Source organism: Crotalus tigris, unplaced genomic scaffold, assembly GCF_016545835.1.
Source record: "Crotalus tigris isolate CLP2741 ecotype Arizona unplaced genomic scaffold, ASM1654583v1 scf7180000019070.2622420, whole genome shotgun sequence".
In the NCBI taxonomy this organism is placed as follows: Eukaryota; Metazoa; Chordata; class Lepidosauria; order Squamata; family Viperidae; genus Crotalus; species Crotalus tigris.
In genome coordinates this window covers 1169242-1745957 of record NW_024097360.1, presented here as the reverse complement: position 1 = coordinate 1745957, position 576716 = coordinate 1169242, and the positions used below count along the sequence as shown (strand labels likewise).

The following is a 576716-nucleotide window of genomic DNA, read 5'->3' as shown; positions in this document are numbered from 1 at the left end:
AGAAAATTAGGTCCACAATTTGTGTTTTCTTTCCAGAGGAAGCACTCAAGCCCTCCCATAAGCTGTCTCACTAAGTCCCCTCCAGTCCAAAATGCATAGCACTCTGGATCAAGTGCTGTACCTAGACCAAGGTGACCAAATTCATAGCCAGTTCCTTGAGTGATTTTAGGTCAGTACCACCCAGAAAAACATATTTATTTCCTCTCATATATAGAAATAAAGAGTGAAAATATTTTTAAAAAGTAACAAGAAACAAAAAGAAAAGAAAGAATAAGGGCCCAAAGGTGCTTTTTCAGGAGGCAAATGGACTTTCTTCTTTGAGGACAATTCGTTTCTCATCCAAGAAGCTTCTTCAGCTCTGACTGGATGGTGGGGAATGGACAGATTTATATTCCTTGCAGACAGCTGGTCATTTGCCTTCTTTAGTTGCCTCCTGAAAAAGCACCTTTGGGACAACCATTACCTGGATGACTGAGAATCTCCATAGACATGAAGAATAAGGGCAATATATAAAGTTCCAAATGTTTTATATTGTTATTGTTATTTTATGACTCTAAGTTGCCCAGAGTCTTGATAGTGAAATGGGCAGCATATAAATTGAATTAATTAATTACTGATATGTTCTAATATAAGTAGAAAACATAGCATTAAATCTTGACTTTTTTTTTTCAACAGAGAGCTTGATCATAAGCAGAAAACAAACTATTAACAATCTGAAACTAAATATAAGGTGACGCGCTCTATTTTATAAAATGACTTGGCTAGGTTTTAAGGTTTGTTCAATCTATTATTCTTCATATGGTTTCCAAATTCTACATACATCATTCAAAAATCACATGTACATTCATAGCCCAAATTGTTTTTCCCCCAAACCATATTAATAATCAAAATGAAAAAAAAAGTAGAGCAACTTGGTAAAGTACATCTCCCTCCTGAATGCTAATCCTTTCTAAACATTCTCTGTGGTGTCCAATAAATATGAACAAACTTTTGGTTGAACTGCTCTCATTTTATGACAGGAATCATATTCAATATTAAGACCCTTCACTTTTGGTTGGTTGATTTGGGATAGTCCAATTCTTTATCCAACATTCTTGCCAATAATTAACATTCTTTTATGAAGTAATGAAGTAGATTTGGAATAATCCAAAACACATTCCAACACTAGCAGCAATTCAAGATGTTTAAATGTTGTTAATGTGTCTGGGCCAAAATCAAAACATATTTTAATTAATACAAATGCCATTTGGCAGTTTTATATAAGCCAATTTTTTTCTTGTAGTTATTCAGTTGACTGCCAAGTTTATTGAAAATTAATTGTTCAAAAATGTTAATATCCTTACTTGTCCATATTTTTTTTAAAAAAACCCTAGTATTTGGGATTTTCAACCTGGGATGTCCAGTTTGTTATGTGAATAAGAGTCAAAACTATATAGCTAATACAGGGTCTAGCAAATATGCCTTGCAGACTTTAAACAGAATTACAGTAGAATTGTGATTAACATAGACCAAAACTCCCATCATGGTATTATGGGAGTCTGATAACAACTTAATTGTGTTCATGGTGGTCTTTTTACTTGGTTGCTGTTGTTGCAGTCAAAATATATGCCTAGTAATAAAGCTGAAAATCAGGAAAATTAAATCTTCTAAAATGATATGGCAATCATAGTTTAGATTTTAAAAACCTAGCAGTTTGTCCTTCTCATATAAATCTTCTTAATAACTTATCTGCTTGAACTAACTTTAAGATAGGGGATTCCTCCGAGTATATAATCTTGAAGTGACATTCACTTTTACAGTGTTTGTCTTTCCACATAAACTGTTAGGGATGTTTAACCATCTTAATATCAATATTTATCTGAAATAAACTGTCTGAAATAAATACATTTTTCGGGATAATTATTCCAAGATAATTTAAAAATCCAAACATCAAGTGAAAGCCCAGGTTTTATACATATCCACAGATACATTGGGGCCCATACAGTGTATGAGAATTACTCCAATTAATAGAATAATTCAGCAGTTTTCTAACTATGGGGCCACAACTGTTGCAAGCACAATTTGTAGACGATCACATAATCTCCAGTCTGCCTGGACAGAGCCTTTGGCTGAACCAGGGAGAAAGGGAGACCAATCTGGCAGTGATCTGTCTATGTGAAATCCAGGCTTATACATCCAAACCTGAATCCAAGACCAAACTTAGACTGCCAGGGGAAACCATGAGATTTATTGCTCCAGAAGCTCCTTTGTCTCTACTCCCTGTCTAATAGCTGTACTTGCTTGTATTGCCCATCATCTAACCCAGTCTTTCTTGCTTTCCCTGCATCCCACCATCTTTATACTTCCTCCAGTGGCTTCTCTCAGCCTGCACCAGCCAGGATGGGGAGAATAGGTGGGCATAGTGAAGCCAGCATCACTCAGAGCCTCTGTGCAGTCTCCAGATGTTGCCTGAAGAGAATGACTGTTTTGAGGAAGGCAGGAAGAAGCAGGAGTGTCTTTCAGCAAACCTGGACAAGCAGGGGGATGGAGGGGTCGGCGACTTCTTATTGCAAAGGGAGGCAAATACTGGCCCCATTAAGGTAGCAATAGCAGTATGCAGTGCACCTGATAGGACTTTTTCCAGCCATGTTCCCTTGGCAGCATCTGGGGCCCAGCCTCAGAGTTGAGGCACAGAAACTTCTCAGTTCCATTTAGAGAACATTGGCCTTTCTTACTTGTTATGCAGGATCTACACCCATATAGCAGTCTGTATTCCTGTTCGACCTAGATAAGCCAGCTTTTGGATTGGCTTGTGCATGTAAAGCCAGACTCAAGATGGTTGATGCATGAATTAGATTGGTATTCCCTTGCCTTTTTGTTTATTTACTGACTGCTTTTTAATTAATAACAAAAAAGAAAAATAAAAAGAGGAAAACTGAAAGATAATGACGGGGATATATACATATATACATTGCCAAAGAGAAGATTTAAAAAAGACATAAAAAGTGGCTTAACAAAGAAGTGAAAGCATAGTATGATATGTTGTAATAACAGTATACAGTTATAATTGTACATATAATCTACTGCAAATATTATTCAAGTATGCATATATTTTAACACATTCATACAACTATCATTTTAACCTACTATATTCTGCATACATGAGTCCCATATTTTATTATACTTGCCTACACAAAGCCTACCTCAATATGCAATTCTCTTGTGAATGGCAAGTGTAATTAGGACTTCAACCCTGACAAATCAGCCATCAATAGACACATAGAAATAAACCATATTTACACACCATTCGAAAGAAACAATAAAAAAGCTAGGAACAAAACCCCCCAGAAAAGATCCTCTCCAGCAGCCATTTAAGCCGGAATTACTACCAGACAAACAATCAAGCAGAAAACAATACTGTAATCAAGGAATTAGTAATGACACAAACAATCAAGCAGACAAACAGAAAATGATGCTCTAATCAAGGAACTACCAAGGAGAAAACCACACGCCCACCAACACTGGTACAGCAAGCTACTGTATATAAACACAGAGAGAAAATCTCATACTCAGGATCATGTAGTCAGATAATGAAATGTCTGCAAGCAAACAACGAAGATGAGAGAGCACTAAAGATTTCTCACATCCATGCCTCCTTCAACATATACATTTATACATAGAAATGCCACAATACAGACCTATATTCATATACTTGTCTACCGGAACTCATTAATATATACATATATATATATATATATATATATATATATATATATATATATATATATATATATACTCATTAATATATACTCATATTCGCTGGTCTACACATACAGAAGAGACAACTCCTTGCAGTATTGATCATCAGCTGAGCCTGATTAGGAATAGCCCAATTAGAGAGGAGACCAACAATTAAGCATATATGCCTTAAGAAGTGCTATGTGTACTGATTGATCCCATTTCTTCTTATGCCTACGAGTATGGAACAGTCACATTTCAATCCATCAACATTGCCCAATTCTTATGTCACAAGCTCCAGTGTGGTCTCTAAGTCAGGCATGTCAAACTCGCGACATCATGTGATGTCACATGATGTATTGCAACTTCTTTTCCATTGCCGGCAATGGGGTGGGCGCGGTTTTGTTGTGACGCATCCGGCCCATGGGCCAGCAGTTTGACATGCCTGCCCTAAGTGAAATGTATGTTCACATGAAGGTAGTTCTCAACTTATAACTATTTGTTTAGTGACCATTCAAAGTTACCACAGCACTGAAAAAAGTGACCAATTTTCGCACCTGACTGTTGCAGCACCCCCATGGTGACATGGCAAAGAAAGTGACTTTGCAAAAAAGAAAGCAAGAGTCAGATTTTAAAAACAGAAGGTTTGACCTTTTAGAGGGGGCATTATATGTTTAAATACTTGTTTGAACAAGATTAAAAGAACGGATGACTCTTTAGATAGAATTAGACTTTTATAATGAAAGATATGATTTAGAATTAAAATAGCATTTTTTTTCTTTTTTTGATATGGGAAATATGAAGATAAGAGGAAGTTTGACGAATAAAAGTTTTAGCTGTATAATATTGAGAAAATCATAACTGATAGAGATAATTCAAATACTGATGGGAAATCAAACCTTAACAAGAGCACGAAAAACAGGATATTGATTAATGAATTGACATTATGGATTTATGAATTGATATCATTGTTATTTGTAGGATATTAGTAAAATATGATGAAGATGTTTACATTTAACTCTGTATACCAAAAATTGTAATGGTGTAATGAGGGGGAAGTGGAAAAAATATGGAGAAGAAAGGAGGATCAGGGAAAAAATACTGGATTGTTACAGTAGTATTGAACAGATTTATACTGAAGAAATTAATGTTAAATATTTGAACCCAGACAACATGTTGTTTACTAAGCACTAAATTTTTAAAATAAAACTTTTATAAAAAAAATAAACCATTTCCTGTGGTCAATGTTCAAAGTGACCTTTTAACAATAGAACAAGATGCAACATAACTTAGAAAATTGCTGCTTCAGCTGGATTGTATTTTTGTGTGCTGTGCCAACACAGGTTACAGCTGAGTCAGACTGAAAAGCAAACAGTCCTGATTTCCTCTGCTTCCCTAGATTATTTATAAATACTTGGAAGCTCCAACCAAGTGGAAATGCAAGTAAACAAGGGTCAAGCAACCAAATTTTATATTTCCCAAGATATTTTGTTCTTATCTAGACTGTGGACAGAAGATGATGTATGACAACAGACCACCTTCCTTTTTCTGGCCTTTCCCTGTATCATAAATAATTGCTAGAGGTTGAAGTTGAAATATTTATAGCCTCCTCCCCAAAAAAGAGATACAGTGCAACAAAATGGAACATGCAGATATCAGATATGGCTACCAGTATAAAAACATTTAAAAAGAGCCAGTGGAGTAATGGTTAAGACAGGCTAAATGCTAGGAGACTGTGAGTTCTAGTCCACCTTAGGTAAAAAGCCAGCTGGGTGACCTTGGGCCATTCCCCTCTCTCTTAGCCTTAGGAAGGAACAATGGCAAATCACTTCCCAAAAACAGCATTGCCCAGAAAACTGAAGAGAGTAGTCCATGCATTGCCAGGAATCAACAATGACTCAAAGGCACCAACCCCAATACTTGTGTTTTGAACTCTGGAGGGAAGCAGAAAACAACCAGAATTCAATTGATAATAAAAAATATTAAGCTAACAGCCACACATCCAGAAAAGGGGTAGAATATCTCCACTCCAAGATAATGTTTACCTAAGTTTTCCTTTGGGAATGACAATACCAAATCAATACCTTTTATTTATGGAAAAAGCCAGCCTGAGGCTTTGGCCCCTGTATAACATTAAGCCATTGCCTGAACTCTTCCCTTTTTTCTATTTGAGTTTCCTTTATCAAATTTGTAAGGTAGTTCTCGACTTACAACAGTCCACTTAGTGACTCTACAAAATTACAACGGCACTGAAAAAAGTGACTGATAACCATTTTTCACACTTGGAATCATTTGCAGCATTCCCATGGTCATGTGATCAAAATTCAAACCCTTGGCAACTGGCTCATCTTTATCATGCCTGTAATGTCCCGGGGTCATGTAATCACCCATTTGCCACCATCTGCCAAACAAAGTCAGTGGGGAAGCCAAATTCACTTAATAACCATGTTACTGACTTAACTGCTATGATTAACTGTGTTATGTTGTGAATCATGTTACTAACTTAACAACTGGGGCAAGAAAGGTTGTAAAATGGGGCAAAATTAAGTGTCTCACTTAATAACAGAAATTTGGGGCTCAATTGTTGTTGTAAGTTGAGGATTACCTCTATAGCCATGCATATCACAAAAAACATCTCTGCGTGGCATACAACAAGAGACATCTCTTCTCCCATTTTATCTCCTCCATACACCACACATAGAGACAGGATCCAGAAGAGGAGGGAGGTCGCAAAGGGGCAATCCAATCCAAAGCCTCAGCTACCCCCTTATTCTAAGTAGCAAACAAAGCTTCAGATGGACTGTGCAGCAGATCAATAAGGACAATTCCTAGTGGTCCAACCACCCTCCTATGGAGTTTTACAAATATTGGCAGTAAATAAGCATCAGAAAGCTGAAAAAGCACAGGTCATCGATCACATAGCAGCCATTCTTGGAGATGCCTAATATTTCACTTTCAATGTAATGTTAGGTTTTGGAGATTATAGTACCTGCAACAGCCTACAGCAAACCTGCACAAGTTTAATCAAAAATAACTCCCACTTTTGTAAAAGAATACCAGATTCTGTAACAGCTTTGTTCCCTTTGCCATCCATCTGGTAAACTCGCAAGATTCATTTTTCTTCTCATATATATGTATACATCCAAACTAGACTGTATTGTTTGTCTGGGTCATATATGTGTGTGTATGTGGGCATATGCATAATTATTCTTATTCTTATTCAGTGTATATTGAAGGTGGTTACCCTTTGAGAGCTGTATGCAACAAAATCTCATTTTAATGTATGCTGATTAATGTACATTTAAAGTGACTATTCTATTCTATTCTATCCTATCCTATATCCTATATCCTATATCCTATATCCTATATCCTATATCCTATATCCTATATCCTATATCCTATATCCTATCCTATTCTATTCTATTCTAAATCACACTTTTGTGAAAGAGAGATTCCCCCCCAATGTGATAATGCATTGAACTGTAACTGTTGCCTGTGTGCTATACATTTGGTATGCATTTAAAGGTTTGGACTTAAGTGGAAGAGGGGCTTCTATTTGTTCTGGTCAATCTTTAGATTATATCCAGAAGTTAGGAAGAAAAGTCCATAATCAGAGCTGGACCTGAGAAGCATTTGCTTGCTTTGGCCTAACTGGCAAAAACAAAGATAAAACGAAGGCAAGCACTGATTATTCCCTCTTTATAGAGCTTTACTTGTTCCTTCTGGCCAGATGAAGGAAACTTTAGACTACAATACCTTCTCATTTGATAATGATAAGGTCCACCAAGCACCAGGGATAAAATATAAGCCTTGCCATGAGATCTCTTGATCTTATTGTCATTTTTGTTGCTTTTGTCTTTTTTTTTCCTTTATTTTTATATTTCTCTAATAATGTTACAAGTTTACAACATTTGGAATATCTCAGTGCCACAACATGGTTTATACCTAATGGCTGTACAATATGAAAGCACCCCAGATTCAATAAAATTATGAAATTCGGTCTTCTGTGCTTTTTATCCATTTTTTTTCAACTCCAGTTATTGTTTGTGTTACTGTTTTTTATTTTCTTTTTCAAATATAAAATCTGTTGAATATTATATTCAAGAAGGTAATAACAATACAAATTATTAGAAAATTTCTAGGAAAAAAATGTCCCAGTTTAGATTAGTGGTGAGGGTGCTGGCCTAGAAAACCAGCATCCCTTCTAGATCTGCCATAGATATGAAAGCTGGCTGGGTGACTTTGTGCCAGTCATTCTCTCTCAGCCCAACCCACCTCATAGGGTTGTTGTTGCAGGGAAAATAGGAAGAGAAAGCAGTATTAGCTACATTCACCAACCTGAATTACTTATAAAAGAATAAGAAACAAAATAGAAATTGAAACAGAAATAAAAGAGAAACAGTTATAAAGATAGGTGTGTCTTCATAGCAATTGTGTACGTGAGGTTTGAGATGGCTGACAAACATTAGCCATACCATTCCTGCTTTTTGTTAGCAGCTATGAACGCATTTGTATTTTACCCTCTCTCTCTAAGGCAGGGGTGTCAAACTGCCGGCCCGCGAGCCAGATGTGTCATGCCGAAACCGCACCCATCCCATTGCCAGCAATGGAAAAAAAAAGTCACGATACATCGCGACATGTCATGTGACATTGCAAGTTTGATACCCCTGCTCTAAGGTTACATTATAATTTCCTTTTTTCCCATAAGCTACCCTGCTAGTCTTCAGATCTATAAATCAGTAATTTATTTTTCTCTTTTCAGCAAAAAGTCTATGAGGAGTGTCCAGTCTCTAACAAATGTAGTTTTTAAGCTTTCTGTAATCAAACAAGTTAATTTAGTTATCTTTGCTAGTTCTACCATCTTCACCAACCATTCCTCTATTGTAGGTATTTCAGAGTCTTTCCATTTTAGAACAGAATAGAATAGAGCTGGAAGGGATCTTGGAGGTCTTCTAGTCCAGCCCCCCCCCCCCCGCTTAAGCAAGAGAACATATACCATCTCAGACAAGTGACTGTCTGGCCTCTTTTTAAAAAACTCCAGTGATGGAGCGCCCACGATTTCTGGGGTCAAGCTATTCCACTGGGTTTTGCACATATAATAGTCTTCCTGCAATAGTAATACATGAAAATAATCTTCCATAGCTCTTTTCTAATTGACTATCCACTAGTCCTAGCAAGAAGCATGTTGGTTTCAGTTAAATGTTAATTTTTAAAATACTCTGTATCATATGTAATTGAACCTAGAAATTTCTTGACCTTGAATACTATTTTTCAATCATACAGTTGTCTAAATGTTTCTGCTATTGACTTACTGTATTAGAGATTATATGGCTAAAATGTAAGCCCTTTCTTAATCATCTCAGTATTCTCTCTCTCAAATATATGTAATAACCCCAATTCAGGAATACATTCTACTTCTTGTTTAATTATAGATCTTACTTCCTGGAAACTTTTCTGCTAAAATAATGCAGCTTTTCATAGGACCTTCCACATATGAAGAAAAGTACATTCTGTTTACATTGCTTCCAACATTTTATTGAATGATTACACACACTCTGTGTCTCTGCATATATTTATCTGAATCTATGTGTTTGTGTACAGAAAGAGAGAAATACACACATACACAAAGACACATATTTTTTGTATTGGGTTTAACAGCTGTCTATATACAGTATTACTTTCAACTTAAAGTCTTGCACAGAGCCTGACAGACTGATTTCCATGGATTTCCATGTGCTAACCCAAATTTATATTCCACTTATACTGTCTCTCTGTATTTCCAATAGCGTATATTCTGGAAAATGTTCTTTTGGGGTTTTTTATAATACAAAATACATTAAAAGACTATGCCTCATTAAGTGTCTATAATCATAATCATTACTTTATATCTATATTCTAGTTGTCTAACTATTTTTGAATGTTAAAATATTAATATTCATTTTTCTTTTCCTCTTTTGGAAATGATAAAGACTAATTCTTAGCTTTCTTCAAAACCATTTATCTTATCTTCTCCTGTAAGTCAACTGTTCTGCAAGTGCCCACCGTCAGTTTGTATAATTTTTCATGTTTTTTTTTTCTTTTAACTCTGTCAAAGCTCTGTTCATTTCAGAGGGAGTAGAAATAATCTCCTTTCCTTGAGGTTTTTCAAGGCAATTAACTTAAATGGAAACCCCCACTTATCTTATTCATTGTTTTATAAATTCTTCTGTAAGAGTTTTGAAGTCTCTCTTTCTTTGTAAAGTGGGCAGACTTCTATCCTGGAAAAGATATATAGTATTTTTACCCTTTTTTAATTTTCTCCAGCTCAAGTGCTTTGTACAGAATCATCTCTCTTGCCTGAGCATTGACAAATCTTATAACAACATCTTGTGATTTTTGCTAAGATTGTATATGCCGTGGACACACTCCACATCTTTCTCAATGAATTATACCTCTGGCACAAATTCATTAATTCTTGGAATAAAATATCCTAATAAGCAGTGCTTTTTTTGTAAAAAAAAAAAAAAAAAAAAAAAAGGTGCTGGAACTCACACACGTCATACAACCCGCCTTGCCTACCCTACAAGGTTCCATCCAAAAAAGATGCCGGAATTCCATTCTGGGCGTTCTATGACAAAAAAAAAGCCCTGCTAATAAGTTATTCTCTCCTGTGTTCTCCCAAATGCCTTTAATCCTTAAATTGTTCCTTCTGTTTCCATCCTGAACATCAGATTCAATTGTTCATAATAATGTTTTACATTATTCCCATATTCCCATTTTTAAGCAGTATCCTGGCTAGCTATTTGAGCAATCTCTCCAATTTGTTTTGTTGTGACCTTGAACTGCTTTTTATTTTGGTCATATACACCTTCAACATTCTTACTTTGGTTGATTTTTCCCATTAAAATTTTAATGTAGTTGTGACTAGGAGGGCTTTTGCACAGCTTCACATTATGTACCAGTTGCCCTTGTTTCTAAGTCAGGCAATGGGATCTGCTCATTGTCACTCATGCACTAGTCATCTCCCATTTGGATTTTTTTAATGACCTCACTGTAGGGCTGTGTTCAACCCTCCTTTCCCTCCTGTTCAGTATCTATTATACATGGGGTCTCTTGGAGAAGTCATCTATCAATAGAGGGTCAAATGTTATTAATGTGTGGTGACACACAGTTGTACAACTATACTTTAAGTATAACTGAAAATGTATGAAGGCTCTATCCCAGTGTCTGATGATTGTAGAGGTCTAGATAAGTAAAAAGAGGCAAACTGGAGAGGCTGTGAGTGTAGAAGCCAATGAATTCCAGTAGAATATTTGATCTTGGCCAAGGTTACCTTCTCTATGTGCAGAAGATGTCTGCAACTTGGAATCTTCCTGGACTTATAGCATCCACTGGAAGAGCAGGTGGAGACTCTTATAAACAGCAACTTTATAGAAGTCCATTTTGTGTACCAGCTGAATCATTCACAGATCAGGGGGTTCTGTTGATGGGCACTTAAGTGATTGTCACATTATGTTTTGACTATAAGACTTACTACAATGGACTACTGCTCAAGACCATTCAGGAGTTAGAGCTGACCCAGAATATACTGGTTTGAGAAGCAACAGATAGATCGCATTTCATCCAACCTACATCTCTACTTGGACAGCTGCATTGACTGCCAATTGGCTTCAAGGTGCCATGCAAGCGGATGCTTATTACCTTTCAAACTGCATACAATAGTATCTGCGAGGCTATTTACTCCAGGGAGAATCCATCCATCTGATGTAATACAGTAGGGAAGACTTTCTACAGGTCCCAATCTCTAGGAATGTTACTATCAGGAACTCTAAGTACGAGCCTTTTCTAAGGCAGCCACTTTCTTTTAGAACTGGGTGCTAAACCCATCCTTGGTTTTTGCCCACTGGGGGACACAAGAGTGGGATAAATAGTGTCCTTGTATTTTGCTGTTTGGCTCTTATAATACTATGGCCTGCAGACATTTTGATTTACACCACCATATATAACACTGCTGGGTTTATTTTTTTTTTCTTTTTGCGTGTGTGTGTGTGTGTGTGTGTGTGTATGCAAGATAATCAAACAACGAATCAGTGAACACCTAGAAGCAAACAAAGTCATTACAAAAAACTAACATGAGTTTGTCAAAAACAGATCATGTCAGACAAACCTTACGCATTCTTTGACCAAGTGACAACATTAGTGGACCAGAGGAATGCTGTGGATATAATTTACTTGGACTTCAGTAAGGCATTTGATAAAGTAGATCACAATCTACTACTTGATAAGATAGAAAAATGTGAGTTAGACAGTATCACCACCAGATGGCTACGTAGCTGGCTGAGCGGCCGTACTCAGTATGTGGTCCTCAATGGAACTGCATCTACATGGAGGGAAGTGTGTAAAAGGGTGCCCCAGGGCTCTGTTCTGGGCCCAGTGCTCTTCAATATCTTCATCAATGATTTGGATGAGGCGATAGAAGAGGAACTCATCAAATTTGCAGACAACACCAAGCTGGCAGAAATAGCCAACACTCCAGAAGATAGGCTTAAGATACAGAAGGATCTTGACAGATTTGAACATTGGGCACTATCTAACAAAATGAAATTCAATGGTAAAAAAAGTAAGGTTCTACATTTAGGCAAGAAAAACCAAATGCACAGGTATAGTATAGGTGGTACCTTGCTCAATAGTAGTAACTGTGAGAGGGATCTCGGAGTCCTAGTGGACAATCACTTAAATATGACCCAGCAGTGTTCTGCAGCTGCCAAAAAAGCCAACAGTGCTAGGCTGCATTAACAGAGGGATAGAATCAAGATCATGTAAAGTGTTAATAACGCCTTGGTAAGGCCACACTTGGAATACTCTATCCAGTTTTGGTCACCACGATGTAAAAAAGATGTTGAGACTCTAGAAAGAGTACAGAGAAGAGCAACAAAAATTTATTAGGGGATTGGAGGCTAAAACATATAAGGAACGGTTGCTGGAATTGGGTATATCTAGTTTAATGAAGAGAAGGACAAGGGGTGACATGATAGCAGTATTCCAATATCTCAGGGGTCACCACAAAGAAGAGGGAGCCAAGCTATTCTCCAGAGCACCTGAAGGCAAGACAAGAAGCAATGGATGGAAACTAATCAAAGAGAGAAGCAACCTAGAACTAAGGGGAAACTTCCTGACAGAACAATTAATCAGTAGACAACCTGCCTCCAGAAACTGTGAATGCTCCAACACTGGAAGTTTTTAAGACGAGATTGGACAGCCATTTGTCTGACATGGTATAGGATTTCCTCCCTGAGCAGGGGGTTGGACTAAATGACCTCCAAGTTCCATCATCATCATCATGTATACATTATATTATGTGTGTGTGTGTGTATATACATTTAAAAATCTTAGAAATTAATCATATAGATGCCTATATACCACAAGGCACTTATGGGTGCATGTGTGTGTGTGTGTGTGTGGTGTGTGTGTTTGTGCATATGTAGGCTGTGGAGATATTTATATACACATATATACACACTTTGAAAAGCTACTTCTGACATTTCCCCCCCAGTTTTTATTTTACTGGGTTAGTTTTGCTAGAACTATTTTTAAAGCCACATTCATGCACTTCACTAAAAGTTTCTTTTTGTGGCTGATTTATGGCCTCCAGGGCTATAAGGGGAGAACTACAGTTCCAACCCTCTGTGGTTCTGCCCTAGAGAGGTGAGGGGCCCAAAAGAGGGACTGACTGAAGTAAACTAAGAAAATGAGTCAGAAACTAAGAAAGGAATATGACACAGCCATCACACTGCACACACAACTTACATTTATAATACAACCAGGAGTAGTAAATTAATTTTAAATAAGAGCACAATCATCATCTTTATCATCACCATAAGCCCACAAAACACACACACACACACACACAACTGAGGCCTTTTCATTGAACCAGGGATTGATTTTGTTATTCCTACTATACTATCTATTACGCTCTGTCAGTTAACCTCTAATGAGCACCTTTTGCTCCAACCTTCTGAATCGGTAGGAAACTGAATTGCAATTTCTCATCCTCAAAAGACATCAAGAACAGATATATTGCCTGAACTCACACCAAGCTCAAGGGGAAAGAAAATAAAGAGATGCTCAGAGCAGAAAGTATCTTTTATTTCCTTATATCAGTGTTTCCCATAGCCCTTTTAACAATGGGCTAATTATAAGTATTCTGCTTAAATGTAGTATAAATTAAAGGATAACTCTGTTATATGGTCTTTCAAAATTCTGTCCTTCTTAACCCCTCTAATAAGACGTATCTTAAAAAGAATTGGAATATACATATATATACACATACACATATACATGTATATACACTCCTCCTAGCAGATCAAACAAAGTTAGCTCCCTTCAGATATTATAATCAAGCCATGGTTAATGTTGTTCTAAAAGAGAAATCATAATTCATGGCCACTGCACTCTATTCTCAACTACAGAGAAACACAACCCGTCTAGAGATCTTAGATTTGTAAACAGTATTGGTTATATTTCTAAAATAATTAGCACAACTATCTAAAGGGATTTTTTTTTCCATTCTACTTGGCCACAGTCAATTCAGCTAGCTAAAGAAAGTTTACAGGACTTCATTGTTAACATTAATAAGATATTTGAATGCTAACTCTGATTTGTACGATATATTTCAGAGTTCAATCAGGAGCCTTAAGCCTATTGTACCCTGAGCTGAATTATGTTGGGGGTTGGACTAGTAGACCTCCAAATTCCTTCCATCCATATGATTCTACTCTACATACTTAGGTCCATGCCTCAGTTAGAAAGATCCTGCTTGAAGTGCAAAAGATGTTGATTTGAATGCCTCCAATCAATATAATGTGCAATTGACAATCTGGACTCTGGAGTATCGTAAAGGAAGGCTGGCTTTAAAATAATTAACCAGTGGAACAGCTTGCCTTCAGAAGTTGTGGGTGCTTCATCACTGGAGGTTTTTAAGAAAAGAGTGGACAGTCACTTGTCTGAAATTGTATAGGGTGTCCTGCTTGAGTAGTGGGTTGGACGAGAAGATCTCCAAGGTCTGTTCTAGCTCTATTCTGATTGATTGACAGACATATATAGAGAACTAAATGTGAAAATAGTCTTCTGATATGTTACTTCACTATACATTATCCATATGATTGGGCAGTTTTTTTTCTAAAATCATTGACTGTGAACAGACTTGAAGCTAAAGCTGCAGTCAGAAACTTCTGCTTCTTCTCTTCTTCTCCATTTCATCATGTTCATTGTATCTACTGTGTATTGTCATACTGCATTTCTATTCTGTCTATTGCAGGAATCCTGCTCGACTGTCCCAGTTAGCTTGATTTTGTTCAAGATTCGGAAGCATGCTGGTAGTAAAGAGAAACAATATAATTACCTGCCTTACACACAGTTTCCAGAAAGGCAGCCACATCAGTATCTGGCAGTGAGTACTAAGTCTCTTCTGCAAAACTAATCAAGTCATCTTTGTGTTGAGCTTGACCAGTGGTAACTTTATAGAAAGGTCCATAATAGATTTCTTGGCAACCATATGGAAGTTCTCTATCACCTTTTTCCAGGATGACTTCTTGACTTCCTAGTCTAAATTATAACCCTGATGTTTCCTGAGGGTCTCCCATCCAACAAATATTCAGGTCTGACTTCTTAATCTTTTTAGATCAGATCTTATTTGCTCCCTTTCAAAAGACAAAGCCATTTATTGTCTCTGGAATTTTTTTTACTGGTCTGGAAACAAGGAAGCCGTAATGCTCTTCTTCATCTCTTAATATAACTGTGTCCTCAGATACAGTTTGACTGATTAGGAGAGAGTTTCCCTTTCACAGTAATGCAAGAGTTGGATGCTCAAACGAAGACCTAGGTGTTAATTATCGGCGTTTTGGAAGGAAAGAAAGTTTGCCTTCCTACACAGCGTCTCAGCACAATGACTTCATTCAGCAACTCCTGTTCATGCATGCGAAGTTTTGGTAAAGAGGAAATCCCACAGAGTTCAAACCCCCGTGCCTAATTTACGTGGCTCTCCTCCTCCCCTTGTTTGCTTTCCAGGTCTTGGCCAGAGATAACAAAATAGTCACCAGTGAAATGTCTGGAGTAGCTGCTTAGTAACGAATGGAGGCCAACCAGACTTCCCTCATACCCCCTGGGCAATATGGTAGATTCTCAAAAGTTAAACAGCACTTTGAAGCGCCCCCCCCCTCCCTTTCCCTCCCGTGCACTTTGCAAGCTTTTCAAATTCAGTCAGGTTTTTAATGGACAAAGCAGAGATGCCGTCTGCTTAAAATTTACCTGGGGATTAAAGCAAGATTGGAGAGAGGTGGAAATAGAGATTAAACTCTGTGATGCATTGACGTAATAAGAAGAAATTTTGGCAGTTTACAATCTTCCTTTCCTTCTGCGGATATGGAAATGTCAAGGTTTTCCCCTTGACTGAATCAAAATCCAGACACAACAAAGCTGCACAGGGCAGAAAAAGCATCTCTTCAAGCTGAACCACCTGGTGTTATCAGACAAAGCCAAGGTGTAGTGAGAAAACACATGAAATGTAATTTCTTGAAGTCTTTATAATCAAGCTGTGAACTTGGTTGAGGCCGTATTTCATCTGAAATATGTGTACGGTCAAAACATAACAGCCCTGATTGCAACTAAGAAAACAGACCAATTATGATTTTGTCCAATTATGTTGTACAGATAGTCCTCAACTTACGTCCAAAATTGAGCCCAACATTTCTGTTGCTAGACAGTCAAGACATTTTTAAGTGAGTTTTGTGCCTTTTTATGACCTTTCTTGCCATAGTTGTTAAGTGAGTCACTGCAACTGTTACAGCAAGTTAGTAACACAGTTGCTAAATGAATCTGGCTTCCCCATTGACTTTGCTTGTCAGAAGGTCGCTAAAGAGGATCATATGACCCCAAGACACTGCCACGGTCACAGATAGGAGCCAGTTGCCAAGTGTCTGAATTTTAATCATGTGACCATGGGGATCCTGCAACGGTCGCAAGTTTTTCCATGTCATAACTTTGAACGGTTACTAAACAAACTGTTGTAGGTCAAGGACTATCTATACCAAACATATCAAACTCACGATGTCATGTGACATCGCACAACGTATCGGGACGGTTTTGCTATTGCCGGCAATGGGGTGGGCGTGGCTTCCGGATAACCCGTCTGGCCCACGGGCCGGCAGTTTGACACCCCTGATCTATATTCTTTGCTCAAATGTTAACTGAACAGAGAAGCAGGTGCTTATTAACTGAGTGAGTCCAACTCCATATCACAAAGATCCCCCCATGTTAATGTTATAGCTTTCTGCTGTAAATGGAGTTTAGAGCAGCTAACATATGTAGTTAAAACAAAAATCAGTTTCAGCCTCAGTATCAAAATCTGTGCCTGTTAAAAACAAATCCTCCCAAATTAGCTACACTTTCCAGTGCATGCTGGTGAGGTTCAGAGTCAAACCTTGACAGCAGAAAGACAAAGAAGATGGAATTTAGCCGAGAGTTTAAGAACTTAGGAAAGAACGAAGCTTTAGATTCTTACCTTATCACACCCCAACTATCTTACTTCTTCCTTATGGCATCTTCAAGAGAGAAAGGAAAATCTATGAAAAACCCAGTTATAGTAGTGGTTAATACCTCTAAGGTGACATACCTCCATTACAAAAACTGAGCAGGTATCCAAACAAATGTAAGGCTTCACTGTTTTATGGCAGCCTAAGCAGACAGGTTTCAGAAACATCTCACTTCCAAAACATGATGAATAAGTTTAAGAACTCTTCTGGCTGGTGTTTGATGTCTAGTAAAGTACCATTTTAACAAATGACTCACGGACACCAGCATTTAAAAAATGTAGAATGATTTAGTTAATCCTGTTTGTTTTTCTGGTGGATCCTTGGGCCAAGAGAGGGAGAGATTTACTATCCATGTAAGCTGGCAATTGTCCTTTTAAAGGAACTCAGCATTTTCATATCTGTTTCCTGCATAACCCAGAGGATTATTTAGACACCAAAGGTACTTGGTTTTAACATAAGTATGAATTAACAGCTGGGGCAAGAAGAGGTATACATTCAGAACTGAGCACAAATGAGCTGCATTTCACATCACCCTCCCAAAATGGAGAACTATCTTAGAAATGGGGTATGAACCCTACTTACATGCTACTGTAATCGCAGCCGCAGCTGCTTCTGTCCAAACTCTGATATTGACAAGAAAGACCATTGATTTGTATCCTTTTTTTCCCCCAGTCTGTTTTTATACAAATAACATGGCATAGCACACGGTGCCAACTTCCCCATAGTGCCTTCTGTTTTTCCAACCTCATTGCTACAGCTAAATGAGGAAATTTGTGACAGCTCTTTTTCCTCTCTGACTGTAATCCAAGTAAGAAAACAAAAAGCAAACTCTGCCCAATCTGGAATTCTGGTGTACAGGTAGTCCTCGACTTACGGCACAATTGAGCCCATTTCTGCTGCTAAGCAAAACCATTGTTCAGTGAATTTTGCCCCATTTTTCTTACCACAGTTGTTACGTTATAATGCGGTTGTTAAGTGAATCTGGCTTCCCCATTGACTTCCCTTGTCAGAAGGTCGCAAAAGGTTATCACGTCATCCCGGGACATTGCAACCATCATAAATATGAGTCACTTGCCAAGCATCTGAATTTTGATCACATGACCCTGGGGATGCTGCAGCGGTCAAAAGGATGAAAAACAGCCATAAGTCACTTTTTTGTTTCTGTGCTGTGATAACTTTGAATGGTCACAAAATGAACAGTTGTAAGTCTAGGACTATCTGTACTTTATCAGAATACCAAATTCTGTTCATTACTAGTCAATTTTGTAGGTTGGAAATATTATTGGTATGAATAATTGTACCCATCATGACAATTGTTTTATTCTGTTCGGGAAGAAATAAAGGTGACTCTTTTGCTCAGAATATCGCCTGGAATGCTTCAATACTACAGTGTTTTCACTTTATTTCTACTTTCCAATTCCTTACAAACCAGTCTGAAACTGATCTTTGATTGCCTTCACATCTGCTGGCTCTGAACACTATGGTAATAATGTGCAGGGAATACCAAGAACAAGTAGAAAGATAAAACATCCAGGATGGTGATTGCAGCATTTTGGTCTAAATAGTGTTGTTTTTATCTATCCCTTGACATCACACACAGGTGCAAAGGAGTACAATTTCAATTATGATGCTGCTACTGCTCTATGGTCCTCCCCTTTAGTCCCTGTTGCTAACTAATCCTTTCAGTTCTGTAATAGGATAACTCTCTTTCCGAAGTAGATTCAAAATGTGAAAAATTAAATAAGTATTAAACAGTGACCTGCCAACGCGCACCATCCATTATTTCTATTACAAAACCTCCATTAGTTGTGATATTAGAAAGACAGTTGGACAGTACTTTGTGCATTAAAGCACTTTTTCATTAATAGATCTAATCTTGGTTCTAACTTGTTGAGTTCTTACTTGCTTTCATGTGCACCTGGGTGGGGGTCCAAGAGGCTGGAAGGCAAGGTGAAGCAAGAATTCAGTGTCTTCACTGTAAAGTAAAGCAAACGGAGCAATGGCTTTTCTTTAACAAAGATCCTGAAACCAACTAGCAATATTAAAATCTGGTTCAAAAGTACTGCAAAGGTAGCTTATCTAAGTTGAGAAAATTAAGTGGACAGCTTGCTCCTTTGAACATAGATTGCGACACTGTTGAGAAGAATTAAGATAAGATCACTAATAAGATTGTCTCATGTTACTTCCATAGCATACTTGCAGTGATGCTCAGTCTTGACTTGTCTGTGCCTAAGCCAAGACATAGCCAATTAAGAACAAAACACAATTCAGAAGCCCCAGCATTGGAAAAATAAGGTCTAGCTTTGCTCAATTTTCAGAAGAAAAATAGGAATGCAGTCACTGAATGAAGCCAGTGTCATGGAGATGATCCATCAGGAACTGGTCTAAGGGCTGTCCAAAAAGTGCACAAGGGGAGGCCTTTAGAGGGGGGTAGCAGAAAAAAAGGCAATAATAATATATGCCCGCTGGTCATCATCCCTAAGTACTAATATAGTATGCAATGCAACTTGCATGTACAAATCAGATGAACAAACTTAATAGATATTTTGAAGAGTCTGCTTTACTTCACTTTTCATTTTGACTCCTCTGTTATGAAGTTCTATCATACTTCATAAGGACAATCTGAAAAAGGTTAATTGGATGTCAAAAATCTCATTTTCAGTTCATTGGATAGGAAGTTTATTTATTAACCACCTGCCTCTCTGGACCTAATGACTGAATGAAAATACCAGACTGCAACTCTCCGTCTTAAACAAATTACATGCTGGAAAGAAAGCAAACATCTGCAATTTGCCTCTGGCAAAAAAAAAAAGAAAAGAAGAGGAGAGGATTATCAGGGCAAACGAATTCTTTGTTTGCCAGGAAATTGGGGGGGGGGGAGGGAGAGAGGAGAAATGACAAAGCAATACACAAGTTTCTGATACAATTTTTATCAATTACACTCGGTCATGTCAATGTTTCCTTCTTGAAAACTTGTTTGTAGCAAGGAGATGGGGGGAAGTTGAATTGAGAAGGGAAGTGGGGGCCTTTCAATATTTTTTTGCAATGTTTTTAACCAAAGAGATTGGTATTGTTAAGGAGCTGCTCTTAAGAGGAAGATCCAATCAGTTAGAAAGTCACACATTAGCAGGGCAGAAAATATACGATAGTGTCAAAAGAATATAAAATAGTCCCAAATTGTTTGATTTACCCTCAGATAATCATAACCAGGAGGGAACTAACGACTGTAACTATCAATCCAGTAGTGTAGAGGTAATCTTCGACTTACGACAGTTCATTTAGTGACCATTCAAAGTTACAACATGATTGGAAAAAGTGACTTACAATCATTTTTTACAGTGATGACCATTGCAACACCCCTGTGGCCATGTGATCACAGGATGCTTGGCAGACCGGTTCATATTTATGACGGTCACAGTGTCCCGGAGTCACGTGATCTCCTTCTGACAAGCAAAGTTAATGGGAAAGCCAGATTCGCTTAACAACCATGTTATTAACTTAACAACTTCAGTGATTTGCTTAACAAGTGTGGCAAGAAAAGTCATAAAAAGGGGGTAAAACTCCCTTAAGAAATATCTCACTCAACAAGAGAAACGTTGTAGTCATAAGCTGAAGACTACCTGTGATGGCATAGAAGGATTGTTAGCTATGAATGGGCGAAAGGATTTGCCCCTTTGAAGCAACCGAAAGGCGGTCTAGAAAGGGAAACTGGGGCAACTCTGCACGGGACCTTCTCAACTGACAAACAGCCTCTGCAGAGTTTTAAGTGAGCTTCACAGGTGGAGGAAGTTCCCTCCGACTGTTCCAAGAGCTTTCGGAAGGCAGCTTCTAGGTGCCCTATCATAAAGAGAAAGTTGACAAATGGACTTCCATGTTGCCTGAAGCCAGGTTTTCACATGAAAAGAAGCTTTATTAAGCAGGGGGAGCCTTAGCAAGAGGTTCAGAGTACAATCACGATTTCAGAGGCCAGCATTTCTCATGCTCCCTTGTATTTGATTTGAGGCTGAAAGCCGTTCAAGGGAGCCAAAACAAGCAGAGCCATTCCTGCCGACTTCCACAGGTTTGTTTCGTGGAGCCTCTTGCATCTCCAGCCGGACTCAGAAAAACCACACTGCTTCATTTATCAAAAAGGGTATGACTCAAGGCCCAGTTTATTAATGTTTAGAAGTCCTCAGCTCGACAGACAAGTTGCACACATAAGTGGCATTTTCATTTTTTTTTTATTTATTCCTCTCTGGTATTGTGGAAGAGGTAACATTAAGCAATACTTTGCAATGGTGCTTATATTTAGGTTGGCTCGAGTAGACTCAAAAAAAAAAAGAGTTCACTGCTAAGGGGTAAACTGAAGGTCAGCACAAAAAGTGATGAATGGTGTGTTCATTGTATCAAAGAGGGAACACTCTTCAACTCAGGTCTTCTAATGGAAGGTGCTCTTGTCTCTCACATGAAAACTGGCATGTAAGAACAAGGCTGGAGTTATTCACGCCAAATTGTCCTTAGGATTGTCGTTGGACTAAAAGAACAGGGCCTGCCCTCTCTTTAGAAGTTACTGCCATTTCCATTTAAATGTAATGGACATCTAGACTAGCCTTCGTGAAATTGATAGCTTCCAAAAACATAGGATACACAACCCATGGCCAAAGACTAAGTTGGGAATTATCATACAACACAAATGAAGGATATCGGGTTTGGGAAGGCTGGTCTACACTCAGTAGAACAGAGTGAGCTAATGTTGTATGTTCTTTAGATATTGCTTGGGAGGCATAAAAGCTAGGGTGAGGAGCAAGGTTGAACCTACCAATGTATATGTCTTTGCACTTTCAAATATAGTACAGTGGGAAAGGCGATACAGAACAGAAACAGATGTCTCCTTAAAGGTATCACTCTTTGGTTTTACAGGGCTGCAGAAGGCATTGAAGGGGTGCTTCAGTTCAACAACACTTCCAGGATTACTACTCTTTGCAATCAGATTGATAAATCCAAGCGGGAATTCATTCTCAAGCAGGAGTTTGAATCATAGGAGGTAGCAGTACATGGAAATGACCTTGGGAGACAGAAGAAAGAACAACAGACTAGGCAATGGTCAAATAAGAAGCAGATGAGTCTGCAAAAGGAATGGGAGAATGGCAAACTTCTCAAAAGAGACTCCCTTTAGATCAGAGGTCCCCAACCTTTTGGGCACCAGAGACCGGTTCCATGGAGAGAGGTTTTTCTGCGGACTGGAGGGGATGTGGTTTTGTGTGCTGCCTGCATCCCACAGATGGGGCTTTGCTTGTTTGTGTGGACCGGTTGCTGGCATGCCACGGTCCGGTACCGATCTACGGACCGGGGGTTAGGGACCCCTACTTTAGATTGTAAAGGTGGTGAAAGAGATGTACTTTCAGACTTGCAGAACCTTACAATAAAGATAAAGCTAGTACCCACTGGGTATGGTTCTTGTCTAGAGTACTTTGCAAGACTATTGCAAATTCAATGAATTTGTTGTGGCTTTGGAGGCTGTTACGGATAGTGTGAAATAAAATTGTAATATTTTATTATAATTAATGTAATAAAATGATAAAGTTCTCAGACTTTCAGAGTTCTTATGTGGTGGCAAGGCTTATAATCCTTTGATTTCCTTTTCTGTCTCGGCTTAAATGTGATCAGTCATGTGCCTTAACTTTGCTTTCTTGTACTAATTCAATCATATATTTGTGATATGGGGTTCCTGCAAACGCAGTTACAAATTATCTAGCCCCATGATCTAGAATATATTTTCTCAAAGTATATTTAAAAAATGAAGTTCAAAGGATTATTAGCCTTGCCATCCCAAAAGAATTATGAAAGGTAGAGAACATTATGCTGGCTGAGGAATTATGGCAATCAAAGTCCATACATATTAAAGTTGCTAAGGTTGAGAAACACTAATCTAGCATTCAATATTCAATGTGGCAAGCCCAGCTGACTGCTCCTTATCAATTTGAAAAGTTAGTCATTTTAAGCCTTTTTGGTGGGAGACCACCAAAATGTCCAGAACTCTGTTAGACTGGGAAACTGAGAAAACCAGTCCAGACGTAATGGGAAATTTCTATTGTACCATTATCAAGAGAACTATGTGGCTACAAAAAAGACTAGATTTTCAATGTAGCAAGGTCTAACATTGATGGGACCAGGCAGACATTGACTTCACTCAGTATAAATAAGGGTGGAAACTTCCTCTTACAGTTTCTAAGATTTCAGACAAGCAGTAAAAGTATTTTACTGACCTCTACTGAGTTCTTGCTTCTGCTATCTAACCCATCTCTGTTGGACTTGAGAATTTATTTCTAGGAATGGATGTTAGTTTGTTACTTCATCAAAATAAAAAGCACCAATGTAATCTTTCAAAAGAGTTGCTGATGCAGTCTTGCTCTGAAGATCCTTTTCTTTATGCAAGGATTTCAGGATATTGATTTAAGCCAACATGCCTGTAATTAAACTTCGTTCCTCTTTGTTTTCCTTTTTCCTCGTGGAAAATGTATCTTTTTAGGTTTATAGCATATGCCATTATCTGTTGTATGTTTTAACATAAGTACTGAATGTGTTTTTGCTGGAAAAAGACATAAAAATGGCAGCCTTTCAGTATTCATAATTCCTCCTTGAAGGAATTCTGTTCCGAAGTTCAGTTTCCTAGGGCAAGAAGAGTAAGAATCCCTCCCCAGATCCTTTTCACTCCAAATTAGCCTGCTAGTCTACCAGGGTAAAAGTCAAAGGGATATTGTTCCAGAGTATCTCTGGGATATTCCTGCCCATAAAGATAACCTCTAAGTTATTTCAAAGCTCTGTAATTTCTATTTAAATCCTAGAGTGTTTAATGGACTGAAATAAGTAAACATATTTCATCTTCACTGACCTTTGTCTTAATACCAATCACAGAAGTCATTCTTTCTGTAGAGGGATTCAACATCGTAGAAAGGCATTAGATGTGGCTTTAAAGAAATGTCCCTCCCATTAGCTTTCAAATATTTAATTAGGCACTAATTGGACCCTCCAATATTATTCATAAGAAACCTTCCTGAAGCTGAATTTGGCTAACTGCTAAACTTCTTTGTGATTAAGTCTTGGAAAAAGATCCTAAGCATACAAACGCATGACACGGCTACCCAATCTCTAAATTTACATTATCTAAAATAAACACTGTCTGATGTTTTCTGTAACTGACATGCAATGAAACCCACACTGCAACCAATATGATAAGCCTGGTAAACAACAGAAATTACACTTCATTACACACCAAGAAACATTTGCTTAACTTTCATATACACTGTTTGGTTGCTATGAACATTGCAAATCACAGTAAAGAAAGGGTAGAATTTTGAAAAACAGCACACAAAAAATTGGCCATCTTCAGATTACAACCTAGGTCCAATTTAATTTTATATTTCATCACTTAGCATTAAAAGGCTTTCAAAACTGTTACCAAAAGATATTTCATTATTACAAAAGCCCCATCCTAAAGCTTTGTTTGTGATACTCCGCATCTAGTTTGTGTCACCACATGATTCTAAAACTTTTTCAATCATCCTTGAAAATTATTTCTACTGTTTTCAAGAAGAAAAGAAAGGTGAGCTTTTTCACACTGAAACATATTCTAAAATGTAAGGGTTGAGTTGAATAGGCTCAACACATATTCATTATTATGCCAATAAGTAAAGGGAACTCTATTAGGAGCAATATGTGTTCTTACAGCTACAGCACCAAAGACTTTTGTACGATACAACATAAGCTTTTATACAATACTATACAAGTAGATTTGATGAAGAAAACTGTACCTTGCAAATCTCTACGTCATAATAAATATATTCAGCCTTTAAGGAGTCATAAGATTAGGCTTCGGCTGCAACAGAGCATCCTGGTTACTCTTTTGGAAATTATCATTTTGGCTTGTTCACATATTCCAGTTTCAACTCTGTTCTTCCTGAGCAATAAGAAACTCAGGGATACATTATTTATCAACTATATTTTATTTTCTTTAGAAGAAGAACACCCAAGACAATATTTGCATTTTTTTTTTTTTTACAATTTATATGATGAACAAAGACACTGCTTAAATGTTTCAACCAACAGATTAGCTCCACCTGCAAGCAAAACCTTCCCAAAAGCAGGAACCAGTTCCTTCAATCTCTGTCCTGGTAACTGGCAGAGCACTCTGAAAATCTAATCCCTAACTGCTTTCCTGTTTAACTTTCTGCTGCTCAAATACCAGTTTTACACTAAGAGGGGGGTTCCCCAATAAAATTCTGGTTTCTTCCCCCCCAAAAAAACCAAAAAACCCACAGCCAAAACATACAATTGCAGCCAGCATACCCCTTATGTGGCTGGCCCTCAAGTGCCTTGCCACAGAACAGAGAGGTTTTATTTTTCTAACCACTCATTTGATAAAGTTTACTTTCCTGTCAATTAGATGAATCATGTTTTAAAGCCATCTAAGCTATGCAAGCAAATTCCAGGGTGATATGTGGTAGGAAAAAATGCATTGTTTAGAAAAGTATTCCTCCAGTTCCATTTTATAAGGCCATATCGGGCTTCAACCATATGGACCCAATGTTGCGGTTACAATTGTCCCCTTTCTCCATTCCAGGTCTGACAGAAATATTATATTAGTATTGATGGCTTAATCTCTTGCTATTTTCTCTGGGAATCTCTACACACCTTTGTGCTGGTTTTTCTCATCTCCCACCCATCCACCCACCCCAATATTGCAAGAAAATATGATGGAGAGGAAGCTACTATGACTTACCATCCATGAGGCATAATCTTGAACCTGGGTCTTCCAGCTCTTGTCCAACATCCTAACCATGTCTCTGCACCTGTTCTACCATGAATTCTCCCTCCCCAAAACAAAAAATAGCCCCATGGGAGAGCACTTATTATTCTTCCAAATGTAGTGACAATCCTGGGAGGCAAACACAGAGGTCAGCCACCACAACTTTTTCTCATCTCCCTACTTCATGTTAAATTCATGGCAAGCAGCTGAGAAGTATTACAGATAATGATGGGTAAGTCCATCCATGGATAAGCCAACCCTTGAAATTTCTACCTAAATACCATTAACCTCTGATTAGCTGACCCTCAATTTTTTAACCTTGCTGACAGGTGAGAAACTGCAAACTGTTGCATTCATTTATAAAACTGTGCAGTTTTAAGGCCATGACAAACTTTTTTTAAAATCTGAATTGTGGTTCTGAGTTAAGCTGAACCCAATTTGTGGGATGTATTTTGGAACCTGTAATTCTTGGCTTATTCCTCAATATATACAATATTCTTGAAAATAAAAATAAAATCAGTCTCATTTGCTTTGCTGCCTAATTAAAATTAATGATGGAATAAAGACACCTTTTTCATGCTTTTATCTGAAGGGCTAAAACCCAACATTCATCTTTGCTTCATCTTCTTTTTTGCCTCTTATCTTTTCACCAAGTCTGTTTATCAATCTATTTCATAAAAGAAATACCAAGGCTGTTCTCTCACTTTGGCCAAGTTTTGTTCTCTGCCACTAGTTGTACCCCACCTCCATCAATTTTCTTTCCTACCTTTTCTTAGTTCAGCAATAGCATCCTGGCCTATTCAGGGCAATTTGTATATCATGATGATGTGGAAAATACCAATTCTGAGGGTAGAAAAGGGGACCACCTCTGGAATATCATAGAAGATACCCCCTAAACACCAGCTAATACATTCTCCCAGAAGTTTTCATCTGCAACCTATGCTGTTATGGGCAAATGATTTCTGACATCAGAATATTATAAAATATTGTTAATTTCTTTCTTCAGATTTTGATCACCTCCTTTCCTGTATTTAGTCCACTTAAGGGAAAAGAGGCATTCCCTTCAGGACTTTTCATTCACATGCTAAGAAGTAAAACTTAAGATCATCGTGATGGATTTATGTTAAAGCAATATTGCCTTGATTCTTGATAGGGCAAAGAAGGGTTGCTAAGTCCCAAGTGTTTAGACAGTGGAAGAAGATGGCTTTGTGACAGAGAAAAGCAGGAGCTTTCATCTTTCGTCTGGGTAAGTATAAACAGGGGTCTTCAAATTTGGCCCTTTTATGACTTGTAGACTTCAACTCCCAGAATTCCTCAGCCAGCATGCCTGTCTGAGGAATTCTGGGAGTTGAAGTCCACAAGTCATAAAGGGCCAAGTTTGAAGACCTCTGGTCTAGTATTTCCCAGAGTGGATGGGACAAAAACATGGGTTTTTTTGTTGTTTGCACTTTGTGGGGGTTATAGGAGTTGTAATAAACTGGGTTCTAAAATATTTGCTTAAGGCACGCGTTTCATTCACTAACATCCTTCAACTCCTCCCAGAATGGATGTTATTGGAAATGATGAAGCTTCCTATTTTTCATTATTAAATTTTACATATTTATAAAATTTACAATTCAGTGCTTGCTAGCCCTTCTCCCACTAGCTAAGATTCCTAGCTCTTGCTTATGTATGATACCCTGACACTGAAATTCAACTGGAGGAAGTGGGGGGGGGAGAATTATAATTCAGTACATGGAGTTGCGGGGAGAACAGCATTTTCCCCACATGACAGCGGCTGATTGCCTTGGGTTAGCCAAACTGAAATTATAAGAAAGTATATTACTAACTATACAACCTGATAGGATTTCAATGGCATTTCAGTGGCCACAAATCCTGTAAGATGAGTAATGGCTTATCCAGTTTTTCATCCAAATCAGTTTCTTATAATTAATTGCCTCACTCAAAATGGCTGCAATACACCAGATGTAAGGAGAGAGGGTCATTAGGAATCTGGTTACATATTTATGTTGCTTAAGAATTGTGATTGATGCTCTCAGAATCAGTTTGGATATACTGAAGTAGCTTCAGGAATCTTAATGCATCTTAGCAAAGTTATTTACTAATCACCTGAGATCTTCTGGTTTTTTTTTTAATTTTTAATATTTTTATGTGATGCCCTTGCCTGAATTAAATATTATTTATCCAATAGCTACTTGCATTTCTTTGTAACCAAGTCAGACATTACATTTATATAATTGTTTTTGGAGGAAAGATGAATATGATGTACGGGTGTTTTTTTCCTCATTTTTATCTCCACTCCCCATCCTGTGAGATAGGTTGGGTGGACAGATTGAAACTGGCACAGGATTCCTAAATTCTGTGCACAGGATTGGAAAAGATCAGTGCTTTTCAAATTTGGCCACTTTGAGACATGTGAACTTCAGCTCCCAGAATTCCTCATAACACTTTACTAGATGACCTCTAGAATTGCTTCCAAACTTTACTTTCTATAGGCTCCATTACCAAGCTGAATTTTAGTTTCACTACAACACCTTTCATCATGAAGCATGGGGCTAAACTATTGATGGAAAACAATTTGCTCTCAATCTACTTACTTCTGAACTGGTCTAAGCCTTTAGATAAGACACATATTAGGAGCTAATTGATACCATTTCTGAAAACCAGGTCCAGAATGTTTTTATAATAAGTATATTATTAATTATTAAAAAGACAGTAGAAAATCACATTGGTTACTTGCCGCAAATTGGAATATATTTTCTTTCCTAAAACTGTATGTGCTAAAGTTGATCAAGGGCTGTTTTTCTCCCATCATTCCTTGCTTCCTTCCCACTTCCAGACCAACCAAAAAGGTTGATCAGTCTACTTATTTTGCATTTAAACTTAATGTTATGCTTTGTAGGTCACACCACTATTATAATTAGCGGAATAAAATTGAGTGTGCTTTTGCTAGTTTGATGACTCAACACACCTACTTGGAAAAAAAACCCCACAATTTTTGTTGGAGAAACGTAAACATTCTTCAAGGAAAAATAATAAAGCTAGCCTCAGTAACCATGTACGTGCATGTCTGACTGCTCTAAGTTAAGGATGCTGTGGGAAGCAGTATCGGTCCCAACAGGCTCTGGCTGCCCTGTAAATGTCAGCAAAGGAGGTCATACTGAGTCTGTTTGTCTCACTACCTGTACAGTTTGAGTGGTTATTTGAAAACCTGGGAAGCTGCATCAATAATCTAATGTTTGCCATTGATGTTAGAGGAGATTTGAGGTGGAAGGTGATTCCAATGGTCTCTGCAAACATTTTCCCCTTGCAACTGTGTGTGTACATGTAAAAAGGCATTTGGCACAACTTTCTTTCTCCATAACCTCAGCAGTCCTCTGGCTAAAAAAAAAATTGCTTTACTTTCCTGCATTGTAGTTGACAAGGGGAAAGATAATGCTAGGGCACTAAGTTTAGAACTACAGTTTGGGCTTGATTCAGTATTGGAATCACTAAGAAGCATTCAGACTATAAATATTATTTTAATATTATATGCATACTGCTGCTTACTGTTAATTTAGAGATCAACTGCTGCTAATCATGTGAGCCAACAACTTCAAAGTGCCATTACTAATAGTTGTAATAGTTATAACTCCCATTTAGTAACTCTCAATCCATCAGAAAACCTACAACTTTCGTCATTAATGAAAGTTATAAAATTCTATCCAAGGCCACTGGAGCCTGTGCAACATTCTTCAAAAGTAATGAAATCCACTCAGCACTTATTTTAAGAGCATATACTGTAAATGTCTAAAAGTCATTCTTATGATACTTAGGAGTAGAGACTACACCAGTCATTAAAAAGAGATTGACATATTTGGTATATTGTCAGAAGAAACAACTTTGGTAGTTCCAACTAAGACTTGTCCTGGAAGCTTTCATTTATTTTTAATTCCAAATTCTTGATAAGTAACAACAAATACACAACCAGCTGAGGTTTGTACAACACATGCAGCTACATCCTGGAAGCTTCCCACTGAACTCTCCGTACCAATGTTCTGTCTATTGCTTCTACATTTGGACAACCTAGACAAGAAAAAGATGAATAGTTATATTCAGAATAATTGCCTCCAACAAGTATTTCCAATAATAGTCTTGAAATTGTTGTATGTATTTATTCAGATCATTGGATCTCCTGCTCTCCTTTGAAAGGATAAGTGGCTAATAACTAATAATATGCCTTCTCTCAAATGCTATCTCTTTGGAATAGTCTTCCTTAAAGAGCACCATTTGGTATCATAGTTTTTAATCTTTGAGATGCCACATAAGATTAATTTTATTTCTGAGTGCTATTACTCCAAAGATGTTGGGATGATGTGGGATTTTCCATTAAAAAATACTATACCCAGAGGAACTTTCCTTGGGAACACAGTATGGCATGTTGTCTTCTCTTATCCCTGTTTATTTTATTTTATTTTATTTATGAGACTTATATACCGCTTTAAGTGCAAGCACTCTCTAAGCAGTGTACACCAGTAAGCAATGTATATATATATTTACATTGCCCCCAACAATCTGGGTCCTCATCTTCTTATCTGTTACCGTTATGTCTTTTTAATTCTATCTGAATTTTAGAAATCCCTCATGTTTAACCCTACATTAATAGTCAGGCTTAGTTTGGCCCTACAGAATTTCATTAAAAATAGTTGTTAACTTTTATTATGAACTTTTTAGAAATAGGAAGACTACAACTAAGTAGTAGCATTCATAATTGATGTATAAAAGATTCAGATAAGTGCACTTAAAAAAGATCAAGTGTAATCATATAAAGGGTAAATAAAATAATCATTGTACAGCTAGTCCTTGACTTATGACCACAGTTGGGACCAACATTTCTGTTGCTAAACAAGGCATTCAGTGAGTCACACTCAATTTTACAACCTTTTTGGCATGGTTGTTAAGCAAATCCCAAAGCTATGTGAATCCATTTTCATTAAGTGAACCTGGTTTCCCTCTTTGACTTTCCTTTCGGAAGCTTGCTGGGAAGGCTGCAAATAGCAGTCACATGACTCTGGGATGCTACTACCATCATAAACACATGCAGGTTGCTAAATATCCAAATTCTGATCACATGACCATGGAAATGCTGCCATAACTGCAAGTGCAAGGATGAGTCATAAGTCACTGTTTCAGTGCCTTTGTAACTTCAAAGGATCACTAAACAAACTGTTGTAAGTGGAGGATTCTCTGTATGCTCTGCACCTTACCAGAGAGCGCCATTGCTAATTTGAACTCTTCTTTCAATATCTGAAGAACTTCTTTCACACCATCTTCGCCCTGATTAAATTAAAGCACATTGTAAGAATATAAATGTGGTGGTCCTAGCTTTGTCCTGACTGGCAAACACCATATTGGTCCAGCAGATTAATCTTTCTTTTCTCTCCACAACTCCAGCTTAGCTCACGATAACAATTTCAGGTCCATTTGTTTACTGCTTTGAAAAAAGAAGCTGAAACCTTCCTATGCTTCCTCTTGAATCATTAGGGAAAATGGCGGAGCACACCAAATCATTCAATTGACCTCATGAGCTTATTTTTCTGAAGGCCTCAGTTAACATGCATGGTGCTCTATATATGGGCTGATTTAAAATTATGCATAATATGATTTGGGCGTAGCATGTTATGAATTTTGGCACTTTGGTTTGTGTATCCTAGTGTTCTGGCTTGGAATTTATGAGGCCAGTGGGTTGTGTCTTAAAAGATCATTGTTAAATAAATAATAGAGTAAGATAAAATCTGAAATACAAATTGGAAATCCATTATTTTTAGCCCATTTCTCAAATCTATTAAGTTCATCCTTAACTGTGTAGAACATTCATAAATCCAATGCATTATGTTGCCATCTTCAAATTTATTTTTTCATGTCTTCATTCATTCATGTCTTCTTCATGTCTTTCTTCTATTTTCTTCATGTCCTCATTCAGGTTACTAATACAAATATTGTAGTGGCCTCAGGATCCAGCTATGCAGTTTAACCAGCCAGATCCTTTGAGTTGTCCTCTTAACATTATAATTATCACTTTCAGTGCTTTTTTTCTTAAAAAAAAAAAAGGTGCCAGAACTCTCACACATCATACAACCCGCCTTGCCTACTCTATAAGGTTTCATCCAAAAAAGGTGCCGGAACTCCGTTCTGGGTGTTCTATGAGAAAAAAAGCCCTGATCACTTTGTTGTTTTTGTCCAGAAGCACAATGACTGCTACAATGGGGAAGGAGAAACATCAAAGAATTGAATTCCTGGTTTATATTACCTGGTAGGCAAGACCCCAGATTACAGGCCTTCCTACAAAGACTGCTTTGGCCCCAAGAGCCAGGGCTTTGAGAACATCTGTGCCTTTTCTTATTCCACCATCTAGAAATACTTCAGTTTTCCCTTCCACTGCATCTATGATTTCAGGCAGGACCTCAATCTGTCAATGAAAATGGGAAGGGAGGAGAATTCCACATTTAATATACTTGCAGAAGAATCTTTGAGATCCAACATTTAAATATTTAGAAGCTGTAAATACCATGGTATTTTATTATCCTGTTTGATAAATATTCCAGCTAGCCTGCTTCAAATGCTAATGTAAGAACTATATATCCAAGTGTCTATTACTGAAATCCCCAAAGCTTCTGCACATTCTCTGGGAAACCACAGTCCGTGTTCTGCACCATATAATTACTAACTGCAACTTAGACTCTCACTGACACTGCATCATATTAAAATCCTTGATTATTATAGTCTTGCTGATTCTCATTCGCCAGAAATTAGTTGCTAGGTTCTACTGAATCTGCCTTCCAGTGATTAGGGAGTGTCAGATGGAAGAAACTCCGAGATGTATAATTAATGCTTGACAGTTTCTGTCACAGAGAACGTCAAACAGAATAGAAATCCTAGAACAGCCTCTTCAAATTTGTTGGACAACATTTGCATAAATCTCAGGAAATTGTAATTCAGTCAAACTGGACTGGTGGAACAGAATTTTCAATATACAGGTAATCCTTGACTTACAGACACAACTGAGCCCAGAATTATGCTGGTCCTTAAGGAAATCATCACATGACCAACCCAATTTTATAACAATTTTTGTGGTAGTCATTAAGCGAATTCATAGTCTGCAATGAGCATCTTTTGCCAGAAACTGGAAGCAAATGACAGTTTTTTGCAAACAATGTCATAAATACAGTAAAAGCCGCAGTGGTGCAATGGTTAGAATTTAGTATTACAAGCTAACTCACTGCCCACTGCCAGCAGTTCAATCCTTACCAGCTCAAGGTTGACTCAGCCTTCTATCCTTCCAAGGTCAGTAAAACGAGGAGCCAGATAGTTGGGGTAATATGCTGACTGTAAACCTGTTACAGAGGGCTGTAAAGCACTGTGAAGTAGTATATAAGTCTAAGTGCTATTGCTATTGCTATAACTCACAGTCACATGACCCAGGATGCTGCAAACAGCTGTAAATGTGGGCCAGTTACCAGTACCCAAAATATTCTGACAATTGTCAGAATCACATATCTGAGTCATAAATACTCCTATTTTTTAGGTCCGTTGGAATTTTGAATGGTCGCTAAGTGACCAGTCATAAGTGGAGGACTACCTGTAGTAGATAAGTATTAGACCCTTTAAATAAGGGAGCTAGATAGATGAAAATTCAAAATATGTTTATATTGACATGGCCTGTGATTGGCTCCAGAATCCCATATGGTGTTCCAACATTTAGACTCTAAATCAGGGGTGTCCAAGCTTGCCCACTTTAAAACTTGTGGACTTCAACTCCCAGAATTCCTCAGCTGGCATGATTAGCTGATGAATTCTGTTCAAGTTGTCAAGGTTGGACACCCTTACTCTATATAGATCCTCAAGGACAACTTACAATTATATTGTCTGTTTGTTTTTTCTACAGGCCTGGTTAGACTTTTCCAGAGCTGACAAGATATTTACATTTTTGTTTTCCGTTGCTGTCCTTTCTTCTCTCCCCCTCTTTCTATCTATACAAAAAACCGCAGATATCTACATATATACAATGCTTTTAGTATAACGAACACATGGTTTTAAGATTTTTTTATCATTTCAGAACAATTCTACATACAACAATTACATTTTACATTCTCCTGTTCCTCAAGCATTAATTTCTTGAGGCATTATTACAGATCCAAACTCTTAATGAAGTGTGAATATTTGAGCCTTAGATATACAGGCAGTCCTTGACTTACAACTATAGTTGACCCCAACATATCTTTTGCTAAGTGAGACGTTTGTTAAGTGCATTTTGCCTGATTTTTACAAACTTTCTTGTCACAGTTGTTAACTGTAATTGTTAAGTTAGTATCATGGTTGTTTAAGTGAATTTAGCTTCCCCATTGACTTTGCTTGTCAGAAGGTTGCAAAAGATGATCACATGACCCCAGGACACTACAAACGTCATAAATAGCAAGTGTCTGAATTTTGATCATGTGACCATGGGGATGCTACAATAATCATGTAGCATGATTAAGTCCCTTTTTTTGAACGGTCACCAAATGAACTTGTTGTAAGTTGAGGACTACCTGTATGCAGAGCTGAACGACTAGACCTCCAAGCAAGCCACATATAAACTATTATCAGTCTCAAAGAGCCAGTTTGGTCCAGGATTAGGCATCAGGCTAGAAACCAAGCGACTGGAAGTTCTAGTCCTGTCTTAAGCAGGAAAACTGGCTAGGTGACTTTGGGCCAGTCACTCTCTTTCAGCTCACCTCAGAGCATTATTGTTGTGGGGAAAACAGGAGGAGCTCTAGATATGTTTGCCACCTTGAGTTATTTATAAAAATAAAGGGATAAAAATATATTTTTTTTAAAAAAAAAAGTGCACCAAATTGTTTGATAGTCACAGCTGCAAAAGTTCAGATTGTGAAAATTCAGAGACAAATACAGGCAGCCATACAGTTGTTGTAGCTGCAATTGTTAAGTTAGTCACAGGATGAAGAGAATCTGGTATCCTCATTCTAACTTTGCTTGTCAGAAGGTCACAAGCATTACATGACCCTGGGACACTGCAACCGTCCTAGATACATGCCAGTTGCCAAGTGTCTGAATTTTGATCACGTGACCACAGGGATGCTGCAACAGTCATGTGAAAAACGGTCATGGATAACTTTTTTCAGTGCCATTGTAACTTCAAACAGTCATTAAATGAATGGTTGTAAATTGAGGATTACCCATATTACAAATCTTATGTTGGCTTTTATTCCCCTGTTTTATCCAATCCAACAGTCATCTAAATTTTGTATTTGGCCCCATTTGGCATGCTCAACCCATAGATTACATGATTATTTTTTTTAAATCTCCAAAATTTCTACATCTGTTGAAATTCCTCCAGTGATGTAAATTATTCTGTCTTATACATGAGTGGTAGAGTTTCAGTCCATGGAGAAAAGTTAAGAAATGGCTATACAGAGTGGGGGGGGGGAAGAAAGGTTACCTACCCTTGTTTGATGGTTTGAGTATGATGGAAGCTGGTTTAGCTTCCTTTTGGATGAAAACAAAACAGAAAAAGGAAACTTGCTATTTTTTTTCCCTTAAATTAATATTTTATTTGTTAATATTTAAAGAATGGAATAAATAGCTGCATAAGAGGGAAAAACAGAAATGGAGAAAACAATGGATGAAGAATAAACAAAGGCTTTACCATTTCATAAGATTAAAAACTCTTTGTTTCATTAACGAATTATATAAAACTGGGATCATTGTACAATTTTAAGAAATAATTAAAAATCTCTATAAAACTCTAAACATTCATGCTGAACATGAATGAATGCACATAATTACGTAAAGAGAAAGGAAAAATATTGAAAAAAAAATAAAAAGGAGATAAATCAGTAAAAACAATATTAAGTTCTGAATTCTCTCCATTGGACACAACTGGTGATTGCAACAAAATATGAAGTTTGAGATTGTTTCTGATTACTTTATTTACAGTACATCCATTATTTCCCTCTTTAAAACATTCTCTAAGTGTCTCAGTTTGCCTTGCAGGGTAACATATAAAATATAAGTTTACTCTGTTGAGTAGAAATACTTGTCTTTTCCTAAGCTAAAATGGACCCTCTACTTTCACCTAAGCCTATTGTTAACAAAATGTGTTCCTAACTATTCCTCCTGTTGTTACAATGGAGACGTGGGCATCCCACATTAATAACTGCAAAAGGGTTGTCAATCATGCTCCATGTCTTGGGAGTTACATCCTTCATCCACCAGCCCAAAAGTACTTCACTTCTTTCTATAATAACATTGGAGTTTAAGTGAAATTGCAAGTGAGAAAATCCACAAGCCGGCAGGCTCCAGCTAAAAAGTCTCTTCCTTCAAAGAGGATCAAGAGCTGTTTCTATTTGACTAAAAATGATTAATTAGTTATTTAATCAGCATTATCAAGTGCTTCAGTTCTTCTTTTTTTTTTTTAGATTAAGTAACTCTAGCCTAAGGAAGGAAAGGACATGTTTAAAGGCAGAGAAAATCCAAACCCAATAGATTAAGAAGGAGAGAATCAAAGAGATAGGAAAAGTCTGTTCTGGCTATGTTGTATAGACTAGTTGGTATTTAGACAAATGTATCTTTTTGTATAAAACTAAAATTATGAAAATAGTGATTAATGAAGAGAAGTGTAAGATGGACAGTCACATCCTTGAGGATATAGTACACAGCAGCAACATTAATGGCTTTCCTGCTGGCAAAATAGAGATTGCCGTTGATATTTACTTCTTAACTTGAATCTCAAAGGGAATTTCCAAATATTACCAATGCAAATATGTTCCTGCTAATCTGTCATTGTTTTAACAGGATCCACTAATTAGCAGTGCAACTAGGGAGGCACGGAGGGGATGTATGCATACTTTGGTACGATGGCATCCGACTTGTCTATCTAGCAGGCTTGGAAAAACCTATCAGATATGCTAGGTAACCACTGTTTGTATAGTCATTTTAAAGACTTGTGCAACCACCCATCTTATGAAACACAATTTTGGGCAGCTCCCCAATAATAAAAGCACAAGACATTCAGACCATAAAGTGGTGCCTGAGCAACAGTCTCCAGTATCAAATAATACAATCCTTGGGCTCCAACTTGACATAATCCCAATGCCTTGCGGGGTAGGGCTGGGGTGCCAATCTTTTGCAGCTTTCTGGAAAGCTCAAATGGTGGAGGCCTGCCAGATCTCAAGGGGAAGGTGTTGTACATGGTAGAGGTTGCTGTAGAAAAGACACACTTCCTGGTTCTGCTAAAATGGCAACATTTAGGAGAAGGGATTTGAAATGTGCCACTCAATCTAACATGGTAGAGCAAGCAGATACCCCCAGGAGGAGACAGTCTTATGAATAACCTGGCCCTTTGCCAGGTAGGGCTTTAAAGATAATAACCAGCTTCTTGAACTATACAGAGAAAGAAATTGTGAGCTATTATAGTTCCACAACAGCAATGTGATATGGGCAAAGGAAGGCACGACCAACATTGCATTCTGATCCAGTTACAATTTCTGAGTAGTATTCAAGGGCTGCCCGATGTGTAACACGTTGCAATAGCCCAACTAGGAAGTGATGAAGATCTGACTGGTTGTGAGCAAGGCCCACAATGGGCTTAATTGGCACACAAGATGTGTCTGTGCAAAGATTACTCTAGCTGTGGCTTCCACCACCTCCTTGAGCGGAAGCCACAATTTGAAGAAGACACCCCTAAATTGTGTAGCACCTCTGTCCAGGAGATAATATATTATCAGACCAAAACCTCCAAAGCACTCTATCTTGTTGGGGGTGAGTTCTTGTTGGGGAAGTCAGTTCTTCCCTCTCGAGAACTTCACAGCCTCCAGACACTAAGAAAGCACCAGAATCATTTGCCCAGCCAGAATTGGAGATGTGTAACTGAGTATCACCAGAATACTAATGATACCATACTGTTGAATGACCTCACCAAGCAGGTTCATGTAGATCTTAAAGAGGAACGGTGAGAGATCCAAGTACTAGGTACTACACATTGCAAGAGCCCAGGGTTAAACCTCTTCCCACAACAACACACCAATAGGAACTGGCAGCTTCACAGTTAAAAGTACTTTCCATGCTTTTAGCTTAACCAGAATATGGAAACTGCACATATTTTAAACCCAATTTAGGCAGAATCATTTAATTTAATAAGTAAAATAAGCACATGCAATGGTTATTCCTACCAAGTAATAGTTGGGGAAGTTATTAAGGGGGGAGGAATGTTAATAAAAGCAAAATTTGAGTAAGACTCATCTTTTCCAGTATTTTTTTAAATTTTTTGCTAGGTAAACGAACTCTGGCCTACTTACACTGTGACATTATCTGGGGAAAATCCTCCTTAACCCCACTCTAAAGGTGATGTTATTGGTTAGAACAAATTCTTAAATAGTTTACTTTGACTCCTATAAAAGTAGTGCATAAAAAGCTGTGTCATTTATCAATTGTACAAGCTGAAGCACCCTCTGGGCTAGACATTTCCAAATCCTCTTCTTTGAACAGGGCAATATAATCATCTAACAAAAAGGTTATTGTTGCACTGCTTCATAAGGATAAAAAAATGGCTTTTCTGTACACGAAAAGCCACAATGTCTAACAATTCAGCTAACTTGCTCATAGTTATGATTGGACATGACACAAAATCATGACAGACGAGTTCCAGGTCTTAAATTGCATGTCAACAATCCCTCCCAAGTCTAATATGTTGATATGTAAGAGAGCAAAGGAATATTTGTATGTATAAACTTAATTTTTTCATATTCTGAAAACGATGCTATAAGAAACAAGCAGCAGCAAGAGTGATTTCTTTGAAGACAAAATCAGTGGCCTGAGGGAATCAAAACTTGCAAGTTCAATTTGCTATATTCCAGTTGAGGTTTTCTAGTCATCTGGCACAAAATAAAAGAGATTGTTTACCCTCTTTAGGTTTTGCTTTGGAGCCAGAAATATTTTGGTCCCACTTCCGCAAATGTACACTCACTGTCATATCCAAGCATATTGCCCCAAGTGCTGTTACTTTAGTCCTATGACACAAGTCATAATTCAAGCAACCATTTCATCCATTTATAAGCAGACTTAGGAAACAGCCACCACTTTGGAACAGGTTTGCTCTGAAGAGTAAGCCAAACTTTATAGACAGGTTTCAAAAAAACCTAAAGGCAACCGCCAGAATTTTAAGTAATTATTTTATTATGAATTTGGGAATTCATTATAACTGAGTGACAACTTTTGCATGACTCAGATCACAAAGCTGGTCCTAGCATCTACCCTTTAAAGAGGCACCTCAGTAGGGTAAACCCAGTAATCCAGTAAAGCAGTAAGGTAAATCCACAGCTTTGGGGAATTGCTGCTTAATTAATTAAGTAGACTATGGAGAAATTGTATGTACAAGCCACTATATTTTTTTTAATCCCACTGTGAATTTTTGCAATTTTACCTAGAAAAAAAGACAGGCCTGGAGAACTCTTAAATACTACTTCCACAGTAGAAGTGGAAACATGGGGAAACTTCCACATGTCCATAAATATTTGGGATGCTACATCTTAAAACAGCTGCAGCTTCTGAGTGGTCTTCAAGGATAGTTCCATGCAGAGTACATTAATCCAGTAATCCAGATGGGGACTAAAAGAGCAAGAACAACTGTCAACAGAGTCTGCCAATGTAGACATGGATGTAACTGGCATAAAACGTAAGTGCCAAAACATTCTTGGGCACGCACACTTGCTGTTCAAGCAGAAGATACACATCCAAGAGAACTCCACAGTACCAGCCCAGGGAATGCAATCCTATATAGACCTAAAAAAGGTCTTTCTCTGAAACCATTGAGTTTCAGACTCCATAGTCAATCTGTCTTTTGGGAATTAAGCTTAAACCTTTCCTCTTGTTCTGAACTTTCACAGCCAAGAGGAACCTCAATAGCATCTTCTACTCATCCAGCACGGAAAACAATGTAAGTTAAAATTGGATATCATCAGCATAGATTACTTGGATCATAGGATGTTGGGAAATTGACAGAAAGGCTGGAGGGAGGGGTTACTGTATACAGCCCCAAACAGCATAAGCTTAAAACTTGAACAGGCCATTCAGAAAAGGGGAGAATCACTTCACCCAACTGTCCCCCAATCCTTGCAACCAGTCAAGAAGAATACCATCATCAGTAATATTGAAGATAGCTAAGGAATCCTGTTAATCCATGATATTTGCTTTCTCTCGTTCCAGTCCCATTATAAGAGACAAATCATTTAAGTCTCATAATCCAGCCCCATCTGAAAAGAAATCAGATCATCTGCTACATCTGCCACACTACCACCTTCTCAACAATCTTCCCTATAGCCAGGTTGATCTTCTTGATTAGAGGCACACACTATATCTTTCAAGGCTGGTGGGATACCTAAACTTCTCCTATACTGTAATTCAAAATTCTCTTTGTGACATAACATTTTGGAGTCAACTTCTGCTAACTTCATGAACATCCATTCATTTTCTTCACAAGTAGTTTCCCACTGCTGCCTTCTGGGATGTTTCTTTTTATTGCAACTATGGTACTTCCTATAATATCTAGCTTTTTGAAATCTGTCAGTGTCAGATAATTCTTGCCAAAAAGATGTTAGAGATGATAGAATTCGCAATGCCTGAAGAGAGATAGGAAAGCAGCAGTACTCATTCACAGCATCGTGAAGACCCAGTCCACACATTGGCTATCACTCAAATATAATATGGTGAACATTGGGATAGGCCTATAGGCAGGAAAAAGCGCAGATTGATGGAGTTATACCAGGCATCACTGTATCAAATAAGATAGAGAAGTAATTCATTCTTGTTATCCTAATTACTTTTATTACTTGCATGCTTTTTACGTTTCTTCGGGAAGTCCTTCTATTATAGATTAATTGTTTGAGTTTATATGCACCATAAACCAGAACTCCCCAATCTTTCCAGCTAGCCGGCTTGGAAGGAAAGGGAAGAGCAGGGAAATGTGCGTGTGCGTGGCCGCTCACCCACAAACTGGCACACACATGGTGGCACTAGCATGCATGCACATGCACAAGTGGGCTGCACATGCCTGCAATGGCGCGCTGGCACTCATGCACATGTGCAAATGGGCTGCTGGCACTCACGCAAACAGGCCGCTGGCACCCATGCACAAACATGCCATTAGCCCCCACGTGATGCTAGTAGCTCATGCATGTGCAAACGGGGCTAGTAGTACCCACGCGGCAGCACTACCACGAGTGGGGGGTCTCACCAGCTATTCCCATGGCCCATGGCCAATAGGCCACAGCCCAGTACCGAGCTGTGGACCATAGACTGGGGACCAATGGTTGCCATGAACCATTATAACGTAGCAAGCTATAAGATCAGAAGCAAGTTTTGTTTCCCTTGTGTCTGTTTTGCTTTTTCACAAAATAGAAGAGATTCCTTCCAGTTAAGTGCTGGGAAGGGCAATGGGGTACTAACCATCCAGATGAACTGGGAAATGGGGGACTTGTTCTCAGTCCACCTGCATAATAATATTTTTCATCTATGCCACCAGACCTCCCATATGGACATTCTAGATCTTATCAAGAAAAAAATCTTTGGAGGTCAGAGATTTGCTGCTATGATAGAATTTTCTTAGCCAGGGGAGGGGGGGGGGGGGCAAAAACAGATGTTTCCAAAATACTGCAGAACAAGAACAGATGGACATTTTTGTGGTCTCAAATCAGTAATTAGCATCCTCCCCATTAAATCAAGGCTTGATTATAAAGAAGATGAAAGGCATTAGGGAGGCCTTGCCTTAATGTACTTGCTGATAATTGATGGCCAAAATATACATATTCCATTTACAGAGATTCTGGATTCTTTTTTTTTTTTCTCCCGCAATAAACCTGCCTATTCTGTATCTGTTAAGAATCTTGCTTTCTTGTTGTGAAGTCATTGTAAGAGGGTTTACAGCTGGACTCCAGTTGGCCCACAGCAGAAATGCCCCTCCCACTGGCCATTGTGCTTGGCGTATTCAAATCCATCCCTGTCAGAGGGATTGGACAAACCTACTGACATAGCCTATTTTTTCTTATTGAGGCATGAGAATACAGGTAGTCCTCGACTTACAAAAGTTCATTTAGCAACCATTCAAAGTTGCAATGGTGCTTTGTTACACACTTATGGTCGTTGCAATATCCCCATGGCCATGTGATCAAAATTTGGATGTGATCCCCTTTTGCAACCTTCTGATAGCAAAGTCAACGGGGAAACCAGATTCACAACAACTGTGTTATTAAGAACAGCAGGCAGTCACTTAACAAACATGGCGAGAAAAATTGTAAAATGGGGCAAAACTCTCTTAACAAATTTCTCACTTAACAACATAAATTTTGGGCTCAATTGTAACCATAACATGAGGACTATCTGTATTAATCTTATTGAAGGAAGAGGAACATGCTCCTTTGACAGCTGAGTATTTAGGATGTTTATAGTAATGTGGGACATTTTATTCCCAACAGGGTGACTCAGGTGAGAGTATAGCATTCGTGATCATCACAACTGGCACACCTAACACAGTTCTTCTTGTATAAAGAAGTAGGATTTTCCTTACATATTATTAAAGTTTATTGCACTAATGTTGCTGTAATTTACTACCTATAAAAACTAATTATATAATACTATTCTGCCTACTCTTAGTAATAATAGGAACTAGTCTTGATTAATGTTGAGATATGTAATTAATGGTCTATAGCCTGGACATCAGATCAAGACAATTTTTTACATTAACCCAATTTTTAATAATAATAATAATAATAATGTTGGAAGGGACCTTGGAGGTCATCTAGTCCAACTCCCTACTCAGCCAGGAAACCATATACCATTTCAGACAAATGGCTGTCCAATCTCGTCTTAAAGACTTCCTGTGTTGGAGCACTCATCGCTTATGGACGCAGGTTGTTCCACTGGTTAATTGTTCTAACTGTCAGGAAGTTTCTCCTTAGTTCTAGGTTGCTTCTGTCTTTGATTAGTTTCCATCCATTGCTTCTTGTCCTGCCTTCAGGGGCTTTGGAGACTAGCTTGACTCCCTCTTCTTTGTGGCAGGCCCTGAGATATTGAAACACTGCTATCATGTCACCCCTCCTCCTTCTCTTCATTAAACTAGACATACCAAATTCCAGCAGTCGTTCCTTATATGCTTTAGCCTCCAGTCCCTAATCATCTTTGTTGCTCTTCTCTGTACTCTTTCTAGAGCAGTGGTTCTCAACCTGTGGGTCGGGACCCCATTTGGGATCGAACGACCATTTCACGGGGGTCACCAAACAACGCAGTCTGCCATTTTTTCCCCCTTTTCCTTAGCTGTGCTACTCCCTTTTATTCTGTTGGATTTTGAAAGCCAATAGAATAGACTCTCTTGAATAGAGTCTAATTTTATTGGCTTTCAAAAGCCAATAGGAATTGTCCAGGCTGTCTCTGCCCTGCTGAGCCCGCCAAAAGTCCCATTCTGCAAACGGTGCTGCAAGTTGTCTGCAGCGAAGGCGAGCTGTCTGGAAGTTTCCACCCCTCCCTGCTGAGCAACTACTAAAAATGTAAGTAAAAGAGGGCCAGGGGTGGGAGGTGGGAGGCCGGCGGGCGCAGGGAGGGTTGCTGGCACGCGTGCGGCCCGGCGGGTGCCTTACCTCCCTTGGGCTGGGCCAGCTGGTGGCCCAGCTGGTGGTCGGCCTGCTCCGTCTTTGCCGCTTGCCAGCTACACCTCGGCCGGCGCAGGGGGCGGCACCATGCATGCACGGCACTCCCGGGCAGGGAAAGTCCTCGACTTACAACCGGTTGAGTAGTCCTCGACTTATGACCGGTTGGGGTCGCGACATTAAAAAGGTTGAGAACCACTGTTCTAGAGTCTCAACATTTTTTTTTAATGTGTGAGATTTTATTCCCTCATGCTAAATAACTCATAGTTTCTTTTTAAGCATATAATTAGGAATTGCTGGATTTACGTAATTTTCTGGATCACACATTGCCAACCTCCATCCATTGACAACCAGCTTATGCCATTGACATGACAAAGAATACGCTTTGAATGTTCCACCTGATTCTGTGGAAATGAAAATGATCAGAATGTACTTTTCTCTATTCTAGCCCAGGAAATTGAGAATAAAGCCAAACTTCCATTTTTTTTTTCCTATCAGCAGAATTGGGCAATTACTAGGACTTTGCATATCTTATTAACATAGCAAGTTTATTGATTTTTTTTCTTTAGAATCATTATCTTGCTTTTCACATAATTAGCTTGAACTTCTAAGATAAATCAGCTGGTACATTAACTAGAGTGATTTTGTTTGTTTGTTTTAATCAAGCATTTATTGTGCCTGAATTTCATTTAATAATTTAAGGTTTAAGTTTGCCATGCTAGTTACCTTTATTTAAAATGTTTGTTGGGAATATTTTACAGCAAGTAATTGGTTTGCAGTTTTTCTGAAATACAGCACTTATAAACATTAAAGCATCAACAGGAAAGGGAGTCACAGATTATTGATAGATTGCAAAAATAAATGCTAAACATGCTAAATTTTATTTGAAGCAGTTCTATGTTTAGCCAAGCTGAACCAGTTCCAGCCACACAGAGACTTCCAAGCTTCTTTTATATCCTTTGATAATCACGCTATCAAGATAGGATAGATTATTTTATGATGAAAAAATAATTAGCAGATTAATACTAGTAAAAATATGTATAGGCTTGTAACATTTTGCTTTATTATGCTCTGGCAAATAAAAATAAGGAAGCAATCCTTTTAAGCTTGAAAAAAACAATCTTGGATATTAGACAAGCAAATATTTCTATTTCGTATGATGAATGATTTGCTTTTTCAAAAACTAAGCAAGCCGATAGTAGTTCACAAGTATCAAATATATTAGCACTGAAGCAACTCTGAAAGCCAAAATGTTTTCTTGTTTTAGGAAATGCCAGCTGCTTGATGACTTTAGCTTTATTTCAGGGATTCGCCAATCCCTAAGACCAGCTCTTAATTTTTTTTCCTTTAATACTCACAGTAGCTGGAACACCATCCAGTTGACGTGCGCCATGATTTGATACCAAAATCCCATTTACGCCAAGCTTTACTGCTTCTCTAGCATCATCAGCTGAGGAAACAAAATGCTGAATTTTTAAAAGTTGCAGCTGTCATTCTGGAAACTGCAACATCCATTAATGCCCACTTTTCAGAAACAGGAGGCAGCCTGAAAAATGCAATTCAGCGATTTAAATGATCCCCAGAACCAAGGCTGAAGCTAAAAAGGAGCCTTTTTCCTAAGTTCAAGACATTGTTCATTCCTTTGAAAGGGCCATCAACAGCACTTCTTTTGGTGGACCGATAAGCAGGGATATGCAAAGCCTGTTGGGTTGATCTGTGCCATGCCTGTTTTGGGTGGTTGGGTCCATCTGTGGGATTAAACAGGCTTCTTGTTTTAATTACAAACTGAAACATACAATCAGTAGAAGGGGCAGAAGTGGGAATGGAGAGAAATTAAGATGCCAGGAAAAATGGGTGGTTGGCAGTTCAGAGAGATGTGCCACACTGAGACATCGGCAATGGTGGTGGGGAGGGGAAGGAAAGGGCTGGGGAGATGGGGGAGATGGGTGGTCTAGTACAAGGCCATTCAGAAGAAAGAGAAGAGGGATTGATGTGCACCAGTTTTGATTTTGCAAAATCACTCTGAGATCCCTCCAGATTATGTTTGGGCTTTGTTTCAACCAATCTAAACAGTTCGGAAGAATTTCTGGGATGTGGCAGTGTGTTTCCACTTCAAAACAAAACTTAGCTTCCATCTTGTGCACATTTCTTTTGATAAGTATTCATCTTCCTAATCACCTCAAAACCATCCCTCTGGTCGAGAGATTTATGGCAGACCAGGTTTAATGATTTCAATAATTATCTATTCATCCGATTACATCAATTACTTCACGTTGCTTAAATGATTTAGTTGTCCCAAAGAGAAAAAAAGTAGACCTAATTATTCTATATATTATAGGCAAGCCAGCACAGAAGGACATGTAAAGAATTAAATATATTATTTTAATTAATATTTAATTAATTATAATTAAATATTTTAATATTGCAATAATTAGATATTATTATTTTTATATTTGTTTTATCTATATAGACCAAACTTAGAGCAGAAATTCAAACTCGTGACGTCACGCAACGTATGGGGACGGTTTTGCCATTGCTGGCAATTGGGTTGGCACGGCTTCCGGATGACATGTCCAGCCCACGGGCCGGCAGTTTGACACCCCTGCTTTAGAGAGTAGTATGAAACTTATATCAGTAAAACTTTATTTTGGGAAATGCTCATATACATGCACGCATGCAGAAAAAAAAAACACCTCAAAAAACAACTCCTAGATCACAAGCAAATTAAAGTCAAATACACAGTTAAAAGCTATCAGAAAAGTGCAAGGATACCATTTTCTTCTCTAATCCTACTAGCCAGTATACAAAATATAAATTTATCTGTGGATTTGAATTGGCAAACAAAAAAAGGGGAATTGTGATACCACATATTCCTAGTAATGTTGTGAGAAATTGCAGAAAGGCCGGGAAAGGAATGGAAAAGTTGTCATTCTTTGTGTCTTGATTGCTGATAACTTTCTCATTCCTTTCCCAGCCTTCCTGCAGCTTATCACATAAATTTAGCCCAGGTGGAAAGAAGCCTGGGAAGAAACATTTTAAATCATTTATAGAAATCATGACTTAATTAAATCAGAATGAGAAATTCTTACACTTTCCAAGATTCTGAATTGATCTCAGACATCTTACTAACATGTTTTTTCCTTGATCTTGTCCATCTAAGCAGGCCTTGTGAAAGAAAAAATTTTCCCAAGGAGTTTATTGTACCAGAGACCAACATACAATTACACTGATATACAAATTGACTTATTGACATGTTCAGTATCAAAAGAGCCCTTACAGTTACAGAAACTTGTTAAGACATGTGTGATTGATAGAGTTTACCTTACTGAAATCATACATAGAACCTCTAGTTTAAACAAAAGGCCTTAGATTCAGTAGCTAAGCTGTTTTTTTTCCTGTAATTCTCAGCACTAATTGTTAATCCTTTGGGGCTGGCTTGCATTCTAGAAGTTAACAATTTCACTTCTCTTGTTAGCATATTGGTGCTTTTGGTGTGGTACTTGCTTTCTACTGAGCTTGTACTACTGTTTATTTAAAGAATTCATATGACTTAGGGGCCAAAGTTGAGCCCATCAAATCTTTCCTTTTGATACACTGGAAAGACTGTCAAATTGGGAAGATAGCAGGGTGCCATATATCTTTATAGAATGCAGAATTAGGAAGACATTCTATTGTTTTAAACTCCGTAGAGCTAGGGGTACCCAACCTCCAGTCCATCGACCAGCACCAGTCCGTGGCATGCCAGAAAAATGGGCTGTGCAAACAAGCAAAGCCCCACCCGCGGGATGCAGGTAGCACGTGAAATCAAACCCCCTCCGGTCTGCAAAAAAACCTCTCTCCACAAAACCGGTCCCTGACGTCCTAAGGTTGGGGGCCACTGCCCTAGAGCAGAGATCTTCAACCTTTTTGATTTGGTGGCCCAGAAAGGGAGGCAGCGTATGTGCAAATGGGCTGCGTGTGAGTGCATATGCACGCACAAACAGCCGCACGCAAGTGTATGCACACATGCAAATGGGCTGCATGGGTGGGAGTGCTGCAAATAGGGTGGATCTAGTGCTGGCAGGACCCTATGGGCAGCACTAGTGCTGATGGGACACTTGGGGGCGGGGCGGCACTAATGCTGGCAGGATGCTCGGGACAATGCTAGTGCTGGAGGGACGCTCCAGGATGGGGTGGTGCTAGGGCCAGCGCAATGCTTGGGGCAGCGCTAGTGCCAGTAGGACACTTGGGGCGGGGCAGCACTAGCACCAGCAGGATGCTCAAGGCGGCACTAGCATAAGTGGGGGGGGGAGTGCACGCACATGTGCGTGTGCACTGGCCATCCTTCATGTGGCCTGGTAGTGGGCCATGGTCCACAGGTTGGGGACCCCTGCCCTAGAGGTATAAAGGCAAGCTCTCTTCCATCATGGACTTTCCTAGGTGTCCTAAATCGTAAGACCTACCACCTGACAGTGTGAAGGCTCCTTTATAATTAAAAACATAGTGTTTAATAAACAATCAGTAATTAGCTATCTTCTGAGAAAAAAATAGTTAATATCCCAATTTTAAAAAACTTTTTGAAATCAATAGCAGCTGAGAAATTCTCCAGGTCTACTGCAAGGAGAGTCCCTGTAGGAAAACCATAATACTGGAGTCCTGCCTTCAAACAGCAACTCCAGGAAGTTTGATAGATCTATCAGTACAAAGGCAACCAAACCCAAGAAGGTTAAATTCAGTTTTAACAAACGCCTAAAAATTACGATTCTTCAAAAGTAGAGCCTCAAGTCACAAAATGACATCAGGAATATAGTATTTGAAAGATTGCCCTTAAAAAAATGATTGAATTAATTCCAGAAAGTGTAAATGGGGGTATGACCTAAGCTGAGCTCCACATAACATTGTGTTATGAGTTTTCCCATCATATTCGTACATGTTTTTATATTTTATTTCATGTACGCATATATATTCTAGCCCACCCAACCCTAAAGCAGACAAGCACCTTTTAGAAAACAAATTATAAAGTATTAAATACTATTTGCTGTGTATGAAATTATAGCACCAAAATAGTACAATTTATACCTCAGGAAAAGAGCATCAGAGAACACTTTTGCATTTTGCCTCCAAGTACATGATCACTATCATCTGAGCTGGAGATACATTTACACCCATGCACATATATACCAAGAAGGAGAAATGGGACCTAGTATGATTACTAAATTAATGCATATTGATAAAAATTAATTGCTTGCAAGAGAAAGTCCATTTTAAAAAAACAAATAGATCCCCATCTGCATATCCTATTCTTCCTTACAGTCAAAGGAGGAAGAGAAAGAGAGAAAGGGGAAGGGAAGATGGGAAAACAAAGCTGAATAAAAAAAAGGGGGGGGGAAAGGGAAGCATTGTCCAGGAATGATAAAAGATTAAAATTCACCCTCCCAAGTTAACCTTCAAAGGATGGTTTTCAACAGGGATGTCTGCACTCAAGTTTGTGTAAGAATGTAAGAGGACTCATCTTCAATCCACAAACACACATACACATTTAGGAAGCTCCCTCTTTTAAACCTATTTACCGTATGTCGAACATTCATCTTTTTTTTTTTTTTTTTTTTTTTTTTTTTTTTATTAAAATTTTTATAAATTTTACAAAAAAAACAAGAACAATACAGAACAAAAAACAACATATACAAAAGAAAAAAAAATTAAACAATACATATAAAAAAAACCCCCACCCCACACCCCTCCCTAAAACCCTCCCTTCCCCCCCCCTGAGCTTCCCAGAGCAGAATATAGGCTTAAGAAATAATAATAATAAAAAAAAAAAAAAAAATAAAAAAAATAAAAAGAATAAAAAAAAAAAAAAAATAAAAAAAATAAAAAGAACATTCATCTTTGCGACAATGAAACTTATTGAATATACTATGGAAGCTTTCGTTTACTCTTTTTTTTTTTATTGAAAATTTTTATTTTTTTAAAACATACAATCATTTATAAAAATACAATAAAATTTTAAAATAGAGAACCCCCCCCTTACCCTCCCTCCCACCCCCACCCCCCCTCCCTTCACTTCCCAGAGCAGAATACAGGGTTAAGAAAAAAAAAGAAAAAGAAAATTATAATAATTAAAAAAAAGAAAAAAAAGAGAAAGAAAAAAAAATATCATAATTAACCTTTAACTCCATAACTTATAAAACAATTCTCTATAATATTTGATATTCATTCATAAAATAAATAAAACTTTTTAATTCCATATTTTTTCTGAATATAATCTATCCACCTTCCCCATACAGTAATATATCTTTCTTGTGTATGATCCTTTAAATAAGCAGAAATTTTTGCCATTTCTGCAAAACTAGATACTTTAAATATCCATTCTTCTAAAGTAGGCAAAGAATCTTTCTTCCAATATAGACCTACTAGTAACCTTGCTGCAGTTAATAAATTCAACATCAAAGTAGTTTCTTTTTCATTTAAGTCAACAAAAATACCAAGTAAAAATAGTTGAGGAGTAAACTTTATCTTCTTTCTAAAAATCTTTTGAATGTTCCACCAAATCATAATCCAAAAAGCCTTTACTTTTTTACAATTCCACCAAATATGAAAGTATGTCGCATCATTATTGCCACATCTCCAACATTTGGGCTGTATGTTGGAATACATACAAGATAATTTTTTAGGATCTAAATGCCATCTATAAAACATTTTATAAAAATTTTCTCTCAAATTTTGAGCTTGTGTAAATTTAACATTTCTTATCCAAATTATCTCCCATAAATCCAATGAGATCGGCTCCTGTATATTCTGAGCCCATTTAATCATACAATCTTTAACCAATTCTGTTTCCGAATCTAACTCTAATAAAACATTATATATTCTTTTTATATGAGCCGGACCTTGGTTTTTAATCTGAATAACCAATTGTCTATCTTCTAGTGTTATTCCCTCTTTCTTGTCTACAGTCCATCTATCCATTATTTGTAAATATTGAAACCATGACTGTAGAATATTTTGCTGCCTTAATACATCTAGGGATTTCAAATGCCAATTCGAACCAGAACAAATTAACAATTCTTTATATGAAATTTTATCAAAATTTGTCCCCTTAGAGGTTCCCTCAATTGCATGTCTGGGAATCCCCCAGATAGGTATTTTATAATTTAATCTATAGCTTTCGTTTACTCTTCTATCTAATACTGAAAGTCATTCAAAGGTTTCAAGGAAGAACCTACTGTTATTTGGACCAATATTTGGTTCCCTACTCTATCCTTGGGCTTTTTTTTTTTTTTTTCAGTTAAGCAAGCAGCTGTTCTGTATGTTTGATGGCTTTGGGGATCAATTATTCATGAAGTAGAATGGATATTACAAGTTGCACCTTATAAAAAAGATAGATTCAATTTATATATCCCGTCTGTTTCTCTGAGATGTATATGCATATATATATATACAGTATACAAAGTGAAGACAACCCTTTCCAACAAAGATTTTCTACAATTCATTTGCCTGTCTGCTGAGATATTGGCCAACAATCCAGACAGAATGTTGGTCTTTGATAGCACTACATGTAAAATACCACTGGACCAATAGCTAGCAGGAAAAAAGCACAGAAATTTAAGTTGGAAAGCTAGGCATTATAATTGCTTTTTCACTAGAAGGCAGCAGATTGGGGAAGGCAGTTCTACAGCCCCTCAAATATTGTAGAATTTTAGACAAGCAAACCAACCTCGGAGGATTCCTTTAGCAACAATGGGCAATGAAGTCAGTCCTCTGAGCCATTTCAAATCATCCCAGTTGATTGATGGATCAATTGCCTCTGCTACATAAACAGACAGGCCACTGTTTTCACCATAACCCTTTTCGGATGAAAATGCCAGATCGTTGGTGTCAAAATTTTTCATTCTGGAATTGGAAAAAGAAAGCTGGGGAAAACTAAGATAAGTTGACTGAAAAATACCAACACTCACTATTGCCTTAAAAGTGTGTGTGTGTGTGTGTGTGTGTGTGTGTGTGTGTGCGTGTGTGTGTTTATAAATAATGGCTGGAGAACCTTTTTGGGTTAACATTTGCCGAATGTCACTGGTGCATTATTCTTTTCTTCCCCCCCAAAAAAAAGAATTTTTGTTTTCTTGGTACAATGTACATATAGTAGTTCACTTAGAATTAGTTACTCAAGATGTCTTGTGACAACTAAATAGCTTTAAAGATAATTTGAAAACTCCATGGAAGCCAATAGAACTGTTAGTAACAATTATCCATACATAGAAATAAAATAGACAAGCTTCTGTACTGTATAGCTACATACCAAATATTTGGAATGGAAAATTGATTCACACAAGAAGGACTTACAGTATGACTCAGACCCTCCCAGTGGCTTCGTGATACTGTTTGGCTAACTACTACATCCTGACTACAAGATGCTGGACAAAATAAATTATTAGTATGTCTGATTCATCACAGTTTACATTATATTGTGACTCAGGTGAAGTCTATCACTGAATGTATCCTTTGAATTGTGGCATGTATGACACATTCATTCAGCTTGGGCTAAGCAAAAATATTGTCAACAAATGTTGAGAAGAATGACCATTGTGGCACTTTAATGTGTAGCATAAGAAAGAAAGAAAGAAAGAAAGAAAGAAAGAAAGAAAGAAAGAAAGAAAGAAAGAAAGAAAGAAAGAAAGAAAGAAAGAAAGAAAGAAAGAAAGAAAGAACAATCCACTTCCCATCTTCTCATAGTGTCCCAAAATCCAACAGAAAGGAAGTGAAGGAGAAGAATTAATTAAAACTAACATCTTGCATGGACTTTCAAAGCAGCTGCTGGCCATCCTCACATTCTATTTTGTACATGGGTGTTTGGAATATTAGAACAAGTACTCAAAGCAGCTTTGCTACAGCCTTCAAAACACAGCTGCCTCCCAATGATTCATAGATCTCTAGTCTTAATTGGAGGGGGGATGTGAACAGTGATCTTTCAGACAATATGGAACAACTGTGCCCAGCATCCCCAACCAAGATGCACAATGTTGAGGAAACTTGGAGCTGCAATTCAGCAGTATCTGAAAGGACACCATTTCCTGTTTCTCCCATTAATGGCTAGAAACAGTGAGTATGGAACAACATATCCAATCAATATTCAACTTTGCCAACACTGGCAGAAAACTGAATAATATAATACTATATGAAAAGGGATAAACTCAATAATTAATTTCATTCTGTTAGTCTAGGGCCCAGGTGTCAAACTCGATTGCGTCACGTGAGGTATCATGATGTATTGCGACGCTTTTTGCCTTTGTGGAGCCGGGGTGGGCATACCCTGCATGTGATGCATCTGGACCACAGGCCACCAGTTTGACACCACTGGTCTAGGGAGAAATAATCTTTCAAAGTGCCGTGACTAAAATGCATACACTTGGAAGAACGGGAGATTTTTTCCCCACTTCCTGTGCAACACCAAAATTTATTCTGCAGCACAATTTTTTGTTAACTAAGGATGGCTTTTAGGGTTTCAGTATAAAGCACCAGTAAAACTGTTTTTATAAATATGCAGACATGGTTCAGTATAAAATTATCACCCTGCATGAGATATTTCTGCTTCCCATATTTGCCATACTAGGTATGGAAAAAGGAGTTTTGCGTTGGGAAATAATTGAAACCATGTTTCATAGCTTATTGTTACAGCAATAGCATGGTATTTAGATGTAAGATTTGAATACAGAGAAAAAGATGGAAAATTGATACCTCTGACTCTAAGTACCTGAGATGCGGAGGCAGATGAAACTTGTTGCGTACATCATCTAAGCGTTTTCCGAGATACGGGGTGTCCACAGTCACAAAAATGCCTTTGTATCCAGCTTTTTCAGCCCGATGCACCAAAGACCTGGTGACCTGCCGGTCCTTATAAATATACAGCTGCAACCAGAGAATTGTCTTTGGAGCTGCCTGAGCAACTTCTTCTATAGATGTTGTGGACCATGAACTCAGCATCAACCCTGTTCCTGCTGACCTACAGGCTGAAGAGTGGGAATGTTAGTCACAGGACCCTAGCACAGAAATTAAAATTCCTTTTTCAGATCTTGAAAAATTATGCAATATTTTAATTGCTTCATCCTTTTCATGCAAGGACAAAAATGCCACCACGTCTGTATTGGCAGCATGGAATTCAGTTTGTTTTATGGCACGATGAAGGCCAGATGATTTCACAGTTGGGTGGTTGCCTGTTTGTTATCTCTGACTTGATTTCAGCATTTATCACTTCTTTGTAAATAGATTGGATGAGCTGCTACTACTAACAGACAGTTTCCATGGAAGAATAAAGGAAGCCTGTTTTTTTTATTATTGTAATAATAGACATTCTGTGAAAAAGCCTTTTTAAAAATATTTATGCTCATTCATTTCAAACCAACTATTTTGTGCAGCATCAACTATCAAGGGACTTATAAACTTCATTCCTCACTTTCTTGATAGAATGAGTATATTGTATAACATCCAGCCCAGTTTGTCTGGATGTTAAGCTATAACTACAATTATGCTAGCCTGGTATTTCCCTAGTCTCCAAATACTTCTATGAGATGAACACTCATGTATAGGATCTCTTGCCTGCAAGTGAGAACATTTCTCTCTCACCAATCCTGAGCAGGGATCCTAAGAGGAAAGTGAAGCAGTTGATGTGCCTTATCCTTCAGTGACTGCTTGTGGATCATTGCTTCGCAGCCAAAGCCAGTAAGCAATTTCCCACCTTGTCAGCTTCATTGTCAGTCAGATCCAGCTGATCCAAGTGACTAAGTAGCCAGTGGGAAAGATTACTGATTCCCCACTCTTCCTATCAGCAGAAAACAATCACTCCGTCTTTTTAATGGTGAGATGATTAGCCACATAGGAAAAGAAGAGGCAACAGCAGTTCCAAGGGCTCTACTTTTTGTGACCATAATTTCTTCTGAATGCCCACTAATTTTAGAAATATTTTTTAAAGATTTAGTTGTCTGTTGAAGCATATGAATCATGAACTCCTGTCCTGCTAACCATACAATTAAAAGATGAAAGCAGAAGTTTAGGATTTGTACATTCCCCAAGCAAGTTAATGGCCAAATCTGCTTTGGGATAGTGTGTTTAGTGTCTATCTGAACCATGTCATTGGCTCTAGCTTGCAAGTAATTGCAAAATGATACCGATACTCCAGTAAGCTTTAAAAATTATAGAAGGTAAAAGTCTCTCCATATTATATATCTACATTCAAATTCAATCTTAATGTCTACTTGGTCTCATGCATCTGACTGTGTGTGTGTGTGTGTGCACGTCTGCGTGTTTGTGTGTTTGTGTGTGAGTGAGTGAGAGAGGTGCATAAACAGTCTATGTCAAAAAACATTTGAATCAGAAAATATTTTTTTAAAAAAAATACATTTAATTCCAGCTCTTGTATCTCAAACACTCAGTTATCCTCCTGAAATACTACTTTTGTTCATACTGTTTCCTGTTAACAGCTACATTAATTAGTATCTATCAATCTATCCCAAGAAATTGTCACAATATTAACAACCTTGGAGTTAAGGAGTATAGTATTTGCTATTAGAAGTATTAGTGCTCCATCCAGTGGCCAGACACTTAAATATCATCAACTGTTTCTCAGCTAACTTAGATTTAGATTTTAGATTTTTGTTTTAATCTTGTCTGTATTATTTTTATAAATAACTCGGGGATAATACTTCTTTCTCCTCCTATTTTCCCCACAGCAACACTCATGTGAGGTGGATTGGGCTGAGAGAGAGGGACTGGCCCAAAGTCACCAAGCCAGCATTCGCGTCTGAGGGAACACTAGAACTCTGTTTCTTGGTTTCTAGCATTCAGCCTGCATGTATTAATATTTCCACATGATAGAAACTATAGCTCTGAAATCTTTGTGTTGCAGTCTAAAAAAGTGTGGAAAAAAAGCCTTCGTGTATGTTCCTGATGCAGTGAAAGAATTTACTTCTACATGCATGTTGTATGAATGTATGGGGAGTATTATTCATTACCAATCAGCATTCTTGCATTTACTATAAGAATCAAGTATTGATCTGCAGTGTTGATGGTCTCTCAGTTAGGACTATTCCTCTCCTCCTTCCCCAAGGGGGAGACATTCCCACTTGAGAGACAGCAGTCACCAGCTTTGTGGGCAAGGGCAGATGGCATATTTTATTTAGCATGAAATGGATGTAATCCACAAACCTCTAATCCTCTTTAACTTTCTTTAAAGCTTTGTTGCTTCTCATAATGGCACTATGGTTTTAGGTGGTTTCCTATCAATTGCTGGGCCAGAAGTGGACCAGAAAGGGGCTATACAATAGATTTGCCCATGTTGACTAAGAATTATGGGGTTTCTAGCTGAAAAAAAATCCTGAGGGCATCAAGTTAGAGAAAGATAATGTAGAGCAGGGGTTCTCAACCTTGGCAACTTTAAGACTTGTGGACTTCAATTCCCAGAATTCCTCAGCCAGCTTTGCTGGCTGAGGAATTCTGGGAGTTGAAGTCCACAAGTCTTAAAGTTGCCAAGGTTGAGAACCCCTGATGTAGAGGAATCATAGTTTTTAAAAGGGCTGGAGACATGGAGAGGATAACCTATGGTAATAATCAATAATCTAAAACCATTTAAGTGAACTGCTTTCTTTCTGAACCATGACTAAATATCTTAATGTGCATACTGTTTAATTATCTATTTGATTTACATTTAATAGACTATTTTTTTGTAGGAGCATCTACTAACATTGACTCAGTGAATTATCCCTAAAATAGCTACTTAGATTTCTGTAATTTCTGTTCATGAATTATATTACTAAAAACATAGAAACAGATACAGATCATAGATTCTGCTTCTGATAAATACTAGGAATGAATAGCAGTCTTCTGTTGTCTGAAAACTACATTATTGGATGTTACATGGTTTAGGAAGTGAAGTTGCTTATGAGACCATAGAGAGAAGTATGAAACCTGGTTAGGACCATCTGCAATTTTGCTCAAGTTGAAAATGATGAGTACCTGGCAATATGACTTTATTTAGAGCCACTCTTCTTCTGTGTCTCAAAAGGATAACAACTGTGGAGGATTTATTAGTGGGAGGCAGGCACCATGAAAGACATGTGAACAGAGAAGCCACTAAGGTAGGGTTTACCGACCTTGGCAACTTAAAGACATATAGACTTTAGCTTCTATAATTCCTCAGCCAGCCATGCTGGCTGGAGAATTTTAGGAGTTGAAATCCAGAGATCTAAAAGGAGAAAAATGGACATTTTTCAGTATTCTATGGGTACGCAGATCAACTGTTCTTTGTAAAGATGCATGGGAAGCTTTAATTTCACTTGTGCAAATTAGCACACTTTTTTTCTAATTAAAAATCTTTTCCCTTAAGAATGGCTACCATCTTGGTTGCACCTTGCTTCTGCCTCTCATTAATTCTTTTATTGTGTGAAAGAGGCTGAAACCTCTATTCTCCTATTCAGAAGTGTATTTTCCCCTCTCCAATAGCTAATCAAACATACTAGATTACACCAGATCCCAATTCTTGTATTCTTAATTTAACATTGCCACTGGCTGAATTGTGTGTGTCTGCCCCTACAAATCTAAAAATTTTTAAGAAAAAAATTCCAAACAACCTTGGAGCAACGTGTTAAACTTTGCTTTTGCACCTTCAATGGTTCACTAGAGGGAGCTAGCTTATTACATATTTGACACTTTTCTCATGTTATCAGAAAGTATAAAAGAGGATGAAAATTTTGAGATAGATTCCTGTGATGAATGTTGTAGAAGCATGGGGAAGGTGCAAATATTACTGTATTATCTATCTATCTATCTATCTATCTATCTATCTATCTATCTATCTATCTATCTATCCTTCCCATCTCCCCAGTAAGGAGACTCTGGGCAGCTTACAAAGATTAAAAAGATAAATATAGAAACAACATTTTTAAACTATATTAAAAAACTAGAACCAAGGAGAGGGATGGCAAGGAAATGAGATCTTTTTCATTCACCATCTCCAATGGTGAACCTCCCCCCTCCCCCTCAGGGCCCCTTTTTTTTCCTCTCCTCATATACAAGAATCAATCAATACTGTGTGAAGTTTTGCCAGACACCAGAGTCTAACTTAGGTACCTAAGGCCCTTTTCTTTCTTCGCCAATTTTGTGTGTTTTTTTTTTAAACATACATGAAAACACACACCCATTCTTCACAACTAACCAATTTTTGTAGTTCAACCATGAAGTTCATAGGCCATTTTATGGATCAAATAAAATGTACATTGAATAGAAATAGTTTAGTTCAAAATATTTTAATTGGTGCAGTCCTTCACTGGAAAACTGAATTCAATTATTTTATTAGCCCTTTTAAAGAACTCTTTTATTCTTATTCTCTTAGGAAAAATAGGCAAATCAACTAAACCTTTGTTATGGCCTTTGGGCCTGAAAAGCAAGAATATGCGAAGCTAAGCTATTCAGATGGAGCGTATGTGAAAAAAGTTTTTATTTTTTTTAAAATGTCGTATTATTTGTGCTTTTTAAAAATATATATATAATAGACGGAAGACTAGGCTAGACTGTATTTCTTTTGTTTGTTCATTTTTGAAGCAGGAACAAAAAAAACCTGGCTTAGAAACCAACAACTATGAACTGACCGGGGAGGGGGGAAATCTCTTCCCGCACTTTTTTGGGTGGCATTTAGTAACTTGTTTTCCAGATAAGTAAAAAGATTTCATCCAAGGTTTATATATAGACCAATGAAATATTATCCTAATAATCAGCCTAACAAGTAAGTTATGTATGATATCCTACCAGAGGACTCATTATGCAAAGACCTAGCTCTCTGGAGAAAGCTTTAATGCTGGGGGAAATGGAAGGAAAGAGAAGAGGAGGACAGCCAGCACTAAGGTGGGAAGATTCAGCTACAGTGACAACTGGAAGAGCTGAAAAACCAAATTACGGACTGATTATCACAGAGAAAATCTATCTATGATAGAGTTGATAATGACTGGATAGCACAAAATTCATCAATCAAATTGTCTTAGAATCTATACTCAGGGTTTGCTGGCCAGCAGTTTGCATTTTGAGGGGCAGCTCTGTACATAAAACAGAACACTCTCGTGAGATTTTGTTGAGAAATAAAACTCCTATATTTAGGGCTACAATTTGATATTATTTTATTTCAAAATATGGGAAGCCAGTTCTGTTGTGTTTGCAGCCCCTCTTGCTTGAAGCACTTCATTTATTGGCTTGGTCATCCCTGGTGATGTGTGAGATTCAAGACTTGAATATTATTATTTCCTTCACCATTCATGTTTAGTCATTACTGTAGTTTATATCTCTGTCTTCCTCTCATAGTATTGACATGGATTATCTGATTATATTATTACTCATTTAAATGCAGCGGATGGGATGTTTTCAATAGCATATACAATCAATAAACCAGCCAAACATTTTACTTGCTCCATTACCTGGAGAAATAAACAACTATAGCCCCCTGTTGAGTCCTTGGCGAAAAGCAGACACGAGAAGCAGTTGTAGTTCTCAGTTTTCTTTATTCTGTGTACAGCTCACAAGTAGATGGCTTCAGCAGCTCCCAAAACCTCCCAGCTTCTTATATAGACATTTCCCGGGTAAATGCGATACTTTTCCCGCACCAGCACCCGCGCATGCGCACGGCGCTGGCGACAGCCTGTCTGGTCCCGGGCAGCTTTGCACCTGCCCGGGACTGCCTGCAAACGCCCCGAGCCATTTGCAAGGCTCGGGACATAACACCCCCTATAACAACTGTGCTACACATGTTAATATATTAGGGTTAAGATTTCCTTTAATAGCACCCAGATGTCCACTTTTAGAGCTTTAGCATGTATTTGATCATTTGGCTCAAATAAAACCTTTTTTTCAGTAAGAGAAGAGTGGAATGCTTTATGAAAATGAACATGTCACGATAATATGGGTTTCCGTTAAAATAATAAAGTGAGAAAACCCAACTGATAGGACAAACTATGGTCTGCCTGAACCTTAGTAAAGCAACAAGTAAAGTTTTTCAGGTTATAATTAAATCCCATGGTAATTTTGCAAATAAAGTTGAAGGACTGGAACAGCACTTGTTAGGCGAATCACATTAACAGCAGATATGAAGTCTAATAAATACAATAAACTAAATTATCACTAACCAATGATTTAGCTGAAAACAGTGTCACATTAATATACAGCTTTGGCAATATCCACAGGGATATAAATGGCACCATTTATCTACTCCTAAATTCTAAGGAAATGGACGCTATTATGAGAGACTTCTCAGAAAGTGCTTTGATTAATGTTTTATACTGAGCTTGATTTTAAAATGGCAATCCACCAATTTAAGACCAAATTAATTGCAATAGAGATATTTCTTAGCATTAAATCATAGGTAACAAAACCACAACACTATATTCTTCACATAAATGGAGTCAGTTATAAATGGATTGAATCTTTTTGTGAAATTCAACTGTTTTCAAACCCAAAATTATCTCCATCTTGTTTTGCATAAAACAAAATGCATCACACAAATTGACCACTCAACCAAAAAAAAAACCCCAACCTTTTTTTCTCTAAAAAAGTAAATAACACTCTCAAATTCCTATTTGGCCTCCTATAGACCAACCTTGTTATCACAACACCAGTTTTCCTCATCAGTTTTTAAGCATCATAGCTTCTCATTAGTCGGTAAATTGAAACTATTCAGGATCAGTTCAGACTGGAGCAATATTTTGTTTGTCTTGTAATACAAACAAAAAAACTCACCACTTTTCCTTTTACATCTGCTAACCAATTCAAACATCTGCTAACCAATTCAAGAGAATGTTCTGTCCAGCTAGTGCTAACAATTGCATAAAAAAAAAATTGTGCTTTTTTTTTTCCTTGTGCATTCTCTATTCACACTTGCAAGCTCATTTGGAAACACATGTCCAGCCAATGCAGAAACAACTGGATCACTTCCAGGGATACAGATAGTCCTTGCTTAACAATCACAACTGTGACTGGCAATTCCATTGCTAAGCAACCTAGTCATTAAGCAAGACATCACATGACTGTGACTTGCAGTTTTATTGCCAGCTTCTCCATTGACACTCCTGGTCAGAACCAGCTATGAAGTGTGCAAATGGTGATCACATGACTATGATATAAATTCCCACCAGTTTTGAAGTGTCCAGGTTTTAATGATGTGACTACAGGACACTGCAACAATCGTTAAGTGCAAGGACTGCTCATAAAGCTACTTTTTCAGCGCCATCGTAACATAGAATGTTAAACAGATTTGTTATTTTAAAGTGAACCATTAGCTCCAACAAACTCCATGGCCAAAGTAAATTATTTTTTAAAAATATGAACACCCATTGTGTACCCAACAGGTCAATTAATGTTTGGTAGATGAACTGAAGAAACAGTAGGGCAAAGGTGTGCCCAAGACATGCAAATATGTTTGAAAACAGCGGTCAGGTTTTGTGATACATGACATCTTGCAAATCACCGAACAGGTTTTGACCTAGGAAAAATTAGTGAATTCTTCACCAGAAGATACAACTCTCACTAGGAGAACAAAGCAAATACATTGCCATGGCTTATTGAAGCAATTAAGCTTTTAGAGCAGGGGTCCCCAACCCCCGGTCCGTGGATCGGCACCAGGCCACAGCATACCAGCAACCAGGCTGCGCAGACAAGTGAAGCCCCATCCACTGGATGCAGGCAACATACGAAACCACGCCCCCTCTGGTCCGCAGAAAAATCTTTCTCCACAGAACCAGGCCTTGATGCCCAAAAGGTTGGGGACCTCTGTTTTAGAGAGTATAAACAGGGGATTCCTATTGCAGAAAAAAAAAATCAACGAGACATTGGAGAAGGTGATTGCTAGTAAAGAAACAGTCTGAGACTCCTATTTATACACTAATTTTTCAAATTAAACATTATTTTATATGTGGGGTTTACATATTGCTCCAATCCAAGAAGACTCTGTGAGATTTCTGTTCCTCACTTTCAATACAAAGGCTTAAAGATACAACAGCAGCACAACAAAAGGAAACAACACTATAAAATAACAATAAAAGTCACCAAAGCAGCAGCTACAGCCTCCAAGAAGCAAATAGCTGTCTGCAGTCCAGAAGGAGAGCTTTCTACCATACACTAGATTCCGTGCAGGGCTTTTTAATCTGTTGGTGGCTAGGAATCCAGAAGCCATGGAGGCATTCAATGAAAATAATTAAAACTGCATTAGAAATTGGTGTATCGTTGTTGCCTGAAGAATTCAGTTCAAGAGATTTTGTTATATGGAGGCAGAAAGTTGAACAGGGAAGATGAGGGATTCCACCTTTAAGGTCATCTCAGGGAGAAACCTGGCTATTAAATTAGGACATAACTGCAAATATCCAGAGATCAATAGATGGCAGTGAAAATATACCCCAAAAAATGACTTTTTTTTTCAGCCGAAATGAAGGCTGGAGCAGATTTCTCCAACAAGGCAGGTGAGGGTATGTATGCCTCTGTTTTTCAAGGATGGATGTGCCTTTCCTTTTATACGTCAGCAAATTTTAATGTTTCCCATTTGAATGTGCCTTGCCTTCTCCTGCCTCCCAACAAGAAGTCAGAACGAATCAATACAGAGGGACTACACAACGTAACACACTGTTGGTATTCAGGAGGTATTTGCATTGGCCCATCTCCAGCCCTCTGCAACCTCTGTTTACCTATCAACTCCTTCACAGTATAGATATGCAGTGTTGGTGACAGGAAGTTGCAGGCAACTCTAAATCAGCCATAAGGCAACCTTAATTAATTAAATTAAATTAAATTAATTGTAGAAATAAAAAAAAAATTCTGAAGTAGGCACTGGCATGGTAAACGTGAGAAATCATGGTTAGTTTTTGATCAATTAACTTCTCCCCGAAAATATTCCAGGATTGGCTTATTGTTTTATCTAATATAGATTTTAAATTAATAAATGTACATGTTCTCAGCATAGCTGATAGTGTAATGGTCAGGCAGACGGTTGTGTACATCCACAGATTCCCCAAAATAATTTAATTTTCTCAGTGAAATATAATCAGAGCCACTAAACTGGAGAAATCTGTTGTTCAGTCTGCTTTGGCACTGATCTGCACTAATTAAATATATTATGAAGTGATTAATTCCTACAAACTTTTGATCAGAGACTCATAGCAAATGAGATGCTAAAATAGTGTTCATTTTCTAGGTCTAGTAAACATTTTAAAAATAGTTAAATATCAGTATTGGCTAATTCAAGCCCAGTGCAGTAACATTAGACTGCCAAGCCTCATTTACTAAATGAAAGTTACAATTCATATCTTTTTCTTCAGCATGAATCATTCTTACTGCTATTTTGCAGTGCAAATCTATATGTTTAATAAGATGAACACTCCATATAACTGAAAAAGAAATCAAAGAATAGACTTTTCTTCAATATGCTACTTTAACTTAAATACACATAGAAGTACTAGAAAGAATATATGTAATCGAGAGCCATGGAATAAAGTAGTTAAGTTCCCACTCTACTGTAATGATGGTGTATATTTAGTAAAATGTCCCAGGATAATCAAATATGGAACACTTTTTATTTTCTTGACACTTTGCACATTTATCCCAAAGTGAGTGCTATTGCGGATAACAATTTTCAACTGGTGTTTTCAGGACCTGCTTACTCAGTCTACATGGACTACACGTAGTGTCTTATTTTCAGAAAAGTAGCCCTATTATGGTGTGCCAACTGAACCTTACTTTTGCTTCAGCTCTAGCTTAGCAGATTAATACTGGTTCTAAACCTAAAAAAGGATGCCAGTCCTAGATTGTAAAAGCATTTCCTGATTATCTTTGAAGACGTTTCGCTTCTCATCCAAGAAGCTTCTTCATCTCTGACTGGATGGTGGGAAATGGAAGGATTTATACTCCTTGCAGACAGCTGGTCATTTACATCCTTTTAGCAAGTTGTTGAAGCCCCCTGGAGGCGTATCTGTGTCTTCAGGGTCACCTGAATAATGCAAATGGATGTGGAGCCTTCTTGGAACTGTTGAAAGGACTGTGTTAGAGACTGGAGATAAATGATGTCATATCCCTCCCACTCTGTTGAGAAAGGGCTGCAAATGTTGAGAGAGGGCTATTGAGAGCTTCTTGGATGAGAAGCGAAATGTCTTCAAAGAAAAACAAGAAAGCCTCGTGAAAAAAGCACCTTTGGAACAACCATAATTTGGATGATTGAGAATCTTCGTAGACATTTCCTGATTAGTTTCTAAATATTACATCCCTATAACCTTATTTGCCATGTTGCATAACACTTTGCTTGGAAATAAAACACAAGATACAGTATTAATTTGCCTAAGCAAACTAAGATTATTAGGCAAAATAGGCAAAACAGATTGGACAAAATAAGATGTCTTTAATTTGAACGAAAACATTTCTGCATTCTTCACTTAACAGACTGGTCTTCCCTGCTGAATTTTTTTACAAGGAATTTCCAAACCCAGAACATACCTCTAGCAGTTGCAATTTCCCCATCTGCATGAGCCATGCACTGCATGGCAGTGGCTGCAATGCATATTGGCATACTGATTTTCTCTCCCAAGACACAAGTTGACAGGTCCAAGGTTGACACATTTTTCAACATCCGGGGGTATAGTCTTAATCTGCATGGATGGAAAAGGTCTGATAGCAAATAATTCACAGCAAGGGTTTATTTAGAATACATGATTTGTGATGCAGACACAGTAAATTCCTGTCTCCAATATTAACCGAAAGCAAGTTTGGTTTTTAAAATGACTCATCAAATGCTGAAATCTGGAAATGACCAAGCCACTGACATCAGCTTTTGTTAGTTACACATGGCCGGAAATGGAGAGCAAATAAATAAAAAGCAGCATGATAAGTTGCCAAGTGTCAAAGAGTTTGAGCTAGAATTTCAATAAGCAAGTTCTAGTGCCAGGATGTACAGTTTGTGAAAGAGTAGTTATCAAATTGTAGTTTTTATGTCACCGGTTACATAATACATTACTGGAAAGTAATAGCATAATCTTTGATTTAAATGAAATCAAGTCTAGTTTTTCTTTTTTTTTTGAAGCATGGTTTTCCAGAGATTTGCAGGGGGAGCATGGTGAACAGAAGAAGTCTCTGTGAAAGCGGAAATCACAACAAAAACCAAATAACTGATGAGTAAACTGGTTCTTTGGAACCTCCCTGGACAAGGAGAGGAGGAGAGATTGCCCGCATGTCCTCTGAATGGCTGCTCCTTGCGAGGAGACCACAGGACAGTGGTCCTCCATGGATTTGAGCACTAGGAGACTAAAGGATTAACTATCTTGCTCATAACCATAGCAGATCCCTTTAAAGCAGTGGTTCTCAACCTTTTTAATGCCGCGACCCCCAACCGGTCGTAAGTCGAGGACTACTCAACTGGTGCAGCACCATTTGCAGAATGGGACTTTTGGCGGGCTCAGCAGGGCAGAGACAGCCTGGACAATTTCTATTGGCTTTTGAAAGCCAATAAAATTAGACTCTATTCAAGAGAGTCTATTCTATTGGCTTTCAAAAGCCAATAGAATAAAAGGGAGTAGCACAGCTATGGGGAAAAAAATGGCGGACTGCGTTGTTTGGTGACCCCCGTGAAATGGTCGTTCGACCCCAAATGGGGTCCCGACCCACAGGTTGAGAACCACTGCTTTAAAGGACACTGTGTGATGAAGAGATATCTATTTGTAAACTTACAGGGAGTGAAGAGTTACTACATTTGTTGTAATGAAGGTTGAAATCACTTTTTTACATATTTCTTTACTATAATCTTTTGTCTCCTTTTCTTTAAGTTTAGGTTGCATTAGTTTTTTACTATTGTAATCAAAATCCTTAATACAATTTATAATATAAATTTTTATAAATAATATAAAAAATACAAAGAAGAAGAAAAGGAGGAAGAGGAGGAAACATGTCTCTCCAGTATATATAGGATAAAGACAATCATATTGAAAAATGTTAAGTATTCAAGATAGCTGGTCTAATCCTGATACCAATCATAGCATCTATAAAATTATTTTGGTTTGCTTTAAAAGCATTATATTCTGACCCCCTAATGCTGGCTTCTCTCTGCACCCAAACTTTAAAGGTATAGTGGTTAACACCAAACTGCAAACTGGGAAGTCTAAGTCTGCCTTATGTGGGGGAAATTTAAAAATAAAAATATATATGCTTTTACTATTATCATGTAATCATATTTTATATTTTATAATTGTTATTGTATAATCAACTGCCTGAGTAGATGCTTTGAGTATATAGGGAACATACAAGCCTCAGGTGGAGGAAGGGGGGAGAACAGGAGTTACTGTGGGGCCCAGTGTGAGTCACCATCTAGGAACTGTTTTTAAGTACCTTTTGGTACCTGGTACCCCTACTGGATCTAACAGGTGTAGAAGATGGGAGACATCTCTCCTCTAGAATTGATATAGGATAGTAGGGGAGGGATCTTATTAGTATAATGTATTCTGTTTAGGTGCTTCTGGTAGATTGTAACCTCCAAAGCCTAAGCCAATGGGGCCATGGGGGAGGGAATGGGGCGTTGCGATGGGATGTATAATAATATGTGATTTTGGAATTTGGGGTGTGGTTCAGTGCTTGGCTACATTGCATTGCCTTCTTGAATCCACCATGCTTTGCAAACCGTTATTTTTTTTAGACTTGGATGTGAAGTCTAATACATTTCCTTTCTATTTGTAACTCAGAGTGGATTTCAATTTGTGACTATTTTTGTGTCTAACACTTAGGCATGAAGTCTGCAGAGTGGTCTTAGGCCAGTCTCAGTCCTAGAAGAAAGATATAAAGATCTTCTAAAATTTTGCCAAGTAAACTGCAAGGACTTATTCAAGAGATTACCAGGAGTCAACACTGACTTCAACCCACATATACATAGAAATATTGGAAGTGCAATACATCAAAGCCCCAGAATTTAATTAATTTACCTTTAGCATCAACCCATCACTAATGTCATTGTTTCCCAATCATTCTAATTAACAGAAAAAAACATCTGTTTAACCTAATAATTCTTTATCATATGCTTTCAGCACCCATCATCACCACTACCATCTCCCACATTTTAACAAATCTCGGTAGCTTTCAGCTCCAGGAAGCAACAATATTGCTTACTATGATTAATGTTGTTAAACAAGCTGTTTTGAGGGCCTCCTTTTTGTCAGTGAAGAACATCCTATTTTCTAAAGACCTTTAGAAAGTCAAAAATACAATCTATCAGAACTCATTATCTGATCATTTTCGCTCACTCCCAATTTAACATGCTGAAATAAGATGTTTTAAATTGATTTTCTTGTATGTCAAAATGCCATCAGCACCATGACCTCATTAAAAAAAAAATCAATTTTCAAATAGTGAAGCTGGCTGAAAGAAACTTGGAATCTATTAAAAATAGAAGATGGCATCTTTTTTTAGTTCCCCCCAAACTACTTTGGACTTTAAAAGACCCTGATAATCGCAAATTACTTGTTTAGGAGACTTCAAAACATTATATTATTAAGCTTTAAAAAAAATACTTGCATTGAGCAAACTCCCATGTGTGTTGTTTTTGTTGTTAAAGATAATATGCAGTTGTAAGAAGTTGTTTATTGCAGTTTGACTAAGACACTTGATTTTCAAAATCTACACAAGCTTTTCTCTGCATTATTAAGGGGTTCATTTATTTTATTCTAATACTTCCTCCCTCCCTATTAACATTTTTTAGAATTTCTGTAGACATTGCTTGGTTGTAAAAAGCACAGAAATAATAATCCAGTAATACCCTGCTTTTAATCTTTCTGTCTGAATTGAAAGATAAATATAAGTCAGTTTTATCTCTATAATATGCTCCCAGCTGCATCTTCCATAATTTTTTTTCTTGAACTTGAATGGAAAAATATAAAATATACTGTCAACAACAGAATGAGACACCATTCCAAAATTCAAGATCATAACCTGTTGATGTGCCCAAATCTGCCCATCACAGTAAGGTCTTGTTATATGGAAACATTAAGAAATTTTGTGTCTCAGTGACTAAATTTAAGTTGTATGAATAGAACAGAACAAAACAGAACAGAATAGAATAGACAGACTTGGAAGGGACTTTGGAGATCTTCTAGTCTGACCCCCCTCTCAAGTAGGAGACTTTGTACCATTCCAATCTCTTCTTAAAATGGCTGTCCAATATTGCCCACAAAGTGAGACCACACTTCCCAAAGTAATTTTGCTCCTTTGTGGAATAGCTCTTACTGTTAAAACTTTTTTTCCTCATGTCCAAGTGAAATCTGCTTACTTTCTGCCTGTTCTTTCTTGTCTTCTCTTGTGGAACCAATCTCCTTAGTTATTACACCCACCTTCCATTTCCTATATATCTTTCTTTTAACTCTTAGGTTAATCAAAAGCTCCTAGGGCAGTGATGGCAAACCTTTTAGAGACCGAGTGCCCAAAAACTGGCCCCGCCCCTGCTCTGCCCCCACCCTGCCCCCACCCCGCCTGCCTGCAGGGCCACTCACCGTCTCCAGGGCCCACCGCAGATCGCCCAGCAGCGCCACGGCAGCCACGCCCTCTGCCCATGCCCTGCAGCATCAACTGTGCACAATGGGGCATGAGGGCAGAGTCTTGTCTACGCTGTCTGGCTGCCATGTCCTTGGCTGCACTGCTCCGTGTGGACCATGCTCGGGGGTGACTCTCCAGGGGGCTGCTGGTGAGGAGGGGGTTGTGGGGGAGGCAAGGCTGGGGCAACAGCACATGTGCCCACAGAGAGAGCTCCGATTGCCGCCTCTGGCACCCCTGCCATAGGTTCGCCACCAGTGTCCTAGGGTATAGAGAGTTCTTTCTTTCTCACTGGTACAGATTGTGATTGTATTTCTAGAGTCTTATTTTTCAGAAATCCCCAATCCCCAAACTCTTTTTGACCTGAGGATTTCTTCTGAGACCCTGCCTAACATTCCTCCAGTCCAAGTTAGCTGTTTTGAAATCTAATGTACATATAGAAGTATCCTAATTTATTTTTCTGTAGAATCCTGAACTTCAAGATAATGGGGTTACTTTGTCCTAAAGTTCCCACTACTCAGCCAGCTTCCCTTTGTTGGTTAGAATCCAATGTAGGAGGGTCCATCCATTGTGCATTTCACTTCTTCATGGACAATACAAAAGTGGTTTGTCCTTGCTTTTTTCTAGGATTTGATTGACCAGTCTGGTGTACAGTTCTTGAATTTAAAGAATGAGAGCATCTTTCCCTAAAGTTTTGCTTTAACTAATATTGATCAAGGTTAGCCTACTTTGAAAAAATGATAAAGGCAATTAAAATATATGTTGAACAAGAGAGGATTTTTTTTTGCTTAGTGGACATGTAAAAAAAACTAAAAAAAAATGTATTCAAATATGTACATTAACTCAGAAAATTTTAAACATTAATATACAGCTGAAGCCAGAGATGTTTCTTTTGAGATTAACAAAAAGTTGGGGAAAAATTGTTATATATGAAAATAGTAGCAAAACTTTTATATACACAATAGTGAAAAGATCTGACATTACCCACAGTAGAAAAGTAGATGAAAATGATGAGCTTGTTGAGACGGCTAAATTGAAAGCCTTGATTAGAGAAAAGGCAACTGATTAATTCTGATCAGAAAACCTTTTGGACTTTTGACATGAAACTGAAAAAAAAATGAAATTATGATATGTGGGTTTGATGATCAGAAAAAATAATAGATAGAAAAAAATTATAACCATGGAGTAAGAGGTCAATTTAAATTTATAATTGCTGGAAAAGAAAATCAGAACTCATTTCTTTATATTTCTTTCCCTCTTTTCTATACTTTTGGCTTCATTCTTTACTTTTTCTCTTTTTCTCATCTTATTAGTATTCGTTAGTTTTTATCTTTCATGCTTAACATGTAATAAAGTTATCATAAAAATGATTAAACTGAAAAAGTTATTGAAAATCAAATTATTTTTGCCCAGTTACAGATGAATTGCAAGTTTTGTCTTTGACCCTTTTTAAGACTTTTCAAGAAGCAAAACTAATGATTGACATGCACAATTTCAATAGAGAATAAAGAAAAGCTCTCGTATTCTGTATTCAGCTTATTTTATTCAAGACAAAATTAATGTTATAAAACTGTTTAATTACATATATAATTATGCTCAGCATTTTTACTTTTATTAAGCATAAATAATTATAAATACATATAAATGGACATAGAAGCAACATGCATTAAGTATGCCAATAACCTATTTTATTTGTGTTAGCTCACTTAGCATCTCAATCATACTATTTTAGGAAATGCAAGGTGCTATTATTTTGGCCCACTTATTCCTTCTTAGAACTTTCAACTAAATGGCCAAGAAATGCCATCCCAGTACAGCTCTGATATATATTTTGGGCACTGCTTTAAGAAAGTACTATCAGTTAAACTGATATGAGCACTATAACTCTCCCAATTTCAACCTAATCACTGAAATGAGAATGAAAGTAAATAATAACCTGGAATTCTGTGTCTTTATCTAAGAATTTGTACAGAACTACTTAACTACCAGTAATTTTCTGAATACCGAACTGAAATAGGAACTGAATTTTCTAATGGAGCACTAACAATTGTGGACAGGAATTGTTACCATGAGTCAGAAGAGACCTCTTTGGAAGAGGTATTTCAGAAGGCACTGCCATCTACACATGACCTGAAAAGAGTCAAGATTACGGAGGAGAGTTTCAACAAATTTATTTTGGATCTAACCCAGAGCAAAAATGTATACTCTTGCCATCTTTGTGACCACCAGATCTACATCTGCAGATCCAGCATTGCAACATTTGCCTTCAGATTACAGCTAATTAGAAGCAAAATTCTTAATAACCCTCAGATGGTATATCTTGGTACTCAGCTGCTTTGAAACTCATTGAACTTGGTACTCAATGCATCTTGATGCAAAACTGTTGTCCTGGTACTCGACACACAACCTAGAACATGACGATGTCAGCTGCCTTGTGACTCACTACATTATTCCTTAAGGGGAAAAAATTGTTTGGTACTCATTTTGGCACTCATCGCACCTCCCGGAATCAATTAACGATGAGTACTGAGGTAGCACTGTGTATCTTTTTTCTACATGCATGTTGACATTCTAAAAACTCCAGAAACTATATAAAGGTGGGATTTAGCTTGCAAAAGTGATTGATTCTTTATCAAGTCCATCCTTGAGGGTGAAGGTTCATTCTACGAGCTTGTGAGTTGGTTTCCAAACATTTCGTTACCAGGCTAGGTAACATCTTCAGTGGAGTTTAGGGGATGTCTGTGTCAGCGTTCTTCTGTTTATAAGGACAGTAGATCTTGTGATGGGTGGGCAGTGTGGGCAGTAGGTCTTGTGATGGGTCAGGTGTGGGTGTGTCAAATGAGGGTCTTCTAATGGGTCTTATGATGTGAGTCAGGTGTGAGTCCTCAGCGAATCTTGTGATGGGTCTGTGATGGGGAGGTTACATCAGGTGAGGGTCATTGGGAGATGCTGGTTGGGGGGGTTGCGTGGGTTGGTTGAGGATGAGTGCTGTCTCTGCTTGACTGTGAAGTTGATTTGGATTCTGAAGGGTTCATAGGTTGGTTGTAGGTCAATGTGTCTGTTGATGGAATTGTTTGTGGCGTGCGAGGCTTCGATGAACTCACAAGTGTGACGGGTGACAGCGTGGCCGATTTTTGTGATGCTCCAATCGAACTGATACTGCTTGAAACACCCACAGCTGACTCATCACAGAAACTACTGCCCACACAAAGCCCTTATAAACAGAACACTGACACCGACATCCCTTAAACTCCACTGAAGATGTTACCTAGCCTGGTAATGAAACATGCGGAAACAAACCCACAAGCTTGGAGAACAAATCTTCACTGTCATCCTACACCTGAGATACAGATATTCGCCACTATTGCAAGTCCATCCTTCTGCATCTGGCTGAGCAATTTGTAGTTGAAAGGGTATGAGAGCCTTGATGCTTTTTGTGACTCTTGACTTTATCTAAACATGATAGCTGAGTAACAATAGTTTGGAAATGAAAAAAATGTGACATTTGGCTAAATTAGGCATTACAATAAATAAAACATTTCCCACTAGCCCAGGATCATGCACATATTGCACGACTTTACCCACATTCATATTCTCCTTGGTCATCCTTGTTTTACCAATAATTTTCCATTATACTTACCTGTTTTATCAAGAACACAAGTAAAAATATTGTATAATTTCTCAGTCCCCCACCAACTGAAAAAAATGCCACTTTCCAATCCTCTAATACAACGACTCCCAACCTTTTCCATACTCCACACCCCTAGAACACTTGATATATTCTCGCACCCCTTACAAATATTCGAAATAATGGCAATGAATTATGCATATACACTATAATTTTAAAAACCCAAGTTTTCGCATCCCTTGGAAAAGTGTCTCGTCACCCCAGGGGGTGAGAGCACCCCAGGTTGGGAACCCCTGCTCTAATACAACAACAAATCTAAAATATTTTTCCCTAAATTAGTAATTGAACATTTGATATAAGGATTGGGTAGTTATCAGAGATTTATGATTACCTGATGTTCATATTATGAAGTATTTTTGCTAAACAAGCACTTGAACACACATTATTTTGTTAGATATAACAGCAATGTGTTAGTCATAGGGCTGCTTTCTGAGCACAATGTAATTTTTTTACCCCGAGATCAAAGACTCTTCCAATTCCAGGGTAATGACTTGCAAAACTGTAATATTTCATATGAAAATTGAATTCTGTTTCATGATATCCCTTGATATCCAGAGTTGAAAGATGAATGCTCAAATTATACATGACCAATTTACTTTTAGTATAATCTATTCCCATCGTGAATGTACTTCAAGTACTGTACTTTCATTTCTACTTTAATTAAATTACAACCTATTAAATACAAATATGAATTGTTAATTACCTTGAAAATGCAGCTACATTTTCAGCTAAGGTTTGCTGATCATCAGCCCCAGACTTATAGTAATCGTACACAGACTTTTGAAGAAATTTCTTAGCAAACTTTTCAAAATCAGCAATGCAAATTGGTCTTTCAGACATGATGTAGATCACTCTGTTTTGTCTTTAAATCATTTAGTTCTGCTAGTTTTCAACTTGTTAATCATTAAACAAAAGCAAAGTTCAGAACACTCTTTTTAAGCAACCCAAATAATAAATTTCCAGATTATTCTTTTGGACTTTGACATTCACTAAATTAAGATGTCCCTATGGTGTACCAGAGAAGGAAATACAGAACGAAGTAATATATCTATATAGTGAATATTCAATAGTGGCATAATCCACTCTAGACAAATTACAACAGCCCACTCCAATCTCTTCCCCTCTTTTTACTCCTGTATTTGTTGTATTTTTTCTTTTTGTCAAAGCATTTTTCCTTCGCTTTCCCAACGATACCATCACTATTGTTTCTGTTTTGCTCTTTTTAATTAAAAAAGGAATACAAATAAATAAAAAGAGCAAATCCAATCTGCATCAAAAGAGTTAGCAATGATTGTTGGAGGTGACCATAGCTAGGCCCTTTAAGGTGACCTAGATACAACATTTTTCCAGCCCAGAAAAAAACAGTAACTATGGCACTCAATCAAATGATTAGAGGTGCTCCAGATTAGAGTTGGGGATACTGTCGATCAGCTAGTGGACAGCAATGGTGGCAACACAGAGAACCTTAAATTCAGAGATTTATGCTTCTGGTTGCCATGGGTGAGTGCCAAGGAGCAAAACTGGCCCAGTAGCAGAGCTGGAGATTGGCTTCTGCCCTGCACCTGCCATGGAGTCTGTCACTCTGAGCAGAAGCCATTTTGTCTTTTACAAATGGTATTGACTGCAAAAGAAATGTATCCATTCGTGCCACCTTTTGGCAGCATGTGCCCAAGGACTCTTCTGCACAGCACTGAATGAGAAATGAAAGGATTTTCAATCAGTATTTGGAGCCAACTGATGAGATCACCTAGATTTCCTCTGGATGTTACTGTATGTGGAGGAGGGACTGTAATTTCTGGGTTGATCCAGCCAGTGGTGAGCACCTATTTTGCCCCTCATAACCCCATATGAGAGTGGGAGAGGGGGTTTGGGAGTGTGGTGTGGATGTGTGATGGGAATGCAGCTGACTGGCAGATCACTGCATGCTACATCAGAAGCAATTCACAGGAACTGGCTAACCAGAGAGGGAGAAAGATTGTTAATTTAGGATTGGATGGAGGCCTTTATCAATGGGATGGATGGTACAGGTCAGGGAGACTTGGCCTTTTGGGAAGAGAAGGAGCAGACAACAGTATCTTGGACAAGAGATATGGCAGGGCTAGCTGGTCCTGGGGAAGACGATTTCAGTGTCTCCAGTTGATTCAAGGCTATTTCCTTATGTCTGGTTATCAGACCTTGGCTTCCAACTACTGCTATTGAATGCCAGGTTGACCAATAATTAAACTTCTCTTGTTCGTGACTTGGCATATATAACAGAAATTAGGTTGGGTGTCCCTATTAAATCAGTCAGTCATGAGGGCTGAATGGACCCTACTTGGTTCCAAAGGAAATTGGGGATTAATCCTGAGAGTCTAGTACATGGTGATTAAGGCCTCGATCAATGCCCGGAATGAGCAGGTGACAATGGCTTTGAACTGGAACATTCCTGTGCGACCTCTCCTTGATCCTTCTAAGCCCCCCCCCCCCCGGCTTTCAGAGGATATCTGAGAACTGAAGCAACAGTTGAGATAAAGCAGGGCTTTTTAACCAGTGGTACGGGTACCACCTATGGTATATTGGCACCTGGCACCTGGTACACGAGCATCCTAGAAAAGTGGTAGCGGGGGAGGGGAATGAGCTGAACAGGTGACAGCACCACACAAGCCTGAGTGAGAGATGGCTGGAGCTGCAGGGCTGTCAGGGCTCAGTGGAAGCACCAGGATCAGCGCCAGGCTTCAGCTGGAGCTCGGCGCTGATCCTGGCGCTTCTGTTGAGCCCAGAAGCGCTGATCAGCTGGAATGTTGCAGCATCCCCGGAGTCTTGTGATTTACATTCAGATGCTTGGCAACTGATTCATATTTATGACGGTCACTGTGTCCCAGGGTCATGTGAAGTGACCAAAACCTGCTGCAGCCACCCAGCAGACGGGAATAAAAACCCAACACCCCCTCACCCCACCCCCGCTGCCAATCCTCAACAGAAATGCTCACAACAATGGAAACCTCAGACAGGAGGAAGAGCGCCACCGAGTGGGCAGGCAGTTGTCTTGCTCGGCTGTGCCTTGGGGGGGCACTTTGAACAGTCACTAAGCAAAATGTTGTAAGTCAAGGACTACCAGTACTTTATCACTTTTTTCCTTTTTTTTTTTTGGGTCATCAAGTTTTTGACACCTTGCTAGGCAACTGGTGGTACTCGGATATTGCCATATCCTAAAAGTGGTACAATGGGTGAAAAGGTTGAAAAGCCCTGAGATAGAGTACTGGGGAGGAAGATGAGGAGTGAATGTGATTATGAATTCTAAACACCTTAAATAAACAAACATCAAGTGAACACAGAAATATATAATCAAGTTTATAGTTAATAAAGCAGCATTTTAACGTAAATGTTTTACATAAAAATCATGTCAAACTAAACCAAAAACTGAGCAAGTGTTCGTTTAAAGTAACAATTTTGAAACACGAATGGCAATTTTGCTTTTTAAAATTTAATGTAAAATAGTGACATCTGAGCAAAGTAGTTTACTTGCCAAATATTAACTCTTTTAAGAGTCTTAAAATGAATTAGTTTACTTGCTGCTTTTGAAAGATAAGCATCTATACATTCAAATTTATGGATGAGTAGAGGCTATAGTGACTACTGTTTCAAATCATTTCACTTTTTTCTGTGTTAAAAAAAACCCTCAAATTTAATAAATTCCTTGGGAATGCTTTGTAGTCATCTTTGTTATAAGCCAGCTTAAACGTGGTTTGTATATCCATGTAGATATCAAGACATCAACTCTCTAACCAAGAATGAACTGAAATCTTATGAACTAAGGTCTTAGTACTTTTACTTTGTAAAAAAAATTGAAAGACAATAAGGAAGACTGTCAAAATAAGGAAGACTGTCATACTGAGTCCAGAGTATTTAACTCTCAATTCTTTTTACTTAAAAATAAACCGTACTGAATTTAGTTCCAGGGACACATGTTTAGGACACAACAATTGTGGACCAGTTTCTCAAACCAACACTGAACCCAAATCTTTTATGTCATGGGTGTCAAACTCGATCGCGTCACATGACATATCCTGACATATTGTGACGGTTTTTGCCTTTGATGCATCCGGCCCACAGGCTGCCAGTTTGACACCCCTGTTTTACATTATCACATTACTAAGGTTTCAGAGGTTTAAGAATCAAATCAAATAACTGGCTAGCAACTTATCTTTTTGATGCTTTTAACAGCATGACAAAAATGCTGGTAAATGCAGATGCTGAACTGTCAGTTTAACTGTGCTACATTAAGATTCTCAAGCATGTATTTTTTTTTATAAGTATTACCACAGCAGATTAGGTATGTACACTTAAATATTTATTTGCTTCTAAATGCTTCTTCCCCCCAAGCACTTAAAATCTATTTGTCCTGTAATATTAACAAAGTGCAATGGATAGTTTTACTAAAACTTGTTTAAAAAGGTCTTTTACTAAGCAAATTATATAGATGTTAGGAGTCATTTTAGTGCAATAAAAAATTAATGTTCTAATCAACAGAGGACACAACTGACAAATATTATGACAGCATGCGCATAAAGCAAATATAGTGCTTTATTTTTACTGCTTTCGTCTGAGCCTATCATTTCTTAGGCTTAAAATATTTCTCAACTTGAAAGTTGAATAGCATGTTCAGCAATGATCCTGACATTCATTTTAATTCTCCAGATACCATTGAAAATAATTGTCTCTAAAACAAAGGGAAATAACACTGTTCTGAGTTGCTTCTTTTATAAACCTATTTCATCATAACACATTCAACACTTGCATAACCTTACAAGGGAATACTGATACTTATATTATCACTTTACATATTTACATTACATAGAACTTTGACAACTATGGGACTGAATAAATACTCCAATTATTGAGGACAAATTAACAGGCAATTTATGCATCCAGACTTTCTGTTTACATTAAGAAATTTGCAATGACATTTTTTCAGTCTTCTCCTGCATTGTCGAATGAATTGGAATACATAAAGGAACTAACGTTATATCAAAGCAGTGTTGATCCAAAGAAACCTAAATATGGCCAACAAATCAGATACCGTGATATTTACCTAACAGATTAATATTGGGACAATGGATATGAAACTGAGTGTTGTAAGAAAGCCACATCCATGCTTAAAAATCTCTTCCTAGCTTTCAAGAAAGTATGCTGAAAGTAAAACTTTGCAGCTTGTAAACTATATTGTAAACATAGCTCTTGTTATACTATGATCTCCCCTGAAATACACAACATATCACAGCTCTGAAGCCTGTAGGAAGTGCCTTAGGTAATTGGAGCCAAAGACCTCTGAAAGCTATAAACTGAGTTATCTGTTCAAGCATATCAAACAGTAAAACCTTATTACTGTCTTAAGCTGCCGTCAGTCCTCTGGATTTTTGTCTTCAATTATACATTTTGGAATTAACTTGTACCAGCAAGCCCCCAAAAATCTTTTCTTGCAACACTGACAATTTGCAGTTGTATAGAACGACCACTTCATACAGTTTATGGTATGGCTGATGCAATAAAACTTCTTACCTATTCTTGAACTCAACATGGTTGTTTGATTGTCATGTCTCTGATTTCAACATTGCTCATATTTTTACATTCAAAATATTGACCCTAAAAATAAAAACAGTTGCTTTCTAGCAGTCAGCCCAGATTTAGCTGCAATAGCTTGTAAGTCAAATATTTGGCTTCAGCTGCCATCTTCTTTGGTCCACTTAAAAGTATACATTCTGTTACTTTCACTATAGTTCAGGGTCCATCTGATTTTTACGTTGTCTTAAGGATGTCTCCTCTAACTTGTCAGACTCAAAAGGCTCTAAATCATTTTCTCCCTCACATCCTTCAACTGCTGAATCATCTGAGGAATTTGGCTGAGACTCATCTTCTCCCTCTTCTTCATCTTCACTGTCAACAGACAAACCCTTTTCTGGAATTTTGTCCCCCGCTGAAAGCTCCAACGTTTGCTGTTGTTCTTCTATTTTATTCTCATCAGGATCTACGGAATCTGATGTAAAAGAATTGAGGAAAGAAGAGCTAGTATTTTTTTGTACATATGGAATATTTTGTTAAGCTACAAAGTGCCAGTTTTCAGATCTAGCCCTTGTGATTCATTTCCCTAAACCTCTTACCTCTGTGTTGAACTTCTTACAGACTATAATGTCTGGATATATACAAGTTAGGCCAAAACAAATTCATTACGATTCAGCATGGTGTCTGAACCCAGTGATTAGGTTTATTTATCAGAGTTGAAATTAAGGGAATACTCAAAATAGGCCATTATTCACAGCGGCATATTTCCATACTATCTGAAAATGTGTTCTACTTCCATGTAGAGTGCATTGGACTATTGCAAAGTGCTTTGTATGGGGTTGCCCCTGTTGGTAAGCTGCAGGTGGTCCAGAATGTAGTAACATGGGCACTAGTTGGTGCATCTTGGTGTGCCCATGCAACACCACTGCTGCATGAGCGGCCTTGGTCCTTAGCAACTAGTAGGCTTCCAGATGCAATTCAAGGTACTGGTTGTCACCTTAAAGCCCTACGTTGCATGAGGCCAGATTACTTGTGGTACCGCTTATTCCCAATGGTTTCCACTCTCCTACTAAACTGACAAGCTGGGCATGCTCCAGGTCCCCTCAGTAAAAATGTTGCCGGGTGGGGGTCTTGGAAGCATGTCTTCTCTGTCATGGTGCCTGTCTTATGGAACAGCCTCCTATTGGAGACATAGATGGCCCTGGCCCAGTTGGCTTGCAGGAAAACAGTGAAGACCCGGCTTTACCTGTGCCAAGACGTTGATGGACCTGGCAATGTGTGATTAGTAGATGAATGCAAATGTTATCAGGACCTCAGTGTAGCTTATTGCTTGTTTTAAAGGGGCTCTTTTACTGTACTATATTTTTTTTTCTGTTTGCTGTCAAGTTCTTTCTAGGAAACTATATATTTGTTTAAACAAGCAAACATTGTAAGCACTAGCATTACCCTTCATTATACTGTATGTACATACCAAAACTTTCTTCTTTGGACTTAGCTGGACACAAGCAGTCCATAAGCAAAACAAGTATCTGAAGGAAAGAAAGAAAAAAGTACAAAACTAACCTAGGGAATTTCAAATAGCCCAACATTACTGAAGTTTGAGTGGTTTGTAATTATGGTGCACTTCAATGCAAAATATCCATGTTTTTTTTTTTACCAATGAAGGTCATGAGCTATGCTAAAGAAGGCCATAGATCAAAACCCTCTCTAAATGCTTTTTTTTTTAAACAATCTCTAATTTCTAAATCAAATAAACCAGGACGTTTCAGAATCCTTAACCAGGTTCTGATCTATTGCTCTCTCTAGCAATATATAGAAGTTCTAGACTATAATTTTTCTAGTGATATTTCTGCTTTGTGTTTTAATTGGTGGTGTCTAACTACAGCAACAAAATACACCAGTGATTATATAATACAAAAGAAGCTACATATACTGTAATGATCAAAAGAAAACAAATTTAAAAGGTAAAACTAATACAAAAACATATTTGATATCAATACAGGTTAATCTAAACCTCAATTTCTGCTTATACTTAAACCATAGAAACATGCTGCTCCATCTTTTCACTTTTAGAACATAAGGACATTTCAAAAATAGATTAAATAATTTATAATAAATCTATTCCTTGCTATCAGGAAGATAAAGTTTCCTTCAGTTTATATAAGATTATCCTCTTTGCTATATCTCAAGTTTAATGTGCCAAAATTCATCATAAAATTAAAATTAAAGATTAAACATTACATCTTTGACAGCAATGTTTCTTTTCAAAAATTTATTAACATATGCGATACTAATTTCTCTTGAGCATTATAATTCAAGATAGCACAAACCAGGATCACTTAGATGATAAAAAGTAAACCACAAGAGAACATTGATCAATAGTATGAAACACAGTTGTCTACCATTCTCTTGAGATCAAGAGCACCGGAAAAAATAGAGGTTCTTGATTACTATTTTCTCTGACACCATAGAAAGATTTGATCTACCATTAATTTTTTCCCCACAATTCTCCAATTCAGTAGGAATACCAATGTCTTCTTGATCTACAATCAACTCCTGAGATGATACCATTTGCTGTTGTTATCAATACATTATTATTATTCCCATTTTTGTACATTCTGATTTAAGAGTATAAAAACTGTTTTCTTACCAAAGCCAAGATAAGACCAATCAGAAGGGTGGCTAATATGAAGATGGCATAAGAAACCCAAATATGAATTCCAAGAGTGCCAGTAAAATAATTGTGGATTTGCTGCAACAGAAACATAACTTGAATTGAAACTGCCATTATCTATCAGTTATTGTTTGGAATGATATTTGAGCAATATATCTTCAAATCCTCATACATTCTCAAAATGTAATTACAGAAGCATACAGTTTTGTTCCATTTTTACTTTAAGAGGTTTGAATCAATTTCACATAAATCATTTGCAAAATCAATATCTTTCATAAAACTATCACTGGCTATTTCTTCTGTGGGTATTAGGTAGTGACAGCTGGGATGTGTACTTATGCTCAGATTTAAGGTGTTTTGTTTTTTACTACAGATTACTATGTTTTTCCATTTTTTAAACATTAATTTTCAGATGAGGTATGCCCCAGAGGTTTTAAGTTACCAACAAATGTTGATGGAACTAATTCCATTTATTGAACAAAATATTTTTATGTCTACTCTAATTGCTCACAAGACACAGTTCACACTCATCAATATAGAATGATATTATTTTGATTTTAAAGCTTAGGTACTTACATAAAAACACAGGATCTGTACATACATAAAGCCAGTAGATATTGTGAGCCTAATCAGAGTAACTGAGAGTCTTGCTGTGCTGATTTATTGTTCTGTTTAACATTCCAACTGTTGGTTTCCCAAGGTTTATAAGTAGTATTAATATTAGAACTTTTATTTCTAAATACAACTAATACCATTGTCTAAATAAATACAGGTAAACAGCAACTGTGTATTTTCTTCTGTGTGTTTAAGACTCCCAATAATTTATTTAGCATCTTCTAAATGGAAATTTATGGATTATATACTTAATTTAAAAAACTGTTTATAAATCTTTATTGGAGTTGTTACCCATATGGCAGAATATGGAATGTTGATATGCAACCATGTTGAAATCTTGCATCCCATCATGAGATTTACAAAATTTCAATTATTTATCATAATTTGAACCAAGGTTTTAGAAGTAGAAACTTTTTCCATGGATAGGTTTGATCAGCATTAATATTGATATTCTATATTCTTTCCATACTGTATAAGCAACACAAGCTATATGATTATTGGGGAATATGACAGACCTTTTAAAAACACAGATCAAGTATAAAGTTGTTCTGCTTTATATAAGACACATATTGCTTACTTACCCTGATCCATCCAGATAAATGGAAGAGTCCTGCCATTCCATACATCCTAATAAGAATCAATATAAACATGATCACTAAAAAATAATTAAAGTTTGAAAAAGTGCGTTCCCATTTGTTCTAGGACTACTATTCTATTATTTCTCATGTTATTTGATCAAGAGACACAATAATTTAACCATGGAAATAAAAGGAAAGAGGTAGTGTTTCTCTAACCAACCTTTACAATAGTTACAGAATGTATTAGTAAAACCAAATTATCAAATTTTATCATACTGTTTCATGCCGATTTATACAGAAAATCTTTATCATAATGAATATACTTCACACAAGATCTAATAGAAATCTTCACTAAGCTGTACTCTACAGGTGCCCTCTAAATACTGCAACAACTTTACATATATTCCATATATTATCATCACAACCAATTATCACCTTCTGTGGTTTTTATTCCCTAAAAATATGGACCTACAGCTCAAAATTGAATGCAAAGTAATTACCTTCCTATAATCCTGAAAGCACTGGACAATTTCTACCAGTAGATGGTAGAGCTGAATGAAACATAGACTACCACAATAAGTCACCCTGAAAGTTAAAAAGTGCCAACAATATTCAACTGGGAATTGCTATTTTCAGCTAAGGCTGCATTTAACCTAGGATAAAATTCCAATCTGGGACATGATATTGCAATATAATTACATTAGAGATGAGGGAGACTTCCATCCTGCCACAGGTTCTACACTTTCCCATTTCCTCTCCAGGATATAACTCTCAAGATCCTCCAATGTCCTCGAGCCGCGATATCTGCGAAAAGCTCCATCCTTTGCACTGAAAACAGATTGAAGTATAGTTTTATGCTATTGAATCTAAAATCTTGTTACTCTCCAATATACAAGAGCAGCAAACGTGCAAATTAACAAGTTTTACACAGAACCAGATCCTTCTTATACTATTTTTTTCCACTTCCTTAAGGATATTATTCCACTTGGGGAATTGGAAGGCAGGGGTGAAAGGAGATGAAAATAAGCAAGAGAAGAAAGGAATAAAGGAGATGTATTCAGGGGAAAACAAGAAAAAGTTCCTTTTATTCTTATTACAATTCAATCATCTAATTACTTGTTTGGGGTAGCTATCGTAGCAAGTTTCTTCTGGGCCAAAAATCTAACTAGTATTTTCCAAAGGATATTGGAGTATATAAACCCAGGAACAGCCTTAATTTACTATGCTGCCCATTTTTTCTAATTAATCAAAGTAATCTGATTAATAAAACCCACAGGATCTGATTGCAGGGAGAGATATTGAAGCAACGCACAGTGAATTCCATTGTGGTTTGTTTATGACAAATTGCTAGTGCCTCACATTACTACCTTATTTTCCAGTCACAGCAGGCTCACATTATCCATATTAAGGACAGCAGGAAATTCCCTGTTTAGATCATAATTTTCTTCTGAAACTGAAACATCTTGCTTTCTACTGGGGGTAATCCTATCTAGTTTTCCATAAACACCATGTGTCCAATATGGCAACTATGGAAAACTTTCTCATCTCCTATTACTGTCTCTATTCATTTGACTCTTTAATTGCAAAAAATAAAAGTATCTGAACTTTTAAAAAATGGGAAGCTGGCATACTCCAAAACACTAATCTCTAGCATCATCTTCACTTCCTAGAATGCAGTTGGGTATTAAATGGCTTGTATAAACTTATAAAGCAGCATTCTGGTCACAATATATTTTGTAACTGCTTAGATCCACCAAAAGAATTATTCTACAAATAGGCAAGACCCCCACATTCCAACAACTATTTTTTTTTTACAATGCTTACAACATGTTTCCAATACTCCACTCATCAAAATAAAAAGATTGGGGCTCCCAAGATAACTTTTTTTGAAGTTTCCTCTGCTTTCCCAGATTGCAATGGACGATATAGATGGGCGATTTTTTCCTTAGCTTCCATCATATATTTTACTCTGCCACACACACAAAAGGAAACATTTTGAATTACAATTGTAAAACAACTATTTTCAGAGTAATTAAAATACAAACTTACTGGTAAATAGTGGGAAGAGTAGTGACTAAGAAACGGCCACTTACACCTGAGGAGAACAGATACTTGTTTTAAATAGTACTTATGATCTTGCTTCTTACACATAATCATCACCTAACAAAGACTTTATAATTAAGAGCTCATTTTCATATTCTACACGTTTTGTGAGAGTGCGCAACCTTCCATGGCTTCACATGAATAATAAGAACCCATTTGGTCTCTTTTAGATCCCCTTAACCACTACTGATACAAATGTGAATTATAACTAAAGGGGTCAGGCACTGAAGGAAAGCGAGAGAAAGAGAGAAGAGTCCCAAATACTGGCAGAAAAGAATTTGTCTTAGCACATTTCAGAAATATTCAAGGGCAATTTTAAAATATCCATGAGCAAATTTTGGCCAAGCACACAAGCTTTTAGCTCACAGATAGTCCAGAAGTATCTTGGGAAAAGAATACATTTTCTGACTTAAGTCATGCCAAATAAAAACTTTTTTTTTACTGGTACCGGTGATTCTTCCCTCTCAAAAATTGTTTTGAGACAGGTAATGCATAAATCAGCATAGACCCTACAATAGGGTTAATATGGTTTTTAAAATAAGTTCCAGTAAGGCCATGGCGAAGATGAAGATGTTCCTGAAGAAACAGGACATTACAGCTGAAATCCTTGGCCAGATATGGGACCCAAACTGGCAAAATCACTCTAGAGAAAGGAGAGCTCTTGAGATAGTCCACATGGACTCTACACAACTGCTCCTCGTGAGTAGATGGCAGGAACCAGTATTTTTGAGGTCTGCTTGTGAGCCGAGTGACTAGAGGTCGACGGATTACAACTACATTCATAGTTGTAATATAACCTTTAAGGACTCAAAGTTCAACCATTCCTTGTTTCTTAATCACTTTGGAATTGATTTTTAAATTCTTTTTTTTTTACATTACAAACCTCTGGAACAGCAAGTTTTTATGGACTTCACTGGGTGAGCTTCTTCTACTTATTACAAAAGACGTTATAAGTACATTTTAAGAGATTTTTTTTAAAAAAGAAATCGAGGCCATTCCGAAAATGGTGCTTGCTTCTGGGATGGAGCTACACAGTATAGGAATACTAAGGGGCAGAGCAGCCTGGCCCTCCTTTCCCAATGTGAGCTTGAGCTCTGCGTATCGACAAAAGGTGGGGAGGAGAGTGTGAGACATAGTGGGGTGGGAAGCAGGCCAAAAGCCCACAGGAACTCAAGGTTAACTCTCACTTAATGACCCTCACCCCTGATCTCCCGTTAAGCAGATCACAGGGTGCCTCAGGGAATGGGAGAGGCCTTGGGATGCCTGAGCCAGGCGTTCCTGGGCCTGCATTAGGCCTCCCAGGGCCTCACTCACCTGAAGCATCCCATGCTCCATTTAACGGGAGAGCAGTGATAGGGGTTGTTAAGTGAGGCAATATTGTGGATGCCTCACTTAATGACATCATGACTTGCGACCATAATGATCAGGTTCCATTACGGGGAGTCGATGACTATCTTACACAATAGTCCTAATTTCCAAAGCAGCTTTAGTCACTATGTCATCATCCAAATCCACTGGACTATATGCCTACAAAGCTGATTATCCCCAGTGAGCATGGGTGCTGACTGCACTGCTCTGGGATCATATCAGACATCTAGCAGAGGTTGGGGAAGATTAATCTAAATTTGGGCTAATAACATTAAGACTTAATATTCTGTTCCCATTTAAAAAAAAAGCAATTACTTACATTGATTTTTGTTCTTAGTGATTATTCATTACTTACCTGGTTCTTGAGTGACATCAACCTTGCCCACACTGAGTTCAAGTTCCTTGCTATTTCTTGCAAAAGTTTCCCACGCTAATTCCATTTGCTGACAGACAGGACACCACGGGGCATAGCTAAGGAAAGTGACAATACGATATAAGCATGAGCTGATTTCATTATCTGCTTAGGTGGTTTCCAATTTATCAAAAACAATTGACAACAGTTAACAGAAAAAAGAAAAGGGCAAAATATTTTGAATTCAAAATTGTCCAGAATCTTTTGCTTTGAATTCTAAACAGGCTGTTCTGACTATACCAGAACTTTTCTACGTATTTCTAAGGAATCTGAGCACAAAACATATCCTTTATGATCTTAGAATACTTTCAAGTTCAGAGAAAGTTGGAACAATAATTTCAAACTTACAAGATAGTTTCAACTCCTGATGTTTTTCATTTTAAGAATTCTGCAATGCAACCTGGATTTCATCTTTTTCTACCATAATACTGCATCAAAAAGAAGTGAGAACGCCAATACTACACTCCCACAATCATTCTGTTCTCCAAATTCACCCAACAGACATGCCAAGCAATGCTATTTTTTTTTCAACATTCAGTCAATGTCAAAAATCTAATTGGCTCAATCTCACAGATCATCGACACAGCAATGACTGAAGTAAAACCAATGAAACTTTTGTCCAACCTCTACAATATGCTAATACAGCACCTACACTGCTATAGGCCAAATTATATACAGGCAGTTCTCGACTTAAAACCACTATTGGGAACAAAACTTTTATTGCTAAGCTCATTGTGTCCATTAAAGGAATCTTGCTTCTTGGAACACCCCTCCCTCCCCAGGAAGATCATGAATGGTCATCATGTGACCTGTGGTTCTTTAACCATCATTAATTACATGCCATTTACAAAGAACCTGATTTTGGATCATGTGACCCCGGGGATGCTGTGATGGTCATAAGTGCAAGGACTGGTTATAACTTACTTTTTTCAATGCTGACTTCCAACAGTTGTTAAGTGAATGGTGTTAAGTCAAGAATTACCTGTAGGGCATGCAAAATGTTTCAACCTCAAAATAATTGTCTTGAATTGGAAACAAGCTATTTCAACCTTCCTAAAAGTGGTCTGACACCAATCCAACCAGTTTATAAACTTGGAGCATTTTAGGGTGGTCACAACATTTCTAACAAGACTAGTACAGCTGCTTTGAAATCTAACAGAATGTTTGAAGTTCAAAATATTTTGATGTAGCGGTACATCCTGGATCTTATAATTCATTTATTCAATAGTATATATGATCACAGTATTCATCAATGATCTTATATAGCTATTTGAAGGAGATACTCTTTCTAAAGGAGACGTTTGCAGGGTTAGGCATGCTGACTGAAAAACTCAGTGCACAACATGAGTAGTCCCAAGAGCACAGCTATGCTCTTTAACAGCAAAGTTCAAGCACAATTAAAAAACTGAACAACTCAATAGTATCACAGCATAATATCCTAATTAGTACAGCAAACGCTCTTAAAATTCTTACAAAAAATATAGTATTTAACACCAGCCAATCTCTTGCAGTCACCTTCTATAATGTAATCTTTCAGGAATGAAAACAAACTTTCTAGGCAGCAAACATTCTTAATATATTACTTCATTAACATTTATTCTGGCCAAGAAGGAACCAACCAAAGGGGAACATATGCTGCAGAAAATGCATGTTTACAGTTATTCTGCAAGAAATGTATTTGCAGGAAGGAGAACCACCTTCACAATCGATACAATGTTTCTTATGTAAGGATTTTATACTGTTGCATATCAAGTAAGGACATCATGCAATGTTCAGTCCTAAAACAAGTCATTTAGTGTATTCTGTTTCACAGAACATTCTGTGACAGAACATTTTTCAAAACCCTCCTGGAGATGTTTAACTGCTAATTTTCTGCTAAAACACATAGGACTTCCTAAATTATAAAGTATATAATCTAATTCTGACAGCTAGTTTTATGATATTTTAGCAGCATTTTCAAATCTCTAACTCACTTAATTTCCAATATGCTGCAGTTCCACAAAAAATGTTAAGGCCAGAAGCCATCAAAAGATTGCCTATTCATGATATATTATAGTGCATTCAATAGTTCTATATTTCATTTCACAAATCTATATCTCATTCATATGATATCCTGAACCAGGTCAGTGAAACCCTGCAGTAGTCTATGCATTTGTGTTAAGAGAAAAAAAAACAGACATAAACAAGCTTCATTGCGGGACAACTTAGGACAGTGTTTCTCAACCTTGACAATTTTAAGGCATGTGGACTTCAACTCCCAGAATTCCACAGCCAGCTGATTTAGGATTTCATCCATACCCGAAAGAAAGGGCTAAGCTAAGGTGAACATACTTTCTCTTTCAGGGGTATTTCTCTTTTGCTTTATATCCATGGTATTCAAATTGTGAACCAAAGCATCTCTTGGTTTCTTCATTTATTTAGCAATGGATCACCGGTCAGTTACACTGATCGGAATCTGACTGTTGTTTGAGGAGGGTGTCTTTTATATTATAGGTCTAAAATAAGAGCTATTCTTTTATATGCACATCTGACAAAGCATATAATTTGTGTACACAAATAAAAATAACTGTACCAAACATAAAAAAGGCTGACAGTTGCTACTTAATAATCTGTACATATTTTTCAAAATGAGTGTTCAGTATATGAGTGAGTGGGTAGGAAGCAAATTGTTTTCCTGCTTCTAAAAGAAGCTATGTCTCACTCAAGTTCATGGATCTAATATGGAAAATGCCCTTGGCTGTTATCTCATGACCATACATGTGCAGCCATTCTGTATTTTCCAAGGTAGTAGAACGGCTGTGAACGTACATGCTTGTAGATAGCTATGTATGTACTTGCCTTCTGAAGCACCCTTGTAAACCTGGAAATAAAACATGTCTGCTTTAATGATTAAAAAGGAAATGCTTTATGCGCACAGTCACTTTTCAAGCATCCCACAGAAAAAAGTTACCAAAAAAGCAACAGAAGTATTAGAATACTATATTTTGCTGTTTCCGAATTACACTGGTATGACATATTGAATCTAATTTGGGGCTGCCACAACAGCAATTCTTCATGTGCATTTGGTCACCATTATAATAGCTACTGTATTCATGGACTGTAAAGCTAATCACTTATCCTGAACTGCGTGTCTTCTTTTTCTTTCACCATGTCCTTCCCAAGAATATCTATGACAGTAGACATTCATGCAATACACTAAACAAATCACTAAATTAGTTTGTGAGTTCAGTTTGTTGTGCAAATTCAGTCATTGTCTTCAAACATTTTGAGAATTAGGCCATTACATTATGCCATAATATTGTTTGGGAACAGCCCTTTACATATCGACAGCAATTAATTAGCAGGATTTTTAGCATGTTGCAGCAGGTGTTGTTTAGCATTAAAGACCAAATACCATCTTGCAATGCAGTTGTATGTCTATGGAGATTCTCAGTCATCCTGGTCATAGTTATCCCAAATGTCCTTTTCCACCAGGCAACTGAACTTTGTTTTTCTTTGAAGACATTTCGCTTCTCACCCAAAAAGCTTCTTCAGCTCAGAGCTGAAGAAGCTTTTTAGATGAGAAGTGAAACGTCTTCAAAGAAAAACAAGAAAGTTGAAAAAGCACCTTTGGGATGACTTGCAATGTAGCATAACTACTGCAAGGCCACTCAAGTTTTTTGAATAAACTACAACTGAACCAAACAGTATGGCCAGAAGCCTGAAATTCTTTAACTTGACCTATTAATATATTGAGCAGACACTGGATTGGGAAAAACTGGATTTAATCAAAGCCCATCGGAAAAGACTTAAACCATAAAAGCTTTGTAAAAAAAAAAACGAAACAAAAAAAACCTGATTACTTTAATCATTTACTTTATTACTAAAAAGCCAATTCCCCAAAATTAAGACGGATGAACTAGGTTTATGAATGGCATCTGATTTAGGCGCGCAGGACCACGCCAAACACGCTAGAAGGGGTTCTCCACATTTGTGGACCGAAGTCAACGCCCCAAAATTATCGCCACGCCAGCTATCCGGACTTTCAGCCAGAGCACTGTACGCTGCCCTGCCTGCAAACGTGTAAGCCAAACTGGCTGGGAATGATGGTGGCTGTAGTCCACCCTCCCTCTGGCGGCCTAAGAGAGAAAAGGTTGGCAGGCTCTTCTGCCTGCATCCCCTTTCCAAAGTTTGCGCGCGCCCTACCCGACCCAGCTTGGTTGACTCACAATTCCACCATCCACTGGCCCTGCAGCAGGAGGCTCCAGTTGGACCCGCTCAGCTCCACCACGCGGCTCCCCATCGCTTCCGGCTCCGGCTGCAGGGAAGCCGCAACCGTAAGGATGGACGCCAGGCCGGCAGCTCCCCATAGCATCACTAACAGCGGAGTTATCCCCTCCTTTCTCCAGCGGTTGCAGCAGCGCCTTGGAAAGACGGCCGCCGCCATCTTGAGCAACTAGGAAATTAAACCGCCGCCACCAAGCCGAATTAAGAAACCGAGAGTGGCGGGGCGGCCCGACGGCCACCTTTGCTTCCGGTTCAATGCGAACGGCTTCCACCATGTGCGGGGTAGAAGAAGCGGTGGGAATGAGCATTAGGAACGTATTGCAAGGCAATCCAAACAGTCTCAGCGCAATGCGCGGGTTTTGGAAGGCAGTGTGATCGCCTTTGGTTCTGGCTGTACGTTAGTACTATGCATACTTTAAAATATAAAACATCTTTCTCAGGACCAATAGTTGTATTTAAAAATTATTGAAATAATGCTTTTTTTAAAAGAAGTAATGTAAGGCAAGACAGTCATGACTGATAACATGATATAAACGCTAGATTAAAATCTGATTGATTTGCTTCTGGGCAAACCCCATGGATTAATTTATGCAACTAAACTGGTTAAATAGCTGGATGAATGTCGGGAGTGAAATAGGAAAAGGTGACTGGGAAGATCTGCTTGGATTCCTGGAAGTGAATCCTGCGGTTCCATAGGGTCGAGACTGACAAAGAGACTGACAAAAAGGCACAAATTTTTTGATGAGTTATAATGAGAGACCTTGGTTGGATATTTTGCGAAGTCATGGGTTGCTTAATCAAGGCTTGGCGTTTGGATTCACACTCTGAACTGAGTCATATATTAAACCACAGCAGCTGGTCTCATGCCTTCAGCCAGCCAAATTCAAAGAAAGGTTGGGACGTTTTTTAGGGAACCTCCCGCAAACAAAGCATAATTTCAGTTTATGGAAATGTTGTGGAAACCAAACATTAGAGACAACTAATGCGAAGAAGCCAGAATGCAGTGAGAATCGAAGAGCAATTGTTTATGATTATTACATACCACCAAAAGAATCCTCATTTTTGTCCTCTGTCTAGCAAACATAATCTTACAGTCAAATATTGTCCAGGTTTTGGATTGTTTTCACAACAATAGTTGGGTTGGAGGTTAAGCAAGTTTGCATTTGACATCCAAGTGCTGCCTTAAGGCGGGTGAACTCCCATCCTTCGCTCCAGCCAGGGACATGAAAGGAGCCCCCAACTGGGCATCCCTTGGGCAATTGTGATGTCACCGGCTAATCCTTTCAACATGGAAGTGCCTCAGTGCTTCTGACACGTGTGATGTGGCAATGGCTGGATTTAAATACCATATTAAAGTAAAAAGAAGCAATCAGTTGTGCATAATCCATGAATAGGTCCTAAGTTCCTTTGGTATTGAGATTCAATTTCAGTTAGAGAATGCTCTTAGGCCCCTTACAACAGTCCATCAGATAGAAATTCAGTTGACAGGAAGCATATTGGATTTCTGTTTGTCACAGATCTTTGAAAGCACAGCCACATTGTTTTTCTTTTGTTTTTCTTCTGTATTTTTCAACCAGATTGGCCTAAACCAGTGGTGGCGAACCTATGGCACGGGTGCCAGAAGTGGCACTCAGAGCCCTCTCTGTGGGCACGTGCGCCATCGCCCCAGTCCTAGGCCTTCAGCAGGGTTTTATAAAACCTTTTCGCTTTAGACCTCCGCCACCGTGTGCAAAAAAATAAAAAGGTTCAATTAGTCAATTTCAACTTCTCGCTGGAAAAAAGAAGATCTTGCAAAGTTGGAATTGATTGATTGAACTTTTTAGTCCCGCCCAGTCTGCTGTTACCACTGCGGCCACGCCCACCCAATGGGCCACGCCCACCCGGCACTCGATGATGCATAAGTGGGTTTTGGGTTGCAAGTTGGGCACTCAGTCTCTAAAAGGTTCGCCATCACTGGCTTAAACTGAAGTAATGGTAAAACCAACCTCAGTTTGTGATGTTTTCATGGATGCATCCACACCTTTTCCTTGATTTTCCACCCTCTGCTTTCAAGATTTATGTTTGATTTTTCTGATCTTATCAGTTTTCCTTGGGATTTGTGCATGCAAGTACTAACAATAACTGGCCTTTCTTAGCTTGGGTTCACCTAACCTACCCCATTTGGGCCTAGCATGTTGGACAAAAAAAAAATCTCCAGAGCCCAGCCAGGATAAAAGGCCATCTTGCCCAGAGGCTTTTCAAAGACCTGGAAAGAAAAGGGAGCCTTTGAGTACATATGCATTGAATTTTGTGTTGACAATAACTGCTGGACTGGGTGTTACATCAATTGCAAATGTGTTCCAGACTTCATTTAGGGTTCTGTTGAAACTAGTACCAGTGTAGCGGGTGAACTTTTGCTGCTTTGAAGCCAGACATAAAATGCAGTTAGAGCGTCCAAGAAGCAATTATGGAATATTTTCTAACCAAAGAAAAATGTTTTTTTGTACCCTGGAGACATTCCCCATAGAGTCACAGTTCTGTTGAATAATTTCAGCATTTACTTACTGTTCAGCTTCCATGTTAGCCCAATACTACATCTGGAAAGGACAGAAAAATGAAGATTGCAACTCAGTTGGCTGCAAAGAATAGCAGTGTTGTCTAAAGTGACTCTGGAGATTAAGGAGCCATTTATAACAATAAGGTTTAAATTCAAATTTGGGTAATACTTGAATAAGAGACCATCCGGGAAAAAAAAAACAGAGCTGTAGGCTAGATTCAGAATCTGGAAGACATCCAGGAGAATGTAGTAATGAAACATGGCTGTATTTTTGTCAAGAAAAGCATGCAAAAATAGACTCATAATTAACAGGAGTCCAGTGTATGCCTTGTGGAAGTCAAAGTTCAGGTCAGACTTAAAACTCCTTTGGACCCTCATCACAAATTCCTTCTTCCAGAGAAAAAGGTAAATGTTTTAAAGAAGAGCGATGGCAGACAGAAGCCAGCCAGGCTTCTTTTTCTTTTAGAGGAAAAGGACCCAGTGACATCTCCATCCTCCCGATCTGTGGAAGATTAGTGGATACCCTTCACTTGGAATCAGGTGATCGGCCAGCTTCTTTCAGCAGATCAACTGAAGAGGCCCAGGGCAGGCAGTCTGGAACAAGTTGCCCTATTTTCCACCAGCCAGAGAGCTTTTTTCAGTGCCCTCCTTGAAACCAGAAGGCCTCTCCTGCCAGAGACAGATAATAGTCCCACACTGCTTTTTAAAAGATGTTCCGTTCATTTTGAATGTAACTAATAATCTCTAAAAGGGTTAATCACACCAGAGCTGAAAAGGAATAGCTCTGTCTTTATTCTGTGATGATTGTAAGAGGTAGGAGCCAGAACTGGTTGAACTGGCCGGATTCACATTTCAGTAGCATGTGCATTACTTTGGCCCCTCCATATCCTCCCATTAACTGTTGGGTACAGTCAAAGCAGACCTTAGCACAAAAGAACCCACACATTTTGCAGCAGATTTTTCAGGCCCCTCCGTCAACAGAAAAATCTAGAGATTTCCATTAGATTTGAAAGTACTTCCAATTCGCCTGCAGGTGAATGCTTCTAGGCAAGTGAGCCTATGGGAACTGGTTGGCTAAATTCATGATTAAATTCATTTCCTCTCCTCATGTAGTTAAACAGCAGGGGAGGAAATTGCTAGAGACCGATGCTCTTTTGAATTTCTCCAAAAGTAGTAGCTGGTTGTGGAGAAGGAAAGAAAGGAATTATAACCTCATCCCCAAGTTGTCGGACATGATCTTTAAGAATGCAGGAAGGGACTTAACTCACTGGGATCTCTAGGTACAGTATAGTGCAGGGGTAGGCAACCTTGGCTCTTTTATGACTCGTGGACTAGCTCCCAGAATTCCTGAGCCAGCCATTCTGGCTCAGGAATTCTGGAAGTTGAAGTCCACGAGTCATAAAAGAGCCAAGGTTGCCTACCCCTGGTATAGTGAATAACAGACAGTGGGAGATTAAGATTTGGCTTTAGACCTAGTCCTCAGTTAACAATTGTAATTGGGGCCGGCCAATCTGTCGCTAAATGATGCAGTCATAAAGGGTGACATCACACGACCATGCTGACTTACCATGGGCATTCCAGTTGTTAAGCATGTCATGTGACTTCCAGATGGCTTCCTCTTTGACTTTGACAGATGTAGGATGTGAAGGTTGCAAATGACAATGAATGCAGTATGCTGTGATGTCCACAACTATAAAGGCCAGTTATAAGTCTTCTTGTTCATCATCTTCGTAACTTTGAATGGTCACTGAACAAAGCATCACTAAGCAAGGATTATGTGTATTGTATATAGTATGTGCTCAAGGCAAACACCTGGCTTCTTTCAAAGTTCATTTTTCTTTGAGGCCTAATTGCCATCTTAGATGGGCCTATCCATTGTTCCCCATTCCTCTTTTGAAGTCTGATCATTTCTATCTGCCTGATATCCATTGTGGTATTTTCTTTACTGTTTTGTGTGTTCCAAATAAACTCTACTGTTGTAAATAGTACCATTGCCACATTGTGTTGAGGGTGGATTTATAATCTGATCACATGCTTCAGTAGGCCTAGACTTCCCCAGGGTGACCTACTGTATTGGGCTAAAGCTGCCTTTGCATTTCTCAGCTAGCTAAAACTGGAGAAACTATTGCCTTTCTTTTGCCCTTGGTCCCATAAGGGGCAGAAAAGAAGACACTAGCAGGAAATGCTGGCTGAAAGAAATTACTGCTGCATCATCCTGAGCTGATCCAGTTGAGTGGGGCAGGTCTGATGGTAAACACAGCCTTCATCAACATCAGCATTTTAGCCATTGTCTATCCACCGCAGGATGAAGGCCTCTTCTGCATGTTTCCAACCAATATGGTCCTGAGCTTTCTTTTGCCAATTGGGCCCACAATACTTGCTGATGTCATCGATCTGTCTTGTTTTAGGTCTGTTTCATGGACGCTTTTTATCAAGTGTGATCCATTCTATGACTGCTTTGGTCCACTTGCCATCAATTCTTCTTGCTATGGGACCAGCTTATTTCCATTTCAATTCTTTTTACTCTCTTGATGATATTGTATACTTTCGTTTGTTCTCTAATCCATGTGCAGGTCTTTTTATCTTGTCTTTTTTTTTTTAATTGAAATTTTTTATAAATTTTAACCAAAAAAAAAACAAAAAAGTAACAATACAACAACAACATAGACAAAAAACTAAACAAAACAAAACAAAACAACCCTTCCCCTACCCCCCCCCAGAACACCCACTCCCTCCCCCCCCCCGGAGCTTCCCAGAGCAGAATATAGGCTTAATTAAAAAAAAATAAAATAAAAGAATTATATGAAAAAAAGAGTATAACTAAGATATATGTATGTATATAAAAATAAAAGTTATAAAAAAGCTAAATAATATTTTTTATATCCAATTTAAAATTGTATAAAGTTTATCCATTTATCCCAAACAGCAAAAAATTTCTCTTGCGATTGTTCTTTTTAAAAAGCCGAAATCTTTGCCATTTCCGCCAAATAAGACACTTTAAAAAACCATTCCTGCAAGGTAGGCAAAGATTCCTTCTTCCAATATTGTCCTACTAACAGCCTTGCGGCTGTAATCAAATTTAACATCAATATAACCTCCTTTGTGTCACAATCAGTAACTATACCTAACAAAAATAATTGTGGGGTAAATTTTACCCTCCTTCTAAAAATTCTCTGAATATTCCACCATATCTTAATCCAAAAGGCTTTTATATTTCTACACGACCACCAGATGTGATAGTAGGTGGCATCCAAACAACCACATCTCCAACATTTAGGCTGTAGGTCAGGGTACATAAAAGACATTTTTTGTGGGTCAAGGTGCCATCTATAAAACATTTTGTAGAAATTCTCCCTTAAATTCTGTGCTTGTGTAAATTTAACATTTCTCACCCAAATAGTTTCCCAGGTATCCAATAGGACTGGTTCACCAAAATTTTGCGCCCATCTAATCATACAATCTTTAATTAATTCTGTTTCTGAGTCCAATTCCACTAGAACCCCGTAAATTCTCTTAATATGAGTTAGTCTTTGGTCCTTCACTTGCTTAATAAGATTTTCATCTTCTCTAAGAAAACCCACCTTGCGATCCATCTTCCATCTATCTACTAATTGCCTATATTGAAACCAATATTTTCATGTACTAACTCTTCCAATAGTTTTAACTGCCAATTTTGTCCATCCCATCTAAGTAGCTGTGTATAAGACACCATGTCCATTTTAACACCTCTTTTTATTCCTTCTATCGCATGCCAAGGTATAGCCCATAGTGGTACTTTAAAATCACTTTTATAATATTTTCTCCAAACCCTAAGTAAAGAAATTCTTATAATATGAGATTTAAAAGCCCGATCCACTTTTTTATTAAATATTAAATAGGCATGCCAACCAAAAAGTAGGTCCCATCCCTCCAAATGGAGTATCTCAAGGTTTGTTAAATTTACCCAATCACTGATTAATGTTAAAACCACCGCATCATAATATAATTTCAAATTCGGTACCTTGAGTCCACCTCTCTCACGGAAGTCTTGCATGATTTTAAACTTAACCCTTGGCTTTTTCCCTGCCCAAATGAATTTATTGATTCCTTTCTGCCATTCACTTAAGTTAATCTCGTTCTTCAAAATCGGTAACATTTGAAACAAAAAAAGAAACTTGGGTAGAATATTCATTTTTATCACTGCAATTCTTCCCATGAGAGATAATTGCAACTTCTCCCAATTCCTCAAGTCTTTCTGTACACTAACCCACAACCTTTCATAATTATTTTTAAACAATTTTGCATTAGAAACAGATAACATCACCCCCAAATATTTTACCTTATTGACAATTTCAAAACCCGTCAGGTTAGCCAAAGTCTGCTTCTCCCGAATAGTCATATTTTTAGGTAGGATTTTAGTCTTATCAACATTAATCTTAAAACCCGAAACCAAGCCATAATGATAAATCAACTGCAATAACTTTACTACAGAGTAAGTAGGTTGCGACAAGGTAACCACCAAGTCATCCGCAAAAGCTCTTAACTTATATTCTTTTTTGTTAACTTCTATTCCTTTTATTTCCTGCGACTCTCGAATTTTAATCAATAGTATTTCCAGTGTTAAAACAAACAACAACGGTGATAATGGACATCCCTGTCTAGTACCTTTCTCTATTGTAAAAACCTCTGACAAACCTCCATTAACAATAAGTTGTGCCGTTTGTTTTTGGTAAATTACCGTAAGAGCTTGTAATATCTTTTCACCAAAATTCATCTCTTCAATTACTCTTAACATAAAATGCCAATTCAATTGATCAAAAGCTTTTTCAGCATCTAAAAATATCAGCCCTGCAGAAACTTGGTTATTCTTGTCTAGATATTCTAATAAGTTAATAATTTGTCTAGCATTATTTTTCATATACCTACCAGTTATAAACCCAGATTGGTCTTTATGCACAAGATGATGCACAACCCTCATAAGCCTATTTACTAAAATTTTTGCAAATATCTTATAATCAACATTTAAAAGAGATATAGGTCTATAATTCTTTGGTAAAGTAGGATCTTGATCCTCTTTTGGAATCAAAGATATAAAAGCACTACGCCATGAGGGAGGAATCTCTGAACCCTGTAAAATATCATTAAAGAGATCACCTAATGGTTGGATCATCTCTTCCATTAAAGCTTTATAATAAACAGATGTCAACCCATCCGTACCCGGTGCTTTCCCTGGTTTCAATTGTTTAATTGCTGTCGCAATTTCCTCCTTAGTAATTAAACCATTAATTTCCTGTTTCTGATCTTCTGTCAGTTTGGGAAGGCTGGCCTCGCTTAAATATTTATTTATATCTAAGATTTGCACATTCGTAGATTTATATAATTTCTGATAGTAATCTAAAAAAGATTTCTTAATCAATTCCTTCTGAAACACTAATTTGCCCTTATAATTTATTTTGTCTATTATTCTCTGTCTCTGTTTCTTTCTTAATTGGTAGGCCAGCCATCTCCCTGGTTTATTAGCATTACAAAATGTATTTTGTTTCATAAACAATAAATTAGTTGCGGATTGATCCGCCATCAACATATTGAATTGTGTTCTTAACAACTTTATAGATTCTTTAGTCCTTTCATCTAAAGGATTTAAAATCAAAGACTTTTCTTTTAATTTAATTTCATCTTCCAATTCTTTACGTTTCTGAGTCTGCTTTTGCCTATGAAAGTTATTCATTTTTATCAGGATCCCACGCATGAATGCTTTACCTGCATCCCATACCATTGACATTGAAGTCCCCTTATACATATTTAAAGCAAAATAATCCTTTAAACACTCCTTTAACTTTTGAACATTCTTTTCTTGTCTGAATAAGTTCTCATTCACCCTCCAAGATCTTCTCTCCTCTTTTTCTTGAATCAGCTCCATCCAGACTGGACTATGATCCGTCAGCGACCTAGGAAAAATCTTAACATTCTTTACTCTATTATATAAGTCCGTTGTAATCAAAAAAAAGTCAATTCTTGAAAAGGATTGGTGTCTATCTGAAAAGAAGGTAAAGTCTCTCTCCTCTTGGTTACATTCCCGCCAATAATCCCTTAATTCCCAGTCCTCTTTCATGTCAAAAAAGACTTTAGGTAATTTTGCCTGTTTAAAAAGAGGAGAAGAACCTTTCTTGTCCCTTTGTATATCTAAGACACCATTCCAATCACCCATTAATACCACGGATCTATAGTCCAGCAAAATTATTTTTTGATGTAGCAGTCTATAAAATTGTTCCTGTTGCTGATTTATAGTCCCACTATAAGTATTTTCTTACCATATAAGCCAAGTTCAATCATCACGTATCTTCCTTGGGGATCTGATTCTACCAGACAAGCTGGTAAATTTTGCTTCACATAGATAACCACTCCCCCCTTTTTCCCAGGAGCAGAAGATACAAAATGAGATCCCAGGCGGGCGTTAACTAAATATTTTTGATCTTTAAGTAGAATATGAGTTTCCTGTAATCAGATAATATCATTATTATATTGCTTTAAGTAGTAAAATATTTTCTTTCTTTTCTGAGGGGAATTTAAACCGTTAACATTCCAGGTCAGGAACTTTGCCATCTCCCTTGGCCAGGAGCCTGGAGAAGACTATCTGGAGGTCTGCCATTGCTGTATGTGTTGCAGAACTCTTGGGTCTTGCTCCTCCCACCGGCTGTGAAACACTTTCCGAAGAAGATTCTTTAATCTCTTTCTTTTGTTGCTCCTTTTCCTTGCGTCTATGTGCTGCACGGGTCATCCTCTGCTCTTTAACCTCTATTTGACGTTGCCCTTCAGCTTGCCACTTCCCAGCAGAGATCAGACCTAATGCTTCAGATTGCTGTTCCAGCTCTTTACCACTCAAGGGTAAAGCTTCCGGTACGGGGCGGCGGCGATGGCGGATATTTTGTAGCCGTCCAGCTGGGAAGGTGTTAGAGCCACAGAGCACAGCGTGCATCAGCTGGCCCGCGGCTCGGAATCCCCTTCCTGGGCAAAGGGAAGGGGTAGAGAACGCAGGAGTAGAGGTAGAACCCCTGAACCCCCTCTGGATTTTTTCCTAGAGGGGGTGGAAGGAGTGTTCCCTCGGAGCTCCTGCTGATCTCCGCCTCCCAGCTGTTTTTGCTTCTTCGGAAGCAAAAGAAACTGCCGCTTCTATCTCCGTGGTTACAGGGTTTCGGTGAGTAACTTTAGAAGCGGACAGAGTGGTTTAAAGGATTTTTTCTTATATAGTTTAGTGCTTTATTTTCTTTTTCTAGTTAGTTTTGGTTATTTCTCCTTTGTTCTTTTTTGCTGGCACGGAGAGAGAAAATAAGATGGCGTTTTGAAAGTGTTCGGCTTTTTTTTTTCTCTCTCTCTTTCTTTTTTCTTTGTCTCTTTGTTCTTATTTTTCTTGGAAAGTATTGGATCTAAATGATTGCTTTTGATTTTTTTGTTTTTGGCTTTGGATTTTTCTCTTGATTTCTTCTTTTTTTTTGGAATTTGGAACTCTAAGGATTACAGTATTTTTGTTTTTTTTTAACTTTTATCTCTCCCCTCCCCCTTTTTTGGGGGGAGAAGGGAAGAGAGAACTGCATTTTAAAAAAAAATGGCTTCAAAGAGACAAACGCCTTCTATACTACCTAAGGTGGTTTCCTCTCACACAACTTTAACTGTACAACAACAACAACAACAACAACCTAAACATGTACCACCGACCCAGCCACCACCCTCTCCTCCTCCACCAGGCCTGTCTGCACAAGAGATTAAAAACATAATGGGAGATGCTGTATCTCAAATTAGAGATGAAATGAAGCAGCTTGTTGTACAGATTAAATCTGAAATCAAAGAGGAATTAAATGAAATGAAGGACTTACTAGAAGATAATAATACCATTTTGCGGCAAGATATAGTTACAGCTGTATCAGGTTTGGCTTCGGTGGTGGTGAAGCTGGACTCGAGAGTGGGGGAAGTTGCTGATAAAGTTGATTTTTTTGAGGACAAATTTCAAGACATGGAAAGTAAGATGGAGACTTCACAAGTAGATAGCCTTATGTCTCAGTATAGGGAGATGGAGCACGCCCTGAGGATCAGGGGTCTCAAGGAAGACATGAATCAAGATCTGATGGAGATGGTGCTTAGTGATCTAGCTGTTGCTCTGAATATGGATAAAGGAGAATTACGCAGAGAAGTGGAAAAAATTTATAGAGTTAATTCTTGGATCGCGAAGCAAAAGAATTTGCCTAGAGATGTTGTGATTTATTTCACAAAGAAGTCTCTGCGCAATGAAATTATACAAGCTTTTTATAATAAGAGATTCCAGATTGCTGCCCAAGATGTTATTATTTTAAAGGAAATCCCATCCAAAATCTTAAGAAACAGGAAAGACTTTGCTTTCTTAGCTAATGAACTTAAAGCAAGACTGATGCCATTCAGATGGGAGATCCCAATGGGTATCGCTTTGAGCCATGCGGGGATGCGTTACAGGTTGAATACGGTTGCTAAAGCTAAAGAGTTCTATAATACGGTCCTGGGTGCAGGCTCAGCTTTATCTATCTTGTCTTGTAATGCTGAACATGTACCTTTCCATGGCTGTTTGTGCCACTTGTAGCTTTTGTATCGATTGTGAGATTAGGATTCACATTTCACTGGCATATGTTAGAGCACATAGCACACACTGATTGAAAACTTTTCAGTCATAGGGGGAGATTGTTCTTGAAAATTATGCTTAGCTTGCTGAACGCCTGCCAACCACATTTAACACAGCATTCAATTTCCTTTATTATATCACCTTCTATTGAGATCTGTTGGCCAAGTTATATGTAGTGGTCTACTATGTCTAGTTCTTCTCCAGATATATATATATATTTCTTTCTTTGATGAATTTATTAAACATAACCTGGTTATGAGGGCCGTTTTTAAGGGTGTATTGGCATGTGGAAAGAATAGACCATAATCTGCCATGCTGGTCCAGTGCGGGTTGGCAGATGTGATCGATGTTAATTGGGGTATCATGGCCTGTTTGCCTTGGGAGACCCTTCTGGACATATACATGTCTGGTGACATAGCCTACAATTTCATTTACTCACACAAGCCCCTTCGCCTCATCAAGGCCCCGATCATAGAAGGAGAAACACAGACCTATCTAAAATACTGCTTTGGGGATGTTTGCTTATTTTATTACTTAAATGCATATCATGTTTACGTATAGCGAATCATAAACCTCTGTTACCCTCTGCAGCTCACGAGGTTCCTTTGTGCCATCCCCTCTGTTTCCTATATTCTAGCATCCTAAGGTTTTGGCAGAAGGGGCATGATGACTTAGTGATTAAAGACAGTGAGCTTGTCAGTTGAAAGCTGACAGTCCGGGTTCAAGACCCACGTGCCACACAACAGGGTGAGCACCTGTTACTTGCTCCAGCTCCTGCCACCTAGCAGTTTGAAAGCATGCAAATGTGAGTAGATCAGTGATTCTCAACCTTTCTAATGCCGTGACCCCATAATACAGTTCCCCATGTTGTGGTGACCCCCAAGTGGGTGTGGCCACCAATAAGAGGGAGTAGGACAGCTAGGGAAAAGGGAAAAAAATGGCGGACAGCATGGTTGGGTGACCCCCGTGAAATGGTCATTCGACCCCAAATGGGGTCCCGACCCACAGGTTGAGAACCACTGGAGTAGATGAAGAGGTACTGCTTCAGTAGGAAGGTAATGTGTGTCTCAGCATATAGTTATGCTGGCCACATGACAACAGAAATGCCTTCGGATAACACTGGCTCCCTTGGCTAAGAAACGGAGATAAGCACCGCCCCCTAACATTGGACACAACTGGACAGGGGAAACCTTTACCTTTACTTTTAAGGTTTTGGGGGAGGGGAAGGCAAGTAGATGTAATTCTAACAGAGCGTTGATTGAAGCTACCAATCTTAAAAATAAATATGATGCAAGAGGTGGTTGTTTATAGCACGACACCTTCCTAGCAATGCTCTACATTTATTTATTTATTTTAAACTAAAATTGTGCAAGAAAAGTAGTAGGCAACTATGGCACATCTTACATCCCTCCTGTGTGTTCTCCAGGGTTGGTCTATGAGCCAAAATTTGCTCTAAGCCCTTATAAACTTTATGCAGACTTCTTATAGTTTCCAAGCACTCCTCCATCTCGACAGACAAAATTCAGCAATGCATAATGAGATTGTATAAGGTCAGCCTAGGAGCCAGCAAGTCACTTTACTATTTTTTTTAAATGGCATGTTAAATAAGATTCAAATATTTTAAATTCAAGTAATGTAAATAGATTGACCCAATGTATTTCAGCACTGCTTTTTTTGATCTTTCCAAAGACTCTCTAAAATAAAGCAATTTGTCAAATATAATTTGGAATGATAACATTTATCCATATACGGTATTTATCAAATTCTTGTTGGTTTTGGTGGGAAAAAGGTTCTGGTAAAAGGATTCCCAAGAAAAGCACCGACAGCCACTGGACCCTCCCAATCACTTCTAAATGCGAACAGGTACACGCCTATCACAGCATGCTAAATATAAGGATGTTTTTGTTGGGCTGTTTTACTGTTCAAAGCTCTCCCAGCAACAGCACCATCCCACTCCAATCCTATTTTCACACTGTCATTTTCTTGGCAATGTCATTAATCCTCGCCATATTATTAGAGCAAGATGCTCAGTATTTATGTATTTTTTTGCTCTTTTAAAAATAGGAGAAATAGACTTAAGTCACACACAGAATCTAAATCACCCTAATGGTACATATTTCCTGAAAATGAGACAGCAAGCAATTTGAGCATGGTCACACAGCAGAAGCTGTATCTTTGTCATCCTTCCCCGTAGATGGAATTCTGCTGTAGATCTTTGTATATCATGCATCAGCCTTTATAATGACTTATGCACTAACGAGCCTCATTTAAGCTGAATTCATAAATAACTCTGGAACGGCTATGTATATGAATCAGATTCCAGCATATCTTTATATATGTGTGTGTATGCATCTATTTATCTTTATTATCTTTATTGCATAAGCAATCATTCAAATGTGATAAATGTCCTGAATTTTTCACTCTCGCTCCTATCAGTCGTGCTTGCTGAGGCTGGCGAGCCCTAAGAGCATGAACAGCATCTGGTTCCACATCACAATTTGCTCATTTGTAGTCCAAAGCTTAGCCCAGGGGTCTTCAAACTTGGCCCTTTTATGACTTGTGGACTTCAATTCCCAGAATTCCTCAGCCAGCATGTACGCTGGCTGAGGAATTCTGGGAGTTGAAGTCCACAAGTCAAAAAAGGGCCAAGTTTGAAGACCCCTGATTTAGCCAAAGAGTCCAGTTTAGTTTAGTTTAGTTTAGTTCAAAATTATTTCAGCTTTAAAGAACTTAAATTGCATCTATGCAGTGATCGGACTTCCTAGTATAAGTCTGGAAGTCTCTTATCTTCTACTTGTAGATGAGTTGCAACATTCATTTTTACGCCACTAAGTTGTTTATCTGATTCATGCATTATCCTTAGCCATAATATGGTTTGTAATTTCAGCTTAGCGCATTGTGCGAAACCAGACTTTGAGATTTATGATGACAGTTTATGGCAATGCTGAGTGAAACTAGCCAATTATCGTTTACTCAATAGGCTTTCAGAAATAATGGCTGAATGTAATGCGTGAATCCATCATGTTCTTACATTGAATCCCTCTGAAAAAACTGCCCTGCTGTGTTTCCTGTAATGTTATTAGTCTGATATTTTAATTCTTTTGTAAAGTAGAACGTAAAATAGTTCAACAAGACTTTTGCTGTGTGAGCGTTTCAGTGAATTAAGTATCCTCCAGATACTGGAGGCTAATGCTATCCCCTGACTCAGAGTAAACCTTTGCCACACAACATCTGTAGTTAACCCATTTCCTATGTAGCATCACGTAAAAGCTTTCAGTATGAAAAGTCATTGCTCACTGGCTGAACGCATTTACCAGTTAGGTGAGATAACAACTATTTTTACTATATTGGTTACTGTCAGCTCCTCAAGGTAGCTCGGACAGGAAGCCAAACCATGCGTTCGGTTTACTGCTTTTATTGTAAGATTATAGTAACAGAATCTGGCAAGTCTGAAAGCATTTCTCCCCTCTTCTGGCTTTACTTCCCAGAGAACTATGACTCCTTCTGAAATGCTTTCTCCACCCCCATTCCTTCTTATTTAACTGTGGTTTAGGCTGCGGTTCCTCTTCTCGTCTTCCGGGGTTATTCTGACAGCCCATTAGAGTTATTAGAACTGATCTTTTCGTACAAAAAACCTAAATACTGTATGCTAATATTACATGACTGCTTAATCCTAATGTGATGAAACATCACTCCACTAACCAAAAAGAATAAGCTTTTCCTTCATGCCTGCCAGGATTTGGGTTGTTTTCCCACTGTGATTCAGAGTACCCGGTATGTTATAAAAATTGAAATTAGGATATCGTGTTTTATTTCAGGAAAGTTAGTATCTACTGAAAGGGAAAACATTTTCTCTTTGCTGTGTAATTGTATGGAGGATGTACAATTGTACAATTGTACGGAGGATGTATGGAGGATGTACAATTTCAGTAATCATTGAAATATCTAGAATCTAGCACCTACAGCCTTCCACATTATACCATTGGCCAATTCTTTTCAACAAGAAATATACATTTTCTATTACATTGTATTTCTTTGCATTCACTAGTTGAGCGTATTTTGTTTCATGAGAAACCACACTTGTGAAATCAGGGGTCGCTCTTGCAATAAAAAGTTCTTTTTTGAGTAAAGTTTAAAAGAAAGCTGGCAAGGTTTAACAGCTTCTGGCAGCATGGAAATACATCTTAAGCCTACTAATTACCTGAAAACTACATCTGTGGCTGCCCTCTGAATCAAAATTGTATTGCATACTTTTTTTCCAACAGTAGAATATGCCTGCCTTTAGAAGTACTTTAGAAAGCATGGGAATTTCCAGCGTCTGGAAAATGTGTCTTCTTTTCTCTGTCCTTCTGTCAGTTCTTCGTAATGACATTTATCACTTCTGCTAGCTTTTAATAACATTAAGCCATCTGCTATGCAGTGTTTCTCAACCTTGACAATTTTAAGGCATGTGGACTTCAACTCCCAGAATTCCACAGCCAGCATTGCTGGCTGTGGAATTCTGGGAGTTGAAGTCCACATGCCTTAAAATTGTCAAGGTTGAGAAATACTGTGCTATAGTAAGACGGTTACTGAGTGAGGCCTTTCCTGCAGGTGTTCAAATCCTTACTGATTCCCCTCATATCCCCACATCTATAACATATGCAGGCTAGCTTATTATATCAGGAGGAATTATTAAACAAAACAAGGAATCAGAGTCTGGAGGCATTAATATATAATGATCAGTAGGTGCTATGATTTATTTCTCTGCTCCCTGGAGTTGGGGCTCTGTGCCAATTCACCAGCTTATTGATTTTGTCTTGTCTGTTCTATTCAAGCTGCCAGTATTCTTTTTTTTAAAAAAGCAAAATAGATGAAATGAATTTAACAGCTACTACTTGGGAGAACCATCTCCCTCATATACATACAGGTGTAAACTCTGTGAGGCTTCTTCCATTTGCTTCTGATTTACTGAAAGAAGAATATTTACAAATATACTGTTTTTTAAAATGATTAATAGGGTTTATGTCTGAAAGGCTACTGCTGTGTTCGGACAAGGTAGCCAGAAGCAATCTTCTCCGGTCAGCTCAGGGAAAGGCAATTAGAAAGAGGTTTTGCATCTCTGATGTGTGGTCAACATCCACTGAGAAGCAAACCTCTTCTTTCTTCTCTAGACAACAAGGAAGCACCAGACCTAGAATGTTGTCGCTGGTGAAACAGGACTAGTTGGAGAGGAAGCTGGCATTTTCTTCACGGAAGTGCTGCACAAATTGAAAAAAGAAGGCTTCAAAAGTACAAAGTTGCTCTAAATATCTATTGCTTGAATCAGGCCTTCCTTCCTCACTGTCCACAAACATTCCAGTCTTTGGAAAGCTTATTCTCTTTGTACAGCCGCTGCCTTCAGTGATTTTTATTTTTAGCCTCAAGCAATTGTCTCAACTCTGTTTATGTTCATTCCTGAAGGTTTTCATTTTAATAAAAAGAAAACAATGCAATTAGAATTTAAGAATGTTTGTTTCCAGTTTCAGCCCAAGCAATGTGGGCTGCCCTGGAATACATTCTGGGGTGTTCAGTTTAGGTTTTTTTTTTCAAATTACTGCCTACCACAGCCTCTTCACTAATGTAACGGCACTCAAGAGCTCGATATAGCTGCCTTCATTGTGCCCCACATGACTCATCCATTGTGCACTCCGCAATGTGCAATTCTAATTTTCCTAAAATATCCATAGTTTATCACCCTTTTTCTATAACCTTGATTCCTCCTCCCCCGTGCAATGAACCATCCCTATCTTTACTCTTTTAACAATTCTGTTTGCTTTTTTATTTATGGAAAGTTGTATAGCCTTAAAAGCTCTTCCTGTTCCCGCTGAGGAGACAGTGTGCTTGCAGGCAGATAAAACTTGCTAAACTTTTCTGTTAGCCAAATAACAACCAGCCAGGGAATGAAACAGACATGGTCTAGCAATGGTCCAGAAGTCAGCTGAGGTAGCAAAGGAGTTCCTTTCCCACATCAGAGGATTGAAGAGTATAGTAAACCTAGGGTACAAATTGGTCCATAGTCAAAGTAGACAGTTCTAGAGGATAAGACAAAGACTCTTGCAGGTAATCATAGATACACAAAAGGTAAATGTGTTGTTTCTAACACTGGGTCCTCTCCAATTGGACTGCTTAATTTGGACAATAACGATTCCTGAATAGACAGTTACTCCCAAGAAATGTTGCCCTGCATTCGCATGCTTCTAATCATTTCATCCCTTTCATCTTCAGTCTCCTAGCACCCTCACAAACCTGTAGAAATCAGGGGAGACCTGACTGGGATCTTGGATTGCAGGTGTTCTGGTTCTTCCTTTCTTATCCTCCTGGGACCTGGCCCTAACAGTCACTAATATGTCCTCTAAGGAAGAGTCCTATGACCACCATCACAACAGTATTTTGAAGTTGGCTGTAAAATTATCTTTACTTCTGCAAACCTAGAGGAAAAAAACACTGTGAGTCAAGCAGTGCGCTCTTCAACTGGCCAACAGGAAAATACGGATAGTCCTCAACTGATGACTTTTGTTTAGCAACCATTACGATAGCACTGAAAAAGGTGATTTACAATGGATCCTTGCGCTTAAGACAGTTGCAACATTCCCATGTTCATGTGTTCACCACTTGCAACCTTCTCGGTTGGCTCCCCACAAACAAAGTCAATGGGAAAGCTGGCAGGAAAGGTTGAAATTGCAGTCCCATGGTGTCTCATTTAACAATTGTGGTGATTCACTTAAAAACTATGGCAAAAAAAAAAAAAGATTGTAAAATTGGGTCCTCCCACACGATGCCTTATTTAATAACTACATCACTTAACAATGAATTTGCCCATCCCAGTTGTGGTCATAAGTTGAGGATTCCCTGTAAACCAATTGTTATTGCACCGAGTAATGATAGTTCTTGGAGTCATACAAAGCATTCCAAAATGAAAGGTGAAACAATAAATTGTTAGGGATTCTTGAGTTTTCAATATGTGTTTTGTCCATTTGTCTGGTCAGTTTACAACAATTCTGAGCTGCTGTTACAAAGTGAAGGCTGCAGCCATCAAGAAGACAGTTATTTAAATCTATTTCCAGCACAAGGCATAAGATAAGTATATCACAAACAGAGAAAAGAAGAGGGGGAAAAAAAGCTTGTAACCCTTGTATAAGCAATACCTGAGATTAATTTGAGATGATGGAGCCTTACATGCAATTAATTAAAGTCCAACACTATTACCCAGTCAGTTGATTATTATTAAAGTCCAACAATATTACCCACCCTCATCAGATGTTAAATCTTATATTTGTCTCTCTCTACTGGGAGTATTCACTAAATAGTTTACTTTGTAATTCTTTAGAATTATAATGCTTATTTATTTAAGCAGTGTTACTGCTTAGCCTGCAGTCCCAAATGTAGTAGCATTTTGCCTAATCTATCCTAGTGTAAACTCAGGAAGGCATATGCAAACTCAGGAAAGTTGGTTCTACCTTTTGATTGCTCTTTAATCTACATTTGGTCCTTTTGAAATAATTTTGATATTTTAACCTATTCAACTCAGAGATCAGAGTAATACATTTTGTACTCCCAATGGGTCGAATAGAGGGATGAGAAATATCGGGAGAGGGAAGATTAAACTAGTTAAGATATGTGTGAGCTCACTGATTTCATTCTTCATTCTTCCACAACCATTTGTTTTTTTTAAGAAATAAAGAAAATAAGTAACAGCCTGCTATATATACTCAGTTCAAGCAGATCAAAACTAGCAATTCGTTCATTATGATTTTATGTACTGTTCAGATATTTAAACAGAATAATCCAAGTGGAGAGGTACTAACTCTCTAAATTGTTACACTGATTTCATATCTAGAATGTAAAAACCAAAAGTATTTCATTATATCAGCAATTGCTACTTCGGAAGGACAAAGTGATCTTAAATAGGGATGGTTGAAATGCTAAAAGCCTTGATCCATTTCTGAATACGCGAACAACTGATTTTTCAGCAATTGGACTTAACCTCTCTCTGAACTAATTCAGCTTATTAATATACCGATAAAAGAAGAAAGTAAACAGCTCTTGAGTGTGTATGACTCATACCAAAAAGAACATTAACAGCACAGTTGCCTTAGTATTGACCAATAAATTACTTTCGATGGAAGAGTAGACTATTGTAAAGCAAAGGACTGCTATGAAATAATCATATTTTTGGGTTTAGTGATAGCTATTATTTCTGCATTTTGAACTGTTGAACATTCAAGATTAATGTGTTATGGGAATAACATGATTGATTACCCCAAATGTAAAGCTTGCTAGGTTCAGGGACCAAAATATTTATGTCACAAAAGTCAGGGGACATATCCAGAGCTCTGACCAGAAATATAACCATATGTGAAAGAGAGATAATAACAAAAGTTATAGTTACTTCTAAAAATATTCCTTAGCTAGCCTTAAATTGATGGGGTAACATATTTTACCCATCAACGTTATATCATAAAAGGTCTATTGCTGACCTCTGAAATTTGTTTCTTGAACTGATCTGGATTCCTAAGCTCCCAATTTCTTTTCACTTCTACTCTTCAGATTATGCAAACTTAATATCCACATTCTGCTTTATTCCAGAACAAAGACATTACTCTCATAATGTTTCTTTGGCATCTGTGGTATTGATTTAAAGAATTGATGAGAGAGAGAGAGAGAGAGAGAGAGAGAGAGAAAAGCAGCCTGATATCTGCAAACTCCATATCTTAGTTCTGCAGACCTCGGCAATATCTGTCAGATATAGTAGAGGTGGCACTGGAGTTATAAGAAGTTTAGTGATTGATAGACTTGTGTTAGACTTCCTTCATATTAATTAGACATTGAGTCTAATTTGGTGTTAACACATCTGTTACACTGCCTAGGGTATTTTTTTAGTGTAGTTTACTAATTTATCAAGTGTAAAAAGCTGAGAAAATGCCCAAAACAGCCTTGATTTGATTTGTACCTCCTGACTCATAGAAATGGGAAAATATTTTTTTGATGTTCTAAAATCCTGATGAACTAGAAATATCAAACTGAAATCCTGACAGTCTAACAGAAGAAAATTGTACAGAGGTTGTATCCAAGGGGGCTAGAACCAATCCTTCCACACACACAGTGGTGGGATACAAATAGGTGAACAACCGGTTCTCTGTGTGTATGCCATTTCTGGAAGTCCGTTCTAGGCCTGGGCAACAAAAAATTAGCTACCGGTTCTACCAGAACGGGTCTGAACCGGCTGAATCCCACCACTGCCCGCACAGTATGAGTTTGAGACCTTACGTTCCATTTAGACTCTGTATGTGATTAAAACTAAATTTTTACAGGACCACTCAGGAAGACAAGCATCTTTCCGAAAGATTGGTAAGGAGCCTTTTAAAAGAGTGCCTGTGAATAACTCTTCAGAACAGAAATGTCTCAATCTGTATGCAGCTGAATTGCAAATGTTGCACTGTTTCTGTGTATTATCTGAATAACAGAAAAAGAAAAAGAAAAATTTGAGCATTCACTGCTGAAGAAGGAAGGTAATTATAAGGATGGGGTCAGTATTCACTTGAATATCTTGAAGAGGAAACCCTTTTTTGGCATCTTGCTTCCTTTTAAATTATTCTTTGCTATCCCAAGAGAAAGTGGAGGCTGCGGGTAATTTTACTATAAAGGATGGGGCTGGAGCCAATTCTAAATTAAGAGAAATATAGTGCATTTTTCCAGATCTACCTGATTAAATTATGGTAGCTGAAAAATTCAATGAGACAGGCAGAAAAAATACCTCTACCACCTAAAGAAACAGTTGAACTATGCCTTATTTTTCCAACTGTTTACTCTGGGTAAAATCCCTTCATCTAATAACATATGAGTATGGAGCAATCCTTGGTGTTGAAGTCCACACATCTGGAGATTGAACAAGATTGGAAAACACTGCTCCAGAAGATTACATGCCTGCTTGATGTTGCAATGCACTATGATTGTTATTCACCATTCAAACCATTTTTCCTCCTTTCCATGTATATCTTTAGAATAGTAGTATATTCCATTCTTGCACAGTCGTAACCATCTACAATCTGCAGAAAATAGCTTCAGCATATTGGCCATATCTGATAAGAATGCAACAAACTCTGATTTTTCACATCCTTTATCCCAACTGGGATCTCTAAACTTCTTGCTCAGTCATTCCAGGAAAAAAAAAAAACCTTCATGCCATTGTTGATATTTTTGTACACCAAATGTTCTTACAACCAAGGCATGCTAAATTATTCAGGAACAACATAAACTGCTTCACTGCCTGTTTCTTAGCTTGCAGCTTCTAATGGGCTCTAATTAAAAGCATTCGGTCGATTAAGAAAGCCAGTCTGACTATTTGTGATGGATGCCCACATATTGTTACAATTAAAAATGAACTAGTGTTGGCTAGATTGGTGATTATAAATGATCAGGACTTTGACCAAGTTAAATTTAATTATTGTAGGGTTCCTCTCTCTTTTCTCTTTGCAGAGAAAGGGGTGATGAATAGCTGGGAGCATGTGGTAGTTCCACTACTTTAAAAGAGGTGGTGATGGTTACTGAAACTGTTACTGAATTCTGTCATACTGGACCATTTTAATTTCCATTCTTTTCTTTTTAAAGGATGTTCTTTGAGAACAGCCTCCAGAAATCTGTACAGTTCCCATCTCACCTGTTTTGAAGCATTTAAAAAAAAAACTGGCTTTTTCCTCAGGCCTTGGTTTGAAATGGGAGATATGAAGGCATAATTTTATTTTCTTAATGGTTACTATTTTCTTATTTTTTCTAGTATATTATTACTGTTTTTAAATTCTGGGAAACTCTCATAGTCATCAGGAGTTGAGTAACCTAGAAATGTAATAAACAAGCAGTTGTAAACTGTCCTTTTTTTGGTGCTGGGTTAACTGTTTATTCTAGTCTTGAATTCCTGTTACTTAACCTCACAGAGTGTCTCTGAACTTTATTTCAGACAATATTGGGATTCATTTTGTTTCACTGATTGAATGAATTTGTTTGATTTGTAGATTGGTTATATTGTTGTGAGTCTATTTGCATAAAAAGCTGAGATGAGACATTTAAGAGTCCAGCAGTTGTGCAAATTAGAATATTACATACTTCAAAAACAATGTGGGCTGAATATTAGTTATACCATTTAGGATACATTGTTGTAAATCTGAACAGAGCGTTAATTCTCTTCTTACTAACATCAAGACATTGAAAGTGAGCTTGGGACACTTTTACAAGAATAGGCCTGCTCCAATCACTTCACCTCTGATTGTTTTAAAAAAAACTTTTCACTCTTCCGATTAAAGGGCCTAGCATGGCTAAGCCATCATCCCAGATTCCCTACTCTTGGAACAAAGTCACCATCAATTTCTAAATATTCATTCATCCTTTTTTGGCAACTAAATATTTCATTTTAAATTATTTAGTTGGCTAGAGATGTTCTATTAGAAATGAATTTGAAGTGTTATTTACATGGGAGTGTTGATAGGTTATGAATTCATCTGCTCCAGTATTTATTTATTTGGGGTCCAGGATCAAGTCATGCTGACTTGGCTGTCTGAATAGATATTCATAAATTGTGAACGCTACCCAGCTGATCCTAATTTCTGAATGCAAATGAAATTCCCCCCCAAATTAAGTTGTGCTAAATAATATACATCTGTGATTAGCACTGATTGATTAATGGCTCCTGTTCTTAATAGCTGAAGCAGTGGTGCTCAGAAAAGAAGATTGCTTTTGGCTAAAGCATTTAAATAGTCACTAATAGAAACTGATTGGGTATCTGGAAGTAAAATCAGCATGTGTTATTTTGTAAAACTAAAGATCACTCCCCGATGGAGAATAAAGTGGCATTTTAGCCTTCCTTGTTCAAATTTACTTCCTTACTGAAAGCAGTTATATGTTGATAAAGATTATAATGAGAATGTATGTTGATAAAACTTTGATGTCTGCTGAATAAGTCTGATTATTGGTCAGACAGATGTTAGCTCTTGGTGTTTATAGTAGGGGCAAATGATGACATAATGTCACAGTGGAAATGACATATGACATCATTACAAAGTATGCCAGAAGCCAATGATGGCCTCTCAACTTTAAAATGCTGCTTTTCAGCTGATCACAAATGCAGGAAAATGAGATGCTATTAATGTATTAGCAGATAGATTACACAAGAAGCCTCACCATTTAATTTTTTTCTATTTGGAATTCTCTGATTTTTGGTGTTTGCTTTTAGGTATATTTCTGTTGATTTTTGGAAACAACTTCAGATTTTGGTGAAAAACTGGGCTATCTCAGAAACAGATGAATGCTTCCCAAGATGGAACTCTACAATAGTTATGGAAAATAAAGTTACCTTAATATGGATGTCTGAACATAACAGCCAAACTTTAAACTGAGCAATGGTTTATTCTAAGCAAAGCTTGTCCTTCAAAGTACAACTTTCCTATAAATCTAGGCAGAAACTCAGTCTACTTCTCTGTTTCTTGGGAATGACAGACCTCACAAATAGTAGTTGAGAGCAGGAGAAACCTACTCAAAAATACTATCTCCAGTGACCCTTCAAACATCTGATTTATTTCCATGACTAAACAGGCTGCCTTCAAGTTTAACACTCCACAATTTGGGTTGAGAAACTGAGGCAATTGTCATTTTAGTCATATTAATTCCTAAGTGGTACATGCATATTTTCTGACAAAATCTTTCATTTCCTAAGCTAGAATCCGTCATTGTCCTGTAAACCACTTGATTACTTTGCTACTTGGAGAGACTTACTGCACACCATGTTTTCTACCAAGAAAACTTCCAAAATTGACATTTCCCACAAATTACTTGGAAACAAAATCCTCCTGCACCTCTGGACCAGTTAATTCTTTCTCTGTTTCTTCTACCTCATGTCTTTAGTTCTGATAGACAGTTAAGAATATCAGCTTGTGTTTCTTGTTCTAGATCTCACATAACAATAAAAAGGACAGCCAGAAAATCTTGGGTCAAAAATCAGACATGAACCATCAATGACAACAGCATGACCAAGGTCTAGTTCAGAGTTTAGGCAAAGGCTTCCAGTGTATGTAATAAAGTTCAGAACCGTTCTGGTAATGGTTATATTATCAAATGAAAAATTAATTGTGAGGAACAGTCTAAGCCTGGCTGTAGGGTTGTGATTTCAGTATTGAATGGGTCTAGACAAAAGTTTTTATCCAGACCTCGTGGTCTCCAACAGTCACATTTGGGCTGGATTGATTAAATTGTAGTCGTTGGACTACTTCTGAATAGATCAACAGTCCAAAAGACTATTCCTAAAAGTCTAGCATCTCCTCTCTGACAGCTGACTTGGGGAAGTAAATGGTCTTGTGGATTTAGTGAATATTTCCTTTACAATCTGAATGCAGGGCTGGGTGGTGGACATTTTGCTAAGACTTTAGAATTAGGCCCTAATTCCTTAGGATTGGCATCCTCAAACTGTTTCTTCTCAAACAGCTCCTGTTACTCTTTTAAGATTAATCTGAGGGAACCATGAGTTATCTAGTTCCTATAGGTTCCTATACAGAGCTATGGGTGGAATATAGCATTGGTAAGGTTTCCTTTCCCCTTCAGCATTGGAGACCTTCATCTAGTAGAAGAGGTAAGGATAAACCAGTAAATGCTGTGTTAATCCTTTAAGGCAGTTTTCTCAACCTTGGCAACTTTTAAGAGATGTGGACTTCAACTCCCAGAATTCCTCAGCCAGCAGCCAGCCAACTGCTGACTGAGGAATTCTGGGAGTTGAAATACACATCTCTTAAAGTTGCCAAGGTTGAGTTATGATAGCCTATCTATATTTCTACTCCAAAAAGGATTTGTACCCTTGCTAATTAAGCACTACTTTCAGCATGTATTGTAAATACTACTACTACTACTACTACTACTACTAATAATAATAATAATTTAGTATATGTGCATCAAATCATGATTTCAAATTGATTCACTGTCATGAAGCAACGACATGGTTTTTCCTTTATCATTTCATTGCATTTGTGGAGTTTTGCCATTGTTTGTTAACAATTGAGTTAACAAACTGAAAATGTTTTGGGGGTGAATTGTAATTAGCAGTACTGATCATAGGCATCAGTTTTCTTAGCTTAACATATGATCACCATAAGGCTATACCAGGAGTCTTCAAACTTGGCCCTTTTATGACTTGTGGACTTTTGTGACTTGTGGAGTTGAAGTCCACAAGTCACAAAAGGGCTAAGTTTCAAGACCCCGGGCTATATCATTAGTTCCAAAAGTGATAACTGAACTGCTGCAGTTGAATTAAAAGGCCTATCCTATGTTTTCCACTAGAATTATTTTGTATAATATATTGGGGGCATAATGTCCTTGAATGTAAATCATGAAGATGCACAATTACCTGTCATCCTTGCCTCTTATATAATATTATACCCTTATACTTTGACAGGTATTTTGCTAGTTACAAATTAATCAGGATGTGAATGCTGGAGCAATGGAATAAACTGGGTGGATTTCATCAGTCCATGAAGTAGTATGCAAAGTAACTTATGGCTGGTAATAAATTGGTAATAGCCCTTCTGTGTTAGGTGCACTGGTGGCTCAAATCTGGTCTAGGACACATCTGTAGCTAATTTGCAAGCAAATGGAATAATTAGCCTATCGAGAAGATAAAATTACATGGCATATAATGTCTTTATCATTGCTGACCATAATCATCTTGCAGTCAATTACCAGAATGTTGATGCCATATTATTACCTTCCATGTGTTGGACCATAACTTCCAAATTCTATAGTGAACATGCTGGCTGGCAATTCTGAAAGGCCGGTTTGATCTTTCTCTGCTATTAGGCTTTCCTACATTGTGTTTTGCCACTGATTTAATAAACACTGTAAAAGGAGGACCGCAAATTAAATTCTGCCATTTTCCAAGAGCATCTTCAGTATAGCAAACTAAAATCATTTTAGCTTGGGGGAGAGTAGGACAATTTATGAGATAAACTTGAAATACAGAACCATAAAAACTACTATTGCTTTCTGTTGCATTTCCAATATTTTTTTTTAAAAAATGCAATACTCCAAAACTCCAGTAATAACATTCAACCAAATGTTTATATATTTTGTTGCACTAGTATTTAGTTTGCAGAGCATTTGTGAGCATTAATAATATATTGCAGGTATGTGAAAGATATAACTGGAATATATAACATGCATTTTTTTTCTACGCATATGAAAAGCTTTGTGGTAATGAAGATTAGACAAACATCTTTGCTATTGTGATCTTGAAATAATACAACACTTTAGAAAATAAGATATGGTTTTTAAATTTGATTAAAGTGGTGGTAGAACTGTCCAATTTGAAGACAGCAGGTGAAACTTTAGTACCATCTTTATTACTGCTGATATATATGTTTACTGTTTAAGATAGCACAGAAATTGAATAGAAGAAGACAGGAACAAGGATTAATAATTCTTTAACATGTTTATTAAGACTGAGCTCATCTTAAATTATAGACACAAGGCATCAAAAGAGGCTGAGAAGATTCAGCCTTGAAAGAGCTAACAAGCATCATGAAAATTACATCTTGACTTTTTTTCAACACTACAGAATGATTATCATTGTTATGATGATTAAGGAGCACACCATTTCTGAAATATGTTTAGTTATGAATGAAAATGGCCAGAAATAATTGCACTGACAAAAAAAAGCATGAAGTACCGAAATAATAATCGGAACTATGGATGTGGTGAAAGAGAAGAGACTGAACACCTTGACATTGATCACCCAATGGCTGTATAAACCCCTCATCCTGTCTTGAGAAATTGGCAAAGAAAAATGAGCCAGTAGTTTAATAAAAGTATCTTCCTTTCCCCACTGAAAACTGCAGAGGGGAGGTATAGGAGATGTAGAATAGACAGGGACAAATCTGTGCAGCATTTTATTCTACCGGTAGCAGATAACTAGAACAGTGGTGGCGAACTTATGGCACACATGCCAGAGATGGCACTCAGAGCCCTCTCTGTGAGCACACGTGCTGCTGCTGCCAGAAGCTTGCGCAGGTCCATTAGGCTGCCGCCGCCACCCAGAACAGCAGCCCCAGCCAGCACAAAGGAGGCAAAGTGGCCAGCTAGCAAGCTTGAGTAGAGGTGGTAGAGTACGCCCACACCCAGCAAGCCAAAGGCCACCCTGAGCAAGGAAACATGGATCCTCATCGGCACCATGGCCCCCCAGGCCCTGCTAGGATTGCGTGCCTCCCCCATCTATGCTGGGCCTCCTGCCCACCACCCCACTTGCCAGAGACCCCCTGGATCTCCTCCAGCCCTGCCCGGTCCCCACAGGCATCCCCCATGAGCAACATCAAGGTGGCCATGCCCACCCTAGCCAGCCCCCCCCCCAGTCTGCCATGACAACCGCAGCCATGCCCATCCAGTGGGCCACACCCCCTGCCCCCCCCCAGGCACCACAATGCTGATGTGGCCCCAGCACTTTGTGATAAATAAGTGGGTTTTGGGTTGTGGTTTGGGCACTCGGTCTAAAAGGTTTGCCATCACTGCTATAGAATGTTACTGTAGAGGAGTTAAAAAATCTTTGTAGCATCCATCAGATAACATAAAACAGTTCTTTGGAACGTATCATACTAGGGCATACTTTACATAAGAAAAACTACAGATGTAGTTGAAGGCATGCTGAAATAAATCGCTGTTTCATGAAGAAGGGATTTCCCCCCTCTAAAAATGCTCTTAATTTGTGCCTTTTGGATTAGATCTCTTCCCTCCTCTGATTTAGAAGTGGATCTATGGCTTACTCTTGCTAAAAGTTGAATTGTGGAACGGCAGATAAGGCTCATAGATTCTTTTGCAAGTTAGGGAAAAGGATCTATGTAGAATTGAGTTTTGAAAGATGAGCACATCAAGGAGAACAGCTAATGTAGTTTGTTTAGCTTCAGATCGAAACGTAGATGTGACCCAATTGGCCGTGGTTGATTCCATGAACCTTGACTTATTGCAATGGGCGAGCAGAAACTTTGCAAAGGAAGATGGGGCAAGTTCTTCTGAGTTTTTTCTTCCATATGGGTGATACCCAGATAGGCGTGCCTTTACTAAAAGGAGTAAGGATGGCAGTTGATAAGCCCTGGTTTATATGCATTTTCTACTGCTAGTTTCTTCAGCTATTAAGTAACTCTCGTCCTCTTTATAGGATAAACGAGAGCGCAAGAGGTCTGGGGGAAAAAAAGAAAGCAACTGGTGACTTGCAATGTTCACCTAATGCGCCTAATTTATTTATTTATTCTAAACAATTTTTGGCATCGCGCGGCTCTTGGCAAACGAGATTGGTCGGGCAAACAGGAACTCTGCGGAGAAGTCAGGACACGGTTTCCTGAACGCCTGCCGCTCGGTCACCCGGTCCGATCTCCTTGAATGAAAAGAAACCGCTCGCTATACAGGCCGATGCTTCTGGCCTCTGGCTCTCCACCCTTAAAAGGCAGGCTTTCCATAAGGCGGCGAGGCGGGCCGCGGGACTCTAGCTTAGGCACCCCAAGAGCGCACGCGGAGATCCGGCACAGCGATCTTTCCTGCTGCCGGGAAAGGTTTGCCTATTGAAGGCTTCCAGGAGGGCGCATGCTCTGCAGAGGCGGCGCCCTCGGCCAGCAGGTGGTGCTGCCCGCTTGACTCGCTCGCCTGCGCCTTGAACGCGGAGAAAAGTTGGGGGAGAAAGAGAGAGAGAGAGAGAGAGAGAGAGAGAGAGAACCGGGGAAGGAGGAAGAGGGTGGCAGCGGTGTTTGCATTTGCCAGTGCAGCGAGGAGCGCCTCGGCGGCATATGTGTGTGCATGTAGGGGCTGCATGCATACATGCATGCAGGCGTGCGTTGCCCTTCTCTATAGGATGTACCGCCGAACGGTTGGCTCTTTGCTGTAGGCTCGCCTGTGGCTCGCCCTGCCTGGCGAGAAGCGCTTGGCACTAGTAGCAGCTGCAGCTGCTTCTCTCCTTCTCCCGGTCGGCGTAAGCGATCCAGGCAAGCTCCTTCGACAAGGCTCGCGTCTTTCCCGGCCGCCACCGCCACCACCACCCTCTGCCTTTTCCTTCCCTTCTCAGTTGGGAAGTCTCGATGTGCTGCCGCCAATGGCTGGGGCACAGCCAGGAGTCCACGCTCTCCAGCTCCAGCCGGTCCGTGTCTCGGCCAGCCTCAAGAAGGGCGCCACCTTTGTCAAGTGGGACGACGTAAGTTTGAAGAGCTCCGCCACCCCTTTCTCTGCTTCCCTCCCGCCTCCTCGCTTTACTTTAACCTTTTTTCGGTATAGAGGTGCGCGGGGGGGGGGACGCAAGACCTCGCGATGCGACGGGCGGAGCTGATCGATAGAGAGGCATTGCACCATGTGCCGGGAGATGCGTTTAACTCGGCGCGCGCGCTGCCCGGGGAAGGGGCGAGGGCATCCATGTGTGCCATCGAAGAAGAGACAGCATGGAGCTGGCCAAGTTTCAGCTGCTTTTGGGCAGCCAGATTGAACACTGACCGCAGCCCAGCCAAAGAGCATATGTTTGGCGTGCAAAATATTGAACAATTCTGAGTGTGCTGGGGTTGTCCTGTTAGGAAATTTCCTGCGAGCAGGAGGGACAACACCATTTAAGGTGGCTCCAGCATATAAGGCCGCATCTTATGTGTCCCTCAGTTCTCAATAGTTTAATCAGGCAATTCAGGCAGTAAGAACCAGCCTGTGGGTCAGAATATATATATATACCCACTTGTTCCTCCAAAAAGGTGTGTGGGTGACAGCGATAAAGCTTTGAGTGAGTGTGATCCTTCCTTCTGACAAGTGGGGAGTGGGCAGAGAGGAGGTAAAAGGTGCTGCCGGGTTTAAAGTTGGGAAAGGAGCAGGAAGAAGATGGAGCTTGCCAATTTTTTTCTCGGCACTGTAATATTGGAAAAGCTAGTGCATTGGTTCCTGGCAAGTTACCCATAGCAACAAGCGACTCAGTGCATTTATGTGGATTTAGACAAGCAGCTGAAGAAAAACATGCACAGTATGTGTGCTTGTGTGCTTGTGTCCTGGAAGGGGGTGGGAAAGCATAAAGGGGTAAATGAAATTTGGAATTGGAAAAATAAATGACTCCACTAAAGTGGCAGATATACCAGTAGTGTTTATTCTTTGGCTTGAAATATTTTTATACTTTCCGACCATCAGTTAGATGCTGTTTCACATAACCTTCTTCATAGGATGAATTTGCTGGATTCACATTATTTTGGTAGTATAATGATCAATTAATAGATACATGCTCTGCTGTTAATGCATTTGGAATTTTATCCCTTTGCGTAAGCAAAGAAGACATTACTGGTCCCAATAGTCTGAAAAAGGCAATAAAAAAAAGGATAATCGGGTAAGGAAAATAGAGAAGAGAGACCAGTGATTGAAGTTAAACAAAAAAAACCCAAAAATTAAATGAGATTTCCTTTTTGGCTCTTTCTCATTATCTTGTTGAGGGCAATAAAAACAAAGATGAGAATGAAAAGTTAATTTTGTGAGAGGAGTGCTTTTTCAACTTACTTTCTGGTAGGCTTAAGAGCAACACAGCAGATTTGATTTCAGAGACCTAATACTTATTTACAATGTGAATTTCTTTCTCACTTTATATAGTACTTGTGATTCTTCTGTAACAGGTGTAGGACCTGCACTTTTGTTCTCATGAAAGCTGTCAAACTCTGGCTATGTTTTATTACTTTGGTGGGAGTTTAGCTGAATGATCCAATATACAGTAACGCTGTTTACTGTCTTACTTATAGAAAACAAGCTGGTTAAAAAGCTTACTTAATTAGTTTGACCCTTAAAAGTTCAGTGTTGATAATTCTGTAGAAAGCAAGCAATCAGACTTTTTTCACTGGCTAAGAATGAAAGGGCAAGAACAGATTTCCAAAGGCACAAAAGCCAAGACAGTTTTATTGTAGAAAAGCACATAAGCCATTGCAAAAGAATTGCAGTGTCCATTAAATATGAAATGGTTTTATAAGTGAAATTAATGGTACAATTCTTGTACTCTTTCTCCTGCCTAAGTGATGCAATTGCCCCTCTGTTGTTGAGGATCTCCAATTTCTATCTCTTGTGTGGATCGTATTGGGTGTAAATCAGATCTAGTTATCGGGCTGTTTACTGAGTGAAACTAGCTTTTTCATGGACTCTGCATGTTACATTCAGTTATTACTCACTGAGTAAAGCTTTCCCACAAAGCTAGTTTTTTTTTAATACTATGTCTTTTGAATGTGGATTTGTAAATAGTGATTTCCAGAGAGAAGAGACAGCAATAAATTGTTAATTTCTAATTGAAATGCTTAGGCAACAGATGTCTACCTGTATTCATTTTCATATTGATCACTGCAATTTTCTGCTTTTAATACCAGCATAAGTATACTCGATCCTTCTAGCAAAAAAACCCCCATAAAATATGCTGTTTCTTCTACTGTGGTTGATAGATAACACAAAGCAGCAGTTGGGTACAAATAACAGTTAAGCTTAACAAAAAAAAAAATCCTTTGGGGTATTTAGCACCGATACGTTCTTTTTAGGATTAGAGACTTTTTAAAACTGATACATAAGTTCAGCAAATTATACTGTAAAAAGTTGCATTTCAATACGTTTAAACGTGAAGATTTCTTTTCTTAAAAATACCCAGACATAAAATTGTTTGAGAAGTTTATCTCATTAGAAATATTACAAGTTGTGGATACAGAATAAAGTTAGAGGTGATCTGGTAAAAGAGCATATCAGTTATTCACCATAGTCAGTTTGAGGGAGAGATGTTTTCTTGAAGAAAACGTTAAAAACAATTAGCCTTTGTCATAGTCAGGAAGAGACGCCTGCTAGTTTCCCTGTAAGCAGGAGATAAATTGCTGATGTTGTGTAGACATTTTTCATCTGGATTTGATTTCATAATAACAACAGCAAATCCCCCTCCCAATCCCCAAATTAGGCAACTGAAATTAAGAGAATTTATAGAAACCAGGATATTTGATATTTTTGACAAGGAAAAAAATGAACAGAATCCTGGTACTAAACTGATCGGTTCAGTTCAGAATTTGCTCACAGACCCCCTAGAAAATTATTTTGCACATTACTTGGCATTATGATGATCTTTGGTTCTAAATAAAATATATTGTTTAAAGAAGTCCACTACAGATACCTTAATTAACAGGAGTATATTTATTAATATAAGAATTGGAAAGATAGTGATCAGAAGGCATATTCTCATAGATATCCCGGCTTCTTTTGAGAATTAAGACTGTGAAATATTTTTCTTACCAAGTAAACAGAAGCCACATGCCACCTTGTAAAGGCAGGAGTCTTCTAGATTAACAGACTCGATACAGGTATTATTTATTAAAGCAATTTGCCTTTAATTAAAACAATGCATAAACTTCAAAGTATACAGATTTGCCAAGTTATTCTACATGCATGGCATCATCTAAGCAATTAAGTTATTTAAAACTACAAGACTTACAGACTTAAATATATTTAGATCAAGCCTTCTATGGAAATTCCTTTCAAAAATTCTTCAGACAGCTGCTTAGTCACAATTTACAACAACATGTCATAGGCTACTTGTTCTTTGAAAACGCCATGCCTAAATTACTTTACCTCCTTCAATCTATTTTCTTGGCATAACATCAGGCAACACAGAAGCTATGTTGATGTTGAATTTTGGGAGTGTTGCTTGTCTTAGTATCGTGAAAGAACAAATCCTGACCTCTAAATTTAGCTTGGGTTAAAAATGACCCTGGGAACTAGAAGGTGAATGGTTGCAAGATCTCATGTAATTAGATGTAATCTAATCCTAAAGCCAAGCTAGAAACGCAGATAAGATAATTTCCCAGTCTCTGTTTCTATGGGTTATGTAATTATAAGGACCAAGTGAGAATTGTAGAGTTGGGTTATGCTGTTACTTTTTTGAGGCTAAGGGTTACATTTAAATTTTGAGTAGTACAACTTAGGAGTTAAGACAAACAAATAAGCACACTCAAGACAAAAGTGAAATTTAACATATTTAAAGTTAACTAAAAGTAAATACAGGCAATACACTTATGCTCTGTGCATGCTCTGTTCATGTTTTTCTCTTCCATTACATAAATATTGTAAATTGATAATAGGTTTCAGGGAATCTCTAAGCACCACTTCAAAGTCTTTAGGGACCACAAACTGGTCCTAATTTGCTTCTTCAGTCCTTTCCACCAATTCAACTTTGGGGAGAAAAAACACAGCTAGGAATATTATGGCTTTCTATTAGTGAAGATAAATTTGTGAAAGGACTCTGTGTTTGTGTATGTATATATGTGTGATGTATGTGTGAGAGAGAAAGGGCTGTGATTCCAAATAAAATATATACATGCATACATACATACATACATACAGTACATCATTCATTCATTCATTTATTACAAGTAATTTTGTGCCACTTCATTTGAGTAAATCTAAACAGCTTACAGGTAAGTGAATCATACAGCACATAACAAAATAATACAAATTATATGTTATAAACATTTGAATTAATTTCATAAAATCATAAATACTAGTTCAATGGTGGCGAACCTATGGCACAGGTGCCAGAGGCAGCATTCAGAGCCCTCTCTGTGGGCACATGTGCTGTTGCCCCAGCCTTGCCTCCTTTCCAGGAACCCCCCTGAAGGAGAGTCGCCCTTGAGCGTGGTCCACACGGAGCAGCGTAGCCAAGGACATGGTAGCCAGGGAGCGTAGACAAGACTCTGCCCTCACACCCCATCGTAGTTGATGCTGCAGGGCGCGGGCAGAGGGTGTGGCAGCCATAGCACTGTTGGGCTGCTTGGGTGATCTGCGGTGGGCCCTGAAGGCAGTGAATGGTCCTGTGAGCAGGCGGGATGGGGGGATGGGGGGTAGAGCAGGGGCGGGGCCAGTTTTGGGCTCTAAAAGGTTCACCATCACTGTACTAGTTTGTATATCTTCTAGGTAACTTAATTGTCAGATTCGTATTCCCAAACACTTCCTTTAGTAATCAGACTTTTAATAATTTTCTAAATATTAAAAGATTTATCCTTGGTTCTGTTCAGTAGTTTGATAGCAAGAGAAGATACTTAAATAGAATAGAATGTATTTTTTGTCATAGTGTTATTGCTTAAATAGTGACAAGACAAAATAGGAACTTAGACTATCTGTCTCTTTGTCTTTCTGTAATTGCGGATTCTAATGAAGTAGAAAATAAGTCATAAAAACAATAACCCATTTACTGCTTAGGAAAAACATGATCAGTAAATGTTAATTGTGTTGATAAAGAAGCTTTTTGAAACTAGTATAGTCATATATAAGGGACTATACTGAAGTGACAGAAATCAGTCTCAGTTTAGATTTCACAGCTAAATTTAAATTGCTGAAATAAGAAACAAAGGATACATTGGATACGGTAAGAATAAGAGGGATCAGAAATTACAGACATTTAAATAATTGAAAATGTCAGGTGGGACAAGAACCCATTTACTACATTTGCTCTCAAGGATCTGAGTTGACATTCAGTGAACACATAAATGAATATTTGAAAATAAAATAGTCCCCTGAGATTGAAGCATCTTACAAATTTTAATATATTTCTCTTATATATTTTGTAATATGAGCCACTAATAATTATGTTGAAATAGAATGGAGGAGATACAGGTTCAAGTTCCCACTTGCCAATAATGCTTCTAGTGGTGTTTGGGGCCAATCAAGATTACTCAGATCCAATCACAGGGTTGAAGGGAGAGTAAAATACGTTTACATTGCTAGGTAAGAATGAAGATTGGAACCTGCACGTCTTTCTCACAAGACTTTTCATCTAATTTCAAAGCTTCTGTTCAAGAGATCAGTTCAAAAATGAGGCAAGAAATACATTTTTACTGCAACTGGCTGGAGTGAATGACGAGAGATAAAACGAGAGAATAGAAAACCTGTGGCTACATCTGCTCTTTGCTTCCACCCTGCATTACTTGTGACCCCTAACAAATTAGGTTCTTGATGTTAAAATTGTCACCCATCCTAGTGCAGAGGTCTAAAACTCAAATAATCAAATGTGTCACACGAGGACAAGCTCATTAGTCCAAAGGCTTCTTCAAGGTATCGGATTATTTCCTTATGATGCATTTGATTTTTCCTCCCCCCCCCCAAAGACTATTTATTTATTCATTCACTCACTTACTCACTCACTCATTCAATTTATATAGCTGCCATTTCACCTTTACCAGACTCTAGGTGGCTCACAATAAAACAAAAATCCCCAACTAAGACAATAGAAAAACAACATGTAAAACAAACAGAACATACAGCCAATCTGCGTCAGACACTGGGACCAGAGGTTTTTTTCTTCCGAGCTTTGGGCCTCATGGAGCCTATCCTCAGGGAACCTATGCCTTCCAAACTTTTACAGGGAAATACAAATTTGCTTGTTGTTTCCATGTTCTTTTACAGCTAAGTTTTTTTTTTCTAGCTATCATTTCACTTATCACGAATTTTGTTGGTACTGAATTTTCACGAGACTTGGGGGAAAAAAGATGCTTGGCAAATATGTCGATGAAGATCCTCAGTCATCCAGGTAACGTCTGGAAAATTGAACCACAACAACTGGACTTATTCGTTGTCTGTTTGAGTCATTGCGATGATTCAATTTTCTAGACAACTTTGCCTGAATGGGAATCTTCGTCGACATATTGCTACGTGCTTTGAGGAAGGGACCCTGAGGTTGGTGCAGAAGAGTTAGTACATTCTAACGATTGAACCAACATGCTCAGACTGAGAACGCTGGGTTGGATGAGCAACGAAATGTCTCACACCAACAAAAAAATAAATCTTGTTGCCTTGATTCAAATTTTGGCAAATCCTGCCAAATTGCAGAACCTTTTCCTTTCATCCTCCTACCCAATGATTTCATTGTATTTTTTTCAGGACCTGTAAGCATACTCTTGGGAATAATAATAATTTGCTAAATAAGGACTGGATTTTACTTTTATAAATACAGATTCTCCCATATGTCTTGGGAAATGCTTTATTTCTTCCACAAATAGTTTTTGGACCCTGAAGCCATTAAAGCTGCTAACCTTCACATGGATGTCATTAATACATAGCTGATTGTCTAAATGAGGTCCAAAGATTATCTTTGACTTGACTTTTTGTGATACACATCAAAAGAATGTTGCATAGGATTGGGCAACAGCACCTCTCTGTTTATTTAGTGCTGTTAATGTCACTAACCCATAGCAAGTTGTGTATCAAAATGGTTTCTGTAACCTTCTGGAGAATAATACTTGATGTCAGTTGAGGCCTGTAGAGGATGCAATTGCCAACAGAATAACTTTGTTCTCTTGGTAGACATGGTGTCCAACAAGATGGGAAGGTTGTGGTATAATGCAGTGGGCGGTAATGCACACAAATGGTTGTGCAGTGCAGTGTAAATTGAGAATGTGCAGTGACCATTAGGGGTTTTAATAAGTGTTGCAAGTAGTCAGGTGGTATATTGATCTTGCAAGGAAATCAGTCGAGATGCCTTCTATGCCTTTCCAACAAATTTGGTTCTAGACCAAATTATCTGGACCCTTTTCAATCTGGTTTCAGGCCCGGCTACAGCACTGAGACTGCTTTGGTTGCACTGACCGATGACCTCTGGCGAGCCCGGGATAGAGGTCACTCCTCTATCCTGGTGCTTCTTGACCTCTCAGCAGCTTTCGATACCATCGACCATGGTATCCTTCTGCGTCGTCTCGGAGAGGTGGGGGTGGGCGGCACCGTATTGCGGTGGTTCTCCTCTTATCTCTCTGACAGGTCGCAGTCGGTGTTGGTGGGTGGACAGAGATCGACCCCTAGGCACCTCGATCATGGGGTACCTCAGGGCTGGGTCCTGTCCCCCCTCCTTTTTAACATCTACATGAAACCGCTGGGTGAGATCATTCGGCGACACGGGGTGAGGTATCATCAGTACGCGGATGATACCCAATTATATATCTCCACCCGTGTCCTTTCAATGAAGCAGTCGATGTGATGTGCCGGTGCCTGGAAGATGTGAGGGTCTGGATCGGGGTGAACAGGCTTAGACTCAACCCTGACAAGACCGAGTGGCTCTAGGTCTTGCCTCCCAAAGGTCAACTGGATGGTCCATCATTAGCCCTGGGGGGGGGCAAATTTACCTCCCTCAGTGCAGGCACACAACTTGGGTGTCCTCCTGGACTCACAGCTAAATTTGGAACAACATCTATTGGCTGTGGCCAGGGGGACCTTTGCCCAGGTTCGCCTGGTGCACCAGTTGCGGCCTTATCTGGACCGAGAGGCTTTACTCACGGTCACTCATGCCCTCGTCACCTCAAGGCTGGATTACTGTAATGCACTCTACATGGGGCTCCCCTTGAAGAGCGTTCGGAGGCTGCAGTTGGTTCAGAATGCAGCCGCGAGAGTGATCGTGGGTGCACCAAGGTACGCCCATGTGTCACCTATCCTCCGCGAGCTGCACTGGCTTCCTGTGGGCCTCCGGACGCAATTCAAGGTGTTGGTTATCACCTTTAAAGCCCTTCATGGCATAGGGCCAGATTACTTACAGGACCGCATACTGCCGCACAGTTCCCAGAGACCGGTGAGGTCCCACAGATTGGGCCTCCTTCAGGTCCCGTCGGCCAGACAATGTCGGCTGGCGGGCCCTCGGGGAAGGGCCTTTTCTGTGGTGGCTCCGACCTGGTGGAACCAACTTCCCCCCGAGGTTCGAACAACTCCCACCCTCCCGGCCTTTAAGAAAGCCGTTAAAACTCTCCTGTTCCGGCAGGCCTGGCGCTGATGTCCCCGGGAGGGGCCGGGACATGATCGGACTGGCGGTATGATTGTATCATTTTATTGTTTTATTCTCGATGACTGTTTTAATTTTGTACGCCGCCCTGAGTCCTTTGGGATTGGGCGGCATATAAATAAATTAATTAAATAAATAATAGACCACCACCATGCACAGGGCTTGTAGATTCTTCTACTGCTTCTCTTCTACTGTGTGGCCTTCCTTCCACCTGGGTTGTCTTAAGAGTATGAAGGATCAAAATGATCATAGCTGGGATGAGGATGGGGGATTGTTCCTCCTATCATCATTATATGTCCCACTACTCCAACTTCTCCATGTTATAGTATAATGAGAAGCACAATCCATGTCTTGGTAGTGAGTTGTCAGGATCCAGCACTTGGATGTGGGGTTAGTGGTGCAAGAACACCTTGACTGATCCTGTCTAGAGATACAGGTACTACAATCTGGCCCAAATTTTCTATTGCTAAGTGAGACAGTTGTTAAGTGAATTTTGCCCCATTTTACGACTTTTCTTGGCATAGTTGTTAAGTGAATCGCTGTAGTTGTTAGTAACACAGTTGTTAAATGAATCTGGCTTCCCCATCGACTTTGGTTGTCAGAAGGTCACAAAAGGTGATCACATGACCCCGGGACACTCATAAATATGAGTCAATTGCCAAGCATCTGAATTTTGACCACATGACCATAGAGATGCTACAGTAGTTATAAGGGTGAAAAATGGTCATATGTCACTTTTTTCAATGCTGTTGTAACTTGAAACAGTCATCAAATTAACTCTTGTAAGTCAAGGACATATTCTCTAAAACTGTAACAAGGAGGAGCTGCAACCTTCTCGTGGCTTGACCTTTCTGCAGCTATGAATTGAAGGTCCTGGTCCTCCTTTCTTCTCAACTCTATGGGAGTTCAGGCAAGCTGCTGATCTACTTTTGACCACTGCTATCAAGCTAAGTGAGTGTTGTGTTGTCTGCCCTGACTGATCTGGAGGGCTGCATACAGTCTATGGCATCTCTATCCCAGAAGAAATATGAGACTAAAGGTATTAAATATATTTTTAAATATGATCATATTATACATTTGCCTCTGGCAGAACTTACTGTCTAATGTAATGTACAAAGTTGCAATACTGCTTATCCCTTTGTGGAAACAGGCAACATTCCCTAACACTTTAGTTCAAATTGTACTTGAAAGGCATTCCAAATACCTCCAAGTCCTGCATATTCAGAGGAGGTAGTGCCTGGATTTTGGCTGGGCTCATATATTGGGCCACATCATAGATCGTGATTTACCCCAATAGCTGGGTTCACCGAATATGCTAATCCATGACAAAGCAGGCCTCAATGAAATGCCTGGTATGCGAAACCATCCCTTATGAAATATACTAGAATCAGTCTGTTTTGACATTCAATAAGAAGGCCCTTCCATGAGGAATTCTACTCAAGGGGAGGAATGGGTGAGTTGGTGGTTTTCTCAGCAGCCTCAGCAATGTGGGCAAAGTAACTCAGCAACATCTGGAGATTTGCAGCTACTCCATTCCTGCTCTAAGGTTAGTAATAGTTCTGCGCCACTTTACATAACAGAGTTACTTCTCCTCTGCTCTCTCCCTTTCATAAGCAGGATGAAGGGCAGAATGAAGAACAGGATCAGAAAAGACAGCAGTACAGACTTCCATGGTTACATGGTTATGCCAAAATGTTTAAGCATACAACATGGCATTTAAGGAGTGGAGTTTACATGTTGCAATGCACATTTCATCACTTGCCCCTTCTTGCTTCCCTGTGGATGTTCCCTTGCTATGACTGGAGGAAAGCCAGTGGGACCATTATTGCAAGAAAATTACTGTTCATATCTGACTTGAAGCCAAGTAAACAGAAATGTCAGAACTATGGAAGTATGAAAATTTAAATATCATTACTGAATTCTTTATTTTCCTCTGGAACATAATGGGCAGGTCTGTAAATCCTTTTATGTATATTTGGCTAAGGATGCTACAATTACAAAGAATAATAATAATAATTATGGGAGTACTATGACTGCACATTGGATTCATACACTTGTGCGTGAGTTCTAATATTTGGCTATTGAGCTGGAAGTATTTTGGAAACTTGAGCTTAGTTTGCATTTTGTTTGACTATTGTGCCCTGTTAATTTTATCCTTAATGGCTTATATACCAGTTGAAATAATGTAATTTAACTAACAGCTGTGCTAGAATAAACCACTGCTAATTCACTGAATATCCAATTTGGCATTGCTTCTGGTTGGCAGTTGAGTGATGAGCAGTATCTCTTTCAGTGCTTTATAGCTCTATTCTAAAGTATGTCAGGTTAATGAGATGTAGAGTCCATTGAACTAAGAGATTACTGTTAGGTAAGTATTATTGCAATTTTAAGAATTATCCGTAAGATCTGGCTTGAAAAGAGGTCCAAACAGTACTATAGTATGTTGCCAGACAGATTCTAAGGATTTGTCAGCTGATATACATGGAGATTATAAGATAATAAAATAACCTGAAGATGGGTTCCTTTAGAAAAGTCTTAGGATCCATTGTAGAGAGCACATGTCTATTTATTTAGGTGTACAATCCTGGCTTCTAGATCAAAACACTCCCAAATAATAAATTTGGGGGAAACTGATTTTATTCTTGGGGAACCATTGCCAGTTAAAACAGAGGTAACAAGATTATCTGATGTATACAGTAAGTGGTCCTCATAAAACAACCACTCACTCAGTGACTATTTCTACTTAGACCAGGGGTCTACAAACTTAGCAACTTTAAGACCAATGAATTTCAACTCCCAAAATTCCTCAACCAGCCATGATGGCTGAGGAATTCTGGGAGCTGAAGTCCACAAGTCTTAAAAGTGCCTGACTTAGACAGTGCTGAACAAGGAGGAGTTATAACTGTTCCTCATACTTATAGCTGTCACAGTGTCCATGTGGTCATGTAATTGCATGCTGGCTGAGGAATTCTGGGAGTTGAAGTCCAGGAATCATAAAAAGGGCCGAGTTTGAAGACCCCTGACTAAAATCATAAGCATAATACAGAACAGCACTTAATATTGCAGATGGGTTTAATGATCATATAAATATTTAGCCTATTTTTACCTCAAATAACTTTACATTTTATATTTCGCCTCTTTGGTCATGTTATTCTATGGTGTTAACTGGCTTGTTTTAATTTAGTAGAGCTGCTAAGTTAGTGTATTGGTTAATTGGTGCTAAAATGATAAACACTTGGGTAAATAGGCTTTTAGTAAACCCGCGTAAGAAGAGGGGATCTATATAAAGTAGATCTTTATACAATAGTGCTAGCCAGAATAGCACCATTCATAATTAGATCAAGGCTCAAATTCTAAAGCTTCTTCAGATATAATACTTGAAGAGATTTCTTGATGTATTTTTACTTATTGTACCTCTCCTTTGCAAGTATTTGTCCTTGTTCCTCTTATTTAGAATGTTGCGATCAATATAAATACCCAAAAAAGATAAAATGTCTAGCATCTCTGTATTTGATTTTAGTTTTTGTTCTTCCTCTTCCAGGAGATACTAATTTTTGTTTGATAAATTGAATATGTAATTGGCTTCTGAACCCAAGCTCAATGTGACCTTAAGTATATCATTGCATTCCATATGTTTCTTCCTCTGAAATAATAATTAGATGGAGCCCCTAATAAAACTTGAACTATGATGTGAAAATGGAAAGATTTAATACTAAAAAAAAAAATCGGGGTTTTCCTTGTTAACAATGGTCCTCCCACAGAGCTGAGTAGAGGATTTAGCTTTTGCTTTCTTTGATTTTTATTTGGATTTTAAGTTTAAAGATTTACTTTTACTTTTATATTCCCTCTTTTTATTTTTTTTCTTTTGTTGAAAGGGAAAGTAAAATGGCGATCGGCAAGCCTTTCGGTTTTTTGTTTTTTTTGGGGGGGAAGGTAGAATGGCGATCGGCAGGCTTTTTGGTGTTTTTTTTAATCCTTTTCCTTTTTTTTTTTAATGATTGGAACGGAATGTGGATTTGATTTTGATGTTGGGTTTGGATTTTAGAAGCATTATTATTTTTGTTTAACTTCTTTGTTTTGCTTTTTGTACTTTTAAAAAAATGGAATGGATTTTTTCTATTTAATTATTTTTTTCTTCTTCCCTTTTCTTTTTTTAACTCCTTTCTTTTTATTATAATGATCTCCTTTTGAAGGATTTTTTGATTTTTTGGAGTTAATCTCTCTTTTTCTTTTGTTTAATTTTTGTAACTTTTAAGAAGGAGTAAAGATTTTTCTAAGATGGCTCCAAAGCGTTCAGTATCTTTTTGTTATAATGATCTCCTTTTGAAGGATTTTTTGAATTTTTTTGGACTTAATCTCTCTTTTTCTTTTGCTTAATTTTTGTAATTTTTAAGAAGGAGTAAAGATTTTTTTTAAGATGGCTCCAAAGCGTCCAGTAATTCCTACAGCTCCTAAGGTGGTTTCTTCTTCGGTGTTATCATCAGTGCAACAACCTAAATCAATAGCTTCACCCTCTTCCTTGGTACAGCCAATAATTGTGAAGGATTTGCAAGATATGATGGGAAATGTTATATCTCAAATTAGGGCAGAAATGAAAGAGATTTTAGAGGAAAATAATAAGATTTTGAGGCAAGAGATAGTTTTGGCTCTAAAAGGAGTTGCCTCTGTTCTTGAAAAGCTGAACTCTCGTGTAGAAGAGGTAGAAGAAAAAGTGGAATTGATGGAGGGAAAATTTGAAAGCATGGAAAAAGAAATGGAAAATGAGATTCTTATGCTTCAATATAGACAAATGGAATATGCCTTGAGAATCAGAGGTTTGGGAGAGTCTGTGCAAGGAGATCTGAGAGAGATGGTTGCAAAGGACTTTGCTGTGATTTTGAATAAAGAAAAAGAGGAAATACGTAGTGAAATTGAAAAATTATTTAGCGTTAACTCTGTGGTGGCAGTGCAAAAGAATTTGCCAAGAGATGTAATTTATTTTGGGAAAAGATCCCTGCGCAACGAAATTATACAAGCTTTTTATAAGAAGAGATTTCAAATTGCTTCACAAGATGTTATAATTCTAAAGGAGATCCCATCTAAAATTTTAAGAAGAAGAAAGGAGTTTGCTTTTTTAGCAGATGAACTTAAAAAGAGACGAATCTTGTTCAGATGGGATGTTCCGATTGGAATGGTGGTGAATTACCTGGGGATATGTTATAGACTTAATACTGTTTCTCAAGCAAAAGACTTTTATACTTCGGTCCTGGGGGTATGTTCATCGCCATCTATTAAGTTTAAAGCTTTGGAAGAAAAGAAGGTAGAATTGCAGTCTGAAGAGCCTATACTTATGAAAATTGGGAAACCTCAGTTTGAGGGGCCTCAACAAGTTGAGATGGAGGAGCAGAGGATAACCTGTGCAACATATAACTGTAAAGAAAAGGAGCAACAGAAGAAGGTTAAGGAAGCCTCACAACTATTGGTTTCTGAATCTGCGGGAGAAGTAGGATTTATAAATTTTTTGGAGCAACCTTTAAGGGTAGAATTGCAGTCTGAAGAGCCTATATTAATGAAAAATGGGAAATCTCAGTTTGAGGGGCCTCAACAAGTCGAGATGAAGGAGCAGAGGACAACTCGTGCAACATATAATCGTAAAGAAAAAGAGCAACAGAAGAAGGAGTTTAAGGAAGCCTCACAAGTATTGGCTCCTGAGTCTGTGGGAGAAGCAGGATTTATAAACTTTTTGGAGCTACCTTTAAGGGCAGATTTCAAAGCACTTCTTTCGAGATTTATGGACAAGAGAGACTGATAAGGAATGTGTTTATTGTGGATGGAATTTGTTATTGGTAAAGATTTAAATGTGTATAAGGGAATTTTAATGGTTTATGGACAAGAGAGACTGATAAGGAATGTGTTTATTGTGGATGGAATTTGTTATTGGTAAAGATTTAAATGTGTATAAGGGAATTCTAATGTTTTAAGTAATGTTCAAATTTGTGTTTTGGAGGGAGTTTATAAAGAATGATGGATAATAACATAAGTATGATATGAAAAGGTTCAGAGTATATTATAATGTGTTTAATGATTGGGTTTTTTTATTATTATTATTATTTTTTAAGAGAAGATAACTTGTTTAATTAAATGTACCTAGATTTGTTTAGGATTTATATGTCTTTTAAGTTTTTTTTTTGATAGGAGAGAAGATTATGGAGATTGAATGAAAATCTTAGATAAGAAGTTTAAGTTTAAGTATTTAGTTTAAGTATTCAAAGAGTATTTAGTTTTAATGGTATAATGAAGGTTTATATGTTTATTTTTGTGTTCTAGGATAAAGAAAGAGGGAGAGATTAGATTTTATATTGTAGGTATAGATATTCAAAGAAAGTAATGTTTAAATTTGTGTTTTGGAGGGAGTTTATACAGAATGATGGATAATAATATAAGTATGATACTAGAAAATGTTTAGAGTATATTATAATGTGTTTAATGATTGCAATTATTATTTTTTAGAGAAGATAACCTATTTAATTTAATGTATTTAGATTTGTTTAGAATTTATATGTGTTTTAAGTTTTTCTTTTCTTTTTCTGAAAAATTTTAATTAAGCCTGTACTCAGCTCTGGGAAGGTTGGGGGAGGGTTTGGGAGGTTTGGGGAGGTGGGGGAGGGTATGGGGGGGGTTTGGGGAGGGGATTTGTTTTGTAAAATTTAAAAAACTTTCAATTAAAAAATAAAAAATAAAAAAACAAAAAAAAAACAAAAAAAAAAAAAATGGTCCTCCCAATGAAATAGTGGTTTTATCCTTCAAAATGCCATTATAAGAAATTGAGAGAAATATTTTTTGTCAGTAAAACCTAATTGGAAGTGTGCTAAGCAGATAGTTTTCTCCAGTAGTTTCAGTGGGGAAAAAAAAGAGAGGTTACTCAGTGGCCAGGTTCACCTATCACATAATATATTTCAGATAGGTTTTCCTTGACACATTTTAATAACTAAGCCAGTTGACTAAGCATATAATGAATGAAGACAAATATACGTGTCCCGGGATAATGCTGTAGGATCCAATCTGGTCAGTCACTGGGACCAGAGGTTTAGTCGTGCTGGAGCCCATCCTTAGAGAACTTCTCTCTCTCCAGAATGTGAAAAGTTCCCTGAGGATGGGCTCCAGCATGAGTCCAAAAGCTTGGAAGACTAAACGTCTGATCCCAGTAACCAACCCAGATTGGATCCTAAGCAAATAATATCTTAACTTGACAAATGTCATTATGTTATATAACTGGATGCCATAGAGGCAAATGGGCTGTTATTTTAGTGTATGGAATGACTTGTGTTCTACGCAGGGACTGGATGATTGACTTGGTCTATTCATATTACCATATCAAATAAATAATTTTAATCCTCCTTTCCTAGCCAACATAACAATACTTGTATGCATTAGGTATTATGGGATTTGTAATCCAAGTACGTATGGAAAACACCATTTTAGAAAAGGATGAAATTGTTCCAATTTCTACAAGAGCTCTTCACACTAAATTTTCATAACATTTTATTGTTCAATACGTGAAGCGTGTGTATAAAAAGAAAGATTGCTCCTTGAGTGCTTTGGGTCTTTGTGCTTTGGAGGCATATGAGAAGCCAATAAGTCTAAGTAACAGGAAGTTGGACAGTGAAAAAATAAAAAATGTCCTGTCAGTCCTGCAACTCTTTGTCTAAAGTTGGAGCTGAGGTAAATGGCGATGGAGGGGGAGTTGAAATATTAGCAAAGTGGGTTAATTCAAATCAGCACAAAGTACCAGTTAACCAGGTAAAAAGTTGGCATTCATTTGGTGATTTAGAACTACACGACATTTGGGATGGGGTGGGGGGCTGTTGAGAACTACAAACCAGAGGGCTGGGCTATTTTTTTTTAATTGTGCTATGTCTATTGTATAATTTAATAGCACAGTGTTCATCCCTTTTCTAACTCATAGTAGCAGGGAAAAGTGCCATTATTTTTCAGAAATTGTGGTCATAAAAGGCTGTGAAAATATAAAAGTAAACTCTGAAGCCATATGCATATCCGGCTAATGTCGCAGATTACCTTCACTGGTTTTAGCCCTATTAAGAAAATAATTTTAAAAAATATGAATACATTTCCTCCCGAGCAGGCATGGAATAAGGTTGAGAATAAGGCATAGAATAAGTAAAATTGGGCCTGGTTAGTGCTTAATGTAGAAGCCTTTCAAGGAATTTTAGGGGCGTTGGCTAAGCTTGAAAGTTGAAAAACCAATTTGGAAGAAAGAAGTGATGGCTCTATGTTGGTATTAAGAACATTTATCGAGTCATCAAACCTTATTTGAAGTTTCTATCTTTCTTTTGGTGAAGCCTCTTTTTTTTCTTGATTAAAGCTAGCTTCCAGATGTGTTGATTATGACTCTCACAAGTCCAGCCAATACTTCGGGATTATCAGAGTAGGATCCAACGCACACCAAAAGTAAATTCATCTGATTTGTTTAAATGGACAAAATCCCATTAGATCAATTAACGATATAAGATTTTAGTGTTTCTTCAGAAACCTTGGCGTTTAATAATCTGATGGGTTTCTCACTTTTTTATATTTTATTTCAGTGCCCACACCAAGATAAGCTGCAATATTTTTGCTGTTTACCACTGCTCCTAAGATCATAGGTTGAGGATTATTGATCTAAGGGGAACCAACCTGCTACATTATAAACAAGCAAAAGGTCGGAAAAGATTTATGCCAGAGTTCTGCCTGGAATCCATTTTCAGTGCCAGAACTTAATGCTAAAACAAATGAACTAAGTATATTTCTAAATATCCCATAGCATTGAGGAATGCATGTCATTCATCCCTGAAAACTGCAGAGCTACTGTGTTTCATCAAGGTTAAAACAAAGTGATTCTGGGTTATTGGAGTTTTCACACTTAGCTCTCCCAGCTAAGCACAATGCAAAAGGTTCTTCTACTCCTGAAGGACCTGATTTCAAACAGTCTTGATTCTTTTCAAGATATCTACAACAGGTAACTTTGGCAATGTTCATATGCAAAGCCAGAATAATGGCCTGATCCATGTATCATTCTTAAGAAAAACAAAGTGCCTTAGTATGATATTTAACCCCTGTTAAGTATCTGGTGCATTATTTTAAGTGTCTGAAATTATAATCTAAGGTACCCAAAGCCAGTACAACTTTGGTTTCCAAGAGTAGATCCTTTATGTAGCCAGAAAGTTAGAGTCTACTCCCCCGGTAAGGAGGTGCCTAAAGTCTTGAATTGTAGAAGTCTAAAAACCTATAGATCAGGGGTTCTCAACCTCGGCAACTTTAAGACTTGTGGACTTCAACTCCCAGAATTCCTCAGCCAGCAAAGCTGACTGAGGAATTCTGGGAGTTGAAGTCCACAAGTCTTAAAGTTGCCGAGGTTGAGAACCCCTGCTATAGATGGAAGAAACAAAGGAACATAAAAATAGCATGTTCATTTGTTATTCACTGTTAAGTTTATGATTTAATGAAGGAGAAAGAGAATGGAGCAGAGATCCAATCCAGAAAGAGGACTTGGTTGGCTGAAGTGGCAAGGAAGACTTTATTGGGCAGTGGGTTTTTTGTTGTTGTTGTTTTGCAGTCTTATTATTTTTTTTATTCAACATATTTAGGGAATGCATTATCTGGTTTTGCAAATATAGTAATTGCTTTCCGAAATAAAGCTAAAATATTTGTAGAAATAATAGGTCAGAAGAACGTGTTTCAATTTTTTCCCTTTATAAATAAAAAAAGAGCTATATTAGGAATAGTGGGAAAACTGGTACATACTAGCTGTCTTGCATATTGTTGCAGAACTATCCAGCCATTACTAAGTATATAAACCCAGTCAGAGTAGTGTGACAGATGTTTGGAACAAACAGTTCCAAATGACTATGATACCCTGAAGATATAGCAACAAAAGGCAATAAAATAAGTATAGGCCATTAGTCAGTGTTCATTGGGAGAAATATGCATATAATCATTTTGGAAAAGCTATGATTCTGCATCAGAATTTTAAAGCTTTTAGTTGCCCAGTGTTCCCCTTAAATGCTCCCCATGCTCCATGATTGGAATTGGAAAAGTATAGATGAGAATGATTTAATCACCTCTGCTGCATTGTGTTTTGGTAATGGCATATTCTTTGATGGATAAGCCAGTGAGAAAGATGAAAGCTCTAATGATGCTGGTTCAGAGAACAGAGACCAAACCTTTATTTTCCCTTCCTTGCTTCCCTCCCCTCCCCCCTTTTTTTAGTCCATTAGGTTTTCTCAATTAAATCGGTATACAGGATACACGCTATTAGTCATTTAAAATTTATATTTGAAATATGTGGTAGATACAAATACAGGGAGCCAAGAAAAACTAAGTTAAAATAAATAAAGTTTGCTGAACAGATAGTGCTTAGAGTAAACAATAAGCAGATAAACTTTTTTCTGAAGTATTTGCATTAATCAATGCAGATGCCAGCTGTCCCCCCCCCCACTCCACCCGCCACATCTTTTGCAAATCTAAGTTTCACTTCAAGGATTACAATTAGGCAGATGGATTTCTTATGGAAGAAATATATTATTGCTGCAGTTTTCATGATTCTGTCAGGAATCATATACCAGGGAAAATGTCCCAATAAGCTTAAGAGGGAATATTTTATTAACATTTTATGAGAAATATCCCAATACTGCAAAGACTAATACCAGATTCTGACTTTAGTATTTATTTTTATCCCACCTTTATTGTATTTTGTAAATAATCCAAGATGACGGATGTACATAATATTGCTTCCTCTTCCCATTTTCCCTACAACAACACCCCTGGTTAGGTGGGTTGGGTTGAGAGAGAATGATTGGCCCAAAGTCACTCAGCTGGCTCTTATACATAAGGCAGCACTAGAATTCACTATCTCCTAGTTTCTAGTCTGGTGCATTAACCACTAGATCAGTGGTGGCAAACCTGTGGCACGCGTGCCAGAGGCAGCACTCAGAGCCCTCTCTGTGGGCACGCGCACCGTTGCCCCAGCCCCACCTCCCCCCGTGGTCCCCTCCTCACAAGCAGCCCCCCTGGAGGAGAGTTGCCCCCAGGTGCGGTCTGTGTGGAGCAGCATAGCCAAGGACATGGCAACCAGGCAGCGGGGACAAGACTCCATCCTCACACCTCATCATGCGCAGATGCTGCGGGGTGTGGGCGGAAGGCGTGGCCACCATGGTGCTGCTGGGTCACCTGGGTGATCTGCGGTGGGCCGTTGAGTTAGTGGGTGGCCCTGTGGACGGAGCAGTGGGTGGGGTGGGTCAGGGCGGCTTTTGGGCACTCAGTCTCTAAAAGATTCGCTATCACTGCACTAGATCAAACAAGTAGTCCCCAGTTCAAGAATGAGTTCCATTCGCAAGGTCTGTTCTCAAGTCAAATTTGCATGTACGGTGGAAGAGTATTATTGTATAATCCTGTATAAGTAGTATTATGTAATCAACTTGAACTATTGTATATTTAATTTGAATCATTGTGTATTTAACTCAAATTTTACTACAGTAAGCTCCATTCTTAACTATGAATCGTCTTAAACTAGGACACTCTTAACCTGAGGATTTGCTGTGTGTACATAAGTTTGTGTGTGTTTGTGTGTGTGTGTGTGTGTGTGTGTGTGTGTACACTCATACACACATACACATATTGGCTCATTTCATATACAGGATAGGATATAATAAACAAATGAGAATTGTTTCCTATTAATGGCCAGTTGTATGACTATTACTGGTAGATTTGTTTTCAACAGAAATTCTATTAAAAACAAATTCATTGCTTCTTGGGTTTGGGTCTTTAAAGTTGAAGTGATGCTTGGTTCTCAAGTAGAGAAACACCCATGAGAAGTATTATAGTATTAGTTCATGCCAATCTGAAGTCTGTAGAGCATAGCTTAAAAGTCAGAGCTTTCATAGATGAGCAGATGTTTACTGCAAATATGTCAAAATTTGAAGGGCTTCTAAGAATATCTGTGCTTTGGGACTTCAGGCTGTGACTCTTGTTGATTCTTGGCTACTCTTCTTGAGCCCCTTATCACTGTACTTCAGTAGATAGATTTTAAATAGCAACTTGCTCAATTTTCCAAGGTTTATAAACCTCAACATATTTGCAAAGCAACAAGCTTTAGTAATTTGCTAAAGTTAGAGATTACACTTCAGAATAAGATTGAACAGGATTACACTATAGGTTTTCAGATTTATGGATTTAAAAGAGTTGGATAACATCAAGAATTTGAACTATCTAAGTTTGTTTCCTAATAGACTTTTATGAAACTGTTAAATGAGATATTAATTTATCTATAAGAGACAAAATTATGAGTTTGCTTTTTGATGTTTCTTGTGGCTGTTACATGAATTTCAGTGTGTGTTTCCTGGTATGTGTGTGTGTATGTGTATGTGTGTGTGTTTTCATAGACAAGCTTGATTTTTTTCAGTACATGTTTGAAATAATGTATTTAATATATAGCTTCTGCAAAATATTCACAAGTCAGCTAACAGAATATCAGGGAATAATCATTACTGTCCACCCATTAACACCATAAGCAAAAGGGCAAAAACAAATTACACACTGAATCTTAACATACGTTTTGTTGATTTGAGTGACATGATAACTTGTTCAAAGTTGAACTTGGCTTTAGTTTCAACACTCCCCCAAGCAGAGTTGATGCATAATATGGGTATTTTCCTGAATTCACAGTTCCTGCTTCAAGAAAAAGTGGCAGCTGTGGCCGAGAGACTCTTTGCACAATTATGTCTTGTGCACCAGATGGGGAAATAATTATGTCTTGTGCGCTAGACTGGGAACACTGCTTAAAGTTGCTCATGCCTTAACCAGCTCTCTGTTGGCTATTGCAAGATGCTTTACATGGGGCTGCACTTGAAGAGCATTTGGAATCTTTAACTAATCCAGAATGCAGCAGTATGGACTGTGTTGGTTGCCCCATATTATGCCTATGTAACACTGAAACTTTGTGAATTGCACTAGCTGTGTGTATTATTACAACCAGTGGCTAACGCTAGAAGACCATGGGAAGAAATAGCCATGGATTTCATTGTGGAATTGCCTGAAAGTGCTGGAAATACTGTAATGTGGACCATAGTTGACTTATTCTCAAAACAAGCATGCTTTGTAGCCTGTCCAAAGCTCCCCTCAACTAAGAGTTTGGCCAAAATGTTTGTGCAGCATATTTATGGGCTACATGGAGTCCCTAAAAGAATCATCTCAGGCAGGGGGGTGCAGTTCACCGCAAACGTTTGGAGAGAGTTCATTTCAATCAATAGGATGGTCGCAAGGACTCAGTTCCGGATTTCATTGGTGTACAAACTGAGCAGCGGAACATACGAATGCCATGATAGAACAATGTATAAGATGCTGTGTAAATTATCAACAAAATAATTGGCCTGAATTATTATCATTTGCTGAAGTAGCATTCAATAATGCGGTACATGGCAGCACCAGACTTACCCCTTTTAAAGTGGCTACAAGGATCGAATATGTCGCTGTGCCTCAGATCTCTCTTCAACCACATTAACAGAGTGGATGGATTAATATAAAGAGCACATGGCCTGGAGTACTCAAAGCATTGGAAAAAGCACAAGAGGCACAAGAGCTCCCCATAGGCTCCTGAGTGTAGTTTGCGACGGTTTTCACTTTTGAAATTATACAGAGCATGGGACCAGGTTATTTCTGGGACCGCAACTCCTAATAGTTTCTGACCATCCCATCAGATTGGGCAGAGTGATCAAGCTCCAGATTCTATTGATGAGCTCTCGTAACATGCCTTCTGTGTTGTGATGCCTGTTTTGTGAAATCACCTCCTTCTGAGATATGGGCAGTCCTGACCCTGCTGGCCATCCACAGGGCTGTAAAGGCCAGCCTGTTCCTGCATAGAACTGGGATCAGGGTATTGATGGAGATCAGATGTAGGGGTAGGTCTCTCTGTCTTTTTAATTGTTGTGAGCTTTTTTAGGGTCTGCAACTGCTAACACCATTTGTCTGCCTTTTTTATAGTTATGGATTGTGATTGTTTTTGTTTGCCACCCAGAGGGTTTTGGTAAATGGGTGACCATATAAATATGTGAAATTAATAAAAAACATAAATTAATAAGAGATACATTAATTAAATTAATAAATGACTTTGGTTTATATACACTGAAGCTCCTTCTGTCATAACCTTTAACTGGGCAAAATGATCATCATAAGGCAGCAGTTTTTGAACTGCCTCAAATGGGCCAGCTTGCAGCATGTGTCCAAAATCCAGAAATCATAATTCCAGAGCAAATAAAATTTTGAAAAATTGTGGCTGCTTCAGTGCTACCAGCTGCTGCGGCGGTGGCGGCAATCATGTGATCTTCATTTTCAACCATCCATGACAGTTTCGCAGACAGTCTCACAATCTCTTACTCCCTCCTCCACCCAGCAGCAGCCACTTACCTGCATGCTGGGAAGGAAGGAAGATTTTCAGTGCTTCCTCCCAGATCCCCACAAGGAAACTCAATGGGGAAGCCGGCAGGAAGTCAGAAGTCATTCCTGTTCCCACTGCTTTTTTGCCCACCTTTGGTTTCTTGGTTTCTCTGTTTAGGTGAGGAGATATCTCTGAAATGATGAACCAATGGGGCAAGGGATGTCTAGTGTCATAAGTAGTGAACAATAGAACACAGAAATTCATGAGATCAATAAAACAGCTATAATTGCCTCATATATCCTGTTATTTTTATTGCCAGATAACAACCACATGATATATTTCAGATTTGAATTATTCAGTCATCCTGTTCAATCTAATATCCACGTCAAACAGGTTTTAAATGCAAGAACATGAGTGTTTGTTGTTAGTATTTATTGTCTTATAGACCATTTTTAAATGACATTGTGTCATTAGATTGTGTAGAATTGGCAGGTGGCAGCAAAACTGGTTAATAGTTGGGTGGCATACCATCAGGCAGTGCCAGAGTTGTGGGGTAGAGTGATAAATTGAAAACATCCCAGAAGATGACAGTAGCAAACTATTTCTGTATTCCTCCCACAACAGTTGCATGGCTGTGTCCATTTAGTCTTCAGGAGCTGAAGTTGACTTGATCTGAATCCAGAAATTAAGCTAGGGAAAACAACCAATGCAAAACAACTGTTTTGTGGAATTATTGATATATTTTTGCATTATTAATAATTTATAAAATAGGATTTGGAGTAAAGTACACTTTTGCTAAAATTATGTTTACTTCAGCCCACAACGTAAGGCAAAACAAGTTGTTTGCAGTTTCTTGCTGTTTCAAACGTATTCTGGATCATATAGGAAATCACATAAACATACATTATTAACAGTTTCACTGGCAATATAAATCAAAGAAAGATAGCTCCTGAATGACTGGATGAGCAAATGAACTATCCAGCAGATATGACTGAGGCTGATTGTAAAACAGCTGTAGAAGAAGGAGGACTAACGATAGAGGTTAACCCACAAAGGTAGGAAAGGGACAGCAGGGAGATAGCACATATGATAAATAATGCCAACTGTTTAGTAATTTGAACATTAGATTTCTTTCAAGCATGATGTCCCTAATTCATGTAAAACTGGCATGTACTTGGGTCCCAGTGTGCATCTGGAGGGGTCTGTCTAGGTGACCTTAAGCTGTCTGCATATAGATTGGAGAAGCTTCTATTTCTATATTGGAACACGTTCTGCCTGGAGAAATTTTAGAAGACAAGACAAGAAGGAAAGGATGGAAACTAATCCAGGAGAGAAGCAACCTAGAACTAAGGAGAAATTTCCTGACAGAACAATTAATCAATGGAATGACTTGCCTCCAGAAGTTGTGGGTGCTCCAGCATTGGAGGTTTTTTAAAAAAGAGATTGGACAACCATTTGTCTGAAATGGTATACGGTGTCCTGCTTGAGCAGGGGGTTGGACTAGAAGACCTCCAAGGCCTCTTTCAATTCTGTCATTCTGCTCTTGGAGAAGTCAGAAGTACAGATCATAGGTGCTTGAAACACGCATGGATGATGCATGCTGATCCCTATTGCTTAGCTTGTCAGGCTATACTTGGAGTGCTTACATGAAGCAGACAATGTACAAACAGCATTCTGCAAGACCTGACGAACCTCATTACCATCTGCCTTCCTCCCTGTGCCTTTCTCAATAGAAATAAAAATGTTCAGGCTGTAGCTTGTTTGAAAGGGGGAAAACGAAAATGGTACTTGGGCAACTAAATCAAACATGCCCTTGTAAACTATGATAGATGGAAAGCCCTTTCTTTGGTGTCACCGACCTTTGACATGCCATTCAGGGATTATTTTAGAAGAAAACATAGCCTTGGGAAACTGCCCTCCATCTCAAGAATTCTCACAAATAATCCAACAATTACAGCCAGCTTTCCTGCTCTTCCTGTTTCCATTGTAGAATCCCTATAACAAGCCCCTTTTAATATATTTCCCATCTAAAATAGGTGGTTTAGGTCTCCTCTGTTTCTGTTCGTTTCCTAGACTTGAATGTTTCAGAAGGAAGCTATTCAAATAATCTGGCCAGATGTTAATAAAAACTTTTCTCTGTCTTTGTTCAGCCGAAAGAATGAAGCAGAGAAGCTTTACCTTAAAGTAGGAATTCCCTTGTGTATGTCCCACAGAGTCTCTCTTTCTAATTGCAGAGGTGAAAAATAGTTCTTTTAATTGTTTTGGCAGTCATTTCCTATTAAGGGGATGAGATGCCAACTTCCCGAAACATTCTTTTTGAATAAACTCTTCTTAATATTTTTTTATTCTGACAACATACAGTATGTTTGTGAGGAATGGATGCTACCTATGCATCAGAAGACTTTGGAAACCTCTGTGTTAGAAGGCCTTTAGAAAATGGAGTTCACTACAACAAGAGTTAGCATAGGACTCTGTCACAGATCAGACAATCTAGAATGGGTTTTCTTTTATGCTATTGTTAGCCGTTCAAGAAATCCAGTGTCATGTAGAACAGGGCTATTTGTATTATAAGGTTATGAGAACAGAATCTTGCAAGTGTGAATGTACTCCCTTCCTTTATCTTGTGAGAAATAGGGGGAATTTTTCTGAGGTGTTTACTCAGGTTATGTTCCTGTCCTGGACTCAAGTTTTCTTTTATCTGACTTTGTCTTGGTAGCAGATCTTCTTCCTGTTCCTCAAGGCCATTCCTTCTGTCCTCTATGGCTATAGACTCGTACTAATCCATTTTATTAGGATCATACCTATTCATCAGATACATTAACTGGCTTCGGGATTCATAGAGTTGGAAGGGATCATTTGTCTCAGCAAATACAAATCTTTACTCAGGGTAGGGATTCAAGTTAAAAGAAACACTAGAGGTGACTGTCCAGTCTTTTTTAAGTCCTCCATCATCTCAGTGAGCAATTTGTTCTACAGTTGACCTGTTCTTATTGTTAGGAATTGTTTTTAAAAATTCAAATCTTATGCTAATTGGCCTTATTTGATTATACAGGTAGTCCTCAACTTACAAGAGTTTGTTTAGTGACATTTGAAATTACAATGGCACTGAAAAAAGTGACTGTGTCACAACCGTTGTAGCATCTTCATGATCACATGATCGAAATTCAAATGCTTGGCAACTGGTTCATATTTACGATGGTTGCAATATCCCGGGATCATGTGATCACCTTTTTCTGACAAGCAAAGTCAATGGGGAAGCCAGATTCACTTAACAAAATTGTTATTAACTTAACAACTGTAGTGATTCACTTAACAACTGTGGCAAGAAAGGTCGTAAGATGGAGCAAAACTCATTTAACAAATGTGTCAGTTAAAAACAGAAATGTTGGGCTTTATTATAGTCATAAATCAAGGACTACCTGTATTGGTGGTCCTCAACGTACAACCACAACTGAGCTCAAAATTTCTGTTGCTAAGTGAAACATTTGATAACTGAATTTTGCCCCATTTTACGACTTTTCTTGCCACGGTTGTTAAGTTAGTAAGTTAGTAACATGGTTGTTAAATGAATCTAGTTGATTTTGCTTGCCAGAAGATGATCACGTGGCCCTGGGATCCTATCCCAAATATTTAAGCATCATAAATATGAGTCAGTTGCCAAGCATCTGAATTTTGATCACATGACTAAGGCGATCCTGCAATGGTCATAAATATGAAAAATTGTCATAAGTCACTTTTTTCAGTGAAGTTGTAACTTTGAATGGTTGCTAAATGAACTTTTGTAAGTTGAGGACTACCTGTACATAGTGAGAATTTCCTCTTGCTAAAGTATTAGTTTCTAATGTTTGAATTTTTACCTCGGAATCATTCCGCTAGAACCGCTATGTATGTTCCATTGATTTTTTCCTTTCTGGATTCATTTTTGATGGACCTGGTAGTCTTCCGGCATGACTAACAACATGACAGGAAATAGACACAAATACTGAATACCGCCAGTTAACTAGTTAACTAGTCACACCATTTGTAGACTTTAATTTATGTTCACATAATGCCCCTATTTAAGAGATATTTTGACATGTGGAGAAAAATACATGTAAATGGCAAAACTCTTTTCCTTGAAGACTCTTCAGAAAGGTGATCTATAAATACTTTTCAGAACAGGGATACAAATATATAATAAATGTATCATAGCTTTACACTTGAATCTAAGATTATGGTAGATAAGTCACACAAAAAACATCTTTTCCTTTGTAGTTGATAAAAAAGAGGAAAGGTTAGGAATCAGTGTAATCATTACAACCTATATATAATGGTGAAAAACTTAGAAGCATCATCTGAATGTAATTCAGCACCTAAAACAGTTTCAGAGAAGCCCTTTAAAATCACCACAGAACAAATCAATATCTGGAAGATAAACCTGGATTATGTTGAAAATCATTCAAAATGTTGGAACCCTCCTTTTTGCAGGTTAAAAAAAAAGCTTCAGAGGAAGATATACTGGTAGATACTATCATGGTATCCCACATTTTATCTGGAAGTGCCTTGAACATTTATGCTTGGACCATTTTTTTTAATATTGTATGAGAGCCATATATATCTGACAGTTCTTATAGTGCATAGAATGTATTTTTCAGAGGGACAAGATGCTTTCACAAAGAGTCAGCTGAGGGGGAATAGAGTTCATCATTAACAAACAATTTAGGGTCTCCCCACCCTTAGAAATACTTCAGTAGTAAAATATGTTGCTAATAACTCCTGAGCAATAAAAGTTTGATATAAGAATCTTTTAAACTCCGAGTTTCTCAGTAAGAGCTGTTTGCCAAGGGGATAAATGAAGGCCAAAAACTTCCCTCAGTGTTCAGAATTACTCTTCAGAAATGTATATCCTGTCAGGGGGAGCTACATATACCAGATGGCAGTGACAAGAAAAGATCTAATAGTATATGGGGACATAGTCTGGTTCATTGGTTTTTTTAAAAAAAAAACAAAAACAAAAAACAACAGAACTAATATCCAATCAGAAACTGCAATGCAATATCCTTCGTTATATAAAAAAACATGACATGTTTATGACCTTCCCTCTGTGACAAACTGCAAATACACATGACTCAGGGGTGTTTGCTTTCGTAGGAGCTTAATATCTTTGGCTGTGCCTCAGCATTTGAAAATGAACTTTGACAAGCCTAAGGAATTTATTCATTTATTTGAACAGTTTGAATGGACATCCAGCTTACAAAATGCAACTCTGGGGTAAGTCAAATAGGATTCAAAACTAAAGAAGTTAAAGAATAAGCATAAAGGAATGAGAACATCACAATTAAAATGGCAGAATCATGAGACCCAAATCATGACATATTCCTATCCTATGCCAGTTCTCCAGATGGGTTCCTCCAATATCCTAACTCAATTCTTGAGGAGAAAACAAAGTTGTTAAAGTTTTAGGGAAGGGCAAGGGGCTTTTTAGGGGAAAGTATGTGCATAAGAACAGCCCACGTCAAAGTCATTGTTGTCTCTCCATTCCTGCTAGCGACTGAGGTCTCAGTCAAACTATATGTCAGATCCTTAGAAACAACATTAGGTTCCCTTTGGAAGCTAGCTGGATCCATCAGGTGCCAGGGTAGATTAGATAAATGTTCTTCTCCCTCATTGTGGAAAATAGCTGCAGAGAACTCCAAAGCCCACAATGAGGGATCTGACCAACACATGGAATTCATGGTTATATTCCCCATGTCATGGCCTTGCGGGTATTGTCTTCTGATGATGTTGACAAAGGAATAGAACCAGGGGCACCTTGGGATTAGTGGTCCCAGAAGAGTGGATTCCAGTAATGTTGAAACCAGTGATCCTGTTCTGGCTGGGCAAGATCGAGCAAGCCTCAGGATTCCCTGCCTGCACCCACTGACAATATCTCAGACTCTGAACTTCAGCTATCTAGTCCTAAACAAGGGCATGCTTTAAAGATACAGCAGCAGAAGGCTGAAGTCGGCAGATCCAAGGGATGTGCCAAGAAACAGGCCAGAGGAAAGTAAACAATAAGAAATTTTCTTCAGCTGTGCATTTGGGTGGAGGCTCAGCTTGTGTTATTTACTGGCCTCACTCCCTGAGAGAAAACACAGAGAGCTTCTTTTTAAATCTAGCTGTGACATTTTTACAATGTTGTGCCATGCTTTGAACTCTGGATCTTACCTAGCTTTGAGGGGTCCTCCGTGCTCTCTGAGCTTGATTGTTTTCTTGCAGATGTTTCGTTACCCAAACTAGGTAACTGAGAGCACCAAGCGCCTCTCATTTCAACCCTGAGCTACAAATATTTTCTGTTATTGCTGCCTCACTGTGTCTCTTGTCCCTTGGATTCATTGCTTGTGAAAAATGAGTTGATTTTTTACTAGTCTCCCAGGACAACTATGGCAGACCTGGAAATTTAACAGCAGTATTGAGCAAGAAATTGCTAAACTCCCATCAAAAGATTTCAGCCGATCTATAGAGAATAAGGAAGATGATCTTGACGGAGATATGCAGTTGTTGTTGTTTAGGCAAAAAGGGCTGAAGCATTTTTTTTAAAGTCTGAAACAGCCAGATAACATTTGGAAGCAGGTCAGGCATATACATCCCTAATTCACAGAACTATAAGGAGGAGGAGGAAGAACAGCACCATTAGACTTGCAAGATGCTGTTATAATAGCCAATCTTAGTAAAAGTATTTCTAGCCTTCCCGTGGAGTTGATTTCCTGGTCTGATCTATCTAATAGGGTCAGAAGGTCTCAGCAGGCACAACTTGTTTTTAACACATTACAATTGTTAATTGATAAGATACTTGTAATCTGTCTCACATGTAAGTTATAGCTGCATCACAACTGTGTTTTCCCCTCCCTTTCCACCATCCCATCCCAATTTAAACCCTACACCAGTCTATCCACTCCATGCATCCAATGAAGCAAGCTCAAACTGCTTATGCCTTTTAATATAATTTTGTTAGTTGGAAAAGGTGCTATTAGTTTTGTTTCCTTCTGACTTTCTGCCATTGTAGATTAACACAGATCTCTTCCTACAAGCACTTAGATACGTATGTTTGAATGTGGTAGAATGATATACAGGAATGGCAATACCTCTCTGATTTTGGTTGATTCTCCCAAATGGGATAGGCTCCCTCTAGGAGAGCCGGACCTGTATAATACTTGGATGGAAGTCACCAAAAAACCCTAGAGGTGTAACATTTATATGTATGTAACGGGCAGAAAATAAAGAGGAGGAAGAGCTACTACCAAGATGACAGTAGCTGGTTGAGAGCCTAACTATAACCTGAGAAAAGATCTCAGATGAAATCCTCCCTACTTCTCATGAAGATGAAAGGAAGGAGGGACAAGCACATTCAGATTTGCAAGATGCTGACATTATATAATATTATAATAAACATACCTGTAGTACAGCCAGTCCTTGACATATGACCACGATTGAGCCCCAAATTTCGGTTGCTAAGTGAGATATTTGTTAAGTTTCACCCCGTTTTATGATCTTTCTTGCCACAGTCGTTAAGTGAATCACTGCAGTTATTAGTAACCTGGTTATTAAGTGAATCTGGCTTCCCCATTGAATTTGCTTGTCAGAAGTTTGCAAAAGGGGATTGCGTGACCCCAGGGACACTACAATTGTCATAAGTACAGTCAGTTGTCAAGCATCTGAATTTGCATTACATGGCCATGGGGATGGTACAACAGTTGTAAGCATGAAAAACCGTCATAAGTCACTTTTTTTAGTACCATTGTAACTTCAAACAGTCACTAAGTGAACTGTTGTAAGTCAAGGACTACATATATTGGCTTGGATGATTTTGGTTTCCTAATCTGGTCCACATACCTATATTGTTGGGTTTGTAAAGTGGAGGAATCTTGAAGAATTGCTTGTAGTTGATCATTTTTTATTTGTATTTTAGCTTTTCTTACATTTCTTGTGTATTATACAGTTGTTATTAACTGTTGTAGAGAATAAGGAAGATGATCTTGACAGAGATAGGCTAGATCTGTTCCCAGAGGGATGAGAAAAACATGGTTGAAATCCAAAAGAATCAGAAAGCATTTGTAAGTGATTCAGAATCCTCCCTAATTCAGATGGGTACAGAATAAGGAAGGGAGGAGACATAGCACAATTAGACTTGCAAGATTCTTTTTTTATATATATATATATATATATATATATATATATATATATATATATATATATATATATATATATATATATATGGTCCAGTGATGGCGAACCTTTTAGAGACCGAGTTCCCAAAAACTGGCCCCGCTCCTGCTGTGCCCCCCATCCCCCGCCCCGCCTGCCCACAGGACCACTCACCGCCTCCAGGGCCCACCGCAGATCACCCAGGCAACCCAACAGCGCTATGGCGGCCACACCCTTTGCCCGCGTCCTACAGCACCAACTGCATGATGGGGTGTGACAGCAGAGTCTTGTCTACCCTGCCTGGCTGCCATGTCCTTGGTTGCGTGCCCATGTGGGCCACACTCGAGGGTGACTCTCCTTCAGAGGGGCTGCTGGAGAGGAGGGGGTCACGGGGGAGGCAAGGCTGGGGCAATGGCATGTGTGCCCACAGAGGGCTACAAGTTCGCCACCACTGGTCTGGTCTATCTGATGAAATTGGAAAACAGGTACTGTAGCTACAACATGCTTCTGAAAAAAAATTAATTCTTTTTTTTTAACCATCCTATTAGTCCTCCATTTATAACTACAATTGAGCCCAAAAATTATTGTTGCTACGTGAGACAGTTAAAGTGAGCTTTTGCTCCATTTTACAACCTTTCACAGTTATTAAGTGAATCACTTAGCAACAAGGTTGTTAAGGGAATTTGACTTCCTCATTGACTTTGCTTGTCAGAAGATCGCAACAGATGATGACATGATACTGCAACTGTCAGAACTATGAGTCAAACATCAAGGGTCTGAATTTAGATCACATGACCATGGGGATGCTGGAACAGTTGTAACTGTGAATAATAGTCATGTCACATTTTTCACTGCCATGTAACTTTGAACGATCACTAAATGAACTGTTGTAAGTCGAGGACTACTTGTAGTAAAATATGAAAGTCTATACAACATTTTCAGATGGGGATTCTTAATTTATTTAGTCTTATTAAAAGTGAACGAATTAGTGCAGCAAAAATACATTTTAATGGAAAAATGGTAAGAATTGTACCATTTAGAAACTGAATTTGAGACAAGACAAATCATTTTGTATGTTTGTGTGAATTAATATTTCTTATTTATAGGGAGATATTATGAGCTCAGTTTTATTTTTAAAAAAACTTTCCACAGAAGTAAATGAAATGATCTCAAGTGACGAATGGATGGACATAAGTGCTGGCTTAGGTCACGTAGATGAAAGTTAGTATTGTGGCTTCCTGTTAGGGTGTGTTATCCTTTGCCTAAGATCAGTTATCAAGAAAATAGATCAACTATGGCTTCTTAGTTACTATGTTTAGTTGGCTTATGTCAGTTAACAAAATAAAGGATGAGTCCAAGGGGACCATTTAAATATACTATGTGACCCTTGCTTAAACCAAACAAAAGCACAATGTTATGTGTGAATTTTTTTGTGTGTATACAGAAGTTTCTTCCTATACCCATTCTGTCCCTAATGAGAGGCATGATGGTTCTGTAAAATACTTCTTCAAAAAAAATACGAATGTTAAAGCAAGAGTTGTGAAATAGTGAAATTTATAGGCTCTACAGAGCAGGTGGCAGGTAGACAGTAAGTATAATCGGAGAACACATAGAAAAAAGCAGCATCTCAACAAATTAAGAACCATGCTGTATACTTCAAGAGATCCACTGCTGGGAGATAATGTAAAAATGTTGAACAGGAATCAACTTGCAATGTCAGCTCAATGAAATTGAATGAGACACATTTTCAAATGCTTCCCTGTTGAAAGCTCTTCTCCAAAGAGAGAAGCCAAGTTCAGAATGTTTAGCTTTGAAATGTGATTGGCTTCCCAAATGCTGCGGATACAGCAGCATTGTCTGTTGGTCTCATTCAATAATTATGCAAATTGAGAAGATTTCAAAGTACTTGATGAATATACTTGCAGTGTATATTTGTGTGGGGTTAATTAACTGTAATGCTTTCATTTTGAATTAGTGGCATTTAAAGTAGGATTTCAAATGAGTATTGGCAGATTTACTGTATCTTCCAAAATGCATTTGGGGTAGGGAGAGAGTAGATCATGGGTGTCCAACCTTTTGGCTTGCCTGGGCAGCATTGAGTGAAGAGGAATTGTCTTGGGCCGCATATAAAATATATAATATAGTTAATGTACATAAATCACACATTGTTAAAAGTTTATGATCTTGTGGGGCCACATTACTAGCTGTCCAGGGCCACATGCAGTGGTGGGATTCAGCTGGTTCGCACCACTTTGGCAGAACCGGTAGCTTATTTTTTGTTGCCCAGGCCCAGAATGGCATCCACACAGAGAACCGGTTGTTCACATATTTGAATCCCACCATTGGCCACATGCAATCCATGGACTGCGGATTGGACACACCTGAGGTAGATAGAGTTATAGAAGTATACTAGTATAGTTAATTGGCACCCTCGTATTTACCTAGTCTGTTCAAATGGTTTATGTGAACTCCTATTGAGTAAAAAGGACTTGAGTACACCACAAATGACAGCAGTTTAAATTTACTTCCCTCTAGGTATATTTCTATATAGCATATGTTATGAACTAGACATTTTCTGTTCAAGATTAGGTTATGTGCTAATTCTGCATCCTTTGTTTTTGTGTAGGATTCTACTAGCGTGACAACGGTTTTTCTCAGAACAGACCCACAAGGATTTTTCTTATACTGGACAGATCAAAATAAGGTAAAAATATTCTGAACTGTTTGAATTAGCTTTTCATTTTTCTTTCTAACAAAATCCCTTTGTTGATATGATTGAAAGCCTTGAGTAATTGATGGTTAGTATGAGACCTCACTGAGTGAGTTCATCATTTTCACTGTGTTGGAATATATTTTCAGAGGATCACTTCATTCTGACACTCAGCGGTGTGGATTGCAAATTCTTTTGACTGTTGATACTTAAAGCTGTGGATACTTGGCCAGCTTGTTTAAATATGTTGAATTGCAACCCCTTATGACTGCCAGCAAGGATTGCCAGTTATTCCAACATCTCTAGAAAGGTCTAAGTTGGGGAAATTTAACCACAAGTTAAAGAAAAACCAAACAAGGGGGCATTTTGCAATTTATGAACTGCAGAAACAAGTTTTAAAGATGATACACAATATACTGACGAAGGATGCACTTCCTCAGTATATCTTCACATATAAACTTGTGCTTGCTAAGGTTTTGTGTTTCCTGTTGGTTTAGAAAAATCCAAGTATCTTGAAAGAGTGGTATCACATAAAATTCTTGAAATGGTTACTTCCTAGAATGATCATAGATATGTAAAACGCCCTAATATGTAAAGGTCAAATGGGTATTTTTCTTTTTAGTTAATGGATTTAGAAATATTTGCCAGGGTGTATCTTTTAAGTTTGGCAAAACAAAAACAAATCAGTTATTTGAAACTTATTTGGAAATTGGACACTTGCTTACAGTTACTGAAAAACTAATTACAAAAAAACTTAGAGGAAGAATTCTAGCATTTGCCTTCCAGTTACTAGCAAATGATTAGAAAAAAGGAACAGAAAATATTATGTAAATCTTCTATGATGATAGATTTATCTAAATTCTATGATTTATTCTTAGTAGTATACTAAGAAGGAATAAGCCAATTTCTGGTTAGCAAAGTGCTCTTTTTTTGTCCTCTCAAAGAACACAAACCAAATTTATATTTTGGGATTTACAAAAACATCTTCTATTGTTTTCAAAAAGGAGTTTATAAGTTCACTGAAATATGGATTTAAATTTTGTTAGGGTAGCTATCATTTCTGGATTTATAATTTAGATACTGAAGTGAAGTTCTATATACATTTATGATCCTTGTGAATCCAATAGCAACCATTTGCTTTATTTGTTATACTCTTAATGACCTTTTTGATCATTTGAAGGACTACAGCATAAACATAGCAAGCTAATGTCTTGCAGTTCCTGTTTTATTTAAACATAAACACAGAAAAGTCCAGCGGGATGGTTTACATTGGAGCAGTGACATTGATAAAAAGAGTTTAAAATTCATCTAAATTATGTACCTGACTTAAATTGCTGTAAGAACTTAAAAGGCAGCTATTTTATTTAGATTTAATATGTGGACTAGAAGTATTTTCTGGAGTGAACACAATCATAGCCGCGAATAAAACTTCCACAAATGTCAGTGGTAAAATACAGATCCCTTGAAGCTTTATTTAGGTAAAAATAGAATATCAGAAGATCAAATATTCATTTCACATACTGTAGTTTGGGCATAAATCCTTATACACAGAAGATGAATCTTTTAGACAGACTTGCACGAGGCTGGTAGTATGAAAATGACGATACTTAGAAAGGAGATTATTCTGAGTATAGGTTTTTTTATTTGTTTGTTTATAATTTTTACAAACAACTGAAGGGGGCAAACATATCCAACACCCTTTTCTCCTCCTATTTTTCCTTACAACAACAGCAACCCTGTGAGGTGAGCTGGGTTAAGAGAGTGTGACTGGTTCAAGGTTGCCAGCTGGCTTTCATGGCTAAGGCGGGACTAGAATTTATAGTCTCCTGGTTTCTAGCCTGATGCATTAACTACTAGATTAAACTGCTTCTGTTTTATTAGTATTCTTTTATTAGTATTGTCATATTAGCACATTTTGGGTATTTATGATTTCTTGGCCAAACAATGATTGAGTTAACAGTTTGGCCCCAGGCTTCATGCAGGTTTATTTTATTTTTTTCACCTTGTGTCAAGAAGAAAAACAAGAAGCTTAGAGACAGAGAATTCAGTTACCATGTGTTTGTTTTTTTCTTTTTTTCATAGCTATTTCAACCTCAAGTTGCTTATGGGTGGGTAAAACTCAGAAATGAGTAAGTGGCAAGATGGTTTGATTAACTGGGAGTCTGTTGGGGAGGTCATATTTATTGATCAATGAAAGTGCATATTAATAGAGAAGGTTGCAAGGAAGCCCTCTGAGAGTTGTATTTTGCTATTAGTTAAAGATGGAATTTCCTCCTAATTTCCTTCTAACAGGCCACCACTAGGTAAGCTGGAAAAAAATGTACATGGAAAAATGTCTCTGTTCTACATATAATGTTTTGTTTATCTGTAGGTGTATGTACAGATAGTCCTTGACTTACAGCAGTTTATTTAGTGACCGTTCAAAGTTACAACAGCACTGAAAAAAGTGACTTATGACCATTTACTCCATAGTCACATGATCAAAATTGAGACACTTGGCAACTGACTCATATTTATGACTGTTGCTTATCCTGGGGTCATGTGTCCCCTTTTGCAGCCTTCTAACAAACGAAGTCAATGGGGAAGCCAGATTCACTTGTTGTTGTTAATTGCAAAGTCATGTCCGACCCATTGCGACCCCATGGACAACGTTCCTCCAGGCCTTCCTTTCCTCTACCATCTTCTGGAGTCCATTTAAGCTCACGCCTACTGCTTCAGTGACTCCATCCAGCCACCTCATTCTCTGTCGTGCCCTTCTTCTATTGCCCTCAATCTTTCCCAGCATTAGGCTCTTCTCCGTGAATCCTTCTTATTAGGTGGCCAAAATACTTGAGTTTCAACTTCAGGATCTGGCCTTCTAAAGGTTGATCTCATCTAGGACTAACCGGTTTGATCGCCTTGTAGTCCAGGGGACTCGCAGGAGTCTTCTCCAGCACCATAGTTCAAAGGCCTCAATTCTTTTGCGCTCAGCCTTTCTTATTGTCCAACTTTCACAGCCATACATTGCAACTGGAAAAACCATGGCCTTGACTATACGCACTTTTGTTGGCAGGGTGATATCTCTGCTTTTTAGTATGCTGTCTAGATTTGCCATAGCTTTCCTCCCCAGGAGCAAGCGTCTTTTAATTACTTGGCTGCAGTCTCCATCTGTGGTGATCTTGCAGCCCAGGAAGATAAAATCTGTCACTACCTCCATTTCTTCCCCATCTATTTGTCAGGAATTGAGAGGACCGGATGCCATGATCTTGGTTTTCTTAACAGATTCACTTAGCAACCTAGTTTAACAACTAGGCAAGAAAAATAGTAAAATAGAGCAACACTCACTTAATAAATGTCTCACTTAGCAACAAAAATGTTGGGCTCAATTTGGGTCGTAAGTCAAGGACTACTTGTAGTCAGTAGACTGATTCACTTAGGGATCAAAGAAATTGCAACTCTTCTTGCAGTTGAGGAGTCCTTCCCCTGTCCCCTCACTAGAGTGTAATTTAGATGTTCTCATGGTGCAGGTTCTTGGGACTGCACTTTGCTCTAGTTCTATTTTGGTGTGGCCCAAGAATATTCAAAATGACTGGAAGGAAATGCATAGCATAGTATGTTGAAATGATGAACTGGCAGAAACAGTAAGTAAAATGCATACCAAATATATGAGGCAAGCCTCTACATAGCGTTCATCAGCAGTATGATTTTGTTTCTAAATAAATGAAGCAATTATTGTCATCATCTGGCCATTAGCCATTTTCTACCTTTAGTAATTGGGGCATTTGTAATTTACTGAGATTGGGTAGGTAGCACAACTAGGAATGCTGATTATTTCAAGAGGGGGAGAGAAAGTGGAATTTCCATAATGGCTTTGATGATAGTGCTCCTTAGAGCACATGCCATTCCTTAGCATCCAGAATCCTTTGGAAGAACCCTACCTATTGGTACTTTGTTACTTAAAGGGAATGTTGGACAATAAAAATATAGTTATCAGAAGATGTGATGCTGTTAAGTTAATTCTGGTGGGTGATCTTTGTCTTCTCTGAGAACCAAAGGTTTCAAAAAGTATCTTTCAGGTCAGTCTGATTCTGTTCTATTAAAGAAAAATAGCATGGTTATAATGCCTTCTCTAGTTATTATTTGAATAGGAGCTCTTAGCATATGTAATCTGATTTTATCCAAAGTAAATAATTACACGTTTTATAAAATATTTTAAGGGTTATCTTGTACTGGCTTTTTGTAAAAAAAAAAAAATAGCATATTTTCATGATCAACACTGTTGTATGTAATTTGATTTTTAAGAATACCAGTGTATACAGGTGAGAAATTAAGTTGTGCATTGGGTTTGCACTTTCTGAATCTTCTGATACAGCTTTCTGGCTCAAAACAAGGAAATATCAAAATGCAATGACAATGTTTGTTTTGTGTGAAAAGACACCCAGGAACATATTGAAGTGCCAATAGATTTTTATTGGACTATATATTATACACAGACAAGACACACTGAGTGAGGAAACATACATGAAGAGAACGCAAAGAAGATTGAAGTCATTTTTAATAGTAATATTTGGAAGCAGTGGCATTATGCAGTGCAAATGTATTTAAAAAAAGAGTATACTTTCTATTTGTCTGATATAAAGGCCAGTAGGTTGAATGGAGCTACTACCTATCTACTTACAATCTCTTGGGAGACTTCCAAACATCCAGCACTTGCAATCTTATTGAGGATACTGGAGCTATTGAGAGGCATCAAAACAGTGGTGGAGCTAGGACAGCGATTCTCAGCCTGTGGGTCGCAACCCCATTTGGGGTTGAATGACCATTTCACGGGGGTCTCCAAACAACGTGACCTGCCATTTTCTTGTCAGCTGGCGCACTGCGCTTGTGCGCCGCGCTGCACATGCGCACCGCGCATGGGGCGGCACCGCACATGGGGCAGCACCGCGTCCTTATGACCGGGGTCGCCAGGAAAAAAAGGTTGAGAACCACTGAGCTAGGAGAATGCTAATGTTGTGGTGCCATCATTCAACCTTGAATGTCTCTTCCCGTATTCAAAGAACCATAGTGGAATTGGTACCGTTCTTTCCATCTGGATGAAACTCTGAGTAAATATGAAAAAAAGATGCTATCACTATAAAATTCTGCAGGATAACATGAACGAAGCAAAGCATGGAAACAAAAGGGAAAAGCTTCTTGCAACAGTTCAAAGACAATGTGCAGATATAGGAATCTGCCTCAAGCAACAGGTTTCAGATACTGAAGGACAGAATTAAATAATGTGATATTTGCCAGTATTGTGTAATATATTCTATAATACTAGAGTGTGTGGGTGCTGTCTTCATTTGAATACACACATATTTAAACCCTTATTTAAAATGAGTGGCAAATTCATAACATACAGCATGTATTCTGTCCTTTTTTGCATATCACCCAGTCCAAATTCAAAGAAAGAAAATACAGGATTATATACAGTTGAGATGTGTTTGAATATTAGTAGCTCAGGTTGATAGTTGGGCTGTTGGCTTGATCTCTAAGCTTGGCGATTTGGCTGCAGACATTTCGTCTCCATTTGGGGGGACATCTTCAGTGCACTTTGAATTGTGCTTGCTGTCAGAGCACTGGCCTTTAAATACCTTTTTGTGTGATATAGCCCAAGCGAAATCAAGGGGAGAAAGAGAATTCTTTGAAGCCTGGTTCTCCATCAATAAGTCAATAAACAGACACATTGACATCAACCCAATCTACCAACCACTGAGAATGAAAGAACTACTTCAACCGCAATCCTGAAGGCAGCATTTAAAACAAACAGGCACCCCGCCACACAGCAACAAAAAATCACAACCCCCCACAAGAAACCAGACCATGTCTCAACAACAACAGCCTTCATTCAAACAACCCGAAACCAGATCATGACTCAGAGGCAATCAAACAAACAAGCACTATTTGCATCACACAGACGATACTTAAAGAACAAGGACTATGGCCCAGCAACAACAACCAGCCAATCAAACAACTCAAAACCAGACCATGGCTCAGCAAATCTGGACAAATAACACCCATACCAATTTACACAAAAAGATATATAAAGGCCATGCTCTGACAGACGAGCACAATTTAAAGCGCACTAAAGATGCCCACCCCCCGAAGGGAGACAAAACGTTTGCAACCAAATCATCAAGCTTGGAGATCAAACCAACAGCTCAATTATATACAGTGGAAAGAGTATCTATCAGCAGAAGTGAGTCTTGTTCTCTTTCATAGATACAGATCTCCAAACTTGAGTATAGGTATTCCTTGACTTAAGACCACAATTGAGCCCAAAATTTCATCCTGTTAAGTGATGTTTGCCCCATTTTACGACTTCTCTTGCCATAGTTGTTAAGTGAATCATTGCATTTAAGTTGATAACATGGTTGTTAAGTGAATCTGACTTCGCCGTTGACTTTACTTGTCAGAAGATCGCAAAAGATGATCACATAACCGCAGGACACTGCAGTCATAAATATGAGTCAATTGCCAAGCTCTTATGAGATAACAACATGCTATGTAAATGTAGAGAGACACAAAGTTCGGCCGATCTGCTGATATGTCGGCTATTAACAGAAACATACATCAATAATGGCTTATTTTTGGCCAATGACAAAGCCAAGAAGGTAGGTTCAGTTTAAAGTTTGATCTAGACATAGAAGAAGAAGAAGAAGAAGAAGAAGAAGAAGAAGAAGAAGAAGAAGAAGAAGAAGAAGAAGAAGAAGAAGAAGAAGAAGAAGAAGAAGAAGAAGAAGAAGAAGAAGAAGAAGAAGAAGAAGAAGAAGAAGAAGAAGATATAGGGATGCTACAATGGTTATAAGTGTGAAAAATGGTCATGTCCCTTTTTCCAGTACCGTAAATTCAAACGGTCACTAAATGAACTGTTGTAAGTTGAGGACTATCTGTACAGAGGATGAGCACTTCCCCTGGATTTTCAGGGTGAGGATCTACTGGAAAGAGTTGGCAAGAAATATCTCTGTACGAAGAGCAATTTTCTAAAACTACATGGCATTTTAGCTCTAATATATTGTTCGAACTTTTAGATTAAAAAGATCTAATTATCATCAGTCACATGAGGACTTGTCTTAGGAGGGCAAAAAGCTGCATGAATAAAGTAAATGTCTGTAGAATCATAGGTAGAATGCTTTTTATGCACATTGCACACATTCTGTACTTTTTCTGTTTTCTCTCCTTTAAAAAAAAAAGACATTGCGTTTCTCTTCCTCAGTGTTGTTGGCTGGTTCTTAATGCTAAATGGGACACGTATCCCCAAGGCCTCAGTACTGTTTTTTAAAATGTCCCCTGACTAAAGGGGAAGAGAGTGGAGCCAGGAAAACCTTGTGTACAATGTTTAATTCTGTAGACAATCAGGCTATTCATAGAGAGAAAGGAGTTTGGGCATGCAGCAACACAAGAGGTTTTCCCAATTGGGTTAAAATAAATAATGGCTTTCACTTTCACTTTATTTTGTTGCACAAGTATCATTCAACATTTTGTAAGTAACTTTTGAAAAGGCAAATTAATTAGTTTAATACTGTCCATTTAGTTCATCAGTCTGCTGCTGGAATCTACCACTGGATTACAGTATTTGTACTGCTTATATCCCCAGAAATCCGTAAGAAAGGTTTGGGGGCAAGGCATTTTTCTCCCAAGGTTTCTATGCTAAAAGGTATCCTTTCTTAGAAACCACTTACATCACTTTAGCAATAGCAATAAGACTTATATATCGCTTCACAATGCTTTACAGCCCTCTCTAAGCGGTTTACAGAATCAGCATATTGCCCCCCAAAATTTTGGGTCCTCGTTTTATTGACTACGGAAGAATGGAAGGCTGAGTCAACCCTGAGCCAGTCAGGATCGAAGGAATCAAACTCCTGGCATTCTAACCACTGCACCACCACGGCTCTGTTTATTTGGAAGAAGGCTGTGAAGATGATCTGTAGATCTTGGTAATTTTATCCGGGAGAAAACAATATTTTGAATCGCTTTATAGGGGTTTTGTATTGGCTTCAGAATAAGATTGGAAATCCTTTCAAATCATAAAGTATAGAATATGATTGCATTACAGCATATTTATTTCAAGAGGATGTAATCTTCAAATGCTGTGATACAGTTCTTTTATAGATGAAATGAGAAATAGAGGCCACGGAGAAGGTGCATTTGGGCTATGAGAAAATGAGGTGGGTCTTTGAGTTCAGGACCACAAGTCAAGGACGAGGGCAATGCACAAATGGCTTGTCCTGAGAGAAACTGCCTAATCCACAGAAATCCTCATACATGTGTGAAGTGATACATTGCAGTTATAATCTGCCAGAAGATGGTTTTGTTTGCAGCTTTTTGCTCATGCAAAAACTGTCATGACCCAGTACTCACTGCAAGCACACAGTGGTATAGATTACGTTTTATTTATAACTGGTCACCCAGGAACATTTATGATTCAATTTCTAAAAATGTAATCATAATGAGGCTGTATTCACAATAAGCAGCTGTAGACTTAACAGTAACTAAGTCACAGAAGTTTTGATTTCCACAGTGGGCACAGTAGCATTTGAAACATAGCCATTCTATTTATTTTAATAATTAAATGCAAACCATTTTTAATAAACGTTTGCTCAGTGATACTTTCACATTGCAGATAGGCCTGGGTAGTACTTCCTTTGACATAGTTCACAATATAAATGAATTCTGTATTCATGTTGCAGTAAAAGGGTGAACGGTGCCTTTTGTTGATAAGCAAATAATGCAATTTTTCCATAGTGCTAGTACTTCCAAATTGGTGCAGCTCCACATTAGCAAAGATATTTGCAAATAATTTGCAGGTAATTGATGCAAGTAACTCTTGCTTAAGAACTACTTATTCAGCAACTGTCTGGTCCCCAAAGTTACAGCTGCTGCAGCAGCATACCCCTGATTACAAAATGAAAATGTAGATGCTTGGCAGCCCACCAGCTCTTATGGCTGCTGGAATATTTCAGTTCCTCCTGCTAGCTGTCTCCTGCTCTTTCAGCCACCCTTCACAGTGGCACTCCATAACAATGATGGCAGTGCGGGAGCTGAAGTTAAGGCCTGCGGCCTTCGGCAGTCTCAGCCAGCAGCTGCCAACCCTGTGCTACCCTATGGCCGGCCACCTTACTGCCCACAGGGCAAAGCCCAAGCTGTCCCTGCCATCCTGTGCTCTGCAAACCCTGTTGCCCCCAGCTGACCTTTGTCGCCTTCTTCCTCCCGCTGTTGATGAAGGGCGTCCGGGGTGAAGCAGTTCCTGAATCCATACATGCAGTTCTCCAAATTGCTTTCTTGTGATGCTTTGGAAGACTTTATGAGAAGGCTGCAGTTGTCCCTCTCCAAATCATGCGCACATTTCTCCAAATGCATTGTAAAAGGAAACCTTTCTTTTCAGCTTAATCTATTTAGGACCATAAAGGTTGATAGGCAGTTGATGATCTTATTTTATATTTGTTGATCTCGTGCCCTGATCTCTGCCTTTCAACTTTTTGTGTATTTTCTAGATAACCTATGGCATTAACTACAGGTAGTCCTCGGTTTATGACCACAATCGAGCCCAACGTTTCTGTCACTAAATGAGAAATTGATTAAGTGAGTTTTGCTCCATTTTACGACTTTTCTTGCCAGGTGTGTTAAGTGAATCAATGCAGTTGTTAAGTTAGTGACACGGTTGTTAAGTGAATCGGACTTCTGACTTTGCTGGTCAGAAGGTCACAAAAGTTGATCACATGACGCCCGGGACACCACAGTCATCATAAATATAACCAGTTGTCGAACATCTGAATGTAAAGCCCGTGGCCAGGGGGATGCTGCAATGGCCATAAAAGTGAAAAATGGTCATAAGTCACTTTTTTCAGTGCCGTAGTAACTTCGAAAGACCACTAAATGGCCTGTTGTAAATCGCGGACTACCTGTACTACTGTGATGAGTAATTACTGCAATAATTACTAATAATGCCATCAAATGTTGATTCTTATTGACCATGTAGATTTTTTGTTCCAGGAAGATCTATTCCCAACTTCCATAGTTCACCCATCAACACTGTAACTGAGTCTATCCACCTTGCCTCTGGTTGTTGTTTTTTCTCTCTCTCTTTCCTTTCACTTTTCCCAGCAGTATTGACTTCTCCAGAGAGCTAAGTCTTTGCAAAATGCATTTTAGGTATAATACTTTGAGCCTGTTTGTTTGTGCCTCAAGTGAAAACTCTGGGTTGATTTATTTGATGATGCTTTTGTTTTGTTTTGTTTTCTTGGATATCCATACATTCTTTCAGCATTAATAGAAGTGCATATAAACATTGTTCATTGTACAAAAAAACTAATAAAATGGCATACCATTCCTAGTTATATAAAATATGCAAAGAAAATTATATTTTTTTATCACCAGTCCTAATGATGAAAGCATAAATGAAATAGAAGGAAGAATCTGAGAAGTGAATGAGGTATTTAGCTATTGGATCCCTGTTGTAATAGGATGAAATAAAGGCAAATGACATCAAAATTAGAACTTGGTTACTTAGAAACGGAATTGACACTCATTGCCAAATGGGATAATTGCCATGATCTGCAGTTACCTCCAAATATGTTCTACAGCAATTTGAAAATTTTCGGGTAAATTGTGTATTAGCATACGTTTTGCATTGCATTTTCACTAGGGAAAATGAATGCTGCCTGAAGTGATTCAGGACTGGGTGCATTTCAGCAAGTTCCTTTGTAGATCAATAGATAGCCCTTGTTAACAGAATTAACGTGGTGGAATTATGGCAGAAAGTGGGAATAGGAACTCCCTCAACAGAATTAAGATCGTTATAAAAGAAAAGGCATTGAATACTTGCGATTGTGCAGTCGAATATTAGAGCAAAAGAATGGAATACATGATAGCTTGGCTCCATGGTGTGTTAAATAAGTTGGATGACTGCAGTGGGCAAGCTTTGAAAGAAGGAAAGGAACACTTACAAGAAAATTGCACTTGGACAAGTTGATAGGTTTTCCATTGTAGTGTTGAAGTGAAGAACAAGATTACGATAAGTGTGGAGGCTGACTCTACTTCAAGCTTTCATTTATATTAACAATGAATTCAGTTGAAACATGAGTCGTTGAACTATTTTTTTTTGTTCAACTCAATGCATTTAAGGAACAGCTTTAATATGAAAAGCAATGAACCTTGTAATTTATTGCATCCAAAGTAAAATACAACAAATGTCCTTCATTTCCATGTGAAGAAAAGCTGAATTCTGCATAATAGGTTGTATGCCATTATTAAGAATATAAAAGAGAAAAATTATCATAAAATGAGGCATTCAGCAGGGTCTTTTTGTGTAACAAAACAAAGCACAAGGTATAGCATTGGAAAGCAACTGAACAATTGAACAATATCTAACACTTTAAGGTGAGTATTTCATTAAATAAGGTGCTTATTGGGGGAACCTTTTGTTCCTAAAGCCATTGTAAATCTCATTAGTCCCTGTGTAAACTAATAAAGTGTTCTAGCTTAAAAATTCTTGGTACTGGAATGTAGGAAGTAGTTGAAAAAACAGCTGAAAGCATCACTGAATAAGTAATCAACATGTTTGCAAAAAAAAAAAGGCATTTCATTAAATATCAAAGGAAAATTCAGGTCAATATTTTAACATTCTTTACGGTGGACACTACATACCTCTGAAATCTTCAAACTTAACATCTAACCAGTAAGTAATTCAATAGACAAAAAGCAAAGGCCATTCAGTGATTATCTTAGATTCTACTACATTGTATACATATATTTAATCTTATTTTTTGCAACCAAGCATCTATTGGTCTTCTTCTAAAATTGGTCCAATCACTCTCCTTCTGTTTACTTCCATTTCCTATAAATATTTCCAAAAGCAACAGTGGTGGGGATCATTTTATTTCTGTTTTTTAGAATTAAACATCTAAATCTCCAAGCTTTACAGATGTATTTACTGATGATTTTAATGCAAGGATGGGATTAAATAACAAGGTTTAACCAGTTAGTCTTTACAAACAATCTACAAATACTGGGTTTAATATATAGAGGTGGAGGTTGCAGAAAGTGTCATGAGGCAGGATGATGACTCTGAAGACAATACTCCAGTAGAACTTGTGGAATGTCAGTTTCAGGAGACACAAAGCCAGGAATCACATGAGGGTGATTAAACCCAGGCATCATCTGAACAACTGAAAAAGAAGATCATAATGATGTAAGGCTGCTCAGCTCCTTGGTGAGGAGAACAAAAAGAAGAGGGAAGTCATTCTATGAGACTCACTATCAAGCAAGGGAATAAATCCCTTGATTATAGGTAGCTCTCTGCAGCCTTATTTAAGAGGCAGCCCTGTGGTAGAATGAATGTACTGAGGAGGTGGATACTTGGGAAGGAATTCCAGAGTTGTAAGAGACATCGCAGCCCTGAGATTATGTATGACAGAAAGAGGGTAAAGACAGGCCCTCCTCAGTAGCTCATAGTATATTGTACATGCAGATAGTAAAGTTCTCAGTCTGGCAAGATTTTGTTTATAGATGTGAAACAATAAACAATAAATTTAGCTTAGAAGGATTGCTATGTGTTGTTCTTGATTTTGGGCCTGACAAGCCCTGACCCATAATCCTTCATTGGAAGCAACCATCTAATCTCTAGCTCTTGTATAATGTTTGTGTAGAGCTCTACTTGTGAAATTCTGACCTCTAGACTGGCTGATAACCCTTACCTCACTTTTGGAACTCCAGATTGGATTTTGACTATTCTTCTATGCACTTTTATGAAAAATAATACCACTCAGACAAGCTTCTTTCAGAACCTCGTGTGTTGGTTTGCATTCTGTGTCTTCTGTCATCTCCTCAACCTTGAGTAAACTGCTAATTTCCATAGCAATTCTCTGTGTGTAATTGATACTAGATGCAGGACAGCAATTGACTAACATTCCACCTGAAGATCCTTAATGCATCTATGCCCAGTGACCTGGAACCTTTCGAATCCCAGAGGAACCTCAACTTACAGAGTTTATGTTGGTATCTAATGACTTTGCCCTTCACGGTAAGTATTTCTACATGACTTTTCATCTAGTGAGTGTTCACTTACCCCGGTAGGATTCCTCACTATTATATTAGTGGAAAGGAACCAGGCTTTACCATTTCGATTCTCTTGTCACCAGTAGTTTTCCCCCCATCAATATATCCCTAATATCCCTAACTGCTGTGGCACAATTCTTTGAAGCCCTAGCAGCCAATCATCTGAAACATGTGGCTAATAACATTTGTGCAGTAATTACTTTATTTCATCAAATTATGACTTCTGCTTAAGGGCATCTAAAACCCGATCAACCATCTTCCCTTGATTCAAACCAGTGAACTAAACCCTGGTTTTACTGAGAATTTGCCAGTATAATGGCACTGATTGTATACGCTTATAGAAATGCCCACATATATTATGATCCTTCTTCCTGGGAACCTTTTGTACTCTAAAAAGGAGTTACAAGAGGCTTATACGGGAGAAGAAACAAAGTCACGCATGAAAGAACTTGGCCAAACCCCAATAGGCTGTAACAAGCAAAGATGACTGACTGTTCTCACATCTCACCTTCTGGTCTTCAGCAAGATACAGTTCAGTTCATAACAACACATTTCTGCTGATTCTCGGGAGGGACATTTAGCCATTTTGTAAGTGGGGATCCTTACATTTTGTCATCAAATGGCCTCCTTCTGAATGGTCTCACATACAGATGTTCAGAAACTAATTTCTAATTTGAAAAATAGCAAAGCCTCAGAAAAACACTTAGTTTTATTGGAATTCCTAAAATGCAGTCCTTTTTGGTGGGCATCTGAGTTTAATGTAAACTGGTCCCAGTTTCAGTTAAAACAAGAGAGTATTCCTTTATGTAGAATGACTTCTGTCAGTAAAACCTAGATATGTGTTATTTCTAATTGTTGGTCTGGTTCTCCAATCTTCTGAAATGGGTTTGAGCAATTGCAAGGGATGAGGACCAGAAGAGAAAGTGATGTTTCTGGAAGTCATCTTGCATACATAGAAAGTAGAATCATAGGGCTGGAAGGGACCTTGTGGGTCTTCTAGTCTAACTCCTGCTCAAGGCAGGAGATTTTATATCATCCCGGTCAAATGTTTTTGAAAACCTCCAGCACTCACAACTCCAGGAGGCAATACTGTTGGATTCATCCATTTATAACTCATGTAACTAATTTATAGCACAACACAGGGTATTTTTGTTGAGCCTTTTTGCTGAATATATACATATATCACACCTGCATTTTTAAAAAGTGTGTTTTTCTATAAATAAATCTCAATTTGAAAAAAATGGGAAGCATTACATTAGAATGTATTCAATTGCTCAAGTCAGCACAGAATAGCAATATTGGTAGTGCTTGATAGCTACTAGTTATTTCTTTGGCTTCTACGTCTTCAGTTTCCAACATGAATAATTTGTATTAGCCATAAAATAGTTCTATCAATGCTGTTAAGATTAAAATACTTGCCAGAGGGGATACCTACACATCTGCAGATTTCTTACACAAAATGTAAGTGGAGGTATATAATCATAATATGCGTGGCCATCCTTCAAAGCAAACACTGCTCTTCCCTGCTGTTTCTGGCTTGTGGAAGTTACTTCTCCAAGCCTGTCGGGTGAGATTGAGTTTAGAAGACAAGATCCTCAGGTTCCCGTTCTTAGGTAGTAATTAGCTTCCTAGGATGAGTGTCGCTTCCGTCTATGGATGAATTAATTGTGGGACAAAGTGGTGTGCAACAGATGTTGCTTTTGCCATGCGATGATAGCAATGAGCTGGCATTGTTCCACGGAAGCAGGTGTTAGCTGTGATAGTGGATGAATATAGGCCTTGTGCTGTATCATTTAATTTTATTGCTTCAATAAATCAGCCAGGCATGAGTAATCATTAGCTGTATCACCAGTGTCTCCTGCCCATCAGGCATCTACTATTACTGGTTTCTACAGCATAATTTTAGTTATGGGTAATGCTTCACATATACCTACATAAAGGCTGTGGCTTGTTTAAAAATTAACTTGGCCTCCCAACACTGATAGAGTAACTGGAAAATAATGCCAGCACAAGAAGGAACAATTGCTTGTTTTGGCACTTAATGTACATATTTAAGTAAATAAAAAGTTGCTAGCTGGATACAGAAATACCGACAGGATTGTTTCAGATCACTTAGTTATATTGATTTGGAAAGCTTTACATTTAATTTTGAAGAATCAAGAATGGTGCATATAGAACAAAGTTTATTTAGCAGCCATTTCCTTGGCAAGCATATTAACATTTTCTATTCTACCATATATCATTAATATTTAACAAATAAAGAGAATGAAATATACTACCTTGAAGCAATTGATTAAGCAGCCATGTTGGCCCCAAGCACTGGAGAATTTTATGTTGATAGACATTGACAGATCTGTTTAGATTATGTTACTGTGTCTTGGAACCTACAATATATACAGGTGGCAGACTGTGAATGCAATACACCATATGGTTATTTTAAAGTAGAAGGACTTCTGTTAAAGTATATTGGACTGCGTCCTTAGAAATTGTAAACTTTCATGTAAGGAAATGTACATCTGGGGCTAATAAGAGTCAAATATGCCTCTTCAGATTATTGGCTAAAGACTGCTGTTTCACTTTGGAGTATACTTTATAAATTAGATTCATAAGCAAACTTAATTCCCCTGCTTTTGCATTACTAGTGTAGTAGTCCAAGGGAGCGATGGATAGATGGGTGCTTTGTCTTGGGGACTAATCTGTTCACTTTTCAGACCTACCCAGGGCTTCTTTTCTCATAGAATGCCCAGAACAGATTTCTGGCACCTTTTTTGGATGGAACCTTGTAGGGTAGGCAAGGCGGGTTGTATGAAGTGTGTGAGTTCCGGCACCTTTTTTTTTTTTTAGAAAAAAAAAGCACTGGCCCTACCCTATCTCTGATCTAAGAAGAAATTTAATTAGCCTAATCTGACTTTTTTAACAGATGTCAGAATCTACAAGATGTAGTCTCTCTAAGATACTAGTTAAATATACCATATATTATGATGGTCTCGTACATCATACTTGATAGTAAATTATGATGGATATTTTCATACATGCTAAGTGAAAAATCAAACACATTGCACTTTAGCTTGATGTGTCTGTTTTCCCTGAGTGGGGAAAGGAGGTAATTATCAGGCTTGCCTCAACTAACAAGACAAAACATTACAATAATATTTCCCGCAATAGAAGGGGTCTGATAAGTAGATTTATTGTAACAAAATGATGAAGCTATTATGAAAGAATTTCAGCTACTGCTGTCTGTGAGATTTGAGCTTTGCTTAATCAATGCTTAATTTTTTTGTGCCTCTTTTTCTCATTACCCTACATAAAGGGCTAGAAGGAAATCACTTTTGGGTAGGAGATACAGCTTTCCATCTGTTTGAATCTTGTTTAGTAACCTAATCAAGTTGTTTATTTTTCATCAAGTGAAAGTTAACGTTTACACTAGTGGGTGGTCTGGATTTTTAAAAAAAGCTAGTATAATTTTTATTTAGCTGTATATTTATAATTGTTTATTTTGACTTTCAGATTGTTTGTCCTTTCCAATTTCCATTCCTGTACAGGTAGAAGTTACACTAGAATCTAAATTTTAAAATGTAATTATCACATATGCTTATGTATCTGACTGTTATGAGTTACTATTGTATGCTAGTGAATCTCTGTTTTGGATCTAGTTGACCACTTATATTCTTATTTTATTCACTGAGTGTCATCTTCAAATTATGATCTCTAAATGTTTGAATTTTTAGTTAGATGTTTATTCATAGTAACATTTAGATTTTTCTGAATTCAATGCCTGATGCAGGCAGCAATCATTTATAATTTCATTTGATGCTGGATTAAAGTTGATGACTGGATGCATTAATCACCTAAAGAAGTTATCTTCAGTGCTGTGCGTTTGGTATATGATTAACTCTGCCTTGTGTAAACTTAGCTTTACTTTCAATTTGGAATGTCCTGAGAATCCTGGTTGTTTTTCGGAGAAACATGTTTTCTAGCTATAGTAGTTAAAGAGTGAATTTGCCAGCTGGATTGCTCAAAGAGAAATTAAAAAGTGGTTTCAGAGCTTTAGGCAATCAGTGGCCGTTTCAGAATAGAGAGCACAGGGCCTAACCCTTGATACCGGTCTTGATGGTGGATGCTTATTCACTCACATTCTGCATACATCTAGCCAGAACAATATAATTTTCCTCCCAGAAAATTGCTTGCTGGAAAATTACTAAAATCTACTTGGAGATGTGAGTAGTGTAAAAGCAGTTCAGAGTTACCAATCCCTTGGCTTGTTACCAAATACTGTTGCCCTGCAGATTGTACCTACAGAGGATGACCTTGCCTGATAAATTGGATTTAGTCCCTTTAGCAATCAGGATTAAAGGTGGTGCTTGCCAAAACACAGATGCTTTATAATAGTGAGATAAAAAATTAATGGCCCCTTTGGGCAATCAAGTAAATATGACAGGCTGATGGGTTTGAGAGTCTGCTTGTAGTCTGGTGTCAAATTTATCCTTTCAGGGATAATTGGCTGGACAAATATCTATGTATAAGGGAACAGAAAATGTAGGCATTAGCTGTTCATTTTTGGCCAAATACAACGACGCTTGATCATTTGAGAGCTCTTTTGAACGTTCAGCATCGCTGCATTAAATATGATCTAAAATGTAATCTGTTCTCTACGTAAGTCCTAAAACTAAAGAAAACCTCATTAAACAAATGAGTCAAAACGTATGTGTTTATTTATTTATTGAGGAAAATGATCCAAAGCTACATTTATGTAATACAAACATTGCAGAAAAAAGCTTTATAATGGCCTTTGTCTCCCCCCCATTTCGTTTTTCCCTGCTGTTAATTGCTATACTATATATCAGTATATATACCAGAGGCGGCACTCAGAGCCCTCTCTATGGGCACATGCGCCGTTGCCCCAGTCCTAGGCCTTCAGCTGGGTTTTATAAAACCTTTTCGCTTTAGTCCTCTGCCGCTGTGTGGAAAAAAAAGGTTCAATCAATCAATTTCAGCTTCTCGCGGGGAAAAAAAGGTCTGGCAGAGTTGGAATTGATTGACTGAACTTTTTAGTCCCACCAAGTCTGCCATTACCACCGCAGCCATGCCCAGCCAATGGGCCACGCCCAGCCAATGGGCACACCCACCCGGCACTCGACGATGCATAAGTGGGTTTTGGATTGCAGTTTGGGCACTCGGTCTCTAAAAGGTTCACCATCACTGCTATATAGGCAATGGCTGCATATTTCTATTTGCATCATTTTGATTATATTTTTAAACAATTTATCTTTTTCTTCAAAAAACATATTCGAAGTGTCTTAGCTTGCTTTGCTGTGTTAGGTGTTGTATCTAAAGGGAACTTTTCTTGCTTGAATTCGGTTAGACCTCTGTTGTGAATATATGCAGTCCATTTTCCCATTGGCAAATATTGTCTCCAATTTTAGCCACCCTGTTGAATGCAAGGTTTCTCTTTTCTAGCGATGTGCTGGATTGATTCTTGCCTCTGCTAGCAGGTATCTTAATAAAAATGGTGATGCTTTTTATTTCACTATTCTCTGGGATCAAACTTAAGAAAATGTGTGTGGCTTTAATTCAAATGCTATTTTCAGTTTTTCTGGATGTTTTGGTGTATTTCTTTCCAACATTTTTTCCATAACTTTGATAAAATTCTTTGTTGTGGCATTTCCAATGTTTATTGTTTTATGAGTTGTCCATCCTGGCAATTGTTGACAGAGCTATAAACCATCTGTAGAACATTTTATACTATTTTTCCCTTAAATTGTAGTTTGATGAAAAATTGTGTTGATTTTTTTCCTATGGTTCTTCCCATTCTTTCACTGTTACTAGTTGGACATTTTATCATAGAATTTTTATTTGTTCTGTGTCCATGCCATATTTGAGTAATTTGTAAACACATCCTAATAAATTTTCTTGATTCTGAATAGGTATTTCAAATTCTGTCATCCTTTGAAGAGACTATTCTTAAGACTGCTTTTCACTTTTCCAATTATTTGCTAATATATTAACCATGGGAGATTCTTCCTTCATTAAGCAAATTCTTGTGATGTCTTTAGTCTATTTCATGAATCCAGATGTATCAGGTTAGCATATATGTACAGATCTTTCTGATCAGATCTGGAAAGAGCCAAAAGACACGTGAGAATCTTTATTCAAAGTCTTAGTGAGGCTGAATAAGTCATCTGTAGGTTGTATTTACTAGGATTTTATAGGACATGCTATTTCAAGAAACAAATTGTTTTTCATGAATATTTGCCTGTTCAAAGGATGTCAAGAATTCTCAGCAATTTGTCTCTACAAGTAGAATACAGCTACAAATACATCAATAAGATAAGCAAGATAAACAAGAATTCTTAAGTAGAATGCCCTTTTAGTAGAAGGTTTTTTGAGTCCACCAGTAAATGGTAGAACAGGTTTTTTGGAAGGAGCATACTTTGATTCAGTCTTGACTCCCAGTGACTGGCTGAACTATCTATGCAGTTTTCTTCCTTTTTAATAATTTTATTAAACTTATTCAAATATAAAATACAAATGAAAATGAAAATAATGGAAAAACAAGGAAGGGGAAAAGGGAAGAAAAGAAAGAAAAATATTGATTTCTGACTCTTTTTAATGCAGTAGAATAATATGGTAACATTATAGCCTCAACTTTTTACTTTTATATATTTAATATTTCTATAACAACAAACTTATCTAATCAGCAAAACGCAAAGTCAAAATCTCATTTTTCTCTCTCCCAAGCACGAAATTAAGAAGCAGTTTCCAAGTGGAAACAAAGTTAGATATCCCTGCAGTTTTCTTGGCATGTTTTTTGGAAGTGCTTTGCCATGAGTAGCCATTCTTTATATGAAGGTTACAAACCCTTAGACTGACAAACAAAGGGATATGTTTGAACAAATGGGAACTGCTATGACAAAGATTAAATTTGCTTTAATTTAAATTTAAATTTGGACTATATGATTTATTACAATAAATATGTTTATTTCATCATCTTGACTTAATAAAGATTACAACATACAGGTAGTCCTCAACCTATGATTGTAATTGAGCCCGGAATTATTGTCATAAGTTATTGTGGCTTAGGTTGAGGTATCAAGTGACCAAATTCAAAGTTATGACCATTTTTATGACAGTCATTAAGCAAACAGTGCAGTTGTTAAGCAAACATGGCAGTCACAAAGCAAACACATTTTCTCCAATAGCCTTTTTTTTCCTTAGAAATTGGAAGTAAATACCAGAAGCCAGCAAAAAAAAAAAAAAAAATGCAAATTGCACTTACATGACTGCATAATACTGCAAATGGCTTTTTAAAAAAAGCCCACTTCCTAAAATGTAATTATGTGACTATATGTCTGTGTGTAGCTGTGATAACTCCGGAAACGTGTCTTAGTAGCTCAAGGGAGGCTTGTTGTAACTTTGAATGGTTGTTAAGTGAACGGTCACAAATTGAGAACGACCCATAATGGCTGCTTTGGCAATCCTTAGTTCCCTACCCACTGATACTTGCTGGCCAGCAGAATGAATCCTTATCTCCCATGTGTGGACCCTTTAGAGGTGATTGAGTAGGTATTCTGGGATGCCCAAAGAGGAGAGCAGCATTACTCAGTAGATATTCCATTGGCTATTTCTTTTAAAAAAGCATTGTACCACTAAGTGTCTTCAGTTATAAAACCAGGAGGTAGACGGCGTCAGTTGTGTTTAGCACTGGGTTTTCCATAAATTGCTGAAATATAATGTAGAATTTTGGAATGTTGATTATTGATTTTGTCAGAATTCCCTTGCTTAACAATTTCCCCAGAGAATTATTTCATTTTTTGTTTGCCATTTAGAATTAGAATTTAGTACAGAATGAAATAACCACTCACTTAAAGAAAAACAAAATTTTGGAAAAACATCCTTTTGTGTGATGTCTCTAATTTTTTTAAAAGTCTCATTCACTTGTGCTCCAGAAAAGAATAAAAAAAAATACTATAAATATATGCCCCAACAGCCTGTTTCCACAGTAGATTTTTTTTTTTCATTCTGTTTGAATTATTAATGTTTGCTGTATAGCCTTAGGGGTCAGAAGCTAGATATTTCTTTTTCTTTTTCAATCCATTAATAATTCTTTATTATGAAAGATTGAGAAATAAGTTAAGGAAACACTGTCATTTGAGCATTTGGTGATACCATTCAGATAGGTTTAAGTCTTAAAATATGTGTTTAAACTAATTGGAAAGCAATCTCTCATGAATAAAGTCAAGGAAACAATTGGTCCATTAGTGGCAGAAAATGGCAAGAAAGTGACAGGCATCAGAAAGAAAGTAGAACTAAACTCATTTTTTGCATCTGTCTTTACACCAGTGTTTCTCAACCTTGACAATTTTAAGGCATGTGGACTTCAACTCCCAGAATTCTACAGCCAGCATTGCTGGCTGTGGAATTCTGGGAGTTGAAGTCCACATGCCTTAAAATTGTCAAGGTTGAGAAACACTGCTTTACACAAAGGGAAAAAATAGTCCAACCTATAAAAAACAGTACCGTAAAAAAACAGATTTGAAACACAAGTTAAAATAGGCAAGAAAATGGTAAGTGAGACAAGTTCAAATCACCAGGACCAGATGGATTACACCCCAAGGTTCTGAAGGAACTGGCAGAAGTGATCTCAGAACCACTGAACTATATATTTCAAGATCCTGGAGCATTGAGGAACTACTAGAGGACTGGAAAAGAGCTGATGTAGTTCCCATCTCCAAAAAAAGACCTATCAGCCTGACCTCAATACCTGGGAAGATTCTGGAAAAGATAATCAAGCAACGAATCAGTGAACACCTAGAGGCAAACAAGGTCATTACCAAAAGCCAACATGGGTTTGTCAAAAATAGATCATGCCAGAAAAATCTTATTGCATTCTTTGACCAGGTGACAAAATTAGTGGACCAGAGGAATGCTGTGGATATAATTTACTTGGACTTCAGTAAGGCACTTGATAAATTAGACCACAACCTATTACTAGATAAAATAGAAAAAATGTGGGTTAGACAGCATCACCATCATATGGATTTGTAACTAGCTGACCAACCACACTCAACATGTGGTCCTCAATGGAACTGCATCTACATGGAGGGAAGTATGCAGTAGGGTACCCCAAGGCTCTGTTTTAAGCACAGTACTCTTCAACATCTTCATCAATGATTTGGATGAGGGGATAGATGGGGAATTCATCAAATTTGCAGATGACACCAAGTTGGCAGGAATAGCCAACCCTCCAGAAGACAGGCTCATGATACAGAAGGATCTTGACAGACTTGAACAATGGGCACTATCTAACAAAATGAAAATTAGTGGTGAAAAAGTAAGGTTCTACATTTAGGAAAGAAAAACCAAATGCACAGGTATAGTCTAGTTTAATGAAGAGAAGGACTAGGGATGACATCATAGCCGTGTTCCAATATCTCAGGAGCTGGTACAAAGAAGAAGGAGTCAGGCTATTCTGCAAAACACTTGAAGGCAGGACAAGAAGCAATGGATGGAAACTAATCAAGGAAAGAAGAAACCTAGAACTAAGGAGAAATTTCCTGACAGTTAGAACAATTAATCAGTGGAACAACTTGCCTCCAGAAGTTATGAAATTGGAAATTTTTATGAAGAGATTGGAAAACCATTTGTCTGAAATGGTATAGGGTTTCCTGCCTAAGCAAGGGGTTGGACTAGAAGACCTCCAAGGTACCTTCCAACTCTGTTATTCTATTCTATTCTATTCTGTTCTGTTCTGTTCTGTTCTGTTCTATTCTATTCATAAAAGTGCCAAAGTAGGACAGTATAGATGGATAGATTCTTTGCTGTGTCTGGTTCTAAATCTAAATTTTAGGTTTTGAAAGGTGAATAGTGAAAGACCTTAATATCCATAAATTAATAGTGTCCTATTGAGAAGTATTTTCCCTCTTAAGTTATTTGTCTGCCGCAGAACAAATCACATTCATAATTTTGGTGAGATTGACTAGCTCAGTGGTTCTCAACCTGTGGGTCGGGACCCCATTTGGGGTCAAACGACCATTTCACGGGGGTCTCCAAACAATGCAGTCCGCCATTTTTCCCCCTTTTCTTTGGCCACGCCCCTGGCACCTGGTGATGTATAAGTGGTTGGGGGTCACCACAGCATGGGGAACTGTATTATGGGGTCGCGGCATTAGAAAGGTTGAGAACCACTGGACTAGCTGAAGTAGCAGCTCAAAATAGCACTGACCATCTTTTTTCAAACTAGTTGCAGTGAAATTAACAGAATAGCAAAGCCAATGGCATTTTATGCAATAAGTGGATTTTGTGCCAAAACACAGAGCCATTACTCAATTACCTTTTGAGATTGCTTTTCTTCTTCCAAACAGCAGAGAAAGGAATAAGTGCTTTTAGAGTTGAGAAAATGCCAAAGATAAAAATGTCCTGCTTGCACTTCTTGGGGCAAGGGATGAAACATACGGTGACTTTCAGAGAGGAATTGATATACTGTACTGTTAGGGCACAGATGTAGCTTGCTTTTCAAGATGGTTTTGTATGGAAAAAAGGTTGAATAAACCACAGACTTCATGCTATAGGTTACTAAGACAGGGAAAAAGAAACCATTTCTGAACAAAAAAACAAAAGTCGTTGCTCTCATAGGGAAGTGATGGCCAGGAAAAGAAATAAGTAATTAAATTAATTTGCAATTATGCAAACAACCAACAAATTGTAATTTGTTAGTTTTGAAAATATTTCTGTTCAAGCCTAGTTATTTCCTGGAAAGTACAACTTACAAACATAATTGACTCTAGAATTATGGTCATAAGTCATTGTGGTTAAGTGATCGCTTCACTTAACCTCAATCCTGTCTCTCCCCGTTGTGGCAATTAAGTGAACCAAGAGGTGCCTCAGGGTGACAGATATCTTAGGATACCTGATGCAGGCCTGCACAGCAACACTCTCCAGCTCACACCTGGCCTTTTGAAAATCATGACCTTCTGAGAGATTCCATGAATGGCCCCCAACTCCAGAATGGCCCAAGGCAGCCTCTGCAATAAGGTTGCACATCTCATCAGTTGCACCTCCAAAAGAGAATCAGCTGATGTGCTATGCAACCTTCCTATACAGATGCCACCTCATGATAGTCCGGAAGTGGGTGCCATTTTAGAAGCGCCTACAATTCCCAGATTGTGAGAACTGCAGCAACTTATAAAATGGTGCACGCATCCAGGATGGCATAAGGCGGTTTCTGTACGGGAGGGCCATGTAAGCACATCAGCCGATTCTCTTTTGGAAAGATGTTTTTTTTTTGGGAAGAGATTAAATACAGCAAGGTGTGACAAGGCAGGGAGGAGACCCAAGGCTTGTAGGAAGCAGGAAGTGGAGTCAAGGGACTCAGTGCAGCAGGATGGGGGAAAGACAGACAAGTGAAGGTAATTGAAATATTTCTGTGGTCAGTTGTAGGCACCAAAATTGTGATCATGTAACTGCAGGGACCATAATTTGGGTACCGGTTGCAGGTCTCTTCGTTCAGCACTACTGTAATTTCGAATGGTTGAGAACAATCTGTAGGATAATTCCTCCTTTGCTCCCTGATACATTTATTTGCTCATCCATTGCTCCTCATGTCTGCATATAACCGTTCCCTCCTAGTTTAAAATGAGTGAAGATTTTTTTTACTTGAATATGAATTTCAGGCTTATTACTTTTACATTTCCCACTTTGCCCTGCTACCTGGAAGCAATCTTTTCTTGAAAGAATTTAATAGAAAAGGCGTGATAAACTGCCCGTCAGTTTTCTGAGCCTAAATGCTGTCTGTGCTTTATTTACGAGAAGGAAAGTCTATCCTGGAGGAAGCCAAATTTGTCTTCTGCCTGACAGTAGTCTTGTTAGTGAAGCAGGGCCTTAATGACAAACCTCCTAACCGTGGAAAAGTATTGAAGCTCTTTCTTTTGGGGGGAGGGCTGCTTTTTAGAGTGTTTCTATAGCTGAGTAAATTTCACCAAAGAGTTAGCTTTCACAGCGACGTTTATTATGTTTGAAAAAAGGGCATTTTAGATGCCAGATGATTTATGTTAAAAAGGATAAAACATAAAGTATTTATTTTGTTAAAACAAGATGCAGAGGAAAGAGATGTATATTGGAAACAGTGCTATTTTATTTTTTAAAAATACATTTTATTAAAAGTTTAAAACAGAACATAAAAGCTGACACAATGCAAAATGGAAGGAAGGAAGAAAGAGAAAGAAGGAAGGAAGGAAAGAAAGAAAGAAGACAAAATAAAAGTGCACGAAGAAAGAAAAAGAAAGAAGAAGCTTCTGATTTCCTCTGCAGCAAATATAAGCATTAATACAAAATTATTATCTTACTCCATGATTACAAAAAAGGCTTGCCTTTCTCTATTCATTTCTTTTCAAATCATTAAAACCATAAGTCATAAGTAGATTTTTCTCCATTTCGTGTAAAAAGTATACAAGGGATTTCTAGTTAATCATAAATGTAGACATTGTCTTTTTTCTGATCAAGGAAGTCAGTTTATCCATCTCCAGATAATTTCCATCATCATCATTCCTCTACTGTGGGTAATTTCAAATCCTTTTTGCTTTTGAGCATATAATAGTGTTTCTATACAAGTTCTGTGACTTTTTTCTAATTGCCTGTCCATTCTTCCCAAAAGAAAAGTTTCACTTGCATTTTAATCTATAAAAATCTTCTGAATTAATGTATGCATTTGTATCCATTTCTTTTCCTTTTGCTTTTTGCTTTTTACATACCCACCAAGCATGACAAAATATTCTTTCAGCAAAGATTCAAAACATGTTTATACATGCTAGATAATTTCTCTGGTGATAAACACCAACAATACATCATTTTATAAAAATTCTATGAAATTTTATAAAAAAATTTATAATTTTTTTATAAAGCTAGAATATAGTGTACATTTTAGGCTTTTCAACCACATTGGTCCATTTATATATTGTAACCAAAATTTTAGTCCATTTAATCATATATTCTTTCACCTGTCCAATATTTCAGCAACAGTTTATACATTTTAGCAATGATATGTTCATCATTAGTATGTAATTTTGTTTCAAACTCAGTCTTACTTGTTCAAAACCGTAAGATCTTTTATCTTTTATTGTACTTTAACCTTCTCGTTAATTGTACATATGAAAACCATAGACAAGAACATTTATTAATTAGATTTTTATCCCAGCTTTGTGTGCACTGTTCTCCTTTCAGTGGCAGAGCTCTTGGCAAATTAATTATGATGGCATAAGCATGCACTGTTTTTATATGTTCTATATGTTTCTATATGTTCTGTATTTTTTTCTGTCGTTAGAAACATTAGAAATATTCCTCTCTCTTTTTTGCAAGCATGCTTGCATGTGTTCTTGGAAATAACATCATAGTGGCTGAAGGGCTTCATGGGGATAGAGATATTTGTACCCTCATCTTTACTCAAAAAAAAAAAAAGAAACCAGCCCTAAGCATGGCCTAAAGCAGGGGTGTCAAACTCGCTGTGTCACGTGATGTGTCACGTATCGCGACTTTGTTCCTATTGCTGGAGCTGGGATGGGCGTGGCTTCCACGTGACGCATCCGGCCCACGGCCGACAGTTTAACACCCCATACTGCTCATAACCAATCATCAGTTATGTAGCTATCCAACAAACAATAGCTTCTCTATTCCCGTCGAATAAGGTGGCTAAAAAAGAAGCATTTGTAAATATCAGCTGTAAGTGCCGTGATAAAATAGAAGGATAGGGAGTAGAGAATTAACTCTGCCCTGTAAACAAGAGCATTTTTGGAAGAAAACGTCTGCCCGACAGCTGGTTCTTACAAAGTCTTGGTCTCCAGTTGACAAGATCTCCAGTTGACAAGATAGAGCTGTTGCATAAATTGTAAATAAATATTGTGTAATTAAACAATCAACAGTTCAGTAATGACTAACAATAAATCCTTAGGATTTAAATCCATTAAATGTCTTCTTGGTAGGTTTGTCTTTTCTTTTGCTGTCCAGTGTTGGTTTCCTGATTTACACTGCCTCCAAACTTTAACTGCTTTGAAGTGCTTGTATTTCTAGTTTTCTATACAGGAATGGTCAGGAACTAGTTAAGGTAACTTACAATACTTGATTCATATCATAAGCAAGGAACAAGCTAGGCGGAAAATTAGCAATAATATACCTCTTCTAGAAATGCAGGAACTGGAGAGCAGAGAAGGCATTTCATTGAGAACATTTCTTTTGAAATGCATGGTCCAAAATGTACAAATGCTGTGCTCTTTTTCAGATTCCAGATGTTTTTGACAAAAATTTTCAGCAAAAATCGTTGAAATGCTGCATCTTATAGATGAAGGATGCTTCTGCAACATGTTATTCTCCATCGAATTCTTGTATCATGGCCAATGGTGAGAAGAAATTCTGGTAGCAGCAAGCCTGCCATGACAAGAGGATCTTAGGATAAGGAAGGCTGCTTTTGTCTTTTGTTTTTAGAAAACTGGATTTTTTTTTCATTTAGCTAAAGAAGCAGAACTAAAACTCAGTTTTTACATAATGCCAACCCAGAAATTTATTGGATGGAAATGTTTCTGTTGGTAGCTGAGACTACGAAAAGGTTTATAGAAACTTAACACTTGATGTATGGTTGTTTCTCTTCAAGCATGTAGATCAACCTTTTTTTAAAAAAATATTTTTATTGTTAGAATAATTAAATATACAAGAAAAAAAATTACATTGTATAGTAGCAGTTGAATAACATAAAGCAAGCATAGATAAAACATAAACATTATGAGAAAACTTTTTAGTAATACATTCTCCTCTTCCTTTCTGTTTATTTCTCCAGCTTCTGACCATAACTTAAGTATTTATACATTAAACATTATTTCTGTATCTATTTCAATCTATTATTTTTGATCTCATAACTTTCTTCCTAAAATTGGTCTGTGAATGTAATAAAAATTGATTGATTGATTCTTCCTAAAAATGATATGCCAAATTGTGGTGTTTTTCGTTTGCATTTTCTGTACTTAGTAAGAATATTTTTGATTTTGGTTCAAATTTTATTTTTAGGATTTTGATATATTTCCTTCATACACTTTTGCATTTCTTTTACATAATCACCACATATGGTAAAACGTTTCTTCTTTATTTTGTCATTTCCAACATTCCATCTTAGCAATTATTGACTAAATTATATAGCATTGATAAAAAAAATTCATACTAATTTTGCCTTAAACTATAACTTAGAGTAAAATTCATTGATTTTTTGCGTAGCTCTTCCTACTGTTCTACTGTGATAAGTTCTTTGAAATTTTGTAACCATTTTATCACACAATCTTTATATTATTTCATTTCCTTATCATGTTTCTATATAATTTATATATTTAATCATTCTTTCTTCTTTCTTTCTCTTTTCCTATCCTTCACTTTCTCTTTAATCCTTTAATTCTTTTGTAGCTTTTCTTTTTTCTATTTTTCTCTTTAAGTTTCTGCAGCTTATGTAAAATTCGCTTTCAATAAAACACACACAGAGAGATATATATTATTACACACACAAACACTCTTCTTGGTTCGTATATATTTCAAATTCTGTCACCTTTGTCAAAATTCCTCTTTTTGAGATAACTTTTTATTCTTCCAGTAATTTGTAACATATGACGGTAAAGTCCTAACTTCATTAAGTAGTTCTTGCTGTGTTTACAATCTGTTTTTTTGAGTCAGAAACACATAGAGCTCATTTATGGTTTAATGCTTTATGGAAAAATGCCCATAAGCAGAGAGAGTAGATGTGATAAGTAGGAGAAATATGGGATGCATCTGTCTATTCACAGTTTGTTGCTTTGTAGTCACTTTTAAAACACTTCATTCCATTTGCTATTTGACTTTCTCTCCTTCCTTCCTTCCTTCCTTCCTTCCTTCCTTCCTTCCTTCCTTCCTTCCATCCATCCATCCATCCATTTCCATCCATCTTTTGGTGATACTTGAACATCTGAGGCTTCACTGAACTGTTGTGTGTCCCTCTGCCTTTAAGGCTTTGTGGTGGTTTTTTTTTCCTTTTGAAATCATAGAAATTCCCTTTAAGTCTTTTGTAGTGTAAAAATGATGCTGCCAGGGTTGGGTAAAAACAAAAAATCAACCATCTCTCAAAAATGAATGATGATGGCTTTTCTTCAGTTTTCCAAACTCATCTGTGGCATATATCCATACACTCCTACTAATAGCATAGGTGAAGTTTATTGGGAAATTGAAGGCCTTATCTTTACCTTAGTGGTAGCTTTTAAAGTAATTGTTTCCTGCTAGCAGTGATGCACTCTTCCTATTAGATAACTATCAGCAATAGTAAATAACTCTAAACCAGGCATGTCAAACTGCCGGCCAGATGCGTCACGCCCAAAACGTGCCCACCCCATTGCTGACAATGGGGAAAAAGTCGCAATACATTGCGCGATGTCACGTGATGTTGCGAGTTTGACATGCCTGCTCCAAACCAAAAAAAAAAAAAAAAAATGAACCAAAAATAGATATTCATTGCAACAATCCCTTCTTTTTGTCTGGCCCTCTGTACTTTTTCTGCTTCTTTTCACATGATTTGCCTATTAAAGCTCTGTAATGTAGAAGTAATGTGGGTGGCTGAATAAGTTGTTTCTGCCTAAGACTGTTTGCTGTATCCAAAAAGCAGTGTGGGAGGCAATTGGCAAATACAGGTGGCTACCTCTTTAGCAGCTGCTGACTAGTTTATTGTAAGCTAAATCTGGCTGTAAGCTAAATCTTCCAGATTTCATTTGGCCTTAGGTAATGAATAAGCCAGAAATTTGTAGTGATTTTGTTTTATGCTTTCACTGTCAACATGTTATACAGTAGTTTTTCCTCTGGGTAGCAGTTCTTCTTAGAGGCATCTGATATCCTCAGTTTTTTAAAGTTTAATGGCTTAGAGTGCAATGATAAGAAAAGCTGTGATCCTTGGGTTAACTACCGGAAAAAGGCCAGATGCCACAGAAACACATTTTAACTGGCCAGCTAAGTATAGACTCCTCTCTTCTAGTTCAACTACAGTAATCAGAAATTCATACAAAAAGCATTTTAGCACTACTGAGGAGGGATAGTTCATACATAAATCAGCCTTTTCTGGATCAGATCATTTCCCTCATTGGCAATTTGTAATTTGGGAAAACAGAAATAGCAACTTTCCTTAAATTGCATAACGCTGCAGGCTGGATGTGATGCCCTTTTCTATCCAGATGGGCCATTTGCACTTTTTGTGGCAAGACAGCATATTTCACTTTCCTCTAGAGAATGCAGATGCTAATTAGCATTACTCATTGAGGCTATCCTGATGTTAAAATGGAATATTAAATTCTCTGTCTTTGATATTGGGATTTCACTATTTAATTCTACTACATTGAAAGATACAATAAAGGCAGTTAATAATAAATAAGTAGACAATTTTTGTTGTTGTCTGGAGTTGGAATATGGTAATTAGCATATTCTAGTAGCATATCTCTCAGCTTGTTGGTGCTACAGGGAAGTCTGTGACAATTTCCTGCAGATGGGTTGTTCAAGTTGGAGAAATAAATAAAAATATTTTGCGATTGTGGGTGTCACCATTGTTTTATTGATTAAATAGCTATGGGGGAAGATACTTTATTGGTATATTTCTTTTTGTTCGTTTATTTCATGGAGCTTTTTAACTTGATTAACTTTGTTTGTTTATTTCATGAAGCTTTTTAACTTACTGAGAAAAGTAATTTTGAATTCCATGGTGATAGAATGGAACTGTGGGTAAACAAGTAAAGGTAGTCAGTGACTTACAACAGTTCATTTAGTGATCATTCAAAGTTACAATGGCACTGTAAAATGTGACTTAATGACTGTTTTTCATCATCATGTGATCAAAAGTCAGATGCTTGGCAACTGCTTAATATTTATGACTGTTGCTGTGTCCCAAGGTAATGTGATCACCTTTTGCGACCTTCTGACAAACCAGATTCACTTAACAACTAGGACGCTAACTTATCAACTGCAGTGATTCACTTAACAAGAAGTGGCAAGAAAGCTTATAAAACGGGGCAAAACTAACTTAATAAATGCCTCATTTAACCGCAGAAGTTTTGGGCTCAATTCTGGTCATAAGTTGAGGAGTGCCTGTAGTAATACAGTGTGCTTAAATGTGTAATAAAACATGGATTGTGGGGCATATTTCTGGGCTGATTGAAGTCATCCATGCCTCAATATCTAGTGTAGAATTTTATCTTTTACATCATCATGCCTATTTCTTGGATGAGAACCTTTGCTACGTGTGACTGGAGTTGAATAAGAGAACAAGAGTTAAAGAGACAGCTCATTGTTAAGCTATGTTGCAGCTTCCTTAACAGTTACAGGAAGATGCTGCTGAAAAGTGTGTCCATGGAAATTTTAATTTTGGCCCAATGTCATGACTGACTCTTTTGAAACAGTAGGATATGGGTCCAATTGCATAACTGTAAGTCAGGAGAAAATCCATTTAATGATTCAATTCTCTGTGCTGCAAACTGGCTATGTCGATGCGGTATATTTATAAATAAGTTATTTCTTCAAATTGGTCTTTTCAACCTTTCAGTCAGTTGTCATTTGGCTTTATTTGGCAACTCTATCAATAGGTGTATAGATTTACAAATAGCCTAATTTAGTTCTGTATATAGATAACAGTGCTTCTAAAAGTGCAAAGAGCAAGCAATTAAAAACAGGATTGGAGTTTATGATCTGAAGCTTCATGCAGCTCATATTCCAATACTGAACCTTCAAAGCATCTACAGATTTTGCTATGGAGTTCAGTGGCAAAGAGTCCACAGTTTTATTTTAAGTTGCCATAATGCTCAATACACCTATTGGGCATGTTGCACATCCAAAATAAATGGAGAGAGGATAAATTCAATCCCATTCCTAGGGTCTTTATTATATCACCATGCATGGACTTCAGAGGTTGAAATGAGCACTGGAGGATGTGAAAAAAATGCTCACCCACAGGATTTCTGTTTGCTTCTATGGCAGAAAAAACAATTACCTTTATTCTATTACAGTGGAATTCAGACATCATGGGCCATTATAAATGTGTAGTAATATCTGTTTTTTTAAATTATCATTGCACTGGCACTTTGGCCAAACAGTCCATTTTGTTCTACAAAAGGCAGCCGAGACAGAAATTTGGAAAAAAATAGGATGAAGATGATGGCTGCAGAAAAATCAGCATCTAAGTGCTGCCTTGTTTGTTTCATTGTTTAAATTAAAGGAAGGTTTCTTCCATGGAAGTGAGAATATGAGCAAATGCCCCATATCTCCCCAATCGTATGGTTGTAAATTGGCCTCTTTTTAATCCTCTGGATCACTTCCTCTTTTAAACTAGATTACCCTAGTTAATTATGGTCCCTAAGATTTTTCATAATAATCTGGTTCTGCCAAATTTCTCAGCTTTGTTTTTCCTCATAGTTGCTTTGGTTTGTATTTTATAGGCCCTAGGTCAGTGATGGCGAATCTTTTAGAGACTGAGTGCCCAAACCGCAACCCAAAACCCACTTATTTATCACAAAGTGCCAGGGCTGCATCAGCATTGTGGTACCCTCGGAGGGGGCAGGGAGGCGCCTCTGAGTGCTGCCTCTGGCATGCAAAACCCGGGGCCGCAAAAATGGGCCACCGTGCTGCAAGGTGCAAAATGGCCACCGCCGCACCGTGGGGTGCAGATACAAGGCACTGCACCATGCAAGAATGGGACAGGGCTAGTGAGTATCACGCAAGCACTAGCCCCGCCCCATTTGCAGCACATGTATGCTTGCGGCCCTGTGCATGCACATGCATGTAAAATGCTTCCCCCTCCCTTTTCTTCCAGTTCATCATTCGACAATGGTTGGTGACCTCTGCTCTACCACCTCTACTCGAGCTTGCTAGTCGGCTTCTTTGCCTCCTTTGTGCTGGGCAGGGCTCCTGCTCCGGGCGGCAGTGGCAGCCTGATGGATCTGCTGCTAGCGGCGGTGGCGCATGTGCCAACAGAGAGGGCTCTGAGTGCCACCTCTGGCATGCATGCCATAGGTTCGCCACCACTGCCCTAGGTAGTGTACAAACAAAGGATGAGAGATTTTTCCACTTGAATGAAACAAAAATGGTACTTAAAGGAAAGAAAGAAATATCAGCCCTTGAAAACGTGAACTAGAATATGAGGGCATTGCTTGAATAAAATTTGTCCTCAGATACTCTTTAGATACTGGTTGGAAGCATTACTTTGTTTAGATAATGCTGTCAGCACCATAATCATAGTATGTCAGAATAATAAGAAATGATGCATGATTATCTAAGTAAATGAAAATATCCTATAATGAATGAATATTGTGTAGTTTTAGAAATTATTATTTTAAAGAAGTCTCTTGTTTGCTTAATCAGAGTGGATAATCATGTGCGGTAAACGATGTAACTGGTTCATTTCCCTTAAAATTTCATAATGCACACTCTGTAATGTAAGCTAGCAATATTTAATTGTGAATAAAAAAGTTTAATGAACTTTTTAAGTATAAATGGGAATTATTTTATGAGTATAAATAAAGGAAAAGCATAAACATGCACTTGAGAATGCCAGCTATTATTTTTAATTCACTCTGTGTAACATACCTGCTCTTATAAAATATGTTTAATATACATAAAATGCTGGCTAACATTTTATATATAGTATCATTTTAGCAATTCCTCCAACTTTCAGAAAAATAATTTTCTAATATTGCATACGAAAATATTGGCTCTTTAAAGTACGAACATGAGCTTTTAAAATACCTGTAGTACAAATGTATGTGTTGTGAATAACCCCAATCTAAATGGATTAGTCATCTGTGCCTCCTTGATTATTCTTTTGGTGATTCTAAAATAATAATGTGTTTAATTAGCCTTAGTTATTAAAAAGCTTGACTGATCCCTTGTATTGCCCTTTTTTTTGCTTTTCCACCAGTTCCTCTTCAGTTGTTACCTTTTTGTGACCTAATGAAGTTGCTCTATCAAGTTCTTGAAAAGTCTTATTTCTGAAATGCATAGAAACCATAGAGCATCCTTTACTTGAACTCACCTGTCAAGCAACTTAGTAGTTTTGTCAATGGCTAACAACCATAGAGTCATTCCAGAATACCCAAAGACAATTGCTTTTAAACTTACTCCAAGATTAGTAAAATGAGGTGTTTGCAGCAAGTCAGAATATTACATAACAATCCAGAAAGGTTTTATTATCCTTTTTCTAGCTGTGGGGTAGAATCTCTCTCTCTCTCTCTCTGTCTCTCTCCCTCCCTCCTTCCCTCTCTCTCTCTCCCTCTCTCCCTCTCCCTCTCCCTGCCCTCTTCCTTCCTCTCTCTCTCTCCTAAAATTATTGTTAGATATGTGAACTTGGAAATTGAAGATGCTTGTCAAATGCCTAAAGAAAAACTGCTTCAGTCTGATCTGCTCAGTTATCTTTCTTAAACATATACTGCATTCTTACACTTAATTTCAAAGAGCTTTCCTGAGCACCCATAATCACAGAACGTCCTAACTGTGCTTCAGGAAAGCCAAGAAACAGGAACGTTGCAGTATCCAACAAGTTTTATTCACTATGTTGAAAACGAAGTTAGCACTGGGAGGGACTTTGCTCCAGCGCTCTATATACACCACATTACCACGCCCAGAGGTCATACCCCAATTACCACTCATAACGAGATTCCACCCGTGCTACGCCCAGCCACCCCCCGTGATAAAACTCCACCCACACCACACCCAGTCTATCCAACACGTAAATCCATTATTACATTGAGTCCTAGTGTTGCATTCACACTGTTCTCCTGCTATCCCAGCGTCCAAACCTGTCAGACCCAGCGTCCCAGCCAAAACTATGACATAGTACGCTTCCCTAATTCGGCCCCTCCCACTCGCGGCAATGCATAGCGGTTGTCCAAACGTCTGCTATCCATGTTAGGTGGTCACATGGTCCGTTCGCCTGCCACTGTAAAGGCGCCAGCAACAATCTTGTAACAGCGTTGGCGGTGCAGTTCACGACGCCATCGAGATTGACTGGGAGTGCCCGGATCACCCGTCATAACAGTCGACACCAAACATAGGGATATTGGCAGGTAGATATCACGCTGGGTCTGACATTCGGCCTCCCCTCACCACAAGGCCCCCTGGAACAGAACATAGTAGATCGATCACACCTTCCAGTGTATACATATAACAAGTTACCTAACCCCCCCTGGTTTGTGTGGCAATGTCCTGTGATACCTGCGAATCAGAGCAGGGGCAGACACATCCTCCTCCCTCACCCAGGAGGCATCAGACAGGGGATATCCCTTCCATAATACCAAGTAATACAATCTACCCCCTCTCAGTCGTGAGTCCAGTATGTCCTGTATTTCGTATCGTCCTGGAGTGACGGGTCCTGGAGGGGCTTCATGGGATTGCCTCCCCACAGGTTTTAATAAACTTACGTGGAAAACCGGATGTATCTTACCAAGTAGTTTCGGTAGGTGGAGCTTCACCGTCATAGGATTGATAATCCGTATTATGCGGAAGGGCCCGATGTATTTTGGCGCTAGCTTTCTGCATGGTACCTGCAACTTAATATACTTGGTTGATAGATATACTTGGTCACCTACTCGTAACTGGACCGGTACTCTACGACCCTTGTCTGCTTGATATTTTGCTGCCTGTTCTGCTTGCCCCAGCGCCTGTTTCACTGTGCGCCATACCTTACTCACGTGGGACAACCACTCCTCTGGCTGACGGGTCTGGGATTCCTGGGATTCACACTCTGGTATTGGAACCATGTCACGACCATAGACCACTTGAAAGGGGGTTAAACCAGTGCCCTTATGTACCGCGTTATTATACGCAATCTCTGCAAATGGCACGAAATCCACCCAGTTTGACTGTTGGTAAGATACATAACATCATAGATATCGTTCGATAGCTGCATTGGCGCGCTCTGCCGCCCCATTAGTAAAAGGATGGTACGCAGAACTCAGCCCTTGTGTGATACCAATGATTGTAAGAAATTGGCGCCAGAACTGAGCCGTAAATTGAACACCCCGATCTGAGATGATTCGACGGGGTGCTCCATGTAGTCGGTAAATGTGCTGTACGAACATTCTTGCCAACCTCCTCGGCGATGGCAATCCCTTACAGGGCACGAAATGAGCTTGCTTCGAAAATAGATCGACCACTGTCCATATAACAGTGTATCCCTTTACATTTGGTAAATCCACGATGAAATCCATTCCAATGTCCTGCCATGGCCGAGCTGGATTGGACAACGGTTGTAGCAATCCCATTGGTTTTTTCGGAACCACCTTCGCCTGTGCGCAAATGTGACACCCTTTCACATACGCCTCGATGTCCTTCCTCAAGCCCGGCCACCAGAACTGATGTCTCGCTAAATGTAACGTCTTTACAAACCCAAAATGGCCTGCTAGTTTGGAATCATGGCATCGATGGTACACCCGATTTCGTAACTCCTGTGGAACATATAGCTTATCCCCATACCAGGCTAAGCCATTATGGCGGGTTAACAACCCGGGATTACCATTAGCCAGGGGTCAGTTAACAGGGCTGATTTCACCTCCTCCTCGAATGCTGTCATTTTCGCGCAGGCATCCACCCGTATAGATCGAACATTATAAGGAGGCATAATGGCCTGGACCACTTCTTCCCTCTTGCTATCATATTGCGGTAACCGAGAAAGTGCATCTGCCAAGAAATTCTTCCCTCCTGGGACGACTTTCAGGTGGAACCTGAAGCGTTGGAAGTATTGCGCCCATCGAACATGTTTAGGCGCCAATCTGCTCGGTGTTTGGAGGACCGTTAGATTTTGGTGGTCTGTCCATACCTCGAAGGGATGCTGTGCGCCCTCCAACAAATGGCGCCAGGTGGACAAGGCCCATTTTACCGCGAACGCCTCTTTTTCCCACACCGCCCACCGTCGTTCTGAATCGGTGAATTTCTTGGAGGTATAACCACACGGTTGTAGAGTACCCTGGTCATTACGTTGCAACAGGACCGCTCCGACAGCGACATCACTGGCGTTGGCCTGGACAACAAACGGCCGACCTGGGTCAGGATGTACTAACACAGGTTCCTGTGCAAATAATCTTTTCAAGGATTCAAATGCCTGTTGACAGGCCACAGTCCGGTCCAAAGATTGTCCCGGACGGGGTTGTCCAGCTGTATGCTTGGTCCGCAATAGTTGGGTTAACGGCAATGCTAACTTAATGACAGAACGTCCTAACTGTGCTTCAGGAAAGCCAAGAAACAGGAACGTTGCAATATCCAACAAGTTTTATTCACTATGTTGAAAACGAAGTTAGCACTGGGAGGGACTTTGCTCCAGCGCTCTATATACACCACATCACCATGCCCAGAGGTCACACCCCAATTACCATTCATAACGAGATTCCACCCGTGCTACGCCCAGCCATCCCCCGTGATAAAACTCCACCCACACCACACCCAGTCTATCCAACACATAAATCCATTATTACATTGAGTCCTAGTGTTGCATTCACACTGTTCTCCTGCTATCCCAGCATCCAAACCTGTCAGACCCGGCGTCCCAGCCAATACTATGACATAGTACGCTTCCCTAATTCGGCCCCTCCCACTCGCGGCAATGCATAGCGGTTGTCCAAACGTCTGCTATCCATGTTAGGTGGTCACATGGTCCGTTCGCCTGCCACTGTAAAGGCACCAGCAACAATCTTGTAACAGCGTTGGTGGTGCAGTTCACGACGCCATCGAGATTGACTGGGAGTGCCCGGACCATAGGGATATTGGCAGGTAGATATCACGCTGGGTCTGACACATAATTTCAAGAAATGCAGAGTCTAAAAAAGCTGAATGTTAGAATTGGGTTGGGATGACTAGTTTTAGATGAGACTGACCAAAAAGGATTCATGCTATCTTCTTACAGTGAAATTTTCTACCATCATTTGGGGTAGTCCTAGATGCTTCCATGCTACATTTATAGGAGGGGAGCATCATGGTTGTTGTTGTTTTTTTCAAATTTCCACATAAATTTCTGAATTTTGATAATGCTAACTAAGGAATAATGTATATACTATTCACTATTGGAATTACCCACGACTAGATATAATGGTAATTGCTTAATATAGGCTACCTATAATCATGTTGGCTCAATGAAACATTAGGAAAAGTGAAACTGTGGTATGGGAGGGTGGGTTGTATGAAAGTTTCCAATCCTAGCTTGGGATTTGTAGGTCAGCAACATTTGGAAGATCAAAGCCATCTTCAGAATAAGCAAAATAACAATTCAATATTGATTACAAACATTTGCTCAGCTGCTATTAGGTTGTAAAAACACATTAAGGAGATGACTGTTGTGTTGTGTTGTGCTGGTAGTTTTCTTACTGCAATTTCTTTCCAAGCACTAGAAACAACTAAGAATTGCTGCAGATGTTAGTAATGAATGTTATGTATTTGAAGGGACTGGTTTGTTCTTCCATGTCATTATATAGTAAAAAAAATGGTTAACTACATAACTGAATGTATTTCAGAAATTATAGTATAAAGGGACTGAATCAGAGCGTTCCATGGAGAATGAGCAAAAACAGGTCCCAAAATAATTGGGAGCATTTTGTCTGGGGGGGGGGGTTCTTAAATGCATGAAAAAAAAGATTGGTTGGATGTTGCATGACATTTGCTCAGTCAACCAACCTATTTCTATATATCTAAAGTCTAAAACTGTCTATTATTTTTCAAAAGACTGCATTGATTTTGTGATTTTGTGATGCATTTCATTTATTTTGTGGATCCCTCTCTGCCACTTTCTTTTAGAACTATTCAATCCTGCCAGCATTCAATCTTGCCAGCATCCTTATATGCTGTTAGAGAAATTCCAGACATTAATGCTCAGAAAAATTTTCTATATCTTGGCAAGTAATATTAAAGCGTGTGTGATAAGCTTGAGGAATCAGGCCTTACACGGGCCATCAAAGAGAAATTCTGGAATTTTATAGAAATTCATTGGGTGTGTTTCAGTGCTATTTTAATCTAGAAATCATTGAGCAACCTGATTGCTGTTGAGTCTGGTTCCTGCATCCTGATAATTCATACTCAGTTCTCTTTCCTGGATAAACCCGGAAGGTAGGTTTGCATGAATTCTGAATCTGGGATTAAGGTTTAATGCAGCCAAAAGTTGGATTATAGTGTGTGCATAATCTTCTTTGTCATGGTGCTTGCCTTGTGTACTTTGGAAGTGAAATTATTTCCATCCCTCTCAACATTCTGCAGGTCCCTCAAGATCAGGCTATGCTAGCAAGCCTGGGGATCCAAGAGGACTGGGGAGATCACATGGCTAATAATTTCCTCTCTTATTTCGTAAACTTATAATAGTGTTTATAATTTTTAATAATGATTGTTTTATATGTATTTATTGGCTTTTTAGAAATGTTATAGGCTGCCTAGAGTCACTTTCTTGTAAGATGGGTGGTTATATAAATACATTAATAAAAAAAAATAAAGTTATTTGAAAGTAAATTATTTTTTTATGGTGTGCACTGTCATATTTATCAGTAAATGGGAATTAGGGAAAACTAATTTGCCTTCTGAACTGTTTTCCTAGTGAGTCTGAGACCACCCCTTCCATTTTAAAGGTAAATTCTTTGTGGGAAAAACAGTAGGTAAATACACTAGGCGTAATTATAGGTTTGCATGTAACATAAATGTAGTCCTCCCATGTCATGAGGCATGGCCGATTCTCTACAGTGTGGGCTGGCAGGAAATTACCCAAAGGTTCTTCTATTTAAATGCAATAAGCAATTCCTTCACTGTACAAACCAATGACTAAAAGAGGTGAAATTAATTTATTACATAGTCCTTGGCAGGAAGTAGATTCCATCCTGATTATAGCTGATTTTTGACAAGATTTTTTTTTTTAAAAAAAAAAAGGCTATAGAAAGTAGAAGCAGTCATCTGTGATAGAATCCTCTTAACTCAGAACAAATCTTCATTGAGAAGAGTAACACTTGCCTTCTAGAAAAAAAAAAAACCTTATAGGGGACGCTGTATTGATAATTTTATTTAGAGCCATGCAATTCGTAAAAACTAAATTCTGTAGATTTTACTGATTTGAATCGACATCTGAATAAAAATTGTGGTAAGTTGCCTTTGAGGCAATAGTGGCCCCAAATGAGGTTACTGATAATATGGTGCTTTACTGTTTCGTAAACCATCAAGAGAAAGAAGCATGTCTTGATTTCTGTTCTAATAAGAGACCATGGCTAAAAGTTGGCAGTAGCTTCAAAATTTTGGTAATGTATTTATTATAAGATCACTGCAGAAGACAATTTCCCCTGGACCATTCAGAGCTGATGTAGTTGACCTAGCTTCTCTATCCGAGCAATAGGCTATCTTTAAAGCTACGGTATCTAAAGTTATGGCTCTGTCAGCTTGACTACGTGATGGCCAATAGCTGGTAATCATCAGGAACAGAAACCCATCTACAAATCATTGTACTGCTATAATTGACATATGGTTTTGAAAGGATGTTAAAAGCATGGGTTTAACCATTTCTCAAAACTTACGAGTTTTGAAAGCATTCTCTCTTTGCCAACACAATCCTGGTCACTTTAAATTGATCTTCAGCTATTTCTGGGATCACTAGTCTGTTAAAGCCAATTTGGGAGAGGATAACTCATAGTCATGCTGTTTGGCTTCTGCCTTGAACTTCTACTCCCTTATATTGCATTGAAGAACATTTTGAGAAGATGTACTGTATACTGAAATGTCTGAAGGCTCAGAAAGCACATCATTAAATCGGTCCTTTATCTACTATTTGCGTAAGCTTCTTGGAAAGATAGATAGAGGAAAACGTGGGATGTAAATGTATTTATTTCATTAATTACAGCGACATCCATTCTAATTTATAAGTAAGGGTAAAATTCCTAATATAGCCTTACCCAATTTGTTATCTTTCAAATGCTATAGCTTTTGAAGTGTCTGTATATATTAATAAACTTCTGTGATTTAATCCATTACCTTATATTTTTAGTCTATATGAAAACAGAAAAGCAACTTCAGGTGTTTTCAAGATGTATATATAAAATGCAATGTTTGACAAAGTGGAAATAAAGTCATCAGTACCATAAAATTTAAATTCATTCTAAGGGCATAACAAGAAGCTTAATACTTTAGACCTGTGTGACTTCCAATATTATTCCTAGATAAGATAAGCCCGCGATCTCTAAATGCTAATATAATGAGATGCACTTTCTATAAGATGTTTTCTGAGCCTTGTGGCCATATGGTAATGTAACTAGTATCTTTTTGAAAATTTGTGGACTAGGTCAAAAGATTTGTTCATTTAGTCACTGCATATGTATGTACTAACTGATAGTGAGGATGGACACACACACCCAACCATACAAGCCTAGATAATTGGTATGAAGTGATGTTGAGGAATTTTGCGGGAGAATTATGGGTTCAGTCAGTCAAGTCCAAGCTTCCCATACATGCCAAAACTTTGGCACTTCATGGCAAAGCTTATTTATTTATTAAAGTATGTAAACCCCCCAATAGCAGAATTTATAATGAAATGCACACTAAAAATAATTATTAAAAGCACCACATAAACTAGGCAGGTACAAGGTGGTCATTCAAAAATGAAAAAAAAAACCATGAATTAAAATGCAATTAAAATACAATTAAACACCAGTTAAAAAGCCAGGGAAACATGACACTGGAATGATGTAGTGGGCTCCAGTCAAGTCTCTTTGGAGAGGGCATTTCATAAATGGAATTTCACTAGAAAAAAACCAAAAAGCTCTACCTTTTGTAGAAAACCGCCACCTCATCTGGAGGAGGCTCTCATTGGATGATGTCAAGATCTGATTAGATACATAGGAGAGAATCACATAGCCTGGTCATAAGATTTTAGGCCTTTACAAGTAAAAAAACCCCAAACCCAGCACTTTGAATTTGATCCAGAAACGGAAAAACAACCAGTGTAGATGGCAAAGAATTAGCATTGTATGTTCATTTTGGTCAGGCCCAGTGTAGCTGCATTATTCTGAACTAACTGAAGTTTCTGAAATATTTTGAAAGGCAGGCCTATGCAGAACACATTGTAGTAATCCAGGTGGGAGGTCACCAGAGCTTGACTAACTGTTGCAAGGTTGCCCCTAACTGGTTAAGTGTTCAGTTAGTATATCGACTAAAGTTTGTAGAAAGCGCTTCTAAGACTACCTGGGCCTCTAGTTACAGTGATAAATCTGGGAGCACTTCCCACACTGGGTGTCTAGCCTTTAGGGCAAGTGCACATTCCTTCAGGACAGGCAGAGCACTACTCAGCAGAGCAATGCATCATATTTCCATCTTGTCTAGACTGAGACTTTGTTTATTGGTGTTCATCCAGATCATTATCCTGCCCAAGCGCTGGTTCAGAATGCCAAATGCCTTGCCAATATTAGGTTAAAAGGTGCTGGGTGTCATCTGCAATACTGATGGATCCTTAGCTCTTTCCCCCAGAACTTTAGATTAGCTAAGCAAATAACGCTCCTGTGAAACTTCAGAATCTCACACAACATAGCCAGTCCTCTGAAGAATCCCATGATTTGAGCCAATCTTGAAAGGCTTTCATAACATCTTGTTAATTCAATAATGGCTTCTCCCCACATGGCCTACCCTTTCATCCGTGGGCAACTCCTGCTCTTGAATAGACTTGGTCAGACATTGGTGTTGGAATCCTTAAACAGGAAGCCCACACCCACTTTCTCTTTGGTTCAAATAAAGTGGCCACTGCCTATTCTTCTCAGGAACCACCAATCCAGAAAAACCTGTTATGTCATTGCAATCAGTGGCAAGGTTTTGAATGGTACTGTATTCCTCTTTTTGTTAATTAACCAAGTGAACATTTTTTTCTTCTTTTCATGATCCTTCTCCCTTGGGAGTAATTTGTTGGCAGTTAAATTATATGTAGGTCTGAAGGAACGAGTGCATAAAGCAGGTGATAGGAGTGTCTTATTCATCCTCCAACAGCCATGTTTCTGATACCGCTTCCTTTCTTGCCTCCGTTTTTTTACTGGCACCTCTCTAATTTTTCTCCTAAGCAGCAGAGAAGAGACAGTGGTGCCATTAAGAATTAACCTGATTTTTCACCCAAGGCCACATGTGGCTTAAAATGGGGATTGCTCCTATTGACCATGCTCTCAGGGCTCTGTATTTACATTCAGAATGGAACAGCTGTGCTGGACCAGGCCAAATGCTGATCAAGGCCATTGGCACATGGGCGCAACCATGCGCCCTCACTGATCCTCCTTAGCCATCTGATATTGGAAATAAGCCAAATAATAACCGAGCCAAATATTTGTAGAAAATAGCACAAATTCTTTTTTGGTTTTGTTCCTATTACTCTAAAAAACAAAATCATTTCATCTCAAAGACTATTTTTTTTTTTTTAGCCTCATGCATTTCTTGAAATGCAACTTTGCAGCAAAACTCATGAGCTCAAGCATGTTGTGTGGTTCTTCTTAGAAAAACATCAAGCAGATTTGTATATTGGGTGAAATACACATTTCTATTTTATTTCCATTTGATTAAAAAGCTGACACCCTCACTTTCCTTAGAGAGTCTCTTTGAATCTTACCCACCATTTGGCTTTTAGCCCTAACTTGCAGGAAGCCTAACCTAACCCTAGGTAATTTTTTACTTTAACTTTATATTAATTTTATCCTAGCATTATTTGCTCAGTCTGTTGTTCTGTGCATGAGAGTATGTCTGTATGCCTGCCAGATTCTTCACCTCACAGTAATTTCAATAAAGCTGAGATTGCTATTGGAACAGAAAGAAATATAAACACTTTTCCCTGGCCCTAATCTCTTCTAAATGGTCTGGCTAAAGAACTCTGATCTGAGGAACATGTGGAAGTTCAAACCAAATGGCAGTGAGGCAAACATATGCTTTCACTACCAGCTTCTCAATTTTCAGTGTTAAACATGTAACGCATTGTGGCTTATGAGATTAATACGTAAGGAAAATAATGCCAAATTTTGTTTGGGTTATCTGAGTACTTACTTGTTGTCTTGACTCTCTTAAGAGCCTATGCTTACCTGATTATTTAGAGAACCTGCATATGCTGTGTAAATGATATGTCATTAGGTTCATTATTTTGCTGGTTTGAGGAAGCCAAATCATTGATTACTACACCCACCAGGGAGACAAGATAAATTAATGTCTGAACAAATTATTTGGTTTCCGTTGATAATGGACAAAAGATCTTGACACTGCTTATCTGTAGATTATTGAAAATGCATGGTTTGCCCAAACAGATAAACGTATGTGCCCCATTGGTATGTGAAAGTTTTGTAATAGCTATTAAATGTCATATCCTTTGAAGGTCATTTGTGGTTATGCAAAGTCATCATACTGAATTATTGTTCCTGGAAAGATCACAGAAGAAATTTTACAACCACTTGTTTAGTGACTGTTCAAGTTATAGCGGTGCTGAAAAACATGATTTACGACTTTGCACTTAGAATGGTTGCAGCATCCCCATGGTCATGTGATCAAAATTTGGGTGCTTGGCAACTGGCATATACTTACAATGGTTAAAGTGTCCTGGGGTTGTGTGACCTTTGTGACCTTCCTAGCTTGCTTCTCACAATCAAATTCAGGAGCAGCTGGATTCACTTAATGACTGTGTGGGTCATTTAAAAACTGCAGTGATTTGCTTAAAAACATGGTGAAAGAAGATTGTAAAACTGGGCATGATTCACTTAACAACCTTCTTGCTCAGCACTGGAAATTCTGGTCCCAGATGTATTTGTAAGTTGAGGACTGCTTGTACTTCTAGTACTGGTAGGATAATTAAAAAGCAAGCATGTTGAAATTATTTAAGTATGAACTGTATTAATGCAAATAATTAAGTAATTCTTGTGTTTTTATTGAGGATGGATACTCTGTCTTGATTTCTTTTCTCACAACAAAAATTGATTCAAATTTGACCAAGAAATTAGGACAATAAGAACAGGAATATAAAATACTAGGTGTGCTTTTGAAGCAAGTTTCAAAACCAGAGTCCTGTAGACTAGACGGAATGCCTAGAAATCGTCCAGAAATTGCTTCAAAATTATTTATGAGTAGAAGAAAATACTTAAGAGAGGATCATATTGATTGTACTTCATTAATGCAATTTCATTAGGACCTCATTAAATCAAAGACTTTTACCCTGCTTCTTTATGTTTTTGTTTTAGGAATTTTATTTTCAGCATACAATTCAACAGGCTGAATTGTAAATAGTTAAATGGGCCTTAACTAATCCTTAGGGCTTAGGATTCCTGCCAGCTTGGCATGCAAATAAAAGTAGATAAATAGGTACCACTTCGGTACTGTGTAACTTGGCATATAGTCATGCTGGCCACATGACCACAGAAGCATCTTTGGACAATGCTGGCTCCCTTGCCTAGAAAATGGAAGTGAGCGCCACCCCTTAAAGTCAGGCACGACTGGGCAGGAGAAACCTTACCTTTTTAGGGCAAGAGGTTTCAGAGGCCAGACATAAAAAGCTTGCTGTAGGAGGCTTGATTGCTATCCTTGGGATGAGTTGTGTGTTAACTTAGCGCTTTTAGATTGATTGGTTCTGGTTTCCAATCTTGGGCCTGATTCATAAACTCTGTTGTTATGGAGAAAGGTGGAATATTTAATTTATCGAAAGTCAACTGTTCGCAGAAAACCCATCATTCGATGGTCTGCATTCTTCAGGCATCCAATGCCCTCTTGAATCATAGAAGATGTGCTCTTTCTGCATCACTTCTGATGATTTAAACATGTAAACTGAAGTTTTAGTTAGTAGACAAAATAATGTCTTACTTACCTTTCAGAATGAAACTGTGGAGGTCTTTTTTCTAGAGAACCATAGGTAAGTGAAATTAGCAATAGTTCAATGAAATGTAGCTTCCAGAATACCCTATTGCTTGCACCTTCTGATAAAGAATGAATTTTTAATCCTTTAGAAAAGAAATGGTAGCTTGAACGTTGTTGAAAATCACCAACCAACAGTGTAAAAATAAATGGCTGCCACTAACATTGGCCAATACACTATTTAGGAGTAGGAAAGGTCAAATTATTGCCACCCATCTCAGCTATTGGGGTGTGTGTGTGTGTGTGTGTGTGTGTGTGTGTGTGAGAGAGAGAGAGAGAGAGAGAGAGAGAGAGAGAGAGAGAGAGAGAGAGAGAGAGAAGAACCCATCCTGTACTTAAGATCTTTTAAAAAGTTGACATTTTAAGTTCCTTTGAGTTAGTATTGATTCCTAGTAACTTGCTGGACAAGTCTCTGCAGTTTTATTGGCAAGATTTTAGAAGTGTTTTGGTGCTGCCTTCTTTTTCCAAGGGCTGTGGGAAAATGGCCCAAGGTCACCAGCTGGCTTTGTGTCTCAGGGAGAACCAGAACTCAGTCTCCTGGTTTCTAGTCCCACGACTTAAGCTCTACACTAAATTGGTTGATTATCCTGGCTAATATAAAAATGTCTTAAACTTTTCTTTTCTGCAAAGCAACCTCATAGTTTTGATTATGATCCACACCTGCCAAAAAAGTACAAGTTATCGTAAATGTGATGGCTGCAGTGTCACTCCCAGGATTCCTGGGATAAAATCTATGGCAACCTTCTCTGTTTCTAAAATATTTAGTGTATCGAGCATGTTTTATTACTTAAAACTAAGGTTATAGAGGTTGAACTTTATTACATATAATTGAAATGACTGTCAATTTGTTAACTGTTCCCAGTGGGAAATAAGTTATAGTTGCATTAGTTTGTTGTATTTTTATTAAATCAGTTAACATTTTCTGTATTACTAATGTAAATTCAAGATATATTCCCCCTGGCCCCTTATGGCCTATTCACCTTGTGTGTAGACTACTGCAGTGTATTCTTCATGGGGCTATCCTTGAAGATCACTGATAAACTGCAGCAGGTCTATAAATGCATGGCAGAAACAGTGATGGGCATTCCACAGTATACCTAGGTAATGCTGTGGCTTTGCAAGCTGTGCTGGTTATTAGCTATAATTCAAGGTGTAATTCAAAGTGATGATTAACACCTCTAAATTCCTTAGGGCATAGAACCTAATGATCTGAAACTCGGACAGTTTCTTCCCAGCCTGTACAATCCAATCCAGGGAATGTATTCCAGGTCATGTCAATCAAATAATGTCATTTCACAGGGCCCAGGAACAGACCTTCTCTTGGATGCTAGTTGTATTGCTCTATTGGTCCATATAGTCCTCATTCTGACTGTGTTAAAAAGTTGCCAGGATCTGCATGACATTGCTTAAAATTTTGTAGATGATGTCCTGTACCATAAACCAGGGGTCACCAATCTTTCTGGGTTGGCAGCCCGGTAGGAAAGGGAGGGGCAGACACCTTTATGCATGCATGCACATATACCCAAATGTAGCTGTGTGCACGTATGCATGAATTGGGCCGCGAGCATGCACGCTCTGTAAATGGGGCTGCTAGCGCCAGTATGATGATTGTCCTGAGGCTAGCGCCAGTGCAAGAATCATGTCAAGGGTCGCACCAAGGCTAGCGCAAGCACAAGAGTCACTCCAAGGGTCGCACCGAGTCTAGTGCAGGTGCAAGGGTCGTGCTGAGGCTAGTGCTGAGGCTAGCGCTGGTGCAAGCATCGCATCAAAGCTAGCACCAGTGTGAGGGGGATTGAGCATGCACGCATGCGTACACGCACTGGCCAGCCACTTACGTGGCCCGGTGACTAAGAGGCCAGGGTCCAGTAGTGGGCTGTGGCCCATAGGTTGGGGACCTCTGTCATAAACCACAGTACACTTAATTAGCATTTAGTTCACCATACTAGAGTTCTCTGTCATTTGAAAGATGCTGTCTTCCACATGCTAACCTTTATGCTCCCCTACACTCATCTAATGCTCCTACTCCTCTTAGACTTTTGGCTTTTTTACACATATTTTTAATTGACTGTACCTTATTCTTCTGATGCTGGTCTATAACTGTATTAAAGATTTTATTTGATATGTTAAAAACAGATCTTTGAAAATCTGGCTTCTTCCCTAAACCCTGGGTTAGTGGATGGTGGTGAGCTTCTCTTATAATGATATATGTTTATGAAACATTTTCTTCTTTTACTTTCTATTACTTCAAATGTAGTATATCACTCAGAGTCTTGATCAGCCTTTCTGGCAGATGGATGGTAAATGGATGGAGCCTCTTCTGTGAGAATGCCCATATAATACAGGCAGTCCTCAAACTTACGACCACAACTGAGCCCCAAATTTTTGTTGCTAAGTGAGACATTTGTTAATTTTGCCCCATTTTACGACCTTTCTGGTCACAGTTGTTAACTGAATCACTGCAGTTGTTAAATTAGTAACATGGCTGTTTAAGTGAATTTGGCTTTCCCATTGATTTTGCTTGCCATCATGTCGCAAAAGGTGATCACGTGACCCCAGGACATTGCACCCGTCATAAATGTAGTCAGTTCCCAAATGTCTTAATTTTGATGAGGGATGCTGCAACTGTCATAAGTGTGCAAATTGATCATAAGTCATTTTTTCCCCAGTGCTATTGTATGTCACTAAAGAAACTGTTATAAGTCAAGGACTATCTGTACATGTGGGTATCAGCTAAATAAGTGCATTCTTCCTTTATTCTATCATAGTTCATACACAACTTTTATAACTTTTAACTAATTGACAGTTCATATGTTCACTTTCATTTGAATAAACGGTAATGTGGGATGGAATACACTCCAAAGGAGAAATGCAGCTAGTAAAGAATTCTTAGAATAGCAAATCAAAGTTGCTCTATTAGGGTTGTATAACTTGCTTGATATGAATATTTACAAGTGTTTGTCACTTCTTCGTTCTTCTTTTTGTCCGGAAGCTTGGAGTTAACTAATAATTAGATCCATACTATGAAAGTGAGCTTACTGGCTTGGGAAAAACTCAGAATCTTGAATGTTTGGAAACTAAATTAATACCCTGTCAGGAATGCATCTGAAGGACAAGTTGAGGACCACAACTGGAAAAACATATCTTCTAGATACGACTCCTGAATATTTATTTGTATCCTGCTTTTAATATTTTTATAAATAACTCAAGGTGGCAAACATATCCAACATACCTTCCTCCTCCTATTTTCCCCACAACAACAACCCTGTGAGGTGAGCTGAGAGAGAGTGACTGGCCCAAGGTCTTTAGCTGGTTTTCGTAGTTAAGACAGGACTGGAACTCACAGCCTCCCAGTTTTCTAGCCTGGTGTCTTAACCACAAAGCCAAACTAGCTCTCTTATAAATTATTGTGCCTCAACAAAGCATCAAAACTTTTAAATTGGTGTGCTTATAAATAGCTGGCCAATGATTTCAAACAATACAGGAAAGTAAAATAAATAAGAAATTTATGAGAATTCACCAATGATCTCACAAATTGAGTAAGTAGAGCTGAGAATATCAAATACAGTAGAATGTAGTGCAGTGTGAAAAATGATTCCTGCTGGCTCTAAAAATCCAACTTCAGTTATGTATTAATAGGACCTGGGACTAGTCAAGGAAGGAATCTTGGTTATAATAGCTAATTTAATGAACTTGCCAACATAGTGTGTGGCTAGTGTGAAAATGGCAAATTCCACAATTGCAATCAAGAGGAATAAAACAAAATAGTGATATGCTTCTATACATCTGTGCTGAGACTTTGGTGTATTATGTACAGTTCTGATCAGCAAATTTCAAAAGCACATTGTAAAGCTGGAAAAGATACAGAAAAACTTCATATATTTATTGGACTACAACAGCTTCCCAATAAGGGAAGAAAACAGCAGTTTAGATTTTTAAGTTAAAGGGAAAATAAGTAAGGGGGAACATAGTTAAAAGTGTATATAGTTTAGTGTAATAGTTAAACACAAGCTGGGGGGGGGGGGGAAAGACCTAATGGATATGTGGATAACACCCTGTATATAAAGTTCATTTTAAACTTTCAGAGCCTTATCTGATAAAAAGCTGCTTCGATTAAATGAATTATTGTTAATGACTACAATACAATTTCAGTGGCTATTTGGGAGATCAGGGTTGATAGAAATAATGAAATAATGTTACTTAGTGATTAAAATGCTAAATGATTTATTCATCAGAACTCTCTGGATACTTTTGATGAGTTGAATTTCCCATCTAGAGGGCTGAGTTAACCATGCTTTGAAAAAATAAGCCATTTGAATAAGAGCTTCATCTTGCTTCACTCCAATTATGGCAGATTTTATATTTAAAGAGTACAGCATCTGAAAAGGATTGACTTTTCAGTTGTCATACAGACCACAAACTCTTATGAGCAAGTTGCTTTGAACAAAATATCTTCAACATTGAACTGTACATGGAATTGATGTGATTTATGACAATGACTTGATGCATATTGAAGATTTAATCAATTTGTTCATGCTATGGCTGTTTGCCTAAGATGACAGTCTGAAGCTGTCGTTTCCCCAATTGGCGTTATTTGACACATAAACTCATGATGTTTATATATGAAGCTGGCACAAACGTGTTTTCCCCACAACATGAAACAAACGGATTGGCTATTATGTCCTATTGCAAACCTTTGATGTGACTGCCGATTCACATAAAAAATGGCCCTCTGTTTTTTGAGCTATCAAAAGAAGAATCGGGTGAACGAGCCAAAGTGCCAGTTTTGGGGAGAATGGAAGGATTGTCATAAAGATAGTTAAAATAGTCCACAGGGTGGGTTGTCAATACTGTATGCCAAACGGCTTATTTCCTGACTTTTGTTTTGTTCTTTGTGGTCCAAAAAAAACTAGTTCCCTGCATCTTGGAATGACTTTAGCAGCCTGCTCTGAATAGAGTATGGTAATTCTTTCATAATGAACATAATGGGGCTATTGTCAAATTTAATTCCTAAGTACAATTTGGTGTATTCTGAGAGATGTTTACTTGGCATAAAGGATATTGGTGAACCCATTTCCATGGAGTAAAGAATATTCTGGCACACAAAGTCCACAAGGAGGTATGAGGGGGAGAAAGATACATGATTATTTTTGTGGGGAGCGTGTTGAGATTCAAAAGATGATTTGTGCCTGTGTGTGTGAGAGAGAGAGAGAGAGAGAGGGAGAGAGAGAGAGAGAGAGAGAGAGAGAGAGAGAGAGAGAGAGGGAGAGTATTGCTACTTGGGCTATTCAGATGGACAAAAGATGGACAGTGAAAAGAAAAAAAAATCTTTTTTGAAACCTGGCCAACTGATGTCCCTTGGCATTCACAAGGAACAGCTCTGTTTCCTACCTAGACTCTAGTTTGAAGCTTATTCATCTCAGGAACAAAGTAGCAGTTTTTCAAAGGAATGCTATAATGTGTTTGTAAAAAGCCTATTGTCAGGGAACTAACATACGGTGAAGTACAGAAATGTATTTAGCTGCAAAAACACAAAGAATATGAAATGTCTTATAAATAATATATTGGAATGCATTATATCTGATTTACCTGAACTTCAGGTTGCCTCATTATGTATATATTCTCACATTACCATTTGAAGAGCCGAGGTGGCACAGCAGTTAGGGTGCAGTACTGCAGGCCACTTTAGCTGACTGTGTTCAGCAGGTCAGCGGTTCAAATCTCACCGGCTCAAGGTTGACTCAGCCTTCCATCCTTCCGAGGTAGGTAAAATGAGGACCCAGATTGTTGGGGGCAATGTAAATAAATATATATATATATATATATATATATATATATATATATATATATATATACATTGCTTACTGGTGTACACCGCTTAGAGAGTACTTGCACTTAAAGCGGTATATAAGTCTCATAAATAAATAAATAAATTTCCTATGGCTTAATTATGAGTTGGGATGCATTGAATGATGACATTAAGATATCAAGACATATATCAGCATGTTTTTCGTAATGGAAGGAAGAAGACTTCTGAAAGTTTTATTCACACACACACACACACACACACAAACAAACAAACAAACAAAGAGACATTCTGATACCAGAGATCCTTATTGTTCCAGCAATGCTGTAGTTTCTATTACCAGAAAGGATTGGCAATAGGCAAAACTGTGGATCGTTAAAAAGAGAAGAAAGCAAAACCACAGATTTTATTTTTAATAAGGAAGTATTGGCACATAATGCAGAAAATTTTGAAATTTAGATTTGAAATGAAACCACAACTATTCTTATTAGGTATATAGTATCAAAAAATCATCTGGAAACATAATTTAATGATATACCGTAAATGCCGGCGTATAAGGCGACTTCCGCGAGTGCTGAAATCAGCGCCAAAGACGGGGGTCGTCTTATACGCCAAGTCGTCTTATACGCCGGAAATACTGGTAGTTTCCGGCGTATAAGACGACGTTCTAGGAATGCGGCCCGGCTATAAAGACGGGGGTCGTCTTATACGCCGGGTCGCCTTGTACGCCGGCATTTACGGTATGTTCTTATAGCAGCAACTTTGGTCAACGTTGGAAGATAAATGCAATCCAACAATATCTGTTTGAGAAAAACTTGGAGAATATACAGCATTGGCAAGACTAAGAGTATACAGTACTTACACAATTCAAATTTAACTAAATTTAAGCAAGAGTAGTTCCCATAGATACAACATTACATTATGCAGCATGGTAAATATAACCACTTATAGTATATTTTAAAGGGACCTTAACTACTTACAAATATTTCTAATCAGCAAATGTATAAAAAGGTGGAGTCAGTAATTTTTCTTTTTTATTATTAATTTTATTATTATTTATTTTATTTTTGTTAGATTTGCTTTATCTCTTATTATTTTTATTAGTCTAAAACACACACTAAGGAACAATACACTGGAGACCTTAGTGTTAAGCAATTAGTTCAAGATTGAAACTCTCACTGTAACTAATACTTTGAGATAAATTGCAGTGGTTTTTCTTTTATGATATACTTTAGATGAAGATTCGGCCTTATGATTGTAATATTGATAATTGCAGTTAACATCTATAAAAAAATTACTTTTCTCTTTTTAATCTTCAACACTTCAGGCTTTCTAAATTATAGAATGTCCACACTTTTAATCCATACTGCATAATTATTACTGCACAGAAATCTGCATTGAAATACTACAGGGTATCAAGATTTATAACGTGACAGTAAATTCCAAGTCTATGTTTTCAGTGTTTCAGTTGACTTTTCCCGTCTCAGTTGTCCATAGGTAAGATACTTCATTGAGTATTTTTTGTGTGTGGTATTTGCCAATGTGCATTTCTGAATGAAATAAATTATTCTGTGTTCAAGAATTAGTCTCTGACATGTAGTAGGTAGATAGGCATCTTAGAGATTTTTTAAAGGTATATCATCGCACCTTTATTGCTTTATAATTCTGTCCTACTCCTATTTCTTCCACAACAACAACTGCTTGAGGTGGGTTGGAATGAAAGAGAGTGCCTGGCCCAAAGTCACCCAGCTGGCTTTTGCTGCCTAGGATAGGGCTAGAACAGGGGTAGGCAACCTTGGCTCTTTTATGACCCGTGGACTTCAACTCCCAGAATTCCTGAGCCAGCCATACTGAGGGGAAAGAGAGAGTTTCCAAGCTGAGCCATGCTGGCTCAAGAATTCTGGGAGTTGAAGTCCACGAGTCATAAAAGAGCCAAGGTTGCCTACCCCTGGGCTAGAAGCCTAGAACTCACAGTCACCTAGTTTCTAGACTAGTGCCTTATGCACTAGACTAGACCAAACTGACTCTCCTCACTAGAAAAAAAACTTACTATAGATTATTGAATACTAGTTGGGAATAATAAATAGCTATATAATGAGCATGTCTTATTGCATTCGTAACATATTTCACTGAAGTTTTAAAACTTTTCCTCATGTTCAGGGGAAAATAACCTTGGGGGAAAATAATACAATTTTTTTCTCTCTGATTTTTTTCCCCCTCTGTTTTTCTCCTCCAAGCTTTTACAACTGTACCATGACTTTTTCCCCCAACGTGTTTTTTTTATTTACTTGCTTCTGAAAGAGGTGCCCTAATTTTCCATTCAAATAAGCATGAGAACAGTAAAAATAAGAGGCTGTATTTTTATACATTTATATTATACATTCTTTTTACGTTAGTTGTATTAAACCACTACATTATTAAAACCTCTGATTCAGTGAAAGAGAAACGGTAGCACCCATCAAATGTCATATGAAAAGGGGAAAAATTGTCAGTCTTGCCTGCCAGCCTCGCAAGCAGGAAATACTTGAGCCTGCGTAGAACTGACAAAAAGGGCTCTTATGTTCCTGCCGTTTTTGTTTTTAATGGCAGCAGAAGTAAATCTTTTAAATTGGGCAAGTCATTAAGTGTGATAATATACTCCAGTCCCTTGGCCTCAAGTTATGTAGGACAGCTTATATATTGTGAACACAAGATGCATGTGATATTTTATGAGTGCTGTTGAATGACTTGGTACATAGAGTGCTACGGCATAGATATTCTTCATTGTTATGACCACTGCAGTTCAATTGACTTTGAACTTTATATATATATAGAGAGAGAGAGGGGGGGGGAGCAAGAAGCTGAAACCACCAGCCTGAAGATGACGAATGGGACTTCGTCAAAACGTTGCCAAGACATTTCCAATTTTACACGGGAGAAAACCCGAATAACCAAAGACCTACATATATATATATATATATATATATATATATATATATATATATATATATATATATATATATATATAGAGAGAGAGAGAGAGAGAGAGAGAGATAGATAGATAGATAGATAGATAGATAGATAGATAGATAGATAGAGATAGATAGATAGATAGATAGATAGATAGATAGATAGATAGATAGATAGATAGATAGATAGATAGATATAGATATAGATATATAGCATGAGTCTTTCACAATTGTTACCTGTTCTCATTCACTCAAGTAATTTTGAATCTGCTTTTCTTTAGTGGGAATGATGAACATAGGCACAGAAAAATGTTCTTCAGTTCTTTCATTAATGATAGAATTGCTTTAGTTTTAATAGGACACTCAGTCTCTGCAAGGGAAGTCTACCTAGGAAAGTGATTATTCAAACATTGGTAAGCCAATGGGTTAATCCTGATTGACCTCCACAGTGGAAATGACTTGAGTGATTATATTTTTATTGTATTAGTGGTTAACATGAACATAAATTCCAGCGGTTTTGAACAGTGTTTAATAGAACAAGCAAACAAATAAATGGTCTTTATATGCTTATTCCTTATCTAGCCAGTTTGATTTAGTGTTTAAGGCTACAAACCAGGAAACTGAGTTCTAGTCCTGCTTAGGCATGAAAGTCATCTGGGTCATTTTCTCTCAGCCCAACTCAACTCATTAGGTTTTTTGTTGGGGGGGGGAATAGGAGGAGGAAGGAATATTAGATATGTTCCACCACCTTGAGTTACTTATAAAAATAATAAAGGCATTTTTTTTAAAAAAATCTTTAAAAAGCCAATAAAGTAAAATACAGCATTTACTTAGTTTTATCCCACTGAATGTGTTCAGTATATTTATGCAAGCTCAGAGGGAAGTAACACAATCAAATACATAAAGATACCAGAATATCCTAGAAATCTCATCATTCACTTGTTAAAGGACATAATGAATGATTAATGCATAGGGATGCTCCTAAGCTTGTGAGCCGTGTTTTCAGTAGACTGAACTGGAACGGAACAGGTTGTTTTGTTTGTGTGTGTGTGTGTTTGTGTTTGGTGGCTTCTTTTTATGCTGTCATGATGGATAGAGCTGGTAGAGAGCCCAGTTTTGGTGAGCAGGTATATATATATGATCCAGACAATATCCTCAACACATCTATTGAAAATAGTAATTGGCTACTGCTAATAGCAGGCTAAAATGGGTGGGGTTCCATGAGCTGCCTAGAAAATAGCTATATATCTGAGTTTAGTACAGAAGAAATCAAAGATTTTGAGTTAAAAGTTGGCATTTATGTCAGTATAATCAGTACTAAAGCTCTAATACAGAACATTTGATCGGTTTAGATTTTTTTAAATAGTACTGAATAAAGTGTCTTCTGATTGGGAGAAATTACATAATCTGATTTGAACAATACCTCTGGTTTTTGTGTGGCTTCAAATAACTAGGAATAGACTTTGGGGTTTGGCAGCTCATAGTAACCAAATAGCTAGCTTCTAATTGAGCATAGTAGCAATTTGGCAATTAGATGGACCAGTTTCTAGTTATCACAATGATTGATTCCCTATATTTGACTGCCACTATAGAAGCCTTTCCTACCCTAAATATTAGGTTGGAGAGTATTGAGATAGAAACAACTCAGCAGGTTGAGTTGACTCTGTGTTATACAAGGAAGGGGATATTAGGTCAGTAACCCTCCTTGAAGTAATAGGAGCTGTAATATTTTATTTTATTTGGCTTAGATTTTTCATATACTGCCAGATTGACCTGTGGTATACAGTAAATCCAAATAAAGATAACTGTCCTGTAGAAATAATTCAAAAATAATCTTTAAAAACTATCAAATGTTGGACTTGCAAGATAATGTTACTGTTGCCTTTCCCGATTACATATAGTTCTAGTTTTCTTATAGAATCTGTTTTTTGAACTGGATAACCTCATATGGATAACAGTTTAGGAACAATTTCATCTAACAATCTGGTTAGCTATGGTGTTTGAGGTTACAAAGAACCTCAGTGAACAGTCTAACACAGGGATAGGCAACCTACCCCTGGTCTAACAATAGCAGAGGATTAATAATCACACTCTCTTTTCAGAATTCTGTTCTGTTCTGTTCTGTTTTGTTCTGTTGTATTCCATTCGGTTCTATTCTATTTGGCCCTATCCCTATGCCTATCCCTATCCTATTTAAGCTAAAATAAAAAAACAAAACTTCAAGGCAGTACCACCTGTGTGTTAAATAAAAGATTACTTGGGACATGCTCATGATTATTATGGAGGCCATGAATTTTTGAGTTTGAATTTTTTGACCTTTGTTTACAGCTCTGTTTAGACTCTACCACAGAGCATGGGAGGAATACAGTACCAATACCAATCCTGAGATGAGGTCTAGGAGCCTAAGAGGGTTTCTAAAATGCTGCAAGAATCAGTAATGCACAATACACAAAGTCTCTATTTTGACTGGCTGCCCTAAACGTTTTTAGCTGTAGGGGGGAAAGAGCTGATGTTTTCTGTCATGTTTTGGTACACAAATGAAATTTTAGCTTTAAGGCACAAACAGAGCCTTATGCAGTAGCTTCAGAAATTCAGTGTAGAAGAAGTAAATTTATTATTCCAATTCATATTTATGTAGGCTTCCTTGTTATGCACATCCCACAGCCTTATTTGCATAATAAAGGGATGTGTCAACAATAGCATAACCTTAGAGATCCATGATGGATGAAAAGGATTCTTGCAAAATGAGGCTTATGCTCTTATGAAAAAGCTTTGCAAAGATCTGCATGGAGTTTGGACCTAACTGTATTTGGTTTGATTTAGTGTATTCATATTGAGATTGTCTGATAAGGAATAAATCCAAACGTATAGTCTGAGCCAGGGGATGACTGAATTGGCATGTCTGTATATATGTATAAATAAAATGAGAACCAAAATACGAACTTGCTTGATTTGATTAGAAAAAATAATGTTAAAAATGTACTTTTAGAAAAAATTGCTTTGAATGAGAATCAGTGTGTTTACCAAATTTATGATGATCAGTGAAGGCAACCAAGCAGATAATACTGAATAAGGAAATAAACAATGGATACATAATACAGCATTGAGTCATTTTTGGCATTTAAATTCTGTATGCAGATATTGTAGGCTGGTTCTAGTTGTCAGAGTTGTCTGGACTGAATTTTCTGATTAATTTTTTTCTCAAGTCTCCAGGGGGAGAATAAAAATGGGAACAAAGAGCAGGGGAGACTGGAATTAAAGCTATCACAGTGGCCAAAGGGATGGAAATTTGGAAAGGCATTTTTGAAACCAGTTTCATTTGCAACTGGATTACCCATGTTTTACCCATTCTTTACTACTGTATGTCATACCGTATTAGTAGCTAATATTGAAGGAAGGAGAAAATCCATGTGTTCTAAATAAATTGAATCTTAATGTCATCCAGTTTATAAAGGTATTATATAATCAAAACTAGCTCATGAAGGCAAGTAATTATAGTCTAATTGTGTTCAAAGGAATGAAAGAAATTTCCAAATTAAAATAAGGTGACCTTCAGAAATTTCTCTCATCTCTCCTCGGTTGTTGTGATCAAATACCAGCTCATTGTTACAAAGGTTTCCTGCCGTTGTTGTCATTTCACACACTCAATTAAAATGTATGATGAACTCAAATAGCATTATGAATGATTTGTGATTGTCAAATGGCACATCAGTTCCACAGCAACTCCTGGCATAAAGGCCAAAAGATAGCTAGAGTTTATTTAATTTAATATAGACTAAGATATGCTTGGTTATACCAAGTGATTGCTATTGGTGGCCTTGATATATTCTGTATTTTAATATAGGAATATATGAACAGTAGGCATGTACTAGACCAGGGGTAGGCAACCTTGGCTCTTTTATGACTCGTGGACTTCAACTTCCAGAATTCCTGAGCCAGCATGGCTCAGCTTGGAAACTTCTCCCTTTCCCCTCAGCATGGCTGGCTCAGGAATTCTGGGAGTTGAAGTCCACGAGTCATAAAAGAGCCAAGGTTGCCTACCTCTGGCCTAGACCAATCTTACAGTGGAATAGAAAATAGGATACTCCTGAACACCAGTCTGCTTCTCATATGGAGAATGCTTTAAAAAAAAGATTTGTCCTCTCCTCCCAACCCCCCACATTTTAAATTGCCCTGCAAGAGCCAAGCTAATCCATTCTGTTTGGAGCAAGAAATAATTCAGCAGGTTATAAAGCCAAGCTTTTTATGCTAGATTCTTATTGGAAAGAACCGTGAAATTTGGCAAAACCTCTGATTACCATTCAGATTGATTGTAGGTCAGCAAATAGAAAGGGGATGCTGAAGCATCCTAATTGAATAGACTTTGGTATTCAGTATTGGCTTCTTAATTTGACTTGACAGTTTATTTTGGAGAAAAGATTGCAGGTAGGTAAATGTGTGTTTAAGCCTTAACATTAACAATAATGCTGTTTTTCATATGCACATAACTTAGGAGAAAACTATAAAATGCGACATTATTTGGCACATAACATTACTTTGTAATTTGAAATCACTGTAAAGTGTTGACCTTCAGTGATGTGAATTTAAAAGTCATCGGCATCTGTGGCTGAATGATAACAATTCTACCTGAATAATTTATATTTAACCAACTTTGAAAATGCACTTAAAAGAGAAATATTTTTAACGTCTTTTACATTTTTAATAAGCCAGATTCCACATATAATTTGGGGGGGGAGTTGATTTTGAAGGAAAAAGGCCCCCAATTTTGATAGTCATTAAAAATGAAGAAGTGGCCATCAGCCCTGGGTAGACAACTAAGATCTATGATAGTGATCCTTTTCTTCAGGGAGTTAATTCTATTCATATGGTCATTAACCTTCAGCCAGAGGGAAACAATGAGCTAAAATTAGTTGCTTTGTGGAGAAGTGCCAGAAGGATTTTATACTTGGAGGAATAAACAATGTTTTACAGTTATGTAAGGAAGCAGCCTAATGCTGGTAGAGATGCCCCATAATAGCTGTTCAAGCACAAAACAAGCCTCTAACCTCAGGCTTTAAGACTTTATATCACGTAATTGCCCTTCCGCAACTTGCACCAGCTGTTCAGTGATTTCTTCCTGTGGAAGACAAATTGAATCTGATCTTGTCAACACGAGATTCCTTCTTCTGTATCAAATCCCTTAGGTCAGGTCTACATAAAAGGTCCTCTTTCCTACAAATTAATTTACTATATCAAGAAAAGAAGTTGTAACCCAACTTGTTACTTGCTGCGCTAGGTCTGGCTTACTTTGTAACCCCGGGATTGTTCTTAGAAGTTGCAGTCTTCTATACTTTTTGATTCAAATCTTTCCTTCACAAGTGGGCTTGTCTTAGATTGTACCATGTTATTATGATACCACATCTGATGGCTGGATCATCTTGGTACTATATATCAGGGGTCCCCAACCGTGGCAACTTTAAGACCTGTGGACTTCAACTCCCAGAATTCCCCAGCCAGCCATGCTGGCTGGGGAATTCTGGGAGTTGAAGTCCACAGGTCTTAAAGTTGCCACAGTTGGGGACCCCTGCTATTTAGTATGTTATGTTTGTACCTTTAATTCTATGACAGGATTCTTAGGGTCACTTTTCTGAAATGGTTTCAGATAATTCTGTGTTAGTTAAAATCCTGATATTATTGTTTTTGGGGAAATTTTTATAAACCAAGTTTTTTTTTTTTAAAAAAAACCTAACAGTATTTTCACTTCAGGCCTTTTATAATTAATGTACATTATGCATTTAATGGTTCCAATAAGTTATGGTAGGCATTCATGCTTAAGCTATCAGCCCACACATTTTACACTGGAGTCAGTATTCATTTATTACTTGGAGCATTCATGGTTTAATTTCTCCCTTTTACTGAAAACATGAAACTTAATGTGTTGAAATTAATATGAACAGTTTGTTGCTGACTTTGATATACTTAGTAGCTTATCCTGAACTGAAATGAGTTTTAATTCAGATAATTAAGCCTGGGTTCAAAGGTTAAGATTAGATTTATGCATTGGTCATGTGCTTGTAATTTATGATCATACAGATAATTAATGTCTGGGATAACTCCAGATGTATCCAAAATATGAAGATTAACAAGGAATGTCTGTTATCTCTTACATATAGCAGGTTTACAAGAGTAGCTGCAATCAATGTAGGGTTAATTTCAACTTGTGTTGTACAATATCTTTGGCACTTTTACAAAATTAAAATTGAGGACATATGTCCCCAAATAATACTTAATTATCGATGAAGCTATTTATGCCTTTTTAAAGGTATGATATATGATCCTTATCTGCTTATACCATGGAGGGAATATTGATTATAATTTTATTACAAAATTTGTCATGAATTTGTTTTGGGGAAGAGTTGAGATATGCTTAAAATTGGCTTGCTTTTACTGATTATCAGTCCAAAGGAAGGTCAATGTTTAGAAGGAGAAGTAATAATGTATCATAATAATGTACATAATAATATATGTTCACCATTTTGAGTTTTATATAAAAAGACAAGATAAAATAATCATCATGATTGGATTGTTAGGATTTGTCTTTACCAGCAAGAAACCTTTAAATTCTATGGTAGATCTTCTGCTGGAAAATATGGGTAATATTTAAGACATCTGGTGGAATGGATTTTATTATGATGTCTTACAATTATAACTTTCAGAGCTGCATTATATGTTAGTATACAAATAATAGATATTTTCTTACTTAAAATAAAAAAATTAACTAAAACAAATTGAGTATCTGTTATTGTTATTGTTAGTATCTGTTATTGGTCACAGATGTTTTTTATTTTTTATTAGGAAATGCTGCTGTAGCCACAGTTTCTTGAGATGTTATGGATTAACAAGGAATGATGTGCTATCTCTTACATACCATAGGCTTGCAAGGGAAGTTGCAATCAATGTAGGGTTAGTAGACCTAACAATTTAAGAAACAAAGTTCATACTATACATCTTTGTTTTTCCATCTGTATAGGCTACGTTAGGGAGGAATGCAGAATCGTGAACAAGAGTTTAACTTAAAGTATTTAATGATTTATTTGGAAGTTACAACATGGGGAATGCAAATACCTTCACCCTCTCACCTAAGTATAAATAACATTGTAGATATCTGAAGCCAGCTGAAGAGGAAGCAAGGGAGTAACTCAATAAAATTGTGTCCAATTGATGAAACCTTATGATTAAATCTAATTCTAATAAGAATCTGCTGACTCCCAGCCATGGAATGATAACTAGTGAGGGCAAGGAGATGTGCTTTTTCTGCCATAGTTCTGCCTTCTGGATCACCCTCCCTCTGAGCTTAGGATGGCCCTGACCCTACTGGCCATTTGGAAGACTTTGAAGACCTGGCAATGTGCTTCTGCCTGGATTTCCAAGTGTTTGGAGGACCCTGTTTCTTGATGTTGCTGACATTGATGAATTGTAATACCTCATAGCCGCTATTTGTATTTAATTTCTTTTTGTATCATGTTTTAATTGTGTTTATGAGTGTTTGTTTCCCATAATCATTGGTTAGAGATGGGTGACTATACTAATTAACTAACTAATTAATTAATACCTTCTCACATGCATGCCAATATGTGGTCCCTCAAATATTTCTGATGGTCTGAAAATTGCAAAGTAACTCCAGACACCACTGCCAATAGCGAAATATGCGGAAGACATAGGTTCCAGTGGGCCACATGTTGTATATCTGTAGTAGGTGATGCCTCAGGGACTATGAGAATTGAGATCCAGGTTGAGGAAAGCTTATGCAGATGGGAAAGGTCTAGGTGAGGCAAAGCTATATAATAACTATGTGTATTATCCCAAATTATGTTGTAGGATTTTTAAATTATATCCTCCTTTGTATTTTGGGGGAAGGGGAGGGATGGTGTTGATTGTTTTGTTCTTTATGTTGTTGTTTTTAATTTCCAATTTTGATGCAAGTAAAAAATGGAAGATGAAAATACTGTGCAGATATAAACTAAGCACAGTTGATAAATAAAGGAAATAGACAAAAAATAAGACGGCATAGGAAAGTAATTTCCTGTCACTGGGAAATAACAGTCATCAGAAAAGTTGTATAGGATAAACCTGTGAATGTTTCTTCAAATTTAAACATAGCTCAGTACAAATAAGTAGCAGGTGTACAAATATTGTGTACCGGTTGACACAATAACCATTCCTATATGCAATCTGTTATCAGTTGTTGTCCTCACTGATCATTTGGTGTTGGCTGAATACACTTAACTCAGCAGTGGCATGTCTGTTTCCATGGTGCTGATTAGCTTCTAAGGTTGCATCTAAGGCAATTTAGAAAAGCTGGTATGTTAGGAATGCTCTCAGTATGCAGACATTCAACAGAAAGCTCCAGCCCAGGACTGAATTGAGAGACATAATTTTATATGCATGTTGGGGGCAGCCAAAATGCAAAGTGTGGAAATTGAGGCTCTAAGCTACAAGGGGCTGCTGAAGACCACCTTAGAAGCTTCAATTGGTCTATGGTATAGTGGTATGACCACTTATAGGCATGCCTAAGGAAGTCCATGGATGTAATGGAATGTGTGGATGATCTTGGGGAACAAGAGGAAGAGATGTTGCCGTGAAACAATCGGACAAGAGGCAGGAGCCCCCCCCCCATGTCCTAATGATCAGAAAAGAAAACTTGGCAAGGACCCACCCTATTGGACCAGCCAGTTAAAAATGGTGGCGGGAAGTTTGTGCTTAATGAAGCAGAATTAATTTATCTTGTCTATGGAGATTCTCAGTCATTGAGGTCATGGTTGTCCCAAAGGTGCTTTTTTTCATGAGGCAACTGGACTTTCTTGTTTTTCTTTGAAGACGTTTCGCTTCTTGCCCAGGAAGCTTCTTGGGATAATTTATCTTGTGTTCATCACCTGTCAGGTTTAACTGGAAGGGCTGACAATGTAACACCTTTTGCTTGATGAGTGGCACTGCTTGTCAGTTTGCTTCTGGGTACAATTTAACGTGCTGGTTGTTACCTTTTAGGTCTTACATGACAGGGCCTGGTTACTCGAGGAACTGTCTGTTCTATAGTGTCTATCTGGCTGAATCAGTCTTGCAGGGAGGTCACATGCTCTGGGTTTCTTCCATTAAACAATGCCATCTTTCTGGATTGTAGAAGTGCACCTTCTCTAGTAGCAGCATCTGCCCTCTGGAATATGGTTTCCTCCCTAGATCCAAACAACCTCCGTCCTCTTGGTAGTTCCAAGGACCTTGAAGACCTGGCTCTTCACCAAGGCCCTTGAGAGTTGGACAGCATACAAAGTAATAAATAAAATAAACTGTGTACCTGAACCTTGGATTGTTCTGCAAATTCCCGTACTGGTTTGATCCTTTGAATCTTTCCATTCACTGAAGCATCTGGATGTGACCCAGCTATGGACACGCTCCATTTTTCATAAATTCCCTGCTAGTGCATACTTGACTTTGCTCTTTTCTCTCTCAAAGGAATTTATAGCTACAGTAATACATTCTATCCTATATCTGGACAGAATAAAAGTATAACCATTTGGTATATATTATTTCTACCAGCCAAGAGGATGTCAAGTAGTTATTACTCTAGAAAATGATGGAAGTAAACTTCCAAACTTTTCTGATCGCTTAGAGAAATGTGCTGAAAATAACAGAATAAAATGAACAGTTCTTAACTTGGAAAACTAAAATAAAACAGGAATGGGATGGGGATGTATCTGGCTTAATAATAGTACTTGTGAAAATGATTGGAGCAGTGGTTGCTTTCAGATTGAGTGTGAGTCATTGGTGGAATGTGGCCACAAAATAAAACAAATTCAGTGTTAAGCTATATTAGGGAGAGTATAGTTTCTTTTTATATTTTGACGTAGATCAAGTATAGTACTTTCATCACAGGAAATGATAGTTCTCTTTTATTCAGCTATATTTTTTTAAAAAAATTCACCTACCTCCTGGTTTTTCTGTAGGAGCTCAAAGAAGCCTACATGAATGTTCCCTCCTGACAAAAGGCAGAGAGGGAAATCTTGTCAATGGATCATCCCCCTTAACATTTTAAGGAGGAAACTATCTCAGTCCTTGTGTACTTTTCAGAAAGATAGTTGAAACAGGCTTTGTTCTTTTTCTGGGAATTTTGAAAGTAAAATAGTTAAAGATGTTTGATGACGATCACACACACTGGTCTGAATGTTGCTTACAAGACAGTATGTGAAAGACTTGAGTTTGTGGGTTCTTGGGAGGTACAGAATGTAAAGAAGCATCAGGAATATTAACACCTTTGGCAGATGTAGGCAACATGGCTGGCTCAGGAATTCTGGGAATTGAAGTCCACGAGTCATAAAAGAGCCAAGGTTGCCTACCCCGACCTATGGGAAAGCCATATAGTGCAGGAATATGAGTGAACAGCATAACATGTTATTAAGCTGCAGTACATTTCACTACGTTATCTTCTCTAGAGGCTATAGTATATACTACCTTGGAGGAAATGATTAATTGTCTGAAAAAATATTGAAATAAAAGTATTTGATATTTGGAAAATAATAGCATTACTTGTTTTGTATGGGTGTACATGCCTTATCAGAAAGAGAAGCATTTTGGGATGCGCTACTACTAACTCCATTTAAAATAGTTACACTGTATAACAGAAACTGTATTGATTTTGATTGCTTAGTTGATTTAAGAAGTTGGTTTAAAACCCTATATATTTCCTCCCTTGTAGGTGCTTCAGATTAAGCCTGTTTTTATGTGTTCTTGTCAATAATGGGAACCATCCCATCTGACCGTTTACATGGTTTACATTGCCCATATCATTAAAAACAGCCTTGTAAACAGTCTGACGTTGACAGCCAAGAATGTAGAATTTTCTGCAAATCAAAAAAGGGAATTAAAGGCAAACAAAGCAAAACCCCTTATCACTTTATTTGCTAGCTTATCTTGACTTTTGTTATATCTATATTTTCTCATTTGTGGCGCAGTGGTGGTAGCAGAAGCTGTGAAGAAGAAAGCATTAACCATTAAAAGAAGTATGCCAACAATGGAAGATATGAAAGATGTACAGTTCCTTCAAGCTTCATTTTCTGCCACCAAAACAACTTGGCTTACTTTTGGCTATTCTGGTGAAATACATAACCAAGTTCTTCCTTTTCCAGCATTTCTAAATACAAGCAATGTATTAGGACTAAAATACTGAGCTGGTTTCCCCTTCAGAGCCTTTGTTTAAGCAAATTGTAATCCTTCCCTGTTGTCTTGGAAACAAAGGGCATATGTTTTGCCTTCACTGGAGGTGGACAAATGTAGGGAATAAATGGCTGAGTTAAGATGGCTGTCTGATCAGAAGCAAAAGAGGACTCATAGAACCTCATAAGGCTATGATAAGGGCTGTCTGGTTTTGATCAGATTTTTTACATACGTGCTGGAATAGACTGGTATACTGGGTATAGCTTTCTGATCAAGTCATGTTCGCAAATAATTTGTTGAAGGCTTCCTTTGAATTTTAATAAGAAGATCCTTTCTAGTGGGCTTACTATTCAGTTCAGATCAGGATATATTTTGAGAAAGGAATTTTTCTAACATGTAATGAAGTCCTGTATCAAAAGTTGTTCTTCATCGTCAAATGGTCAAGATACTGAGGCAATGACCAGGGATGGGGAAATGGTAGATTTTGACAAATTTTACTTTTGGAGTGGATTTCCTTATCGCTCTGAGAAGGTAAAGAGAATGACTAATATATTACTTAATTTTTGTTATTACAGATTCCCTGTCTGTGGTGAGTCATGGAGACGCAGGGGTTAGAATCCAATATTGCAGGCTAATTCAGTTCACTACAGTATTGCAGGCTAATTCTGCTGAGTGCCAGGAGTTTAATTGTCACCACCTCAAGGTTGACTCAGGCTTCCATCTTTCTGAGGTTGATAAAATGAGGACCCAGATTGTTGGGGGCAATATGCTGACTCTATAAACCCCTTAAAGAGGGCTGCAAAGCACTGTGAAGCAGTATATAAGTCTAAGTGCTATTGGTATTGCTGTCTGGAACTCATCACTCCTCTTTTAGCCAGAGTTCCAGCTAGGACTATTTGCATTTTCATTCATTTGAATAGTTCTCAATCAGAACAGAATAAGTTGCAAAATGTTATAATAGGATCCTCCAGATTCAGAAAATGAGTAATATAATTTTGTGATTATTTCAGTTGAGGTTAATCTATGCTCTTTAAGTATTTCTGCTGGAGACTCTATACCTACAGCTGTAAGTGCATTGAAGTCATGCAATAGTACAGTTATGGAAAAGAGAATTGTATTCTATAAGCAGCAGCAAATGATGGGACTTATTTGGGATAGCACTGTAGTGTTTAAACATAGTAAACAAAACATCATAGACCTTTGACTTATTAACAGGTAACCCCATTGAGACACATTATCTACTGTGGGCCAACAGTAAGTGGATATGTCATAGGGAAGGCATATATTAGTGTATTGTATCCAATTATGTTAAATATTTATTATAATAATTAGATCTTTGTTAAAAGAGAGAATATGTACGTTAAAGCATTCCTGAGCAATTAACTGCTGTGCCAAATCAGCTATGGTTTACATATAAACCAAATTCTTGATGGAAAACTGAAGTAGCAACTTTGGACATATAATTTGTCATCTTTCATCAAAAGCAAAACTAACAAGGAATTGAAAACAAAATAGATAGAATTGTTTTGAATTTGTATCTTTCTTGTTGATTTTGGATTTGGTGAAGGTTTCCACTAATGGTACAGAGGTGGATATAATTTTAAGTATCTTTATTCTCTGTAGTTCCATGTGCTTTTTTAAACTGCTTTGGAAGTGATGTGTGTCAGCTGGATAGATTTTTCTCAAGATTAAATCCCTACTGAACTTGACTACAGTAATTTGAGAGAGTCAGATTAACTGGATACAGACCAGTGTTGCTATATTAAGATTTCTAACCTGCTTCAAATGGTGAATGAATATCTCAGTTTTTTAATTAATTTCAGTGTAATGTCAAGAGCTGTGTTTCAAAATTTCTACTCTCGGGACTCCTTCCCATTTTTAAAAAAGTTATGGAGAACCCCAGAGGAACTTTTATGTGTATTTATTCATATTTGCCATTTTAAAAATTAAAATTGACACATTTGTAGAATATTTATTGAATATAAAAATAACAATATCAAACCCATTAGATATTAACATAAATAAAATATTTTATGGAAAAAAACTTATATTTTTAACCAATAAGAAATAACAATGAGAAGAGTGACATTTTGTAATTTTCTTCAATATCTGACACATAACTTTGATTTTACAGAACCCTGAAAAAGTCAAAACGCTGATCTAGACGATGACCGATGGATAAAAATTCTTATATATTAGACAGAAATGGGGAACTCATAACCATCCAGACACAGCAGAGGATAGCAGTTGCAACATATTTTAATACACAAATAACAGATGGATTATTAATCGATTGATACTATGTAGGCTGACCTTTTGAAGAATAAATAAGATCTGGTGAAATAGCATTGTCAGATAAATTGATTCCAATAATGAAGAGTCCATATTTTAACCCCCATTCTTGGTATATAAAACTGGTAGGTATAATTAAACACATGATGGTTGCTTAATAACAAAATAAAATTCAATGGTGAAAAAAGTAAGATTCTACATGTAGGCAAGAAAAACTAAATGCACAGGTACAGTATAGGTGGTACCTGGCTCAATAGTAGTAACTGTGAGAGGGGTCTCGGAGTCCTAGTGGACAATCACTCAAATATGAGCCAGCAGTGTGCTGCAGCTGCCAAAAGACCAACACAGTGCTGGGCTGCATTAACAGAGGGATAGAATCAAGATCATGTGAAGTATTAATACCACTTTACAAGGCCACACTTGGAATACTGCATCCAGTTTTGGTCACCACGATGTAAAAAAAATGTTGAAACTCTAGAAAGAGTGCAAAGAAGAGCAACAAAGATGATTAGGGGACTGGAGGCTAAAACGTATAAAGATCGGTTGCTGGAATTGGATATGTCTAGTTTAAGGAAAAAAAAAAAGACTGGGAGTGACATGATAGCAGTGTTCCAATATCTCAGGGGTTACCACAAAGAAGAGGGGGTCGACTTATTCTCCAAAGCACCTGAAGACAGGACAAGAAGCAACGGATGGAAACTAATCAAGGAGAGAAGCAACCTAGAACTAAGGAGAAACTTCCTGACAGTTAGAACAATTAATCAGTGGAACAACCTGCCTTCAGAAGTTGTGAATGGAACATTAGAAGTTTTTAAGAAGAGATTGGAGAACCATTTGTCCGAAATGGTATAGGGTTTCCTGCCTGAGCAGGGGTTGGACTAGAAGGCCTCCAAGGTCCCTTCCACCTCTGTTATTCTGTTAATTATTAGCTGTATATGCTATGGAATTGGTATTGACTCCTAGCAACTGAATATGTAATTAATTTTAATACATTTGCAGCTATTTTAAATCTTTGTGATTGAAGAGGGATTCAAACACCAAGTCGTATCTTAGAAGTAGGTAGATAATCCATAATTGAAAGTGTCTTTTCAAAAAATATTTGTATGTATTTTTATGTAGCTTCGTTGTTTTTCCTTATTTTATTGATGTGCTCTCGAAAGTTCATTAATTTTAATATAGTAGAATGATAGTAACATTACAGCTTCAACTTTTTTTTCATATTTAACATGGTAATTTCTATAACAACAAACTTATCTAATCAGCAAAACCCAAAGTCAAAGTTTCATTTTTTTTTCTCATCTCAAGCACAAAATCCCAAAGCGATTTCCTCCATTTTCTTTCACATCTTATACTACCTTATAATTAACTCATGGTGCTGTTTCCCCCTGCTATACAAATTTAGATATATCCTTCTGCCTTGTTTAATTGGTACATCAGTTGTCAAAACAGGTATTATCTGAAACGAAAATAACATTTCTAGGTAAAACATTCATCTTAATCACAGAAATTCTACCTAACAATGACAATTGTAATTTGTCCCATCTTCATTCCATGTCTTAACATAGTTATTTTGAAATAACATGCAGTACAGTTTCTATTTGTCATAGTCATACCCAAATATTTTACCTTCTTCTTAAGCTGAAGGCCTGTTTTATTCATCAGTTCTATTTGATTTTGCAGCTTCCTATTTTTTTACTAGGTTGAGGAGAAATTTCTATATCGCTTTTTGAGCCTATATAGGGAATGACATTGTATATTCTTTGGATCATACAGTATATTTGATATCTGAGCATATATTGGTTGTTATTTATGGCTTGGGCCTCAGCAGTGTTGTTGCTAGTCTGAATATTAAGAAGACACCTGTTTCGTGCTTCTATTCCTGCATTACGGCAGGAAAGCTTTAGGATTGTCCCCCCCCCTCATTTACAAAATTAAATTCTTCACTGGATTTAACTATTTAAAAACTTCTCTTTCCCACTCCACCGGTTTCCACTTAAGTTTATAAATACACCAGTTGCTTTGCTCTTTCCCAGTGCACACATTGGATGGATCATTATATGTTTAAAATAGAAACAGCTCTCTATACCGTTATGGGACAATTACAGGGTTGGAAGATATTTTGCAATTCACTGATGCTGGCAGGGCATCCATGCGTATGTTTCCTGGGTGCCCCCCCCCCGTTTTTTGTGGTAAGGGTAATTGTCTAGAATATGGCTGGCATTTTCAAGGGGACAGATTGCGATTAATATTTAAGGGTGTTATTTAAATATTGCAAAGTGCAACTTGAAGTAGGTCAGTGCAGGGCAACTCTGCTGTGTAAAGAGTCCTTGTTACTTCCCAAATGGCATATAATTCTGCATGGATTTGTGTTCTGAAATGTATTATTTCATCAAAATAGTACATAGAAATGGCCACCACAAGCTCAAATAGGAGCAGAAATATTCTGTATATATAAAGATAACATCTCAGCTGCTTTGTAAAGAACTAGTCATCAGTGCAGATGTAACAAACAGGCCAATTTCTCTGTGTAAAGTGACGTAAGCCTGCTTTTCAGAACATGGCAGAAAGAAAGTGTGCTTTGATGGAGTCTTGTCCTATAAGCAAGGAGAGGAGATGGGAGAGCAGGAAAGTAGTTGTACAAAATAAAAAAAAACTGTTGGCTTTATTTCTTCACTGCTGATTTAACTCTACTTGTAGTGTTCTGCCCCCCCTCCCCCAGCACTCTAGAGGAGTGTTTCCCAAACTTGACAATTTTAAGGCATGAGGACTTCAACTCCCAGAATTCCACAGCCAGCAACGCTGGCTGTGGAATTCTGAGAGTTGAAGTCCTCATGCCTTAAAATTGTCAAGTTTGGAAAACACTGCTCTAGAGCAAAATAGACATAAGAAAGTGATACAATGGTCTTGATTTCATTAATGTTTATTTTATATTGTTGGCTACTTTACATATTAATGGTGGCTGCTCTGAACATCATTTGGGGGGAAGCTTGGCTGAGGGTGGGAGGAGAGACTTGGTGCCAATGGGGAGAGGGCAAAGGGATGAATTTCAAAAGTTTGAATAAACTCCATTTCGAATACGTCTATAAGGGGAGAATTAATACTTTTGTTGCTAAATTAATAATTGTTTGCCTATTTCTGAGCCAGATGTGTTTGGAAATTAAATGGTAGCCTTGTCCCATTGAGCATCTGAGGGGGAAAATGGGAATAAATGTCTTTTGCTTGCTGTCTCCCTACCATGGGAGTAACCTCCCTACCATGGGGGATTTCTACCCTTGGCATCTTGAAAGGCTGTGTACGCACAACCGTTATTTTTCAGAATAAGAGATGAATCTTGTTTGACTGTCTTGGACATGCTTGTTGGTTTCCTTACTTGCTTGTTTCTGCTGCCCAGGAAGGGGATTTTACAAGAGAGATTCTGGTTTTCTCTATAGCAGCTAGATGGGCCATTTGGAAAATTATGTGTTTTTTTACTTAAAATCTTAAATTACTGAATTCATTCTTATTAATGGTTTTTTGGGTTATGGTGCAATAAACCCACCTCCTCCTCTCTTTTTTGGGAATCACCTAGGAATTTATTTTAAAAACTGATGTTCCATGACAGTTCTGTATCAGAACTTTGTAGCAGGTTTGTCTGGATTTTAAAAAGAAAAGATTTTTTACCCATACCAAATTGCAACCTGAGTTTGGCTTCAGAAAATAAGAAAAATTTCTCTCCCTTCCAGTACCTTGGCTGTAATAAAGTATCAAATTACAAGTAGTCCTCAAATTAAGACAATTTGTTTAATGACTGTTCAAAGTTACAACTGAGCTGAAAAAAGTGATTTACAAATGTTGCATCAGTCACATGATCAAAATTTGGGTGCTTGGCAACTGGCATGTATTTACAACAGTTGCAGCGTTGCATAATCACATAATCACTATTTGTGATTGTTGAAAGAAAAATCTTCATCGGGGTCCAATTCAAGCTGGGAATAAATAAAATGGAGACTGCTTTAGAAAAAAGGTTGTAGTTTATTGAAGAGCAGAGCCAGACAGAAAGGTGGCTCTGGAGCTGCTGGGAGTGGTGGGTTTTTATACCTTTCTGGGCTTTTGTTTGAAGTTGTTCCTGTGGCATGAACTTTGACCTGAGTCTTGAGTGTGTCTTTCTGGTATTCTGATGGTGGGTTAATTCTATTATGTCCCAAAGGTCATATCCTGCTTCCCTGGGGGTGTGGCTGATGACTATGTCCTGTATTGAATTTTTTGATGTGAGGGATTGTTGATTCTAGGGATCCTTGTCTTTCTAATCCCATCAGCTCCAAGCTTCCTAGTTCCAATCTTTCTGACAAGATTATCCCATCTGCATTTCTACAGACCTGATTTCTGCTTGGGGCAGAGAGATTTGTGTGTGTGTGGGGGGGGGTTCTGCCTAAGATTTTCTATTATTCCTTTGGGGAAATATATTCTGCCTTTTAAATATTCCCCAAAATATTTCTTTCTCTGGGGGGCTGACTTCCCACATGATCTTTCTGGGGGGCTTCAAACAAGCAAAGTCAGTGGGGGAAGCCAGATTTGCGTAACAATCATGGTGATTCACTGAAGTATTGCAGCACAAAAGATACAAAATCAGGTCCGAATCTCTTAAAAACTGCATTGCTTCGCAACAGAAGCTTCAGTCCCAGTTGTGACCATAAAACGTGGATTACCGATATAACCTTAGCAGGAGTTTTCTTTCTGGTAGCAAGAAAACATTATAACTGTCGACTTACAACAGTTCATTTAATGACTGTTCAAAGTTACAACGGCACTGAAAAAAAGGACGTACGGCCGTTTTTCACACTTAAGACTGTTGCAGCATCCCCATGGTCATGTGAACAAAATTCAGATGCTTGGCAACTGGTTCATATTTAAGACAGTTGCAGCGTCCCGGGATCACCTTTTGTGACCTTCTGGCAAGCAAAGTCAATGGGGGAGGCCAGATTCACTTAACAACCGTGTTCCTAACTTATCATCTGCAGCGATTCACTTCACAAATATGGCAAGAAAGGTCATAAACGGGGGCAAAACTCACTTAACAAATGTCTCGCTTAGCAACAGAAATCTTGGGCTCAGTTGAGGTTGTACGACAAGGACTAACTCTATTGCATGAAGATATTCTGGTACTTTTTTAAAAAATCGGCATTCATAGATCATCTTGGTTTTAACTCAAGAGTGTCCATTCTTTTTTGGAATGAGAAGATAGCTAGATGAATTTCCTATTCAGAATATTGGATGGATTTGGATTATATTTCTGATTTTCTTTCCCACCCTCACGAGTAAATTTTGCATCTAGAGGTGGCTTTCTCATTCAGACAGAGCTCATTATGAATGGAGTACTGCTCATAGATACTCTAGATCCAGCCTGACAATTGGATTAATTACATCAGGCTTTGTGTATTGCTGTTGTGTGAATTCTACTTAATTCAGATACCATCTTCTACTTTTCTTTTATTGCAGAAAAAAAAGCACCTCTCAAAGGTTAGCAGCGATATCAACTTTCCACTGATCTTAGGAAAGCCTTGAGGCCACAAAAATGCATGTTGCTTCATTGCTAGTTTGAGAAAACTTAGTTTTTAAAACTGAACGTAGTTGGCATGTCACTTAAAGAGTTTAGGTCTCCTGCTGCAATGCTAATTTTTCAGTACACCAATAAAAGGTTTGCTGTCTTCGAAAATAGAAGAATAAGCCTATATTCCAAGCTGTTTTCCTGAATCTCTCCATTTTAAAGGGAATGAGAATAACTTTCCTTTCCCTGCATCACATTTCTCTATTCTCTGAAGAAAGTAGGAGAGCCTACATTTGTATGCTAGTCTAACGTAAGTATTAGATTGCCTTCTAGACTTTCTCCCTTATGGTGATCATTTTAAAGTATTCTAGTAGTCTGTATGATGCGATGGCCAAAATACAAGTATTTCCCCTTTCAAATATATTTATATGAACTCTCATATAATAACATAAATCAAATTGGGTTTATTACAGCAGTTTCTCTTTTGTATTTTCTAATGAAAAAAAAATAGTGTGGTACATAAATGTACATGTATGCTTATATGGCCCATAGACTTAGAAGAAGATTAATTGCACCAATGAGAAAGACGACATATGTCAGTGATGGCGAACCTTTTAGAGACCGAGAGCCCAAACTGCAACCCAAAACCCACTTATGCATCGTCGGGTGCCAGGTGGGTGTGGCCCATTGGATGGGCATGGCTGCGATGGTTATGGCAGACTGGGTGGGACTAAAAAGTTCAATCAATCAATTCCAACTTTGCAAGATTTTTTTTTCCCCACAAGAAGTTGAAATTGACTGATTGATTGAACCTTTTTTTTTTTTTTGCACACGGCGGCAGAGGCCTAAAGTGAAAAGGTTTTATAAAATCCAGTTGAAGGCCTAGGACTGGAGCGACAGCACGCATGCCCACAGAGAGGGCTTTGCATGCTGCCTCTGGCACCCGTGCCATAGGTTTGCCACCATTGACATACGTTGTAGGAATACCCAAAAAGGGGAGTTCATTGATCTGTCAACTAAAGCCCGGGAAATTTTGTTCAATTTACAGCAGCTTCAGTCACATAGAGCTTTAACTGCATCCAGATGGTCATGGCATGGAAACACCTTTATCTGGTCAAATAGCTTTCTTCCCACCCCAACCTCCACTCTCCAAACCTCAGATCTCTGAAACCAAAAGCCCCTCCATTACAGAGGTACCACTTTTGTGGTCACAGGTACCACAACATTTGACTGGTCGAGGGAAAGGAACTGGTGAAATCATAAAACGTTGGCATTATATTCCTGGCATGAGACAGTTGGTACTTGGCAAAGCGGTTTGGAACTTGGTATTCCACAAATAATGGCCTTTGGCTTAGTTGCCTTGTTTGTCTTCTGCTAGCACCCCTAATCAGGAGATGTACCTGGGAATGGTTGACTGCGCTAAGTATGTTGGAGGAAGAAGGTCACAGAGTTGGCTGTAATCCTGATGATACTGCCTTGTGAATCAAGTTGTTGGCCACTGCAGGTTGGGTTCCTGGTGTGGCCTCTCTATTGTTCACAGCTAAGGTACCACAAACACTACCCAAATATACCATGAAGTAGTGCATCTTTTAAAAAAGAAATAATTTCATTTTCTGGAGAACATCTTTATTTAGCAAAACAAGCAAACAAACAAATGAATAAATAAATAAATAAATTTTAAGACAGAATAAGATCATTCCCCTTCTCCCTACTCAGCAGCATTTGTCTGAAATATCCATTCTCCAGCATGATTGATCGTTTAAGTAAACCTGACACATCAGGAAAACTGTCAGCCTGAATCAATATTTGTTAGTTCAGCAGAGAAAATAAATTGGCCTTCACAAGCTCAATTTGGCCACATCACAATTTCACAATTAGAAGAATCCTGTTCAAAATTATGTGAATGGTGCATGCCTGCCACATGATCACATATTAGTTATCTCCTGAGGTTGCACAAATACCTACATTGTCCTTAAATGGGGTAGATATCGCAACTCTATTTGCTCCAATACTTCACCGTTCTTATTTTTCACATTGTTATACCTGATTTACAACCCATTAAAGTATGTGTCTATTGCACATCAATCATATCACTTCCTTAACAAATCCCTAATGTATTTTTTTTAATTTAGAAGAGAAGAAGAGACAGAATTGTCATTTTCAGTAGGTAGAAAGTAAACAATCTTCTTTTAAATCAGTTTTATCTAAGTGATAACATAGAGCTGGTTTAGAGCAGGGCTCCCCAACCCCCGGTCTGTGGACCAGAACCGGGCTGTGGCATGCCAGCAACCGGTCTGCACAAACAAGCAAAGCCCCATCCGTGGGATGCAGGCAGCACACAAAACCACATACCCTCCGGTCTGTGGAAAAACCTCTCTCCATGGAACCGGTCCCTGGTGCCCAAAAGGTTGGGGACCTCTGATTTAAAGGACGTAAGGAATGGCCTTGAATGAAGGAGAAAGAGCTGTTACAAGGCAGTAGTGAAATAAGAGAGGTTTGAGCCCAAGCCAAGAAAATAACTTGGAAAAAAGATCTCAGATAAACCACTCACTAGTTCACATAAAGATAAAGGGAAGGAAGGGGAAGCCCATTAAGACTTGAAAAATTCTATTACTCTAACTCAGTGGTTCTCAACCTTTTTAATGCCGCGACCCCCCCCAACTGGTCGTAAGTTGAGGACTAATCAACCGGTCGTAAGTCGAGGACTACTCAACTGGTGCAGCACCGTTTGCAGAATGGGACTTTTGGCAGGCTCAGCAAGGCAGAGACAGCCTGGACAATTCCTATTGGCTTTTTTTTTTATTATTTATTTATTTATTTATTTATTTTATTGAAAGTTTTATAAATTTTACAAAAAAAACAAAAACAATACAAAACAAAAGACAACATATACAAAAAAGAAACTAAACATTACATATAAAAAAAAAAAACCCATCCCCCACCCCTCACAAAAACCCTCCCTTCCCCCCCCTGAGCTTCCCAGAGCAGAATATAGGCTTAATTAAAAATTAAGAAATAAAAATAAAAAATTAAATTAAAAAATTTATATTTATATATATATATAAAAAATATCTATATATATATATAAAAATAAAACTTATAAAAAAGCTATGTGATATTTTTGTATACCCAATCTAAATTGCATAAATTTTATCCATTTGTCCCAAACAGCAAGGAACTTCTCTTGCGTTTGTTGCTTTAAGAAAGCCGAAATCTTTGCCATTTCCGCCAGATAAGCTACTTTAAGAAACCATTCCTGCAATGTAGGCAAAGATTCCTTCTTCCAATATTGTCCTACTAACAGCCTAGCGGCTGTAATCAAATTTAACATCAAAACAACCTCCTTTGTATCACAATCTGTAACAATACCTAACAAAAATAATTGCGGAGTAAATTTTACCCTCCTTCTAAAAATTCTCTGGATATTCCACCATATTTTGATCCAAAATGCTTTTATCTCTCTGCATGACCACCAAATATGATAATAGGAAGCATCCTTATAACCACATCTCCAACATTTGGGTTGCACGTCAGGGTACATAAGAGACATTTTTTGTGGATCAAGGTGCCATCTATAAAACATTTTATAAAAATTCTCCCTAAGGTTCTGTGCTTGTGTAAATTTGACATTTCTCACCCAAATGGTTTCCCAAATGTCCAATGAGACTGGGACACCAAAATTCTGCGCCCATCTAATCATACAATCTTTAATTAATTCCGTTTCTGAGTCCATTTCAACTAATACCCCATAAATTCTCTTGATATGGGTTTGTCTTTGATCCTTAACTTGCTTAATAAGATTTCCATCTTCTCTAAGAAAACCCAATTTACAATCCACCTTCCATTTATCTACTAGTTGCCTATATTGAAACCAGGAATAAATAATATTTTCTTGCGCTAAATCTTCCCGTATTCTTAACTGCCAGTTTTGCCCATCCCATCTAAGTAACTGACTATAAGACACCATGTCCATTTTTACTCCTCTTTTTATTCCTTCTATCGCATGCCAAGGTATAGCCCATAATGGAACTTTAAAATCACTTTTATAATATTTTCTCCAAATCCTAAGTAAAGAAATTCTTAAAATATGAGATTTAAAGACCCAGTCCATTTTTTTATTAAATATTAAATAGGCATGCCACCCATAAAGTAAATCCCATCCCTCTAAATGAAGTATCTCAGGATTTGTCAAATTTACCCAATCACTGATTAGTGTTAAAACCACCGCATCGTAATATAATTTCAAATTTGGTACCTTAAGTCCACCCCTCTCACGGAAGTCTTGCATAATTTTAAACTTAACCCTTGGCTTTTTCCCTGCCCAAATAAATTTATTAAGACCCTTCTGCCACTCACTTAAATTAATCTCATTTTTCAAAATCGGTAACATTTGAAACAAAAAAAGAAACTTGGGTAGAATATTCATTTTTAAATAATTTTACATTAGAAACAGACAACATCACCCCCAAATATTTTACCTTATTAACAATCTCAAAACCCGTCAAGTTAGCCAAAATCTGCTTCTCCTGACTAGACATATTTTTAGGTAAGATTTTAGTCTTATTTACATTAATCTTGAAACCCGAAACCAAACCATAATGATGAATCAACTGTAATAAGTTTACTGCAGAATAATCAGGTTGCGACAAAGTAACAACCAAGTCATCCGCAAAAGCTCTCAACTTATATTCTTTTTTGTTAACTTCTATTCCTTTAATTTCCTGAGACTCTCGAATTTTGATCAATAATATTTCCAGTGTTAAAACAAACAACAATGGCGATAAAGGACACCCCTGTCTAGTACCTTTCTCTATTGTAAAAACCTCCGACAAACCTCCATTAACAATAAGTTGTGCCATTTGTTTTTGATATATTACCATAAGAGCTTGTAATATCTTTTCGCCAAAATTCATTTCTTCCATTACTCTTAGCATAAAATGCCAATTCAATTGATCAAATGCTTTTTCAGCATCTAAAAATATGAGCCCTGCAGAAACTTGGTTGTTCTTGTCTAAATATTCTAATAGATTAATAATTTGTCTAACATTATTTTTCATATACCTTCCTGTTATAAACCCTGATTGATCTTTATGCACTAGATGATGCGCCACCCTCATAAGCCTATTTACCAAAATTTTTACAAATATCTTATAATCCACATTTAAAAGAGATATAGGCCTATAATTTTTTGGTAAAGTAAGATCTTGATCCTCCTTTGGAATCAATGATATAAAAGCACTACGCCATGAAGGAGGAATCTCTAAACCCTGTAAGATACCATTAAAAAGATCATTTAATGGTTGGATCATCTCCTCCATTAAAGCTTTATAATAAACAGCTGTTAACCCATCCGTACCCGGTGCTTTCCCTAGTTTCAATTGTTGAATTGCTGAGGCAATTTCCTCCTTAGTAATTAAGCCATTAATTTCATGTTTCTGATCCTCAGTCAGTTTAGGAAAACTTGCCTCAGCTAGATATTTATTTATATCTAGCAGTTGCACATTAGTAGATTTGTATAACTTTTGATAATAATCCAAAAAAGATTTTTTAATCAATTCCTTCTGAGAAACTAATTTACCCTTATAATTTATTTTCTCTATTATTCTCTGTCTCTGTTTCTTTCTTAATTGATAAGCCAACCATCTCCCAGGCTTATTAGCATTACAAAATGTATTTTGTTTCATAAACAATAAATTGGTTGCCGCTTAATCTGCTATCAACATATTAAATTGTGACCTTAGTAACTTTACAGATTCTTTAATACTTTCATCAGAAGGATTTAAACTCAAGGCCATTTCTTTTGATTTAATTTCATCTTCAAGTTCTCTACGTTTCTGCATCTGCTTCCGCTTATGACAATTATTCATTTTTATCAAAACACCACGCATAAATGCTTTACCTGCATCCCATACCATTGACATTGAAGTCCCCTTATACATGTTCAAAGCAAAATAGTCCTTTAAACACTCCTTTAACTTTTGAACATTCTTCTCTTGTCTGAACAAATTTTCATTAACTCTCCAGGATCTCCTTTCCTCTTTCTCTTGAGTCAGCTCCATCCAAACTGGGCTATGATCCGTCAGTGATCTAGGAAAAATCTTTACATTCTTTACTTTATTATACAAATCCGTAGTAATCAAAAAAAAGTCAATTCTTGAAAAAGATTGGTGTCTATCAGAAAAAAAAGTGAAATCTCTCTCCTCTTGATTACATTCCCGCCAATAATCCCTTAATTCCCAGTCTTCCTTCATATCAAAAAAAGCTTTAGGTAACCTTGCTTGTTTAAGAAAAGGAGAGGAACCTTTCTTGTCCCTTTGTATATCTAAGACGCCATTCCAATCACCCATTTGAAAGCCAATAGCATTAGACTCTATTCAAGACAGTCTATTCTATTGGCTTTCAAAAGCCAATAGAATAAAAGGGAGTAGCACAGCTAAGGAAAAGGGGGGGGAAAATGGCAAACTGCGTTGTTTGGCGTCCCCCGCGAAATGGTCATTCGACCCCAAATGGGGTCCCGACCCACAGGTTGAGAACCATTGCTCTAACTGTTACCATAAAAGTAATCCTTTTAACAAAAACATTGTTTTAACAAAAACACTGCACTATTAATAGTATCAGAGTGTTTAGTGTGTCCCAGGTATATGTCAGGCAATGTCCTCTGAGACAAGTGAATATAGAAAGTACTGAACCATTCTTATGGATCAATTGCTTGTCAATGTATCTGATCACTTTTAAAAACTATTTCAGTCAGCAGTATCTTATATATTTGAAGCAAATTCTCTAATTAAATATAATGTGAAAATACTTAGTTTCACTGACCTTTAATTTATTGTTTTGACAGATGGTCCCAATTGGGTTCTTCTCTGTTGCACAACACAAGGGTGATGAATGATCTTCACCGTAACACCAAACAATAACTCGCTCTATGAGACTTAGAAGGAGATTAAACAAATGTGTGCAGAAGATGAAGCTCGGCCGTTAGCAAGATTTGAGTCATGACAGTATATTTGAAATTGAGAACATTTAGAATGGTATGCTCAACTGTCTTACCACATAAAGAAAGTTTAATATAGATGTGAGTGAGCTTGATGCAGGCTGAAATGTGCCATTTTTCTTATATTTGAAAGAAAATCAATTACAATATTCATCACATCAGTATAACTCTGGTATCCAAAAGGTAAATACACAGTCTGGTTGGAAGCATCACTGCTTCAGACCGGAAGGCGGTGCAGAGAGTGGTGAGGATGGCAGAAAAGATCATTGGCAGTTCCTTCCCTTCCATCCAGGACATGGCATATAAGTGTTGCTTGAGCAGGGTCCGCAAGATTGTCTGGGACACTACACATCCTCTTCACAACCTGTTTTCCTTATTACCTTCTGGGAGGAGGCTTCATGGTATCCAAAGCAGAACATTCAGATTCAGTTGCAGTTTTGTTCCATACAGTATTAACCTTCTGAACTCTCAAGCTTCCTCCTTCTGTTATGTATTCAAGATGGTCAGTGATTAATATTTATATATTACTTATATGTAAGGGTGTAGATCTATACATATGTTTTATATAGCATGTTTAAATGTGTGTTATGTATGTGTACACTTTGAGAACAAGCAACTAAATTTCATTTTTAATATGTGCCAGTGTGCCCACAGTAAAAAGTGACAATAAAGGTTAGCTGTCTGTCTGTCTGTCTGTCTGTCTGTCTGTCTGTCTGTCTGTCTGTCTATCTATCTATCTATCTATCTATCTATCTATCTATCTTGCTCATAGATTTATTAGTCTACATCAGTGTTTCTCAACCTTGACAATTTTAAGGCATGTGGACTTCAACTCCCAGAATTCCACAGCCAGCAATGCTGGCTGTGGAATTCTGGGAGTTGAAGTCCACATGCCTTAAAATTGTCAAGGTTGAGAAACACTGGTCTACATACTTTTAGTGGATTTGATTATGTAATTCACTTCTTGAAAGAAATACTTAGGCAACCAAGTTTTGACAGTTCCTTGGCCCATTAAGACAAGCAGTTGTAGTTTGTTTTGATCTCGGTGAGACAGTTCGCCAAATAGTTTTGCCTTTGAAACTTGTGTGCAATCTAATTCTAGAAAGCTTTTGTAAGTCTCCACATTGTGGCATTAATAGTTGATGTGTTGATAGTTTGGAGTCTAGAGCAAAATATTTTTATAGTGTTAGCAAAGTTTGTGCACTCTTAAATGTGACACTTCACAGAGAAAGACCTCAATGTTTGTATTAGATAAAGAATTAATATTGGAAGTTGTTGCAGTCTAGCTTTGGAACTCAGTTAATTGAGGAAAAGTAATTGTATTGGTAGAATTACTCAGCTAGGAAAAAAAAAAGAAAAGGAAAAACTCTGTGATGGATGCACATCGGCTGCCAGAACCTAATTGTTAGGAGCCAGATATGCAGATAAAGAATTAAGGTGCCTCTGCTTGTTTATAGAGATTGCTGATTGGCTTTTTTGATTTTTCATGCATATATGCTGGATAATTTACTGTGTTATACCTGAGTGCGTTAAAAATAAAACAGCCTGCATTATGTAGTTATATGAAAACTCTTTAAAACTATCTTGAAGGAGATATTAGGACACTAACTGAAGGATAGTCAAGTCTTATTTCTCATAAAAGCTGAAATTAGAAACATGCAATTTATGCCTTGAAGAAGTTGAGTGCGGAAGAGACAGCATTTTGGATGGCCCTTGATAGGTAAAGTTACTTTTGCTGCCAGTGACTGCATTTTGGGTTTGAATCGTCGGATAGTCAAACTATAGTTTGTTTGGCACTTACAAGTTATATCTTGATACCCAAATAAAATTTACAAAGCAAAGGTTTTCTTCCACTTATTTATATCCCATATTAAGTCAGACAGTCATGCAGTTTTGTCCATGGTCCAATCTCAACTGATTTAGCCTACTTCCAGGCCTAATGTTTGCTTTTACAGAGTAGTCTCTAAACTTTATTGAACTCTCTGGAGTGCTCTGTGTACTTGAAATACTGAGTATCTCGGTATATTGTTGCTCAGAGAGACTACACTACTGTGCAGCCTCATTTGATGTTGATTGAGGACCAGGAAGCATTTGAAGATTTGGTGTGGGGTCTCCACCTAGATCAGGGGTAGCCAACCTTGGCTCTTTTATGACTCGTGGAGTTCAACTCCCAGAATTCCTGAGTCAGCTAAGCTGGCTCAGGAATTCTGGGAGTTGAAGTCCACGAGTCATAAAAGAGCCAAGGTTGACTACTCCTGACCTAGATCATCAAATTTGGTGCCTCTCCTCTAGAATAATAGTAACAAAAGCTACCTCACAATAACACATGTCGTTCCCTTCTTTGCAACATTGTTTCTAGTACTCTTCCAAAACAAGTAGATTATAAAGGCTGAATAATAACTAATCAATGCTTGAAGAAACTGTCTGATTTTTTTTTTCTTATCAGTCAACAAGACAGAATTGCCCATCAATATTGGAATTGTGGGTTAAGGTGTAGGATGCAAAAACACAATTTATAGAAGATATTGAAAATAGCTTCCTTTTATTGATAGAATGCTTGAGTTTTTAGAATTGGTATTGCGGCGAGATCCTCTACTTTATATTCTCTCATCAATGTATTGAGATTTAACAGCTGTATCTGAACAAACCCACTTATTTACTATGGAGAATTAGGTATTGTGCTCCAAGGTAATTTACAGCATTCTGTTTTTCAGGGCCATAACCTGATCTTCTCACTCTCTAGTTCTTAAATGCAAAATGCAATTAAGATGTTGACCTCAGAAATATTTGTTTGACAACTGAAAGCATACAACCCTGTGTAAAACACTTAATGCTTTTCTGTTTATCTTTCAGCTGGTATGCAAACTTTGATAGCAAAAGCAAAAAAGGAAAATTTGTTGGATTTTGCATTTTAAGTGTTCTGTCGGAGGTAAATAATTTATGGGCAAAGTCCAAAGATGTAATATCTCAGCCATGTAGGATAATATTTGAAACTGAATCAGAGCTTAATAGACAAATATCTCATTTCTCTTTGTAAGTCATATTAGTCATTTGAGACTGAAACTATGGGTTGGGAGGCATCCATTCCCTCCCCCCCTTTCCTGTGTTTTAATGTTTTTGCTTTTCCTTTAAACCTTACAAGATGATAACTGATTAGAAGAAAGCTTGTGTTACTGACTTTTCTTTGCCTCCTCAGTTTTCCAGCATGAGGGCACCAGAATGATGTAGAGGTCAATGCTAGGTTTTAACTGGGGAAACCATAAACCTCAATGGGCTGTTGTGAGGATCCAATCATTGGTTGGGTTTGACACTTGTAAGCAACCCTAAGTTGGAAGGAAGAGTGGAACAAAGATGTGACTAATTAAAATGTATTTATTTATACCAGGGGTAGGGAACCTTGGCTCTTTTATGACTTGTGGACTTCAACTCCCAGGCTGGCTCAGGAGTTCTGGGAGTTGAAGTCCACAAGTCATAAAAGAGTCAAGGTTGCCTACCCCTGATTTATACCATAGAATTATGTTCTATCTTCCATTCAGGAGTTTAATGTGGCATATATTGCATGCCCTCCTAATCCTTCTGCACAGTAACTTTTCAGTATCCAGTGAGATGAGTTGAGTGAAATTTATCCTGTGAGCAGATAGACTGGAAGTCTCATTGTACATTAATATGTCCCACTGAGGAAGTATGAATGCAGGGAGGAAATTAAAGAACTTAGTTTACTTGTAGAGGGAAAACATGGGATTTTTTTTATTCCCTTTGTTGTTGTTGTTAATTGCGAAGTCGTGTCCGACCCATCGCGACCCCATGGACAACGTTCCTCCAGGTCTTCCTGTCCTCTACCATCTTCTGGAGTCCATTTAAGTTCACACCTACTGCTTCAGTGACTCCATCCAGCCATCTCATTCTCTGTCGTCCCATTCTTCTATTGCCCTCAATCTTTCCCAGCATTAGGCCCTTCTCCAGTGAGTCCTTCCTTCTCATTAGGTGGCCATAGTATTTGAGTTTCAGCTTCAGGATCTGGCTTTCTAAAGAGCAGTCGGGGTTGATCTCTTTTAGGACTGACTGGTTTGAACGCCTTGCAGTCCAAGGGACTCGCAGGAGTCTTCTCCGGCACCATAGTTCAAAGGCCTCAATTCTTTGGCGCTCAGCCTTTCTTATGGTCCAACTTTCACAGCCATACATTGCAACTGGGAAAACCATGGCCTGGACTATACGCACTTTTGTTGGCAGGGTGATGTCTCTGCTTTTTAGAATGCTGTCTAGATTTGCCATAGCTTTCCTCGCGTCTTTTAATTTCTTTTATTCCCTTACTAACCATGAAATGGGGAAAGGAGCTGAAAAAGGTGCCAACATTTTAGATTTGTTTCTGTTAGTCATATCTTCAATCAGTCAGTCAGTCAGAGCTGGAGGGGGACCTTTGAGATCTAGTCTACCCCCCCTTGCTCAGGTAGGAGTCCCTATACAATTTCAGACAAGTGACTGTCCTGTCTCTTTTTAAAAACCTCCAGTGATGAAACACCCACAACTTCTGAAGGCAAGCTGTTCCACTAGTTAATTGACCTTACTAGAAGTTTCTGCTTAATTCCAGATTGCTTTTCTCCTTGTTTAGTTCCAAGCCATTGTTTCTTATCCTGCCCTCTGGTGCTTTGGAAAATAAGTTGACCCCCTCCTCTTTGTGGCAGAATACTGGAATACTGCTCTCAGGTCCTCCCTAGTCTTTCTTTTCTCTAGACTGGCCAAACACAAATCCTGCAGCCATTCTTCATAGGTTTTTGTCTTCAGGCCTTTAATCATCTTAGTTGCTCTTCTCTGCACTTTTTCCAAAAGTCTCACCATTTTATTTTTTGTAATGTGGTGACCCAAACTGGATGCAGTATTCCAGGTGTGGTCTTACTAAGGCTTTATGAAGCAGTCATGAGATTTTGATTCTATGCTTCTGTTTATACAAACAAGGATTGTATTAGCTTTTCTGGCTGCTGTCACACATTGCTGCCTCCTATTTAAGTGAGCCAGCAATGTGCGGCTGCAGCCAAAATATCTTGAAGCTGATGTTCTGAAATAGTTTGATAAACTTGGCTATGGGATAACAGGCACAGTATGCTAGAGAATATTTCTCTCAAATTTCCAAAAGTAGACATATTTATAAAAGGAGAACTTAAACAGGTGGTATGTCAAATTCGAATGAAAGAATGTGCTACTGTTGGATATATTATTTGTTGGTTTATTTCAATTTATAAGGCTATCCAGCTCAAATTCATTACTCTGAGTGGCTAACAATAATTAAAACAGCACATAAAAAAAAAAAAGAAACAGCAACACACAGGTGATCTGCAATCAGTGTAAAATAAACTCATCAACCATTGCACAGGCTCAACCACACTTCACATCCCCTGGTCTCGTGGCATATTTGGGATACAGGACAGCAGATCAGAATGTTGAGCGGCAACAAAACATGAATTTATAAAAGCAGACCCAAAGCACATTGGACCAACTCTGTTCTCAGCTATGTTATTCCCTCTTCAGTATCTCTGAAGAAGCTTTCTGGTGCTGAAGAGAGGCTCTGAATAAATAGAATAATTAGAAACTAACAGTACCTGATACTTCCTAACCCCTTTCACTTCATGTTGTGCTTTGCAAAAAAAAAAACCCAAACCATTCTACTTTCTCCTCACCTTCTACTTTTTGTAGTTTGAAAGGAAAAATATATTCTACCACTCAAATTGTATAAATACTTTATTTATACTTTATTGCCCAGTCTACCATAAACTAGTCACTTTACAGATGTGTGGATTTTAATTTCCCAGCCAGCTTATCCATTCTCAAGAATTCTCAAGGTTCTTATCCACATTTTTGGAATGGAACCCAGAAATTGAACTAACTTTCTCTAACTTGAGGCATTCTGTATGTGCCAATGCAGTCTTTCCCAGCGGATATGCTTTCCATAGCTCAGAAAGAACTGGTGAGCATCCTAATTAATGTGCGGAAGTCTGTTTCCGGGAATGCAGAATCTTAAAAGCGTCTTTTCAGTTGCCTTCAGGAAGGAAACCCAAGAATGGACTTGCCTTTGAGCTGAACTTAGTAAATCCTACTTGTAAATAATAAACGGTTGCCAGTACTTTTAACTGCTGCTATGGGAACTGCAGCCCTGGAATGGATTTCAGTGAGTTCTGTGTATGTTGAGCTTTTAACCTTGACAAGTGACAAATGGATTTCACAGCTCTTTTGAAAGTAGTTTAGTCCTCCTTGAAGGTGCCAAGATAGATGGCTCTCAAGAGATGATGCCTCTGAGATAAAGTTCACTGGAGAGTTAATACACAACATTTTCTCTAGGATATTTTGAGCATTTCTAAAAGCTGAATATTTCCCCCTTCTTCTAAAGCTGGAAGCAAGGTTTGATGTACAGCAAGCCACTGACCAATGAGGCTTCTTTTCACCAGTCTGCATGAGGCAGTTGATATCAAGAGTCAGGTAGTTGCAAACCAAAGAAACAAGAAAACAACAACTTTTCAGAAAGGCTTTTTTTTAAAAAAAAAAAAGCTGGCTTGGTATAAAAACACAATAATGACAACTGCAAGAGTAGATTCCTAGCCAATCTTACAGTGAATTAAATGAAGAATCTTTTTGAAATATTTCTTTCTGATGCCTCTCACATCTGGACTGGGGTCGGTTCTTTTCACCTAAATTGCATTCCGTCTCTGATTTCTTCCCAGTGGAAGAGAGAAGTAAGGCCTCTTTACTGTGTCTGTTGTGTGTCAAAAGGTAAGATTTGAAATGGGTTATACTTTGTTTTCAATCTCTAGACCCAAGATACTTGTCACTTTCTCTCAAGCTACTTCTTCATCACTTTGATTTCCATGCTAAAGCAGAGAGATGATTGAGCTTGGATTAGAGCTCAGATGTCCTGGTGGGAAGGATAGGAGAGAGTTGTAGGTAGGAATGGGGAGAGCATTCAGAGTTCCCAGTTCTTCCCAGTTCAAAGCCATTATGAATTTGGATGACGTATTTGTGGACAATTCTTTGCTGCCTATGTTAGAAGTTGGAATGCATCCATTCATTGATGCTCAACAAACAAATCATTCTCATTGTCATTATACTGGTTGATTTTTTTTGTCCGTTAGTCCAGCAGCAGTTATGAAATTACCTGATTACCCATAGCTGGTGTTATATTTATATTGACAGGAATTCTTGAGGTTATTGGAAATCTTGTAATGTGAACTGTCCTGTAGTTTTCTGCAATGATTCATTGATATTTTAATGCAGTTACGCTAATGTCAGATTATGTTTAAGATAGAAGGAGCTTTCATAATCTGACAATTTGATATTGTCAGCATTTTTTCACCATGCATTTTATTTTATAACTGACATATAATGCTAATTAATCAAAGTATTTTGAACACTTTTCTTATTGTCAAAAAGGCCATTTTATTCTCCCAAATTATAATTTTGATGAGAATTTGAATTCCGTTCTTGCAAATATTTTTGGTGTTACATTTTCTTCCATTGGAAACATATTGTTGTTCTTTAAGAATATGGCTCCTGTCCTTGTGTAAGATAAGATAAGATAACCTTTATTGTCATTTTTTACTGTGGGCACAACGACACACATCAAAAATGAAATTTAGTTGCCCGCTCTCAAAGGGAACACATACATGACACACACCTGTGTATTTAAAACAATGAACTTTTTTGAAGTACCACTGGTACTGATACTTCTTGGGTATGCTAGAAGAAACTATCATAAAAATTCCAAATCAAAACAGATATTTTTCATCTGATTCACTTTCATCTGAATGTTCATGAGGGCATCCTGCCTTTTTACTTCATTTTGCACAGTGAACTCTACATTCAAAGACATGTCTCAATGAAATGGAATAAACATTCAGTGTATAAACACCCACACCCACTCGTGTGTGTGTGTGTGTGTGTGTAGAGATAGATAGATGATAGATGATAGATAGATAGATAGATAGATAGATAGATAGATAGATAGATAGATATGGAGAGATACATATAGTGTCAGATAACTGGACCAGTCATTTTAACTGATGGGTTGCTAAATGTTTTGAGTGTTGTATCACAGTAAAATAAAGAAACATTCCCTTAAACTAAATAACAAGCAATTTGTTGCTATTCTGCAACTTCCAAAATCTGCTTATTGACTTCCTTTAAAGGTGGAATTTCAAAAAGCAGAAGCAGAAGGGAAAAGAATATAGCAATAGCTATAGCATTTAGACTTATGTACTGTTTCACAGTGCTTTACAGACCCCTCTAAGCAGTTTACAGAGTCAGCCTATTGCCCCCAACAATCTGGGTCCTCATTTTACCAACCTCGGAAGGATGGAAGGCTCAGTCAACCTGAAGCTGGTGAGAATCAAAATGCTGGCAGTCAGCAGAATTAGCTTAAAATACTGCGTTCTAACCATTGCACCACTACAGCTCCTTGGCATGACTATTTATTCAGTAGGGGGTTTTCATTACTTAAAAAACGGTGGACAAATAAGACATACCTATTGCATATCTTACCTAACAATTATTAATAGCTCTAATAATCAGGGCTTTTCTGTTGTTTCTAAATAATTAATTGCTTGAACAAAAGATTCTGAATTTTGGCTTTTACCATATTGTTTGATGTTATGCATTTGTTTTGAAAACTTCAGGGTTGCCACTCAGAATAAAGCCATTTGAAACTTGGCTTTTATTCAAAACACAAACAACAAGTAATAACCTGCTACTTCCTGGCATTTTTATTTTTTAATTGAAACACGATGGGGGAAGCATTAAAAGAATTGCTTCTGGGATTCTTTCCAACACCTTTGACAGCACTGGCCGTACTTGGTGTGTATGCACATTGGGAAATGCTGGGTGGGATGCATAAATTTTGGCTGGGTCAGATGATCAGGAGGGAAATGGGCTTAGGATAGAGCAGATGGCAACATTTTAAGCCATTTCCCAGCTGTCTTGTAGGGATGCATTCACCATCCCGGTCCTGCCTATTTTCAGTCTCTGTCTTTGTTTTGCCAACTTCTTTCCCACACTAGATTTAGTCCAGTTTCACTCTATTTTCAGAGAGTTCCCCATCACTACAGAAAATGTTTTACATAATTTTGCATAATTTCTTTTCAATAATATTAGATGGAAGGAATAAAAAAGTAGTAGTATCCTTTATGTGTAGTAGACTCCTGTTGCTTTTTATCAGAGGAGTGCAAATCATCCTTGTGCCAAGCGGTATGGTCTGTGTTTAAGGTTAGCAATGAAGCATGTTACTTAAACAGCAAATAAAATGATAATGCAAGTGTTTTCATATATGCCACTTGAGTTCCTAGAAGGGAGAAGTTGGAGGGTTTCATCAAAATGACTCCATATTCATCTTCCACATGCTGCTTGGTTCTGGAGTGTTGAATCTTCCTTCCTTCCTTCCTTCCTTCCTTCTTTCCTTCCTTCCTTCCTTCCTTCCTTCCTTCCTTCCTTCCTTCCTTCCTTCCTTCCTTCCTCCCTCCCTCCCTCCCTCCCTCCCTCCCTCCCTTCCTTCCTTTATTCCTTCCTTCCCAAATAACTCAAGGTAGGGAACATATCCAACACACCTTTCTCCTCCTATTTAACCACACAACAACAACCCTGTCAGGTAGATTGAGCTGAGAGAGAGTGACTGGCCCAAAGTCATCCAGCTGATTTTCATGACTAGGGTAGGATTTGAACTCTCATTCTCCTGCTTTCTAGCCTAGTGCCTTAACCACTAGACCAGGGGTAGGCAACCTTGGCTCTTTTATGACTCGTGGACTTCAACTCCCAGAATTTCTGAGCCTACCCCTACACAAGACCAACCTGGATCTTAGTTTTTAACAATGTTGTTTGCAAGCTGTATTCTCACTTAAGTAGAAAGAAGGAGGGCACCAGGATTTTTTTCCCCTTCATGATTTTTGGCATCTTAATTATTTAACGCTCAAGAATTGTATGAGGATGTCTGTGTGAGATGAATGTACATTGATTGTCATTGTTACGCATATTAGATAAAAAGACTATGAATCCTGGCTAACTTTGGTAACATTTCCTTACAGATAACAGTATAGTTACTCAGTATTGCACTGACTAGCTAAGACAGTGGTTCTCAACCTTTTTAATGCCGCGACCCCCAACCGGTCATAAGTCGAGGACTACTCAACCGGTCGTAAGTCGAGGACTACTCAACTGGTGCAGCACCGTTTGCAGAATGGGACTTTTGGCTGGCTCAGCAGGGCAGAGACAGCCTGGACAATTCCTATTGGCTTTTGAAAGCCAATAGAATTAGACTCTATTCAAGAGAGTCTATTCTATTGGCTTTCAAAAGCCAATAGAATAAAAGGGAGTAGCACAGCTAAGGAAAAGGGGGAAAAAATGGCGGACTGCGTTGTTTGGCGACCCCCGTGAAATGGTCGTTTGACCCCAAATGGGGTCCCGACCCACAGGTTGAGAACCACTGAGCTAAGATAAAGACCTACCATATGCTTGGATAGTTGTGGGAACATGTATGGTGATATGCTACTGAATCCTGTTAGATTATGAGATGTATAGGCTCCTTCAAATAACAGGAAAATAAGGCTCCGAGGAAAACCGCTTTGTGGTTTTGATGAAAACCAACATTTGCCACAAATTGGGTTTATTGTACTCATAAACACTTCCCAGTACGAACTAATCTTCCTTTAAATTGACATGTTTTATTTAGAAAGTATGTTGTATTTAGAAAGTCTACTGTATGACAACATAATGGAATGTACATTTATTTCCCCCCATATGTTTATAATAACATTTGGTAATGATTGAATTGATCTTATACGGAGTAATTGCAAAAAGTTCTGCACTGCACCCATACAGGCATATATACTGTTGTTATGACTGTAGTTTACGGCCCTTTTGAAAAATAGCCTCAGCAACAAAGGTCTACAGCAAATAACCATTCCTTCTAAATAGATGGCATAGACAGAGCATTGGCTGAGAACATCCTGCCTATTTCATAGTGTCCAATGTAATTACACCTGGAGCCAGAGAACAGTACAGCATTTTAGGTGTTCATCCATCATCTTATTTCCACCAAGAGCGCTCTTTCTTTTCCAGGACTTTAAAAAAATGGTTTGGGACTGAAGCTGCTTCTAGACCAGTGGTTCTCAACCTGTGGGTCGGGACCCCATTTGGGGTCAAACGACCATTTCACGGGGGTCGCCAAACCACACTGTCCGCCATTTTTTCCCTTTTCCCTAGCTGTCCTACTCCCTCTTATTGGTGGCCACACCCACTTGGGGGTCACCACAACATGGGGAACTGTATTAGGGGGTCACGGCATTAGAAAGGTTGAGAACCACTGTTCTAGACTGGTGTCTGATTATTTGTTTTTGAAATTTTCCATCTCATATTTGGCTAACAATGAAGCACTTTTATCCCCTAGCAATTACCTCCTGGAAGTAGAACTGCCAAAACAATTTCCCTTTCTTGAGATGAGGTGTCAATATATTGGACTTGTTTTGAAAGTACTGCAGTGTCTGGCAATGATGCCATGCTTATAAGAAAGCAAGGGCAGCAGCAACAGGCACAAAATCTGAAGTAGATAAAAGCAAGGTTCCGAATTTCCTAAGAAATCTTAAACACTATTTGGCAGAACTATTTCCACTCTATACAATACTTCCTGTCTAGCTACGATAATTTCCTCGGATCTTTGAAGCAGACATGTGTAATGCTTTTGAGAAAAACAATGAGAAGTTCCTCATTGTTAAGTTGAGACAAAACAACTTTTCTGGCAGGAAAAGTTTTTCTGAACACAAATCAAATACAGTAAAAGAACTTTGTTCAGAAGTGTAAAAAACACACACCACTGTGTATGTTTGTTTAGAAGTGCAAGTCCCAGCATACTACTCCCTAAGAAGTATATTCTAAAATCAGTGATTTAGTATCAGCCTATGCATAAAAGAGTTAGGTACACCCACAATCTCTGGCATATTTATAGACTAACAAGCCTAGAGGGTGTCACTTTTAGAATGTATCAGATGGCACAATTCTGCAACATCCTAAATGTGGTTAAATAGCAACTTAACAATTATCATTGAGCCCGCCTTGCTTGTTACGTAAATTAAGAATAGAAAGAATATGAAAGAATTTATATTTTTAAATTAAGAATATAAAGAGCTGCATAACATATTCTAGCCTTAGATTGCATCATAATTAGAGGCCAATGGCAGCTTGTGGCCCTCTGATTTAGGATTATGATATACAAATAACTGTAAATCAGAGTTTCAGTGATGCAGTTCTATAATCAAGGGTGGTCTCAAGTCAAATTAGATGCCTTTATCAGTGTGAAGGAATCATAATGAAAGAGGTTGGACACAGGGAAAGATGCTGATACTTAGTAGCCTTGCCATGTCTTATTATTAAAAAAAGTAAACATTTAGGGCAACATTTATAAGTATTGCTATAAGCTCATTGATTTTTATAAAATGTAACCTTGATCCAAATGTCAATGGAATGTAAATGTAAGGTTTGACCCAGGAGTGCCTATGGATTGGTCATACTGGGGCACATAAGACTTAAATTAAATTTCTGGTTGTGTTAGCAGAACTAGCACAGAATTATATTGTTCTGTTAGCCGAAGAAAATAAAGTTAAGGTTTATGGCTAACCAAATTAAAACGTTTTGAGAGCTGGGAAAGTAAATGAAGTCAAAAGCTTTTAGCTTGCCACTCCTAAAAAGCTTTATTAGACAGAGAATTTAATGAGATAGTGATTTTCATTGACCATCTACTTATATCAGAAGGCCATCAACTTCTCCTACATGGAGATGAACTTGTAATTATCCCAGAAACATCAGCAAAGCCATCAAATCTATAAAGTGCTATGATTCGGTGCTTTGTGGATCTACTTCAGTGGGATAATTTGATTTACGTTTTGTCAAATTGAAGGAACTATTTGAAATTTCAGTCAAGCCTATATTTTCTATCACTATTACGTGATTGAGAATGAACTGTTTCAACAGATTCTCTCGGAGACTGCATAGTTATTTCTAGCACACTTGTGCATAAATCTTATTAATATTACATGTTTTACTTTTTTGGAGTATATCCTATTAATTTCCCCAAGTAATAAGGTGGGCCTAGAAAATTATTCTGAGTGGAAAGCAGTTAGGGGAAAAAATGCATTCATTCAAATTCATTAGCATGCTTAGTTAGAAGTAAAAATGTTGGAGCAAGTTACATTTGTGTTAGCTTGCCCAGAAGCCAGGTCTTGACTGTACAGCTTGCTTACCACACACTTGTGTAGGAAATAAATTATGTTATTAATTGAGGAGGTATAATTCCCTATAATAAAGAACGTGTGGTAGGGGATGTATGGAACATTTTGAGGCAGTTCCACTTTAATACTGCCACAGGACGGTCGTCTTCATCTCCAAATGCCATTTTTTCAAGTGACATGACACCATTTCACTGAATGCTTTGGGAGCTTAAGAAAGGGAAACTGAAAAAAACACTTGCGAAGAATGAGAAATTACCCTTCACTATTAAGAGGTTGAGCAGGTAATTTTAAAAACGTGGCTCATAATTTATCAGCATGTATTATTATGCTCTGGATTAAAGTTCCTTTGAATGGCATCTTATATACTTTTGGAATGGTAAATTAACTTTTACAGTATAATTCTCTATAAACAGCCAACTTGCAGTATTGTGCTACATGCGTGGGAGGGAGTGCTAAATAGGAGGCATAGAATGAAAAATGGGAATTAAAAAATGTCTGTAGGCTGAAGATTGGAAAGCTGCAGCAAATGCTGAGATCATGGCATTTATGAAATGAATGCCGTTAATAGTGGTCACCACCTTGTGTTTAATGATTTGTTATAAAAAATCTAAATTGCTTTTTTATTCTTTTCTGTGTATCTATACACCTTTCTTATTTGATATAATGTGGGAAGACAAGGTACTTAAGTCTCCAAGTATTTAGGATTGTTTAGGTAGGTGTATAAAATACATTTATCTCAATAGATTTAATTGTTTCATGGCCAATGCCAGTCCAGAAAACAAGCTCTAAAACATTGGCAAATTACAGGAGCTTCAGTTTTTAAGATTATAGAAGAACAAGAATGCACTTCATGTTTTATGCTGAAGTACTTCTAAAAGAGGGAACTTGCTACAAATGTGCCAGTACTTTGGAGTACACAGGAGTACAACTCTTAAAAGGAGGCACAACTTTTCCCAGGATTGTGTGGCACTGAAAAAGGAAATACTTACACATCCCAAAGCACAGCATAGCCCTAGAAGTCATATTTTCTTGCAGTGGAAAGATCTAAACTATATTGAGGTCATATAGATCCTTGGACTTCATGCAAGAGTCTTCATTTTTTTAAAATTGAAATTGACAGGATCCAATCCAATCACATTAACTAAATGTGATTCAAATTATGCTAACCAAGTTTCAGTCGCTAAAAAAGGATAGTTATAAGTAAGTAATACAACTGTTCAATGATACCCTATTTTTATTTGGGCATTCTGAGGAAATACCTCTTTATTTCCATTATGCAGTACTTAAAGTTCTCCCAAACAAAACCCCCAGGCTCCTTACCTAGGAATCCCTTACACTTTTCACTTCACTTCTGCGTATCTTGGGGTTACAACAGCAACCAGATCTGCCAGGATTGCCGTCTCTAAGCAATGTGGTCATGTGACATGACACTTTATTACCTCACTGCTTAGCGATGGCAATTCCGGTTCCAACTGCCATCATAACAATAACTACCAATATTCACTTGGAAATCTATTACTTTTGCTTAGATGGGGAAGCATAGGCCTACTTTTTAAAACACAACTGTTTCTTGATTTCCCAGATGCTATTTTGATCATGCATCAGAGTGAATAGTATTATAATTTCTGCAGAAACACAACCAAATTTTTTTATAAAAAGTATCCACATATACTTTGCATGACAAAACACATGCTGAATCAGTAATCAAGTAAATCTTATTTCCCAGGCACATGTCTCCCATCTGGGTTTCCTCCTACCATCTATTTCTGAAAGATTCCTGAAAATAGCCATTAGATAAAAATGTGTTTGTACAGGAATCTACACAAACTTTTTGGCAGAGCGTTACATATTTCATAAGAATTAGTATTCTTCCTTTTTTTCCTCCCCAGATCTGCTTTGCCAGGAACAATGAGAGGAAGCGATAGAATTCCTGATCCACATTCAAGTCAAATTCCCCTCAATTGGGATGTTTTTTCCCCCAGTGCCTAATCAAAAGAGTTGTGGTTTGAGCTTCCTGGGTATTATGATTTAAGTTGGGATTTTCTCCTTCAAAGAGTAACTGCTGTTTTGATTACTCCACAGAAAGGAAAAGCACTCCATGTATGCCTTCAGCTAAAGGGCAGTTTCTGAAATGACAGTAGTTAATATTTACTTATGGCCAAGGACCAAAATATTATACATGGTATAGTAGAGTCCAAAATAGGTAAAACTTAGAGGAAGTACTGGAGTTAAAATGATCTTTAATTGAATTTACTGAATTAAGTTTTTGAATTTAGTCAAACCCAAGAATGGAAATAATGTCAATGAACCACTGTTTGCAGATGATCAGGAATTGCTAGCAAGGCCAGATCTACCTCAAAAACCTCCAAGGGAGCTGAAAAACAGGCCATCAGGAGACACCAAGCCCTAGAGAAAGAATTCTCTAAAGCAGTGGTTCTCAACCTTCCTAATGCCGCGACCCCAACCATGTGGTCGTAAGTCAAGGACTACCTGTATTTCCCTGTGGGCGGGGCAGGAGGAGGCGCGCACACTCTGCCTCTCCTGCGGCTGCATGCAGGCCATCGCCCAGCAACCGCCTCAACCCGGGAGCACCGCGCATGCGTGGTGCCACCCCCTGCGCTGGCCGAGGCATAGCTGGCAAGCGGCAGTGAGGGCGCAGGGCAACCACCGGCTGGGCCACCAGCTGGCCCAGCCCAAGGGAGGAAAGCCACCCGCCAGGCCCCACGCACGCCAGCAACCCTCCCTGCGCCTGCTGGCCTCCCACCTCCCACCCCTGGTCCTCTTTTACTTACATTTAGTAGTTGCTCAGCAGGGAGGGGTGGAAACGTCCAGAAACCTTGCCTTAGCTTCAGACAACTTGCAGCACCGTTTGCAGACTGGGGCTTTTGGCGGGCTCAGCAGGGCAGAGACAGCCTGGACAATTCCTATTGGCTTTTGAACGCCAATAGAATAGAGTCTCTTGAATAGAGTCTATTCTATTGGCTTTCAAAAGCCAATAGAATAAGAGGGAGTACACAGCTAAGAAAAGGGGAAAAAAATGGTGGACTGCGTTGTTTGGCGACCCCCGTGAAATGGTCGTTCGACCCCAAATGGGGTCGCGACCCACAGGTTGAGAACCACTGCTCTAAAGCACAGAAGCTAGCCAGATTGGAGACCTCACAAGCCGAAGTGCCTTCTTTTGATCTACCCCTGGGCCCTCCGCTTCTCCACTGGGGATATGGTCAACAGGGGAATCTCTCCCATCTCCTGCACTGGGGGACACGGACAGGGTTCATCCCATCACTCAGCCCTCCGCTCCATGGGCTCAACACGTCGCCCCTGAAGCTACTTTCACCCCCACTGCGGCCAGGCTTAGGCCAAGTGAACCAGTCCCCCTCCCCACGGAGGACCACCTAGCTGAGATGATTGCACAGGTGGTAGAGCGCGCTCTTGAGGCCAGATCGCAAGTGGCTAGGTCACCCGCGGTCACCTTTCTATCCACCCACCAGCCAGCTACTGAGTTCTATCACACGCCTTCTTCCCCTTCACAGTCCATTTACTCTGGGGACTCATCATCTTGTGAATACTAGGCTGATCTGGAGATTCCGATGTCTGAGGACGAGGAACCCTCCCCTGAGACACCATCACTTAGCGGTCTCTTTAACCCTGCCTTTTTTGTGCCCCTGCTTCGTAAGGCCACTTCCATGGCACATCTCGGACTCGATCCTTCCACGCCGGTAACCTAGTCACTCCAGACTTGGAGGTGGATCCGAATTTCACCAAACTGGTAACAACACAATACCGCATTCCTTGCCCTCCCATATTCCTCAACACAGTCCAAAAGCAATGGGTATCCCCGGCCTCTTTTCCCCTTCCAAGTAGCAATGAGAAAAGACTATAACGTGGCCCAGGACCTGGAGGTGGCTCTGGAGGTACCCACGGTAGATGAACCCTTGTGTCTCCAACCGTAATTCCTGGCGATGTTTCTGAAGCCCTCAAGGCTGAGGACCGTAAATGTGAGCTTTCTTTCCGTAGAACACATCAAGCCGTGGCTTGGGCTATCAGAGCAGCTAGCTCTGCATCCTTTTTTAACAGGTCTGCTCTCCGCTGGGTTAGACAGCTTCAGGCCAGGATACTGGCAGAGGATATCCACACGCATCAAGATCTAAGTAGGATGGTGGCGGCTACGAATATGCTTCCGATGCCACCCTCTAGGCCACCAGATTTTCCTCCAGAGCCATGGCATCCAACGTCACTGGCCGCTGTATGCTCTGGTTGAAACACTGGCACGTTGACGCCAAGTCCAAATGGCGCTTGTCAGCAGCCCCTTATCAGGAAGGGAAATTGTTTGGTGAAGCTCTGAATCCTTACCTCACTGAGAATAAGGATAAACGTAAGGTCCTCAATCACCTCCTTAAACGGTCGGACAAACATCCCAACACCTACTCACGGAGGCAGCCCTTTCACGCTGGAGCCAGGTCCAACTACTCCCAGCCCAACCATTCTTTCCCTATCAGACAAGACAGGACAGACAGTCTGACAGACAGGTTTCCAGACCCAAACAACAATTTCAGGGCAAATGGCCTTTTCGTGGGAGCGGCCGCCCATTCCGCCGATCCAGGTGACTCTCAGGCAGATCCTCCTATCGGGGGCAGACTCTCTCTCTTTGCCTACCAGTGGGAAGCCACCACCATGGATGCATGGGTCCTAAACACCGTGCATCATGGATTGTCCCTGGAGTTCAACTCCAACCCCCCGAATCGCTTAATTTCTTGTCCCCAACTAAGAAATCCAACAAAGAAAAAACTAATGCGAGAGGCCATTGGTCACCTCTTAAACATACGGGCCATAGAACAAGTGCCATTGGATCAGAGAGGTCAGGGATTTTACTCCTTCATCGTCCCCAAGGCGTCAGGGGGATGGAGAGCCATCCTGGATCTAAAAGGATTAAACTATCATCTTGTATACTGCAAATTCAAGATGCAAATGCTCCAGTCCATCTTGGGAAGCATAAGAAGGGGGGACTTCCTGACATCTGTTGACCTCACGGAAGCGTACCTCCACATCCCCATCTCTCTCACCCACCGCCGGTTTCTAAGATTCGCCCATAGGGGACATCATTATCAGTATAGGGCACTCCCGTTCGGCTTATCCTCGGCTCCAAGAGTCTTTACCAAGATCCTGGTGGTTCTAGCAGCTCACCTGAGAATGGTGCCAATCAGAGTCCAGTGCTACCTGGACGACATTCTAATCCAGTCATCATCGATCCAGGCTGCTCAGGCGGATCTCGAACTGGTGATAATGCTGCTCCAGAATCACAGGTTCTCGGTAAACTTCTCCAAGAGCCATTTGGTCCCCACAACAAGGTTATTACACCTAGGGGCCATCATACACACGGTGGAGTGCCGGGTCTATTTATCCTAAGAATGCCAAGACAGCATCAGGGAGTCGATTCTCCAATTGCACAGGGGTCGAATGGTGACGTTGGCCAGCCTCTCACAATTACTGGGGAAGATGATCTCGGCCATTGTGATTGTACCTTGGGCCAGGTTCTACTCCAGGAACCTTCAGTGGTTCCTGCTCCCCTTCCAGAGACTGAACATCAGTTCCTCCAATAGAAGGACTTCTGCTTCACATCTCGCGATCCCTCATATGGTGGCTCTCGTCGGCCATGCTCAAGGGGTCTTACTTCAAGGAGCCTGGTCAATTCACCCTTATGACTGACGCCAGCCTATTTGGCTGGGGAGTATACCTTCACTCACAGTGGGCCCAGGGCCGTTGGTCCCACTCCAACCTTCGGCACAATATCAACTGGCTAGAGCTCAGGGCCATACACCTGGCCCTGCGCCACTTTCACAGCGCAGTAGCGTAGCATCATGTATTGGTCCTCATGGACAACGTGGCTGCCAAGGCACATGTGAACCGGCAAGGGGGCACCCGATCTTGTGCACTCTTGATCGAGGCACTCCTGCTGGGTTCCTGGGCAGAAGCCAACCTGGCCTCCATCAAGGCCGACCACATTTCAGGGGAGGCAAACACTCAGGCTGACTTCCTGAGCCGGGTGACGGTGGACCATTCGGAATGGCGCCTGCACCCAAGGATCTTCAGGGAGATCTGCCACCGCTTCGTCTCCAGGGGCGGAACAAGTGGATACTCTTCGGAGCCCGTGGCCGGAGGGACTGCTTTACGCCTTCCCTCCTCTTTCTCTTCTTCTGGTGGTTGTCCGCAAGCTTCTTTGGCAGCAGGCGGAGGTTCTTCTAGTGGCCCCGTATTGGCCGACCTAGTGAACCTCTCTCTAGCGGCGCCATGGAGGATTCCCCCAGATCGGGTCTCACTCAGCCAGGGGACCCTTCTTCGTCCAGACCCTCAATGGCTCCAGTTAGCCGTCTGGCACTTGAGCGCTCGATCCTGTCCCAGGAGTCCTGCTCGCCGGGGATCATTACTGTAATCCAGGCCTCCTGTCGGTCCTCTACCAACCGTATTTATGAGGCCATGTGGAGGAACTTCTGTTCGTGGTGCTCGAACCACCACTTGACCATTCCAGACTTGACAATTCCACATATATTGGATTACCTTCTACAGGGTCTGGAGAGGGGCTTGGCTCCAAACACATTGCACAGACAAGTCGCCGCTCTCTCCACTGTACTTACCTGTGGCTCAGCGGTTTCCCTAGGTCATCATCCCTTGATCCGCTCATTCATCAAGGGGCTACTAACACCAAGCCCCTGTAGTTCAGGGACCTGCTGCGAGTTCTTCGGGCTCTAACCAGACCACCCTTTGAGCCCCTCAAGACATGTGATATACGATACGTATTGCACAAGGTTGCATTCCTGGTGGCAATCACGTCTGCAAGACGAATATCAGAATTAGCGGCACTTTCAGTCAGAGATGACTTGTGGTTTTTTCACCAGGACTGAGTGGTCCTTCGTCTGGACCCTGCCTTTCTTCCTAAGGTCAATTCTCTTTTCCACAGGGCTCAAGAAATCGTGCTCTCAGATTTCTGTCCTCACCCATCTCATGCCCTGGAACGGCAATGGCACCTTCTGGACATCCGCAGAGCACTCTGTTACTATATCTCACAGACAGCTGCCTTCCGCAACTCTGAGGCCCTCTTTGTCTCCTTCCATCCTTCTTCCAAGGGTTGGAAGGTGTCCTCCACGATTGGCAGGTGGATTAGGGCGTGTATTGTGGGGGCGTACCAGGCTGAATCATTGCCACTTCCACGACAGGTAACAACCTACTCAACCCGTAGTGTGGCTACTTCCGCAACCTGGGCCACTCAGGCGTCCATTGAGGACGTTTGCAGAGCGGCCATATGGTCTTCACCATCTCCATTTATAAGGCATTACAAGATTGACAGGTTTGCCTTGGCAGAGGCCTCCTTTGGTAGGAGGGTTTTCCAACAGGTCGTACCTCAAAGTGCCATGCTGGACCGGCCTGCTCCCCTCCCTCAGGGACAGTAGGCTTGGGTATGTCCCATTGGTGGATTATCCATCTCCAGTGCTGGAGAAGGGGCGTTGTCTTACCTGAACGCCTGTTCTCAGCACGGAGATGGATAATCCACTCCCGCCCTTGCAGGTTACTTAGGCCTAGGGCTAGATTTATGAGCCAACACGCCTTGCTGTCAGTCATGGCTTCGCCTGCATTGAGACTGGGACACTCTAGCCCAGGACAGGCATTGCAACTTTGGCTGACTTGATCTGATTGGGCAGGAACACAGTCTAAACCCATTGGTGGATTATCCATCTCCGTGCTGAGAAAAGGTGTTCAGGTAAGACAACACCCCTTCCCTAAACACCCAAAGCAGTAAAAGAGGAGGAGGAGGAGAATTAAATTTACAGTTAGAAGCATGCAAAATGAAATTAAGACACCATGTACATTAAAACAATCAGAAGAAAAATAAAAATATGAATTGTTGTTTTTAAAAAAACAACTTATCTGGAATATACTCCTTATTTTTATGATCCATGAAAAGAAAAGAGAGAGTTTCGGACAAAAATAGGAAATAATGGTTTCTATGAAAAGAAATATTTTGGAGAAGAAAGACAGGGAAAATAGAGGTAATATATTTATATTAGCATCTTAATGTAAGATTCAGCCTGTTTATGTAAGAGCAATTTTAAGATTCCTGTGGTCCTTTTATTTTGGAATCTGTTCTCTCTCTTCCTAAAAATTGTAGGAATAATAAGTTCTGTCTTTAGCATTAAGTATGTATTAATGTTAAATAGACTTTATTAAAAGCGGTTGCAGAGCCTAGACAGAAAGAGCAGCTAGTTCTAGAGATAATTGAATGCAGCTCAATAAATGCAGCCACCTAACCTTCTCAGCCTTATTGGCAAGGCAGGTTGATATTGGCCTGAAGTTGTTCATCAGGAAGAGATCTAAGGATAACATTGTCGACATGAAACATATCATTGCTTCCTTTAAGGCAGATGGCATTTCACCCAACTGAAGGAACAATTAATGATCAGACAAAATAGCTGTCTCCGCAAGTTCTTCTTAGTTGGGATACTTTTTGCCCTGAAGAAGCAGGTTTAGTTTTGGAAGTGCTGCTTGCTTCTACATTGCCTCTGAATGATCAGATTGGTGTGGTGGCTTTGAGTCCTTTCTGTCACCTGTTATGAACCACATCCTTTTTTTGAAAGACAGATCTGATGGGTATCATTATCCATAGATTGATCACTTCCCCTTAGACTTCTGTTTAAAACCCCACTGTTAATTAATGCTTTCCCCTCCAAAACCAGTCATGAAGAAGTTGCATTTTAAAAAAAGGGGGGGGGGTTGTTTTTGATATGTCTGAGCTAACTTGCACAGAGGGAAAATCATTCCATTTGATATCAGTAGCCTCTGGCTTCTGCCAAGAGCAGAATGAATGAAGAATGACAGCAACGCAACAAAATTGAAAGAGTTTTGAGACTAGGAGCTGAGATCACACACCACTTGCACTGTAAGTTTGCTTTTAGAAAAAGTTCCTTTCTTCCTCCAGGCTCCATATCTCCTTCACGTTTTACAAACCTCCAGTGGCTTAACCATTTCCTAAAAATAATTATACTAGCAGAAATTTGCCAACATTAAGGTGATCAACTTTTTTACAGTGAAAAGGAGGACGCAAATAAATTGAAGAAAAAAAGAAACATTGCAACAATAATACAGAATACACTATAATATGATAAATGCATAATAAAAAAAACATTTGTAACAATAACATTTGATATTGTAATTATGCTTACATGCCGTGCCCCTGCCTGCAGCCGCCCCGCCAGCACTGCTGCCCTGCCGTGTAGAGCGAGCCCCGTGGCTCCCATAGCATGGGGGGTAGCCGGCCACTGCCGCCCCTCACACCCCCACCCGCAGCAGTCCCGCCGCCCCTGCCTCTTGCACCCGCAGCCATTATTGCCCTAGCAGGGCTGAAGATCAAGAGAAAGTTACCATAGTGTTGCCGCTCCAGTCTCCTCCAGGTATTGTCGGGACTAACTAGGAGATAGTGTAGTTGGGTAGCAGGGAGGGGTGGAAAGTTCTTGTCAATTCGTCTTCGCTGCAGACAACTTACATGTGCAAAGTCTGCCAGCTGGGTGTTTTGGCACACTCAGCAGCAATTCCTATTGGCTTTCAAAAGCCAATAGGGGGAGTAGCACAGCTCATGCAAAAGTTGAAAAAACCCATCAAAAAAAGGTGCTGGAACGCCGTTCTGAGCGTTCTATGAGAAAAAAAAAAGCCCTGCAGATTAGTCTTCAAATATCGAAAAGGAGGACATGTAGGAGGACATTTTTCGAGGGAGGACAGAACTCACAAAAGGAGGACAGTTGGTCACCTTACAACATACCTGTGGGATTTCCTAGGAGGAGTATTATCAAAACAAATTGTTGTTGAACTTACTGCCCCACACCACATTGAGGTTCCTTCAATCTAGAGACATTGGCTTGCGGGATTAATCGTACTTTAACAATTACCATTAAGACTCCTCCAGTCTTAGGCATGAAAGCCAGCTGGGTGACTTTGGGCCAGTCATTCTCAGCCCAACTCACTTCACAGGGTTGTTGTTCTGGGGAAAATAGGAGGAGGAAGGAGTAATTAAGTATGTTCACTGCCTTGAGTTATGTACAAAGCAATAAAAACAGAATAAAAATCTAATTGGAGATTTTGGTAAATGTTACTGTTACTAAAATCCCTCAGAATTTTGTTTATCATCCAAGAGTCATTCAAAATGCACGTTGACTTCTTTTTTAAAAAGATTTTTGTTTCCCACTCCGCCCCACAAGAGGACCCATTGAGGAGCATGTTGAATTAAACAGCATTACGCTTTAAAGCTTCTGATGATTTTTAAAATGCAGCAGCATATATTGTATCAATAGCTTTGTTGTTTTGAAACCAAAACAATCTGCCAAACACGAAGTAAAGAACGGAACACAGGTCGTGAGTGCTGCTTTATGTTCAAGGAAGACAGATGCTGCTTGTCAGAAACTGACCTTTTTTTTTTTAACCTCTTCCAAGATAATGGCAGCGATAAACCAAATTAGTGAAGAATTTTGGCTTATTCAAGAAAGAGCAGTGGGCAGGTACGTGCTGCCGGATCTTCTCTGTTTGATTCCTGCTGCCAGCAAGAGTGATAGAAGAACCCCAGGCAGTATGTGTTATAGTATGATTTATTCTGATATATCAATCAGCAACTCTCACCTGCTCTTCCCGGAAGATGCCCATCAGAATCCAACAAGTCATGACATCTGAAAAGAACAATGATAGGGAAATGAAAAGACAGAAAGATTATTCACCACCACCATCAAAAGATACCCAATTCAACCAAGTCTAGATGTTCTGGTTTTAATTCCACATGATGATTGCCAGAATATTTTGCCCAACTTCATATAAATGCTCTTAAATATATATTCTTAACTACTGTTATAGTAGTTTTACGATTATTCATTTTCACCTCAGTTTCATTAGACTTAAGTCGAAGACACTTACATTGCAGACATTTCATGGTTCAACTAGGTAACATCATAGGTGCTCATGAGTGTGAGTTTGAGTCAATCCTGAGCTACATAAATTTTATTCTTTTAGAACCACATATGGGTATCAGATACTTCAGAAAGGACATAAGTGGAAGAAATATGCATGTAGGCAAACCTCCACCAAGGAACAAATATTGTTTCTGCTTGAATGCCAATAATAAACAGGGAGCAAAACTCACATTCACTATCACTGAAGATGTTACCTGGTTGGATAACAAAATGTCTGCAAACACAACCAAACTCAAAGAGTATCAAAGACCCCACAAAACAAAACAAACAAAAACACCCTTTAATTTTTTTTTTTGATTGGCCAGTGCAAGAAAATAATTCTTCCATTGTAGCAACAGTTACAAGAAAGACGGTGCTTTTTAAGAGGGTTAGGAAGTCAGAAGCAGAACATATTAGTAAACAAGTAATGTGCCAAAATACCATAGGCAGTATAGATAGTCCTCACTTAATGACTGTGTAGTTTAACAACCATTCACCGTTACACATGGTATAAAAGGAAGTTTATGTTCAATCCTGACATTTATGACCTCACAGGTTTCTAAAGCAAAAGAAAGTTGAAGTAAGATAAGCACTTAAGTTGCAGTTTCACCTACTAACCACTTTGCTTGACAACTGAGTTGCTGGTCCAATTATCTTTCCTCAATTTGTCCCTGCCCCCCAAATGCATTGGATTACTATTCCCATCATCTCTGTTGACTGAGTGATGGGAGTTGTACATCCTTGACACACACAGAGCTGTTGACTGGAGAATACCATACATAGAACTGTACAAACTAGGCCCAACTCATTTAACAACTGCCTTGCTTAGCAATGGATGTTTTGGAAATTGTGATTGTAAGAACTACCTGTGCTCTTCTTGCTCAATTCTCCCCAAGTGTTAACTCAAAGGAGAGCAAAGAATTTAAGAAAAACAATTAGTCTTAACAGAAAAAAAAAACCACGCAGAAGAGGGGAGACGGCATTTTCCCTTGAGTGTATAAATGTGAAGGGCAGCAGAATTTCAGTTTTGACATGTTTGCTGTTCAGCGGTTGATGTTTGGCTTTGGTTTTGTTTTGCTATGGATTAAATATTTATATTGTGTGAATTCAGTATGGATGTAACTTACAGCGTGGTGCATGGGAATTACAGATGACTGAATTGATTTTTGAATTTTAGATCTTAGATCATCTTTGCTTTTGCAGACGCCTTGAGGATAAACTAGAAATTAAGATGTTGCAGATCAATGTGAGTTTTAAAAAACAGTGATTTTTTTTATGGCTTACTTAAGAAAACCTCTTACTCTGTTATGCCAAGAATGTTGAAAAAAAAGCGAAAGGAAATCGTGGTTGTCTTCTTGGAATCTTCTCATCATTTGGGATATTACCCTCTACCGAGCAAGTTCATATTTTACATATTTTCTATTAACTCTGGTTCTATACTTTTATGCTTTATATATCAGAATCTAATTTCTCAGGGTAAAGGTTAGCCTAGTGTTGACATCCTAGTTTCTGGTGTTCAGCACCCTTATTGTTGAAGAACATATCGCATAGAAGGAAATGACACATTTGGGCAATCTTGACCAATGTTTGCCTGCATGTTATGAAGTATTTCATCCGCTAACAGAACTCAACAATGCGGACAGGCTATCTGAAGGCAGAAACTGTTCATACATTCCAGTTGACCAAGAAGGAACTGGCTTGCAGCTTTTCATGCATTGGTTATATGTAGAATGCATAGGGCCTTGTAGCTGGGGGAGTGTAATCTAAAACAAACAATTGTTCCTGGCAAAGACTTACTCCCCTCCAGGGGTTCCTTGTGAAGAAGGGTGGGGCGATCTCCTCCTGAGTAGCCTTACAGTCCTTCTCAGGACTTGCCTACACTCCACTCTCCCTGCCCTTAGATTAGTGGAGTAGACAGCTGTTCCTCATCAGAGGAGATTAACTGCCTATCAACACTGATCAGCAGCTGATCCTCTCCTGATGCTTGAAGGATCCAGGATTGCATTGTCCTCAGCCACTGGCCTGCCTTCCCTGTCAGCCGGTCCCAGTTCCAACTCTTCCTCCGAATTGGCCTCTGAGGAGGCCATGATATAAACTATTTAACAGATTTAAAGGTAAATGCTTTGAATTGAAGCCTGGAAAACACTTGACAACCAAATGTTTATGGAGATCCTCAGTCATCCAGGTCATGGTTGTCTATGTTTCGCCAAAACTAAGAACCAACCGGAAAATAAGCCCTAGCATGACTTTTCAGGATGCTCATAATGTAAGCCCCATCCCAAAAACAAGCCTCAGTTAAGATCATCAGCCAGATGGACACATTTGATACCATATTTTCCCCAAAATAAGACCTAACCAGAAAATATGCCCTAATGCATCTTTTGGAGTAAAAAAATAATATAAGACCACGGTCTTATTTTGGGGAAAACACAGTAGTTTATTTCTCCCAGATATCTGTTTTTGATATAGAGAAAATAAGCCTCTATATTAGCATAAAAAAGATCTTCAGTGTGGTTGGCATTGACAATATTCAATATTTAAAGAACACTAGAACCTGTTACATTGCTGTGATCTTGCTGAGCTAATAAGAAATCCAGGCAGATGCATAAGATACCCAGCAATTAGACTAGTGTTGCATTTCTAAATCAAATTAGTATGCCATGTTTGAAAGTCCTTTTTAAATTAATTGGTTATACAGGCAATTGACACTTTCAGTAGGACTTCAGCATGTTCTGGAGAACATGGCCCTAGAGAACAGCAGTTCTGTAAGGATGAAGGCTTGATGGGGTTTTTTTAGAGCAGACTTTCCTCCATTTTGTGACTTCCACAGGAACTGGATTACAAACTCTCCCATCTCTGAACTGCCTGATGGATAGTCATAATTATTTGTAATTACAGGTAGTCCATCTGGCTTTGCTTTGAGCTTAGACGTTACTTAGACATATTAAGAACCTGAATGCAAGCTGGCTTTCGGTAATTTAATATAAAGAAACGCAGTGGAATGGATGTAATTGCATCATTTGTATAGTACAATATAAATCATGAGGCTTTTTTCCCCTTTCTATCAGGTGCAGGAATTTGAACTGTTGGATGTCAGCTTTGTGAAAGATGCCCGATGTGGGAAACCTGCCAGAGCCCCTAAGGTAGGAAACATTTCTTCATACGTTACAAATGTGGCAGTGATCATTTAGTATACAACATGAAGAACATACTAAAAGAAAAGATGCCTTAAGCATGCTGATACTTATTGTGATTCCATTAAAGAACCATGACATGCTTTATTATAGGAATATTGTACGTTTTTTTTTGCACAATTTTTAAAGAATACCTTTGAGGGAAAACTCTTGTTAGGGTAGCTATGTGATAAGCCTGACTCAGTAACTGCAGATATTCCTTTGTCCAGATATTTCACAAGTTAGAAATGACATTTGTGTTAATCTGAAGGTGTTTATCTGAGGAATGAATGACTACTTCTTCACACAAACATTCCCCCTGGAAGATACTGGTTAGCTCCTTCCTTGTGAATAAATTACTCAAAAATCCCTCTAATCTTTATATTACACTGCTAGTCCTGTGTTAATTTTTCTTGTATGGAGGATTTTTTTTTAAATGAGAGAATTCCATAATCTAATTTGCTCAATGGTTTTCTACTGTTTCCAGATGTAGTGTGCCTGGCAGGTGATATGTAGACTTACTCTGATTACATGATTTTTTTCACAGTTTCTTTTTGCTTTCGTGAATATTGCAGTGAAAGGCACATAGTTTTAAAAATTAAACACATTGATTAATCACATCTTGGAGACTTCAGTTGAATATATCTTAATAGAAGTATTCCCTTGTTTTCGTTTGCAGGAACGTAGGGCATATTATTGCCAGCCCTGCATGTGACCATACAAGAACTCAGAATATGTTTTCACTACTACTTAGCATAAGGTTAACTGTGAGGTTTTTAATGCATTAATGAGACCTCTGGCGCTTTATTAAAAAGCATATTAAGGCAAATGAATTGAAAAGTTTGATGGAAATGCCTATAATATGATCCAGTTAAATCGAGCCAAATTAGTCTGAATAACTGCGCTCATGAGAAGCTGGAAGTATACTCATGTCCCTTTTTAAGGGGATCACTGTAGATAACGTCAATCAGTGATCATTTTTAGGCACACTTACTAAACTGATTTTTAATAGCATCAGGATGCATTGAGGACAGTCCCTCACCTCTCGCTTAGAATACTGTAATCTGATCTTCATGGGGCTATCCTTGAACAAGCATGCCTGCATATTTATTGATCAGCCTCAGTACTGAAGAGCTATGTCGGGTATCAGTATGTTTCTGAGTAAAAGCCAAAGGGTTGGTCACTACCTTTAATGACTTGGGACCTGGTCATGTTTTCCTAATCAAACCTGCCCACTTGATCCAGATCCTTAGGGAGCTCCTTCGGAGAGTGCCCACCTACCATGAAATGCTGGGGGGGAGGCCTCCCATCCCATCCCCGATGCGATAGAAGACAGGGTCTCCAGCGGCTTATCATATGAGGCAAGAATGGCTTCCACTCTTAAGGTTTGCCAGAAAGATGTAAAGTGCTGAGTCTTCAAGGGCTTTTTGAGAATGTGTCTGAAGCCATCAGTGTATGCTTTTATTTTTATTATACTTGTACATGGCCTACTGTTATGTTATTATTGACTGCTGTATTTTTTTATTGGTACTATATACTGCCTATAGTCCAGCAAAATTGATCTGGTGTAACATTTCATTTAAAGTCAAACATATGTTGCATTTAGTGCATATTAAATTGAATGTCTTGGTGAGAGCTGTGTGGTATTTTACCTGGTCATTAACAGCTGCATTTCTTCTTTCCAAACAAAAGATACTCTTAACAGCATTTGTGGAAACCCCAAATCTCAAATACATAAACAAGCAGCATCCTTGGCCTTTCTTAATTAAAAATGGCAGCTTTGTGCGGAGCTGGTCATGCACCTGAATATGATATTTGGCTAATAGCTATTTCTGAGATATTTTGCTCTTCTTCCGAGGGCCCACTTCAGCAGCAAAAGCTTTTCAAAAGGTTAGAAGTATAATTGAAAATCCAGAGTAGCAGTTTATGGTGCTTGCGTGTAAATATCAAAGTAGTTCTCCCTGATTATTGATTTTTAAGATGAATAGCATGAGAAGATTTATAGTATCTAAAAGTGAAAAGTAAAAGGAAGATTTATAGTATCTAAAAGTGAAAAGTAAAAGTTGTTTTTTGGCATATCATTCTTTTTAAAATAGTGAAGGGTATGCATTTTTGCATCCTGAATATATAATTTTGCATCCCAAATATAGGTAGTCCTTGATCTATGACCATTTAGTCAGCTACCATTCCAAATGCTGAATGGATGGTAGCTACAATTGGTCCTCAGAGTTCTAGGCATCCCAGCAACCCAGTAGTCATATGATTGAAATCTGGGTTCTTGGTAACCCATTTGCATTCAGAACCGATTGTCAAATTTCCTGCAATCGTAGGATTGCCATTTGCAATCTTTCCTGCCAGCTTCCTCAGAAAGTTAATAGGATGTCTTCCCTACCAGCGCACTTTCCTCCAGCCCCTTTGCATTTACATCACACCAGCCATTCATACACCTCTGAGCACCTGACCTGATCCACATCTCACACATCCTTCTCAAACAGTGTGGTACTTCTTGCACAGCACTGTGCACCCTGACCTGTGCAACACTTCTCGCACACCCTTCTTGACTTGTGACAAAACCCCTCTGGCTCTTCTGCAACCCTGTACATCCTCCCCAACCCTCATGGCACCTCTTGCATACCTCTTGCACCCCTTCTCAACCAGTTTGGTGCCTCTCATAATCTTTTTGGCACCCTGTGCACGTTCCCTGACAAATGTAATGTTTATCAGAGACACTCCCTAACCTGCATGATGCCTCTTGCACATCCCCTCCTAAACCATTGCTCGCCCATTGCGACCCTCCTTAGCCTGTACAGCTCATATCAGTCCTTCCAGGTAAACCAAACAAGAAACATGATCAGGTCAGCTACTTCTGCTTTGTTTTTAGGGTGCATTATTAACAAAGTCTTGCAAGTCTGAAAGTACAAATCTCCCACCTTCTCTTTTTACAGCCTGGTCAATCAAGGTAGGTATTTCTTAAGTGTCTTTTTCTGACAGTTAAATCAGTGCAGTTCCTCCTCCTCTCGTCTGATCATTCCTTAGGCAGCATCTCTTCCCCTCTTCCCTGAAGATCATTCCCACATAGCATTACAGAGCTTCTTGCAAACCCTGATGTGCTATCCTGACCCTCTCATTCCCTCCCTTTGTTCCATGACCCACCCAGCAGCAGCCATTTACTTGGCTGTGGGCATAAGGTTTGCAGCTTCCTGCAGGAGGATGCTTCCCCTAACAACCATTGGATTCAGTTATCAGCCACAACGGGGGTTGCAGGTATTGCTGTTGCTAAATAATGTGCTTGTACTTTATGACCACATTGCTTAGCGAGGAAAATTGTGGTCTCATTTCTGTCATAAGTTGAGGAGTACCTATGCAGCTGCTTGTATTAAGCTCCATAAACATATTCAAATTGTTTTCTGCCATTCAGTAGCAAGCAGTTTTAACTACAATGTGCTGCTTGAAGAACAGCTTTTATATTTTTGACGATATTGAGCTTTACCTGTATTATATTAGTCGGTTGTTGATAGCCAGAAGTTTTGTAGAGAAATCAAAGCAGTCTGTCTACTCAGCAATCAAAGCAGATACATTAACAGCAAGGTATCTGCTCCTTACACAAGTGTAGCTGTTCTTACTTGCTATTTCTTGTGCCTGGAATTGCTTCTATGAGTATCTCCATGAATAGGCTCCCTATTCCATCTCTCTCTCTCTCTCTCTCTCTCTCTCTCTCTCTCTCTCTCTCTCTCACACACACACACACACACACACACACACACACTTTTGATTAACAACAATAAGAACAACAGCAATAAAAGTCAAAGTTGAGAAGCTGGCATGCTGTGAAGAAAAACAACATCTGGCAAGATTTATATATATTTATAAGAATGTATCTGGTCTTCTCATATATCGAAGAGATATTCTTAGATTTTTGTAATAAAAAATTAATTGCAGCCCAATGCTTTGTTTTGAGATTTTGTTCTGTGGAAGGGAAGGGAAGGGTGAGTGGTCATGAAGGGTATCTGAGAGGGAGCTGGGGAACAACTTTAAATACCTCACAACTCAATTTCTGCAATGCACTCTATATGGGGCTCTAATATCACTATTTCAGGAGATGAACTGGCTGTCAGTTGGCTTCTAGAGGTTGTTCAGGGTGTTGATTTAGCACAGTGATTCTCAACCTTTTTAATGCTGCGACCCCCAACCGGTCGTAAGTCGAGGACTACCCAACCGGTCAGAATGGGACTTTTGGTGGGCTCAGCAGGGCAGAGACAGCCTGAACAATTCCTATTGGCTTTTGAAAGCCAATGGAATTAGACTCTATTCAAGAGAGTCTATTCTATTGGCTTTCAAAAGCCAATAGAATAAAAGGGAGTAGCACAGCTAAGGAAAAGGGGGAAAAATGGCAGACTGCATTGTTTGACGACCCCCGTGAAATGGTCGTTCGACCCCAAATGGGGTCCTGACCCACAGGTTGAGAACCACTGATTTAGCACCTTTATTGTTTTGCATTGTTCAAAAGATGGATATATCTGTAGGACCTTCCTATAACAGCTGCCTGTACACAATAAGGCCTGGTAGTATGGATTCTCTTTGTATTCTTTCACTCAGAGATTGATATATTCTGGAACTTCAGATTTGAGCGTCCTCAATTACTGCCCATTTTCCATGGAATAGGATTCCGTGGAAAGGAATTCAAAAGGCCCCCTCCCTCCTGGTTTTTAGGAAATCTATTAAAACATGGCTATTTCAACAGGGAAATTAGAATGGCATGATTTATCCCATATATAGATATTGGTTTTGGTGACTATGAAATGGATTAGGTCCCTCATACTCTATATTGCTAGTTTTATGGTTTAAGTTTGCTGCTGTGTTTTATGTTTTATGGTTTAAGGCTGCTGTTATTGTTACTGGGATATGTTTAGGAAAGTTTATTTATTTATTTATGAGACTTATATACCGCTTTAAGTGCAAGCACTCTCTAAGCGGTGTACACCAGTAAGCAATGTATATATATATTTACATTGCCCCCAACAGTCTGGGTCCTCATTTTACCTACCCCGGAAGGATGGAAGGCTGAGTCAACCTTGAGCCGGTGAGATTTGAACCGCTGACCTGCTGAACACAGTCAGCTAAAGTGGCTGCAGTACTGCACTCTTAACTGCTGCGCCACCTCGGCTCATAAGTTGGGATTTACACAGGTCTCTTACTGTCTGTCTGTTTGTCTGTGTCTATTTAGGCAGATAGACAGAAAGATAGATAGATAGATCTTCATATGGGTAGATAACAATGGAGGGATTCAGCTAGTTCACACCACTTTGGCAGAACCGGTAGCTAATTTTTTGTTGCGCAGGCCCAGAATGGACTTCCGGAAGCAGCATCCCCACAGACAACCGGTTGTTTATATATTTGAATCCCACCATTTGGTAGATATAATATAAAATCTAATACAAACTAAAAGAAAGAAGAATGGAAGAAAGAGTGAAAGATGCAAAAGAGAAGAAAACAAAATGTAGACAATAGGAACAAAAGAGGAAGAAAATAAGAATATAGTAAAGACAGAGAAAAGAAATATATAAAAAAATGATTTCCAACCTAATAACATTAAGAAGGTTCTTAGACTTTATTGTACCTGTGTCATATGTGTCACCCATGTTTACAGTTAAAACACTACCAGTTACTTTTCGGCACAATATGGCACAAGTATTCCAGAAGACTAAGTAAATCTAGTTTTTACCCCAAGCATGTATATGCTAATGTGCTAGGTATAATGTCTATTCAAGAAACCATCATGCTGTTGATCATATTCCAACAACTAGGATGTGTAATACCAGGAATGCAAACATTATTCCACTTCTTCATCCTGTTTTCATCTCTGCCCTTTTTCTATAACTCCTGCTGTATCAGATTTCTATTTTGAAGGTTTAAAGCAACATGTACATATCAACACACAAGTATATCTTTATGTTTTGTGTAGTGGAACTTTCCAGGTATGTATTTTTCATGCAAGAATATTCTAAAAGGAATACTTTTACAGTTCAAAGGCAATATGCATTGTGCCTTATTAATTATTTTGGTTAATAAAATACTTGTAAGGTAGGATGCTGTTGAAAAGCTGATTAACTTAACTGATCCATAAAAACATATATTTTAATTTGTTGCAATATGCATACCCTATTGATTTTGCTTCTCTTCCAAACCAAACATCAAATCTTTCAATAGATAAAATGTGGTAGAGATTTGGTTTTGTGTTATTGAGCATAGTTCATCTTATGAATATGTATGCATGTATAGAGAACGACAGAAAAGTAGTATTATGAACATCTGTTGTTCACCTTCTTAACTCTTTCTTTAAAATGTTCATGGCTGCAGTTGTAAATCAATTTCAAGTAGTCCTATAAGAGCATCTGTTAGTCAAGTGTCAGATTACTCTAAATATCACAACATTTCCTTCTTTGAAAGATTCAGCTCATGCATTTATAGGATGACAAGCGGAAATCTCAGTTCTTTCAAAATAGAATCAGGTTCCTGCCTCTTGCGTTGCTAGAGGAAAGCTGAGAAGGATGAGGCATAAATTAAATCTAGAACATAATAGCTTGTGATGTTATTTTAAACTCCCATTGCTCTGGTTGACTGCAGGGGAAAAAAATTAACCAGTGCAAAGCTTGCTCTAATATGATCAGCTGTATTTATGATAAGCCATCTGGCAAGTTTTGTAAAGTTTTTAATCTCTAGAAGTATGACTGTGATACAGTACATTGCAGTTATGATCACCTCTGGGCTACACATTTTTTTTTTAAAAAGCAGAATAACAGGAGGGCAATTTTTTTTAAAAAAAAAACAATGCATATAGCAGGGTTGTTAATACTGTTAAACAGAAGTTCTATCATTATCCTCTTCTATTCCCTACATTCATGATGGCAAACCTGTGGCATATGTGCCACAGGTGGCACACAGAGCCCTCTCTGTGGGCGTGCGTGCCATCGCCCCAGTCCTAGGCCTTCAGCTGGGTTTTATAAAACCTTTTCGCTTTAGTCCTCCACTGCCATGTGGAAAAAAAAAAGGTTCAATCAATTTCAACTTCCCACAGGAAAAAAAAAGATCGTGCAAAGTTGGAATTGATTGAACTTTTTAGTCCAACGCAGTCTGCCATTACCACCACAGCCACATCCAGCCAATTGGCCACACCCACCCAATGGGCCACGCCCACCCGGCACCCAACGACACATAAGTGGGTTTGGGGTTTCAGTTTGGGCACTCAGTCTTTAAAAGGTTTTCCATCACTGCCCTACATATACCAATCTGACCACTGTAGGGCTGTTGTAAATCACGGGATTTTAATTCTCAGCCAGTGAAATATCCTGACACCTACCTTTGTTTGAGGATTAGCCAGAGCATCACTATTAGTGGTGTGGGTGGGGAGGGTGGCTGGGAAATACAGGCATATTGATGCAGTAAAAAGCTGTAGATCATGATCATTTTTTTTTACATTGCTAAACTAGAAATGACACTTTAAATGCAATTGGAAAATGAAAATAGAGATTAACATATATGCTTAACATCCTGAAATTCATCCAACAGTTTCTATGGAAACTAGAATCTTTATATAGTTCTGAGGATCTTACTAACAAGCCGAAATAGTGTCAACTGTGGTGAACATTCATTTTTAAATGTGTGGTGCATTTTTATTATTTCTGCTCAGTGGTCATACATTTTTCAACAGGATGGGCTAATAGCGTCACCATACATGGATTTCTAAAGCATATTCCAAAACCAGCTTCTGATATTAAAAATACTTATTTTCAATAAATATTTTGAAAAGGGTAAAGTAAAAAAAAAGGAGTTATTGTTATGGGGTAGGTTCAGAATTTAGTTTGGGGAGCCAGATGCCAGATCCATCAATCCAAAGGACATCAAAGAGAAGACCACTGACCACTTCATATCTGGATACATTGTCCAAATGACTGGTCAGTTTAAAAAGAATCCCCAAATATTTATTTTAAAATTATTTAAGAGCTTATATTTATAAAAAATTGGCTTGTGCCCCTCCTTCCTTGATGTGTCTTACATAAAGGGAGATTTTAAAAAAAAGGGACAGAACAACAAAATAAATTTAAGTAATCCAAAAGCAACAACAAAACCTCACAATTAACAGTAGTTGTGTTCATGGTTTTGCTTAATCAGTGAGACATCCCTTATTTCAGGTTTATTATCCAAACTAGGTAAACTGGTCTCCCTTCAGATATTGTGTACTGCATTTCCCAGCAGTGTGACTAGTGATGAGGGTATTAAAAGTTGTAATTCATCAATATCTATTTCTCATAAATTGCCTATTCCAGGGGTGTCAAACTGCCAGCCCATGGGCCGGACGCATCACGAGGAAACTGCATCCACCCCATTGCCGGCAATGGGGGGGAAAGTTTCTGTACATCGCGTGACGTCACGTGACATCGCAAGTTTGACATGTTTGGCCTATTCCATTTCTGGGTCAATTCCTCTCATATTGTTTTTCATATTCCCTATCCCCCAACCATTAGTTCCTTATCATTCCACAGTCACTAAGCTTATCCAGTTTTCAATAGATGTTATTCCATTAAGGAGGAGTCTATGAAGGCCTGAATAGGGGTGATTAGGTTACAACTTAACTGTAGCAAGACTGGTCTGTGCCCCCCCTAATCTAGTGATTCTTCATCTTTCAGATCCTCAGGCAGAGTTGGTGGACAATCTTGGAAGTGGTGACACCTGTGGCTGGGTGTTTTTAGCTCCAACAGTCAGCAGAAGTAGCCTGCAGTACTGCATTCTAACCACTGCACCACCACGACTAATATAGCTAATAGCATAGATAGCTTTAGTTTGGCAAGATTCTGTCCATTAGGTATAAGCAAGTAAAAGATTGAACTGGATGGGATCTCACTGTCTCATCTTTGGGCTTGGGCCTAACCCTCTTCTCTTGTTTCAGTTGCACCTGTTCCTGGACAAGGAAGCTCTGTCCATTGTCCCTCATGCCTTCTTCCCAATTAGATTACTGCAGTGAATTCTATGTAAGACTTTAAAGAACACTCAGAATATTCAACTGGTTCAGAATGTAGTAAGGCACGTAATTTTGGGCACTCAATAGTTTGCTTTTACGATACTCTGCTCATGAGCTGCATTGGTGTTCAGTGGGCTTCTGGATGCCATTCATCTTTATCATTATCATTTTTAAAGCCCTACAAGGTTTTGGGCCAGGTTAGTGGTATGATGGACTGTTGCCAATGATTTCTGCCTATTCTATCTGGTCAGGCAATATACAGTACATGCTCCAGGTTGGAACATTCTAGCCCTCTTAGCTGTCGGCAAAGGTAATGTCACCCAACTATCTAGACCAGGCCAAGAAATCAGCTTCACGAGAAAGCTGAAACTACTTTTATTAATATTAGCTGTAGTAACAGAATCTTGCAAGTTTAACTTTGCTTTACGATATTTCCTCCACCCCAATACTCATGAATTAGGAAGGTGTATGCTGTGTCACATGTGTTTATCTTGTTTTGTATGTATGCTGGTGCCGCCCCTCCCCCGGTTGCTTGGGTAATTCTAACTTTGGTAATGGATCTCACCATCTCCCTCAAGGTCACCTTTCTTACTCTCTGTATTTATTAATAATTGCTTCCCCCCCCCCAGGAATTAGGACCTAATGTCTGGGGGAAACTCCCTAGCATTAGGAAAACCTAATGTTAGGGAAGCCCAATAGATAGATTTTGTAAGTTTTGTTATGTAATGAGTCATTATTTTTCCTTGTTTGGATGATTTTAACTTTGGTTTTTACAGATTGGTGGTTTGTTGTGTAGACTTATGTATTCAGAATGCACTGCCACATATATTTTCTAAATAAGTGTCACTGTTATCATCCACCCCACCCTTGGTCACTGTGCAAACCTTAGCCTCTTGGGTGCTTATGACCACATCACTAGTGATATTTTTGTTCAAACGAACAGGTATAAAACAGGTTTATAAAACAGGTTTACCATCATCTTTTTCAAAAAATACCTTCTTGAATTCTTTATTCTAAACCCTTGACCGATCTGTAGTCCATATCATCTATTAAATCTTGGTGCCAGACTACATGGGACCAGACAACCTTCAATGTATGTTTTCCTTCAAGTAACAGCAGCAGGCAGAGATTGTAACTTTGTCAAGTCTTGCTCAATCAATTAGTCAATCAGTTTATTAAAGCCTTAATGCCAATACAGTAAAATATCTGATAGTAAAAATACTACGTACATACATACATATGCACACACAGAGATACTGACATACACATCAGAAAAACAGTAAATATAATAGGATCTGAAAAAATTAAGAATAGTTTTAATAATGAGAGAACCATAAAGAAACTGGAGGGTTACCTTAGCTTGGAAAACCTTGCAAGCTGCAGGGATATAACGGGATCCTTTTGAGCGGTTAAATCTTAGAGTAGCTATAGAGGTACTCTATGTGACATTGCAGGAGAGAAAGGCATGGAACGTCATTCCAAGATATTTATAAGCGTGCACCTCCTCATTTATTTGCCATTTGGAAATTTTTATGATAGCATCAGACAAACACTAAAACTTTGGTTTTCTTATTGTTGTGCTTTTCTCATTCCCACCTGTGAAGTAGACATAGTAACTGTCGTCTTTAGACAAGATGGGAAGCACATAAAATAAAATAAAATAAAATAAAATAAAATAAAATAAAATAAACTACATTGTCAGCATACAGTAATGCTGGCCCATCACACAATCAGCTAAGATAGGCGGGTGATGGGCTGAAACAGCAAGTCCTTGGATTATTGGATTTAAATATAGATGAACAAGCAGTGGATCTAATATGCAGCCTTGTCTTACACTAGATAATTTGGGATTGTTTTAGATAAATGCAATCAGTAAGTTTTTCTTAAGGTTTTCCAGCTTAGGTATTCTATTATCTTGTTCATTCCTGGGCAGGAAACCAAAGGCACTGATAAGATAAGTTTCAATTGAATCTGACGCATCTTTATTGAGTGAGAGTGACTGATTCCCACCACCTTGCTTTTCCAAGGCTGGGTGTTAGGGGAAAGGAAGACTTGCTGACATCTGATAAAATTTTAGATATGCGCTCTGATAAAGGGCAAGTGAGACAGAGATGAATAAAGAATAACGAATTAGCTTTTACTTGGCAAAAGACTTTGAAGCAGTGCTGAATACGGTCCCCTCTTGAATAGCATCAGGGAGAGAGATACTAGCCTGATTAACAGACACTAAAATCAATTTTTGGTTTGGAGCACTTGGAAGCCATTCAACAGCATATAAATCTCTCTGTGTGTATTGACAGTGAAGAGGTTGTCCTAGGGAAGTTACAATCACTCTCCTAAAATCCCGTGTCTAATATTAAGACTGTTCAGGAGCTACAGAGAGGAATCTGTTGTTTGTTTTAAGCGAACAGTGGTTTGGTAGAACTAAAGACCACATTGGAAAATGGTGGTTTCTCCCAGAGGACAAGAATATTTACTGCAAATGTGACATTATTTAAACTATCCATCTTTTACAGTGTCCCATGGGCCGACGTTGCACACAGAATGACTTGCTGGTCAGAAATATCACTGTCATGAATGTGGCCCGGCATTGGGCTAGAACTGTATAAATTTATGTTTTTATTAAAGTTATTAATCTTTTCAAATTTAAATTAATATCTTCCCCTTTCTAGTTTTTGCTCTGACACGAGACAAGACTTCCAGGTAATTTCCTGTTTTGTATCCAAAGAGGCTTTAATATGGAGTCCTTGGTGCTCTTTGAGCTTGATTGTTTGCTTGCAGACATTTTGTAACCTGACTAGCTAACATCTTCAATGCTATAAGGAAACAGGGTTGGCTGTCTGTTTGGATGTTACCTAGTTCAGTAATGAAACATCTGCAAGCAGACAACCAAGTTCAGAAAGCACCAAGAACTCCATAATCCAATCCTGTTGCAACACAGATTCTCTTATATTAGGCTTTAGTATGTATGAAGCCACCACTATTTGCTTTGTCAAAAACTAAGGATTTATTAGTATAATCATTGGATTGTTGCACAGTTTTGTTGGTTTGTTTTACTTTAATCACTTGCCCTTTATCAGAGCGCATATCTGGAATGTGTGGCTTAACTGGAGCTTCTGCATAAGCCTTAATGGATTAGTGGATCTGGCTTCGTAATTTTGAACAAAAGCCTCAAAATCTTTTTTCACTGATTCCAGATCATATTTTATAGCTGACAGCTGCTCAAATAATGAGATAACAGTTTCCTCTCACTGGAAAAAGTTATGGTTACATTTCAAAAGAGTCTAATAAGTCTTAAAAATTTAATCTATTGAAGCCTAATCTATTTATTTTAACTGAAAAATAGTTAAAAGGAAAGAAAAGTAGCTAAAATATATTATTTTAAAACAGTATAAATTTGAAAGGGCAGGAAAAACATGTGCTTCTGTCTCATACTTGCTCTGTATAGGGGGAGTGCAATCGCTGTTTGTATTTGGAAGATACCTCTTGCTGTGTTTCTTTTTCTTTCTTTTTTTTTGTTGTAAAATACTGCCATTAAAAACACCCGGTAGAAATGCAGATATGACCAATGAAGCAGCACTAGTGCATCTGCTTAGTGCTTGCTTCATTTTTTTTTCTTGTATTTAGAAGCCAGGTTCAAATATAGATAGATGGATAGATAAAATTTCATTCAGATAGCTGAAGTATGTATCACCTTTGTCTGCAATCCAGGAAAGCAAATCGAAACATAGCCCCAGAAGAGTTAGAGACTGCATCTTCTCTTCTTTAGCATCCTTCCTTAAATACCAATGATGATCTGGCACTTGTAGCCAGGAACCAGCTAGATGGTACAATTTTCTATTAGCACATAATATTGTCTGCCTTTGCCTATTGACGGCTAAAATCCTAAAATGTGCATTTATTTATTTTTGTTATATGGGAACGGAAGTTTAGTCGTGAGGATATTAGCTTTTTTCATTGCTTAGTTTTATAGAACTTTGAATATGCATAATGCAGTATTTTAAACTTAGAATGGAGATGTTCACTTGCCGTTATTATCTATTGAAAACATCAGCATTAAAAAAAAAAACAGCCTTGCTGCTGTTCATAAAGAATATTCAGCTTTGCCTTACGTTGAGAGTTAGCTTTCGCTACTTTCATTTGTCATCATTTCTATTTTTACCTTTTAATAAATTCAAAGCACTTCTTTTATTTTTTTATTTTGTTTTTTTTATTTTTTGCTTTTGGCTATCCTCATAGACCTGGAAGCAGTGAAATCAATTATATTAAAGTGACTTTCTACAGCCAAGAATAAATGTTGAACGCTGGCAAAAAATAGTCAATTTACCCAGCCTGATCTGAATTTCTGCTTGAATAATTCCATCTTGTCATATAAAGTGTTCTGTTGAGCATATCGTACCGATAAACAGTCAGCACAAAGCATAACATTTATAAAAATATTACCTATTGGCCAGCATATTGTTCACCTGCATAGAGCATTAAAAAAAAAGTTCATTACAGGTAGTCTTCGGCTTACAATCACAATTGAGCCCAAAATTTCCCGTTGCTAAGTGAGACATTTGTTAAGTGAGTTTTGTCCCATTTTACAACCTTTCTTGCCATGGCCGTTAAGTGAATCACTGCAGTTATTAAATTAGTAACATGGATGTTAAATGAATCTGGCTTCCCCATTGACTTTGCTTGCCGGAAGGTTGCAAAAGAGGATCACATGACTCTGGGACACAGCAGCCGTCATAAGTATGAGTCAGTTGCCAAGCATCTGAATTTTGATCACATGACCCTAGGGATGCTGCAATGGCCATAAGTGTGTGGCTTAGTGTTTCGTATGAATCAAGGCAATTGTTTGTTCAACACAGTCTGATTAAATAAACCAATGGTATAATGTATGTGAACTAATTAAAGATTAAAAGCTATTGCGGAAGCAAATTGCTTTATTTCAGATGTGTTACCAATTTGGTATAGTGCTTAAGACGCCAGGCTAGAAGCTAGGAGCTTAGGAGTTCTAGTCCTGCCTTATGCATGAAGCCAGCTGAGAGGCCTTGGGTGGCACTCTCTCAGCCCTAGGAAGGGGGCAAGGGAAACCACTTGTGAAACCTTGCCCCCAAAAACCCTGCGAGGACTTGCCTAGGCATGGCCAGGACTCAACCGTGATTCGAAGGCACACCATCAACTACATGAGGCATTATTTTGGTCTTTCAGTTCATTTGCTTCAGTGAAGTGCCTTTGAATGTAAAGACATCTTTTGTAACAATATTGAATGCTAAAACAACAGGGAACTATTTAGGAAAACACAAAACACAAACATCCTTTAATAAATGTTCAATCTGTTCCGAACTTCATTTATTCATGCCCGGAAAATTAAATGAAAGACTTCTTAAATGTATTTTAGGGGCTGACGTTGGTCTTAATGAATGGGATCTCTGTGAATATATGCATTTTAATATTGGCAGTACTCCAGCTCAGAGAATGTCTATCTTGGGAAAAATAGGTTTCTAATTACTTTCTGGTGAACAATGAATTAAATATATTGCAGCATTAGATAACTGATTAGGTGTTAACTAAATAAATTAATATAATTAAATCCATAATTTGTCAGAAAGCCAAAAGCCCAATTATAGAATATATAAGATAGTGTCAAAAATACTGCTGCACATATATTTACAAATTAAAGAGATTTTCCTTCTGGGTTTAATGGATAAAGGACTTGGGTAAAAAAATTGGAACTTTGAACTTATTATATTTGCTACTTGTGCTGACAGCAGGAAGAATACTTTATGACTAAAAATGGAAAGATATATTAATTCCCACAATGGAGGAATGGTTGGAGAAACTGATGGAACTAGCAAATTAAGTGCTTTAATGAAAGAAAAGAATATATCTAATTTTGTTTCGATCTGGAAACTGCTTCTGGATTTTGTGCTTGAGACAGAAAAAAAATGAAACTTTGATTTTGATATTTACTGAATAGACAATGTTTTTGTTATAGAAATGACTAGTATATATTGAGTATGTAAAATAAAAAAGTTGAGGCTGTAAAATTATATCCATTCTACTGCACTGAAAAGAGTCAAAAGTTAATGCTTGTTTTCTTTTTTCCTCTTTATCCTACAATCCCCTCTTTCCCCTTTTCCCACCATTTTCAATTTCATGGGTGTTTTATACTTTAATATAATATAATATAACATTATATTATAAAAATATAGCTGCAGAAAATCTGGTTAAATAAGAAATGACAGCATTACAGTTATATTGAAAGTCACAAGTTCCCATGAGTAGGATATTGAGGGAATGTATCTTCGTGCTACACCTGGTTAGTTGTCTACCCCCCTACCCCCTCAACTCCAGATCATTACCCCACCTTAAAAACTAGTGGAACTTCCCTAAGACCCTTCAAACATTGAAAGCCCATTGCTGTTTTACCAATATTTTATCACTTAGCTATGGTGCACTATTTGAAGGGAGGATGGGAGATGAAATTCAGATGGAGAGATAGCTCAAATCATATTGAATCACACTGTTGCCTTGCTTGCCTGTTTTTTTTTTTTAAAAAAATCTTACAATCCTCTTGAATTTAAAAGATAGATCTCTATTAAGGGAAGCATAGTAATTGCTCTCACGGCTGGGTTGCATTATAGCCACCAATTTTCAGTGTGAATTGTCATGCAATATATATGACATCAAATATATATCATGTCCTTAAAAACTGAACGACTGCTAGGGAAGATGTAACACAAGTTTTTGGGAGCCAAAAGAAGAATATAATTCATTTTTCAGTCTTGTTAGAAAACGTTAATCATGTATAGCCACATGAATGAATGAACCAATGTATTAAAATATAATGCCAGTTTGTTGTCTCTAAATACAATATAATGCCAATTCTTTTACAATGCCATGGTTGTATGTAATTTTATGACAAGTATTTGTATAAATGGAAAATAGTGTATGTAATACACACTCTGAGTAGATGCCAAATATGAAAAGGTTTGCTCAGGCAGATTGCAAATTATGCAGCAGGTGACCTCAAAGAACACATGACATGATAATTGGAATTTAGGTCTCACAACAAAAGATGGGCCACCAAAAAGCAGATTTTCCACAGGAATTGAATGAGACGGTAGCCCTCTCATGAAAAAAAGTATCAAGTGGCTTGAGAAAAATGTCAAAAGAGCAATTGAAATTTGATGGAACTGTCAAGTCTTCTTTGGAAGATATAAGACATTGAGTGTCTCTTTGATTATGGCCGAAATCAGATTATTAAATAAATGGCCATGTATGGGGATTATAGCTCTTTGAACCCATCAAACACAATAAAGCCCATGTCTGATGAGTTTTTCTGGAACTGAATCCTAAGACTAAACACTCAGATGCTGAGTTGGGTCAGTGCATATGTAAACTGGTGGTGATTTTAAAGTATAGAAGCAAATAATATAAGTTCCAAATTTGCACCTGTGCATTTGAATCTCACATATTTTTAAAAAGAAAAAAACCAATTGGCATTGGATATGCTTGTCAGCCCTTCGTGTAACAATCTGTGTCCAAATTTTCTAATGGAATAAGAACTCTGATTGATATTTCTTGGAAGGACACTTATTTTAACTAATGTATATCCCAAAATAAAAATGAATCACGAGCCAATAAAGAAAAAGGATTAGGTAATGGTGATGATTAGCTTTTTTTTAGTATTAAGGTTAAGGCTGTTTATCTCAGCTGAATGCTTTTATCATAGTGTAAAAACTGAAAAAGTGCAAATTAAATCTCTTCTGCCTAATCACCATATTATAAAGCAGTCAGTGTGGAAATTAAATCACTGCCGCAGTCAAGTTGAGATGAATGACAATACACAAAACTGCCATATAGAGATATTGTGTTTAGTTAACTTGGTTGTTCTGTCTGCACACATAGTAATATCATATTACTATGTGAATGTATAAAAACTAAGTGACTATACAAGAAAAGGAATAAAGTTGTTCTATTCATAGTTCATCTTGACCAGGTTTATCTACTTTTACTGCCAATTACTTAGAGCTGTTTACAGAGCTCTTTTCCATCCCTGTTTCCTCAAAACCTGGAATCTCATGCAGGAAGTAAAAGTTTCCTATTCTGGGTTGATTTCTGTTTCAATATTTCTCTGGCATGAACATCCTTACCTTTGCAAGTTAAGGAACCTCATGTTCATTAGAAGCCCTTGTTTTTACTGATTTGGGAATTTCAGTTGTAAGGACAACAGAGACTTTTGAGATTTACACAGATATAATGCTATCATACTTTATTTGGGTCTGCTATTATATCAATATCATTTTGCACAGTGCTGCTTCTCCTTCCACTATTGTTATTTCACTAGTCTACCTTACAGACCACAGTGGCTGGGTTCACAGAGCATGCAAAATCAAAATCAAACCAGCCATATAATGTGCAAACTAAATCAAGAAAAAAGCATACATTTTGACTAAAGCGATAAATTAATGATTACCACCACTAATGCACAGAACTATTACTCAGCATAGAACAATAGAGAATGAGTAATGCTCTAGATCAGGGGTGTCAAACTGCCGGCCCACGGGCCGGATGCGTCATGTCAAAACTGCGCCCACCCCATTGCCGGCAATGGAAAGAAAGTCGCGATACATCACGACATGTCATGTGACATTGCGAATTTGACACCCCTGCTCTAGAATCTAGATCATCACAGAGAGTCCGCAACTTGAAGAAATGTTATGATTTAAATCTTGAGTTAAGTCTTGGGGGGTCTGTGTGCATGGTCTGTGGCCACAAAGGGTATTTAAAGGGGATCCATGGTGAAGAAAAGGTTGCGAAACCTGCTCTAGATGGTTTGGACTATTGTATCCATCATTTAACTATATTTGAGAAGACTGATGGGAGTTGAGATTTAAAGGTCCCAAAACAAGGAGAAAGCTACAAGGAAAAAGCTACAGAAACAGTTGGAACATATTTCCATATTATTGTTGGCATCAATGACTCCAACAGAAGATAATCTATGTAGCTCAAAGTTGAACTTTGAAGTTCTTGGCACTCTCTGACCTTGGTTGTTTGCTTGCAGACATTTCATTATTCAACTACCGATAGGTAACATCATCATTGACTTGCACTGATGATGTTACCTAGTTTGGTAATGAAATGTGTGCAGGCAAACAACCAGGCTCAGAGAGCACCAAGGACTCTGTACTAATGACTGCTAAGTCCTTTGTCAAATGATTTTCAGACAAGATAACTAATCAATTTATCTTGCAAGTTTTAAGCAGCAATACATTCTGCAAAATCAGAGACCATCTACCATACAACTGCAAGAGAGCTTAAAGCTAGAAATGAACCATCAGATGTAAATAACTGCTGCTTTTTTATATATACAATGGCTCTGGGAGCTATTGAACAAACAGGAAAAATGTTTTTACTTGATGTCAATGAATCTTGAATACCTAATTTGAAATCAGTAAGGGGAATTTGAGTCAACTTTGCTTTGGGTGGACATTAATGGATTCAAATAAGCAAGTAAGTAAGCAAGCAGTAAGTTACAAGCAATTCTAATTGTGATGCCAATATTCTGTTATTGAATTCTTTCCTTTCAGCCAGTTCTGAGCAATGTATAACATACACAAAGATTAAAAACAGCATTTTAAAAGTTTTTATACACCATCTTGTATTGTTTAACCAATTCTTTAACAACCAGGATGCATCTAAAATTGTTGTTGTATTGTTTAATGTGACAAAAGGCAAAAATAATAAATTTTGGGGTGGGGAGGGAGGTGGCATAATTATTTTAATTTGTTTGTTCACGTCAATTTTATTACAGCCTTTAGCCACCAACATGTATTAATTAAATTTGTTTTAAAATTTTGTGTTTTGGTCTGTCTCAGCTATTATCTATGTCAGTGATGGCGAACCTTTTAGAGACTGAGTGCCCCAAAACTGGCCTGCCCCTGCTCCGCCCGCCCGCAGGGCATTCACCACAGATTGCCCAGGCAGCCTTGCAGCACCGTGGCAGCCATGCCCTCCGCCTGCACCATCATTTGCACGTGATGGGGTGTGAGGACAGAGTTTTGCCCCTGCTGCTATGTGCTTGGCTGCCCTGCTCCATGTGGGCGCTGCTCCGTGTGGGCTGCACCTAAGAGAGCCTCTCCTCTGGGCAGGCTGCTGGTGAGGGGGTTGCGGGGGGAAGCGGGGCTGGGGCAACGGCACGCATGCCCACAGAGAGGGCTCCGAGTGCTGCCACTGGCACACGTGCGATAGGTTCACCACCACTGGTCTATGTCATTTGTCTGGACTACAGTTTTCAGCCTCAAAATGCTGTACGGAGAAACCAAAATGCACCATAAAACTAACAAAAACATACTGTAGATTTTTTTTTTCTGTAATTGTGATTTTAATCTTCTATTCATTTTCTCAGAGGTATAAGCCTACGTTTTGTCCAATAATTGGGGCTTTCTGCTGATTTTGAAAAGCTTTAGGGGAGTTAAATGGGCATCCACTGACACATTGCATTTTAGCACAGCATACCTAGGAATTTGCCTACTGTTTCGTCTCAAGCTTCTCTTGACACTCAAGCCATTAATGAACAAAAAGTGAAAAAAAGAAAATTCCCAGGGGCAGGTTTTCTTACAGAAATTGAAACGTGGCAAAGATTTTTTTTTTTCCCTGACAAGAAAAGGGGAGTCCTGACGAGAGAGCAACAGCAGTGGTTGATATAATAAAAGCTGTAGATGGTGTTTGGGGGGGATGATGATGATGATTTCAATTTTAAGATCTTCTTCCTAAGGTATTGAAGGCCTATCTTCCCTGTTATGTTAACGTTTCCAGGCATATTCTTAATATCCACAGAGAGTAGCAGCTTTTCTAGCCTGTCCCTTGCTCTTCCCTCAATATTGGCTGCACTGATGGATTAGAAGAGGGGTGAAGAGTGGGAGGATGGGAGTCAGAAGTCCTAATTTCCATAAGTGAGACAGTGTCTCTTCCTGAAGCTCAATAAATAAGGGTTTCTTGTCTATCTGAGATGTTGGTGAAGGATACTTTTATAGATATTTTTATTTAACCCAATATCTGTTAAAGTCAGATGTGCATGAAGTGTGAACTAAATATCAGTACATAACTGAAACCAGGTAATGCTCTTGACTTAAAGATGACAGTGACAATGATTAAATAATAATACAGTTGCTTAAACGTATTTTTCTTTAGAATTGTGTCTTGGATCATCTGATAAGTAACAAAGGATGTGTTGGGCTTTTTTTCCCCCTGTAAGTGCTGTGGGATATTATTATTGTATACCAGGTGCAGGATGTGAGAATCTGTATATGCTAAACATCTGGCTGTCTTAGTTTCCAGAAGCATCTCTATCCTGGAAGCAATACAAAAGCTCAATTTCGTGCAGAAACTGTTTGGCTTTAGGAAATTACTTTTCAAATATCTGCTTACAAAACCTTGAAAATCCTTAAGGTGTTCCAGTTGTCTTTTGTGCTGAGGAGAAAGAGAGAGAGAGGGAGAGAGAGGGAGAGAGAGAGAGAGAGAGAGAGAGAGAGAGAGAGAGAGAGAGAGAGAGAGAGAGAGAGAGAGATGAGGTATTCCCCCCCCCCCGAGATAATAGCTTTGGGATGTGAGACCACTAGATTCAAGAATCCTTCTATGACATTTGATACTCGGGAACTAAAAAATATTACCTGTGTTATCAGGACTGTCTCTCTGTACGTATTTCAGCACATGAAACATTTATTATTTTAAAGATAATTTTGAATTTCCGGGAGAAAAATCACTGTACACCATAAGCCTCAGTGTTGAAAGATCATAAAAATAACTCCTCAAGCTACTTACAACTATTTTTGCCCAAGTCTAAAATCTCGACTGCTTCATTCATCATAGTGGCCTCCTACACTATTTTCTTGGGCTATTAGTTTTAAAGTGAAGCTGCTTTCATGCTGAGTGTCACTGGGGGGTTTCTGGTGAAGAGCCTTTGAAAACTAAGAAAACCTTAGATGTAGTAAACTGTGCAAAGGGAACACTGAAGTCCTGTGGGTTTTGAGCTGCTGTTTTTCTCAGCGGGAGAAATCCAGGTGGGATTTTTTTTTTTTTAAAAAAAATCCAAAATGGTGTAATGAACAAAGAAAATACTTAAAGTAAATCTGTAGAAATTTCCTACCAGTCTCCATGGTCATCTTCCAAGGCAGATAATATTGCTATAAGTAAGGGACTATGGGTGAGCAGAAGAGTTTTACATACAAAATACATACATTAAATTAAATCTTGGTGTTTCCCAATAGCTGCCTAAAATCTAAGAGATTGGCTGTTAGTTAATGTTGATAATAATGGATTAAATAGACTAATGTTCACACTTACTGGCTGGATTCATATGATACAGTAAACCCTAAATCTGGCTTGAAACAAACCTTATATTATACCATGTTCAAATAAATAAATTCTGTTATGATGTATGTGATGATCTCATTTCCAAAACCTGCTAAGTTGGGTTCTCAAGCATGGCCAACCTCAAATTACCTCACTCATTTCAGCTCTTCATTATGGCTGCTGATCAGAATTTAACTAATTAACACTACATAAAACAGGACAACTTAAGCTAGATCACCAATACAATAAAAGTATGTCTGGTTTTTACAACAAAATAGCAAAATGTGGATGTTTACAGAAACTGAATCATAAACAACAGTTGCATATAAAATCATCTAGAATGGCCTAGGTACTTTATTAAATAAAGTAAATCTGTGTAGCCTGTTAAAAGTTCAGTAGAACAGTCCATAGACTATGGATTGGGTATACTTTCTCCATAAAGATACAATCATACTGTAGCTCATAAAAGATTACTTTGTAAATGCTCTCAAGAAATGCCCTCAAGGTGCTAAGTTTAGTTTTCTCCAAAGTTTAGAGACAATTGTGTAGCGTTGATATCTCACTGGCTTAAAGGGCCTGGATTCTCAGAAAAACATTATTAGGCAGGGCAGATTGCATCCAGTTGGGTTTCCAGATCTCAGAAACATTGCTTAAGTCAGTGGTTCTCAACCTGTGGGTCGGGACCCCATTTGGGGTCGAACGACCATTTCACGGGGGTCGCCAAACAAGGCTGTCCGCCATTTTTTCCCTTTTCCCTAGCTGTCCTACTCCCTCTTATTGGTGGCCACACCCACTTGGGGGTCACCACAACATGGGGAACTGTATTATGGGGTCACGGCATTAGAAAGGTTGAGACCACCGGCTTAAGTGAAATGAATGGTCAGTCATCCTTCATTAAAAAGGCTATTAGAAAAAACATTGTATTCGCTATTGTCTTATTCTGTGTTGATTCATAATTGTCCGCACATATTTTCTGGAAATCTTGTTTCTTATTTGTATTTCTCTTTACAAGTAATGCATTCTATGAAATTTCATACTGAATTCAAGATTTACTTTTCCTATTATTTATTTTTTGGGAAGCCATATCCTGAACTTTTTTTCTCCCATGGTAATAATTGTGGGTCACCATCTTGTGGTCTGTTGAGAGAATTGCATGTGCTTTCTCCATATATATGATTGGGTTACTTTTCTTTTAAGGAAATTTGATTTTCTTTATCTCTTGCAATTTGATTTGTCTTCCAAGGGGGAGGGGAGAGGAAGGGCAGAAACCATTAGTTGCATATCTTTATGCTATGATGCCAGCAGTTGCATTATAAATATTTTCCTCCCATTCTTTCTTGTTCTTTACCAGATAAGTAATGTAGCTTGCATATAGCTTTAGATATAAATTTAAATTAAACTCATGCTCTATAGATACAAAATAACTTTCATTTTTATATCATCTACTATTTTCTCTGTCTACTGTTTCTCACAAAAAGTCCAAAAGGGGTTTCCAATCAGCATTAAACTTAATTAATGTTATTTGCTGATTTCTTTCAAATAAACAAGAATGAAGTTTGTTCTTTAGCCTCTTAAGTCTGTAATGGTTTTATGTTTTATAGGAAAGCTTGCATATTATTTTCTATTAAACGATGTAGCATCTGTTTTAGGGTGCTTAAAATAACTCTTCACCATTCACTTCCTTCCTTTATATTGAACAATGGACTTCTGTATTACTGACTTTGAGTTAATTAAAAAAGCAAAAGAAGTCAGTGAGTTTGGCAAGAATGCCATATGAAAAAGCACTACTGTCAGAGCTGAGAGCCATATCAGTGGTGGTAATGTAGGAGAAGCTGTCTGTTTTCATCTGCTAAATGCTTCAGTGACGTTTAATATTGCCTATACATCTGAACCAAAAGCCCTGTCTGGATGGAGTTTCTCATTGTACTAGTATAAACAGTGCTCTAATTTGTTTGATCTGAAAACCCATCAGTATTGAAAGATAACCTTTGGAATCAAAACACTTTCAACTTTTGGAATTTAAAAATTGAATTAGCACAGTTTATAATAATGGGGGGGGGGGAGAAGCTGAAGTGTCTGTTTTGGGTATAATACCCAGACCATATGGTATTTTTAAGCATATAGCAGTAGCAATTTTGTGAAATGATGAAATCATATGTGTATGCAATAACATGTGATAAAGACTATGAAGTATTGCAAGAAGGTTTTCACACAGAGCCCTACGTGAGAAGAACTGGTTGAAAAGCTTTTAAAACGTTTTAACTGAGTTCTTTTTCTCTTTCACAGTTGAGAGGCTGAGAAGTCAGGCAGGCAAATTCTGAGTAGAGCAGGGGTGTCAAACTTGCAACATCACGTGACGTGTCGTGACATATCACAACTTTTTTGCCATTGCCGGCAATGGGGTGGGTGCGGTTTCGCTATGATGCATCCGGCCCCTGGGCCAGCAGTTTGACACCCCTGGAGTAGAGAAATATAGGGAGACCTCCTTTAAGTGAGCACAACTGGGATCAGCAATTCAGTTATTAATCAATGTAAAACTGTGTCCATACTTAATGAACTTACGTCAGCTTTCCTTTGCTTTACCAACATGCAAAGGCTGTAAATTCAAAGATTGGCCCTAAAGTTACTTTTCCATCAACATGGTAATTGTGAACAGTTGCTAAAGGATGTATCTCCTAAGAGGATACATCCCTCTTATAGCTTTCATAAGTACATGGAATGGAAATATTTTCTAAATACCTTTAAAACAACTTGCAATAGATAGATTTGTTTAAATAATTGTTGTATCTGTCATTAGTGAACTAGAGAAGCAGCCAATTGAATTGTTCTAGGCTTTAGTTCTTGCACTGTTACACCAGCATTGTTTTATCATTGGTAGAAGTTCTTGTAACATTGTGTATACCCAACTTGTTTAATATTTTGAAAGTTTGCTTAGAAACAAGAGAATGCTTAATAGGATTATTTCTTTGTGGCTCCCAGCCCAATGAACCATTACAGCTGTACTTGCAGGAAAAGAAAAAGACCATTTCCTGTGTATATTGGACTTAATTCCATTATAATTATCACGTGAATATTTTCTGTAAAAAACGTAGGAAGATCAGGATCCAATTTACACTGTGAAATAATACAGGAAAGAACAAGTAGGAGCAGAAGTAAATATCTATGAGTGGAAGGAAGCTTCTTCTGCAGATAAATTGTGAAGATCAGCATTTTAGCTGATCTGCTCTTCAGCCACTTTATATATGTTAAGCCAGGTTTTGGCTACATAAAGAACATTGAAGCGAATGTTTTTCTATGATGTAGTTAAGTAAACTTTTGGTTGAATCAGATATTTAAAGGCTTTGGCAGCTATTGAAGGGAAGGTCTGACAGACTTCTCAATCAAGTTTGTTGAAAGCTATTATTCTGTAATAATACACAAGTACGGTAAGTGCTGGATACATACACAGTTCCGAACAATTGTCTATTGTGGCCAGATTTCCTATTTGTGGTGAGATTCAAGGAGGCTGGCAAATGACTTCATTTTCCTAAGTGGTCCAAGGCACAGCAGTGCTGCTTGTTGTGAGGTAGTCATTTCCAGGTCAGGGGTCATAGTGCAGGAATTAGAAAAGCTCCTTCTAAAACCCTTTTTTAGAAAAAGAAAAGCTGAAACTGGACATGCGTGCAATGGCCCAAACAAGGTCATTTTCAATAGAAGTGGGAACATTCTTAGTTGATAGTGTTTGAGTTAGAGAAACACACAGCTGCTATTGTTAACCTGTAGCAAAGAATAATCAAGAATTCTTTGTTTTTTGAGGAACGGTGCACACACAAATGCCCACATCTATTGCAACAATTGACAGAATGAATTAATAATTAAATTATGCCAACATGAGTGAGATTTGACTTGATCTGTACCTCCCCAGTTGAAAGATGGAATTTTGTTACAGAAAGATTACCTTTAAGTTTATGCCTGTTTGTGGCATAAGCAGCTCTTAAGAAAGAAAGGGTAACGATTTGACAGGTAAGCACTTCTATGCATTTTCTGATCAAAGATCAAACGGGAGGAGGAAGGAGGAGGTTAGAGAGGAACCAGGTTGTAACTGAGCAACCGGACACTCTGATTTCTTGTCATTCCTGCCCTGTTATCCCAACTGCCTGTTTCTTGAGGCAACTGGAACAGAGTCTTCTTGTAGGGAGATACATAATCCAGCCAGCCTCGGCAAAAAGGAGGCAGCCTCTCTTCTTGTGTTTTGGCTACCCATAAAGTCGCTTAGGGAAAAAGTCAAGGAAGCAACAGGGCCACTTTCTCTTAGAACAGGGCTCTTCAAACTTGGCCCTTTTATGACTTGTGGACTTCAACTCCCAGAAATCCTCAACCAGTGTGTCTTAGAACATCTCCTCATTAAGCCTTCATACCTCTGTTATGTTTGCATCAGCTGTGAAAGTAAACTAGATGATGGAATCGTGTCATGTAATGATTGAAAAGGGCCTTAGAGACCTTCAGGTGCAACCTTCTCACTAATACAGGAAAGCATCCTTGACAGATGGCCTTCAAGCTTGCATTTACAGGAAAGATATTACATGCAATCTTAAATTTGAAAAAAAAAATTAAGAGCTTCCTGTGTTTTGACCTCTTAGGATTTCTGAGATCCCATGAGATCTTACCAGGTTCTTTACACTTCTTGATATTGTCTCTTCTGAAGTCAAATGAAGTCAATTTATACCTTTGTTCATTTCTTTTTCTAAAACATCTTGAAAGTCAAAATGGTATGGTCACTTCCTTCCAAGTTTCCCACTGCTTTTGTCTCTTCAATCAAATTTTCCCTATTAGTTACGACCAGATCTAAGAGACTGATTTTCTTGAATCTACCTCAGACTTCTGGAAACTAAAGAGTAAGCAAGACCTCTGAGAAATTCCAGGAATTATTGGTATACAACAATTATTTGGGCAATTGTAATCTTCCATTGTTTGCCTTCAATCTTTGCATTCCACTCGTGGCCTTCATCCCAATGGTTTTCAGTACTGCATATTAAACTGTACAGGCAGTCATGACCACAGTTGAGCCCAAAATTTCTGTTGTTAAGTGAGACATTTGTTAAATGAGTTTTCCCCATTTTACGACCTTTCTTTCCACAGTTGTTAAGTGAATCACTGCAGTTGGTAAGATAGTAACCTGGTTGTTAAGTGAATCTGGCTTTCCCATTGATTTTGCTTATCAGAAGGTCGCAAAAGGGGATCACATGGCCCTGGGACACAGCAATGGTCATAAATATGAACCGGTTGCCAAGCATCTGAATTTTGATCATATGATCCTGGGGATGCTGCAAAGGTCATAACTGTGAAAAAGATTCCTAAGTCACATTTTCAGTGCCATTGTAACTTTGAACGGTCACTAAATGAAATGTTGCAAGTCAAGGACTACCTGCATCTATTTTAATTAAGATTTCTGTTCTTCTAATTTGTCCCCCCCCTTGTGTGAATGGGAATAGAGGCACAGGAAATCTTGGATCACATATAACTCCTCTGTCTTGTATTTGTTCATTATTGGATATCTTCATGCATGTGTATTGTTCCCCCTGTCCCACACCCATCACCTGGTGGCACATTATTTTCTGAGTTTTCTCCTTTTCTTACAAGATTTAATTTAAAACTCTTTAGATCACTTTGCAAACACATGAGGCATAGCCCATTATTTAATAAGAGGCGTAGCCCATTATTTAATAAGAATATTAAATAATGAGGCATAGCCCATCATTTAATAAGAATATTCCTCACTGTTGAAATTCATCCTATTTAGAATCCAGAGTGCTCCCATTGGCATCATCTGCATATAGCTAGTTGTTTATTTCCAGAATTTTCCTTCTCTTCCTGGGCCATGGAATTTGGCAGGAAGAGGTGAAGAAAATATTATAGGGCAGGGGTGTCAAACTGCCGGCCTGCGGGCCGGTTTCATCATACCGGAGCTGTGCCCACCCCATTGCCGGCAATGGCAAAAAAGCTCTGATACGTTGCGCGATGTCACATGACGTCGCGAGCTTGTCTGCTATAGGGTCTTGGCTGTCTCTGGTTATGTCCTTTGTGTTCATGTGGATCAGTAGTACAGCATAATTGTCAGTGGGTTTAAAGAGTCTAATTTTATCCCAGATGTTAGTCCTAGGCTATTGGTTCTGTCCGTTTTAGTACCAAGTCTTAACCATCACTAACCATTGCTTTCTCCTCTTCAGGACAAAGGCAGAAATCCTTTCCTTGGCAAATAAAGTAGCCAGAGACAGCTGAGACCCTGAAACAGACTAGAAAGTGCTGGGCAGGAAAGGGAAGAAGCTGTAGACCAGTGGTTCTCAACCTTTTTAATCCCGCGACCCCCAACCAGTCGTAAGTCGAGGACTACTCAACTGGTGCAGCACCGTTTGCAGAATGGGACTTTTGGCGGGCTCAGCAGGGCAGAGACAGCCTGGACAATTCCTATTGGCTTTTGAAAGCCAATAGAATTAGACTCTATTCAAAAGAGTCTATTCTATTGGCTTTCAAAAGCCAATAGAATAAAAGGGAGTAGCACGGCTAAGGAAAAGGGGAAAAAAACGGCGGACTGCGTTGTTTGGTGACCCCCGTGAAATGGTCGTTCGACCCAAAATGGGGTCCCGACCCACAGGTTGAGAACCACTGCTGTAGACATTGATCTTCTGTAGAAGCTATTCTTCTGCAGAGATTCAGAATCATAATCACTGGGGAGACTCTAATACAGTATATTCTGAAATTCAACAACAGCAAAATCACTTCCTGGCAGGCTCTACCCTTTGTGCTGTATTCTCTCACCTATCTCCTCCACCTCGCTATATTTTGTCTCCTGGCAGGGTTCTTGGTAGTACCATTAAGTGCTTTCTATGCTGATCCAGGAGACACTCAGCTGTTCTGATAAAAGCTAGACAGGGCTGCTTCTGGTCCCTTCACTTTCTCTTCCCGGAGGGCAGACAGTCCCTGTACTTACAACATATGTAGCTCTTGTCATTCTCTTGCAGGAAAGCAAACATGACATACCCCTGTGAGTATGTCTATGAGAGATTCCCTCTGTCCCCATCTTCCTCGAATGGAAGAAGAAAACAAAGAAAAAGATTCACAAACCAATAGTTGAGGAAGATGTGTGTTAATGTTTTCCATATTTGTGGAGTGAAAGGATGACTTTGCAAGGGTTAATATACTGCTTCCCTCTCTCTGTATCCCCTGAAGCTGCTTCTGCCTGGTAATTATTCACCTTTTAAAATGGAGCTTGTTAAAGTGCCACCTAAATATGGCAATACAATAGTGACAGTGACTCTAGCCTCTGGGGAGAGGAAGAGAAGCACAATTTCAATTATATATAAAACATTTGGTGTCACATCTAAAGAATTATGGATGGATGACACAGGAGAGTAGATAATTATTCAACATTGTAAGAAAGTTATTTTGGATCTGGATTATGGATATGTGCTCACTTTCTATTTATGAACTGACTTTCTGTTGAGGCAATGAAATGCCTGATGAATATATATGCTTATGTAAAAGATGGTGAATATTATTTCACCTGGTGATTTCATATAGATATTTAGTATGATATTGTTTTACTATGTTGCTTTCTTTTTTGTACTCTTAATCTTTTTCCTTGTGTAAAAAGAAAAAAAAAGACTTGTAAGCAGTGCAATGTAAATATACTTTAGTGATTCTTTTGTAATAAAATAAATCAAGTAAATAAAAAATGAATTAACACCATCAAGATAGTAGACATGCATTGACTTCAATTAAATGTTCTCTTTTCCATCTTTCTTAAAGCGTGTCTTATTGTAAAGAAAGAAGGTTAGAGAGCTGGCCTATAAAACACAGATAACATTATGTAAACAAAATGTGTTAATTCCGTTCTTTTTTGTGCCCCCCCCCCCGCAGTTACAGGTAGTCCTTAACTTACAACAGTTCATTTAATTACTATTCAAAGTTACAACGGCAAAAAAGAGAGTTCTTACCATTTTTCACAGTTACAACATTTGCAGCATCCCCACAGTAATGTGATCAAAATTCAGAGGCTTGGCAACTGGTTCATACTTATACTTATGACCGTTGCTGTGTCCACGGTCATGCGATCACCTTTTGCGACCTTTTGACAAACAAAGTCAATGAGGAAGCCAGGGTTACTAACATATCAACTGCAGTGATTCACTTAACAACAGTAGCAAGAAAGATCATAAAATGGGGCAAAACTCACAACAGACATTTTGGGCTCAATTGTGGTCATAAGTTGAGGACTACCTGTAAATTGTTATTGCAGTATAATCTGGAATCCCCATTTCACTGAAGAATGGCTCCAGTGAATTTAAGGAAAGCAGTCTGCTTTGATAAGGTATCTGTGGTTCATTAGTGAAGGGCTAGTCTTTTTTCCCCTCCCCCTTCTTCCATGTAATAAACAATTTAAGTAGTGGGGGGGGGGAATAAATGAGGCAGTATAATCTTTAATAAGAGAGACAAGATATATGCATGCTAGATATATACAGCCAGATGTTGCTCACTGTTAACTGCTGTTTGCCTTTACTAAGTTTCCAAATGTACACACCTGGAAGAACTAAACGCTCTCATGTTGGATGGAAGTCATTTCTTAATTTAGCAGAATAAATCCGAAACAAAACAATCAGTGGTCATTAAATATTATTAGAAGCAGATTATCACAGCTGCAGAAAAATGTGTTCTTCCTAGAACAGCTACCTATAAATAAGCCAAAATTAGCACAGCAGAGGTTCACCTGCAGAGATTGAATTTGCCTCCGTCATAAGCAATAAACAGAAACTTGGGGGTGGGATGGGGGCAAAAGATTTACACTTGTGGAAAAACTAAGTTGCTTTCACCAAATGCTCTGGACTTGTATGTGTAGAGAATGACAGTATTTTCCGCTCATCTTGATTGCCAATCAAATCCCTAAAAACAGCATCACATATTTTTCAAGAAAATCATTTAATAAAGATTTCTCGGCATGAAAATAGCTGCAGTAAATGCATATTTAAAAATTCAATTTACCAGGCTCATTCTGCCCACATTCTCTCAATAAACTAAAACAGGCAGGCCTTAAGCTGATTATTAAATAAAAGAGGAAAGAAGTCAGCTTTAAGAGTTGACATAGCTATTCTAGCAAACACAATTCTGTAGTTATTCGCAGAAATATATTCCACTAGGTTCAATGGTAAACCTAATAGAATTGCAGCTAATTATTCACATATTTTTTTTGTCTCCCCTAACATCAGACTTGTAGTCCTATGAATCAGGAAAGAAGAGATAATGCAGTTGTGGTAGTCTGAATTGTGTGCAGTGTATTTGCAGTACAGGTGATAACATCTGCCATCAGCAGAAGAGAAATCCCATAGAGCTCTTTTTTTATCAGATGATTTGAGATGCTTTTTAAAGTCCTTTCTTTAAAAGTTGCTGTACTACGGCTATGTCTGTGTTAAAGAGCCTCCATTTTAATTGGATCGGTTGCATGTTATACTGTATCTAATCCATTACATTTTATGGGGTGTAGCCTTTGGTTTGAGTGTAAACACTGAACTGTTGGAATCTGACCTTGACTAAGGGCATCTATACTTCTCCTAAATAGTACAGTTCTTTTCTATATTTGAGCATTAGTTTTCTTTGTAAGCTTATAGAAATCCATGACTTTCTGATGTAGTTTGTGCATGGATGAGAGATATTTTATCACTGATACGACAAGTAGTCAGGTTAGCTATGGTCTGTAGTAAAATATTGACACAATCAGTACAATATTCTTGTTTTAACCATTGTTCCTTGGTATTAATAAGGACTTTAGACACCATAAAAGTTGACCCGATATCTTCAAGTGTGAGCAATGGAAGTCTCATAAGCAATGCAAATCTCTTGTACTTATGGGAATTAACTTCTGAGAGAATATTTGGAAAGTACAAGGTCTCCTGCAGCTCTATTCTGATTGAGTTTCTCAATTCTTCTTTGCCTAATATACAAACTAAAGCAAAAGAAAATGTATTAATTGTATATATTGAGTTCTTTTATTAATTTTGTTGTATCACCTAAAGTTCTAGTCAGGTTAGGCAGTGATCCACTTGTTTCTTCATTCTTTTTTTTTTTTTTTTTTTTATTAAAAGTTTTATAAATTTTACAAAAAAGAAAAAAGAATACAAAACAAGAGACAACATATACAAAAAAATAAAACTAAACAATACATATAAAAAAAAAACCCACCCCTCCCAAACCCCCCCCCCTCCCTTCCCCCCCCCCCTGAGCTTCCCAGAGCAGAATATAGGCTTAAAAAGTAAAAATAAAAATTAAATTAAAAACTTTATATTTATATATATATAAAAATTATCTATAATATATATAAAAATAAAACTTATGAAAAAACTATATAATATTTTTGTATACCCAATCTAAATTGTATAAATTTTATCCATTTATCCCAAACAGCAAAAAACTTCTCTTGCGTTTGTTGCTTTAAGAAAGCCGAGATCTTTGCCATTTCCGCCAGATAAGCTACTTTAAGAAACCATTCCTGCAATGTAGGCAAGGATTCCTTCTTCCAATATTGTCCTACTAACAGCCTAGCGGCTGTAATCAAATTTAACATCAATACAACCTCCTTTGTATCACAATCTGTAACAATACCTAACAAAAATAATTGCGGAGTAAATTTTACCCTCCTTCTAAAAATTCTCTGGATATTCCACCATACTTTGATCCAAAATGCTTTTATCTCTCTGCATGACCACCAAATATGATAATAGGAAGCCTCCTTATAACCACATCTCCAACATTTGGGTTGCACGTCAGGGTACATATAAGACATTTTTTGTGGATCAAGGTGCCATCTATAAAACATTTTATAAAAATTCTCCCTTAAATTCTGTGCTTGTGTAAATTTGACATTTCTCACCCAAATTTTTTCCCAGGTGTCCAATGAAACTGGCTCACCAAAATTCTGCGCCCATCTTATCATACAATCTTTAATTAGTTCCGTTTCTGAATCCAATTCAACTAAAACCGCATAAATTCTCTTAATGTGGGTTTGTCTTGAATCCTTCACTTGCTTAATAAGATTTTCATCTTCTCTAAGAAAACCCACCTTACAATCCATCTTCCATCTGTCTAGTAATTGCCTATATTGGAACCAAGAATAAATAAAGTTTTCTTGTGCTAACTCTTCCCGTGATTTTAATTGCCAGTTTTGTCCATCCCATTTAAGTAACTGTCTGTAGGACACCATATCCATTTTAACCCCTCTTTTTATTGCTTCTATCGCATGCCAAGGTATAGCCCATAATGGTACTTTGAAATCACTTTTATAATATTTTCTCCAAATCCTAAGTAAAGAGATTCTTAAGATATGAGATTTAAAAGCCCAATCCATTTTTTTATTGAATATTAAATAGGCATGCCACCCATAAAGTAAGTCCCATCCCTCTAGATAAAGTATCTCAGAGTTTGTCAAATTTACCCAATCACTGATTAGTGTTAAAACCACCGCATCATAATATAATTTCAAATTTGGTACCTTAAGTCCACCCCTCTCACGGAAGTCTTGCATAATTTTAAACTTAACCCTTGGCTTTTTCCCTGCCCATATAAATTTATTAAGACCCTTCTGCCACTCATTTAAATTAATCTCATTTTTCAAAATTGGTAACATTTGAAACAGAAAAAGAAACTTGGGTAAAATATTCATTTTTATCACTGCAATTCTTCCCATGAGGGATAATTGCAACTTTTCCCAGTTCTTCAAGTCCTTCTGTACCCTGACCCACAACCTTTCATAATTATTTTTAAATAATTTTACATTAGAAACAGACAACATCACCCCCAAATATTTTACCTTATTAACAATCTCAAAACCCGTCAGGTTAGTCAAAATCTGCTTCTCCTGACTAGACATATTTTTAGGTAAAATTTTGGTCTTATTTACATTAATCTTGAAACCCGAGACCAAGCCATAATGATGAATCAACTGTAATAAGTTTACTACAGAATAATCAGGTTGCGACAAAGTAACAACCAAGTCATAGAAAGGGCTTTGATTCTAAATCCTTCTGATGAAAGTACTAAAGAATCTGTAAAGTTATTAAGGTCACAATTTAATATGTTGATAGCAGATCAAGCTGCAACCAACTTATTATTTATGAAACAAAATACATTTTGTAATGCTAATAAGCCGGGGAGATGGTTGGCTTATCAATTAAGAAAGAAACAGAGACAGAGAATAATAGAGAAAATAAATTACAAGGGTAAACTAGTTTCTCAGAAGGAATTAATTAAAAAATCTTTTTTGGATTATTATCAAAACTTATATAAATCTACTAATGTACAATTGTTAGATATAAATAAATATTTAGCTGAGGCAAGTTTTCCTAAATTGACTGAGGATCAGAAATATGAAATTAATGGCTTAATTACTAAGGAGGAAATTGCCTCAGCAATTCAACAATTGAAATTAGGGAAAGCACCGGGTACGGATGGGTTAACAGCTGTTTATTATAAAGCTTTAATGGAGGAGATGATCCAACCATTAAATGATCTTTTTAATGGTATCTTACAGGGTTTAGAGATTCCTCCTTCATGGCGTAGTGCTTTTATATCATTGATTCCAAAGGAGGATCAAGATCTTACTTTACCAAAAAATTATAGGCCTATATCTCTTTTAAACGTGGATTATAAGATATTTGTAAAAATTTTGGTAAATAGGCTTATGAGGGTGGTGCATCATCTTGTGCATAAAGATCAATCAGGGTTTATAACAGGAAGGTATATGAAAAACAATGTTAGACAAATTATTAATCTATTAGAATACTTAGATAAGAACAACCAAGTTCCTGCAGGGCTCATATTTTTAGATGCTGAAAAAGCATTTGACCAATTGAATTGGCATTTTATGCTAAGAGTAATGGAAGAAATGAATTTTGGTGAAAACATATTACAAGCCCTTAAGGTAATATATCAAAAACAAACAGCACAACTTATTGTTAATGGAGGTCTTTCGGAGGTTTTCACAATAGAGAAAGGTACTAGACAGGGGTGTCCTTTATCGCCATTGTTGTTTGTTTTAACATTGGAAATATTATTGATCAAAATTCGAGAGTCTCAGGAAATTAAAGGAATATATGTTAATAAAAAAGAATATAAGTTAAGAGCTTTTGTTTCTTCATTCTTGAAATAGAAAGGTGCTTTTTAGGCTGAAAGTTCACTACATAACAGAGGCTTGGGATTATAGTGGGTAATAATGATGGTATCTGGCAAGTTGTTTTGTTATTTGCTATTTATTTGTAAATATCTGCTATTTGTAAGTAGCCACAGGTTAATATAAGGGTAGCAACTTGTAGCATTTCAGAGACTGCTGCACTATAACACTCAGCATCTCTAAAAAGCATGTCCAATGGTGAGGGATGCTGAGATTTTTAATTAGCAATAGCCAGAAGACTACATGCTGGCCTCATAGAGATTTATGGTCTATGCTGAAATATGGCAGTGGAGTGAAAATTTCTTTTTAGTTGTGGCAAAAGGAATAGAAGCAGAGTAAGATCACTAAGGGATATAACAATTAACCTTGATAGGTAAATATGCAAAATATAATTTAAAAATGATATATGCTCTCTAATAGAGTTTGGTGTTATTACAATGAGTCCTTCAACATGGCACGTAGAACACTTCTAAATAAAAATGAGTACCGTCTGAAGTATGTTAACCAAATCCTCCTCATGGAGCTTTTTTAAAAATATGGCATTCTTGCTCCTGAGTAGTCACTTGACTGTTGCTATTATAGTGCAGTTAAGTGAATGGATGGCCTTGATAGACTAATAAAACATTGTGATGTGGTTAACATAAAATAGTTGAATTTTAATGTTAGTTGCCTGGACAGACAACAGAGTATAGTTTTAGATGTTAGAACATAGCTTTAGATGTGCATAGAAAGTACTGTACCTAATTGTTCTGTCCCAGCCTACGTGTGTCCTTGTTGTACTCACAAGGAGAAACCCCTCTTCCAAGAAACAGGCAGGAACCGCAAGAAAAAACCCACCCCTTTTATTCTCACAGACCTGAGTCAATGTCCAAGGCAAACAAACAGTCTACAGAAACTCAATCCTCAACATGAACGGTTGCCATAAGTGACTTATGACTGTTTTTCACACTTACAACCTTTGTAGCATCCTCATGATCATGTGACCAAAATTCAGATGCTTGCAATTGATTCGTACTTGTGACCGTTGCCGTGATCCAAGGGTCATGTGATCACCTTTTCCAACCTTCTGACAAGCAAAATCAATGGGGAAGCCAGATTTACTTAACCATGTTACTAACTTATCCACTGCAGTGATTAACTTACCATCTGTGGCAAGAAATAAAACGGGGCAAAACTCACTTCACAAGTGTCCCACTTAACAACATAAATTTTGGGCTTAATTGCAGTCGTTAAGTCAAGGACTACCTGTAAAATCATAGCAGTATCAATTTTAAAGTACCGTATATGCCGGCGTACAAGGCGACCCGGCGTATAAGACGACCCCCGTCTTTGTCGCCAAGCCGCATTCCTAGAACGTCGTCTTATACACTGGAAACTACCAGTATTTCCGGCGTATAAGATGACTCGGCGTATAAGACAACCCCCGTCTTTGGCGTCGATTTTAGCGCTTGCAGAAGTCGCCTTATACGCCAGCATATACAGTATCTATCTCTTTTAAGAACAGACCTGTAGTTTAAAATTAATACTCTGTGATTCAGGATACAGACTTAATAGAGATGTTGACAATGATAACATTAAATAGTAAAGTTGAAAATGATAAGATCTCTGTACTTGGGATCAAAATATTATTATGTGAAATAAAACATTTCCAGCTGACTGGTATTAGTTGCCTTCTGGAGTGCGACTGATATGGCTTTGCCTAATCTTCCAAATAATTCTAAGCCTACTCATGGATTAGGAAACAATAGTAGAAGAACGGGAAACTCTTAAAATAGTACTATGCACTGGGATGGTAAAAGGAAAATCTTTCTCAGTGCTAGGTTTTATTTTCTCACTAGCTGATAAAACAAAGTGTGAAAAGAAGAAGGAAGGGAAAAAAACAAGAATTAGAAGTAATAAACATAAAGCAGAATAAATTACCTCTTCTAGTTGAAATAAAGCTGTGGCTGAAATTGCTTTTAGTGGCAATTATCTGTCCTTCCTCCAATCCACTCTTGTTTTTATCAAAGTTGACTTAAAACGTATTATTAATAGGATGGTAAAATGAAGACCCAGATTGTTGGGAACAATAGGCTGACTCTAAACTGCTTAGAGAGGGCTGTAAAAGCACTATGAAGCGATATATAAGTCTTAAGTGCTATTGCTATTAACAAAAAAAATAACATGGATAATCCCAGTAAATACCTGTTGCTTGAAAGTTATCTTAGCAACTGACTTTCTTTTAGATCCTGAAATCATTTATTATTACTATTGCCTGGAAATCACATACATAATTCACTTTGGGTATGCTCATGTAACAGCTCTGCTTTGCAAGCTGCACTGGGATTACCTCTTTGCTTCTCTTTGTTTGATTTAAGGTGTTGGTCATTATCTACAAGCACTACATGTCTTAGGGCTTGGTTACTTGAGGGACCACCTGCTTCCCACAGTGACTGTCCACCCGGTTTGATCTGGCAGGGCTGGTACACTCCAGGTTGCACCAGTTAAACAATGCCACCTACTGTGACTCCAGAAGGACACCTTCACTGCAGCAGTGCCTGCCCTCTGGGATCAGGTTTCCCTCACCCAGCATTCAAGTGGTTGCCACTCTGCTGCTGTTCAGAAGAGTTGTGAAGACCTGGGATGTTTTGGCGCACTGTGTCAGGAAAAAGGGAAGGGACCAAGTTTTGCAGAAGTTCTACAGAGGGATATTTTATTAATGGACAATGTGGCCTTACAAAAACTATTCCATCAATATTACTCCAATTTCTGTAAGGAAGTGAGATCACGATAAAGAAAATAGGTAAATATCTAAAACAATGGTTCTCAACCTGTGGGTCGGGACCCCATTTGGGGTCGAACGACCATTTCATGGGGGTCGCCAAACAAGGCTGTCCGCCATTTTTTCCCCCTTTTCTTTGGCCACACCCCTGGCACCCGGTGATATATAAGTGGTTGGGGGTCACCACAACATGGGGAACTGTATTATGGGGTCGCGGCATGAGAAAGGTTGAGAACCACTGATCTAAAACATTTACAGAGACAGATTATGAATGGATCTATAATACACTAAGGAAAATTTCTGAAGCTATGAAAAAGATTGAAGTAGGAAAAGTATCTAGACCAGATGGCTTATCAAAGTCTTACTATAAATGTTTTGAGGATGAACTTTTACAACCTTTAACAAGCACAATGAATTCTAACCTACAGGGATGAAAGATGCCAGAGAGCTGGAAATATGCCAATATAGCACTAATGCCTAAAGAGGAACAAGGTTTGACTAACCAAAAAGGCCAATATCATTGCTGAATAATGACTGCAAGTTTTTCAAAACCATTTTAGCTGCCAGACTCAAAATAATTTTTCAAGAATTTATTTATGAGAATCAATGTGTGTTTTTATCTAAAAGACAGTGAAAAGTGTGTTGGAGATTTTGGAATATTTAGACCAACATAATAAAATACAAGCAGCACTGATTTTCTTAGATGCAGAGAAGATCTTTGACAACTTGAATTGGGCTTTGTTGTTCAAGGTTTTGGAAGATATGAACTTTGGAGAGAATTTTATAAAAATGAACAAGATTGTTCTTGCAAACCTTGCATTTATTTTTTGCAAATTTTGACTTTATATCAAATTGCATAACCTGTGTTCCTCACAACACTGTAATAGATGAACTTACATTGTAGCCTTGAGTAGCTAGCAAGTACTTATAGTAGGCTAGGAACTTTAACATGATTTCTAAAAAAGAATTCTTAAAGCAGCAGCTGAAGGTGTGTCTAGCAGCTCCACCTTTTCTTGTACAAATTAGAGAACAGTGAAAGCATTTAAATCAGGTTTTGTCCTTTAGAATAAATCACAATAAAGGAAAATGTGCAGCCAGGCTCCTGTGTCACATTCTGATTCTGTCTTGGTTCGGTATTCTCTGGTGGTATTCAGGAATTCAAAGGCTGATGAAGAGGATTAAGCAAGTACCTCAAAGGACAGATATTGAGCCCCTGGATTAAGGGGGAGGGCCAAGAATGTACCCTCTATTTTGAATGTATAGCTTTTTCCAAACTAAGATGTTGCAGTAGAGATTGGACTGCTGGTAGGCTTTCTTCTTGGAAAATGATTCCGTCCTCCACCTTAGTCAGAGGTAAAAATTCTAGCAGAAGAATTTTTAATATTTCAGTAAGACAGGGCCTGAACTATGTATAATGGACTGAATAACTTAACCCTGCAACTGAATATGGTAAACTAGGAACAAATACAACAAAGCACATACCCTATAATGCGATGGTAGTCTCTCTTGCCCTCTTTAATTTTTAACAAAATGCTGCCATGATTTCTTCCAGGATACACATAGGTCAGCGGTCTTAAAGGCAGCTGGTTTTTAATCTCAGAATATTTCCCCTTCTTATTTTTTCCAAACTGCAGGGATGAAATTTGTTTCTGTATTTTAATCTATTCTGAGGATGATCAGTTGGCAAGGAATGAATACACAGTGTATAGAAAAGCAGCTCTCCTTTTCTCTACCATCAATCCTCCATTTAACCTGCAGCCATTTTGGGATGAAGAAAGGCTGGCAAGGGCACGTAACTGAGCAATACGTCTCCCAGAACTCCATGATTATTTTTAATGGTCTTCCATTCCTTCTAAAGCCTTCATGGTGTCTGAAAGGGGGAAAAAATGAAAATATAATGATGGGGTAAAAAGCTGAGAAGCTAAATAAAAATTTTGTAATTTTATATTGCTACAAAATAGATTATTTGTTATTTAATGGCTGGCTGCCTCTTTTCACATCCAGAAGAAGAAACATTTTGGGTTGAAAAAACCCTTGCATGTTTACCCAGTATAGAAGGCCTTGTTAAAAAATAAAAGCCAGGAACACATCCATGTTGAAACTGAGACTTATCAGATATATTTGCAAGGAAACACATGGTGCGCAAAACTTGCCTTGTGGCAGAATAATAGCTGATGAGATGGAAAGGAAGCTTTGCAAGCAAAGGAATGCTGTTTGAATCATCACAAAGGGGATCTTTGCGGTGTGCTTAGATGATATCTTCACTATACTTAGATAGTTCTGGTCACTGGAAAGGTATGATTTTTTTTCTTCCATGCTGGCATGCTATGTTCTCTTTTCCTATACCCTCTTCTCTGGGGTCACTGAAGAGGAAAATAAAACAATGGCTTATGTTCCCTCTTTATTTGTAAAGAGGACTAACAGCACAGTATTCATTGCAATATAATGGCATACTGTTTGGGAAAGATTAAGTTATTGTTCAGAGGAAGAAAGCAAGGTTATAACAAACAGAGTCATAGAAAAGCATGATTTTTTTTTCTCCTTGACTAGAATTACCACCTTGTGCTTTGCTGTAAGTGTGTGTGTGTGTGTGTGTGTGTGTGTGTGAGAGAGAGAGAGAGATATATCCCCATTTCTTTACTGATGTCAGATACTTTTACTAAAGGTAAAAAAGTTATTCCTCCTCCCCGCCCCATAAAAGACTGGAGGGGAAAACTTGATGAATCTTGAACCTTTTTCCTCCCTAATGGGTGATAATTACACATTTCAAACAATTTGGTTCCTTTCGCTTTGGGGAAAGGGGGGGAGGCCTTATTGTGCAGCTAAATGGCTGATATACTTGTGAATAATTCATTTAATGGTTTTGTTTGGAAAATTGGGGAAAAAATGAAAGGTGACAGGTTAATTGCTATATTGGGCAATTGAGCTTCTGGAAGTAAGACAGAAGCTTTTTCAGGTAACTTTGGATTTTTTTTAAGGCACGTTGACCAGAAATCATGGAAAGAAGAGGAAAATCAGTTGTAATTTAGAACAGAACTTTCTAAATGTTTTCTACTTTTAATGATTTAAAACACACACACACACACACACACGTATTCTGCAAGGATAGAAAGAGATATTTTTGGCTCTGTTTGGAAACTTGTCTAGCTATAGTAGATGAAAAGTAATAGTGATTCTTCATAACAGAAAGCTGCATTGAAGCTTTAAGTAAGTGCTATAGCATAAAATCACAAACACATCAGCTTCAATTAAGTGGCTTTCAAATATGGTAATAAAAATTCTTCCCCCCCCCATAAAAAATAAATCAACATTTATGCAGATCATTAATATAGAAGGATGATCAGATGCTCTAAATGATGTGTCCAAAGTTGTCAGATTTTGGCACTTAGTCTCTAAACTGATCACACAGTATTAGTATAGGTCCTGTTGCATCCATAGCTTCTTTGTACCTGGTTTTTAGCATAATCATTATAAGCAATAAGCATATTGCTAACCAGATCAGCGTCATGTTGTTATCCAAGGAATAGGTTTGATTCAGGAAATGAGCAGCTCAAAGATTAAAGGACGTGGTACTAAATTTGGGAAATAAGCACTTCAGAGTTTTTCAGGGCTACTAAAAAGTTGCTTCAAAAATGTCCGTCGTGACTTTTATTGTTTTTCTCATACCTTTGTTCAATTGGCAGCTCTTTGGTACAAACTATGACCTTTTTTCCAATATTCTACACTTTCTGCTGAGCATATGTTTCCATATAATCAGGGATCTGATCTCATAATGCATGTTGTTTGGGTTAGAGGAAGGCTAAGGAGAGATTGATCTAAATAGTCAATCAGCCATGATCATGGATGGGTGATTATTATGGGTTCTCAAACTTACCAGAGTATCTGAGAGGAAAAAATAGCTTTTTCACCAAACCATGGCATCCTGTCCTAAGAAAAGGCAATATATTAACACAATATAGGAATGACCATGGGATGAATGATGGCTACTTGGACTGCAGGGATAGCCATTGTTAAGTGATGCAGTTGTGCTTTACGACCACATCGCTTAAAGATAAAAAATTTCAGTCCAGTTGCTGTCAAAATTATCAATCTATTGTTTGAAAGCGATATGTATCAGAATACTGATGCACTATTTATTCTGAAAGTGATTAGTTCAATTTCTGCTAAGAGCTTATTGGTGATACCATTAGGTTGTCTATTTATAAATATAAAGATGTTTTACCACGGGGTACCCAATACAATCTATATATGTTTCTGTGACATAAAATTAATATGCCCACGATAAACAACAGCTGAGTTTCCGTGGAATTAGGTTTTACTAAAGCCAGTTTCTGCACATATCAAGCAACATATAACAAAAAAAAGTTGTGTTGTTCCTTGAATCAGAAATGGAGTATCTGTAGTCAATATTTACCATAATGGAAAATCATTAATAATGGAAACATGGGTTCTTCTAATATCAACTTTTTAAATGATACACAGAAGTACAAATAATCCAGTTCTGCAGGTGCAGAAAAGAAATAAAAGGAGGAAAATGAGAAATAGAAAATAAAGAAAATCATATAGTAAAAATTAAACAAGATATATAAAGAAGTCACTTCTTTACATCACCTATAAATAATTTTAATAATTTATCACTTCCTGATAAAATAAAACAAATGATCTCTTCTTCTCATTTCCTAACAATTATCTATCATTCTCATTTTTGTCCTGTGGTCAACAAAAGTCCATTAATGGTTGCCAGAATAACAGCATATCTGTTTTAGAGGAGCTATGGTGGCGCAGTGGTTAGAATGCAGTATTGCAAGCTAATTCAGGTGACTGTCAGAAGTTCAATCCTCACCAGCTCTAGATTGACTCAGCCTTGCATCCTTCCGAGATCAGTAAAATGAGGACCATATGATTGGGGGCAATATGCTGACACTGTAAACCCCTTAGAGAGGGTTGTAAAACACTATGAAGTGGTATATATGTAAGTGCTATTGCTGTTCATCTTGATCAAGTAAACCAACTTTGTATACCTTCATAGTACTTCTAACAATCTTAATCATTTACCCATTCAAATAATGCCATAGAACCTGATTTCTTTTCATTTTCTCTTTGTCCCTTTTCATGAGATTCTTGAAAACTTTAACAAGTATCTTCTGTAGATCAAATGTAGGAAAATTATTCAGGCTACTCTCTTGGTTTATTGATTGTATATCCCTCTTAATTAAGACATCAGCTGGTTTCTTTTTAATATCCAGTGTGACATTTTCTTCCATGACATTCTTGTAGCCTGTCATTTGTAAATCCATTTTCAAATCACTCTTGATCTTGTTGGATAGAACCTGTTCCTGTTCCGCAACATCTTTTAGGCACAGCCTTTCATAGAGGCAGATGTCTCTGTTGACACACTTAAAATTAACTTCTCAGCCCACTGTTCAAAAAGATCCTTCAATTTGTCCAGAGTTAAAATATTTTGCTTCTGTAATTATAAGCTGAGTTCTCTAATTCTAAGTTGAGTGTATGTTTTCCTTTAATTGCAATCTTTTTTATTATTTTTTTATTTCTTTTAATAGTCTCAGAAAAAGAAAAAAAACAAAACATAAGGAAAGTTACAATGCAAACTCATACATTCTAAAGGAAAGAAACATAAAGAATGCTTTAAAAAGTTTTAATATGCTGTTTATTCCATTTTTTAAAAGTTCTTAAGAAATTCACATGGTGCTGTCAAACTTGTTGATCCAAACCAGGGATGGCAATTAATTTTCCCAAGCTGGGGGGGGGTGTCCCTTGAGAAACTGGGACTGTTGTGGGGGGCTGCCCTCCGTCACTGCCCTGCTTCCTGCCTATGCTGCCCTGCCACCACATCTCTTCTCTACTGCCAATCCTCCGCCTCTTGCTGTTGATAATCACCCAACTGTTGCAGACATCTTAGGCCAGAGAGGGACAGCCAAAGAATCTGATTTAAACATTCCTTACAACAAGCATTTTCCAAAATAGTTGAAAAGGAAATGTGCAGTTTTAGTTTCCTGTCAAAGGTGCCAACTGCAGCTTGAGCAAGATGGCCGTTCCCTCAACTCCCAAGCCTAAACTCTTTAGAGACTGCTGTCTTGTGATCTCACAGGGAGCAGCTGTCTGGAGTATTTGGGGTAATCTCATCCTCTCCTTGTTCACAGAGGAATTACCAAAGAACTGTCTAGTGTCCAGCTCTTCATTCTACCATAGTCACCTGTTCTGCATTTCAGAGCTTTCCTCAGTCTATTTCTTTCTTCCTTCTGACTACTCTATATTGTCTCTACATTATTTTATATGAAACTATTTCAAACCGCCATATTCTTTTGAGACCTGAACATTGCATTCAGAGTAACTAAAAACTGTGATGTCTGAAGAAACACTGTTGGAATATTGGAAATAATATTAAGCAATAAACAGTACATCAGTATAACATATACTTTTGAAATTGCCAACTTGCCTTAAATTGAAAAAATGTTGATCCTGGAAAATTTTCTAAGAAACGTTTCATTTTGAAGGGTTTTTTATTTGCAGAAACGTTTGCGACTGATATATCTGCATATTTTTGTTTATATGTCCCCTAAAAAGTATTTAGTTTTTCTGATTTGAAAGAAAGTTATCCTGTGACTTTTATTTGTCCAAAAATCTGTGCACATCAATATTTTTATGCAAATATATCTAGGTAGGATGTTTTTGTAAACATATTGAAAGAACCATATGGAATATTTGGATCTGAGGGAAATCAGATTGAAGGAAAATTTCTAAAATGAAATGAGTATCAGAGAGTCATTAATGGAAAGTTCTAGAAGAAAAAGTGAACAGTTAAAAAGTCCTGAATAGGACCCCACTCTGTTATGGAAATAAAAATTCTAACTTTCTAATACAACATTTGGAAACCATTGGTTCTGGGGTTTTTTTCCCTTAAAAACAAAAGGATTTAGTCTTTTTATTGTAAGATTGAAGCAACAGACAAGAAAGCCCAAAGTCCTGATGTTTAACAGTATTATTTCCAAAAGACTTTTTCTAAAACAGTTCGGAGAACAACAGGATAATTATTGTCAAAGAAGTTCAAATTATCAGTGAATTATTAAAGCTATTCAAATACATGAACATTATTTAATGCTTCTTTCTAGTATAATTTGTTCTGAGATGTGCTGTAGGTTTTTTTTTTTTTCATTTTTCCTTCTTAGGGAGACTATATCTCATGACGTTAGAGTACTGATAAAACAGGATTTGAGATTCAGAAATTTTATTTGACATTTTGGTAACTTTATGAGTTAGCCATTCATTTATTTATGTATAGTGATGTCTTTGGTGAACTTTGCAAAGCTTATTTGTCTGAGAAAAAATGATGTTTCTGCGATCCTACCTTCCTAATAAAGATTTTAGAAATTCCTTCTAATAGCTCTTTGATGGAAAAGAAAGTCCACTTTTCCTCACTGATGTAAATCACAAATCCGTTGGTCCCTCTTCCACGATAGGAGTTGAATCTTAGTGTTCCCATCTTTTTCCTGGACATACCTGTGTGAGAGATGGACAGGTTCCATAGACTGATTATCTGGTAGGTTGGTCGCTTCCCTGAAAGGTGTTTTATCTTTGCAATTTATGTTGTCCTATTCTGCATTTTTGTATATGCAAAACCACATTAAGACTCCAATTAGACATTTATATGAAAAACCAAATTGAAGGTATATAATTCCTGAGAGCCTTCAACCGTCTGTTATCCAGAAAGTTCCTAAAATATTAGCATGTTCTTTTCTCCCCACTGTTTTTCTTCTTCAGTTGGATGTAATTACATCCAGTGGTTTCAAAACAGATGTCCTGGGATAGAAATGAACGTTAGTAGGAATGAGATTGCCCTCCCTCCTGAATTCAGATTCGTTTGACTATCTTCTGATTTTGATCCTTCAACATGTTATTTATTTTATTAATTAGATTTATGCCCTGCTTTTCCTTTAAGAATTCAATGGGGCATTTGTAGCGCTTCTCAGGCATGGAAAAAAGAAGAAGTTTATCAGTCTCACCTCATTGGTTCTGTGTTAAAGACCTTTTAAAAATGCAGAATATTTTTGGACATCTGCTCTATGAAGATTTTTCCAGAATTTTTTTGTTATTGTTGTTTCGTTTTGTTTTGTAAAAGCTGTTGAAAATCTGAGACACAGTACAGTGGTAATAATCCAATCTGAAATACAACAATTTCTCTTGGTCATGCTTTTATATTTTATGTTAAACGCTGTTTATTTTGTCTATTTTTAGGCTGGAGTTTAATGATATGAATTATTCACTACATGAGATAGAAGATGTTTCACAGCTTCCTTCCCTATCTTCCTTTCTGATTTGCCTCCCATTCTTGAATATCAAAAGCCTCTGAATTCATTATTTCAACCATCCTCAGCTTTTTTTTCTCTCTCTTTTTCTCTCTTTAGTTCAAAATGTCATGTTTCTGATTGGGTGAAATACTGCAGCTGTAGACTAATCAACCATTCAATATTACATTGATTATTCTTATTCTGTTTTTTGTTAGGAACCCACAGATTAGACATTCAAGAAGATTTTCATCAAAGGAAAAGTATCCAATAGCCCCAAATCATATGAATGTAAATGATTCATAGTTTATGAAATAAAGATATAATGTGTATGTACTTGGCTTAGTTTCCCTGAAACTAATCAGGGAAGAAACAATTCTCCACTGATAAAATTTTAGTAATGCATTTCCTGTCTCATTTTCAATCTCATGTACTCAGCACCTACATTTCCTATTAAGTGATTTCACTATGATGAACTGTTCAGGCTAGTTCCTTATATTGATTTCTTAAACCTTAACATATCACTACAACTTAAACATGTGACACTTACTCATTAAATCTAAAATAGTAGCTGTGTCTTTCAATCTAAGCTTTTTTTTTTCCTGCCTCCTGTCCACAAACACATCAGACAACAAGTATGTATGGAATAGTCTGAATAGGGTCCAAAGAGTTGCTTGGGATCTGCAACCTCATTAAAATAAAATTTTTAGAAGGTGCCATTTTGCCTAGTATGCTCTGTTTTTGTACAAATACAGGTAGTCCTTGACTTAAATCATTCGTTTAGTGGTCATTCAAAGTTACAACAGCACTGAAAAAGTGACCCCTTTTCACCCTTATGACCTGTTGTAGCATCCCCATGGTTACATGACCAAAATTGGGAGGCTTGGCAACTAGCTCATGTTTATGACGGTTGCAGGATCCCAAGGTCACTTTTGTGACCTTCTGACAAGCAAAGTCAATGGGGAAGCCAGATTCACTTAACAACCGTGTTATAATTTAACAACTGCAGTGATTCACTTAACAATTGTGGCAAGAAAGCTCATGAAAATGGGGCAAAACTCACTTAACAGCTGTCTTGCTTAGCAGTGGAAATTTGGGGCTTAATTGTAGTCATAAGTCAAGGACTTCCTGTATGTTGAGTTGCGATCTGCACTATCCAGATAAGTGTGGCAATTAAAGGGGAGCTACGTTCCAGGCCTTGAAACAGCCATCCATGTTGCCAGGCACTCTAAAGGAGCTAGACTGGCAAAACATCAGACTTACTACAGTGGTGATCAACCTGGCAAAAGGAACCATTAGAAGGGAATATATGTAGTTCAGAGTTGAACAGTGTGTCCATGGTGCTTTCTGAGCATGGCTGTTTGCTTGAAAACATTTCATTACCTGACTAGGTAAGACCATCAGTGCTAACAAGTGTGAGGTTTGTTCCCTGTTTATATAAATATACTGTATAAATATTCTGCCAATGTTGGTGGGCAGTAGGGTGGCTTTTTAGTAGTTCCTTGATTAGGGAAATATTCTTCTCTCTGGCAACTAAATCAGAAATAGCACCAAAGTATAGAGTCCTGTAAAGAGAATTCCTGCAGGATGCCAGTTGAAGTCATGCAGGATGTCCACTTTCTGAAGATGACTCCTCCATGTGACATAAAGAACCTACACAAACCTCTTATGTAAGCTTTGTTGTTGTTAGTTGCAAAGTCGTGTCTGACCCATTGCGACCCTATGGACTACGTTCCTCCAGGCCTTCCTGTCCTCTACCATCTTCTGGAGTCCATTTAAGCTCACGCCTACTGCTTCAGTGACTCCATCCAGCCACCTCATTCTCTGTCGTCCCCTTCTTCTATTGCCCTCAATCTTTCCCAGCATTAGGCTCTTCTCCAGTGAGTCCTTCCTTCTCATTAGGTGGCCAAAGTATTTGAGTTTCAACTTCAGGATCTGGCCTTCTAAAGAGCAGTCAGGGTTGATCTCTTCTAGGACTGACCGGTTTGAACGCCTTGCAGTCCAAGGGACTCGCAGGAGTCTTCTCCAGCACCATAGTTCAAAGGCCTCAATTCTTTGCGCTCAGCCTTTCTTATGGTCCAACTTTCACAGCCATACATTGCAACTGGAAAAACCATGGCCTGGACTATACGCACTTTTGTTGGCAGGGTGATGTCTCTGCTTTTTAGTATGCTGTCTAGATTTGCCATAGCTTTCCTCCCCAGGAGCAAGCGTCTTTTAATTTCTTGGCTGCAGTCCCCATCTGTGGTGATCTTGGAGCCCAGGAAAATAAAATCTGTTACTACCTCCATTTCTTCCCCATCTATTTGCCAGGAATTGAGAGGGCCGGATGCCATGATCTTGGTTTTCTTAATGTTGAGTTTCAAGCCAACTTTTGCAGTCTCCTTCTTCACCTGCATCAAGAGCTCTTTAATTCCTCTTCACTTTCTGCCATTAGAGTGGTATCATCTGCATGTCTTAGGTTGTTGATATTTCTCCCAGCAATCTTAATTCCAACTTTTGATTCATCCAGCCCTGCCTTTCTCATGATGTGCTCTGCATGTAAGTTAAATAGGCAGGGCGACAGAATACAGCCTTGCTGGACTCCTTTCCCAATTCTGAACCAATCAGTGGTTACGTGTCCAGTTCTTACTGATGCTTCTTGACCTGCATATAGGTTTCTCAAAAGACAAATAAGATGGTCTGGTGCTCCCATCTCTTTAAGAACTTGCCATAATTTGTTGTGATCCACACAATCAAAGGCTTTAGCATAGTCAGTGAAGCAGAAGTAGATGTTTTTCTGGAACTCCCTAGCTTTCTCCATGATCCAGCATATGTTGGCAATTTGATCTCTAGTTCCTCTGCCTCTTTGAAATCCTCCCTGTACTTCTGGAAGTTCTCGATCCACATACTGCTGGAGTCTAGCGTGTAGGATTTTAAGCATAACTTGCATGTGAAATGAGTGCAATGGTGCTACCTCTTTACATAAGGAGTAGTTTACATAAGAGGTTTTCTTCCATTTTCTAGTGAAAACCACTTCTTTCCTGCTGGATCATCTTCATTCATCTTAAGCTTGCCTCAACAGTGGATTGGCATCAAGTAACAGTCCCATCATAATCATTAAACCTTGAAACCATTGATTTGTGAAAGAGCACATTGGTTGAATACCTTTTTAGCTATTGTGATTGATAAACCACGGCTTGCATTTAATATGAAGTATATACAGACCTATCCTCTGTGACCAATTTAACAAGCAATAATTAAAAGACGTAACTTAGCACAGTGTATAAAGTGAGGTATCTTTCCAGAACTTGTGGGACAGATTTTTTTTTCCAGTGATTAGACAGGGATTAAAGGGTACATTACAATAGTTGCTGAACCAGTGTGCTACTCTTACACAATAGCTATATGGCTGGAGTTACTTAGGACAGCAGTCTTGCATTATTGCAAATATCTGGATAATGGAGAGGCTGAGGAATTAAGGGGTTTTATAATTTAAAAAGAAAGCTAAGATAAATGTATTAGAAAATAGTGAGGTGAAGATTCAGTAGAAAAAAATTATACTGAACAGTAAGCAAGCAAGCCAGATTGCTCATTAGCAAATTAAATTAGAAAAAAAGGGGAAAATAATGATTTCAGTTGATCATGTACTGTATCTATGCAAGTCATTATAGAAGTGGGGAGAATTGTACTAAACCTTTTGAACCCAAAATATTTCAAGCTTGAAATGTCTGCTTTGAATATTCCAGTCTTGCAATAAAACTTGTGTGTTCCAAGAATTGGTTTTGAACTCAAATTAAAAAAATACTTTTGTTCAATCTCGGGGGAGGGGAGATTGGTTATTATGAGTGGCAGCATTTTCAATGTTCTGGTCATAGAAAGGGACATAAAAATGAGCTGTTCAGTCTCAGAACGGGGTGTTTCATGTGTTCCAAATTTAGAACTAATTACATATGTTCTGGGAGTGTTGCTTTGAAGTTATAACAAACTCTTGAGATGTTTTGAGTTTGTTCTGAGAGAATACAGCCAACTTGTCACACACTTCAAGTGAGCATATTTTGTTCTTAAACTGAAGCAAGATTCTTATTTCAAGCACACTTCTACTTAGCAAGTGATTTTAAAGTAAATACCTGGATAATACCTGGATAGCAAGTGATTTTTAAAGCAAGTATCCAGAGGCTTCAGCTGGTACAGAATACAACCACACATGTGCCTAAAGAAGGGCACATATAACACCTTTGTTGTGTGAGTTGCATTGGGTGCCAGTTTGCTTCCAGGTCTAATTCAAGGTGTTGATTATGATCTTTAAACCCCCCCCCCCCATGTAACAGTGGGCTAGGTTTCTTACGGAACTGTGTCCATCCCATTACATCAGCCCATCCCACTCAGTGAGGCAAGGGAAGCGTGCTGCCGACTCTGTGCCACACAGGTGGGACAGGCTCCCACTCTCCTGGCCTTCGGGAGGCTCCCAGAAGAGCACACAGCTATGGGGCTGGCTAGGGCCCTGAAGCCCTGCCCTGCCTTTTAATTAACTTTCAATATTTTTTTAACCCGTCCCTGTCTTGTACATTTTGCATACTCTTTTTATGTCTTAATATTTCTCACTTGTACACTGCCGAGAGTCCCTCTATGGGACAGATAGACAGATCTTAAAAATGCACGTGAGAGAAGGAGATAGATAGATAAATAGATAGATAGATAAATAGGTAGGTAGGTAGGTAGGTAGATAAGTAGATTAAAAAATCAGATATGTTGAACTTGGGTAGTTTATTAATGGCTCTTATTCACAACATACAGGTTAAAAAATCACAGCAAAATCCATACAGGTAGTCTTCAACTTATGACCCTTTGTTAGGGACTAGTTCAAAGATGCATGGTGCTGAAAAATATTACAGTTGGTCCCCAGTTCCAGCCATTGTAGTGCTCCTCTTTCATGTGATCAACATTCAGGTGCTTAAGAGAATCCCCTCATGAATTAACACAGGGGTGGTTTAACTCCCGTCACCCACCTATCTGCCCCCCCTTTTGGTTGTCTGGCACAATGGTAATCCATGGCAGCAGCAGCAAGGCTGGGGCCGAAGGAGAAACCTGGGGCCTTCAGCAGTCTTAGCCGGCAGACCCCATCCCTCCCCCAAATCTTTACTTCAGTGTCAATCCTGGGACTGCCGTCTCGTGACATCACACATTACGGCCTCATTCCCTTAGCGATGGAAATTCTGGTCCCAATTCTAGTTGTCAGTTGAGGACTGACAGGTTTGCCACTTCTGGCTAAGCCATCATGAGGTTTATTTCATCATGACAATGCATAAACACAATTACTGTGCTTGATACACTTTGTTGTGGACAATTTGCAGGCTGCATGTAGCTCCTCACGACACCTTTTCAGCCTGAGTGCAACTGTGGAGAAAAAGTACGGCCAAGATTTTGACCACCTTTTTTGGTCTTTGGGTGTTTATATAGTTTTAATTTGTAAAACAATACTGTAAAAGAATCTGGGGAAATAACCACCTGTTTTTAAAGATTAATTTTTACTGTTTTGCAGCTATTACCATCCAGACACCCTTCAAAATCCTGTAAAGAGTGTTGAAAAATTTAACCCTACCTACAGCAGCATTCTCAGCACATCATTGCCTGTGGCCCAGGGAGTCCAAAAGAATTAAAAGGAAGCCTAATTCCCAAAAGATCACTTATCTCTTCTATACTGCTTACCATTATGTGGTGCAAGACACTCTGGCTTATTTATCATACCACAGGGAAAATAAACTTGTAAGCAAAGTTTGAGCCATGCAGTGATGACCTTGAAAAACAGAGAGAAATACTGCATTCTTTTCACCCCCACTCTTCTTTTGAATTAGAAAACAAAAATGCTCTGACCTGGTTCAGTGTTTTTAGAAAATCCTAACTTTGCATTATATTTGAACTTGGATTCCTGCTTTAAAATAAGTCAGGTTCCAAGTATGGATTTCGAAAAGTGGCTTATTGTAAAGAAGTGTGGAGTTGACCTTGGGGAAAGGGGAAGGAGTGAGTAAGCGGTTAAGGGGGCTGGATGGTGGACTTGCAGAAAAGATTACACAGTCCTGAAGGAAGAAGGAAGTGTGTGATAGAAACTGCAAATAACCCCATCCTGATTTGTTTTAGTTTAATACAGGGCAGAAAAAAACAGCTACAATAGGCTTTTAGGATTTTATTTTACTACTTTACTTAGTTAAGAGTATTCTTGGAATCCCTGCCATGCCTAATTTCTTGACCTGACTTATCTCAAAGAGCTGATAATTGTTGGACTAATGGTGTAGTTTAGTATTAACCTAGAATCAGCAATATACTTGACCTATGCCACCTTCAGTTGCAAATGGAAATTTATGTAACTAAGTACTCATTGTTTTAAAGAAACCCACCTGACTGTACTTATGTCTTATTCATGATTTTCCTGAAAGAAAAAAAAATAATTAAATTAATAAAGGTACATTCATTCACCTGGGCGGCGGCGGGGAGGGCTGTTTTAAGGGGACCAATTCTTGGCTTTGCTGACATTTATTATGATAATATTTTGGCTGCTGTATTGTTTATTTTCTACTGTTCTTGTTTTAGAATTGTTCACTGTCCAGAGTCCCTTGGTTGAAATGACGGTTATAGAAATTAGGTAAATAAATGTGTAATATCCAGTGGCCAAAAACATTAGGTTTGTTGTGAGTTGTTTCATTGTGTTTCATTGTGTTTAGTTCATTCATCCTGTTAAGACAAATGTAAACAAATCACATTATACTTTAGTGCAATGTGTGAACTCATCTTTCCAATGAGTTTTGTGAGATTTATCTCATTTGGATAATCCACCTGAAATGCACAAGCACACAAAATGCCAATCCCAGGTGATACTATCTCTTATTTTTTTTCCATGAGAACGAAGGAATGAGGGAAAGAATATGGTTGCTGTTGCTTAGCTGTGCAAATTCCCTGTGGATTCCAGGATCACTATTCCTCTTTTAGGTGATGTCAATGCTATGTACACAACACTTTATGTGCACACAGTTGTCTCCTGGAAAAGGCAGATTTGTCCCTCATAAGAAGATAGAATATTTAGTGAGGCAGATTGTGTGTAAAGCATTAAAAAAGTATTATGTGAAGCAGGATTATTCTTCTTCAACTCCCAAAGAAAAGCTTCAATTTATCCTTCTTTCCTTCATTGTAGGAGGACAACCATATTAGCCTACCTGATGGAGTGGGTTGTAGCTCCAGAAATTTTATACCTTTTAATAAAATGTGTTAGTTTGGAAAGATTCTTCCCTTCACATTTTATTTTTTTAGCAAACTCTTTATAATTTGCTTGACAATTATTAGGTGAGCAGGAAAAAATGCTTAAGAATGTTACTTTGACTTGTTTGCCCTTCTCCATCCACCCGTTGTAATACACTGAATTAGAAGAGGAATTTGCATCACAGTGTAATATCAGTTCTTGCAGATGGAATCAAACGAGAAAATACTGAATGGCTAATTTCATCTTCTGTAATCATTTGAGGCTACACTTAGCATTTGAATATGCAAATTGTGGTGGTTTTTTAATGGGAAATTAACTGGGTTGCATCTGAAATAGATAAGAATCTAAAGCAGCTGCATTTGTTTTAAAATAATGAATTCTAATATGTGCATGATTAGTGAATTGATTAATTAGAAATTTCTGGCTAATTTTACAATACAATGTTATTGAAAGTGCAAGTGGATTGGGCAGCTGATTTGTTAGATTATATTGCATTCATTTCCTCACAGAAAACCTACTTATGTAATAACTGCATGTGGTTTTTTCTAGAGCTCATGCCTGGACTGGTATTAGGATTGCTTGGCCTTTGAATGCTGGGTGGCTTAAATCTCCATGCTTGGAAGTTTATGGCTTCCATGGTGACCATGGCCTTGTTCAAGCTCATCTCTGGCCTGATCCATATGAGAGGTCACATCTAGATCTAATGTGTATCTCAGAGTTGTGGAGCTGTGATCTTAAGTTAGTAGACATTAGTGCTTTGCTATGGTACACATATATTTTTGTGGCCTTGTTTGACATTTGTAGGAATGATGGGCCAATTAAAGTAGTCCTATCTAAATGCCTAATCAATTTGGACAGATTCTTAAGACCAGTGGTGATCTTTCTCAATTATCACATAGTTACATACCCCATCTAAGTCTCTGGAACTCTGCAGTGACTTGAACTCTAGATGAGATAGTCCCCAGGCAACCTCTCTTGGACTTCAGATTCTTGGGGGATTGAAGCTGCTCAAGAAACATCTAGAACAACGATAGTGAAAAATAGTGAATAAATGGAAGTAAATATGGTAGCATACTTATGTCCAAGAGTATCCTCTGAGGAAAAGAATGGCAAAGCATTTATATTTTTTTTATTGCAGATATTTTTATTATCTTCAGATGAGTATCAAGTGAGTTTAGCTAGGATTATCCACAGCTTTTGGGTGTACAAAGAATTTCTTCTTGGACAATTTTATGAGATTGTTTGAAGATAAAGTTACCTCCAGTACATGGACTAAGATATGACTTGACCAGAGTCTTACGATATCATTCAGGCAACATCTTGCAAGATCAAATGGAATTGGGTAGGAATTTCAATCATGTAACTTTAATTTAATTTAAGAGTGGGTAGGCAGCTCTGTGACATGAGCACCTCCTTGTAGGATGCATCTCTGTTCCACCTCTTTAAATAGCTGAAGGAGATTAGATTTGGAAGTTGATCATTTTTTTCTTCAACAGAAAGGGAGGGATCATCTACTTCAGACATGTCAAACACAAGGCCTGGGGGCCGGATGTGGCCCGTGATGTGGTTTCATGTGGCCCGCAAAGCCATCCTGGAAACAGCAAGGGAATGGCCCCCACTGCCTTGGCCCTGGCCCAGGGCGGCTGGAAGCCAATGTACAATTTTGTGGTGGCCATCTATGCTGAAACGCATTCAGTCTTAGCTCCACAAAGCCGTCTGGAAACAGCGAGGAACCAGCCCCTGCTGTGTCGGCCCTGCCCCCTGGGTGCATGCTGGGGAGGTGTCACCCTTTGTGAGGAATGAAGAAATGCACCATCGCCTGGAAGTGGCTAGCAAATGGCCCTCACCTACTTCATATATCCAGCTTGATGGGCTCCGGGGGAGGGGTTTTGGCAGGCTCTTCCAGTGGACCATGCCTTGGTGCTTGCCCTGGTCCTACCCCCTTCTTCCAGAGACCCTCAGATCTGTCCCACTTCTGCCCAGGCCCCCACAGGCACCCTTGATGCAAACGATGTAGAGCTGGCCATGCCCACCCAGTAGGCCACACCCACTCCAGCCATGCCCACCTAGTAGGCCACACCCACCCTGGCCACACCTACCCAGCCCCCCCGAGGACAACCACAATGCTGATGCGGCCCTCAATGAAATTGAGTTTGACACCCCTGATCTACTTTAAATGAGGTTGTAGTCTATCCTCTTCTGAAAAGACAGCCGCTCAATCCAGCTAAATTGGACAACTTTTCACCCACCATTTTGAAAAAAATGGACTAGGTGGTAAAGTTTCAGCTAGCAGTAAGATGAATTTTAAATTGATTATCTGGATCATTTCTAATAGAGTTCAAGCTTAGGCATGGAACAAAAATATCATTGATTCACCTCGTTTTTGACCTGTATCGAAAACAGATTGAGAAAATGCACTTCTATAGTCCCATTGGAACTTTTAGCATCATTCAGTTGCACAGACTATGATATTCTCTTGTGTTGTCTCTGAGTTTTGGATAGAAAGCACTATTTTGCAGTGGTTCATCTAACAAGTAGAAATTTATCAATAGATGGGCATGGGAGAAAACAATCCAGCTATTAAATCCTCCAGTATGGGATGCCATAAGTCTTGGCTCTTTTTCTCATTGCTTTTAATAGGTTCATGAAACCATTTAAGAGATCATCCACCAGTTTGGGATAAGGTATCACCAGTAAACTGATGCTACTCAATCATACATTGGCATTTCTTGCACTGATGTTGTGGAAATCCTAACCCAGTGTCTAGAGGTTGGAGTGAGCTCAAAACAGCCTCAGATTAACAGCCCCGAAAAATGGCCTTTCTGTTTGTGAATAACAGGTGTAGCTCAATCCAGATCCCTTAATTGGGTCTTGATGAGGTTGCATTCTCACAAAAAAGAACAGATCTTTAACTTGGGAACAGATCTTTAGCAGATCTTTGACTAAAGATCTTTAACAGATCTTTAACTTGTGACTTGCAGATATGCTTGATTCTTTTGTCAGGCTTTGGCTGATGCTCTAATTGCAGACCTTTTGGAATGAAAGTGCTCTTGCCATAATGATCCATGTCCTGAGCACGTCACAGTTAAACTGCTGTATAGTTCTTTATTTAGGGATGCCATTAAAAATACTTGGGAGCTCTACTTGGGGGCAGAATAGAGCAGCCTGAGTGCTGACAGGAAAAGATGAGTTCAGCAGTTTTACAACTATGTTGGCATTGCTAGATTGATTATCAGTAATTTTCTGGTGCCAACTCAAGCAGCTGATTTTAATCTTTAAAGCCCTACCTGGCTTGGGACTTTTCTGCTGGCAGGGTTGCCTCTTCTGACCAGAATCAAGTGCAGAAGGACTGCTCTAGATTCCCACTGATTTGAGTTTAAGGGAGAGCCCAGAGGTGTATATTTTGTAGCAGCCTCAATCTTACAGATCGCTCTCTTCATGCTTGCATTTTATAACTTGTTGAAAATCACCTGTTCTGATGGGCTTTTGGTAAGAACAGTGGACCTCAGCTGCATTATAATTTTTATTACTTACAGAGTTTTATTTTTCTATCATATAAGTTAACTTGTATTATGAAAAGTTGGGTAATAGAAACATGTTTATAGTAAATATAGAAAAGGAGTAAAAATGGTTTTCCAGAGTTACACATCGGGAATGTTAGAGTTAAAAGTGTATCGCAAAGTGTGAATAACAAGAAAGATGACTCTGAAAACAATAAATGTAATAGATTAAGCCATTACTGATTTAAAGAAAGGCCAACTGGCTTATTCAGAGTATCTGTTTATCTGATTCAGCAATCTCTTTTCCACAGTGACAAACTACTTGCTTTTAGGACATGCAGGGATCTAAGGCAAAAAAAATCTATTTTCTTCTTGATTATCCAATAATCAATATCAATAACATCTCATCTACAAGCATATTGAAAGTCTGTGGAACTGTAGGTCTAAATTACTGTTGATATATTTATTGTTTATAAAATCCCTTGTAGATGAATTCCAGAAATTAGGTATACATTCAGTGAGGAGGTACTTTACTTTCCCTCCTAAACACTAATAAACTTAGAAGTATGGTGATAATTGCTTAGAATGGGGAGAAGGAGGGAGAGAGGGGGGGAACCAAATGTCCTACCTCAGAGCCAGGCTGCATGTGCAGTTGGAAATAGCCCAGCTTTATGATGTCACAAGTAGTGTAAGCAGTATCACCAGCAGTCTTACCATCCTCACTAAGCCAGCATTCCGTCTTGGGACCCTTAAGCCCCTCTCAAATGCAGTTGATGTTGTTAACAACCTCCAGATGATCCAGCTGCATTCAGCCCCAAAGATCCCTGCTGGAAGGATCCAGATTCAATTGCTGGTCCTGGTCTTCAATTGTCTTCACTGATCCCAGCATTTCAGATCTCCTGTTTTCTCCACTGTCGTTTGCCTACCGGTAGTTCACATGTTCAGGTCAGCCTCTGCCTGCACTCTCTTTCCAAACCACCTCTTGGCATCTGGCGGTTAGTATATGAGGCTGTGAGACTCCATTGGGACCAGTAAGTACTATACCCTCAGCCCCCTGCACTCCATATGATGATTCCAAATGGTTCCAACCACTCAATTCACCCCAATCTTTTTTAAAAAGTCTAATGAATCCCTCAGATTCCACATATACCATGGCCACCATGGATGAGTTTATACCATTGCCTTCTTCCAGAATACATTTACAAAATATTTACAAATACCTAGTTGGTAATTATCTGATAGTATATGTAAAATATGTAAAAAGGACCAGGTTTTCTATAAGTAATTGTCATTTCTGGCCGCGTGCCTGGAAGAATTATCCTTCAGCCAGTGGTGGGATTCAAATATGTGAACAACCATTTCTCTGTGTGGATGCTGTTTCCAGAAGTTCATTCTGGACCTGGGCAACAAAAAATTAACTACCGGTTCTGCCGAAGTGGTGTGAAATGGCTGTGTCCCATCACTGCCTTCAACTATCTTTACTGTACCATGTACTAACATTTACTGAGCTAAATGACACCCCCTAATTTTGCTAGATTCTTTTATTTATTTTTTCACTTTTATTTCTAACTCAGAAGCTATCATTAAAATGAAGTGAAATGAAAATAGCATTGTTTGATTCTACCAATGTCTCTGTGTACTAATGAAATATTTAGAAAGATTAAAAGAGACTAGTGGAAATAAAGAGCTTAGAAGTATTTCATGGGTGGGCAACCTTTTTGTACTCAAGGCCTGCACTTACTATTTTGAGGAGATCAAGACATGTAGAAGTCACATCCCATTAAGTGGAAAGATTTGAAAATACTTGGTTTTTGTTTGTTTTATTTGTAATTAAGTTGTGTCTGTTTTAGAATTTATAGCACTTTGTTTGGCTTTTTGCCACTACAGAATGGTGGAAAACTCTGTCTTCAGGTTTCAGGATCATATTTAAAGCTGGAGTGGGCTCACAGTAAGAACTTAAGACATACTTTAGATGATAGATCATTAAATGCCAGTGCTGTGTGCCGTTGGGAAAAGGCTGGGGTGGGGGAACTTAAGTTATCACAGATGAGATTCTTAATAGCCAAGTATTGTATTTTAAGTTTGAACTAGATTTAGGGTAGATTTTGTGCTGTTTTAACTGCTTATGTTTTATTATTTTCTCACTACCGCCTTAAGTGCCCTATGAGCAGAAAAGTGGGATATAAACTGTAAAACAAAAGGAATAAAGCTACTGTAATTAAAACAAATGAAGCAGTTTTCAGAAATGGATCTGAACAATGCACTAGAACAGTGGAAGCATAATACGGTAAGTTCACTACTTTGTAGACGTTATTTTGCCATCAGATAAATAAGAATGTTTTAATTATCAGACCCTGGGCAGATGATCCGAAAGGAAATGAAACTGGTTTTTACTATGATATTATCTGCTGGTTAAGTAAACTTCTTTAAAAGCTGATTTCTGTTTTAATTCATTATTACAGTTCTGCAGTGCAAGGTCTATTGCCCTTTGCTGTTATTTCAGATAAGTAGAAATCTCATTGTGCATCCTTGAATAGCTATGGCAGTTAATTACTGGGCTAAAATTGATTCTCTGCTCCATTTATTGATTTTAGTCTCCATTTATTTGGTACCGCCATCCAAATGCAAGCATTGCAAATTTGTCCAAACTAAAACTCCTCTTCCTTGCTTTGGAATATTGAATAAAACAGGAAAGAACAGTAGTTCAGAATGGTCCCCACTGGGCATTTTTAATCTGTTGAAGTATAGGAGAATGACGGTGTTGCAGTACTAATTCTGTCTCTTGTTTAATTACTTGTTGCACTGATTCCTTAATGTCCATTTAAAAATCAACATTGTAACTGGATGCAGCCCTTATTACTGAATCATATTTATATATGTCAAGAATAGGAACAATGTATACCACTAAGAAAGACTTTTGAGTTGTTATCTTTCAGTAGTGGATACAGGAAAAAAAAAGATGCCTCAGACTATGGTTTCTTCCTCCTTCACCTTGAGATCTACATAGTTTGTTTGGTTGTTTATTTTTAACCTGCCTTTAATATTTTTATAAATAACTAAAGGTGACAACACACCTAATACTCATTCCTCTTCCTATTTCACCCACCACAGGAGGGAGGGAGGGAGGGAGAGAGAGAGAGAGAGAGAGGGACTTGTCTTCCTCTCACCCAACTTTTATGCCTAAAGACTAGAAGTCCCAATCTCCTGGTGCCTTAACCACTAGACCGGGGGTCCCAAACCCCCAGTCCGTAGACCAGTATTGGGCCACAGCATGTCAACAACCAGGCCGCACATACAAGGAAAGCTCCATCTAAAGGATGCAGGCAACATACAAAACCATGCCCCCTCCAGTCCGTGGAAAAACCTCTCTCCATGGAACTAGTCCCTGGTGCCCAAAATATTGGGGACTTCTGCACTAGACCAAACTCCTCTCATCTTCCTCTTAAGATGCTAGTTCCCCTTGGACACAATTAGAATAAGAGATCTATGCAAGACATCCCTGCAAGTCTCAAATGAGTACCTCTCCCCCAGTTCCAAAAACCACTGACCAGGACAAATACATGGCACATACTTTATTAGGGAAGTTAGTCATGCTATTGAGAAACATAGTAGAAAATTAAATGAAAAAGTTCATATGCATGACCAGAACTGAGACTGGTATGGTGAGATGTTGTAGTCTATTTTCTTTTGTTCCCCTTAGAATGTTTAATTGTGGTTGGAATCATCAGTCTTTCCAAAGGAATGTTGCTCTTTTACAGTTTAACGGTCATTTTTCAGACAAACACGGCCTATGTTCCCAGGGTCAGCACCATTATTTGTTTTCAGCATTGATTGAGTTGAACCCCTTTTAGACTGGACTATGGGGATTGGGAGCTGATTTGGTGGGACTGATAATAAAATATCCAGTGAATAGTAAGTAAAGCAGCAGGTCAGATGTTCTAGGTAGGCCAATAGAGATTGTGAAGCCAGATTTTAGAAGGCAAAAGCAAAAAGCAAATCCTGAAAAGAAACTCACTTTTCATAAGTGTGACAAGAATGATGTTTTTTTAACTGTGAAAAGGAACTTTGACACAGCATAAGGTGTTACGTAGTGGGAGCACAGTGACGTAGCATGGGCATGTGTCTGTAAACATGAGAAGAAAGGAATGAAATTTTTTAAAGATGCTGAGGCAATGTTTTAATTTCAGTCTACAGTCCACTGAGATATGGCATAAATCACCCAGGAACAGGAGCAAACTAAGTCAGCTTCATTGAATTGGCAATAAAAATTTTACATTTTATCAGCGCTCAACAATCTCATCAAAATAGAGTTAAAGTACTTGGTTTAAAAACGGATTACAGAGAAGAGACATGCAGAATTTAGAATAAAGTTTCTACGTGAAGGGAAAATGTATGAGCAGAAAGAGGATTGATAATTGAGAAGAGGGGATTGGAAATAAACTTTGTAAGCTATGTAAGAATGTAATGATATATGACTCAGCAAGATTTTTCACCAAGTCCAGGCATGATCCTTAAAAAGAGAGTCTGTATTTAAGGGCTAGACAGAAATGAAACATGAATACAGAATAAGATACTCCTGGGCAATGGATTTTATTATATTGTATCAGAACCAGTTCACCCCACTCCAGACCCTTTAAGTCAGGGCTCTCCAAACTTGGCAACTTTAAGACTTGTGGGCTTCAAATTCCCCAGCCACAAGTCTTAAAGTTGCCATGTTTGGGGATCCCTGCCTTAGGCCCATCTGAGATTTTCTTATTTATATGCTTGGAATTTTCTTTTACTAGAACATTTATGTCATATGGCTCACATCCCCATTCACTTAATAAACAGAAGGAGAGAGCATAATCTATGCCATCCTGAACTGCATATTAGAAAGCTGGAATATAAATCAAATAAATAAACAACCAAACTTTAGTTAGCTAGAAGCCCCAAGTGTCTTGCTATAGCCAGAAGTTAGATTCTTTTAGAATAGATGCTAACATTCTACTTGATGGACCTAATCTTGGTGTTATCTGTGGTTTTGGTGTATAAGCGTTCTTCCTAAGATAAATGATGTTTGGTTTATGAAGTTTTTGTCCACTAAAACTTAGGTTTGGTTTTCCATTTTTTCTGTATGCCCAGATATGTAGATTTTAAGGATTATGTTCTCTTTAATTTAGGATTCCAAATGACTAACTGATATTAATGTGGAGGATATTTTGTTTTTGTTACCAGGTGTCGGCTGTGAATTGGTTTGGGCTACTAAGTCATGGCTGCAAATATTTAGATGACTGTTAGAAGGTAGCAAAGAATTAAAGCTTCCTGTATCACTTTGCTGCCATCTAGCAGAGATTTAAATTTTGCAGCCAAGATTTGGTGGTCTAGAGTTGTGGCGACTCTGTCACAATTCTCTCTCTTTCCAACAGAGAGAGAAAGAGAGAGACAGAGAAGAGGAAGAGAGAGAGAGGAGAGAAGGAAAGAAAGAAGAGAGACTCCAATAGATCTGCCAAATTAAGCATACTCTCATGTTTTCTTCCTAAATCTTCAGCAGCTCTGAGGCATTTTTCATTTGTGTAAATTTAAAAGTTAGTTCTTCAATATTTGGTGCTGTGAGCACCCCAACATTTAAAAGGCATGCAGATTTGGACAACCTGGAACAGCTTTGTCATATAAAATTCCCAGCAGCTCCTATCATTGAATCTGATTTATGAGGATGAGGTGGGGGGGAACTGAGGAAGAGACATAGTTTGTCATCAATCTTTTAATGAGCCTAGTGGTTAGCATTCTGCAGCCAGCACGTGGAAAACAAGAATTCTGAATAAAATAATCTCTTTGCCCAAACCTTTCCAAATAACTGCTGTTGCTAACAGCTCAGTTTACATGTGTTTACATGTTCTGTGATGATGCTGATTTAGATTTGGATATAATTATGAAATTCAGGAAATTAATTATATGCTTCTGGCTTGCTCTGTTTTGCTAGCAAGTAAGTTGTACTAATTTCTGGGCATAGATAGGTTAATAGGTTAATAAACGCAGGTGTCTCCTTATTGCCTGTAACCATCACAGTACATTAATTGTAATTAGAATTGCAACAATCACATCTATTATAACCTCATAAATGTGAACATTAGCATTTTTAATTTTTTTGATATTCTGTGATGGTTATTTTGAGATAACATTAATGTTCCATTACCATGGTATACTGGGAGAGCTTCTCAGGCTTTGTTAGGCTTCTTTCAGATGTCTGTATAAGTGCAATCTTTTCTAATTCATTTACTGTAGGCTTCATGAGTAATAAATGGCTGTTAATGCAGCTTCTCCATTTATTTCAATACAATTACTTCTGGTGCAATTTTAAATAACCTTATCTAAAAATTGCAAGCATATCAAGCCTCCTGGCTCGAATATGACTAACATCTGCAGAATAAGAATAAAGTTGTTTCAAATTGAGACTTGGGTAGAAAGTTTCTGCCGATAGATCTAATACTGTGGGAATGGAATCTTCCAAATGTCATTTAACCCATTTGGGTGCACTAGAAGAGGATTGACCGCAGCCCACAAATTAATGTGTGTTTTGCTGTCCCCTATATTTTATTGCACTTTTAGGAGCCATAGCTTCTGGTACTTGTGCGTTGTGCAATGAACCATTAAACCACTTAAATGCTTTCCTGCTTACATGGTTGCTTGCTTCTACTTGGAGACCCACTTTGTATATTGAGACTCATTATGAATGATCTTTATATCAAAATGAAAGCTGTTGTTATGCAGCATATTTTCCTCCTTATATTCTGTTTACAGTTTGTGTGATTCTATCCTTGTCCATACTTGGGAGAAATAGAGTTTAGCACACATACCAGATTCCCTGCCTGCTGCCTTTTCCCAGTTCTCCCCATTGAACATGGCTTGCTGTTTTATGCAATTAAAGTGAAGCTTGTGTTATGAGAGGCCCTATGCAACATAATGGCTAAGAAACCAAACTCTGAATTAAGAAATATTTGAGTTGAATCTTGTTTCTGTAATGAGCTCAGTAGCTGGCTTTAGGCAAGCCAATTCCATAGTCTCTGCCCTGATCTACAAAACTGAAGATATTAATCCTGATTTATATGAGACCACTACAGCTGAATAGTGCTTTGAAAGTGTGAGAGCATTAGATAGTTGTGAAAGAATATATTTTCTTTATGAAAGCCAATTCATTTATATGCCTCTTACTAGTTAACCCCAGTGACCTCCTTTAATGATAATTCCTTTGTCACAGAGGCAGAAAAATGTGTTGGGCTGTCCATGCCAACTCACCCAACATTTTATAGGTGATTGTCATTTATAAAAATGCAATTGGATGTACTGTAGGTGTACTGCAAAAATTAAGTGTCAGTCTGCAGCATTAATTTTTTTTCAAGCATATCACTAGCTTTTCGGGCATATTAATTAGCTGTGATTGCTTACCCTGGTTGGCCCAGTGAAAGCAGGGACTGGTGTGGTCTAAAATGTAGATGTGGGTGGGCACAGTTGGCCTACGTTTAGGATACTGAATGAGAAGTAAAAGCATCCTTAATCCTTCAGCTAATGGGAGTGTTTGATGGGGGCCTTTGAAATGGGAGAAGGATGGCAGGGGTTAAGAAGAGAATATATACCAGGATTTTAAGGGTAGACAATGTTCTTCCTGGTGGTGATGGGCAGGGCAAGCTAAGCTGGCAGCGTGTGCTTTTCAGGGGAGCTGCTTCACAGATGTGAGACCTTGATTATAAAGTTGGGCTCTAGGGATTGACGCTACTGTTCTAGCCTCCATGCTGTGAAGTACCTCCCTGTTTGAGCTCCTAGAGATCATGACCTAAGGAGTTCTCTAGGCATATAATCTTGAGAGGCTTCAACCTGTCTTCCAAGGAGTTAAAAGCAATTCCTGAATTGGCTTGGAAGGTTATCGTGGTCAATGGTATCAGGATACCACTGAGATAACCAGTTCTAAAGTTCTACATGGGACTGCTCTTGAAAACCGTGCCTAACTGCAACTGGTCCGCTTCATAGCACATAGCTATCTTTCCTGCTTATTTCTGCTCATTCTATTAGGTTGCATAGGATGGGCATATTCCAGGTCCCCTCTTTGAGGCAAAGTTATCGAAAGGGACCCAGGAACGTGTCTTCTCTGTTGTTGCACCTGCCCTTTGAAATGAGCTGCTCCCTGAGGTTCAGGTGGTCCTAACCTTATTAGCCTTTTCTAGAACTGTGTAGAAACCCTTTTTCTCTCATTTATTGGCCCAGATGGCAGTGAAGCCTATCCTGTTGGGAAAGTCAGTGCTTGTTTTACTCTGGATTGACCACCTCTCTGTCTGCATGCATCGTTGTGATTTAGTAACAGGATTTTTTTATTTTTTTTATTATTATTATTTTAATTGATGTATGTCTCTCCGAGTCATAAATGATGAGTTGGGCAACATTATAAATTGCATCAATCAATCAATCTTTGTAAAATGGCCTTGCTTGGAAATGTGGCTGCTTTCCTAAAAGCCAAGAAAGGTACTTTAGGATGGCAGAAAATTGAATGTTTTGTATCGGTCTGTAGCAGGCATGGTATCCGTTTTGTGAGAGCAGTAATTACACACAACATTAATGTTTCCTTAGCCTGAAAGGTTGCTTAGCCCTGCTTTATCTGATTCAGTTCTTTCCTTTACTCTCTGGCCTCTAAAGGGACTCGTTTTTCTGCTGGGGCTGAAAAGGAGACCATGGCTAGAGGAACAAACTCATTATTCTCCACAACCAGCCCTTGCCTCCACAGATCATCATTATATAGTGGGCAGTGCCTAAGAAGAAATTGGATTAGAACTTCTCAGAAATATAGTTATGGTCTGTAGAGGCAAAAGTTGGCTGTGGAGGTAGAAGTAATTGCTTAATTACTACAAAAAGGAGGAGGATGGCATACATGGTTTTCCAATAGGCATCTAAATGGTAGGACCACAGAGCGTGGATTCACAAGCATGAAAACCTGAAGAAAAGACAATAAGGAGAAGACTTGTTACTATTTTCAGGTATGGAATATCGGCCATGTTCCATACTAGGAGGAAAGGTGGCAAATCAAGGGAGTGATGTCAAATTAAGGGAACATTTCTGAAATGACAGAAAGGGAAGAAAGGCTAGACATAAAACTATTGCTTCTTGTCCTTTCACCTACTAAATATAGGTAGAGTCAAGAGTAACTTCCAATGGAAATGACGAGCTTGAGTCAGAAACATGGAAGTAAATTTCAGACTAACTATTAATAATGTAGTAAGATTTTCAGAGAGTGTGCACATCATTAGTTGTATAATATTTCTGATTTCTGAGTCTTGGAAGTAACATTATGTTTTTTTTCCTTTTTTTTCAGTATTTCAGGTCTTTGATTCATAGAGGCCTTAGATGGAGAATTATTTTGTTCCAGCAGCACCCTATTTCCAGTGTTTTCAGAGGAAGATTGATAAAAAATAAATAGATTTCTATATTACTGGAGTCTGCAGTGAAATAAATCTCATTATCTGAGATAAGAAATGAATACCAGAAAGTTACCAGGTCAAATGATTATTATGCTGGCTGGCTGGCTTTCTCAGCAACCACATTATTTAGGCAGTTATGGGATTTCATCCTTCATCTTAGTGTGATGAGAAATGAAGACACACAAAGCTGTGCCTGACCTGTTCTGTTGGGTATATGCAGTGTTTCACGTAGAAGTGTCTTAACTGCTTTTTGGTACTCAGTAGTACAGGATCTGCTTGTAAGATGCTAAAGGCAGGGCAATGGGTTTCCCCCCCACTATGTACTGTTTTCTATGAATTTTATAGCTAGTAGAAATGGAGAGGATTACAGATTATTTTCAAGTGTCTTTAAAAGTTGGGTGTGATTGGGGAGGTGTGAAAATGAAATTTTGTACAAATGCCCTGAGGAAGCCCATAGAAAGAAAAAAAAGTGTTCTGTTTTCAGATAGATAACAGGATAGTGTTAGGTAAACACTATCCACAATTGCACCAGTTGATACCACATAGCTATGAGTGTGGAGGGAAAATGCAAGTGAAGAATGAAACGTGGGAAGGCATGTATGAAAAAATATTGCAGGAGTGGCTCACTGGAAATGATTATTGAAAGTGTTTTCATGGGCTTCATCTTCTTGTGTTATTGTCACTTAAGATAATAGCGTATAACCTTCTGATACTATTATTTTGAATAATTAATGCAAATGCAGTCAGTCTAACACTGTATTGACCATCATCCAGAATAAAATTGTTGTTGGCATACACATTTTCAATACCATTTGTGCCAAGAACTGGATCCCAAATCATACAAAAGCTGGCTAAAAGATATTTAGTTATTCAAATCCAGCTAAACAATAATTAGAGTATAATTTATTGAAATTGGACTAAGATTCTATTGCTTCTCTAACTATTACATTGATTGGTTCCATTAGCTGATTGCTAAAATGGGAAAGAAAGAAAGCAAATGAGGTTTTCATGACATTACCTGTTTGTCCCTGTGTTATCTTCCCATATTTAGGAATTCATAGCTTATGTTTCTTGAACAAAAGAAAGGAGAGGATTTGCATCCCCAAACATATGCAATGCCCTATGCTATTAAGTATCTTTCTAGAAGTTGCTGCACAGGTAGGATTATTGTCAGATATTTTTGGTTAAGCATCCAAATAATGTAGTAAACACAAATGTATGGAACATTTAACGTATAGAAATATCAACTGAAATGCTGTCCCAAAGATGCTTTTTAAAAGGCAGCTGAACTTTGAAAGTCCAGTTGCTTTTTGAAAAGCATCTTTGGGACAACCATGACCTGGATGATTGAGAATCTCCATAGACATTCAGCCGAAATGCTATTTTGCTGTAATATCAGACAGCTAAAATTGGACCAGTTAGCGGAAATGAAGCGTTTGTTGTAAATGTAAGTGTATTGATTATGTCAGCCATCATAGAGATGACAAGTGATAGCAATAACCAATTGTATGATAATGGGTCAGTGATTTTTTTTTCAACATATGCAAAGCAACCAAGTAGTCTTTGTCAATAAAACTGTCTGAATAGTTACAATATCATTTAGGCTCCTATCATCTAAAGCAATGGTTCTCAACCTGTGGGTCGGGACCCCATTTGGGGTTGAACGACCATTTCACGGGGGTCGCCAAACAACACAGTCCACCATTTTTTCCCCCCTTTCCTTAGCTGTGCTACTCCCTTTTATTCTATTGGCTTTTGAAAGCCAATCGAATAGACTCTCTTGAATAGAGTCTAATTCTATTGGCTTTCAAAAGCCAATAGGAATTGTCCAGGCTGTCTCTGCCCTGATGAGCCCGCCAAAAGTCCCATTCTGCAAACGGTGCTGCACCAGTTGAGTAGTCCTCGACTTAAACGACCGGTTGGGGGTCGCGGCATTAAAAAGGTTGAGAACCACTGATCTAAAGGGTTTTTAAAATCACTGGGCAGATCTCAACTTTATTATTGTATGTAATGCAAGTGCATCTGCAGGAGCAGGGAGAGAGGGAGTTCTGGCAACACAAGAGTTTTCCTCAAGAGAGGAATTAAAGGACCATGCAGTCCTGAGCCAGAATTTAGAATCTCTCAGGATATGACTAGCTGGTTAGAAAATTATAGCTTTAGTTTGGCAAGATTCTGTTTGTATAAGCAAGTAAAGGCTTGAACTGGATTGGATTTCACTGTGTCATTTCTGGGCTTGGGCCTGACATCAATCTTGCCAAGCTAAAGCTATAACTTATATCTAAAGCTATAAATCTATAACTCATTGATTTTTTTTTTAATCCATACAGAGGGAGAGGCTATGTAGACCATTGATATGTGATCAAGCAATTCATCATAATTCTGGAAAAGAGAGTTTTGGAAAGAAAAATAATTCTTTAACTTTATGGCTTATAATAGGAGGGTAGATTATTAGTAATATTTGGTGGAATATTATGTAGAAAATTGTATTATGTACACTGCCTTAGAACTCATAGAGAAAAAATTATAGGCCATAGATACGTGATAAAACAATCCATCCTAATTCTGGAGAAGAGAATTTTGAAAAGAAAATTCTTTCTTTTCTTTTTTTTTCTTCCTTCCTTCTCTGTATTATATTTTTTATTAATTTTTTTACAAGCATAAGACACTCAATAATTGGTAAACAGTGTGTTGTCTGGGTTACATTTGTAAAGACACTCCTTAACAATTGATTTCTATAGTCTGTATTCTATATATTAGTTTTAGTTGATTTCCTCTTTCCCCAAAACAGCCTTTTTTGCAAACATTGAGTTAATACAATTCTTATTGTTTTAATAAATGACAATTTAGTATATATTTTTCCAATATTCCTAAAAATAATCATCATATTAGTACATTTCTTTTCTAGAAAAGAAAATTATTTCTTAACATGATGGTTTACAGTAGGAGAGTAGATTATTAGTAATACTTGGTGAAATATGTAGAAAATTGTAACATCCACTGCCTTTACAAACACAGCATCATTTAAGACAAAGGATATTACAGTTTTAATCTACTCTTGTAAGTAGGTAAGTAATACTGATCATTTGCACTTTATTTCCTATGCTAGCTTTGCAAGCCCCTTTCGGCTCTCGTTTTTGCCTGCACTTCCTAATTAGTTTGTGTCAGACTTTTGTAATTTCTGGTTCTCCAGCAGGATGGCTGTAGAGTCCAATAGATGGGTTCTATGACAGTCTTCCCGCCCGACAGACTAGGTCAAAACTTTGGCCACACCCTTCCTTTGGGCGTGACTCCAGTTTTGACTTAGTCTCGTAGCCCGTTAACAGCAGAAAAAATTAGCTCCACAGATAGTCAGAAAACTCTAATTTTACCTTAATTTAGTAGTCATCTGAATTTCTCAGTGAGCACAGGACGATCCGGTGATTAAATTGGAGCGCTGAGCGGGTCCGTTTGAACCGCGTGGTGAGCATATCTGTGAAGATCGCACAGAGAGATGGTCCCTGTAAAGTTTAGCCTCGCTCCGTTTTTTGTCAAAAAAAAAAAACAAAAACAGCTGAGACGCGTGGCTCCCGCGGCCCCCCGGAGCGACCGGCAGGTCCGCAGATCGCCATTTTTTCTACCGGACAGGGATCCTTACAGACCTCCTCGTTAGGAAAGAGCCCTTTCCCCTCAGCGGCAGCGCGAAGGGCCCGCGATCTCCGGAACGCCAGGCAGAATCGCGGATCGCTCCATTGGATAAGTTACAGCGTTATCGGCTCAAAAAGGGGATTTTTGAAAAACCCCCCCACCCTTCAACTTACCTGACGGGGGTTACCCTAGGGCCTGAAATTGCCATTTTAGCCTCGTGGCTTTGGCAGTTGGCAGTTAGGGGGCGTGGCCTTCGCCATTTTGATTGTGCTCACCACTGTCCTCCATTTTAGGTGGTTCCACCACCCGGAGTTTTTTTTCTCTCAGGCACCTCCATTCCTTCCTTGGGAGCAGGCTGACACAGAGAGAGAGGAGGAGAGCGAAGTTTTTTCACTTCCTCGGGACTGTTTTTTAACAGCCCAGAGAACGGAGGACAATACAATATTTCCATCCAATCACTTCTTAATTAATCTGTGTTATTTCTAATAATTAACCTGGTGAAGGAGTGTGAGAAAATTCTCAATTTATCCCAGCTGTTCTTTAAGGTGACCTTTTGTCACTGGCCTTACAGGGCTTTTCCCATCAGAAAGGTACCTGTCTGTCCGGCCATTGTCTGTTTTCAGAGTCAGGCTTGCAGCCTTCATACTCTGTAGTTGATCTGCGTGTCAGTGTTTTCCCCCATCCCAGGTATTGCCTACTCGGGGTACCTGGACACAATGGCAGACAGTGTCTCGCATTCAGCTACACAGGGTTCCCAGCTACCCCCCCCCCACAACAACAACAAAAACGCAGATCCACAGAATCTGATGTGGGGGGGAAGAAGAAGGCCAAAACAAAACACCTTACCCAAAAGGGACCCTCCAAAACAGCTGAGCGAGAGGCCTCGAGGAGACATTTGGCTCTAGAAAGACAATTCTCCAGGGCCCAGAGGACCAGATCCAATGAGGCAAACGTGGTTTCCCCTGCCCCATTGGCGGCCCGTATACCAGAACCTACTTCCCAGGAAGTCCTTAGATCTTGGTCTCCTCTGGGGGAAACCGAACAGATGGATTCCTCTCACTCTTCCTCACCAGCATCATCACCGGACCATACTCCCACTATAGCTGCGTCCAATGACAAAGCTCAGGAGGACATATGGTCCGCCCAATTTCAGGCATTCATGCAGGATGCCTTTTCCCAGTTTATGGCCTCTAAAGGTCAGATAAACTTTCAACCATCCCTTAAGGGACGAAATAAGGCTCCGGCTACAGATATCTCTGAGACCTCCTCTCAAATAGGAGAGGGAGAATCAATAGATCTGGACATGAATGACATGTCCCTTTCGGAGGACGAAGGGACCGCTCCTGAGCAGGCAACAAACTCTAGCCTCTTTGATCCAGCTCTACTCAAATCACTCTTAATAAAGGCAGTCTCAACGGTCAATCTAACCTCAGTTCAGGAGGAAAATCCTTCCACAAGTAAGGAGGCAAACCCCCTTTTTGCCAAAAAAGTAACACAGGATAAGTACATTCCTTGTCCAGAGGTTTTCCACTTCTCTGTAGAGGAGCAATGGTTTTCCCTAGTAACTCCACCTACACCTAAAAGTGTGGAGAGGAAACTATTTAATGTGTCTCCTTCCTTTTCAGACATGCTAGAGGTTCCCACAGTAGATAGTCCCTTGATTTCATTATTCTCCACTTCTGCGATTCCAGGAGACATGGCGGAGGCCTTGAAACCAGAGGACAAGAAATTTGAGCACTCCCTCCGTCGCTCCCACATGGCCGCAGCCTGGGCGGCCAAGGCAGCAACTTCCTCGTCATTCTTTGCCAGGGCCTGTATTATGTGGCTTCGCGAGCTGCAAACCACTGTACCTCCTGATCAGGTCAGAACTCACCAAACTTTGGCCAAAATACTGGCTGCCTCACAATTTATAGCTGACGCCTCACTTCACGCAACCAAGTATGCAGCAAGGTCAATTGCTGCCACAGTAGCCTCCCGCAGGCTACTGTGGCTTAAAAATTGGAAAACAGACCTAAAGGCCAAGTGGCGGCTATCAACGTCCAAGTACAGTGGATCACTCTTGTTTGGATCCATTTTGGATCCACATGTAAGTGAGAGCAGGGACAAGAGAAAGATTCTAGTCCACCCATCAAAGAAGCTGGATAGGAGAGGCACTCCAGAATTCCGGAGACAGGGTTTCCGCCCAGGAACCTCCTGGGACTGGAGACAGCCCTTTCGATCAGGGCAATCCTGGGACTGGTCACAATCCTTCTATTCGAGACAGGATCGTTCCCAGGATCGCCCAAACATGGGAGCCAGAGGCCAATCCCAATCCAGGCGTCCCTTCAGAGGATCGGGAGCCCGACCCTTTAAACGTTTCAAGTGACGCCAGGCAAGACATTCCCATAGGGGGTCGGTTAGGGAACTTCATCAAGGTCTGGGAGCAGACCACCACCGATGCCTGGGTACTGGAAACAATCAGGCATGGCCTGACCTTAGACTTTTGCTCTCCCCCACCAAACCGATTCATCAGATGTCCCATCTCCAGAAAGGCACACAAGGCAAGGGTGGTAACCTCGGCCATTGCACACCTCTTGGCAATTCAGGCCATAGAAAGGGTACCAAAGGAAGAGGAAGGAAGAGGATTTTACTCCATCCTCTTGATCCCAAAGACATCAGGAGGGTGGAGAGCGATTCTGGACCTAAAAGGCCTGAATTATTATGTAACTTACAGGAGGTTCAAAATGCAGTCCCTAAAATCCATCCTAGCCAGTGTCAGAAAGGGCGACCTCCTATCCTCAATAGATCTCACGGAGGCGTACCTGCATATTCCCATCCATCCCAAATACCGCAAATTCCTCAGATTTACCTACTCACACCGGCATTACCAGTACAGGGCTCTACCCTTCGGTCTATCCTCAGCCCCAAGGGTATTTACCAAAATTCTAGCAGTAATAGCAGCCCATCTCAGGCTGATGCCGGTGCGTGTACAGTTTTATCTGGACGACATATTGATTCAGTCCAGCTCACACGAGCAAGCAAAATTAGACCTCCAGACCACAATCTGCATTCTACAGGATCATGGATTCTCAGTCAATGTAGAAAATAGCCATCTCACTCCCACAAGGAAGCTCCAGCATCTGGGAGCAGTGATAGACTCATCCCAGTGCAGGGTATATCTTTCCCAGGAGCGTCGAAGCAGCATCTCGAAGCTGGTTCATCAGCTTCAGAGAGACAAGAGAGTACCTGTGATACAGCTCTCGAGGCTCCTGGGGAAGATGATATCTTGCATGGCCATTGTTCCATGGGCAAGACTCCACTCAAGGGAGTTGCAGTGGTTCCTCCTCCCCTATCAGAGGAGGAACCTCGGTACCTCCAGCAGGAGGGTCTTGGTACCAAATTATGTGCTGAAATCACTGAATTGGTGGATATCTGCCATGATGCTCAGGGGGAGCATATTCAGGGAGCCGAACCGAGTCACGCTCACGACAGATGCGAGTCTATTCGGATGGGGAGCCCATCTGGGAACTCAGATAGCGCAGGGCCAGTGGAAACAGTCGGACCTCACTCACAGCATCAATAGGCTGGAACTTCGGGCCATACACCTGGCTCTACGCCAATTCTCCCACCTAGTAATGGGAAGACACGTTCTCGTTCTAACCGACAACGTGGCAGCAAAAGCCCATGTCAACAAGGAGGGAGGAACACGATCCGTAGAACTGATGCAGGAAGCATCAGCTCTAGCTCGGTGAGCGGAAGCAAATTTGAGTTCCATCAGAGCGGAACACATCTCAGGGGAGGCAAATCTCCAGGCAGACTCCCTGAGCAGAGCCAAGGTGGACCAATCGGAATGGCGTCTGGATCCGGCTCTGTTCGAGGAGATCTCCCGGAGGTTCGGGCAACCGCACCTGGACCTATTTGCCACTCTGAAGAACACACAACTACCCAGGTTCTTCTCCAGATTCCCGACTCCGGGGTCGGAAGGAACGGACGCTCTCAGGTGTCGGCCGGCGCAACTCCTGTACGCCTTTCCACCACTCCCATTGATACCGGCGACCATACGCAAGTTGATCCTGGAAGATGCAGAAGTACTCTTGATTGCTCCACACTGGCCACGGCGTCCGTGGTTTGCAGACCTTGTGGATCTCTCAATATCACCCCCGTGGAAGATTCCCCCGGACCGAGTAATACTCAGTCAGGGCAAGCTTTTACATCCAGACCCTCAGGGGCTGCAACTAGCCGCTTGGCATTTGAACGGCAAAGTTTAGCCATGCAATCCTATTCCTCAGGGGTGATATCGATCATTCAAGCATCAAGACGGCCTTCGACAAACAGGATCTACGACGCTATATGGAAGGGGTTCTGCAGGTGGTGCTCTCTACATCACCTAGATCCAATTTCAGTGTCTATTCCCAATATCTTAGACTACCTATTAGAAGGACTTAATAAGGGCCTATCAGTCAACACCATTCATAGACAGGTATCGGCCCTCTCAACTGTACTTTCCTGTGACACCTTAACTTCTCTGTTGCAACATCCGGCGATTAGCGCCTTTTTAAAGGGAGCAGTCAATACTAAACCTCCTGTTATACACAGGTATCCGTCTTGGAACTTGCCTAAAGTTCTTCAAGCCTTGACTTCAGCCCCATTTGAGCCTCTCGACTCATGTTCTCTCCATCATCTATCCTTGAAGGTAGCCTTTCTAGTTGCTATCACTTCAGCGAGAAGAATCTCGGAACTAGCAGCATTATCAGTCAGGAAGGATCTCTGTACCTTCTTCAGGGACAAGGTGGTCCTCAGACCGGACCCTGCATTCATTCCGAAGGTAAACAGCATCTTCCACAGATCTCAGGAACTGACTCTTCCTGATTTCTGTCCAAATCCCAAACATAGGCTAGAACATAGATGGCACAAACTGGACGTGCGTAGAGCACTGTGTTACTATGTAAAGCGCACTTCGTCCTTTCGTAAGACGGAAGCTCTATTTGTTTCCTTCCAACCATCCACTATGGGGAAGAAGGTCTCATCTTCTACCATCGGTAGGTGGATCAGAGCTTGTATAGCCCAAGCCTATGTCTCTCAGGCAATTCCAGTGCCCCCACACGTGATGGCTCATTCAACACGCAGCGCGGCCACATCAGCAGCTTGGTCCACACAAGCCTCGTTGGAAGAGATTTGTAAGGCCGCAACTTGGTCTTCTCCCTCCGCATTCGTTAAGCATTACCGTTTAGACTCCTTTGTCGCAGCGGATGCTGCCATTGGTAGAAGAGTGCTACAGCAAGTTGTCTCTGCTCAGGATCCAGTGGCCTAGACACTCCCTCCCAGGGGGACATGAGGGCTTTGGTATGTCCCATCCATTGGACTCTACAGCCATCCTGCTGGAGAAGGGGCGTTGTCTTACCTGAACGCCTTTTCTCAGCAGGATGATGTAGAGTCCAAACCCCCCCAGGTATTAGGTCTAGGCAGGCATCGAACAAGGAGCTGCTATATATATAAAATTCAACAAACATCTCAGTCAAAACTGGAGTCACGCCCAAAGGAAGGGTGTGGCCAAAGTTTTGACCTAGTCTGTCGGGCGGGAAGACTGTCATAGAACCCATCCATTGGACTCTACATCATCCTGCTGAGAAAAGGCGTTCAGGTAAGACAACGCCCCTTTTGTTCATCTGAGCTGTTAAAAATCGAGTTTGCGGAATGGTGGGTATACTCCTTCAGGAGGTATTAGGATGAATTTTGCTATCAAGCACTGTGCAAAGGCCAGTGGTGGCCTTTGATGTATCCTGCACAACTTCTGAGGCTTTATATTGAAGGCAGCCTTATAGCTACATACTGGAATTTGTGTGATGCCACCTGGGCAACAAAAGATTCTGGAGAGTTAGAGAACCCTGGAGGGATTGTTTTGCATGGTTATCAGACTGCTGAGCTTGGCAGATTGCATATTTTGCAGGGCCTTTATAGATAATGAAAAGTGGTTAAACATACTTCACTTGGGAATGAAAAGGAGAAAGTAGAGAAATGGTCAAATACTTATCAATTGTCGATAAGAAAGACAAAAAAGTCTGGATAGTGGACGTGGCAGTGCCTGGAGACAACAGAATAGACGAGAAAGAACTGGAGAAGATAACAAAATACAAAGACCTACAAATAGAAATAGAAAGACTGTGGCAAAAGCAAGCAAGGGTAGTACCAATAGTGATAGGCTCCTTGGGTGCAATCCCAAAACAACTCGAGCACCACTTGAACACCATTGGCATTGACAAATTCGCTATTAGTCAATTGCAAAAAGCGGCCTTATTAGGAAAGGAACTGCTTCCATCCTGCGACAATATCTGTAATACCATCAAACATCCACATCTGCCTATCCCAGGTCCTGGGTAAGGACTCGATAGGTAGACAAAAAGCCAAATCTAGACTGAACATCTGGCTGACTGTGCAATGATCCATAATGATGATGATGATGATGATGATGGAAGGTACCTTGGAGGTCATCTAGTCCAATCCCCTGCTCAATATCTCCCCCTGAGATATTGGAACACTGCTATCATGTCCTTCCTCGTCCTTCTCTTCATTAAACTAGACATACCCAATTCCAGCAGCCATTCCTTATATGCTTTAGCCTCCAGTCCCCTAATAATCTTTGTTGCTCTTCTCTGTACTTTCTAGAATCTCAACATCTTTTTTATATCGTGGTGACCAAAACTGGATGCAGTATTCCAAGTGTGGCCTTACCAAGGCATTGTAAAGTAGTATTAACACTTCACGTGATCTTGATTCTATCCCTCTGTTAATGCAGCCTAGCACTGTGTTGGCCTTTTTGGCAACTGCAACACACTGCTGGCTCATATTTAGGTGATTGTCTACTAGGACTCCGAGGTCCCTCTCACAGTTACTACTATTGAGCAAGGTACCCCTTATACTATACCTGTGCATTTGGTTTCTCTTGCCTAAATGTAGAACCTTGCTTTTTTCACCATTGAATTTCATTTTGTTAGATAGTGCCTTAGTTTGGAATATATTATAGGACAAACAACTTGACTGTCTCTAAGGTTTTAAAGTTTTTCCTCATTATATTGTCACTTTGGGGATATAAATCAGTCTAAAAATAACCATTATGATAAGCTAAATTGAGAAAAGCAGTTCTATATACTAGGCCATTGTTTAGCTTGGCAAATGCTTTGTAGGCTATATCTATATTTAGCTATTTAGAAGGCATGCTTTTTACAGAGCAGGCCACCATCTGTTTTCTTTCCAATAATCTTTGAATTGGCAGGAAACCCTGTACTATTTGGCTGTCCAGTCTCTTCTTAAAAATGTCCAGTGTTGGAGCATTCACAGCATCTGGAGACAGGTTGTTCCACTGGTTAATTGTTCTAACTGTCAGGAAATTTCTCCTTATTTCTAGGTTCTTTCTCTCTTTGGTTAATTTTCATCTGTTGCTTCTTGTCCTGCCTTCAGGTGCTTTGGAGAATACCTTGACTCCCTCTTCTTTGTGGTAACCCCTGAGATATTGGAACACTGGTATCATGTCATCCCTTGTCCTTCTTTTCATTAAACTAGACAAACCCAATTCCAGCAACCATTCTTTATATGTTTTCTTATTAAGATAAGGGTGCATTATGTTGCAGACTAAATCCATGGCTTTCATTACTGAATGTAACTAACAGTTCAGCTTGCATTGTGTGATGGCTATACTAAGAATCAATTTATGTATTTCACAAGTCCTGTTTTAGTTGTCCTGAATTATTACTTTTAATTACTAGGGTTGCATGAATGTCTTTTTCTGAATCCTCTGAAAGACAAAATGCAATTCTTGGTCCAAGTAAAGAAGTATATTCTGATTTAGTTCTATGGGCTAGAGATGTATAGAAGGAACAGATAACAGAGAAGGGTCAAAAAGGACAAGACATTGAAAATTGCAGTTTGCTGAAAAATGCATGTTATGGCAAGGTTCCAATCTATAAACTGATCCAGTCTCAAAAGCACATATAGATTATCTTTAGTGTTTCTATTCTAACAGTTCTATACAGTAAGATTCCCTGGAGAGGTTAGTGAAGAAATTTTTGGGGGAAAAAGATTTTGTGCACATTAGATACAAATTTTCAACAGATCTTGAATATAATTTAAGTTTTAATATCAGTAAATAAATGAATAGCTAGGGAGAGCAAATCTAAAGCAATGACTTTTAGGGGAAAGTAAAAAACATTTTTTCCCCTCAGGCATTTCTTGTGTTTTTCTTCTGATTATTCCTCTTGCTTTAATTTCTCCTCTATTGAAGGGAAGAATTACACATATCATAGGGTCTTCTGTAGAAAGCATTGTGTTATTTCAGGGTTGAAGATTCAGTAGCCTGACCAATCAGTTCCTATACCTTAGTTCAATTTCCTCAACTTCTTCATATAGCAGTTAGATCCATTGTGATGTTGTGGCCAAATTGGAAAGTAAAAGAGAAATAATATCAACTGTGATAAAGAAGGAAAAAAACAGCAATGTGATGTTCAAAACCTCTAATTAAAATGGCTTATTTATCAATCAAAACTTTTCCCATAACCCACTTTCACATTATTGTAACTATTATCTATCAGTCAGCATGAGATAAAATATGAGTAGAATATTTCACTGTTTTGATATAAGACAAAAAAAATTAAATTATGGCATAAATACAACTTGTCATTTATATTGCATAAAATGTTCAGTTTTAGATACTGCTTACATATTGCAACTAATTCATACATTGCAAGAAGTCATGGTTGTTTCATCATGATGAATTACACTGATTACAATTACTTTGGTTCACACAGTAGAGTTATATGTGACCCATAGTTTACAAGGCTCCAAAGCTGATTCATTCAGCATGCTATATTATGGCTTAGTGTGATGCATAAATAACAATCTGTAAATAGCCATTAGCTGCTCAGACAGAGACATCAGATAGAATTACCAGTGCAACTACTGAGCTATATTGAGTGTTCATTAGTACATATGTCAGACAATTCAAAAAAGCAATGTCAGAGGTAGCAACATAGAGATACGTTGTGAGGTCGGTGTTAAGAGAATCATTTGACATATATTCTTCACTTGAACATAAACCTTCACTTGAACCCAAATCCTTCTTCTTTTTTCAGCTACTTGACTTTAATTATGTACGCACACATTTCTATTGACAGTCGCCATTTGTATCAAACAAAATAATAAAAGGAAAGAAAGAGTTTTCCAAAGCACTTATCAAACACAATGTCGAGCAATACATATATTGTAAATTGATGGAAATTTTAACTACAATTGTTAGAAGGCTTTATTGAAAGAGATTTGAAAAACCAAAGGACAGGAAATCTGAACCGATTCTTATAGTTTCAGAAGCACAAGAACAGAATTTTGGTTAAGATCCAAGTTGAAGTTTCATAAAAAAAAAAAAATAGATTGCAGTGTGAAGCTAACAGTTTTTGGAAATAGTATGTGCAGATGAAATATAGCAAAGCTGCAAAAATTGAAATTTGCTTTTTTTTCCCCCTAACAATTGTAAAAGAAATTTACTATTAATTGTCATTTAGGCATTGACCAGACATTGCTTCTGTAGAAGAAAGAGCAAGCTATAAAACAAGGAATTCCCCAAAGATGTAATGATGATACACATCAGTCCAAGAAGAGGATTTGGTTTTCAACATGCAGATACACATTCTTATAAGAAAAAAAACCCTCCTGGACAGAATATGAAAAAAATAGATTATAGAACAGTGGTGGCGAACCTATGGCACACATGCCAGAGGTAGCAATCAGAGCCCTCTCTGTAGGCACGTGCACCATTGCCCCAGCCCCGCCTCCCCCCACAGCCCCCTCCTCCTCACCAGCAGTGCCCCTGGAGGAGAGTTGACCCCGAGCATGGTCTGCACAGAGCAGCACAGCCAAGGGCATGGCAGCCAGGCAGCAGGGCAAGACTCTGCCCTCGCGCCCTATCACACACAGATGATGCTGCGAGGTATGGGCGGAGGGCGTGGCCACCATGGTGCTGCTGGGCTGCCTGGGTGATCTGCAGTGGGCTGTGGAGGCAGTGGGTGGCAATTTGGGTGGGTGCGGCACAGAGCGGGAGTGGGCAGGGAGGCAGGGGTGGTTTTTGTGCACTCAGTGTCTAAAAGGTTCACCATCACTGTTATAGAACCTACTCTACCTTCTCCCCTCCCCCACGCAAAAGTGGAAAATCATCTTCTGCAAACATATTCACATGGACATCAATTTGTTGTTTTCAGAATTCAGTACCACCACATTCAGTATGTAGATGTTTTGTCTCTCTGGTGGATTCATTTTATCTCTGCTGTTCTGTGCTTTATATACTATTCTTATTCTTATTCATTTCATTCAGTATATTTAAATTTTATTATTGGCTTTATTGGTAGCTGTCTTGAGCATTATTTTTAATAAAAATTAATGCAAAGCAATACAAAGCTTTTCATAATAATTTCAAAAGAAAGAATAAACAATAATTAGATGTTTAGTGAACATGACAACTCCTATCAGAATGAAGTGACAGTGCCACTCAATTTGTTACTTTGGCTTAATCTTCCTGTATAAGAGGATATGTTTTTTATCAGGAAATTAAGAACAACTGTATGAAGAATTACTGATTGAGATAAACATAATCTGTGAATATTCATTTAATGTGAATTAAAAACACCATGATCAGATAAGTTAAATTAAATACCAATCAATTGATGTTAGTGTCCTAGATATGAGCACATGAGTGATGATCATGTGGTTATGATGTCATAAATGTGACGATTACTTGCAACATTATTGTTTTAGCACTGTCACAATTTTGAATGGTTGCCCCACAAGGCAGTCGGTATGCATACACTATATGTACTTGACTTAATAATAGTATTTCTGATAAAGACCTTGAATTAGTGAATTCAAATTAATTACGAGAAAAGTCATATGATGTGGCTGAAAATGCAATTTTATGCTACATAGATCGGGATATAATTAATATCTCCATTTATTCTAAGTTAGTCATACCCAAACTTGGATACTGTAACCAGTTCTGAAGCCACTTTTGTAAAAGAGTTTCAGACAAATTCTGGAAAAATATAGAAAAGAGCAACAAGGTAATCAGAATTCTAGAAACATAAATCCTGTGAAAAAGAGATTGAAGGTATTGTCAACATTCAGTCTTCAGAAGAGACAGAGAAGAGATATCATAGTACTCTTGGAATACTGAACAATGTCTGAAGGGAAAAGACGCTTCATTATTCCAAAGTGAAAGATGCAAAATAACAGATTCAAAGCTCCAACTAAGTGTTATGGGGAAAAAAAGAACATTCCTATCAGTACAAGCAGTTCACCAGTGGCCTCTCTTTCTCTAGTTCTTTTTATGGGGTGGCTGGAGAGCCATCTGTTAGGGTTGTTTTAATCTGGACTTCTACACAGAGCCTGGAATTAAACTCAAAGGTATAAATGGACTCTTCCAACAGTTTTAATTCTACAACTTGATCTGTTTCTTGCTGGCTTACCTGTTAGCTCAAAGGATTTCCATTGAAGCCTGAGTTGAAATTTGAATATCAGGAATAATTATTCAGATTGTGATGCTTCTGACATGAATAAGCGAACAAATTATTCAGATATCAAATGGATATAGATGCTCTACAGAGTTTGAAAACAGATACTACAGTGTATAATCAGAGGTAGCAAATACTATTTTCAGTTGCCTTCAAAAATTTCTTGTAAAATAAGCTGTTGTATAAGAAAATATATTTTTAGTTCATTATCTCTTGAATGTTTCTTATATTTTTAACTACATTTGTAATTCCTAAAAATATTATAATAAAATACCCTGCCGTATTAATTGTGTTTACATTGTGCCTATTTTGCTAGGTACTTTGGTGTGCTTTGTAAACGCACATTTGTACAGACTAAAACTTACATTGTTTGTATAGATGACTGCATCTGAGATATTTCATGATTTGTTATTAGAATGCATCCAAATCTAATGAGAATTTGGTTTTCAAACTACATTTTTATTCTAACATATTTTGTGAGCTAAATATAGAGAGTCTGCATCAGGCAGAATTTTGGAGCTGAAATAGCATCTGACACATTGCATAGCAACCATTCTTCAACTGTGGGTAGAAGTGGAATCAAAAAATAGCCTGAACATAGCCAACCTCTCCTATATTTTGGGGTGTGTGATGTCATGTATCCTAATATAATCTTAGCATTCATGTAATGCTTTCTAATGTTTAAAATGTTTCACACAGGTTTATTGTAACAGTCCTTACATCAGTCCTATAATTTAAGCCAGTGTGTGAATGTATGTGTATTAATTAATTCCAGTTGGAAAATTAGATTGAAGTGAATGGAGAATTTATTGCCTATGGCTACCTACTCAAGTCATGATAGAGCTGACATTTGAAACAGGACCTTTTGTTTCATAACTCAGTCATTCAGTGTCTAGTTCGGGCCAAAAGGAACATTTTGATTGGCTAGGGGAAGGGTGCAGTTCTGTCAGGCTTTCTGAAGTGAAGGGAAAAAAATTGGCTGAAAAAGAGCCTGCAAAATCCAGGTTCAGCAAGAACTAAGATAGGGAGACGCAGGTTTTTCAGGACCTTGGATAGAGACAAGGGAGCAAATTAGTCTTTCTGCTTTTTGAAGTTACACCCTGCTAAGAATACGCAGTGTATTTAATCATTATATTTGGAATTTTTATTTGGTATGCACTTGTATCTAAGTGCAATACAAGACCCCCATCTCTCACGGTGGTTGACTACTTTACTTAACTACTTTGCTTAATTTAAACTTATTTTACACTTTTATTCCCTTCAGTGAGTCATCTTGTTAGAATTAAGACTGACAAGCAACTGTCATCTAACACTTCATTGTTGATAAGAAAGACAAAAAAAAAAAAGTCTGGTTTGTAGACATTGCAATACCTGGAGACAACAGAATAAAAGAGAAAGAATTGGAAAAAGCATAACATATAAAAGCCTGAAAATAGAAGTAGAATGATTATAGCAAAAGAAAACAAATATAGTACCAATAGCGATAGGTGCCTTGGGTGCAATCCCAAAACAATTGGAGTACCACTTGAACACCATCAGCATTGACAAATTTGTCAGTTATTTTAAGAATTAAAACATGGTTCTATAGCCTTGAGCGGAGAGCCCAGAGGAGCACAAAGCCATGGGGTTGGTTGGCACCCCGAGAGCCTTTCTTTTGCCCTCTTTAATGTTTAATCATCCTTGCTTCCTTCTAAATTCGAAATTTTCTGAATTTTTAATTTTTATATGCCATTTGTACACTTTAATATTTTATTATATACTGGCTAGAATCCTGCTCTGAGGGAGATGGGTGGTTCAGAAAGAAAGAAAGAAAAAGAAAGAAAGAAAGAAAGAAAGAAAGAAAGAAAGAAAGAAAGAAAGAAAGAAAGAAAGAAAGAAAAACTTGGAACAGCTTAAATCTTTGATGTCACTTTTAATACTATCAAACAACATCTGCCTATCCCAGGTTCTTGGGAAGGACTCAATAGGTGGATAAATATGCCATATTAAGTCTAACTGAGTTGGTTGATTGTGTAACCAATCATAATAATTCATAATGGCATTGTTAGTTATAAAAGGAATACACCTTTTTAACATATCTGCCAATATATTCCATTCTTCTGACATGTTCTACCTAAAAATACTTTTCAGTTCTTCAGGATCCCCAGAAGATTTTCTGGATAATAAAAAATAGAACATAGTTTCTCAATACTTTTTGATAGAAAGACTGTCCATTTTTCCTTTTGTTTGACCTGGGGCTTTTCAGTGTCAGATAATGCTAATTAAGCAATGGAACTGTAGGGGAAGGAATAGCAGAGTTAAAAGAGATCAGCCTAGAATCCCTACGTAGCTACAAGTGAATTAAGTCCAAGCCTCCCTTGAATTCTACTGACCCTTACCTAACTCCTGGTAGGTATTAACCATTACTTGAGAAAATTCCTATGCATAGGTATGAGTAGCAATAAATCAGTTTAATTTGATCTTCATATGTGGATCTGATGTTTTGCACTTGACAAGAAATTATTTTTAAAAAATGGAACCTAGAATCTTGAAGAGGCACTTTAATTTGTGCATTTGTTGAGATTAAGTATATATTTTGACAATGATCAAGAATATGCTTATCTTTTATTTCTGTCTATACAATATGCAAACCATATGCTGGAGGGATGACGGACTTACATAATGTATTTATTTATTTAATTTCACTTTGTTAACCAAAGGTGGGTAGAAAGCTCTAGTAATCACAGCCATACTGTGCTGTATTTTACAGTGCCTTCTAGCAAAATGCATTGCTACTTCTCTAATTCAAAGCCTGGAAGGAAACTGCATCTTAATAAGCAATTTGGTGAAATATTGATATTAACATGCTTGCTTGCATTGTTCTTTTGCAGCACTAAACTTCAATTAAGCAGCTCAAAACACTTTGGAAATGAGTGAACACTCTATACAGGAAACTAATGGCATATACATTCTTTAGACTTTAGTGGCATTTGCATTCTGTTAGTCTGCATAATCAGATTTTATTGGAAAATCACTAGTCCACAGTATAGTGCAATTTAGACTGAAGTGGCTTTCAGTCAAATTATTTATCTATGCTGCTCTTCATATGTGTGCTCAGAATTTAGAAAGGTTTTAGTTTAGTGATTATATACCGTGGAGGAGCTTTTTTTCACCAAAGTTCCTGATTGATATATTCTGTAGGACTTGGTAATCTTTTCTGGAATACAGGATACTGATACTCCTCTATCTCTTACTCCAATTGCTTGGGTTCAGTATTTTCTCATAGAGCAAGTCAACGAATAAAAAAAAATATTTCTCAGAATCCTCTGCAATGCTCAGTAGATCCTCAGGAAAGAAGTTGGTCTAGAAGCACCAACCATTTGAAAACTGCTCTTTCAGATAACCTCCAGACATTTCAGAAAATTGTTTTAACTTCTCACCTAGACGATCAACTTTTGGTATTCATGTACATGACTTAATCCTCCCTTGTGGGAAAAGCATCTAAGATACTATAGAAAATATGTGCAAAATAGCAACCTTATGTCTTCATCAGACAAGAATCCAAAATAGTGCTAAATGTTCAGAGAGCTCTATATATTTGTATATATAGTTCACAAATTCTTGAAATCCGCAATAGTAGAAAAACAAAAGAATTATTCTAGGAAGTGTAAATCAGGCCCTTTGGCTTAAACATGAACCCCAATCAAGGCCATCCCATCCCAATTTTCAAGATTAGAAATTGGCTTTAGTGGGTATGTAAGATGAGACATCAAATATACTCTGGCCTTTGATTGCTTCAGCTGCCAGGGTTCCAGTCCTGACTTTGTGTACTTAATGCCAAGCTAATATTCCTGGAATTCTCACACAAAGCTAGCTACCTCTGCATAATATGCATTCTTTTGCCTTATCTGTCTTCATCAAGCAATGCTCTCTTTAATCACTGAATACATGTAAAGCCACACTCAGTCTCTGTAGAAACTATTGTTCTCTTTCAATTTGAGTAAACTCAGTTGTACACAAACACTGCAGAAATAGTATTAATTCTCTCAAGAGTGATAAAGTTTGGCTGCCAGATTATGAATTTATTATTTTTGCTTGAGAACAGTGCTCAGAATGGTAGTTTTGCTCAGTTCTTCCTTCAAATGTGTATTATAAAAAACAGATTTTGGAAAGAGAAAAATATTGGAATTTTAAATTACAGTTCAGCTTAGAGTTGTGGTGCTAAGAAATGGTTGTGTAGTTAGCTCCATTAATTAAGGAATGAGTAATATGTGCATTTGAATCTGATAGCAGTACAGAGTATTCAGAGAATTAATGATAGAAATGAATAGTTTTCCACCAAAAATCTGTGTGATTATTTCGTATACATATCCTCAAATTTGCATATCCTTTGAAGAGCTGATACTTAGTTTGCAGCACTGATCTATTTGGAAGATTGGAGACAGTTTTGAAAGAAAATTCAGTAAGGGACTATCAAAAAAGTGTGTAAAACATCAGCTTCAATTGAGATTAGAGCAGTGGTTCTAACCTTTCTAATGCCGCGACCCCATAATACAGTTCCCTATGTTATGGTGACCCCCCAACCACTTATACATCACCGGGTGCCAGGGGCGTGGCCAAAGAAAAGGGGGAAAAATGGCGGACAGCCTTGTCTGGCGACCCCCGTGAAATGGTCGTTCGACCCCAAATGGGGTCCTGACCCACCGGTTGAGAACCACTGAATTAGAGGAAACAAAAGCTCTCAAACATCCATTACCTTTTGTTGGTGCTTCTTTCTTCTCCCATAAGTGAACTGATGAATTCATTTATGTTTTACCAATTTTGTAAGCTCCTTTATTCATTTGTTCAATGGACAAAGCTTTAACGATGTGCCTATATAACAATACATCAAATAACAAAAAAACATTTTGACAACTTTTAAATGATACTGTAATGATACTCATTGCAATATGTTTCCTAGTTGCCTAGAAACTTGCCCCTTACTAGTTCTTTACATTGTTTTTTTTGGGGGGGGTTGAGTTTGTCATCAGATAAAATATGCAACACTTTAAGTAATCTTTTATGTATTTAATAACTTGGGTCATAAAAAGTTAAGAGTGCTGTGAATAGGTCCGCTTAAACATTGGGTTTTTTTTTTTTTTTTGTCTGTGGAGATTCTCAGTCATCCAGGTCATGGTCATCCAGGTTCCAAAGGTGCTTTTTCACAAGGCGATTGGACTTTCTTTTTTATCTTTGAAGGCGTTTTGCTTCTCATCCAAGAAGCTTCTTCAGCTCTGACTGGATGGTGGGGAATGGAAGGATCCACACCCATTTGCACTACTCAGGTGACCCTGATGACATAGATAAGCCTCAGATGGCATCAACTACTCTCTAAAAGGATGCAAATGACTAGCCTGTCTGCAAGGAGTATAAATCCTTCCATTCCCCACCATCCAGTCAGAGCTGAAGAAGCTTCTTGGATGAGAAGTGAAGCATCTTCAAACAGAAAAAAGTAAGTCCAGTTGCCTTGTGAAAAAGCACCTTTGAGATTGGGTGTTTTTGAACTTTCATATTTTTCTTTTACTTATTGATCTGTTGCATTGTATCCTGCTTTTGCTGTCATAGAAAATTCCATATTTGGGGTGGAAGAGGGAGAAGAGAACAGCATTCAAAAGCCTTTCTAATCCTTCCCCCAACTAAAGGAATTTGGATGGTGCTTTCTAGTCCGGGGGTATTGCTTAATGCCAAATAAAATGCCTCTCATCAATGATTAACTGTAGATAAAGATACCAATTTGGTATCTTAGTGGCCAACCTTTTAGTAGTAATAGGACAGGGTGGAAGGTTGGAATGGTTGTGGTTTCTGCCTTTGGTAATGTGTCAATTGTGAGGTTGTCTTAAACGAACCTGGAGGCTTCCAGAGGTGAATAAAATAAAACATCTGCTATTGCTATCAAATGCATGTATTTGTCATGTACGGGCATCAGTAATGGACCACAACAAGCTTTGAACCACAAGATAGGCAGCAAATAAATTTTATAACAGAGATGTGAAACCTTGCATCAGGTGAGAAAAATAGAATTACAACATTATTATTATTATTATTATTGTTGTTGTTGTTGTTGTTGTTGTTTATAAGAGAAGGCAGACCTGGGTTTATGAAAGGGAACTGGGTGTTCTAATAGATCAGTTGTTAACAATATTTTGGCATATATTAACAGGAGCACATAATTCAGATTGTGGGAAATAATGATAGAAATATAACGGCCATCCCTAATGTTAATCGGTGGCAGTTTGGGTTTAAGATGTTGTTTTGTGTTTTGGAGTCATAATAATCTGATATACCACTTGGTTAGCCTGCATATGAGTTTGAGAACGAATTAAAAGCATTACAGATGGGAGCATCTTTATTTTTGAAAGCCATACAATGAATTATGGAGATGATGAACTATGTGAACAAGTGCAAATTTCTCAAACTTCAAAATGCATCTGATTGCACAGATAATCTTGTGTTTGATATGAAATGATTATCATGTAGAGACTGAAAACCTGAATGTTTAAGAGAACAGGTAAACTATTTAAAAAACAATCTTCAAGAGAACATGAGAAAATGTTTTATTCTTCTATGACCAATCTGTTGATGGAGAAGGGCTAAAAAGTGCTAAAAAGCCTTTAACTGTGTTTCTCTAAATGAGATCACTATCCTTTATGAAGTCAGAATCCTGATGGCACACAGTTCCAGCCCCCTGACCACTCATTTCCATATGCCATGTTTCCACATGCCTGAATGTAACTGTTGTTGACTACCTGGGTTCCATGGAGGGGATTGAAAATGTGAGATGTATATTGGGTTAGTTTTCCAGTTTTCAAGGATGCAGAATATGTGATTTCTCCTTGAAGAGAACAAAAATTAGCTGTTTTTTCTTAACTGCTTCCATAGCTTTTGATCTACAGATGAATGGATCTTTATTAAAACACAAATTGTTGATACAAAATAATTTATAAGCATTACGATTTGGGTGCAAGAGAATCTTGTACATGGCTTTTCTATGTTGCATTCTTGATTGATAGATTGAAGGTTAATTCAGACTACTCTTTAGATCAGGGGTTCCCAAATCCCGGTCTGTGGCCTACTACTGGGCTGTGCCTATTTGGAATAGGGCTGTGTGAGAGAAAGGTAATACTGAAGGACATTAGTTAACCTCTTAATTTTATTCAGATTACCCTAATAATAGTTTTACATTGGCGTAATATGAACAATGGATTATGGCCGCACATGGTTACAATAGTGGGACTCATTTTAAAAAAAATACAAATAGACTTACACACTTACATATAATCTTGATTATTTTCTGGTTTCCTGGGATACTTTTTCTATGTTTGAGTATTCATCTCATTTCAAATGAATGATGGTGCCACGGGCTTTTGCTAATGACTTATAGAAGGTTGTTGGTTCCATTTTGTCTACATGACATTTGTCATCTACATTAAACTGTTATATGAGCTGTAGGAGTATTCAGCATTATAGATGAACAATATGGTTCCTGACAAATGACAAAAATACTGGGACACCTACTTTGGGAATTGCAGTTCTGTTTCATAATTTGCTATGATGTTCTTCTGTGGAATCAATGTGATAGAAATGCAAAAAGTTCTTAATTGGTTAACTCCCTTCCTTCCTCCTTCTCCTCCTATTTGAATCAAAGGAATATATTGATTGGTTTGAGAATTTTTTCCCCGTTGAAGTATATTCATGTTTGATTATGTTAATAGTAGCTAACCAGCTATTAATAAGAGATAATAATCTATCTCTAATTAATATGAGTTACTCAGCACTCTACCTGTTCTTATATTATTGCTTCTTATGTTGTCTTGCATTTGTCATTTCTTTTCTCAGTTCCCTGTTCAGTTCAAAGATATAATGACAATTTCACTCTCCTCATAGGGTTTGCATAAGTGGTTAAGATAAAATGTTGTTTATATGTTTGTGTTTTCTGAAGCCAACCAATTACTATAAAATGATTTTGCCCTGATGCAGTTGTAGCTTAGTACACAATTGTGATAGATTTGTTTTACAGATAGGTAGAATGTTCATAACAACTGTCTTTTTGCAGCTCAAAAGCTTCACTGTCACAAATATAGTATATTTTAAATGCAATGGTAAACGTGCAGCATGTTGCAGCTATGTGTAGCATAACAGTGGAAGAAGTAGCCATTTTACAACACTCTTCTCATCTCTCACTCTCTATAGTTTTTAAAGAGAAAAAGCTGCTTAATATTTCAACTGTCCCAAATTCCTCCCATTGCAGCCTGTTCCTATTCCTTTTTATTTAGAAGAAATTCAGATCCATAATTTAAATGGAAATCCAGATTTATTCCTTTCTGATTATAAAGGAAGGGTCAAGTACCCCAAGTACTTCCTAGTTATATATTGTCCCTCTGCTTTGTTGCAGAGATAAATTGGTTGTCAGGGTTACTTTACATGTAGCTGCAGTCCGAAATAATTGAAATGGGCTTCAGTGAACAGTTTGGTAAACGAGAAAATGTGGCAAAATGTATTGATGCTGGAACCAAAGGACTGACCCCTATTTATTAATTTTTTAATTTACTTATTGATCAGATTTATATTCTGCCCCATCTCACTGTCTAAGTGACTCTATATCTAGAATAAATTCTGCAGGGCAGAGACAGAGTATCTCACAGGAAAATTAGTCTGGTTTATGAGTAATTTATCACTTCCCATGCAACTATTTCTCCCCAAACATTACTTCTTCTACATTTTGTAGTAATAATTTAGTCAGTAATAACCAATTATATGTCAGATAAACTAATAGGCTTCAATTGCTTTTCTCTTGAGCTAAGAAAAGATGCCTTGTATCTGATGAATTGTGCTGTCACATACTTGGTCTCTTGTTACTCTTTGGATGATTAGTAATTATGTCAATCTGTAATTTAAGTAAGTGTAAATGTCACAATTAAATTGTAAGAAAAGATCTCAGAATTTAGGGAGAGTTTAAAATATGTATTACAGTTGATGTGAGCTTACAGATATATTTGTTGTGTTGTCAATACAAGGATTAGAAAGAAATCCAGCACACTGAACATGTATATCGTGCCAATTAAAAGAGATCACAAAAGGATCACTCTTTGTGGCCTAATCTGGCAAATATTGCCAAACAGGGATGTCATTTTATGGCTGAGTATTAAGCTTGTATAGGATGATATTGATTTGCTTTTATTTCTGTATTTTTTTAACATGAGAATTGTCAAATATTACTAGGGGACCTGTTGATGGACTATGATGGCCACAGTTACGAGCATTCATAAATGGGAATAAATGGGTATATGTGCCTATTAAATTAAATTATTGGCAGGGCTATCCAATTCAAAACAACTTTGGATGGCATTTTATCTTAAAAAGAAAAAAACCCCACAATTGTCAAAAAGGTAAAATTGTCACTGTGTAGGAAATTTTATGAACTGGAATAGCCATAGCAACAAACCAGCCAATGAGAACTATTTTTGATTAAGATACAGTATTGGCTGTGTGAGGCATATGATCTAGCCTATGTCTGGGTGTGTCTTAGTCTTCTCTATGTTTTTTTTTCCTGATCTCCAAGTTGAGAGTTGTTGATGTTCCCCAGAGCTGAATGAAAATGTATGTATCATGTTTATATATATTCTATAGATAAAGTTTTTCTAAACTATGCCTCCTGCTCATTTTGAATGTGTGCTTATTTGGGGGGCTTATTTTTGCGCTGGAAAGCTGTAAACTCTAACAAAAATGCCATAAAAAACTGAGCATAACCCCCACCCCTTTACAAGTATACTGTTGAGGTTAGTATAGGTTAGTGCAGGGGTAGGCAACCTTGGCTCTTTTATGACTCATGGACTTCAACTCCCAGAATTCCTGAGCAAGCCAAGCTGAAGAGCTGACAGTCCAGGTTCGAGACCCAAGCTCTGCGCAACAAGGTGAGCTCCCATTACTTGCCCCAGCTCCTGCCCACCTAGCAGTTCAAAAGCGTGCAAATGCGAGTAGATTAATAGGTGTCACTTCGGTGGGAAAGTAACAGCATTCTGTGCACTTTTGGCGTATAGCACATTGGAAATTGACCACGGAAATCGTCTATGGACAATACTGGCTCCCTAAATCAAGAAACGGAGATGAACCTCATGCCCTACAGTCGGACCCTCTACTTTACTTAGTTGTTGGATATGAGAATTCAGTAGTATTAATTCTTCAGCTTCTTACGTCCTCCCCTATCAACCATCAGGTGGGCAGTGGGCTGAAAAGAGAAAGGGGTCCCTATTTGTTTAAGCAACGGCTAATCCAAGATCACACTCTTCGGTCTTACTTCTCAGAGGTACATGCACCGAGCACATATTCTCTCTGGTTTTTCTCCTGGCAGATTGCAGTTAACTGGGTGTGAGGCTTTGCCTGTTCCTGTTATCATTCTGAATCCTGCTTTACAATATTTGCTCAGGCTAGGCTTTTGCTTTCAAAAATGCTCACGCACAGAGAGACAGAATACTTTCACCTTCTACAATAGTGATTTGAAATATTCCATTCTATATAATCGCTCAGTCTTATTAACCTTTAGCATAAGATACCGATTCTGTGCTGAAGATAGAACAAGAAGGAGAACTTCAACAACCAAATTAGCTGTCTTTCCATAGAAGTTGCCTACTGGCAAGAGGCATAAGTGCCTGCTATGTATTGGCCAAATTCTAGCTAGTGCCTCCTTGTTGTTCTGTTGCAACTCCTCCAACGACTGCAAAATACAAGATTGTCTTAGAAGCCTTCATTTGCAAATTAAAGAGTTTTTTGTGTAATCACACCAAACATATTGGAACATAGTTAACCTTTTAAAATGAAGGAAAGGTTAAGCCAGAATTATATTTATCTACCAAAAGACACAAGCGTGTATCAATAAAGCCAGAATTTGAAGGCATCCATCTTCACTCTTTGCTGTAAAAGCTTATGAAGATTCCAGCACAAAATCCTTTGGCTTCTGCTAACAGGGATGCTAACGGTACTAAACTGTAGGCTCCCTGTTTGAGCCACTTTGGTATGGTTTATGTGCTTTTGGGATTATTTTCCTTCTCTAAGTACTACTCTCAAAAAGGTCAGTGATCACCCTTTTGACATAAAATTGGAAAGAAGCCTTTCAGCCAACCCAAAAAGAAATGGTGGGGGGGGGGGAAGGGAGGATGGCTGGCTTTTGGCAGAAGAACAAGCCCAACAAAATCCCAGTCAAGAGCCTGCAGATGTGCTATTATGTGGTTCTGTGAAATTAAGCAAAAGTTGTGTTCAGAGACATGAAAGCTTCCTTCCTTCACAGGACAGATTTATTTTGGGGTAGGGAAAATGCATAAACATATTTTTATTGTTTCAAGCTGTTGAGCACATGAGTTAGTACTTTGCAGTGATTAAGAAGGATCTGACGAGAACACTGATCCTCAGGAATAAAAGCAATTGTACCTTCGTTGGATCTCTTCTTGATAGAAGCGAAGATTGTAGCTGTCATTCAGATCATTTCTTTTTCATGGCAACTACATGCAATTCTTTTCCTCAGGGTGACACTTGTAAAGATAGAAAGATTATGAGATTTTAAGTAAGCTGAAAGAGAAAATATTCAGTCAGATACATAGGAGGGATTTGGCTTAAAGAAATACTATAGATGCATGTTCATTAGCAGTGTCCATAATAGAAATGAGCCAATGTACCACGTTTATACAGAAGAAAATAATAATGGACAAATCCCAATTTTTTAAATTGGTAGGGAATTATGTATTCTTGTCCTAATTGACAGGAAGAGATAGGTTTTCAATTTTTATGCTGTTTGCTAAAGTGTCTCCTATGGTTTGTATCTTTTTGCTTTTATAATGTTTATTAATGTGGATTTATATATATAAATTTATAATCACAGATGCTTAATATTTTATCAGCGACACATTGTCTGGGTTCCAACATTTAACTTATTAATACATGTTAAATTCCTTTCTCTCTACCTCATTTTTCTAACCATTGATAAAAGTTATCCCATGTTCTAAAGTATACTGAACCTTTTTTCTCTTTCATTTTCAATGTCAATCTATCCATTTCTGCACAATCTAAAAAAAATTAATTAACTTTTTTGTATTATTAGGATATATATTGAATGAAGGTAAATATAGCTAAATGCACTGTAGGAAATAATTAGAAGTTAGGAATGGAGGGCTTAACAACTGTTTTTAAGGATATCATGAAGAGAGTTAATGCTAGAAATTAGCCGTCTTGTACTTTGATGCTCTATCTGGAGCTATATGTGGGAAAATTCGATTTATCTGGGCCAGGGGTAGGCAACCTTGGCTCTTTTATGACTCGTGGACTGGCTCAGGAATTCTGGGAGTTGAAGTCCACGAGTCATGAAAGAGCCAAGGTTGCCTACCCCAGTCTAGGCTATTTTGAGATGCAGGATCAGTAATAAGAGCATATAAGCTTTGCGGGTTGCTAGGTATTTTTGAAATTTTGAAAGCATGACATGGGAATCTTACCACATGACCATCATGCTGGGCCTAGCTAGTTCACAAAACCCTTGTCATGTGCTAAAGAGGGGAGATTGCTCCCTGCCCACCCCTCTTAGGGATGTCCTTTGTTCTTTTGTTGCTTACTTTCCCCTCCCCAAGAGAAAATGCTTATTTTCTAAAAGAAGCCAAGGAGTCGGACTAGGGACGTTGTTGTAAATAATGATAATGCCATAACTTTCCCCTTCTTCTGCAGTTTGGCAGCCTCCAATCTTAATGGCACTTTATTAAAAAAAGGTGGGGTAGAAAGATCCGAGGGTCAGCAAGGGTGACATCCCTGGGCACCTAGTTCCTAATTTTGTTTTCCATTCCAGATTGGCCCCGGCATCTGGAATTGTTGCTAAACACGTGCTGTCCATGTTGGGAACAGCATGGGAGCATGGACTAAAACTTCAATGAGGGATTGCTATTTACTCCTGACTTTGATTAATTATTTGAAAGCTTACATATTCCAGTTACTGAAACGGGGAAAGTATTGTCATGCTGACCATAAGTCTGCCTTTAATTTATTCCTGATACCTCTTCCAAAGTGCTTTGGGTGAGAAATTATATCTGGAATGCTTCTCATAAAAAATTACACATTTGTTCCCTCAGTGTTTGAGGGGATATATGATTGTCTGCTCCACTCTGTTGAACAGAGGAAATTGCACAGGATAGAAGAAATTAATTCTGAGATAGGACTACAGACTCAGTGGAAAACTATAGCTCTAATTCTGGGCACTCTTATTGTGGGTTACATTCCAGGGACTTGAAAAGAATGTTAGAAATAATGTGCATAGATTCATAGAAATATATAGGAAAATACATCCAGATTTTTCAAGGAGAACAGGGTAGAAAAAATTAATATGAACTGAATGTTTCTTTTCAATATTAATTTCATATTAATTTTTTTCTACATTGTTCTCCATAAAAAAAATCTGAATATATTTTCCCATGTACTTCTACAAGAGAGAAAGTAGGCAAAACTGAAACAAGGTTTATTTTAATCATCCTTTCGGTCTGATACTTTGATAAAAAAATACAATACTGGCACAAAAAAAAAAAAGTTATCTTTCCCTGCAACAAACTAAACTCTTGGAAAATAGGACTGACACAGAAAACAATGTGATAGACTGAGACATCATAAAATTTACAGAATTTATGCAGCATTGAAAAGATTAACTCTTAGTTTTCTGTTGGAAGGGTGGCCTTTTGTTTTGTTTAATGACAAATTTGGAAATTGGCTAGTGTACAAGTAGTCTTTGATTTATGACCACAATTGAGCTCAACATTTTTGTTGCTAAGCGAGACATTTGTTAAGTGAGTTTTGCCCATTTCGTGATCTTTCTTGCCACTGTTGTTAAGTGAATCACTGCAGTTGTTAAGTTGGTTGTTAAGTGAATCTGGCTTTTCCATTGACTTTGTTTGTCAGAAGGTCACCAAAGGGGAATCACATGGCCCTGGGACACTACAACCATCATAAATATAAATCAGTTGCCCAGTGTCTTAATTTTGATCATGTGATCATGGGGATGCTGCAGCCCCTTGTAAGTGTGAAAAACGGTCATAAGTCACTTTTTTCAGTGCCATTGTAACTTTGAGCGGTCACTGAATGAACTGTTGTAAGTTGAGGACTCTCTCTCTCTCTCTTGCTCTCTCTCTCTCTCTCGCTCGCTCTCTCTCGCTCTCTTTCTCTGTGTTTGTGTGTATAGATATAGATAGATTCCCTAATAACTGACAGAGTGATATGATAGAGACTGCTGAGGGAATGATACTAATCTAATATACAACTAAAGTTTGTGTGCATGTAACTTTCAATAGGATGAAACGATACATTATATGACAATCATTTTTGAACCAAAGTACTTCAAATGGGCTAAATTACAGAATGCATCCAAAATCCAGGACCACGACTCCTATAGGATTTAAATTTGACAAATTTCTTGCTGTTTCATTGCTGCTTTCTTGCTGTACTTCCCTCCTTGCTGTCCAGAGCTTCCATAGGCTGGTCCTATCCCAGCCCTCCAGAGGCCCAGAGACCTATCCTACCATTAACTGCCAGAGGGCAATCAGTCAGGGTCAATTGGAAGACACTCCTGCTCTCACTGATTTTTTTGCATGCCTGTCATCATTCTTCTTCTCTGTTTAGACAAGGAGCTATATCTAAAACAGTGACTCAATGGGTCACAGGTTATCTAGTGATAAACTCATCTTGACTTAACAGAAGTAGAAGGCAGGTGTCCATATTGCAACAGATTGAGAATACCACATTCCAATTGGTTGAAATGTTGTTCTCCCAGGCATTACATGATAGAAGGATCTGTTGATCAACATTGTCATTTGGAACAAAAAAAAGTATAATATTACTACAAATGACAATATTTTTTTATTTGCGAGTTTAAGATACTTAAAGGACGGTGATATTATTTTAAGTAGCAAGCACAAGTGATGGGATCTTAAATTGGTGTTTATTTTCAAGAAGAGACTGGACAGCCATTTGTCTGGAATGGTATATAGCATCTTATGCTTGAGCAGGGGGTTGGACTAGAAGACCTCTAAGATCCCTTCCAACTCTGTTATTCTGTTATTTATTTTTTTCTTTATTTATTAAATTTCTATGCCGCCCATCTCACTAATACTGGGCAGCCGTTACAGCTCTAAAATATAATGCTGCAGACTTTGTTTCTTGCAGATTATGGGGAACTCAGCTCCAAGTACCATGAGGGGAATTTTTCAACTTCTGCCCTTAAATCTGTTAAGCTTTTATTTAAAATTTAAACATCACTTTAACTCTGGTGATTGCATAAAACTATACCACATATGCCATAATTTCATTTTGTCTACCAGATAACTGAAATTATCTCAGTGGCATATCATAGTGTACAACTCAAGAAACAGTGATAGGTGTACTTAGAGGAGATTAGCTATAGCTAGTTCATTTAAGACATCAACATTACGTCTTAAGAAAGTGACCTTTGGATAAGAATGATCTCCAATTTGACTTCAAAATGAAAACAAAATATTTTATTATACTCAGAGATCAGAAAAATACATTTTGAAAGAACCTCAGAACACAATTAACGTTTTTTGAGGGTGTCAACTGATGTCATGGCTCGCTATTACCCAGCAATAGGTGTCAAACCTCCTTGTTTTATCTTGTTATCTAATGATAAACAGTTTAAAGTTCAGCTGTTTTACCTGGAAATTGCCGAAGGATTAATATTATATTGTACTTTTGAAAATCTCTGAAGTAATTGTAATGAAAGAGGACATGTTCAACTGTTTGTTTCTCCAAAATTGCATAAACATAATCTTTCGTATTTAGTTGTTTTATTCTACCGTCTGCTACAGAAAAGGGCAGACAGTAATATATTATGGATAATTCTAAGAAATTCTTTCCTTAGGCTGAGAAAAATGTGATCAAAAATAATTTGCCAATTTCCAGGTGTTTGTGGACCATGTTAGGGAATTAATTTTGGTTTTGTTTATTTTTTTACTTGATCATAGCCAGCAGAGTATTGAAAGGAAAATTCAAAGCACCCATATAATTTTACTTATTTATTTCAATTTGCACATCACCCAAGTCCCAATAACATGTAGTGATTCACAAGAAAACTTGAGAACTGTAAACAAAGAAAACAATACAGCAAAACAGCAATAGCTTATACTTGACTTCTTGTATTAAGTTCTGGTAAGTCTTGGGTATTGGTTATTTTAAAGACTTTTCTATGGGCTAATGACTTTTTCCTATACTATAAACATAGAGCATGCATTTTCAAAAAATATTTATATTTAATACCATTTCTTTCTAGGGAGGATATATGCAGGCAAATTATGATATTTCAAATAAGGTCTTCATCCATATTTTTTTCTGTAGCGGTTATTAAAATAAATTAACTGTGTGACATTGCATTTGGCCTAATCTCAACCCTATAAGTGGCAGCCAAAGAATTCAAATAGGGGTAGATAAACAGCAAAATTAATTTGAAGATCTTATCAGTTTATAGAGGGAGAGCCATATTTTGCTGCAAAGCCAACAAATGAATTTATTATGGCATAAGCTTAATAAAACTGAAAAGTCATCAAAATCTTGCAAATAAAACTCTATTAAGGAGATAATAGGTAAGGAAAATGCCCATCCTTCATGAGTACAAGCAAATGGACTTAACTCTCCATCTTATGCATCATGCGTAGCAAAATTTGCATAAACAAAAAGAGCTTTGTGTGTGTGTGCACGTGCATGGGCACGAGCACAGAAATAAATGTGTAAAAAATATATGAGTATATAGGCAGTCCTAAGAGGCTAGTCAGGCAAGGTCAACTATGCCTCCATTCATAATACAGTACATTTCCAAAACTCGGGGCTTTTCAGACTGAAGTGTCAGTCATTGCGAAAATAAACTGACCATGAATAACTTTCAGATCAGCTGCCAGATATTCTGACCTTAAACATGAAGAAAACAAACCTTGAAAGAGAGATATAGGGAGATATTCACTACAAGTCTCTTTCAGGAAGAAAAAGAAGAAAGATGTATTTGTTTGGGATAATTTATAGCAGGCACTTACTTTATGCATAAAACTATTAACCATTGGATACAAAATGAATAACATTTTCCAAAGTAAAGCCAAAGTGAAAGGAGAGGCACCGACAGTTCCTCCCACAGATTTATGCAGCCCCGTATATGTGAAACATTCTACTTAATCTTAATTATAGCACATTATGGCTCAGATAAGTTACGGTTATACTTTGCCTTTAGAGAAAATGCGGATTTGTGAAAATGCAATGTTCCATTCTGTGTTTTACCATTCGCCCATGTATTTATATATTTACTCGTGGCAAGTCCTGTTGAAGGGAAAGCTTAGGGCTGCAAACCTTGAACCGCAGTGCACCTTGGCTTGAAAAGAAGGTGGGCAAAATGTCGTGCACATCTGGCCAAGTGGGATGCTGCAGCCCTTATCTTATTACCTGAAACAATGTGTCTGTTAAACAAATTTTTAAAAGAATAACAACAATACGAATTTTTTTTATTGAAAATTTTTGAATTTTACAAAACAAATCCCTCCCCCAAACCCCCCACCCTCCCATACCCTCCCCCATCTCCCCAAACCTCCCACACCCCGCCTCGACCTTCCCAGAGCTGAGTACAGGCTTAATTAAAGTTTTTCAAAGAAAATAAAAATAAAAATAAAAAAATTAAAGCATATATAAATCCATCATTCTATAAAAAATCTACAAAACACAACACAAATTTAAACATTACTTTCTTTAAATATCTATACCTACAATATAAAATCTAATCCCTCTCTTTCTTTATTCTAAAACACAAAAATAAACATGTAAACATTCGTTATACCATCAAAACTGAATACCCATTTAAATAATTAAACTAAATACTTATTTTGAAAGAGGAAAGGAAAGCCAAGTAGTAAGTTAAATAAAAAGCACAAGGGAAGAAATAAAGAAGAGAAAGGAAGAAAATAATTTCGCCTAAATAGGTAAGGCAAGCCTACAGATCATGACTTCTACACTTATTTACCAAATGTGGACATACAAAGCATTTTGTACAGGTAGTTCTCAATTTATCACCATTCATTTAGTGACCGCTTGAAGTTACAACAGCTCTGGGAAAGTGACTTTGGGCCATTTTTCACACTTATGACCGTTGCAGCATCCCCATAGTCATGTGCTCAAAATTTGGACACTTGGCAGCATATATTTATGATGATTGCAGTCAGTGGGGAAGCCAGATTCATTTAACTACCGTGTTACTCACTTAAAAACTGTTGTAATTCACTTAATAACCGTGGCAAGAAAGGTCATAAAATGGGGCAAAACTCACAACCATTATCTCGCTTAGCAGTGGAAGTTTCACTGTGGTCGTAGGTTCAAGGACTTCTTCTCTATAATAAAGTAATACGTTGGGTGTTTACATATTTAGGTGGGCTTGCATTTTCTTCCCAGGATCTAATCAGTATGTGTGCGAGGGAATTTAATTTGGGTAGATACTTATGTGTATTCTCTGCATATGTATACTTCCACGCTCCTCTTGTATTGTACACTTAAAATGTATGGAAACATTGGAGGATTTCTTTTTTCTTCCCCATGTCCTAGGTCAGGGGTAGGCAACCTTGGCTCTTTTATGACTCGTGGACTTCAACTCCCAGAATTCCTGAGCCAGCATGGCTCAGCTTGGAAACCTCTCCCTTTCTCCTCAGCATGGCTGGCTCAGGAATTCTGGGAGTTGAAGTCCATGAGTCATAAAAGAGCCAAGGTTGCCTACCCCTGTGCTATGTGGCTCTGGCTCCATTTGTTAATCCCCCTCCCCCCCTTTTTTGCTGACTTCTCCCCTCACATCAGTCCTGTTCTGATTTATTTTTGGAAAGTTTTCTTGCTGATAGACAGGTTGTGACTAGACAGGCAGCATGCCTCATTGCAATATTATTTGGGGCAGGAAACAATGGACAGCATTTATCTCTTATGTAATTAAAAAAAAATCCTGTACAAATCATATTTAAATCTTCTTAGTCTGATTCAGCACACCTTAATAACTGTGGTTTGCAAGCTTTCCTCTTTTATGATTTATGTAGTAGGAACTGTTAAACATTTGCATTATATATCTTCCCGATTGTTTTATTTTTGTGATAGCGCAACTTCATCTTTCCCCAACATGGTTTTCCAAATTGTAGCATTTGGCCTACAATTTTTTTTGTTTTTGTTTTTACTTTATCCATGCTAGCTGAGCCTCATAGGAAACATGATCAAAATCATCAATGGGGCACATCTGAAGGAAGACAGATCAAATCAGTTCAACTCTCTCCCAAAGAAGAGTTTTCTTGCAAATATTTATCTTTGATGTCATCTCTGGAGAATGATGACAAAAACAGCAGAGTCGAGGGCTGTTTTTTTTTTTTTTATAATCTCATGGGGTTCCAGATGTCCCCAGATGATTTTCTTTTAGAGCTCAAAGAAATAAAATTGCCCATAACTTTTCAACTCCCAAACAGAGCTTTTTCCTGTGAAATGGAACAGATGACAAATCTGCCTTTGTTCGTGTTGAAGAGAGTATTAAAGGCTGATGTTTTACATTAGTGGTTTTCTTTATATTGTCCTCAACAATACCTGGCCTGTTATCTAAGTAAGCAGGCTTTTTAATTATTGTCTCATTTTTCCCAATTGAATGCAGAATGGGGACAGTGCGTTAGTTCAGTTGCTTTAAAACCAGCATTTCGATGAAACAGGGAAGATGAATTCATTCTGCAGCGTTAATTGAAATGAGAAGTGTGGGTTTTCGACACCATAATCAAACTCCTTGTTTCCTTACGTGGCCTTTCTGCTTCATTTGAACTGAGCCCCGAGTTTGCAAGTGGCAGAACAACAAGATTCAGTAAAAGCGTCTTGAGGAATTGGGGTGGTGGGATTGGGGTAGGCAGCCTGGAGCCCTCCAAATGATTATCATAACTGTTACCATAACCCTTTTCTTGGATAAATGGCTAAAGCTGATTGAGATTTATTAACTATCTGAAGGTCTCCAAAGAACCTGGTTGAAAACTTTGTATAGGTATTCTCTAAATTGTTATGATTTACCATAGGTTTTTCCTCTTTTTCTTGTCTTTAACTTTAAAATTATTCAACAATGCTTCAGTATGGCAATCATATCCCACTAATTAATGATTCCTTCTAATTCAATCATTAGCTAACCTTTCTTTCCTATACCTCCCAAACTCAATATGTAAACTTAATAACTCTCTTCAAATGCAAATGTTTTACTAAATGGGTGCAGTTATTTTTCTTGCTCCTAAATGTGTAACAAGCTATTTAGCTCTGTTCTTTCTCTGCAAATATATGGTGCTCTTATGCTATCTAGATTTGTCTACCATGTTCACAGGGCTTTTTTTTTTTTTTTTTTGTTATAGAATGCCCAGAACGGAGTTCTGGCACCTTTTTGGGATGGAATCTTGTAGGGTAGACAAGGCGGGTTGTATGACGTGTGTGAGTTCCAGCACCTTTTTTTTTTTTACAAAAAAAGCACTGCATGTTCATATCAGTACAGTACTGTCATATTATGTATTAAAAAGCAACTCTGCAAAGGAAGGGATCTTTGTGCTTTTTGAAGGTATCTATTGTAGGAATATCATTTGAAAGTCATATTAGAAACAATTAAGGTATATTGATTTTGTTACAGTAAGGAGTCTCCTCTGTAAATTATAGTAAGTAGAAGCCTAAGTCTGCCAAATTATCCATTATTACTAATGACACCTAACCCTAGGCCAAGATTTTAACTGATGAGAATGATGAGCCGAGGTGGCACAGCAGTTAGAGTGCAGTACTGCAGGCCACTTTAGCTGACTGTGTTCAGCAGGTCAGCGGTTCAAATCTCACCGGCTCAAGGTTGACTCAGCCTTCCATCCTTCCGAGGTAGGTAAAATGAGGACCCAGATTGTTGGGGGCAATGTAAATATATATATACATTGCTTACTGGTGTACACCGCTTAGAGAGTGCTTGCACTTAAAGCGGTATATAAGTCACATAAATAAATAAATAAATAATAAATAAATATTGGCTGTTATGTTTTTCCCTCATATTCTTGTTTTCTGTACTCTAGCTTTGCTTCAGCTTATTGTGTATGCCAACTATTTCAGCCAGGGATTACATGGTTGTAGAACCTGAAAGGGCAGTTCAAATACATATACATCTGTAAAAGCTTTGTCCTATCCCATTCCTAGCATTAAATGGTCCCTCCCAGTTCTAAGATTCTCAGATTCAGATCAATTGCAATTTCAGCCATATAATGGCATCAACCATTATATTATTCCATACACAATGTAACCCTTTACTGATATTATTAGAAAAAAGGATGTGTTGATTTTGATGTTTTAATATTTGTAGGTATGCACATATGTACTAGATGCATAATATTTTTAGTATTATGTTTTTCAATACTGGAATGGGGAACGTGAAGATTCTGGGCACTCCTTACAAAAGAAAATGAATGTCTGTAAGAATTAAATGTCAATCTGATCTGCAGTTTATAAGAAATACATCCATTAAATGAGTATAAAAATCAGATGAGAGATATTCACATTCATGATTTGATAGGGGAAAAAGGGGGGGCAGCGATATAAATACATAAAGGTGCTTTGCTTTCTATGTTTAGATTGACAACAGATGTAAAAAGCTGTTAACGATTTTGAAAAAAAAGCTACTGTTTGGTTAATATTCACAATCCTAATTTAGATACCTTGGTGTATTTCATAATTGGCTAAGCCATCTTGTCCTCATTATTGTTTTGATAATTGGGGAATTTCAATAAAATTCGTGATCCAAGTTTAGATAGAGATTTGTCACCTAGGAAGCTATAGCCTTCACTTTGGTTAGCCCTGAACAATTACATGTTTAATTTATTGATTTAAACTGACATGCTCTATTTTCTACATTGAGCTGAAAAAAATTACATCTATATATTAATCTGGTTTGGATCATTTTCCTTTACAGATTGGGTTATTGTTGTTGTTCGCCTCAGAATAAATATAACATTGTCATATAATTTCAGTTGCAGTATTCGTGATTTCTTTGACATTTAAGAAATCCTCTGAGATTATGCATTAATTATACGTATAGGCTGCCATAATCAGAGTTGACTCCTGAAATGGACAACAGACAAACAATTCAAAACAAGCAAATAATAACAATCTAAAAATAAGTCAGCAATCAACAAAACAATCTAACAATAAATAGTCACAATACTGACACTCGGGTGTTTCCTATCACTATTTTTTAAAAAAATACCTTCAAAAATAATTTGATGAAAGTTCAGTATTCTTAGGTTATTGAATGAGAAGTGCACCAACCATATACGACAGGAACAAAATAGAAGAAAGACGGGAAGGCTATAGTTTCATTCTTGCTATTCATTCTTTTCCCTGTCTTTATAAGGAAATACTAAGTGAAGCATGATCGAATAATTTGCTTTTTGCTAAAGCAGACTTTGCTTTAATACGGTTGTGACAGAGGTTTCAGGAGCCAGGAAAACAACCGAGGAAAATCTTGACATGTTGAATAAAAGAGTTTTCTTTCAGGGATTTGGATGAACACAATATATAAGATAATGCTTGAAGAAATACTTAAAAAAAAGATTTCAGGATATATTCAGAGTGGCATAAAACACACAAGTTAAATAGAGGATTTCATGAAGAAAAGAATGCATATTCTTTTCCCCAGCTCAGGCTTCTGAGTTTGGAGAGTCATATGATTCCAGAAGCTTAGTTTAGTATTTGGAGAAAGTCACATCCATTAAGCAGCTTCTCACTGCCTTGCTGAATAGTGGCGATAGCAGTGCAAAATATGTTTAGTTCCAAAACCTATAAGGAGGAAAAAAAAGATCACATAATAAAATGGTTTCCTGAAACTTTTCACTGAACAAAAGCTTTAAATCAGAAAGCTCCTTTAATATTTTCTAGGCGCTTGGCTGTTTTGTGCAGATGATAAACTTTACTAGGCAAGCCCATCTTGAGCTTTCTGAGTGGAAGAAATTACTTTGGGTCTTTGCCAAAATCTTATGTGCTTGAAGCTTTTGCATGAAATGCCCTCTCACGGCACAGATTAGTTCAATGTACAATGTAATTGAATGGAGTAAGGCAGTTTGCCTATCCCGGAAGTGCTACTGTAAATAATCACCTTCTCCCAGTGAAACAGGCTTCTTCCTCAGCCTTCACTCTACCACCAAGCAAGTTTTGCTATAACAGATAAAATAACTATAATTTAATGGCATGTGAACTACTGGACATGGTTACTTCCCAGAGCATTGTGGGAAAGAAACCAATCACACAGGGAAGTTCATCCACACATCTGTATTCCTCCACTCATCATGCAACTGCTTGCAATTGGATAGGTTAACCTAGAAAAATATAGGTTTCTTAAAATTGCAGTTCTTAATATTATTTGCTCAACTATTTACTGCCGACTAGGTTCCAGCATCAGGCTAAATCATAGTTTGTTTAATCAGGATTTATGGAATAATCCATAAATCACAGGGTTCACACATCACACAAAGCTAAATTTAAACAAATACTTAATGGCTCCACATGATGAATGCATCTGACTTTTGAGGTCATTAGCAAGACTGAGTAGTTTCCTTGATGCGAAAAAATAAGTGCGCAGGAATAGAAAAGCCCATATTGACTCATTTGGTTGACTGCAGCTAGATCTCTTGTACCAATATATTTTCATTTTTAGCTTATTCTTCCCATATAGGTTTGACAGTATAATCTGCAATGATTTTCAGAGAAGTAATCAGAATCTAGTTCAAGAAAACCACTGAAGAAATTCATGGCACCTTGAAAGATATTTTTTTAATGCAGAAATTAATTTATATGTAGTATAGCTTCCCATGGGGTCGCGATGGGTCGGACACGACTTCGCAATTAATAACAATAACATAGCTTCCCAAAACTTTTGGAGTGCTGTAATCAGTCTAATAAACAACTACAGCAATAATAATAAAACTGAACTGAATTTACACAGGTCAGAAATGCAGAATTTCCCCATCATTGTGCATAATAGGATGTGTGCAGGAGATTTGATCTGATAACTCACAAATGTGACTCTGGAAAGAGAACCATAAAACAAAATAATTAAAACAAGCCTTAAATAACCATTACTGTTTACTGTATTTCTCCATTGAAATCTCTCTACCACCCAAGTGGTATTTGTTTAATGATGATAATTGGGAATTTCCATCACTAAGTGGCACAGCCACTTAATTTACTTGCCTGAAGGTAACTAAATTTTATAATGCGGCATATAGTCAATTTTAGTATTTTAGTTTTAGTTTCTATGCTAGCTTGACAAAAAGTATAAATTTAGAAATTATAAATATTTATAAATGAAACCAATCTGAAAAAAAATGCAAGTAACAATAATAAGTAGCTATATGTTTGATAAATAAAGAAATAGTAACAAAAGAGAATATATATAAAATGACTATTTACTTATATTGAATTGTGCCTGGGAGGAAATTCATTTCTCAGCCACATAGTTTCTAATCATTTTCATTTTCCTAGTTTTTGGCATCCCATTTCTGTTATTCTTGTATAGCACTAATAGAACAATCTGTTTCCAATGAAAGGATTCTCATCATTGCCGTCAGGTATAGATTTACTATCACCTTCTCTAGATTTTTGCTTGACTGCCTGTAGGCTTTTATTCTTGATGGTGTAAACTCACTCTTTCCTCTCTCCTCTTTCTTTCTCTTGGGATTAATATGATCTGCTCACTTATATCATTTTAGTTATACCATTCAGAAATAACGACCCACTTCAGCTGTTCTCCCAAGAATTTGAACTCTTGAGGCGATCAGTGCTTCAAACAGGATTCTTTTATTTGGGGATCTGTAACAGTGGGGGATCAAGGCAAGGTCTGAGGTAAAAGTTCATTAACACCGTTTAGTCACCCAAGCCGTAAAACTCCTCCCACCAAAGCTCCGCGAGGAATTGTATTCAGTCAGCTGACGTCTCGGGGTGATCAGCCATTGCTTTTGGCACGTGACCTCCGGCTCGTCGCGCTCGTCTTTGGAGAGCTACCATACCCTCCCCATGGCAATCAGGAAAAGGAAACAGAACTGGCGAGCAAATACAAACATGCAAGTAACTCTGGGCTCCCCCCTCCCACAACAGAATGGCAGGTCCTAAAGATGGGAGGACAGAAGGAAGGTAAGTAAAATAGGAACTGTTTGGGACCTGACAGTCAGACTTTCCTTGATTTACTTCTAGACCGCCACACTTGACATAATGGCATTTAAAATGTTGCTTTTCCTCTGTCTCTGTCATTTTGCACACTTGAAGAATATCCATTCTCATCTAACCTAAAAGAGCCTTGGCATGTCAGGGACCACCAGATTCATTAAGATGGAAAGTCCCCAGTTCTGCAGACAGACTATACATGAGTTGACTTCAAGACAGTAGGAACTAAATGGAGGGAAGGCTGCAGCAGAATATTTTAAAAGCATATTGATTAAGAGATGCTCATAATTTCTGCCTTCAAACCTGTAAAGCCCTCTGTGGCTTGGGTTCCTCTGACCTTTGGGACTGTTACTCCAGTCAGAATCTGCTTATCTCCTACAATGTATTTGGAACAGAATATTTTATGACTCCACCTCATGAAAGCTAAAGAAGGGTGATCCAATTGCATTATGGAATCAATTATCCCTGAAGTATGGTTGCTTTCCACCCTGTTAGTGTGTAGGAGAGCCGCATTTAAGTGCTTATAATGTGTAAATGTATTTATACAATTTTATCTCCATTTAAATGGTGTTTCCTTTTTCCATACTTACACGAACATATTTCAAGTTCTGATTGTTCTGTTAAAACATCATCTTTTCAAAGCAGCAATAAAGTGATTGTACAAGTCGCCTGTTTAAGTCTCTGCTGATAAATATATCTTAATGACAAGCGTCAAATAGCATGGATTACTGTGCCACTCGCTTTAAGTGACACATAGCAAATTGAATGACACTGAGAATGGATTAACAGCATTAGAGAAACACCGACAGCGAACTCGTCATCTGCATCAGCTATTCTAGATAAGCATGTGTGTCAATGCAGTGTTCCTCATCAGATTGCAAATACTGGGAATTGTGGGCATTTTCTAAAATAAAAGTCTTTGATAGCAAGCTACTGAAAAATAATTAAAATGTGTAGCACTGAGTTAACTGACAGTTAAATTTCTTGCAGTGCTATATCTCAGCATTGAGATAGTAATATCTGAGATATTAGTTTCCATCAATGCAGATTGGCTTGTCATGCTTCACAAGAACCCGCATTTCCCCCCACCCACTCCAGAGCAAGCCAGAAATAAATGATACATGATTTACCACAGCAAAATTCAGATTCCAGGAAGACATTGAATGAGAGACAGTTTCTATAGCCTCTTCAAGTCTAGGAGAAGCTGAGGTTGACAGTATTGTGAATGAGGATTGCAAGTAAAGTCACATTCTGGTAAGATGGTCTTATAAAGAGCTAAACATAACTAGGACATCTCTAAATTTGAGTATACTATACTCCTTCACCCACCCACCCACCCGCCTGTTTGCCACCATAAACCTCCCTATCTCACATTTTCTTTCTCCTATTCGCACTATAATACAGAAAGTAGGGGAACATGAGGGTTATATGGGTAAAGATCACTAAGGTAAAAGTCAAGATACAATGCCCAGGAATATAGTTGGGACAGAATGAATACTTTGTCAAAGATCCCCTCAATCTTACCTGTGCTATTATCTCTGGGGTCAAATAATTGTTACATAATTGCTCTTCATATGAAAAAGGAGATTTGTCTCTTGGCTAAGTTTTACACATGCCTGCAGCCATGGCCTGAATTAATTTAGCAAATGTTGAGTCAACTCCCCAGTGGGCCTGCAATGTAGCTAAAAGAGTAATTCTGAGTGGTATATTGAGGTGCAGATGTATTGTCTCACTGTTGCAAGAAATAAAACACTTAAAGAGTTCATGACTCTTTCCATTGTGCTTTACATACATTGGCAGTTCTCAAGAAACATTGGCAGTCAAAAGCCCAATGGATTACTGCCAAGCGCTATACATGCCGCTGCCATCGAAGAGCATCTAAGGTGCAATTAGCTCAAAATGCATAGACACTTATGAGTGTCTCCTAGTATGCAGACTGCACATAAATGCTCCACTCACTGTATTGGTTACTAGCATGCTTCCAGGTCCAATTCAATGTCCTGGTGGTCACTTATAAAGCCCTGGGTTATGTGTGGGTCCACCTATCTCCAATAGTTTTTACCTGTCTCATTAGAACCAGCAGGAGCAGCATGTTTTAGCCATCAGTCCCATTTGGTGGGACTGAGGTAACAAGCCTTTTTTTGTTGTGGAACCTGGCTTTTGGAACATCGGTACCTTGGGGAATAAGTTGTCCTTGACTCTGCCAAACTTTTACAAAGCCCTGAAGACCTCATAGTGTTACTGGGCATTGGGGTAGAGTTATCATTTAGAGCCTGTGAGCTAGTTCTATTAATGGCTGTTTGAGTAGTATTTTACCTTGGCTGCTGGTTATGCATTTTAGTTTGCTGCTGTTTTTTGTTTTTAACTGCTATTAGCCACCCTGAATCCCCATGACGAAATGGGTCACCCTATCAATCTAACTAAGTAGATATTCTCATGTTATGCTCGAGCGAATCCCATAATTTTCAGTTTTGGCATGCTGCTCCTTATGCTTGTTTTCAGCTTAATATCAATTAATTTAGCTAATTAAATGCTTTTGATTACTTCTCTCAGTATATGAAGACTTTTGTCCCCTCTAAACCAATATTCACTCAGATCACGAGAAAGATTACTCTTAATTAAACCTCTAGGATACTGCATATACTGTCATGAATGAAGGCAAATATATGTGTCCCAGGATAATGTTGCAGGATCCAATCTGGTTTGGTCACTGGGACCAGAGATTTTGTCTTCCGAGTTTTCGGATTCCTGCTGGAGTCCCCATCCTCAGGGAAGTTCTCTCTATCCCCTTCCCTCTAGCTCTCTGGGCAACAATCAATTGTAGCTTAAGTCATGGATGTAGGGTGAAGTCTGCAATTCCCTTAAAATTTGTGGATGAAATCACAGTAACTGAACTTCAACAGTTGGATTTTTAACAAGGCATTCCAAAGATGCAGCATATAACCTAAATACAATTGTAAAATGTACAGTATATATTTTATTTTAGTTTTTATAATTGGAATGTATTTGTCACACACATATACACTTAATATGGTAGCATATTTCGAGAGAAATCAGTAATCCACTGTTCACTAACACATTTCTGCATGAATTCTCCTCCAGTCCACATATGCAAGGTACTTTATATTCATTCACTCTGTGCAACAATAAGTTACATTTCAGATTAAGAATGAATTCCTGTTTGCATCTGAGCAATTGTTTAAATGCTGATAAAAGAATGTCTACTGGATTCACAGAGAAAACTGTAGTAATAACAATAATGACTTTTATCAATATTGAATAACATTTTCAAGTATTTTTTTGAATTTCACTGAATAAATAAATATTATTTATTTCCTTGTTTTGTTTTTAATGGTGTAATTGCTGGGAGTTTGAGCGCAACATGTTTTGAGTGTAGCATTTTGAAATACAATAAACAAATAGTCCTATTAATATAATTTCCTTACAATTAGTGAAGATTCTATGCTGCAGTTTCCCATAGTTATTCTTCCCTACAGAATAATTGAATAAATATAACACAGTGTGTCTAAAGCCTTCTTGACACAAATTAATATCCACTATAAATTTCAAATATATAGACCAGTCAATGTGATTTCAGCCTTGCTTGTCTAATTATTATATGCCATGTAAATCTGGCAAATGGTGTTAACTACTAGATAGCCTTTTAGCTCATTGTTTCAGAGAGCTTTTCTTACCAGATTCCTCAATCATCAGTGACAGAGCTTCTAATGTACTGTCTTCACTGGAAAAGTAGGGATACATTCAGAGATGTTATCATCCTTGAAAATAACCCATGTTGAACTGTACAGCTCAATGAAACATCAGCGTAGGAAATGTTTTGTGACATTTTGTATTATGTCATAAGCTGCTTCATGAATGTTTATGATATAAAATGTTTTACAAAATTTGCCAAATTTCAATTCCATGAGAATCATAGCTCCTGGATTTTGGGCACATTCTGTAAGTTAACCCATTTCAGGTACCTTGGTTCTAAAATTTTTACCCTACGGTACACCATTTTACCCAGTTAAAGGTAATGGAAATCAGAGTTTTAGTAGTGTGTAGATTTCCAAGGGTGGGGTTGTTTTTTTTTTTTAATCTACACGTTCAAACCTTTGGAAAGATTGAATTCTGGGTTATTGTTTTAGAATTTGGGTAAAATAAACATAATTTAATATACCATAAATCTACTTGAATTAGCATGAAGGAATAAAATTATGGAAAGAAATTACTGAACAAGTCAACTCTGGAGTTAAATCCCTATTACATGATCTCGTTAAAATTCTGATAAGTAGTTTCAATATCTGCACAGTGCCATAAGAGATATATAGTATATCTTATTTATTGCACAATCTGAAACAATTTGAATACTCTTTTGTAAACCTACAATGGGTAACTTAAAAAATACGAAAGTAATTTCTTTTGCTCTTGGTATGAGATTAAAAAGAAATCTTAGAAATCTACACAATTGTTAGAATTGCTGTTGAAGCAGCAACATGTTCTGCTTCGATGTGTCCTCAGCATTTGGAGATTGTCAAAACATTAGGAACAAGGGATCTTTTTGTGCAGAGGATGGCCAAAAACATTATTTGGTACAATCTGATCAGTGTTTGATTTTTTGAGGTTTTTTTTAAATGAGAAATGTCCAAGACTTTATATGTCTGTAAGTTTTATTGTTACATTATTTTGCAACTAATTGTTCACTGTTCTATAATTTTAAGTAACCAAAATGTTTAAAAATTTAACACATTAAGTAAAGAGTAAGCTTTGTCACTGCATCTATGAAGTATTGACAGGATAATATTTAGACTGCTGAAATTTAAATATTTGTGTGTGTGTGTGTGTGTGTGTGTGTGTGTGTGTCCATCTATACTGTGAAACCAGTAATGTAAATATATCTGCCTATATTTAGGCATATTACATTCTCCATAATTAGATTAGATTAGATAACCTTTATTGTCATTTTTTCCTGTGGGCACAACGGCACATATTAAAAATGAAATTTAGTTACTTGCTCTCAAAGCTAATGGATGCATTTGATGTGTTATTGTACAATATACTCTTTACAGCTCTATTTCTTGAATGACCAATTCATTTAAATGTTAAAAAACATAATTAGGCATAGTTGAATTTAAAAATATAATTAAATTTTAGTCAAAGCAAAGTTCTTATTCAATTCCTATCTTAGTAACTACTGACTATTATCATAAATAGGTCATCAAGGATTTTTAATCTTACCTTGGTATACAAAGACATCCGAATGAATGAGATGAGACATGTCAGAAAGGTCAAGTAAAATTAAACTTATTAAACACATATACCAGTTGTGTTTTAACATTCAACTCTTGATGCAGATAATCTTCTCAAGACTATGGGGACTAATACTGAAGAGATCTTTGGCTATGGAAAGGAGGCCATTGGTACATGGTCCATGTTAGAAGTCAGCAACAGAAAGTTTAATTGAATGCAGTTTCAATCTCCTCTTATACAAATCTGAGACTGGAAGGTCTGACTAGAGAGGAAAAAAAGGGATCATAGTTATTTTTGTAAATGATGTGAATATTGATGTTAGGGTAAAAGTAGCTACACATTTTAAATGTGGTTTGACTGTGCTTTGGATTCAGTCTTTGCCAGTGGTGGACCTCATGGAAGAATAAATGCATACCCAATTTTCTAGTCTGTATTGTTAATTGATACATGTTGGATGAGCTGACCAAAGCAAAGAATATTTTAATAAGTGCTAAGGTACATCTTCAAAGGGTTTTCAAATCATTTTGATTCACCCTGAAAGACTTTTCAATTATATTTTACTAAATCTACTTTTGATTATAATGATTAGTGGAGCTGGGAAGTTAATTTATAGAAGGTAGGCATTTTCAAGCATGTCTACTCTCTATGGTTTTTCTGTTTCTGAGTCATGATCCAAGTTGGGTTACTGGCATTTGTGTCATACAGAAAATTTCACATTAGAATATACATGTGAAATAGAGTAAGAATGTATTTTTGGGAATAATATGTCTATTTTAGGTATGATAATCACTTTGTAATGGAATGAGAACAAGGAAATGGATTGTGACAATGGAAGACATGGTATTAGTAAATGAGGAGTTATTAGAATAAGAAATAGAATATATTTGGGAAATGTAAGAGTGTAATTGTTGGAATAATATGCTTATTTTAGACATTATAATTATTATGTTATGAAATGAGGGAAATTAGGGATACCCGAAGTGTAAACAATATGCTTATTTAAGGCTAAATTAGAATACGATAATTGGAAGTTAGTAAAGCTTAAAAGCAGGATTTGGACTTGTATAGGTAAAATGTTATTGATAATCCTATTGATTGATTGAATTTTATTTCGAAATGTATTAATTTGAATATGTTACATTAATTGAGGGAAATAGAGAGGGAACTTTTAAGGAGTTAATCTGAGCTATATATGTATGACTTTGCTTTTGGATAATTGATTACCCCATCACCATGCTGTTTCCTAAGCACTTTGATGTAAAAATTGAAAAAAAAATAATAAAACTTGTTTAAAAAAAAGAAAAGAAAATTTCACATTACAGGTAATTTTCACACCGATACATTGAACTGAGCAGCACAGAACTGAAAAAGAAATGTCATGTTTGTACAAGATTGTAGCTCTTGGTATTTCCCCAGATTTCACTTATATGACAAGCATTATTAAAATTGATTTTTATTAAAGCATGTACATTGGATGTAAAACCTCACTTCATTATTTGTCACCTTATTTTATAATCTAGCATTAAATTTCCTCTTTAATTTTTCCGGAGAAGCAAGCCTTCCTTTCACTTGCAAGGAAGATTACGCTTTCATTCTGGGTGATTTGACATCTATCCCTTGATAGTGTCTGTTCAAAACATAGCCTCAGTCCCATGCTTTCAACCTCTCACCCTGAGAAATGTTGTAACCTTACTGTGAATTTCTCTTGGCTTATCTCAAAGACATGAGTCAATGCATTGTACGGATTGGCACAGATTTAGGGGCTATAAGGAGAAGAGGATTGTTTTTCCCCTTGCCAATTAACTCTGTTTTGCAGTTGAATGCTACTGAATTTTCTTTGACTTTTTTTTTCTGCCAATGTTTTACTGGCCTCATATAAAATTATGCCACTTAAAACAAGTTAATATTGTTGCTTTTGAATTGATTGGTTGATATACTGTTGGTTTTGATTACTATGTCTTGGCCATTATTTATTGAATTATTTTAAGGGTATCTTATTGTGTGACTCTACTTTTTTATATTAAAGGATGAATGAAATACATATCTTTTTTTTATTGAATTTTTTTTTATTTTTTAAACATACAATCATTTATAAAAATACAAAAAATTTTAAAGTAGAAAAAAAAAACCCTTACCCTCCCTCCCAACCCCACCCCCCCTCCCTCACTTCCCAGAGCAGAATAGAGGGTTAATAATAAAAAAAATTATAATAATTAAGAAAAAAGAAAAGAAAAAAGAGAAAAAAAATATCATAATTAACCTTTAACTCCATAACTTATAAAACAATTCTCTATAATATTTAAAATTCATTCATAAAATAAATGAAACTTTTTAATTCCATACTTTTTCTGAATATAATCTATCCACCTTCCCCATACAATAATATATCTTTCTTGTGTATGATCCTTTAAATAAGCAGAAATTTTTGCCATTTCTGCAAAACTAGATACTTTAAATATCCATTCTTCTAAAGTAGGCAAGGAATCTTTCTTCCAATATAAACCTACTAGTAACCTTGCTGCAGTTAATAAATTCAACATCAAAGTAGTTTCTTTTTCATTTAAGTCAACAAAAATGCCAAGTAAAAATAGTCGAGGAGTAAACTTTATCTTTTTTCTAAAAATCTTTTGAATGTTCCACCAAATCATAATCCAAAAAGCCTTTACTTTTTTACAATTCCACCAAATATGGAAGTATGTCGCATCATTATTGCCACATCTCCAACATTTGGGCTGTATGTTGGAATACATACAAGATAATTTTTTAGGATCTAAATGCCATCTATAGAACATTTTATAAAAATTTTCTCTCAAATTTTGAGCTTGTGTGAATTTAACATTTCTTATCCAAATTGTCTCCCATAAATCCAATGAGATCGGCTCCTGTATATTCTGAGCCCATTTAATCATACTATGAAATACATATCTTAAGCCAGCAAATGAATATTGATTCTTTAATTCTAAATAAAGAAATTAAGTCCTAGAAATTCATCATGGCTGTGAATGCCAGCCTTGAATAAGCACAGGGCAATACTGTACTTTCATACTCATAGAAAACGAGTGTTATCACTGACCTTATTTCAGAAGATTGGTGGGTGACAGGGATTATTTTGTACAAAAATGCCTGCAGCTTCTGTCATGGTTGGTGTGCACTAGAGAAGCACTAGATGTGGACTTTTGTCATCTGGAGTGATAATGAAATAAATGAGCCAGTCACTCGCTTAAAATAAAGCAGATGTACACTACATAAAAAAATAAGATTGCTCAAGTAATAGACTTTCAACACTACTTGGTGCCAGTACCATGTGGTCTTTGTGACAATGTTGAGGAGATGGTTGAGCAAAATGGTTAGAATAGTCAAGAGGGCCGTATCTCAGTAGGATGCCTTAGACAAGCAAATGATTCAGGAAATTAAAGGCATATTAGCAGTTTTGTGTTTGTTGTCTTTTTTTGTCCCTCAGAGTTTATTCTGCCAAACAACTGCTTTTATGCAGGCTGTATGCGCTGGTTTTTGTAGAATTGCAACATCTACTTTTGCACAGATCCAACCTTCTTTTTATGGATACTCCAAACAAACCATCCTGTGCTATGATATATAGATAGCTGATTGTCTAACTGGAGAAAGGATAGTGATTGCTCTGTAACCAATTAAGTGCAGTTTTTAATCTTCAAATTATTTTCCTTTCTCCAAACAAACAAACCCCAACTTTTCCACAATATTCTAGTAAGATTGGAATTGCCTTATACCAGTATAAGCATTTTTTTATGACTGGGCAAGATCTTAAAAAAAATAAAGCTGTGTCAGTAGCTATGTGTAATATATCCACCACCTATAGCTAGAATATACTCTCAAATAATTGAAAACTCATCTTCTCAGGAGGGTTTTTTTTTTTTTTTGCCCAGAATGGAATATTCTCATTTTATGATCTAGTTCCTGGCCAAGACAACATACTAGTTTTTGCCTCTTCCAGACTAGAAAAAAAAATTGCTATAATCCCAGCTCATTTATGATGCTATAATTTCTCCAGTCTCTGGATAGTGCATGCACAGTACATATAATACACAATTATGTATCAGATTTTCCTGTAGCTTGAAGAGCTGTCATCCTTCTCAGAATGTATGACTCTCAGAAGGCATTAAATAGCATCTTGTTTAAAATAAAAATGTATCTGTATTTTATGTTCTTAGAATTCCTTGTAAAAAGATAAATTACGAAGCAAACTTGGAGTGAATGAGCACCAAGAATAAGTAGTAAGTAGTGGCAGAGAAGTTCAGGAGTCAAAGCCTAAAATGATATCCTGTTTTATTCTGGGCACAAAATAGTACAGCTGGATTGGCAATTGAATCTTACTTCATCAAAGGCAATACAGCAACATTTTCCTTCATACTGTCAAGTCACAGTAATTTAGAGTTTTAAGCCAATCATATGACATACACATCCCTCTCCTCTAAGATTAGTGAACGGTCAAATCATTCTTCCTGGCATGATAAAATGTTTTTAAGTTGTTCTTTGTGTGGTGCTGCTCAGAATGAAGCTTCACCTGTTGTGTCATACGCATTTTCCTCCCATCCCTTCTCTTTCATGTATTGGATCTTTCGTGCAGATTTCAACATAATTTTACATTCAAGTCAAATGTATCAAATTATATATCTATGTGTTGCTTCTACCCAATCCCATGGGTAATTACTCCACTCAGAAATGTGTATTCATGAGTGATAATTTTGTTGTGCATATTTTTCAGTGTGAGTTAATAATATGGTATCTGTGGGATCATCTTCAAGAGTGGTTTTGCCCCTTTTTGACACTTTGCAATTTCTGACTGCATCGAAATGGGAGTCGAGTCAAACCAGGATCAAGAGAACCATAAACTTAATAATTTCTAAATAATTGAAAGGAAATGTTGTGTAGAAGTCTGTTATTACTTTGCTCTCTTTGCCCCCCCCCCTTTTTTTTTTAAAAAAAGTAGTACCGACATTTTGTCAAGGTTAATAGGAAAGAGCTTTTCATTGCACTTGAAAGAAATCTTTGCCTGGCTTGGTGACAATAAATGTATGTAAAAATAAATCCTGCTTGAGCTTTTAATAAACTGGCCCTTTGCTTTGCTTCTTATCTTGTCAGATCAAGGCAATTGGTTTATTAATCATCATGGCTGACACCAAATAAGGCTGACTTCAGCCAACGGTCAGGGTATTTCATAACTTCAGAAGATTATATGGGATAAGTTAAGGAGAGCTCAGTTTCAAAAAACCAGTTTTGCAAATCACAAGAGTTATGACTTCTAGAATTCTGGCTGATATGACTGATGGAAATGATATTTATTCCTTTTACTATTGAAAAAGTGTTATTTCAGATGAAGTTTTAGGGGGATCAAACTCTTGGTTGTCAGGAAGAGCTGGTTAGTTTGCTTATAAACTTGTGTGCAGCCCTGCCAAACTGATTTATACACTAAAAACAATGAAAGTGCAAATTTAATACAAAATTAATCACAATCTATCTCGAAAGCCAACCATCAAAATAATGGCAATACTAATGATTGATGAAAAGGCCATTTTAAAAGGGCAACTCAAATTAATCAGATGAAAGCAAATGCAGGCAACCAGTTTTAAAAGTTTTTAAAATATATATAATGAGGATACTAAATAAACTTCCCATGAAAAGGAACTCCATAAAGATGATGACCCTACTGCTAAGGATGCATGGTTTCCACCATCAGGAACTCTCCAAGGCAAGATTAATTTGAAGCAGTTCAGTTATGGTCCAGATGAACTTTATAAATTAAATTGGAGAAATGTTTGAGAAGTATACTTTATAATTCCACTTTATTATCTGTTAATCAGAGGTCACTATATATGTATTGACAGATCTCTCAGGAAAGTCTGGGTGATTCTAGAAGATACTGTAAATTACCTGGGAGAAAATACAGAAAAGATCAAATGCCAGAGGACAATGTAGAAGATGACCAGGCTGAGCCTGAGGGAGGAGTCAAATGCATCATTAATCATGAGTCCCTGTGCACCCACAAAGAGATCTAAGCTGAGCCTACCTTGAATGCCTTCTAATTGCCATCCACTTCCCTTGACCATTAGTAATTCAGATTTTATAGAGAGTTTATTAAGCTTGCAATAAATCTTTACACTCATTTGAACTGCCTGAATCTCCTGATTTCCCTAGCTCTTGACAAATGTGTCCCCATCTTCAAAAAGAGGACAGAAAGAGGATTCAGCGAACCACAGAACAGTCTGTAAAATTCTAAAACAACAATAAAAGCATCCTTCTGAAACCAGTTTGAAAAAAAATGTAGCAATTACCAGAATTATCAGCATAGATTTCCCAAGAACAAATCTTGCGAAACTAACAATATCTTGTTTTTTTTAAAAAAAATCAACTATCACACTGTAAAAATGCTGTAAACATTTAGAAAATACTGTGTGGTTTTTCTGATTTGGAAGCTTCTAAAATGTAAGCTAGGATGCATGAAAAGGAAGAAGACGCCGAGGCAGCTCAAATCACATTCAAAAGAGAATTCTTCAACAATTCCTCATCAAACTGGAGTGGGGATGTAGAAACTTTAAAGCTAGCTCTGATAATTTAGATTTGCAAATGGTACAAAATTGGATGTGATAATCAAATATTGTTTATGTCTTTAATATTCATTACCTTAGTAGATTAGAGACATGGATTGAAAATAATTGATTGGAAATTAGCATAAAATAACTGCATTTGGAAAACAAAAATCACATGTGCTGGTATAATGTGGGTGGGTGGGTACTTAGCTCGATAATAGTGTGGAAGATATTGGAAAAATGATTGCTCACAACAATTACTCAACAATGTAATAAGGCTGAAGAAGATATAGAACCAATTTTAATTTGCATCAAAAGGTGTATACTTTATAATTCCACTTTATTATCTAATAATCAGAGCCCATTATAAGTATTGATACATTTTTTTCAGTGATATCTGGGTGCTGCTAGAAGATGCTATACATTTCTAATGGGGAAATAAACTGAAGAATTATGATAGTCCCCTTCATCCACTTCAAATGATGTCACACAGAAGAAAGCTAAGACCTGTTCTCTGTCATTTGAGATATAACGATAAATTCCCAGAGTGATAAATATTCAGAAAATGGCATTATAAACAACCACCAGGAGCTTCTTGGTTATCAGTAAGAACTAATTCAGTTGCTGGAAATCTTGTAATCTCATCCCTTATTTCTTTTAAAAAAAAATCTTGCTTCCTAGATTCTCAGGAAATCTTGGAAAAGGAATAACTTTTGGTTTTAGGCAGTGCTTTTTTTATTAAAAAAAAAAAGGTGCCGGAACTGACACACGTCATACAACCCTCCTTGCCTACCCTACAAGATTCCATCCCAAAAAGGTGCCGGAATTCCTTTCTGGGCATTCTGTAACAAAAAAAGCCCTGGTTTTAGGCAGAGACTTAATACAAAAGTATAGGACAGGGAATAACGGATTTAAGAAAGCAGGCTGTGATTGCATTTAGGAAAATCTTCCATTAGTGAAAGCAGGTTTTTTTTTTTAATTCACTTCTCTCATTCCCACCATGCAATCATTCAGGTCAGTTAACAGAATAACAGAATAGGTTTTTCTCCTAAATCATATGCAGCCTGAATATTGCACAATTTTCTGCAGCAAATCTCACTGCAAATTCTTCATAATTTACATTCGCTGGAGCGTACCATGAGCCATCTCCAACAATAAACTATTTCCAAACGTATCTTCTATATAACAATCTAGATACCATTAGTTTAGACTTTCTGATATGAGACCCTTTTCACCCATACTTCAACCTAAACTCACCACCTCATGAATTGCATTTTTTTCAGATCAGGCCAGCTTTATTCAAAGTTCTTACATCCCTTCCTTTCTGTCTTGGTTTCGCAAATATGCAGCATCCTTTTCTTCATTTCATTTCATTTTATTTTAATATGCTCCTCTTACATGCTAAGATTTCATCTGCCATGTTGTAACCATGAATAATGGACCCATCATGGCTTTTGGCAACTGAGATTTTCATATGATGAAGACAGAGAAAAGGTAGATCATTTCTTTCTAGTAGTGAGGATCAGTTTTGGCACATTATGGCCAGCATATCACAAGGGCAACAGCCCAATTTTACCACAAGCATGTTCACACTGTTCTGTGCAACCTGGAATCTCTAACCTAAAGACACTTTCCAAGCTATCATACTGCTCCCTGTATCCCACAGCTAGGAAATATATGTGCCCAGGATGTAGCTTAGAATACACGATATTGTGACTATGTAATAAGAGAGCATCCCATATAGGATGGTTTCATCTGGAAATTTAGTTGCTTAAAATACAACTTTTAGCTCTACTTCAGAATTGATTTTCAGAAAATGAACTTTAATATTTTGCTGTCTTTTTTACTTTCAGGATCCAAAACTACGCGAACACCTGGATACAGGAAATGCAGGAGGACGGCTGGAAAATCGAATGCTTACAATTGTGCATGGCCCTGACTTGGTCAATATATCTTACTTGAATTTAGTAGCTGCTCAGGAAGAAATAGCAAAGGTATGGCAGTTCAGATTTGTTTTTCCTTAAAACTGAAAAGATGTATTAATATTTGTTTTTAAATTGAATGTGACCGCAGCTAGAAATTATATGGATTAGTTTGAGGTCTGTTGGTAGCATCTAGTCATATTTTTAAAAAAATGTGTCAAGAACTACATAACGTGGGTCTTAGCAGTTTTCTTTCTAAATGTGTGTGGTGTAAACCGTTGTGTTCCCAAACCTGTTCTCAGTAGTTTATTTAGTAAAAAAAACCCACAATTTTATTTGTTCATAGACATCCTTTGTATAATTATGAAGCTATATTTTTAAGGAACTAGTTAGCTCCTTAAAACGTACTAATTTTTGCTTTGGAAATTGGAAAGCAAATTTTAAGTTGTATTAATATGTATGTGATATAGGTATACTGTCAATATACAGATAGTTCTCAACTTACCTGAGCCATGGTGGCAGGGTTAGAATGCAGTACTGGCTGCAGAAGGCTACTTCTCTGACTGCCATCTGCCTGCAGTTTAGCAGTTTGCTTCTCATCGGCTCCAGGTTGACTCAGCCTTCCATCCTTCTGAGGTCGGTAAAATGAGGACCCAGATTGTTGGGGGCAATAAGCTTACTGTGTAAATTGCCTAGAGAGGGCTGTAAAGCACTGTGAAGTGGTATACAAGTCTAAGTGCTATTGCTGTTGCTACCCCTGGTTGCTTAGCGACCATTAAAATCTATGACTTATCTGGAAAAAAGGAATTCTCAAAGTTCCAACAGCTTTTCCCCATCTCGCCCACAGTCACACGATTGCACTGCTCGGCAACACAGTCACATTTGTGTCCATTTGCAGCATCTCGTAGTCATGTGACTACCTTTTATGATGGGTTTGCCAAAATATGTGTCATTCTTGGTTTCCCAGGTCTGACAGCTATAGTGAAAAATGGATTCACTTAACAACTGTGGCATTCGTTTCATGACCACAGAATCAATTTAATGACTGCTGCATTCGCTTAATAATTACTGAGAAAAAGGTCATAAAATCAGGTCAATCACATGATGACTCGATTTACAACCACCACAACCCATTAAGCTCATATGTTGAGGGCTGTTTATTTTATTTATTAAATTTATATGCCACCCATCTCATGGTTCAAGGTGATGACTGAGCAGCTTAATGTAAGCAATATTATGGTACACTGACATTCAGGCATGTACTGTGATCCATTTCCTTTTTTTATGCTATTAAATAACAGTCCTAAATTAAGTAACTGTTTGCTTCATCAGCTTGTAAAAATTATCATAGTTATGAGATTCTATTTGTTAGAATACTTGAAATATTCAGGCATGATCTTTTTATTCAGTTTAAAATGGGCAAGATCTAGGATTCTATATTGCTCATACGTCAAAAAGTAGATTATTATGCATTGCCATAACACATTGATATTCCTGTGCATAGACAAGGAAAATGTATTCTTACTTTGAGGAGAGGAGAGGAAATGCATGTATTCTCTTTATTTATGTAGCCATAATTAGTAATAAAGCTGAACTTTGCACTAAGTTGAACTCTTGAATAAGGCTAACTTCTTAGTATTATGTGAAGGTAAATATCTTAGTACTGTGTAATATAATTAAAAGAAAATCTCAGAGCATGTTCAAAAGGGATTAGACTCATATCATGATACTTTAGAATAGAATAGAGCTAGAAGGGACCTTGGAGGTCTTCTAGTCCAGCCCCTTGCTCAAGCAGGAGAACCTATATCATTTCAGACAAGTGACTGTGTAGTCTGTTCTTAAAAACCTCCAGTGACAGAGTGCCCACGATTTCTGAAGGCAAGCTATTCCACTGGTTAATTGTCCTCACTGTTAGGAACTTTCTCCTTAATTCCAGGTTGCTTCTCTCTTTGATCAGTTTCCAACCATTGTTTCTTGTCCTACCCTCTGGTGCTTTGGAGAATAATTTGCCCCCCTCTTCTCTGTGGCAGCCCTCAAGTACTGGAATGCTGCTATCATGTCACCCCTATTTCTTCTATTCTTTAGATTATCCAAACCCAGTCCTGAATGTCTTCTTCATATGTTTTAGTCTCCAAGCCTTTGATCATTTTAGTTGCTCTTCTCTGAACTTTTTCCAAAGTTTCGACATCTGTTTTCTAGTATGGTGACCAAAATTGGTTGCAGTATTCCAGGTGTGGTCTTACTAGGGTTTTATAAAGCAGTACTAATACTTTGTGTGATCTTGAAATTATGCCTCTGTTTATACAGCCCAGAATTGTATTAGATTTTTTTTTGTCTGCTGCTGCACACTGCTTCCTCATATTCATCCACCAGGACTTCAAGGTCCCTCTCATAGTTATTGTTTTTGAGCCAGGTCTTGCCTAATTTGTACTTATATCTTTGATTTTTTTCCTGCCTAAATGTAAAACTTTGCTTTTCTCCACATTAAAATTCATTTTGTTGGATAGGGCCCATTGTTCAAGTTTGTCAAGAACTTTTGGGATCCTGAGCTTGTCTTCTGGGGTGTTGGCTATTCCTGCCAGTATAGTGTCATCTGCAGATTTGATGAGTTCCTTTCTATTCCCTCATCTAAGTCATTAATAAAGATATTAAATTACTTGGCCTAAGATGGAGCCTTGTGGTACCCCACTGCTTACTTCTCTCCATGTGGATGTCTATGGAGATTCTCAGTCATCCAGGTCATAGTTATCCCAAAGATGCTTTTTTCATGAGGCAACTGGACTTTCTTATTTTTTCTTTGAATACGTTTCGCTTCCCATCCAAGAAGCTTCTTCAGCTCTGATTGGATGGTAGGGAATGGAAAGATTAATACTTCTTGCAGACAGCTGTTCATTTGCATTCTTTTAGAGCAGACATGTCAAACTGGCGATGTCACGTGACGTCGCGCAACGTATCAGGACAGTTTTGCCATTGCCAGCAATGGGGTGGGTGGGGCTTCCGGATGACTCGTCCGGCCCACGGGCTAGCAGTTTGACACCCCTGTTTTAGAGAGTCGTTAATGCTACCTGGAGACTTATCTGTGTCCTGAGGGTCACCTGAGTGGTGCAAATGTGTGTGGAGCCTTCTTGGAACTGTTGAAAGGACTGTATTGTAGACTGGAGATACATGATGTTGTATCCTCCCCCTCTGTTGAGAGAGGGCTGTTCAATTTTGACATAGATGGCCTCTTTGAAAGAGGGGTGGAAGCTCTAGTTCCAGTTGTGGTGATAAGTCAAGGACTACCTGCATGGGGCTTCTATTAAAATTTTCATGTATTTCCCACTTCTGCAACTTGGATCAACAGTTTTCAGCAATCATGGTTAAATTCAGAAGGCCATGAAAAGGAAATATGGAGGCTGCCTGTTGCCCTGTGTCCACATATTGATCTTTCTGGCATATTCAACCCATATGTTGCAGATAAGATCTTTAGTGCAGCCTATTGGCAGTATATAGCATCTTCTTTCTCTCCCCCCCCCATTCCTAACCACACACAGTACTCGAGGCTCAGAAGAATTCTTGCAATTAGCTTTTTTCTGACCTGTTTTCACCATTTCTGTAATTTGGCTTTATAAGTTTGTATCACCAGCAAAGAATCAGGTTGCAGTTCAGTATATTTATCACTCATGCCTATACACAAGGGCCTAATCATCTAAGATTCAAATCTGAATTGGTGCCAGATATAGGTCAATAGAATTCAAGAGGGATTGGACAGACTGTTTGTGAGAATGTAATGACTCTAGGCTGATGACTTTTTTAACTCTGCCTCCCAGCTGTGCTTGCTTTTCTCCTATAGTTTGCCACCTTTATTACTGTGATTTTTGTGGTGGCTTGGAACAAGATATAACGTAGGCATTAGACCATACTAGCTTTCTCTTAGCTATAAGGATAATCACATGCCATTTTCCCCAGTTTGCACAAGCTGGTTCACTAATGGTTTCTTCTGATTTGGCTCTTAAAAATAAAGTCACATTGGCTAATTAATTAGGATTATCAATTGCTAGACAAGACATCCCAGATTATTTGTGACCACTGAAGAGCATGGAGGTTGGGGTATGAATCATTTGATTTTTACCAGTATCTTATTGCTAGATTAAAATTAGCTTTGTGGTGCCTGGACACATTCTCTACTGTATATCTCACAGAAAAGAAACACTTCCTCTCCCTGCGTTTTTTACCAAGTCATATCTCTCCCTCACTTTCCCTTGGAAATGTTTTACAAGTGTGAGGCCTGATAAATGAAATTTGGTTCTTTAGGGCACCGCAGCTGATAGATAGATAGATGCTCTTCAATTGACCTTGTTGTTCAACTGTCTCATCCAATAGGCTTTAAAAAAAGCTTATTGTTCTTGTTGGCAGGATTTTTTTTCTTTTATTATACTCTATAGTAAATAATGAGGTTGGGTAGGCAGAAGAGTTTGGAAATCACTTTGAGGAAGTGATTAAAGCCATTCTTATATGTTGCTTCTGGAAGTTTGTCTCTTGATAATTGACTATGGAGAATAATTAGTTCCTGAGATTTCCACTTGCTGTTTGATTGAGAAGTTCTGTTCTTTTTCTAAGGCTGAAGTAAAATTAGTGAAAACTTTAACAATGAATGGCACCAAACCATATTTTTTTAGAACCAAGTTTGATGCACTTTTCTGCTTTTGAAAAAAAAATGAACTGAATGTTACAGTTAAATCAGTTTGAAGATTTCACTTTTGTTATTTCTGAGAATGTGTGACTTGATTTTCTTTTAGTTCAGCTTAGACCAGCTATTGAAAGACTACACAGTTCAATGAATGGAGAATAAAAGACAGTACGTTCAGTAGTTAAAAGCATTTCAGAGATCATGAGGACAAAGCTTGGCTACCTTTCCATATATATTTCTGTAACAGCCAAACATGGAGGATTTTCCCCTCACACTGGATTAGCTGGAATAGACAGCTTATTTGTAAGGAAGCTGCTCAGCCTGAGTGCTGTGTAATATAGGCAGCACAATAAGATCTACAGACTTGAGAGAGGCATTCTTTCTCTTGAGTTGGAAGATTGTTCTGTCTTCTACTAATATGGATACTAAAGTATTCAACATTTCCAGGAGGAAAGTTTTTTAGTGCAGACTTCATGGGATATTGATTAAATATATAGCTGGAATGAATTGTCTCCATCCAGACCACCCCTACAATTTTTATTTAGTAATTAAAGAACACCAGCCAATTGCTTCTTCCAATTTTGAAGAAAGAATGGATCTGGTCACTGTTGCAATTTGCCAATTTCCCTTTGAGATTACAGGAGAACATGAAGTATAGATAAGGATTGCATGAATTATAATAAACCTCATAGAAGACTGATGGAATTAACAACTTAAATGAAAATTCAATAAGCCTAGATTTGGTTAGAACTAGAATAGACTCTGTAATTGTTTCTATTTGGGCTTCCCCCCCCCTTATCTAGTTAATTTTTTCCTTGGGTCAAACATTTATTTATGAGGAAACAACTCATTCAAAATACTGTAATGAGTATTCTTTGATCTTAGAGGAGTAATATATTGATGTTAATTTCAGCATACATATATTTGTGCGAAATGTTTGTGTATATTTTATACAAATATTTCATATACACTCTTCGTGAGGTAAAGGAACAAAAAATTGGGGGTGGGGGTGGTCTTTTTCCAGAAGGTTATATGATCAGCCAAGGAGAAGTATGGCAGGATAGCTCCAATTGTAATCTAGATATTAGGATTTGGAAGAGGTCAAGGGTTCTGTAATTATCTATCTATCTATCTATCTATCTATCTATCTATCTATCTATCTATCTATCATATTTAGCTGGGGTTTTTTAATATATATATATTAGAAACTTATGGGAAACTTTGAAAATGTTTTGCTGAATTTAAGGAACACTGTTGTGTTCACCGTATTTCTTAGTCAACGGAACTGATCACTGTCAGAAAAAGAAGTTGGTTTAGAATGACCTATTTCTAAGAAGTCTATGTTAGAAGGCTTTTGTCCTTCTAAGCAATGCATTCATTTCTAAATGCTGACAAACTGCTTAATAATCTGTTCCACAATTTTACCCAATACCAAAGTCAAGTTGGATAGTCTTTAAATACCTGAGTCATCTCTCCCCACCACCACCAGCACCATTTGTGAAGATTTTTGAAGATAGGAACAACATTTGTCCTTATCCAGTTCTGTGATCAGTTTGATCTAGTCCAGTGGATACAGCATCGAGTTAGTAACTAGGAAACTATGAGTTCCTAATATGATGCTCTCCAGTGTGTCCAGTTCTCATACCAAAAACATTGTAGTCCTGTACTTAATTATATTTGTGTAATGGCATAGCCAACAACCTAATAGCATTCCATCTGAAAGGAAACTTAATTTTGCTTCTTACATCTTATCCTTCAGGTATGTGATGAAAATACTTTTGGTCTTCCGAGTTCATAAAGTCTTGAAATCTCTCATTGATTTTACAGGTGTTTAATTGTTGCAAAGATTATTTCTTCCTTCATATTTGGATTGATCTCTCTCTCTCTCTCTCTCTCTCTCTCTGTATGTATATATGTTTTCATTTTATTTATGTTTCATACTGTTAATTGACTAGTGGATTGTTCCACACACCAGGTATAGTGATATTGTGGAGTGTCACAAAATTGAGTGTCACTGTTCTGTTCATAATCTGTTTAGGAATTTGGTAATCAGCTTCCAACTTCTAACTTTGTCATGAGTTTTCAAGATTTATCAAACAAAATGCAGCATACAAGCTCTTTCTTGAATTTTTATTTGGCACGACTAATTTATCTCAGCAGTTGCCTTTTAAAGTTTGATAATTTAAGCAAGTGTAAGTTATATAAATTGAGCTACAGTTCTCTCTCCCTCTTCTGTTTGCTATGAAAGGAAGTTAGTTTGCAGTAAATTACTTTATGATGATATTATCTGTCAGAGATTATCTGTCTACTGGCAATAATACAGTTTCTGCTGAAATGACAATGTGGCATATCTAAAGATGAAGTTGTTACTAAATTCCCCAAAAAGCTAATCAAGGTCTTCACTTAAATTTAGCTGGCAACCTCACATAACCAGCAACACTTAAGTCTCTGTTCTGGTACCTTCAGTTCCTATTCTCCCTTTAACTATCTGCTTCAAGATATACCCCTTGCATAGCAATCCCTCTGCTGATTTCTTTTTTTCTATTTTTGAACACTCCTGGAATTTACATACCTTAAGCCAGTGGTGGCGAACCTATGGCACAGGTGCCAGAGGCGGCACTCAGAGCCCTCTCTGTGGGCACACATGCCGTCACCCCAGTCCTAAGCCTTCAGCTGGGTTTTATAAAACCTTTTCGCTTTAGGCCTCCACTGCCGTGTGCAAAAAAAAAAAGTTCAATCAATCAGTCAATTTCAACTTCTCGCGGGAAAAAAAAGATCTTGCAAAGTTGGAATTGATTGATTGAACTTTTTAGTCCCACCAAGTCTGCTGTTACCACCGCAGCCATGTCCACCCAATGGGCCACCCCCAATGGGCCACACTCAGCCAATGGGCCACATCCACCCGGCACCCAACGATGCATAAGTGGGTTTTGGGTTGCAGTTTGGGCACTCGGTCTCTAAAAGGTTCGCCATCACTGCCTTAAGCAGTCCAAGATTATTTAATTCCTTATTTGCTTGCTAGCCGTATTTTCTATTTTGTTTCCTTTCTCTTCCTCCAGCTTTACCTTATATCATTGCCAGCTTCTATTTTCATTTTCCCATTCCACAAGTGAAACCTCCTATCTGTTTCTTTCCCCCAACTGAGTTTATCAGCCACAAATACAGTTTACATCCCTTTGTGACAGGATAGCAAATGGGGTTTGCCTTCTCCAGTCCATCAAGAAGCTCTTCATGAGATTTCTCAAGCTCCTATCGCTATCATGCTCCCTCTCTCCTATCACTAACATTTAATGGCATTTCTGGTTGTTGTTTTTTTATAAGACTGAAAAGCAGGTTTCATCTCTGATTCCTCCAGTGATTCCAGTGCATCTGAATTATATCTTCTCTGGTATCTGAAAATGAGTTTTCAAAACACTTTCAGTGTCTATTTGCAAAAAGGCTGCCTTCTTCTGATTTATAAGAAGCCTGTGAGAGTGGCTACAGGGTAGTTTTCAGGTATTGTGTTAATTGTATGCTGATAAACCCATGTCTATTTCATTTTTACATCTGAACCAGGAAAGGCCCAGCTTGCTTTTATCTAGTGCTTGAATGCATTGGATCAGTTGACTGAAACTGAAGCTTGAAAAGACAAAGACTTAATAATGAGCTATCCTGATTTCTGATAATTAAGAGTGTACTTGTTGTACAAGGGACTATGTCCCTGAAAAAAATAAGTATGTAACTATATCACAGCCATTGTGATGTCTTCAATGTTCATGATCAGATTGCTGTAATGCTATAAGGTATTCTATGTTTTGAAGTTTCAGCTGTACAAACTGTGATGGTAGACTATACGCGTACACACATATACTTGGATTGGCTGTCAGTTAACAATTCAGGATTTGGTGGATAGCATATAAATCCCTAAACAACTCACAACTGAGTTCCTCTTTTGTTCCAGTGATTGCGACAATAACCAAAAAAAAGTGCTGCAAAAAAGTGCTGCAAAAAGAGCCGAGGTGGCGCAGCAGTTAGAGTGCAGTACTGCAGGCCACTTTAGCTGACTGTGTTCAGCAGGTCAGCGCTTCAAATCTCACCGGCTCAAGGTTGACTCAGCCTTCCATCCTTCCGGGGTAGGTAAAATGAGGACCCAGATTGTTGGGGGCAATGTAAATATTTATATACATTGCTTACTGGTGTACACCGCTTAGAGAGTGCTTGCACTTAAAGCAGTATATAAGTCTCATAAATAAATAAATAAATAAATAGCTTAAGCTTGGTGTCATTGTACATCAAGGAACGTATGCATTTGTTGTTGGGGGACAGTTGCATAGCTGTTGCATTTATCTTCTGACAAGGTTAACGTTGTGTGAATGTGCCTTGCCTTCTACCCACCTCTCAACAGAAATTCAGATCAACCAATTAACTTGCAGGGCAGGTATCTCCACAAAATGCATAGTTGAGATTTAGGAAGTATGTACATCGGTCCGTTGGCCACCATCTGCAGTTTATGTCTATGGAGGTTCTCAGTCATCCAGGTATCGTTATCCCAAAGGTGCTTTTTTCAGGAGGCAACTGGACTTTTTTTTGCCTTTCTTTCTCTTTGTGTTTCTTATCCAAGAAGCTTCTTCAGCTCTGACCAGATGGTAGGGAGTGGAAAGATTTATGTTGCTTGCAGACAGCTGGTCATTTGCATTCCTTTAGAGCAGCAGTTCTCAACTTGTGGGTCACGACCCCATTTGGGGTCGAACGACCATTTCACAGGGGTCGCCAAACAACGCAGTCCGCCATTTTTCTGAAACCAAACTGAAGTTTTTGATTTCTGACCCTAGACTGTTCTAAGACTGTGATTCAGATGAGACAGCAAATAAACTGTAGATGAAGTGATTTGGGTTTGAGGATAAGGATAATGCTTATTTTCTAATACAAAAACCTGACTTAATCTCTTATCCACTGAAGCATCCTTTGATGCTTCAATTAATATTAACTTCAACAAAATTAAAGAAAATTTTTACATATTTTCCAATTGCAAGTGTAATTCATCTGATTGCAGAAGTTACCTTCTTTTTACTACCTTTTGGCAATAAGTAATGAGATTATTAATGTCTCCTAGGAGACCATACCGAAAAGAACAAACAATATTAACACTTTTATTGAGGAATGAAATCATTCATGATCTGATATAGAAGTGTTAGATCAGTGGTTCTCAACCTGTGGGTCGGGACCCCATTTGGGGTCGAACGACCATTTCATGGGGGTCGCCAAACAACGCAGTCTGCCATTTTTTCCCCTTTTTCCTTAACTGTGCTACTCCCTTTTATTCTATTAGCTTTTGAAAGCCAAAAGAATTAGACTCTCTTGAATAGAGTCTAATTCTATTGGCTTTCAAAAGCCAATAGGAATTGTCCAGGCTGTCTCTGCCCTGCTGAGCCCGCCAAAAGTCCCATTCTGCAAACAGTGCTGCAAGATGTCTGGAAATTTCCACCCCTCCCTGCTCAGCAACTACGGAAAATGTAAGTAAAAGAGGGCCAGGGGTGGGAAGTGGGAGGCCAGTGGGCGCAAGGAGGGTTGCTGGCGCACGTGGGGCCCGGCGGGTGCCTTACCTCCCTTGGGCTGGGCCAGCTGGTGGCCCAGCCGGCGGTCGGCCTGCTCCGTCTCTGTCGCTTGCCAGCTATGCCTCGGCCAGCACAGGGGGCGGCACCACGCATGTGCGGCATTCCCGGGCAGGGAAAGTCCTTGACTTACGACCGGTTGGGTAGTCCTCGACTTACGACCGGTTGGGTAGTCCTCGACTTATGACCAGTTGGGTAGTCCTCGACTTATGACCAGTTGGGTAGTCCTCAACTTATGACTGGTTGGGGGGTCATGGCATTAAAAAGTTGAGAACCACTGCTTTAGAGAGTCATTGAGGCCATTTGGAGGTTTACCTGTGTCCTCAGGGTCACCTGAGTAGTGCAAATGTGGGTGGAACCTTCTTGGCTCTGGGATGTTTTCTGCCCTGTGTTGAAAACAGGCACAGGCTGTTGGGGATGAGTCTGTGCTGTCTGAATCTCAAATGGTTCCTGCAGTCTGCAATACTTTCTGGAAATCCATTCAAAGCCTGTTTTTTGCCAGTCCTGAAGCCTAAAACTCTTTTCCATGGCACTGTCTTGTATGTGTGTTGCATTTCTGCAATGAGTTTTTCCATCCCTGAGCTACAGGTCCTTCCTCCCCTCCCCTCCAGCAAAACCAAATAAGTGAGGAAAAAAATAACTTTCACCAATCGGTTCCAATTTGGGTGAAGTACTTCAGAGAACATAGATCAATTAGGGGCTGTCTTTTTCTATGAAAAGCTATTTTCATCTACATTGAGGCAGGTGTCTTCAAGGATAAAGTATGATGCACCTCGTGAATGAGAGAAATGTATTCATGAAATAGCAGACCCCAAAATTCATTGGTTCAGAGGGAGATTAAACTACATAATTTGTTGCTAGAGTTAATAGGAACAGCACAATCTGAATTATAGTGGGAATGCAGCTTTCTTTATTAAGTTTGAAATGTGTTGTTTGGAAATCAGATTGGTTTATTCTTAGGCCGAATGGTTTATTTTCTTTCTATAAATAAATCGGACGGAATTAAGGAAAGAAATTAAAAGGATTTGTCTTACGTCTTCAGTTCCCAAATATGTTCTGATACTTTTCTTGATTCAAATCTGCCTCTTTTTTCTCATGTCTGTCTGTCTGTCAGTATGTGTGTGTGTGTGTGTATCAAAATGCACTTGGGAGAAAATGCATAATAAAATGTAAGCATTTAATTAGTACATATTATGGATAATAAAAATGCAAGTGAACTTGGAAATAAGACAGAATATATTGGTGAGTAGAAATGTGTTGGAGTTATAGGAACAGGAAATAGGATGATTCACCAAACTTTTGGATTGGTGGATATATCTTGAGAACGAGCTGTAGGCATTCTTACAGAATGGCCGCCCTAAGAACAGTTCGCAAAATACATTGGTGGTAGCGTCCTAAGATCCCTCAATTTCGTTTTGTTATTTTTTTCCTAAAAAAAAAAAAAAAAAAAGGTGCCGGAACTCACACACGTCATACACCCGCCTTGCCTACCCTACAAGGTTCCATCCAAAAAAGGTTCCGGAACTCCGTTCAGGGCGTTCTATGAGAAAAAAAGCCCTAGTTATTTTGGGGGCAGATTGGCACATTTCCCAAGAAAGTGCTGAGCTGCAGCCACATTATATCATTTTTTTTAATATTTTCTTAGGGTTCCTTTATATGTTTAGACTGTTTTCAGATCATATGTGCATAAGTGGAGCTTCCTTCTCTTTCCATTCCCACTTTTTCTGCATGTGATGATATTGGAAGTGCCTGATAACAATTTGCAGTAAATTACTGTTTATATAGCACTGTTTGCTATTCTTCTATCAAACTAAAGCCTCCTGGTTTGGCTTTCAAACTTTGTCCAGCAAACATTCCTGTTCTTTCCTCCATTATCTCTAAGCCTTTGGCTGGAAGGAGAATAGCTAGGTGCCCATCTGACTGCTCTTAACTTACTACTTCTTTGCTCTATTGTTGAAACTGGCCTCTGGTATGCCATGTACTGTATATCTACTGCCCAGCTGTATTAGAAAGTTTAAAAAAAAGTTTAAAAAAATAGAATGTAATGTTAGCCTGAGTGCTACTTAAAGGCAAAAGATAGGAAAGTGGTAAACAGATTTTGCTTTTTTGGGCTCAATAATAGACTCTGAACAGTATAATGGAAAAGAAAAGAGGTTATTCTAGGCAATGGCAGCTTAAACAAGAACAAGGGAGGTGGGGATATTTCAGAGAGAATAAAGAAGACGATAGTTAACTTGATGGCTTTTCCATTAATAAAGTGAGGTAATAAAACTTGGAAAGAGAGAAAGAAGGCACTTTCAAATCACGTATGATAGAAAGATGTTTATTAAGAATACTATGAACTGAAAGAAGTACGTTTAATCAACCTTGGACCAAATAAAGGCTGAATATCTCCTTCAGATGATCAACTACTAGAGTCTCTTATATACTGGAGCAGGCTTTCATGGCTGGTATCAATCAAGCAGTGATTATCTTTCTAGCTGAAAGATAGTGGGACAATTTTCTGGTATCTGACAGTTTGCCAGGATTTTCAGAAGCAGAGTGAGCCACTTTGAAGAGTACTTGGCAATTCTCAGATTACTGAACAGGAACTCACTGAACTGTAGTATTTTAACTTGGCAAGCTGACTTCTGATTGGCCCATGATACAAGAGTTCAAGAAAGCTGATTCCTGATTGGTTCTTCAACTGAATAGATTTCAGATTAGTCTATTTTGAAGAAATTGAAATTCTGTCTTTGAAGATACCATCTTAGCTGCTAGCAAAATGAGTTGAAACATGTCGACAATGCTCTACAAGCTAATGTGTACTTTGCTGGTAAAATCAGTGCGGTCCATCAACTATAAATATATTGTGGAGTCCTTGGTGCTCTCTGAGCTTGACTATTTGCCTGCAGACTTTTCATTATCCAGCTAGGTAACATCATCAGTGAAATTTGTTCCCTGTTTGTACACAGGAGCTTGCCCTGCCAGTGTTGGTGGAGATGTGTATTTTTCCTTGGTAGTTCCTTGATGGGAGTATTGTTTTTTGTTTGATTGTTTGTCTGGTGTTAATCCTCACTTATCTGGGTGTTGGCTGCTGAAGAGGATGTCTTCTGGTCTTTCTGTAGCTTTTTATTGTCTCTTTTCATTGGTGTGTAAATATGGTTTATCTCTATGTATCTATTGATCTGTAATTGGCTTCTATGAAATATTTTGTCAACAACTATTGAGGTATACTTTTTATGACATGGGATGAAGACTGATCACCAAACTTTGTACTTTATCTGCCTATTTTCTGTCAGGTGATTTTGTAGTAAATCAAAGTCATTTCACAGTTAGTAGCCACTGTTTAGGGATAAGAAAACTAAAAATCCTCTGAACTCACTGAACAAATTGTGAGTTATAGCAAAAGAAAAACTGTATAGAGAAGCAATAGAGAAGCAAAAGAAAAACTTTGTAGTATAAAATAACCCAAAGAATCAAAGCTTCACTACATCTAAAGAGCTATATTCATATCCTTGATCTACAAGGAAGGAAAGCCTTCAAATCAGAATTATAGACACAGAAAGGTGCTAAAAGCAATAGTTTTATGTTAAACATCTAGCAGTTATTTTCAGCACTTAACCCTGATTAATGGATATTTGGCTCTCTTTGCTTCTATCAACTTGCAGAAACCTGAACAATGCAATTCACTGCTGTACTCAATGCATTAAAAGTATAGGTCTTTTTAAAACACACACACACACACACACACACACACACACACACACAAATACACACACCCGTATGTGTTTGTGTATATATCTCTATATTTCTATATCTATCTTTCTATCTGTGTGTGTGTGTGTGTGTGTGTGTGTGTGTGTGTGTGTGTGTGTGTGTGTAGCACCCGGTCTACCAAGTATAGGATAAATCAGTCTGTTCTGCGTTTCGCTCCAATCTAGGAGCATGTTTTGCAGGCAGGCATCACATACTGTGAACACTGTAAATTCAAAATTCTCCAGCAGGATGGCTGTAGAGTCCACTGGATGGGTTCCATGACAGCCTTCCCGCCCGACAGAGTAGATCAAAACTTTGGCCACACCCTTCCTTTGGGCGTGACTCCAGTTTTGACTTAGTCTCGAGCCCGTTAGCAGCAAGAAATTTAGCTCCTTAGATAATTGCAAATTTAGAGATAAAATCCTCCCCTCTCTCTGCCAAATTCCAAAATTGGTCAAAAAACTCGCAGGGAGTCGTTTGCAGCTTCTGGCTCGGAGCTCCACCCTTTGCCGCAGCGGATGCTGCCTTTAGTAGAAGAGTGCTACAGCAAGTTGTCTCTGTTCAGGATTCAGTGGCCTAGACACTCCCTCCCAGGGGGACATGAGGGCTTTGGTATGTCCCATCCAGTGGACTCTACAGCCATCCTGCTGGAGAAGGGGCATTGTCTTACCTGAATGCCTTTTCTCAGCAGAATGATGTAGAGTCCACCCCCCCCCCCCAGATAGATGGTCTAGGCAGGTGTCTAACAAGGAGCTACTACATAGAATTCAACAAACAACTCTTGTCTCAGTCAAAACTGGAGTCACGCCCAAAGGAAGGGTGTGGCCAAAGTTTTGACCTAGTCTGTCGGGCGGGAAGGCTGTCATGGAAGCTGACAAAGAGTTAGTGGGAGACTAGTATAGCTATATATATTTCATATATATGTGGTTTGTTGTGCATGAACACACTTCACCTTGTTATAAACGCAAACCAAAAATAGTTTCCCTCAGGAGAAATGCTGTGTGAGAACCATGCCGTAGGTATGCGTTACCTTCCGATATTCATTCAACTGTATTTATTTTGACTGGACTTAATGGTGGCATACTTCTCAGACTATTTTCTAATGGCTTGACATTTTGCCCTGTTTGCAATTAACTGTCATTAGGCAGTTTTTCTTGCTCTGATGGTAGCCTGAGGCTAACAATCTTAAGAAAACTTTGAAAATAATGAGAAATTGCAGAAAGATCATCATTAAAACCTGGCAGAGGACAAATGCTGAATAAACCCGTTGGACTTTGGGACATTTAAGAAAGTTCTTGTTTTCTGAAACAAAATATCCTGATCAACATTTTTAAGTGCGTGTCCGACCTTGGCCAGCCAGCAGGTTTTGCAGTCTTTTTAAAGATGGCACTATAGTTCTAGGCCAGTGGTTCTCAACCTGTGGGTCGGGACCCCATTTGGGGTCGAACGACCATTTCACGGGGGTCGCCAAACAACGCAGTCCGCCATTTTTTCCCCTTTTCCTTAGCTGTGCTACTCCCTTTTATTCTATTGGCTTTTGAAAGCCAATAGAATAGACTCTCTTGAATAGAGTCTAATTCTATTGGCTTTCAAAAGCCAATAGGAATTGTCCAGGCTGTCTCTGGCCTGCTGAGCCCGCCAAAAGTCCCATTCTGCAAACGGTGCTGCACCAGTTGAGTGGTCCTCAACTTACGACCGATTGAGTAGTCCTCGACTTACAACTAGTTGGGGGTCACGGCATTAAAAAGGTTGAGAACCACTGTTCTAGGCATTTTACATTCATGAAAGGATGGATTTAGATAATACTGGGGTGCATTGGGGAATGGGTGGATGGTATGGATATGTGGGTTTCACTGGCCTAAGGCAAGCTGCTTAAACAGAAACTTCCAGATAATTCCACCCCCTCTTTTTTCCCTCTTACCAGTTGTTAATTGTTTCCAGCTCTTTTCCTCTCTTTTTCAGTCTTAGAATTTCTTCTGTTCTGGATTTTCAGAATTCAGAACCTATAAGGTTTTGGCCATCTGAACTGAAACTTCTCTTTGTTTGGTATTCATATAAGGTCACAGGAATCAGGTGTGTTGGGGTAGCTAAGTGTCCAACCACGGTTTAAAGTGAACAAAGGGCTCAAAGTTAACAAATAACTTTGAGCATAACCATAACAAGGGCAAATTTGCAAGGGGCTCAACATTTATGACAGCCCAAGGTGGCAGACTTAGCACATAAGCAATGCTGCCTATTCAGTTTTCTCTCTACAGTATTGTACTTCTAGGCAGTTATTCAGTCATCTTCTTTCTAAATGTGTCAGCATGTTCAAAGTCTGTGCAATTGTATGGAATGTCTTTAAGGATAAGTGCAAAACACTCTTCATGAGATGTTCTTCTTTTTTCCATGGACATCTTTACCAACCTTATTCAAAAGAAGATGAGCCTGATTTTTAAGGAAAGGAATGGGGCAAATTTAGAACATTCCTTTCTTTATACAGAGAAAAGTTCTGTGCAATCCAGCTTTACCACCTTGTTAATGTAACATTTCCAATTCACACTGAAATCGCTTGTGGCAATTCCCCTCTTCCCCCTGGGTTTTGCATCTGTGTTTCTGTGTGTGTATAAATTATCCCATTTATAAAAGTAAGTGACTCCTTATAACAATGATTACATCTCCCAGATGCAATATTTGAACACATTCGTACATTCCAGCAAAAACAGGAAAAAAAGGAAGAAAATAGGAGATAAAGGGAAGTGGTTGCATTGGGAAGGGAAATAAAAACAACAAGGGAAATATAAAATTGGATAGTGAAAAAGCAAGTGAAGAACCAATTGATCAGGGAAATAAATAAAGGAGAAGGAAGTTTGCTTAGGCATTACAACAATACTAACATTTTTTAGACAAGTAATCTTTTTGAAGCCACGGGTAATCTTCAAAAGCATCCATACTTTTCAACAGACGTTTCAAGTGTTCTGTCAGGTAAATATATTGTATCTTTAAGGAAACTTCTGTTTAGAATGAGAGACCTCATATTGAAATATTTAAAGTGAAGGTTGTGCTTCAGAAGCAGCTTATCTTGCTTCTGCCACATAATAGCGCACAATTTTTGTGAACGGGGACCAAGCATGAAAGATGGGGAAAACAAATATACTGTGTTTTATTTAGTTCCTGAAGCCTCACATTCTGATAGTATGGAGTATTGTTTTCATGTGAGTAAAATCTGAATGAAGATACAATATAAGAAATTATTTCCCAAACATTATTTGGGATGTTGGATATCCACATCCTAGGAAACTTGCTAGAGCCAATGAAAAATAGATTGCAACTGAATAGGCATGTTTTTTTTAAAAATAAAAAAACGGAAGTAAAGTGGCAGTTTATACTACTTGTACAAGGAAGGGTACTAGGAACTCTGGAGGAGAATACAGTATGTTTACATAGCTACCTTCTTGTTTAGGATTCCACCTCTAGTTTCCTGTATTGAGTTTCTCTTGAAGGGATTCCAGAATTTTGTACTTAGAAAGAAGGTTAGAGATATATGAACACCTCACTTCTAGAATTCCTTCATTTGTCCTGCATTTCCTATGAAGAAAAAGAATTGCTACTGTACACAAAAATAAGAAGAGCTACCTGTCATTAATACCTTCAAGAATCAGGGCTATCGGGGTAGCCAAACATGGTTTAAGGTGAAGAACTATAGGCACATTTCCAAGTTAACTTTGTCCAGGATGGCAGAGGGAACAAACATACTGGAAGCTGCCCAGACACTCTTTCCCATACCGTATTGTATTTCAAGTCACAGTCATCTTTTATAAATGTGTGTCTGGATGTTCAAAATCTATGCAATTCATGGTATGTCTTTAAGGGTGCTGAGTTCTTTCTTGAATGATGTATTTCATCTGTCTTGGCAGTGGATAAATGGCCACCCAGGGATAGTAGTGGGAATTGTGTACTTGAGATACCTACAAACTATCAAATCTATATAATCAAATGTTCAAGCCTCTGTTCTCCATTTTGCTTAGATGAAGGGTATTAAAAGGACTTGTCTTAGTTCTACTTAATATGTATCAATGCAGGACTGTAATGACGCTAAAAAATAAATTGAGAAACAAATGAGGGTATAAGGATGGAAGCAAGCAAACAAAAACAGTCCTCCGGTTTTTCAAAACAGACAGAATTGCAGAGCAGAGAGGGAGGAGGCTGCATTTCAAGTGAAATGATGTTCATGCTTTGTCTAAAAACAAATCCAATTATTATCATTAGAATGTGAATTTTAAATGTGTGAGGAACGTTCTGTTTTTACACCAAAAGTATTTTGAGGTGTGACCTTTTTTTATGTTTAATCTTTGTAGCGTTTAGTGTCACAAGGAGAATTAAAACATATTATTAATTCTTCCAACATTGCAATGTGAAAGAAGGAGTTGGTTATTCTGGATAGTGAAAAAAGAAGACAAGACAGGATAAAATGTTGGGTGAGCCATAGCCTTGATAAGAACCTAATAATAAAAGGATTACCTTGTTCCTTTTGAAATCATAGAAACCCAGGGTAATAGACTGCCTATGTCTTGTAACAAGAAGAAACAAGGAGCTTTGCTATATTTATTTATTTGTTTGACTGCATGAATCCTAAATGACTCTGGAATACTTGAAACTAAAACTTCCTTCACTGTAAAGGAAGTTCATCTTTGAAATTTTCCTCCCTCTTCATTTTTTTTTACAACCTGGTACTCTCTAGATCAGGGGTCCCCAACCCCGGTCCGTGGACCAGTACTGGGCCGCGGCATGCCAACAACCGGTCTGCACAAAAAAGGAAAGCCCCATCCACAGGATGCAGGCAGCACACAAAACCACACACCCTCCGGTCCGTGGAAAAATCTCTCTCCATGTAACTGGTCCTTGGTGCCACAAAAGGTTAGGGACCTCTGCTCTAGATATATTGAGCCACTCAAATTTCCATGCTCACACTGATGGACCTTGTGGGAATTTTAGTCTAACGTATTAAGGGAGGAAGGTTTACTTCCATGATTCTACCATTCTGACAGATAATAATCATCTTCCTCTATTGGTCTGCCTTTATTAATTATTTCTTTGCTTGATTTTGCATGTATTGATCTGATACTTAACACACTATTTTTTAAATTCTTTCTTTAAAATGAATTTTAATGACTGAGTTTAGACTTTCTATTTAAAATTATTCAATGTCATTGTGGGTTCAAAATCAATTTCTTTCATCCCTAGGAAGGAGGCAAAGGCAAATCACTTCCGAAGTATCTTGCCAAGAACTTGATGTCACATAATCAGTCAAATATTATAATTGTTTTCCATATTTTTGATAAGCATTTATTCCCTAATATGTGCAAAAGATGGGTTCTGTCTTATCCCCTTATACGGAGTGTGGCCAGAGATATACACTTCCCCTAAGAGAGATTCTGAGTTGCTAACCATGCTGTTCTAGACAATACAGTATCTATAGTAGAGACCTTCAACTTTCTATATACTATAATATACCAAAACTTAAAATGGACACCTAACATCAAAAAAGTCATCAAAAAAGCACAACAAAGAATGTTCTTCCTGTGCCAACTCAGAAAACTCAGACTGCCCAAGGAGCTGCTGATACAGTTCTACAAAGGGATTATTGAGTCTGTCAGTTGCACCTCTATAACTGTCTGGTTTGCCTCTGACACCAAACAAGACAAACACAGATTTTAACGAATAGTTAGAACTGCAGAAAAAACAATTGCTGCCAGCCTTCCTTCCACTGAGGACCTGTATACTACATGAACCAGAAAGAAGGCTGTGAAATTATCTACAGATCCCCTCACATCCTACACATAAACTGTTTCAACTTCTTCCCTCAAGACGACTCTATAGGGCACTGCACACCAGAACAACTAGACACAAGGACAGTTTTTCCCCCCATGCCATCACTCTGCTAAACAACTCATCCCCACAACACTGTCAAATTACCTAGTAGGGCTGTGTTACTATTATCTTTCTCAACTTTATTTCATTATTTTCTTATGACTATAACTTTATTGCCTGTATTTTACAGTTTATATTAATTGTTTTATTTAGTATCCTAGTATGATTTATGTTGATTGCTTATTTAGTATCTTATGATTATCACTGTGTTATATCATGGTTTATGATGAATGTATTTTATGATGATTATGATCATGATTTATCACTTGTTGCTTGTATGTACACTGAGAGTTTATGCATTGGAGACAAATTCGTTGTGTGTCCAATTACACTTGGTGGCCAATAAAGAATTCTAATATGGAGGATCTACAATGCTTCAGTGCTTCTTGTGTATGTTGATATCTCCCCTTTTTAATCTTAATGACCCTATGTTAGTTTCATTTCTTTTAGAACTTGTGAATCAAGTTTGATATTAGAAGTACAAGAATTTTCAATGGGGGCAAGGAGAGTTGGTTGAAGAGATGAGATGCTGTGTAGAAGGACTGAATGCTAGGCAGAATAGGGAGGTGTGAACTTATTAGTTCTTAATAAGAAAATCCCTCCTGGTTTAATTTCTTGAATTAAAGGAAGCATATTTAAATTGCAAAATAATTATGTTTACTTTGGTTTTTATTTATTACATGGAGTATGCTTTTGTCCAAATGAATTCCTTTTTTGGTTTGGGAGAAAAATGCAGAATTGCTCCGGCATTCAGACAGAATACTGATGCAATTGAAATAGATCTCTGCTTGTTTCACCTGCCATTAAAATCTCATGATGAGATTGGATCATCTAAAATGCTTTAGGTTAGAATCAGAAGGAAGATTGCATTGAATAATTTCTTTTCCTTCACTGAAGTTTTTCAAACAGAAACCGCACAGTCACCTATCACGGATGGTGAAGTGAATCCTATAGTGTGTAGGGGGTTGATGACCTCTTAGATTTCTTCCAGTTCTTTGATGCTCTGATGGAAAAGAAGTTCTTAAATGGTTGGCTAAGGATGCATTTGGTCTGAAACATCAAAACTATCTATGGAGATTCTCTCTCTCTCTTTTTTTTAAATATTTTTTTTATTTTTCCAAACTCTCCCCCATACATATACCGTGATATTTATCAGATGTTAACATACATTCTTTTTACATTCATATATAAGACACTTTTAATAAAATGAAATAAATACATACACATGACTTTTGGTGTTGCTCGCCCATTTCCCCTTTCACTGCATCCACACTCGTTCTTCTCTACCTTCTTTCTCCCTTTCTTCTCTTCCCTACTTTCCTCTTCTTCCTCTCCTCTTCTCTTTCCTTCACCACTCTCCTCCCCTTTCTCCCCACTTCTCCTCTTCTCCTCCAACCTTCCTACTTCCTTCTCCCCTCCTTTACTCTTTTCTCTCTCCTCTCCTTTCTTCCCTCTCATCCCTCTTCAGATACAATTCAGGGGTACTATCCGAGCAACTCCTCTCTCCAGATTTCCCTATCTGTATTATATACAATAAGATTAATTTTATCTTACATTAATACTTCTATTTATCTAACCTTCTCGGTATATACTTCTATAAATATTTATACAACCTCCAGTTATTCAATACTGTGTCACCTGGGTCTCCCTCCTTATCTGCTCCTTCTTCTTCCATCTAAATTGATGTTAACTATCTTTTAACCGTATTCTCTTTTCAGCCAACCATAAAAAGTTCCCCAGATTTCATAGTAGTCTGACTCAGAGATTCTCAATCATCCAGGCCATGGTTGTCCCAAAGAGCTTTTCAAAAGACAACTGTTCTGTTTTTTCTTGAAAATGTTTCGTTTTTCAACAAAACAAAATGTTTTAAAGAAAACATTTAAGAAGCTTCTTGGATGAGAAGTGAAATGTTTTCAGGAAAAAAAAAACAAAGTCCAATCGCCTTTTGAAAAGCACCTTGAGAACACACATCAAAACTATTTTCAAGTCTCTCAAGTGTTATGTAGTGCTGTATAAGGATTCTGTCTTGAGTAGTTCTAACAATATTGTGGTCGCCAAGTATACAGTGAACTAATAAGGGAATGCTTTTATGTCAAGGAGATTGAAGACAAGTACATTTGCATTGTTTGTAGAGAAATGTTGTAAATTGGGATTTATTATGAATTTCGGAGAAGGGAAAGGAGTTATTTGGCAAGATGAGAATGTGCAAGATCAAATATTGAAGGAGAACAGGAGGGAAGCTTACATATAATAAGCCTCAGATTTTAAGATTGGATTACAAGAAGATTTTCCAAGCTATCAGCATAGATGTGGGAATAAGGGTAAGACATGAAAGAAGAATATGCAGGAGGGAGGGAGGCTCTGGGCATCTGTGTTTTTCAGAGCGTGGGAACCTTTAATTAAAACATGCAATTGCTGCTGCTTCAGTGAAATTTGACATGTGACCAGCAGTTCATAGTGTCCAAATTAATCTTCACAGTTCTCAATTATCCATAGCAGAATCCCTATTCCCTAAATTGGCGAATTGCAGTTTTATAAAATATCCTGGCTGGGAGTTGTTTTTCCCATACAGCGTTTAATTCACCATTTGCTGCTGTGTTTCTTGCATACTTTTGCTTTCTCGCGAATGTTGCTCTCACTGTAATATAAGAGTAAAAATTAGATCAGACTTCCATCAAGAAAAAGGAAGAGCAGCTGGCATGGGGAATTCTGTGACCTCCACAATCATCTTAGCACATGTATATGCTCCTTTAAAGCATGTGTAAAGTCAGTATTAAAATATGTCAGTTTCCTGCTACCTAATGTGGCTCAAATGGAAATGAGGTTGTTATATTATCATCAGGAGGTTTATTTATTAACCTTCCAAAAGATGGTCTGAACTCCATGGTTCTTTTCTTAATACAAGAAAACTAATGTAGAAGCCAGTTTGGTGTAGTGCTTAAAACAACAGCTAGAAACTGGGAGCCTAGCCCTGACTTAGGCACAAAGCCAGCTGGGTGACCTTGGGCTACAGGTAGTCCTCAATTTATGTCATTTGTTTAATGACAATTCAAGGTTATGACGGCCCCAGAAAAGTGACTTACCACCCAACATCAAAGTTACAGCCATCATACCACCCTAGTGGTCATGTGATTGCAACTTGGATGCTTGTTAATCAGCTCACATTTATGATGGCTACAGTGTCCTGCAATCCCAGGATTGCAATTTGCGAACTTCACAGTAGGCTTCTAACTAGCAAAGTTAATTGGGGAATGTGGATTTTCTTAACAACTCGTGATTAATGCCCTCTGAAAAAAATGGTCATAAAATCAGATCCAGCCACATGAAGATTCATTTAATTGCTTCGTGAAGTGAAATTCCAGTCCCAGTTGTGGCTGTAAGTTGAACAATGCCTATAGTCACTTTCTCTCAGCCCTAGGAAGGAGGCAATGGCAAACTGCAAGGACTTGTTCAGGCAGTCTCTGAGAATGAGAGATAATTGGATGGAAGAAAAAAAATATAGAGGCTCAAAAACTGATGTATGAACCAAGAAGCCCCAAATTTAAGTATCACCTCTGCCACATGGGCTTACCCAATTGAGACAATAATACAAATCTTCCTTATGGTTTTGTTGTTAAGTATATAAAATAATATTTGAATACAGGTACTCTTCAACTTCCAGAGGGTGGGGAGGGAAAAATGCTAGCAAATGCCACTGTTATGAAAGGCTCAGGATGCTGGTGGGGGAGGGGAAATGCTGGCATTTTTTTAACATTTTGAGCCCTTCAGAACAATAGTGTTCACTAGCGTTTTGCCAGATTTGAGATCTGCCCCTCAGTACATTGGAGATATGAACCTCAAATGTTTGAAAATGCTAGCAAACACCTAGGTTATTGCGATTGCTCTCTCCTGTCAGGCAAGGAAAGGACCTGAGCATCCAGCTGTGTTGGGAGGCCTGAGCCTTCCCTCTGCCAACCACACCTAGGACCGCTTCCTGGCATTCTGATGAATGACCCAGCTGGTTGCTTAGTAACCACAACTGGCTGAGCCGAGATTGTGGGTATTGAGTGAAGTGGTCATGTGGCATCTGACTTAATGACCATTTCTCTCAGTGACTGAGATTCTGGGCCCAGTTGTGGTCGTAGGCGGAGGACTTACCTGTATGTCAAAAAATTAATATAAATATATGATTACATTGTTACTAACAGAATCGTATTTCTTGTTATTCATTCTTGTTTGCTTCTCTCTGCCAACATAATTACCCCGTTCACCATGCTTTCTACTCCATGCTGTTTGATACTTGTCCATAAACTTGTCCTTTTCTGCTTGTTTGGTATACCTTTCAACCAACCTCAGTTGTTTTCCTGTGGGAAGGTTTAACTCATGTCATCCTTTAAAGAGAACCTTGAAGAGAAGTGTCTCCAGATGAATCTAAATGGAATTTCTTTTCTTTTCTTTTTAATTTTTTCTGTTTAGGAATGGTCAGAAGAAGTTTTCAGTCTGGCAACAAACCTGTTGGCACAGAACATGTCCAGGGATGCTTTTCTGGAAAAAGCGTAAGTACCAAATTCCTTACTGTGTGGGAAGTTGCTTCAGTTTCTTATGTGTCAGCTTCCTTTTCTTTTTGAAGGAATTATTGCTACCAATTGTTTGCATGATGATGGATTACTGCCTCTATAAACATGCTTTTTCCTCTTTTCCCACTGAGATTGCAAACTAAACATCTTTTTAGAAACAGAACTAAGAAGCTCAGCCATGATGGCTCAAATAGGTGTAGTTTGAGCTTTCGTTAGCCTCATCCTAATACTTTATGTAATATGCTTCCTATTCTGGGAATGAACATATAAGGGGGGGGGGGCAGAGCAATAGATAGTGTGTTAAGCTACTCTATAGTTCATGTTTAGGCCCCAGAAATATTCTTTCTGATTCCTGATTGTGAAGTATTGGAATGCTGAAGTCCACAATTTTGCCACTTAGCTTATGCATGGGGAAAGGAATCTTTTCATCCTTATTTATGGTTACGTGGCAGAAAGCTCTATTATTCAGGAAAGATCTCTGTGATACATTTGGCATTTCATGAGCAGAGAAGAAAATCTGCATCATCCTGAGAAGTCTCCTGAGAACCTTGGAAGATGTTCCATTAAAAGTTAGAGCAGGAACCTGAACTACGTTCTTTAAACGATTAGTTTGAATCCTTCAAGCAGTAAGGATTCGTAAGTGACCAAGTTTGTTCTGTTTTTAGCAGTAGATTCATGATCAGACAACTTGTCCCGATTTGACTGGGACCAGATGGATATTGCACTTACATTATAATTTTTATAAGACAGAAGGAGGGTTTAGTCATTTTATTAAAAAAATGAAAATCTTATGTGTTTAAAGTTATATGTTGTTCTGTTAAAATTTGAGGCTCCTTGCTCAGCATGCTCTGGGATGACTACCACTAGTTTTGTAAACTTAAAAAAGAAAGATATAAAAGACTTTTCAGCATGGAACTCTAGGAGCAATCTCCACCATCACCACCACAACTATCACCACACAACTTTTTTCTCTGGAGATTGATTCCACCAATTCCCTGGATAAAATCCCAGCATTGAATCCCAGTAGAATTCTGAATAGAATTCATTTGAATCTTTACTTCAGTGGATCTGCAGTGGTAACAATATTTAGCATGCATTATCTTAAACCCAGTGGTGGGATTCAAATATGTGAACAATCGGTTCTCTGTGTGGATGCCGCTTCTGGAAGTCTATTCTGGGCCTGGGCAACAAAAAATTAGCTACCGATTCTGCTGAACTGGTGGGAACTGGCTGAATCCCACCACTGCTTAAACCTGCCAGTCAACATAGCATAAATAATAGTGGCCAGTTCCAGAACCATATCCATATTCTTATTGACTGGCTAGCTGGAAATAGCAAATCTGAAATTCTGACACTGCTGCTTAAGATTGTAAACAATAAATGACAGGCTTATCTCCTTACGATGTGCTATCTATTATTAGCTAAACAATAAATGGCTATAAGAGTTCCACCTCCCTTTTCTTAATTGCTTGTCCCTTTGCCCTCATAAGCAAATAACTGTCAATCTGTTCCTGTGAATCTGTAGGCAGGATGTGTTGATCCAGAGGGCTTTGAAAACAAAAGTACAAAGGGTGGTGTTGATGACAACATCCTGGGGCAAAAATAGTTGACACTTTTTTCAGCTTAAAGAGGAAACGCCTAAATATAGCCAAGTTTATCTACAGACATGCAGATGATTGAATAAGAATAAATGGAGGTATATTTAAACTACATGTTATACACAAGCATATGTAATGAAATCATGGTGAAATGCTGTTTTGGGGTAGAAAATGTAATACACAGAAAGGTGTGTTCACTTTCCTAACGCTTTCATAGCTTAATGTCTTCTATAAAAGAATTCCTCAAGAATTAACAGCTTTTCAGCACCACATGTTCCAAACGGATGTTTCCTGCTCTGTAGATGAATCCTTTTTGAAAAATCTAATGGATTAGGGCAATGCAAAGAATAAAATCATTGATACTCAGATTTAGGTTCCACTAAAGAAGTACAGATGAACTGCATTGCCAAGATTTCTCAGACTTCCTTATGAATTAACTGGAATAATAACAATGTTTTCTTTAAACCAAAATTATAAATATTATACTGGTAATTTAATAAGTTGCAGTGTCTAACCTGTTTATATGGCAGGAGAATAAACAAGGGATAGGATCTTCCAATAAGAAAAGAAGAAGGATTTGTTTGAAGATTAAGTGAATATAGAGTTGAAATTTTTCAGCAAAAGGATTTAATCCTGCCTGCAGCAATTTTCATTTCTCCCTTTTTTCCTCACTCCCATGCCAGCTTCTTAACTTCAGGGGGTAAAACTAGCGAAAAGCATTGGAAGCATAGTATTGCTTTTCTCTTCCCATCATTTCTGCAATTCCTGACAGCTTGATTCATTATGTATAAGGTAGCTACTGTATATCATACATTCACGGATAAGCCAAGAATTTTAGATCCTCAAATACATCCCCCAAACTGGGTTCAGTTTGTCCATGGATAGTCTTATCTACAGTCATGCAGATGTATACAGTAATAAGCTTTTTATGAAACAATGTAGATTCATTTCAAGCAAGTGTTTTGGGACAATGGAGATGATGGCATTTGCTCTGGGAAAGCAAAGAGGCCATTTGATTTAATTGAAACTATCTGCAGGGCCTCAACCACTTCAGATCAATGCCACGAGAGAAGGTTCTTATCAATTCCCTCTTTCATTACTGACCAAAGTACTTTCACACTGGGTGGCTTTGGGTCTGCCTACAACATGAAGCAGAATCAGCCTGCCTACAACAACTTTGGCCAGTGCAGAGGGAGCTTCAGGCAGGGCAGCTCTGTCCTGCATGGAGTGTGTGACCCAGCCAGGAGGTCATTGTGGTAAGCACTGCAGACACACTTGTCTCCTACTGATTATTCACCAATACTTATTAGGCAGTTTAGCATCTGGATGCACTTCATCCAGATCCAGCAGAACGGGCAGATCCCATCAGCCATAGATTGTTGACTAGTGCGGACTAGAACACAGGCTTTTTCCACAGTGGCCCCTACTCCATAGAACATCCTCTCTTCGGAGATCAGAATAGCTCCAACCCTTTTAGCCTTTCATAAGACCCCAAAAACCTGGCTGTGTTCCCGTGCCTGGGGCATTGAATATGTTAAGGGCTCCATTTCCTAGTTCCAGTGCTAACTAGCCAAGGATCTCAACTGCTATGTATATTTATTTTGGCTGCTTCTGTTGTTTTTATTGTTTTAAAATGTTTTAGTATTTTGATTGTAATATGTTTTTTTTAATTGTAAGCTGCCCAGAGTCATTGACTGAGATGGATGGCTATAAAAATTGAATACATAACATGCATGCATACATACATACCAGTGGTGGGATTCAGCCAGTTCGTACCACTTCGGCAGAACCGGTAGTTAACTTTTTGTTGCCCAGGCCCAGAATGGACTTCTGGAAGCAGCATCTACACAGAGAACCGGTAGTTCACATATTTGAGTCCCACCACTGATACATACATACATACCTGACTAGAAGGCATCTGGTGAACATTAATAGGCCTGGTCTGTTTACATAAAGTATCCCTTCAAAACCTCACAGGGCCCTATGTTATTGATATTTATTTCCAATTAACCAGCTGAGTCTGTCCCTCTCTTTTTACCCATCATTCCTACTTCTGAAAGAAAAATGGCTTTCTCATGTGGCTAAAGAGGGTCTAAAATCCACACTGATACGAGTGAACTGTTTGAATAGAGCTGTGCCATTAGCAGCTTTTGCAAGAACACAGAAGTCACCTAAGAGGTCATCAAGTCCATCTGTCTGTCCACTGCAGGGTTCACTGCACTATTTCTGCATGGATGAAGTATTCCAATTTTCTATATCCATAACCTATTTCAAGCCATGTCTTTTTAATGAACAGAGTACAGATTCTGTATATGAATACAGAATTAATATACATATAATAGATCATTATACATGTAAGAATAGTGTAAAACAAACCAGCTTGAACGAAATTCTATTTTTGTTTTAAGTCACTGGGGGAACTCGATTATTCCCTCAGAAGGTGCACTTAGAAATTCATTACAGGTAAATATCATTTTCTTAATGTTTAGATGCATTAAGCTTTTTTTGGAAACAGTTTTGGTGACGTTATAATTTTCTTGAATAGAACAAAGTACAAGGTTGTTTTATGGTCAACAATAGATAAAGCAAGTTTTAATATTGTTGCAATGATTTCTCATCAACACATTATTTTCTTAGGTACACAAAACTTAAATTGCAAGTCACTACAGATGGGCGTATCCCTTTGAAGAAGTAAGTTGGGTTCCATTATGACCGTTTAGATTGTTGGAAGCTGTAAAATGTCATTGCATGTTCTATAATCTATAGTATTATGAAACTGACTTTCTAGGCACCATTTAAAAATAGAAGCATGCCTTGAAATTTCAACATTGTACTCTTCACTGTATGATGGTCAAGCTGTGTTTGGATTATACCATTTCAGGTTGTAAATAGGGGGGTGTCTTTGGTTGTTTTACCATACAAAAGAACTCACTCTCCCCTTCTGCAAACCACACACAGACATGCCAACATAGATAGAGAGTTAGCATGTGACAAAGAAAACACAACTGGAAACTTTTGTTCTGTAAAAGAAATATAAGTACAGAAGAGCATTCAATCCTATGAAGCCTCCCTTGGGTTAACCATACACTAAGCCAGAATAGTGGCAAGATGTCAGAATGAAGAGTTATGTTTCTCATATAGCTAGTCTGAAATACACTCTCAATTAGCCTGCTATCCATAAGTGCGATTAAGTACATATGACATAATCAATGTTGACGTATGGTCAACTACTTGTTGATTGATGTTCCCTATGTGGAATAGAAGGAATGGGGGGGGGATTTAATCCTTTACTTTAGGCAACATAATGTCTCTGGCAAATCATATGGGATATCCAATTATAGTGTGCGAGGATACAACTCAAGGTTAGATTAACCACCCCAGTGGGAACAAAATCTTTGTTTCAGAAATTAAGAATTGGAAAAGACCATGGCTGAGGCACATAAAAATAAAGCTGAAGAGTGAATCAGATTGGCTGTGCAAGGCTTTTCAGTTTGTTTGCTAATGGCAGCCCAGTAGTTTCCTAGATTACTATTTAGGTGGCAGATAAGAACATGGAAACATTGTGGAGGCCATAGATTGGTATCAGCCACTTGGTCTGTAGGGTAGGGATGTAAATCAGGTGTTTGCTGAATCCCAGGTTCCATCAGCATGGGTCGAAAGTGAGTGATAGCAGGAGCTGTGCTTCATAAATATCAACTGGATCTCCAGCATGGTTCTAGAATATTATTTGAGCTTGTTCGGCAAGGGAATGTACACAATAACACATGCAGAACTGAAAGGGCAAGAACTATTTTCTAGCAAATTCACTCTAACAGAATCATCCACACATCTACCTACATCCAAAATATATCTTACTAATATATAAAACTCAGTTTGAAAAATTGTGCATCCTAAGCTTCAACGACTTAACATTGCTTGTGTCACCTTGTCCAAAATAATGTGGGGTAACAGATTTGAACTGATTTTTCTGTAATGTCTGAATTGGTTCTAAAGTTAGATGGAGAGTAATGATATTTAGATGGCATTGAGTATATGAATAAAGAGTTAGCCAACCATAGGAGTTCATTGGAGAGATAGAGACAGAGAGACGCACACACGCACACACACATACACACACACAGAGAGAGAGAGAGAGAGAGAGAGAGAGAGAGAGAGAGAGAGAGAGAGAGAGAGAGAAGCAATCCTTTGGATAGTGTAATGCCAGCAGACCAAGAATATATGATGGATTAGTGAAGAGCCTTACTCTTTTTTTTTTTTTTAATTTTGCAGCATTTATCGCTTATTCTCCTCTGACAGAAAGCGTGTTGAGACTGCACTGGAAGCTTGTAATCTTCCATCTGCTAGAGTAAGTATTGAAACCTTTTTCCTCTGATTTTAATAAGAAACGTTGACCTCTGCTTCTCTTCCAGCCATACAATCCAGCCACTCTGATGTTAGTTCTAGTGTGTGTCAGTTCTAGAATTTTTCAAGCACCAATAAGCTTATATGCTAGTCTCTGGGTGCATCCTATCACTCAGCATTCTAATGTGATTCCAGCTTAGCAAATTTGTTGTATCTACAGTACTGTACTCTTAACTGGCTTTTTTACTGAAAGATATTGGCTGTTGTTTTAACGAGTAGCACTGGGGTAGAAAAAGAAAAATATGTCAGAACCCCAACAGGGATTTAGATGTTCTGGAGAAATGTATTCAGCGTTTTGCCAAATTCCAGCAGGGCAAGAGAATACCATGTCATGCGTTTCCCCCAAACAATCTAAAGTGTTTCTATTTGAATCTAAAGAAGAAGAGCTCTAGGGGTGGTTCTCAGTGGCAGTTCGTCTCCTACACATTTTGGAGAGTGAAATCTTGAGTCTGAAATGATGTATGCCCCCATCTTTCAAATTGGGATGGGTGGTAAAACCTTTTAAGGACTACATTATAAAGCACCATTTTTTAAAAAAAATGCACTGTAAATCTTTTGACATAAGGTTAAACAGTAGAAGCAACTTTGCCATAGAAAACCTGAACAGAAGCAGAGTTTGTAGTAAGTGCTCAATCCTGATTACTGATAGCCAAACAAGAGATGGAGAAACTCCTGGGTAGGTGGAACGGAGAGAGCCTGGTGAGCGGATGTGTGAGGATATGTGATATATTGTCAACTTTTGGTTTAATTAATGTAGAATTTGTCTGTGAAGGAAAAATGTAAAATTATTTAATTCATACTTTCAAGTACATCCTGATCTGTGCTGATCATAGACAAAAGCATTCACTATGGGACAGTGTCTCATCAGTCTCTTTCTGCAGACAAAATTGATTCCCTTTGATGGGGAGAGACACTGAGGATTATCTGATTAGTAAGCTTTCCTCCTACATGCCACAAAAATGCATATGGGATGTTAAGAATTCTCCAAAAATAAAAGGCACCAAGAAAAATATTATGCAGCTTTAATAGTATAAAGAGGAAGGGAAATCACCATGACAGAAATATGCAAGAACTATTACAAAGAGGGCTGAAAATTATGTCCTGGGAAGCAAGATAACATTCAGAAGTAATTCAGACAGACTCCCTCTGGTTCATTGGGATAAATTTGGGGAGGAGGTATAGCACAATCATGCTGGCAAGCTTCTGTTATTATAGCCTATCTCGATAAGATATAGTTCTAGTCTTCCTGCAGAGTTGATTTTCTGTTCTGGTCTGCCTAATGGGCTGACTGATAGCCACCCACAAGCTACAGAGATGAAGTTGGACACATTTAATGTTTAAGCAGCAATGTTGAAAGGGGAAGTATTCCAGATACTCTAGTTCAAGATGACCTCTGGTTTGTTCAGTCAAAGACAACATTCTGCCCATTTTACAGCTAGGTACTGCAACTAAATTCTTCAAAATGAAAGAAAATAAATCATTTTGGTCATGACTAAGTTTAAACCCAATTCGGTTTATGGTTACAGGGGTTGAGAAGAAGGTTAAAAGTTTTGAAAGAGTAAATAATACAAGGGGATATACTAGCTTACAGGAAAAGACCTAATATGCTTAAAAGAGCTAAAATCAGAACATTTTTGTACTTTTACAAAAAATACTTACTCAAGCACAGTCCCAATCACTAAATGCTAAATGGTTGTGATACTGAACTACTAATTTAATAGCTGCTAGTGCATCAAAATAATTGAAAAAACCCTGGATAAATAAGAGGCACTGTGTAAAAGTAGTTGCTGTTGGAAGTATGTCATGTATGAGAAGTTGTACATGATTATACAGTATTTGAACAACATTTTTTTCAAAATGCATATACTTATTATTCTGCAGAAATCTGCCACTGAGTAACATTTCTGTCCGCTCCCTTTCACTTTGTTATCTCACTGCAGTGGTTGACTGATATATGTGCAATTCACCATGATTACATCAGGATGAGGCATGCATTTGGAGCCCTACACCTTAGAACAGTGGCCCCCAACCTTTTGGGCACCAGGGACCAGGTCTACAGCCCGGGGATTGTGCACCCCTATCTTAGAAGACATCTAGGATTGACTTTGACAAGAACAGAGTTGGAGTTAGGATTTGGCTAGGAGATTTTGTGAATAGCATAACTTTTAATTTTCAGCAACAAGTAAACGTGTAATGAAAGAAATCCAGTGCATGTTATAAGAAATGTTGAAAAATAAGAATTTATTTTAGGAAGATAACAACAGGAAAATATTTTTTAAATCCACAACTGGTTAATAGCTTTTGTTGTTGATAATTGCAAAGTCATGTCCGACCCCTCGCGACCCCATGGACAACGTTCCTCCAGGCCTTCCTGTCCTCTACCATCTTCTAGAGTCCATTTAAGTTCACGCCTACTGCTTCAGTGACTCCATCCAGCCACCTCATTCTCTGTCGTGCCTTTCTTCTGTTGCCCTCAATCTTTTCCAGCATTAGGCCCTTCTCCAGTGAGTCCTTCCTTCTCATTAGGTGGCCAAAGTATTTGAGTTTCAACTTCAGAATCTGGCCTTCTAAAGAGGAGTCGGGGTTGATCTCTTCCTTGCAGTCCAAGGGACTCGCAGGAGTCTTCTCCAGCACCATAGTTCAAAGGCCTCAATTCTTTGTTGCTCAGCCTTTCTTATGGTCCAACTTTCACAGCCATACATTGCAACTGGAAAAACTATACACACTTTTGTTGGCAGGGTGATGTCTCTGCTTTTTAGTATGCTGTCTAGATTTGCCATGGCTTTCCTCCCCAGGAGCAAGCGTCTTTTAATTTCTTGGCTGCAGTCCCCATCTGAGGTGATCTTGGAGCCCAGGAAAATAAAATCTGTCACTACCTCCATTTCTTCCCCATCCATTTGCCAGGAATTGGGAGGACCGGATGCCATGATTTTGGTTTTCTTAATGTTGCGTTTCAAGCCAACTTTTGCACTCTCCTCCTTCACCCGCATCAAGAGGCTCTTTAGTTCCTCTTCACTTTCTGCCATTAGAGTGGTATCATCTGCATATCTTAGGTTGTTGATATTTCTCCTGGCAATCTTAATTCCAACTTTTGATTCATTTAGCCCTGCCTTTCTCATGATGTGCTCTGCATGTAAGTTAAATAGGCAGGGCGACAGTATACAGCCTTGCCTGACTCCTTTCCCAATTTCAAATAAAAGTGAAACAAAAAGATGCATAGTTTGAAGGGGTTTTTTTTGTTAGACTTTTGAAAGGAATTTACTGGTTTTGGCGACATACATACCCTTCAATTAACTAAATGCAATGTGGTTCACTATTATAGAAAATAATTTTAATACAAATATTTAAATGAAATTAATTTTTTCAGTTATTATGGGAAATAACAAAAACAAGATAACAAAAACTTAATGTAGTGTTTCTCCATAAGGAGACATGCCAGAATTCCTTTTTAAAATGCTAAAACGTTTTTTAAAAAACTGTAATCACCAAAAATGAAAGTTATAGATGGAAAATACTGCATTTCTATTAAAAAGTAAACAGATTCATTTTAAATTACCAGATTTATATGGAAAAGATTTGTGATTGGCCAATAATGGATAAAAAAATTACAGTTGTCAGAAAAGACTTCTTGATTGGCTCTGAAATGTTTAGAGTAATTGGTTTTCAATTTCAGTCACTTTTATTCAAATTGATGACCTTTTCAAACTACTTTGAGAGTTGAGAAAATTTCTCTAGAGCAATATTTGGAAATAAAAACAATACAGCAACAGTTGGCAGGAAGTATAAGGTAAGAATAGGAAGGGAGTTCCCTATTTGGTGGCAGATAAAGAGCTAGAGAGGAAATAAAACAGTCTAACCAGATCAGAATAGCATTTGGATCTTACAGATATGGAAGCTGCTCAGTCTTCTTAAAAATATTTTTGTTAAGATTTTTATATAAAAAACAACTGAAAGAAAAAAAGAAAAAGAATACAATTTTTCACCTTTTAAGGTAGCTACTTCCCACTCTCATCACCAGTACAATTTCCTAATCGTTTCATCAGATATTCTTAGTTCCATAACTCATCTTCTAGTAATAAACAAATAATTACATCTTCTTCTTTCCCAATTGTCAGCAAAAACTCCAGAGCTCTAAAATATTAAATTTAACAAAATATAAAACTCCATTTCTCAACCATAGGCAAAACTCCCTTTAAAAAGCATAAAAAGGTCCCAGTATCCTCATTTAAATCTAAATTTTAACCTCAAAAACAGAGACATTTCTTCTTCAAGAAAAAAAAAAACAAATGACTTCAATACACAACACATTAACATGGGCTATGTCAAAAGGACATCTCCCACCGTAACTATGGTCAAATAAATCCATTTTTTAGCATAAGGAATTCCAGCAGTTGTTGATCTTTGTTATAAATTTCTTCTGTATTTCAAGTAGTCTCTTTTTGTAAATCTAGCAAAACACAATTAGGAAGCTGTTCAGTTGGGCAATCAAGATGACATACAGTGCTCCAATTTGTGAAAGTTGGTCAGTAATGGAAACTTGTAAATTTTTGGTTTTAACAGCATAGCTGAAAGAATGTTACATATGATTCTATTAGATGGGTAGAAATATTTTTACGATAGCAATTGTGAAATGCTGATTTTAGCTTGACAGTTATTCCGGGGATACATAAGTTATATTTCTGTTTTATATTATTTCAACTTTTACAGAAAATAAATAATGCAGTGCAAGCAATGCATTCTTGTTCTTATTGATTATAGGAAAATGAATTTTGAAGTTGGGAAAATGAATAATTCCACCACATATAATTTACATTCTACTTCCAACTGCTTGCTTTCCCTTGTTGTATGACAACAAACTGGACTGAGGTTGACATTTATGAAATTTTGATTTAAAGGCTTCACATCTAGCATTCTTCAAGACTAAGGACAACCCCTTCTCAGATTGACCCATTAAATCAAAATTGAATTCCATTTTTTCATTTTTTTTCTGATAAGTCTACAGTCTCAAGGTATTCAAGTATAGTTTGAGATACTGTATCTCTGCACCATTGAAAATGGGAGAATGTGATGCTGACTTTGTTTGCTGGAGGATAGATAGGATGCAGACCTCCTTATGGAAGATAATTGTAAAGCAACACAGATTAAAAATAATACAGCAACTTGGAGGAGTTCCTACTGATGGGCTACGAGCATGCATTTGGTGCATTTAAACAATATATGTAAATATATATATATACATTGCTTACTGGTGTACACCGCTTAGAGAGTGCTTGCACTTAAAGCGGTATATAAGTCTCATAAATAAATAAATAAATAAATAAATAAATATTAAAAACTAGAAAGTCAAACACGATCTGTCTGTTCTACCCAAGAATGTTTTCTTGAGCAGTCAAGCCTTGCTTTGCAAACCAGTGAGACATTTATATTAACTGTTTCTAAATTTCAGAGGACTCTAATTTTGGCATGTTGTAATGGTCTCTCCACAGCAGTTTTGGAGAGTCAATACAAAAAAGTCCCATATGAACTGAGATAGTTCCCTTTGGCCAAGGGGCCATTGAAACCACAGCTCATGTCCTGTTATGTATTTTGCACCCTCTATACAGATTCATGCACTCATTTTATAACTCTTTATCTGACAAAATATCTGGGAAATTCGGATCTCTTTTATGTACAGTGGTTACTATTGGATCAGTATGATATAGGTTCTTTGAACATAGCTAAATTCTGCTATATTGTCTGTAAAATTAAGCAGACTTTGGATGCCCACTGGTGATCTCATCACTATCTGTAGTATACTATTATGTCTTCTTCTGTTTTGTTTTATTTTGTTTTAACATTTTAATTTTTAATTCTGTTCTGTAACCATAAATAAAGATTGATTGTAACAAATATTCAGCAAAGCACCAAGGAGGTACAGGAGCCAAGTAAATTAGAAGAAATGTAGTAGAACTGTTAGCAGATTGAAAGTTTTGAAAAAGACTAAACAATTGAGAAGGAACAACAACTTTGAGAAATCATTACTTTACATGCTGTATTTTAATTCCTCTCCAGAATGATTCCATTCCTCAAGACGACTTCACTCCAGAAATATACAGGGAGTTTTTGAGCAACTTGTGTCCTCGACCTGAAATTGACCACATCTTCGTAGAACTGTAAGGAGTTGTAGACACCGACAGTTTTCTTCACTTCTGTATTTGTTATAATATTTTTCCCAATGGAAAATTGCTTTATTCCAGTTCTAGCATCATCCTTTGATCACCAGAGTTTGGGATTATTTTGTTTGTATTATTTTAATGTATCAGCTGTTCTAAGAGCCACAACTTTTCTCTATAAGGCTCTGCCACTTTAGCTGATCTCTTGAACATTAATAATACAATATTCCTAATGTAATGTAACCGTCAGATGATATTTATCTTCTCACATAACTGGTTTGAACTCCAGGTAAACTAAGTGGTCAGGAGGTACCCACTGGGCAGTACATGCCTTGATAATCTTTTCAACATAGCAAAAAGATAAGTCAGAAGACAATGTAGTACAGTACCTATTGCCAGTGCTTGCATTCAATATAAAATTCAATTGACAGCTGTAAACAGTTTAACAATGAATATCACATGTATTCTTTTTCTTATGGTTTTAATAGTCATGCCTTTGGTATGGAATATCTTAGGATTTAGGGGGACTTTAACTGTAGATCAGGGATAGTCAACCTTGGCTCTTTTATGACTCGTGGACTTCAAGCCAGCTGTGCTGGCTCAGGAATTCTGGGAGTTGAAGTCCACGAGTCATAAAAGAGCCAAAGTTGACTACTCCTGCTGTAGATGCATGAAGGAGAATACTGACACCAATATGGATACAGTTAGAATTATCTGGAGAGAGAAAGAAAGTTGGAGGAGGACATGATTGAAATGGAACAATTCTTGTTAGACAAATAATTAAATTCTTTTCTCTGCTACCACACTCTCTTCAAGTTCTGTGTTTTAAATCTTTCCTCTCAAAATTGCTCCAATTTTTAAAAATTGGTGCCAGAGCTTTTAAACACACATTCTTTTGTCATGGGTTATGAGTTACATAGAATTTCCCAATCTGGTTTTTCTGATGTTTTAGCTATAGCTCTATAATTTTATTCTCTCCCTAAAGGATGTTGGTAGATGCTGCTTCTGCAGCACTGTGTCTTGATGGTATTTGATGATCATATGAGGAAAAGTGGCAGGACTATTTGCAATATAAACTTGTGGCAGTGGCTGTTCTGAGTGAGCCAATGAGGGTCTGATGAGTTTGGGTCAAATAGAAAAAAATAATATCATTATGGGGATGCTTTCATCTTTAACAAATTGTCCCATATGACATTAAGAAAGGCATTATTGAAGGTCGCAGATGTAGATCATATGATCTTGGGACATGGCAACAGTCATAAATATGAGCCAGTTGCCAAGCATCTGAATTTTGATCATGTGATCATGGGGAGGCTGCAAAGGTTGTAACTGTGAAAAATGATCATAATTCACTTTTTTCAGTGCCGATGAAACTTTGAACAGTCACCAAATGAACTTTTGTAAGTCAAGGTCTACCTGTATAGTCAAGACAGTGAAGGCAGATATTCAGGAACAATAGTTACTTTAAATCCAGTAAAATTAATAGTAACTGTTAGCCTATCAATCCTCTCTATGTTGTAGCTTCAGGCTTAGAGATAGTCCTTGAGTTATAGACTTAGCATCCTTGGCAGTGTTCTCCATCCCTTCTAGTCTTTAATACAATGTGGGAGAGAGGAGGAAGTTACATGAAGCTCAATAAAATGGAATATAATCAAACAACTAGTCCATTATCGGTGTGAACCTACGCTTCAAGAGTTTGTTCTCGTGTGCATTAGCACATCCAGGAAACATAACAGAAGGAGATACGTAGGATGCTTGCTCACATTCCTTTTCTTTTTCTTTATGTTTCAATGGTTTTTTCTTTTTATCAGAGGGGCAAAGAGCAGACCGTATCTAACTGTTGACCAGATGATGGAATTTATAAACTTCAAGCAGCGAGACCCAAGGTTAAATGAAATTCTCTATCCGCCCTTGAAGCAAGAACAGGTTCAACAACTGATTGAAAAATATGAACCCAATAATAGTTTGGCAAAGAAAGGTCAGTATTTGTCATTTTCTTCTATATTACAGTTCTGACTCCAAGCAATTACAGTGGACAGATATGCCTTGTGGCACATACCAGTTCATAGTCAGTGACATTACTAGCATGCCTACCTAAGATTTTGCAGTAGTTACAGAATAAATATGTTTGCTTAGTGAACAAAGCAAGTTAAGCTTCCCTGTTGCTTTTCATTTCATAGGATAGATTATTCAGAGCAATGTAAATGTAATCACCAGGACAATAATTAATTTACTTAGAATTTGAAAACTGGGGAGGGGAGCATAGATGGGAAGGGATAATCTAGTACAGAGGTCCCCAAACTTTTGGGCAACAGGGACTGGTTCCGTGGAGAGAGGTTTTTCCGGAGAGTGCATGGTTTTGTGTGCTGCCTGCATCCCGCGGATGGGGCTTTGTGGCCCTGTACCAGTCCACAGACTGGGGGTTGGGGACCCCTGATCTAGAAAACCATCCTTATATCACTGACTTGCAGCAAAAGATTTCTGCTGCTTGATAATGCCAGTGGTGGTTTTAGTACAGTCTCCTCTGTACTGATGAGGTGGTACAGGTAGTTCACAACTTACAACCATTCATTTAGTGACTGTTCAAAGAGACTAAAAAAAGTGACTTAACGACCATTTTACATACAACCGTTGCAGCATCCCCAGGGTCACATTCTCAAAATTCAGGCACTTGGCAACTGGCATGTATTTATGACAACTGTAGTCTCCAGGTCATGTGAACACTGTTTGTAACCTTCCCAGCTGCTTCTAACAAGCAAAGTTAATGGGAGAAGCCTGATGTGCTTTACAACAATGTGGTTTTCTTAAACAATGGGAGTGCTTAATAACTGTGGCAAAAAAAGAATTGTAAAATGGGGCAAAACTCACTTCATAACTGCCTTGGTTAGCAGTGGAAATTTGGGGTTCAGTTGTGGTCGTAAGTTGAGGACTACCTGTAGTTATGCTAAGTGGGCTTCTGTACAGATAGAGGTGTACTCCGTCATCTCCTCGGAAAGGTATTTTTTTAGGGAAACCAGTAATAATTCTATTGACCAAAACTGGGCTTTCTATCAGATTCTTTGCTTACATTCAGTTAAGCATATGCATTGCAATTGCCTGGCATTTCAACATAATGTTGTATTTATGCACGATTCTGCTTTTATTTTCACTAAGAGTATTTTGCAGGCTTCCTTGCTTGTGAAACAATTCCATGACAATAGGCACAGGCTGATTAGGTATGGGAGAGGAAGCATCATTGAAAGGGAGCTAATTAACAAAAGGCTAATTCAACTTTAGTATTTGAGACTTACTGAGCCAAAATGTCTTAATTTTAGAATTAAAGTGGGATTTTACATGTAGCTTTATTTTTTCTCTGAACACTTTAACTTCCCTACAAAGGGTTGATTTTTTTTTCTCCAAAGTCCTGAAAAGTGCTTTATGTTGAATAGGAATCTTCCTTCCTTCCTTCCTTCCTTCCTTCCTTCCTTCCTTCCTTCCTTCCTTCCTTCCTTCCTTCCTTCCTTCCGTCCGTATTGACTCCTGGCGACTGCCTTTAGTAGTCCCTGAAGTTTTCTAGGCAAAGTGTTTTGTTTTTTTTAAAGAAGTGGTTTGCCATTGCCTCCTTTCTTGAGGGAGTGACTGGTCAAATGAGAGGCAGTAACTGATCAAAATCAACCAGCTGGCTTCATGCCTTAGGCAGGACTAGATAGAACTCACAGATTCCAGGTTTATAGCGTGATGCCTTAACCACCACACCAACTGGCTTTCTGATCTCTTTCACTAGCCGTAAACTGCCTTTCTGTCATCCTCTTAGATAAATTAACTTTAAAAGTAAATAATTTCCCCCCACTTTTTTCCTTCCAACCCAACCTTCCAAGACTGAGATGCTTTCCTGCCAAAGACTCCATGATTTTCTTCTTCTTACCAGAACATCATGATTGGAAATTATGGGAGTTTAAGTCTCATATACCTGGAGGGCACCTCTTTAGAAAAGTCCAAACTACTATGATTAAATAGAAAGAACAATCTTTGTCATTGCTGGCTATCCTTGAAATTAGCAGTTGGTTTACTGGCCACAGTTTCAAATTTTAAATGGGTTTAGGGTGTAAGGGACTTTCTGTAAAATTGTAAAATTTAGTTCTTAATATCAGCAAATTAGAATATGTCCTGTTACCAGACTCAGGTCTTTCTGTCATCTCCATGAAGACTTCTTTTTCTGTGCTGTTCCAAAACTGTGGAATGGTCTTTCTCTCCTGTTCTCTCAATGTTTAAGAAATTGCTAAAAATACAGGCTTTCAAGTATGACATGGTTTTAATATTTATTTTGTTATTTTCAACCTGGAGTTAATTTTTTTCTATTCTGTTTATCTTTTGAAATTTCAACCCGCCAGAGCTGAAAGTGGTGGTGGTGGATTGAAGCTATAAATCAATAAAGAAATGTGCACACATTTTTTAAAAAATCATAAGTAATCCAGCTCAGGTATTACAAAATCCCTGGAATATCGATAAACAAATGCTTCAATATTTTTAAAGCTTTCTGCATAAGCTCCTTGTGAGCAAGACCAAGGTGAGGTAGAATACTTTATTGTAGCTTTAATGTAGCTACTTAATTTATTGAAATGTCAATTGTTGTCAGTGCTTTATATATCATAGTATCCCACATATAGGTACAATGGGGCATACTCTGATGAAAATATTATACACATAATTTAAGCTATTGGCAAAATCAGATGAAAAGACCTATGTGTGCTAATAAAAAAAACAGGTCACTATACAAATTTCTCTTGGAATTTTAATATGGCAATGGAGCAAGGACATATCATGTATCTTGGAATTGATAAAGGTGTTCACATTTGGGGAACAATTTTTGAATATGAATTATAATGAGCTATAGCCTCCAATTCTGCTTACAAATAAATATTGTTCACATATCTGCTATAACCATGTCATAAGGTATTGAACCTCAATTAATTCATATTCCAGTCCAGGACTGAGAATCAGGTGCTAGTTAGAGTTGCTGGAAGTTATATTTCAACAACACACCAGGCAAAGAATTGTACAGGCCTAATTACATGGAGTTATCTTTTCCTACCTTGCAGTACAATGGTACAACTTTCAACTTTCAGTCTTCTCTGTTTAATATATTATTTTAATTTATATTTGATGCTTTGTTTATGTACACCATTTTTTTAATGTTCTGAGTAGTTAGCTATTTTTAAAAGCACAGATAAAATCAGTGTGCATACTTTTAGTGATGCATCTAATAAGAAAAAGTAGTTATGATTCTGCCTCTTCTCAGTTGGAAGGAAAGATCCTTCTAACATCTGACTTACGGTGTGGACTATATAACTGAGTTGAAATAAGTATTTACTGTATAGAGCAGGGGTAGGCAACCTTGGCTCTTTTATGACTTGTGGACTTCAACTCCCAGAATTCCTGAGCCAGCCATGCTGGCTCAGGAATTCTGGGAGTTGAAGTCCGTGAGTCATAAAAGAGCCAAGGTTGCCTACCCCTGGTATAGAGTATACAACTTCATAGAAAATACAGAATAACAGAGTTGGAAGGGATGGTAGAAGTTTTCTAGTAGTCCAACCCCCTGTTCAGGCAGGAAACCCTATACCATTCCAGACAAATGGCTGTCCAATCTCTTCTTAAAAACTTCCAGTGTTGCAGCATTCACAACTTCTGGAGGTAAGTTTTTCCACTGATTAATTGTTCTAACTCTCATTAGTTCTAGGCTGCTTCTCTCCTTAGTTAGTATTGTTTCTCCTCTTGTTGGTTATCTACTTTTTAAGAAAGGATCTATAAAGGACATTAGTTGCCTGTGTTTTCCAAATAAGGAGTTAGGCTAATCAAAAGGCATAATTAATACCTTAATTTTGATGATGAAGCTTTGTTGCCTCAGCATAAATGAGGGATGAGGTCACCTGCTGCAAGTCTTAACAGAATAATCAGCTTGGCCATTACTTAAGTTTCAATGCTGTGCTGAATCCTCTCCAGAAATATAAGGTAGGTCAATTGGTGATACTGAATGACAGTCCTCTGCAATCTTAGTAATAGATCTAAACATTTCTTCTAAGGGAACATTATCTTCCTGTTGCATCTCTTATAAGTTGATACAATCTGTTACTTCAGAGGATTCTGAATATTCATCAGACGATTCTCCAAGGGAGTCGTGACATTAGACCACAGCCATTTCCTGAGGTATAAGCCTAGTACAGCCGGTCCTCGACTTACAACAATTCATTTAGTGAGCGTTCAGAGTTATAATGGCACTGAAGAAATGTGACATGGCCATTTTTTGTGATTTTTGCAGCATCCCATGATCATGTGATCAAAATTCAACTGCTTGGCAACTGGTTCATACTTAATGACCATTGCTGTGTCCCACGCTCATGTAATCACCTTTGGTGACATTCTGACAAGGAGAGTCAATGGGGAAGCCAGTTTCATTTTTAACAACCAGGTTACTAACTTGTCAACTGCAGTGATTGACAACAACCATGGCAAGAAAAGTTGTAAAATGGGGCAAAACTCATTTAACAAATGTCTCACTTAACACAGACATTTGGGGCTCAATTGTGGTTGTGAAGACTACCTGTACAAATGTGTGGCACTGATTTTTTAAAGGCTGTTTGAAAAATGTGATTATTGCCAGTCCTTCTTAGATTTATAGTAATAGTGATTTCACTTTAATAATATTTAATATTTTTAATTGATGATTTTTGAAACTAGCATCAAATCCCACACGTCTATATTTCTGGAAATGGCCACATTTTAATTCTTCAAAGATCTGATCTATACTTCAAATTGCATTTGGCTCTCTTTAAAAAAAATAACCATTTGTGAATTTCCTATGGAAGACAGGAATCTTTCATTTCATAAATCTGACTTAAATTGAGGGTTTTTTCCCTTAAAAAAAAAATCCAAATAAAGCCTCAACCAATGTTGTTTAATGGCTTGTATCCCTAATAGGCAACATATTTTACGCATAATGGAATTATATATTTGAATTTGTAGTAATTTGAACTAAGCATTTATACACTGAAAACATTTTGTTGTTAAAATTTATTTCTAAAGTGCTGAATTAGAATTACCCAGACTGAGCTGTGATACTATCTCAGTCTTCATTTAACTCTAATATTTTTCTCTGTTGAAAGACTGCTAATCTGTACAAAGCTTGGCCATGCTCTTATAAACCTCCATTTGTGAAAGGATGTGAAGGACTTGCCGGGGGGACTGCATCCAGAGTGATGCGTCTCTGACCTTGACAGTAGGCCATACTAGCTGAAGTGCAAAGCATGGGAGGCCATTTTTCCACTTGAAATATACTTGGAATATACTTTAATAATGCAGCACTATTTTTCAATATAGTGTTTGAAGTAAATCACATCCCACGAAAGAAATTCTTCATAGTAACCAAGGCCTCCACGAAAGTACAATTTGCAGGGCTAAGTCCACATGATGTTTATCAGCAGAATCAAAGGAGCCACAAGGGAAAAATATTGAAAATGCCTTTTAATTCAACAATCACCTCCAGTGTGATGTTCCCCCCTTTGGGCCCCACGCCATCCGGCAGAGCTAAGTCTTCAGGTTCCTACAGAAGGGTGGGAGCCATTCTCACCTCAGAGGGTAAGATGTTCCAAAGAGCTGGAGCCATGGCAGAGAAGACCCTTCCTTTGGACCCCGCCAGCCAAAATTCCTTGACTGATGGGGCCCACATATCTCAGGGATTGCCACAAAGAAGAGGGAGTCAAGCTATTCTCCAAATCACCTGAAGGCAGAAGTAATGGATGGAAACTAATCAAGCAACTTAGAACTGAGGAGAAATTTCCTGGTAGTTAGAACAATTAATCAGTGGAACAACCTGCCCCCAGAAGTTGTGAATGCTCCAACAATGGAAGTTTTTAAGAAGAGACTGGACAGCCATTTGTCTGAAATGGTATAGGGTTTCCTGCCTGAGCAGGGGGTTGGACTAGATGACCTTCAAGGTCCCTTCCAACTTTGTTGTTGTTGTTGTTGTTGTTGTTATTATTATTATTATTATTATTATTATTATTATTATTATTATACATCATACCTTCTCTGCCAGCACAGGTGAGATGGGCCAATCCCAGTGAGCTGAGATGGTTCCTCAAGTAGCCTGGACCCATGCCATGCAGGGCTTTAAACATAATCACCAACACCTTGAATTGCACCTGGAAACAAACTGGCAGCCAGTGCAGCTCACAGAGCAGTGGTATAACATGGGTCGTCCTAGGAACCCCAAGAACTGTTCACACCGCTGCACTCTGTGCCAGTTGAAGCTTCCAAATGCTCTTCAGTAGCCCCATGTATAGCGCATTACAATAGTCCAGATGCGAGATAATCATCTATTTTTCTTTGCTATTTGTTACTGTATTTTCCTGTTTTACTTCCTGTGTTACTTATTCTTTTACTAATTTATTCACCAAGCAATTAAAAAATATTGCTGTGTTTTAGAGCTCACTGCATGAGGAAGAAATTTCTATTTGCATGATCATATATATATTGGGATAAAAATGGCACAAAACAAGTGCTTACATTCCTGAGTTCTCTCGTCTTTTTTCAAGTAGATTGCTGCTAAGCTGATCCATTTTTCTTATATATTTTTTTCTTAAATTCATTTTTATAGAAATGATATCAGCTCTAATAACCTTGACTTGAGAAGTCATAAGAGTTTTCTATGTCCTGTTGGAAGCCTAGAATTAATGCTTGACATGAATGCTCTCTAAGTATTCAGTTTATTATGAAGGAAGAAAGGAGAAGCTATTCACGGTCCATTGCAATGCTCAGAGTTATTTGTTATCACTTGATTTAATCTTTGAATACTTTCTGTATCAATAGATAATAAATTGACTTCCATTTCTTTACAGCAAGTGTCCCTGTTAATGAGGTTAACTTTTGAGTTTAATGAAAGCTTTTATTGTAATGTGAAATCCTCATGACTGTTTATGTAGCAGTTCTCAAATAGCTAGAAGCTAAAGCTCTTCACATTAGTTAATTAAAAAGATCAAGAAGATAAGTTTGAAATATAAAATGAAACATCTGTGCTGTGAGTTAACAAATAGCAAGAGATTTGTAATTCATGCTACAGAAATAAGCAAGTCTAGCTTTAGTATTTTTGATGGTGAGATTTGTTCCTTTTTACTGCTAGCTGTGTTTTGAAAGGGTAGAGATTAAGCCTGGATTTTCTAACTGAAATGATAAGAGATTTTGCTTTTTTCCTCACTGAACTATATTTTTTTCTGTTCAGACAGGAGATTATTGCCTCTCTTCAAATCCTACAGTTATTTTAGTACTTACCTGCAATTGCATAGAAATCTTGATTCTCACCTTGGCTTCTTGCAGCTGTTTTCATAACATTCCCGAATGAGAATGTTATCTCTTTCCTTTCCTTTGATTCCAGTGGAAGAAACATTTCATAACTTGGCATACTCTAAATGAGGTGCTAACATACCTGGAAAGCAGCTTGGAGAAGACTGCTATCCTTGTGTTTATTTATTATTTACATTTATATGTCTACCCATTCAAACATGACTCTGGCTGGCTAACAGTCAACTTTAAATAATAATAAAGAAAAAGCAATTTAAAAATAAATTCAAAGCAACACAAAACTCTTAGCAGCAATGCAGTAACATATAATAAAGATCTCCAAGGTGGGCTCATCAACATCATGGCCCAATATCCTATTTTCTAGCAAGAGAAAAATAAATATGGCATATTTAGCTAGAAATGGAACATTTCATTTAATTTTCATTATAGCTAATTCTTTTTTTTAAATTTAATATCTTTCTGTAAAGATATGAAATAAAAACCAGTTTTTCTCTTTACCTTTGATAGTTTAAGACCCCTGTGTTTCTCATCAAATAATTTTATTACATTTTGCATGTGTACATCATACCCATAAAACAACAGCTAACAAGAGAAATGATAAAAAGAGAATAGGAGTAAAAGTGTGAAAAGATCTAAGGAAAAAGAAAGGAAAACACAAATATATACAAAGAATGACTTCTGACTTCTTCTTCCAAGGATCTAAAGAATACTTACATTCGACTCCTAGTTTAAGACTATAATAAAATGTCCATTTTCACCCAAAAAAGAAAGAAGGCCTTTTTGTTTCTGATAGTGTAAATCAGACTTCTTCCAGCAAGTAGCATCAGTGTGACGTTAATAGCCAATGTCCTTCCTTCAGGCAGGTAACATCAGTGTGAGGTCACAATGGCTGGTGGTCCCTTTTCCTCAGGTATGTAATGTCTGCACTAGATAGATCAGCAGGGTTTTTGGCCTAACTTTTTTTGTTCAGGTAGACGAAATCCATTGAGATGTCTATTTACTTCAGGTAGGGGACTATAGTGTAGGTAATTTTTCTCTCTCTGTATATGTGTAATGTGTATTCTGTATGTCTCATACTGTATAAGCGAAGGAGCCTATGGAACCAATATCTTTTAATAAAAGGGGCAACACAGGTATATAACTCAAAGATGACTCATTTCTATCTCATTTAAATAGTCAGCAGCAGAAATCTAGAAGGGAAGAAGGTGGCAAGAATTATCATGCAGATCCTATTTAATGGGCCAGATACCAATGCCAATCACCAGAGTTTAACTTGGCAATTTTTTTTAAGGAAGAACCACATCAATACTGATAAACTATTTCCTCAAAATGACATTTTTAAACTTAAGCTTATTCTAGTAATCTCTTTGATGGAGATTACTAGAAGGAAAGGCATTTCTGTAAGCATTTTTTTTCCAATTTGCTTTATTTATAGCTAACTGTATAATAGACAGTAACCTATGTCAGTAACAGCAGTTGATAAAATAGAGGACATTAAAGTTAGAAGCACCATCTTAAAGAGCACAAGATGGAGTGATGGGCTCTAGGATTACTCACGTTGTGATATACCACTCAGTCTTCACTTAAATATAATAAGCCTGCCCTTGAAACCTAATTATTTATTTATTAAAGGTTTTTTTAATTCCACCTTTATTGTTTTTTATAAATAACTCAAGGCAGCGAACACACCTAACGTTTCTTTCTCCTATTTTCCTCAGAAAAAACAATCCTGTGAAGTGGGTTGGGCTGAGGGAGAGTGACAGGCCAAAGTCATCCAGCCAGCTTTCATGGCTGAGGTGGGACTAGAACATATAATTTCCTGGTTTCTATCCTGTTGCCGTGACCATTAGACAAAACTGTCATATTTATTATTTAGTTTATTCTTATTTTAGCTGCTGTGGTTATGCCTCAGGAAATAACAGATTGTGAAGGATTTTTTTTTAAATTACTGACCCACAGGTATTTCATTAGGCCAACGATAAGAGTGTGCAAAACAATTCTCTATGCACCTGGGAAGAAGGAGCACAGATTTACTACCATTTTGGAACCTTGCTGCTTTCCTTGATCAGGACAAAAAAGATTGCTAGTAGGGACGTTGTGCTGGGCATTCAGTCTAGCAGATTATTTTATTTTCAGTCTGCATTTAAATACTGATTCTCCTCTGTCCCAACAGTGGCCTAGGAAATGTTCCTGGCAGGGGCCTTTCACCATGAAATAACTGGCAGATATAGCATTAAGTATCACATCTGCAAAGCTGAATGGTCACTTCCTCAATTCCTTTATGGCAGTAAGTCAGGGGGAGAATACTATATTTCTCATACTTTGAAACTGTTTACCTTTTTATTATTGGACAGGGCAAGTGGTAACAATCTTAATGAGAATATGAGGTATAGAAGTGAGTATGAATTATTAACAGACATATAAATTATTCCTTTCAGGGTCTAGTAGACCCAAACAATGGTGGATTAAATGTACTGCTATCGTTGTATTGAAGTTCTTCCTAGTTTTTTGTCTTTATCTAACACTTCTATATCAGATCATGAATTATTTCATTCCTCAATAAAAGTGTTAATATTGTTTGTTCTTTTCGGTATGGTCTCCTAGGAGACATTAATAATCTCATTACTTATTGCCAAAAGGTAGTAAAAAGAAGGTAACTTCTGCAATCAGATGAATTGCATTTGCAATTGGAAAATATGTAAACATTTTCTTTAATTTTGTTGAAGTTAATGTTAATTGAAGCATCCAAGGATGCTTCAGCTGAGTGGATAAGAGATTAAGTCAGGTTTTTGTATCAGAAAATAAGCATTATCCTTATCCTCAAACCCAGATCACTTCATCTACAGTTTATTTGCTGTCTCATCTGAACCATTGGCTTTGATGTATCCCTCTTAGAAAAGTCTAGGGTCAGAAATCAAAAACTTCAGTTTGGTTTCAGAAACCCAAAGTTCAGGTTTTTGGGAGGGAAACAAGTCAGGTTGCATGGCTTGGTCAACAATAAGCATATCACAGATTCACCCATCTCTATATTGAAATATGGGTGAGCCAGTTAGGAAGGTAAGTGCATTATTACACTGCCTGCTCACAAATAAGCCAGAATTCTGAAGAATTCTAATTAGTGTGTGATTTAGATGCATCCATAGTTTTTTGATGCTCCGATTTCTCAGAAAAATAATTTATTTTTCTGATAGATGGGAGCATTAAAAAATTATGGATGCATCTAAATCACAGGCCAATTAGAATTCTTCAGAATTCTGGCTTATTTGTGAACAGGCAGTGTAATAATTTATTTTTCTGATGTTAAATATGAATGCTCTTGAAAAAAATATTATATACAAAAAGAAGAGGCTGTTTTCTGAAAAGGCAGGGTATGTTCATAGGAACAGTCTTCCTGAACATCTGTCAGAGTCTCAGCTTGAATATTTCAATTCTGATTCGTATCAGAAAGATAAAATGATACTGAGAATTTTGTTGGCCTTCCAGAGAATAATTGGGTGAAAACTTGCAGGTTTTGCTTGAACTGCCTTTACATAACTTGAGATCTGATCATCTGAGGAGAGGCAAATAATAAAGGAAGAGGTTGACAGAGCAAAGTAACTTTTATGCTGAAAAATCCTAGCGCTTGGAGTTAGTTCTCAGAAACATCATCCTATAGTGAGGGAAAAAATACAAAAATCGTAAACAGAACAGAACAGAATAGAATAGAACGGAACAGAACTGAACAGAATAGAACAACAGAGTTGGAAGGGGACTTGAAGGTCATGTAGTCCAACCCCTTGCTCAAGCAGGAGACTCTATACCAGCGGTTCTCAACCTATGGGTCGCGACCCCATTTGGGGTCGATCAACCATTTTTCGGGGGTCGCCATTTTCTCCCCTCAGGGGGCGGCACCGCGCATGCACGCTGTGCACGGGGGCTGCCCCGCGCATGGGGGCGCCACCGCCCCCATGCGCGCGGCGCCACGCATGCGCAGAACGTTTGTGTGACGGGGGTCGCCGTCACACAAACGTTGAGAACCACTGCTCTATACCATTTCTGACAAGTGGCTGTCTAGTCTCTTCTTGAAAGCCTCCAGTGATGAAGCACCCACAACCTCTGAAGGCAAGCTGTGCCACTGGTCGATTGTTCTCACTGTCACAAGATGTATCCTTATTTCTAGGCTGAGTCTCTCCATGATCAATTTCCATCCATTGTTCCTTGTCTGGCCTTTGGGTGCTTCGGAACATAGGTTGTCCCCCTCTTCTCTGTCACAGCCCCTCAAATATTGGAACACTGCTAACATTCACCCCTGGTTCTTCTCTTCACTAGACTAGCCATGCCCAATTCTTGTAACCGTTCTTTATATATTTTAGTCTCCAGGCCCCTAATCATTTTGTTGCTCTTCTCTGCACTCTGGAGTCTCAACATCTTTTTTATAGTGTGGTGACTAAAACTGGATGCAGTATTCCAAGTGGAATACTGGATGCAGTATTCCAATACTAAGTCTTTATAGAGTGGTAGAGAGAGCAAGCACTTCCTAGAAAGAGCTTCTTATTTCCTCACTTCCTAGAAAGAACTTATTTCCTCAGTTCCATTGCCAGCCTTCTCTGCATATGTCACAGTGCTATTTGTTAGATTCACCCATTGCTTTTTGTTCAAAAAATTTTTAATTGCCCCAAGTTCTACATTCTAGACTGATCTCAGGCAGCATCAGCACATTGCTAAAACTACATTCTGCTTCTCTTTGTTTTCATTTGTTTTTGATAAGGTGCTTATGTTAGATGTGTGAAGAGATCCTGACCTGAAAAATAAAATGTAATTAAGAATCTGCATGGCATACTTAAACTGGCTGGGCTCATTGCTATCCCAGAAAAGATACAGCATCTTTAAGATGTTCCTTATAGGTGCAGGTGTGTGGCAGTAGACATTCCATCTTAATGTTGTCCTTTATATCTGGATCTTTGTACAGAGCTGCTAAATAATTTAATTTTTGTTATTGCTAAGGAGACAGAGACAAAATGGCTTTTGATTAGTAGCTGTTTGCCCTAAAAGCACTCACAAAAAAATGGATTCTTTTTAGTGGACACAAAAAAAATACCAAGTATAATTCCCCCACCCAGAAAACATAAACAGTATCAGTGCGATTTTCAGATGCTCAGTGGAGAAAATAATATAAGAAAGGGACACTAAGCATACAATTATATGCATTTTAGAGTGTGGGGTTTTTAATTGTATTTTTATATTTTATAAATAGGTTCAGTATATTTTTATACTGGAAGCAGTATTTTAACAATATATACGGTATTTAATAGTTATAATTTTGCCAAGTTAATTTGTACTTTAAAAATGAAGGTGCTATATTAATGGATGCTTCTATTATTCAACATTTCTTCCCTATCCCTACGAGGACATCTTAATTTTAGGAAGTCTAACAAGATTTGACCAGCAAAGACAGTTATCCCTGAACAGAGAAAAAAACTCTTGATTCATTTTTCTATGATCTGAAGCTTGAATGGGAAAAAAAATAATTTAAGTTTCTTGTGATAAAGAATTAAGAACTAAGACAACCTCAGATAAAAGAATTCAAGTAGCCTCCAGAACATCTGATCTGTTAAATAAGACAAATGATCGCATTTTAAACTTATTTCTTGAAAAACAAACTGAAGGAAGAAAAAAAGGATTTTTCCAGCTTATTAGAAAGAAGCTATTCTTTAATAGATGATTAAAGAATATGCACATTACTCTTGAATAATTCATGTGCAGATACATGTATAAATAGATTGCAGGAATCTTCTTAAAATAAGCTCAGCTTCTAACCTACATTTTTGTTAGTTACAGAAATATGTTTCAGTTGAACAGGTCAGAGTATTCACTCCCCAGCTACATTGCACAAGAAATCATGTTATTCCTTCTTTTGAGTTCTATACGGTTACAGAAAGAAGCTTAAAACGAATGATTCAGATGGAGAATAAAAATGGCATGTGTTATTAAGTAAAAATGCCATCTTTTTATGGCATCTATACATATTTCAGACTCTCTTCTAGTATGATGTATATTAAATTCACATATATTTATGTTTTTGATACTATAATAGGAATTAGCACTTATTATTTTTATTGAGGTGCTAGGTATTGAGTTGAAGGTTATGGATTGGTCCGGGGATCAAGTTAAGACTTTGTTAAGAATGCCGCTTGCTGGTTTATTTTGACCCCATGATGCCAATGAATGCACCAGGTTGCGATATTTGAATTTTGAGATGTTTTACAGGTTCTTTTCTTTTAACTCTCTATATATTGTTACCAGATTTTGAAAGTGTGATTTTGTGGGCTTGATGACTTTTGCCCATTCTTGTTCTAAGTTGTTGTTGGAAAGTATGGCCGTTTTTAAAAAAGGGTTCATTTTCTGTTAGGTTTGTTATTTCTGAGTTTTGAAAGGTAGGTTTTCCCCCCCCCCCCCCCAAGAAAGTATCTTAACATTCTTGATTCTTTCGATGCACCTTGCCAATTTTGCATTAGTCTTTGAGCTGAATGCAGATTTCTTCAGGTGTTCACATTGTGATCAAGAATGGAGCAAGGATCGAGAATGGAGTAAGGATTTATTCTGCCCTTTTTGTTATCTTATGGTGGCCCCTGCTGTTCTCCAGTTCTTGGGAGTGAAGACTGCTGGCATGGCTGTTTCTGCACTGAATTACTGATCTGTTAAAACTTTTGTTCTTCCAAGATTCAAAATATCATGGAGAACTTCTATGAGGAACTGCCAGCACATAGATCCTGATGAAGCTATAACAAAAGGTGTTGGATCAACAGGCTTATACCCAGTCATCCTCTCATGCAGTGGTAATCCAGTGAAAATATCTTGATGAGAATATGGGGGAAAATATACAGTGAAAATATCTTGATGAGAATATGGGGGGAAATATACAGTGAAAATATCTTGATGAGAATATGGGGGAAAAAATATAATAGGAGACATTAAACAGCCTCTGGCTTGGAAAGTCTTTGTCCTGCTACTTGCAAGCAGTGCAACCTCTCTGATCCAGATATGTGCATCTTTATGAAGAATGCAGGAGATTAGGCGGAACTTCCGGAAGCTGCATGAAGCTGCAGCTGAGAATAACATCTTTTAATCATATTTCTTCATATGTAAACCTCCTCTCTTTAATAACCAGAGCAATTGTGGAGCTTGCCAGCCATCCTTGAGCTGGCTGGGATGTTCGCTAGCCTGTTATGCCATATTTGATAGATGTTTTTGAATATGTAATTTCTCAACTCTTAAATTCAACCCAAACAGAGAAGCGGGAGAATAATTTTCAAACTTGTTTCTGCAAGTAAACAAGTATGTTTATTTCCTTTGTGGAGTGATTGCCTAGACAGGAGCCAAACTAAAGCTGGCAGAAGTCATGCTGTTAATCACATGAGTACATGTGGCATCGTTGTGGCTGTTACTAGAATCGAGATAGTGTAGTCAATCTGCAGTATAATCACTAGGACACAGTTTCATAGATTTCTAGGAACATGTTTTTTCCCCCCTTGGGAAGACGTACTTACTCTGAAACTTCCTTCATTAAACTGTTTCCTTTTTTTGACAACTAAAATATAAAGCTAAAAGGAGAAATGTTGAAGTCATGTTGTATGTATGGGTTGGTTACTTCTTTCTCTTTCTTATTTTGACCTTCCTAGGCAATGGTTATTAAAGAAATCTGATGAAAGTAACAGGCATTCCTCCCTTGCAATGAGATCCTTATCTTTTATGACATTTGGAGCACTGAGAAATTCGCTGTTTAATACAGTCTGAGGAATACATAGTAGAGCAAATATGGTTGACTTAGATAAAATTTATATTTATTTCTCTACATCCAATTCTTAGAAGAAAAGAACTTGGCCATATTTGCTGGGATTTCTTGGAATTTTAGTGCCAAGACATCTGGAGGATATCTTGTTGAACAAGTCATTAATAGATCAATAGCAATAAAGGTGGAAGAAACCATAGAAATTGTGCTGCTGATACAAGAAATAATGTGTTGTTTTGCCTTTTGTAACTATTAATCCAAATGAGCTTGTGAGCTGCAAGTGGAGCATATTGGAGGTAAAGAATATGACTTTTGAATTTCTTTTCTCCCAGGACAGATATCAGTGGATGGATTTATAAGATACTTAAGTGGAGGAGAAAATGGAGTTGTTCCACCTGAAAAACTGGATTTGAATGAAGATATGAGCCAGCCTCTCTCTCACTATTTTATCAATTCCTCACATAATACCTACCTCACAGGTACAGCATTAAAAATAAGTTATTTAGATTTTTTATAACATTGATATTCTGTATATTCTGTGTACAAACCTATATATTCCAGGTTTGAAAGATGGGTACTGTCCACCAATGTCCATGGGGGTGGTCAAATTAGGCAAAATGGTGGATATGGCATGGTGATAGAAGCCCTGTTCTCTGTTTACATTCAGCAAAGCATATATGCAATGCACAAAGCTTGTCTCTCTGAGCTAAGACTGCCACTTTATCCATTTTCACACACACACACACACAAACACACACACACCGCAGACCCTGTTGGTATTATCTATTTATTGTTTTCCTCAGTTTCCTTATTCTAAAGGAAGTGACAAGCAATCTCGGCTATGGTGAGAATGGGTCATTTCAAACAACATGTTTCTGAAGCAGAAGAGGTCACCATTTATATGTGTTGTGGCCTCTCAGAAATTTGAGTTGTGGGCAATTTTTCACTGCCAATTCTATCTGCCCACATCACCTTTTCTTCCCAGCTTTGCCTTTGTTTCAAGATAATCTTAGACATAAAATAATAATCTACTGCTGTGAGCTGTGCTAACTTTAATTTTCAATGCTTTGGTCTTTGTTGAGCTTGTTTTAAATTAAGCCTGCACTTCAGAAGCATGCATATCGTAGCTTTAGCAAAAGGCTATCAGCTTTCTAGGAGGCACAAGTAGGGTAAGATTCATTTCTCATTAACCAAGATGACTGAGATGTTGATGACAGTGACTGAACAAGAAGTAGCTCAGCCAAGAGCAGAAGGCAGAGGGAGGATCTTCATTTTTCACTCAAGTCAAACTTGCCAAAGAGAAGAACCTCAATTGTCTTACATTTCTGTTTATCTTGTTTGCATACTGTTGTTGTGTCTTTAGTTTGTCTGGAATAAATTAAAGGGATTTAGATCATGTATATAATGCCTTGTAATATTCTGGTTCAAATAGTATTTTTATTTAACAGAATAACAGAGTTGGAAAGGATGCTGGAGGTCTTCTAGTCCAACCCCCTGCTCAAGCAGGAGACCCTGTACCATTCCAGACAAATGGTTGCCCAGTTTCATTTTAAAAACCTCAAGTGATGGAGCACCCACAACTTTTGGAGGCAAACCATTCCACTGGTTAATTGTTCTCACTGTCAGGAAATTTTCCCTTAATTCCAGATTGGATCTTTCTTTGATAAGTTTTCATCTGATGCTTCTTGTCTTGCCCTCGGATACTTTAGAGAATACGTTGTCCTCTCATTTGTGACAGCCTCTCAAACAATGGAAGACTACTATCATGTCACCCCTAGTCATTTTCTTAATTAATCTAGACATACCCAGTTCCTGCAATTGTTCATCATATGTTTTAGCCTCCAGGCCCCTAATCGCCTTTGTTGCTCTTCTCTGCACCGTTTCTAGAGTCTCAACATCTTTTTTGTATTGTGGGGACCAGAATAGAACACAATATTCCAAATGTGGTCTTACCAAGGCAGTATATAGTGGTACTAATACTTCACATGCTCTTGATACTATTTCTCTGTTGATGCAGCTTAGGACTGCATTGGCTCTTTTGACAGCTGCAGTACACTGCTGGATCATACTTAAGTGGCTGTCCACTAGGATTCTTAGTGTATCCTCTCACAGTTACTGCTGTTGATCTAGGTATTATCTATTCTATACCTGTGTGTTTGATTTTTCTTGCCTAAGTATAAGATCTTAATTTTCTGGCTACTAAATTGCATTTTGTTGCCAGTGTTTAAGTCTGTCAAGATCTTTGGGACATGCTGATACCTAGACATATTTTTCAGCACTGCCATACACATATGAAGAACGGCTGCAGTACTGGGGTTTGGCTAGTCTAAAGAAAAGAAAAAATAGGGGTGACATGATAGCAGTATTCCAGTATTTGAGAGGCTGCCACAAAGAAGAGGGGGTCAAATTATTCTCCAAAGCACCAGAGAGCAGGACAAGAAACAGTGGTTGGAAACTGATCAAAGAGAGAAGCAACCTGGAATTAAGGAGAAAATTCTTAACAGTGAGGACAATTAACCAGTGGAACTGCTTGCCTTCAAAAATTGTGGGCACTCCATTACTGGAGGTTTTTAAGAGACTGGAAAGTCACTTGTCTGAGATGTTATAGGTTCTCCTGCTTGTGCGGGGGGGCTGGACTAGAAGACCTCCAAGATTCCTTCCAGCTCTGTTCTATTCTAACCCCTGTGAAGTGGTTGAGCTAAGAGAATGAAGGGCTCAAAGTCATTTAGTGAACTTTGTTCACTAACAGTGGACAAGAAACTGGGTTTCCTTTACCATACGAGCTCAGAAGAAATAGATGAATTATGACAGAGAAAAGTTGGAACTCCTAGCCTTACCATACATTTAACAAAGTAATGTCTGAAAGCTTTTTAATCTTCTTTTATTTACTGATCATTGAGCACATCTTATAAATCAATACTCAAATGCTGACGCTTTTCCTTGATATATTTTTTGAGACTGCATTCAGTTAAGTTTTACATTTTACTGCTCCCACATAAAACTAAATTTTACTGTTCCCACATAAAACTAAATCCCTCCCTACTGAAAGGAAGCAGCATTTCTGGAGACCCATATTTTTCTTCTACATTATTTCTGTTACTGACAGAGGACTCCTAACTCTGCAAGGGAGAATGTGTGTGCTAATTATTTTTACATCCTTTATTTCCTCTGTAAAACACATAAGCCACACTGGATTCAAGGAAGCCGTGTGAGGATATAATTAACACTCTCAAGTATTACCTTTTAAAAATAGTTTTTCAAGAGGAGCAACATAGTTGTCAATTATTATGAAGGCTATTATTATTATTATTAATATAAAGTTGTTTTTTTCTCTGTAAATACATACTTTGTAGAAATACATTTTTGAGTGGACATCTGGATCACTCAAATCAGTCAGTCACAAAAAGCACTAGAATTAATGCAAAGCCTAAATTTGGTTTAATTTTATTTATATTAAAGGTTAATAAAAATTAAATGTAGGTAATATAATCATCCTTCAGTCTGGTATTTAATTATTTCACTCATCTATCACATTGAAATGATGGTTGGGGAACAAGATTTGGAGGTCTTACGAATGTATGTCCAAGATTTTAGGGAAGTTTGTGCACCTTTGTCTTATTCTCAGAAGTGGTGAAGTTTAAAGTGTGGGCAATGAATCACAACTGTTTTGCTTTTAGTTTTGACTTTCAAAGTTGAAAACTCTGCTTGTTCAGCCGAGTGCTTAGGAATACAAGGCATCCTGCAGTTAGATAATCATAGCTGTCTTGAATGCTAAGTGAAGTGGAGTTTCTTAGCCAAGTTAATGGACCTAAAGTGAGTAGGATTCAAAGTTATAAATCAAGTTCAAATTTATATATTTAACTTGATGAACCACAGATACACATTCCATCTTACTTGGCAAGACCTATTAGAAACACGGGCTAAGCAAAGACATGTAGGTATGTAGACAGCAACATTAATCTTCATCAAGGAATATTTAATGAAATGCAGCTTTTTCTTTTGTTTCCCTCAGTTGTTTTAATAGACTTTTTAGTTTTTATGAGTGCAAAAGATATGTTTTTTTTAAAAAAAAACGACTATATGTTACATTTTTATGTCGCAGTGTGTTAACTGAAATTTGCTTAGTTTCTATATGTGAAACAACTTGTACCTCTGTCATTAGAAAGCAGTTTGGCGCATTATTCAAAATATGATTATATTTAAAATCAAAGTTCATATTTAAATATGAAAAGAATTGACTTTCCCCTGGGTGGAAAATGTTTTGAAATAGCCACACAACAGTAATTAAGTTTTTCTTGACTTAAGTCTTTTTTATTTTGCATAGAACACTATTATGTGAAAACAAGGGAAGCTTTGAGATCAGCAGTGTTACAGATTTATCTTGTTGTCCTACATATTTTTTTTTGGGGGGGGGCTTGGTGGTCGGAGCTGAAGACGCTATATCTTTGATTGGCCAAAGCAAAGACTGAAAGAACTCCACCCAGACTCATGACTGCCAGTTTCTTCTCATGCTATGGCTAAATGTGTAATTTTAGAAATTGGCTTGGAACAGATAGTCCTAAATATTGTTTAGTATACATTTTTTGGCTAGGTCAAATTATAGTGTTTACTGTGAAGATGAATAACCAGAAGAACATCATTGTGCAAAAACACCCTACGCCCCGCCTTTTGATGTTTAGCCTCTATTCACATACCAATAATAATAATAATAATAATAATAATAATAATAATAATAATAATAATAATAATAATAAAGCAGTGGCTTGAAATGGAATTTCATCATTGCATTTTTATAGATCATTCCTACTACTGGCAGTATTTTATTTTCAAGTTGCAGCAGCTACAATTGCATGGTTGAATTCATTTGATAAGAGCAGATAGTCTTCCACTTAGCAACCACAATTGGGAACAGACTTCCTGTCACTCAGCAAGGCAGTTGCTAAGTGGAGCTGTACCAAATTTTATGACCTTGTTTGCCACAGTTGTTAAGCAAATCATTGCAGTTAAGTGAATACAGATTGCCCCACTGACTTTGCCGAAGAAAACCAAATGGAAAGTCACAAATAGTCATCCCATGACCCTGGGACATTGCAACCATTGTAAATAGATGCCACTTGCCAAGCGCCCAAATTTTGGTCCTGTGACTGTGGGTATGCTGCAATGGTTGTATGTATGAGGACAAGTTGTAAGTCATCTTTTAAGTGCTGCTGCAATGGTCACTAAACAAATGGTTTTGAGTCAAAGCATTCAGCTTTGTTGAATGAATAAAATGCCTGCTAAATTGTTATTGTATTGTATTAAGCAGCGGAGTTAATATTAAATGGAAGTGAATTAGGTCTGGTGGTGAAAGTTTCAGGAATATTTGCAGGCCCGGTAATAGCTTAAATACCTTAATAAAAGGGTGGCCATGCTAAAAGAAGACCAACATAACATGATTTCTAGATGATACAGATGGTTTTGCAGAAATACAAAGAGTGGGAAGATCTATAACCCTAGATGGTAGATTAATTCCTATCAACCCCCAGCTAGCAAATTTGGGCATGATTGTTTCTTCAGTGAAAAAGATTTATAAATTGTATGCATGTATGGTTATATGTACGCACGTATAGTATACAAGTATGTAACTTTGTTGCCTGCAATAATGATGGGTATTGTAGTATTGATAGAAAGATCATCAGTTCCCTGTTCGAGTTATCAAACAAGCAGCCTTGTTTTTCAGATGTGTAAGGTGATTCAGATTACTCTTACATTAATGAACATACACCATAGTTAATATCAAATTAAAAGAAATTTCAACTCAGTGGATTTAAAAAGAAGTAAAGGTCATTGATTCTTCTTGATACTTTACGGTATAAAGCTTATATTGTATACAGTATATTCCTTATCCTGCTATGATTCCTTATTATGATAATGGCTGCAATAAAAAAAGCATGCATGCAAAAAAAATGAAGAGAATTTTAGGAAGAAGTCTGATAAACCTCAGAAGTGGAAATAAATCATCGTTAGATATGGGGAAATGTATTTTTCCTCAGTTTACTTACTTACTGGGGTACGCATGTTGCTCCAATCCAGCAGGGCACTAAGTGGCTTTTCTTTCTATCTTACAGTAAAAAGGCTAAAATACAATGCCAGTGTAGTAAAATAAGAAAATAAAATAAAGTGTAAAATAAGTGTAGCTACAATAAGAAACAATAGTAAACAATACTAGAAAAGAAACGAAGGCCACTGGGAAAATTAACCTTCCAAGCATCACCCAGGAAGGGGCTTCTAACTTATAAAAGAAAGTGCATTTTGATTCAACAGTAATTATAGACAATTTATCAACATTTCTAATGTATTCGGTGGCCAGTTACGCAAATGAGCAGTTATGAGAGTTCTTAGCACTGGTAGAAAGGCTAGCAGTTTTGCTTCCTTCACAAAAGAGGGCTGTACGGAGAGCAGACAAGAGTTTTGCCATCCTAAATTGTGTGTGTGTGTGTGTATGTGTGTATGTCCCATTAAAATACGCTTGCTGGAATTCTTATATAATAATAGGGGGTGTCTATTATTGGAGATGTGGTGTTTAATTTAGTATATATTTTTTATATCCAGGTCACTCAAGTGCCAGTATACTGAAATGCTTAGTGAGCCATCTTTCAGTCCAGCTGTTCTATACTACACAGTCTAGAGCAGGGGTAGGCAACCTTGGCTCTTTTATGACTCGTGGACTTCAACTCTCAGAATTCCTGAGCCAGCTTAGCTGGCTCAGGAATTCTGGGAGTTGAAGTCCACGAGTCATAAAAGAGCCAAGGTTGCCTACCCCTGCTCTACAGGCATCCCAGTAGTTCTAAATAATTGTGCCATCCCATTCTCTGATCCAGCCTAATGCCATATGCCTTCTGGTAGAGGAAACCACCTTCTTTCTGCCTTTTAAAAGTGTGTGCCTTCGCAGCCCAGATTGCTGCGAAGAATATCTATACATCCCATTAAGCTCCTTATGTATAAATCCATTCAAGTGCAAGTTTCCCAACAGAGCTAATGGGCTGGTTGAGAAAGAGATGGAAAAAGATGTGTAGTTTTTGTTTGTCCAATACCCATACCATCTTTTTCTTTAAAAAGATATTTATTATTAAAACATTTTACAAAGTTTTTTTTTTAAAAAAAACCTTCAGAAACCTAAAAGAAGTAGAAAAAGAAACTGTAAAAGGTTAAAAGTGAAGGACAAGAAAACAGAAAGAAAAAGAACCAATGAAGCATATTCTGAACTTCTTTGCAGCAGTTACAAACGTAACAATTATTATCTCCACTCTCCTGCATTGCATATCGTGGTTCTCTTCTTCCCACAGACAAACGTTTTAATCAATAAATCGCCAAATCATCAGTTCACTTTTATTCATTTTCAGCAGAAAGTCCATTAGGGGTTTCCAGTCTTTTATAAAAGTAGTTGCAGTTTGATCAAACAAATCAAATTAGAAATTTCTACAAACTCAGCCACCTTCTCAATCCATTCCTTCATTATGGTGTTTCTGTAGTCTTCCATCTTTATGCTTATAATGGCCTTCTGTAATTACCATATATAAAACCAATTGTCCATGAGCCTTTTCTATAGTGGTATTTTGCTCTCTGATCTAAGTAACTTTTCACTTGTGGACTTGGAAATATAAACACATATTAGATTGTTACCTGGAAGAGTAGCAATCTCTTTTCTAACTTTACCTATTGAATCACATCTGCACCAATAACCATATTTTTTTCAGACTAGCACTGTATTTCTTGAATGTGATTTCTATCTATTGCTACTAAATGATTTAGTCTTTCTCTTTTTATAGCATACCAAGTGCTTATTGTTGTGAGGTTATGCCAATGGGGATTACAGAAATATTCAAGCTCTTATATAACTTTTAAAAGCAGTTCCTAAAGTACCAGCATGAAAGGGATGGAGGAAGATGGATTAAATTTTAAATGGGGTCTTAACAGAAGTAGAACCATTTTAATCATCTACATTATGATATTCCATTTGTTTTCTTAAGTTTCAACCTTCTTTTCTTTGTACAATTTTGTTTTGTAGTAGTTCACTTATCAATTATCTTAATATGTAGTTTTCTAAATTTATGATACATTAAGCCAGTATCTTAACTGATCCTTTTCTTTGATACTAGTCTTACGAGAACATGCTTGGCAGTACAAGCACTGATTATTCATTTAAATATTGGTTGCTTTCATTTAGGAAAATAATACTCTTTATAATCAAAGGCTGCCATCGATTAGGAGAAAAAAACAAAAAATAATTCCATGAGATTCCATCCTATACTAGATCTGTCATCTAGATGGCAAAAAACAGGGGGAGTAGTTTTTCAATCCCTACCTCCCTCACATAGCCTCCAGCCTTTAATTTGGAACTTGGTTTTGCTATAGATTTCTCCTAGCTATCAGCTTAGTTTATTACTGTTGTCACAATGAAGGACTGACTATATAGTACCTCGTATTGCAATGCCAAAAGCTGAAGAACAATTATCATTTATCTGTGTGATTAAGAAGGCACACTCTTTTAAGCTTTTACAGTTCAACGTACATACATGCTTTTTAAAAGCCAAACATGGCTATTGCATTATACAGCTTCTGTAGCTGATAAACTTGATTCATGTTTTTCCCGCAATTACTTCAGGATTGTCATAGCAAGGCTTGCTAGGGAAGCATGAGTGCTGAATGTCAGCATGTAATATGTGATAACAACATGATGATCTTTTCTGGATATCACATCCAGTTACTTTACTTCCATGTTCATATCTTGAAATTGACTGAGTGTGTAAGATGTGATAACAACATGATGATCTTTTCTGGATATCACATCCAGTTACTTTACTTCCATGTTCATATCTTGAAATTGACTGAGTGTGTAAGATGTGATAACAACATGATGATCTTTTCTGGATATCACATCCAGTTACTTTACTTCCATGTTCATATCTTGAAATTGACTGAGCGTGTAAGATGTGATAACAACGTGATGATCTTTTCTGGATATTACATCCAGTTACTTTACTTTCAAGCACATATCTTAAAATTGGCCATGTACACATCTTGAAATTGACTGTAGCATTGTATCACCCTGTATTAATGGCATGGGATATTTAATCAGAAAACTGATACGCACCCGTTTCTTTGATGGCTACGACTACAATATAGTGCGAGATACAACATTATGCAAGCAAATGTTCACTAGCACTAGAGAGAAACTCATTGTGACTGCCTGACTTCTCAAGTGTTGGGGGAAACCGCTTTCATTCATGAAAATACACAATTCATTGACCCACTGGAATACATTCATCTGCTCTAGATAACGGCTAAAACAAGGGTAGCAAAAAAACCATATACCTGGAGCAATAAAATTATTTATTAAAATTATAGTTAAAAGTCAATTTTATGATTGCTTCGAAACATAGTGTAAGATTCCAGTAACCATTACAAACCAGACAACCCAGACCCTGTTTGGCCATTTTTTTAAAGATAATTTACTTAGCTAAAAGGAGAAGCAGAATGACCAAGGGCAGGCAAAAAAGCAGCGGGAGCAGGAACAACTTCCAACTTCTTGTTGGCTTCCCTATTCAGTTTCCTTGTGGGAATCATTGGAAATCTCCCTACCTCCTCCCTTCCCTTCCTAGCAAGCTGGTAGGTAGCTGCTGCTGGGCGAGGAAAGGGAGTGAGAGATTGTGAGACTGGGTAGGGAACTATCGCAGAACATTAAAAATGAAAACCAGGTGACTGCAGCAGTAGCCTAGCAGTGGAGCAGCAGCTAGTTGTACTGAAGCAGTCACAACTTTCCCAAATTTCATTCCCTCAGGAGTCATGGGTCCCAGATTTTGGATACATTAGCCAGTGTGAGGTCCCTCGGTTCAAAAATGGTTGCCCTATGTTGTACCGTTTCATCCAGTTAAAGGCCATTACAAGAGTTTTAGTAGCATAAAGATACTTAGCCAGAGATCCAGGATTTGATAGCCCAGTCAGGACAGAACTGTTGAAGGCCTCAAATTGTAAAAGCTATAAAAGAGCCACCTTTCTTTTTCTTTATTTACTGATTTTTTTCCAAGATCATTGGAGCTACAATAGACAGGTTGGAGAAAGTGCTACAGGATCTCTTTCTTTATAGAAAAGCCTGAAATGTACTTAATACGTTTAGTTGGGCTCCCTAGTTTACAGGTAGTCCTTGACTTACAACCACCATTGAGCCCAAAATTTATGTTGCAAAGTGAGAGTTTTGTTGAGTTTTGCCCCATTTTACGGCTTTTCTTGCCACAGTTGTTAAGTGAACCGTTGCAGTTGTTAAGTTAGTAATACGATTAAGTGAATCTGGCTTCCTATTGACTTTGCTTTCCAGGTCACAATAGCTGATCACCCCCAGGACACAGCAACCGTCATAAGTATGAGTCAGTTGCCAAGCATCCGAATTTTGATTACGTGACCAAGGGGATGCTGCAGGGGTCATAATTGTGAAAAACTGTCCTGTCACTTTGTTCAGTAGTGTTGTAATTTCAAATTGTCACTAAATGAACTGCTGTAAGTCAAGGAGATGGTACATGGTAGGTACCAGACAGAGGGTCCAGTCCAGAAAGTCTGAAGATTCTGATGTCTTGGTAGAGTTACAGTTTAGTGATATTGTGTTCTTGAAAACCATTAGATGAGACTACAAGAACCATTGTTACTTTTGTTCGTGTAACTTGTTCATTCACCTTTACCCCAGCTGTTTCTAAAAAGTGATAGAAAATACCATATAAGTCACTAAATATTGTCCACGTTAACCCCTTGCTAAATTATCTCTAGGTCTAAATTTAGTCATAACTGTTTGATTCCATTATCTTTTATTTTGACATTTTCAAGTTTTCATACATGATGGTGGCTTTATCTCGCTCTCTCTCTCTTTTTTTTTTTTACTACTGCCCTACTTTTAAAAGTTTTATGCCACTTCAGTAACAGATTATCGTGAGACTTGACCACAGACATTCCTACCTTCTGAAGGATCTGATGCCTTTTTCAGTTTTATTCATTGTTAAAGATTTTCCCAAATATGGAATGGTGTTTTAGACAGTACGGGTCTTAGCGAATAGTAGGCAGCAGTCTATTTTTAGGCCTGGATTGCTTTGAAATCAGTATATGCTTTGGCAGTGTGAATGAGTATTATCAAAAGCAGTGGTTCTCAACCTTTTTAATGCCGTGACTCCCAACCGGTTGTAAGTTGAGGACTACTCAACCGGTCGTAAGTCGAGGACTACTCAACTGGTGCAGCACCGTTTGCAGAATGGGACTTTTGGCGGGCTCAGCAGGGCAGAGACAGCCCGGACAATTCCTATTGGCTTTTGAAAGCCAATAGAATTAGACTCTATTCAAGACAATCTATTCTATTGGCTTTCAAAAGCCAATAGAATATAAGGGAGTAGCACAGCTAAGGAAAAGGGGAAAAAATGGCGGACTGCATTGTTTGGCGACCCCTGTGAAATGGTCATTCGACCCCAAATGGGGTCCCGACACACAGGTTGAGAACCACTGATCAAAAGCAACATGGCTTATTGCCATCCAGTTTCATGGACACTGGCTGTGAATGTCCATGAATGGGAGCTGAAAAGTTTGCATTGCTAATACTTGCTTGAAGAGCACAAAACTGAGTCCATCCTTGCACACCATTCAGTCAAGAGGCTTGTTCATGACTGATTTTTTCCCCCCTCCGCAATAGTAGTCATTTTTAGAATGGCAGCACGTTTAATAGGATCTTTAAACATCTAAACAATAAAGATCAAAAAGTTTCTCTCGATTTTTTTTTTTTAAGCAAGGTTAAAAAGCTATACTCCCTCAACTCCACCAATTTGTTGCCGTGGAACAAACAGGGCAGCCTTGGAAAGCTTTTTTTTTTTTTTTTTTTACTGTTTTGAACAGCCTGCGAATTGAAGGAAATGCTTCTTAAACCTGAAGAATTGCTGAGCTGAATGTAAAGGTGCACGCAACTTCAGATGAAGCCCAGGTGATTAAATGCTTCACAAGAGAAATAGAGGTGGTGGTAGAGGCAATGGTAGTCTCACCCAAAGATCTTCTTGACCCCTTAATTTTTTTCTGCACGAGAAATGTTTTATATGGCCTATTTATTCTGTCACCGCACTCCTGTCCTCATTGTGTAAAGTGATGCAGAGCTCATCCTGCAGAATTGATTCTCAGTGTCTGGGTGGCAGATCTTTAGACTGCAGGCTAGGTGGTGCCACTATATCCATCTTTGGCACCTCCTATTCTACCCTAAAGGCACGGTATATAGGAGATGATTGAAAGAATATCTTATCTTCAAGTAGAAGGAAGTATTCATGTAGAGTAAAGGGGGGGGAGTAGCTTTCTTCCCAAAGGTTCTTTCTCTCTGAAAGCACAAAGCAGTTACAGGGGAAAATGCAGAAGATGAACGGTAATAATTCCTGGTTGCTTCCTGCATAGAAGAACTGCATCTTCCATGCAGATGAGGACTGCAAGGTTGTACTTCCTCCACTCTGCAGCCATGCTGCCTGATATTACAAATCCTCTCTGCATGCTTTTTGCAACACTGGATTTCCCAGTTACCCACCACCACACACACAACACACACACACACACACACACACACACACACACACACATGTTGCAAAAAAGACACCTTGCTAATATCATAGTATCTGGGAAAGCTTAGAAGTATTGCTAATCTCTTGTTTCTTTTGTTTTAACTTCCACTGTCTAAAGGTTTCATTTTGGTTTTCTCTCTTCCTCTCAACAATGCTGAAGTAAATGCATTTGTACACATGTTTCCAAATTTCATTAGTATAGATGCAATGTTTTAAAGTGAAAAGCTAAGCTATGTAATGAAATAGTTGAATGTATTAGTATGGGTGAATATCACAGATTCCTTTGTGTTCGTTCTCTGGTTCCACCTAATAGCTCTCAATAGATGACAACGATCAGCTGATTTCTTTAGGCTCCAAAGCTAAGCAAGCACTAGAGGCACAAAACTAGTCCCATAAGTGCTTTTCAGTTTCCACGTTGTACTACCATTTGTAATAATTAAAAATAATTTCCTTGGATTTCAGCTGAAAGCTAGCAGGCATCCTCCTGTGTCTAGCCCACAGGTCGGCAACCTGCGGCTCCGGAGCCGCATGCGGCTCTTTGAGCCTTCCCCTGTGGCTCCCAGCCTCCTCTGCCTTTGCAGAGAGAGACAGAGACAGAGAGAGGCAATTGCGCTTCCCTGCTTTTCTCTCTCACACACTCTCACTCTCACTCTCACTCACTCACGCTGTGTGTGTGTGTGTGTGTGTGTTTGTGTGTGTATGTATGTGTAAAAGAGAATGCACTCACAGTGTTCTCCGAGGATCTGAAAAACTTACTGGGCGGAGCTCCTCCCTTTGCTGCGTCTCTGCAGGAAGCAGGAAGGGCAGGAGAGAGCTAGCTAGCCCAGCTAGGCTGACTCAGGAATTCTGGGAGTTGAAGTCCATGAGTCACAAAAGAGACGAGGTTGCCTACCCCTGAGTTGTTGGACAACAGCTTGAAGCTTGCCAGGTGAGCAGCAGATGGGGGGGGGGAAGAGAGAGGGAGAGGGAGAGAGAGAGAAAGAAAGAGAGTGGGGGAAGAGGAGTGGCAGACCAAGGGCAGATAGAGAGGGAGGGAGAGAGACACACACACACACCGAGAGAGACCCTTTTGACATCTAAAATGAAGATAACACTGCAAATATCCTTTTTTTACCTTTGTGTGTATGTAATTTTATTCTCTTAAAGCATTCTCTTGGTGATCATTGTTTTAATAGTATGGATATTCCCAAGAGTCATATTTTTATTTTTAATGTGTGTGTGCGTGTGTGTGTGTGTGTATACACACACACATACACGCACACATACATACATATGTAGGTCAGAAAACAAATATATATATATATACACATACATACATACATACATACACACACACACAAACACACACACACACCTATAATAAAGGTAAAAAAGGATATATGCAGTGTTATCTTAATTTTAGATATCAAAAGGATTTTGCGGCTCCCGGTGTTTTGTTTTTGGTGGGAAACGGGTCCAAGTGGCTCTTTGAGTGTTTTGGGTTGCCTGCCCCTGCCAATTCAGTTTCAGAGTCTGCCCATTCTTGGCTGAAATAATATGCATAATCTCTTCCCGTTACATGATAATGAATAAAGAAGCTACTATCCTGTGATAAGGCTTTAGTCTTCTATTAACTAAGTATCTTTCTGTCTGTTTGGATGACCAAAGGAAAAAGTTAAGGAATAAATGCCAAAGAGTTTGTTATTGAATCTGAAGTGATTCATTGTTGACATTTAGACGCTCATCTGCCTTTTTTCCTGCCATTTATCTCCCATTGATCTTGTACACCAGATGGAAAATACTTTGCACCTATAGTTGTCAGTGAAGTAGAGATTCTGCCTTTCCATCCAGCATTATCAATGATAATGGATATGGTTGTTTTTTTTTTCTTTTTAAAACTGCAATCCCTTGGTTCAAGATGGAGTCAGGGTGACTGAATGGAGCTGAGCATTTACTGGCCAGATGCCCTTCCTGACGCCTATGCAGACTTCACAGCTGATATTTTCTCCTTGCATCCTGATCTGTCGCTGCCTGTCAACCTTCCAAGTGGGAGGCGAGCATCTTCACCTCTAGGCCATTGCACTGCTTAATGGTGGATACGGTTATAATTTAGCAAAATCCTGAGGACCCTTTTGTTCTGTAAAAAAGGAAAAGTGGTTATAGTCATAGTGTCATGCTTGGAAGCTGAACAATATCCAGCAACTTTACTTTGATTCTTCACTATTCAGAGGTGGTTTTCAAGAATGTTACAACCCAACATAAACATTTTCTTTGACACTATTTTTGGAAATAAAGCCAGCAGCATTCACTGCTATTCTAGAAGTTTAACTGCTTTTGCATGTGTTGTTTGTTTTCTTACTGAAGTTAGCAATGTTTAAGCTAAGGATACAAGATACATATGTATTAGTTAATATTTACAACTGTGTTTCCCTGGAAATAAGACTTGGCCTTTTTTTTTGCCTCCAAAAGAGGCACCAAGTCTTATTTTCGAGGGGGGGGTCTTTTCCACTCACCTCACAGTAGCAGCACCAACAGCCCCCCCCCCCAGCCGGCCCACTTCTTCTGCGGCCAAAGGAACAGCTTCATTCTGCAGCTGAGAATGATGCTCCGACGTGCATTTCACTGTCAGAGGCCTTGACTGCGAGATGCAGGCCAAGCTTCATTCTCAGCTGCAGAATGAAGCTGCTCTTTCCGGCGAGTCAAGTGTCGATCCATGGAAGGCCCGGCTGAAAAATCAGCCCCACTTGATTTTTAGGCATGTGCCTCGCCTCAAAACTAAGGATTATTTTTTGGGTAGGGCTTATATTAGACTCACCCCCCCCCCAAAAAAAAAAAATATCAAGCTAGTGCTTATTTTAGGGGTATGTCTTATTTTCGGGGAAACACAGTATATAGGAATAAGATTCACTAAGTGTATCATTTTGGATGTGTGGATGACCTAAACTTCGTTTAATTAGTTTTTAGTAGTTAGATACATATTATCCTTAAACAGGGATTGGTTCAATAAGAAAGTCACAAAACCTGCCTCTCTAATATTTGAAGATGCTTCACATTGGATAAGTAAAGCACTTTTAGGTGTTCAATTGGCTATTGTAAAATAGTTTACATAGTTGCATATAAAGTTCCAGGGGATGAGGAACTATTTGAAGGCCTGATTAACTTCTGTGATGAGTTACAAAGGATTGCATCCTTTTCCAAACTATGTATACTTGACAACAATTTTTTAAAAAGAGATTATTCTGTTAACAGCCATCTTGCCTTTAAGTGGCATGACTGCATCTTTTCAGAAATTAGATTTGCTATGCCATTAAATAACACAAAGAGGCTTTCATGCTTCTTTCTTTACTGTGTATAGTTCTGTAGTGTTTCTTACTAGGCCACCAGAATGTTTAATGAAATATGTTCTTAAGCATCTTAAAAAAATAGAAACATTTAAAACAATTAGAATATTAATTATCTTTTAATTTCATTTTGCCCCTTTTGACATTTTCTATCTCTGTTACCTGTAAGATTATATTTAATTTTATTCATTTATCACTTTGTCTTTTGCCACTGGGAAAAATAGATGGTGCAGACTTTTATACTTTTAAGACAATATGCTTTAGGTCCATTAGTCCAGAAAGGACTGTCTTGATTCAGAGTCTTCTTCTTTGTTTGCAGCTGGACAGCTAGCCGGCAACTCTTCTGTAGAGATGTATCGTCAAGTGCTGTTGTCTGGTTGCCGCTGTGTTGAGCTGGACTGCTGGAAAGGCCGAACTGCTGAAGAAGAGCCGGTCATTACACATGGATTCACCATGACAACGGAAATATCCTTTAAGGTACATTTGAGAATATCCCTGGTGTTGCAATGTAAAAACATAATACAAAATAGAATATTTATGCACATGTGTACATGCACACATAAAATGTCTACAGGTGACTATAGAATGTCTCCAGAAAAAACAAATAATGTGTAGGTTAGAAATTCAATTCAATAGAGAAAGGTTAAAAAAAAAAAGCGGGAATTTCAATTATCAGGCCATTTCTTAGGAGGCTGTGTGACTCCAGTACAAATGGATTGCTTTCAAAATGTAGACAGTTGCTGTATTTACACTCCTATGCACTCAAAGCATTTTTTTTCCAAATTATTTCTGAAGTGTTGCCCAGCCAGTGTGCATTATTTAACTTTTATAATAATGAGGTTGTATATAAACTTGCAGAAAATGACAGGAAGATAAAAGAATGATTATCTTAATTATATTCTATATTCTTAATATTTTGCTCCATTATACTTAACATTAAGGAATGATTAACTGTATAAAATGCTAACTAACTCATTCGTTTCTGAGTAAGACCAGTTAATTTCAGACTTGTGCTCATTTGGATAAAAAAAAATAATAATCACTTTTTCAGTAGTGAAAGGAACTTTTGCAGATCATCTGGCAGTCCTGTAATGGTAAATTTTGAAATCTTCAGGGACTATAGACCAGAATAAGAAGTAAAGCAATCCCTGAAAGCAGCAATGGAAAACTCCTTTCATATTTTTGTTGAGAAAATTGCATGGATGCATCAAATGACTACACCAGGCATCTAACTCAACTCCAAGGACTTTAAGCTTATCTTTGTTAAACAAAGCATTTTTATATCACACTCTATTGTCTACATGCATGTAGAATAGCTTATGTCTCCATACTTTCAAACAACTATAAATAAATCTACACGTTGATCAAATTAACTATTTTATAATGAAATGCATGATTCTTATGATGCAATAAAATGTTCCCTTTCACACACTTCCAGGAGACATAAAATGCATGTAGTCAGAACTTTACAGCATAAAGTATTGCTAGGCGTGAATCTCATGAATTCTCTGTTTTGTTGCATAGGATCCCCAGATCATCTTGGAGAAGGATAGATCTCAAAGTGGGGAAAAAAGAAATTACTGTCCAGTATTGGATAGAATGATAAATGGGAGTTTGAGGTTATTGTAGAATGCCAGTTTTAATTAACTAGTAATGGTACAAACAGACGTAGTAACTATTTCTGCTGAAACATTTCGTTAATAAACTGTTTACAAAATTTATTTGGCTTCAGCATTTTTAAGGAGATGAAAAACAAGATTTTCAAACCAGAAAAGGCATGATTCAATTCAATAACAGGTATACAATTCTCACAAAACTGATAATACATGAATATATGGGCCAAGATGGACTGTTTAGGCTAGTTTTGAAACAGGTCATGATCTCTCTGGGCCTTTTAAAGATTTTATTCAGCCTGGCACTTTTCCCCAGACAGAGATAGCAGCAGAATAGTTATATTTAAAAGTTATTTACTAAGGGAGATAACAATGATCATCACAGTTGCCTGTATCTGCAGATATGTTACTGAGGTCATTCATGTGCATGTCATCTTTCTGTGTATGTTAAAAAACACATTTATTCAGTGATATGAGGAAAATAAAACATGAATTCTGGTATTGGGAGGACAGTAAAATAAGTTTGATTTCATATCAGTAACAAAATAGCTAAGTTAAGAATTTAAGGGGCAGATTTCAGGTATTCTTGGTATATTTTGGATGACTTTTTCCCCCCGTCTCAGTCTTTGCAAAGGTATCCTGGTATCTGATGTTACCTGAAGCTAGATATTCCTTAAAAAGCAAAATATTTTAATCTTCAGTTTTTTTATAATTTAAAGCAATGAGATTGAGGCAGTTACAGGAAAACATAATTATCCCATGATGTATATTATCACTGCTTGTCAGACTTCCTTTGTCTGTTGATCAGTTGATCTCCTTTCCTTCAGTTGACCTTTCACACACACACATACACACACACACAGAGAGAGAGAGAGAGAGAGAGAGAGAGAGAGAGAGAGAGCTTTGTGTGTGTGTGTGTGTGTGTGTATGGTATCGTTAATATTGAATCTATCCAAAAGCCCAAACTACTTTTTCAGACATCTCTCTCTTTCTCTTTCTCTCTCTCTCTCTCTCTCTCTCTCTCTCTCTCACACACACACACACACACACAAATACACAGAGCTGTCTATCTGTATGTAATTCATGAGATGATTTAGCTTGCAGATTTTACATAGCAATGGTTTGTGGAATTTTGATTAATAACAGAAAATATACTTCGAAGGTACATTCTCTTCAGACAATGCCTCAGGACATCGTGTTTGAAATCCCTTTTACCCCTTTACTAACTATCTGTAATTCTTCATCTTTTTTCTTCAGCGCAATTTGTAACTGTCTATAAAAATGTGCCCTTCTCTCCATTTTTTTCTGCTCTCTACCAATAAGCAATGGTGGGATTCAGCTGGTTCGCACCACTTCAGCAGAACCGGTAGCTAATTTTTTGTTGCCCAGGCCCAGAATGGACTTCTGGAAGCGCATCCACACAGAGAACATATCTGAATCCCACCACTGCCAATTAGTAATGATTTTGTGTCATCATCGCCCATTCCTGTATACCTGGGATAATAATGATGTATCTTGTAGATGTTATTTGTTATTATTTCTGCTGAATAGAGCTAGGAGCCTTCTATCCTATGTAATAGGTCATACACTGTAATTTTATCAAGTAACATATATTTTACCTCGAATGATGGATTTAAGTTTGAAAAATATATAGACAAACCTTTTAATCCTGAATATACATATACATATATATAATAAATATATATAAATTTAAAACTGTAGCCTATCGCTATTTAATAAACAAGTGCCAGGATTTCACTATTCAGTATGCTTCTTTGTTATAAATATTTCCCTGCTTATGTATTTATCTTATCAATTATTTATTGTGTACTGCTTTGTCTTCCCTTTAAAAGTTTCTCTGGATTCTTAGTTATTTTCAGCGCTCCTTCAATTGTCTTTTCATAAGATCATAATGTTTCTCTTTAGGGAAAGTATATGAGTACCCCTGAGTAATATTAATAAAGATAAATTTGCTAGCCTTTTAAAAACCTTGACAAAATTAAATATGTCCAATACATTTTGATACTCTTCCTCCTCAGAGACAGTGAAATACAGTATTGTGCAAAAGTATTAGGCAGTTGTGCAAAAATGCTGTAAATTAAAAATGCTTTCAGAAATAGAAGTGTTGATAATTTATTTTTTATCAATTAATATAAGGGAATGTTAATGAACAGAAGAGACATCCAAGCCAAATTAATATTTGGTGTGACCACCCTTTGCCTTCAAATTAATATTATTTCTTATGCTTGCACAAAGTCAGGGGTTTTGTAGAATTAGATTCAGGTGTGTGATTAACCAATTATACCAAGCAGTGTTAATGATCATCAATTTCATATGTAATTTGAAACACAGTCATTAACCAAAACAGAAACAGCTCTGTAGGAGGCTTAAAACTAGGTGAGGAACAGTCAAACTCTGCTACTAAGGTGAGGTTGTAGAAGACTGTTTCATGTCACCATGGCAAAACTGAGAACAGGAACCAGACAAAAGATAGCCATACTGCATCAGCAATGTCTCTCCAAGACAAAGATTTCAAAGCAGACTGGGGTTTCAAGATGTGCTGTTCAAGCTCTTTTGAAGAAGCACAACGAAATGGGCAGCACTGAAGACTAGAGATGCAGTGGTCAGCCAAGGAAGCTTAATGCAACAGATGAAACACATAATGCTTACTTCCCTTTGATTTCGGAAGCTGTCCAGTGCCATCAGCACAGAACTGATGGAAACCCGTGGGACCCAGGTATATCCATCTACTGTCTGGAGAAGTCTGGCCAGAAACAGTCTTCATGGCAGAATTGTGGCCAAAAAGCCATATCTCTGATGTGGAAACAAGGCTAAGAGACTCAACTATGCACAAAAGCACAGGAAGTGGGGTGCAGGAAAATGGCAGCAGGTGCTCAGGACTGATGAGTCAAACTTTGAAAACATTTGGCTGTAGCAGAAGGCAGTTTGTTTTCCAAAGAGCTGGAGAGCAGCACAATAATGAGAGTCTGCAGGCAACAGTGAAGCATGGTGGAGGTTTCTTGCAAGTTTGGGGTTGCATTTCTGCAAATGGAGTTAGAGATTTGGTCAGGATCAATGCTGTCATCAATGCTGAGTAATACAGGCAGATACTTATCCATCCATGCTGTACCATTAGGGAGGTGTGTGATTGGCCCCAGATGTATTCTGCAGCAGGACAGTGACCGCAAACGTGCAAATATTTGGAACAACCTTGAAGGAACCTTGCCGAGTTCCTTCAAAAACTGTGTGCAAGTGTACCTAGAAGAACTGATGCTGTTTTGAAGACAAAAGGTCATCACCTCAAATATTGATTTGATGTGGATTTCTCTTCTGTTCATTTACTTTCCATTTTCTTAAAAATTTTCTCAATTTATAGCCTTTTTGCACAACAGCCTAACACTTTTGCACAGCACTTAAATCAGAAAAAGTAGTAGAAGGTTAACATAGGATACTAAGTTGAAAGCATCAATATATACAGGGAGGAATGTCTATCACAACAATGAGTGTAGTAAATTAATTGGTCATGACAAGTCCCTAGAACTTGGGCATTCTTTTCTCCCTTCTTTTCTTCTAATGTGGCTGGGAGGAGAATTTGATTAGGGATCTGTTTCACTAATAAACTTTGGATTGCCCTTCACACATTGCACAAAGCAATAACCTGATTTATTGGGTTTTGGTTTTGGTTGGAGAATGCTAAAATGTGGACGTAGTTTGCTTCTGGAGTAGCTGCAGGTTTGTTTGATATTCCTGTAAACTGCATCTGTCCTGGCAACTGAAATAATATTTCCCTATAAAAAAGAAAAAGGCAAAACCCACCTGGTTAGAGAAGAGATAGATCAAGAATGAATGGCTACTGAATAAATGTGATTGAGGTGCTTTGGACACAATGAATAAGGTTGAAGCACAAAATAAATATACGAATGGGTCAAGAAGAGGAAAATCAAAAAAGTAAAGTCATGGTTGGATAGAATTGTGAGAAGTTCTTTGAAGGAAGACCTTGGAAGAACTAAAGACAAAGTATGAATCAGCGAATGGATATGTTAGAAGACAAAAATGTTCTTAAGGAAAAAAAAGATATGTAACAGTATGATGATTAATGTTGGTACAAACTAGTTTTAATTTAAACTGTAGATCCTTTTTTTTTTTTTTTTGCTTTCTATTTCTTATCCTGTGCTGAACTCTACCATAGCATTGCTTTCCTCAAAAGGAAATGGTGTGATAGATAGGTATGTGCATAAACTGTACAGTCATATTGCATCTTGAATACACATAGTTCTAATCTAGGGGGAATGGGAAAGGAGTCACATGACATATTCTAAAGCTTACCCATAAATGCAAATGATTTTATTATTAATCAACCTTTTCCTTAATTGGGCTATTATAGAATACAAGAGTAACCCTCTTACATGGTATCCTTTGATTACAATGAAGCATTCTAGTTCCAATTTATGCATGCTTAAGTAGAGATAATATTCCATACAATTCAGTAAGATTTATCTCTGACCTTTTTAGGATTGCAGTTTTGCTATGCTGTATAGTTCATCTAAATTTTGTGTTGTTTCACCTCATTTTTGGTGATTTAATTAATTTTCTTTTTATTGTATTACCACTCTAAAGTTTTTATCATTCATTCTAAATAATACTATTTCCTATAAATATGTCCAGTATGCATACTTACATACATATAGTAAAAGGTACATATGTATATATGTATCAATAGGGAGAGAAAGAAACATTTTTTAAAATAATAAAACCTTTCAAATAGTCCTGGATCCTAGAAGTATACAATTGTATTACTGAAAATGTATTTCTTAACTTGATTGTTGGAAGACAAATATAATAATTTTACAAACAAAATATTTAGATTTTTTTTTTGCAACCTTTAAATTGAAAGCAGCAGTCAATGTATAGTTAACAACCACTTGCTCAGTGACTGTTTGAAGTTGCAATGATGCCACATGAGTGATACTTATAATCACTGCTCAAAGTTCTGGCCATTGCACCACTCCTGTCATCACATGATTGTGAATTGGGCACTTGACAACCAACTCACGATTTTGATGGTTGCACTATCCTGCAGATCAACATTTGCAACCTTTCCTGTTGGTTTTCCACAAGCAAACTCTGCAGGGAAGCCTACAGAGAAGAGTGCAAGCTGTTCCCACCACTTATTCTCCCATAACACCCTCTGCCCAGCAGTGATACTGCAGCAACTCTTCTCCAACCTGCATATATTCAGATGATGTCTTAGCATCCCCTCCTGAGCCCTCATGCACTCACAGTGTCACAGAAACCTTTTTCTGCCAACACACACTCACTGTAACACACACACACACACATTGGTTCACTCTGTAGGACAGTACATACCCACTATCCAGCCTGCTTATGAGCTGCCAGGGACTTGCAAATTCTAGGCAATTTTCCCATTGCCTTTGTGGGAAACCAAAAGCAAGTCACAAGTCATAGACATGTGAAGTTCTTCCTTAACTACCTGGGAATTTGACTTAACAACAGCAGTGGGAATTTCGGGGATTGCTATCACTGAGCAATGCAGTTCCACAACAACATGGTTTACAGCCACACCACTTAGCTATGGAAATCCCAGTCCCAATTACCTTTGTTAAGCAAGAAATCCTAATACCGTTATGAGATATAACCCTGGATAAACATGATTTCCATCAGATATTATTGGCAAGGCTAAGGTTATGTAGCATCAGCCTATATACCTAAATTATTCAAATGACTCATGTAAACTATCCTGAAGCTTCCTATTATAGACCTGGATCACATAAGCATATCTGTTTTTCTCAGGGAGAAAATTGCCTTTAAGAAGCTGCAGGAAGGACAGTCCTTATTACATAAAATAATAGTGCTTGCAAGCTCTGCAGTGTGTTATTGGATATGAATCCTGTGTGAGTGGTAGGATTTAAATATTCACTTGTGCACACATTTTTGGAACAATCAGTATTCTTGGCAGAAAATTAGAACAGGGTTGCTAGTGATCTGAAGGAAGTAATTTGTCCATCATTATAATAGATGTACCATCTGAGTCAGTCATCAACTAGACACATGAGAAAACCTGGATGCACAGACTATACACAAACTTAAATATGAGACAGCCTCAACCACAAGAATATAATTGACATTACTTATTTAAATAATTCAGTGCTAAATCATAACTCCCAAGTTGATTACCATATCCAATTTCAACATCTAAGGAAACAATGCTTTGCTCCTAACTTTTATATTGCTGTCTCATTAATTGCATATATTGTTTATGATGCTTGTCTGCTATTAATGGATTTGCATTTCTGACTGCCAAAACAGACTCTGTATAAACATACTACAGATAGTAACAGAAACCTGTACTTCATTTTTCTAAGTGAGTGGTGAATAGAAAGAGACCACAGTTACTACATGCCCAGATTCGGAACACTCTTTTCATGAAGTTACCATCTTTTTTTGATTTTCTACTGAAACAGCTGTAGCTTCTTATTTGTTCCCCATTATTGCTAGATTGATTTGTGAATTGGCTGATGGTCATTGAGTTGCTTGGATTATTGTTAAATTAATTGTGGTTGGTTTTGTTTGTTATTCCTTGCGATCTTGTCCAAAGTTTGTGGAATATGCAGATAATAAAAAAGTAGAACTTGATGGGAAGGATATTTTCTGCCATGTACGTTACACGTCCTCACTGCTGCTCCAGTGTGTGGAGCCACCTCATCTTTGAGCTCTCCAGTGAAATAGACAAAAGAAGTGAGGCCCAGCAGAGCAATGCCCCCTGTTGAAGCTTGGATGGATTCCTTGCTTTACCCAGCAGCTTTCCTTCAACAGAAATCTCTTTTGCCTGCCATCCAGATGTAGAAATGAAACGAAAGTCAGAAAAGTGGCATCTAGAAACCAAGCATTCCTTGGATGCAATTGTTATGTAGACTTCTTTCTTGGCACTATATATTCAAGAGAGAGGGTGTTTTAATTTAGTAATTGGCCATTTTTGAACATATATTTTAAGCTCAGAATGCTTCTGAAAATGCTAGTGTTAGAGAGTCGTGCACATCCCACACATGAATTGGAAATTTTGTTCCTCTCTAATTGTTTTTTTTTTTTTTTTACTTCTTTCACTGGAAATGATGAAGAATGTCAGGATATTTTGACTTAAACTTATTGTGCCTTTAATACCGCATGCATGAATGTCTCTTTCAAAATAATGCTGCCACTTTGCTATTCAACTTGACATTTTCTGATTTAATAGGAGCAAACTAAAAGAGAAATAATCTGTTAGTAGGCAGGGAAAACAATTTTGAGCTACCAGTGTCTGAGGTCAGAACCATTAATCAGCACTCTTCTTGGTGGCCCATGTAATAGCTTGCTTTGACTGTCATTTTTCTGACAGGTATCTATGACATGTGCAGAGGCGCAAACCTAGTGCAAAATTTAAGTTATGTAATTTGATTTTTTAAAAATTCTTTTTTGATTTCATAACTGTAGCACTTGATAGTAAACATGTTACCCCTGAACCTTTCTTTGTAAAACAGATTTGTGTTTGATCTAGATTAGCTTGTTTAATATTGTCAAATCCATTTTTCAGTAAAAAGGTGAATATTGTGTACTTTAGCTTTTCCAGAAAGGTTCATAGAAGCCTCACCATTAGTAGAAGCCTTTTACATCCTATTTGCTCTTTCTTAACTGATGGTTAGCTGTGTTAAAAGCATCTGCTGCAAAATTTACATGATATTGATTTTCCTTATCATATGTATACATTCTCTTTACATTGCACAGTAAAATTATAATGAAGGCATTTTAGTTTAAATTTTTAGTGCATTTGTTAAAATTACTGATTTGGTTAAAAGGAATTAGCAGCAGTCACCAATTAAAAGCTCTTCAGACAAATAAATACCAGATGAGAAGTGAAAGCCAAACTTTTTGTTGTTTTGTGAAGTGTTGTGTTGTTTCAGTGTCTGTGATCTGGAGGAACAGAATTTCTGCTTATTGCATGTATATATATACATACACCCCTTTTTTTCTTAAAAGATTCTCTAGGGTAAATTAAAAGCCTTCTGTTCTCTCCTCTTAGGCAGTTAATGGATAAGTAATTATCTGAATACATTTAATAAAGCAACCTTCATCATTATTGTTTTCCTATCCTGTGTAATTATGTTGAATTATGATATATTTTTATTAATTAAATATTTAGATTTCTATGCTGCCTTTTAGCCAAGACAATTTGTAACTAATTTTAAAAGCCATAGTAAGGTAAACATGGCGAATGTGTAAATCTTCATATCTTTGCTGAGCTATATAATTTTTCATCACAATTATCACTATGTAAGAAAATGTGTACTTCAGTGCTTCAGTGGATATATCAATAGTCCTATAACTTTATATCAAGCTGCAGTCTGTCCACAGTCCGGCATCAAAGTTTTAAGACACCCCTTGGAAAGGAGAAAGCAGGAGTTTTTTTTATAGGAATAGTTTAAGCCACTTAGCTGAAACATTTAAAAAAAAAAAATCACAGGCAAGTAAATTTGTAAGAAGACAAGGCAACCTTAACCTAAATCAGCTTGTACAGAAGCAGTCTCCATTTCAGGTAAATCCTACTGGTTTTTCACACATTCTATTTGTTCCCTCAGCAAGTAAATCCACGTTGTGTGTGTGTGTGTGTGTGTGTGTGTGTGTGTGTGTGTGTGTGTGTTTTACAGGGAGGATTCTTAGTAATTGAAAAGCCTTCCCATACATTTCTCCCCCCCCCCCAAGTATTTAAGCATCACATAGCAGGTTAAGTAAAATCACTGTGTGAGGTTATGTCAGATTAACTAACATGGCTCAACCTATAAATTTTTCAAGCATGTTTCTGGCTGCGGTGGGTGATAAGAATGGCTTCAGGATGGAATAAACAAAAACTAATTAGGGTTAGAAGTATTTTAAAAAAATCCCCCTTGTGCTACACCAGATTTTGTTGTTGTCCTGGCACACTGAGTACACCACTAAGTAGATTCATACATATACTACCAACTATAGTGTATGGGTTTATGCAGTATGCTAAGCCAAAATGAAACAAATTGCAGTTTAACGTGCATTACTTTTCTTTTGTTCTGTCAGATACTCAAGGCTGTATTAAACTTAGACATACGCCTAAAGAGTGGCAATTTAAAAATGTGAAGTCTTTCTTTAAATACAATTAAGGTTACCTGGCAATACATAACAATTTTATTACACAAAAGAATCTCTAAAAGTGAAGCTTTAGGAAAACTGTTGTGAGCCCTGTGGACACACATTTCTAAATACAAACTACTGTTTATTCTCCCTCATGCCAACAGCATTTTACTGGGCTGGAAGATTAAAAGGCCAGTCGCACTGAGATAAACGTAATGGTGCTGGAACTGCCTTGTTCTTTTAAGAATTAAAAAATCTTGAGTGTGGGTCAGAGCAACTATCAAAACTCTTTATGCTTGCCTGTTAAATAATTTCTTTTCTCAAGGTAAAATGTGTTCTTTGTTTCTCCCTTTCTAGGAAGTCATAGAAGCTATTGCTGAATGTGCATTTAAGACATCTCCTTTCCCTATACTCCTGTCTTTTGAGAATCATGTGGATTCGTAAGTAATTTAAATTTTTGTAGAAATGTTTTCAGTCAGCTATGTCCAGTTTCCTACATTGATGATTTCTACTCATGAAGCAGAAGGGTTTTTGTTTTTTGTTTTTTGCTTTCTCCCCTTCATATGTGCCAACTTTCTATAAAGTCTTTGGGGAGTCCCACCCTATAGTACAGCGGTTCTCAACCTGTGGGTCGCGACCCCATTTGGGATCGATCGACCATTTCATGGGGGTCGCCAAACAACGCGATCCGCCATTTTTTTGTCAGCCACCGCAGGGGGTGGCGCCGCGCATGCGTGCCGTGCAGGGGGCTGTGCATGGGGGCGCCGCCGCACAAGCGTGCTGCACAGGGGGCGGCGCCGTGCATGCGTGCTGCGCAGGGGGCGGCGCTGCGCATGCATGCCACGCAGGGGGCGCCGCCGCGCATGCGTGCCACGCAGGGGGTGCCGCCGCGCATGCGCGCCGTCTGCTTATGTCCGGGGTCGCCGTATAAAAAGGTTGAGAACCACTGCTATAGTAGGTGATTGTTGCTGCTAGCAGTTTCTCTGTATGTTGATATGGTTTTTAGCATGGGCCTATTTCCCCCCATTTAATTCTTTCTACTTTGTACTATTTGTAAGATACTTAAAATCATTTTGGAACTGAGCAGCATGAAAGTGCAGTAGTAAATTGCTTAATGTATTGGGGCAGAGGGCAGAATCAGATTTGCCAAAGGGAGAAGGAAGAATCTAGTTTCCCAGTGCTGGCAACGGAATAGAATGACAACTTCCAGCAAGATGTATCAATAATATTTGATATTGTAGATTTTTGCTACAGATAAAAACAAACCTGTTAAAATCTGGTGCAATTCTTTTTCATGAATGTTTCTTATCCTCCCAGGCATTTACTTGTGAAGGGAGATACCCCAGTTAAACTAAGTTATTAATTTTTTCAGAGCTTTTGGGAAACTGTAAATCTGTATATTATTAAAACTACAGTCTTTTACTGGGTGAAATGGTGCATGGTAGGGCAAAGGGTTTTAAATCACAGTACCTCAAATGAGCTAACTTACAGAATATGTCCAAAATCCACAATCTATTCTATGACTTCCAAGGGAATGAAATTTGAGAAAATTGTGATTGCTTTAGTGCTGCTGCCAGGTATTGCCGTGCAGTCATTGCACAACCACGGCAGTCACTGCAGTCTGCACAGCTACTGCACAGCCACTGCGGTCACATGATCTTCATTTTTAAAGTCTGTGACAATTTCCCAGCCAGTTTCACAATCCCTCACTTCCTTCCCAACCCAGCACCAGCCACTTATCTGCCTGTTGAAAAGGGAAAAGAAAGGAAGGGAAGGGGAAGCCTTCTCTGCCACCCACCCATGTGTGCTCTCTGACTCATGTGGTATCTTAGACACATACCTGCACAACCTTCCCAATCCATGCGATACCTCTCACACATTTACTATTCCTGACCCCCACACACAGCCTTGTTCTCTCACTCAACGTTCTGCTGACTTTCTTCCTGCAAGCTTCCTACAAGGAAAGTAAATGGGGAAAGTGACAGGAATAGGAAGGAAGGAAGGAAGGAAGGAAGGAAGGAAGGAAGGAAGGAAGGAAGGAAGGAAGGAAGGAAGGAAGGACGGACACGGGTCACATCCACAGAAAAAGGAAATGGATCTTAATGTGAGAATGAGTGAGAATAAGGGAGAAAGCATAGCACAAACCGCATACACACTTACACTGACAGTGTTATTTAACTGGGTAATGAAATGTCTACAAGCAAACAACCAAGCTCAGAGAGCCCAAAGGACTCAGCAGTTCAACCCCATTACATATATTCTCTTCTGTTGGAAGTAGATCAATATAAATATTTTAAGAGTAGGTAGATGTCAAAATAATTCTCTGTATTCTCTTAACCACACCGTTTCTTGTATGCATATGAGGCAATTTCATTTTTTCCTTTTATCTCTATTAATGACAAACTACAAATGAGAATCTTTATTGTGCTGATTAATATAAAAATATGGCAAGAAAGCTATTGCTGAAGTCAAATTAATAGCATAATGATTTTAGATTACTGAGTACAATTTAGGATGATAGGATTGGAAAATTACACCTCTTCATCTAGTTAAAAGATATATCCTCCATTACTAGTGTTTCTAGCATTATAAAAAAAGCCTTATTTCATTTCACAATTTCTTCCACTTTTAGCCCTAAACAGCAGGCAAAAATGGCAGAATATTGTAGATTAATATTTGGAGATGCTTTGCTGATGGAGCCACTAGAAAAATACCCAGTAAGTACATATTTATTTATTTAGCTTTTTTGACTGGTCAACAAAGATATTATTTGATGTAGAATTTTAAGTTTATGTGGTTCCTTCTTATCTTCCAACTTAATGAATTTGTTTATTTATGGGAAATGTCTTATTGTGATTTGTTTTGTTCATTTATTTTTAATTTAGGGGGTTGGGAGTTGAAGGACATATATATTTGAAGCACATACCTGTCTTGTGTAATGTATGCTTTCACAGGAAAAAATGTAATGGACTTATAAATGGAATATTTTTTTAGTTGTTTTACTTTGCTATAGAGTTCATTTCCCAAAATATTATTTATTTGGGTTGAGCAGCACAAGAATTGTATCAAAACTATAAGGAGGTATATTATGATTTTTTTTTTGAAAGTTGAACTGATTCTTAAACAGTGCCTTAATCTTATCCTATCCATACCAAGTCTACATGTGAATGCTTAACAAAGAATATAATCTCTAATGTAAGATGTTCCAGCAAGAGTGCTTCAATGTAATTTAGATTGCTTTTTGGTTGAGTAGTTTTGTGTCCCAGATGGAATCAAACATATAAAGCCAGAAAGGTATAACATCAGCAAGTGTTATTTACTAGGATACTAGTGATTTTAAGAAAAAGATACATATTTAGTACATTCTGGTGGTGCGGGTTCCTCCAGATCTCTCTTTGCTAATCATTTTATCCCATTGACAAGAGTTGCTAGTGCTATCTCACACATTCAAGGGATCTTGTGCTGTGTAGTCACTTAAGATTTATGGAATCCAGTCTTATTCTTGCTGTGCAAATATTCGTAGTACAATTAACGATGAGACAGCTGCTAATATTAAGAATTAGATCAGGCTAACAGTCATCCAACCAAGCATTCTGTTTACACAAAGTGACCAACCCTATCCCTTCACAAAGGTCACATTTAGTGATGGGGAGGGAATAGACTTCCTCCCTGGTTATCCCACAGCTGATATCCATGGCAGGTTGCCTGTGATATGAAGCTAGCAAAAAGTCTTCAGGATTAGTAAGCTCTTGATAGCCCTATCTTCTATGTACCTGTTTAGTCCCTCTTTAAAATTATCTAATAGGATAGCAGGAAAATTTACTATGCAATTTAAAAATCCTGTTCTGTACTTACGGATGTGCATTATCCTACATTAGCAAGCTGCATTAGCAGGGATTTTTCTTTCACTTACGGTACAGAACATCACCTGAAGATAGGACATTAAAAATATTCATTAGAAACATAAAGTGACCACAGACAGGTTAAATTGTCTTTTGTCCCAGGAGATAAATAGCATATTTATCTGGGTAAAAGCAGTATCATATGCTTATAAGATGTGCTTTAAAGATACCAAGAAAAGGAATTTAAAAAGCTAAACCTTTTTCTGTGGAATTATTGTGACTGTGTGACTCATATTTTATAGAGGAATCCATATAGCACAGCACCCATTTAGTAGGTTAATATTACATTTTTAAGGTTAATGTAGCTTATTGAACAAGAGTGATAATAAGGGTATCCCATACGAAGATTGGGTGAATATCTGCTGCCATTAGAGGTTCATATGCAATACTTGCTATCAGAATTACACTCCTTATAAAGATGGAAAAATATGTGGAAGGCATATAGTATTATGGTATGTGTGTAGATCAGATGTGTAGCATGTTGCAATAGAATGAAAATGTAGCAGGCAGCAAACATTTATTGAGATCAGGATCTGTCTACGGAAGCATACCAAGGCAGCCATTAAAAGAGAAAAATAATCCTAAATAATCTTAAAAAGCATGTGTGAGGATAGGCTTTGTTTAAATAATTTTGCTGTTAAAAGACAGATCATGGAAATTAAAAGTAAATACTTCTCAAAGAGATTTCTTTGTTATCCTTATCTCTTTCCGGTCAGCTCGAACGTGGAATTCCACTTCCTAGCCCAGCAGACCTGATGTACAAAATTATGGTGAAGAACAAAAAGAAGTCCCACAAGTCTGTGGATGGTAGCGCAAAGAAGAAACTTTCTGAACAAGCTTCAAATGCATGCAGTGATGCATCCAGCAGCTTTGAACCCTCTTCCCCAGGAGCAGGTGAAAATAATGGGATACTTCTTATTTTAAAGCACAGCGTCATTCATCTGCTTAATATTGTAAATACTAACAAGCAATTCAACCCCAGGCTTGAATTAAGGACTTTTCTGTAGGCAAAGCAAGTGCTCTGCTACTAATCTAAAATTCTCTTATTGAAGAACTCACCCCACTGCAGAGGGCAGTAAAGCAAGCTCATCGGCTCTCAGTTTGCTCTCATTGCGTAAAAACCTGAAAGAGATATCATGAATCTACTTCACATTCTAATATTATATCTAGAAAACAATTTTGTTTGCAAACTAGACATATTTTGAATAGTCTTAATATTTGAGTGGGCTAGCAAATTGGCTTTTCAAGAGGAAGTAGAATTCAGAACCCTAGATACCAGGTGTAACATTGGTAAACCCTAACCGTAGCTATTGCCCACACTTTAGGCTGAACATAGTCCAGTGAGTGTACGATGCAAGTCTCATGATTCCTGCCAGCCTTACGCCAATGTCTCTGACTCCCTGCGGTCTGTTTCCATGACAGCTGCATCCTTCTTTTTATGTCATACGTATCAGTATTGCTCCCAAGTTCTCACGTTAGCATCCATTCAGAAGCTTGTTTAAAAAAATATATCAGCTTTTAATATCAACTCTAGGAGCTGCCCGCTTATAGTAGCAAAACAGTTCCTGTTTCTGTCTTCTATGCTGAGAGACATATCCATACCCCTCAGTTGCTCAGAAAAATAAATGCCATTTATTTCGTTTTGCTTCATTATTAAAGGTTCTTGGAACTTTTTAGACCAGTAATTCGATTTCTTTCTTGCTTCACAGTATTCCCATTTCATCAGAGAAAGAAATACTGTTGTTTTTGCTGTTTATTTTACCCCCTCCCCTATTGAACAGCAACTATACTTAGAATGTAAGATGTGTGAATTTTAAAAATAAATGAAAGGTGGTGGGTGCTTCATCACTGGAGGTTTTTAAGAGACTGGAGAGCCAGTTGTCTGAAATGGTATAGGGTCTCCTGCTTGAGTAGGCGGTTGGACTAGAAGACCTCGAAGGTCCCTTCTGGCTCTATTCGGATTGAAAGATGTGATCACAGATGTTCGATGTCATCCCTTTATACTGATCACCACTTTATCTCTGCTGAGAAACAGATTCTTTGGAAGATATATAGTTGCAGATGCCATAGCACCCATTCAACAGCATTATATCAATAATCAGCTTAGGAATGCCACTGTGCTTTTGTTATCGTAAGGAACTTAAACTAGGCTTTTCCTTCTATCCCGTTATCACTGCACCTGATTTGAAATGAAGGGTTTCTGTGGGAGTGCCCATTTGCAAAGTCAAAAATCATTTTATCCCAGCTGCTTTACTTTTAATTTGGGGAAAGGTATTAAGCATAAGAGCAGAAAAAATGCTTTGAATGCCAAATACTCTGGGTTCACCACAGTAATAGGCTGGGGAGAGCAATTACCTGTTTCAGTGTAAAAGCACTTTGCATAATCCTATTCCATTAGTATATACTGGACAGAGCCTTAAACTCCAAGTCCAGATGATAGTTCATAAAGGTACTCTTAAGTTAACAATCCTGTCGACTCCTACTCTCACTCCACCCCACCCCTTCCCCTCCTACCTTGCAAATAAAAGAGGAAGTAAAATGTAGTAACAACCAGGCCCTTTAAGCCTATTACTATTCAAGCACTCAACACATAACTAAGACCTATTCATCAGTCATGTACAAGGAGTTTGCTAACTAAAACAATAGCCTTTGATAACACTGATTGGGGAAGCAAGTTTGTGTTGGGTGGTGTTTATTATTTCTTCTGAAATGCATGCACTGTAATTGTTTGATATAAATCTACGGTGTCTATCTGAAGGACAACTGGGAAGAACTATACAGCTTTACTTCATAAGTTTTCGGCTTGAACTGCAAATTCTTTCCACTCCCTCCCAGACTTTGAAGTCAATTATAGAACTTTTAGGGCTTCCATAATTAATTCCACACCAACATGTTTCCATAACTCATAAAGGGAGAGGGGGGACAGAGAAAGGAATACCAGCGATGAGCAGACTTTGGATCTACCAGCTAGAGCCTGCACAGACCCCACCCCACATAATGTGTGAATTCCAGAAAGGGATGGGCATGGTATTTTCACTTCCATATCACTCTTGATGTACCCTCCTCTTTAAGCATTTTAGTGTGTGTGGGTATGTGGGTGTGTTGTCATTTTATCACTACTGTTATTGACTATTTTGAAAATAGTGTTTGTTTATACACCATATTTGTTAACTGCCCTAATATTATGACTCTGGATACTGTTCAACAAAATGAAACAGTCAAGAAATAATACAAAAGTAAAATATCAGTCAGTTAGAAATATAAGAGAAATGTACATGAGCCCGTCAGCTAGAGCTGAAAGTTTGTTGAAGAAGGAATATTTCCATTAACTTTTTATGGTTTTCCATTTCCATTATGGTTTTAAGTATTACGATGTTGTTTGCCATTCACAGTCATTAGGATTGAGATGGACAACTATTGAAATTGAATGAATGAATAAGTAAATAAATAAAATCTTCCTGAATACAAAAGGGGAGGATGCCACCTGACTTCTGAAAATGCCATCTGTATTCTGAAAATACAGAAGCTGCCAGCAAGAGGCCAATCAATTTATTTTTATTACGGTCACGGAGTAGCGTTAAAAATAAAAGCATTAAAAGAGGTCATGCCTTCAATCCCAAGGCCCAGAAACCTCAAACAGAAAAGGGGCCTGACTAGCATCTTTAAAAAAAGCTTGCAATGCCACTAAGAGATTTACTATTAGAATGATCAACTTCCACTGTAAGTCATGGCTGATTGAAGACATCTCCACAAATAAGCAGAGGGTGAAGTCAATTTTAGGGTGTGTTGGATAATACTGTGTCTGTATATACTGTATATATGTGTGTATTTATGCATGTATCTGGTAAAGCTATGAATAATGGAAACAGCCTTTACACTTATGTCTCAGACAAAAGTGAAGAACCATTTGAATCATCAATGGAAAATAAAACCTTAGATAATGATTTCCATATTATTAAAAAACAAAAATGTGCAAGTAGGATCATGATGCTGGGGTTTTTTGTTTGTTTGTTTGCTTGCTTGCTTTTGTCATAAAAGGCACTGTTTTAGTTGTTTGCCTCATAAATAATTTGGAAGGAAAACATCTGTGCAGTAGGTCTTATAATAATGCAATTGCTTTGAAACACAGGTATTTTTATAAAACTATGTGTGAATATTGGTTGATGTTCCCATTAAGATTTCTGTTTGCCAATTAAAATATTGCAGGTGAAGCAGAAATGGAGAGTGACGACGATGATGACTATGATGATGACTGCAAAAAATCATCAATGGAGGAAGTAAGGAATGAATCATTTTGAAGTACAAGTTATCATAGTATGACTTGGAAATAGGTCTACATAGTTATCCACAGGAGTCAGTATTCTACTGCCATCTTGTGGATAGTAACAACCAAACCCAGCTGTAAGCCAAATGACATATTTTTTTTACTGCTGGTCCAAAACACATGTACGAGATTTCCAGTTTTAGGTGAATTTATTTGACGCATGTTTAGCCCTCTGCTTTCTGACATCTCCACACCTAGTTCTCTTGTGCCTTATTCATATATAGAAATGGTCTGGCTCCAATAAGATAAAAATACCCATTACTCTTTGTCTTAATCGCTGTCTTTTGAGAGAGAGAAAGATAGAAATTACCTTGATACATGCACAAGTATAATGTTATAGAATTGCAGTATTTATATATTACAATATTTATATCTAGTAAACAAGAAAGGTAAAATTGTAACTGAAATGTTGTTGGACACATGCTTGTTCAAAAGTACAAGGCAAGCTGAGGTCCTCAAACCATTTTATAGCTGTTGGTAAATGAATCTCCTTCTGGCCTTACAGTAATTTCTTTGTGACCATAATAAATAAATTACTTCTAATGGGTGGTGCAGTGGCTCAGCAGTTAAGGTGCTGGGCTCATCAGCTGGAAAGCCAGCAGCTCAGGTTCAAAATCTGAGCGCCACATCCTTGCCCCAACTTCTGCCAACCTAGCAATTTGAAAGCATGCAAATGCACGTAGATAAATAGATACCATTACAGCTGAAAGGTAACAGTGCTCCGTGACGTCATGCTGGCCATATGACCGCAGAAATGTCTTTGGACAGCGCTGGCTTAATATACTTGAAACAGAGATGAGCGTCACCCCCTATAGTTGGCAACGACTAGTGGAGTAAAATCTGCAGGGACTCTTTTACCTTTACCATAAAAATATGCAGGATTCATTGCTATCATCCATCCATTAATTTCCAAACTCCATATATATGTCTTTAAAATGTAGAAAATAAAGTCTTCCAAGATTCATATATGAAATAATTTCTGTCTATAACTTATTGTAGCACATAATCAGATCATATGGACCACTTTCTGAATAGCCAGTTAAAGCTGTTCTTCTAAAAAAGCCATACTGTATAACACAGGGGTCCCCAAACTTTTTGGGCGGCCTGGTGCAGGAGGGAGGTGGAGACGCCTTTACGTGCACACGGACACATGAAAGGAGCTACAAGTGTGTGCACAAATGGGCCCACAATTGTGCACGTGACAGGGCCACGAGCTCCCGCGCGACGTTTGGGTGACGCTAGTGCCTGTGCACCACCATGATCCTAATGTGAGTTGGGGAGTGTGCAGTCATGGTAACGATAGTGCCTGCACAAAACCGTGATACTAGCACGAGCGGAGGATGCACTTGTGATGCGAGCGCCTGTACAATGCTCACAGTATTGCTAGTGCCCATGCGCCGCTGTGATGCTAGTGCAAGTGGGGAGGGTGTATGCATGTGGCCAGCCACTCAGGCAGCTCAATGGCCAACAGCCCATGGCCCAGTAGTGGGCTGCAGCTCACAGGTTGGGGATCTCTGGTATAAGAGTCTGATATACACATACTTTTATGAATATTTAAATTTAGAGTAATGGAAAAGATGGGTGCCAAAAAAGGGCTTCCTATTGATATTCACAAACCAAACATTCCAGTTCTTTACTCCATGTCACCCTGTCTAATTTAGTTTGATTCTGCAACCATTTGTAGGCTTTTTATTTTGAAAAGAGCATGCTCTTTTCTAATGAGAGCAGATGTTGAAATATGTAGGGATGCTGCTCCATATATACTATGTTAGATTGCTTAGGGAACTGAATTAACTCCACAAAGCTGAGTAAGTAAAATAAAATAAATGGTTGACGTGCGTTCTTCTACATCAGTGGTTCTCAACCTGTGGGTCGGGACCCCATTTGGGGTCGAACGACCATTTCACAGGGGTCGCCAAACAACGCAGTCCGCCATTTTTTCCCCCTTTTCCTTAGCTGTGCTACTCCCTTTTATTCTGTTGGCTTTTGAAAGCCAGTAGAATAGACTCTCTTGAATAGAGTCTAATTCTATTGGCTTTCAAAAGCCAATAGGAATTGTCCAGGCTGTCTCTGCCCTGCTGAGCCCGCCAAAAGTCCCATTCTGCAAACGGTGCTGCACCAGTTGAGTAGTCCTCGACTTACGACCGGTTGAGTAGTCCTCGACTTACGACTGGTTGGGGGGTCATGGCATTAAAAAGGTTGAGAACCACTGCTCTATATCATATTTTAGGATGGTTTTAGGACTGAAATGTGTTCCTCTCCCTTTGAGGTACGGAAACATTTAAAGGAAAAGAGCAGAACTCCTCTAGAGGTTCAGTCAGCCTTAGTGAAAAACATTCTGTTAATATTAGTTTAACTCTGTTCTAGGGGACAGCTGGAAGTGAGGCCATGGCTACTGAGGAAATGTCAAACTTAGTCAATTATATACAGCCTGTAAAGTTTGAGTCATTTGAGACCTCTAACAGTAAGTATGTGGATTATTCACTCCTTACCATTTAGTGTTGGTTGGGTGTAGCTTGTATCATCAATCTTTTTTTCCATTTCCAAGACACAGTAGTAAACTGAAAAGTTATATAGTGCCAACTATTTGCTAATAGTGGATTAGCTTTCAAGTTACATGGAGATCTTTTGGCAGTTCCTCTGAAGAGTGAAGATTTCAGTTTTTTCTACAAGACAGCTGTGAAATCTTCTGGCAACTTCTTAAGGAATGCTTTCACTTACAAATGAACAAGCTGAACAGGGTAAAAAGGAGAGGAAACCCTCTTCCTCTCAGTTTAAAGAGACATAAGATGTGCAAGGTGGGTTTATGTTCCCAAGTATTTTAAAAGTAGTACTCTGGTAGTGTTCTGTCATGCCACAGTGCAAGGAAGGAAGTGTTAAACGTTTTTGTCTTAGTTTCATTTATGGTGCTTTTATTTTCTGCAAAGTATTTTCAATTATAGGCACAACACAGGACAAGAGAACAAAACCATTACATTGTTTTTCTTATTTTTAAATCACTTATTAGAAATTAATGGTCCATACTTAGGATTTCCAGCTGGTTGTTGCTAAAATTACCTTGCTGGGAATACACTTTATCACATTTTCCTTACTTAGAGCAGAACACCGTTGAGACCCTGTCCTGTTTCATTTTATTTGACAGAGCAGAGAATTGTGTCTTCTGCTCTTAACTTTTTCAAAGGAAGTCTGCACCCACGGAATTAACAGTGCGCACTGCTGATAAGAATTACGGCTTCCAATACTCCGGTTAAGCAGCCTGTGATATTTACACTATGCTCTATTTGCTTTCTCAAAATATGTTTACACTTGACTGAATTTATTCTTGGTGACGGATGGGAATGATGAAACACACTGTTAAACTCTGGACACATGTTATTTGTCTGCTTTGGAAGATCATTGAATAAATGCATGTATGTAAAAGTTTCATGTGGGGTATTTCATACTGGATAGGAATTTGGGGGAATTATGAGACCCTTGCATTTGAAAAGCAGAAAATTGAAGAAGGCTGGTACAAGTGCTTATGCCAGTTCTTTATCTGTCTCATATATGATTTTTACTAGCAAATTTACTTCCTTTTAAGCTCTTTTCCTTTTAAAAAGAAAGATAAAAATGAATAAAAGTAGTACTGGTTTTTGTACTGGGCTTTTATCTTATAAGTCACCTTGAGTCACTGAGAGTGAGTTGGGCAGCCATATACATTTTCTTAATAAATAAATATAAAATAAGTAGAAGAAAAGAAAAAGAAACCAGAAAAAGCTAAAAGGGCAAGAAAGGGGGGGAAGTAAAAGAAAAATGGAAAAGAAACAAAAAAAAAATTCAAAGTGGCTTCCAATCTTTACAGCAGTTATAAGTACAATTATAAATTGATTCTAAAGTTACAACACAACTCTCTTCTTTCTATAATCTATCTTGTCTAATCTTCAAAATCATCATTTTTTTTCTGTTTTACACAAAAAGTTTGTAAGGGGTTTCCCTAAAGCTTTAATTAGCCTTTCTCCTCTAATATCTTCACCAGAATCCCCTGGGGTTGCTCTAAATCTCAAAGAAAATTCCTTCTCTTTTAATTCCATTATAGCCAAATTATCTGGTTTTCTTGGAAGGAGATGTCTGTCTACAACTTCTTATTCTCCAGAATTTCCATTTTATCATTAGTTTTACATTTCCCGACACTTCATTTTACAGAGCTTTCCACCTTAACTTCCTTCCTCTCCTGTTTCATCTTTACAGTCTTTGACTCATTCTTTTTCAGTAGCTGTCAATTTAATTTTAAGTGAGTTAGCTAACTTTCTACTGAATTCCTTGAACACTTTTTGAAGTAAATCTGATGTAATTCGTCTCTCTGCAGGTTGTTCTAGTGATCCTCTCCTCCTCTCTGCTTTTTTTTTTACTATTTTCCTAGTGATTGCTATTAGAATATTGTAATCCCAAAATGAAAGTGTCTCAATTGTAAGAGAAAGACTAAAGGCCAGCTTGCCCCCCTCCCCATTTTTTTTCTATTTTATGTTACTGTGCCCTTAATACTTTTGTCTCAAATGATACTCTGTAATTATAATCAGTATGACAGTCTGTCTCATATCTTTTGTTTTATTTATTTATTTAGAGAGTTTATATGGCTGCCCACTCACTCTCAGTGACTCTGGGCAGCTGACAAAATATCAAAACCCAACAAACAGTAAAAACAATAACTCCCAAAGACAAAATTTATCAGGTTTACACTCTTTAATATTAAACAAATAAACCCATTCCCACAAAATATACTTCTGTCAATTCTCATACATGGAAGTATTCCATGTATTGTTGAATTCTGGATTACAATGTTTTGATATTATCCATTATTTGAGATAAATGCCATTGTTCACTATTTTTAGTATTCACTAGCATTATTTTGAGGGGGGCATAAATCTGACCCAGTCCTTTGGTCATTACTGTGTTTTTTTGTACCATTTCTTAACAAACTAAAACATTTCAAGTGGATCATTTTACAAGTTTTAAATCAATATTACTGGTTTATCATCAACTCTTGCAGTTCAGTTGATAGCAATATTTTCTAGAGCCTACTTCACTTTCCAAATGTCCAGTGATTAAGCTTTCATAGGCATCATTTGCAGCATGGTGTAATTAGTATGACTTCAATTTGCTGTTGTGTAAACAGTATACAGACGGTTTGAAAATAAGCAAACCATTGATCTAGTCAGTGGCCTTCAGACTTGAGATACTTGAGGAACCCTTCTCAATATGAAAAATCAGTGCAGTAGCAAATAATATTTATGTAATATTTTGTCACAGACTATTCTTTTTTGAAATAAAACAAAGGAATAAAGATCACACAGCCCTTAGATAGTCCCTGGATGAGTCTATGAAACCCTGGACTTCCAGGGACCATGGTTTGAATACTGCAGATTTAGATGACAGCTACCTGTAAGTATTGCCCCAGTCATATTATTAAAAACCAGGCATATCCAATGTAAAATGGTAGGGAGACAGATAAAAATGTGTACTGAAAACCGCAAACAGAATTGTCTATTGTCTTCAATATCTGAAATGTATGGACTGCTGCTGCCAGAGCATAAATTATTACATTTTTCTTAATTACAGGAATTTCTGGATTTCTAGTTGACCTCTTTGGAAACTGAATCATGAACAAGATAAAGCTTTGGTGTGATGCTAGATGGATTGATTTATGTTGAGCAACATAAAGCAACATAATTCTAATTTTTAAAAAATGTGACCTTTTTTTGTTTTTAAATTACAGAACGAAACAAGAGTTTTGAAATGTCTTCCTTTGTGGAAACCAAAGCACTTGAACAGCTCACAAAATCTCCTGTCGAGTTTGTGGAGTATCTTTGAAACTGAGAAAAATATCTTAGAAAAACTTCCAATCTGAGGAATAGAGGCTGCTGAGGATCATTACTGAAAATTAATTTAGGCTGAAGAAACATGAATGCAACACCACTATATAGAAGTAATTGGATAGCAAAATAATGTTGATAGATATGTCAAAGTTTTTTTCCACAAAAGTATTCATCTTTTTTAATTTAAACTTAAAAGAGCAACACAGAAATGAATGAGGTGTACATTCCTAATTCAGTACTTATCAGTTATATATTCTGGATATATCTATAGTTTCTGAGAGTGGATTCTACATGGACAAAATTTAGCATAAAATAGAACAAATGACATATTGTTGCTCCGTGACATTTTTTAATTAAAATAAAAACAACTACATTAATTGCTGATAAGAAACACAATTACTGCTGAAGAGTGGCTGCCAATCAAACTTGACATTTTCAGATTAAGACTCCATTAATATGAGGAAGCTTTTCATGTTTCCAGTAGTGAGATTATAGTCTTCATCTTGCCCCCATTTATCATGTTTTGTGTCAAGTAAGCAACAATTCTGTTCCAAAATATATAGGAGTATTTTTGGAATATTTTAATCTATTTATTTATCTTGAGTTTTGTAGATTTATTTTCAGGATCTGTCCAAGAAATAAGATCAGTCCTTGGATTCTACCACTCTTTTTCTCTCTCGCTGATATATTTTATATAAAGAAGAGTCAAAATAGTCATAGATACAAAGCAGAATTCATAGAGGCTCTTCTGATTCTATAAATCAGCACTTTGTGGGACTGTGAAGCCAATATTATTACATAATGATGGCAGCCATTTTTCAGGCTCTTCCACTGTCGTCATCTTAGTTGCTTCTGAGTGACAAGGCTCACTGTGTTATAATGGCATGGATGAGTACATGTGAGTGTTGGTTATCTCAGCTATCTGCAGACTGGCCATGGGCAACAAAGAAGTTTGGATTTGTTTATTTAGCTCTTGCCTGAAATATTTCCTAGCAAAAATACTCGTTTTTCAAATCAGAATCTGATATATTCTCAGAATCAGTTCCGTCCCTATTATCAAATCAAATTTATTTTAATTTTAAGGCCAGATACAACTTCTTATCTATAAAGATGATAACAGCAACAGATAAGAAAAAGGCAGCGCTGAATCTGGCATCACCATTTCTTTCAAAAATTAACAAATAATTTGTTCTGTAAACTTTTAATCTAGTAGTTTCTCCACTTGTATTTTATCTTAACCATTCACAATTTAGATATAATAAAATGCAGCTGAGCCGAATTTACCCAAAAGGGACACGTGTTGATTCCTCAAATTACATGCCTCAGCTGTTCTGGAATGCGGGCTGTCAAATGGTTGCTCTTAACTTCCAAACTGTAGGTAAGGTCTGTGTTACTGTATGTTTTCTGATAAGGAAGAATAGTAGATAATGAAGCACCTAGTTTATGAGAAGTTAAAGATACTAAGTGTCATGCACACGGCTCCTGAAACCATTGCCTCTTTAAAACTCTGGCATGAATAAGTGATCTGTGTTAATAGAAGCTTTTTAAGCAAATCATGATTACCATTTATTTTGTTAGATGGGTTGGCATTCTCAATGTTTCTTTGTTGGACTTTGTGATCCTAGCTCTATAGTGATATTAAATTGAGGAACATATTTTAATAAAAACAATATATCTGAGAAAATATAATAAGCATATGAATATGAGCAATAAGAAACATGTGAATATAGGCAGTAGGAAATTAATATTTGCAAGTGATTGTTCATTTGTTCCTGTCCCCATCTGAATCGCAGACATGATAATGTAGAAAGCCTTTCATTTTCCCAATTCAGAATTGTATTACCAATTCAGTGCTGAGAATTCATGTTTTCAAAGAAGATCAGTTGGTGTGAAATCAAAATGAAAGCACTCACTGCTTTATTAAAAAGTGGCACGTGGTTTTAATGAGTTTGGTAGCATAGCCGACAATTATCAATTATCAGAGAGATTTGTTTCTGGCAGCTGACTACCTCACTTCTGCTTTGTTACAACTGCCAAACATGTAGTGAGGCAAGTGACACTGTCTCCTTCCCTTTCATCTAAATAAAAATTAGACCAGAATTTAAATAGAATCTTTTTCAGCTCTCTGGAGGGGATAATGGTATTTGTTTGGTTTTTTTTTTAAATCAGTACATAATGTAACCATATCACGGACAAAGACTAAGAGGTCTCTTCATCCAGCTGGTTTTAGTCCATGCAACTAAACTGTTATTTTGCACAGATTCAGTGAGCAGCATAAATAGGAAGATTTATGATTATTCACAATACTTTAGGCAAGTCACAGCACTTTCCATGTTGTTGTTGAGCAGATTTAGAAACCTCCAATCTATATGTAGATGAAAATCTATCATTGCCTTGGATATAGTTTAAAAAAACCTTTAATAATCCTGAAAATAAGCACAAAATATTGTATGTTGAATGGAAAATTAGCTTCTTATTTTTACAGATACAATATATTAACTTCAAGCTTTTAAAGAGCATAGGAAGCCATTAAATTTTAGTATTGTACTTTTGTCAATTTGTTAGGCTTTCTCTATTCCCATTAACATATGTGTGTAGTATCCCATAACACAATTATTTTTCTCATATAGATTTGTCTATGCAAATAAATATGGGGATGTATGAATATAATGGCAAAAGTGGATACAGACTAAAACCAGAGTTCATGAGAAGACCAGACAAGCATTTTGATCCATTTACGGAAAGTATTGTAGATGGAATAGTGGCAAACACTTTGTCTGTAAAGGTAGGTATCCAGTTGCTCATCCGCTAGATTCTATAAGCATACTGAACCTGAAAGGCCAAAATAACTTCTCATACACTTAAAAACATATTCCCAATATTTTAAAAAAGTGTGAATCTCATATATGCAAGTTTCTTGTTATAAGCATATTGAACAAATCACATTCAGATATTTATAACCCAGAAAATAGGAATTATGTCCAAAATTGAAGAAAGGAAGATGATATGCATGTTTGGACAAGAAAACAAGCTTAATTAATTTACCTGCTATTTTTAAATAGGCTGTATATGCTCCCCTTATTTATTCATCCTGTACACTGAATATATATTAAAGGAAGATGAGTTGGAAGAAGGTGAATGTGGTTTTAAAACTGGAGGAAGAAACTTCCAACAAGCTGTACTGTGCTGGTGACACTATCCTAACAGATAAAAATGCAAAGGATCTGCACATCAGGAACAAAGTCAAGGAACACGGTAAAAAAAAAGGGATTGAAATTAAATAAAAAGAAGATCAAACTGATGGCAAAGGTAAAATAATTAGCCTTAGAATTGATAATGAACATATCAAAGTGGTGGATAGCTTCTGCCTTTTAGAATCAACCATCAACAGAAAAGGAACCAGTAGTCAAAAAATACAGAAGAGCAGGGAGACATCATTATCTGAGGGGAGCCCACAAAAAAAAGGATCAGTTATCTCCCCTTCTGTGAACATTCACTGGAACCAGTCCTGGAAGAAGAAGAAGATTCATTGCAGCACTAAATTCCCATCTTCTAACTCCCTCAACTGGTCTAAAAGAATGTCATGATTGACGATATTGAAAACCACTGAAAGATCAAGGAAAGATGGATGCACCATCCCCCCTACAGGTCATCTGCAAGTCTATGCCATTTTGGTCCCATATCCAGGCCTGAAGCCTGACTGAAAGACATCCATATAATCCACTTCCTCTAGGGTCTTCTAAAACTGAAATATAAGCACCTTCTCAACAACTTTTCCTAAAAATGGAAGGTTGGAGGCAGGATGAAAATTGTACAGTGTGGTTGGGCCAGGAGAGGAGATGTAGGATTGCCTCTTCCTTAAATATCAGCAGGATCACATCCACTCTCTGGGATGAATTTACCATTGCTTGGACTCACTCTCATATCATCTCCCAGGAGGCCTCCAACCAGAATGGACAGGGGTCTAATATATAGTTGGTCAAACTCACAGACTTAAGGAGCCTGTCTGCTTCCTTGGGACTAGCAGGTTCAAACTCATCCCAGCTAAAAAAGCCAGATTCATATAAGCAAATCTGAGCAATTTTATCTAATAGATGCCTAGAATATTCCTCACAATGGCCCTATAGTAATGATAGACTCTGTCCTGCCAAATTGGGATACGATCATCCACAACTCAGTAGGATTGCCAGCTGGCTGTCTTTGGACTTGATAAAGGAAGAAAAATATTCACTTTCTACTACTTTTATCACCAAACTAATCTTGAATAAAGTCTCTAACCTGTGTGGTCATTCTTTGTTATCCTCCAATGGTACTCTATATGCCTCTTCTGTCATTTTGTCATTCAAATTTTTTTGTAAACAGAGGGGAGTCACATAAGCCCAATCTAATTCAAGGTCCCAGTTGAAATGTGCAACTGTGCAACCTGCCTGAACGGTGAATGCTCCAACACTGGAAGTTTTTAAGAAGAGACTGGACAGCCATTTGTCTGAAATGGTATAAGGATTCCTGCCTGACCAGGGGGTTGGATTAGTTGACCTCCAAGGTCCCTTCCAATTTTTTTATTATTATTATTACCCCAGCTTCTTCTGAAACCCAGCTGGGTCCAACAGGTGCCTGAGATAGGTACTCCTTCCAAGACAATTATAGAGTGATCAGTCTGTGGTGAGGGACCGATGATAGATTCTCTCAAACCAAGCACTGTTGTACATTTTTTCTTGTTGTAAGCTTTATATATTAAGAAAGCAAGTAATTTAGTCAGCATGTGTTGAATTGCAGCAAAGATGTGTTAGTAGAATGTTTCAACCTTCTGTTTTTAGGTCATTTCTGGGCAGTTTCTTTCTGACAAAAAAGTTGGAACTTACGTCGAAGTGGATATGTTTGGTCTGCCTGTGGATACAAGAAGGAAAGCTCTCAAGACAAAGACATCTCAAGGCAATGCTGTGAATCCTGTATGGGAAGAAGAAGCCATAGTGTTTAAGAAGGTTGGTATTTGTGTTTGATCCTTCTGCAAAAGAATAATGCATGGCTATGATATTCTGATTTTGCCAACTTGTATCACTTAAAAAATCTATCTGCTCTAATTTTTTTTTTTGAAACACATTTTATTGGTTTTTTAATTCTTAAAACAGAGTACTAAGGACACACTGTGGTGCTGAGGTAATCTAATATCCTAAAACAAAACATATAAACATAGTACAATCAATACATCAAGTATTCCCTCTCTTTTCCCCTCAAATAGCATAGTATATTTAACATATCCAATTCTAGCTTAAATTTATTCCAACTAGACCTGTTTTAAAGCTTTATAAATTTACAATACCATAATCAAATTAACTTTAAATAAAAACATTATCCATTCAGGTATTCCTTCCAAATATGTTCTAATTCCTTAATTTTGTCGTGAATCTTATTTATTTCTTCTTCCACTAATCTCCCGTTTAAAATAAAGTATTAATCTATCCTATACCTATCTAATCCATCAATTAATCAATCTTTGAGCTGACAGAATAATATCAGACTTTAAATCATTTCAGTCCATTAGACAGGATTCAAATTTCATCCAATTAATTACCATAACTGATAACATCCATGTCATCAAACAAACACATCATCTTATTAAATTAACTCAATTAATAGTTCAATCCAAATCTAAAACATCTCTTCAATTTTCTTCATTCCATTACATAATAATTTTCATACAAATAAACCTTTCGTTCTAAGAAATACATTCTTAATATTCTAAGTTACCTTTAGTCCATTATATAAAAAATATCTCATTTTTAGGCAAAAATACATATCTAAATGTGCCTATCTATCTATCTTATACATATCTAATCCATCAATTAATCAATCTCTTTAAGCTGACAGAATAGTATCAAACCTTAAATCATTTCAATCCATTGAGCAGAATACAAATTTCATCCTATTTGTTATCATAGCTAATAACATCCATGTTATAAAACAAATAAGTCATCTTATTTGATTAACATTCAATTAATTATTAATTCAATCCAAGTCTGAAACATCTCTTCTGACTCATAATCTTAATCCTTAAATCGGTCCATAATTCTAGGTTGCCTTTAATCCAATGCATAAAATTTTAAATTTCATTTTTTAATCTTATTCTAGCCTTCCTCTTATACCAGGCAGGTTTCCATAGCAGAGCTTCCCTTCCAGCTGATAAGTCTTTTTTTGTTGCTTATAATGTCATTTGATTCGATGAAAACCATCTTAGCCTCATAGATCTTTTTCCAGTATAAGTTTACAGTCTAAGGGTGATTGAGGCTTCTCCATTTTAACAATAGTTGAAAAGAATTTTTTTCTATTTTCTTCCCCCCCCCCCTTTTTTTTTTAGTGGAGGCTACAGTTGAAGAGTATCCACCTCCACAGATCTCACAGTTGTCTCAAGTTATCTTTTCTCTTGAAAAATAGTTTGAAAGCCAAACAGCTCCTCTCCAGATAGTTAAGAATTACAGTATTAACTTTTAACCAGTAGATGTCCTCAGTAAGCTAAAAAGCCTATTTCAAACCCCATTTTCTTCTTTTTGTTTCTTAAAGAAAGAGTGGAAAAAGAAATATTCTCCCAGCTGCTCCCCCCCCCAAAAAACCCAAGGTAAATAGGGATAGAGTATAGTCTTTAAGAAAAATTTTATTCTGTCCTTTTGTAAAACGCCTTTGTTCCCACACTTACGAAAGCTGCTTTTTCCAGACGGGGAAATAATTCCAACGAAGCTTTTAAAGGCAGAAACAGCATAGGGTGAAGAGAAGAACAAAAAGGGTTTCACCCAGATCATCCGCGATGGGTCTGCAATGCTTAGATGTCAATGTGACTTTCGGCTGGTGCAGCAGGATGATCGGCCATCTTGCAGGCCGATCTTTGCTCCGTTAGCCCTAAGGAGATAGCTGGAGACACGGGGGAAGCTGCCACCCTCCCCTATCTACCAGCAAGCCTCCTCCTTGGTGGTTGCCCCTCCAGGATGACTTTCGACCCCCTAGGGGGCCTACCGGCGAAAACTCCGGATGGCAAGGAGACAAGTCTCCAGGCATGACCGGCGTTGCCGTGTTCCGGAACCAGAAGTCTGTCTGCTCTAATTTTGTTCCACTTGAGTTGTAAAGAAAGATTTCTTCCTTTAATTTTAGATTCCTAAATGCTTACTGATAAAATGTGATTTATTCTAGTTGAACTTATTTAGTGATTTGTTTATAAGACTTACATGGCTGCCCATATTTGTATTTTATTTGGATCCTTCTTTTCCAGTCTTTCTCTTTTATTATTAGTATTTATTTTATTATTTTAATAATAATGTTGGCACTTGCTGGTCAAACAGTGAATGTGATAGAACTAGAAAGTGAGGAGCCTGTGGATGGTTTATTGGGACATCTCAGAAGAATAACTGAGGCACCAATTTTCATTTTGTTTTTTATTTATATTTATTTACATTCCATCTTTATTATTTTTACCCATAAGTCAAGGGGACAAACATCACCAACACCTTCCTTCTCCTATTCTCCCCACAACAACAATCCTGTGAGATGGGTTGGGCTGAGTAACAGTGACTGGCCCAAAGTCGCCCGCAGCTGGCTTTCATGGCTAAGGCAATTGTTACAGATGTTATTATGTTTGTGGTTTTATTGTTGTTATGAGCTGCCTAGAGTTGTGCTCTGATAGGTAGTCATACAGATCTTTTAAACAAATCAACAAATAGTCTCTCCTAGGAAGTCACTTATTTTATTCTTGTTTTATGTTTTTTTGTTTATACTCATTTTCCTTTTAATTTACCCAAGTATAACAGTATACTAATTGCTATTATTTGTCATCATTTCGTATTTTGCCATCAAATACAGCTTACCCTTTTTGATTTATTTTATTACATTTCAATGTTTAGGTTATTAAGCCAGAATATAAAGTATGTGTAATGTTACTAAGCTTAAAAATTGTTTTAAAAAGCTATGCAATGAAGAGGTGTAGAGGAGCAAAAAGAGATAGAAGGTGTGTGGTGATTATTAGCAAAAAAAATTGAGCTCAACCTGGAAAACAAGAAAATGGGAGAAAAAAACTTACAGTTGCTCTGTCTTCACTCTCTTTGGTATAAGAGGAGGAGAAACACTGTCATATTGTCAAGATTCTGCTATTGTACCAATACAAAGTCAAGTTTTAGTATTTCTTGTGATGTCAGTCTTGTGACATGGCCTACTTTGAAGGGCTGACAGGACATTATCCTTTTACAGGAGATTTTTTATGATGAAAAATCTTCTGTCTTATATTGGTTTGGTATTGATATCAAGCGGCATTGTGGCCTAGAGGTGGAGCTCTCACCTCACAATCACAAAGCAGTGGATTTCGATCCTAGATAGCGACAGATATTTTTCTCTCTGGGTGCAGAGAAAATATCTATTGCAAACTCTGCGTAGGCTTCAGGAGGGGCATCCGGCCAGTAAATGCTCAGTTCCTCCTGATGCAAAGGATTACAGGGTTGTTAAAAAGAAAAAAAATGGTTTGATGGGTTTATGATATATTGGCATAACAGTACTAAGGCTACTGGAGTCATGGTTTTATTTAACAAATATACGGTTTAAGAATATGTAGCTGATGTATACCTTATTCTCCAAAGAGATTTGATTGACACATTGCTTTGATAAACTTTACCAGTCTTCCAAAAGTTATGCAGAAACATTTCATAGATTTTTTTAAAAAAAATTACTATGTCTTTTGATAACTTAATTATTAGTGATCTAGTTATGAATTTTCAATGAGACAGAAATAGTACTCCAAAAATGTATTTATATTCAGAATTGGAACATGATGCAAACTTACATTATATATATTTATATTTAGATATAATGTATATTTATTTAGTGGGTATATCATCCTATATTGGCAGTATACCTTTTCCTATACTATCTGTCTTAAACTAATGTGGTAGTTCACAAGGATTTTTTTTGGCTAAGCTGAGACTATTTTTTGAAGAAGGAGGTTTTCATTTACCAGGCTATCAAAAATATGATTGGATTTATATTTAATTAGAATGAGAATTTTAAGTGTATATGGGCTTAATGGAGAATTATTATCTATCTCTGTTAGGCTCCTAACAATTTTTTGGGTCAATATGCAGCAAAAAAAAAAAAAAAGAATTTAATTTCCTGGCTTACATGCAGTTAAGACATATTTGGGCTTTATTGGCCTGTAGATTGAATTTTGATGCTAAGTCAAATTAATGTTTACCTATGTGGAAAAAGTAAAAATAGGTGGAAAGACATTCTATTATATAGAGTCTGATATTGAATGAGAGTTGAGTTAAATATTGAGAAATCAACACACTTTAAAGTTGGTAATATTGACATTTATTTGTATTAGGCAGAGAAAATTCTAGTTGTAGTTGTTGAAGTTGTTAAGATAATCATTAAAAAGTAATTGATTCAAAGATTTTCAAAAGTAACGGGGGTTTGTTCATGATTTGGTCATGTCCAGTTTGGGATTTGAGGATTTTTCTTTGAGGAAAAATATTGTGATATCTATAGGCAGATGTCTCGGTAAATGTCTTCAAATTAATGGTGTCAGTGTTATTTTGAAATTATATTTCAAAATTGTGGGATCAGACCATTTTGAGACCATTGTTATATCAGGCATGAGAAATTAATGACAGGATTATATTGAGCAATTGGGAGAGTATTATTACCCTGATACCAATCAAGGAATGTATAATTTATCCATTTTTAAAAAGATAGTTTTCCCCTTTACTAGGTTTCCTTTTGATATGTATTTCATAATATTTTACAAGCAAATTCTATGCACAGTTCAATATATTATTTTTTACATGATTAAAGGCATATGTTACATTTTTAGGTGGTTTGTTAACATAGTTAGTATCTTAATTTGGAGAAGGAAGTTCTATTTATTTTTTATTTTTGTTATGGTATTACAATTTTATAATTCATTAAGTTGTTGGATATTACTGTTTTTCTTTTCTTTTGCATATTATTTTTTCCTCTTATAAATTGCATTTTTTTTTAAAAAAAATCAATAAATAGCAATTATTCCATGTAAAATGACACAGTACACAAATAATTAAAGGAAAAGAGAGTTAACCCAATTATTGGATAGACATTTATTCCCAAATGAAAATCATAACCCTAACCTAATCATAGTAATGTAAAGTAATATATTTCTAGGATATTGTGGTATATTTGATAGGAGGGTTTTTAGGAAGAAGGAGGAATTAATAAACATCTAAAGAAAAAATTAATACTTTTTTGTAAGCCCTAATGCAGTACTGCAAGACATTTTAATATATCCATGATACAGAAAGAAGGAAGGGATTAATGTTGAGAGAATAAAGGAAGTTAGTTGAAAGCTTGTCCTTTTAAGTTCTGCATTAGCAGATGATTGGCACATGAAAAATGCATTCTGAGAAGCAGATGTGAGTCTTCTCTCTACATTAAAGCTAATGATAGTGAAATAGTTGACTATTTTAGGTGCCAAATATTAAAAACATTTAATGTTTAATAATATAAGTTTGAGCTAAGAATTACAGAAGAATGAAACTAACACACATGCTACATCAAATGGTTTATATACTTATTTTCTTTTCTTAGAACAATTGAGTACTGAATTTTAATAGTTATAGTATGAGAACTCTTACTGCCCATTAGATAAGCTGATTATTGCTCATCCAAATCCTCCTGCGTTTGACAAGAACACTTTGACATGGTTTGAGCCAATTTGGCATCCACAAGTTTGGCATCCTGTGGCCATTTTCTGTGGGATGTGGGCTGCTGCTAGATATCAGGAGATTCCACATACCCTTTCTCAGTCTTTCATTGCTTTTACGCTGTCAGTTTTAAGTCTTAAGAATTAAAAGGATTCTATGTGACATTAGACAATTGTGACTCAGATCAGACCCATCTTCAAGAGATAATGCAGGTAGTCTTCACTTAACAATTGGCTCATTCTGTGACTATTCACAGTTATGATAATGAGTAAAAAAGTAACTTTATGACCAATGCTCACATTTATGACCCTTGCATGAGTGTAAAGCAAAGCAGAGGTGAAGATCAGAAACACAGTCACAGTTTCACTTAGCAATCATTTTGTTTAGTGACTGAATTGCTAGTTCCAATTGTGGTTGCTAGACGAGACCACCTGTCATCATAAAGAATATGCAAGAGAAAAAAATATGCTTTTCTTATTAATTATAATGTTTTTAAACTCATTTACTACAATTCATTCTAGTATTTAGAAAAAGAGACTTGGATTATCTTTTTTGTTTTCTTTCTTGTGGCTGATCTCAGCTGATATCAATTAGTTATGCAGGGTGAAATCTGATTAATATTTGGATGGGCAACCACCAAGAAATCTCAGAAGTATAGACTAGACTGAAAAGTAGAAACAAAAAATCGTGGAAAAAACAAACTACTTCTGTATAGTTGCCAAGAAAACTACCACATGGACATGTTTATATAGTTCCCAAGGGTAATTTACTCTGTGTGAATGAGTGAGAGAAAAGTTAGCCAAAGACTTGGACTGTGTATTACTACTACTACTGCTGCTGCTGCTATTATTATTATTATTATTATTATTATTATTACTATTATTATTATTATTATTGAAATTCTGTTAATAGTTTCCAGAAATATCTCTGTGACAATGCTTCTCATTCCAACTTTGTATATGTAATGCACCATAAACATTAAAAAATATCTCTTCAGGTGGTCCTGCCTTCTCTAGCATGTTTGAGGATAGCTGCTTATGAAGAAGGAGGAAAGTTTATTGGACATCGGATATTACCAGTATCAGCAATTCGACCAGGTAGAGATTGGGTTATTGTTGCTGTTTTTGTTATTGCATTAATCTTGAAAGAAGGAACAAGACAAATTGAACTCAGGTAACATCTTTCCTGCATATGTAAGTATATAACTATGACAGGACTTTCTGAGAGATGACATCTTGAGCCCCAGGTCAGCTGAATCAGCCTCCTTCCCCCACACTCTCCAGCCAAGATTGCTGCTGCTACTTCCTGTGGAGATTGTTTGCAGGAGAAATGGCACTGAATCCTGATCCCAAAACTGGCCTTGACCATTTAGGAAAGTATAGGAAAGGAAGCTTTCACAAACCCTCAATTTCAGGTTGGGTCATTTCTGAGATGGGTTCCTGTATTGGCCCACAATGTTATCAGTCCTTCCTCTAATTTCATGACGTCTCCCTTTTCTGAGAGGGCTTCTACACAGTTACAAGCCTGAAACACAAAATGGTATTTTCCATTTATAAAACTTCAGTAGCAAATATTAAGCTTTATTTCTTTGAGCTTACCTCTGAGCTTCCTAAAAACCAAGGCTTTTCCAAGGCTACATATTGCCGCTCAAGCACCTGAGCAGGTGTTCCCACTCTCTTTGGACTAAGGGGCACAATTGCATTGTGAGAACGCATTATAAGTGGTGACACAAAATGGCTGCCAGTAGTCTTACAGCTCCAGTTTTCCAAAGGTGGTTTTCAAAATATAAAAATTCAAGTGAAAGGAAGTGTCTGTAGTCACATGGAGCCTCCTGAGTCACTGGGCATTTCAGGCACACAAAAATATTGTGATGGATGGGCCTTTGTTCTTTACAGCTTACTTTCATGAACTTGAATGTTAACTGTCTTACTCAAGTTAAACATTCATCAGTTTTTCGTGATCTGTGCTTATATTGCCCGCAGCACTGCATTCATTAACTTGTAAGAAAAATGGAGGGCCAGAGAGAGTAGCTGTCCCACTGTTTTTCTCCCCCAGGTTATCATTATATTTGCCTGAGGAATGAAAGGAATCAGCCCTTGATGTTGCCAGCCATATTTGTGTGCATTGAGGTTAAGGATTACGTACCTGATACCTACGCAGGTAACTATCAAATTTATGAAGATAAAATAGAAATTTAATTTACAATTATTTTGTTTATGAAGCATATTGTCAGCATCTATAATAATTAATGTTAACTAAATCTTTGCATTAAAAACCTGAGACAGCAAGTAGAGCTTGAAGAAGGTGTTCAGTTGTTGAAGACTCTGAACTGTGTTCCTTGAGTTCATGTTGCTATGCTATAAACTACTGATATTGTTCCTTCCTGCACCCGTCCCTGCTTTTTATATCAAAATTGGAATTTAACTCCCCCCCTCCTCTGGTTGCATTGGACTCCTATTTTCTTTAAACTGTTTTTGCAGATTAATAAATATAAAAATAAGCCTAACCTTAAGATAGATTGGTTTTTACAAAAAGTCGGTACTATTTGATACAAAGCAGCATTGGCTTCTAAATCTCTGTCTCATTTGCAGATGTTATTGAGGCATTATCTAATCCAATCAGATATGTGAACCTGATGGAGCAGAGAGCAAAACAACTGGCAGCACTGACTCTAGAGGACGAAGAAGAAGTAAAGAAGGAGGTAAGAATTGGAGTCTGATTAAATAACAGAGGGGTCAGTTGAGCATACTGCAAGATTCTGTAAGACTGTAGAAAAAATAAACATTGTAAAGGCTGTCCACACGTCAATTTTCAAATATTTTCTTAAGTTGTATGCCCTACGCTGAAAGTTGCTCCTTTACAGAGAGATTGGGATAATCAGAAGACATGCAGGAAATTATGGAGTCACTCATGTGGCTAGTCTTGTTCTACAGTGGACAGATTCCATTAGCTCAAAGTGCTGATACTTCAGTTTACACACACAAACATATACACTGCTCAGTAATGTTATTGAATAAACTGGTATTTGAAATGTCTATGGAGATTCTCAGTCATCGAGATCATGGTTGCCCAAAAGTGCTTTTTCAAGAGGCAACTGGACTTTCTTGTTTTTCTTTGAAGACATTTCGCTTCTCATCCAAGAAGCTTCTTCAGCTCTGACCAGAAGGTGGGGAATGGAAGGATTTATATTCCTTGCAGACAGCTGGTCATTTGAACGATTTATTAATTTGCTTGCTTCCAGAGGGATTGGAAGTGTATCACTAAGAAGTCTGAAATCTTGGGTCAAAGTTCATTTATTTAAATAATTTATAGGGCCACCCATCTAATAAAAGTATATTCCCTCAGTAGTTAGACTGTGTGGGGCTTTCTCTCCAAGATCTTATTAAATAGCAGATTTACTTTGGAGAAGGCAATCATAGATATATCCAGACTCTGACTAATGTAAGGCTTTAAAGAAGACTTACATCCTTTTGACTTGCATCCAAAACCTAACTGGCAGCCGTACTCATGATATTACATGGCGAACCTTAATGTAACTGTAACTATCTAGGTTGCTGCAAGGTACACCACCAGAAGCTTCCGAATGTATCTCCAAGACCAGCCCAATATAAAAAGCACATAGCAGTATTGTAGCCATATGGTGAAAAGGACAGAAGGAACTGTATTGAAAGCCTCCAGATCCAGAAAAGACCTTCTAATCTAGGAAAGGGACATGAGATAATTAGGCAGAGCCTTCCTGGGTATGGCCCCCATCTATTTTTCAGTCAGGAATGATGACTTCCAGGAAGGCCCACACATGGGTCAATTGGGAAAGGTGGGTATTATCCTATCCAGAGTGATACATCGACTACTTCTAGTCTCAGTTGGCTTCCAAATCCACAGTAACTCTTGAGATGAATCTAAGCCTATTTCTCCCCATCTAGTTCCATATTCCGACAGTATCAAAATAATGTAGCAACAAAACAAAATACTGTAGTAACAAGAACAGAAGCTTGTTCTGAAAGTTTCAGCCATTGCATTCTGTTTTGCAGGTAAAATCTAATTCCATCATGTTTTATAACATGATGTGGATTTATTCAGTGTAATTGGCTATTATAAGAAATAGAATGGATATTTTTTCCCAGAATCAGTTTCCCAAAAAGTAGCATAAGAGAAGTGATCCTTACAGGTTAAAGCCTTCCTTCAGACGGTTGCATTGCTAACATAAAATGTATATTTCTGTCAAACATGTATTTTGCTTTACATGTATGAGCCACTTTTACTATATTCATTTAAATGTCTATAAATTAAAAAAAAAGCTTAGACATGGAACACATTTCATTTAATTTTCATGACTGGAACAATATTTTTCTTAATAATTGTCAACTTTGTAAACTACAAATATAGTTAATAATATTATGCAGTGGTTTTCTTCAAAAAAATATTTTCTTCTTGAGTCCCATAAATGTCCTTCCACAAACTGCCTCTAACAGAGACATCCACCAGAGGTGGGAAGGCAAGGGGGCAACCAGTAAAGGCAGTGTCATACCATTGTGCCATAAAGTCCATCTCTTTTGTATATGTTCTTAACATGTCAGAATCAGAATAGACCTGGAAGGGACTTGGAGGTCTTCTAGTCCAACTCCCTGCTCAAGCAGGAGACCCTATATTATTTCAGACAAGTGACTGTCCAGTCTCTTCTTAAAAACCTCCAGTGCTAAAGCACCCACAACTTCTGAAGGCAAGCTATTCCAGTGGTTAATTGTTCTCACTGTTAGGAAGTTTCTCCTTAATTCCAGGTTGCTTCTCTCCTTGATTAGTTTCCATCCATTTTTTCTTGTCTTGCCCTCTGGTGCTTTGGAAAATAAGCTGTCTCCCTCTTCTTTGTGGCAACCTCTCAAATACTGGAATACTATCATGTACCCCCCAGTCCTTCTTTTCTCTAGACTAGCCAAACCCAAATCCTGCAACCCTTCTTCATATGTTTTTGTTTAAAGGAGTGTACATCGTGTGACTACTTTTGTCATTTTATTGAAAATATTAGATCCTGCAGCTAGTTGTTTAATTTTAATTCCAAGCATATGTGTGTGTGATCAAAGCTTCCCTGGTCTTGGACAACTGAATCATGATTAGAGATCGGTCAAACAAAATCTGCATATCTGGGAAAGGGGCATAAATCCCAATATGTACTGTGTAAAACTTACAAGTGAGTCAATCAATCACCCTTTCCTCCAAATCTCCTGTCTATAATATCTGATTACCTACTTCGTAACCCTGTTCATACAGATTTCTTCCTCCAGTTATTGTCATTGAATGTTTTCTAGATACAACAGCTTCCAAAAGTACAAATGCAAGCCACAATGAATCCCAAATTAGGAAAAGAAAGATAAAGCACAACCCGGTCGTTTTATTCATCTTCATCAATCATGCTTGAGTTAACGTGGCATAGTCATAATTCTACAAGTCTGTGAGTTAAGATTTCCCATCCCCAAGGAAATCTTCCTCTTTCTCTTCTTGTTTTATGTGCACTAGACTGTGTGATAAATCTGCTGCATTGCTCCAGATGCAGTTATCTTTCAGCACCAGGTGAGGGATCCCTCCACAAACAATTGCTCTGGCTGTAATTCAGCATTACATCAATGCTTCTGTAAGCATCTTCTCTGCAGCTCTTAAGATACTACATTTTTGTTCCAGCAAAATAAATATCTTTGTAATGAAGAGCCAAATAAATGCCTGTATCTGTCTATGAGCTAGCTGGTTTAATCTGCAAAACTGCCAAGCTTTTATTTATTGTACCTTTTTCTTGTTCTTCCTTTTATTCAGTAGGTGCCAACAAACAAGATTCAATATAAATTGTTTATTAGCTACCTTGCCCTAATTTTTAGGGAGGAAATTTAAACAGATAATTCCTACATTTGTGAGACTGGATATAGTGTTAGACAGTCAGAGCCAATTTACGCTTGGTAATCCTCTGAGGTACTAAACTGGAGCAGGGAGAAAAATCTATCGGTAGTGTGTAATGATCATTTGTGCAAAAACTAGAGTTTTCAGTTTCACTTATCCCACCTTGTTTAACCTATACATTCTTATTAAAAAGGTGAAGGGTTTTGAGAAAAGAGCTGTCTCCTTCCCCCTCCCATCAGTTTATTACCAGTGAAGAATGCTAATGAAAACCTCCAGAGAAGCTAATCCAACAAGGTACCATGGCAACAGGTCCTCCTTATATAAATTTTCATACCTCAAGGAGGCAAACTGCTTAGCAGTGCTCTGTAACTATGGATCTTCTTCCCCCTTCCATTTGTGTAGCAGGCATCTTCAGTCTCCTCCGATAAATAGGATCTTAAGCAAGGGGGAGAGGATTAGTACGGTACCTAGTAAAAAGGAATGAGCTCTAAACATGGGCATTGAGAGCTGGCAAGGAAGTACAGGTTGTGGGGAATGTTTAAACAGGTTGAACGGTACAGGCATAGTCATCCAAGCATGCGGCAAGGATGGAGGTACTGTTTACGTAAGCTTATCTGTTGAATATAATTATGGGCAAGCTGTCCTGGGAACGATTGCTGTGCCTCAGAGGTGAATTAGTAATCAGACTTTGGGGACACAATCCTGAAAGGAAAGCGAAAGAAATCATTCTCTGTCATATGGTGTTAAGTGGTAACTAGTGCATTCTGCTGATGTTCCTTGTATTTGTGCAGTTATTACCTTAAAACATAGTAGTCTACAGAGCTCCATAGGCAGAAATTGGATGATCTTGACTTACTGGGATGCCTAAGCCTAGGTTTTCTTTTTGATTTCAGGGATAATAAATCTGGATGACAAGCAATGAAAGAAATTAACTTTAAAATGTGTGTTACCGTCATTTTCCATTGGCAGGGTTAATTGGCATTGTGATTCTTTATAGCTAAAATTAGTAGTTTATTTTACGAACATGATCTATAGCTTCTGCAGCTTTCCAGGTGGGGTCTGTGTTCATTCGGGTTTATTAATTAATTATATATTAATTTTGAAATTGGATTGTTCCTATTTACTTGTTAAAATGATCGGTTTTTATTTCAAGTTTTTTTGAAACCCTTCCTCATTTTCCTGCAAGTAATCGGAAGAGTTGAACAGTAAAAATGGCAGCTAGATTTATTTTATTTTGCAAGCCTTTTTTTGATGGTAAAATGAGAAGACATGAGGTAACAATTTTCTTAACAAGGAACAATTTGAATAAATCTTAGTACAGGAATACTAGCGTTTGTTACGGGTGGAATCTGTACATGTTGAAAGTAAAAACCTCATGCTAATTCTCTAATTGCAAATCCTTTTTTTGTATTTTATGGGGAATGTTTTGAATTGTTAGGCAGAACAAGGAGATGTATCTTCAGAAGCTCACAATGAACCTAAACCTACACCAGCAGAAAATGGAGTAAATTGCACTACATCTCTCACCCCTAAACCTTCTACTCAGGTTGTTCCAAGCCAACCAACACTGGGTAAGAACTGTGCATGATTTTGGGACTATTCTTCTACCAGTATTGAAAAAAAAATAGCTAAATTTCTCCTGGCCCAAAAAATAAGAAAAGATTACATCACTTTTGATGAATACACCTATATCTGTGACTGCTTGGAAAGTAATGCTTGCAACAAAATCTCTCTTATTATCTTCCAATGTGCAAAAGAAAGAAAGAAAGAAAGAAAGAAAGAAAGAAAGAAAGAAAGAAAGAAAGAAAGAAAGAAAGAAAGGAAAGAAAAGTAGCATGACAAAGTCATTTTGAATAAATGCATGCTTCTCTAGACCCAATGGTCTATGTTCTGTTGCAGGCGTCCCCAGGAGGAAGAGTGACGTAGAAATAAAATTATAAAAGAATATAGGCTAGATAATTACATTGGTTCTGAGCAATGGCTATCATTGCTCAGCCAGGAAGCTCCTGAGGTGACCATGAGCAAGTGGCAATTTCTGAGTCTTACAGGGGTGTTGTGTAGATAAAATCTGTCTTCTATGTACACATCTTGAAGAAGTTTAGGATATAGATGAAGGATCAGATGAACCAGGGGTTTTTGAGAGCAGATAGAGAATGCCAAATATATTCCATTGCAGAATTCGGCTGTGCCCTATTTAGACCAGCTCCAGTGCTTTATCAAGAATATGACCAGGAAACCATTTTCTAGAGAGATTTTGTTTGTGTTGTTGTTGTTGCTGACGTCATAGTTAAAACTATATGATAAAAGTTTGGTCCTAGGATAGTTTGAGCCAATGTGCCTAAAGAAGAGCAAAACATGTGAGGTCACTGATATTCTGACCCTGCTAAAGAACTCAGCTCAAGCACTGATCTTTCAGACTTTCAGTTTTCAAGGGAAAAATAGTTAGGATTTAGCAAGGATTAGAACAGCCAAGTTTCATTCTTTGGAGGCTGCATATTTAGCAGATTAAGAAAGAAATAATGAACATATCCAATGCAGGATTAAGACACTTTAATCCCCAGAATAATATTTTAATGCTCAAAATCTCTAAATATATGAATTTCTTTTTGAAAAATCAATTTTCTCTATGCTTCCATTATGTACTGTAAAAATGAACTAGGTGTACAAGTCTTTATGCAGCAGCTATTATTTACTTTATTTATACAAATGCTTGCAGGCAATCCCACTGTAGAGATTCTGTCAATCCTATCAATATTAACTGCCAGACCAACTGTATTTTACAGCAATTGCATTTTAGTCATCTTCAAAAGCAGTCCCATATCAAGGATGTTGAATGTCAAATCAGGTGGGGTTAAAGGCAATTCCATCTACCACTTAAGAACTCTGGGTCCAGAGAACGCACAAGGTCGTAGATCTGTCGCCTGTACAGAGCTAACATTGATGCCAAAATTGAGCCAGATTGTTTAATTATGAAGAGCAACTCCATCTTGCTCCTTCTTTCATCTCCTCCAGCCCTTCATAGCTTCCAGGCACTAAGTAAGAACCACAGTATCTCCACCTTGGCCTTGGCAGCAAGTGTAATTGAGTATCATCAACATATTGAAGGTCCTCTCTTAAACGGAGGGATGACTTTTCCTAGCAGTTTTATGTAGATACTAATAAAATGGAAGAGAGAGATAACTATTACAGTACCCCATATTAGAACAACCATGGGCTAGTATGTTCCTCTGCCATGATCACCAATTGGAACCATCCACTCAGGAAATCACTGCAATTGCCTTCAACTCTTGCTGGTAATTCAGAAGGATACCATGTTCAATGGTAGTGAATGCTACCAAGATATCTAATGGGATACAATAGGCAGGTCATCCACCAAAGCAATTAATGCTGTCTCAGTCACATGCCCTGGACTGAATTGCAACCAAAGAAGTCCAAATAATTCATTACCTCTAAAACTTTTGTAGCTGAAACCCTATCACCTTCTGCAAAATCTATCAGAAAATGAAAATCGCAGAATGAATGGAAGTTGTCCAGGCTTCTGGATTAAGAGATGACCTTTCCATGAGGAAATGATCATTGTCTCCATCAAGTGTAAAGGCACCACTCCTACCTTCAAAAAAATGTATAGTAAGAAGTTTCCTACTCATTTCCTTGGATCCCACAAAGTAATCCCAGATAATCTTACACAATGGGTTTATCTTACTAAACTGAGCAAGCAGCATCCATTTCAGAGTGAATGTTAGTAACTTTGTTGGGCAGAGATTTCACAAAGTATTTAATGCCTACAGAAGCATATTCTCCCCTGCTTTTATTCCAAAAGGATATGGAAAACTTTGAAGAACAATGTCCGAAAGAGAGCAAGGGAAACAAAAATACCTCTTGGTGTCCTTAGATTCCTATCACTTCTGAGAATTGAAGTCCATTAATCTGGAGGGCATCTGAACAGGGGAAGTCTGCTGTAATCCAGTCTTAGGAACAGGATTAAAAGGATGGGGTACCCATCCACTATCTTTTCTTGAGTACAAGTTAACCATGAGCAGATCCTTTCCCCCAGCTAAATATCATCTGCATAGGGTCCCAATGGACAGACTTTCTCCATTAAACAGAAAGCATCATTTTGAGGTCACAAAGACCATGCCTTGTGACATGGGCAACATCAGCGTGAAATCACAATGGCTAGCCGCAGTGGCAGAGTGAGGCAAGATGCCTTTTTCCTATTTACATTCATGGGGCAAAATAGCTAGAAGGACTGATGCATAATTTATTTATTATTGAAATAAATAGCAACAATGTTTGGCCACAGCACTCACCTGTAAGTATATCTCTCCCTGAACACCCAACCTCAGCTTCAATAAGTGACTCTAAATGGCTTGGACCACTTAGGGTAATGTAGGCATACAGGTAAATGCTCTTACTAGCCCAGAGATAACAGAGCCAATAGTTTCTTCATCCTGCATGGGGTAAGTGCAGCACGGAGAGATAATGTGACTTGCATGCTAGCACTGAAGTACAGCCCCAATTTAACATTAAATATATACTCACACATTAAGAAAAGGAACCAATACTATCAAATAATGAAGAGGCAATTTTCTATCATCTGCTCCAGGGATGTATTTAAAACATGTTTAGCCTACTTTTCCTACGAAGCTTTCAAAGCAGCTAATATAAATGAAAAACAAGAGTCTGTATTTAAAGCCACAAAAAACACAATGCATACATCAAAGCCTCAGTCAGTCAACAGGATGTAGGAGCTAAAAAGTAGATCAACAAAATAAAAGTAGGATTTCATCTTATGCCTGAAGATTCAGAGTTAGGACTAGACAAGCTTCAGCCAATGAGCAATTCTGAATTTGGAGTGGCTGCTGAAAAAACTGCTTCCATGTTGACGTTAACCTAGTTTCAGAGGGGCAGCATCTAGGAAGCTGTTCTTTTATTACAGGCAGGGCAGATTGATTTGAGAGCAGGTAGTGGTTGGGGAAGCCTGGTCCACAGCTAAGAACAAATAAGAACAAGTTATTTGTCAATAGAGCGTGAACAAGGATGGCATTATATGCTCTGTCTCTTTCAGAGCCAATAAGAAGAATGCCTCTCTGTAAGGTTTTGTATTCTTCATTTCCAGTTGAAATATTGATGTTATTTACACCTAGGTTCTGTGAAAGTTCCAGCCAAAACAGAAGATCTGATTCAGAGTGTCCTGACAGGTAAAAAACATGATGGTGCTGTATATTAGTACCTCTTAAACAAATTAAGGGGAGTGTTTCAAGACAAAGCATATCACATATAAATAGCTATTTTAATTTCTTTATTATTCAGAATGCCTCCCTAGTGGTACTTAACCATCATATAGAAAGAACAATTATATATTTAAGGGATTTTAAAATTGACCAAATTACTAGACTGTATCAGTTTAATCCTGATAGGATGAATAATTGGGATCTAGATGATGCTGAGTTTAGTTCTGAGACCAAATTTAAGGATCCAGGATGCATTTGCATGTGTTTGAATTTGATAAACCAGCATATAAACAGCAATGCAAATAATAGATTAAGTAGAGTTCCCTCCAAGCATCAGTAATTTCTATATGGCATGATTAAATAACTCTTGAATTTGCTGTATAAATTCATTCACTTGAGAGCAAAAGCTATATTCAAAACAAAAAATCTTAATGATATACAAAAGATCTTGTGAGTATATATGAGCATACACAGATGGATATCTTTAGCTTTTTCCTCTTAAGGAACAATACAGGAACATTTACTGCTTTCAAACACAGCAAAGAGCAATGAGTTACACAAAAAATATGGCTAAGGTGCATCTTGAGATATAGACATTTTGTATACCTTATGAATAACCTGTACCTTGATCTGAGGTGAAGAACGTGTTATAAATTTACATACCAGAAGTAACTTAGAATTCTCTAAACTAAATAATAGATGTACTACATAAAATATACCTTGCTTTTATAAAAAAAAGACTGAACTGGGTCATTTTTATATTGTGGAATGTATTAATAAATGTGGGGGCTATTTAGTAGTATGTCTATCTCCAGATGAGATGATTCTGTAGTCTGAACAACAATGGCTGGTGAATCAAAATAAACAGAATTGAAATATCTTTATCTTTCAAATATCCTGAATTACATAATTCATACAAGTTGAGACTCTTAAATTATATAATTCTGATAAGATTACATAAAGACAGGAAGAAGTTGCTGCAGTAGATATGTACTTGTACAATTCAGAGGAGCACACATACAGTGCAGTGTACAAGTGTAGTGCAATGTACAAATGCAATGCAGTACAAGAGCACCGCAATTCAGTCAAGTACAAATGCAGTGCATTTATATTCATGAATTCAGATGAGTACAAACATTACAGTAACCCATAATATCAAAAAAGGAAACAAAATGCCTATACAATATATTCCAACAAAATGGCTAACCATACCACCTTATCAAAAAGTATCTAACTATTCAACTCACTACAGCACAACAAACACAAGTTCTGAAAAAAATTATACATCAAAACATATAAAAAACAACCGACAGCTTACTACAACCACATGGCATCGCCGCAGCACACAAACCAACCAAAACCCTCCAAAACATAAGTAAACCAAAAGACCCAATAACCCAGGGGTCTTCAAACTTGGCCCTTTTAATGATTTGTGGACTTCAACTCCCAGAATTCCTCAACCAGTGTGCCTGGCTGAGGAATTCTGGGAGTTGAAGTCCACAGGTCATAAAAGGGCCAAGTTTGAAGACCCCTGCAATAGCCCAAGAAGAAAAAAAACAGGAATTATATACAATATACTGTGTAAAAACTGTAACAACCATTATGTAGGATAGACAGGTAGAAGACTAGCAGAGCACTTCCATGAACAAGAACTAGCAGTTAGAAAACCCACTGAAAACTCCATAATCTTACAACACACAGGCAGACTCAATTTCAATTTCAAATTAGCCATCAATACACACTAAGAAATAAATCATACTTATACACCATTCAAGAGACAATAAAAAACTAAAAAGGAAAAAAAAAAGATACCAAATCACATCCCCTCTAGCAGCCAGCACTCAGATAACCAGGGATTAACACCAGGGAAACAATCAAGAAGAAAATATCTACATCAAGGATCTACCAAGGATAAAACTATACCCTCATCAAAACAAGCAGAGCAAGCTATTGTATATAAACAGGGAGAAAACCGCACACCTACACTAATGTTACTAACTGGGCAATGTTTACAACTAAATAACCAAGTTCCAGGATTCCGTAGTTCAATCCTAAGCATTCTTATATATTTCTCTTCTTTTGGAATAAGAGAGTTGCTTTTAAATGCAGCTCATGCAATAGCAGCGAAAACCTGCTGATAAAGCTATGCACATCCCCTGTGTGTCTAATGTTGTGCAGTGGTAACACCATTCCTCTTATCCTTGCAGAAGTTGAAGCACAAACCATTGAGGAGCTAAAGCAACAGAAGGCATTTGTGAAACTTCAGAAGAAGCACTACAAAGAAATGAAGGATCTTGTGAAGAAACATCACAAAAAAACAACAGATCTTATAAAAGAGCATACTACAAAATACAATGAAATTCAAAATGATTATCTGCGACGGAGGGCAGTGCTGGAGAAAACAGCTAAAAGAGACAGTAAGAAAAAGTATGTCTACCTTCTTACAAAGGTTCTTTTGGCCTTTCTTGGAAATAGTATACTCCCTGATTAGGTCTCATGGCTCCTTCCAGACAAGATGGAGCTTCCATTATGCTGAGTGAAGTAATCTCTGCTGCGCTGCTTTACATTAAACCACTGTGATGTGGAAGCTTCTGTCATTCGTGCCAGTGACAAGTTGATCCAGGGGTTGGTAGGGCATGTAGTTATGAGTAATGCTAAGAAAAAAATGACTAAAAACAGATATCAATCTTACAGCCTTCTGGACAGGCCTATATTAACAGAATAAGAGTTGGAAGGGACCTTGGAGGTCCTCTAGTCCAACCTTCTATACCAGGGGTAGGCAACCTTGGCTCTTTTATGACTCGTGGACTTCAACTCCCAGAATTCCTGAAGTCCACGAGTCATAAAAGAGCCAAGGTTGCCTACCCCTGTTCTATACCATTTCAGACAAATAGTCTTCCAATCTCTGCTTAAAAACCTCCAGTGCCAGAACACCCACAACTTCTGGAGGCAAGTCATTAAGTAGGTAGAAAATTAAAAGAAGTGCTTAGTGTCTCTTGACTTATGTCATTAGATTTTTTAACACAAAAAATATATGTGGGGGAGAGAAATGGGCAAATGTTTTCAGTATTAAGGTCTTACAAGACATTGCAGGTGGTGGTGCTGGGGGAGAAGAGTTACATGCAGCATGCATACAGCTGAATGTCCATCAGAGAGAGGAAGACCCTCATTCATATCCCATTAGCTTAGAGAAAATTTTAGATATCAGACCCAGTAACTAGGTCAAACTTATATGCCAATGAATTTAAGCCATTTTCTACCTGTGTTCAAACCATTATAGCACTGTCAGAGTGGGTTCCTCGATTTGAGTTGCTACCCTTCTTTCTTATATTTGCACAAATCTCACATTCTGTTCAGGGCTTGATTATTACGTTTCTCCAGCTGGAACTCGGTCTTTTAGCATCTCTCCTTCTAAGCTTGTGGTTTCCTAGGCAACTGGCTTAACACCTGGGTAGAACTATAAGCATCTCTGATATAACTGTCAGGGCTCAGGAAGATGCATTTCATTTACATTGCCCTCACTTTTTAATTTTTGGGATGGGGGGGTTGGAATGTACTACTGTTACTATTTAGTTTGCAGTTGCTCTGTTTAGTTCACATGCTCCATTCATTGCTCCCCCTTCTCACCTCATTTTTATAGTAGCAGTTCTTTCCCAAGACCAGAAATATCCCACTGTTCCTTGGGGAGTTTTGTTCAGTTTCCATTTTGCAGAAATTATTTTTTTTGTTTGGGTTTTGTATGTTGTTCCAAGCTTGTTTTCCTTTGACAAATCCTTGGTCTGTATGAACTTTGCTCTTTGGGGGTCATTAAATAGTTTCACATTAGGATGCTATGCAGTTTGGGGATACTCAGATTTTTTTTAAAAAAAAATTGAACTAATTGATTTGGTAAGCTTTATGAATTGTAAAATAATGCTAATCTCAATGACATTCATAATGTCATTGGATGAAGCCAATGAAACCCAAAGCTTTAATATTTTGTCTTATTTCTCCAATATTCACTGAAAAGTCATCAATTTGGCAAAAATAATCTACACTAATCTTCATCCCTTTTTGTTATACCACTGCTCTTTCTAGCAGCTTTCTTTTAGGGGTATCAGAAAATTTGAATTAAGTTCATGATTGCGATCTGGAATGCTCTGTTCATTGTCCATATTTCAAGAAATTAAGAGTTCTTTATACATGTATAAACACCTGATGCATATTTACACATTTGCACAAGATAAGGAAAAGTAGAATTAAAGAATCTTTGATAGGTCAATGTTATATTGGCTAATGGGATAATGGGGGGTCATCTGGGGGACAGGACCTCTAATTTGTATTGCTGCAATTTATATTTATTATTCTGTATTGTGCTATAGAAGTGAAACTGGCAGCCCAGATCATAGCCCTTCAACTGTTGAGCAAGAGTTAGCTGCCCTTGATTCAGAAATGACACAGAAGTTAATAGAGCTCAAAGAAAAACAACAGCAGCAGCTACTGAATCTTCGACAAGAACAATATTACAGTGAAAAGTACCAGAAACAAGCACATATCAAATTGGTATGTACTATACATAAAAATTGCTTCCCTGCTTTCTATGATGAATACTACTGCAAACACTGTATACAAACCTAGGTTTGGCTACTTCAGAACCTACCTGTGGAGGTTTCTCTGTAACCCTCTCATTGCTGTGCTCCTTGGCATTATGCATGGATTTACTGACAAATATCTCCATCTGTCATGGGACAAGCAGTTGGAACAGGTGTGTGCAGCAGGTATTTAAGATAGGGCAACCAGAAATATTACACTTTATTTAGACTTGTTGGTTCAATACAGTAGGTTTATATTATTTATTTAATCATTTTGGTGTCAGTGCCTTTCCTGCTTTCTATATTTGTGATTATTGAGAGCAGATGCAAACCTTTCAGTTTTGCTCACCACAAGTAATAAAAGTAGAGCTCTAATATATTGTTTTGGAGGTTTTATTATTGCTTGGAGATCTTTGCCTTTTCTGGCTTTGAAACTTAAGACTATCATGCTATGCCTAATGCAGTGCTGTCACTCTAAATGATGAGAAAGCATTTCAAAATGAGCAGTTAAATTAATGTGGCCTATAAAATTGGAAACAAGAGCTTTGATACCACTAAGATGTCTTCTAGCAGCTCTTTGTTTGTACCAGAAAGCCTTCTGTAAGTGTATATGTTCTAAATGGAAGCTAGAATACAAGCTATAAAGAACAAAACAATACTGTGTATTTATTGTCCCCAGAGCAGCAGTTATTTTTACAGCTGTGGTTCAGGCACCCTGCATGGAGGAGCCCTTTAGGCTAAATGAAGAGTCTGCTCAGATAATAATAGATGCTTTGGAATGTCAAGAAGAAAGAGAATAAGGCAATGGAATGTTATTATTTTATTTCAATCTCCCCCAGTATGTCCAAATTTATGATATTCTAACAAGGCTGGCTACTTCATTCCATCTGTATAATATGGTAAAATAGCTTAATATCTGCTAATTTATTAAGCCTTATGAACCAGAATAGGGAACTGGCATCAGTGGAAAAGTTTCAATGACCTGGGCATCTGTTTAGTAACAGGAAAAGTGATGAGAGAAAAGTGCTCTTTGAGGATTTCATTCCTAATTTTTTTGGATGAGATTGGAAAGTAACTGGGAGCAAAAATCTATCTGTCCTTCAATTCAGAATCTTAAGATTAATTAAGAATCAGTTCTTAACAACAGTGTCCCCGACCTAAACAATACAAATTTGTATAGACCCAGAGTCCGGTTCTGGTTAAAGGCAGATTTTAGATTAAAAAATGAAATCTTTTCATGTTTGGGGCAAATTATTTCCATTTATTATATATGTAGAACTGTCCCTACCATTGGGCAGAGTAAAAAATGTTGATCCAGCTAACGGATGTGGCAATATCCAGGCCTAATTCTGGCTATTTTGTTTTCTGATCCTTTCTATAATCCTGAGGTAGGTATTAGTGTTGCTTATTCTTTGCTGGCCTGGTTATTTTGCCTAATTATCCTCTCCAGCTTTGCACAGATGGGAAATGTCCCCTGACTGTGCTAATAGGAAGAGGGATGATTATTCAAGGAGTAGCTATGTATATATGTATGAATGTATGTCTATCGACAATAACATTAAAAATAAAAGTGATTCCTGGGTATATTCATCTTCTAAGCGATCAAAAAACACATGAGCACCAGGAATATTATAAAACTATAAAAGTTTAATACAATAAATCACCTAGCTTTCGTCGGCCACTGCCGACATCGTCAGGGTACAAGGCTAGTCATTGGGAGAGTTCATTTATAGGTAAAGCGCTGCTTGCACCCGGCTCCTAGATCTCGTCACCAGTCCCAATTGGCTAAGCTGCGCTCTAGTCGTAACTTCCGTATCAGTGACTGTGCTTTTCTTGCATCTCCTGCCTATGTGTGTATTGTTATGCATTCTCCCCTCATGTGGTCCTAAGTTGGGGGAGTTTTCTCCCCCCCTTTTTGGTTAGTCAGGAGCTCCGCACCTCTCAACTGCCCTCTCTTCTCACACTTTCTCCCCCCTTGTCCGGGCTGTCCTATGATATATTCTCTCTCCCCTTCCTCCTTTCCATATCCCCCATCCACAACCCAGTTGCCATCTTTTCTATTGTGGGGTTGCACCCTTAGGATTCCACTGGACTAGGATTCCACTGGACTCCCCGAATGGGGAAGACGGGAGGAGCCGGCTCGAGGCAGCGATAGACCGACCACACCTGAGAAGGGGGAGGATGGCTACATCAATCTGCCCCACAGGGACGGCCCGATTGCGCCAACGGGGGCCACGTGGTGACGCTCGAGGCGCCCGGGATGATACGGAGACCAACAGTATTAGAAAGGGGGAGGGAGAAAGCTGATGCCAGACAGGACAGCAGCCACAAGAACGATGACCATGTTGATGGAAGGGGGAGACTGGAGAGCAAGAAACAATGGGAGGTGTTAAGGGCGCAACCCCACAATAGAAAAGATGGCAACTGGGATGTGGATGGGGGATACGGAAAGGAGGAAGGGGAGAGAGAATGTATCATAGCAGGACAGCCCGGACAAGTGGGGAGAAAGTGCAAGAAGAGAGGGCAGTTGAGAGATGCAGAGCTCCTGACTAACCAAAAAGGGGGAGAAAACTCCCCCAACTTAGGACCACATGAGGGGAGAATGCATAACAATACACACGTAGGCAGGGGATGCAAGAAAAGCACAGTCACTGATACAGAAGTTACGACTAGAGCGCGTCTTAGCCAATTGGGACCGGTGACGAGATCTAGGAGCCGGGTGCAAGCAGCGCTTTACCTATAAATGAATTCTCTCAATGACTAACATTGTACCCTGACGATGTCGGCAGCGGCTGACGAAAGCTAGGTGATTTATTGTATTAAACTTTTATAGTTTTATAATATTCCTGGTGCTCATGTGTTTTTTGATCGCTTAGAAGAATGTATGTCTGTACGTATGCATGTTGCTTTACTGATATGATATAGGTCACTGGCCAATTTAAGTCAATATTATCCATGCCAGCTAGTGATTGCTTTCTACCACTTGAGGTGGGAGTCTATCCTGGTCCTTCCTGAAGTTTTTGCCTACCAATTGCTGTCTGACTAAGCACCCATCCTGAGAGTGGATCAGATTAAACCCTAAGTCTCACTATATAGGTAGTCCTCAAGAAACAACAGGCCATTTAACTGCCATTCAAAACAACCAACACCCCAAAACTACAAATAACTTATTTCAAATTTATGACAGATGCAGCATTCCAGTGGTCCTTCACGCTTACTGCAGACCTCCTCCCCTGCCTGTACTTAGCACTCCTGCAGCACTTAGGCCTGCTCCCTATGACTCCTGGAAGCTGCTGCGCCTTTTTCAGGATCCAAACAATTCCTTGCTAAAATGGCGGCTACTTTCAGAGCCTTCTCCATTAATCAGCTCTCTGCCCACCAGCTGTCCATAGGGATGCTGCAAAGCTCTCCTTCTCTAGGCCTTGGGCCTCCTCCAGGCTGAAGAGTAGATGAACCAAGCCAGCAAGGAGACAAAATGTTTCTGCAGCTGTTTTTTCCCTGAAGGTTTTTTTTTGAAAAAAGTAATCTCTGAAGGTTATGCCAGAAAATGGAGGACGCTGGGTCTTTGCAAGCTTTAGCTGTCCTCCTGGCTGCCTATAGAGTCCAACTAGGACAAACTAGACTGTAGCCCGCCCTTTGCAGCAGTCTGACAGGCAGCTAAAGCTTACAAAGACTCAGCCTCCTCCATTTTCTGGCACAACTTTTAGGGATATTTTTATTATTATTATTATTATTATTACTTCTCTCCTTCCTCGCTTGGTTCCTCTACTCTTCCACCTGGAGTCAAGGTAAGGTTTTAAAAAGGGATATTGGTTGGAAGGCAGAGGGAGAGTTTAGTTTTAGCACCTAAAAAGGAGGGGGGAGGGAGATCAACGAGTACATCCCAACCAGCTTTTTATGTTTTTGTTATTGAAGAAATGTGGCTTTCTGGGGGAAGGTGGGGAGGATGTTAAGGAAGGAAAGGGTTTTTGGAAGCTCGTCCTGAAGCTGCCTTTTGTGCAAGGGCCCTTTTCTTAAAGCCTAGAGAGGCAGGAGAGCTTTGTAGCCTCCCCATGGACAGCTGATGGGCGAATACCAAAAGCTCCAAAAGGCTAGGGAACTAGTTCTTTTTTTTTTTTTTTTTTTTTGCCCCAGAACACCTTGACAGGAGGAAGGGCAGAGGCAGAATTGGGAAAGTCAGGTAAGACAGGGTTTTTCTTCCCAGATGCTTCTCTTTGGCAAAACAGCCAGCTGTGCTGCAGCCCAGTATCTGGGGGTGGGGGAGACCTGAAGCAGGTGGGCTGGTGCTTGCATTAGGCCTCCCAGGATTTCCCCCACCCTCAATTAATGACCAGTGCACTTATTTAACGAATGCACTGGGGAGAACAAGTATGGCTGGTCATTACTTGAGGCAGTTCATTTAACATTATTTTGATCTTCTACCCCAGTGTTTCTCAACCTTGACAATTTTAAGGCATGTGGACTTCAACTCCCAGAATTCCACAGCCAGCATTGCTGGCTGTGGAATTCTGGGAGTTGAAGTCCACATGCCTTAAAATTGTCAAGGTTGAGAAACACTGTTCTACCCTAATGGGAAGGCTACATTAGGATCACAACCTGAAGACTATCTATGCAATACTTACCAACAGAATGTGTGGCTGGTACAATCTATGACGTATCTGTTTTTTTCCCCTTCTAAGCTTATACAAAAGCTGACAGATGTAGCAGAAGAATGCCAAAGCAATCAACTAAAGAAGTTGAAAGAGATTTGTGAAAGGTAAAGACTACTTAACAATTCTTTTGATTACCATTCCAGATGTACTTGGAGGGGAATAATCCCCTGTCAAGACAGAGGGAGTCACTTCTGGGTGAATGTGTATAGCGTAACTTTTGCTCTGTTTTCTTCTTTCATAAAAACAAATCTGGATTTGTTGAAGAGAAAAAAAGGAGCTGAAGAAAAAAATGGACAAGAAAAGGCAAGAGAAGGTCACTGAAGCAAAGTCCAAGGATAGAAATCAGATGGATGAGTAAGTGCAGTCTTCAACTCTCACCTTAACTTGTATGCAGAAGACTTGAAACACAATAGAAGAAAATCCTAATATTTTTTTAAATGTATGTTTTATTTTGGCTCTCCACATATTATATTAAAAAGAAAGCAGTACAATACTATAGATTCCAAAAGTGATTGTGCATTATTTTTCTTTTATTTAGAAGAGCTTAACTTATCTTTTGTTTGAATCATGCTCAAGGCAGTATACAATCAATCATAATGGCACTCATAATAGCACATGACAAAGAGCACACAATCCCTTTGAAATAAAGGAGTAAACCATTTTGAAATCTGATGAAAAATACACTGGGCAATGTATGTAAAATTTGGCTCTGATTTTCTCTTAGTGAAATTTACCAGTTATTTTATAAACAAATTATTTATGGCAGAAAACAAGTAATAAGTGATTTTAAAAATGAATGGGATTAATCATTTTTAACTTTCCTCTCAGGGAGAAGACAGAAATGATTCGCTCATATATTCAAGAGGTGGTGCAGTACATTAAAAGAGTAAGTCTACTGCCTAAAACATGTATTCACCTTGGTGTAAATATTACATTATACATTTCAATATTTAGGCTGATTTGCACATTGTAATTATCTTGAAATAGCAAAACCCCAACATAATAGTGCTTATTTTTTTGTGCAGAGACAATTTGTAGTCCCAATGTCCAGATAGTGCTAAAATTTTATAAATTTAGTTTACCATTTTCCTTGATTCTCTGGAGACAGATCAGATCTTACCTGGCTGCAAATGTAACAGCACCACAACTGAAATAAGGAATACAGAGAAGTTGAACAATTGTGTTTCAGATGTGGAACTTCAGTTGCTACTTATTTTGCTATGGAATGTGATTTTGGTTTTGGAGTTTTTTTCTGTCCGATACCTTGAGTTCTTTGGTAGATGAATGGTTATGTAAACTTGGTCAACACATGCATACGTTCATACATGCATGTATGCATACTTCAGAGGAACAAAAATAATAGCATTGAAATCCAGGTTCTGTTCTTGCATGACAAGGTTATGCCCCCAAAGTGCTGTTCAGAAATAGGTAAAAAGGTCACTTAATTGCAGTAAGATGTCATGACAAATCAAATGGAGCACTTATAAAAGGAAATGCTTCCCAGTAACATACATGAAGAAAAGAGTTCTTTATGAGCAAGCTATATTTTGGTGTAGTGGTTAAGCATCAACAGGCTGGAAACAAGGAGTTGTGAGTTCTAGTCCTGCCTGAGGCACAAAGCCAGTTGGATGACTAAGCCAATCACTTTCTTTTAGCCCTAGGAAGGAGGCAATGGCAAATTATTTTGGTAAAATCTTACCACGAAAACTGCAGGGACTTATCAAGGCATCTCTGAGAATTAGACATGATTGAACTAATTAAAAATAAAATAGAATTAAAAATAAAATGAGCATGCTGATCAGTCTCTAGTGCCTGTCTCCTTCCTTTTCTCATCTCTTCAAAGCTCTTGTCATTTGCTTGTTGTCTATTGAAAAAAATCCTGTTTTTCTAAAACAGGTTAGCAGTGAGACCAATTAAGCCATTCACTCTCTTCAGAGCATATGGCACTTCACCTAATGACACAGAAGTTGGTATTAAAAATTATCAACATAGTCCAACAGATTTGCAGGAACATAAATGAGTTTAGATTTTTTTTAAAAAGACATTGTGCCCTGCAGTTAATGCTGGCTACTTGGCCTAATTAAATGCTGCAGTTAATCACCATATATTAAGAATGTATTTTCCATTTTCAGCTGCACATTTCCAGCTAATAAAACTTTTAAATTTGAAACAAATCTACTGAGATTCCTTGAAGTCTTACACGAAAGAAGTTGACTATTGTAATAATAATAATGACATTTTATGTCAAAATGTTCTCTAAAACCTTTTTACCCAAGATAATTATATTATTTTCTTGAGTGTGAGAAATCAGATAGGCATGTGAATTTTAGTGAACTTTGTTTTTCAATTACAGCTAGAAGATGCTCAGACCAAAAGGCAGGAAAAACTTGTGGAGAAACACAAGGAGATTCGTCAGCAAATAGTGGATGAAAAGCCCAAGGTAAGAGAACTTGAGAATTAATAAGTTTATAATTAATGAGTATGAGGCTGATATCAGGTAGATGTACAAATATTTCACGGTATGGAAATGTACAGGTGTATACTTGAAATAACATCCATCAAGGATATTGTTAAGCTGTAGATTGATAAATGACTATAATTTTGTTTGGGAATATCTTTGACCAGCAGAGGGTGCACTATATTGATAGTTGTGTAAAAAAAAACCAGCACATTTACTATGTTTTGTTGTAGCAGGCAAGGAAAGTTCAGTGTTTTCTGGTCTCAGCAAATTTATCAAAGTACAAAGAATATAGTATGCTATAAGATACCCTTTCAAGATGCAGATATTATGAGGCAGGATTTCAATTCTTGTCTATTCTTCTCAGCAGAGCAGATGGTGTATACGTGCACTTTGAACATATTCATATTTGTTTTGTTGGTTTTCCCAGTCTCTTGTCAGGAGGTCTGCAATTAATTTTCGATGGTCACATTGCTTATTCTGGCAGATGATACCATCCATGAAATTAATTCAGTGAATTTTTGATTGTGCTTTTTGACAGTTAACAAAGGCAGTCATATAAATGTTTTAGACTGTTTTCTTGGTAAGTTCACTACAGTTACGCTAACTGACTATGCTTGTGATGGCATAGGAAAATAGGTAACATTTTATCTTAATGCATGGAAATTATAAAATGATTAGCTATATTTTATAGTCCTGGAAGGCAGAAAATTAGAGTTAATATAATACTCATGTCAGAGTCTGAGAGCATTTTTCTCCTTCTGTTTTCTTATGGCTCAAGTTCTTATACAAGCCAACAATTTGAAAAAGGATCTGAAATGTACATTTTCTTTTAAATGTGGAAAAGAGATAATGTCTCTTGTTGAAAATAATAACCATTCTCTAAGTTTGGATGCCAGCCAAAATGCATCAGTTCTCAAGAATTAATGAAGAACAGTCCACAGTTAATGAACTCTGAAATGGAAAACCCTCATGATATAGTTGTAGAATCTCCTTTCTTCCTAGTAGCCCAAGTACTGAAGGTGTTCAAAGTGCAAGAGTTGTATTTTTTTGGGGGGGGGGCATGCGGAAGAGGATAAGGAATGGAATATCCTCAATAGGAGCATTCGATACTGCAACATTCGATATTGCTTGGATAATGAATGCATCTTTTTTCAGTTATATAACCACCATGTCACCTTGAAACTCAGAGGGCAGATTTCCCACTTTCCTGAACTGGAGCTAGTATATACCTGATTATTTCTTTCAAGCTCGCTTATCTGCAAATGTGCTTGCTTAAGGTATTTTATGATTAGATATAAACAGGCATGATACAGATATTTAATCAGCTTTAGACAAGCTCTTTGTCAGTTGTCTGAATCCCATGTTATGAACCCGTTTCAGCTTCGCTGAATTCCTGTAGTTTAGTATCATGGCATCATAGAACAAAAAATTAGAGGCACAGATAATTTAAAAATCGTCTTTCTGTCATATACCTGTTTTTTTCTGTATACTGACGCTAAGCTCCAGGTGTGTGCAAAAATAAAATCAAGAAATCAAACACAAATGGCATACACTTTTTCTTACAACAGTGGCTGCGCATTAATTCAGTTGTAGACTGTGAAGTGTTGCTGCCCAACTACAAATTACCCACAAGATTTATCTGATGCAATATGCTGTCAAGCCATCTGTGCAGCATTTGCACACTCTTCTTAAGCCATTAAAATTATCTCATTTTGGAATTCATATCCTCTTTCCAGATAATTTGGGTTGGCTAAGTCTAACTCTGACTTTTTAGAATTGAAAGACAGTGAGTGCTGTCACACATGGGGAAATCTCTGCCTTTGCATCTCCCCACCCCGCAAACAGCTTGTTCTAAATACTAACTAGCTGTGGAAAAGTTAAAAAATGAACTTATTACGAAAACTTGGGAAATTAGCTTTTTTTCTTTCTCACTATGCCTCAGTCTCAGGAAGAAACCTCTGCAAGTGACTCTCCACTTTTCACCACCCATCTCTCAGGAAGAGAACACTTGGGGTTAAATATTGGAAAGGAAAGTTTGTTTTCCATTGGTTAATAACTTTAGCAACCAGTAGATTGTAGTGCAATATGACTCAGATTAAAGATAGTTCTCAATTTACAACTATTCGTTTAGTAACCATTCATAGTTACAGGGGCACCGAAAAAAGTTATAGCCGATCCCCACACTTAACAACTGACACAGCATCTCCATTGTCATGTGATCAGAATTCAGGTGCTTGGCAATGGAATAGGACAACTCGCCATGGCCAACTCGGTGCAGGACAATTCAATAATTCAGTTTAATTATTTAAAATAATTTAAAAAAATATTTTCTTTTTGTCATTCACATTTCATTTTCTCCTCCTCTGGCTTCCTTTCTTTAATGATTCTATTCCACTAATTTTTTTGATATTCGTGTAATTCTTGTTCTGAGGTGAATTGTCCCGCAGCGAGTTGGCCATAGCAAGTTGTCCCACAGCAAGTTGGCTGTGGTGAATTGGCCGTGGTGATTTGGCTGTGACGAATTGGCTGCGGCAAGCTATCCTAGACACCTTGACAACTGGCATGTATTTATAACAGTTGCACCATCCCAAATTCACAGGATTGCCATTTGTGACCTTCCCAAAAGGTTTCTGGCAAGCAAAGTCAACAGGAGAAGCTGGATTTATTTAATGTCCACAACTCAGTGATACACTTAACTATGGCAAAAAAAAAGGCTGCAAAATTGGGCTTGGCTCACTTAACAATCACCTTGCTTAATAACAGAAATTCTGGTCTCAACTGTCATAACTCAAGAACTACCTGTACTGGTGACCTAGTTTTCTTATCACTATCTGTATATTAACATATTCATCAATGCAAGAAGGGCTGTGACAAACCTAAATACTCTTTTTTTTAATGAGCACCAGCAGTAGGTGTGATTTCACTATATCTCACTTCTTTGATATTATCCGATGAATCAGAGTGAGATTTACAAAAGCTTATGAGATGACAAATTTGTTTATTGATAGTGATTTTTATCTTTTGGGATATTAAATAAGGTGAAAGAGGAAGTATATTACACTGCTGTTTCATTCTTTCTCACTATGTCCTAAGATTACAGAAAGAGGATACAAATATAAATAATGTGCAAATATTCAGCATACAACTTCATTCAAAAAAAAAAAATCTGTATATAACTGCCATTCTATTGGGCAGGTAGGTAGACCCCCCCCACATACACACATACACACACACAGCCAGCCAGCCAGCCAGCCAATCAACCAACCAACCAACCAACAATGTAAATGTTTTTCAAGAATACTGATTAAGCTTGGAACAATTGTGCAAGACAATTAGGCTGGAAGGACATTTACGAGTCCACTGTGAAACCTTCGGACCTTAATTTAGCAGTATAATGTGGCAGTAGCTAAAAATTCTCTTAAAGTTATATTCCAAGTTCAATTGCTTATAGTTCTTTTTTAAATTGCAATCTCATCTGGAAATATTGAATGAACAAACTCAAATTTGAAAAAAAAATGAATAAGTGGGTGAAATCAGTTTGAGATAATTAATTTTTTTTTCTGTTTGTAGTTTTTTTTTTAACGTGGACCAGGGCAGCCACTAATTGGGATTGTTAAACTAAGAAAGAGGAATTAACAAATAGACAATTACTTAATAAGGGTAAAGGAATGGCATTTACTTAGAGTTCTTTTTTTCCCTCCTGAGACTGCCCTATCCAGGAAATGAGTCCAAATTAGCTTAATCCTTTCCATATTAAGATGGATCCAGTGTCATAGCTACCACTTAGCTGCATTAATTTAATTTAATTTAATTTAAAGATGTTTCTGGCTTCCCTTGTGTGACTACATATACAAGTAGTCCTCAACTTATGACTGTAATTGAGCCTGGAATTAGTTGTATGTCATGCTGGCAATTATGTGAATCACCATGTGACTATGCCCAATTTTATTACCTATTTTGTGGCAGTCATTAAGTGAATGTCAAAATTGTTAAGCAAACATCCTGGTCATTAAGCAAACCCATTGTACCCAGTGGGTATTTTTTGTTGAAACCGGAAGTAAACATTGGTTTCTGGTAAAAAAAAAAACATAAATTGCAGTCTCAGGACCATGGGACTCTGCAAACAGCTGAAAATGTAGGCCAGTTGCCAAGCACCCAATGCATGGGTCGGCAACCCGCAGCTCCAGAGCCGCATGTGGCTCTTTGAGCCTTCTCCTGCGGCTCCCAGCCTCCTCTGCCATTTGCAGAGAGACAGAGACAGAGAGAGGCACTTTGCTTCCCTGCTTCCCTTCTCTCTCTCTCTCTCTTCCCCCCCCCTCTCTCTGTGTGTGTGTGTGTGTTTGTGTTTGTGTGTGTGTAAAAAGAGAGTGGCCTCACCCTGTTCCAACGAGCCGACAAGCTTATTGGGCTGGGCTCCTCCCTTTGCTGCATCTCTGCAGGAAGCAGGAAGCGGAGGAGAGAGCAGCCCAATAATGTGTGTCAGCTTGTTGCAGAACAGCCTAAAGCCAGCTTGCCAAGTGAGCAGAAGATCGGAGAGAGGGAGAGAGGGGGGGGAGAGAGGAAGAGGAGAGAGAAAAAGAGAGAGGAGAGGAGAGAAAGAGAGAGAGGGAGAAAAAGAGAGAGAGGGAAAATGAGAGAGGGAGAGGGAGAAAAAGAGGGAGAGAAAGAGAGAGAGAGAGAGGGGAAGAGGGAGAAAGGGAGAAAAAGAGACAGGGAGAGAGAGAAAAGGAGAGAGAGAAAGAGGGAGAGGGAGAGAGAGAGGGAGAGAAAGAGAGAGAAAAAGGGAGAGGAGAGGGAGAGAAAAAAAGAGGGAGGGAGAAAGAGAGGGGGGGAGAGGGGGGGAGGAAAGGGAGGGAGAGGAAAGAGAGAAAGAGAGAGAGAGAGAGAGAACTCATGCACAGCAGCCTCTATTTCTTTTTAATTAAACTCTTCAATCAAGGTCCCCACCCCTTGTGTGTGCGCATGCGTGCGTGCAAGTTTTGCGGCTCCCAGTGTTTTCTTTTTTCTGGGAAACGGGTCCAAGTGGCTCTTTGAGTGTTTAAGGTTGCAGACCCCTGACCCAATGCAATCAGATGACAGCAGGAGGGGCTGCTTAAACGAGGTCTTTTATAGCTTTTGTGGAGCTCCATAGCAATTTGAAATGGTCACTAAGTGACTACTGTTATTCTAAGTCGACTACCTGCAAATCTGTGGTATGCATAGTGAAAGAAGATACTACAGAATGGGCAAAGGGTAAACCACTGATCTAGACCACTTCCTCTCACTTCTGAATAGTATATTTACATCAGCCACGTGGAGCAAATCAGGAAAACAGGATCTTTATGGACTTTGGCACCTGCATAGACTTCCACAGACCCTAGTTAATCCTCTTACTCAATTACATGGGATGGAGAGTAGATCTGCTTCCTTTCTAATAGCAGTTTTCTACATCTTGTTTTTCTTACACTGGAAGAAGTGGAGCAGGGAACACTTTTGAGCACATTGTGAAACCTTTATCCCACCAGCATGACATGAGGAATTGTATGGCAATAACTGAAACTACTTAGTCCAAATATCTTTTCTTATACTTTAAAAACTTGCAAGGCAAACTCATTTTAGGCATACCTTAGCCTAGGTAGATTTTCATCTTTCATGTTAACGGGAGAGCAGCTCTTGTCATTGTGGAGCATATTTAGCTGACCTATTTTTACCCTACCTGTCCAGCAATCTAGAGGTGTCCTCTAATTGTAATTGCTTCCTTGCTTGTGCAGATATTAGAAATTCAATAATGCAGAAGGCAGTTTCCAATTATAGATGCCTGAAGGAGTATGAGGACATGTTCTTCCTCACTGTAACAAAGTGCATACATTTGAAAACATAACTATTTTCCTAGTGTTGTTTAATACATCCATTAATGATTTGAGGAAAGGAGTTAAAGTACACAACTCTGATGCATAGAACTTCCAGATTGGAAATGATTGCAGATACCTGACAATCCAAGATCTTGAATTTATATTTTCTCAACAGATTAGATTCGTTATAAAACATAAAACAGATTAGAGGTACTGAGTTCAGTCCAGAATTAGTGTATTAGTGCCATATTCACTTAACCTGTGTTACTAATTTAACAACTTCAGTGATTCATTTTACCAATGTGACAAGAAAAGTCGTAAAATGGCAAAACTCACTTAACAAATTTCTCACTTAACATAAATCTATGTATTAATGGTTGCCTTGCTACAAAGTACTGTAACAAAATTACAAATATGTAATTTTGTAAATTAATGTAAAAACATGAATTATAAAGAACACTTCTGAAATGTATATATCCGTAATATAAACAGACCCCCCCCCAGTACCATAACAGGCACATCTTTTTCAGAATTGCTTTATATCATTAGTGCTAAGTACAAACAACTGAATGAAAAGATGAAGGGCTTGTTGATTTATGCCTTAATATTCACAGGCATGAGAATCAGAAGTCATCTGAGGTAGAAGGTTTATCCAACAGAATTACACTGTACACCTTCACTTTTGAGTTTATTTCAGATCTAGGTTCAATAAAGTATAAAATACTAAGATCTTCCCCTGATTGTTAAAAAAAAATGCCTTCAATGCAAGACAACAGTAGCATAATTAAAAAAGCAAAAAGGGAAGCCAAAGTAAATGTAACACATTTTTAAAAGAGCCTAAACTATGCGTATGTGGAAAATATGTTTCAAAATACTAATTAACCTAATATGTTTAAACCGAAAAATAGTCTTCTTTAATCTTACTAATCTTATTCTTTCAAAGCAAAACCTTTTTGTAGAGTGTTTCTCCTTTCTGTAGAGCAGGCATGTCAAAATCGCGATGTTACATGACATCGCGTGACGTATCGGGGCCTTTTTCTCCATTGCCAGCAGTGGGGTGGGTGTGATTTCGGCGTGACACATCCGGCCCACACCCTGGCAGTTTGACATGCCTGCTGTAGAGGATAGGAATGGCTCAGTCATTTTATTTTTGTGTGTTTATTCGTTTGTTTACTCAATAACATATTCTACCTAGATCTAGAGACTCCAAGCAGTTACTGTCTAAATAAATCCCATGCTAAATGGTTTGCATATTGCTGCAAGTTTTTTCAAATACCTATATTGGCATTTCATTTCAGTTCCAAACCACTCAGTTTTTTTTTTGTCTTTAAGGACTATGTTGAACACTGCAGAATAATATGCTTATAATATTTACCACTGGGTGGTATTTCTCAACAAATCATGGGAGGCATGGAACTAATGGTAAAGGATTTTCCAGTGTGATGAAGCCAACTTTTGTGGAAAAAATGAGGATTTATCATAATGTATATAATCATACAAATTACCCAGTGTAAACTGTGCATAAAACAAAAAAGAGAATATTTTCTAATGTGGACAGCATAAGAAGAGCAGCAGCTACAGCTTTGCACTGAAATGAAGTTAGCAATACACCAATAGAAAAGCAAGCAATAACAGAAAAAAATCAGAACAAAAAATAATTATGCAAAAATGACCACGTTAATTGCATTGCAAAAGGCAAAGCGTACCCAGGGGAAAAGAGGAGAAACTTGTTGTTCTTACTTGTTCTTACTTACAACAAAAAATGAAATAACTGTTAATAAATTATGCTAATTTTGTGTTTGAAAGCAGGGTCCTGGGAATTTCAAAATGCTGTTTAAACACATTCACAGCAAAGCAATGAATCTAACTCCTTTGTCTCTTGCCCCCAAACCTGTACTACCTTTGGGCTTTAGGAGTAGTCATGATTTGAGCATTTGTAAAATTTTAAGATCACTGGGTGCAATGAATTATCGTGAAATCTCAACAATATAGTTGATTTCTTTGTGAGGCTTGGGCTGATGATGTAATTCTTCACAGTGCCAAACTGGATAGCCTTCATTCCATTCATTTGCATAAGTTTATTATTTTCAAGTGAAATGGTTGTAAATTAGCTAAAGGATTATGAGCCAAACCCCATAAAGAATCTACTTGTTCTCTGAGTACCTTTTTCATAGTAGCTAAAGCATTGATGCATGTGATGAGTAATCAATGAAACTTACTAGGCAGTGTTAGATCTTAGATTTGGGAGAGCTGCATTAGTGATACTCAGACCAGTGTTCAAAATTCTGCATCTATGCACATGATTGTGTTTTAGACCTGAGTTTACTGAAGAACCATGACTAATCTACATGGGGAAAAGTAACAGGAATTGCTTGTAATCCAGCTTGAAGATTCAACTACTTCCTGCCCCCACTCTGCCCTTTTTGTTAAGTCCTATAGGCCAGAGGTCCCCAATCTTTTGGGCACCAGGGACCGGTTCCAAGGAGAAAGGTTTTCCATGGACCGGGGAGTGCGGGGTTTTGTGTGCTGCCTGCATCCCACGGATGGGGCTTTGCTTGTTTGTGCAGACCAGTTGCTGGCATGCTGCAGCCCAGTACCAGTCCATGGCCTGGGGGTTGGAGACCCCTACTATAGGCATATAAATTCTGGCAACCACTATTGCACATTTAAAAGGCCAAACATTTTAAAGATGGCATGGATAAGGCCCTTTTTTATGCAATCACTGACTGTGTCAATTTGTAGGGCCCTGATGTTTGTTTTTGTGTGTGTTCCTTGAACAACAAGTGAGCGATGGAGTTTATGATGGAGTTACGGAGTTTAACATAATTTATGTTTCTGCTTTTGTTAAAATTGTTTGGGTGATTGTTGGAGGTGGAGTGTCATCTGTGATATTATAGAATGAGAAGGATTCCAGGGATGTGGGGGACTTCTGGATGTATGAACTGGGATGGTGAGCTCAAGTCCAGAGCAGACAGTAAAGATTACGGTTTGGCTTTGCAGCCCTTCCTATTCTCATGATGATTATTTGGATTTCTAGAAGACACATGAGCACCAGTTGGTGCTTGGCCTGTTTGCTGGGACTGGAGCCATTGGATTAATCGCCACAATTGTGTAGTCCTGTGGCTTCAGTTCCTGGCAGATGGAATGGCTGGTATAAATTAAAGAGCAAACTGAAGAGTTGTTGCCATCCTGATTGTATTTCCCTGATTATTTTGAACTATGGACTGTTATTGTCATTTCTGATAATGGGCAGGCACTAATCTGACCACTTCAGAAGCTTATATGGTTTGTTCCATGCCAATTCAGGCCATATTGCTACCCACTAAACAAAGCACGGAGAGTCTAGGGTGGAGGCTGCTAATATTAGTCTGCCTGGTCAGGAAGTAGTAGGTTTGCAGATTGGGGGTACTAAGAGTAGTATGGTCTGAGCTCCCCCAAGGGTATACTTCAGCCTGGCTTGCCTTTCCACTGATTTTGGGGAACTCCAAATAGTCTTCATTTAGTGACCACAATTGGGACCAGCAATTAGGTCATAAAGTGAAATGTACGTTGAGTGAAACTGCCATTTATGATCTTCAGTTTTTCTTTGTTTTACAAACTTAAGAAGGTTGTAAAAATGAGGGTTGATCATAAAGTTATTTTTTCATTACCATTTGTACCTCGCTGTACCCAAGTGGAAGATGAGCCAGTAGATTTCATGGCCCCATCTGTTGTGTAAGACAGACTGAGATTGAGGCTCACCCATACAGTAATTAGTGAAAGGGTGCTAGAACCGAGGGGACAAGAAGTATTTTGGTTCTAAAAGGCTTTAGTCATTTTTTATAAAGAAATACTAATATTAAGAGATGAATCAAGCATCAGTTCTACTGCCCCCACTTTTCTGTCCTGTATGTACCGTATTATCATTGCATTTCATTTCAAAAGAAAGGAAATAAAACATGGACTTTTCAACTTTTTCACATCAGTTGTAATGACCTCACAAACCCTATCTCATTTGATGACTTTTTCTCAAAATTTAAATTAAAAGATAAGCCAATTATAGGTCAGATGTATTTCTGTAGGTAAAGACCTGTAATTCAAACTAATATTTCAATGCTTACATTTTCCTTTGTTGATTCATTCAAAGGAAAAGGAACTGAAAATAATTGCAAGTAATTGAAAATTCCAATTATATATTATATTGTTATGTTATATGAAATGTAATATATCAGAACTCTACATATTATTTTAAGAGCACATATATAAGGGATAAGGGGATAAGGTTCTGACATTCTTTACCATAGCTCATATTTTAAATATAAGGAGCCATGGTGGTGCAGTGGTTTGAATGCAATAGTCCAGGCTAATTCAGCTCACTGCTAGGAGTTCAATCCCCACCGGCTCAAGGTTGACTCACCCTTCCATCCTTCTGAGGTTGTTAAAATGAGGACCCAGATTGTTGGGGGCAATATGCTGACTCTGTAAACGGCTTAGAGAGGGCTATAAAGCACTGTGAAGCGGTACATAAGTCTAAGTGCTAAGTGTTAAGTAATGTGCACATTCCCTTGAGTTGTGGGCAAGTATAATCATGTGTTTGGACTCATAGAAACGAAAAGACATTTTAAAATTGAGTGAGTATGCTTCAGCACTGAGTGAAATAAAAAATGGGTGAATCTATGCATGTGAGGGGGGCTGTGTGTGTTTATAATAATAAAAGAACTATTTTCATTTGAATGAACCAAGGTGCCCTGAACACAAGCCTCAGTTGAAAATTTCCCATCTTAAAACTGTCACAAATTAGAAGTTGTGAAATAGCATGACTGTTCCTTGGTTTTATATTTGTCCTGCTGCATTATGTCAGGCTTATTCTTGCTCCAACGTTGCATATATTTTTATCCGAATGATGAGGGGGTCACAGAAAATGCCTATTACAATCTGAAGTGATACTCAGCATGATAATTAGATTTCTTTTTGGGCTAATACTTCCAAATACAGGAGTACCAAAGGGATTTCTGCTGAACTCTGCATTATTTTACTAAAGTTTATAACTGCAATATTAAAAAATATTCCCAGAGAAGCAAGGTAAACTAATATCGACAGTTCTCTTTGTTTTATTTATTAAATTAAACCTCCCATCTTGCTATAATGCAATCTTAGATAGTTTACAATCTGATAAATGAAATTATAAATCAGTAAGAGAATACATACATTAAAATTAATAAAGAAGTAGCTAAGATAACAGGATTATACAATAAAATGGAGGTAGGATCTTCTATTTAATCTGGTAACTACTTCCAGAATTGCACACCTCTACCTGGGACCCAGACCAATCCTCAGATTCCACTTGTAAGGTCGTTGTGGAATGTCCAAAGGGTGGGGTAGATCTGATATCACATACGATGTTCCAATGGGCAAGTGCTTTGGTAGAGAAGACTCTTCTCCTGGACCCTACCAGTCAAACTTCCTTGGCTGACAGGATTCACAGCATGCTCTTCTCCTAGTGAGAGTTAGTCCCATTGGGGTGAGTGAATTCTTCAGATAGTCTGGATCCAGGTCATAAAGGGCTTTAAAGGTCATAAGCAACACCTTGAATTGGACCCAGATGCAAACTGGCAGCCAGTGCAGCTCACATAACCAAGGTGTTACAAGGGGTGTCCTAGGGGCCCCCAGAATTGTGCAGCTGCATTCTGAGCCAGCAGTCATTTCCAAATACTTTTTAAGGGTAGTTCCATGTAGAGCACATTGCACTAATCCAAGTTAGAGATGACCAGAGCCTGAGTACAAGGTTTCCTGATCCAGGAGAGTGCTCAAAGGCTCTCCTAGCAATGACTGCCATCTGCTCTTCAAGCAGGAGTCGAGAGTCTAGGAGAAACCCCAGGTTGTACACTAGATCTGTCTTGAGGCAGTGCTACCCCGTCCAGAACTAAAGATGTTAAATGTCTGGATCCTGAAGCCTCATGCACCCATAGCCACTTGATCTTACCAAGATTCAGCCAAAACCTATTGTCCCCTGTCCAGATCCCCAGAGCCTCCAGGTACCGCAAGACAGCAATGACAGCAGCACTTGGATTACCCAGGATGGAGATATAAAATTAAGTATCATCAGCATACTGATGATGCCTCATCCCTTGTGGTGAATGGCTTCATGTAGATGATAAAAAGGAACGGAGAAAGTACCAAGTTCTGTAGCACACCACAAAGGAGCAGCCATGGGCTGGACTTCTCCCTATCAACACAAATTGAAACTGGCCATGAGTGGTAAAGGAGAGCAAGGAAAGATGATTTACCCCCTTCCCATTCTCACCAGAGTCATCGATAAGTGTAAGCAATGCTGTTTCTGTCCCCTAACTGAGCTTGAAACCCAACTGGAAAGGATCCAGACCTCAGTCCACTTTGCGCAAATTGTGGGAGCATTATAGCCATAAAGGCAGCTGGATGTGAAGGCCAGACCGCCAGAATTCTCTCTCGAACAATGTTCTGGAGATTGCCCATATGTATTCCACAACAGTAGATTTTTGTGAAAATAAGGCAGAAATTGATGATTTTGCAGCCACTTATGATCAGCTAGGTCAGTGGTGGCAACCTATGGCACGGGTGCCAGAGGTGGCACTGAGAGCCTTATCTGTGGGCACATGCACCATTGCCCCAGTCCTAGGCCTTCAGCTGGGTTTTATAAAATCCTTTTGCTTTAGGCCTCCGCCGCCATGTATATAAAAAAAAGGTTCAATCAGTCAGTCAATTTCAACTTCTCGCGGAAAAAAAAAAGATCTTGCAAAGTTGGAATTGATTGATTGAACTTTTTAGTCCCACCCAGTCTGCTGTTACCACCTCAGCCACGCCCACCCAATGGGCCACACCCACCCGGCACCCAACGATGCATAAGTGGGTTTTGGGTTGCAGTTTGGGCACTCGGTCTCTAAAAGGTTCGCCATCACTGAGCTAGGTGGTGAGGTTTCATTGTTCTCTGAGCCATAAATGCATCATTTCATGGACTCAAGGTTTGACCAAACCTCATTGTTTTAATCACTTTTTTATTGCCTCTTTAAGATTGAAAACATTTGGAACAACAAGCCTACACGTGGTGAGTTTCCCTTTAGTCTGTTTAAAAAGATAGGAAAGTACATCTTTTCAACTTTGAAAGGGTTTTTTTGGCAACTTTTTGCAACATATAGCAGGGATTCTAGAGTTGTTTTTTTAAGAGTTTAAATACTAAGATTTATGAAACTGATTTAAAGAAAGACTGAAATTAATTAGAAAGGGAAAAGTGAGTCTTGTTTAATGCAAAACAACACTTTGAAGTTTGATTACTAAAGCACAGCTTGACTACTTTAAAGGAAATATTTGATTTGTGGGCTTGTGAAGACCTTGAGCTACTGAAAATAAATAATCTCCACTGAAAACAATCAAAATGGATTTTAAGATAGATTTAAAAATTATAATTTACAATAAAGAGATGGAAATACTAGATATACAAATGGAATTGGATGATCATTTAAAAATCAGAAAGAACCTACAAATAATGCATCCTAATAGTGAGGTGGACTGTTTTTTAAAATTGAAATAGCAGACATTTACTGAAGTTATTTCATGGAAATTACAAATGGACTTGGATAAAGGTGATGAAATCTTCAAGAGAAGAGGCAAAGAGACAGGAAAAAAACAAGAACTAGAATTTTACCTACTTAAGGATGGCTGCAATAATAAAAATTAATATGGACTAAAAGAAAGAAGAGTAATAAGTGCAAAGTAAAAGAAAAAAAGATAGTAAGAAAAAGGAAAAGAAAAAAGCAAGAATATAGTAAAGAAAAAGAAAATAAAGAATGCAAACAGTGTTCTTTTAAAGGCCCCCACTGTAGTTTAAACAAGAAGATTATTTCCTTGTCTCCCATTGCTTAAAACCTGCCAGACACAATTCCAGACAGCAATTTGTGGTCAATCTCCCATGCTCTGTTTATACAGAGAGATTTGAAGAGTGGGTCTGCCCACCAGCTCTTCGTTCTTCACTGTAGTTATCAGGCCTGCTTTTCACAGAAAGCTTTTCAGCCTACCATTTCTTTCTTCAGAAGCCATAGAGCACAGGTCCCCAACCTTTTGGGCACCATGGACCGGTTACGTGGAGAGAAGGTTTTTCTGCGGACCAGAGGGGGCGTGGTTTTGTGTGCTGCCTGCATCCTGCAGATGGGGCTTTGCTTGTTTGTGCGGACCGGTTGCTGGCATGCTGCGGCCCAGTACTGGTCCACGGACTGGGGGTTGGGGACCCCTGCCATAGAGAAAGTTTATAGTGTGTTTAAAGAATTATAAACTCTTGAATTTTCAGTAATTCTACATAAATATGACCTAAAACATTATCTGTTCATTACACATCCTAAAAGTAGGTAAGAGCACCCAATTAAGTTGGTGTATACTTACAAACTACTGATTTTGCCACTTACATAAAGATTTTAGAAAGTCTTGATTATAAAGAAAAATACCCCCAGGAAGCTATTTAATGCACATATTTGTAAAGAGTAGTTGTGGTTATAATCAAGAACTTGATTGCAACTGCAGAAAAACTGCAACATCTAACTACTAATCATCCTAATCAAGGCACAGTCGGTAAAAGGTATAATCACAGGAATTCTAACATTATTGTATGGAAGGGGCATCTAAGCTCATGTCCTGATGCAGATGCAGAAAACCTTTATTGTTTCCCTGGCCATCTGTCTCAAAGCATTCTGGATCTGCCAGCCTTCCAAGGCTGTCTACAGGTATCCTCAACCTATTACCACAATTGGGACCAAAACATCTATTGCTAAGCAAGGTAGTCATTAAGTGAGCTGCACCCGATTTTATGAAATTTGCCACAGTCATTAAGTGAATCCCAATGATCATTAATTGAATCACATGGTTGTTAAGCCAATCTGGCTTCCTCCATTGACTTTGCTTGTTGTAAGCCCTTTGGGAAAGTCACAAATGGTGATCATTGCATCATTCCTAATTAAATGCTGGATGCCCAACACCCAAATTTTAATCACATGACTGTGGGGATGCTGTAATGGTTGTAAGTACAAGTATTGGTCAGAAGCCACTTTTTCCAGCCCAATCACAATTCTAGTTGAATGTATAGGTTCAGATCCTTCTTTCTTGGAACTTTTGGTTTTATTTCTTAAATGTTGTACAGTTTACATAATAATTATTGATTCATTTTACACAGATTAATTTAACTTTGTTTAAAGAAAATAATCTTTCTGTTGATTTTGCTATGGGGCAATATTGCTACTTAAACTGACATTGCCCTATAAAGGAGGAGGTTGGGGTAAAGACATGTTGTAAATTACTGCTTGATGACTGCCTGTAGCTTGCATCACAGCAGTAAATCACTAAAGGCTGTGTAACATAATAAAAAAAGTGGGGCTATTATGAAAAAGTTTCCTTTGAAGTTTAGCAACTGGAAGCTTTCTGCAAAGCAGACAGCAGGTCTCAAGATGCTACAGGAAATAGCTTATTATAGTTTAAATAATTCTTTACTGTTTATTTTGATTAACTGCCTAATCCTTTGCATCCTGATGAAGCCTAATACTTTCAGTATATTGGCTTTATGTCGAATTGAAAGTACCATACTTATAAAAGAGTTTGTCTTCTGGTGAGTGTGGTCTTTATTTACTTATGTATAAGTTACATCACTAATCTATTCAATTTACAAAGACCAAAGAATTGCTAAAGAATGTAAAAGTTTTTCAATATTTAAAAAATATACAAATCTAGAGAGATATCTGGGAGAAAAAGAATATATTTTGCTGGCATTAAAAAAGCATCCATACAAGCTCCAAGCAGGCCTCTGAAGAGAGTGTTCCATAACTGGGACCTCACAACAGAGAAGGTCCTCTATCTTGTACCTGCTCTGGAGTTCTGGAGATTCACATCTTATTCCAGGGTGATTTCACCTGGTAAATTTAATACACTGCTGGATGAGGATGAGGGATAAGCTGGATAACTTTGATAACTGATTATTGTTATAACTGATTATTGATCATTGATAACTTTGCTGTTGTTCAATCGCTAAGTCATGTCCAACTCTTTTTTTTTTAAATATATTTTATTAATTTTTTACAATAACAATCCTCAGTGCTTAATGAACAGTGTGTTGTCTGGGTTCATATATTTAAAAACAATCAGTAGTAATTAATTTCTATAATTGATCAATATGTTGATTAATAATATATTTCCTTGATCCTCTCTTCTTCCGATAATATTCTCCTTTTGTCTACATTAAACAAATATAATTCTTAATACTTTCAATACATACAAAGTTGAGTATAAACATTATTCTAGTATTTGTACATATAACAATAACATCAATGTGTAACATCTTTTCTAATCAGCTTATGTTTCAATTGTATTTATATAAGTCATCTTATCAAGTCATTATATGTCCTGTTTTCAAGATTCTTATTTAAGCTTAATTTCCCCTCAGTATTCAAACCACTCTTATCAGTCATGATTTTCTCAAAGTTCATTACCTTTGAATATCCAAACTTTTCATGCAAATACACTGTCTCAATATTTTTACATTTCATATATTATAAAAGTATTATACTATTTATATATCTTTTTTTTTTTATTAAAAGTTTTATAAATTTTACAAAAAAGAAAAAAAAATACAAAACAAGAGACAACATATACAAAAAAATAAAACTAAACAATACATATATATATAAAAAAAAAAAACCCCACCCCTCCCAAAACCCCCCCCCTCCCTTCCCCCCCCCTGAGCTTCCCAGAGCAGAATATAGGCTTAAGAAGTAAAAATAAAAATTAAATTAAGAACTTTATATTTATATATATAAAAAGATTATCTATAATATATATGAAAATAAAACTTATGAAAAAACTATATAATATTTTTGTATACCCAATCTAAATTGTATAAATTTTATCCATTTATCCCAAACAGCAAGAAACTTCTCTTGCGTTTGTTGCTTTAAGAAAGCCGAAATCTTTGCCATTTCCGCCAGATAAGCTACTTTAAGAAACCATTCCTGCAATGTAGGCAAAGATTCCTTCTTCCAATATTGTCCTACTAACAGCCTAGCGGCTGTAATCAAATTTAACATCAAAACAACCTCCTTTGTATCACAATCTGTAACAATACCTAACAGAAATAATTGCGGAGTAAATTTTACCCTCCTTCTAAAAATTCTCTGGATATTCCACCATATTTTGATCCAAAATGCTTTTATCTCTCTGCATGACCACCAAATATGATAATAGGAAGCCTCCTACTATTTATATATCTTATCCCTCTTACTTTAGGGCTCCTTTATATCCAAGCTTTGTCTGTTCTTTTGGCCATGTTCAAACAAGTATTTAATCATATAGTAAACCATCTAGTAATCTTACTATAGGGCCTCTTTATATCCAAACTTTATATTTTTAAAAACCATATTCAAACAAGTGTTTAGTCATATAGTATTCCATCTGGTAAGTTGAATCACATCTCTTAACTCTAACTCTAATCTTCTTCTTTTGCCAGTCGCTTTCCAAATCAGTAGGTTTAGTTTGCCAGGTTGTATTTTTGTAGATGTTGTTGGGGATAAAAAAGACAAGTTGAGTACAATATTCATTTTTGTCTCCCATGCTTTGAGGGTTCTCCTGATAGCTCTTTAATTCATTTTATTAATTTTTTTTGTCCACCAGTTTGTTTTGAGGTCCTGGAAGATAAAACATCTTTTTTATTTCCTTTGTTGTACCAAAGTTTTGCAGATTTTCTTTTGTTTGTATTAAGTTGTAGTTCTCTTCTTTTGTAGCTTCCATATTTCAGTCACTTTCCTCAGGTTTATATTCTATTGTCTGATTTGTGTATTCATTCTTTGTCGTCATTTTTGAGCATTATTTAAGTTTAAGTTAGAGATATGTTCATTTATGTTATCAAACGTGTTTTTAATCTGATCATGATTTAAGACAATTGTCATTTGAATCTGTCGCAGCATTACATATATTTTCTCTTGGAATGTGTTTGCTTTGTCTTGAGTCATTTTTCCTACAGATCTCTAATGTTCCAAGCTGGGGTCTTCAGGAGGAGGTGTTAGGTGTGGTTTTCTATACTTTTAGATAAATATACAACATCCATTTTATCTCCCTCCTCTAAGTAGTTTTTCAGTGGTACCATAGTCTCTTTAATTAGCTTTATCAAACCAACCCTTCTTAAAATCCAAACAACCAAATCTTATGTAGTTCTTATCTTTATATATGGATTTTATAATCAATATGTTTCCAATTTATCAAGGCACTTCTGAAAACAGTATTTTGTAACAATTCTTCTTTTCAGGGGTCTCATAATTATCAACCAGCCAAGATTTCAACCCAAAGTGTTTAACCACCTGAAAGCTTTCCACAATTCCCCTTTAGAAGATTAGCCAAAGGCCAAGGTTTTTCTTTCTCTGCAAATAGTTCTTAAACTTAAAAATTCAGCTCAGTGTATTTATAATCCCAGAAGGTCAGTAGTTTCTAAACATATATAATTTCACTCTGTAATAGATAGCTCAATGCTTTATTCCCAGCTGTTTTTTGCTATTTCTGGGTGTCTTGCCAAATTCTGAGTCAATGTAGCTATAGTTTTATCTAATCCTCCACTAGATATCACTGTTCATTTTCCAACTTTTAAAGCAAAGAGTTATTATTTTTTTTATAATTTCATCAATACTTTTTCAGGTATGAGGTTTTAGCAGTTTTCTTAGTTTTCAAATTTATCCAGACTGTAGTATTTTTAATCTCATTTCAATATATTTTTCTTCCCCATAAGAGTTTAATTCGCCGCTTCCATCTATGGGAGGGTAGGGGTGTAGTCCCCTCCCTTCTCACTTTGAGAGGATTTTTGCTTCTTGGGGATCTTTTCCAGGAAATCAGATATGAAATAGAAGAGAAAAGATCAAATTCCTTACCCAGTTTCATGCACACTGTTCATCGTTGTTTTAATTAGTGCCTTTGGACTTCAACTGCTAGTAGCTTGGCTGGTCACCAAGGTGTGGCCAGTCTTTCTCCTGTCAGGTTGGAGGGCTTCTCCCAGATCGAGCGGAACAACCGCTATCATTCTGCGATCATTGGAGCACCCCTCTTCCTCTGTCATCTTTCCAGGGCAACTTTAGACCCATTTAGGGTCCCCTGGCAAGGCGAAACTAGTTGTGGGGTACGGAGCTTCGCAATCCTGTGACCGCACACTAAGGCGCAAAACCAGAAGTCTCTGCTAAGTTATGTCCAACTCTTTGTGACCCAGTGGACCATAACATCCCAGCCCTCCCATCCTCCATCGTCTCCCAGAGCAGGGCTTTTCACCCATTGTACCACTTTTAGGATATGGCAACATCCGAGTACCACCAGTCGCCTAGCAAGGTGTCAAAAACCTGATGACCCAAAAAAAAAAGAAAAAAGTGATAAAGTACAGGTAGTCCTCAACTTACAACAGTTCGCTTAGTGACTGTTTAAAGTTACAATGGCACTGAAAAAAGTGCCCCCCAAGCCACAGCCGAGCAAGACACCTACCTGCCCACCCAGTGGCGCTCTTCCTCCTGTCCGAGGTTTTCATTGTTGTGAACATTTCTGTTGAGAATTGGCGGTGGGGTGGAAGGTGTTTGGTTTTTATTCCCCCCATCTGCTGGATGGTTGCAGCAGGTTTTGGTCACTTCACATGACCCGGGGACACTGTGACCGTCATAAATATGAATCAGTTGCCAAGCATCTGAATGTAAATCACAAGATCCTGGAGATGCTGCAACATTCCAGCTGATCGGCGCTTCTTCTGGGCTCAGCAGAAGCTCCAGGATCAGTGCTGCTTTCCAGCTGATTGGTGCTTCTTCAGGGTTCAGCAGAAGCACCAGGATCACCACCAAGTTCCAGCTGGACCCTGGCGCTGATCCTGGCACTTCCACTGAGCCCTGACAGCCCCGAAGAAGCGTCGATCAGCTGGAAAGCGGCACTGATCCTGGTGCTTCTGCTGAGCTCTGACAGCCCTGTCTGTAACTCCAGCCATCTCTTGCTCAGGTTTGTGCAGTGCTGCCACCAGTTCAGCTCATTCCCCTCCCCTGCTACCACTTTTCTAGGATGGTCGCGTACCACCTGCCAGGTGCCAATGTACCACATTTGGTACCCGTACCACTGGTTGAAAAGCCCTGTCCCAGAGTTTGCCCAAATTCATGTTCATTCCGTCATTGACACTATCTAATCATCTCATCCTCTGCCATTCCCTTCCTCTTTTGCTTTCAATCTTTCCCAGTATCAGGATCTTTTCCAGTGAGTCCTCTCTTGTTATTAAGTGGCCCACGTATTTGAGTTTCAGCTTCAGTATCTGTCCTTTCAAAGAACAATCAGGGTTGATTTCCTTTAGGATTGACTGATTTGATCTCCTTGCATTGCAAGGGACTTTCAAGAATCTTCTCCAATATTCAAAACTATCAGTTCTTCAAAGCTCAGCCTTTCTTTTGGTCCTACTCTCACAGCCATATATTATTACTGGGAAAACCATAGCTTTGATTATATACATGTGATAACTACCCTGGAACAAACCTTTAATTCTCTTTCCTTTTTGGAAATAGCTCATCAGATAACAGTGAAACTAGGGTAAAACAACTATTTTAGAAGAATATTAAAAACCAGTGAGAAGTATAAGAGAATCAAAAGCACGGCAAAAGATGAAGAGAATAAACAATAAAAGTCGTATCACTGGAAACCAAGATTATTTCTGCCTTTCAGTTCTAAAGCTGAAATGAATTTAAAAGTTAGAGAACAATGGAAATCCAAAGAAGATAGAAAATAAATCCTTTTTCTACCTTCAGTGATAGATTAAGTTCACTAAAGAACTTTCATCCATGTTTGATTGGATGCAATACAAGTTTTTTTCTAAATGCCAGCTATTTTATTGTTTACTTTATTGCTGTAAGCAACAAAGATTTCAAAGGAGCTAGTTTACATACTTGCAGTCAAAGGAGATAATGTCAATGAGCAGGCTCAATCACTTATGCTTTAGTGTGACTAGTGCTTCAGTAAGAACTATAAAATCCATTTATACAAATCAGTTTGTGCATTTCCTTCCAGGAAGAGACAATTTTATTTTACTCCCATCTTTGCAGAGTGGAAAGCCAACAATATTGTCATAGGGTTCTGTTCTGTTTTGTTTTGTTTCTTTTTGGTGCCTTCAAGTCTTGACATCTGGACAAGTCCCTGCAATTTTCTTGGGAAGATTTTAGAAGTAGTTTGCCATTGCTTGCTTCCTAAGACAGAGTGTGTGAGTGGCCAAAGTTCACCTAGCTGGCTTCTTTCCTAAAGTGGGACTAGAACTCACAATCCTCTGGTTTCTAGTTTGGTGCCCTAACCACAACACCAAACATTTTCAGGTCATGCCAACCAAGAAAACCAGAGCCAGAATTTTATCTGATACAGTACATGTGTCAGGCTGACTTATGTTGGGACTTTATGTTTGTCATTGTGATTATGAGATCCTGAGCTGAACCAGACAGCTGAGCTATTATAAAAGTGGGAAGAATTCAAGTTCAAGAAATCTAGAGACTTAAAATTAACTGCCTTGTCAATCCCAGATAATAGATGGAAACAGTAAAAGTCTAGGAAAATAAAGATTGAGGAGCCAGCCAAGAAGATGGATTTTCCTTCTCAGTGGATTTTATAAAAGAGTGCAGTTTCCATTTGTTTTTTGTTTTTTTATGTCCATTTTGTCCCTCCAATGTTGGATGAAAGTAAGCAATGGGAAAAACCTGATGGCAGCAAGGCTAGAATCTAGTAAAGTTGGACAGCAACCAAAAGCAAATTGTTTAAAGATTCTATTTTATTTTATGGATTTGGAACTTGGGCTCTGTGACTATCTTTTGGTTTATGTATATGTGTATGAGAGATCCAGGAACTGAGGGAACATCTACTGTACCCTCTGAACTAACCCAAGTGAGATTAATACGTTTAATAATCATGTGTTTATTCCGTTTCCTTTTTTCAGTTGAACTTTCTTCTTTGTTTCTAACCTAAAAACTTAGAATTCTTAATAAACCATGATGTTCATTTTGGGAAAGGGATCCAGCTGTAGTGCACAACTGTCTGCCAGATCAGGTTATTGGAGAAAGAGCATTGCCATTCCCTGTTTCCTGTAAATCAGAGGTGGGAAGGATTCCTCTGGCAGTGTTCTTTAGTTATTCTTCCTAGTGCAGCAGGTGTATGAGAGGAGAATTTAGAATTTATTCATTGCAATGATTCAATTTCACAACTACTAAGTTTGTTGATTGAGCAGCAACAAAAATACCCGGAGGGATTATTGATGCCTTGGAAACGAGCCCCTTGTCAGTCAACAGGAGTGCTGATTTACCACCAGTTTACCAGGTATTTAGGAACCAAGGGCACAGCTGCACAAGGAAACAACACTCAGTGAGTTAATAGCCAGCTATCAACACCCCAATTAACAACTAAAAGCCACACACAACCAGGCACCTAATAAATACTACACATAGAACAGCTCAGTACACACATTCTAGAGAGAGAGAGATGATCTCTGAGGATGGGCTTCAGCACAAGTCCTAAAGCTAGTAAGAATAAATCTCTAGTCCCGATGACTGACTCAGATTGGATCCTGCAACATTATTCTGGGGCATGTATATTTGCCTTAATTGGAGAAAATTTAGAGATCCAGACGCCTCATGGGAAGCAGGTGCTGCTCAAGCCATGGACATTTTATAGCAGTATATATATTATGATTGCTTGCCATCCAGAATCACTTGAAATGAAAGCCAAAGAAATCGAATAAATAAATAAATAAACCCTACCCACAAAGAATACTCAAAATATCTCTAACAAGATCTCTGGGGATAATTCCACAGTGGGTTTTGGAAAAAAGTAATTGTGAGATACTTTAATCCTGGAAAAAATAACAATAAAGGCAGGGAGGCCAAACATACTCATCACATTTTGTGTGATATGAATGTTAGTGTGTGTGTATGTGTGTTTTCATAATGGAAAGTGCTATGTAAATTAATAATAGAGCATCTTGTTTTATGGAATTTTCTAATTGGTGACTTGCCAAGAAAGAAAGTTGAAATACTTCCTAACTCCTTATTAATAGATAATTCATCTTGGCTGTAGCAGGGTCTGTCCTTAAGCAAATGAGTGGAGAAATTTTAGCTCTTCAAAGGAAGTAGAATTCCTAGCATCTCTTACCATTAGCCTGGTTCCTATCTTAATTTTAATCCTTTGGAATGTGGTGGATCTCTTGATTTCTTGCTACACATGTCATATGCATTGCAGTGAATGGCCTGATGTGTAGCCTGAGTAACCTGTTTTCTATTTCATTGCTTTTGTTTGCTGTGGTTGGAGCATTGCAGTGAATGACGTTATGTGTAGCCTTACCTAGTATAAACCTTCACTGAAAGAAAGTTATGAAATAAAATACATTTATGTAGGCTTTCTGCAAGACTGAGTGTGATCTCTTGACATTATATTTAAAAAGGGGAAATTGCCTGCCAATGTAAACTCAATCTTGTAATGTAATCTTAGGAGGAATTAGAACACTTGGAATTAATTCTGTGTTGTGAGAAGTTTCATTTCTCATTTATATTTGGTACAAATGGTTTTCAAACTACTTCCAGGATCTAGATTTTTGCAAAAATCAGTTGGGTTAGTTGAAACCCACTGTAATTTTATTTTTTCACTGTTATCCATATCTTAAATTGTGTCTCAAAGATTTACCTTGGTCCTATTTTGGACCAACTGCAGTTTCCAGACCCTTTATTTTTAGAGATAGCCCAGTACATATATTTTACTTCAGTATCCTGCCAGAACATTTATAAAATTATTTCTAAATAAACACATATTGAACCATTTCTTTTATATAAATAGTTGACATACAATAGTTGCAAATTCTGTCAGTTTTTGAAAACAAATGTGCTTGTGTGTGTATTATTGGTATTAGGAAAGGAAACCTCTTACATTCTTAACATCATGATTTCCATTTTTAAAGATATTCACAATTCTGAATCTTCTAAAACATTAATGCTGGTGAAATTGCATTCGTATGAATGAGGAGCAATTGGAATAATCCCTTATTATTTTACTATTGATAGCCATCTTTTGCAAAATCCATCTAAAATCTCCATTAGCTGTGTTGATGCTGACTCTTGTAAAAAAAAATATATGGCTTCAGTTAAAAATTGTGTCCCTGAACAGAAATATGGATACAAGCAAAAATAAATCTGGGAGCTGGAATCTCTGATGGAAAGAGAAAATGACTGTCCAAAATTGCCACAGGTGTGAAAAATTAATAACTCATAGACCAGCAATATCCAGTTTGAACCAGAACATACTATGAAATATTCATGGTAAATAGAACTGATCTCTTTTAAAAAAAGAAAAAAAATGTTTAAGTTTATTTTCTTCCTTTACACCCATTGTAGCTAAAATGGCATGATTTCTTAAATAAAATTATATATCATTTACATTTACAGGTAGATCTCAACTTAAAACAGTTGATTTAGTGACCGTTTGAAGTTACAACGGCACTGGAAAAAAATGACTTATGACTCTTTTTCACACTCAGGACCATTGCAGCATCTCCATGGTCATGTGATCAAAATTCAGACGCTTGGCAACTGACTCATATTTACGATAGTAGCAATGTCCCAGGTTCATGTGATTACATTTTATGGCCTTCTGACAAGCCAAAGTCAGTGGGGAAGCCAGATTCACTTAACAACTATGTTACTAGCTTAACAATTGCAGTGATTCACTTAACAGCTGTGGCAAGAAAGGCTGTAAAATGGGGCAAAACCACTTAACAATTCTCTCGCTAAGCAGAAGAAGAATTAGGCTCAATCGTGGTTGTAAGTCGAGCATTACCGATAGACATTTTACATCTTTTTATTTTATTCATTTTATTACATGTATATGCTCCCCACCTTCCAATGACTCTGGGTGGTTATGGATAAAAAATATTTTAAAAAATAAGGAAAAAAAATGTTGACGAAACAATACACGAAAGCAAAGATGGGAAGACTGACAAAAATGGATATAGCAGAAACAAAGAGATAAAACAGAATAATTCAAAGGGGACGGGGCTTCACTCTCCCTCACTAAAGGCCTGGGTGAAGAGTCAGGTCTTCACAAGTCTTCTAAATAGCAGCAGAATGAGGGCCGTTCAAATCTCAGGGGGAGCTTTATTCCAGAAGACTGGCACAGCTACAGAGAAGGTGCACTTTTGAGGTCCAGATAGATGGCATTGTTTAATTGAAAGAACCTGGAACATGTCAAGTTTGCCAGATCAGATCAGCTGGGCAAAGACAAAAGTCCCTCAAGTACAAACCTTAAAAGCATTCATTAAAATAAAATAAACTGTGACGGGAAAAAAGCCCCCCCGTACTTGAATGGGATGAAACTTGCTATAATAGTTACCTTTACTATAGGGGTATGAAACTGCCGGCCTTGGGCTGGATGTGTCATGCTGAAACCCTGCCCAACCCACTGCTGGCAATGGAAAAAAAGTCGTGATACGTCGCGACACGTCATGTTGATGTTGCGAGTTTGACACCCCTGCTTTACTAGGTTTGGTAACATGTTATAATCTAAAAGACACACTGTTCCTCCTTGTTTACTATATTAACCCTGATGTCCTCTCTTCTGTAATATTCCTCTTGGGACAATCTCAAATGGTTTTCTTACTCCAGAGATTTGCTGATTGCTGTCTTGAGAATAGTAGGCTTATGTAGCTTTCACAAAAGAAGAGAAAACAAGTTTCCCTGTTAATAAGGCTTCAGGAAAGAGGCATTGAATCTCCCCTACAGAGATGCTATGCAAATTGACTCTGTCTTGGTATACATTTGCTTAGGGGATGAATATGTGAAAGTTTGAGAAGGTTTAAAATGTCATACTAAATGAGCACCAGGAACCCCTTTTGGGTTGTAAGTGAATTATCATATCCAAATAAACCACTTTCTCATTTCTAGAATAAGACTGAAGTTATTTTTAAAGAGAAAGTTATGTAGATATGCACTTTGGTTTCTAATAGGCCTGTGCATACAGAATATCAGTTAATTTTGGAGCCACATCTGTCACAGTGACTGTCCAAAATGTCATATGATTGATATAAGTGAATTTGTCATTGTCCCTGGAAATCCCAGTGTCTTGGAGTGCTCAACAATACCAGTCTCATTCCCCAGAGTGTTACCTGTACACCCCGTTACTCCCTGATCTTGCTTTTAGTCTGATCTGTGGGGCACGTTTTGAAAGATGAATGTCCACTCTATCAAGGTTGGCCTGCCAGAGCCAGCTGTGGTTCCACTTGTCTACGGATTAGCAATTTATTTCTCAAACTGCCTGAATCTGACCAGACAGTGCTTCGTTGTATTAAAGTGGCTTCCAAATCTTCATTATTTCTGCCTCATCTGGTGCCAGTGCATCTTCCTGAATCAAAGTTTCTTGTATATAATGCCCTACATTTCCATCTCTTCTTTAGCTGTTGCTTCCCTGCTCATATGCTGTTGCCCAATTCAGTGGGAGACATATTGGTAGTCACTATGGTTTGGAGGCTAATACCCCTCTATATGTTACACATCTGTCATTCAGGAGAAGGAAATAGACTACTATACAGCCTCGGCAAGAGAAGAAGAGACAACATGTTCATAGGGTATCTCTCTGTTGATAGAGAGGTCTGCCCAGTCTGGAATGGAGGAAGGGGCATTGTGATCTCATACTGATGCTGCCCAGATGAAGAAACACAATTGGCCATTGTGACCTCATGCAGGTCTACTCTTCTGAAAGAGAAGGAATAGACTTTTGATGTCATGATAATCTTAGTTCTCTATCACTTGCAGCTATAGAAAGTTTTGCAATATTTTCTCTGGAGAAGAGAGCACATTGTTGAAGCAGTAAAGATTGCAGTTGGGGATAACAAGAGTAAAGTTGCAGGCTGTGTCAAAGGTCCCATAGAATCTGGTGATTGTAATACCATAGTGATGTCAGTGGTCCAAAGGAAGGGAATTATGAGACTTTTTCTAGGAATGATTCGTTACTACTGAGGCTGCCTCCCCAAGGGTGAGAAACTGAATTTAGCCACTATCTGTAAATGAAACATTTTTCCAGAACTAGCCTGAGAAGTTGTATAGCTATATTCTTGTGCAGAAAAAGGGATTCATACTCTTATATCATTTATTGACCTTTATCTCAACTATTGTGGACAGAACAAATTAAGGTTATAGAATTATGGGGCTCATAACTTTCTCACTATTACTTTGATTACTTTCAAGATAAATAAATGCAGTGTTATAGGGTATTTCATAAAAACATTTGAAGATGGATAAGAAAATATTTATTCATTGAAAATAGGACTAATATCAATCCTTTGTCTGGTTTAGGAAGTTGAACTTTATCCTTTATTAGATCCCTATTTAATTCCTGGTTTAATTTAAAGCGCTGGTGATGATTTTTAAGGATGCTAATACTGAGATTATTTTAACAATAGCTTACTTTGATAGATGTCTAAGCAGGCTCAGCCCCACTTCTAATATTTGAAGACATTTTTGGTGTGATACTCAGATTTTGATCCAGAAGCAAATCGCAGTTCAGAACTTCCCTCTTCAGAAAAGATACCTTTCAGTGAGGTTTAGTAAGTACTTTGAGGTTATGGTACAATGATTTTTACTTTGTTAATATATCATCTATTTTATATTATTGCTTTTTGTATTACATTTTTAAAGCTACTTTAAAATAATAGATGGTAGTGGCCACTCTGAACATATTAGTAGCAATATAATATTAATTACCACATATTGTCATATTAATTACTATGAAGAAAAACAGACAGACCTAATTGCCAAAAGGCTGCACTCTAAATTCATTTACTTAATAGTAAGTCCCTTTGATCAAGTTCCATCAAGATATTTGCTAGCTCTGTTTCATATGTGACAAGCTAACGATTTCATCTCTAAGTAATTAGGAAGAAACAAAACATAACCAACCTAAAATTGAGTTCAGTAAATAGCCTGTGTTTCATCAACTTAGGATAACATACAAAACTGCAGAATATACTAAATATACATGAAACGCTGACTTAACAACAATAGCCTTTGAAAAGAGAGATTGTGTGTACAAAAGTACCTATAACACTTATTTTTGGCAGAAGCAAAATATAGTAGAAAGGGAAAGAAATGTACGTTCCAAGAATCTGGAAGGAAACCATGTATGGAGAAAATATGTAGCATCTTCTTGGTTGTGTTCATAGTGAAGATAGCCTTAGCTTACTTTCATGTATGTATGTATGTAGTAGCAGAAACATATAAAAGGTGATGTCCTCTGTAATTCTTTATACCTCTGGCAATCAAGAGATCTAGAGATATGATGGAGAATAAGAATTTCTTTGCTTTATTGCTGAAAAATGTTTTGGCATTACAATAACCTAAACCTTGGTTGGAACGTTTTTTTTCCTATCATTTTTAAATTTGAAAGGGAGCAAGTTCTACAGTTGAAATTCATATAAAATTTAACCTAGATTTTAAACTTTTTTGTCTATGTCTATTCTAATTTTCTGTCCTATATCCATACCTAGTATTAGATTTCCCATTGCAATTAACAAGACCAAAAGCTTAGAGTTATATACAGACTTCAAGAGATTGGTTAAGCACTTTCCTGATTTGTAGCATCTTTAGGTGGAAAAAGAGGAAATACTGTAATTTCTGTATGTATATTTTATATTTTTGTGTAGAATAACTGATAATTTTCAGAGAGTCATTAATCTATATTTGCTGCAAGATATCCTGATTTTTTTATGGTTCTTTAGTGGAGACCTAGAGGGCTTCATAGATTATAGAAATTCTTAATTCCTTCCCCATCAACTGTTCTCTCAGTTGTGGTTTCTCCCCTTTAAGCAATTAGGTGAATGAATCAGCTTGACATTTATATTTTTACACCTGCATTTCCTTAAACGTCCTCTCAAAATGCACATTTCTAAATGTTTCCTGAAGGCTAATTTTGCTATAGAGTCAGAAGGTTCAATGCCATTCTCTATTTTTTTTATACTGCAAATTGATAAAAAAAAATCAATATATTTTGAGATAGCTGAACAGTTAGAAAATGTAGAAAACGGTGGATAATATAATTTGTACTCTTATGCAGGTGTACTTATATCTGAATCTATTGAATTAAATTGCATTTATTTCCAGATAAGTGGATAGTTCAGCCTTCTTAACTGGGGAAGGCTGAGGAAGAGAATTACAGTCTTGGTTTTGATTTGCAGATTAGTTCTGGAAGATATGGATCAAATTTAGTTTATATCAGAATTCACAATCATTTAATTACTCAAAATCGCTTAGTGAAGTCAGTCTTTTAAAGGAAGCAGTCATAATGATTTGTCTTTCTTTCTTGGCAATCCTTTGCTTAGAACAAATTGGGAGTTTCTAAAAGACTACTGTTCTTTCATGCACATTAATTTAAATGTCACAGCTCTGTTGCTGAAACAAAGCACATCCCCAAAAAACATCAACAATATATTTTTTTCCCTCCACCCCCACTTTCATGGTGCTAACTTGCTTCAGATTTACTGAGAGTGGCATGAGATTTTTTACAATTTATTTTTGACAATGGCAATTAGCAGCTAAGTTCAGTGGAGAAGAAAATTAGTAGCTTTAGCATCTGCATACAAAATATTTTGAATTGTCATTCTCTTACTTGAAAGTTGGCATCAATCATGTTTTCCTTTTCTCCAGTGACATTTTATCTGAAGCTGTACTTAGAACCACATTCCTTTCTCTGCAGTCTCCTATTCAAAAAATAAACATTATTTTGTCTCCATTTGAGAGCACTGAAAATACTAAAAACAAGAATCAATCAAAAGAAGAGCAATTTGTGAGGCAAAGAGATGGATGTTTTCACAAGTTCCAAAACTACAGCTTCTTTGGGGAAATGGTTTCACTCTTCTCTGTATATAGTTCCTATAGTGGTGGACAAAATTCCAGGCCTATTTTGGCCAATTTAAAAAACTTTCCGCCTTCAAGTAAGAAAAATAACCACAGCCTCTAATTCAGGGTTGGGGAAAAGTTACATACATAACTGCATTTTAACAATATCTGCAGATTGCAGATTTCCCATTGTGATCTAGCTGAACATAGGCCAGGCATTGTAGATTTATGATGCAAACCACTCTCATCAATTTTTATAACTTAGTAAAGCAAAATTCAATATAACTATCAAAACCTTTTGACCGCTGCATATGGATGATATCTGCTTTGTAAACTGTAAGTAATAAGCTATACGACACTGCCTCATATCACATCAAAATATCTGCTTTGATTGATGAGACACTGAGCAATTTTCAGTCTCTAGGCAGTCGTCTGCAAGTTGATTGCAGCAAATGTAAGCATTCTGGGACAACTGACAAGATGAATAAAAGATCATGATTACATAACTTTTCAAAGAGTATACAATATTAGATACATGGAGCCATATGCCAGTTAAGGTATATTTGTCACATATGCTTTCTCATGAAGAGGTCACAGAGGGAAGTGAAAGATAATAATGATAATTTTAATAATAATGATCATTATAGTTTCCTACTCACCAAGCTGCACCCAAATAAATGTGACATAAACTTTATTGCATTGATGAATTAATTCTGTTTTACACTAAATGTAGATGTATATGTAGACTAAGTGTTCTGGCCTGGTTTTTAATGACATTTCTTTACGTTATCACTGGACCAGTTGTCGTTCTTTTTAATTTCTCAGGCAAAATAAGATTTCAAGCTTCATTCCTGAGAACTGGCAATTTTGTATATAGGACTGAGCCTACAGATATATATATATATATATATATATATATATATATATATATATATATATATATATATATATATATATATCGTACCAGGGATCATATCACGCTATGATCTTTCCCTGGCCATTTGCAGGCCTACAAATGCAAAACCGTAATGGTTTTAAGTGATTTGATGACATACAGGAATTCTTGAGGCCATGATTTTACCTTTTTCAAACTGCATCGGTATCAGGAACAGTACATTGGCTACTTTTGGAATTCAGAGCATGAGATGAGTTTGGTCCCTATGCTACCCTTAAAAATAGTCTTTGACCTCACTGAAAGACTAGTTCCGTAGATGGATAATGAATCCTAGAAAAGCCAAAGTATACTTTTTGTTCATCTTTTTTTTTTTCCCCTCTTCTGGTTAGGAAGACAAAAGGCTAACAAGTGTATCTAAGAATTCTATCTATACACAGCAGACTTATAATTCATCTCAAGGGCACTATCCTCAGGATAATGAGGAAGAATGTTAGACATTCTTGAGTCCTTAAGTTACTGTAATAAAAAAATGAAAATATTGCATTGAATGTTCATGTTTGCACAGGAATCTTATTCAGTATGAAAGTACATTAGGGTAGGTAAGAAAAGTTCTTTGTTTAAATTATGCTCTCACCCAGTATTAAGCAGCAGATTATTGGGCTGAGTAAATAGGTCAACCATTGGGTTGAGCTTCTGTGTTTCATCTTGTACCATCTGGCAAAGTGAATCAAAGCTAAATTCAAATAGAAGTCTGCAAAGATGACTCTGGTGATAGGATTAGGCCATGGAAAGCTGTCTGTAAGAGATGTCCTGCATTTTCAAAGACATATTAAGAACAAGGTGAACTATCACTGTCTTGATTGCTATAAATCTTGTAGATCAGGCAAATAAATGTATAACATCTAATAGTTAGAATACAATTATAATAAAATATTAAATACAAGTAACTAAGTGGAATATATATTGTCAGTAACTTTATTTCTTTCCTGTCAGTTTTATAAGTTCTGACAAGTTCTTCCATGGTCTAGTGGGATGCTATAAACAAAGATAATTTCACGGAATGTAATTGTTTTATTTTTTTTTTAAAAGATGATGTTTATCTTCTTCAGACTTTAAAGTAGCTTCCTACACTGTAGTAATTCTGGGAATTGTCTATTAAAACAGAATTATAGCTTCTGTAAAATAATGTCTATAAATGATTTTATAAATAACTTTCATTTTGCATGTGGAAAAGAGGATAAAGAGATGTGACATCTTAAAAACAAGCAATAAACAAGTGAAAAATGATATTTCAGTTTATATGGCCACCTATTTCAAATTCATAACTCAGAGCAGCTAACAACACTTCAGCAACATAAAATGAATAACAATAAAAATAACTCAAATATGATGATGTCTTTATAGTTATCATTTTAACAGCTAAGTTCCTTAAACCTATAGTCACATTGAATGGCTTGGAAAAATTCTTGTTACGATTTTTATCATACTTTCATTAATTAATTGTTTTCTCAACAGAAGAATCTGATTATTAGAGAGACCCGCTCTAATAATCAGATATGTCTGTTGAGAAAGCTGAATATATTTTGGAGGTATGAGCAGATTTCTCCCATTTCATGGGCTCAATTTATTCTACCTTTCATTCTGTCTGCCTTATTACTGCCTGAAATTTGCAGTTGAAATGCTACAGTATAATTTACCAAAATACATGGAAATACAAAACAAGAATGCACTATATTTAGGAAAACCATTTGCAATAACTGTATAAATATATTGCAAACAGAATGTCTATTAGTAGAGAAATGAGCACTTTAATATACACTTGTGTTCATGCAAATGTTAAAATAAGTACAAAAAACCAATTGACATATTTGCAAAAATAAGAAACAATAATTGACAGTTTCACCCATCCTTTGTAACAAATATTGTGCACATAAATATATATGTGTAAAATAATTCAAGCACTTGTATCAGCCTCCCATTTAAGCTGTGATTGAATCAGTTCACTTATGCTCTTGAACTTAATAAATATTGTGAGGAAAAAAAGAAGTTGAAAATTGCAGTAACTGAATATGTACAACCATTTGCTCAAAGTCCATACATTAAAAAGGATGAAAAGGAAGCAAAATAATTTCAAACACCAAGCATTGCAATAATTTTTTTTCTTAGCAGTCATTGGAGAATTTATTTTACAGATTTCCTATTTTTGCTCTAATTGCTGATTCCCCCCCCCCCATGATGCTTTGTCGTTCATTATGGTTTGGGGGAGTATTATATACAACTTTTTATTTTGATTTTCTGCACATACTGTTATGAAGAAGCTCTTTGAATCCATTTCAAAGAGCAGGAGTAAATTTTAAAGTCTATGTCAGTTTTTTATTTTAATTATTTTGTAAAATAATTTGAATATACATTCACACAAAATCATACTATGTTTTTAATTTATCAAATTGTATTTTAAATGTTAGGGTAGATATTATAAACTCAAGAACTGAAGATAAATATCCAAAATGATCTGTGTTTCTACATTAATAAATGTCTGAGTAGGTGACAGTAATGGCTGATCTTGTCTGGGCTATGAAATTAAGCAGATTAGTTGGATGGAAGGGTTCCAGAGAATTCTGAAGATATAAGCCAGGTTGGGAAGCCAAAACATTCTTAAAGTCAGGAAACCACTTTCTCTCCGCTGCCAAGAAAACAACATGGGCACCTCTATGAAGTCTTCACAAATCCAGCTGAAGTTGAAAAAGGTTTTACCACCTATAAATTAGACATAATTTTTGATGCTCTAACTGACCTACTTGCAGTTTCGGGAAGGAGGCACTTCAGATTGGTAGAGAGCCTGAAGAAATAGCCCCCCCCCCTTTTTTTATTTTAAGGAATTGATGGGCTACATGATATGTCAGGGGAATACTATCATATGTCATCTGGACTTTCCTTTTTTCTCCTGCCGCACTGCATTAATCCAATCTGTTCCAGAGGATCTTCCAAAGATGACAAGATTTGGGAGGTAGAAAAGGAGCTGGACCCATGATGAGTTATTGCTGCTGAGTAGATGCCCGTGAATGCTTAATTTCATGGATACAAGTGAATAAACTGCAAGTTTTTGGTTGAAAAAGATTAGACAGAACTGTATAATCTTATTGTTTTGTAATTATGCAATTTTTATATAACTGTAATACACACATGTTACATGAGGTGATTATTAATAAAACATAGATGCCTGACTGCATTGAATGGGGCCCTTTGCAGCGTGTCTGTTCCACCCCATTTGTATTCCCTGCAATAGTGAAAAAAAAAAAATACTAGGAAATTCATGACTAATTATTCATCCTTGCCCTGAAAGGTGGGTGCAAAGTAGAGTCCAGCAGATGTCAGGAAAAGTTTCTTTTTAAATCAGTCTTTGCAAAGAATTGCAAAGCTTCTTTTTTTCCCAATTCCAGGCATATATGTAAAAACATTTTAGTTTACATATGCATAAATGTTCTATCTCATTTCTTTACTGATAAGGTTCAATAAGAAGAAACTATTTCAGTGAAGGTTTGGACTGTCTTCAGTCTCATAGCATGTTTATCTGTGAATCTAAAAACTAAAAATGTTCACTATCATTCCCACTAGAACATTGTATAAAATAGCTTGTATTATAGAAATTGAACAACAACTGAGATGAACTCTGACAGGCTCAATTATTGACACAATTTCCCTGTTATGGGCTATTATCCAAAAATTGTTTTCTCTCCATCTCTGACTTATCCAAGTTGAGCTGAATATGTACTTTTTTAAAAGAGTTGGCTGCATATTTTTAAATGGAGATATTAGAATCAACAACCTGCTCTTAGCAGAATATCCTCTCGAGTTTGTTGTATGTCAGGAATGTACCTGGTAGAAAACAATTGATTACATATCCCACCAAAAGGAGAGAAGACAATATCTACAGCTAAAGATTAGGTTGACATTCAAAGAGCAAAGTGGAGATACTCAACAGATTTCTCTAACCCAAGTCGACAGGCTATGCAAGTTAAGGTTAAAACTAATTCCTGGTGGGATGGTCACAACATATATGCAATAAAAATAACATTTTTTTTCATTTCCATTCAGCAAGTCATCTTATTATGGATAGAACTGAAATAGTAAGCTGATTTTGGTCATTCCAGTACTGTAGTCCTCATTTACTAACTGCCTTGTTTAGTAATCATTCAAAGTTACAATAGTTGGGAGAAAACAGCTTTGCTACAATCCTCATATCTTATTGCAACGTCACAGAATCACACAATCACCATTTGTGATCTACACAACCAACTTAACAACAAACACAATTAATAGAGAATGTGGAAGTGAAATTGCAAATGGCAGTCCCATAATGTCTCACTTAACCATGGCAATTCATTTACAATGGAAGTAGAAGAGACATCATAAATCCAAGATGATGACATGATTTTTCACTTAGCAACTGCAGCACTTAGCGACAGAATCGCCGGTCCCAAGTGTGATTGATAAGCAAGGAATATATATAATAGTTGTTTCTTTAATTCAAATAAGTTAGATTTATGTCTTGCTTTTCCCTTTGAGAAGAAAATAATATTTGAGAGAACGGTTTATTTATTTCTACTCAGAAATAATCCTCACTAAATTAAATGGAGCTTATTCTTAGACAAGTACTCACTTTCAAGGTATTTCCTCCTTAAACAGCAACAGTGGTAAGTTAGTGAAACAAAAGAATTTCTTCCAGTTGAGGGAAAATATCTTGGGTGTATTATAGTAGAAATGTTTTAAATCCTGATATATTTTAATCCATTTCCCTCCACCTCAACTCTAGCCACGCAAAATTCAAAGCAGGAAATGCTAAGCAATATGCTTCTTACGCTTGTAGGGTCAGCCAAATTACTTATACATTGTTATTTTTTTTAACCACTATGAGATATGTTCCTTAAAAGTAAAAAGAGAATGGTTTTCTCCTATACAGAATTTCCATTAATTTAGTATGTCAATATGAGGTGAGGGTTGGGGTGGGGTAAGGTAGGAGTGGGAGTGGGATGCCAGTTTAGCTTCTCTAGGTTTAGAGCTGTTTGATTGTTTAGCAGATCTTCTGTCAAAGAATTGCTTTATTTGAATTGTGGCTGACTTTAGCTGTACTAGAAGAAAATCCCAAATGATGGATGGATCTGTTCTCTGTTGTGAAGGATGCCATTATCCTTGCAGGGATATTTTCCTTCCTCTTAAAATTTGTTTTCTGCTTGTCATACAGATTTGTGACATGGAGAAAATGTTGTCTTTAAACTAATTAGAGTGGACAGAGCGGTTTCACTGCCTGGAATGTCTGTGTATGTGTGTATGCGCACGCATGTACCTATTGGAGAAATGATTAAAATTAAACTAAATTGCATTCGTGGACTTTCTTCTGATTTGTTAAGTTTTTAATATATACTGATTGCTACATGTAAAAATGTCTTATGCTAGTTTAGTCATTGCTATTCATCTAAAATTGAAACGATCCTTGGATTTGTTTTAAAGAGCATAGAAGAACCAGAAGGAGAGGAGGAAAAACAGAAGTAGAAATGGAGTATGAGACTAGTGAAAGTGAGTGAAACATTTGCCTTTCTTCTCTAGTAAAACTAACCACTATATATTTATCTATATATACATATATATCCTAACATAAAAGCCATTGATTCATCCCCATATCTTTGCATGTTTTGAATTTCTGGTATTACCCATTGATTATTTAACCAATATGATCCCATTTTTAAATAACAATAATAATACATTTGTGATCTTAAGTTCCTGCTAATTTCAATTTTTTCAATGAATTTTGCTTTGAAACTATGAGCTGTAGAAATTAATGAATAAAATAATAGAACTGTAGTGTCCATGTAGCACAGCGTACAGAAATGCTATTCAGTTTTATATTATGTCTTGAGTAGTCAACATTTTATTTGGCAAAGGCAAAATTCCTTTTGCTGGGGAAAGCACGCTGGTGGGGGGGCTGGTGGGGAGGGCAGGCTGAATCAGACAGTGGAGAGGTGTATACAAATATGGGTTGTGTCACCTCTTCTTTCTCTTTCTGATAACTTTTTTTTTAAAAGCCAAGATTTAATACCTGCAAATACTGTATATATAAGCCAAAGGCTTCACTTAAGTAAACAAGGGCCATATGAAACCGAAGAATTACAGATTATATACATTTACTGTGTCATGTCAGTAGCTACTAAGATAAGTGGTATACAGGTAATCCCCCAGGTATGAATGTTCATTTAGTGAATTTTCACAAAAACGAACTGATTCCGAAAGGGTATGTACATTAGAAATTCAAAATTGCAACGAAAAGAAGCCTCTGTACCCATGTGACTTGAATTCAGTCTCTACTGCAGCGGTGGCCATATTCAGTGCTTTTTTTTGTAAGAAAAAAGATGCTGGAACTCAGCCCCCCCCACCAGGCTATTCCTTGATCGGCAATCTTTCACTCGCCTCCCAAGCCGGACTGCCATGCTAAGGTGGATGGGATGTGCGGGGTAGGCCTGGTTCTTGTCCACCATTTCGGAGCCAGGGGGGAGTGATGGTGAACAGCTCCACTGCCACTGTGCACCGCTGGAGGGGCTTACTTTAAGCTTCGCCCCACAGATCACCTGCCCGGGCACAGCAGCAGCCTCCTTGTCCTCTGCCAACTCTCCCGTGGAATGCACCATGACCGGGTGACACAAGCCTCCCCCACCACTTCCCTTCGCCAGTCCTTTGTCGCTTGTCTCCCAGAGAACGGAGAACACAGCAGTTCTGTGCAGGGATGCAGAGCAGAGAACAGCATTTGCTTGCTGCCCTGCATTGTCCCATGTCTCCCTTCTCTCTTCTGGAAATGGCAGCCCCGTTTCCTGCCGCTTCTCCTCCCAGCGCAGCTCCTCCCTCTTCCCGAAAACATTTCTTTGCTAACCTGCTTTCTAGCTCTGGTGTGTTTCTCTTCTGCTGCAGGCAAACGGAGTTTGTGGGACTAAAAAAAGTTCAGTCAGACTTTCCAACTCCTTGTGAGATCTTTTTTTTTTTTTTCACAAGTTGGAAGGTCTGACTGAACTTTTTTTAGTTCCACAAATTCTGTTGAAAAAAGGTGCCGGAACGATATTCTGTGCGTTCTATGACAAAAAACGCCATGGCCATATTTAACTCTGTGACTTGCCTGGGTCAGTTCTGGGCTACGAGAATCTGGAAGGGTTTTTTTTTATTTTTTTTGTTTTTGTTCCTGGTCACATGGGAAAACAAGATCCAGTGATTTTTGCAGCCAGCACCAACCTTTTCTTTTCCTGGAGCTGCATGGAAGATCTGTTGCTTGCTGGATTGAGGACTAGAGAGCTAGAATTACTTTTGTAAATATTTTAAACTATTCTTTTTTGTTACTCTATAGTATTGTACTGTATTGTCTGTAATCAACTTGGAACTATTCTGCTTCTTTTTATTGTACTTTGCAAAGATAGTTTATTTTTATTTGCCTGAAACTGCTTGTAGAAAAGCATTTACACAGAGCATTCTATAATGTTGTGTTTCCTTGCTTTTATTTTAGAGATTAGTGTATATTATTGTAGATTGTATAGCTACTACATATTTTTTTTTTGAATCGTGGCATTGGTGAAGTTCCTATTTCAAATTGCAAAGAACTGCAGACAAAAACTGGAAGATGACCTTGAAGTTAACTAAAACCAATTTGATATCATCCATCAGGGTATCTGATTGGACCATCTATGGGAGATGGAACTAGAGATCTTGTTTTGCAGTGGTTCCATTTCTTCCTGAATGAGCAGTTTCAGTTTGTGATAAGTGGCCCAATGATGGGATGGAGCAGGCATCATTTCTGCTCTCTCTGCTTTCTAAATCTAATTGAAACCACTACCTTGTGCTGTAAGAGAGATGCTGCTGGTGTCCCTCCCCAACGCATGAGGCTATAAGATGTCTAATGAGAAAGAATAGGCTGAAGTTGAACCCTAGTTGGGTGAAGGTGCTATTTGTGAGGAGTTTCCATTGCTATCAGAGTTGCTCCTTGATGAGCAGGCACTACCCATGAAGGTGCAGGTATGTGATGTGTGATGGAGGGGTATCCTTCTGGGTTCATGGCTACTGCTCAATCTATGCCCAATTACAGTTGGTATGCCAATTGTGGTTCTATTTGGAGCAAGAGATCTGGCTATAAGAGCCCTGGTGATGGAGTGGTCAGAATTCAGTACTGCAGGCTACTTCTGCTGACTGCCGGCTGACAGCAGTTTGGCAGTTCAAGTCTCACCGGGCTCAAGGTTGACTCAGCCTTCCATCCTTCTGAGGTCAGTAAAATGAGGACACAGACTGTTGGGGGCAATATGCTGACTGTGTAAACCGCTTAGAGAGGGCTGTAAAGCATTATGAAGCGGTATAGAAATTTAAGTGCTGTTGCTATAGCAATTCATGTCCTCATCATCATTCAACTCAAATACCGCACTACGTTGTGCTTTACCTGGAATTACCCTTAAAGGCTACTCAGAAAGTGCAGCTGTTCCAAAATACAATAGCTCAAGTGTTTATTGGTGCTGACTGAGAGCATATTAACACCAATTTATTGGGCCTGCAAAGCTGTAGGTTATGAATGTTATGATTGGTTTTAAGATTTGTGTATATGGCCTATAAGGCACCAAGGATGTTTTGGTTGTAGGCGGCAGGTAGGCAGGCAGGACATGACTCATATCTAAAGCCTAAGGATTTTGAATCAAATGTAATTGTGCTGAGTTGGAATACATTTATCTGATTCTCTGTATGACTTGGGGAGAAGAGTCCATTGTGGACCATACATGGACTTTGAATAAAGTCACTATATGGGGGTTGCAAAAATCCTACCAACCAGAAGAAGGGGGATATAGAAAAAGTATTCTTTTGTAGCCCAGACCTGGCAACCCTATCTCGGTATGGCATGGCAGAGACCAACCTCCAAAACATAATGGAAGAGGTTAGAACAGTGGTTCTCAACCTTTCTAATGCCGCGACCCTGTAATACAGTTCCCCATGTTGTGGTGACCCCCAACCACTTATACATCACCGGGTGTCAGGGGCGTGGCCAAAGAAAAGGAGGGAAAAATGGCGGACAGCCTTGTTTGGCGACCCCCGTGAAATGGTCGTTCGACCCCAAATGGGGTCCCGACCCACAGGTTGAGAACCACTGGGTTAGAACAAAAAATTAAACAAGATCTGATTCTATTTACAGATTTATTAAAAAATAAAGCAAGATAGCCTTTATGTTCCAGCTACTTACTTAAGTATTTCCCTTTGTGTCACAATAAATTTGATAAGTTTTGGAAAATGCAGTGGATCTCAGGGAGAAAAAACAAATTGGGAGCTACATGAACTCTTGGCACTTCACCTGGTCAATTCTGCTGTTTTTTTTAAAAAAGGTTCCTCATTTTCTAATTGATATATATGGATGTCTCCTGACAAACCAAGACTTCCCAGCCAGCTTGTTATACAAGAGTCCTATGAACAAAAGACATTTTTGGATAAGCAAGCTCTTAAATATTTTACAATCCTTCTTTTCCTGATTTAATTATGTTTATTGATTGGCTTGGAGACACATCCAATGACATCCATCAAATGACAAAAATGATATCCAGAATGGAACAGATTCCTTCTCTCTGCTCAAGTGTCTCATGTATTTCTGAACCGCGGATGGCATGTGATGGATGTTGGGGGGAGGGGGGGAGAGACAGGGAGGCCAATCTAGTCATGTCATATTGGTTATAGGACATAAGTCTTAAAGCAAATCATAGCTGTCAGAATGAGCCAGATTGAATACATTGTATTAAATTAAAACCTTTGCATTTAGGAAGAAATTTTAATTAAAATGTATTTCTCTCTGTGTGTGTTTGTGTAAAATAGACTCAAAGAAAACAGGTTGTTTGTGAAATGGCTTTTTCCCCCTGTTGTTTCACTGATACTTCAACAGAATGGCCTGAATTTCCGTGATTTCTTATGATCTGACCTGCATAGGGTGACACTGTGTGTCTTCTCAACCCCCAACATAGGATATACTTAAAACCATCAGGGCACATTTCAAATCTAGGTTTAGAGCATTATTAATAAAAGGAAATGAGTAGCCTCCAAACATTACAGATTTTTTTCTAGTAATTCAAGATAAAAATAGGACAATACGGAGCAAAATGCAATCTCCTTCAAACACAGCCTCCTACTGCATACCTAAGAAAATAAGAAAATGCTGCAATCCACCACCTCCACCACCACCCTCTGTAAAAGTGATATTCTTTATAGATTAAATTGTGGTGCTTTGTAATGGTATTCCTTATGACAGTGGGCAGCAATCATTTTGTTTCACGCTATTAACTGTTTAACTTTTTTCAGTTGTTTAACAACAGTTAAATGGAATGCTAACAACTTAACATATAGTATCCAACTAGAGTTGGAGAAAGACTACATATTTAGAGATAAAGAATGTATGGGAAAGAATAAATCTACTCTTATAATAATGTTACTTTGGAAAGAATTCTGTGGAGAATATTTTTAGTGACTGTTATATTTTATATATCCTTAGGTTTGACAGGGAAAGAAAGCCATTCATAATAGAAACTCCCAATTATAATAATCCAGTTATGATATTATTATCCCCAAATTCTAGTTAGGTACGTTAACCTGCTGTTTCAGAACATTTTCAGGATCCCTCCTGAATGCCTCAAAAAAAAAAAAAAAACCTGAGCTGTTTGTTGGAAATAGTTTAGCAACCAAGTATGGGAGAAAGAACTGTATCATTGGCCCAGGGATTTTGCTGCTCCTACCATTATTTTAATTGTAGCCAGGGGAAGTGCAGTGTCAGCCTTCCTAGGTTGGCCAGACAGGAAACATACTGTAAACAGATAAGCTAATTCAGCTTTATTGTTAGGCTATATTAACAGAATCATGCAAGTCTAAAAGTACAAATCTCCTGTCTGTTTTTATAGCCTAAGTTACAGAGAATCTTTCTGAGTTTCTTTCTCTGCTATTATGCAGCTGCAGGCTCCCTCTCCACCCTTCATCTGATTGTTCCCTAAGCAGCATCATTCCCATAAACCATGACATGTAGCTACATCTCCCTTGTGTGTCTTTTGCTTTAAGTAACTCAGGAACTGGGAGGAGGAGAATAAAGCAAAAATATTAGGTTAAAGCAGGGTTTCCCCCACACACACACTGTTGTTCCATGGAGCTCTAAAGTTCTGTAAGAATTTGATGGGGTTCTGTGTGAAACAAATGCTAACACTTGTGTCCATGGAAATGTTTGTAAGGTACAGCCAGAAAAGTGAACATAACGGCTATAATCTTTACTTAGGAAAATGCCTTGGCCACACAGTCTTCTCCAGGAGGGGGCACAGTTGCCATGTTTTGCATCCTGCCCCAACACTGCCTCTCTCCCCTTCTCCCACGCAAGGCCAGATGAAAAGCTTTGAGTGGGTAAAGCAGGGATTTTCATCTACCTGTGCTCCTAATTGGTCCTTGCAGAAATTAACCTACATTTCAGTATATGTTTTATTGTCAGCTTTCTATCATTACAGCTTTCCTTTTTGATCAGGAATTCCAAGAAGTTTTATACTAAGCGTTTTATGGTCTGAAAAAGTTTGAAACTGTGAGTTCAGGTTTTCAAAATAACAAGAGATGCTTGGGGTAGGAGAAAGTTGTCCCAACAAGTTTTATATTGATTACAATGCATTGAAATGTCTAATATTTTGCAAACAGGTTTTTGATAATCTTTAAACTAAGGGTCCCTCTGATCCAGGATCTGTTGGCAAGACCCCCACACAGATTTCAGGGGAAAAATATGAAGGGAGAGCAGCCTTCAACAGCCCATATTCAGAATTACACTGAACATGGAATCTTCATTTGGGTATGAGCCTAAATCAGCCTTTAGTGAGCTGACTCAGATATACCTACAATGGGTCGCTGAAATCAGTATTATTAATGAAAAACACCAGCCTTATTAATTATAATGGTTCCAACTCTACAGCCATTCATGAAGTCTGAATCAACTTCAGGAATTCTTCTAACCTGTTTGTAAGAACATTTAGGATAATTTATAAGCAACTTATTTGGAAGAATTTTCAAATTCAAAGCAAATATACCATCTACATATATCACTGCAAACTAATCAGCATCTTCCCATGTAAGTTCTTGGAGGAGCAAATATAAATTACAGCATGTCTGGTTAATCATGATTCACTCATTGTGGGACTGCACATGGTGGTATCCAAAATACGTGAATATTGCTTCCAGGAGTCCAATTTTAAGGATATCAAAGATGAAGTTGTAATTAGAGAGCCTTATTATTTTAATACCTTTGCTTTTGTTTTGTTTTGTTTCATGAACAAGAATTTTGAAATTCTAATAGTTGAATACAGAAAATTAGTATTCTATAAATGTTTACAGCTATGCAAATAGCACCCACCGTAATCAGGATTTTTTACATGTTGCTTGAAGAGCAAATGAGGAAAGTAATTTGATTTGCTGACTTCTTTCATATCCTTTATATGATTACCTAAGAAAAAAATAGTGCATTTTTAAAGCACATATAGATATGTATATACAAATATATGAACATCAAGTGTGTGACTGTCCTTAACCAAAGGAATGAACCAAATTTAAGCAATCATATAGGAGGAAAACAAACATTATCAATAAATTATAGGCAGACTTAATCCAATTTGGGTAGCTTTAGGAGGGATAACTTGTGACTTTTTAACTATTTCAGCGATTTAGTTACTGCTTTTTTTAAAAAAAACTTACATAGTTATTATTTCTAGTCATCAGGGCCTGTGCAATAAAATTGATTTGACTGGAATAGTGTAATTTAAAAAAAAAGCACTAATTGAATCACTTGAACCATAAAAATGCATTATATTAATCTTTGGGGAGATGATTATGATTTGCATTTGAGATTTCAGGCATAATGAAATAACTTGAGCATTTAATTGCAAATCCTATAGAGCTAAAACCCTATGGATTGCTATGTTCCATCTGATGGCAAAATTGTGTACAATGGTCAGCTTGATAGCGTTACCTTTTGTATAAATACATCCATGGAAGGTAATTAATTAAACTCAAAGAACGCCATTAGATGAGTGAAAGAAGGTTAAAAGCAAGAGCAAGGGGTATGTAGCAGTGTGTAGTTTCCTGTTGTTGGGCCACTACATTCTTCAGAATGTTGCCGAAGACATGTAAATTCAACACTGGGAGTTGTGACATAATTTATTGCAAGCATATATTGTCATGTTTGACAAGATATGCTCTGGAGAGTTGGAATTCTGTCTTCCATGTAGTCATTTTTTGGATCTAATTGTAAGATAGTTTATGAGACATAAGTGTTTTTGCTTGGCAGATTGTATTTTAACATGCTTATATGAGAACTGTAAAAAGTCAAGATGGAAAGCATATGGTGTGGAATATGGAAGATTAGCTTACTTTGCCAACAGGTGCCTTCTGCATATGTGTTGTTTTTTTTAAATATGCATGAAAGATAAAATAAATTATTTTGATCCACCAATATTATGCTTCCTGTCCCCCACAAAGGCAACACTTTTTTGGTGATGAGGCCAACCAGCGTATGTATTAGCTTTACACTATTGGTTTTGATCTGCTAATACATTTGTGTTCACAACTTCCATTCTTGGGCATCTTTTGGGATTACTGATTTCTCTTTCTTTTCTCCATTGCTGGAGTAAGGGTTGCTAGAATGAAATCTGCTATGATACATTTTAGCATTAACTGCAGAAATGGGCTTAGGGTCTCTCAGGATAGGGCTGTGGATGTGTAATTGGATGCAGCCAATTAAAAACCAAAAAGGTGGGTGGATGCTAAGGAAGATCCCTGAAGCATATCGATGCTACAGCAAAATGCTCAGGGCTCAAAATAGGGGGATATGAAAGATATAAAATAATCCAGTTTTCCTTAGTTTAATCTTAATTGGACACCTTGGCCCACATTTATTTCTCAAATTTAGATATAGAAACACAGTACATACCAAGTCAGTAAAACGAGAGTTGAGTAAAACATGGATAAAATAAGTTAAATCATGAGTCCTCAAAGTTAAGGTCTACAGTGAGAAGGGCTGTGTATGATTTTGATACTTAAGTGAGTGCTTTATGAATAATCAGTTCATCTTTATAATACTAGAAAAAATCATCTCTAACAAACTAATGCCCATATACTGCAACTTTGCATGTTTATTGTGCCATTCTCTTAGAAAACCTCTCTCTCTTGCACATATGCATTGCTGCTTCCCTCACTCATGTTTCTATCAATGATTCATCAGTTGCTTTTTTATTTAAAATAAAAACTCTTGGCAGCCCCAATACTACTTCATTATTATGATGGGATTATCCAGTAAAGTAAATGTTGTAAACCATTCTGTAGAACACTACAAACATATTATACAGGGGTGGGGTGGGTGTGTATACTTTCTCCATTGTTTTTCAACTTTGTTTCCTTATTCATGTTTTATCTAGTGCTACAAACCATTTTAATTACTGCTTTTGCAAATATTGAACAATTGAGAAAATATTACAATATCTTAAATATCATTTATTTATTGGATTTTTATGCCATCAAGCTCCCTTATAAGACGACTCTGGTGATACCAGTATTTACAAACTGATCACCACAGTATTTGGCTTGAAATGGGAACTGCCTTTTTATTTTAAATATGCAATATAGCTCTTTAAAATATTTGATCAGAGGTTTTTCAATTATGAAGACTGGAGTCCCCAAGAAACAAAAAAATATTAAATCTTCCTCCTGATATTTCAGCATCAATGTGCAGAATCATACTGGAAGTTCTTTACTATTTACATTGAAATGTATATCTAAACATGTATTTTTTTATTGCCATCCAAATGTTGCAAGAGTCTTTGAATGGCATGTATTCAAAAAGATTACAGGTAATCCTCGAGTTATGACAGTTCACAGTGATCATTTGAAGTTACTGTCAAAGCAAGAATATACAGTTCTTTGACAGTTACGACATAACCCCCTTCCCAAGTACTTACGACACAATCCTGAAGTTACAAATGTTGCACAGCACAGCAGTCGTTTACCCTTACGAACGATCACAGAAACACTACAAAAATTGCCCTGCCTATTCTCGCCCCCCCCCCCCAGAGGTCTCCACAGGCACTGGGCCTGTGGATATTCACCTTGCAAAGATCTCGTGAGCCTTCGGTTTCTTGGCCTGCTTTGGTGCTTCAGGCCTTTGGTGTGTTCACAGAGAATGGAGGCCTAAAGTACTGCAAGTTCACACAAGATCAGTAGTTCGAGATCTTGCACTACTGATCTCACATGATCTTGCGGTACTTTAGGCCTCTGCTCTCTGCAAACGGAGGCCTGGATGAGATTTGTGGCAAAAAGCTTTGCCAACGGAGGGAAGGCCTGAAGCATCGAAGCCTTCCCTTCATTTGCAAAACTTTTTACCCATCTTTGCAAAAAGCTTTTGCTCCTGAGAATGGAGGCCAGGAGGGATGTACACGTCCCTCCAGATTTCCGTTTACAGCGGCAAAGGCCTTTCCTCAAGGTCTTTGCTGCCAAGAATGGAGGCCGCTATAAATGGAGGCCCAGAAGGACACACATGCCCCTCCATTTTCAGCAAAGGCTTTTTGCAAGGATGACCAGAGCCTATAGGGACGCAATCTCTCACCCCTGCAGGCCTCAGCAAGCTTTTGCTCAAGGTGAAACCATAGCAGGAGAGGGGACAGCTTCCTTGATCATTGAGAACTACGGAAGGTAAGTGACCCGGTTGGGCAGGATGTGGGGGAGGGGGAAGCATGAGAAATCTCAGTGGGTCAGCTCCGCCTTGTATGGTCAGTAGCAGTAGGCTCCTCATGGCCTTCCTCATCCTGAAGATACCTCGTGCTATTAACGACCCACACATTTGATTAGCGAATGCGTGGGCAAAAGTAGGGAGTGATCCCATTCAAGTTACATGATTCACTCCTATGAATCCTCAGATTACAAATGTAATTGGCAGGCTGCATTACATTTAAGAGCCGAGGTGGCGCAGCAGTTAGAGTGCAGTACTGCAGGCCACTTTAGCTGACTGTGTTCAGCAGGTCAGCAGTTCAAATCTCACCGGCTCAAGGTTGACTCAGCCTTCCATCCTTCCGGGGTAGGTAAAATGAGGACCCAGATTGGTGGGGGCAATGTAAATATATATATACATTGCTTACTGGTGTACACCGCTTAGAGAGTGCTTGCACTTAAAGCGGTATATAAGTCTCATAAATAAATAAATAAATAACTCAAGCACTACCTGTACAACAATGATTGTTCAAAGTTACAACAGCACTGAAAAGATGCTTGACATTTGACTCATATTTAGGACAATTGCAGTGTCCTGGGGTCATGTGTTCACCTTTTGTGACTTATGACATGTAAAATCAATGGGGAAGCCAGATTTACTTAGTAATCGTAGCAAGAAAGGTTGTTCAATGGAGAAAAACTCACTTAACAACTGTCTTACTTAGCAAGAGAAATTTTGAGCTCAATTGTGGTAAGCTGAGTGCTATCTGTAATTAATCTTTAAGGAGGAAAAGTACTTTTTGAATTATTTTCTGTAGTACTGACAACTTTTACTGTTGGACAATGTAATCCTGCCTTGTTGCACTTTACTGTCATTGGACACCAGAAGCAATCAATGTAGCCTGAGTTAGTATAAAGATTCTCCTCTTTCAGCTACTTTACTCTTCCTGTTCGCCATCCTCTAGCAAGGCTAATATACTTCCAGATTTATTTCGCTCAAAGGTAAACATTTTTGTCCTCCAAGGTACATGAAGGCTGTGAGTAGTATTTATGAGAGCAGTGAGCTGTGATAATGGACCCTACCAGCCACCCCATATTTAAGAAACTCATTTGAATAAGAAATTATGCACTTGGCTCCTTGAGAATACCACTATATTGGATAATTGCCTGGAGACTGATATATTCCTCAAATAGCTGCATTAAATGACTTTCACTGATAGTATTAATGAAAATGAGGTGGCTTTCTGCATGGCTCACAGCTCTTGAGATCCAACACTATATCTCTAAAAAAAAAAGAGTGGGGAGGCAGCCTGGTAGTTGTCTCGCTGAACTGCTTTCAGTTTCTCAGTGCAGTAATTAGAGCTCATGGTTAGGACTGAGCGATGGGATTAGACATTCTGTTTTTCATGGTGACTTTTCAGTAATCTCATGGGCCACTAACCTATCTCCTTGGAGTACAGTATCAATATGACATCAGTGGAACAGTTTAATTTGCTTGTTGTTTCCCAAACTACCTGTAAAGTCTTCCTCTCTCCTCATTTTTTCTTCATTTCTAATTGTACTTCTGTACTAATGTTAAATTACTTAAAATATTTCAAGGAAGCGGACATGACTCAGTGCAAAAGGTACATGCTAATGATACTCAGCTGTATATCTCAGCCCATGGTGAGTTAAGTGATGCTGTGACCTCCCTCTCACAGTGCCTGGAGGCTCTTAGGGGCTGAATGGGGAGCAACGGGTTGAAACTGAACCCTGGCAAGACCGAGTGGCTCTGGGTTTGAGATTCTTTGGCCCATGTAGAATTGCCACCTTTGGACTTGGCAGTGCCCCAAACAGACCCTGTGCGTAATCTGGGAGTATTCTTGGACTTGTGACTCCTGCTCAAAGAGCAAGTGGCACTCATGGCCAGAAGAGCCTTTGCACAACTGCAGCTGTGGATTGTGTGCCAGATACGTTCTTTCTTGGACCAACAATCCCTACTCGTGGTCATTCATGCCCTAGTCACCTCCTGTTTTGACTATTGCAATGTGCTCTTTGGGACTGCCACTGAAGAGCATCCGGAAGCTCCAGTTGGTGCAAATTACAGCAGCCCACATGGTTTTGTGCAGACCTTGGTTTGCACATGTGTAACCTCCTGCGGGAGAATTGCATTGGTTGCTGATTTGCTTCTGGGTGCAATTCAAGGTGCTGGTTGTCACCTTTAAAGCCCTTGAGGACAGGTTATCTGAGGGACGGGCTCTTGTCAGGCACATCTACCTGATCCACTAGAGCAGGGAGGCAAGGAATGTTGCGGGTCCCGTCCCCCAAGGAGATACATCTGGTGGGACCCAGAAGAAGGACCTTCTCCGTGGTGGCTCCCTCTCTCTGAAATACCATTCCCCTAGAGATTAGACTGACCTCCACTCTAACACTCTTTCAGAAGGCACTGAAGACATTCTGCCAGCGGGCCTGAGGAACCCAGAGCGGGATGGAGCCCGTTAAATGGCTAGTATGAATGTGTGTTGTTGCCAGGGTGGGGGCGTTGTTGTTGTTATTATTATTATTTCTTTTATATCTGTAAACCACCTTGAGTCGACATGTGTGAGTACGCGGCAATATAAATTTTCTAAATAAAATAAAATAAACCCTGGAATTCCTCAGACAGCATCTTTAAAATATTTAAGGTATTTAGTTCTGATACTTTTATAAAAATAATAACATTCTTATCTTCTTTTAATAATTAATAGCGTTCCATATTTACAGTCTTGGGTTCCTCTATGTAACTGTGTTCTAAAGTAACAAATCATTGGATATTAAAAATGCAAATATTCATTACAAGTATTTTTACAGCTTGATAATATATGCATTTTTACTGGGAAGTCCTGTTTAGTTTTGTGGGGCTTATTTCAGGTAAATGATACGAACTCACAATCTTATGATCATTCATCACCCTCTGCCCCTGTTGAAAAGAACAAACGTTTATCTGTGCCTTTTTAAAATACATATTTCTGTTCTCATGGGAAGAATTCAGAAAATACCACTGTAATTGAATGTGCTGTAATTGAATATTAGGCCTAGCTAATAGCTTCCAGATTGAATGCCAACACAATTACAATTCTGCCTTCATAATAATTGGCATTTCTCTGGTGAGGGGTCACCAAATTAACGTAATTATTCATTTCCAAATATGGTACAGCAGTTTGCCCATTTCTAAATATCATGGCTTACCATTTGAATTCCTATGGAGAGATTTTAAAACTCACAATTCAACATTTTAAAATATTGTTTCTGACTCTACATTTGTTATGTTTAGCACTCTTTCATAAGCAGCTAGATGTCTAATAGTAACTACCATTGCATTAATTCATGCTCATTACTAATTACTATTGAATAAGAATGTAATTGTCAAATATTTATCAATTGGTGTCAGACTACTCATAGATATTTACTCTTTCAAGCACTGTAATACATTTAATATATTTGTAAATCAGCAAATGCAGTTCAGTTGGTTATATCAATGGAGCTTTTTTTTTTTACATTTTGTATAAAAATTACTTTTGATTTAGCATATGTTCCTCAGTATCAAGGTCTTCCAATACAAGACTAAATAGCAAAGTAATTAACACAAGGATGCTACAGTACATGTTACTCCCATCAAGTTTCATAGCAATGGCAGAGACAGCAACATTTCTGCTGATCATGTGACATACCTCTCATTGAGTCTCAAAATGAAGTCTATCCACTCGTAAGATATCCTACACATATCCGGTACCCTCAGGATGGATTTCAACTCCCAGAATCTCCCTGGCAACATGGTATTTTTATAGCAGTATGTCCAACATACTTGGAAAGCATTGTATGCAGATGTTTGATACCAAGGCATCCAGCATGATGGAGTTTTGTTTTTTTTAAAGCAGGCTGTAATAATCAACATTGTTGTTTTGTGACTTTTGGTGCATGAACCATCTTCCTGCATGCTCTAAAAAAATGGAATACGGCCAATGGTAGGTTTTCTCTCCATCCTCATGCCAAATTCACATCTGGAAAAATAACCAAAATGCAGCCCCTCCCCTTTCACCATTTGAAAATGTCACTCAAGGGGGATTTTTTGTTGTTGTTGTTTGAAAAAAGCAAGGGTGAATCATTGCAATTTTATTTATGACAATATTGATGTCATTTCCAGTTACAGGCTGAACTTGATCAAGAATATCAAGACAAATTCAAAAGACTGCCATTGGAAATCTTGGAATTTGTTCAAGAAGCAATGAAAGGCAAAATCAGTGAGGATGGAGATCACAGCTCAACAACTTCTTCCCTGACATCCGATGGTGGGAAATTGAACCACAAACCACTGCAAAATGAAGAGCTCGAAGATAATCCAGGAAAAGTGTTTGATACACCCCTCTAACAGCTCCCACAAAGACCCCAATCTTAAATTACTCTGACAGAGCAAGTTACCATGTTGTTCCCCAGGAATGTTCCTCTTTTTGAACGACCATTGGGCAGCTTCAGATATGGAAGACCTCTATTGGGATTGTACTAATTTGTAAAACAAATAGTTGGGTGTGGAGATTACATCCTATTTGTAGGCCTTTTTTTTTCTTTTTAGTTTAATGGCATAAACCAAGCGGTTTCTCCGGCCATATTTACATCAGTCATTTTTAAACCACAAGCAGGCTGGAGCATTCTTTGGGGACCAGTATGCTTTGTGCAGGTAAATGTGTTTATACATCTTTATGAAACAGCAGTGAAAATATTCCACCCACGGTTATCACAGTCTCCGTAATTGTTTGTTTCTTCCTTTGCAACTATACCTTGAAAGCTTTCGTCATCTTAACAATGGCACTTTGAGGGGGGGGGGAAACATTTTTTTTCTTTAGCTTTCTGTGCAGTGATAGTTGGCTGTGCTGATTGTGTCAACAGAGAATTATCAGTGTTAGTTCTCTGTAATTGTGATAACTACTAGAATATATTCCCAAGCCAAAATCTCTGCAAGATATAATAATGTGATTATACGTGCTTCAAATGTGACCCAAATTCACATATGTATTTGCACATTTTGTCTCTGTAAATCAAAAGCGCAGGCAAGTTCTTGCTGAACTTTCCCTTGTGCTGGAATTAAAAGCTTTAGAAAAGAGACTCATACAATCATCAGTGGTAACTGATGCTGTTATGAAATAATTGTTGCACAATCAGAATCTTTCATTCAGACTTCTGTACTATTTTCATATGTAAGATAGATTCAAGAATGTTGCTTTCAATTATTTTTGTGTTGCATCATTGACCTATTAAACTGGTTTGTGCTATTATATCTTCTTTTTTTAATCTACAGAACGCACATGGAAATGCCGTTTCCCAAGTGTATAGAAACATAGATGTTTCAAAGCTAAAATATTTGTGGAAAAAGAAAAGAATCAGAGAAATCTGATTAATCCTACCTTTTGTTATATAGTTAACCTTAGAAAGGTTACTGTTCCATCCCCTGCATTCCTTACTGTCCTATCATGTGGATATGACTGAAACACTATAGTTTGTTCTGATAGTGGTAAGGAGTTGGAATACATAACAGCATATATGTAGTTTGTTTTCCCTCAGGAGTTCAGTAAAAATAACTTATTTTATTTAAATGCAAGCAATAAATAGAGATCAAACAAAACAGAAATTGAATTAAATGCTAAGTGTACATACGGAAACTAAAATTTTGGCTAAACAGTATTTTTTTCATTACATCCTGCATGAAGAAAAGTTGCTCATTATTAGAGTATATAAAAGATAAAATGCTTACATTGTATGGAGTAATTTAGAGGATATAACGGAAATGGAAGGTTTCATTTTAATTTTAAGAAGATGACTCCTACATTTATTCTACTTTTGCACTTTGAAGATCAATATTATTAATCATTAAATATAAAACCTGGAAGGGTCAAAGTTTAATGCTGCATTTTCTAAGATAAAAGTTAAATAAATTTGTTTTAAGTTAGACAGGCTACAATAATCCAGTATTGATAACAGTTCTATAGTTATTTCTTTGCCATGCTTGTATACTGCAGTTTCAAACAAATAGGAGAGATAAGCTTTTTAATTTATGATGTAAAGTTACCAAGTTAATGGTTGACAGAGTATATTATCAGCAGTGGTTGGTTTTCAGTACATTTGTAACTGATCATTGACTGTATTTACTTTTTTAATATCTGTACAGTGCCCTTTTTTGCAGTTGTAGTTTTAGTGTGTAATATTGTATATCTTGCATTGTTAAAACTTGCAGTAATATATCATTTACCATGAATATTACTTGAAATAAAGTAAGGTAATGAAAAAGGAGTCTATGATGTGAGAGTTTTGTGCCTTCTATGTATTTGCCTTGTTATGTGTTGAACATGTCAAAATAATATACTATGGACATTTTGCTATAGAGAATAGAGCTGCGTTGAATTACATTGGGCTCCATTGTATACTTCAGATACACTACTGAGAATTATTTTAGTAGCTTAGGACAGACCTTCACACAGAGAATTTGGACATTTTAACTGTCATGATTGTAAGAGATATTTCTTTTAGATAGGGCTTGCTTTCATTTGAAACTAACGTTATTGAAAATTGGTATAAACAATGTATGTGATTGGCTGATTGGAAATAGTGGTTTTGCTTTCACTTAGAAAAAAAATCATGTATATAATTTAATTTTTCAGCCTTTAGATGCATAATTCACATTTTTTGTAAGAATCCTATGCAATTTTGTGGCATGATGTTTCTTCCAATTGTAATTTATGTGCTTTCATCACAGAGCCAAATAAAATTTCTTAACATTATCTGTACTTATTGTCATAATTATCCAGATCCTAAACATCTTGGTGTTTGAAAATGTTTCCTTTTACTACACAGCTGAGAGGCAGTTTTGTGTTTATTTCATGTTGGGAGCTGTGTGAGCCAACAAGCCTAGCCATTGTTCCTCATGAATTTAGAGAAAACTTCACCAATAAGCATAATCTATTTTCATGTATCCAAGAACCTTACTTTATTGTTTGATGTTTTCCAGGGGCTGTGGGATATTTGGCAATCTATGACTATTTTGCTCTTTAAATCTATCAGATTTCCCCCATATTTAGCTTTACTCATGGGGGGGGGTGTTTCTAAGAAGCACAAACATACACTAGGCAAGTACTTGTAGCCCATGTGCTACAGGTTGCCTACCTTTAATTTTTTGATAAGTGAAGATGATTTGGTTTCCTCCTGAAATTATGGATCAGAGTCCTTTATTATCAGTCATGGTAACTGTTGAGTCCTTGGCGAAAAGCAGACACGAGAAGCAGTTGTAGTTCTCAGGTTTTCTTTTATTCTGTGTTCAGCTTACAGGTGAAGGCTTCAGCAACGCCCAAAAGCTCCCAGCCTCTTATATAGGCAATTCCCGGGTCAATGTGTTACTTTTCCCGCGCCAGCACCCGCGCATGCGCACAGGCGCTGGCGACAGCCTGTCTGGTCCCGGGCAGCTTGCACCTGCCCGGAACTGCCTGCAAATGCCCCGAGCCCGTTTGCAAGGCTCGGGACATAACAGTAACTGTTCTAATAGAAGTCCAATATAAACTAAGGCTCTAACACCTTCTACAATCAAATCTTGTGCCAATATAACGTTTGATAGTGAAGCAGACAACATATAAATTTAATAAATAATATTCTTCAAGATATTCTGAGCAGAAAAGTTGTATGCAGTAACAGAAAAGTCAATGCGTTTGTCTAGAGGCAAGCTTAAAATCCATGAAGATATAAAGTAAGCAATCAGAAGCTCACTCCTGGATTTACTTTTACTCCAAGCACTAACTGCATCCTGAGAAACAAGCTGAAATTTTACTGTATGGTGTCATATTTAGGGACATGCAAAATTCCACTGAAGAATATTCCTTAAGCGTTGGCTTCCATTTAAGCGCATAAAGTAAGGGACATTTCAGCTCTTCAGAATATAATTCAGCACTAAGTATACAACAACATTAAAGATTGTTTTCAGAGATGCCTATATCTAATTGTCACAGACGGAGTAATAGTTCAGGAAATAAGTCTTGTTGAATTAGGGGCAAAGTTTGATCTAGCTTGGCCTTTTCTTTCTAATAGTGGGTTTAAAAGCTGTAGGCTTGACACGCTATTTTCTAGCCAGAAACCTGCATTGTGCACCTGAAGAATAGTTTTGTATTTGTCCTGGGGCTTACTTAGCCATCATAATTGTTGATTAGTCTTATACTGTATCAAAGATGTCTTAATCCATTTTTTACAGTCACTCTTCAGTATTTATCACTGTAACTTACGTGAAAGAATTCCTTTAGGTTAGCTGTATTTTTAGGAAGCAGTTCCTTCAGTATGTGAAACTACTATTTAGTAAAATAGAAATCCTATTCAGTCTGCTTGGATATTGACCATATATTCAAGAATGAAGAACAACAGGTAGTAAAAAGGGCTGGGTTATTGTCTAAGTACTGTATATAAATATTCTCCTTTGCCCTTCATGATTCAATCACCTACAATAGCAGTAATGGAGAAAGCCTTTTCATTCATAACTTGTATTTCATTCATGCATCATCTTTTCCCCTGACATATTGTCTGGACACAAGAGACAAAGATCTCAGTATTTTTGATATAATTGAATTAGCCCTGGAGAAAACAATAACAATCTTAGAACCTACTTCAGGGTACATGATCAATTTTGTTTCAAATAGCACTTCCATAGTTCCAAAGTTTAACCGAAGCATTAGAGGGTTTTAATGCATCGTATAAGAATTAGAGTGCTTCTTAGTGCCACAGTAATTGATAACATGATTGCTATCTTACTGTGTAGTCCTGGAGCAACTAAGGTCTAGGAAGATACTTGCACAACAGCTAGAAACAAAACACGAAAATTATTTAGCTATACCTAAGTTTTATAACAAAGTCCAGCGACATGGAGCTTCCTAGGGCCTTTGATATGCAAAGCATCCAACATTCTTTCTGCGTCTTCGTACATACAAATATTGCCTCTCATTCCCCTGCAAGTGTTTTTAAAGGCTCTGGTCACTGAGACTTCTAAAGAGAGGCTGTTTTCCCAAAAGAGTTGACTCTATCCACAGGGTGCACTTAGTATAAAAACTGTGCTGTCAGTTGTTCTGGAATCATCAATAAGACTATAATTCCCAGGGTTCACTAGATTAGAACTTCCCAAGACATCAAAAGCAACTACAAGATCAATAAATAAGGAAGGGCTGATAGAACAAGATGGACTGATGGACGCCTAGCAGAGTTGTATGTAGGCCCTCCAGTTCTATATAATTGGAATTTCTCCCTTTTTGTCTTTCGGCCAAGAAATTCATGTTTTACAGTTCTAAAATTATTGAGTGAAATATTGTTTTGTACTTTGTTTGCTACATGTTGCTTTTAGTGTAATGGAGATTAGTGTTTAATCCCTGTGTTTGGAATGGGTGTTTCATTCTGATATTTATAAATTCCTTAAAGATCACTTTGGTCAGAAATCAGATGGAGAAATTAAGTACCAATAAATGAAAAGTAATGTAGAATTAAATAAAAGAAATGTCATTGCAAGCTATATCAGTTCTTGCTTGACTGGAGATATTTTCTCTGTGTGTGTGTGTGTGTGTGTGTGTGTGTGTGTGTGTGTGTGTGTGCGCGCGCGCGCGTGCATGCGTGTGTGTGTGTGTGTGTGTGTAAATGACTATGTTGGGGCATGTGCAGTTTGCTATTACTAACAATCAGTAGTTTGCAAAACAAAGCAAAACCATTGTTATGATTATAGCAGCCCAGAGTGCTCAAGCACCTTCCACAGGCTTCTGGTTTTGTTTTTATTCTAACCCCTTGTTAACATGGGCATGATTAGTGTTGGTGCGTCATTGCTGTTACATTTTAAAATGTATAAAGCAGGGTAACAGCAATTTCTTGACAGAGAATTTCTTTTAGAAAGTGTGCTGCCTAGATGTTTACACTGCACTTTTCTTCCAGCAATGTATTTTTCCCCCAAATGTATATGTAAAATAGGAAGAAAATGCCAGCATTTCTTACTTTTAAAAGAAACATTTTTTACGAGTCACTTACTTCTGGAGGCAGTTGAGGGCACCATGTAGCTTTCTCACCAAGCTTTTATTACATTCACAGTAAGAGCATACCTATGAGGCAATGTCTAAATTATGGATCACAGAACAAGCAAGATTATAAGAACATCAAATGTTAAAGTCAAAACATCTTGCTTTTTTGGAATGAACAAGAGAAACCAAGAGGGAATGATGCCTTTCAAAGCTACGTCCTGGCTAAGGTGAACATCTGCTCCTACTTTACAGTCTCTGCAAAGTATTTCAAAACTCAAACATTGAACCACGTAAGATGTTTTTCTTACTCTTGGCTTTGAACCTGTAGAACAGTCCCACATTTGAGGTAAGGATATTATCCAGCATTTCTAACCCCATATTTGATTTCTGTATTAAATATAATGTATGTTTGGAATGTAATTTTGAGTTTTCTATTGCGTCCTTAGGAATAAATACAACTCAACCTGGCTTCTTGAATATTTCTTTTTCCTAGATGGCAGAGCTATTAAACCTTCTACTGCCTTCCCTTCATTAGAGAAGCAACCAACTGAATGACAAAAGAAAACAGAACCACAAAGAGTTAAATTGAGATGCTACTAGAAGACAGGCTTCGGCCTCTATGTCTACTTTTCCCCATGCTCCACCAAATGTGGTTACAAAAAATAAAATATTTAAACACTTGATCTGTTAACATCAGGTGTTGGGGCTTTCAATTCTTCCTTTCTGTAGCCTATTTACTGTAAGTAGCAAGATGGCTGAGTGTTTAAGAAAGTTGGCTGTAGGTACATACGATGTACAGTGAGGAGCTTCATGCTAAGTATATATACTCACTCCTTCGGTGGAAAAAACAAAATGAAGAGAAAAGTCACAGGTGTTTGGCATTCTGGCTCATTGATGAAACCAGTGGATGGTGGTGCCTCAGCAGACTGATAATGAAATATGCCATTAGAAGACAAAGCCAATGGAAATATATGTTTCAGTGTTGTCCACTGTCTATATATTGGAATGGGCAACTTTCTGACAGAGAGCTGCATTGGAGATGTTTGGTGGGAAGACTCCATTCAATAGAATTGTGAGGATGCATAAATAGTACACAAAAAGAACCAGATTGATTTATTGGTTCAGACACTGGGCTAAACCCAGGAGACTGAGTTCAGTCCTGCCTTAGGCACCAAAGTAGCTGGGAGATCTTGGGCCAGTCATTCTCTTTCAGCCCTAGGAAGAAGGCAATGTCACACCACTTCTGAAACAAAACTACAGGGACTTCTCCAGGCAATCACTAGGAGTCAAGACTGACTTAAGGACAGTGGGGGGGAGGGGAACCCCACAAACACAAACTTATACAAATGAGCAGAACTAAATTTCATGCGAGAGGAACTACAACTGCCTGCTTTCAAGCTTGGAAAGAGAGGACAAAGGGACTTTCCTTTGATTGTTAAAATTGAAAATGTGCCAAGATTATTTTAGATTATACGTCGTAATTTTCATATGCTTTACCATTTCATCAAGTCAGCAGAGACCCAGAAGATTTTTGTTATAAAGATACCATATGTTCAATCTGTGATAGGAGGATAAATGTATTAATAATGATCAAATACAAGCCTACCTTTATTGGGTTGCAAAGCTTATAGTCTGTATTCTCAAGACATTAGAATTCATTATAAGATTGATAGATATTCTTGTGACTAACACTAAGAAATATAAACGATTCATTGAATTCCAAATGCTATCATAAACCATTCATATCTATTAATTGCAAGGTTCTTTAGAATGCTTAAAACATCAGTATTGGTTGCATTAAAACAGCTGAACACGAATAGATTGCTACAGGACTACCAAATCTCGATTAACAGTTCAATTAGCAATGTCAAAATTGAGGTGAAAGATTAAGTTGCTTAAATGAGCTTACCTGTGTTTCAGTATTAGGCTTCTTACTTGAATTGTTTTTTCCCTTTTCTTTCTTCAATGCAATTGTGTTGGTTTGCTGTGGTTGTTACACAAATGGGGAGTTTGGGTGAAGCTACTGGATGCTAAAACAGTGGGGTATGCTGGCATGTATTCCTTCCACTTTTATTATTCTCAAAATGGATTATCTCAGTTAAGGAGCCATTTCAGTTTATTAGTAGGAAATGGTTTGGAGGCTGATCATGCTTGCAGTACTCCACTCAGGATATTCTGCAGCATTAGTTGCCAGATACTATAGAAACATGAATCCCCCTTGACTGTAAGCCAAGTTTTGAAAAGCAGACAAAATGTTGGACTGGAACAGCTTGTTTAGCCATTCCACTAATGCAGGATGAAGTCATACATTGGATTCTTATATTGGTGTGACCCAAAGAATGTTTAGAACATGATCAGGCAAGCTTTCCAGTTGGAAGGTAGCAAAAGTCAGACAGGATCCAAAAATCACTGGAGAACATCAGAACCTGCTCAAGATGGACAAATTACATTTTAGGGGAAGAAAGTTAAAAACCTTGTTACTGGTTTGGGATGCAGGAATTCCTTTCTCATTAGGCAGGTTAGCAGCCTTAAGTTAGCACAGAGGCCAATCTTTCTTCTCTACTCTCTATCCCCATTCAGGTAGACAATTATGGCAAGGCAGGCTGGTCAGTTTCTTTGTTTCTGCCAAGTGCTATAAGGACACAACTCCCAGAGGGAGAGACGTCTTCAGATGTTGCCCACTATGAAAGGTGGAAGAGCACATAGGTCATCTTTTTGTGCTTCAATGGGCAGGATCAGTACAAAGACCAATGGGGCTGTTCCGTCTTTCAATCAGGCAGTGTGGGTTTCAGGTCAGAATGGCCAGTCTCTTCAGATAGGTAACTTTAGGTGAGATCACAGTGACCCCTCCTCAAACATGCAACATCACCTTGACAGCAAATTGGTCAGCATTGTTATCACTGAAGGAGACAGTGGACGATCACTTGACTATGAGCTAGCAGTGTGCAGCAGCAACCAAAAAAGCTAATACAATCCTGGGTTGTATAAACAGAGGCATAGAATCAAGATCATGCAAAGTATTATTACCACGATAAAACCCTAGGAAGACCACACCTGGAATACTGCAGCCAATTTTGGTCACCATATCACAAAAAAGATGTTGAGAGTTTGGAAAAAAGTCACAGAAGAGCAACTAAGATGATCAAAGGCCTGGAGACTAAAACATACGAAGAACGGCTGCAGAACTTGGGTTTGGCTAGTCTAAAGAAAAGAAGAAATAGGGGAGACATGATAGCAGTATTCCAATATCTGAGAGGCTGCCACAAGGCAGAGGGGGGCAGGTTGTTCACCAAAGCACCAGAGGGAAGGACGAGAAACAATGGTTAGAAACTGATCAAAGAGAGAAGCAACCTGGAATTAAGGAGAAACTTCCTGACAATGAGGACAATTAACCAGTGGAACAGCTTGCCTCCAGAAATCGTGGGCCCTCCATCACTGGAGATTTTCAAGAAGAGACTAGATAGTCACCTGTCTGAGATGGTATAGGTTCTCCTGCTTGAGCAGGGGGCTAGACTAGAAGACCTCCAAAGTTGCATTCTATTCTATTCTATTCTATTCTATTCTATTCTATTCTATTCTATTCTATTCTAACAGTTGACCAGAAAATACAATATCTGTCTTTCTCCACTCAGACAGAATGAAGAATCTGCTGGTGACCATGTTTTCCTTGAGTCCTTAAGGATGGACCAGAACACATGGGCAAAGCCATTCCTTCTTTTCAGATATGGTCGTAATGTGAGCCACCAGGACGTGTTTTATTGCTATAAGTAAACCAACAAACTCTATATGCCAATGGTATGGTGCAGAAAACTGATAATAGAAGTGGGCTATGAGAACATCTCAAGTGTAAGAATTTGGTGGCTTGCAGAGTGTTTCTTCAACACAGCTGATGAGACAGAATGGTGGGAGGAACAAAAAAAAAATGCAGAGCCGATCAAGGCAGGAGTTTCTTCTCATTTTATAATTGTACAGGCAAAAAAAGGGCTGGAATGGATGTGAATAAATGCATGGAAAATTGATGTGACAAATGGTATATCAAGTCATTTGATCTATAAAGCTTCCACTTGAAGCGTGTGAAGATCAGGAGAAATGGAGGGAACAGATGGCAGAAGAGAAAAAGAGCCAAGATGGGCCTAACTGGTATTTGGAAGGAAGGGGGCAGAGAGAGTTTGTTGGTTTATTTAGAGCATACGTGATTTACTTCATCCCAAGTGGCCTAGAGCAGTTCCAAGAATTCAAGAGCAGTTTCTGCTCCAAGCAACAGCAGCTAATCAAGAAAGGATTCAAGAGATCAGAACAAGGTAATGCATCAGGCAAACGGCTGAGATTAAAATGAAAAGAAAGCAGCACAGTTAAAACTCCAACAAATACTCCAAGTAAAAGTAAAAAGGAACAGAATACAAAGACAAAATGTTCAACATGTAGGAAGGGAGATCTGGTATGGATAGTGAATAACCAGAAGAAAAGATTAAGTGATGATTTCCTGCAGTTAGAATTTTCACTATATTCTCCCTCAAGTGCTCCTAACCGGAACTCACACTATGGTACAATTAAACACATACTAATTTGTTTTAGAATTTGTGATTTCTCTGGGGCTGGCTGATAATGTTAATCAGCCAGTGGGGATGCCAAGTTCCCAGATTCTTATCCTCTCCTCCCATCTGCCATCCTCAATTTGGGGGTGGAGATGGGAGAATCATTAAGCTTTATTTTCACCACCCCTTTAGTTTTGGTCCATGAAAGAGTTTACACATTAACGATGATGATGATGATGATGATGATGGAAAGAGGAGGAGGAGAAGAAGAAGAAGACAAAAAATGCCCGTCTTGTTTAAAAATTTGAATAGCTCATGGAATTTAATTTACAAGAAGAGATATGAGTGATTGTGTGCCAGGTTCAGCCTTTATATCATCACCCTTCTTGCCATTCCTTGCAAATGACAGCTTGGCAACTTGCAAGAGAGCCTGGCATACTCACTGGAATGTACCGCCCATCTTAGAACCTTGGAAGATCTAGGTTCCAATCATAGGACTGGCACAAAGCCTCTGCTGCAGATGGATACCCTTCAAAGTTGTGGAGGTACCAGGACTCAAGCTAGAACTATCCTCTCTAGTCACCTACACTTGTTTGTAATTATATCATACGCCTGAGAAGGATTATGATTTCCCCACAAATTCCCTAGTAGTAATCAGTTCCCTAATTTTGCATTTTATATGTTTCATATTGGGGCTAAGTCAACCTTTCCGGATCTCTCCTCCTGAAGAGAGGATTTGATTCTGTGATTGTAGAAAAACATTGCAAGCATTCTGAACCAGTTGAGCAAGTCTACCCTGGCAGCTTCTAACATTAGATAACTTGTCAGGTTGCCATAAGAAACAATGGTTGGCTTCCAATTCAGACAAAAAGGAAATAACCAGAGTTTGTCCTCAGTTTGTCCTGAGTCCAGAGGGAGGCTGCCTTCCCCACTTCCTTCAATTTAGATGTGGTAATGAAGTCCACATTTATTTGTACATGTGTTTGTGTTTAAAGCTTACTGTCAACTCTACAATGAACCTGGCGGAAGCCATCTTGCTCGTTTCAGGTTGTCACAAGAATGGGAGGGGGAAGTGGAGGTTTTCTGCAATTCTAAACAATTTTCTGTCCCGTGGGAACCAAGGTCATTTCTACAGTTGAATTGGGGGGTTGACCATTCTCTCAGAAAGCCTACCAAACTATTCTATTGGGAAACACAGTTAAGTGCATAGTACGGGAGTGGGGAGTTTAACTTTGTAATATTGTAACTCTTTGGAGGGAATTTCAAACTTGGTTTCACTTTTGACCGTGCCAATACTATGTAGCCAATAAACATGTCCTTTGAGGAAACTTCCAGCCTCCGAGTTCTGATTTGTTTGATCTCATCTATTGGAACCATGACACTTAGCCTGTCAGTTCTTTAAAAAAAATGGCAGCTGAAATGAGAGAGCTGAATTGGCCCAAAGACATCTTGGAACCTGTCAGCTCCTTTTACAAGCCTAATGAATTGGAGTTGAGCTGTGCTTTGATGTATTAAACATTTCTGCATCATCTACGTTCAAGCTCATTCATTTGCTCTTTCTCTATTCCTCTTGCCCATTTATTCTATGTATTTGCTATGTGTATTTACTCTATGTATTTGTTGTGTGTATGTGCACATCCTCTATCCTTTGACCATTAGGTTCCTGATGGTAATTGTCCCGCTTTGCTAATTAGCTTACACAAGTCTGTCATTTGTTATTTTTATTGATGATGGTGATGGTAAATCACTTCCAATCCTTATGAAGAGGACAGTATCAATGCACACATACTTGTGTTTACGTGGCCATAATAGGGATGTGCAAAATATTCACAGCTAAAACAGTACTCTTAAAACAATCGTTTTGAATGCTGCAAATTGGGAATGTGCCAAGAGGATTTTTTTCCCCAAAGAAGGACATTGTATTTTAACAATAGTAATAGCAATAGCTACTTGGAACTTATATACTACCATATATTGCTTTATAGCTCTCTCTGGGCAGATTATAATGTCAGTATATTGCCCCCAACAATCTGGGTCCTCATTTTACTGACCTCAGAAGGATGGAAGGCTGAGTCAACCTTGAGTCCCATCAGGATCGAACTTCTGCCAATGGGCAGAGTTTGCCTGCAATACTGCATTCTAACCACTGCATCACCAAGGCTCCTTTTCATATTGTTTTGATTAATTGAAGGTCCTGCAACTGGCTAATTAAATAATATCATGGAGACCTGGGGAATACCTTAGGCAATAATGCAGGAGACATCATATCCATCCTTGCTACCATTGGTTGAACCTAACATTCAACCAGAATCAATCTTTCTATAAATTAAATCTGTTATTTTGGGTCTTGCATTGTTGGATGATCAAATATAGCTAGCTTTTGGCCTTTTGTATGACTCATTTTCTGGTACTTAAAAATGTTATTTATTATTCCTCAGTGCTCTGTTGTCAAGGCTAAGCATTTCTAATTCCTTTAATCTTCAAAAGATTTAATATATCATCCCTAATCATCCTTATTGCTCTCCTCTGATCATATCCCACTTCAATCCTTCTTAAAATTTGGTATCTATAACTAATATTCAAAGTAGGGGCTTCAGAATTTGGAACAGTAGAATAGTTACTTTCTTTGATTTAGAAATGTTTCTGTTGATGTAACTTAAAATAGTATTTGCTTTTTCACCCTTTTGGTAATCATCATGCTATAATATTTATTTTATAATCAATTATTATTCCAAGTTAGTATTGCCAAGCCTTCTGTTCTGTGTACTGATTTTTATTTCCTTAAGGAAAAACTTTGCATTTGCCTTATTTTACCCATTTTTCTATTTTTTCTTTTATAGGGTATTAGCAATGCTGCATTGCATGTCATTTACAAAGCTGACTTCTTCATTTCCTTCATTAACAAAAATCTTTGTTAGTTTGACGTCTAAGACTGAATCTCAGAATGAATCTGGTAACATTCTGGTTCAAACAGAGGACCATTGACGAGCACCAATTTTCCTTCTGAGCAATCCATTTCGTACTTATGCCCCCTCCAGTCTGTATTAGAGGTTAGCTTATTAATCAAAATGACATGCAATGCAGCTCTCCATATTTTTCTAAAATCAAGACATAGAGTAACTATACCATTTTCACAACCTACATAGGACGATATCTCATCAAAACTGAGATAAGATTAGGCTGGCATCTAAGATAAGGTTCTTGACAAATTGAGGGTGTCCTTTCAAGAGCGTTATAGATTAATCACCATTATCTGATGGCAGATATCTTCTTAACACAGAAGAGTGAGCCAAGTCAAGTGTCTTGAACTTCGCTGGCAGGGCACCAAATGCAAAAGTCTGGAGTGTTCCTGTGCATCAGAAAAAGACATGCTGCTAACTGTAATGTTTTCAAGTCTTGGAATTGCAAAAATAGTGTCCCTTTGCTTTTTGAAATTTGTCTTTGGCCTACCAAATGCGAAAGCATGTAATTTATGTGTGTACTGGAAAAAGCCACAAGCCAGTAGCCAAACAAGTGTGTTTTTGTTATGTTGTTTATGGGCTATGCTGAAGTCAATCCATTGCTGCTGCTTGCAGGTGTCAAAGCTCAGGTTTTTTCTTTGTGGAGATAAAAATATTATAGAAAGAGTGCTTAAGTATTGAATCCCTGTTTGTCATGGGAACAGTTTCTTCATTCTCATGAGTAGCCAAAAGTCTACATCAAATATGACTTGGGAATTCTATCCACAGTTAGACTTACAGATTTCAGATTATTTCAGTTTAAAGGAGAGGATGCCAAACCAACATATGATATTTTATCTTTTGCAGTATAAAATATTAGGATCTACTAAACTTAACTCTATGGTAACATCAAAGGTGCCAATGAAGAGAAGATACCAATGATCATTGTTGACTCAGCTACCAAAATGTTATAAACAGCACAATGTTACGAAGATTATTTTTTAAAAAATCTATTAGGACTCAGTTGGGTCAGAGAATACATACATACATACATATATAAAAAGAAGCAGCACTTAATTCATTTATAAGGGAAGTTGTACGAAAAGCCACATATGAAAGATTGCAGTGTAGTCATAAGCACATTGCACAGAAAAATATGAAATCATAAAGATCAATGAAGGATTTCATTTTACTTTTAATAATTTGTAAAACTGATTGATATATAGAGAGAGATTCCTCGTGAAAACAGGGAAGATTTCCACCCATCTTCTCTGGCCAGCAGGGATCAAATTCAAGGGAAATGGGTTAAAATAGTAATCAAACAGTAGTAATAAGCAGGTTAAGGGGGGAAAAAATGGCAAAATAAACTATGCAAATCAGGAAAACTGACTGAATGTAACCAATGCTTACGTGAGCCATTACAACATAAGCGAGTAAAATTCATGCCTCCACATCTCACTTTTTTCTTTGCCTACCAATGAAATCAAAATGCATCCACCACATAATTGGAGGGGGGGGATCAGGCATTTTCAGTAAACGGGGTAAGAAATTCCTCAGCTGTCCACTTTTCCTGAAGTGCTGAAAAATGGCAATTCCCTCCAAGCGATTAATGGCAATGATCTGTGCCTCTGCTTTCCAAAGGCGATGACAGATTTCACAACTCTTCTGAACAACTTCAAATATTTCTCCAGCTTGACAAACTGGTTCTTGTGGGAAAAAATAAAGAAGTGCTACTGTGTGGGCTAATGAAGTTTACGGCTCTTCAGGAGAAATTTGACAAAAGATACTTGAATTGTTTGCAATCATTATGACAGGTTGTTAATGGATGTTGTATTTATTTTAAAGGGCCTGATATTAGAAAGGAATTTAAAGGTTGCTCTGTAAGCAAAGGACTTTTCGGTGCAGACACATTTAGTACAGCTCACGTTTCCCCATTAATAATTCACCTTCGCTCATGGACCAACCCGGGTTTCTCATTTGTAGAGACGTAGCCAGGTGGCTTTCTGCATGGTTGCACAGACACAGCAACTGAAACGTTTCTGACGGCAACCGGTATTTGAAAATTACCGCTATGCGGTCCTCCACAAATTGTGTGCATTCAGCCGAAAGAGGAGAAAGGGGCTGTTTTTTTTCACAGGACTCCTTCTAGTTTCAAATATTTCAGATGGTTCCCTGAAATTTAAGTATGCCTTTTTTCCCCATCAGCATGCAGCATAAAATTCCTTTTCTGTTAGTTTGTTGAAATCCTTTTCCCAGAAATTCCAGTTACATGCTTGATCATATTTCCCTTTTCTTTTTGTAGAATTATGAGACCTCCAACGTTAGGTGATTCCTCCTACTTTAATCTCATTGACCTATTTTACTGGATCAGTCAGAGAAGAGATAGCCAGATCCCCCCCCCCTCCTTCCATTCTCTCTCTTCTGAAACAGGACACGGGTTACACGCAATTCAGGAATATAAAGGAGATGCCATTCTTCTATTACTATTCATTCTTGTTTCTGAAATCTGTTTCATGATGGCATCATTCACACTCTTTCTTCCTTTGGGAGTGCAGTTTTTCCTCTCCAATTTTTTTTACCCAGTTGCTCTCCACTGGTTTTCTCAGATGGATGGTATGTTGAATTGCTTCTTCAGTTCCATTTATATATTTGAATTATTCAGTTTTTGCATTTCAATAATGTTAATTATCCCACCAAAGCTCAATTATGTCTATTAGTCTATTATTGTTTCTATACTTAGATCTGAAGCTCTCTCACTGGCATTTGCATAGCCACTCTGGATTTTTTTGGGATATTGGGTTCCATAGCCAACATCCAGACAAAAGGCAGAGTGGTGGAAATATGCATACATATGAAGATGGATGAATGGATGATGATGATGAAGATGATAGATAGATAGATAGATAGATAGATAGATAGATAGATAGATAGATAGATAGATAGATAGATTATCATTGCACTCAGTGTTGCTAATATATTTGCCCCAAGCAGGTCATTAACCCCAAGTAAAGAAAAACAGTGAACAAAGAGACCAAGTTGAAAAAGCCACACCGTAAGAAAAAAAATGGAGGTTGTGTGAATATATTTTGATTGTGAAGTGTTCTTTTTGGTCTCATTGTTTTTCTAGTCCATACAGCCTGATGACTTACATATCTGCAAATCACGAGCATGCTGCATGCTGAATCCATTGCTACCCAATTTGTACTTTATTCAGACATGTTTATAGTTTCTGTTCTGCTTTTTTTTTTTTTTTACTGAATCTTATTCCCAGTTTGAGCTGCACATTTATTCATTTGTCCCTTCTTGGGATGCATTTAGTCAATTGTACCATACAAACAGAGCCAGCTGCAGCAACTGCACTAATAGATGAAGCTGTTCCCCAAAATGTTCACAATGTGCTACGCATAATAAGAGGCAAGGAAATCTGAGATCGAGTTAATATTTAAAGAAAAAAATAGTTGACAAGCTCTCACTGTTTTAGTCTTCAAGTCTTTGATCTGTCTCCATCAACCCCAATTCTCTCCCTCAATCTTCTCTCCCTTGGATCCAGGGAGAAATAATAACAGAACAATCATATTGAGGCAGTGATGCTTTTAAAAACAGTGGCACTTGTCCCTAAGGAATTAATAAAGAAATGATTGAACCGCTCAACCTCTATTTTCCAGCTCACTTGATTGAATGTCCAGATAGTTGATAGTCTATGGGAAACAGAACAAGAAGTCTGCAGTGTGAAACAAGTTACCTGATAGAAAACCCCATTGGGCTCAATCTAGCCCTAAATCACTAGAAAAATGCCATTGCATTAGGAAATTGGTTTCAACTATCAAGTATTTCCAAGAAGGTAACACGTTGCTTTCTATGCCTTTCACTTAGACCCCTTTAAAATGGAATTTTTTATATCTGTTTTAGTACTTATCCCTGATGACTGAGATTATCTAAGTCCAGTTTCTGTTCTGAGGAAGCAAAAGTCTAACTGACCTGCTTCAAAGGACAATGAGTGATATTCATGTAACACATCCACCTTTCTTCTCTCTTTGCTCCTTGGCTGTATTA

General features: G+C 37.8%; 3 protein-coding genes and 1 long non-coding RNA gene across 9 annotated transcripts; 1 reads left to right on the top strand and 3 right to left on the bottom strand.

Moving 5' to 3' along the window:
* Positions 1–29966: 29966 nt before the first annotated feature.
* Positions 29967–74410, bottom strand: HAO1 (hydroxyacid oxidase 1). Of its 2 annotated transcripts, XM_039359454.1 has the most exons (9): positions 72680–72801; positions 70356–70418; positions 64221–64372; positions 53470–53725; positions 51439–51614; positions 45101–45192; positions 32360–32518; positions 31317–31386; positions 29967–30135 (listed from the first exon to the last, which is right to left on the bottom strand). In XM_039359454.1, exons 3-9 carry the CDS (start codon positions 64351–64353, stop codon positions 30065–30067), a joined length of 957 nt encoding a protein of 318 aa, XP_039215388.1. In that variant the 5' UTR covers positions 64354–64372; positions 70356–70418; positions 72680–72801; the 3' UTR covers positions 29967–30064. The 2 variants fall into 2 exon arrangements, with proteins under 2 accessions (XP_039215388.1, XP_039215387.1); XM_039359453.1 differs by lacking the exon at positions 70356–70418 and having other exon boundaries at positions 72680–74410.
* Positions 74411–76521: 2111 nt separating this feature from the next.
* On the bottom strand, positions 76522–89732 carry TMX4 (thioredoxin related transmembrane protein 4). The gene is made up of 8 exons (XM_039359444.1): positions 89473–89732; positions 85208–85323; positions 83431–83476; positions 82081–82209; positions 81385–81430; positions 80165–80266; positions 78986–79043; positions 76522–77989 (listed from the first exon to the last, which is right to left on the bottom strand). The coding sequence occupies exons 1-8, from the start codon at positions 89688–89690 to the stop codon at positions 77727–77729; spliced, it is 978 nt and encodes a 325-aa protein (XP_039215378.1). The 5' UTR covers positions 89691–89732; the 3' UTR covers positions 76522–77726.
* A 28351-nt stretch (positions 89733–118083) lies between these two features.
* On the top strand, positions 118084–565645 carry PLCB1 (phospholipase C beta 1). 5 transcript variants are annotated; one of them, XM_039359463.1, is made up of 33 exons: positions 118084–118909; positions 152695–152772; positions 260775–260843; positions 380722–380862; positions 405154–405233; positions 409490–409543; positions 411122–411197; positions 417305–417405; positions 419217–419383; positions 434839–434985; positions 450751–450908; positions 461555–461637; positions 463830–463914; positions 465816–465993; positions 469306–469376; positions 471791–471887; positions 475176–475260; positions 476529–476653; positions 477906–478060; positions 480093–480257; positions 486982–487081; positions 488040–488144; positions 488576–488685; positions 493306–493438; positions 497015–497068; positions 499309–499528; positions 501463–501643; positions 506352–506428; positions 506589–506678; positions 507153–507210; positions 508678–508764; positions 544905–544970; positions 565260–565645. In XM_039359463.1, exons 1-32 carry the CDS (start codon positions 118811–118813, stop codon positions 544944–544946), a joined length of 3471 nt encoding a protein of 1156 aa, XP_039215397.1. In that variant the 5' UTR covers positions 118084–118810; the 3' UTR covers positions 544947–544970; positions 565260–565645. The 5 variants fall into 5 exon arrangements, with proteins under 5 accessions (XP_039215397.1, XP_039215396.1, XP_039215395.1 ...); XM_039359462.1 differs by lacking the exon at positions 565260–565645 and adding an exon at positions 559318–559460 and having other exon boundaries at positions 118085–118909; XM_039359461.1 differs by lacking the exons at positions 544905–544970; positions 565260–565645 and adding an exon at positions 559318–561943 and having other exon boundaries at positions 118085–118909.
* LOC120315308 lies at positions 310809–314833 on the bottom strand. Its single transcript, XR_005558653.1, has 3 exons — positions 314632–314833; positions 312868–312899; positions 310809–311869 (listed from the first exon to the last, which is right to left on the bottom strand). It is a non-coding gene; the product is annotated as an uncharacterized LOC120315308 (long non-coding RNA).
* Positions 565646–576716: the final 11071 nt, after the last annotated feature.

What these genes read in the sequence shown, in the direction of transcription:
- HAO1 (XM_039359453.1), bottom strand. Translation starts at nt 72,816, where the DNA reads ATGTCTGAAAGACCAATTTGCATTGCTGATTTTGAAAAGTTTGCTAAG. An exon ending in AATGTAGCTGCATTTTCAAG is followed by an intron (nt 64,373 to 72,679) that starts GTAATTAACAAT and finishes CCATCCATGCAG; the next exon opens with ATTAAGACTATACCCCCGGA. An exon ending in CATCTGCCTCCGCATCTCAG is followed by an intron (nt 51,615 to 53,469) that starts GTACTTAGAGTC and finishes TTCCAATTCCAG; the next exon opens with AATGAAAAATTTTGACACCA.
- TMX4 (XM_039359444.1), bottom strand. Translation starts at nt 89,690, where the DNA reads ATGGCGGCGGCCGTCTTTCCAAGGCGCTGCTGCAACCGCTGGAGAAAG. An exon ending in TTGGTCTTATCTTGGCTTTG is followed by an intron (nt 79,044 to 80,164) that starts GTAAGAAAACAG and finishes TCTTTCCTTCAG; the next exon opens with ATACTTGTTTTGCTTATGGA. An exon ending in GTCCAAAGAAGAAAGTTTTG is followed by an intron (nt 77,990 to 78,985) that starts GTATGTACATAC and finishes CTTTTACATCAG; the next exon opens with ATTCCGTAGATCCTGATGAG.
- PLCB1 (XM_039359461.1), top strand. Translation starts at nt 118,811, where the DNA reads ATGGCTGGGGCACAGCCAGGAGTCCACGCTCTCCAGCTCCAGCCGGTC. An exon ending in TTTGAGAATCATGTGGATTC is followed by an intron (nt 461,638 to 463,829) that starts GTAAGTAATTTA and finishes TTCCACTTTTAG; the next exon opens with CCCTAAACAGCAGGCAAAAA. An exon ending in AAAAGAGACAGTAAGAAAAA is followed by an intron (nt 499,529 to 501,462) that starts GTATGTCTACCT and finishes ATTGTGCTATAG; the next exon opens with AAGTGAAACTGGCAGCCCAG.